Source organism: Ambystoma mexicanum, chromosome 4q (genome assembly GCF_040938575.1).
Source record: "Ambystoma mexicanum isolate Mex_15411 chromosome 4q, UKY_AmexF1_1, whole genome shotgun sequence".
NCBI classification, from domain to species: Eukaryota; Metazoa; Chordata; class Amphibia; order Caudata; family Ambystomatidae; genus Ambystoma; species Ambystoma mexicanum.
Genome location: NC_090928.1, coordinates 113,641,118 through 114,217,833, shown reverse-complemented (window position 1 = coordinate 114,217,833; position 576,716 = coordinate 113,641,118). Strand labels below are relative to the sequence as shown.

Here is a 576,716-nt window from a genome sequence, read left to right as displayed (position 1 = left end):
GCACACGGCGTAAACGCTCATTACGCCATGGCGGTAATGACGGACGATTACCGCCTGGGTCGTAATGAGGCCCAGTTCATTACTTCCTCAAAAAGGGATAATGGCACAGCAAGAAGGTAAAAAGCTTTTACGAGTAAATAGTCAGGTGCACCATAGACACACAGTACACCCATAATAAGATGGCATGTGTTTGGCATGAATTCACCCTTTGAAGAACAAGTAATTTGTGTATCAATTCCCAGTCAATCCACAGCCTTTTTTCTTCCTAAATCAGGGTTAAATGCTTCAATATGGGATGTTAATATTTTTCAGCAGACTAAGTGACTGTCAGCAATAAAAGTCACCCAACTTGCCTTTTAGTATTCCTCTACAAAGGTCTGCACATTTGATTTTTCTATATATAGTTTGTTAATTTTGAAGACACAAAAAATGAATTGCCAAATACACAGAGAAGCAAGCATGACTTGAATGATTTGTTTTGAGGTTTGATAGCAGAATCGTCTTTTTGATGATTAATGGAAATCCTCAGGTCCCAGAGCTAGTCCTACTTAATGGTCTTTTAGTGTTCTGATAAGATAGTGCTCAGAGGAAAGTCTTCAATGCTAAATTATTATTTGCTAAATTCTATATCTAATCTGATGGTCAAATGTTGGCTGGACCGAGTTACATTCTTATCTCAACCACCACAGGCTCAGGTTTTACTGGGTTTCAATTTCAGTTGCAAATGTAACCATTTCATTTTTATTAATGTTTGATTTGTAGCAGCATTTGCATTGACTGCAGAGTTGGGTTTCAAATGTTTTATTCAAAGACTTGAATAGTGGACATATTATGGCCATGAGGTTGATATAATGTCAGCCAGCCTGAAAAGGGTACCTGTTGCTGCTGACCATGTTCACTGTTGATGCCAAAATAAGGTTGAATGCATGTTAAACTAGACATCACACGCTCATTAGTAGCCCCGATAAGAGTTAGCAATGTGAATATTATACACACTGTATTTACAATTAGAGTGAGAATAAATATAAAAATTAAACATGATTTCCTCCTATGTAACAGTGCAAGGGTATTTGACAAGAAAACAAAACATGCCCAAACCTGAAAATGAATAGAAAACATTTAAAACAAAACAGATTTAAATAGCAAAGATCAAATATTGTATTACATTAGTGGAAAGCATTCTCCTACACATTACCACATAGCTGCATCTTGATTTATGCGCACAGCACAGGAAAATACCTTTGTGCAATGCAAGCATGCACACAGGGAAAATGCATAATTTGTTTTTTAAAAAGGTTACTCCTTTTTGTAATTAGGTTTTCAGCCTTATGACTGATAAGTAGGCAAAGTGATAGGAAAATAAATGTCCATGCATAAAGCTTCGGTTTCTATACATGATCTTCAAACACAAAGTGAAGCTATCTAAATAAAGCAGAAGTTGAACAGAAAAGAAACATGCAGCTTCTTTTGAAAGGCTCAGTGCAGGCAGTTCAGATACTAAGGGCCTCATTACACGGATGGCGGAGAACCATGGCGCTATTAGCGCCATGGTACATGCCGGTAAAATACCGGCACCGCCTTGGCGGAAAGGGGAATTACCACCCCATTCTAAGGATGGCGGGGTGGTAATTCCCCCTTCCGCCATTGCCCTTCCCCATTCCCATTTTTGCTCCATAGGGCTCAATGGGAATGGGGAAGGCGCTAATTACGGTACCGCAAATTGCGCTACCGTAAGTAGCTCCCTGGGTCCCTTTGCGGGTTGGTTTTTAACGCCTGCAAAAAGCAGGCGTTAAATCCCCCAACCCGCAAAGGGACCTCGTAGTAAGGCGGTAAGGATTTACCGGTACCGGTATTTTACCGGTACCGGTAAATCCTTACCGCCATCCGTGTAATGAGGCCCTAAATGTCAGTTTTCAAAGGCCGGCAATTTTATTCATGTATATAAATATCAGAATTAGTTTTCTGGTTCCTGTCAAGTCACTGGCTCTTTACACTGATCCCTGCTCTGAACTAGTGTGTAAATGATATGCATGGACAAATAAAAAGTGTATTTACAATATTTTCATGTTTGAAAAGCCCTGCTGCGACACTTATCTGGAGGCATGGCTGTAACCTTTGAGGATGCATTATTGAGCAAATGTGTTCACTGCAAGCAAAACAAAATGGTGCATTTATAAAAATGAATTTATTTATTTCTATACAGAAGTACAATATAAGAGATGTTGTTACTTATTTTCTAACCTTGTCCAGTTTGCAAATAATTTCCAAAACGATCTAGCTGCTTTGTTATAATTACCATCTAACGCTTGCTTGTATTATTATCATTTTAAAACGAATGCAATATTTTGTTAAACAAGATAATTATTTTGAAAAGATTTAATTGCAATTGCAAACACTATATCAGAAAATTTTATGGATAAGGCACTGATACTGATGTCTTATCATTTGGCAAAGTCCCATCTCATTCACACATGCTATTACTTACGTGTGCAACATATAACAACGAGATTGGCTTCAGTTAAAATGTAAAGAAACAAGGTGCTCTGTTTAACTTTTCCTACTGATTCCATGAAGGACATCATTATCTGTTATAATTTGATTGGCTCCCAGGGAAGTGAGGTGATACTTATCCTTCATAGCCCAGGTGTTTCAGACAGTAAGGAGGCTCTTCTGAAATGTTTTCGGAAGGCTGCAACACTCTGACCCACAGAGGAGCTGGGCATGGGGGACACTGATGACTCACAAGATCTTGCCCTGCCGAGGTGTGGAAGATAGCAGACACTGTGATGACTTTGATGACTTGAAGACTTTAATTCAAGTCTTTGGCCCTAAAATTGAGTAATTCACCAATGTTTCCAAATTCTGATTTTCAATGCCTGCTTCAATAACTTGTAGGCAAAGCTAATTTATAAAGCTGAATTGGCGTGGAAACAAACAGCTTTCAACTTCCATGTGGGCAGAGATATCAACAACATCCCTATGAGAGCAGGCGTGCCATAGGATCAATCCTTGGTCTGCTCCTGTTTAACATTTTCACCAACGACATTCCTATGGATCGCCACAAAACAGACCTGGCACTGTATGCAGATGTTGTCGCAGTCATCTCACAGTCTTTCATGGAAAAGCAAGATGTTGACATGGTACAGTGACTGGCAGATTGCACTGAACACCAGCAAGAATACTGCTACTCTGTTCACTAAAAAGAACATCAAGGAGCATCCACGCTTCAGCTTCAACTGAGAGACCATCAAATGGGACATCAAATAAGAAAGCAGCAGCTGCTACCTAGGAGTAACCCTGGACAGCACACTCACCTGGTGGAGCCAAATTGAAAATACCCAACAGAAAGCTTCTTGCAGGCTGGCAATGCTGTTCCCACTCTTGAACACTAGGGCCATGCCTATCCAGAGTAAAGTCATCATCTACAAGGCAATTATCAGAACCACTCTGACATATGCTTTACTGGTATGGACCACCTGTACAGAAACCCCCCAGATGAATCTTCAAAAGGTGCAAAATAAAGCCCTGATGATAGCGTCAGGAAACCCACTTTCTACAAGAACAGCAGACCTGCACAGGGAGATGGGCATCAATATGTTGGATGAACATCTAGTGAAGCTAAACAGGAATTTCTGTCAAGGACTGTATCAGAATCCAAACCCACTGATCAAGAAATTGCTAAAATTACTGCAAATACATTTGGCCGCTACCCGCGGCCCTTCACAGTGCTAACCCTGTGAAACCAGCTCTACTGTGGCAAGATAACACAGACCAAGAAGCAACCAAAACCGTGACTACACTTTCAACCAGAGAAATTGGAGTAATGAGGCTCAGCCTCTGTATCCAACACCAACAATGACAGATTTAAACTGTCAGCAAGATAAAGAGAAAGCAAGCAAGCAGGGTGAGTCTTCTTAAATTTCACTCAAGACAGCAACACTCTGAAACTGGATGGAGCAGAGCATGGAGGGCACTGCTGACCCTTAAGGTCTTGACCTACTTGGGTAAGGAATCTAGCAGAAACTTTGATGTCGAAGCCAAGACTGCCATTCTAGTTTTTGTACCCAAAAACTGGCACTTTGATGGTTTTTCCAAATTCTGATTTTTAATGCTGGCTTTAATAAGTTGGAGGCACAACTAAATTACAAATCTGAACTGCCCTGGAAACTAGCAGTAAACAGCTATTTTGGGGCTGAAATAAGCAATTTTTGCCAATTTCTTTCAACATATGTTTTTGACCCATTGCTGTGGATTGCTTTTAGGTTGTTCTTAATTAATTACCCATAGAATCAATAGATTTATTTTTTGACAGAGTTTTTAACCCTTTTCTCCTAATGGGTTGTCCAGGTGTTGGTCTGTATAATCTGTGATGATTCGCCAGGTCTACTCACTTCTCCCCAGAGAGGAGCCCTTTCATATTACACTAGGGAGATGAGGCTGCTACCCAATAGTTCCCTTAGGGCTGGTAATATGTGGGAAGACCTGATAGGGAGGGACTCCACTCCTGGGGATAAGGATATCCATCTGGGGGAAAAGCCTTCCTAAACCCTGTCACATAACCCCCTAGCCTCATGGTCACCATTTTCTCCCTTCATTGATAGTGGAACGGTTTGTTATTATAAAGCCATGACTGTGACAAATGTAAAACATATTGTAATGTAGAAGAACAGGAGAAGCATATGGAATAACCATATGCAAAGCCAGCCAAGTACTGTAACAATCACTAGAGGCATGAAGAGTGCCAACGAGACTCCAAGACGGTGTTGATGTTATGCCAGGGCGTAGTCAACAGTATGAAGTAGAAAACAAGAATGCAAGCAAGAATGGACTAATGGAATCTCACTGCGGAAGCCAGGAGTACGCAAACCGACTGGTGAAGTAAAAACTTGGAAAGCTGCAGCCGAAGCAGTCATGTCTCTTCAATAGGTGGACAAGAAGAACAGGATGTTTCTCGAGCATCATGGCAGCCGGCAGGGAACCGACTCACTTGGTGGTGGCATGACCACATAAAGGTGGAACGTTGCATCCAGAAATGATGCCTGAGACCACCAATCTGCTGCAGAGCCACGCAAGAAGCAAGAAGGAGGAGGACAGGCCCCCACAACCTCATGAATCCAATCCTCTCAGAGGCATTTTCAAAGGTCATCTCCAAGATGAAGGGAGGTCACAAGGGGGTCCGTTTTTCTTGTACCGAGGTAACACCACACCAGAAGGGATATGTAGAACTTAGATAGTGGTTTCTCAGAGTCACAGAAGGATCATTCTAGAATTGGCACATGCACATTTAACAACAGAACATTTAGGTAGGGCAAAGACACAAAGCCAGATTGCACCACGGTTCTACTGGCCATGAGTACATGCCGACATTAAGAACTTTGTCACTACTTGTGTCCTGTGTCAAAAGACAGCTGCCCATGTAATAATACCAGCACCATTTCAACCTCTTCCTATCATCGAAGTGCCCTTTTTGTGAAATGGGATGGTCTTTAGAGGGCTATTAGAGCCTTCAAAACTGGGAAATAAGTACATCCTGGTACTCCTAGATTACGCTACCCGGTAGGCGGAAGTGTTTCATTTAAAGAGCAGCATGTCCCAACAAATTAATAAAAATGTGATTCCTTTCTTATCCAACTGGGAAATTCTGACAGATCAGGGCAGTACGTTTATGTCAAAATTGATGGCAGAAATTAAACAAATCCTACAGATTAAGAATTTACGCACTTCCGTATGGGTGTGCAGTCAAAATATAGAAAAGAAAATGTCGAAAGACAAAAAAATCGAAAACATAACGCCGAAAAAAAAAGTAGAATAATGTATTTTTACTTTTTTTTTTTTTTTTGGCTCTCGCATGTAAAAAAAAAGTAAAAACAAAAAAAAAATTAAAAAAGGGGGGTTAGGGGAAACCCCCCATTTCGAATAAAAAACGTAATAAAAAAGAAATTTTTTACTATAAACCTTCCGTATGCCACCCACAGACAGATGGTTTGGTGGAACGTTTTAACCAAACATTGAAGAATGTTCTTAAGAAGCTGATGGACTTAACTGAGATACCATGATACATTGGGCTCTTTTTGCCATCCAGACATCCCCACAGGCTCTGTTAGGTTTTTCCTTTCTTTAACTCCTTTGTAAACGTGATCCAAGAGCTATCTTGGACATGCTCTAGGAGCCTTGTGAAGAAAGAGAAGAGGCTGTTCTCCCCATGTCACAAACTGCACAACACTTAAAGGAACATATCCCTATTGTACGAGAATTGGTACAGATAAACCTGTGATGTGACCATGAAAACTGTCAGGATTCCGCCTCAGTACAGGCGCTGCACAGTTACTAAGGTGGGGTTTACAGACCTTTATTATACAACGTAAAGGTCTGCATTCACAACAGCATACAGAGCTCTGTCATCGTGGAATCAGGAGATCACTAGGAGTATCCAGAACTCTGTTACGTGGGGCCTGGAAGTTGCCATGCCGAGAGACGCACTCCAAAGTCACCTGACAACATCAACTTAAGCGCCTTCCTGTTAGCATTCCGGCATTTCTGAATTTGAATCTTTGGCTTTGCTTCGTCTCATGAGTAACTCTTAATTGTGTACCAACCACTTTTTGCTTCCTTGACTTTGGCTTGCTTTGCCCTTTTTGCTCATTTGGATCTACGATAATGATTAAGGAACGCTCTTCTGACTTCCCTTGTGCCTGCTCCCTCTTTGACTCAGTCTGCTATCTTGTTATGAACCGGATCGTCCACGGATTGCCTACTCTACTTGTTCTTTACTTCAACGCCCGCATATTGACGACACGGACCGTGTAAGGATTGCCTTTGGATTTCCCTTGGAACTTTGTATACGCTGACTTTTGTCCGGAAGTACACGGACAAGAGACTGCCGGTGTGTACTACTTCCCCAGACGTTCTCGTGCCGTCGAGATAGAGTTTTCAACTCTGAACCACTGCTACTGTTCTTACGGAGCTTGCTACCTTCTTGAACACCTGATTTCTGGATTTCGAATTGACAGGACCGTCACACGATAAGGACATTATCTATAGTTCTTTTGTAAGCCCTGTTAAATTTAGTTCTCACCTGATAGTTCTCACCTGATTAGGTATACGCGCATTCCTGCTTTCTTTATGCTCACCTGTTTGGGTCTCTTGTTACAGAGCTACCCCGCTAGTGGTCTATATCATCACCCACTGTTGAAACAGAATTGCTAGTTTTCCAACATTACCGTGTTATGTACACAGGTCAGTCCCACAGAACTCTGTGAGAATAATAAACTACAGTGATATTCAACTGTATATTGATTGCTCTTGTTTTCCTTTGCAGCCTGCGGTGTCTCGTGCCGCATCCTGTCTTTCAACTAATTAACTCCTCTGTTTGTCAGATTGCACAACCAAAGGGGTACATTGGTGGGAAGAATTCTTCTCCTACACAACGGGTCAAATATTGACGTCCGCAACCTGAGGAGAGCTCTGACATATTCAGAAGCCTTACCATGGCTGCAAACGAGACCCTGGCAAACATATACAGCTGGTGGCAGAGTTTCGTAGCGACATGTCAGCCTTGCATGCTGCCACGCAATGTTGCATTGATGAACTGCAGGCATGATTACATCCCCTCGGTGCTGAGGCACTGGCACCGGCCTTGGCCTCTGTGTTCCCTTCCACCTCCACAGGCTTCTGGGCCTGTTTATATGATGGCCCAGTTCCCACTGGCACCCCCTGAGCAATTTAATGGAGATCCCAAGTCCTATAGGACCTTTTTGAATCAGTGCCGTTTGCATTTTTTGTGTAGAGCTGCTTCATTCCCAGATGCAACAACCAAGGCTGCCTTTCTGTTATCCCCTTCAGGGGTTACCGCCGCAGCCTGGGCAAACCGGCTATTGGAAGGGGAAGCCACTTACTCTATAATTGTGACACTCTAATAGACGCCATGAGTAGTGTCTTTGATACACATTATGCGACACAGGCGACTAACCTAGAATTATTGGGTTTGCAGCAGAGCGATACTCCGCTTCTTGCATATCTGTCCAAGTGTAATCAACTAGTGGCCGAAACTGGTTAGTCAGAAGAAAAGAAAGCCCCTTTGTTTTACAAGGGGCTGTCAGACCCATTCAAAGACACACTGGCTACAGTACCTAAAATCCCTACTGCATTCTCAGAACTCTTGGACTTAGTGCTACAAATTGACTCGAGAAAGGCAGTAAGGAAGGGAGAGAAGAGGACAGGTTCCTTCTGTTGCTTTGAATGGTCCTATGGGTCTTCCAAATCAATGCAGATAGGGGCGGTGCGGGGGCGGCTGTCACCCGAAATAAGGGAGCATAGGAGGAAGAACGGATTGTGTTTGTATTGTGGCACATTGGACCACTTGTTACGTACTTGTCCAAAGAAGCCAAACAAGAGATGGGAAATGCCAAAGTATGGCAATAGAGGGAGTCCAGTTGCTGGGCTGTGTCCATTTTCCGACTCCTCCAGAGCCTTTCCGTACTACGTATCGGTTATGTTGGACTCTACCCGTGGTTGTCCACGGGATGCCATGGCAGTATTAGATTCAGGGGTGACCGGTAACTATGTTGACGAGCAATTTGCTAGGTACCTGGGACTACCCACAGTTCTATAGGCTTGCCCTGAAATGGTGAATGCCGTCGATGGAACCACTCTGTTATCCAGGTTAGTGACCAAATGCACCACAGTTTTGGTTATGACTACCAACTTCGGTTATAAGGAAGACATCTCATTCGACTTGATTGCAGCCCCGCAATTCAGACTAATCCTTGGCTTGCCATGGCTATAATTACACAACCCAACGATTGATTGGAAAACTGAGGAGGTCCAATTCCTGTCCAGGTATTGTGAAAAGAACTGTCTGGGTTCTGGTATGGAGATCAAGAACCCTAGTCGTACTCTGCTGGATATTGCCCCTACTATAGGTGCAATCATCAACACAAGCTTACCGAAACAGTATGAGGGATTTCAGGATGTGTTGGATGTAGGAGGGGCTGAGATCCTACCAACCCATAGGCCTTTTGATTGTCCGATAGAACTGGTACCTGGAGTTAAGATTCCTGTTGGACGCGTTTATCCATTGACACTGAAAGAAGACGCTGTATTAAGGACTATATTGACAAGTCCTTGAAAACCGGCTTCATTCGCCCCTCACGTTCACCTGCGGCTTCCCCGTTGTTTTTTGTCCCCAGGAAGGAGGGGGACCTTCGCCCATGCATTGACTACCATGCACTGAACACTATCACAATACGTAACCAGTACCCGATACCGTTGATTTCGGTGTTGTTGGATCAACTAGGCTACTCAGTACTTTTCACTAATTTGGACCTTAGAAGGGCATACAATCTGGTACGTATACACAAAGGGGACGAATGGAAGACCACTTTTAAAACCAGGTACGGCCTTTATGAGTACTGTGTCATGCCGTTTGGGCTATGTAATGCACCAGCGACATTCCAGTTTTTCATTAATGATGTCTTTCGTGACATGTAGGACCAATTCATTGTGGTATATCTGGACGATATCCTATGAAACTCATGTTAGTCATGCCGTACAGGTTTTGCAACGCTTACTGGAGAACCATTTGCACGCCAAACTGGAGAAGTGCAGGTTCAATGTTACAGAAGTGGAATTCCTCGGGTATGATATCACCAGTAAAGGAGTGCAAATGAGTGGTTCCAAGGTAAAGGCTATATTACACTGGCCCAGACCAGTCAATCTAAAAGCCCGGCAATCCTTAGATTTTGCAAACTTTTATAGGTGCTTTATAAGGAATTTCTCTACTATTGTCAGTCCACTTATAGCCTTGACCAGCACCAAGAAGGAGTTTACATGGAATACAGAAGCCCAACAAGCTTTTAAGGGCCTTAAATCTGCTTTTACTACAGTGCCCATTTTGCAACATCCAGATCCGGCCCTGCCATTTGTGGTGGAGGCGGGTGCTTCTGATGTGGCACTCTTTGCCATATTGGCTCAACAATGCCCTGACGCCAGCGGTTTGCATCCGGTTGCCTACCATTCCAGAAAACTAACCACATATGAAAGGAATTACACCATAACCCAGCGGGAGTTATTGGCAGCCCGGGATGCATTTCTTGTTTGAAGACACCATCTGCTAGGCGCTGTAGAACTCGTCCAAGTGTTCACCGACCACCAGAGTTTGCAGGCACTTCAGTCGTTGAAATGCGCCACAGCCTGTCATGCCCGGTGGAGTTATTCTCAGTGTTCAATTTCACTATCACATATCGTCCCGGTTATCTGCATTCGAAGGCCGACGCCCTCTCTCACATCCGTGGGGAGACGGTTCCATGCAACGCAGAGGGTAGTCTCATATTGCCTCATCAAGTGATATGTGGGTGTACCGTACGTCCTTCCCTACCAGCTTCCATTCATGATTGGGTGAATACTACTCCATCTGAAATAACGCAGTACGGTTTGGATATAGTTAATTCCCTGCCATATAAGAATGGGAAAATATATCTACCTAATGATGCTACCCGCTTAATAGCTATGCAATGGTGCCATGATTCTTTAGTAGCAGCACACCCTGGTAAACGGAAGACCATGGATCTGTTACAATGTGGTGTTGGTGGCCTTCAATGAACAAGGACGTCTCTGAATATCTGGTCTCTAGTGCTATTTGTGCTCAGTGTAAGGCACCCATTCCAAACCCGTTGGTCTCTTTCAACCCATGCCAGTTCCCGGCCATCCTCGGTCAATGCTTTTGATGGACTTTGTTGTGGAACTGCCACCAGTGAATGGTTATGACACGATATGGGTCGTCATTGATTATTTTTCCAAGATGGCTCTTTTTGTGCCATGTCCGGGTATACCAAATGCTCCCGCTCTTGCTGCGTTAGTTCTGAGAAATGTGTTCCCGTTTTTTGGGCTTCCCTCTGTCATAATCACGGACCGCAGTTCTCAGTTTACCTCACGCTTTGGAAAGTGCTGACTGCGGCCTTGGGTATCGATGAGAGGTACTCTAGTGCGTACCACCCCCAAACTGACGGGCAAACAGAGCGCCTCAATGCAACCATGGAACAATATTTGCGTTGTGTCACTCTACAGCTTCAAGATTCCTGGGTCTCGGTTTTGATCATGGCAGAATTTGTCTATAATAATTCTTTGCACACTGCTACTTGCATGTCTCCGTTCTATGATTTGTATGGCAGACATCCAAGTTCTTTGCCACTCCAAGCTGATCTTCCATCTAAGAATCCAGCAGCTCTTGCTTGCATTACTGATCCATCAGATTCTCACAAGATCATTAAACAGCATCTGCTGGCAGCACAAGAACGGAATAAAGTTTATGCTGATGCACACAGGTCTCCTGCTCCGGCGTATAGAGCTGGTATGAAAGTGTGGCTGTCCACGCGTAATCTTTGCATACCAGGGCGCAAACCTCTGCTTCCCCGGTTCTTTGGTCCCTATGCGGTGCTCAAAGTCATCAACCCTGTCGCCGTCAAGCTTGACCTTCCTTCTAACTGGAAGGTGCATCCTGTATTTTACGAATTCCTTATGAAACCCTTTCATCCATCTACCATCTACCAGGGGTTTCTCCACGTCCACCTCCGTTACAACTCCAAGGTTTGGATGAGTATGAAGTCAACGGTATCCTTGACACCAGAGTTCGGAACGGGAGACGTTATTATTTAGTGGACTGGAAGGGTTATGGCCCTGAGGATCGCACTTGGGAGCCTGTGGGTAATATCCATGACCCTTGTTTGCTCTCGCATTTCTGGTACTTTAGGAGGGTGAGGTCCCCTTTGAGGGAGAACACTGTCAGGATTCCGGCTCAGTACAGGCGTTGCACAGTTACTAAGGTGGGGTTTTACAGACCTTTATTATACAACTGTAAAGGTCTGTATTCACAACAGCATCCAGTGCTCCGTCATCGCGGAAACAGGAGATCACTAGGAGTATCCAGAACTCTGTTACGTGGGGCCTGGAAGTTGCCATGGCAATGCTGACATCCTCTGCACTCTCGCAGAAATCCGCCTGTGTGGAGAGACGCACTCCAAAGTCACTTGACAACATCAACTTAAGCGCCTCCCTGTTAGCACTCCGGTGCTTCTGAATTTAAATCAGTGGCTTTGCTTCATCTCATGAGTAACTCTTAATTGTATACCAACCACTTTTTGCTTCCTTGACCTTGCCTTGCGTTGCCATTTTTTGCTCATTTGGATCTACGATAACAATTAAGGAACACTCTTCTGACTTCCCTTGTGCCTGCCCCCTCTTCGACTCAGTCCGCTACCTTGTTATGAACCGGATCGTCCACAGATTGCCTACTCTACTTGTTTGGTACTTCAACGCCCGCATATTCATGACACGCACCATCTAAGGAATGCCTTTAGATTTCCCTTGGAACTTTGTGAACCCTGACTTTTGTACAGATGTTAAGTACACGGACTAGAGACTGCCGGTGTGTACTACTTCCCCAGACGTCCTTGTGCCGCCGGGATACGGTTTTCATCTCTGAATTACTGCTACTTTTCTTACGGACCTTGCTACCTTCTTGAACACCTGATTTCTGGAGTTTGAATTGACAGGACCGTCAAACGGTAAAGACATTATCTATAGTTCCTTTGTAAGCCCCGTTAAATTTCGTTCTCACCCGATTAGGTCTACTAGCATTCCTGCTTTCTTTATACTCACATGTTCGGGTCTCTCGTTACAAAGCTACCCTGCCAGTGGTCTATATAAATTTAGAAAGAAAACTGCAGCATTTATAACTTGTATTTATGTTTCCTGTGGCTTCAGCTTTGAGTCTCCTGGGCTCCCCCGACCCGGGGGAGCCCAGGAGACTCAAAGCGAAAGCTGGCGCAGTCAGAAATACAACGTTGTTGTATTTGTAAATGCTGCAGTATTTACAAATGCAACAACGTTGTATTTCTGACTGCGGCTGCTTTCACTTTGAGTCCCCTTGGTTCCCCCGACCCGGGGTAGCCCAGGAGACTCAAAGCGAAAGCCGCTGCAGTCAGAAATACAACGTTGGTGTATTTCCATGGCAATCAGAAATACAACAACGTTGTATTTATAATTGCTGCACCTTTGCTTTTTGCATTTCATTTTATGTTTTCTGTGCTTCCCTTAGCTTGGGGAGCACTGAAAACGTAAAATGAAAGTGAAGGCAGCCTCCTCAGCTCATGCAACTCTGCTCTGCGGCAGTAAGCAAAAACTCCCAGTAGGGGGCTTTTTCTGCTTGTTTAGTGCCGCCAGGGCAGAGCTTAACATGAGCTAAGGAGGCTGCCTGAAATGGCAAAATGGATGCTCCCATGTAAACGCGTTGAGCCTCGTTTGCTCAAAAGTTTATATAGGAACTGCCATTAAAATTATGTTTAATGCATGTTTTGGATTATTGCCTATCTTTTGGGACAATACTATTTTTTGAGCGCACTATTCCTTTAACACTAGACACCCTAATTCTAATTAGTTTTCACCTAAACAGAAAGCATACTGATCTTTATACTAGACAACAGTGTATAATCTTGACAAGACACTTTGACAAATTCAGAGAACATGCTATAGAGATGTCAGCTCTAATAGCTGCTCTTGCACCTGTTCATGCTTCAGCTAGCAAAGAAGGGTGTTTTCATTCTGTACCATAAAAACTCAGTTGGTTTCATGCCCAACAAAGCAAGTGGGAAAACCCATATGGTACACTACTAAACTGAGTCAACTTGAGGAGAAATGTCCTCAGGTCACTCCCAACAGAGAAAGAGATTGCTAGCCATGATTATGCAAGCTACATGTAGTCCACCATTGGAAAACTGATATCTAGGTTTCAGTTTCGAGTTGGTGATAATCAGAGATCATAGGCACTCCATCAGTTACAGCATTAACCAATATCCTTAGGGAATTAATAAACACGAAAGGGGCACCCGCTGCAATGGGTTTAGGATTAGCCATAGCTGGGGAAGATATCCCATGATAGCAGGGACAATAATGTCACTCCTTAAATGAGAATCTGCAAGATTAGATGTTGCAAGGAGATTAGCTTAACTTCCTAATGAAAAAGATAGGAGAATCCAATTTGGAGGTATAGGGCCTGATTTACAAAAGAAAAATCAATTTTACTTTGCTATGTTAAATTCTTTTTTTAAATCAGGCCCATAGTATCAGCCATATAAATCTGTAGGTAGCGATTTCTTGGACAGACACCCAGGAGAAGGATTCAGAAAAAAAGCAAAAAAAACAGAACGCAGGGGAAAGAGAAGGCACTCCATAGAACATTTGACAACACCAGAACTACCTTCTCAAATCATGGGAAAGGGGCAAGACAGTAGAAATCAAATCCGCCCACTGTATCAGGGGAAGATTGTAGTGCTCATGGCACCAAACCTGACAGAGCAATCTCTTATGAAAGAATTTTTTTTAACCCTAAAAAAGGTTCCATTTGGACAAAGGGATCAGGGGGAATAACTAAATGTCCAATAATAATCACATGTAATTTCAGAGCTAGAACACAACTCAGAGAACCACAAAGGTGCAGAGATGACGACTATACTTCCTGTCACCCTCGGAAAGAAAAGACACAGGGCTCAGTATCCAAGAAGGGGGAGAAATAGCAGACAGCAGCTCTACAATCAAATAGTGGAAACGCTCCAGACCCACAGGATAATCCCAATAACTAAAAATGTCAGTGACTGGATAGAAGCACTTTTAGATTATGTTTCGGACACTTACATATTTGGGGAAAAATACAAACACCATTCAATTAATACACCTACACAAGAGCACAAGGAAATAGCTACTCGTACAGGAGAAGAAGTAGAAAACAATGAAATTCACTTAGTTACAATTCACCTAGAGGGAGAGAAACCAACATAAATTGAGGCACTGTTTTGGACCGATCTACATTTGAAACAAGATAGTCATTTAGCTGTTAAAGACTGGCCCCACTATACATTAGAGAAAGTCCAAGGGGAGAAGATGTTATTAAACAAGCATTTTTGAAGAATTTGAGGAACATTTAAGAAATGGTTACACAGACTCCTGGGATGCTGTAGTAGCAGTTAAACTATTAGAGTGTTAGAACTGATATAATATTGTTTCGTCCTCATTGTATATGTTGGCCTATGCCCAGTCACTTTGCGAGGGAAACCGTATTACAAGGTCGTGACCTCAAGTGAATCGAGCCTCCATTTTAGGTTAGAATCGCCATTTTAGTTTATTGTACAAAGTCACCCTGTAGTCTAAAATGGCCGTCTGGTGTGCTCTTGTTCTTGTCTTAACCTCTTCAACCTATGTAGGAGGGTTAATGTCCAACCTGCCTTCAGGCTACATGTTAGGGTCATGTAGACCTTGTCCTTTGTTGACCTCGGGATCAGGGGATTACTTGAATTAGCAATGTTAACCTACAAGTATACAAGAACAATAATGCTATCCAAATACGACATGCGAAACATTTGTTTGATCTGTATTAAAACGATATGTAAAGAGTGTAACGTTAAATTAAAGAATAATAGTGTGTGTTAGTAAATGTATTCAAAAGTAAACCGCATGCACGAGATATGTAAATTAAGAAAACAAACCTGGCGCGACCCTAGCCCAGTGTATAATTAACTTGTAAGAGGCTGGACATCATTATAACAAACTGTATAAATACGCTGATGTCCAGCTAGCGAATTCTACTCACTGCTCACATTGAACCCTGCTGGTGGTCTCTGTGATATATTGACAGCCAAATAGCTATTTGTGTACTTTGTTCAATACTGTTCAGTTTTGTAATAAAGATTCTGGTAATCTTTACAAGCCTGTGTCGGTGTATTTTCCTTTGCTTGGTGTAACAGCCTTAACATTGTATTTTTCTGATTCCACAGATGGCGCCCGAATAGGGACCCTCAAGATTGACTTCGTCTCGTTGAAGGTTGGCTCGGCTATCGGACCGGGATCGGACGGTGCCAACAGAAATGGCCACTCTAGACAAGAAGCAAATTCCTCGACAAAACTGCACGATCCAATCCCTGAACGGTGAGCTGTAGCCCGAGACGACGTCTTGACGAGGGTACATGTATCGAGGTGGGTACATTTGCCGAAATTCGCCAGACACGTGGGTCCTCGGGCATCCGAGTCCTTTGGTCAGGTGAATCATGTCCCGATTCTTAATCTAACCCTGACAATTTGAATTTGGAGCATTGTACTCGCGAGCACAATTATTTAACCAGGTAACACCAGAACTTTGATATGCCTGGGAAATTGTCTGCCTGCTCTAGGGCATTATTCCGCAGCGACAGACAATCTTTGGAAGATAGCCATCCCGCACCACAGGAGGGGTCGCCGGCATGTACTATGTACTGTATAAAGGCTTTGGTAGTATAGCATTTAATGACATTTGGCACAGACAGACCAGACATAATTCTAATCTTCGGTGGCCAACAAATGGTAGTTTTGAAATCCCTCGTATTGAATATCTGGAGTCTGTATTAGTAAAGAAAAAGGCTAGACCTGCAGCATTTGACGCATTGCACAGTTGGAAAACAGAAGCTTTGCAGCAACAAAAGAGTAGAGAGAAACATATGCGTAGACATATGACATATGCGTAGACATATGACATATTGCCTCCACCTGTTGATATTCAGAATGTGCCTACTCTTCTTCTTCCAAGTGATTCTGCATCGCTTGTAGTAGACCAGGGAGCGAGACCAAGGGTTGTGACTCGTAATACTGTGTCCCCAGACAAAAAGTATGAATTGATTGCTTGGGCTAAACATTGTATGGAGAAGGGTGAACAAGCTGATGTTTTTTCCACACTCGAAAATTTAAAAGGTATTCCTGAGAAAAATGTTTTTATTGAAGGATTAGGGACTCATTTGGGTATAATGTGGAATAGATTAAATGATGTAGATTTCCCACAAGGGTTACGGGATTTGAACACCTTAGCGTTGTCCAGAGATACTGCAGAGAAGGTATATGAGGATGTTGAGAGGATTTTTGAGTATAGGAAGGAGTTGGAAGGGTTACAGAATGAGGAAGCAGATGGTGGTAGTTTAGGTATTATGTATTTACAGAAACGGTTTTCTCCTCGCCGTGAATTAAAAGGTGAGGAAGCGCAAATTTGTATAAAGGATGCGATAAGATGAATTTCGGATATGTCGATAACTCCAGATGAAGTATATGACACATATAGTCAGTATACGTTAGAAATGCAAAAGAGAGTGATACAGGTGATGGTAGAGTACCTGTAGAACCAGTGCGTAAATAGAAAGATTTGTTGTCCCGCAGAATTGTTGAGTGTTTATAAGAGAGCTTTTTCGGTTGATACTTCTTCGGCTGCTTTAGCGCTCGACTTGGCTCTGTTGCTTAGTAAGCGTTCGGAGTTGCCTACATCTCAGTTGCCTATGAGAGAGGTTCCCCCAACATTTGTCCCGAAGGTTGAGGTTGCGGCTAACGCTGCACAGGGTATACTCGCTGTGAACATTCCCGCACATTATGTATCACAGTTTGTTCACGTCCCGTTTTCAAGACAGGAAGTGAACACCATAAAGCAATCTATTCCCGATATAAGAAAGAATCCGACCGGGTTCTATAAAGAAATAGAGTCGGTCTTACAGTCGTCGGTATTCACCTTAAGTGATATTGACCTATTATTTCCCGTACTCCTGCCAGTCGATTTGTGGAAACAGATTAGGACTATAGATGACATACCTGGGTTGGGATATACATGGGATAACATGATTAGGCTAGATAGAGAAACACCAGTTGGCGAACGACCGCCTCAAGTGATATTAACCTTGCCTGATAGAATTATTGTAAAATTGAAAACTATAGTTCCTGAAAAAAGAATAATTTGGGACAAGCTTACGGCCTGTGTCCAAGGAAAGTCTGAGGGTGCTACCGATTTCTTCAATCGGTTCGAGCAGGTATTTTCAGATTTCAGTGGACAAGACTTAGGCACAGAGTCAGGGAAAAGGCTGTTTGTCGACAAATTTGTACGTGGATTGCTGCCTGACATCCAGTTACAGATTATGTCTTCTGAAAGCGCTTGGCAGGCGAAGTCTCAATCAGAAGTACTGCATATGGCTCAGTACTATGAAAATCGTGTAAATACTGAAAAGGAAAAACTTGAGAAAAAAAGGGTGACCTGAAAACAAAGGTTTTATTGCAATGGATTGTTAAAAGCCCTAGAGGGGGTAACCAATTTAGAGGTCAGTACATTCCACAGGGAAGTGCGCCCTTGGCTCCAGTAACCATTAACCAATGTGCCTATTATCGGCAGGAAGGCCACTGGCGCGCACAATGTCCGACCTCGCAGCAAAGGTCATTTGGGAACATGGGTAGACGATCCAGAGGTCGCCCAGGTGCAGGGGGCCCTGGCAGAGGTCAGTTTGCACCAGAACCACAGCAATCTCCCTCACAAGATAAGCAAGTTTCGAATGTGGATCATAGAAACATTTTTGATCACCCTTCTGCCGCGTACCTCTCTGAAGAGCTTCCTTTTGATAATATTGTGTTTCGCTAGGATTGCCCGAAGCAGGATTTGGAACCTACGCCTATTCCCGTTCATCAGAAAGGCCCCTACGTTGAGATGGCGGTGGGAAATAGGAAGCATCTATTTTTAGTAGATACGGGAGCACAGAAATGTTCCATTGATCATTCACAGGTTCCAAATATTCCCCTGTCAGGGCAGTCCAACGTTTCCGTAGGGTTTTCAGGCACACCTGCAGTTTGTCCGGTCTCTTTGCCGGTACCGATAATACTGGGTCCCTTCACGGAACAGTGTCCATTTCTACTTACCACAAACTGTGGGGAGAACTTGCTGGGGCTAAATTTGTTGAAGGTATTGCATGCAGTAATACATTGTTCTCCGGACAGAGTTCGGTTAACAATTTCACCTCAGCAATCACTCGCCTCTCAGTTTTTGACTCGACCTTTACCGCCAGAATTCAGTAATGTTCCAGAATGCTTATGGGCAATTGATGATAATGATGTGGGCATTCTTCAAATTGAACCTGTTAAAATTATTTTGAAACATGGAGTAAAATTGCCTCGCATCCCGCAGTATAAGATCTCAGTTGAAGGCGAACAGGCTTTGAAATGTATAGTTTCTGATTTTGTACATCATGGAGTAATTGAGGAGATTACGGGTAGCCTATGTAACAGCCCCATTTTGCCAGTATACAAAAAAGGTGATAATGCGATTCCCTTTCGTTTTATAATTGATTTACGTGCTATTAACAAAATTGTGGCTCCTCAATTTCCTATTGTACCTGATGTTACAACAATACTAACCATGATTCCGGCTTCTGCCACTCATTTTAGCGTTGTTGATCTTTAAAATGCGTTTTTCAGTATTCCCATACACAAGGATAGCAGGTATTTGTTCGCGTTTACCCTAGGTGGACGCTCGTTTACATTCACTCGTGCACCACACGGGTACACTGAGAGTCCAAGTATTAATAGCAGGGCATTGAAAGAGCAGCTCGATACTCTCGAGTTGCCTACTACTTGCACATTACTACAATATGTAGATGACCTTCTCTTGGCTGCTGATTCTGAGAGCGCCTGTAAAGAAGGCACCGTGTTGTTGCTTTGTCATCTAGCGAAACATGGCCACAAAGCTTCACTTAAAAAATTCCAATATTGTTGCCAGGAGGTCGCCTATTTAGGCTACCCCCTGTCAAAGGAGGGAAGACGTTTGACACCTGAACGAATAAAGACTATTTCTGACATGTCTGTCCCAAATACGCAGAAGGAAGTTAGAGCCCTGATAGGTATGGCTTCTTACTGTAGATTGTGGATCCCTAACTTTTCGTTAACGATTAAACCAATGCTGGCTTTGACAAAGAAGGGCATTTCTTTGCCATTGCCATGGAGTTTGGAACACCAGACAGCATTTGATTTGCTCAAATCCGCACTGTGTTCAGTGCCGGTTTTAGGAACTCCGAATTATGACAAGGCCTTTGTATTGTTTGTGCATGAACGTGATGGATGTGCTTTGGCTGTATTAATGCAGGAGCATGGAGGGAAGAATAGGCCGTGCGGTTACTATTCCTCCGCCCTTGATCCTGTAGCATGCGTTTTGCCAAGATGTTTGCGCGCTGTCGCTGCTGCGTCTGTAAAACAGAGTGAGGGAATGGTCCTGGGTCATGCGTTAACCCTAATGGTACCTCACTCTGTAGATATTTTATTGAATAGAACTCAAACGCAACACCTCACTTCTGCACGATTGACAAGATATGAACTAATCTTGTTTGCCCCCCACATTCAAATTCAGAGGTGTTGTGTATTAAATCCGGCTGAACTTTTACCTGTCTGGCAAGATACTGTTGATGGTGACGAAACGTTACACGATTGCCTTTATGTGACAGAACAAGAGACTAAAGGCAGAATCGATCTGAAAGACACGCCTTTGAATAGCCCACAAGGAGAGCTATTTTGTGATGGCTCTTGTTTTAAACTTCCAGACGGTACATCCATGGCTGCTTATGCCGTCACTACTTTGAACACGATTGTGGAAACCAAAAGAATTATGCATAATTCCGTGCAGGCCGCAGAAATTATAGCGTTAACCTGAGCTTGTGAACTTTCTGAAGGGCTTACAGTAAATATATATACCGATAGTCAGTATGCTTTTGGGGTGGTCCACAATTTCGGTAGACTTTGGAAAGAACGAGGTTTCTTGACCTCGCACAGAACGAAAATTCACATGGCACTTACATAGTGCGATTACTTTCAGCACTCGCACTCCCTGTTCAGTTAGCTATTATCAAATGTTCAGCACATCAAATGGTTACAGATGATGTAGGAAAAGGAAATGATTTCACCGATCAGATAGCTAAACAAACTGCCACTGATTTCAGTTCAGAAATGTATGCTGCAAGAGAGACTGTAAATATTTGCACTTTGGGTGAAAGTATCGATGCTGTAAAAGACATTCAAACAGATGCTACCATAGAGGAAACTAAGAGATGGATCAAGGAAGCAGGGAGATTGGATGATGATGGGTGTTGGGTGGACAATATTGAAGGAAAATGGTTACTCCCTGATGCCTACATTACAATGATGGTTATTATGGCTCGAGCGAAGTACCTCGTTGAAGTACCGCTTTACCCGCTCTGGCTCGCTGTCCTGCTGTTTGCTGTTCGTTTTCTGGCTCTCTTGAAGGTATAGAAGTCACTTCATCTCAGCGCTGTTGAAACATCAAACTCTTCTGCGAGTGGAACTTTTAATTATTTTTTTTTCTTTCTTTTGTTGTGTTTGTTCTAGCTTTTTTTTGTGAAAAAGTACTTGGGCTGGACTATTGTGGACTAACGCTTAAAAGCGTGCTCACCCGCGCACCCGCGTGCGCGTTCCTCAAGCGAAGTACCTCGTTGAAGTACCGCTTTACCCGCTTCGCCTGGCGTAGCGGGTGCTACGTGGCCTCGCTCGAGCTTTATTCTTAATCCCACTTTTGTCTGCTACTCGAAAAAGGGAAAGAGGGGAACGGGGAAAAAAAAAAGGAAAGGGGAAAGGGAACCTTGGACTTAGTCTGTTCTACCATGTTCACTCACTTGCAGTCTCTTAAAGTAGGCATGCCGGACTACTCCGTAATTGCCGCCAACCTGGCTAAATCTGTGATGGCTAACTTTTGTTCACTCCATAGGTTACACTCATTACCGCTTCCTCCATTGCAACCACCACGAAGAACTACAGGCTCAACGCCATTGTCAAACCATGATTTTAATATCACGGAACGTAACAACATCAGTGTGTCCTTTTCTCAACCTTTACCTTCAGCGCCTGGTATGTCTGATTCTTTCTCCCACATGGCGCATATTCCCTGTCGTGCTGCTGGTCACCGTCAATGGTTCGCCAGTTCTCCAGTAGCACCGATGCCGCAACTTGTTTCTGATTAAACCTTGCTCACAGTTGACAGTCATCGCTCCAAAATGCATCTTCCTCCTTCAGTTCCTATTCTAGATACCATTTATGAATGTCACGCTCCAGTAAATCAGGATCCCATCTCTCTGCACGCTTATTTACTTAATTCTCCAATTTCTGTGGTGAGTACTCATGACCCAGTCTTGCCTCATGAAATCTCGTCCATTAGTAATGCTCCAAGCGATACTTCTCTATATGCTCACCCGACCCCGCGTGTGCTTCCCCAACCACCCTCGCAGGCTTCGGAGATTATTACTTTACCCACCATGCTTGAAATCACGCTTGTGGCACTAAACACAACAGTGCTAAGCCTTTACAAATTATTTGACCGCTTGGATGATAACATTTCTACTCAATCTCAGCAGATTGACACAATGTACGATTGGATTATCGCCTTGAATTCTGCGCCAAATGCACAAGTACTAACTCCCCGAGTCTCATCCCACAAAGTACCTACCCAGATGGGTGTTTATCCAACTGTTCCCTCTATTGCTGACATTATTCGCCCTATAGAGGCTGATCTTGTCAATGCAGTTGTTCTGCTTAACGATTCTTCTTGGGAGAATGTCTCCCCCACCCAAGGAAATCTATCCCCAACGATTCCTGAGTCGGTGACCATTGATATTCCCTCTTCTATTCCTCCTCCCAGTCAACCGACTGTTCCTTGCCCTGGCCCCGTACAGGAGCATGTAAAAGGCAAACGTAAAAAAAAAAAGAAATTGCCGCTTAGGCAATCACTCATTAAGAAATCCAAAAATATGCTTGCTCCGAAGCTCCCGAAAAACTCTATTGCCTCCTTCTTCAAACTTCCATCCCTAATTCCTCCACAGGTTTCAACTGCCATTTCATTCAAGCCACCATGCCAAAATGATAATAGTGGTCCTAGGGGCAGTTTATCCCTACCCAACAATGCTCACTACTCTCCTCTACACAATTTAATTAAGGCACTGGAAACATCCGTGCCCCCTCTATGTCCAAAGGTTGCCAGCTCTTCAACAACATGTACTCTATCTTTAGTGTCTGAGCCCAGCACCCTCGTACCTACAACCTTTCCCGACATTTCAACTACTGTAAACACTACCTTTATCAAAAATGCTATCAACGAGTATCTTTCCACGAAAAGTGAGTCAACTTCTCTTGTTTGTGCTCCTATCCAGTCTGTCGCTGCTGTTCCTCTGATTTCATCCAACAATCCATTTAGAACGGACCCAATAGGTTCGATGCTACCCACTCCAACTTCCATCTCACACCCTGTTTCAGTTACTGATCAAGCTCTTAGCAGCACTTCGTGCTGTAACTCTTCATTTAATCATGATATGATGACCTCCAAGTTCAAATCATTAATGGACGCTTTTTTTGAAACCCAATTAGCATCGCACGCTGGTTCTTCCATCAATAGTGCGATGGTCAACACTCATGCCCAAAGCGTCCAATGCCCTGGGTCATTACAAGCAGTCTCACATTCATCTCAAGATTCACAGCGAAGTTTTCCCACTCATCAGTCTTAGTCCTCTGCTACCCTTGCATCGACAAACCAGTTTTCTCGTCCCACTCCTTCGCTGCCTCTTAAAAATACGAACTTGAGTAAAGTGCCTTCTAAAACATCATCTCAAGCTCCTAATTCACGCGCCTCAACTGGCTATTCATTAATAATGAAATGTAGAGGTGGCACCCATCCCTTGTATGACCTTAATAGACAGTGTGTCCTAAATATATTAAATGATGTTGACACTTTAGAACATGTCTCATCTACTGATATTGACTTGGTTGAATTTATTGCTGATGCTGATTTCACCATTGTCCGCCTGTGGATTCCATCAGCCAATGCTATGGAATGCTAAGCTTATATTGTTGGATATGGGATTTCTTATTTCCCAAGATCCTGACCGAACACAATCTTTGTTCACTCCAACAAATGTGTCTGCTGGTGACTCAGGTAAACTCCAACCCTCTACACGAGTGTACCAACCAACCAAAAATGCTTGTCACACTTCATAACCACAAGTCACTCAAGGACACCGTTCCATATCGCTAGGATCCTGGAACACTAGAGGTCATGCTCACCTACAATATTCCATTGATGTTTTCACTCATTCATATGATATCCTGGCTTTCCAGGAAACATGGTTTGTAACTCTTCCTGTTTGGGACAATTATGCAAGTGCACTTATTCCAGCTGTAAGAGGCGAGAAAGTTCGACCAATGTCGGGACTCCTGGTAGCAGTTAGACAATCCTCCCATCTACAAATAGTTCCATGGTGCGCCTTTGACATTTTTATACAATTAGTCAAAGTGATTGGTTGTGGAGGCAACATGGCCGTTTTTTATATATATCGGAACCCGGCAAAACTTACTTTGAATTCATTTCTTAGAGAACTCTCCTATATGTTGGAATTAGTTTCTCAGGCTTCTGACATCACCGCCACACTTCTTCTTGGCGACCTTAATCTTGATTGTTTTAATCCTACTTCTGAAGCTGCTGCCCAGGAGGTCTTGATCTGGTCTTCCTTCATGTTTCACAACAATTTCAATATGGTCAATGGGTCTGTGCCTGGTGATCTTCCAGCTTCGACCACCTGGCGACGTGATTTAAGCGCCACTACAATTGATTACATTTACTCAGATCTAAACTTGTTTGTCAACATCACTTCGTTAAAGATCACTCCTCGGAAACATAGTGATCATAAGTTTCTCTCATTACATTTTCTAAGACCTCTTGCTATGGTGTCCGATCAGACTAAAAGGCTTTCTCAACAATTGATTATCAACTCCTCTGGTAATAGTCTCTCTCTTTCCTCTAGAATGTTTTGGACGCTAGAACGCTCACTTACTCCATCTATGGTGTCTAATCCTAACATTGAATATACACAACTTCTTCAACAATTCCACAATAACATTTTAATTTCTAAACAGCGGCCTATCACTCATTTGCATTCTTTTGATCAAGAATTACACTGTAGAAAGATTAGCTATAGGAAAGAACGAAAAAACGTGCTCTCTTCGTCCTCAAGCTCACGGTTTGATAATGCAAGACAGGAAAAAACCCATTACACAAACTGGGTCTGTGCGCATAGAGCTTCTCTATTCCAACAAGACAGTGAGCTTATGCTCAACACTCTGGCAACAAAAAATTCAGCACGCATCTGGAAACTATTAAAGCATAAACATTGCATTCAACAACTAGATGCCCAAGCCAACGGTGTACAAGAAGCACAATGGGTTCAGCACTTCTCTGAAATATATGCTGATCCGGCTTTCAGCAATTTTGAATATCAAATGCAATCAACCTCGAAATGGTCCCTGAATTGTGATTTGAATACCATCACTCACTATATAAAAATGGCCAAAAACTCGAGAGCCGCGGGTCCCGATGGTATTAGCAATTTAATGCTAAAGAACAACGTAAACCACTGGGCCCAAATTCTATTTCTTTTATTTCAAAACAGCTTGAACACGAGACGTCTCCCTTCATCATGGCACTCGTCTATTCTTGTTCCCATCTTTAAAAAGGGAGATTGCTCGCTTCCTGAGAATTATCGCCCCATTGGGCTCCTTGATTCGCCGAGCAAAATTTTTGCTAAATTCTTGTTGCTTGAATTTTCCGCATGGACGTCAACTAATTTCTACCGCAATCCATTCTAAACAGGCTTTGTTCCTGGAATGGGCACAGTAGTCAATTTGTTTCGTCTAAACTCCATCAAATCACAGTGTCATGCTCAAAAACAGCAGGTCTACTTTGCCTTCGTGGACCTACACTCTGCCTTTGATTCAATCTCCAGAGTTAAGCTCATGACCAAACTGGCACATGACAAATGTCCGTCTACAATCACTGATCTCATTTATCACTTTCACTCTGCCACCACTGTACAAGTTAGATTGACGCTGAATGGTTTACTCTCGCATCCTATATCTACAACACGGGGCCTTAAACAAGGCTGTCTTTTGTCAGCAGCCATATTTAATTATTACATTCAAGATATTAAATTCACCTTAAAATTCACCTTTGAATCCATTCAATCAGATTCACCGAAAATTAATGGCGCTCCCATAAAAGCATTGTTTTATGCTGATGACATTGTCCTCATTTCGAAGACGCCATCTGGCCTACAAAAACTGCAGTCCGCATTAGACTTTTACGTGACAGAGAATGATTTAAAAATCAACTCCACTAAGACTCAAGTTTTGATGTTCAATCCATATCAAGGACTACATACTCTGAAACATTGGTCTATTGGAAATAACACCCCATTGTGTTTGGTTTTGTCATACACCTATCTAGGTATCATCTTCGAAGCTTCTCTACACTCTCTGAAACACACGGCCCAGATTGAAGTTAAACTACTTACAGCGATTTCACAGTCCCGTATTCTTCTTCCAAAATTTGGAAAATTTTCCATAACTCCGGTCTTAACATTTTGGCAGATGAAAGTCATTCCCACCATACTATATGGTTTGGAAGCAGGGCCCCCAATACCAGCAATCAATCTTGACAAATGGGAGGCCAAATTCTGGCGAAATGTGCTGCATCTACCGCAGTGTACCCCAATATCATGGCTACGCTATGAATTGGGTCTTTCTTCATTGACAGCGTTCCTTAATTGGAAACAATTTTTATTTCTTAGAAAATGCTTAATCTCCTCTCTAATAGACAACCTACTGAAGGTACTGTCGAACTACATTTTCACCACAGACCATCCTTTTATTCAAAGATGGCTGTCAGCAGTTTACAAGATCTTGGCACAAGCGGATATTACAATTGATATCCTCCTACAAAACCCTGATAAGGCTAAATTAAAAATCCATCAGACTTCTTGGATTATGAATCATCAGAAATGTCTCACATATAAACATGCATCCAGTCTTCGCTTTCCTCCGCACAAAAGAGGCCTTACACAATCTTATCTATTAAGAGCTCCTTCATCTAAGTACAGAAATTTAATTCACCGTTTTCGATTCCATATATGGGAAACGAGAGATCTTCTTTGTACGCGTCATCTTATAGAGCCTCTACAAAATATTTGCCGGTTTTGTCAAGTAATCGATACTCCTGAAACTATATCCCATTTGATTACTCAATGTCCTAAACTTATTAGTCAAAGGCAATTAAACTTTCATAAATATTGTGCTGGGTTTGCCATGTACGAACCGGATACTTGATGGGATTACATTTTTGGCTCGTCAAACCTGCAAATTCAGGTAGCCACTATACATTTTCTCCTCTCATTAAAAATAGATCAAGGTAAATCTTACTGAGTCAGTGACTACAAGCCCATACATATCTGAAACGAGCTTGATTGAAATATAATATATTGTCTGTTTTGAACAAATCTAGGTTAAATTGTGAAATTTGACTGTTTTAATATTCTCTGTATATACCGTTTTTATGTAAATTGAATTACTTGTTCAATTAGGTAATTTTAAGATTCTTGTTTCTCTATGTCACCTTGTCTATAAGCTGATATTGTTGTTTTGATATGATATGTATATTGAAAAGTTGTAAAAAATGCAACTAAATCAATAAAAAAAAAAAAATATGGCTCATGGTCCGACACGTTTGTGCGCGTAAATTGACAAAAATGCTACACAGTGTATGGGCCAATGATAAGATTTTCAAAACCGCGGAGTGTTTTGTCCAAAGGTGTATGATCTGCTTGCAGCATAATGTAGGAAAAGGTACCTTGACTCCTAGAGGAAGTTTTGCTCCACCTTCTGTCCCGTTTGAGGTTATTCACTTTGATTTTATTGAAATGGAACGTGGTAACAATCTTAAATATGTGTTGGTTGTCATTAGTGCCTTTAGTAAGTGGATTGAGGCCTTCCCGGTTAGAGATGCAACAGCCATAACCACGGCAAAAACTCTGTTGAAAGAGTTTTTTCGGGCTGTCGAGAGTCATCTGGTCGGATAATGGGCCACACTTTATCGCTACTGTAACCCTACAAATTTGCAAAGGATTACAGATTGATAAACGGTTCCATTCGGCCAGACATGCCCAAAGTGCCGGATTAGTGGAAAGGCATAACGGCATTATAAAGAACAAACTCGCTAAGGCGTGTGCTAGCACCAAGCTAAAATGGCCGGACGCCTTACCGATCGTGCTGCTGTCGATGAGAACAACGCCTCAAACTAACACTGGGCTCTGTCCCTTTGAGGTGGTGATGGGGAGGCCTGCTAATATTTGGGGTTTGCCAAAAAGCAGTTCACTACGGGACATAGAAAATGTGCTTCTTTCAGATTACTGTAACCAGTTGACTAAAAATCTATTTTCAATTTATCACCAGGTGCGAGAGGCATTACCTGTATGCTGCGAGGGTCCCGGTCACAGTCTACGACTGGGGGACTGGATCCTCACAAAGGTTTTTGAGAGGTCGTCTTGCCTTGCACCTCGGTGGAGGGGTGTAACGCTCACCTGACTCCCACGGAGGCGCTGGCCTGGTTCGCGCTGCTGTGACCTCTTCTAAGGTGATGCGCAGGGTACGGAAGACGGACTGGACCGGGCCCCCAAATCTGGCTTGTCTGGCTCGCAGAAGTATTCTTCTGTAGGCGAAAATAGGGGATTAACTGTCTGCGGGGTAATGCAATCAGCCTCCCACTTTCCCCTCTCACCCTCCTCGAAACCCTTCTGTGATTCCTCGTAGCGTCTCACCTTAGGGTCTGGAAGGACGAGCTCTCCATCCTGCTTCTGATGCAGGGGCGCGTTGGTATCCAGTTACTTCACTGGATTTTCGGATTGGTGAGAACCAAACTTGCTTGGCTTCCAGGTAAGTTTTTTGATAAGAGGTTCCCCTTGTGTCCATGCATTAATGTACTAATGCTAGTGTCTTTTTCCCCATAGGGGCCGGGGTACGGAATGCCGGGGAACAGGCACCGACCCGAGATGAGAGGTGAAATCCTTGTAGAAATCAGGTAAGTCTTTAATGAGCGTTTTTTTGGTAATGTCTTTTCATTCGCTCATTAACGCTGATGTCTCTTTTTCCCCTTAGAGGCCGGGGTCCGGAAATGCAAGGATGCGGCGCGGACCCGAAATAAAGAGGGAATGAATCAACAGGTAAGTCTTAACATGGAGATTTAGCTTTCCTTATTCTCTTCTCTCTCTCACCTTTTGTTCTGGTCTTTTTCTCCCTAGGCGCTGGGGCGTGACTGCGAATCCGGATGATCGCTGCTGAACATGGAGGCGCCCAGTAAAGGTGAGTGGAATGCGGCGCTGCAGCGATCGACGTGATGAGCTTTTAAATAAAAGTCTTCCTTTTCAGGATTGTCGGCGAGATGTCTCCGGGATGCGGATTTAGCAGGTAAGGACTTTTCCTTCTTCTGTTCTCTTCTTCTCTTCCTTTGCAGGTGATCCAGGATGCTGGCAGGCGTGGCAGAAGTCAGGATGCAGGAGCAGACACGGTGAGCATCCAGCTGCTAGATGCAGAACAACGCGAAGCACGTGTGGCTGTTCGGGTGGGGTTGAAATAGCCTTGGAAGAAGTTCCAGGTATGTATTCTTCCTCCAATCAGGTATGTATCCTTCCCCGACCACGCCCGGATGGTAAATTAGTCCCACAGGTAAAGTAGTTCCTTTCAGGCCTCAAGGAGGTCGGGATCCTGCAGCATGGTCTGCATCAGGTAAGTGCACCCAATCACTTCCATAATGAGCCTGGCGCCTATGGCGCCAGGACTGATGTCTTTTATGAGCCTGGCGCCATAGGCGCCAGGACACTGTCCGAAGGGCCCCTATATGGGGTTGGTGGGTCCTTCCTTGGGGACTGGATGTCCGCTTTCGGGGACGCAGGGCTTGAACCGGCTCCCCGGGAGCGGGCATCATGACAGCACTCCCCCCCAAGACCCCTCCCAAGGTTGTTCCCTCCGGGGGTTTTGGTTTGTCTGGGAAGAGTCGGTGGAATTTCCTGACTAATCGAGGTGCATGCACATGGTCGCTGGGTTCCCACGACCTCTCCTGAGGTCCGTACCCCTTCCAATCAATTAGGTAGAACAGTTTTGACCTAAACATTTTTGAGTCTTCTTCACTTCGAATTCGGGCTCCCCATCTATTAGAATAGGTTCTGGAGGTTTGAGTAGTCGGGTTCCGGGTACCACTGGTTTCAGAAGTGACACATGAAAAACAGGGTGAATTCGCATACTAGCTGGTAAATCAAGTTTAACAGCCACTCGGTTAATTATTGCCGTAATAGAATAAGGTCCCAGATATTTTGGGTTAAAAGTTCGAGGCCCTTTGAGTGGTAAATGTCTGGTAGCTAACCACACTTGACCCACAATCTGATACGGAGGTGCTTCACTCTGATGTAGATCAGCATTCTCCTTGTATTTTCTCTTGGCTTGTTGTAAATGCGTAGTTGCCTCTATGAAGGCTTGGGTAATTGTAGAATGCAGATGTTCTACTGCAGGCATTCCGAGGTTCTGAGGTGAGTCAAGGTTTGAGGTTCGAGGGTGATGCCCAAACAAAGTACAAAAATGACTGTGGCCAGTTCCAGAGTGTACCGAATTATTATATGCGTATTCGGCTATCCAAAGAATGACTTTCCAGTTGCTTTCAGATTGCTGTAACATACACCGTAAGTATTGCTCAAGGGTCTGATTTGTCCTCTCGGTCTGACCATCGGTCTGAGGGTGATGACTGGTCGATAATCTTACGTCGATCTGCGCCATTTGACAACATTTGCGCCAGAAGTGGGAAATGAATTGGCTTCCCCGGTCAGAGATTAGTATAGATGGGAATCCATGTAGCCGAACAATATTTTCGAGGAATTCTTTGGCTACGACAGAAGCTGAAGGTAAACCTTTCAAAGGAATAAAGTGGGCCATTTTGGAAAACAAATCCACAATTACCAGAATAGTATTGTACCCCGAACAAGGAGGCAGGTCCGTAATAAAATCCATTGATAGGGTGTGCCCAGGTGCTGGCGGTATGTCTAGAGGTTGAAGCAGACCGGGTGGTCTTTTCTTTTGACTTTTATTTTGGGCGCAAACAACACAGGACATCACAAAAGATTTAACATCTTTTCGCCAAGAGGGCCACCAAAATTGTCGTTTCACCTTTTCCTCTGTCTTGGCAATACCGGGGTGTCCCTCTATTAATGCATCATGATAACCGGAAATAACTAGTTTGTGTAATTCCTTATGTGGCAGGAATAAGCGTCCTTGAAAATAAGGTAAACCATTATCTATGGTAAAGTCTGATCCCTTTTGTATGCAATTCTGTAAGGTTGTAGGGTCCAGGAGTTGTTTCACTCTGGCTTGAATGTCTTCAAGCGTCTGTAACAAAGTCATGCCTAGAATCCTCTGTTCGGGAATTATTGGTACTGGTTCTAAGTTTGTATCAGATTCTCCCATTCCAATTCGGGATAAGGCGTCTGCTTTGCCATTCTTGCAGCCAGGTCGATAGGTAATCACGAAATCAAATTCAGCGAAAAACAAAGCCCATCGGAGCTGCCGTGATGACTGAGCCTTGGCGGTTTTCAAATACTGTAAATTCCGGTGATCAGTGATCACTGTGATGGTATGTCGAGCACCAAGCAGATAATGCCGCCAGGCTTTAAAAGCGGACTTAATGGCTAACAGTTCTTTGTCCGTGATTGCATAATTAACCTCGGGTGCAGAGAATTTTCTGGACCAAAATGCTACGGGATGCAGTTGGTTGGTTTTGGGATCTCTTTGGGACAGGACAGCTCCCATGGCTAGGCTGGATGCGTCAGTCTCGACGACATAAGGGAGATCTGGACGCGGGTGTTTCAATATAGGTGCGGAGGTAAACTTAGCTTTTAAATCCTGAAAGGCCTGCTCGGCTTTTTCAGACCATTCAAAACGTTTATTTTTCCTCAAGAGTGCAGTAATGGGTTGTACCACGCGTGAAAATTCCGGGATAAACCTGCGATAGAAATTGGCAAAGCCGAGCATGCTTTGAACCCTTTTTACAGAGCTAGGTGATGGCCATTTGAGGATGGCATCCACTTTTCTTGAGTCCATTCGGACTCCTTTGGGTGTCAGGATGAAACCTAGAAACTCGACTTCTGTGGTATGGAAAACACATTTCTCCAATTTAGCAAATAGTATGTGTTGGCGCAGTTTTTCAAGTACTGCCCTGACGTGTTTTCTGTGATCAGATTCCGAAGAGGAGTACACCAGAATGTCATCGATATATACGACAACACAAACATCGATGAGTTCCCGAAGGACATCATTCATGAAGTATTGGAAGGCAGCTGGCGCGTTACACAATCCTAAAGGCATCACCTGGTACTCGAATAATCCATATTTAGTACGGAAGGCAGTTTTCCATTCGTCGCCTTCTTTAACTCGTACCAGATGATAAGCCCCCCGGAGATCTAACTTGGTGTATATGCAAGCGTCCTTCACCTGGTCAAGGAGTTCAGGGATCAGAGGCAGAGGATAACGGTTTTTAACCGTTATCTGGTTCAATGCGCGGTAATCGATACAAGTTCTAAGGTCGCCTTCTTTTTTGGGCACGAAGAACAAAGCCGAGGATGCCGGGGACTTTGACGGGCGAATAAAACCATTAGCTAGGTATTGATCCAAATATTGTCTCAAATGCAGATTCTCAGGTTCGGTAAGGGCATAAATCCTGCTACAAGGGGGTTGTGCACCGGGCACCAGATCGATTTGGCAATCGTACGATCTGTGAGGAGGTAATGTGTTGGCCTGTTCCTTTTGGAAGACGTCCTGAAAGTCTTGGTATTCCGGAGGTAGTTGCATGGAGGCAGAGGTTACAGATGCTAGATTAATCTTCAGGTTTTCTGGGTAGCAGGTTTGTGTACAATCCGGGAAGGTTATTCTCTTAGCTCGCCAATCAATTCGAGGATTATGTGTCTCTAACCAAGGGATTCCAAGAATAACCTGAAACTGTGGAGCCTTGATTACATCAAACACAACACCCTCCCGATGGCCGTCGGGACCAATAAGAGTCACCTCAGTAGTGGAATGTGTTACCGGTCCAGAGGCAATTTCATTTCCATCGACTGTGGTGATGACATCTTTGCTGGTTTTAGGACGGAGAGGGAGGTTAATCCTAGAGACCAATTCACGATCCACATAGTTTCCAATAGCCCCACTATCGATGTATGCCTTTATTGCATGCAACCGCTTAGGCTGTTCTGGATCTAAGAGGACCATTGGCACAATGAAATGCGAGGTCTGAGAGTTAGTTTTCAAGCTCGGCAAGCGGACCCCTACACTTGTCGGGCAGAGTCGTTTCCCGAAACAGAGTCTTCATGTTTTTTATCAGCGGCTCCTACCGCCTTTCGGGGCGGTTTTGCCGGGCAATCTCGTAGAAAGTGTACAAAATTCCCACAATAAAGACATAATTGCAACTGCCGCCTCCTTTTACGTTCCTTTTGAGTTAAGGGTCCTTTAACCCCTCCAATTTGCATAGGCTCAGAGACATCAACTCCCTTGGGATTAGCATGGGTCTTGACCAACACCCGGGTCTCAAACCTGGACCGATCTGCTTTTCTGTTTTGAAGTCTGTGATCCAATTGGACCACTAAGTCTATATACTCTGTGCATTCTTGGGGCGGATTTACAACTTGGGCCAAGACATCTTTAAGTTCTCCGCGTAGGCCTCGATAAAACAACGTGACTCTTTTATCCTCTGGCCATCCCGTTTCCACAATTAGTCTATTAAAGGTTGCAATATAGGATAGGAGGTCCTGATTGCCCTGTCACAGGGATAGAAGTTCGCCATCCAGAGCCTGCCCCTGAGAGTGTCGAGCAAATAACCTTTCCATGCTTGCTTGAAACCTTTGAAAATCACGGAGAATCGGGTCATCTTGAGTAAGCAGTGGAACTGACCAATCGGCAGCGCAGCCGCTGAGATATGACAATACAAAGGCTACCTTGGTCTGATCATTAGGGAAGGCCCCAGGTCTGCATAGGAAGTGCAAGCGACACTGATTAATAAATACGGCGAATCGTTTGGGGTCCCCAGCAAAGCGTTCGGGTGGGGCCAGCTGCATGTTTCCAGGTAGATTAATCTGCACAGGGTTAAAGGAAACCACAGGAGCGGGGTTCCCTCCGGAACCGGGTAGAGGAGTTTGCCCAGCTTGACCTTGCAAAAGCTGTCTGGCCAGGTCATCAGTTCTTTCCTTTGAAATTACTAATTCTGCTGATAATTATAATGCTCCTGAGGGCATTAGTCTCTTGACGAGCGGCATGTACTTCGGCCCGTAATTCCCCCAGTAATTGGGCCAACTGATCAGTCTCAGAACTTTCCATAGCGCCTGGGTGGGAATTTGTAGGAAGGCTTCGCGTTCTGTAACGCTCACCTGACTCCCACGGAGGCGCTGGCCTGGTTCGCGCTGCTGTGACCTCTTCTAAGGTGATGCGCAGGGTACGGAAGACGGACTGGACCGGGCCCCCAAATCTCGCTTGTCTGGCTCGCAGAAGTATCCTTCTGTAGGCGAAAATAGCGGATTAACTGTCTGCGGGGTAATGCAATCAGCCTCCCACTTTCCCCTCTCACCCTCCTCGAAACCCTTCTGTGATTCCTCGTAGCATCTCACCTTAGGGTCTGGAAGGACGAGCTCTCCATCCTGCTTCTGATGCAGGGGCGCGTTGGTATCCAGTTACTTCACTGGATTTTCGGATTGGTGAGAACCAAACTTGCTTGGCTTCCAGGTAAGTTTTTTGATAAGAGGTTCCCCTTGTGTCCATGCATTAATGTACTAATGCTAGTGTCTTTTTCCCCATAGGGGCCGGGGTACGGAATGCCGGGGAACAGGCACCGCCCCGAGATGAGAGGTGAAATCCTTGTAGAAATCAGGTAAGTCTTTAATGAGCGTTTTTTTGGTAATGTCTTTTCATTCGCTGATTAACGCTGATGTCTCTTTTACCCCTTAGGGGCCGGGGTCCGGAAATGCCAGGATGCGGCGCGGACCCGAAATGAAGAGGGAATGAATCAACAGGTAAGTCTTAACATGGAGATTTAGCTTTCCTTATTCCCTTCTCTCTCTCACCTTTTGTTCTGGTCTTTTTCTCCCTAGGCGCTGGGGCGTGACTGCGAATCCGGATGATCACTGCTGAACATGGAGGCGCCCAGTAAAGGTGAGTGGAATGCGGCGCTGCAGCGATCGACGCGATGAGCTTTTAAATAAAAGTCTTCCTTTTCAGGATTGTCAGCGAGATGTCTCCGGGATGCGGATTTAGCAGGTAAGGACTTTTCCTTCTTCTGTTCTCTTCTTCTCTTCCTTTGCAGGTGATCCAGAATGCTGGCAGGCGTGGCAGAAGTCAGGATGCAGGAGCAGACACGGTGAGCGTCCAGCTGCTAGATGCAGAACAATCCAAAGCACGTGTGGCTGTTCGGGTGGGGTTTAAATAGCCTTGGAAGAAGTTCCAGGTATGTATCCTTCCTCCAATCAGGTATGTATCCTTCCCCGACCACGCCCGGATGGTAAATTAGTCCCACAGGTAAAGTAGTTCCTTTCAGGCCTCAAGGAGGCCGGGATCCTGCAGCATGGTCTGCATCAGGTAAGTGCAGCCAAGCACTTTCATAATGAACCTGGCGCCTATGGCGCCAGGACTGATGTCTTTTATGATCCTGGCGCCATAGGCGCCAGGACACTGTCCAAAGGGCCCCTATATGGGGTTGCTGGGTCCTTCCTTGGGGACTGGATGTCCGCTTTCGGGGACGCAGGGCTTGAACCGGCTCCCCGGGAGCGGGCATCATGACAAGGGGTCCCTACCAAGTCCTGCTAGTCACTCAGACTGCTGTGCGGGGTAGCGGGTCGTAAGAACTGGATCCATGCGACGCACACCAAACGGATCCCACAGCCCGTGCCATACGATACAGAAGATACAGAATCCCTTCCCACTGCTGTAACTGGCATGCCTGAAACAGCAACAACCAACAAGGGAGAATCGGAGACCGCTCCGGAATCCGCAAGGCCAGATAAAACGGTCATCTTGTCTCCGCACTCCCCAACAGTGGAACTTCCGGATCAATCCTTTTCTGATCCCATTTCCGTTCGTTCGCCACTTCCAGGAGGAAGTGACGACACTTTGTCCTCATCAGAAACTGTGAAATATAATTTGTGTCCAAGGAAGTAAACGTGCAGCATGGTCTGACTGTGCGATTGGAAAAAATCGTTTGAGGCCTTGTCTTTTGGCCCGACTGTACGGGAAGATTCTGTTGGCTAAGGGTTGTGGGAAAGACATTAAGAAGACGCGCGACTGGAGTCGCCAGCAAACAAACAATTGGTGTTTTTCCGGTTGAAGACTACAATGCCTGCACCCGCTACCGTTCGTACTGAACTTTTAGATATAAATGTGACTAGCAGAGACAATAATCAAGCATGTAAAGGGACCCCCAAAGTGTATTGTTGCATTTTTGTGATAATTACTGGATTTTTAGTAACTGTTGGTTTTGGGTTATGGTATCTGGAGGAAGCATATCCGCTAGAGGACTTTTTACCTATTGAAAATGTATCTGTTTTCCCCACTCCTTCCGTGCAATTGCATACTTTATCGCCTAGAGATTCTTTGCATAGACGGAACTATCAGAATAATACCCTTTTGTTAATTATGAATGCCACTCATGCAATTTTAAATAAGACCAATTGTTGGATCTGTTCACATCTACCGCAACATGGGGATAAGGGGCTAGATTGGTATATTCATCCTTTACCTTTGACAACTGCCTATTACGCTTCTCTTAGAGCACTATTTTTTGGCCGATGGAATGACAGCATCTCAGGGAACTTTGATGGTACAAATTTAAATAGCTTTGAAAAGTGTGTTTTGATGCCCCTGGGATGCTCGCTTTTTGCAAATAGAAGTAAGCCAAACGTTGCTTCTGTTAGGCCCTCTGATAGATTGTCTCGTCCTTTTCAGTCTTTAATCTCTTTCAAAATGGCTCCCATAGGCAATAAGGATGCCATGCCTCCATCTTATTCTGTTAACCATAGCCCCGATTCAGTATCCTTCTGCATACAGAGGAATGGAACACGGTCAATGGGTAATTTTAGAAAGTGCACCAACGTTGCGAATTTGACTAGTAAGAACAGACCTCTGTACGTAGGTGATGTGGCATTTCCATGGTTGCCCAGGGATTGGCAAGGAACCTGCTATTTAGGGATTCTACTACCTGGGGTATTTATTGCCAGTACTGCAGATGTTTTGAAAACTCGTCCACGACGAGGTGTGAAAGGGGATACTCCAGCGCAAACTCTAGGAGATATTATGAAATCCTTTGTGCCATTTTTTGGGCAAATTACGAATTCAGAAGATATCAGGGGACTAGCGAGAGTATTGGAGAGAACCATCAATCGGACCACTGACATACTTTATAATATGACGTTAGAACAGAAAGTGATAAGATTAGTGGCTCTTCAGAACCGGATGGCATTAGATGTCATTCTGGCCGAGCGTGGAGGAGTATGTAAATTAGTGGGGTCCGCTTGCTGCGTTTACGTACCAGACTCCTCTCCGACGATCTTTAGGGCTATCCAAAATCTACATGTTCTTATTTCAGAAGTACATGTTACTGAGGGAAACTGGGAACTTAGTGCATGGTTTTGGGACCTCCTACGGTCATGGGGATGGGAGTTGTTTTCGGCCCTGCTGATTATCTTGGGAAGTTTTCTGTTTCTTTGCTGTTGTATACAGTGTCTCCCCGGTATATGCTCAGTATTAGGGGGATGTTGCGCGCAAGCAACAAGTGTATTAGGGCATAAAATATACGCCCCAGAGAAGGTTTCCAAAGAGTATGGGGGTCATTCCGAGTCTGGAGGTAAGGTACAAACCATGCCGGTATTGATTTACCGGCATGGTTTTCCGCTCCATGCCATTCCGACCCCTCAGACCGTAAATTACGGCACCGTAAACTACAATGCCGTAATTTACGGTCTTGGGTCGCGCGCGCGCACCACCATGGTGAAATTAACGCCATGGCGTAAACCGGAGCTGATTCCAAGTAAGGACCACACGTAAATTACGTCCTCCTCAAGGCCGTAAAGTACCTTACCGGCATGGAGTACATACAGGCATCTCAGAGAAGGAGTAAAGAACCCTGAGCAGTGGGACCCAGAGCCACAGGTGCACACATGCAACATAGACGGAGGCCAGGAGTCTGGCATAGTAGAAAAGGAACACACCCACACACCACCACCCTCCCACACCAAGATGACACCAATTGAACAATCAAGTCCACAACCACACAAACCCCTGCAACAACACCAGGCACCCCCACTGGGGAGACACAGGGGTAGAAGGAGGGGGGAGACAGGCCCTGCATGCAGCACCAGTGCATCCTCCATTACCACCCCTGCAGCCCCCATGCACACGTAGCATGACTTGACGCTCTAGGAGAGGGCCTACCAGACAGACACCCCTGACCACCTAGACTGTGACACCCTCACCACCATATTGTGGCACAGACACAAGACAAGCGAGCACCATACAAATGTACAGTGCCAACCCGGCACAAGTGATGGTGTTGCCTGTGCCCCACACCCATGCCAAAGGCACCCACCAGCACACAGTGGCATGTCACAACCGTCCATTATGCGGCCACATATCCAAGTGCCTTTACACCCCCCCAAACACATCCCCAAACACACAAGGGTCCACCGATCCCCAACATGGATCACCCATGAGACACACAACAGTAAAGCTGGACCAAAAGCAAATGGAGGCATGGCAAATGACAATGTTGCCCCTGACAGCACCCACCGGTCGTATGTGGACCAGCTTGGCATGCACGTTGCGGACATCAACTGCAAACAATACCACTCCCCCTACGTGCAGATGGAATGCAACACTACCAAGAACCGCACACATGGGTGGGCCCGACACCAAACAACTACACATGACTCAAAGGGCCTGCTGAAATGACATGATATGATATGAAATGGCATTTGGAACGCGCCCATACACAAGTGTCTCAAGGCGCGACGAGGCAGGGAGGGGGGAACAAGGGGAAGACAGACAACGATCCCACCAGGCCAGGTGTCACACAGACCGCGCAAGTGCAGGGGTAATGAGAATGGAAAAAGTGCAAGTGCAAGGGGACGGGGGAAGTGCAGTACAAAGTAAGTCGAATATCCAAAAATAAATTAATAGGGCCAGCTGGTGGCAAGTGCAAGGTAAGTGCACACAAGTGCTGGGAAGGGGGGGCTGCAGGGATAGAGAGACAGACCCGCAGTGCAGGGGTTGCCAGGGAGGCAGCGCAAGTGGAGAGTGGCTGGGCCCAGGACCGAGGTCGGCGAGAGTGGCCCAGATCCAGATCCTGTGCAGTTTCAGCGAAGAATGCAGCAGGGGAGAGGGAGAGAGAAAGCAGAAGCAAAGAGGAAGGTCATGAGGTGCTTCCGGAACCAGAGATGGTTCTCCTCAAATATCAGGGATGCAGGAAGGCTGTTCCAGAGGGAGGCCCCTGTCGCGGAGAGAGATCTACCCCCAGCTCGTTGCTCTGAGAAGCGGCTGACCCTGAGTGAGTCGGAGACGGATGAGCAAAGGTCTTGGGAAGGAAGACATTCAGGAAGAGAGAGTAGAAGGTATTCATGCCCCAGGCCCCAGAAGGCCTTGTGGACAATGCATAGTGTTTTGAACTTAAGGGAAGGAGGGAGTGGGTGTGCCTATGAGGAGAATCTCAGTCTTACTAGCATTAAGGCAGTGTTCATTGGCTGCACACCATTCCTGGATATCAGACAGACAGTCAGAGATGAGGGAAGGAGAGGAGGACACCGAGGGTAGGCCGAAAATTTGCCGGGTATCGTCCGCATAGCGCTGAAAGTTTGGGCAGAGGGTGGCGATGCGGTGGCCAAGGAGGGCCAAATACTGGTTGAACAGCCAGGGAGGGAGATTAGATCCCAGGGGAACACCACAGGTGGAGGAAAAGATGTCAGAGAGGAGGGCCCCAAGTTGGACCTGGGAGGGTCACATGGCCCAACATGCAGGATGACCTGTCTGGCTGGCTGTTGAGTCGTCTGACTGTGTCATGCAAGTGCACTGGTGCCAGAGGGGGGGTGCCTGCATGAACCAACTGCGTAGAAAAGATGGAGCCATTGTACGTTGTTCACCCTGACAACAAACCTGCCAAAGAACCAGGGCAACGGCACATATGAACATATTTTCACTTTGCCAGAATAAGGCACCCACATCACACTACATCCACACCAACTGACAAGGGATAGGCACACTACACCAGCACCACTCATTGGCGGACACCACAACCGCAAGTGCATATCAGAGGGCACACTGCACATTCACATTGCGGCATCCCCCAGCCTGGCACCACATTGGAGACCCACACCTGGAAGTGGAATTCACGGAGGACAGCAGGGGTACGATATCATGTCACCGGCATGGCACCCCCATAGGAGTGTTGGGAATCACCATAGAATGGATCAGAGCTGAATGATGGACATGATCCACAGCCAAATGAGAATGTACACAGTACACAGCAGCAGAATGATCCGACATCAGAACAGCAGCATGCGACAAAGGAACATGTACCCCAAGATGTCCACACCACCGTTCACGGACCATCATGTAGACACGACACCCCACAGCATTACATTGCATCGGACACATATTTGTGTCCCTGATCGTGCCGAATATATCTATGTACATGTACATATGGCCATCATCGAAAGCCTGCCATGACAGCCAAGTGCTGTTCACCACCATGACAGTCCACACACCCACCTCATTTTGCAACACATGCAGCTGTTGGTGGATGTACCCTAACAGCAAGCCACATGACCCCTGTCATGAACCCCCTGAACAGACCCATGGGCCAACCAGACCATGGCCATACCCGTGCATGCGTGTAGATGCAGCAGTCACCAGGTTTGCGTGATGCACATATGTGCCCGCGAACCAGGACTGGTGGCTGACCCCTCCACTGATATCTGGTGTCGAATGGGCCCATGCCATATGTGCAGATGGACAAAAAGTGCAATGAAGAATGTCCACAATGGTTCAACTTTGCAACACCAATTGTGTATTGTGATAACAAGAAATGAAAAAAAAGTGCTTACTTCAGCAAATGCCCATGCCCCCTCCCCCCAACTCCAGAACACAATGCCACCCCCCTCCCCCCAACCCCAGAACACAACATCACCCCCCTCCCCCCAACTCCAGAACACAACGCCACCCCCCTCCCCCCTCCCCCCAACTCCCGAGCAGTCGTCCCATGTAGGATCTTGGGACCACATGTGGCAGGAATGGCTAATGTCCCTTGGAGCCCTTGTCTGGGGGAGGCAAATCCCGTTTGCGCAAGGAACGCCGGAGGCGTCTCTCCGGGCTGCCTTGCGTGGCCTCACTTGTCTCGGACGTGCCCTCCTGCTGCGGCTGTCATGATCTCTGCTTCCAAAAGGTCAGGGTTTTCCCAACTCCCTTGGAAGCAGATCCATAACCCAGGTTCCGAGTGCCAACCAGTCCCAATTGGGACCTTTTGGACCCAGTCCTGGCGCCAGTGGCACCAGGCTCATAAATATGCCCAGTCCCAGCGCTGGAAGCGCCGGGCTCATAATGCTTGGGTGGACTTACCTGCAGCAGACCATGCTGCTTACTTGCCTGCCAGTTGAGCCTCTGATCCTCTTCTGTTTGGAACTACTTTTCCTGTTGGGTGGGGCAGGAGCCACTCCCTAGATTCAGAACACTGGAACTCTTCTGGAAAGCAGGAACTCTTTTCTTACCTAGGCGTGGCTGTGGAAGGAGACACCTAAGCACTACAGGAGGCTATTTAAACCACACCCGATGGATGAATCTTGCTTTGCGTTATTCTGCATCCTCTGCAGCAGAACGCTCATCGTGTCTTCTGCATCTGATCCTGGGCCTAATGTAACGCTCACCTGATTCTCGCAGAGGCGCCGGTCTTGACTGGGCGACTACCGTATCTTCAAAGGTGATGTGCAGCACCCGGTTGGCTCTTTGGGCTGGACCTCTGTGCCCTGTATGCCTGACGTGCAGAGTGAGATGTCTGCAGATAGAAAATACAGGGTTAATGAACTGGGGTTATTGGGGTGTCCCTATCTCTTTCCTCTTCTTCTCTCCTGTAGACCCCCACAGGTTAACGCTCTCACCTTAGGTAAGTGAATGCCGAGCTCTCCATCTGCCTCGGGGCAGGGTGCTGTAACCAGTTTCTTCACTGGATAGGTAGCGCAGGCCTCTTGACTTCAGAGGACTGCTGTCCGTCGTTTACTGCACGAACGGTAAGTTTTGAGTAACTCAAATGTCTTTAAAGTCTTTAATAATGATGTCTCTTATTTTGCAGGGTTCCGGCGATGGCGGATGACGGGCTGAAGTGAGTTGAAGATGGAGCCCGTGTGATGAATAGAAGCGCCTGGAAGCACGTAAGTAAGCGCTTGTTGCCAGCTTCACGAAGCGCTCTAACTGTCTTTTTATTTTGCAGGTACAAGTTCGGAGCGGCTGCAGGGTGCCGGGATACCCACTGGGTTAGATGTGGAAAGGAGTAATGGCACGTGAGTATTAAAGTTCCCCAATGTCTTTAAACGCACCTTGTTTTGTCTTTCAGATGCGAGATGCAGCGCCGACGGCCTCCGGAGCGTGCGAAGAGTTGGTAAGCTTTTGTCTTTCAGATGCCGGAATGCAGTGTGAAGACCTCCGGAGTGCACGAAGAGTAGGTAAGCCTTTGCCTTTCAGATGCCGGAATGCTAACCTGTTCTTTCTTGTCTTTATAGGTGTTGCTGAAGACTGGATTCAGGATGGTAAGCCTTTTTCCTTAGGCCCAGGACCGGATGCAGAAGACACGATGAGCGTTCTGCTGCAGAGGGTGCAGAATAACGCAAAGCAAGATTCATCCACCGGGTGTGGTTTAAATAGCCTCCTGTAGTGCTTAGGTGTCTCCTTCCACAGCCACGCCTAAGTAAGAAAAGAGTTCCTGGTAAAAAAAAGAGTTCCTGCCTTCCAGAAGAGTTCCAGTGTTCTGAATCTAGGGAGTGGCTCCAGCCCCACCCAACAGGAAAAGTAGTTCCAACAGAAGAGGATCAGAGGCTCAACTGGCAGGGAAGTAAGCAGCATGGTCTGCTGCAGGTAAGTCCACCCAAGCATTATGAGCCCGGCGCTTCCAGCGCTGGGACTGGGCATATTTATGAGCCTGGTGCCACTGGCGCCAGGACTGGGTCCAAAAGGTCCCAATTGGGACTGGTTGGCACTCGGAACCTGGGTTATGGATCTGCTTCCAAGGGAGTTGGGAAAACCCTGACCTTTTGGAAGCAGAGATCATGACAGTACCCCCCCTCAAGGCCCCTCCCAAACCGGGCTTCTCCGGGGGTTTTGGCTTGTCAGGAAATGTTCGGTGAAATCTTTTGATTAGGCGAGGAGCGTGGACATATTCAGCAGGTTCCCAGGATCTCTCTTGGGGGCCATAGCCTTTCCAGTCAACTAGGTAGAATAGTTTAGATTTGGAGATCTTGGAGTCCAGAATGCTTTTGACTTCAAACTCGAGTTCTCCATCAACTAGGATAGGTTTTGGAGATTTGGTTAGTCGGGTTTGAGGTTGCACGGGTTTTAATAGAGAGACGTGGAAGACCGGATGTATCTTCATGTGCGGGGGCAAGTCCAACTTGACCGCTACTGGGATTACTATGGTAGTGATGGAATAGGGACCAAGGTATCTTGGGTTGAATGTGCGTGGCCCTTTTAGAGATAGATATTTGGTGGATAACCAGACTTGATCCCCTACTTGATAGTGAGGGGCTTCCTTCCGATGTTGATCTGCTCCTTTCTTGTATTGTTCTTTAGCCCTTTGGAGGTGAGAAACAGCTTCCTTAAAGGCTTGGGTGATTGTAGAATGCAGGTAGTCTACTGCTGGTGTTTCAAGATCTTGGAGGGGATCCAACTCCGAGGTTCGAGGGTGACTGCCGTACAAAAAAAAAAACGGGGTTTTCCCAGTTCCCGAATGGACAGAGTTATTGTAGGCATACTCGGCTATCCAAAGGATATCTTTCCAAGTTTTTTCAGTTTGTTGCAGCATGCAGCGTAAATACTGTTCCAGAGTTTGATTGGTCCTCTCGGTTTGTCCGTCGGTCTGAGGGTGGTGACTGGTCGATAGTCTCACATCAATGTGAGCCGACCGACAGCAACTTCGCCAAAAATGAGAAATAAATTGACTACCTCGATCCGAAATTAGAACCGAAGGAAAACCGTGCAGTCGGACGATGTTTTCGAGAAATTCTCGGGCCAGAATTGCTGCTGTTGGCAAGCCTTTGAGCGGAATGAAATGCGCCATCTTGGAGAATAAGTCCACGATTACTAGAATCGTATTGTATCCGGAGCATGGAGGTAGATCGGTGATGAAGTCCATAGAAAGCGTATGCCAAGGGCGAGGTGGGATGTCAATAGGGCGTAAGAGGCCTGCTGGTCTTTCCTTTTGACTCTTGTTTTGGGCGCATACTCCACAGGACATTATAAAGTCTCTGATATCTTTTTTCCAAGACGGCCACCAGAAGTAGCGCTTGATCTTTTCTGAGGTCTTGGCTATACCGGGATGACCTTCCATTAAGGAGTCATGATAACAAGAGATTACTTTTTTCTGTAAATCTGTGCTGGGTAGGTATAATCGTTCTTGGAAATACAATAAGTTGTCCTTTACTGCAAAGTCCTTTCCCTGCAGATGCCAATTCTGTATGTCTGCTGGAGTTACAAGTTGCCTGGCTTTATCCTTAACTTCCTCTATGGATTCTGTGGTGATTACACCCAGAATTCTCTGTTCGGGAATGATTGGTACAGGTTTAGGGTTGATCAAGTGTTCTTCCACTCCCATCCGAGAAAGGGCATCGGCTTTACCGTTCTTGGTACCAGGTCGATAGGTAATTATGAAGTCAAACTCGGCAAAGAATAATGCCCAACGGAGTTGTCTAGAGGATTGGGCTTTTGCGGTTTTCAAATATTGCAGGTTTCGGTGATCCGTAATCACAGTAACGGTGTGTCGGGCCCCCAGCAGATAATGCCGCCAAGCCTTAAAGGCAGACTTGATAGCCAGAGGTTCCTTGTCAGTAATCGTGTAATTGACTTCAGGAGGCGAGAATTTGCGGGACCAAAATGCCACGGGATGCAACTGATTGGTTACCGGGTCCTTTTGTGATAGAACTGCCCCCATGGCAAGGCTTGAAGCATCAGTTTCCACGATATAGGGGAGTTCGGGGCGAGGGTGTTTTAAGATTGGTGCAGAGATAAATTTAGTCTTCAAATCCTGGAAAGCTTGTTCCGCCTCGGTAGACCATTCAAAACGTTTGTTTTTCTTTAACAAGGCAGTGATGGGCTGGACTATTCGAGAGAACTCGGGGATAAACCTGCGGTAAAAGTTAGCGAAGCCTAACATGCTTTGCACACCTTTTACGGAGGATGGTGATGGCCATTTGAGAACTGCATCGACCTTCTTTGAATCCATACGCACTCCGCCAGGTGATAATATGAATCCCAAGAATTCAACTTCAGTCACGTTGAAAACACATTTTTCCAACTTAGCGAAAAGTTTGTGTTGACGCAATCTTTCGAGGACCATTTTCACGTGTTTCCCATGTTCAGATTCCGATGAAGAATAAACGAGAATGTCGTCGATGTAAACAACAACACACACATCTATGAGCTCTCTGAGGACATCGTTCATAAAATATTGAAAGGCGGCCGGGGCATTGCAGAGTCCGAAGGGCATGACCTGATATTCAAATAGCCCATACTTGGTGCGGAAGGCCGTCTTCCATTCATCGCCCTCTTTTACTCGTACCAAGTGGTAAGCTCCTCTAAGATCCAGCTTTGTATATATGCATGCTTTTCTGACTTGGTCCAGGAGTTCAGGGATCAAAGGTAACGGATATCTATTCTTAAACGGTGATCTGGTTCAGGGAGCGATAATCGATACAAGTTCTAAGGTCTCCTTCCTTTTTTGGAACGAAGAACAAAGCTGAAGAGGCAGGGGACTTGGAGGGACGAATAAACCCATTTGCCAGGTATTGATCCAGGTATTGTCGAAGGTGAAGGTTCTCAGGCTCGGTGAGGGCATAAATTCTACTACAAGGAGGAGTAGATCCAGGTATCAGGTCTATCTGGCAGTCATAAGACCTATGAGGAGGTAGAGAGTTAGCCTGCTCCTTCCGGAAAACATCTTGGTATTCTAGGTATTCGGGAGGTAACTGGGGAGTCTCTGAAGAAATTGCTGCCAGTGCAACACCAGGTGGAGGGTGACACGTAGAGACACATTCTGGAAACTGGACCGTTCTTGCTCGCCAATCGATCAGAGGATTGTGTTTCTCTAACCAAGGTATTCCTAGAATAATCTGGAACTGAGGGGCCTTGATCACATCGAACACGATCTTCTCATGGTGTCCATCTTGACTTACTAGCGTCACCTCTTGAGTGGTATGCGTTACTGGCCCGGAGGCTATCTCCGTACCATCCACCGTAGTAATGACGTCCTTTACAGCCTTGGGACAAAGAGTTAGATTCATCCTCAAAACCATTTCATGATCCACATAATTGCCGATGGCACCGCTGTCGACGTAAGCTTCAATTGCATGTAATCGACCCGGATTATCAGGGCTAATGAGGACCATAGGTATCACGAAATGCGAGGTCACGGAACTGGTTTTCACGCTCGGCAAGAGGACCTCTATTCTTGTCGGGCGAGGTCGTTTCCCTGCTCAGAGTTTGTAACTGTGGTAACTGCAGCTCCTACTGCCTTCTTGGCAGGTTTCACCGGACAGTCTCGAAGAAAGTGCCCTGAGTTTCCGCAATATAGGCATAATTGCAACTGTTTTCTCCTTTCCCGCTCCCTTTGTGTTAGAGGACCTTTCAGACCCCCTATTTGCATGGGTTCCCCGGAGTCTACTCCTTTGGAAGGAGTGGGCGGTTTGGAAAATACTCGAGCATCAAACTTGGAACGATCGGCCTTCCTGTTCTGCAGTCTGTGATCTATTTGAACGACCAAGTCTATATAATCCGAACAGTCTTGTGGGGGATTCACTACTTGGGCTAAAACGTCTTTGAGCTCTCCACGTAGACCTCTATAAAACAGCGTAATCCTTTTGTCCTCAGGCCATTGAGTTTCCACTATTAGTCTATTGAAAGATGCAATATAAGCCAAAAGGTCTTGATTACCCTGTCGCAACGAAAGAAGCTCATTGTCCAAGGCCTGCCCCTGTGCATGTCTTGCGAACAGTTTTTCCATACTAAGCTGAAAGGCTTGAAAATCATGGAGAACCGGATCATCTTGATTAACTAGAGGGATCGACCAGTCTGCCGCATTGCCATTAAGGTACGAAAGTACAAAAGCTACTTTAGCTTGATCAGTTGGAAAGGCTGCTGGCCGGCATAAGAAGTGCAACCGGCACTGATTGATAAATACCGCAAACCTCTTTGGGTCACCAGAAAATCGTTCGGGCGGAGCCAGAGGTACATTCCCAGGTAGGTTGATCTGCACTGGATTCATAGAGGATGTTGAAGGAAGATTTGCCCCTGATGCGGGTAGCGGGGTCTGTCCGGCTTGTGACGGTAGCAATTGTCTAGCAAGATCATCTGTTCTCTCCTTGGAAATAATTAGTTCCCTTCTTAGAGCGTTCGTTTCCTGACGAGCTGCATGCACTTCTGCCCTTAGTTCCCCAAGTAACCGGGCTAGGTGGTCAGTATCCGAGGTTTCCATAGCGCCTGGGCGAGAGTTTTGCGGTAGGCTTTGCATTTTGTAACGCTCACCTGATTCTCGCAGAGGCGCCGGTCTTGACTGGGCGACTACCGTATCTTCAAAGGTGATGTGCAGCACCCGGTTGGCTCTTTGGGCTGGACCTCTGTGCCCTGTATGCCTGACGTGCAGAGTGAGATGTCTGCAGATAGAAAATACGGGGTTAATGAACTGGAGTTATTGGGGTGTCCCTATCTCTTTCCTCTTCTCCTCTCCTGTAGACCCCCACAGGTTAACGCTCTCACCTTAGGTAAGTAAATGCCGAGCTCTCCATCTGCCTCGGGGCAGGGTGCTGTAACCAGTTTCTTCACTGGATAGGTAGCGCAGGCCTCTTGACTTCAGAGGACTGCTGTCCGTCGTTTACTGCACGAACGGTAAGTTTTGAGTAACTCAAATGTCTTTAAAGTCTTTAATAATGATGTCTCTTGTTTTGCAGGGTTCCGGCGATGGCGGATGACGGGCTGAAGTGAGTTGAAGATGGAGCCCGTGTGATGAATAGAAGCGCCTGGAAGCACGTAAGTAAGCGCTTGTTGCCAGCTTCACGAAGCGCTCTAACTGTCTTTTTATTTTGCAGGTACAAGTTCGGAGCGGCTGCAGGGTGCCGGGATACCCACTGGGTTAGATGTGGAAAGGAGTAATGGCACGTGAGTATTAAAGTTCCCCAATGTCTTTAAACGCACCTTGTTTTGTCTTTTAGATGCGAGATGCAGCGCCGACGGCCTCCGGAGCGTGCGAAGAGTTGGTAAGCTTTTGTCTTTCAGATGCCGGAATGCAGTGTGAAGACCTCCGGAGTGCACGAAGAGTAGGTAAGCCTTTGCCTTTCAGATGCCGGAATGCTAACCTGTTCTTTCTTGTCTTTATAGGTGTTGCTGAAGACTGGATTCAGGATGGTAAGCCTTTTTCCTTAGGCCCAGGACCGGATGCAGAAGACACGATGAGCGTTCTGCTGCAGAGGGTGCAGAATAACGCAAAGCAAGATTCATCCACCGGGTGTGGTTTAAATAGCCTCCTGTAGTGCTTAGGTGTCTCCTTCCACAGCCACGCCTAAGTAAGAAAAGAGTTCCTGGTAAAAAAAAGAGTTCCTGCCTTCCAGAAGAGTTCCAGTGTTCTGAATCTAGGGAGTGGCTCCAGCCCCACCCAACAGGAAAAGTAGTTCCAACAGAAGAGGATCAGAGGCTCAACTGGCAGGCAAGTAAGCAGCATGGTCTGCTGCAGGTAAGCCCACCCAAGCATTATGAGAACGGCGCTTCCAGCGCTGGGACTGGGCATATTTATGAGCCTGGTGCCACTGGCGCCAGGACTGGGTCCAAAAGGTCCCAATTGGGACTGGTTGGCACTCGGAACCTGGGTTATGGATCTGCTTCCAAGGGAGTTGGGAAAACCCTGACCTTTTGGAAGCAGAGATCATGACACCTAAGGAAAAAGGCTTACCATCCTGAATCCAGTCTTCAGAAACACCTAAAGACAAGAAAGAACAGGTTAGCATTACGGTCTTCAGTGACAGCGCTTCACTTACCTGGTCCATCGGCTGTCACCAACGCCTCGCGCTGCATTCCGGCATCTGAAAGACAAAGGCTTACCTACTCTTCGTGCGCTCCGGAGGTCTTCGCACTGCATTCCGGCATCTGAAAGACAAAAGCTTACCAACTCTTCGCACGCTCCGGAGGCCTTCGGCGCTGCATCCCGCATCTGAAAGACAAAACAAGGTGCGTTTAAAGACATTGGGGAACTTTAATACTCACGTGCCATTACTCCTTTCCACATCTAACCCAGTGGGTATTCCGGCACCCTGCACCCGCTCCGATCTTGTACCTGCAAAATAAAAAGACAGTTAGAGCGCATCGTGAAGCAGGCAACAAGCGCTTACTTACGTGCTTCCAGGCGCTTCTATTCATCACACGGGCTCCATCTTCAATTCACTTCAGCCCGTCATCCGCCATCGCCGGAACCCTGAAAAACAAGAGACATCATTACTAAAGACTTTTAAAGACATTAGAATTACTCGAAACTTACAGTTCGTGCAGTAAACGACGGACAGCAGTCCTCTGAAGTCAAGAGGCCTGCTCCCCTTATCCAGTGAAGAAACTGGTTACAGCACCCTGCCCCGAGGCAGATGGAGAGCACGGCGTTCACTTACCTAAGGTGAGAGCGTTAACCTTTGGGGTTCTACAGGAGAAGAGAAAGGGAAGAAGAGAGAGACATTCAATAACCCAGTTCATTAATCCCATATTTTCTATCTGCAGACATCTTACCCTTCGAGTCAGACATACAGTGCACAGAGGTCCAGCCCAAAGAGCCAGCCGTGTGTTACACATCACCTTTGAAGATACGGTATACGCCCAGTCAAGACCGGCACCTCTACGGGAATCAGGTGAGCGTTACAGAACGCAAAGACTACCGCAAAACTCCCGTCCAGGCGCTATGGAAACCTCGGATACCGACCAGCTAGCCCAGTTACTTGGGGAACTAAGGGCAGAAGTGCATGCAGCCCGTCAGGAAACGAACGCTCTAAGAAGGGAACTGATTATTTCCAAGGAGCGAACAGATGATCTCGCTAGACAATTGCTACAGTCACAAGCCGGACAGACCCTGTTACCCGCATCTGGGGGAAATCTTCCTTCTACATCCTCTATGAATCCAGTGCAGATCAACCTACCTGGGAATGTACCTCTGGCTCCGCCCGAACGATTTTCTGGTGACCCAAAGAGGTTTGCAGTATTTATCAATCAGTGCCGGTTGCATTTCTTATGCCGGCCAGCAGCCTTTCCAACTGATCAAGCTAAAGTAGCTTTCGTGCTTTCGTACCTTAGTGGCAATGCGGCAGACTGGTCGATCCCTCTAGTAAATCAAGATGATCCGGTCCTCCATGATTTTCAAGCTTTTCAGCTCAGTATGGAAAAACTGTTCGCAAGACATTCACAGGGGCAGGCCTTGGACAATGAGCTTCTTTCGTTGCGACAAGGTAATCAAGACCTTTTGGCTTATATTGCGTCTTTCAACAGACTGATAGTGGAAACTCAATGGCCTGAGGACAAAAGGATTACGCTGTTTTATAGAGGTCTACGTGGAGAGCTCAAAGATGTGTTAGCCCAAGTAGTGAATCCCCCACAAGATTGTTCGGACTATATAGACTTAGTCGTTCAAATAGATCACAGACTGCAGAACAGGAAGGCCGATCGTTCCAAGTTTGATGCTCGAGTATTTTCCAAACCGCCAACTCCTTCCAAAGGAGTAGACTCCGGGGAACCCATGCAAATAGGGGGCCTGAAAGGTCCTCTAACACAAAAGGAGCGGGAAAGGAGAAAACAGTTGCAATTATGCCTCTATTGCGGAAACTCAGGGCACTTTCTTCGAGACTGTGCGGTGAAACCTGCCAAGAAGGCAGTAGGAGCTGCAGTTACCAAAGTTACAAACTCTGAGCAGGGAAACGACCTCGCCCGACAAGAATAGAGGTCCTCTTGCCGAGCGTGAAAACCAGTTCCGTGACCTCGCATTTCGTGATACCTATGGTCCTCATTAGCCCTGATAATCCGGATCGATTACATGCAATTGAAGCTTACGTCGACAGCGGTGCCATCGGCAATTATGTGGATCATGAAATGGTTTTGAGGATGAATCTAACTCTTTGTCCCAAGGCTGTAAAGGACGTCATTACTACGGTGGATGGAACGGAGATAGCCTCCGGACCAGTAACGCATACCACTCAAGAAGTGACGCTAGTAAGTCAAGATGGACACCATGAGAAGATCGTGTTCGATGTGATCAAGGCTCCTCAGTTTCAGATTATTCTAGGAATACCTTGGTTAGAGAAACACAATCCTCTGATCGATTGGCGAGCAAGAACGGTCCAGTTTCCAGAATGTGTCTCTACTTGTCACCCTCCACCTGGTGTTGCACTGGCAGCAATTTCTTCAGAAACTCCCCAGTTACCTCCCGAATACCTAGAATACCAAGATGTTTTCCGGAAGGATCAGGCTAACTCTCTACCTCCTCATAGGTCTTATGACTGCCAGATAGACCTGATACCTGGATCTACTCCTCCTTGTAGTAGAATTTATGCCCTCACCGAGCCTGAGAACCTTCACCTTCGACAATACCTGGATCAATACCTGGCAAATGGGTTTATTCGTCCTTCCAAGTCCCCTGCTTCTTCAGCTTTGTTCTTCGTTCCAAAAAAGGAAGGAGACCTTAGAACTTGTATAGATTATCGCTCCCTGAACCAGATCACCGTCAAGAATAGATATCCGTTACCTTTGATCCCTGAACTCCTGGACCAAGTCAGAAAAGCACGCATATATACAAAGCTGGATCTTAGAGGAGCCTACCACTTGGTACGAGTAAAAGAGGGCGATGAATGGAAGACGGCCTTCCGCACCAAATATGGGCTATTTGAATATCAGGTCATGCCCTTCGGACTTTGCAATGCCCCGGCCGCCTTTCAATATTTTATGAACGATGTCCTCAGAGAGCTCATAGATGTGTGTGTTGTTGTTTACATTGACGACATCCTCGTTTATTTTTCATCGGAATCTGAACATTGGAAACACGTGAAAATGGTCCTCGAAAGATTGCGTCAACACAAACTTTTCGCTAAGTTGGAAAAATGTGTTTTCAACGTGACTGAAGTTGAATTCTTGGGATTCATATTATCACCTAGCGGAGTGCGTATGGATTCAAAGAAGGTCGATGCAGTTCTCAAATGGCCATCACCATCCTCCGTAAAAGGTGTGCAAAGCATGTTAGGCTTCGCTAACTTTTACCGCAGGTTTATCCCCGAATTTTCTCGAATAGTCCAGCCCATCACTGCCTTGTTAAAGAAAAACAAACGTTTTGAATGGTCTACCGAGGCGGAACAAGCTTTCCAGGATTTGAAGACTAAATTTATCTCTGCACCAATCTTAAAACACCCTCGCCCCGAACTCCCCTACATCGTGGAAACTGATGCTTCAAGCCTTGCCATGGGGGCAGTTCTATCACAAAAGGACCCGGTAACCAATCAGTTGCATCCCGTGGCATTTTGGTCCCGCAAATTCTCACCTCCTGAAATCAATTACACAATTACTGACAAGGAACTTCTGGCTATCAAGTCTGCCTTTAAGGCTTGGCGGCATTATCTGCTGGGGGCCCGACACACCGTTACTGTGATTACGGATCACCGAAACCTGCAATATTTGAAAACCGCAAAAGCCCAATCCTCTAGACAACTCCGTTGGGCATTATTCTTTGCCGAGTTTGACTTCATAATTACCTATCGACCTGGTACAAAAAACGGTAAAGCTGATGCCCTTTCTCGGATGGGAGTGGAAGAACACTTGATCAACCCTAAACCTGTACCAATCATTCCCGAACAAAGAATTCTGGGTGTAATCGCCACACAATCCATAGAGGAAGTTAAGGATAAAGCCAGGCAACTTGTAACTCCAGCAGACATACAGAATTGGCATCTGCAGGGAAAGGACTTTGCAGTAAAGGACAACTTATTGTATTTCCAAGAACGATTATACCTGCCCAGCACAGATTTACAGAAAAAAGTAATCTCTTGTTATCACGATTCTTTAATGGAAGGACATCCCGGTATGGCCAAGACCTCAGAAAAGATCAAGCGCTACTTCTGGTGGCCGTCTTGGAAAAAAGATATCAGAGACTTTATAATGTCCTGTGGAGTATGCGCCCAAAACAAGAGTCAAAAGGAAAGACCAGCAGGCCTCTTACGCCCTATTGACATCCCACCTCGCCCTTGGCATACGCTTTCTATGGACTTCATCACCGATCTACCTCCATGCTCCGGATACAATACGATTCTAGTAATCGTGGACTTATTCTCCAAGATGGCTCATTTCATTCCGCTCAAAGGCTTGCCAACAGCAGCAACTCTGGCCCGAGAATTTCTCGAAAACATCGTCCGACTGCACGGTTTTCCTTCGGTTCTAATTTCGGATCGAGGTAGTCAATTTATTTCTCATTTTTGGCGAAGTTGCTGTCGGTCGGCTCAAATTGATGTGAGACTATCGACCAGTCACCACCCTCAGACCGACGGACAAACCGAGAGGACCAATCAAACTCTGGAACAGTATTTACGCTGCATGCTGCAACAAACTGCAAAAACTTGGAAAGACATCCTTTGGATAGCCGAATATGCCTACAATAACTCTGTCCATTCGGGAACTGGGAAAACCCCGTTTTTTCTTTTATACGGCAGTCACCCTCGAACCTCGGAGTTGGATCCCCTCCAAGATCTTGAAACACCAGCAGTAGACTACCTGCATTCTACAATCACCCAAGCCTTTAAGGAAGCTGTTTCTCACCTTCAAAGGGCTAAAGAACAATACAAGAAAGGAGCAGATCAACATCGGAAGGAAGCCCCTCAATATCAAGTAGGGGATCAAGTCTGGTTATCCACCAAATATCTACCTCTAAAAGGGCCACGCACATTCAACCCAAGATACCTTGGTCCCTATTCCATCACTACCATAGTAAACCCAGTAGCGGTCAAGTTGGACTTGCCCCCGCACATGAAGATACATCCGGTCTTCCACGTCTCTCTATTAAAACCCGTGCAACCTCAAACCCGACTAACTAAATCTCCAAAACCCATCCTAGTTGATGGAGAACTCGAGTTTGAAGTCAAAAGCATTCAGGACTCCAAGATCTCCAAATCTAAACTATTTTACCTAATTGACTGGAAAGGCTACGGCCCCCAAGAGAGATCCTGGGAACCTGCTGAATATGTCCACGCTCCTCGCCTAATCAAAAGATTTCACCGAACATTTCCTGACAAGCCAAAACCCCCGGAGAAGCCCGGTTTGGGAGGGGCCTTGAGGGGGGGTACTGTCATGATCTCTGCTTCCAAAAGGTCAGGGTTTTCCCAACTCCCTTGGAAGCAGATCCATAACCCAGGTTCCGAGTGCCAACCAGTCCCAATTGGGACCTTTTGGACCCAGTCCTGGCACCAGTGGCACCAGGCTCATAAATATGCCCAGTCCCAGCGCTGGAAGCGCCGGGCTCATAATGCTTGGGTGGACTTACCTGCAGCAGACCATGCTGCTTACTTGCCTGCCAGTTGAGCCTCTGATCCTCTTCTGTTTGGAACTACTTTTCCTGTTGGGTGGGGCAGGAGCCACTCCCTAGGTTCAGAACACTGGAACTCTTCTGGAAAGCAGGAACTCTTTTCTTACCTAGGCGTGGCTGTGGAAGGAGACACCTAAGCACTACAGGAGGCTATTTAAACCACACCCGATGGATGAATCTTGCTTTGCGTTATTCTGCATCCTCTGCAGCAGAACGCTCATCGTGTCTTCTGCATCTGATCCTGGGCCTAAGGAAAAAGGCTTACCATCCTGAATCCAGTCTTCAGCAACACCTAAAAACAAGAAAGAACAGGTTAGCATTACGGTCTTCAGTGACAGCGCTTCACTTACCTGGTCCATCGGCTGTCACCAACGCCTCGCGCTGCTTTCCGGCATCTGAAAGACAAAGGCTTACCTACTCTTCGTGCGCTCCGGAGGTCTTCGCACTGCATTCCGGCATCTGAAAGACAAAAGCTTACCAACTCTTCGCACGCTCCGGAGGCCTTCGGCGCTGCATCCCGCATCTGAAAGACAAAACAAGGTGCGTTTAAAGACATTGGGGAACTTTAATACTCACGTGCCATTACTCCTTTCCACATCTAACCCAGTGGGTATTCCGGCACCCTGCAGCAGCTCCGAACTTGTACCTGCAAAATAAAAAGACAGTTAGAGCGCATCGTGAAGCAGGCAACAAGCGCTTACTTACGTGCTTCCAGGCGCTTCTATTCATCACACGGGCTCCATCTTCAATTCAATTCACTTCAGCCCGTCATCCGCCATCGCCGGAACCCTGAAAAACAAGAGACATCATTACTAAAGACTTTTAAAGACATTAGAATTACTCAAAACTTACAGTTCGTGCAGTAAACGACGGACAGCAGTCCTCTGAAGTCAAGAGGCCTGCTCCCCTTATCCAGTGAAGAAACTGGTTACAGCACCCTGCCCCGAGGCAGATGGAGAGCACGGCGTTCACTTACCTAAGGTGAGAGCGTTAACCTTTGGGGTTCTACAGGAGAAGAGAAAGGGAAGAAGAGAGAGACATTCAATAACCCAGTTCATTAATCCCATATTTTCTATCTGCAGACATCTTACCCTTCGAGTCAGACATACAGTGCACAGAGGTCCAGCCCAAAGAGCCAGCCGTGTGTTACACATCACCTTTGAAGATACGGTATACGCCCAGTCAAGACCGGCGCCTCTACGGGAATCAGGTGAGCGTTACAGCGGCTCCGTATTTTGACTCCCTGCCTCAAGGGCATTAGCAATGCGGTTCAGGACATGGCATAGCCGGGTTGTATTGTCCGTCAGGGAGTCGCACAATCTGGTGGTGCAGTCGTTGAGGGACTGGCGCATTTGATCGAGTTCCTCATGCAGTCCAGCCCTGGTCTGGCGATTATCCTCAATGTAGTTCCCTATGAGATCGCTCAATTGCTGGACTCTGAACTGGTCAGGTGAAGGGGGACCATCGGATGATCTACTTGCACCAGCATGCTGTGCAGGGGGTTGTATGGGTGGACTGGGGGGAACAACGTCACACCCCAGGGGGTCAGGTTCAAGGCTGTGCACTGGTGATGGTGCATCCCCGGAGTCGCTGCATGACGCCAGTGTCACGGGGCATGGTTCCAGCCTTTGCATGCTCTCCTGGTCGTCCTCCGACATGGGCCCCTGGATGGGTGGCGGGCTGGGCTCCCACTCATCTGGTGCGGTAGCGGCAGCCTCCCCTGAAATGCTAGATTGTGCTGAGGTAGGGGTCTGCTCCGCTGCTGCCACGGATGTTGTGTGGCTTGCTGGTCTGCCAGCTTCAAGTGGCCTTTCCGTAGGCTGAGGGGTGGTTTTCTTGGCTGCTGGCTTCGGCCTGGCCCTGCCAGTACCCGCGGAGGTGCTTGGCCGGCTTCCTTGGGGCTCTGTGCTGTCATGGTCTGTGCCTGTGTGGGTAGGAGAGAGGGACAACATTAGTGTATGTGCTATGTCCTATTTGCATACATGGTTGCATGGACATTTCAGTCATTCACGGGTTGTTCAGTTTGGGGGGTAGCTATGGCATGGTACATGTGCATGGTGAAGACATATACACATGTTTGGGAGTGATTCGTTGTGCCCTGTTCGTGTACATTTCGGCAGGTACTATGCCTACCACGCTGGAGGGGGTGCATGATGGGCTGTGCAAGTCAGTCCAGTATGGTTGATGTGCATTATGTACTCGCACTTGGGCCAGCATTAGGCGGCACTTGCCTCAGCATTTGTTGGATGGGGGATGCGTTAGATGGGGTGAGGGCAACACGAGAGGGTGCCTTCGATGGCCCCTGGGTCAGTTTACATGATGCAATGGACATTGCCAGTGTGCACTGTCAACACTCACCTCCTTCTGCAGAAGTCGTTCCGCCGCACTCCATGGTCCCCACGCCCTCTATGGATTCCGTGCCAATAAGCTGCGCGCAGGTCTCCTCCCACGGCTCTAGTTGGACCTGTGTACTTGGCCCACCTCTCGTCTGCAGGGCCTGGCTGCGGTTGGTGGAGAGGAGGCCCCGACCCGCACCCGCAGGTCGTCCCACCGCTTGCGGCAGTCCCTTGCGGTGCGGGGGGTGCTTCCAACAGCGCTCACCCTCTGTGCCAGTTCCGCCCAGATGGTCTTCTTGCGGAGGGTTGATTCCCTGCGCATGTCACCGCTGAAAACTACATCAGCATGCTCTGCAAGGTGGTCTACCATGACCTGCAGTTCATCGGTGGAGAATTTCACCTTGCGGACGCGATCCGCCGCCCTTTTTGGTGCTTTCGGCATGTCCTGCGGTGCCTGGTCCGGTTCACGACTTTATTTTCCTCACAGGGCTGCTGGCAGCTGCGGATGGCAATGGATTGTGTTTTTAAAGATGGGCGCCGCTCTCCTTCCCGTTCCTGTGCGATGTCATAATTTCCGGATCCGTTTTTCGGCGGAGACCGTAATTTACGGTTTCTGTAAATTACGGTCAACGTAATTTACGGTCACCGTTATGCACTGTCGCTAATGCTTACAGGGCGGTGTAGTACTTTACGTGTCGGGTGCATGCCGGTAGGGGTTTTTCGGGGGATTTTGCGGCAGGCCGCGCGGTCCTTTTCCGGCATGGGGCAAAGCGCGTGTCCGTGAGCTCGGAATGGGCCGTAATTTTCGGACTTCAACCAGCACGGTGTCGTACTTTACGCCATGCCGGAAAATACAGTTACTTACCGGCATGACTCGGAATGAGGCCCTATGTGTTAAAAGAAACTCTGGTGTCAGATCTAATGGCAATAGATATGTCAGACAATGATTCGGGATGTATAGATGTTGAAATGTGGAGTTAGTCGCAAAGTGATTGAAGGTAGTTTGGCGCTTGGCATAGGCCAAAAGCAGGGTTTGTTAGAACTGATATAATATTGTTTCGTCCTCATTGTATATGTTGGCCTATGCCCAGTCGCTTTGCGAGGGAAACCGCATTACAAGGTCGTGACCTCAAGTGAATCGAGCCTCCATTTTAGGTTAGAACCGCCATTTTAGTTTATTGTACAAAGTCACCCTGTAGTCTAAAATGGCCATCTCGTGTGCTCTTGTTCTTGCCTTAACCTCTTCAACCTCTGTAGGAGGGTTAATGTCCAACCTGCCTTCAGGCTACATGTTAGGGTCATGTATAGCTTGTCCTTTGTTGACCTCGGGATCAGGGGATTACTTGAAGTAGCAATGTTAACCTACCAGTATACAAGAACAATAATGCTATCCAAACACGACATGCGAAACATTTGTTTGATCTGTATTAAAACGATATGTAAAGAGTGTAACGTTAAATTAAAGAATAATAGTGTGTGTTAGTAAATGTATTCAAAAGTAAACTGCATGCACGATATATGCAAATTAGGAAAACGAACCTGGCGCGACCCTAGCCCAGTCTATAATTAACTTGTAAGAGGCTGGACATCATTATAACAAACTGTATAAATACGCTGATGTCCAGCTAGCAAATTCTGCTCACTGCTCACATTGAACCCTGCTGGTGGTCTCTGTGATATATTGACAGCCAAATAGCTATTTGTGTACTTTGTTCAATACTGTTCAGTTTTGTAATAAAGATTCTGGGAATCTTTACAAGCCTGTGTCGGTGTATTTTCCTTTGCTTGGAGTAACAGCCTTAATATTGTATTTTTCTGATTCCACAAGAGAACCATGTTGGTTTGACATTAAATGTCCAGCACCCAAAATACCAGTGTCCTCAACACCTCATACTCAGAAACAATGCCCTATTTAAGCAATAAGCCCCTCGCGGGGGGCATTACCACTTCAGGTAATACCCCGGGGCCCCTTAGTTACAGGCCCAAGTGAAGTGAGGGCCTTAATGAAGGGCATTACCTGAAGTGGTAATGCCCCCCCCACCTGCAAGGGACGTATTGCTATTAGTACCCTGGCCCATAAAACCAGAGTACTAAAAGCATTTTTTTTGTTCCGAAACACTCCAGCATTTCTGAACAGAAACAAAAATGCATGCTGCAGAAAGGGAAAACAAACCCTGTTTTCCCTTTCCATGGCGGCCATTGAAAATAAGTGTAAAAAAGTAAACTAACAAAATGGCCACCATGGAAAGGTGGGAAGAGACTATGCGTAGTCCCTTCTTCATTTCCATGATGGCCAATCACAGATCAGCAGCGGACGCGCTGGGGACAGAAGTGTTCCCAGTGCGTCCGATCCGTCAATGGACAGAAAAGAAGGTAAGTGGGGTTGGGAGGGCAGGGATGGAATTCTGTGGATGGGGGAGGAGGGAGGGAAAAACATACCCGATTCCCGGCGAGGGGAGATGGCGGCCGCCAGCCCTGAAGAGGGTCAGGGCGGCGGGATTACTCTCAGGTTGTGCCCGCGTTCTGAGCCTCCCCATTGGCTGGGAGGTCGCCAACCCCCCCTTACTGGGTACTAATATAGCAAAAGCTTTCTTTTAGATAAAAGCAATACTAGACCAATTGTTAGACCAAGCAGTCACAATATAACAGGCAAGACCATACAATGCACCCCTTCTTCCAGTGGCCCACCCGATGGTACTTATTGTTTAGCTTTAGATTATAGAAAGTAGGAATCATCCCCCTATTAGGAGGCCTACAGAGCCAGTAACAGCCTACCTGCACAAGCGTAGATAAGGCTGAGCGAAGCCTCGGCGAGGGATCAGGGTCGTTCCGGCCCTGTATGCCCCTTTAAGCAGGGGTAATTGCTATTCACACCAATGGTTTACGGGTGGCGAATAACTACATTATTTTAGAAAAATTACTGGAGACTGCCTCTGCACACACTGCACAAGCGGAATATCCAGTAAAACAAAAAAATAAAGATAGCCGCCACCACAGAAATTGAAAAGTAGCTGGGTCCCTTTTGTATTTCTATGGCGGTGGCCACGCCAGGACAGAGTGCCGGGACCAAAGCACAATAAGTCAAGCAGGTAAGTGGGGAAGTAGGGGGTGGGGAACATGTGTGGGATGTCTTTTGGGGTGGGGCAGAGGGTGGAGGCATGGGAAAAAGCAACAGGTTGGGGCTGCCTGTCGCCTTTCCACAATCAAGATAGCGGCACCTGGGGAAGGCTACCTTACACAATTAGGCTAAATGTAAAAATATGGCTACCTTACACAATTAGACTGAATGCCAAACTTTTGCTACCTAACACAGTTAGGCTACATGCAAAATTGTGGCTACCTTCCAAAATTAATGGGGGGGGCTCTTCTCACAAGTTCTTGACAAATGTGATGCACACTTACAGAATCCTCGTTCACTCAGACTTCAGGCGTTACTGAATTTGCTGAATGATGGTAACACATGTGTGCCTAGCTATGCATCTCTGGTCAAAAACAGTTTAAGCATTAGTGAAACTGAATTTCCATCCATCAGGATGGAAAGCGAACACACAAAACATTCTGCAACACATTTGCAATCAAATGAGTCAAAGCACTCCTCTTCAAGAAGTGGACAGTAGTAGGGATTTAAAAGTAATATAACTTCCCAGCCAAAATGCTTTTATATGCACAGTTTGTAACTATGGTGAAACCAAACCAATAGCAGATCGTTCAAATGTTTATACAATACCAGAACAAAGGTTCACTCCAGAAGAGAAGATCTTAACAGCAGTTATACACACACACAAATAGTCCACTTGTTGGGCTGGAAGCAGCAATATGATGAAGGGTCTTGAATGCTGATGCGTTGTACACTACTAGATGGATTCAATGGGCTGCTACTCAGCTGTGCCTCATGTGGAGTACCCTTAGAATAGGCAGTTGAAGTAAATGTGTGATCTTGACTGGTCTTTGCAAACAGAAGCAGAAGTAGCTGTACCAAGCATTCCGCTTTGGATATTATCCGAAGTGCTTTACTGTGATGGTTCAACAATTTCAGCCATTGGCACAAGATATACTTACTCAGCTGCACGTGCTGGTTTTAAGCGTGATTTCATACATAATAATGTCTTTCAATATCTAGACGCTAAAACAATATTGTTAACAAACAGGAAGAATCCCTACACAGGGAGTGCACCAAAAGATTGCTCTCTCTGGTTGGATATTTATTTTAGAAAAAACATAATTTGATACATTATTTTTTATTACAAATATAAATCCAATTAATGTTTTTTGATGGAGAACTCTTTCATGCGCAAATTATCCAAAAGCGGGAGATTGGTAAAATGTCTTTGATAGAAAACTGCAAAGCGGGCAAGCAGCAACATAAACATCAAAGAGAACAGGTCACCATGAACAAAACCCCAACAAAATTGCCCTTCCCCAACACACAGCAGTTCCTATACTTTCTGACAACTTTGGTTAGTCTGAGAGGGGTGTGCTTAACAATATTCATTGAGACCATTTCAACCAATTAAGTGCTAAGGGTGTCTATGTTTAGCCTGAATGCCTGAGGCCTCTCCACATTGACCAGATCACAATTACAAAGACCTTCCCTAACTAATCATAACAGCATTATATTACCTTGCTCTATTTGCAAGAGGTGCACACTATTGTTTAGATATGCATTGCTTTGCCACTTAATTATATTTTAGCACCACAGCTCCCCTCTTATGAGACCAACTCACTCGTCTCATCTATCTAATACTTCTGGGTATTGTGAGTAATCAGCAATAAGACAAGGACACAGAGGACTCATGGTGATATGTGTAAACATTTATTAAATAATAAATGGGGTTGGAAAATGCCTCATTGTCGCTAATGTAGGAGATATTTCCCTACCTCATCCAAAGGTGTTATTGGTATTGTCTTTGGCTTGAAAAGTGCTCAAATGTTCAAGTTCAAAAGAAGGTATAAATCCAACAAAAGTTCCAAATGGATAATGTTAACAGTATGAGGGAATGGCTCCCTTCCCCAGGTTTCTTGCCACCAAAACAAAAAGTTTAAAAAGAATAACCAAGTTCTTTGTAGCCCAAGATGATAACCCCCATTTCTTGGTGTTGCAATTCACTCCAGGGAAATGACTCCCTTCCCCTGGTCTTTTGCACATTCAATGCAATTCATAATCCTAAGACCATGAATCTTCATTGGGATTCTCTTTTCAAAATACCACAGCTTGGGTGTGGGTCCCAGACTCTGAAAACACCTTGTATACTCTCCTGCGAGGTTTTCTCATATAGTTCCTTTACACAATTTGGGTGCAGGTCCCAGATTCGCAAGACACCTGGTATACTCTCCTGCCAGGTTCTTTCATTATGTTCATTCACTTTCAAGATCTGAGGCATATGCTTTCCCCTGAAGTCCCTCTTATTACTGGTGTATTTGTATCTCCCCAATTACTGGGACTATGAAAATCATCTTGTGATTTAAGCCATAGGGAATGCGCCTCCTGTTTCAGCTCCCTCCCACGGCCCTGGCCTTCCACTGTGGGCTTCCCAGCTTTAGGCTGGCTCGCTTGGCTACCCTGAACTGCTCGGGTCCTTCTCTGCTTCCACTCACTCTCTCCACTTCAGGCAGAGCATTTCGGTGGCAGTTGGCAGTCTACATGTTGCTCTGGCTTCCCTTGCCAACGCAAAGTTCCTGCTTTGCCTCGCGTCCTGCTTCAGAGTTTCTCTTGCCTGCGGGAATGTGTCTCCAGTCCATACGCCGCCTCTTTCCATGCCACCTCTCTGCCTCACTCACCACCTCCTGGATTCCCAGCAGAGCTGAGAAGTCTTCTCTGTGGTTCTCCCGCGGCTCCTTTCTCACATGTCCACCGGACAGCTTGGCTTACCCGGCAGTAACTAGCGGTCGGATCTCTCTTTTGCTATCAGCTGTTCCATCTTTGAACTGCTGCTTCCAGGAAGGGAGTTGATCAGAGCCAATCAGCTTCCTCCAAATACTAGACAGTTCCCTCTGGTACAGCCTAGCAATCTTCATTTGGGCAGTCCTCTTTCTCGTCCCAGTCTTTGTCATTCTGTTTGCTATGGAAAGGATACTGTTAACAGGCTTTGCAGACTGTAGAAGGGGATTATTACAGTATGTCATCAAAGCATTAGGAATGGAGGGAGTATCCCTAAAAGGGAAAGGGGGATACCATGGCTCATCTGATGATGCTTGTCTCTCCCACTGAGGCTCACCTTCCCTTTATGTGATCCTCCCTCTAATAGCCACCCCTGGTTGCTGTCCCCTAGCCACGTGAGGAAGGCTACCTACTGGAAAGAAGTGATGACATCATCAGATTCATCACAGCGTACTCATCATAAATTCCAAAATCTCGATTCAGCCAAGTGGAACAGCCAGTATATTTCTAGTAGAATAACAAAGATCAACACAAGTGGTCCAAAATAACTAGTCAACCAAGACCATATAGACCATCCAGAGGTGTTATTCTCATGGAGAGTGGTTACGGCTTTAGGTATGTGTGAGGTGATGTCAGATGTTGCTATTGTAGTTAGGTGTAAAAGTGCAGCACTCTGACTGACAAGTGTGCACACTCCCCCTTTGGATACTGAAAAACCTGATGGTATTCTCCCACCCACTCCTCGGGATCTTCCTTTCAGGTGGCCAGGGAAGAGCCATCGCTTTTGGATCCTGACCCTGGGGGGGACAAGCGAGGAATGATCACCTGAGAGGAGGGTCACAAGGGATTGGGAGGAGGATGCCGAAGGGCGAGAAATGGTATTCCCCCAGTCCCAAAAATACCCCAACCTACTCTCCCTCAGCCTTTGTGGGGTAGCTCCAATCACACACAATCTCACCCTCACAATTTCCAACAGATACTGAGACGAGGAAGAGATAATTAAGATCAGTAAAGATTACCCATAGAAATGACATGGGGAAGGTAAGGGCAACCTACCCTAGAAAGAACTCTAGTTGACCCACTAATAGACTCAGGAAGGGTCAGGCAGTTAATTGTGACCATTTACACCTGACTCCACTTCATTGTTTTTTCACTATAAAAGGTGTGGTTTACAACAGATGGGTGAGGGAGCTGGAGAAGCATTTTGGACCAGAGAAGCCACGAAGCTGGGAGCTGCAGGAAGGAGGATCTGTAGGAGAGCAGCGTGCTGCAATGCTGGCCTGGTGTGCGAGGACGGCTGCAGTGTGGCTGGGGAGTTGTGTCTCCTGAGAGCCGGAGCGAGGCAGCTGGGACCCTGCTGGCAGATTCTGTGCAAGTGCTCATTGCCTTGGGTCCTCTGCCAGGCCCAACAGTGTCTGAGAGGCAGGTGGTGATACCCTGACCTCAACCCAATGTATCCTGGTGCTTCGCTACTGGTGAGTTTCGCATGACACAGAGAAAGAAACTCAGGAACGTGCGGGTGGCTGGAGCGGGAAAGGGAGGAAAATCAACATTGATAAGACGGCACAAAGTGGAAAGCAAAAAGCGGAAAGTAGAAAGAAAGTTAACGGTGCGCGCCGGAGGCGCGGAAATAAAAGGACAAAAAGTAAACAGATTAAAAAGTGGGTAAGTAGCCAGGATGTAAATTGAAAAGCAGACAGAAGCAACGTAAAAGGAAAGTGCAAGGTCACACAAGAAAGCCAGGAGAGGGCAAGTGGCTCGAAAGAAAGAAAAAAAAAGATGAGAGTGAGCACAGAGAAGGAAAGTGTAAGGAAGGCATGGTATTAACAGTAAGACAGACATAAGTGACCACAGTTCTAGGGTGTTTATGGAACTTCAACAAGGGTATGACAAACGCCTATCTAATCCTAAATCTACAGATGGGAGCAAGCTACGATCATCAAATAATAATAACGCAGTCCTAGTGGTGTCTTGTCAAAATAAAAGGGCCTACACTAAAACGCCTATTGCCAATCCGTACCTCTAAATACAAATAGTGTGGGGGTAGTGTTTATGAAAAAGAAAGAAGTGTTCACAAAAATGATATGTCAGGATGTTAAGGGCTGTTGGCCTCACTTCCCCACGTTTCAGCACTGGACAAGGCAGTTCACTCGAGCATAGCACAATCTCTGGCTTCTTTAACAGGAGAATACAGCTCAATCCTTGCCATCAGGGCCTTCTGCGCTCAGGTCTTTTTGCCTATCAAAGTCTCTTCATGCAGAGGGCCTGATGCGACAAAACAAACAATAAGTTATTTTCCTGTTTCAGACTTTCACAAGTACTCAATTCAGGTGATTCACAGGCTCAGATTCCTTTAATGCAACAATTGTTACTTTGGATCCTCCTCTTCCGGGCTCAGATCCTCTTTCACAATGTTCGTAGGATATTCTTTCTCGGGTGACCCACGGTTCAACATGGATCCTCCTCAGCCGGCTCTGATCCCCTTCTTAATACAATTAGTCTCCCTCAGCTGGGTTAGGAACAATTTTAGTTAGAATCAACTATCAAATAGTTTCGAATGTGGACAGGGTTTGGCTTGACCCGTTGCTGGACCGCTTCGATATCACAATTCCTTTTTACATTTGCCACCTTTCAGTTGGATACCTAAAAGTGACCTTCCTATGAGCACCGACATGGCGCCGGACCTCTCGGTTTACGGTATCTCTCTTAGCTGTAAAAGATCAGTCACTCATCTGCAGTTTAATTATATACGCATTGCTTGTCACATACTCTTCACACACTGTTCTCTTCAGTTTTCTCTATACGAAGTTGCCAATTGCAACCTTGGCTTCAACACAGACCGGTCTGGTATCAATCTTCCCAACTCACAAGTATTAAGATGGATTTCTTAACTCTGACCTGGTGGGCAGAATTTTAGGAGGCCGCCCTCGGTGTAGTGAAACAGGGGAACCTTCTGGACAAGCCAGAAAAATCTAGGTAGCTTGGCAGGTGGTGAAGACTGTCTCGGGAGGGGTGAGAGTGATCGGAAACACACAATGAGCACACACAGTAACAAATCACAAATTACTCTTAGACAAGTGTATATGAAACTTAGTAATGCAAAAACAGTTATCACACAAAATTCTTATACTATAAGTGGTAAAATACAGCCACAACCTGTAAAGAGAGGGTTGAGTTAACACATTAAAAGCATTTTTTCGCAATACTTCAGAGTTGTTCCCTAACTTTTGAGTTCAGTCCTAAGAAGAGGGGAGATTTGTGCTCAACAGTACAGTTGTGCGTAAATATGCATGATCGCGCAGGGGAAGCAAAAAGCGGGTCTTCTCGGGAGGGCTGTAGCAATTCAGGAAGGGGCTTGAGAAGATGAAGAATTGGTTCCCACTGTTCCAGTAGCATCTGCCCTTGGCAGCAGGGCAGTTTTCAAAAGGCGAGAATAGCTAGGGAGCGCAGGCTAATCCAACCAAGATCGAATACCTTTAAGGGATACTTGTGCGTAGCAGTGATTACTTGTGCCAGGGGGCCATTGATAAGTGATGCAAGTACTCACCGACCGTGGGCACAGTCCCGACTAAAGTTTGCCAGTTTAGTCGAGGTCGCTAGTAGGTTCGAGTCGTGAAGTTTAGCAGCGCTCCAGCTCTCAGCGGCTGCGGAGAAGAACGATCGTCCATGACAGGACAGTTGCCTTTTCTCAGCTTCCGAAGGAGGTATGAATAAAATTTGGGTGCAGCAGGCTTCAGGGCACAAGAGAGCAGAACAGCAAGTGATCTACAGTGACTGTCACCAACAGGTAGTGACTCAGGACACAAATGCAGGCAGCATTACACACTCTCCTAATTTTAGACCCAGAGGAGCTAAGCCTATGACATTTGGCTGGGGAATGCATGGAACCACAAGCAAGCTATTTCCCAAATATCAGGTTTGCACTCAAAGCAGCGGCATTTCTGCGTGATACCCTGAGGTAGAGCTGGACAGTTCACTGGATGGCCCAGGAACACTTCCGAATGGGGCTCATTCGGTGGATAAGCTGGGGGCGCCGTTAGTAGTTGTTCCCACTACCTCAAAGGGGTTAAGCACCTTGGCAGACCTTCTGGATTGAAGAAGAAAGCCGGTTTTCGATGGCCCAGCAGAGGACGCAATGTGCCAAAACCTTCCATAACCTCTCCGGCAGTTTCATGAGTCTGTTTCTTCATGCATGACGATTGGCTCCTTCTGTAGTTCAGTGAGAACTCAGGTGATCGATCTGGAATGGATGCAGAGCCCCTTCTCTTATCCAAGATTAGGTTTGTGCCAAAATCGAGGACTTCTAATTGAAGATCTGCTCTCATGCAGGCATCCCAGTCATGTCCCAATCATGGTCCACATTGGTCTCAATCATTCAGGCACTCCAGACATCCAGGCACCAGTATCATGGATTGGGATGAGACAGTCCCAACCTGCTTCTTGGGCACACACACGTGACAGGCAGAAGACCGCAAAAGAGATCAGTTTCCGTGGGAGGCTGCATGCCCAAATAAGGAAAACCCGGATTACTTGACCTGGGTGAAGGCAAGGGAAAAAATGGCCATGGGACAGAACAAAAGACTTTGTTGCTTGGCCATTTACAGACATGGCCACAGTCTTAAACCAAGCGTGGTAAATGTGGTGTGATTCAGTAAAAAGATGTAAAACATTATAAAAAGTAACTGCTGTCACCAGTTCATCCCAGGTATACTCGTACAATTACCCAAAAATCCTTTGAGGTTGTCAAGGGCCATAAAACAAAAAGGACCCCCGCGCATGGTACTGAAAGGTGCATTGTGCACTGTTTAAAAGTTACCAAGAAATGGCAACATAGTCAAAGACTAAGGGAAACAAAGTTTCCCAGTACTGAATGTCTGAAGGACGTGTCAATTTCCCCATAACAAGTGAGCAAAAACCCAGAAGAGTTCAGCTGAAGGCTGGGCTCCACTGGTAAAAGTCAGGATAGGAAAGACAAACAAAAGCAAAATGTTTGGGGTTCTACAAAAGGAGGTACATTTACACATAAATGAAACTTTCCTAACACTTGCCCCTGCCAGGCTAAGGACAGGGGGAACTAATCCACCCCTGCATAGGCCTCATGCTCAGCTCGGTTAAACATTCTGGACAACCCATCAGCATTGCTATGTTGGACTCCTGGCCTATGCTCAATAGTGAAGTCGAAGCCTTGTAGACTTATGGACCACCTAAGCAACTTTGGATTCTCTCCCTTCATGTTCATCAGCCACTTTAAGGGCTTATGGTCAGTTTGCACAGTGAAGTGGGTCCCATAGAGGTAGGGCCACAGCTTCTTTAGGGCCCACACAACAGAGAAACATTATTTCTCCACAGTGGACCACCTGAGCTCTCTGTCCTAAAGCTGGAGACTAATGAATCCAATTGGGTGTTCCTGGCCTTTCTCAACTATCTGTGATAGTACAGCACCTATCCCAGTGTCAGAGGCATCTGTCTGCACAATAAAAGCATGTTTGTAGTCATGGGCCCTGAGGACAGGGGCCTGGCACAGGGAGTATTTTAAGCCATTGAAGGCCTTCTCACACTCCTCAGTCCAAGAGACCTTCTTAGGCTTCTTTAGAGTAGTGAGAGCAGTCAGAGGGGCAGCTATGGTGCCATAGACAGCCATAAAAGTTTGGTAGTAACAGTGAGTCCTAAGAAGGCTCTCACTTGGGTTTGTGAAGTGGGGGTAGGTCAGTATTGTACTGCTTGTACTTTACCGGGTAGAGGCTGAATCCTCCCTCCACCTACTTCATGACCAAGGTAGACCACAGATCCTTGACCCAATCTAGCAATTGCTGGCCTTTATGGTTCATTGGGCCTTTTGAAGAGCCTGTAACACAATTCTAAGGTTCTCCACATGTTCCTCACAGGTGGCACTGGAGACTGCTATATCATCCAGATATGCTAAACAGAGTTCATCCATCCCATTTAGAACATGGTTCCCAAGCCTCTGAAAAGTGGCAGGTGCATTTTTCAATTCCAAATTGCATTACCCTGAACTGGTAAAGGCCTTCTGGAATAGAAAATGCTGTCTTCTCCTTGGTGTCATGTACGGCATACAGGCAGTGTTAAAACACGGGTGCGTAGCCCTTTAAGGACGTTGCAGCCAGGTGCCTGGAAGCTGGCATGGCAACGCTGGCGTCCTCTCTATCCCTCCTACAGCCGACGCTGAACTGTGCGCACCGTTGTCATGTGACCTGTTCTTCTTAAGCACCTCCCTCACTCTTGCCGGTGCTTCTGATTGAGAATTGGTGGCGCTACGAAAACTTTGTGGTCTGTGATCCGATACCTTGATTCCCTGTTGCTGTTCCCTTTCCTCCCCAACCTTCCTGTTACCTTGCATTGCCTTGTTCCCTCGACCCGGACCGTTACCTGGAACTTCTACCCAGACTGCCTTTGTTCTTGTTTGTTGCCCGATTTCTGCTTGACCTCGGATTGCCTACGGACCTCTTTTGCCTTTGTCCTTTTTGACTTGCTGCATTTTGTCTTCGACTCAGTCGACGGAGTCTACCTTCGATTGCCTGCTGGATCTCTACTCACCCGGACGGCTTGTAATTCGTTTTGGAACTGTTTAAACACTTTGGAATCTTGACCTTTGGAATTCATAACTTTCTTGCTCTGCTCTGTACACGGACTAGAGACTGCCAGCGTGTACTTAGGCATCCTCGTGCCATCGGGATAGGTTGTTGGTTTTCCTACTGGATTTTGGATTTGGGCCTTCCTGCTTCCTTCTACCTGACTTCTACCCCGGCTAAAGAAAAGGATACTAATACGGTAAGCCCATAGTGTCTCATTGTGATATATGTACTTCAAAGGGAGGAGGGGGTTATTACTGGAAACTTGTGAGAAACTAGGAATTTATCGAGCACCTGAGCTGGCCTCTAATTGGCTGGTCAAAAGCTCCTGGTCTGGTCGAGAAGTGTGGTTGGTGTACTTTTTGTATTGTGTTAACCACTCACTTCACTTGCAGGTCCACCGCCTATCCTCTGCCAATTGCATATGACCTGGCTTCGCCTGTACCAGCTCCTGTGGCACGTGTCGTCATCTGCACTACCTGGATCTCATCTGGTATCATTTCTTTCCTCTGGTTGACCGCTCTGGTTGCCTATTTCTTGAACCAGAGGGGTACATCAGGAGGAAGAATTTGTCGGCTACACGTTGTGGGCAACTAGCATCTGACACTTGGCATGTTCTGCTAGGGCTATTTGGCAATACCATGCAGGAAGGTCAAATGTGCTTAGGTACTTGGAGGCACCCAAGGTATCCACCAGATCATCAGTTCTAGCTAGGGAGTGGTGACAGCATTCCGAGCCCTGTAATCCACACAGAACCTTCAGAGCTACCAGCTTTTAGCACTAAAATCACAGGACTGGACCAGGGACTACTGGAAGGCCCAACCACTCCCAGATCCAACATCTTGTTGACCTCAACCTTGATGTAGGACCTCACCTTGTCTGACATTATGCAACCCCTACCTTTGGCAGGTAAACTATCTCCAGTGTCTATCTGATGTTTTCACCAAGGTGTCAAACCAGGAGTCTGTGTGAACAAGGAGGAGAACTGCCTCGGCAAAGTTCTTGCTTCCCCTTGTTGGTCAGAAGTCAGTTGAGGGGCCACTTGGACACCCTCAATGGAGCCCTCTGAAGGACTATTCTGGAATAAGTCAGGGAGAGTTTCTGATTCCCTCTCTTACATATCCGATGCCAGTAGTAGTGCAGCTGTTTCAACCCTAGGGATGAAAGCCTTCAGTCTATTTATGTGAAACACTTTTGGGGCATGTACAGGCTTTCTAAGGTCCACCAAATAGTTAACCTCACCCAGCTGCTGCACAACTGTATAAGGGCCTGACCATTTATCCTGTAGGGCTCGAGGCCTTATAGGGTTCATGATCAGGACTTCTTGACCTGGGGTAAAGTGTACAAGTGAAGCTTTCTGGTCATACCAATGTTTGACCAATGCCTGACCAGCCTTCAACTTGTTACTGGCCTGAGCCATCAGGAGGACCATCCTCCTCCTTAACCCAGCATATAGACTACTACATTGGTAGTGACAGTAGAAGTGGGGCTCTCCCACGCTTCCTTAACTATGGGCAGTGGTCTCCTTACAGGGTGACCAAAAAGATGCTCAAAGGGGCTGACACCAACCCCCTCTTGAGGTACCTCTCTGTAGGAAAAGAGTAAGCATGGCAACAGGAAATCCCATGTTCTCCTTTGGGGTTCTTCCTGAGCCTCAATCATGCTCTTGAGAGTTCTATTAAATCTTTCAACTAAGCCATTTGTTTGTGGATGATAAGCTGATGAAAATGTATAGGTGACCCCACACTCCTTCCACATGGCTTGCATATACTTGGACATAAAGTTGCTGCCTCTGTCAGACACAACTTCTTTAGGGAAGCCAACCCTAGTACATATGCCAAGTAAAGCTTTACCAACTGACTTGGCAGTCACTGTCTTCAATGGGACAGTTTCAGGATATCTGGTGGCGTGGTCAACCAGCACCAAGATAAACCTATTGCCAGAGGATGTCTGAGCATCAAGGGGACCATCAATGTCAATCCCTACCCTCTCAAATGGCACTCCCACAACAGGGAGTGACACCGATGGAGCCTGGATTGTTGAGCCACTTTTTCCAGATATCTGGCAAGTGGCACAACTCCTGCAATGACTTTCTGCTTGCACCCCCATCTTGGACCAGTAAAAGTGCATGGATAGCCTTTGCTTGCTTCTCTTGATCCCAAGGTGACCAGCAAGGGGGCCTTCATGTGCCAATTGCAGGAGGAAGGGTCTTACTTGAAGGGAGACCACCAACCTCCTATGGTCTCCTTCAGTAGACTCTGTGGGCTCACTGTACAGTAGCCCACCTTCCCAATAAATCCTATGCTTCCCATGAGGGTTACCCTTAAGCTTGGAGCAGGCCTGTCTCCAGTGGCCTTCCAGAGATGGGCATTCATGTTGGCCCTTACTGAACTCTTCCCTATCAGGACCACCTTCAACCAATAAACTTTGGAGTTCAGGATGGTCACGTCGGTTGAGTATTTCAGGCAGCACCTCTTCCTCATCAGGTCCAGGTGCTTGGCCAACTGCCTCCACCTGAGTGGTAGCTGAGTTTGGGGGAATGTTCTATTTCACTCTTTTTTATTTTCTGACTCCCTTAGCCTTAGGTTTCCCTTTTGGCTCTGGCTCAGCCTTTGACTTGGCCAGGGCAGCTCTTGTGTGTGACCTTGTGCAGGGTATCTTTGCTGTATCCCCCACAAGACCTAAGTCTCTGAAGTCATTACGCAGCAGGACCTTTCCAGGGACTTGCCTCTGTATACTCACAGGAATCCTCACTTCTGTACCATTGATAGTTAGATTTACAGGTATTACTGGGAACTTGAGACAGGGGGCATCAGCTAACTTGGTGGAGATCAAGGGCGCTGTGGCAAGATCCTCCTGGTTGACCAGTGTGGCATCCACCACCGTTCTGCTGGCTCCACTATCCCTAAGGGCTTGAGTGCCTGCTCCATTGATCAGCACACTGTCTTTAAAGTAGTGCTTGGTGTTGTCAGATATCCTAGCATAGGCTTCTGAAACTCTTGGCTCCCAAGAACCCAGGGAAACTAAGACTACCTCAGATTCTATCCAACTGGGAAGGAATCTGAGGCGAAGGATGCCCTGTGATAATTTCTTCCTCCTCTTATGAGGGGAAGGCCAGACTCACAGAGTGGACCCCAGAGGTTTTGACCTTACATCTGGGGTCCCCCTTCACATGGTCACTTGCTCCACAAGCCACACAAGATCCACTGGGTCTGTGTGCATAGGGAGGCTTACTGTAACCTGAGCTATGCCTGGGGGTGTTGGGGGATTGGTTACTCACCCTACTCTGACTGTTCTCAGGCGACTTACCCTTTTAAAAAATGTTGTGGCCCTTCTGAGGGGAAGATTTTTCCGATCCCCCACCCTCTTTATCTTTGTACTTTTTCCGCTCCTTCTTCTTACCAGAAGCAGGCTTGTCCTTATGGGACACTCTGTGTGACACCCATAAATCTGCTGCAATGGCTAACTTCTTAGGATATATCTCCTTAGAGTCAGCCAAGTGCTGCTTAAACTCAGGGAAACAAGAAGCGAAATATGTTCATGTGTGACTAAATACATCATACCCTCAAAGGTGGTGACCGTGTATCCCTCCACCCAACCAGTCAAGTTTTTAAAAGGATCATCAACATAAGAAACCCAAGTATTATCTTCTTTCTTTTTGTATTCTCTGAATGTCTTCAAGTATTAGGCAGGAGTCTTCCTAAACTTTAAGACTAGAGTTTGCTTAAATTTTGCAAAGTTTTTTCTGTCAGCCTTTGACATATCCATAATAGGACTTCAGCCAGAATTGGGTATTCGACTGAGCAACCATGCAATCTTATCAGCATCCACTACTTCTTGTACCTCACATTCATACTGAAATGCAGTCAACCAGTCCACAATGTCATTCCTGTCATCATATACACCAAGCAGATCTTTTGTAAATCTTGGATGAGAGGAGGGGCCAGACACATTACCAGACCCTCTTAGTGGAACCATTGTTTTTTTGCAATCTAGCAAGCTCCAACTGGTGGTCCCTGTCCTTCTGCTTCTCGGACCTCTCTAAATCCACCTTAGCCATGCGGAATTCAAGCTCCTGCTTAAACAGCAGCTCTTGCTTCTTGAATTCCAGCATGGCCTCAGCCCCAGAGCCGGTCAGTGAAACAGAGGACACATCATCATCATCATCATCTTGGCTTATCTCTACAGTAGCACTAGTCAATACATTACTGGTACTTGGGCTAGCCCCAGTACGTTCTGCCCTATCATAGGAGGGCAAAACCAGAATCCACATTTCCTGCCAATCTGTGATCCTTTGGATCATTTTAGATTTAGCACCATTGGCCAACAGGCCCCTTTCGATACACATATTTCTTAGTGTCACAGATCTAGAGGCACTCAAAGCAATGTCCGTAATTGCTTCCATACTATAACTAAAGGTAGGTGGCTTACAGTTAATGTTAACCTAAGAACATTATGGGCCTCATTATGTGTCCGGCGGTAGCTGTGCCGGTAAAACCGGCAGGCTGCCGCCGGACTTGTGAATTTTTCCAGTGCCTGGCTTGCCGGTAACAGCGGGGATTCTAACTCCGCCGGTACGGGAAGTCAGGCGCCGGAAAAATGGTATTCCCCATTCCCATTGAGTCCAACAGGACTCAATGGGAATGGGAAACACGGAGGCACCGGCACTGTAAATAACGGTGCTGGTGCCTCCGTGAAAGTCTACGAGTGGCTGCCGTTCCGTCCGCCAGGTCAGGACTGGTAGGCGGGATGGCAATCACTCACAGAACTCGAAGTGTGCCGGTACGGTAACAATGGTGCCGGTACACTTACCAGCACCGTTGTTACCGGACCGCACACTTGTAATGAGGCCCTATGTCTCTTGTCTAAGTGTAACTTGGGTACTTTACCTGTGCACAACACTGGGTACCTCCGATCTTATCCCACCACTGTACACCAATTTGTTAAGATGGATTTCTAAACTCTGACCTGGTGGGCAGAAGTTTAGGAGGCCACCCTCGGTTTAGTGAAACAGGTGAACCTTCTGGACAGGTGGACCTTCTGGACAAGCCAGAACAATCTAGGTAGCTTGGCAGGCGGTCAAAACTAAGTCTAAAGAGAGGGTTGAGTTAACACATTAAAAGCATTAGGCAATTCTTCAGAATCGTTCCCTAACTTTTGAGTTCAGCCCTAAGAAGAGGGGAGCCTTGTGCTCAACAGTACAGTTGTGTGTAAATACGCATGATCGCGCAGAGGAAGCAAAAAGCAGGTCTTCTTGGGAGTGCTATAGCAAGTCAGGAAGGGGCTTGAGGCAATGAAGAATTGGTTCTCACTATTCGATTCGGATCTGCCCTTGGTGGCAGAGCAGTTTTCAAAAGGTGAGAATAGTTAGGGAGCGCAGGCTAACCCAGCCAAGATCGAATACCTTTAAGGGATACTCGTGCGTAAAAGTGATCGGTTGTGCCAGGGGGCCACCGGTAAGTGATGCAAGTACTCACTAACTCTCGGCACAGTCTGGACCAAACTTTGTCAGATTAGTCGAGGTCGCTAGTATGTCCGAGTCCTGCAGTTTTGCGGTGCTCCGTCTCTCAGCAGCTGTGGAGGAGAACTATCGTCCATGACGGGACAGTTGCCTTTTCTCAGCTTCCGAAGGAGGTATGAAGAGAATTCCAGTGCAGCAAGCTTCAGGGTACAGGAGAGCAGAAAAGCAAGGGATCTACAATCCCCGTCAGCAACAGGTAGTGACGCAGGAATCACAAATGAAAGCAGCATTACATACTCTCCTAATTTGGGACCCAGAGGAGTTGGGCCTACAAAATGTGGCAGGAGAATGCCCAGGACCACAAGCAAATGATGTCCCAAGTCTCGGGTTTGTACTCAAGACGGCAGCGGTTCTGTGGGATACCCTGAGGTAGAGCTGGACAGTTCACTGGGTAGCCCAGGAACACTTCTGAAGAGGCTTGTACGGTGGGTAAGCAGGGAGCACCAAGAGTAGTTGTTCCCACTACTTCAAAGGGGCGAAGCACAGTGGCAGGTCTTCTGGATAGAAGAAGAAAGGAGGTTTTTGACAGGAGAGCAGAGGGCAAAAGGTGCCAAAACCTTCAAAAGCATCTCCAGCAGTTTCACAAGTCTGTTGTTTAATGCAGGAGGCTTGGCTGCTTCTGTAGTTCAGTGAGAACTCAGGAGATCGACCTGGAATGGATGCAGAGCCCCTTCTCTTATCCAAGATTAGCTTTGAGCCAAAATGGAGGACTTTCAAATGAAGATCTGCTCTCATGCAGGCATCCCAGTCATGGACCAATCACAGTCCATGGTGGTCTCAGTCATTCAGGCGCTCCAGACATACTGGCACCAGGAGTCAGTCCCAACCTTCTTCCTGGGCACACACGTGGCAGGCAGAAGCCTGTGAAAGAGATTGGTTTTCGCTGGAGGCTGCATGCACAAATAAGGACTCGGTCTGGGTGAAGGCAAGGGACAAAATGGCCATGGGACAGAACAAAAATGTTGTGGCTCAGACCTTTTCGGACCTGGCCACAGTCTTGAATCAAATGCGGTAAACGCGGTGAATGCAGTAAACACGGTGTGATTCAGTAAAAAGAAGTAAAACATTATGAAAAGTAACTGCTGCCACCATTTCGTCCCAGGCACACTCGTACAATCACCCAAAAATCCTTACCATAAAACAAAAAGGACCCCAGCGCACAGTACTGGAATGTACATTGTGCACTGTTAAAAAGTTACCAAGAAATGTCAACATAATCAAAGACTAAGGGAAACTAATTTTCCCAGTATTGACAGTCTGAAGGATGTGTCAGTTTCCCCATAACAAGTGAGCAAAAGCCCAGGTTAAGAAAGCCAAAACAAAAGCAAAATGTTTTGGGGGTCCACAAATGGAGGGAAAATTATACATAAATTAAATCTTTCCTAACAATCGGCTGTGCTGACTTTACTGGTGCTGGTTTGTTGTAGGAGCCGAGGACAGTACCACTGCGGCAAACGATCCTCCCCATCTTGTCTATCCACGCGTGAGAGCCCCGGGTACCTCCGACACACAATGCAGGTTTCTTCAGCTTTGATTCTGAGTCTTACGTTTCTTATTCTGGAAGGCTCATCAAAGGAATGGTCTTTCTCTGAAAACCTCCACGACGCTTCCCTCCTTGCAACCCTCTTCGGTCTTTCTGTCTTTTTCCTTGTCTAAACTGCCATCTTAGAACTGCTGCATCCTCGTGTGCTTTGCCTTGCTCACAGTGTGCGTTCGTGCTCTGCCTTTTATCCGTGTGGGGAAGTGTGATGGAAGTCAGGTTTGTGTAATGATCAGTAATTGCCTGACCCTGCATGACCATTGTATTGGGATATGTCAGGTATACGGCTTGGGTGTTAGTCCATTTTCTCTCACAGTGAGCTGTCCACGAGAAAGTGTTTGTGTCGGAAAAGGGGAGGGGGTGGGGTTGAGTTCCTAAGTATCCTACCTGGTAGGATGGGGTAAAGGTGTTACAAGGATGGGAATACCACATCTCGCTGTCTGGTGTCCCACTTCCACTCCCCGAAGACCCCTCATCCAGGTGATCCTCCCGCAATGGTCCATCCACAGGAACTGGATCCAAAAGCGATTGCTGTGTCATGGCCACCTGAATGACAGATCCCTGGGAACTAGCTTTTGAGACACCTTGAGGTTTCACACAAAAGTGACAGTATTAAAGGTGCAAGGATGCACAGCAAAGGAAAAGTGCGAGTGGGCACAGCCAAAGATAGAAGTGAATGAAACAGAAGGGTAAAAGAAGCACGCTAAAGCAGGAACACGAATGAGACACAGAAGGAGTAGAGTGCAGAAGAATAGTGCAAATGTGCACCCCAAACTTAAAAGAATAAAAAAACAATGCATGTATGCACAATAAACACCTGAAGATAAAAGATTACAAGGAAAGTGCAAGTGAGAAATAAAGAGGGGGAAAGGGTCAGAGTGGTTGCAGTGAGGAAAAAGCAAAGAGCCTGGCATTTTCAAAATCCTCTGATTCTACCCCATGAGAAGAGTGTATGTAGAAAAAGCAGCTGTAAACAAGAAAAAGACATATCCTGACCAGCTGACTTTGTGTTTGAAATTAGAGGGGCCTAAACTTGGGGAATGGTGCCCTGCGAAAGCAAAAAGGAACTGTGATATATTTTGTTTTGTGTTGAAAGCTGGAAGAGGCCTGTGCTTGGGCAAGGGAACCCTGAGAGGCAGACTTCAGAACCCAAGTCCACCTCGATACATATATATATATTTTGTTTGTGTTGCAAGCTGGCAGAGTACTGTGCTTGGGGAAGTGAACCGTCAGAGGCCTACTTCAGAAATCAAAGTACATCCTGATAAAATGTAATTTGTGTTTGAAAGCTGGAAGGGGCCTGAGCTTGGGGAAGGGAACCCTGAGAGGCCCGGTTAAGTTGAAGACTTACTGGTTTGCTTTATAGGGTTGAAAAGACTAAAGTGTTGGGAATGGGAACACCGGGAAACCTAAAACAGAACTGTGATACATTTTCTTCCCGATACGCTTCATATAAACATGCGGCGGCCATCTTAGGTGTACACCAGACCGCTGCAGCTGGTTAGTGTGCACAATTCCTCCCAGTCTCCACTGATGCCAACGCTTCCAGGGACGAAGCGTGACAGTCTGCTGAGGGTACATTTGCAGATGATTTGAGGAGTTTCTCATACATGGTGAATCGAGAGTTGGAAATGTGTCGCTTTTTTCCTTTAAACAGTAATGCAAGAACCACGTGCATTGCTAAAATACTTCTTCTACTTCAGTGGACCATGGCAAGGGTCAGTAACCAAATGCAGGGTTACATTTGGGATGAGCTTAAGATTTGAGGCATATCCCAGGATTCTCTGCTGGCAGTATCTGACCATCCTGCAGAATACTCCCATTTGTTTGTTGGTCTGTGCTCTCCAGGGGTCAAGTCCTAAAAATTAAAGTGGGGGGACTAATCAAAAAACTCAATGGTATGTGACGTCACCAGACATTAGCATATCAAGGTGGAATATGCACATTTCATTAAATTGGCTTTACATAACCACCCAGATTGTACAGTACGAATGGCATTTGCCTTTCATAAAATCAACACACACATAAAACCAAGAGAGGATATTTTCTTCTAATAGTGTTTTTGAAAACGTTAAAAGGTGTGCATATTTTAAACTCCAAGAACCAATACAAAATCTTTCCCTGGGACTTGCAGTACCGAAATGGGACATTTCACCTTTAGTTGTTCGTTACTTTTCATCAGGTTACACAGTGCAGTGGTAAAGTGCCTGGCCTGCAAACCTGACAACTGCATTTCGATCCCCGACGTCGGCTTTAATTCATAAATACAAAGGGGACATTCAATATTTGTCATTTTAGCTGGGGGGGACTGAGTCCACCCTCTTAAAAAAGTGGGTGGACTCTGTCCCCCCTCATGTAACCTGGACTTGAGCCCTAGGGCTCTCGGTACCTGATGGATCACCTTAATGGGATCTCGGGACCGATGTTTTTGGCTGCCCAAAATATCATGGCCTAAGTAATGTACAAGGATAAAGAAAAGTTGCAATTTTTCCTTGAAAGCTTTAAGTCCCTTATAAGTAAGAGCTGTCAATAGGTCCAGAGAATCTTGGTAATAAGCCTTCAAAGAGGGGGACACTAGTAAAAGGTCATCACCATACTGCACCAGCATAGACTCTCCTTTGAAAGTGAGCCAAGATCTTTTCAGAATTTGGGAGAAAAGTGTGGGGCTCTCTGTGTACCCCATAAGAAGACTAGTGAATTCAAACTGTAGATTTGTATACAAAAATGCAAACAGAGACTAAATGTCAGGGAGCATAGGTATAGAGAAATAAGCAGAGCAAAAAGTCTCTACTGTTAAGTGAGTGGCAGTAGCTGGGATGCAGGGCAGAATGGTAGCAGGGTTAGGAGCGACTGGAGAAGTAGGTAGCACTGCTGCATTAATGGTGCATAAATCCTGAATGAAACATTAAGAATCTTTATCTGGCTTATTTATAGCAAGAATAGGAGTGTTGTATTGGCTACAAGTGGGTACAATAATTTCTTGTTCAAGCAATGATACAATAACAGAGCAAATACCTTCCTCTGCTTGCTTAGAAATGGGACACTGTGGTACACACTGGTGGTGTTTGGCTGAGTTCAGAGGTACTTTCACATGCTCGAACTTTAGCATGCATTGCACATCATTCACCTGTGTGGGCCACAATTTAGGAGCAACCCAGTCTAACAGTTCCTGTTGCAACTAGGGAGTGTTGTCCCGAGGCTCCAATATCGAATTGACATCTTCCTGCAGCACAGCCAAAATCTCTAGTTCCTGATGAAGAAATATGTCATCGGGGAAGAGTAAATTGTACAGCTGACACAATAAATATAGACCTAAAAGGTTCATAGGGGAGCAAGGACTCAACAGAAAAGCATGATCTTCAGAACTAGGGCCTACAGGAAAAGACATTGGACAAGTAACAGGGTGTGATATAGAAGTATCACTAATACCAACAGTGTCAATCACTTCATCAGAACAAAAGAAATGTGGACATTCAGAAGCCTTCAACATATAGCGAAAGCCTGGGGTATCAACCAAAGATGGCATTTTCTTTCCACTAATGGCATAATCAATTTAAGGGGCAGTGGGATCAATGGGGCAACAATCATATGGGCCCCCTGGCTGTCCTATTGCCAGTTCAACATATTCAATGGTAGAGGTGGGGAAGAGGTTTTGGAGGAATGCGAAATAGACGGACTCAGTTGCGAAGACTGCTGTGCGGGCCTGTTCGGACACTCAGATTTCAAATGGCCAAACCCTTCACAGTAATTACATTGATCACTCTTAGATTGGTAAAAAGAACACTTGCAAACGATCAGTCTTTTTTTTTAAGGATGTCTTGGACCCACATATCAGTAAACGTTTTTAAGCCTTTGGGTAGGGGTTCCGCCACCTGCCAGGTACATTTTTGTTTTATCAGTGTGACAATATCGGCAGGAAGGGCAGCTCTCAATGCTGGCTAAGATCAGTGGATATAGGTTTATAACAATCAATTATGACCCAGAGCTCCTCTATAAAGTTTGAAGGAAAGGATCTTCTTGCATCGTGGAGAACTTTTGGACAATGTTAAACGAATCGGTGGAGTGCCATGCAGCGTGCACAGTGACTAGAGTTGTTTCGTCCACCAGTAACTGTCTTAAGGGAAAAAAGGTGGCACCATTTTGTGATGGCGGGTTTGGAAAACCTTTGATAGTCAGCTGTGCCAGTGGACAGAGAACAAAAAAAGATTGGTCTGTTGACAGCGTTTGTGAAGAGCATTGAGTGTTGACAATGATCGCGAAGAGCTTGCCAATGATAATATAGGTGTGGATAGACTGTATACAGGAGGTTCACTTAGAGTTGTGTCGGGGTTTCAGGTCAGACTCTGCTCATTCTGATGCAGAGTCAGTGCTGAAGCAGAGGTTTGAATTTGTTCGGGTAAAAGGTCGGGGACCAAATTCAAAATAGCGTGAAGTATAAAATATTTTCAGGAGTTTCTTTCGGTGTGGGTAGTACATACAGGAGTGGATACAGATGGTTTCCTATTTTTAAGGACTCCCAGATTAGAACATTTGGCTTTCAGCTGTGCCTGCAATTTTTCATGTGCATTTTTCAATGCAAGAGACTTTGGCTCAGACTGCCTTTTTGTTACTTCGGTGTACCAGTTGTAGAAAGAATTCATTTTTTGCTGGTTCATCTTTGCCCCTAGTGCCCCACGTAAGTGGACCTCTCGGTCATGATCAAAACTTCCTACTTCAGGGAATTGGGTCATCACGAGCAATCTAGTGCAATTTTAACAGTAACTTACAAGTTTTGGGAGATTAAAGCATGAACATGAAGAGGGCTGGCCTCCCCTTGGGGGGACTGGCACTTCTCTAGACTTGCCCGTCTCATGGTGCCCACTTTGTAGCTCTGTGCAGTGAAGAACGAGTACCGTTCCTCCCCTATTAAAGTCAGTCAGTTCACTTATGTATTGTATCCCACTGAGTGTGCTTCATGCTTGAAGCATACGACCCACAATTCATTTTCCCCCACTTTTCAATCCATTTCAGACAGCGGTCCAGAGACAGGCTGTGGAAAGTGACATGAGGTAACAGCAACATGAGGGGAAATAAAAGCTCGATTACTTTAGTTTCTAAGACAGAAAGTGCTGAAAACTAAACGGTAGCGGTCAAAGCCTCTATCCTATGGGATGGGTCTATGATCGAACATTTAAAGTCCGGGAAGGGAGGGATAGACAGACAACAAATCTCACATCCCACACATGTTCATCTCATTCTTTCCAGTCTCAGTCATACAATAATTTTAATTTCTAACTCCTACCCACCACAATAATTTTCATTAGTATTTCTATGTGTTGTGCCTGAGTGCAGGCTTTTGTATTTTAGCTACATTTCATTCTGCTACAGTAGATAAGGGGGCCAGGAGTTCCTTGTTTAATTTTTTTTATCCAGATAGGATTGTAAACAGACAGGGTACCTCCCCTCCTTTACTCCTTGTTACCGGACTTATCACAGACTCACAATTAAGACAATTGTGGTAAGCTAGATCAGCAGACGGGCAAGGTGGCATTATGTCTGACTCTCATTTATTCACAATGCTAAACATATTCTGTTCCCTAGACCCAGGATCTTGGCCCTATTCTGCAAAAGAAACTATCCAAGGGTGCCCGTCAAGAAGGTCATTACAAATAATAAAGTCCTCTGTCTGTATGTCTGCCCTAACCTAGATTCTTTTCCTACCACTAATAACAAAACATACAAAACAAATAAACATTTCATCCCTGATATGTGAATGTTGGCTGATTTTGTACCCTCCCACCAGGACAGTGTTATCCTTTTAGGGGTTTCAGCCCTTGGTACTTAGTTCATCCGTGCTTCCAATGTCACCTCAAGTGTTCTTTTAACAGTCCAAATAAAAGTCTCTCTCTCTCTGTCTCTCTCTCTGTCTCTCTCTCTGTTTCTCTGTTTCTCTCTCTCTCTCTCTCTCTCTCTCTCTCTCTCTCTATCTCTCTCTCTCTCTCTCTTCTTTTTGCAATGGGGTGTTCCTAGTACTCTTACCAAAGAGCTGCAGATCTTCTTAATTGTGAAACAGCTCCACAAATTCCCACAACGTAAGAGTTGGGTTTCTCACATCCCGCCTTGCTGCAATTTGTTTCTTGCCCTTTCCTGGGCTCTGGTTTCTTTCATCCCCACCTTGGGCTGTGGTTTCTTGTACCCCGCATTCAGGTTCTGCTTCTCTCCTTGTGCCCTGTGTTATAGTTGCTCTCACCCCACTCTGGGGTAGAGTCTCCATCACCCCACCTTGGGATCTGGTTTCTCCCAAATCCTCTTAGGGATTTGGTCTCTCGCCGCTCCTTGGGGTATGACTTCTCTCACCCCACCTTAGGGTACATTCTGGTTTACCCCACCTAGGGTATGGTTTCTTGCACCCCGCCATGGGGTATATTCTTGTCCAACCCAACCTGGGTTCTTGCTTCTGTCAGCCCACCATGGCTCCCTAATTACCCATAGCCACCTCAACCTTGCTGTACGGTGCAGTGCTCCTATGCAGGTTGGGGAAGGTTGGTGGTGGTGTTGCTGGTTCTTCTGCACCCTCTGCCTCCCTCTCTTCGGGTAGGGCTTCAGCCTTTCTATTGCAGGCTCTCCCCTATGCTGTGTCACCCGTCTCTCGTTCTGCCGTCGTCACACGTTCTGGGCTCTATGTTGGTGTCCTTGGTCGGGCCATTCCCAGCTCCATGTCCAGCATGGCACTTGCGTTCCACAGCCTGTGCCACCATCAGGCCTGCCTCGCACAGCGCACACTTTCCTGCTCCTGCCACACCTCCATGGGGGAGGGTTCTGCAATTAGAATGCTCCGAAGATGTCTCTCTTTCCTCGAATGATGATGGACTCATTATTTCTCTGTAAGAGGGTGGGACATCCCACGATTATTTCAATCCTTGCTGATACTGTGTCCACAGAGGTTCAGAAACCACACCAATCATTTCTACAGTATGTTTCTGGTTATCAGTCACTGGAACTCCCATGTAGCAACAAGGATAGTATTGAAGTCTTGGGCAGAGGGAGGACCACTTGCATCCCTTTATGGGGACCTCCTATTCTCTACACACCCAGGAAGATCCTGCTTGCCCTGTACCCTAGAGGGTGTTAAGATGATCAGTCTCACCTCCCTAGTCCCAAAGGAGCTGGCTTCCCCTTAGCGAGAGGGGACACATTCCCTGGCTTCGTCGCATAATACATAGCAATCCAATCAGATGCATTTACCAAGTCTAACCTTGTTGGTTCTTTTCTTCAGCTGTACTGCCTACTCCCCTCAAATCTACAAGCACGCCTTCCAGCAATCCCTCATTCAGACAATTTGCCTTACTTTGGTATCGCTAAGACTGGAGTCTAGCGATTCTCAGGTTTCGTCAATTTAATAGGGACATCTTTCATCCTCAATCCAAAAGAGGGAGGGAGGTAAAACATCTTTCACGGTAAACAGCAAAATGGCTAAGCAGCAACAGGAACATCAAACAGGGCAGGTCACCATGAACAAAACCCCAACGAACATGCCCTCCCCCAAAACACAGTCCTTGTACTTTCTGATAACATTGGTTCCAATGAGAGACGCACGCTTAACAATATGCATCAAGCTCATTGTAAGGAGTATCTCGTAGTTTCCTGCCAATCTCACAAAAACTTCAAAGACGAACACATACATTTGTCAATACTTCCACTCTTAGGCAAATAGGACTCCCTGAGGGATCAGCCGCATTAAGTTAACATTTTGAGCATTGTGGCCTTACCTAGTTTCGAGTACAGCAGCAAAGCCATCCGTGTCTGACCAGATCGTTATAATGGTGTAAGTTGAAACAAACACGCCTGCCTTGCAGAATATGAGTAACGTGATAAGGGAATTCTCGCATAAGTCTGCCATGTGGAAATACGCACATGACGAGCAAGCATCTTGCAGGCAACATGGATCCACCTCTCTACATTGACCAGAGCACAATTACACACGTCTGACCTAACTAATCAAAACGTCATTATTTTGGTTTGCTTTAAAACACAGTAATTCAATGCTTTATTTGCAAGAGATACATACGGTTGTTCAAACGTGCGTTGCTTTGCCACTCAATTTACTTTTATCACTACAGTTTGCAAATGTATCTTTAATATGAACACATCAAAATAATCTATTTTAAATTGATATAAAGTATATCATATAGTTTATATTAACATACTAAAGAATTAAGATACATTTGATATCAGGAACATAAACTCGGACATGCAATTGGATGTACAGGCTAATAACATACTAATATTCTGCTGTTAATTAATAGCTGCATCAACTTAACAAACGCCTTATGTTTTTTCCGCTATTATTTTAAACGCCTTCCTCGGGTCAAAGTAAAGTCTGTGCAGCATAGAGGGTTGTACAGACCTTCTACAATAACACAATTTATCTCATTCCATATAAGGTTCAAGATTCTTCCAACATATCCTAAATAGTTAAATTGTTTAAATGTTTATTTACATTTGACCAAAACAAGGATACATCAATCATGAAGCAAATACATTATAGAAGTAGCAAAAAGCAACAATATAATCAATATATGAATACAGAAAGAAAGAAAAGAAAGAAGAAAAAAAAATAGTTAAATTGTTGTTAACCCGGAAGGGTGTTTATTTGGAGAGCAGTTCAGTGGGAGTTTTCTGTGCATAATTTACATGTAGGGTGTGATGAATTTGGCAATGTCATCACTGCTTCTATGGGGGAAGCCTCCCCTCACGTGGCCATGGTGATGCAGACGCTTCCTGGGGGTGACTATTTGAGGGAGGATAACGAAGGGGTGGATTACCCTCATGGAGATAGGGGTGACTTGCCCGATAGAACTTGGTATTCCTCTTACCAACTCCCCAAGCATCCATGGGCTATAGTAATTTGAAAAGGAACCACCCTGTATTACCTTTAGTAAAGATCTGAAATCTTCCTCATCAACCTCCTACAATCCAGCCCCACTCACGTGAGAAATAATAAAAATAATCCAGAACCAACATCTCTCGCCTCCAGAGTCTGTGATAATGTAAAGATAGAATGTCTTTCTGAAAGTCATAGCCCCCAGTATTTCCACAGTACTATGTAGCACATTATAAAATTAAACAGAGACTCTCATGCATAAATAACAGTGAAAACCCTTTTTTCTGCTTGCCCCAAATCGATTAACAGTACTGGGACGAGGAAGAGGAAGAAGAAAATAATACAGATTTCCAAGCGAAAGAACCCAGCTACATGCTCTGGTGTTTGGTTCAGCCCAATTGAAACCGAGAAGCTCAAAAGCAGCAAGAACCATGGAGAAAAGAGTCTTGCTCCCAGTTTCAGCTGGGAACGAAGAGCCAGGAAAGGACAAGACATTGGATCCTGTTCAAGAGCTCACGAACAGTACTTACTGTCATGGAAAAGCAGAAGAGGGAGCCATGGGAGGGATGCCGAAGCGGAGAATGCAGTGCCGTGAAGATGTTGGCAGACGCAAGCAAGGTTCTCATCACTCAGCAAGTCAAGAAGCTGGCGTTCTCCATTTCAGATCCTGAAGGGAAGCAGAGGTTTAATTGGAGCTGCAAGGGAGGCCAAAAGAACGTCTACAGCCTCCAGATTGGAACACGTGTGATAGCGGCATGCCGCAGAAGTGTGAACCCGACCACAGATGCTGGAGAAAGCTGGTGAGTTTACCCGAAGCTAGTGGGGACCCCGTTGTGTTCCGGCAACCGCGCCAACAGCAAATTGAACATTTTAACTTTGTGAATATGATGAAAGGCTTACTTGAATACCAGAAGGCAGAAAGGCAAACCCCAATGAACTGTGAATATCCAAAATGTATATGTGGGGCCCAACTTAAAGAAACCTTACCACAAGTATATATATATATATATATATATCAACACAAGGGCAATACCGGCAATATTTATGATATAGGGAATCAAATGAGAAATCCCTGGTAAAGTAAGTTACCAGGCAAGCGAAGTATATAAGAAAGTACTGGTAAAGCAAGTACCGGGCAAGTGAAGTATATAAGAAAGCCCTGGTAAAGAAAGATACTAGGTGAGTAAAGTATATGAGAAAGCCCTGGTAAAGCAAGACATCAGGCGAATGAAGCACCTGAGAAGTCCTGGTAAGCCAAAGACACCAAGTGAGCAAAACAAATGAAGTCTGGGAAACCAAAGACACCAGGCAAATGAAATATATATTAGAAATCCTGACAAGCAAGACAGCAAGCAATTGATATAAATATAAAAGTCCTGGCAGGGGAGTATACCAGGCAAGTGAAACTCATAAGTGAAGACCTGGCAGGCGAGTGCACACAGCAGTGGGCGTTGCAGAAAGAGAACTGGCAGGAGAGTACACCAGGCAGCTGGCTTTGCATAAAGGAACCTGGCAGGAAAGTAAACCATGAAATTAGCAAGCACGAAGAAATATTAAAGGGAAGAGTGTTGTTCATTTATTGAACCCTGGAATGTTTGATGTTAAAGAAAGACATTGCTATCCAGACCATGGAGAAAGCGGCATTAAAGAAAGAATGTTAGAGAGCTGTTTGCCTAGACAGGAATCTTGTGAAGTCAAACAAAATACCAAAAAAGTGACTATACTTCTTATAATTGAAAATCCAGCGGGGGAGGGATCCACCCACTGAAACCAAAGGCACCTGCCTTGGAGAACATTGTTGTTGCAATTATACTTACTTTAGTTGTGAACACTTTTTGTTCGATTCAAGGTATTTTCCTTACACACTATCCTTTGTTTATAGTATGAGGGTCAGGATAGGACGTTTTGGACACAAGGGAGGGTTTTCAGTTACTGGCATCCTGTCACAGACACCTCCTTAGTTTTGGTTTATAGGCAGGGAATCTCCTCATTAGAATGGAGTCAGAGAGGCATTTTTCCAACCCTTTTACTTTTAATACATTTAATTGGTAAAAAGAATTACAACCTTGTGTCCGGCTCCCATTTCTGACCCCTCACAAGGGCCACTGGATGGATCTGCTTTAGTTACTGGATAAATATGTGGTAAAAGACTGTAAATTACTTGAGCAGTTTCATGTTTTCAATCCAAATTGAATGTTTAAAATAAATCGAGTGAGTTTGCCCTGAAAGTGAGGCACCCAAAACAAAACACTGGGAGATACATCAGCCCAGAGAGCTGAGTTATAAGGTTATTGTAATGTGCTCCAGCGGGTTGTTCTACACAAGCCCACACTTATTGTCTTTGATTTATGATACATAGTCAGAGGTCTATGGCTAAGTTTACAAGATACTTGTTGGAAAAAGAGGCAGCCTTGGCTGTCAAATAAGGACTGTGGTGAGGCTTCATGTGTTGCATCAAATGCAAAGGCGCAGGATGCAGTCAAAGCTTTTAGGAAACAGCCCCATATGCAACTAGGTATGAGATCAGGTGGTCTCATAAGCCTCACTTTGCATCACCTGTGGTGGCTGCAGGACAGAACTACATGTCCCTTCACTCTATGTGGTGCACAACCACACGTACACACACTGGCATTTGGGACATACAGCATGCCATTTCATGGCACACAGTAACTGGATCTTGTTGATGCTATTTAGAGGACACTGACCGGCATTACTGTGCTCATCAATCAAGGTTTGTTACCACTTTGCTCTGGCATTTATTGTTTTCTGTATCAAATCTGCTCATGTACTGACTCTGGCCTTCCTGCTTTGTCCTCTTGTGCTTGCTCCTCTGTACCGTTTTGCCACTGTTTTTTTAATTTTTTTATTTGTTTAGTTGATAAAATCAACCTTTCAAATATACAAAATATTACAATTAATTTAAAGAAAAAACAACTTCAATCAGCAACAATATCAACAGCATTATAACAAATTTAAAATAACCTTTAACAAATGTAAGATATTGTTTCAATTAATTATTAAAAGATGTGTGAGAAATAATACAAAAAGGGAAAACTTACATCTTATCATTAAAAAAGAAAAATTAGAAAAAATATACCAATTTGACAGGTAGAATAGTTAACAACAATATACAAAGCAAAGGAGTTGAAATAGTCTAATCAAATTTAAAATAATAGCACTTAATTAGACTTATAAAAAATGTTTTGTAATTTCTTGCATCAGTAGAGGGATGAAACATTCTAAGCAGACTATGTTTGGGGAAAAATCGCATCCAGAAAATGAACACATAGGTGAAGAGAACATTTGTGGCCAGATGTCAGACTCCACACACAGATTTAGGTCATTAAAGAAGTTTCCAAAATGGACATTGCGTAGCGTAACTAAATAAGGGCAATAGACCAGACAATGCTCCAAAGTTTCTTTTTGGTTAGAATTTTTACAAAAACAACAGATATTTTCATCCTTTGAAATATTTTTTCTCCTGGCCAAAGCATCTAAGGTTGGCCATAGATTTAATCGAAAGCGGAGGAGCTTATTGCGAAAAGTTGATGAAGGAAATTTAAGCAAATAATCCGCCGTGGATCTATAGGGCTTATGACCAAATGTTCTACGATCAAAATCTTTATACCTCAAACAGTTGGATTGATTAATACACCAGTCATGCTAGTGGATCTTGATTTTACCTCATGTCTGATTAGTTAGTAACAGGTCAAGATCTATTGCGGCATCCGCCATGGCATCTAGAGTGTAATTACACCAACATTTTGAGAACAAAGACTGACGGGACAAAAGGTGGATAGCCACCTTGCTCAATATATTCGTTGGGATATAGATAACAAACATTTTCACAAAAAAGCACAACGTTTCCATATGACATGTGAATGCATTGAGAGTGAACCTAACTCAAAGCGTATTAGAGAGAAGGGGGTGCAGCCTGGAAGATGCAACACTTGTTTCCAAATAGAGCTTCCAATCGATCCCACCATAATGCATTTCTGGGAGGCATTGCTTCTGCACCATAAGTCAGAATCGGAATGACCTTTTGATGGTAAAAAGATAGAACATGTTTTATGGTGAATTTACCAAATTTTCCCATAAGAATTTTAGCTTGGGAAATAAGGGATCGAAGTTTGCCTCACAAGTTTAAATCGTTGTAGGGATTTAGTGAGGAGGCTGAGAAAATTACACCCAGATACCTGTTTTGCACAACTTGATCAAGCGCAACTTTATGTAATTTCCATGTATATGGTTTAACATTCGCATTACAGTGCCATTTGGAAATCAATGTTTGTGTTTATTTATGTTTATAACAATTTGATTCTCATTTACGTATGTTTCTAGGCCATTTAATAAATGCTGCAGGCCTATCGGAGTTTGAGAGATGAGCACGAGATCATCAGCATATAACAAATATGCAATTTTGTGGATACCCAAAGAAGGTGCGTCACTCTGAATGATGCTTAAGGCCGCTCCTAAATCATAAATGAAAAGATAAAAAATTGTTGATGCAAGAATGCACCCCTGTTTTAAACCTCTAAACGTGTCATATTTTGCAGTCATTGCACCCGCTGTTGAAACTCTGACCTGCATCGAAGTGTTAGTGTGTAGCAAAACTATTAGAGCCACTAGGGATGAAGGGCATTTATATTTAAGCAATTTATTATACAATAAAAGTCGGTCAATTGAGTCGAAAGCGACTCTAAAGTCTACAAAAACTAGATACAAGTTCTGTTTTGTGACTGCATAATCAACGTGAAGCATATGCAGGGACATGATGTTGGGTATAGTACCCATTCCAGCAACAAAGCCTGCTTGGAAGGGATCCTTAAGATGACTTTGCACAATCCACTTGTTTATCTCCTTTAAGATTAGGTGATCTAAGATTAGGTTGATTAGGTTGATCTTCTGGCTCTTGATCTTTGATCGCTTTCAGATCACCTTATCTCTTCCCTCTGGCACCATAATCCTGCTGCTTCATTGCTAACAGACCTTGGTCTAACTTCTAAACTGGTTGGCCTTCTCTTTTTGGCTATGTAACACATAAAACTATTGTGTTCCCACTCCTGTGAGTCTTCCCGCTCCTATCTTTTCTCCCTGTACTCTCCTTCTCTTGGATATACAAGCACCTGCTATCTACCTAACCAAATACCACTGCATCACATGTTGCCTGCTTCCTTTCACCACCTTCTGCTTACTTCCCTGGCTGAGTTACTTTTCCATGGACTCTTCATTGACCTACAACCTCAGGCCATCCCCATCTACTAGCTTTAGCTTGCATCCTTGTGCCACCAGGGTAGTTCCACTTGTGGACTTTTCTATTATTTGCACCTTCTTGCCATCCTCTTTTTTGTGGATTGTAACTACCTACATCTTACTTCTTAATTCTAGGGATGCCTGCCACCAAAACCTTCCAGGTACTTAGGAGGATCTTAGGGGAGGTGGATGGTGGGAGGTTATTCAAGTGGTCATTGGACCAAACTTTGCTGCTTTGTTCTCTTTCAGATTGGGGGACTTTCCTAAAAAGGGGTCTTTATTTCCAATTACCAGTCCTCCTGCAGGGTTGTTTTTGGCCCTCTGTGGGGGCATTGCTGAAGTGGGTGTGGAACAGCTACCCCCAAGGGCATAACTCATCAGACAGCCATCAAAAGCATGATCAGGGTTAAAAAGTTGTTTCCATATCCAAAGAGGAAGGTTGACAGTGCAGCTTCTGAGCCCTTTCAGTGAGATCTGCATAAATTGGTTTATTGAGGCCCCCCTGCTCCCCTATAGAGCATACCTTCTAAAAGCATGGAGTGCTTTGCTAAGGAGCTGCACTGCTTTTTAAATTGCAGCAGTATGAAGTGCTATGGTGATGCTAGGTGTGCATGCTTGAGTCCCAGGATGCTGGCGTGAATGCATGGGAGCTCACAAATGTGTCTCTTTGTGCTGGATTCAGTCCTCACATACAGTCAGTTATACAGTAATAAAGTGAGGTCAAGCGTGCCTAGTCATGCAGTGAGTTATAATGTAATGAAGTTGGTCCTAGAGTAGGTTTTGGGATTAACCTTCAAAGAAGTGTGCTGATCATGGTATTCTTGATCAAGTCTGGGGTGCTTGATAGAAATAGAACCAAGGCTCTGGTGTGAGTGTTGGAATGCTGGGGTGCTCAAGTGAGCCCAGAGTTCCCAAGGGCAGTGCAGCAGGGATGGTGTTAGTCCCAAATCTCAGGGGTTTGCCTAGGGATGCTGGAAGGAGTGAAAAGATGCCAGAGTGAATTTTGGTCAGAGAGGGAGCACTGTACTACTCCCCTGAGTGTTCTGCTGCGGCCAGTCCTGACATGCTGAAGTCCAGCTGTTTGTCCTGCGATTCGGGGAAGAATCCAAAGTTGCTGAGTCCCTGTGGGCTGCAGTGGTTTTGTGGGTCAGTACTGAGGCACTGACTTGTGTGAGGCAGGCCCCGAAATGATGGTGCGAGTCCCGAGCTGCAGGCTGAGTCCTGGTGTAATAGAGTGTCTCCTGAAGTAAGCTGTAAAGTTAGGGACGTAGTACCAAACTGCTAGGATGAGTTCCACATGTGCTAGTACGCCCCCGAAGCCTTGCTGTGAGTCATGAAGAGCTGGAGTTGAATTATGATATGATAGTTTATTTATATAGCGCCTATACACAATGTGTTTCAAAGCGCTTCAAGGCAAGGGAGGGAACAAGGGAAAATACAATGACATTCTTACAGGCCATGAACAGTAAGGATGTGAAATGAACTATCGTACTCGGCCTGACGACATTTCACATAGTGCAAGAGCTAAGACATAGATAAGTCAGGGAGGGGGAGAATGGGAAAGAAATGGAAACAGACAGGTGACTACCGTAATAGGCCTAACGACATTTCTGGTAGAGCCGGAGAAAAAGGTGTGGGAGAGGGGTGCAGAAAGGTAGGGGAGGAACAAAACAAGCAACTATCATACTAGGCCTGACAACATTTCAGATAGTGCTGGAGGGGACGTGGTTAAAGATTATGAAGTTAAAGCCTGATTCCTAATGTACTTGATTGGCTTGTCCTGAAACCCAGGAGTTTGTTTTGAAGTGCTGAAGACAAGCTTGATAAATTGAGATGCAGAATCCATAAATGATCATTTGGCCTAGCAGCTGCTTCATTGCACTGGTTTCAAATAAGGCACTGGACACATTTTGTCAAAGCGTAAAAATATGAAATTCTAGCATTACCATTCCACTCTCCATTAACAAACATAAAGTAACAAAATAAGAAGGGACAGTAGTGCCCAAACTAAACAAGATCCAGCAGTGGTAAATAAACCAGTTGCCAATGCAGGGCAATTGTGCCAGTAGACACAACTCAATGTCACGCAGAGGTCATGTCGACAATTAGCAGATAAAGACACCTATCAACTCATGGAGGTCCTACAAAGAAAATCAAGAATCTTCTGGTTATATTGATTGAGCAAGCAGTTTCTCAAAACTACATGTCCCAGAAAACAGCTGGACTCCTATGGGTTCTTGAGAGTAGAGCTCTCTACAACTCCAATCATGTACACATTATTATCTAAAGGTGCCTCCAAGTCGCCCAATAATCTCTCAAAGAAACAGTGCATTAAAATCCATTTGACAACATACAGGCTACTTTTTAGGGGATCTGTTAAGGAAAGATGAACACTATATTCAATACTCTACTGACTTTTTAAAATAATGTGGCACTTTAACTTTAATGGAGTAGCATAAAACACTAGCCACATTAAACATTAGTCACATTTCTAATGTGTTTCCCAGTGGTTCTTGTAGTTATTAAAACACATTTAATTCCACAAAACAAGGCAATTTAATGGGCGCAAATTGTGCACTGAATGTAGCAAACATCTACATAGAAAATTTGGAACACAAAATAAATGTGTGCATATATCATGGAAATTAAGTGTGAAATATTTGGCCCGCTACACTGAGGATATTTTTCTAATTTGGCCACACACAGATAAACAACTTTTTAACATGGCTAAATACCTACAGTACATACAAATATCCCATTTACAACAAACCTGTGAAGGGCCATGATTGCTTTTGTTTTTAGACATGAATATCAAGGTGTATGAAAATGGATTGACATTTAAACATTATCACAGGCTGCCAGATGCTCTTTACCATACAACCAGTTAAGAGTCAGAATAAAACGACACATGGCTACCAATGAACACACGCAGCACATGCTACCATGCAATAACTTAAAAAATGAACATATCCATCAAAGCTGTTACAAAAAACATGACTGAAAGTATCAACACTAACAAGGGACAAGGTCATGCAATCGAACAGAAACAAATGCATAACACTGGGGAAAAAGACCAGGGATAAGTGTGTGAAAAACATATATGCCCCCAAAAGCGAAAGATTCAAACATAGAATTCTCAAAGATTGGAACATATAAGCAAATAATGAAATAAGTGGAACTGAGAAGCCAATCGGGGTCATTACGACCCCGGCGTTAAGGGGTTAACGGCGCCGTAAAAGGCTGCGGCACCGTTAACGCCTTACTACGAGGTCCCTTTGCGGCTCCCGAGCTGAACGGCTGGTCTGGACCAGCCGTCAAAGTAGGGACCCGCAAAGGGACCTTGATGGCAGTTACGGTAACGCAATTTGCGGTACCGTAATTGCCGCCTTCCCCATTCCCATTGAGCCCTATGGGGCAAAAATGGGAATGGGGAAGGGCCGTGGAGAAAGGGGGAATTACCGCCCCGCAAACCTTGGAATGGGGTGGTAATTCCCCCTTTCTCCATGGAAGACTCCGGCATGGACCATGGCGCTAATAGCACCATGGTTTAGCGCCGGAGTCCTAATGAGGGTCAATGTCCGCATAAATGGGTCAAATCAATTTAGGAGACATTTTGGTACAAGCAGACACACCACTATCGCAAATACAATTTTGTATTACTCTGAAAAAAGAAGTGTTGGGGTGTTCTGTTTAAAACAATTCCACCAAGGGATCCTCTGCTACACATCCTAACACTGGGAAAGTGATTATCCTACAACAGTTCAACATCGTTCAACATACATGTGGTGGTTTGTGGCATGTGGGAGAAATAGCACAACGTACAAACATTCAGATAGCTCAACTTAAATCTTAATTTAGAATTCACAATATGTAAAGTCGTCCGTTGTAAACCATTTTAACTCGTATGGCCACACGGCACCGCAATTGACGTATATAATACTTGAAAACATTCTGCCATGCAAGTGGTATATGGGTCGAGAGAAGAGACTAAAACAACAAGATATGTAATTTCTTGCTGAAAACACCAGATTACGGCAGATTGTACTTCGTTGTTCTCTGTAAAATATTGCCTACCTGGCCTGTTGGAAGCAAAGAGGCTGGCGTAGTAGGTGGAACCGCATATTGCCACCTCGGTAGCTGGAAAAATGGGGTATAGTTCTCGTTTTCCAGGGCCTGAAATGAAAGCTCTGAGTGCCTGACTCTCAAGGAGGTCTTAATTAACGAAAAAGTAATAAAAAGGCTCTCTGACATTTTCGGTAATTAACACTAATTCTGAAGTATGCGCAGTTTAGCAAGGGTGCACTGAAAGCGCCACTTTTGGAACGTGTGTGCCGTTTGCTAGGATTGGCTGTAAACCAACCTAGCAACCGGCATTTTTGGAAAACGATTCTTTGCATGGCTATTCTGGTGGCTCTCCTCCACATGGAGGAGTGACACCAGACCACCACACTAAGGAAAGATATCAGGTTAAGAGGCAGTACTGGTGTTGTTGCATTACTGTACCAATGTCAGACATAGTCGTTTATTTCAGTATTAGATTCAGAAACGTTTATTTCTCAGTCCACAACAAATACGAGGCATTCTCGGTTATGGAATATTACTAATAATTATAATTGTTCTTTTTTATAACGTGCTTAATACCAGCAAGTGGTTTCTAAGCGCAAGATTGGGATACAAACCTGTATTGCGCTGCGTTGACGAACGCGTTGCCCCTCAACTATCCTTCCTCCCCAAGAAAGAAGAGCCTGGGGCGAACTGGGCTGTTCCAGAGGGCGCAATTCTCAAGGTGGTGTTAAGTACAGAAAAGGTTGCAGAAAGCATAAGCGACCTTTTTGGTACTTAACAACTATTCTGAAGGTGGCGCATTGTTCTGAAGTCGGAATGAAGGCGCCACTTTCGGAATATATGTGTCAGTTGCTAGGATGGGCGAAAAACCAACCTAGCCACCGGCACTTTTGGTATCTGGCATTTTGCATGCCGATTCCTGTGGCACTCCTCCACTTTAGCATATGTCAAAAAGTGGTGCACATGTACGGCACCACTTTGGTGAGCTGAAATGGAGGAGTGCCACAGTGTTCCTTTTTTTTACAGACTTCTCTTCAGGGTTTAGAAGCCAGAGCCATGCCATGCACTGCATGTAATCCAGATGTAGGGTGAGACAGGGAGAGAGGAAAGCAGAGGAAGTGGGAATGAATGATAAGTATGGTCCCACTCCGTCTGTTTCATGTCTACCTGAAATACGTCTCCAATAATAAATGGAATATGCATCGCATTTGGGTATGAACAGATGCATGCTATGAGCCTTTATACCAAGGGAGCAGTCATTATTGTCAAACTACGGATGCCGCTGTGATCTCGGCAGCACTTTTGTAAAATTACGATTACCTCGTTATATCGCGAAAAACCTGCAAAGATTGTGCAATCTGCCCGTTCTCTACACAAGCAGGAGGATTGCAGGCGGTGCACTATCGTACACTGCGATGACGCACGGGCCCTCTTGAGAATAGGTGTGGTGCCTGGCAGGGCTTTAAGTGGGGTAAGAAATCGAGGGGGGGCCCTCATTTGGGGGCGTGGCTTGTGGGGGGCGTGGCCTAAAACGTACGCAAATCGTAAGGTATGCACACACATATATATGCAAGTTATATATCTGTGTGCGTACCTTACTATGGTTTGTGTACTTTGCAAGCCATCTTTTCTAAACATAGAAATATGTATTTCTATGTTTAGAAAAGATGGCTTGCAAAGAACACAAACCATAGTAAGGTACGCACACAGATATATAACATGCATATATATGTGTGTGCATACCTTACGGTTTGCCTACTTATCAGGCCATTTTTTAAAAAAAACATTTCGGTTTTATAAAAGATGGCTTTGAAAGCACACAATTCAAGCCATCTTTTATAAAGCTTTGACTACGGACAAAATTGTCCGTCGGCAAAGCTTTATAAAAGATGGCTTGAATTGTGTACTTTTCAAGCCATCTTTCATAAACCTCGAAAAATATCAAGGAATCCCCAGGTTCGCCGAGGGTTAAAGACGCCTCGGCGACCTGGGGAAACAAAGGGACAGTAACTGCCTCTGGTGACCCCTCGCGCGAGAGGCCGCCAGAGGCAGTTACTATGATTTACAGAAGTGGCAGCCAGGCACAGCATTGCTGTGGCTGGCTGCCACTTCTTTCAGATCGCCTGACTTCATGGCAGGCGCATATCCCGTCGCGGCTGCTGCCGCGACGGGATAATGCATCCCGCCAATGTTGCGTGTGGTGGGACGAGGGCCCCGGCAGGGCCCCGGCTCAGTCCCAATTTTTGGAGACTGCCGGGGCCCGGCCCCGGCAGGCCCCGGCCCACTTAAAGCCCTGGTGCCTGGGCATCAGGGAAAGGTGCAGTAAAGCATTCTGTTTAGCATGCTCACTGCGCCTCGATCAGAATCGGGCCCAGAGATGGCAAGTTGCCGAATGGGAGCAGTTCATGCAGCTTTGCCCTTCCTATACATCATATCACTTTTACTCCTGCATTTATAAACGTGGAAAAAGAAAACCACAATTTGTAACGGAAAGAATGCACACCATGCCAGAACCCATGTTGTGGGCTTTTCGATAGTGATTTTTTTTTTTTAAATTTTTTCACTCATTAAGTCATACCATCTATACACAAACAGGTTTTGGGATGTGGGTGACAACTCCCCACAGTAAAGCTGGGGCATTAACGACACCCGTCCACCCCCCCTACACTATTGAAATGATTTCTATCAGGCAAAATAGGAATTTAAGATGCAGGCAATCTTTCACCCTTTGACTGCCAATGGCCATGCTAATCCCTATGGCCATTCCCAGCCGTTTCCTACCCCTCTCAGCCCAAAACACCTCCTTACCATCACATCAGGGGGCCCGATTCTTAACTGATGTTAAGTACAAAAAAGGTTGTTAAAACGTTAACAACCTTTTCGGTATTTAAGACCTATCCTGAAGGTGGCGCATTCTTCTGAAGTCGGTAAGAATGCGCCACTTTCAGAATACACGTGGCGGTTGCTAGGATGGGTTGGAAACCAACCTAGCAACCGCCACATTCGTTACCTGCCTCTTTAGATTGGTATTCTTGTGGCACTTCTCCAGTTTTATAGATGCGCTAAAGTCACGTACATATACAGTACCATTTTGGTGTCGTTATTCTGGAGGAGTGCCACAAGAAGCCTGCCGTGCAGGGTGCATATGAACAGTTTCATATACACAAAAGTAAGAAGCTTCAAACGTTGTATTCTGCAACGCTGTAGCTGCTTACTTTGGTGTATATGAAAGTGTTCCTATACAACTGAACACTTTCATATACACCAAAGTAAGCAGCTTCAGCATTGCAAAATACAACGTTGAAGCTGCTTACTTTGGTGTGTATGAAAGTGTTCATACACACCTGTGTTCTCGGCAGCAGTTTTGTAAAATAACGAATATCTCATTATTTTACAAAAATTCTGCCGAAATTTCAGGATTGCGCTCGTTAAGTTAAAAACAGGCGCAATGCTGAAGGGGCACTGTCGTGCACTATGAGGACACCCAGGCCCACTCCAGAATAAGCATGGTGCCTGGGCGTCAGGAAAAGGTGCAGTGAAGCATGCTGTTTAGCAGGGTCACTGCGCCTTGATGAGAATCGGGGCCATAATGAGCAATGTCGGAAATCACGATGACAGAGAAGCAGTGTGGCGTTAAAACAGTACAGTTCCCCAACAGGTAGAAAATGGCCCAGTATGTCCTCGATGGTCATCCACTGGAGCACCAACCCCTTTGTAGGGTGGACTGCCTCAGCACCACTGTGTTAAAGTTGAACTTAGAAAGTGTGTCCTAATAGCGTAACTGTAGAAGGTATTCCAACATCATTGAGTGTGCTCTAATAGCGTCACTGTGTTAAAGTTGAACTTAGAAAGTGTGCCCTAATAGCGTAACTGTAGAAGGTATTCCAACATCATTGAGTGTGCTCTAATAGCGTCACTGTGTTAAAGTTGAACTTAGAAAGTGTGCCCTAATAGAGTAACTATAGAAGGTATTCCAACATCATTGAGTGTGCTCTAACAGCGTCACTGTGTTAAAGTTGAACTTAGAAAGTGTGCCCTAATAGCGTAACTGTAGAAGGTATTCCAACATCTTTGAGTGTGCCCTAATAGCGTAACTATAGAAGGTATTCCAACATCATTGAGTGTGCTCTAATAGCGTCACTGTGTTAAAGTTGAACTTAGAAAGTGTGCCCTAATAGCGTAACTGTAGAAGGTATTCCAACATCATTGAGTGTGCTCTAATAGCGTCACTGTGTTAAAGTTGAACTTAGAAAGTGTGCCCTAATAGCGTAACTATAGAAGGTATTCCAACATCATTGAGTGTGCTCTAACAGCGTCACTGTGTTAAAGTTGAACTTAGAAAGTGTGCCCTAATAGCGTAACTGTAGAAGGTATTCCAACATCATTGAGTGTGCCCTAATAGCGTAACTATAGAAGGTATTCCAACATCATTGAGTGTGCTCTAATAGCGTCACTGTGTTAAAGTTGAACTTAGAAAGTGTGCCCTAATAGTGTAACTATAGAAGGTATTCCAACATCATTGAGTGTGCTCTAATAGCGTCACTGTGTTAAAGTTGAACTTAGAAAGTGTGCCCTAATAGCGTAACTGTAGAAGGTATTCCAACATCATTGAGTGTGCTCTAACAGCGTCACTGTGTTAAAGTTGAACTTAGAAAGTGTGCCCTAATAGCGTAACTATAGAAGGTATTCCAACATCATTGAGTGTGCTCTAATAGCGTCACTGTGTTAAAGTTGAACTTAGAAAGTGTGCCCTAATAGCGTAACTATAGAAGGTATTCCAACATCATTGAGTGTGCTCTAATAGCGTCACTGTGTTAAAGTTGAACTTAGAAAGTGTGCCCTAATAGCGTAACTGTAGAAGGTATTCCAACATCATTGAGTGTGCTCTAATAGCGTCACTGTGTTAAAGTTGAACTTAGAAAATGTGCTCTAATAGCGTAACTGTAGAAGGTATTCCAACATCATTGAGTGTGCCCTAATAGCGTCACTGTGTTAAAGTTGAATTTAGAAGGTATTCCCAACATCATTGAGTGTGCTCTAATAGCGTCACTGTGTTAAAGTTGAACTTAGAAAGTGTGCCCTAATAGCGTAACTGTAGAAGGTATTCCAACATCATTGAGTGTGCTCTAATAGCGTCACTGTGTTAAAGTTGAACTTAGAAAGTGTGCCCTAATAGCGTAACTGTAGAAGGTATTCCAACATCATTGAGTGTGCTCTAATAGCGTCACTGTGTTAAAGTTAAACTTAGAAAGTGTGCCCTAATAGCGTAACTGTAGAAGGTATTCCAACATCATTGAGTGTGCCCTAATAGCGTCACTGTGTTAAAGTTGAATTTAGAAGGTATTCCCAACATCATTGAGTGTGCCTGGTCACATACACTTTACTGATTACCACAATATCACACTACTACGCTTACTCTCTCCTATACACCACCATTCAACTAGAACACAGCAGTACTATGACACATTCGGTAAAGCTGTTCTCATACTAACATGACTCATCAAACTACCCATCATCCTAATAAAACACGGCTAGCTATCACATAACGGCTAGCTTAGGCGTCTCCTCAGGCCTAACGCAGCAAGAACTCAGTCTGGATGGCCACCCCCCAGACTGAACACATTCAACTGATCTCCTTAGCACCACACTTACCGCTAAGAAGCAGCTATCATGCAACAACCACACCAGCTGCACACATACCTGGTGCGCCCACGCACTTTACGACTCTCTCTCTCTCTCTCTCTCTCAACTGACTTGAACTGCGGTTCCCGCGGGCGTTCAACCTACCAGCGCCTTGAGATCATACCAATGATACATAAGGCATTATAAAAATGCAAAATAATATAACGTAACATGTTCAGGGACAGCGGCTGTACCGTACAGAGATGACCATGCAGGACAGATGAGACTGCAGGTAAATAGTAGCGAGTGCCCAACAATGGGTCACTCGGGGAAGGGTCGAGGCGCATTTTGAAAAAACCCTGACTGAAACGTAGCTACTTAACTAATGTTCTTCTGCTTCAGATTCGACATTGCTCTCTTCATATCTTACACAAACCCCCAAAGTTCACACTCTTCCATCCCAAGGCTGTGCCAGCCATGCAGGAAGGGGGAAGGTAGAAGAAACAATGGGATGAGGATCAGGATTAGTCAATGGAGTAATCAATTGCTGCAACTATTATATTCACAAATACATGTTTAACAAAGCACACTAAAAATACCCTGTTCTTCATTTCAGCAAAGCTTACTAGAAATATACCACTGTACGTCAGGTGTTACAATGTGAGATTGCCATTTAACTAAGGACTTATTTCTGAGCACTGGCACCTATTTTCTCAGTCTCATTCTGATTATGATGTTGTGTTTTGGTGACTTTATTATTATTAAATCTCATTCAGCAGTTGTCATACAACAAGAAACAACAGTGTGCACTGGCCACATTCTCTTCACCCTGTGTTGGCGCATCATTATTCATGAAGTTGATGACCCACGTAGACAGAGTGATAGTTATCCATTTTCATAGATAGCAATGAGTTGGACATGTGACATTGTTGTGTGCTTTTGCTGGCCACGCCCACACTTCTCCTGCCCTCCTGCATAACATTGGAGCTCCTACACTACTGCCATTCACAGCAACACTACAACATTAGTGTGGGTTGTCAAAAAGTGGACAGTTACCAACACTGGGGAAAGGCCACGGAAAAAGCAAGTGTCTAAGAGGCATGCCTTCATGATTGTCAATACACAAAGGTCTTACTGAAATGTTTGACAGACAAGTTTAACAGTTCAGTAAAAACATTTCCTGCATTTGTCAATCAATTAAACTTAGAAGGAAAGCAGGTTTGCTCGTTTTCTGTGGATAGATGCTCAACATGTTCCAAGTGCCACCCATACAATCCGAGCAAAATGTTAACAATGATGATGTGTTTCAAGAAACACTTAAACAGTTGTCTTAAACAAGTATGTCATGTTATTGTATGTTGTTTGGCATCTGTAAATTGCACATCTGCAATGGCTAGTGCATCCATCACCCAAAATAGCCAGTGGGAGTAGCAGCTATAATCCTTAATATGCAGCTACTGTGGGGGAACAATCATGGGCGCTGGCAGCAGTGGGCCAGGCTGTTGACTGCCGGATGTGCCCTAGGTGTACTAGAAAATATTTTGTCCCTGGCACTTATTTATTACAAATTCAGCACTGACCGCAACACCATTGAGCTCCAACTCTTGCCCCGCGAAATTCAGGGCTATTTGGATGGACCTGATGACCTTCAGAGCCGTCGTCATGAAGGGGACGAAGTTCGGGTGTCCATATTAACTTTCCTTTTATTCTCAACAGTGCCTTTCTTTGGCGTGAATCCCAGGATGAGAATTGTTAGGCAACTGGCACTTGTGACGGATCCAGGGAATTTGTCCCCTCCCCACTAGAGAGAGCCAACCACTTTGGGAGTATGGAGGTGCTCTCTCAGCTTACCAACCCATAGGGGACAGAGCAAGTGGGATCCCACTCGGGGTGTCCACCCCTTTAAGAACAGGCCATCCACTAAATAGGGATATGTATCATCCTCCCTCATCCCAGGTTTCCCATAGTATTTGTGTGTGTAATGGCTTACCCATTATTGTGCCGATGGCTTGCATGGTTTTGACCCCTTCCAGGCACCATCTTATATGCAGGGCAGATAATGGGATGAAATCCTACCCACTCACTGCACGGACGATAAGAGACCCAATAGAGCCTGAGTAGAGGGAGAGAGGTGCCTGCAAGGCCCAAGAGCACAAGGGAGCCCCTGGAACACTACAGACCAAGAGACCTCCTATGGGGAGGTGGATCTGGGGGCAGAGTCTACACGCCCCGCTTGGAGAGCAGAAATGCCCCCGCTTGCAGAGCAGAAATGCAGAGGAGACCTTGGATTGCCTGACTCGCTTTCCGTGAGCCGGACCAGAGAAGCCCTGACATGCTGGATCTCCCATGGCAAACAACACTCAAGCAGCGACTGAGCAAAACTCCAAGATGCTGATGCTGAGAACCCACCAAAATGCAGTGGAAGAGGAGCCACAACTGTGGCAGATGTGGAGCCACTGAAAGGAGATGGAGGACGTAAGCCACTTCAGCCAAACAGAATGCCTGACTGGAGAGGCACTGCACCGGGAGACAAAGTAGGGAGGAGGACAAAGAGGCTTCTCGAGTCCCCAGGACAAAGTGAAAGCCAGAAGGGACCTGAATGGGCAAAGAGAGAATCAGCCTAAAGAAGGGGTGGGCAACATAAGATCCCAGGGTGGGATGAGAGCCAGAAGGGCTCTGAGTGGGTCAAGAAAGAAGCAACACCAAGAAGAGGTGTGACTCCCGAGACCTCAGGGTGGGGTGAGAACCAGAGGAGCCCAGAGTGCGCTGAAAGCAGTCCGACCCCAAGAGGAGATGTGAGACCCAAGACCCAGGTGGCTTAGGAACCAAATTCATTCCACACAGGGGCAAAGAGACACCAGCTATCCATGTAGGAAAAGAGAACTTTAGTGGATCACTTGATTCAAATTGTGCTATGGGCAAGGAGCCCTAAAAAAACACGTATGGATAAAGACAGAACTTTTGCTGAGCTGAGATTCGAATTGTATAATGGGGTGGGAATCCCTAAAGACATTTGTTGATACTTCTTTTTTGAACTGTGAACTGGGTAAGAAGCCCAGAGACATTTGCTGGTGACCTGACCTGACTGATCTTCGGGCGAGAAGCCCCTTCTACCATAGAGACTTTACAGCAGGGGTCAGATACCAAGCACCCTTCTATCCTTTGGGTAGAAGACCCTTATGATAGCTTTTGGCTTAAGTTAGGTTCTTTTCCTTTATGGTTGTATGCCCAGAAGTCAGGCTAAGACAGGTTTCTAGATGGCAGACAGACTTTCTTTTGAACGACATCCTGAAGAGCACCCCTTTAAAATATTTAGTTCCCTTTAGGAGAGGGATTCTAGCTGTAGTGACAAGATAGAGTTTTGCTAATTCAATAAAGCCAAGGTTACGAAACACCATGAGTTGTCCATCTCCTGATTTTGAGTTGCCTCACACTGCAATGGGGCATTTCCAACTGAAAGACCCCCTTAACTAGTAAATCCATGTCTGCTTTGAAGACAAAGTGACTAAAACAAAAAAGCTCCCTTTTAAAGATTAGTTTATACCCATGAGTTAGCTTTTATGTGGTGTGACGAATCCATGTAATTCGTCCCTTAACCCTAAATGAAAGCTACCCCCTGTGGGAATAGGGAGGTGGTTCTGCTATGTGATATACTCTGTATGGGACTGGACAAGCAGGATCTTACTGGGGGTGAACCTGCACCCCAGAGATGCCTCCATAGATCCCTATTGTAGTGACCCGCAGCTGTTTGTAGGGTTTATGGCAGCAGGGCTGTGTAATAACATACAGGGCACTTTAAAGGGGTTTTTCTTGGTTTCTGACCAGGTTTTGGTGACGCCCTACCTGAAGCCCACAGCTAATGGTGGATTCTCTCTCGTTCCAGGAAGGAACTGAGAAGACTTGGGGCACATGCATCAAAGAGAACCAATCCATCACTGGATTGGAGATGTCTGTGACAAAGTGCAGAGCAGGGACTCCTTCTCTTTCAACCACCTTGAGGAAGGACCACCCTGGAGCTGTGGTGGGCAGAGAGCCCACAGAACGCTGCCAGGCCAAGGGAGGAGAACAGGAAGCTGCCCGACAAAAGGAGTAATCAACCACCACCAGAGTAATCATACAGCGTCCGCCGAATCCGATGCCGAAGTCCTCTCCCAGAGAGACAGGAGAAACTGACCACAGAGACACGACAGCGAGGAAGTCAGAGTCGCGGTTCTGTAGCAGCTGAAGCAACCATCTTCCTGACATGCACCGAAGCAGGGATAAAAGTATTTGGCTGGAGAGAGGGAGCTGGAGGAGGATGGAAAAACCCCTAAAAGAGCGTGGGGGCTGATAGTGAGAATATCAAACAAGAAACTGAATATGAACAAAACCCAAAAGTGGTGGCAATTAACAATATCCCTGAAAGTGGGCAGAACAGATACAGAAGCCCACGAAGGGCCAAGAGTGAAAATACCCCACAGGGAACTGAAACGCAATGAAAGAGTCTGTGAGGGGTGGAAAAGGAGTGCATCCAAGGAGGGGGTGAATACCAGCCGAGCACAATAAGGCCAAAGAGGCTAACCAGGTTATGGGGGGCAGATAGCAAGAACGCCTCGCAAGTGGGTGGAAGAAAATGGAGAAACCAGTGGCCTGAAGGGTCTGTTAGCTCACGCAGAGTTAAGAGAGAGAAACAATATCCCCCTTTCAATCAGAGGGAATTTAAGACATACTGTGAGTGTCAAAGTAGGCAAAGTAGTGAGTGCCAGTCACTTATACAGAGAGGCGAACTTTGTGAGCTATTGGGGCTATTTATCTGGTGTTACTCCTATGAAGTCTGTTGTTGGTAATAAAGCTGAGACTCAAGGCAAAGATCTGCTGTGGTGTCATTGGGTTTATACCAAGTAGCTTTATTTACATAAGTACAAATGTGCATCATCCAGTTTCTCTTGTGGGTATTTACAGTGGCACAGTAGACAGGAAACAGGACATAGTTACAGAGCAGACCCACCGGCCATCCTTCACACACCAGCTCAGGAGCTGCATTCATGCATCAACATTCTGACACCAAGCACTCCAGGCCAGTGACATAACAAGACAAGACTACATTACAACATCTCCCTTTCATAACAGACTCGAACTATCACAACAGTTCCCAAGTAACATTCTTCAGGAGGGGGAAAAGACTCAAAGAACCGAATTTTGAACTTGAACATTATCACCAGGCCGGAGAAGAACCAGAGAGAGAACTGGGTGGGGGTCAGAAACCAGCCATCTAAGCCAAAGTATAGTGAAAGTAACTTGCTCAGGCCATTTACATTGTTTTGTTACAGTGGTAGGGCTAGTATCACTCCTCACTCCGACCCCCACAGGCCTGGTATACCCTTCAGTATTGTAGTTCTCGTGGTAATTGCAAATCGGCACGTGAGTGCCGGTGCGCGGCGTCTAGCCCGGTCTGTGCTGTTATAAAAGGAAGGTTGTGGCCCAGTTAGCACCTTTAGTCTTATTGTGCTTGAACTTTGCATATGTAGAGCATTTCGATTTTTAAGTTGCTTTTTAATTTTCTGCTAGAATTGAGATTTTAAAAATACATTTTTTAGGGTGTGTTAGTCAGGAAAGCATTTGGGTCGGATTTGCCTTTTATTTTCACCGCATTTTATGGTAATTTTATTCTTTTGAGGGAACGGGGCTGTGTTACCTTGTTGCAGCCTCTGTTTGTATTTTTCTACGTTGCGAACTAGTATACCCTTCAGTATTGTAGTTCTCGTGGATATTTAATTGCAAACCGGCGCGTGTTGCCTCGCCCAGTCAGTGCTGGTCCATGACATATCTGTTGACGCAGGAGTCTACCTATCGGTTCTAGGTAACTGAGTCTACGCTAGTATTATGCATCCACTTGAGGCTATAAATATTGCTAGGGAGAAACTATTTTAATTGCCATGTATAGGCGACATAAGAATGATGGAGGCTTCAACACGGAGAGCAGATATGTTTGCCCGCTATCTAGCGCGGGCTGCTTCCTCGGGTGGCACTCATCTTAATAAGTGCAACCCAAACAACTGTTATGTGGCAAGCAATGGTCTGGAGGACACCGATTCTCAGCACGGAGAATCATACTTGCCTGTTTTCCAGATAAACAGTGGCTTTAAGTGGACCGGGGCTGGTTCTGAAAATTATGTCCAAGACGGGGCCCTCCCGAGGCTCCCTTAATCCCCTGCTAACCCCAGCCTACTGGGCTCCCAGAAGATAGGGTTTTTTTTCTAAACCCTGAAGCACTCACGTGAAGGGAGAGCTTCAGGCTTTAGAAAAAAACAAAAGCCCTGCCTTTTCTTTGTGTCAGTGGGTCAACCCCTACCAGACACCCTCTTTCATTAAAAATGCAGGGATCATCACCCTCGTGCCCAAGATGAAAGGGTGATGATTCCTGGATTTTTAGTGAAAAGGGTGCCTGCCAGGGGGTCAGCTCTGCAATTGAATGAGGAGGCAACAATTACCTTACCTGGCTGCTGCCCGTTAGGCCACGCCCCAGCCCTTGCAAAACCGAGCCGGGGCTCCTACAGGGGCGTGGCCTAACAGGTAGCATGCAGTGTTGCCTCTTAATTGCAGCACCAACCGCCTGTCAGGCCACGCCCCCTAAGAGCCCCGCCTCAAGTGGGAAGGCCACTTAAAGCACTGCCAATAACATTGGCCTAATCTGTTTGCCAGCTGGACAGAGAAATACATCATCAAATTGTTCCACCTTGGCCCAAAAAACAGGCCTACTTAGACCCCAAAAAACGGGCCCCATCTGTGAGCTGTTGTTTCATTCTTTATAGCCAATTGACCTCACTGAACACTAGGTTGACCAGGCGTCCCGGTTTTCCTGGGACCCTCTCGATATTTGGTGCTCTGTCCCCCTTTCTCAAGATTATGTTCCCATTGGCAACTGCAGTGGCCCTGGTTTTTTGTAGTAGGTCTTCATGGTTGGCAGGCAGCAATGCACAATCTCGCAAAGAAGAAATGCTGCATTTTACAACTTGAGATAGTGTTAGTTTGTGATAAATATTTTTTTTTAATTGAAATTGATTTAGTTGTGATTACAACTTTTTCAATACAGAATATGAATAGCATGAACTTGTCATACAAGGGTTGGACTTTTCGTACAGATATACATAGAAGTTGCATAATCTCATAACATTTGTTGATCCACCATTCTTAATTTGCCTTAATTATAATATGTGTTTATTTGAACAGTAACACTTTACCCCCCCTTCTCCTCCAACCATTACTGAAGTGTAGTGCCTTGACAGTCACTTTCAAGAGTTAGTCCTAATTTTCTGTTAGTTACCCTGTCCCGGATTTTTTACTTTTTAAATCCTGTCACCCTACGAACGCATAAAGCTCAAAAATTGTTTTTGACTTTCCAAGGCTAACTTATTCAAAGCAATATATTTACAATGATCTACGTTGCTTCTATTTGCAAAAATTCGCAAAGGGCTTTGCGCCACTCTTGCACTTTACAGTAACTAGTTGTTTCTTTTCTGTACGACATACATCAGCTGTGAGGCAGGGCACATATAAACACATAATATTGTGACAGCCTAAAATCGAAATATCGAAGTTGAAATTACTTGTACTGAACATAACGACGAGGAGGTTTCATAGTGAGTGCCTGATTGCTGAACGCGTTGGCGGGCTCCATTATAGCTTGTTATTAGACGGTACAATTCAGGCAGATCTATTTTCGAATCTTTATTTTGACACTTCACTACCTCTGATGTGCCGGCGCTGTATCGGAAACGTCAGTGGGTAGGCCCACATTACACAATGACAACAAAAGAACAGCAATGGAAACTGATATAGTAGATGCAGAGGTTATAACAGCCCCATTGCGCTCATTGCTTTCAGAGGGCCCTGCCTGCCCGCCTCGTCTCAAGCTTCTCTGCTGGCGGATCTGAAGGAGGCGTTGTGATTCCAGGAATGGCGTGCATGGGCGTCAGGTTTCACTTGGAAGCTGCCCTAACTGATCACACTTCACTCATTTTGTACTCGGATGTCAAGATATTGTAGCCAGCATCAGGGACGTCATTTCACCAAAATGCCAGGGGTAGCGGAAGTGACATCACACGACCCTTGACCCGTGATGACATCACAGGAAGTGATGTAATTTGACCCCACCCCAAAGTGATATCACAGGAAGCGATGGAACACAATCTTTCACCCCTTGACAAAGCAGGAAGTGGCATCACATAGCATCGTACACTACGAAAAATGTGGTTACGATATCACTATAATGTGATGTACATTTCTTACAAGAATGGATGTCATATGTATCGTTAAGACCAGTGTGTATAGGCCCATATTACCAAATTACTGTGAATGCAAGCAGACGTCCATGACCAAATGATAATGATGTGTTATTATATAGCACTTACGCTTAAGGGCTTTATAAGAACAAATATACACCCAATATCACCCAACCTGTTTTGATACTCATTTATCGACCTCACAAGGATGAAAGGCTGAGTTGAGGTGTTTAAGAACAGACTAAATCAGTGACTCACCCCCTGAAGTGTGCCTGGAATAAACCTTTAATGAGTCTAGCAATTATTGTATAGCATTCCAGAAAGACACATTATTTGGTATTCCTATTCTTTCTTATTAAGGGTCAGTGCTGAAAGTGTTAGACTTGTGGCACCCCTGTTCTTTTTTTTTTCTTCCTTTTTTGTAAGAGGCCTGAACAAGAAAGCCAGCCACTCCAAAAGTAAAGAGCCACATGGTGCTGGCCACAGCCCAGGAGCTTGCATTACAAAAAAAATAATAATAATAAAACAAATACTTTTTTTTAGGGGTAGCAAGGGAGACCCTAGGGGTACCAAGGGAGACCTCAGAGGTCACAGTTGTGACCTCTGGCGACCCCCAAATGACGTCCCTGGTGAGCATACCCATATTGTGGCTACAGGCACAAAAGAAAGGCTAAACACTCAGATATATAGACTGAACCTACCTCACTTCTATTGAATGGACATGGTTTTGTTTTATGCTATGTTATGTTAACAGGCTTTTATATTGTAGAAATCACTGCCGCGCTGGATGGGCATACATGGCCGGTAATGGCCCGCCATCTCACGCCTCGTCCTCAGCAAAGTTTCAGGTCTGTTACCAGCTAGGTGCGCACCTGACAAGGAGGTGATAGTTATTCTGACACCGGATTTGCGTCCGGGATGCAAATAGTTGTATTATTATATTTTTTTCTGCTGGACAGGCTCCAAGCACATTGTGCAAGCCCAATCCCCAGTGGAAAAAAAACAAGATGGCCACCGCCATCGTAAATAAAAAGGGGGAACAGACAAGGACAGGTACAAAAAGCTGTGACTGGAGCAGAAAGCTCTGCCCCAGCAGCTAAATTGGTAGAGAGAGAGAGGTGTGAGGTAAGAGTGCAGGATATATAAGGGGATCCAGGGGAAGCAATAGGGAGTGGCTAGAAAGCCATCAGGGAAATTAAGATGGCTGCACCACCAGGGGATGGGCCTCAGGTGACTGGCAAAACACAGGCTTACACTAGCAGTTCACACCCACGTTTCAGCCACCTGATTGGCCGAGCACCCTTCCCAAGGTGCTAAAGCACCAAATCCCTACCAAAGTGGTCTCAGAGCACATAGGCTTGTCTGTGGAGTGGCGCACTGTACCCCAAGAGGGGTATCCAGACCTCCGTCTGATGGACAAAAAGAAAATGACCGAGGGAAAGATAAGAAGATGGAAGTTCAGGAAAGAGATGGTAAGAACACAAGGTTGGATAGGACAGAGCTCTCAAGTTTCCCGTGAGAATGCCATCTAGTCATGTTTTTGCTTGGAATTCTGGGAATTGTAGTTTATTTAAGTTTTGAATAGAGTAGCAAAAATCTAAAAGTCCTAGAATGCAAAGGGAAAAAACATAACTGTGAGCCCTTTTCAAGTATGTCCACAGGACACTTGAGAGCTCTGCTCTGATATGCAAACATATTTCAGCTGCTACCTTTTCTATTCTCTCTGTATTTCAACATAGAAGCTGTTCTTTTGCCGCAGGTTTATTAACATAACACATCACCATCTTTAAATAAATGATCAGCCGCATTGCACGTGTCTGTTCAGCAGTCCGAAGTCAAGTCAGGAGGCAACATTGGCACAAGAGCAGGGCATAAGGAAATTAATCTCCTATGCACTCTAACCCCAAAACCAAATTCAAAGCAGTTCTTACAGGGACTTTAAACATGAAACTTACGCATGACAAACATGTGCAGGATTTATTCAAGGAAATGGACCTGCACATTTTATTTAATTTTTTCATTTTTATTGTGCTTATATAGTGCTTATCCCCAAAGCGCTGAACAATCAGTAATAACAACAGTACATATAAAGGTACAACATGTTATGCAATGATCCATTTAGGAAGAAGGAAGAAAGTGAGTTTTCAACTGTGTATGGACGGAGGAATATGAGGTAAGAGCGGCGCTTTAAGTGGTGTAAGAAATTGAGGGATGTCCTCGTTTATGGGCGTGGCTTACATGGTGGGCGTGGTCTAACACGTGACGGGCGTGGCCTGAAGACGAACATGTAAAATGTTCTGGTCTACATAACTAAGTGCGTATCACAACACAGTCTGCTTGGTACTAGATAAATAGGCCTGTGCACCCGGCACATAATGCATAAATAAATAAATCGGCTTGTGTATGCAGGCGAGGCCCTGTGACCCAAGAACCACATTGTTGTGTCCTCACCCCGGCTGGTCGGGTGAGGGGCCCGCACTCACTCATGCATGCACACACGCACACCAAAGGACGACGCGGGACGCGTTTTTACTTCGTCCGCGTCCCGTCGGGAACTGCCGCACGGGCGCCGTTTATTCATTTGCGCATGCGTGGCCCGGAACGAGGCTCGCGCATGCGCCGCCACTACTGGGACATCACATCCCTTCTTTTTTCTGTAACAACAAACAGCAGTGTAGTACGAACAAATTGTACTCACGTGATCAACGTAACAGTAATACAAACATTGCACCCATCAAGTGTGGGCTTCAGGACTACCTCGGTCAGTCACCCGAGTCCATAACATAGTCTTTGAAATGAGCCGGAAGTCTCCTTCCCCCTCGAACTGGATATCTTGGCATAACCGTGGGCACGAGACAGTCATCGCCCCGGGTAGGGTCCGGATCTCTCGACGGCTCGCTCTCCTGGATCTCCGGGCTTGATCCCCGCATTGAGAACTCCCCTCATGTTCGAGCTTCAGGCACGACGTCCACTTTCTTGAAGAATGATCGATTGTGTGTGACGGTGCCGCGTTCACTGGCCGCAGTCACCATAGTGCCTTTCACATGGGTCACCTTCCAGGGGCGTGGTTCAAATGGCAAGGACAGTTTCCCTTCCGGGTGCCGATTCTTGACGAGCACAGAGTCTCCGACTTGTACCTCCTTTTCTTGCAGCCCTCTCCGTTCGCTCTCCCTCTCGTTGCGTTCCGCCCGTTCCTCTCGGACTCTTTCATCGTCTATGACTCTGGGTCTTCGGTTATCCACTTCCGGTATCATCCCTCTCGGGCAGCGCCCGAAGAGTGCCTCGGCTGGGGCAACCCCGGTGGACTGGTGAGGGGTTGTGCGGTACACTCAATTCTCGTTTTGAGAGGTTCTCCATTGCTGGCTGAGATTCGCATCACCTTATTGAGCGTACGCATCATTCTTTCGGCCTCACCATTTGCACGCGGCCATAGCGGGGACACTCTCCGATGTTTAATCCCCCTCTCACTCAGGTACTGGGCAAATTGGCAGCCTGTAAAAGGTGGTCCGTTGTCTGAGCACACGATGTCGGGAAACCCATGCATTGCGAACATTCTGTCCAACGCCGCCGTGGTGTACTCGGTAGCCGTCGACTCGACCACCTCCACCTCCGGGTACCTCGACCATTGATCCACGGCCACCAGAAAATACATTCCGCGACCCGTCGCGCCAAAGTCCATGTGTACCGTACTCCACGGCTTTGTGCTGCGTTCCATCGAGCTGATTGGTGGTGCTTTGTCCCCTGGCGTGGCAGCTTGGCAGACCAGACATCTCTTTACAAAGCGCTCCACCCTTTCTTCCAGGCTTGGAAACCATACTTTTGGCCTTAACCTTGTCTTTGTCTTCACGACACCCTGGTGTCCAATGTGCGCCAACTCCAGTATCCGCAGCCTGAGCTCTCGCGGGATGACGATCTGTCGGCCCCTGAGTAACAGCCCATCATCAGAGATCGATAACTCATCTCTAACCCTCCAGAGTGCCTGTAGGTCTTTCTGGGCCTCCTCCTGGCGTCGCGAGTTATTGCGCAGGACTTCCCTCCAGTCTCCACTTCTCACCGCAGCCTTGATGATGTCGAAGACCTCATCTTTAGATGACTCTGTGGCGATCGCCAGTCTCGACAGTGCTCTGGGGAGCGCACCTTCCACTATCTGGCAGAGTAGACTGTTGCATTCCATTTTTCCGGCCTCTCCTTCTGCACTTTCTTTGTTGGGATGCCTTGACAAATAGTCCGCGGGATTGTTGGTCCCGGGTCGGTATACCAGCTTCACCCCGTACTCCATTAAGGCCAGCATCCATCTCTCAATGCGGGGTGGGGGTTTTGATGATGCACCCGCGAGTATAGGCAGCAGCGGCTTATGGTCGGTGACCACCACTACAGGTTTGTCCAATATGTACAGGCGAAAATGGCGACAGCCCCATAAGATGGCCAGGGCTTCCCTTTCTATCTGGGAGTATCTCATCTCAGTGCTGGATAGTGCCTTGCTTGCATAGGCAATCGGTCTCATATCTCCACGCTCATCGGGTTGTAACAACACTGCTCCCACACTGACTGGGCTCGCATCCACCACTACCTCTGACTCCACCGTTGGGTTGAAATATGCCATTGTGTCTCCCTCCGACAAGGAATTCTTTAGGGCCTGGAATGCCTCTTGTTCCCTTGACTCCCATTTCCACACTGCATCATTTTTTGTTAGTGCCCTGAGAGGTTCCGCTATCGACGCCAGTCCCTTTATGAAACGCCCGCAGTACGTCACCATCCCTAAGAAGCTCCTTACTTCCGTAGGGGATTGTGGCGCCGCTGCTTCTCGGATGTCTCTGACTTTTTCCGGGTCCGGTGATATTCCTGCGGCCTGAAAGATGAAGCCGAAAAACCCTATCCGGTCCTTGAAGAATTCGCACTTTTGGCGGTGTAACGTGAGCCCCAGGTCTTTTAATCTCTTTAGAGTGCTTTCTAGACGTTTTAGGTGCTCTGCTTCTGAGTTTGCAAATACCAAAATGTCATCACTCATGTTTAGGACACCTGTCAGCCCCGGCAATGCTCCCCTAATTGTGTTCTGGAACACTTCAGCCGCAGATGATATCCCGAAACTCAAACGTTTGAATTGGTATAGGCCCTCATGAGTTGTGAAAGTTGTGATGAATCTTGAGTCGGGGTGAAGCTCCAGTTGGTGATATCCCGCTCGTAGATCCAGCTTGGAGAACACACGTGCCCCTTGAAGCTCACCTACAATGTCGTCAAGGGTTGGCGTTAGATGTCTCTCCCTCTTAATTGCCGCATTGGGGAGGCGCATGTCTACGCAGATCCTTACTGCTCCCAGCTGCTTAGGTTTGGGGGCGACTACTATCGGTGAAACCCAGGGTGTGGGCCCTTCCACCCTCTCAATGATATCCATGTTAACAAGCGACCGCAGCTCTTCTTCTACTTTTTCCCTGAGATGGAACGGAATTCGTCTGTGTTTCAGAGCGGTCGGTCGGATGGTGTCGTCGATGTGCAGCCTTATCGGGGGCGCCTTCAGTTTCCCTACTCCTTCAAAAATGCTTGCATATTTGTCCAGCAGGCACTCAATGTCTATTTGATGCACTTCCAGTGCGAAGTGCACCAAACCAAGGGCCTCCGATGCTGCGCAGCTGATTAATGAATGCAGACTCACGTCCGTGACAAGAAAACGTGCCTTGATTGCTTTGTCACCCTTGGTGACCGGCGTGAAAAACACCCCCTTGATGGGTAACGGGGTGTCACCTCCAAACGTGAATATTTTAGCCGTGGATCTGTCTAGCGCGGGAGGTCCTGGAAGTTTTTGGTATTGTTCTTCGGCCAATACACATACGGAGGCCCCAGTGTCAATTAGAACCTGTGTCGGCACGCCTTGTATGTCCACCATGCATTTGGGTTGCCTCTTCTTCCTGGTTCCCGACGCTAGGTTGGATATGAAGAACACTTCTTCATCCTCCTCCTCCTCTTCCTCAGCTAGCTGCAGCCTTTGTATTTCCTGTTCGAGAGCGGCAATGCTTTGTCGTCTTCTGGATCCGCCTCCGCGACTTCTTGCTGGGCCTCTCTGTACAGATACAAGGCCTGGGGAACGGCACATACGGGCATAGTGCCCTGGTCTATCGCACCGGCCACACGATCTTGATTTGGCCGGGCATTCCTCTGAATGTGGCAGGTCATAACCTCAGTATTGACATATTGACTCCGATACCCGCCATGTTGTTGTCCTCCATTTCTTCTTGCTCTGGTGGTTCTGGCTTTAAGCGGTGGCCCTCGTGCTGGTCACAGTGTTTGTGTGCTGTACTAGAGCAGGTGCACTAGGGCAACATGTGATCCGAGTAAAGAGATGAGTACAACAACAATGCTGCCCGGAGCAGCTGTACCTAACTGCTGTATGTATAGAGGAAGCAGTGCCTTGCGTGTGGGAGGTGGGTCAACCTGGGAGGGGTGTGTTGGGCAGTAGAGGAGGTGATGTTGCTCTTGAATCAGTCTCCATTGGAGTGCAAGTGTAAAGCCATGGAGTGCCCTCGTGGAGCTGGTCACAAGCAACCCATTTTTTCCCATGTTAGGTGTAAGTATTGTGTGGTATTTGGGTATGTTCTGAAGGGGGAAGGGGTTGTGTTTGCTGAAAATTTGCAATATGGGGCCACTTTCAAAATTATTTCCAGGGTTCCCTGGAAATAATTTTGATTCTTTTGGCTCCCAGTCCATCCCTGGGTGGAGATTGTGGGGCTGATTGCACTGTACAATGCAGGGGTGTATGTGCTTCTCTAGCACGATCGTTTACCCAAGCACCTGTCAGATTTCCAGCCCAAAACACGACGTTGGAGAAGCAGGGACCCCGGGACCTCCTATGAGACAGGAGAGGAAACTGATAATGCGAACCTGGGAGGGGGGTCAGAGAGCGGGGTTGATTGACGGTTTAGAAACTGATATTCATCCCTGGATCACTGGTGCCCCGGAAGTTGATTGTCACAGGGTCAGTACCAGCACTTCTCAGGAGCGACAAGTTACACTTTTAATGTGAAGGGACCAGCACTTGTCACCAGGGAGTATGCTGAGACATTGGAATAGAACCTGACCGTGCATGTTTTCAATTCCAGCACTGGTGCATTGTGTTTGACACCCCTGAGTGGTGTAGATTATGTTTACACAGAGGGAGTAGTGCTCGTAACCAGAACCCTCAAACACAGGTTCTGCTGTGTGTTTGTGCAGGTGGGCACTTCATCATCCTATAGGGAGCCTTATCCATCAAAACGTCACTGTAATTAACCACTTACCTGCTGGACATCACTCTGTTCCTCGAGGGCCTGGGGGAAGAACTTCCTTTCTTGCAGCACTTTCCGAGGCTCAGCCTCTGGCACAACTCCCAGCCAGCGGGAACCTGGGAGGGAGGAGGGGGGTCAGAGAGCGGAGATTGGGTGCAAGACTTCCCTCCTTTCAAAGGAAGGTGAGCTGAGCACAAGCAGTTGCAGGATGTGTTACTTTTTTACAAAACACTGGGAGCGGGCGTGCCTGCCCACTCCCAGTGTTTTGTTAAAATGTAACACTTCCTTCACTTACGCCATGGTGTGATGTCTCGTGCCGACTCGCTGCCTGCAGACCCTGATCATGCAGAGCAGAGTAGGCAGGGCCTGCAGGCAGCCCTGAGCTGGTGCGAGACCGGCCCAGGCATGGGCTTCAAACCGGCCCCTCGCCTGCCTGCAAGACGATTTCGGCCCGGCCATGGGCCGAACGGCCGTTGGGCCAATCTGACCCTGGCCACAGCAAAGGAGCTTGCATTACAAAAAAAAAAATCTTTTCTTTTTCTTTTTTTTTTAGAAGTTGCAAGGGAGACCTCAGAGGTTGCAGTTGCGACCTCTGGCGATCCCTAAATGACGTCCCTGCCTACGCTTACTGCCTATCCTAATTCTTTCTGACAGCGATATCTACACGCTCCTGCATCCGATGTACCCTCAAATGCAAAGTCGTGCTGCCGACCATCACTTACAATTTTACTGCACCACATACATTTTAACCTATATTTTCGCTTATGCTTTACCTGTATGCAATTCTATAAGGTGTATGCAGTTCCAGCTGCTACTGATATGTATCTAACCTTTCTTTTTTGAATCACTAACATGTCTGAAACCTGTAAGAATATCAACGCCCAGATGCCTCAGGGTTAGGTGCGCTATATAAATGCAAAAATAAATACATTAAATAAATAAACCTTATTTATCTTTTTGATGCCACCACTTAGCATTATGATACTCATAGCTTTGCATACTGCACTGTTTGCATGCTAGGTTGTCGTTGATTTCAGTAATACCTCTTTGTGTATTGCATATCTTCTTCCTGGCACAATGTATTCCATAGCTCTCAACTCACCCGCCTTTGGCGGGTGTCACCCGCCTTGCAAAGGGCTGACTCACCCGCCAGGCCTCCTGCACGCCCATTCATTCCAATGGGCGTCTCACCCGCCAGAAACAAAATCGGGTGATTTCACCCGCCTTTGCAAGACAATTCGTTGAGAGCTATGGTATTCAGCCCCGCACTTCTCTTCCCCAGCGGCAGCCTCATATCCATTGCATGTGTAGCCCTCCCCACTATAACTGGCCTTGTCCCTGGAATGCTCTTGTTGGAAGTGTTGCCCCATGCTTCAGCCAACATCTTGTAGGGAAGCTTTCCCTCATCGGCCCTGTGGATCATGCAATTAGACAATTAGCCACTTCACCTTCGTACAAACTAAACAGATAAATAGGCCTGTGCACCGTGCACACAATGCATAAATAAATAAAATGGCTTGTGTATCAAACAAGCAATGCATCAATAAATAAATCAGCTTGCGTATGCAGGTGAGGCCTTGTGACCCAAGAACTACACGACCAGGGTTTATTTATTGATGCATTGTTTGCTGGATACCCGCCATGTTGTTGTCCTCCATTTCTCCTTGCTCTGGTGGTTCTGGCTTTAAGCGTTGGCCCTCGTGCTCAGAGCTCTGGCCAATGTGGTGCAACTGTCTGGCGTTAGCAGTGGTCGAAGTGAGCAGGAGCCGTTGGGAGCATTGCTCCTCTACTTTTTAAAATTATTTTAAAAAGAAACCGTTCCGGAAGGGTTTTATTTTAAAATGAAAGTGCAGGAAGAAGTTGAAATTTGCACTTTCAGTGCACTGAACTGAACATACCCGTAAACAGCATGTGCATGTGTTTGGGAGTTTGTATTGTGTGTGGGAAGGGGCGCGGCGATGGTGTTTGTGGGGAGTGGGTGCAGGCCAGCAGGGAACATTGTTCCACTACTTCTTTTCGTACACTTCTACCACTTGGCGTAAGGTAGGGTCTGCAGCCGATGATCAGCTTAAAGGTGCAGGCTGCTGCTGAGGAGGTTGCGTTAACTTGTTTGGATAGTGTAAAGGAAGCGTCCAGGTAAAATCCCAAGGTGTTTACTTCCTTCAAGACCTTTTTAATGTTACCATCCATGTTAAAGGCCTTGAAGGAGTGATCAAGTTTTTTAGGGTGAGTTGAGATCCTAGGAGGAGGAGTTTGGACTTATTGTCGTTTAAGCATAAGCCGCGTTGAGCCATCCATGTTTGGATCGTTTGGTATATGATGTTGATGTTGGCTGAATCAATGTCATGAGCGCCGGTGATGGGAATAAGGATTTGGGTGTCTTCTGCATAAGTAGTGTAGGTGACACCCAAGTCATCAAGGCGGTCAAATAGGGGCTTGGTAAAAATATTGTGGAGCGTTGGGGTTGTTCTATCCGTGAGGAAAGATTGGATACACTGAATGGCTTTAGGAGAGAAGTGCACTGCTGATTCCAAGTGACTACATAGACTTTTACGATTGACCAAGTCAAATGCTGCAGAGAAGTCGAGTAGGAGGAGCAGGGCTAGTTTACCTTAGTCTATGTACTCATCCATCTGTATTTTCAGATCTAGAAGTGCGGTTTCTGCCCCGTGTCTCGGTCAGAAGCCTGATTGTCGTAGGCCGAGGAGCTTGTCTTCAAGATATTTGTGGATCTTAAGATAGGCTACTCTATGCAGTATTTTGAGTAGGAATGGTATTGTGTTGATAGGCCAATAGTTGGTTGGAGTGTTGAGGTTGAGTGATGTTTTTTTTTAACACAGGGTGTACCCAGGCATTTTTTAGGTTAGCGGGGACGTTACTACTATCGAAGGTGGCATTAATAAGGCTCGTAATGAAAGCAGTGATTTAAGCGGCACAATCCTTGATGACCATTGCAGGGCAGCGGTCCCCTTGACAGACGGTTTGTGGCTGTTGATGATTTCTAGGACTTCCAATTCCGAGACAGGGAAGAATTGAAATTGTTGAATGGTGTTGTTTGCCAGGGGAGTCGAGCAGTTGATCAGGTTGGATAGTGATCTTTTTAGACTCAATTTTGGCTTGAAGTAGCAAGATTTTATCAGAAAGAGCATTCTGAATGCTAGTGCACCAGCTTGTGTCTTTGGTGTAGATATCTATTGGTGGTACTAGGGACTCTAGTTCTCTCATGATGGCAAAGAGTTCTTTGGTTCCTAATTTTGCGTTAGTTATTCTCTCGTTAAAGGAGCAGCTTTTTGTTTGGAAGATAGCCTGTTTGTAGAGAGCTGCATTGGTAAATTTAGTTTTGTTCAGTTTGCTAGGGTATTTTTTCCATGTGGCCTCGGCTGTTCTCTTAGAACTACACAGTGCCTTAAATATCGGCGTGACCCATGAGTTGATGTGCGCTGCTGGTTTGACTGCATAAGGAGAGAAGGGCAAATTCGTCAATTGCAGGAAGGACGGTTTTATTGTAGAGTTCAACCATCACAGAGGGGTCATTGGTTCCTAAGTCTTGGTCTATCAGATTCGGGATCATCAAGGGTAATATATTATTTACTGTGATGTTTCTTTTGTTTCCCGAGGGGGCTGCTGGTGCCACCATTGCGGTGTTGTGTGGCTCGGAATTCTTTGTGATGTTGAAGGTGATGAGGTGATGGTCGGACCATGGACACTGGGTGTTGCAGGTGATGTCGGTGTTGCAGTTTAGGTCAGCTAGCCAGTCGAGGATCCAGCTTTAGGTGTGTGTATATTTCTGGATGTGGTGTGAGAAATCAGAGGCTGAGATGGTGTTGGCGAGGGCGAGTGCATTCTTGTCCGTGGTATCAGTAAGACCTAGGTTAAAGCCGCCCAGAAGTATTGCTTGGGATCTGGTGTTGGTGTTGCATGCGAGGAGTTGGGATATGTCCTCCTTGAATTATAGTATGAGGCCAGGAGGTTAAAGTTGTCATAAGAATTGAAACACTACATCAAGTTCCACACAATCTATATCTGGACCTATTGGCATTCTGTCAATTTCACAACATGTTATCTAAAGTCGGTCTTGGTATTCTCTGTCCATCAAAGACTTGGGGTAGTTTATGTGTAACAAGTGATTGATGTTTATTTACAAATATGTATTTCTCCAATATTATGTATATTTTTATACTGTGAAAATGTATGCATTAAATGTGTGCTTTATATCATTCACTCACACGTACTTGCCTACCAACATAGGTTGATGTTTCTTTGAGACATATGGGGAACCAGAAGAAGGAATCAGACTTAAGGATGACATTTCAAGGGTGTTTATTAAACTAAAAAGAAAACCCCTATCTATCCCTACTGCTAATTGGGATTTCCCTGCCTACAAAAATAAACTAAGGGTGCTCGTCCATCATAAAAATCAAAACTAGTCCTCATATCGAACCTAATCACTATTTGGCCCCACCACTGTAGAAAAACAACATACAAATATAAGCCAAAACAATGTCTGGCCTATTGTCCTTTGAATTTCCCTCTGGGGATGGTTTTCAGTTCATTCAAAAATAGTTCAGAAAAGAAGTGTTCTCAGCTTCATCATTCCTTTTCCACCACCATGACCACTTTCCCTATATTGATTCTACATAATACACAGGTTGATTGATCCCTTAAGGTTCCTGTCACCTTGGTTTTTTTACCAATGTCACTTGTTTCTTGAGAACTCCCCAGGACTCTCTGGTTTCCTTAACCTCTCTGGTTGTATATGTGCTTCTTGCTCAGATTGAATGCTCAGGTTTCTAGGGCTTCCGTAACCTTCCATGTCATTTTCTTTCTCTTTGTTGTTTTCCGCTTGCCTCCCTCCACCATGGGAAACTGTGGAGGGAGGCACAGTTTCCCAAGGTTTCTCTGCTTTTGGGTGTGTTCCAGCAAGATGGCTTCCTAGCGAGTACGTTGTCATTTGTCTGTCTTGTGACAAATCTAGCAACACTGTCACTGACTCTCTGGAGGGAAGCTCCTCTTATGTGGCCAGCTAAAGGCAGAACCTCAGAGGCGTAGACAGGGTATGGCCTGCGTCAGTAGAGAACTTTGCTGAAAATGTTGGCGGGGACATAACATCTGAAGAAAAGGTGCCCCAGCCAAATGAATGGGGACAAAATTGTGTGCAATGATAGTTGTGGGGGCCAAACACCCTTGTCCCCACCTAAAATGACACCTCTGGCCTGCGCGAGCAAGGCCCACCCAAAATCTGTAAATGCCCACTCAGCAGCACTGTGTGGGCATTTACAGATGTTAATGTCACTGCAGTGGGCCAAACTACACTAGCTTCAGGCCCCACTTGTAAAACAATCCTGGTACCCCTCTGCAGAAGCTACCTGCATCTGCCCCTGGGGGTGGCTATCTGCAGGAGGATCACATGGGGGAAGACCAACTGCAGAGAGGTAGGAAACCCAAAGAGCTAAATAACCTTGCAATCTTAATTCCACGTGACACCCATATACATGTACTGTGAAACCAGATAACATGGAGAAGCCTGGTTTGTTATCATTACATAATCATTACCCATCATTATGGAATCATTGCCCATTGTTAGAGAATCATTACCCATTTAGGGATCCAGTTATCCATCATACATTCTAACTAGTACTGATTAGTAGTGATATGAAGTAGTGACATTAGATTATCCACATTATTCTGCCACTTTGTATGCATTTGCAATTTACTATAGAATGAGGCCTGTTATATATGAAGTGCCATTTAGAGACACATGTTATATTTGTAGAGACATGTAGACACATGTAGAGATATGTTGTTATGTATTATGTATGTATTGTAGAGAGACACGCATTGAGTGTGCACTTAGAATATGCATTGAACTTTGAGTGTAGTGCTTGGTATGAATGAATGTGTTAAGCACTACATTTGAGAATAGAAAAAGCATGAAGCCATTCCTTTGAGACACACAGAAGAGCCACGGAGTGCAAAGTTGCTATGAGTTAGTGTGAAGGAAGTATGCGTAAACAGTTTGCTTGGCAGACAGATAACGCAACCTTTGTCCGAGTGGAGAAGGCATTGAGGCCTTATCAGCCTGGGTTGTGCTTCGTAGACAGAGAGAAGGTGGGGCAGGCAACATGAGAGCGAGAGGAGCCTTGGCTCACAGAGACATGCAGAAGGAGAGAGGGATTTGAATGGATAAATATAAGAAGGTGGTGTTTTGTACTGCAGGCAGACAGAAGAAGATATGGTATAGATAATGATGACAAATGTCATGATGACAAGAACACGCAGTGATTGAAAAGTACAAGACATGCATCACAGACTTTTAGGCACTGCTCAGATTTAGAAATGCTGACAGATAGAAAGAGAGGCATTTTAGCTTAGAGAAACATGTAACCATGGATATGTATACATCATTGCAAAGTATAATGAGAAGTGAGGCTCTGAGATTTGAGGTAGTGGCTGCTCGCTGCTGGTCTGTTCTCTGAGGAGGGAGTTGGTAGTTCGAGATGCTTCTTGGAGTTGGAGATGGCACACTGACACTCTGAGAGATTGAGAGATCACATGGAGAGGTGTTTGGGAGTGATTGGATGTACTTTGGGAAGCGGTTTTGGGTGCAGCAGAGCTGATGAGATCGATCTGGCAGGGATCTGGCAGAGAGAGGCCTGGCCCTGACCGACTGGCTGGTTTCAGAGTTAGCAGGGGAGGAGAGTCAGAGCAACACAGAGCAAAAGGAGAGTATTGTTGAATAAGACACGTGCATGGGGAATTAGAACAGACTCTCACACAGAGCTTTGGCTGACATGATAGATGGCGTAATCAGACAGGGTTTGTCTTAGAGAGAGAGTGTGAAGTATGGTGTGGAATAGAGACGAACGGTGTGGAATGGAGTGGCTATTAGATTGCATGCATTAGAAGCCTGTAAGGCTTATAGTTATTGCTTTGCAAGGTAGATTTGCACCAAAAGCATAAAAGGTGCCAAAACGAAGTGAGGTCTACTATCATGCTAATTTAGGTGTCAATAGCTCATGTACACGTCTGAAATCGAATTTTAGATCATTGACCCAGTTTGAGCAACTGGTTGATGACAACTCAAATGTGTTAAATAGAAATCAGTACACCGACCTGTTGTACGCCTTTGCTCAAACAATCACAATCCCTCAAGGTAACATCATCAGACATCCACATGCCTTTGACTCTAACATCGCAAAAAAAAGAGCTGAATTCAGGGCACTCAAAAGGCAAATTCTAACTTCCGTGTCACCTTCTAAACGGCAAGACCTGAAATCCGCCAGATGCGAATATAAGAATTGGCTGCGTGGTCGGAAGTCGACTGTTTTCCAACAAGGTAGTGAAGCCATGGCTCATGCAATGCTTAATAAAAACTACTCTTGTATGTGGTTTCTGCTAAACAATCACACTTGCCATCAACAAGCTGATGCCCAGCTAAATGGAATGTCTGAGCAAGTGTGGATTAACCATTTTCCACTTTATATGCTGATTCTCAGTATGCTAGTCTCTCCTATGATCCGGTCTCTACATCGACCTGGCAGGTGGAAGCATCTCATGGAACAATTTACACCATCATACAGAAAATTAGCTCTTCGCGAGCAGAAGGGCCTGATGGGTTATCTAACCAGATATTCAAAACATACTCACAGATTTAGACAAACATACTGTTTACAATTTTCACAGGCATATTACAAACACGTAATATACCATTATCATGGACATCTTCCATAATCATTCCCATTTATAAAAAAGGTGATCGAACTGTCCAGGCTAATTATCGCCCAATAGCGCTCTTAGATGCTCCAGGTAAGATCTTTACAAGGCTGGTACTTCGTGAATTTAACAGTTGGACAGGGACCTGCAATCATTGCGATTCAAACCAGACAGGGTTCATGGCGGGAATGGGAACATACATCAATCTATTGACCCTTAATGCCATCAAAGCAGAATGTCAGGAGAGCAAGCAGCAGGTCTTTTTTGCGTTCATTGATTCAACACAGCATTCGACTCAGTTAGTCGTCGTCTCCTAATGGAAAAGTTATTGAGAGACAATTGTCCTTCTACTTTATATGATATCATTTTCTCACTACATCATGAAACATCCGTCCGTATTAGAATAACTGCGGACAGGCCTTTAACAGTAAAAATTCCCACCTATCGGAGATTAAAGCAAGGATGTTCACTGGCCTCTGTCGTTTTTAAATACTACATACATGATGTTAAAGAACCCTTGTCAAAGATCATCTCAGATTCTCCCAAGATAAACAACGTCCAAATTCAATTGCTCATGTATGCTGACGATTTGGTCCTAATCTCTACAACTCAGGTTGGACTACAGCGCTTACTTGACCTGTTTTTAGAATACGTAAAGTTAAATGAACTATCAATTAACTCATCTAAAACGCAAATTGTACAATACTCACCTAGACGTCTAAGGCCTCTGTCGTTTGTCTGGACTATTGGTTCCATTGCAATTGAGGTAGTACCAAATTACTGCTACTTGCGAATGATCTTCGAGGGAAAGTGGAAAGGGCAAGGTCAGCTGGAACGGGTGGAGACCAAGTTAATCTCAGCCATATCTCAAGCCCGCATCATCATGTACAAATTTGGCAAATTCTCGATCTTGCCTGCGTGGCATTTCTGGACCAAAAAAAATGTCCCAATATTGTTATATGGCCTATAATCTATGCAAACTGAGTCCCCATTCAAATTTAATCAATGGAAAGCCAAATTCTGGCGTTCTGTGCTCCATCTGCCTCAAGGTACTGTCACGTCTCCCAGTTCACGCACTGTTAAACAATGCAGTTCACGCACTGTTAAACAATTCACAATTACACAGATCTGCCCATACCTACCTGGCACGACAGTCAACTCTCATCAGGGCGCAGAGAAGCGGCATTCCGCCCGACAACGGAGAGCGCTGACTGGCACTCCGGGAGTTTTTCGACCCTCATTGCTGTGGCAACTTCCATGGAAACCTCTGCATTGCCGCCGAGGAACACAGAGATTCATGCGTCACGTGAGGTGAATGACTACCAATCACATTCATCATCTGTTATAACGTGATTTTCCTCACGCTTCCGTGATGCGCATCATGTGACTGTTGTTAGCAGTTAAAAGCATCGGAAGCCACGAAATCAGTGCTTCTCAGCTGCCTCATTGGATATTTAGGCACTACGAGCACGGACTGCTTCACGGATTGTCTTCGTCCTTCTCCCTGCATCTGTTTCCATTGCCTTGGATCTTGTTTCTACTAGTATTGACCGTATACTGGATATACTCAACGGACTGCATAACGGACTGCCATTTGCCTGGAACCTTTGGCCTGGTAACCACTGGTTTTTGATCTCGTTTTCGTATTCTGGATTCTTGTGCAAATTCATCTTGACCCAGGTGTTGAACTGTTATCCAAACCTCATTGGAAACCGACCCATTGACTCTGCTGTTGGTCCCATGATACATCCCATCCTTTGCGGCCTTGTTTACATTACACTTAGGTAAGCCTTATTACAACTTGTTTTCATATCACATTATCTACATTGCACCTTGTTTGATAACCATCTATTGCATTACAGCGGTCAGGGGGTCCTTCCGGCGTTCCTGGTTCCAGATTGACGGCTCACTTCACCTGTGGCCTCAAAGATTGCGCAGGCAGTGATTGGCCATTCTGCCTGTGTGGTACTTGGGGACGGAGGTATTCAATCATCTGCACGACCATCAAGATCAGAACAGGTACAGCAATTGCATGGTTGAGCTATGAGCTCGGGTTGCTTTCTCTCCAGGCCCATTACAGCTGGCCCATGTGCGCCTTATTCAGGAAATGCTTGTTGTCCACAAAGGAAAATGTACTGTTAAAAAAACTCTCACACCATTTGTTTACTGCCAAATATGCTTTTGTAACCAATTGGTTAGACAAAGTCTACTATATCGTAGCCAAGGCTGACATAACGATTGATCTGTTGTTGACCAATCCGATAAAGCAAAATTTAAGATACATCAAACGGATTGGATCAACACCTGTGATCAGTGTCTAACCTTTTGTGATGGTGATACATTGCGCTTTCCACCGAAAAGGGCGTACATCTTGCCACCATATTTGATACGATGTCCTTCACCTAAATATCGTAATGGCATATTACGACTCTGTTTCAATTTGTGGATCACAAATGACATAAAAGCAAGACGACGCCTTGTGAGCGTAGATCAAAATTTATGTTGTTTCTGTAAAGTTGATACTATTCCCGAAACTCTTGCTCATCACTGAGTGTACAATGCTTAGGCCTAAAAGAGAAATTGTTTCACAAGACATTGTGAATACTTGGGGAACTTATCTCAAAATGAATGCTGGGCGGTATTGTTGGGGTGTAACAACATAGCAATACAAATTACAGTTGTTAACTTTCTGCTCAGCCTAAATTTTTTGTGATTATTTAAATTGATTTATTTTAGCCGCTTAATATATGTAAATGAGCATGAATTTCTTTTTTTACTTCTCTTTTTTGTCCTAATTAATTTTTGTTAATTTTGTTCTATTACTCTAATGACGAAAAGTGTGATGATGAGAAATGAACATGTAATGTAACTAACTTTTAAAAAGATACGTTTTATGAATGTTTTGTACTATGATATGTTCTGAATGAACTTTGAAAGGTTGATTAAATTCAGCCAAATCAAATAAAAAAAATAAAAAAAACAGAAAAAAGGTGCAAATTCGAGATTTGCATTATATTAGTGTTTGCATTATGCATTGCTATGTATGAATAAAAGTGTTTCTATTGTTGAATCGATTCATGTGTTTTCTTTGTGTCTTATGTTAGTGTGTCCATAGGAGTAAGATAGGAGTAATCTAGGAGTAAAATAGTGCACAAAGGCCCTGAGATACAAGAGCAGGGGGGGCATAGTGATTCACACCCCCCTACGAGATTGTCTAAGGCTGACAACATGGTTGCCCACACGGGGCTAGGCCAAAGGTAGATTTGTTACACATTCCACAAAATGGCACCCGTAACACGGGACTTCACTGACGCGTATTGATAACATGGAACAGTAGGTTTAGTCTGCAGAGTTTTGCAGCTGGCTTTTTGGATCCACTTATCAATGAGCTGAAGTAGAAGTTTGAACATCGTGTGCAGCTGTGTTTTCTGTTAGTTTGTGGGAATAGATATTTTATGTTGGGTGTTTTGTCTGTCTTGGGGATGTTATGAATTAGAGCATGCTTCGTCCACAATTTTGTTCACCGTAGGAAGGGGAACGCAATTGTCTGACTGACTTTGAATCCGGAATTTGAATTGGAATTGATCTAGAGCAGTGTTTCATGACTGGCAATTTTTGGGAATCAATGTGCATCCATTTGGCCGAGCTAGAGAAACAGTTTTTTCTTGAAGACGCTTGTGGTATTTTGTTTGTTTGGAACTCTGCGGAGACTGACACTTTTTGGGGAAATCTGACCATTGTTTTGGATTCCTATTGGTTGGAATTTGTGCACATTTTTGGCAAGTAGACGACTGTATCTGCATGTTTAGAGAAGTCTTAAATGTTGTTTTTTTTTTAAACTCACTTAAGTGTCGTGAGGTTTGGTTGAATAAAATCCTGAGGGTTGAAATAATTATTACGGCAGAATTTGCTCATTTTATAGTGACTTGAAAGCAATAAGTAATCGTCTTAGGAATATGCTTGTTGCCTGGGAAGTTTCACCATAATGATTGGAGAATTGAAAGTGAATAGTGAAGAAGCAGGAACAGAAATGACACCTTATATTAGTGACTTGCGAGCAATATTGTATCGTCTCAGACATATAATTGATAACTGGGAAGATGTCCCAGCAGCTTTGAATTACCCATTGAAACTTTTTACAACAGCAGTGATGGGTGGCAACAGAGTTCCTAGAGAAAACCTGGCAGGGGTGAAGCACAGAGAAGTGTATGGAGAAAATTTGAATATTGTTATTGGGGAGAAAGAGTTACGTCAGAATAATGACAGAAATAGTGTGACCCAGATAGCAGTTTGTTCCACTGATAGTGCAGCAATGATTTCAGCAACAGCAGAGCAACAAATTGAACAGATTGAACGAGATGTTTGCCAGGAAATAGCAGAAATGGAGAGTGCATTTTTGACAGACATGTGCAGAATGCATAGAGGGTTTGCCTATGAAGATTTGCATTATGAAACTGTATCATTGGAGACACCTTTGCATGGAAGCAGTTATGTGCATGGAAGCAGTTATGTGAAAATATTTAATTTGAATAGCAATGGCATTTGTAATGGCATTTTTGTCAGGATTGATACCAACAGTACTTTGCCTACGTTAGGGAGTGAAAATATTATTTTGTCTATTGACATAGAAACCTGGATAGCACTGAAGGAGAACATGAATAGAGTGCATCGTGTGAAAGTTGGATGTTCTGAGATATTGCATTGTTTGAATATTTTAAGTTGTTTGAATGAGTGCATGGAGAGAAGGGTTGTTTACGTTATGCAGAAACATCGCATAGGATTAGCAGACTGTTTATTTGAAGAAGGAGTAAGCAGTGAAGGAAAGGAATGTTTATTGAATCTGAATTGTATTGCACGTCCGGAAAGCAGTGTCCATTTGAATGAATCGATTTGTTTTGCCAACATTTAGTGATTCAGCTGCGTGAATACATCATGTTGAAAGGGGAGTCTGTGGCTAGAACACATGAACTGACACAGAAAGCAATGCTTTTGCAGGACATGGAGTGCAAATGAATGAGAGGAATGCAGTTGTGCAGCATTTGAAGTTGCAATTTCTGAGTTATGTGAAGTGGGCTGTCCTGTTTTGTTTTGAGAAAGACAGGGATGGAGCAATGCATTATGCAGCATGGAGAGACAGGCATGCTTACACTTATACACTAGAACTGATATTGTAGACACTGTGAGAAACTAGCATTGATGTCTTTTGAGAGACATGGGGAGTTTAGGACTAGCTATATGCACTGAAGCACAGATTGAGAATGCTGTTTTGTTTTTGGCTTTGAATACACCTGGAATCTGATAGAAAACTAATACTTGCACTTTTGTTTTCTTTGCATGACATCTGGAGAGACACCTTGACCAGACCGAGATTTGCAGACAGTGAGACCTTGCAGATCGCATTGATGACTGACCAGATTGCATCGCATGAATTGACCAGACCATGAATGAACCAGCAGCATGATGACTGAAAGATTGACCAGACCCAGATTGACCAGACCTTGTGATGAGACATTGGTACTGACACCTACGTTTTACAGCAGCACTTCTGGGGAATGCCGACTGACCGATTTGAGGCCTTAGGGTCTAGCTTTGTCAATGGCTGTGCTGTGAGAAGGTTCTCAGAAGACCTGCTTGCTGCCTGATTTCCTGGCATGACAACTGAAGCCATGGAAAGTGAAGATTGTGACTGACTGTAGAGAGAGAAGACACCTTGCAGCATTCTGTGCCAAGATAGAGTAAGAGAGTGAAAGATGTTCAGCAAAAGGAGAGAAATCGTTTGTGGGCTGTTTTGTAATCTGCAGCGAAAAGAGAATCCATTTGGAATGAATGAGCAGGAAGACACGCTCTGATGAAAGCATTTGAATTCCTGGTGCTAACTACGTTTGAAAAGCAATGAAGTTCTTTGCCTCTTGTGGGAGTGAGAGAGAGCGAGCATTTATCTGACACCATTGTGCTTTGAAATCTGCACTTGCATCCAACCTTGACTGGTCCCTCATGACAAGAGCAGGGACTAGCATGGCATGAACTGGAATACTGACATGGCATGGCATAGCAACAACTGGCAACAGCATGACCTGGCAAGGAAGGAGTGAATTTGAATCTGGAGTTTGGCCTATGTGAAGGGCCTATGTGAAATTGCATGGAGTTGCCAAAGGAGAGTTGCCATCTGCATTGTTTTGCAACACTCTGAATGAGTGCCTCGTGAATAATACATCGGTATCAAAAGAGGATAGACTAGGGAAAGCTTTGGAATAGGGAAAGTTGAGACATCATCGAGAAGGGAACTTGCAGCAGTGAGCAGGGATTGCTCTGAAGAAAAGATCTGTCACCTATTGTGAGTAGAGCTTGCAGCAGTGAGGCTCTGGAATCTGTCGCTGAAATTGTCCATTTTCAGGATACACACTTGAGTTTCGTTTGCAGCTGGAACTACTTTTTGCTTTGGGCTATGCCTTGATGCCCATACACATGTTTGCTGAACATATATATATGCTTGTTGAACACATTTGTGACCCATTTGTGAACACTCGCTTTGTTGACACGCTTTTTTGACATTCCTTGGCTGAGATATTTGCATTAGAACTGGATTTGTACTGACTTGGAATTTTGCACAGATGTGAGGACACACGTACTGTGAAAACAAAAAGAAAATATCGAGGCTGAGTACCCCAAAAGGAAAAACACCAAACACGGGTTACAAAGGAACATACAAAAGATCTTTATTTTATACTGAACAGTTTCATAGGACAAAACAACAGATAGCTATCGGCCCTCAGTACAACACAACAAACTCCAGCGTGGTTCGGTGTGCTCAGTGAGTGGGACTGTACATTAGAATAGTTGCACCTTATATACCTTTGAAAACATGATGTCCAACCCTACTGTGGGTTAATATTCGTTAATACATTACGGATATAGGGTTTGTGTCGAGTTCACACATCTATACGTTTAGGGTTTACTTTTAATGTATTCACCAACAAGCTTTAATAGTAACAGTGTATCTTAGGATCTCGTGTTGAGCCTTCTTAAACATCTATACAATGTAGTCAAACAAGTGTAAACATTTCAGTATTTGAATACATTGTTCGTAACATATGCTCGTGGATTAGCTTCATTGACACGAGTAATCCTTTACACACAGGTCAACGAAGGACAAGGTCTCAGTTCATGACCTTAACAATTGGCCTGCAGGCAAGTTACACATTAGTTTATACATAGAGGTCAAGACGGCCATGTTACATTTTCGGAATGACACTGCCCACCATTTTAGCTCAAAGGGTGACTTTGCAGAGAGAACCTAAAATGGCAGTTTGACCTAAAATGGCGGCTTACATTGATTCTAAGGTCGGGACCTTGTAACACGGATTTCTTCACAAGTGGTTTACAAGCAGCTTGGCGTAGGCCAATATACATATAGTCATCACAATAGGAGGCACGATATAATTTCCCGTTTGACAATACCACACATACATTCTGATTGGCAACAACTGATTCGATCACAGGCTGACATGAGTGAACCTGAAATGAACTTGGACTGGAAATGTAAATGAATTGGCCTGCATGACCAATACACTGATATGTATGCACTGACACATGAAATGAATCCTTTTGACACCTTAACACCTGTGAAAGAGGTATTGGGCCTCATTATGAGTCCGGCGGTAACCGTGCCTGAAATTCCGGCAGGTTACCGCCGGACTCGTATTACCATTCCGCCTCCGTGATTCCCGGAATTACCGGGGCATTACGACCCCGGTGACCCGGGAATTCTGGAGGCGGAATTCGGTAAATGGTCATTCCCATTGAGTCACATAGGACTCAATGGGAATGGGGAAGTGGAAACACAGGCACCATCTCGTGATGGTGCTGGTGTTTCCATGTCCGCCTGCAGGCGGGTGGTGTTAAACCCGCCAGGTCAGACCTGGCAGGAATGACACCTCCCGCCTGCAGAACTCGAGATTCAAAACGAAAATGCAATGCATAGAATCAATGCATATGTACTGTGGATATCAGGTGTATTCACTTTCAGTGTGGCAAGTCACCAGGTGACTCGTAATGAGGCCCATTGTCATTTTGTGCTTGCCACACTGAAAGTGAATACACCTGATATCCACAGTACATATGCATTGATTCTATGCATTGCATTTTCGTTTTGAATAATTTGCTTGTAGACACACTTTCACACTTTTGGCTTTACACTTTTGATTTGACTTTTTGCTATGAGGAACTTGAATATGCTATTCTGAATTTTGACATGTTTGCAGCCATGCATTTGAATTTTAGCTTGCCACTGATAGAGTGAAATGCTTGCATTTTTTGTTGCATTATGAGATAGAATGTTTTTTCCCATTGTAATTTTGCTTGGTTTTAGCATACCACATTGAGACATGTTTTGACAAATCGTTACTAAGGATTATATAATGATAAGAGGAGAGATTGTGAACCCAGATACTATGGAGAAGCCTGGTTTGTTATCATTACATAATCATTACCCATCATTATGAAATCATTGCCCATTGTTACAGAATCATTACCCATTTAGGGATCCAGTTATCCATCATACATTCTGATTAGTACTGATTAGTAGTGACATGAAGTAGTAACATTAGATTATCCACATTATTATGCCACTTTGTATGCATTTGCAATTTGCTATAGAATGAGGACTGTTAAATTTGAAGTGACATTTAGAGACACGTTATATTTGTAGAGACATGTAGGCACATGTAGAGATATGTTGTTATGCATTATGTATGCATTGTAGAGAGACACGCACTGAGTGTGCACTTAGAATATACATTGAGCTTTGAGTATAGTGCTTGGCATGAATGAATGTGTTAGGCACTACATTCGAGAATAGAAAAAGCATGAAGCCATTCCGTTGAGACACACAGAAGCGCCGTGGAGTGCGAAGTTGTTATGAGTTAGTGTGAAGGAACTATGCGTAAACAGTTTGCTTGTCAGACGGATAACGCAACATTTGTCTGAGTGGAGAAGGCTTTCAGGCCTTATCAGTCTGGGTTGTGCTTCGCAGACAGAGTGTTACGCGCCGGGTTCCTCGCCACAGGTATGGGCGACTCGCCTCTTCATTTCTGCAGCGTTGGCTGTTGCGGTGGAGACGTAGCGTTTCCCGTGCCACAATACGAGCAGGTCATGTGCCTAGTCAGCTGACCGGGACACGGCAAGGCAGACTCCGCCCCTTGACAAACGCACATAAGCGTTCGACACCCGGAAGAAGCTGCTTCTAATTAGCGTTATTCTGTACTGTCTCATTCTTGGATAACTTGATATTTGGACTTGTGCATTCTCTCTCGACTTGCTCCTGCCTGCCCCTTCTATTTTTAACAAACCAGACTATACGTCTCTGACGTACACAAGCAGTTGCTCGAACTCCCGTGGGCGTTCTGACCTTGTTTCCATCATACTTTTTGAGCGGCTCATCTCCCGACGTCGCTCCCCTGGTGACAAGGTCCTGCTACCCAGGAAGCTCACCACGCCGCTACCGCTGCAACCAACAGATGAGCTGCTTGAGTACTGTTTGGTTTCCTACATGTCAACTCCAGTGGGTAATCCTAGAAAATACCATATCCATCTAAGATGCTACCTGTCACACGACCCAACCAATCCTCTAAACACCTTTACATCTACAACTTTGTGGAATTGAACATTATTTTCACTCCTTTGGATTGTGCTGTTTCTCAAAGACACTTCTTGGATCAAACGTGCACTCCTGGACGCTACCCTGTTTTGTGCACCAGCCCGACTCTAGTTTGCGTCCCTCGTGCCGCCCGGGAAGTATTACCCTTACTAACTTTCCTGTTTATTATTTTATACTTCCGTTGTTTCTTTACCTGAAGTCCACCAATTGCCTTTTGGGTAAGCTGATTTTGGATTTACTGCTACCTTTCCTATCTTATAGTATAGGTGAATTTACCAGCTTTCCTTCTCTCTTTAGGTACAGGTCTTCTACTGATACCATTCCCACATCTGTTTTCTAGTCCAACCTTACCAGGTAGAATCACTTTCTGGGGTACTCCATTTAAGAGATCGTGTCATATTCGTATCTAATATCTTGAATTCTTCTTGCAGCATTGGTACTGCGGTGTTGACATCCCGCTCTTTTGAGGAATCAACTCCTCTGCCTGGGTTTCTCAAGGCAGAGGGGTATATTGCCTAAAAGAGCTGCTCAAGTTGAGGAGGCCTGGTTCTGGGCGGTCCCCTCGTGGGAACACCTCAGCTTGGCCTGCACTATTATTTCAACGTCGCTCCCACTTGTCTGTTGATTCGAGGTTGGAGCAACGCCCCGGCCTGATCAGCTGAACCGTGAGTAACAGATTTAGAAGCCAATGGATCCTTCAGAGGCAATGGACCAGATACTGCAGTTGGTGGCAGATTTGAGGGCCGAGATGTCTTCCATGAAGGATAGCCTACAACAGCGTATCAATGCTATTCAATCCCTGGTTACCCCTGGTACGCAAGGGGCAGGGGCTTCGGTGGCTACCGCGTCTGGAGCAGGTTTTCCGCCACCCAGACAAGAAGCAGCTCCAATTGTGCTTTCAGCACAATTTCCTCTCGCTCCACCAGAGCGTTTCATGGGTGACCCAAAACAATGTAGGACTTTCATCAACCAGTGCAAGTTGCACTTTTTGTGCTGCCCTTCTTCGTTTTCTACCGCCACCACCAAGGCTGCATTTATCTTGTCGCATTTGCGGGGTACAACTGCTGCTTGGGCTAACCCTTTATCAGAATCCAATAGTCACGTGTTGTACAACTGTGATGCACTCCTGTCAGCCATGAGCAGGATCTTTGATACCCGATATACCTTGCAGGCTTCGGATCTCGAACTGCTCAAACTCAAGCAGGGTTCCACATCATTGCTTACATACCTGGCATATTTCAATCAGTTGGCAGCAGAAACTGATTGGCTCGAAGATAGGAAATCTGCAGTCTTTTATCAGGGCCTGTCTGAAGAATTAAAAGACACACTATCCACAGTACCTGTTGTTCCAACCGCATTCGGAGAACTACTCTGCATAGTACTCCAGATAGATGCACATAGGGCGGAAGGGAGAGAAAAGACCCAATGCTCCGCCTTTGCTTACGGAGTCACCTATGGCGACTGTCTCCACACCCGAACCTATGCCTATCAGTGCGGTTAGAGGACCCCTTACTCCTGCTCAAAGGGAATATCGCTGCACTCAAAATCTATGTATACATTGTGGCTCTGCAGAACATCTCCTGCCTGATTGTACCAAGAAACCTAAGAAAAGGTGGGAAACGCCAAATCCCGACAGTAGAGGGAGTCCCTACATCGGGAAAACTGGCCCTGGACTCCCGCGTTCTTGACCTAACAGTCTTGTTTCACCTTTCTGTTTCTTTCTCGGTGGCGTCTGGTGCTTCTTTTCCGGTATCTGTGGTTGTTGATTCCGGAGCCACCGGGAATTACATTGACCAACGTATTGCTAGGCTCTCTGGTATTACTCTAACGGAAAAACCCCAACCAGAATCAGTCAGTGCCGTTGATGGCACAGCACTTGTTTAAGGCCTGGTTACTCAACAGACCATTCTATTACTATGAGCACCCTGGAGGGCCATTCCGAAATCATAATCTTTGATGTTATCCAGGCTCCTGCCTATCGGGTCATCCTCGGTCTTCCATGGCTTCGCCTTCACAACCCCGTAATTGACTGGGCCTTGGGGTTGCTCCAATTTCCTTCCGTACATTGTACCAGTATGTGCTTTTCCGCTTTGGGTATTGCCTCAGTGGTCCCCAGTCAGGTTTTGCCCTCTATACCTGCAAGTATAGGTGCTATTTCATCTGAGTCTTTTCCTAATATTCCATCGGAATACATTCAGTATTATGACGTGTTCGACAAGGGTAAGGCGGAAGTGCTTCCTCCTCATTGCGTCTATGACTGCCCCATAGACCTGGTTCCTGGGGCAAAGATACCCTCAGGGCGCGTATACTCTCTTTCCCTGAAAGAAGACCAGGTTATGAAGGACTACTTGGACAAGGCTCTCGCAATGGGTTTCATATGACCGTCTAAATCACCGGCGGCCTCCCCATTGTTTTTTGTGCCTAAAAAGGAGGGTGATTTACGTCCTTGCATAGATTATCGGGCATTGAACGAATTCACACTGAAGAATCAATACACCTTACCTCTCATTTCGGTACTGGTTGATCAGTTAGGTGATTCGCAGGTGTTTACCAAATTGGATCTTCGTGGGGCCTATAATCTCATTCGTATCCGAAGCGGTGACGAGTAGAAAATGGCTTTTAAGACCCATTTCGGTCTTTACGAATATATGGTTATGCCGTTCGGCCTATGCAATGCCCCTGCTACATTTCAGGCGTTCATGAACGATGTGTTTCACGACATACAAGATCATTACGTAGTGGTTTACTTAGACGATACACTCATATGTTCTGCCTCCTTGTCCGAACATGTTCAACACGTTTAGAAAGTTCTACAGCACTTAAGGGACAATCATTTGTTTGTAAAAGCAGAGACGTGTGTATTTCACGCCACAGAAGTGGAATTCCTAGGCTTTGACGTCACCGACCGGAGTATAAGCATGAGTTCCTCTAAGGTGAAGGCGGTTATGGAGTGGCCTGTGTTACTGTTACTGATACCGGTGAAATTATTACAACACAGTATGGTATAGCCAAATTCCAAAAGGAGATCAGACAGGAGTAGACACTAACCTGATCGAGCACCAACATGTCTGGAGCAACAACTGCAGAAATAAAGGATCACCCGGGAGTCCCTGCCTCCCTCAATCACTGGAGATCAGAGTACCAGCAAAGGGAAACACGAACCCCAGGGAAACCCTCTGGGGGAAAAAACCCTGGACGTCTGGGCTCAGCCTTCTTGAATTGATGACTCGGGACATCCTGGACAGGCTTTCTCGGATTGATGACTCTTCTCAAGGTGGTGAAAGTGGGAAGGAGTCCTACAGGACAAGAGAATGAGAGGTAAGTAATCGAACGACTGGAAGGGAAGAATTATAATCTGTAGCCGTGAGTGTGCTTACTAATAATTGACGTGACCGGAATCGAGTTGATCAATCCTGTTGGTTCGGAGTGTTGTAACCCGAAGGGGAGGAGAGTAACTGACAAAGTAACAATGATTAATAAAGGCACACCCGAGAAGGAAAAGTACGAGTCAACGTACCCCCAGAACTTACTTCCGCAAGGCAGACTTTCTGTCTGGATCTGGTCGAAATTTGGAATCGAGAGCCCAGCTCGAATGAATAGGAGAAACCCAGAGAAGCAAAGAGGGAGCGAGAGCAGGGAGGCCGACACGGGACACAATTCTAAGAGAGAAAGAAAGTTAGTCAGAAGGGAGAGAGAGGTTGTTTCAATAGATTAGAATATAAGGAAAGAATCCTCTGCGAATTTATGGAGCATCACATTCAACAGAAGCGACACATCGAAGCGGCGTTCCGTGTTCCTTAAGAGGAGTCGGGTGATCAGTCACGTGCCTCTGCCGGCAGCGTGGAACAACTAGACTGCTGAAACAATTCTCTCTTGCCCTATTGGGGATTCTTTGTAACATGCCTCCACACAGAGAGCAATGGCGCCTAATCTGCCATTGCAAAAATGGTGTAACAGCCTGTCCCTAAGACAGTTAAAGCACTCCAGTCCTTTTTGGGATTCGCAAATTTTTATCGCAGATTCATCCACTCCTTTTCTGCCATCTCTGCACCTCTCACTGCTCTCACAAGCTTTAAGAACCCTTTTGTCTGGAATACTGCGGGCCAAATTGCTTTCGACAAACTAAAGGAGGCATTCACCTCCGCCCCGCTGTTACAACATCCTAACCCGGATAAACCCTATTTTGTGGAAGCTGATGCTTCAGGGTAGGCCGTCGGGGCAGTTCTTTGTCAGTCATGTTCGCAATCAGGAGAGGTGCATCCTGTTGCGTTCTATTCTCGAAAGCTCTCCAGTTACGAAAGGAACTATTCCATCACGGAAAGGGAACTGCTGGCCATCAAGGAAGTGTTCATGGAATGGAGGCATCACCTTTTGGGGGCCAGACATCTCGTCACTGTATATTCAGACCATAGGAGTCTGCTCACCTTCAAGTCAATGAAGTGCCTCACAGCCCAACAAGCCAGGTGGCATCTCTTTTTCTCACAATTTCAGTTTATCATTACCTACTGGCCTGCAAGGTTGCACGTTCCAGCGGATGCCTTGTCTAGACAAACCTCCGCAGTCCCACACGAAACTAGAGACCCTCTTCCACTTCTGTCTAATAACGTTGTGTGTGGCTGCACCGTCCATTCTTCACTGCGTTCTCTCATTGAGGATTGGGTCGTTGCGAATCCCGAGGAGGTGGTATCACTCAACCTCGATGTTCACGGTGGGTTGCCCTTTATCCAAGGTCGTGTTTTTGTGCCTCCTGGTAGGGCACGGCTGCAAGCCTTGAATTGGGCCCATGACTCAATCGTCGCAGCACACCCGGGACATAAAAAAATGCTAGAGTCACTTTGGCATTGGTCATAGTGGTCCTCGATGTCACGGGACGTTATGGACCACGTTTCTACCTGCGAGGTTTGTGCTCAAAGCAAGCCGTCTAGAACCAAACCAATGGGTCTTCTGCAGCCACTTCCGGTCCCGTATAAGCCCTGGCAGATGCTATCCATGGACTTTGTTGTGGAAATACCCCCGGTCAATGGTTATGATACTATCCTAGTAGTCACTGACTATTTCACTAAATACGCCATTTTTGTTCCATGTTTTGGTATTTCGTCGGTCCCTGCCTTGGCTGATTTCTTTCTCTTACACGTGTTCAGACGATTTGGACTGCCCTCTGTTATAGTGACTGACAGAGGGGCTCAATTCATGTCACGATCTTGGAAGGCTCTTACCTCCTCTTTTCGAATTGAGGACAGATTCTCAACTGCCTTTCATCCTCAAACCGATGGGCAGACCGAACGTCTAAATGCCACCATGGAGCAGTATTTGCAGTGTCTGTGTTTACAGTTCCAGAGTACCTGGTTTATTGCTCTGCTGCAGGCCGAGTTTGCATATAACAACTCTTTGCACTTGGCTACGGGCTCTTCGCCGTTTTTTGCTCTGCATGGTTTTCATCCTCGTTCTCTGCCTCTTGATCCTTCCCTGCCTGCGGATAATCCGGCAGCCCTCGCTTGTGTGCGAGATATGGACCAAGTACATTGGGACATACGACTTCACCTTTTACGGGCTCAGGTTCGAGCCAAGAAACATGCTGATTCTCACCAGTCCCTGGCTCCTGTTTACCGTCCTGGAATGAGGGTCTGGCTGTCCACTCGGAACCTGAAAATCGCCGCGAAGAGGGTGTTGGCTCCTAGGTTTGTGGGGCCCTATCTTGTTCAGTCAGTTGTAAATCCTTCTGCTACCCGTCTATCTTTACCTGCCTCATGGCATGTTCACCCGGTCTTCCATGTCTCCTTGTTGAAACCATGCCATGCTGGAACCCGCCTGCCTCGCCGCCCGGCCCCGATCATGGTTCATGGGGAAGAGGAATTCGAGATCTCGGCTATCTTAGACATCAAAGTATCCAGGGCAAGTTGTTCTACTTGGTAGATTGGAAGGGTTACAGCCCGGAGGATCGTACGTGGGAACCTTTGTCCCATATCCACTCGCCTGCCTTGTTGCAGGCTTTCCATGCCACAAGGGGGTTGCCCTGGCCTTTGCAGGAGGATACTCTTACGCCCCGGGTTCCTCGCCACAGGTATGGGAGACTCGCCTCTTCATTTCTGCAGCTTTGGCAGTTGCCGTGGAGACGTAGCGTTTCCCGTGCCACAATATGAGCAGGTCACGTGCCCAGTCAGCTGACCGGGACACGGCAAGGCAGACTCCGCCCCTTGACAAACGCATGACACCCGGAAGACACTGCTTCTAATTAGCATTATTCCGTATTGTCTCATTCTTGGATAACTTGATATTTGGACTTGTGCATTCTCTCTCGACTTGCTCCTGCCTGCCCCTTCTATTTTTGACGAACTGGACTATAAGTCTCTGACGTACATGAGCAGTTGCTCGAACACCATTACCTGCACCCTGTGGGCATTCTGACCTTGTTTCCACCATACTTTTTGAGCGGCTCATCTCCCGTCTCCGCTCCCCTGGGGACAAGGTCCTGCTACCCAGGAAGCTCACCATGCTGCTACCGCTGCAACCAACAGGTGAGCTGCTTGAGTAGTGTTTGGTTTCCTAAACGTCAACCCCAGTGGGTAATCCTAGAAAATACCATATCCATCTAAGATACTACCTGTCATACGACCGAAACAATCCTCTAAACACCTTTACATCTACAACTTTGTGGAATTGAACATTATTTTCCCTCCTTTGGATTGTGCTGTTTCTCAAAGACACTTCTTGGATCAAACGTGCACTCCTGGACGCTACCCTGTTTTGTGCACCAGCCCGACTCTAGTTTGCGTCCCTCGTGCCGCCCGGGAAGTATTACCCTTACTAACTTTCCTGTTTATTATTTTATACATCCGTTGTTTCTTTACCTGAAGTCCACCAATTGCCTTTTGGGTAAGCTGATTTTGGCTTTACTGCTACCTTTCCTATCTTATAGTATAGGTGAATTTACCCGCTTTCCTTCTCCCTTTAGTTACAGGTCTTCTACTGATACCATTCCCACGTCTGTTTTCTAGTCCAACCTTGCCAGGTAGAATCACTTTCTGGGGTACTCCATTTAAGAGATTGTGTCATATTCGTATCTAATATCTTGAATTTTTCTTGCAGCATTGGTACTGCTGTGTGGACATCCCCGCTCTTTTGAGGAATCTACTCCTCTGCCTGGGTTTCTCAAGGCAGAGGGGTATATTGCCTGAAAGAGCTCCTCAAGTTGAGGAGGCCTGGTTCTGGGTGGTCCCCTTGTGGGAACACCTCAGCTTGGGCTGAACTATTTCAATGTCGCTCCCTCTTGTCAGCTCAACCGTGAGTAACACAGAGAGAAGGTGGGGGCAGGCAGCATGAGAGCGAGAGGAGCTTTGGCTCACAGAGACATGCACAAGGAGAGAGGGATTTGAATGGAGAAATATGAGAAGATGGTGTTTTGTACCGCAGGCAGACAGAAGAAGATATGGCATATATATGATGACAAATTGTCACGATGCCCGGTCCCGGGGAGCCGGCTCAGGCCCTGCGTCCCCGAAAGCGGACATCAAGTCCCCGGGGAAGGTCCCAGCAACCCCTGATAGGGGCCCTTTGGACAGCGTCCTGGCGCCTATGGCTCCAGGCTCATAGAAAACGTCATTCCTGGCGCCATAGGCGCCAGGCTCATTATGAAAGTGTTTGGGTGCACTTACCTGATGCAGACCATGCTGCAGAACCCTGGCCTCCTTGAGGCCTGAAAGGAACTACTTTACCTGTGGGACTCATTTACCACCCGGGCGTGGTCGGGGAAGGATACATACCTGATTGGAGGAAGGACACATTCTAGGAACTTCTTCCAAGGCTATTTAAACCTGAGAACCTGCATTTGAGACAATATTTGGATCAATACCTCGCCAATGGTTTTATTCGCCCGTCAAAGTCCCCGGCATCCTCGGCTTTGTTCTTCGTGCCTAAAAAAGAAGGCGACCTTAGAACTTGTATCGATTACTGCGCATTGAACCAGATAACGGTTAAAAACCGTTATCCTCTGCCTCTGATTCCTGAACTCCTTGACCAGGTGAAGGACGCTTGCATATAAACCAAGTTAGATCTCCGGGGGGCATATCATTTGGTGCGAGTAAAAGAAGGCGACGAATGGAAAACAGCCTTCCGTACAAAATATGGATTATTCGAATACCAGGTAATACCTTTCGGGTTGTGCAATGCGCCTGCTGCCTTCCAATTCTTCATGAATGATGTCCTTCGGGAACTCATCGATGTTTGTGTTGTCGTCTATATCGATGACATTCTAGTGTACTCCTCTTCGGAATCTGATCACAGAAAACACGTTAGGGCAGTTCTGGAAAAACTGCGCCAACACAAACTATTTGCTAAACTGGAGAAATGTGTTTTCCATACCACAGAAGTTGAGTTTCTCGGTTTCATCCTGACACTCAAAGGAGTCCGAATGGACTCAAGAAAAGTGGATGCCATCCTCAAATGGCCATCACCTAGCTCTGTAAAAGGGGTTCAAAGCATGCTCGGCTTTGCCAATTTCTATCGCAGGTTTATCCCGGAATTTTCACACGTGGTACAACCCATTACTGAACTCTTGAGGAAAAATAAATGTTTTGAATGGTCTGAAGAAGCCGAGCAGGCCTTCCAGGATTTAAAAGCTAAGTTTACCTCTGCACCTATATTGAAACACCCACGTCCAGATCTCCCGTATGTCGTCGAAACTGACGCATCCAGCCTAGCCATGGGAGCAGTTCTGTCTCAAAGAGATCCTGAAACCAACCAAATGCATCCCGTAGCATTTTGGTCCAGAAAATTCTCGGCACCTGAGATTAATTACGCAATCACTGACAAGGAACTGTTAGCCATGAAGTCCGCTTTTAAAGCCTGGCGGCATTACCTGCTTGGCGCTCGACATACCATCACAGTGATCACTGATCACCGGAATTTACAGTATTTGAAAACCGCCAAGGCTCAGTCATCACGGCAGCTCCGATGGGCTTTGTTTTTCGCTGAATTTGATTTCGTGATTACCTATCGACCTGGCTGCAAGAACGGCAAAGCAGACGCCTTATCCCGAATTGGAATGGGAGAATCTGATTCAAACTCAGAACGAGTACCAATAATTCCCGAACAGAGAATTCTAGGCATGACTTCGTTACAGACGCTTGAAGACATTCAAGTCAGAGTGAAACAACTCCTGGACCCTACAGTCCTACAGGATTGGATACAAAAGGGATCAGACTTTACCATAGATAATGGTTTACCTTATTACCAAGGACGCTTATTCCTGCCGCACAAGGATTTACACGAACTAGTTATTTCAGGTTATCATGATACATTAATAGAGGGACACCCCGGTATTGCCAAGACAATGGAAAAGGTAAAACGACAATTCTGGTGGCCCTCTTGGCGAAAAGATGTTAAATCTTTTGTGATGTCCTGTGGTGTTTGCGCCCAAAATAAAGGTCAAAAGAAAAGACCAGCCGGTCTCCTTCAACCTCTAGACATACCGCCAGCACCCTGGCACACCCTATCAATGGATTTTATTACGGACTTGCCTCCTTGTTCGGGATACAATACCATTCTGGTAATTGTGGATTTGTTTTCCAAAATGGCCCACTTCATTCCTTTGAAAGGTTTACCTTCAGCTTCTGTCCTAGCCAAAGAATTCCTCGAAAATATTGTTCGGCTACATGGATTCCCATCTATACTAATCTCTGACCGGGGAAGCCAATTCATTTCCCACTTCTGGCGCAAATGTTGTCAAATGGCACAAATCGACGTAAAATTATCGACCAGCCACCACCCTCAGACCGATGGTCAGACCGAGAGGACAAATCAGACCCTTGAGCAGTACTTACGGTGTATGTTACAGCAATCTGAAAGCAACTGGAAAGACATTCTTTGGATAGCCGAATACGCATATAATAATTCGGTACACTCTGGAACTGGCCATAGTCCTTTTTATACCTTGTTTGGACATTACCCTCGAACCTCAAACCTCGACTCACCTCAGAACCTCGGAGTGCCCGAAGTAGAACATCTGCATTCTACCATTACCCGAGCCTTCAAAGAGGCAACCACGCATTTACAACAAGCCAAGAGAAAATACAAGGAGAATGCTGACCTACATCGGAGTGAAGCACCTCCGTATCAGATTCGGGATCAAGTGTGGTTAGCTACCAGATATTTACCACTCAAAGGGCCTCAAACTTTTAACCCAAAATATCTGGGACCTTATTCTATTACGGCAATAATTAACCCAGTAGCGGTTAAACGTGATTTACCAGCTAATATGCGAATTCACCCTGTTTTTCATGTGTCACTTCTGAAACCAGTGGTACCCGGAACCCGACTACTCAAACCTCCAGAACCTATTCAAATAGATGGGGAACCCGAATTCGAAGTGAAGAACATTTTAGATTCAAAAATGTTTAGGTCAAAGCTTTTCTACCTAATTGATTGGAAGGGTTACGGACCTCAGGAGAGGTCGTGGGAACCCAGTGACCATGTGCATGCACCTCGATTAGTCAGGAAATTCCACCGACTCTTCCCAAACAAACCAAAACCCCCGGAGGGAACCACCTTGGGAGGGGCCTTGGGGGGGAGTGCTGTCACGATGCCTGCTCCCGAGGAGCCGGCTCAGGCCCTGCGTCCCCGAAAGCGGACATCAAGTCCCCGGGGAAGGTCCCAGCAACCCCTGATAGGGGCCCTTTGGACAGCGTCCTGGCGCCTATGGCGCCAGGCTCATAGAAAACGTCAGTCCTGGCGCCATAGGCGCCATGCTCATTATGAAAGTGTTTGGGTGCACTTACCTGATGCAGACCATGCTGCAGAACCCCGGCCTCCTTGAGGCCTGAAAGGAACTACTTTACCTGTGGGACTCATTTACCACCCGGGCATGGTCGGGGAAGGATACATACCTGATTGGAGGAAGGACACATTCTAGGAACTTCTTCCAAGGCTATTTAAACCACACCCGATCAGCCACACGTGCTTCGCGTTGTTCTGCATCTAGCAGCTGGACGCTCACCGTGTCTGCTCCTGCATCTTGACTTCTGCCACACCTGCCAGCATCCTGAATCACCTGCAAAGGAAGGGAACAAGAGAACAGAAGAAGGAAAAGGCCTCACCTGCTAAATCTGCATCCCAGAGACATTTCGCCGACAATCCTGAAAAGGAAGACGTTTATTTTTAAAAGCACATCGCATCGATCGCTGCAGCACCGCATTCTACTCACCTTTGCAGGGCGCCTCCATGTTCAGCAGCGACCATCTGGATTTGCAGTCGCGCCCCCGCGCCTAGGGAGAAAAAGACAAGAACAAAGGTGAGAGAAAGAAGTGAAAAGGGAAGGTAAAACTTCATGTCAAGCCTTACCTGTTGGGTCATTCCCTTTTCATTTCGGGTCCGCGCCGCATCCAGGCATTTTCGGACCCCGGCCCCTAAGGGGAAAAAGACATCAGCGTTAATGAGTGAATGAAAAGACATTACCAAAACACACATTAAAGACTTACCTGATTTCCACAAGGATTTCACCGCTCACCTCGGGTCGGTGCCTGTTCCCTGGCATTCCGTACCCCGGCCCCTATGGGGAAAAAGACATTAGCATTAGAACATTAATGCATGGACACAAGGGGAACCACTTATAGAAAAACTTACCTGGAAGCCAAGCAAGTTTGGTTCTCACCCATCCGAAAATCCAGTGACGTAACTGGATACCAACGCGCCCCTGCATCAGAAGCAGGATGAGAGCTCGTCCTTCCAGATCCTAAGGTGAGACGCTACGGGGAAGCACAGAAGGGTTTTGAGGAGGGTGAGAGGGGTAAGTGGGAGGCCGATTGCATTACCCCGCAGATAGTTAACCCCCTATTCTCACCTACAGAAGGATACTTCTGCGAGTCAGACAAGCCAGATCTGGGGGCCGGTCCAGTCCGTCTTCCGAACCCTGCGCATCACCTTAGACGAGGTCACAGCAGTGCGAACCAGGGTAGCGCCCCCGTGGGAGTCAGGTGAGCGTTACACAAATGTCATGATGACAAGAACACGCAGTGATTGAAAAGTACAAGACATGCATCACAGACTTTTAGGCACTTATCAGATTTAGAAATGCTGACAGACAGAAAGAGAGGCATTTTAGCTTAGAGAAACATGTAACCATGGATATGTATACGTCATTGAACAGTATAATGAGAGGTGAGGCTCTGAGATTTGAGGTAGTGGCTGCTCTCTGAGGAGAGAGGGAGTTGGTAAATCGAGATGCTTGTTGGAGTTGGAGATGGCACACTGATACTCTGAGAGATTGAGAGATGATTTGGAGAGGCGTTTGGGAGTGATTGGATGTACTTGTACCCAAAGCGGTTTTGGGTGCAGCAGAGCGCATGAGATCGATCTGGCAGGGATCTGGCAGAGAGAGGCCTGGCCCTGACTGACTGGCTAGTTGCAGAGTTAGCAGGAGAGACAGAGCAACACAGAGCAAAAGAGGAGCATTGTTGAATAAGACGCGGGCATGGGGAAGTAGAACAGACTCTCTCACAGAGCTTTGGCTGACATGATAGATGGGGTAATCAGACAGGGTTTGTCTTAGAGAGAGAGTGTGAAGTATGGTGTGGAAAGGAGAGGAATGGTGTGGAATCGAGTTGCTATTAGATTGCTTGCACTAGAAGCATGTAAGGCTTATAGTTATTGCAGTGTATGGTAGATTTGCACCAAAAGCATAAAAGGTGCAAATTCAACATTTGCATTATAGTAGTGTTTGCATTATGCATTGCTATGTATGAATAAAAGTGTTTCTATTGTTGATTTCATGTGTTATCTTTGTGTCTTATGTTAGTGTGTCCATTGGAGTAATCTAGGAGTAACACAGTGCACAAAGGCCCTGAGATACAAGAGCAGGGGGGGCAATAGTGATCTACACCCCCCTATGAGATTGTCTAAGACTGACAACATGGTCGCACACACAGGGCTAGGCCAAAGGTAGATTTGTCTGAGTTTTCACAGTAAAACATACCTGTATGGCTTATTGTAACATAGAGGAAGAAATCCCAGTTCTTGCCAACCAAATACCCTGTTTGCATGCCCCCTACTCCCATTTAAGTCTGAAGACGAGGAAGAGAGATGGAGTAATGAAGATGACTAGAGGCAGTAAGCTAATGCTGCGTTCTAATCTGAGTTGGAGAGTGGCAGAGTCCAAGGCAGTCAGCAACTTGTGTGAATGCTGACAAAGACGCCAGAAACCAGGAGATTGTGAGCCACAGCGCAGGGACTGAATCGGACGGTGTGAGGAAGAACCGTGCCAAAAGCAGCATGTCGCCTGCTAACCAGGGGCAGAAGGAGCCACCCAGAGCAAGAGAAGCCAAAGTGAAGACATACCGGCTGACAGGACATACGCCTAGTCAGCAGGCCGAGTGAGTAGCCAAAGAGGAGATGTAAAGACCGCCAGAGACACCCGGTAAGCCCCGGGAGACAAATCCGTTACTGGGACAACCTGAGAGAGAATGCCGCGTTGCGCTGAGAATGCGAGAGAAAGCCATTGAAAATAGAGGAACTGGTGCAAATGAGAATATTGTGAAAGAAGGGTCACTGACCCAGTATTGTAAAGGAAGGAATAATATGTATCTGAACATTGTTAAATGTGAGACAAAAGAGCAAAACTTAAAAAGAGGAACTGTTATACATACAGACTTTGTTGTAAAGGGGTCGGAGACCCAAACCTTGAAAAGGGGAGGCAAAGTAAACACAACATTTATAAGAAAGGGGTCAGTGACCCAACTGTGGAAAAGATGTTGTGACGTGGATGAAAGAAAGAGTGAATAAAGAAGGAGAAAGCCCTGGCAGGTTAGTTCCACAGGCAAACAAGGAGTTTGAGGCTCATACTCAGAAGGGGTAGATACAAAGCAAAGAGATACCCTGGCTGGAGAGTAAACCAGGAGTAAGAAGCAAAGTAACATCCTGGCAGGAGAGTAAACCGGGAGTGAGAAGTGAAGTGATATCGTGGCAGGTGAGTAAACCAGGGGTAAGAAGCGAAGTAACATACTGGCATGAGAGTAAACCAGGAGTGAGCAGTGAAGTGATACCCTTACAAGAGCGTAAAACAGGAGTGAGAAATAAAGGCATATCCTGGCAAAGGAATCAATCAGGAGTAAGAAATGAAGTGATATCATGGCAAAGGAATAAACCAGGAGTGAAAAAATAAATTGAGTGATATCCTGGCAAGGGATAAAACCAAGAGTGAGGAGACAAGAAAGATTAACATTGTGGATGCAACAGGAAAGACCCATACCCCATACAACTCAGTGGCACTGTGCAGCGCAGGATCTGCTGCCACACTAGGTGTGCCCCTGCCTCTCACTAAGAGAAAATATCAAAGCGTACACACTTGCCTGTTTACCTGTCCACTAAGGGAGTGAAACTCACTGTACCACACAGGAGAGTAAGGCACATACACCTGTTACCATGCCGCCTAATCTAAACACAGAGTGCCATTGCCTCCCTTAAACTGCCTCTACCACAGGCCAGTGCCTAGAGGCTGAGCTAGCTGTTTGGGGTGGCCTTGGCATTAAGCTGGCTGACAGACCCAGCTCCCGCTGCTCTGGAGCACCACCGACAAAGCCATACCATGACTGCGGTGCAGGGAACTAATATCTAAACCGTTTTTTACAGTTTCACTGGATTAAACCCAATGAAGCGAGCAGCTGATGCCGGAGGAAACAGAATGATTAATCAGCGACTGAATATGCCATGAAAAGAAACTTAAAACTAAAAGCACATACGCGATCCCAGTGACTATGGTCCACTAGAGCAAAACACCTAGTCAAAAAAAGATCACACATTGTCATGCCTGAAGCTGATACTGAAGAAATAAACATAGAAATTAACACAGCACTGCCATCCCAGCAAGCAGGCTCGGACTGGCCTATAGGGCAATAGGCCCATGACCGAACCAAAAATGCAAAATGCGGGTGTGGGCCAGTTTTTTTTTATAACAGTGGGCCACTTTTTTTGGCCAATGTAAGCCAGTTTGATGAGTTACTTCAATATGCGGCCAGTTGTTTTGACCAGTGTTGCTGAATAAATATTCTTAAAGATGCAAAATTAGCATCACATTTTGTCAAAAAACTCCCCCTTGGGTACTATTCAAACAGTGTCACGAAAGGAATGAATTGGCATTTGCAACTGTGGGCCACTTTTTCACTGGTGCCCAAGAACATTTCGTGGCCCAGTCCGATCCTGCCAGCAAGTGAACCTTCTAAACACATGGCAGAAGTTGTGCTATATGGGACCTCATTAAATGACATTAACCAAAGCCCTAGTGACAGAGGTAATACCACTGCAGATAGAAAGGTAATTCCGGGACATGGACTTTACGCACACACGCACGCGCACACACAAACACTCTCTCTCTCTCTCTCTCTCTCTCGCTCTCTCTCTCTCTCGCTCTTTCTCCCCATTATAAATAATAAATAATGGCAACACACAAACAAGAACATGGGCAGTTGTAAATGTGCAGTGTTGCACAGCCAAAAGAACTACAAAATTATTACTGAAAGAATTACGCAAGCGATGTAGAGAAAGTATAATGCTACAATAGGACGGAAATCCACTTGACAAACCCTACAGACAAATCCATGGCATTACTGAAACAAATCCTACCAGGACATTAAAACTTGCGTTCATGGAAAATCCTGTATAAACATACTCAAGATATAATGCCGCCCCCAATCCAAGCACAGACTTGCAACTACATTTGTCACATACAATGCTGGCCCATCAGTAGACTATCCAATCCCAATTATCTTTATTTCGGCAGAAATGCCATGAAAGATTAGCAACACAGAATAAAATAGTACAGACATATATAAAACAAATTAAAGGCAGTTACATCTCCAATATAACCACTTAGAGCAACCAACTCCCCAATTACTTGACAATAATAGTCTTCTTTTGTGCCAAGTATGAGTATACTCGTCCTTTTTACATAGACTTCAATAATAGCCTGGCACTTAAGGGGTTAAAAGCGGAAGTTAAGAAATCAGAAACAGCCATCACAGATGAGTGAGAAAAGCAACGTTTTAGAGCTTCAAGGGCAAACTGAATAGATGGTGCTTTTTGGCGAATCCATAATGGCCTAAGCCACTGCCGCCTCTACACACGATAAAATGGGCAGAAGGAAAACAAAGTGCTCTTCATCTTCAATTACACCCAAACAGAGCGGGCACTAAGTTGATGTACTCCCCTTCCGCCATTTGGCAGTTAAATAGGCCAGTGGGAGAATGCCCAAACAGAACTTCGCATACCAAATTTTAAAGTTGGTGGTCAGCTGATAATATAAGTATGCTTTCACACCCCACTCCTTTTTTAACTGCAAGTCTTTTCATATTGAGAATGTGTCTTGCATTTGGGAATGAAACTTGTTGAAGACAGAACATGAAAACCAGATCCAAGGGAGTTACAGATAGTCGAGATTTGCTGTCGCTTTTTCTGCACGTTGCCTTGCCTCTTTTTTTCCGTTAGGTGCAGGTTGCGTTAGTTTCAGTGTAATTGTGCACTATGACCACGCATTACCATTTTCTGTTATGCCAGGTTTCGGTATCCTGTGGCACAGGACTGGGAGCAGAACGGCCAAAGCACACTAACAGCAAGCAGTAGAAGCTTGTATTGCCTTGTCCGGAACCTCGATATGACCGTAACTGCAGGCAAGCCAAGGTAAGTGCAAATGCTTACATTCACAGTCATTTGGTAATATGGGCCTGTACACACTGATCCATTCTTGTATGAAATGTATATCATATTACAGTGATATTGTAATCCTATTTTTATTAGTGTACTGCGTAACAATGCTATGTAATGCCACTTCCTGTTTTGTCAAGGTGTGAAAGGTTGTGTGCCATCACTTGCTGTGATGTCACTTGGCGGTGTGGGGTCAAATGACATCACTTCCTGCAATGTCATCAAAGGTCAAGTGTCATGTGATGTCACTGGCACTACCCCTGGCATTTTGATGAAATAATGTGCCTGATGTGAATATTGTTAAAAGTTTGACGAAAACACAAAACATAAAAAGAGCAACTGTTATACAAACGGATAGTGTTGAAAAGGGGTCAGATACCCATCCCTTAAAAAAGGGAGGCAAAGTAAATATGAACTTTATCAGAAAGGGGTCAGTGACCCAACTGTGGAAAGCTGTTGTGACATGCATGAAAGAAAGAGTGAATAAAGAAGGAGAAAGCCCTACCAGGTTAGTGCACCAGGCAAACAAGGAGTCTGAGGTTGATAGTCCGGAGGGGGAGATACGGAGCAAAGTGATACTCTGGCAGAAGAGTAAACCAGGGGTAAGAAGTGAAGTGACATCCTAGCAAGAGAGTAAACCAGGAGTGAGAAGTGAAGTGATACCCTGGCAGGAGAATAAACCAGGGGTAAGAAGCGAAGTAACATCCTGGCATGAGAGTAAACCAGGAGTGAAACGTTAAGTGATACACTGGAAAAGGAACAAAACCAGAAGTGAGAAATAATGGGATATCCTGTCAAAGGAATAAACCAAGAGTGAGAAAATACATTGGGCCTCATTACGACCCAGGCGGACTTCGCGGTGCTAAATGCACCGCGAAGCATGGCGGAAAGCCGCCGATAGCGCCATGGGGGTTGGCGGATTTACCGCCCCATTCCGACCTCGGCGGAGCGGTAAATCCCCAATCCCCATTCTGCCCTTCCCCATTCCCATTTTTGCCCCATAGGGTATAATGGGAGTGGGGAAGGAGTTAATTACGCCACCGTAAAATACGGTGGCGTAATTAACAACGAGGTCCCGTAGCGCCATGGTTTTCTCCGGCTGGTAAAACCAGGCGGAGAAAACCTCCATGGCGCTACGGGAACTCGTAGTATGGCGGAGAGGTACGCCATGCACTACGCTGGCGTAATACCCTCTCCGCCAGGGTCCTAATGAGGCCCATTGAGTGATATCCTGGCACGGGAGCAACCCAGGAGTTAGGAGGCAAGACAATTTAACATTGTGGATACAACAGGGAAGACTCATACCCCTTTCAAGGATTGAAAAGCAAGCCACAAATATCCTTGCAGGAGAGTACACGAGGGGTTGAAAGTGGACAAAGTGTGAGAAATTGAACATTGTAAAAAACTGCATGCTTGAAGGAAACTCAAAGGAAGATTCCTGCCCTTTGGAACACAGGTAAATTGTGAAAAAGAGACACTTTTGAATGTCGAGATGGACTCTAGGGAAAGGGAGACCCCTTTCCTGGCAGAACCCCTGTATCACGGTTATGCTCTGCACCTTAAATCTTTATGTTAAGAGCTTTGAGTGTATAGCTTACCAGAACATCCCTATACACATTATATTGAGTTTAGAGTGTGAGGGTCGGATTAGGATTTTTGGACACAGGGCGGAGGACGATCTTTTTTTTAACATCCATACACAGACGTTTCTTAGTTTTGTTGAGGCAGGGAAACCCCTTTTAGGATTATGGAAAGGTAGGATTTTCCACAACCTTCTTATTGTTTTCTGGAAATAAAAGTCGATAACCATCACTTATTATGCCTTTGTGTCTGATTCCTACTCTTGATCCGTTACATTCTCCAGGGCGTCACCGGCACATGTGTGTCTGCTTGCTTCTCTGCCTGTGCCCGACTCAGCAGTCTCCACTGTCTTCACGCTCCAAGTGGAGGATTTGTTCTTGGCGTTGTTTTCGGGTCCCAGACCCCCCATGGCTGCAGCGTGGTCATGCCACCAGGAAAGACTGTCCTCCCACCCCCTTCTCTTACTTCTCTGTTTCGACCTGATAGAGCAATCTCTGTGGGCCTTGCTTTCAAAGTAGAGGATTCGTTCATTCCTTCCCTCTGTCATGGCCTCGGCATATCTTCTCGGGTCCCTGACCCACCACCGCTGCAGTATGGACACACCACCGGGTAAGACGGTCCTTGCATCCCCATGTCTCTCTCGGCTGTATCGCCTTCCCCGCGCTGGCCTTTCCGGCGACTCTGCTTACTCACTGTGTCGCTCCACACTACCGCTGGCTCCACTGTGTAGCGCGGTTTCGCCCCACCAGGACATCTGCATGTCAAAGACTCGTCTCTGCGGGGGATTCATCCTCCTCCATTCAAGGTTCCTCATCCTTTTATTCTCACCTTGAAAAATGTGTGTTGCTTTTCTTTAGTTGCTGAGTTCAAGGGAATGCCAGTATTTCATTGAGCCAATGATGTAAAAGAAATGTCAGTATTTGTTGGAGGCAAAACAAAAGTAACATCAGTCTTTTCTATTCCCATATATATGGGCAGATACTTCTTCATAGGGAGTTCCTTGTAGGAATGGGAGTGCTTGTCCCCTAGAGGGGAGTCACTCCCCAGACAGTTCCCACATTCCCTGACACCTAGGCAGGGTCTTGCTTAGCGGGCACACCACACTAGCCGCAAAGTGGGTGGGTCCCACCTGGGAAGAAGGGATGAATTGTTCAGATTAGTCACATGCATTAACAAGATATATAGGGCCTACCTTTGAAGTAGTTGAAGGTGATCTTTTATAGTTTATAATATGGGTAATGTCACCTTCATCAGACTCTTTAATTTCATATAATAGTTGTGGTCAGCATGTAGAATCCAGAATTATTAACGCCATTCTAGCCGATGGATCACTCCATTGTTTAAGGAGATTGACCTGATCGTTTTTCTCTGGTTGGGCCCGGTCAAGGTGAGCTATGAGGAAATTGATGGCTCCCATTGCCGTAACTATGGTCTCTGACCTTCTCCATTTGTCTAACATTTTGTTGTTGTTGGTGGGGAGAAGTACAAGGAATTGGTCCCCAGCTTGGAATGTTCACATACAACTTCTTTGCTGTATTGTTGGGTTTCGCGAGTCCTTAGGGTCTGCCCCAAGTTCTTTACGGCAGTTACCATAAGTACTCTAGAATGTCTTTTAGGGTTTCTATGTATTCTTTTTATGTTTTTTCCTCCTCAGGATGGCGTTCCTAATATTCTCGAACTGTATTCAGGATGGTACGTGGTGGTCTCCCAAAGCGCAGGTCAAAAGGTGAGCAACCGGCGGAGGACTGTTTTTTCTCCTCAGGAACATCAACACCAGGGATAGTGCTGGGTCCCAGTTCTTTCTGCGAGGCCCCACTTCTCAGTACAGCATCTGTTTGAGAGTCTTGTATTGTTACACAAGTCCATCTATTTGCGGTGGTAGAGCAAGGTTTTGATTTGCTTGATTTGGAACCCTTAGCATATTTGTTTCATAATCTTCGACATAAAGTGCGTTATTTGATACGTATGAATTGCTTCAGGTATGTCAACTCTTGCAAAGTATTGTATCAACAGGTCACATATTTGCTCCACAGAGGTGCGCCTCATGGTAAAAGCCTCAGGGTGTCTAGTAGCATAGTATGTATTTATAACCAAGACTTTCTGGTACAATTGGTCCCATCACGTCGATTCCAATACTTTGGAACAGTACTTTCATTATTTGCATTTTTTTGCAAAGGGGCTCTGGGTGGCACAAGGGTACTTGTTCTCTGGCATTGAGGGCAGAGCTTACAGTATGAGATTCAACCCCACATATCCCTGGCGGTTTATAGTCATAATGTCGACAACAAAAATGTCGACAGTCAAAAAGTCGAAAAAAAAATGTCGAAAAAAAAAATGTCGACTTTTTTTTTCAATGCATTTTTTTTTCGAAATGGGGGGGTTCCCCCCCAGACCCCTTTTTTAAATTTTTTTTAAAATGTTTCCCTTTTTTTTTAGTCCCGAACCCCTAAAATAAATATATAATTTAAAAAAACGAAAGTCGACATTTTTTTTTTTTCGACATTTTTTTGTCGACATTTTTGTCTGTCGACATTTTATTTTCGACATTACGACTGTCCACCATCCCTGGCCAGTAAAATCATCTTGTCAGATTTTTGTTTTTTTCTGCAGCTAGGTGCCCCCTGCAAATGCGCCCAAGGGCCAACTGAAGGAGAAGTTCTTGGTGGTATTGAGTAATGAGCAATGGTTTCTTGTCCTGTAGGACTCGTCATGAAATACCTTGTAGTACAGACTGTTCCTCTACTGGAACCATGGACTCCCTCTTGTTCTGGGGCCGTCTGTCATGCACCAGCCCTGGAACCTTGTCTATCGCTGTGTCATGCCCTCCATCTGACCCACCAGTGATCCCAGTTCCCCCTCGGCCCGGATTCACCCCCCACTTACCCTCCGGGGCTCACTTTGGCGGTCCAGACCGGCTCGCACACAGCTGCAGCAGCAGCTTCACGCTACTACTCCACAGTCACGACTGCGACCATTTCTTCATTGGCAGCTGCCGTGGAGATTAAGCCATCAAAAGATCAGTTTCGCTTCTTTGCATCGTGCTGCTGGCGCTATCCGATCGCGTGACCTAAACTTGCGGTCATGTGACCGGAACTCGCGATCACGTGACCTGGATTCACAATCACGTGATCAGGAATCAAACGGTACTTAAGCAGTGGAGTACTTCAGTACCGCGCTTCACAGCTGTTTTCTCGGAGACCCTGGTTGGCCTGCGTTTTGTCACCTTGTGTTTCGTTTGATCTTGGACCCGGCTAACTCTTCTTGGAACTCTTTTGGATCACGTTATATCTGTGTTTTTGGCTTGGACTGATACTCTTGGCTCTTGACCTCGGACCGTTGTCACAGACTTCTCTTTGGATCCCGCTCTTTATTGTTTTGTCTGCTTGGACTGCTACACTTGGCTCTAGACCCTGGATTGTTGTCACAGACTTCTTGTGGATTACCCCAAAGAATCTGGAACACTGTATGAACTACGCCTCATCACCACCCTTACCTGCAATTTGGTTCAGTCCAGCTTACAGGTCTTCTTCAGGTGGGGTCTGGTGTGACTACCAGTAAGTGCCTCCTACCCGGGACCATTTGCCATCTTGAGCCCTTGAGCCCCGGAATCCCTTCTGCTACCAATTCCTGGTAAGATCCTTCCTGTTTATTGGTTACCCGTGCCTTACCCTGCTTGCTTGGTACTTAACACTGCTTTCCTTTACAGCTTCCGTGGGGCTTCCAGTACTTCGCGGTCCCGGATTCTTCTCCACCTGTGGCCTCAAAGGTTGTATAGGGAGTGAATTTATCATTCTCCCTTTGCGGCACTTGGGGACGGAGGTCTCACATATCTGCACGACATTCAAGTTACAACAGTCTGTGAAGCCTTGTCGTGTCAGGTATGGAGGGTACCGCGGAGGACCCCATGGCTGCTATAATCCAAGCAATCACGGTATTACGGGCCGACATGGTCGCTGCCAACACAGCAATCCACCAACGCCTCGATTTGTTGCAGAGTGCCCAACATCCCTTGCCTGCGGACCCGGAGCTTGGAGACGCCGCTCCGGTTCCTGTGCCACCTCCTCCTGTAACCCCGGCTCCGACTGCCTCCACGACCCTCCCCATTGTTCTTCCGTCTCCTTTTCCATTGGCAGCCCCAGAAAGGTTCCATGGAGACCCCAGAAAGTTCAGGACTTTCCTTAATCAATGCAAACTACATTTTCTATGCCGGCCTCTTGCTTTCCCAGATCCCACCACTAAGGCGGCCTTCACCCTGTCACACGTAGCAGGTACAGCTGCGGCATGGGCAAACCCCCTATTAGAAAATGACCACCCCGCACTCTATGATTTCGACCAACTGGTATCAGAGATGACACTAGGTATAAGGCACAGTCTCATGATTTAGAGTTACTCGAGCTTACCCAGGGTAGGGGGTGCCTCATTGATTACATCACCCGATTTAACCAACTGGCGGCCGAAACATCATGGCCAGAAAGTAAGAAGGCAGTGGTCTTCTACAGAGGATTAAGTAATCCCATGAAGGATGCATTAGCTGTGGTCCCGTCGCTGCCCGTCCAATTCCCGGCCCTTGTGGATCTGACCCTTCAAGTTGATGCACGACGTTCTGAACGGAGAGCTGAAGCTGGGTTTTCCCATTCCACAGGTCCTGCAATATCTTTGTCCACCTCAGACACCATAGGGGAGCCTATGCAGATTGGAGGTATCAGGAGCCCCATCACGTCTAGGGAGAGGGAACGTAGAAGAGCAGAGAATGCTTGTTTTTACTGCGGGTTGGGTGGCCACTTCGTGAAAGAATGTCCCCGAAGACCGAAACCCAAGAACCAGGTTTTTCGCACAGCTCGACCCTAGACACGGGGGGAGGGTCGAGCTCCCTATGTTTCTCCCCGGATCCAATCCCGATGTTCGGTAGAATTAGACCCATCCGAGTACAAGCCGCTTTGCAGCCCACACCTGGCATCACCCATCCTGTAGTTATCACCCTTGATTCAGGGGCCTCCGGGAACTACATTGATATCACTTTAGCCCGAGCCTTAAACCTGCCCCTGGTTAACAAAAATCGACCCGAACTGGTACAAGCAGTTGATGGGACGGAACTCGCGTCTGGACCCATCAGACAACAAACAGCACCACTCATACTGATGATCCAGTCCGTTCACAAGGAAACCATACACTTCGACTTAATAGCCATGCCCCAGTTCGGTGTTATACTAGGAATGCCATGGTTGCGGGATCACAATCCACACATTGATTGGGGTTTGGGTCACGTGCATTTTGAATCCGAACTATGTCAGAACTTTTGTCTCCCCATGAATGGAGAGGAGAACACGCCTGCATCAGCGTTGGGCGCTATTGCCCGGCTCAGTATCACAGAAAACAGGACGTCCTCTGATCCGCATGTGGTGGGTTTAGTCAACGCAAACATCCCTGTGGAGTACCAGGACTATGCTCCGGTTTTCGATCAAGGCTCTTCTGAAACCCTACCTCCACACCGTCCCTATGATTGCCCGACTGATCTGACCCCCGGGGCTTCCATACCCTCAGGTCGTATCTACTCCCTGTCACAGTCTGAAGATCAAGCCCTCAAAGAATACATAGACAAGTCTTTGCGCTTAGGTCACATACGCCCCTCCACGTCTTCAGCTGCCAGCCCGATCTTTTTCGTGCCCTGTCCCAGCTACAAAAACACTCGCTCTATGCGAAACCTGAGAAATGCCAATTTCATGTGACCAATATCGAGTTCCTGTGGTTCAACATCACTCCCGGTGGCTTGGCGATGAATTATTCCAAGGTTAGAGCGATTCTAGAATGGCCGACCCCGCAGACCCTGAAGGCATTAGTCGTTTCTTGGTTTCGCCAACTTCTACCGGCGTTTTATCTCTGGCTTCTCCTCCATTGTATCACCTCTCACCTCCCTCACTAGTCCACATGTTCCTTTCAAATGGCTGGAGATACATCAGCAGGCTTTTGAGAATCTAAAAAATGCCTTCACCACTGCCCCTGTACTCCAGCATCCTGACCCTGACCTACCTTTTATTGTCGAGGCGGATGCCTCCTCTTTTGCGTTAGGGGCAGTCTTGTCACAAGTATGTTCCGCTACAGGACATCTACACCCTGTGGCCTTCCATTCCCGCAAATTCAACTCTGCAGAAGTCCACTATACTGTTATTGAGAAGGAGCTTCTGGCAGTGATGGACGCTTTTCGCACTTGGCGTCACCATCTGTTGGGGTCCAAACACAAGATCACTGTGTTTACAGATCACCGGAATCTACAGGACCTGGCCTCCCTGAAATGTGTGAACAGCAGGCAGGTCAAGTGGCACTTGTTTTTTGCAGCCTTCGACTTTCAAATTAAACACCTTTCTGGTCTGACGCACGGTAAAGCCGATGCCTTGTCTCGTTCCCCCGGGGGGGGGGGTTTCGCTACCTATCTTTCCCGACACTCTCTTGTCTCATGAGAACGTTGTATGCACATGTACACCTCCGTTAGCATTGCTGGACGCAATCCGTACTTGGGTCCAGCAGCATCCCGAGCAGCTGTCCGAATGGGACCCAGTGTACTATGACGGGTTGCCATATGTACAGAACCGTCTAGTTCTACCCTTCACTGATACCAGAAACCTGGCTTTGGAGTGGTCTCATGACGCACCCTTCAACGGCCATCCAGGCCAGGCCCGTACCCTGGATCTATTGAAACGCTGGTGTTGGTGGCCATCCATGAAACGTGACGTTATCTGCTATGTCAACACATGCGCAGTCTGTGCCCAAAGTAAACACCGCAGGGGTCGTCCACTTGGCCTCTTGCAAACATTACCTATACCACCCAAGCCCTGGCATACAGTGACCATGGATTTTGTGACTGATTTACCTAGGGTCCAGGGTTACGACACAATCTGGGTGGTGGTTTTACTTTCACTAAAATGGCCCGTTTCATTCCCTGCCGGGGTATTCCATCTGCACCTATGTTGGCCAAGTTGTTCTTTGAAGGTGTCTTCTGTCTCTTTGGTCTGCCTTCTGCGCTCATTTCTGATAGGGGGTCCCAGTTTACATCCCGGTTCTGGCGTGTCTTAACCAGGTTGCTTGGTATTGATATACGGTTCTCCTCGGCGTACCATCCCGAGACCGACGGTCAAACTGAGAGAACAAACCAATCCATGGAACAATACCTGCGTTGTTTGACGCTGCAACAACAAGCAACCTGGTTGCAGGTCATCCACTTTGCCGAATTTGCCTATAATAATGCTATACATTCCTCCACTGGTTCTTCCCCTTTTTTCACTTTGTATGGTCAACACCCCCGTGTCCTCCCGATTCCTGATTCTTCTTCCTCTGTCAACCCAGCCGCAGCTGCCTGTGTTAGAGATATGTCCTCTATCCATGCCCAGACCGTGGTTCACCTCGAGGAGGCCCAGTCATCCATGAAAGCTTTCGCTGACTCGAAACGTAGTCCTGCCCCGCCATATGCGGTAGGTTCCCGGGTCTGGCTGTCCACCCGACATCTCCGTTTGGCGGGTTGTCGGAAGCTTCTGCCTCATTTTGTGGGCCCTTATGTGGTTTCCCGAGTCATCAGTCCAGTGGCCTACCGCCTTGTGCTCCCGTCTTCTTGGCGGATTCACCCTGTTTTCCACACGTCTCTTCTCAAACCTTGTCCTGCCTCCTCCCGCCTCCGTTCCCCGGTTGCCCCTGTGTCCCTGGATGCCCCTGATGTCTTTGAGGTTTCCGCTATTCTAGGTTCCCGCCTCCTTAGGGGCAAGCTACAGTACCTGGTAGACTGGTTGGGCTACGGTCCGGAGGAGCGGTCTTGGGTCTCGGCTTCGGATGTCCGGGCCCCCCGGTTGGTTGCTCAGTTCCATCGGGAGCATCCTTCCTGCCCACGCGGTCGTGGGCCTTTGCGGGGGGGCTCTGTCATGCCCTCCATCCGACCCACCAGTGATCCCAGTTCCCCCTCGGCCCGGAATTACCTCCCACTTACCCTCCGGGGCTCACTTTGGCGGTCCAGACCGGCTCGCGCACAGCTACAGCAGCAGCTTCACGCTACTACTCCACAGTCACGACTGCGACCATTTCTTCATTGGCAGCTGCCGTGGAGATTAAGCCATCAAAAGATCAGGTTCGCTTCTTTGCATCGTGCTGCTGGCGCTATCCGATCGCGTGACCTAAACTTGCGGTCATGTGACCGGAACTCGCGATCACGTGACCTGGATTCACGATCACATGATCAGGAATCAAACGGTACCTAAGCAGTGGAGGACTTCAGTACCACGCTTCACAGCTGTTTTCTCGGAGACCCTGTTTGGCCTGCGTTTTGTCACCTTGTGTTTCGTTTGATCTTGGACCCGGCTAACTCTTCTTGGAACTCTTTTGGATCACGTTATATCTGTGTTTTTGGCTTGGACTGATACTCTTGGCTCTTGCCCTCGGACCGTTGTCACAGACTTCTCTTTGGATCTCGCTCTTCATTGTTTCGTCAGCTTGGACTGCTACACTTGGCTCTAGACCCTGGATTGTTGTCACAGACTTCTTGTGGATTACCCCTCTCCAAAGAATCTGGAACACTGTATGAACTACGCCTCATCACCACCCTTACCTGCAATTTGGTTCAGTCCAGCTTACAGGTCTTCTTCAGGTGGGGTCTGGTGTGACTACCAGTAAGTGCCTCCTACCCGGGACCATTTGCCATCTTGAGCCCTTGAGCCCCGGAATCCCTTCTGCTACCAATTCCTGGTAAGATCCTTCCTGTTTATTGGTTACCCGTGCCTTACCCTGCTTGCTTGGTACTTAACACTGCTTTCCTTTACAGCTTCCGTGGGGCTTCCAGTACTTCGCGGTCCCAGATTCTTCTCCACCTGTGGCCTCAAAGGTTGTATAGGGAGTGAATTTATCATTCTCCCTGTGCGGCACTTGGGGACGGAGGTCTCACATATCTGCACGACATTCAAGTTACAACACGCTGGAAGTACTACTAACATGGATACCAGAAGCAAGCCTAACGGTCTAGTCTATTCCAAGATGGCCGCCCACTTCTATAACCAGCTGATCAGACTAGCACTCGGCGCGTTGTATCGTATTGCTACCAGCGCTGCCAGTCCCTTTCCGTGACTCGCTTTCTCTATACAGCAAAGTTCCTAGCCTTTTTTTCTGTTCCTTTCCACTTGTGGTGTTTTCAGGTTTTCAGGTAAGGTGATCGGGATCTATCCAAGCTGTCTAAGCTTTCACTACGCGTTTACTTCGTTACACGCGTATTCCTTGTCCGTGTTTACTTTTGCGTTTCTCCCTGCCCCGCCGTGTACACCCACTATTGTGGTTGGGGAAATTCTGTATCTTTTCTGATCTATTCTCCTGTCTGTGTTTCCTCTATTCCTTCTCTCTTCCACTCCATACGTATCGGCTTGTTTACAGTCTATGCCGATTCATTCACGGAGGCCAGTGATACCGAAGAGACCTGCGGTATCCCCGCACGCTGAATCCAGCAACCGGCTCCTTATACCATACCGGAGTTTTCCATAGCTGGAATTGGCAGACCAGCGTTCCCGCTTTAGCAAGTCTTCGACAAGACCTCGGACCTTTTCATCTCTACGGTCTTGAGGCCATCAGGGTTTTTTTTGCCTATATGGCTTTTTCCCCGTTTAGGGCGTGCTCCTCTGGTAACCTCTGGTTCTGCATTAGATTCAGACCACGGAGGCGGCCGAGGGAGCGCGGCCCTATTTACGACAAAAAAAGGAGACGAAGAAGCCAGGGAAGAAGATCAAGAAGAGAAGCTCAGTCAGGGTGGAGGAAGAACCTAACCAGATAGGTGAGGAGGAGTCAGGGGAGGAGGAGACCCCGCTTGACACCGTCTCCTTGGTCTGCATTTAGGCATGGGGTAACTGAATATAGCAGCTCGTAAAGATGTTGCTTGGTCTTCAGAATTCCAGTTGATACTGTCGAGTAGATTAGCAAACATTCTCCAGGTCCTGTTTCCATTCCGTACCCATACTTTTGGTCTTTTTCTCCTTATGCGATTTGGAGGGTATTTCATCTCCAAAAAAAGGGAAGCCTTTCAACCAGTATTTCTCCACCTTTTGCACATATTTTATTAAGTGGGCTCTACAAACGCAGCTTACTACGGGGCGTGTAAAGAGGGCAGAACAGCAGCTTTGACGCCAAACCCTTATTATGAATTTTGAAGTGAACCAGTTAAGTAGGATATGTTTTTACATCCCCATGAATACATTTTATCCCGACCATAAAATTTCCTCTATCCCTTGGAGCACTTATTTGAGGGCTCATTGCGGTTTGTTGACTGCTGCTGTCCCGCGTGTCATAGATGTGCCTCCAATCTACCTGTACCCCTAGAGTTTCCTGGTGTCTTTTAGATGGGCCCTAATCTTTTGTGTTGCTCTAAATTCCTTCAGCTTATGAGTAACTTTCTTGGGGCAGATTCGATCTATGGGTCCCCATTCCCAACAGTCGAGCATTGGAGTTGCCTATGTAAAAGCAAAAGGAAATATTGAGGCTGAGTACCCCAAAAGGAAATACACCAAACACGGGCTTATAAAGATTCACAGATCTTTATTCTAAAACTGTACAGTTTACAAAGAAACAAAGTATCAGATAGCTATCTGGCCCTCAGTACATCACAGCGAATACCAGCCCTTTCGGTGTGAGAAGTTAGTGGTACTGGACGTCTAAACAGTTGTACATTTTATACATTTCCAATCATAATGTCCAGCTCCTCTGCAGATTAATAATACATGATCTAGGGTTCGCGCCGAGTTCACTTCTGGCTTGTCCGACAATTTACTCATGGATCATTCTCAGTTTACATATCAACAAGTTACAATGGCAACAGTGTATTCTCGGATTTAACAATAAGCCTTAACACATGTCCTATACAATGCAGTTCAGCTAGTGTCCATATTCAGTATTTGTACAACATTGAAGTTGATGTATGTCCGCGGATCGGACTTGTTGGCACAGACAATCCTCTGTCTACAAGTCAGGCATGGGACAAGGTCTCTTTACTCAACCCAAACATTCGGCCAACGGACAGTTTATACATTAACTCACGTACAAGGTTCAGGACGGCTCAGTTACAAGCGGGAAACACTGTCCACCATTTTAGAACACAGAATCACTTTAGAATAGAAATCAAAATGGCGGATGGACCTAAAATGGCGGCGAAGTCGATCTAAGATCAGAACTTTGCAACGCAGTTTTCTTCGCAGAGCAACTGAGCTTAGGCCAATATATACAATAAAGCAGGCACAATAGGATATCCCATTTAACAAACCCTCCTTTTGGCCTAAGCCAAGCGCTAAACTACTTCTAGTCACTTTACGAGTAACTCCACGTCTCAATGTCCATACATCCTGAATCACTATCAGAGATATCAATTGCCATGAGGTCAGATGCTGAGATTTCCTTCAGCACGAATTCATTAGATATTTTCTCTGGGGCAAATACCTTGTGCCCTATTGTACCCATTGCTTGTGCACAACATCCTCCTAACATCGAACACATACCAGGAAGACATTGTATACAACAGCAGAAAAACACCAGAATACCTAAAATAATCAGTAAGACCAAAAGTAGCTTCCATCCCCAAGATCGCAAGAAGTCCCAGAACCAAGCACTAATATCCCAGTTTCCCGCTGGAACATGCACTTCTGAACTGAGAACATGCAGGTTTTGTATCGCCCTAAAGATAGTTGAGGAGGAATCTGGCACGAAAACACAGCAAACGGACCCCACACGCTCAGCCAGGATGACATCTAATTCCATCCGGTTCTGAAGTGCCACTAACCTTATTGCTTTTTGTTCTAAAGTCATGTTATAGAGTATGTCAGTGGTCCAGTTGATGGTCCTCTTCAGTAGTCTCGCTAGTCTTCTGATATCTTCAGAGTTCAGTATGCGCCCCCAAAATGGCACAAAGGATTTAGCTACATCGCCCAGAACTTGTGCTGAAGTATCGCCATGCTCGTCCCGCCGTGGACAAGCCTTTGAAATATCTACAGTGCTAGCAATGAAAACCCCAGTAACAGAATCCCTAAATAACAGGTTCCCTGCCAATCCCTGGGTAGCCATGGAATTGCTACATTACCGCAAACAAAGTAGACAGGTTCGCCTGCATACAAAGGTCTGTCCTCACTAGTCAAATTTGCAACGTTGGCGCAACCCATGAAATCACCCATTGACTGAATACCATTCCTCTGTATGCAGAAAGAAACTGAATCGGGGCTGTGGTTAACAGTATAAGAAGGTGATGTGGCATCCCTATTGCCTATAGGAGCCATCTTGAAAGAGATCAAAGATTAAAAAGGATGGGACAGTCTATCAAAAGGCCTAATAGAAGCAACATTAGGCTTGCTCCTATTTGCAAAGATTGAGCATCCCAGGGGCGTTAGGACACGTTTCTCAAAATCGTTCAAGTTAGTTCCATCAAAGTTCCCCGAGATGCTATTGTTCCATCGGCCAAAGAATAGTGCCCTTAGAAAAGCATAGCATGCAGTCGTCAAAGGTAAAGGATGAATATACCAACCCAGCCCCTTATCCCCATGTTGCGGTAAATGCGAACAGACCCAACAATTGAACTTATTAAAAATAGCATGTGTAGCATTCATAATGAGTAATAGAGTATTGGTATGGTAACTCTACTAGTCTCTAAGAGATAGAGCGTGCAGATGCACTGAAGGCGTAGAAACAGTGGGTACATTTTCATTGGGTAAGAGATTTTCAAGCAGATGTACTTCTTCCAGATACCAGAATCCTAAGGCAATGACTATTGTAAAACCAGTTAACATTATCACAAGACAACAGTATGTTTTCGGGGCCCGCGCATTCGATTGTTCATTTTTATGATCGGTCACACAGTCTCTTATCTGTTCCGTACGAGTGGGAGCAGTTGCAGGCATTGTTTCTTCAAACGAATACACCAGAGTTAATGTGCTGGCGATCTCCAGATCGAGAGTCTTCTTAGACTTTTTTTCCCAAACCCTAGCCAACAGAATCCCCTTATGTACAAAAGATCGGGCCAAAGAGACAAGCCCTTCGATGATTTTCCTTGATGGCACAGCCGAACCGTGCCGTAAGTCTACTTCCTCGGACGCAGATCGTACCTTGTGATCCCTGGTACTAAATGATCTGTGAACAACGTGTTGTTACTTCCAGATGGAAGCGGTGAGCTCAGAGCAGGATTTGACACAAGATTCAAAACGACTTTTGAAAAAGGAACTGTTGGAGAGTGTGGAGATGAAGTGGCTGTTTCCCCAGGCTCCACAGGCTCAGGGAGAGTCTCTGACGCACTCTCGATGCTGTTTGATGCTTCGTGATCGTTGGTTACGGTATTGGTGAGGGGTTCTGTATCTTCTGTAGCGTGTGGCAAAGGGAAAGGAATCCTCTTGATGTGGGACGCGTGGATCCAGTGTTTCCTGCCCTCCACTCGCACCGCTGTCTGTGTGACCAGGAGCACTAGGTGCGGGCCCCGCCAACGAGGTGCGAGGCAAGAAGATCGTTCAAACGACTTGATGAGGACCCAATTTCCCGGCCGTATGCTGTGGCATGAGCCCTCGTACCTGACAGGTAAAGCCTCTCACACCTGGTGATAAATCAAATACAGAATTTTATTTAGCTGTCCACAATAGTCAGAAAGAAGTACATTTTCAACCTCGCGTAGCGAACGGGGCTTTGGCAAATTCCAAATGTTAGCTGGCCTACCCATGACCACCTCAAATGGAGAGAGCCCAGTCTTAGTTTGAGGGGTCGTTCTCATAGATAATAACACAATCAGTAAGGCGTCTGGCCATTTCAGTTTGGTGCCAGCACACGTCTTAGCGAGCTTGTTCTTGATGATGCCATTGTGTCTTTCTACTAAACCAGCACTCTGAGCGTGCCTAGCCGAATGGAACCGTTTATCGATCTGTAATCCTGCTCATATCTGCAGAATTACAGCAGCAGTAAAATGTGGACCATTGTCCGACCAGATGACTCTGGGCAAACCAAACCTAGGAAAATATTCCTTCAGCATGGTCTTCGCCGTTGTCATAGCTGTGGCATCTTTGACAGGAAAGGCTTCAACCCATTTACTAAAAGCGCAGATAACAACTAGTACGTACTTGTAGTTATTGCAACGCTCCATTTCAAAGAAATCAATGTGTATTACCTCGAAGGGGACAGAAGGTGGACCAAAAGTACCCCTAGGGGTCGATGTGCCCTTCCCCACAATATGCTGCAAACAAATCATACACCCTTGAACAAAGCGCTCGGCTACCTTAGAGATTTTATCATTTACCCACACATTTTGCAACATTTTGGTAACTTTTCGTGCACAAATATGGGTGGGACCATGAACCATAACAACCATCATCGTAATGTATGTATCAGGCAGTAACCATTTCCCTTCTACTTTGTCCACCCAACATCCATCATCATCCAATTTTGCCAAACCCTCAGCCCATTTGTTTGATTCCTCTAACGTGGCATCAGCTTGAATGTTTTTTACAGATTCAATACCCTCAACCAAAGTACAGACATTTGTGGCTTCCCTTGACGTATACTTTTCTGAAGAGAGATCAGTGGCAGTCTGTTTGGCTATCTGGTCAGTGAAAGCGCTCCCTTTTCCTACGTTATCTATAATCTTCTGATGTGCTGCGCATTTCATGATTGCTAGCTGAGTAGGGAGTGCAAGCGCTGAGAGTAACCGTACTATCAAGGAGCCATACAGGATTTTAGTACCATGTGAGGTCAAAAACCCTCTTTCTGCCCAAAGTCTGCCAAAGTTGTGAACCACCCCAAAAGCATACTGACTGTCTGTATATATATCTACGGTAAGCCCTTCGGAAAGTTCACAAGCTCGGGTTAATGCTATAATCTCTGCGGCCTGCGCAGAGTTATGCGTGATTCTTTTGGTCTCCACGACGGTGCTCAAAGTGGTGATTGCATAAGCAGCTGTGGATGTACCATCCGGGAGTTTGAAACAGGAGCCATCACAAAACAGCTCCCCTTGTGGGTTATTCAAAGGAGTATCTTTTAGATCGATTCTGCCTTTTGTCTCTTGCTCTGTAGTGTAAAGGCAGTCATGTGACTCTTCGTCACTGCAAGCAGTACCTTGCGGGAAAGGTAAAGGTTTAGCTGGATTAAGGACACAACACCTCTTTATTTGAATATGCGGTGCAAACAAGATCAATTTGTATCTCGTTAATCGTGCGGAGGTGAGGTGTTGCGTTTGTGTTCTGTTTAATAGAACATCTACAGAGTGAGGTACCATCAGGGTTAAAGCATGGCCTAGGGCCATTCCCTCGCTCTGTTTCACAGACGCAGCATCAGCAACAGCTCTCAAACATCTTGGCAAAGCGCAAGCAACAGGATCAAGGGCGGAAGAAAAGTAGCCGCACGGCCTATTCTTCCCTCCATGTTCCTGCGTTAATACAGCCAAAGCACATCTACATCCATCATGTTCATGCACATACAACACAAAGGCCTTTCATAGTTTGGTGTGCCCAAAACTGGTGCCGAGCACAATGCAGTCTTGAGCAGATCAAATGCTTGCTGGTGTTCTAAGTTCCACGGCAATGGCGAAGAAATACCCTTCTTCATCAAAGCCAACATTGGTTTAATCACTAAGGAGAAGTTCGGGATCCACTGCCTACAGTAAGAAGCCATTCCTATCAAGGCTCTGACTTACTTCTGTGTATTTGGACCAGACATGCTAGAAAGGATTTTTATCCGCTCAGGCGTCAACCTTCTTCCCTCCTTTGAAAGGAGATAGCCTAAATAGGCGACGTCCTGTCGACAATACTGAAACTTTTTAAGCGAAGCTTTGTGTCCATGTCGTGCTAGGTAAATAAGCAACAACACGGTGCCCTCCTTACAGGTGCTCTCTGAGTCAGCAGCTAAGAGTAGATCGTCTACATACTGAAGCAATGTACAAGTTTTAGGCAACTCAAGTGTGTCGAGCTGCTCTTTCAAAGCCCTACTGTAAATGCTAGGACTCTCCGTGTAACCTTGCAGTGCACGGGTAAAGGTGAATGAGCGCCCCCCTAAGGTGAACGCGAACAAGTATCTACTGTCTTTATCTCAGATTTAGTCTGTTCAGTAATGTTTGGTTCCCCAAACCCCTCCTCACCTGAATCTGTAGGGAAGGCGGATGAATCGTCAGGATCGTCTAATGCGATCCCCTTTCTTCCATGTTTCCAGGTTTCGCTGGGTTTCTTCTTGTGAGTCCTCTCTTTCAGTTTGAAGTATTGGGTATGGGCTCCACCAGAAGCCACTTTGCCAGAAAGCTGTTTGCCTGGCAGTGGGGACCCCAGGGAGCCCCCCCGGACCAGGGAAAAGCCTTGCTGAAAAACCCTGGCAGGTGTATTGAAAAGTTCCAGCTAAAGACTACTACCACCAGAATGCAATGCGGTGCAGAGGCGTGACTCCAGAGAAGAGGTCCATGTAGTGTACCACCAGGAGGTGAGACGAGTAGCGGTGGCTCCTTAGATGACTGAGTAGAGGTGGCTCCGTACAGGAGAGAACAGAACCGGGCAGAGGAACACAGAGTACGGAGCAAAGGGGTGTGGCCAAGGAAATAGAGCGAGCACCAGAATCGTGCTGCACGAGGAAGCGAGTAAGCAGGGAGAAAAGGGAAAACAGGAGGGAGCAAGCAGGTAAGCAATGGGCAGGCAAAGAGGGAAACTCGTCGGGGAGCGGGAGGTAGCAAACACCCCGGAGCACTGGCAGTAAACTTCCCGAAAACACTGGAAGTTGCAACGCATGCGCGTTAGCAACTTCCGGGTTCATAAAGGCTCGGAAGACTAGAGCGCGCATGACGTTACCGAGGGCAATAGTCCTTATACCATTTATTCCACCTTCTCCACAGCTTCCAGGGTCGGCGAACCATGACAGTATGACCCCTTCTCAATGCTCTTTCTCCCGGCTTTCCGGGCTGGAGACGATGGAACTTTTGTAAAAGACGAGGAGCAGAGATGTTTCTAATAGGTTCCCAAGTGCACTCTGTCCTCGGGTAACCTTTCCAAAAGACCAGGTATTGTAAAACTCCTTTCTTGTATCTGGAATCCAAAATACTCGAAACCTCGTATTCCTCGTTAGTATCTGTAGTCTTCTGAGGAGGTTTTCATATCTTCCGAGAATGAGGGTCCTTCGTATAGATCTTTAGGAGCGATGTATGAAAGACTGGATGGACCTTTTTTAAGCTTAACGGAAGATTCAGTCTGTAGGCCACTGGGTTGATTTTGGCTGTGATCCGAAAAGGACCAAGAAACCTGGGTGCAAACTTTCCCGGATGAGCTCATCTGGGTAAGTATCAAGTAGACAGCCATACTCGGCTACCTACTTCCCACTGAGGGTTAGGGCTCCTCTTCAGATCTGCCCATTTCTTGCAATCTTGTCGGGCCTTTTTGATATTGGATGATGAATCACGATGCAATCTTTGAATTGTGTCCAATAGGTGATCCACCGCAGGTGTATTCGTAGATGGTAAATCAGAGAGGGGAATATGCCTCGGATCGTACCCATAGGTGCATTTGAAAGGACTCATACCAATGGATGAATGTCTCGTGTTGTTATATGAATATTCTGCCATGGGCATAAGATGGAACCAGTTGCTTTGTTCTTGATTTCAAAAACACTGTATATATTGTTCAAGGGTGGCGTTTAAGCGTTCCGTTTGTCCATTGCTCTCAGGGTGGAATCCTGAAGAAAGTGATCTCTTGATTCCTAGCATGTTACATAGAGCGGTCCAGAACTTGGACGTAAATTGTGAGCCCCTGTCTGAGACAATATTGGTAGGGATTCCATGAAGCCTCACTATATCTTTCAAGAACACTTCTGCAGAGATACTGGCAGTAGGGAGTCCTTTCAGAGGAGAAAAGTGAGCCAATTTACTAAAGGAATCGATTGTGACCATTATGGCGGCATACCCACATGATTCCGGCAGATCCACAATGAAATCCGTGGATATATGTTGCCAAGGACCGCCGGGAAGTGCTTCTTGTTGAAGGAGTCCCAAAGGTTTGTGGTAGGTATATTTGTTTTGGGCGCACACAGGGCATGATGCTACATATCTTTTAACGTCTTTAATCAGAGAAGGCCACCAAAATTGACGAGATGTTAGTTCGATCGTGGCTCTTTGACCTTTGTTTCATGGCTGATAGGTCCGGAGGTCAATGGGGTTCCATCAACCCCTTCTACAGGTATGGGCCGTATCGTCGGACGTCTAGGAATCTGCTGGTCCTGGGCCCACTTGTCATCCACGAAATTGCCGGCTGCTCCGCAATCCAACATGGCTAGGCACTCCACTGCATTATGTTTATCCCACTCAACCTGGATCTTGATTACCATCAAACAGCTGTCGTTCAAGACTCGGGACTGTGCTAGGCAACAGGGATTTACTTTGTTCACCCCTTCCTTTTCCCTGTTCAAGGTTGGGGTCTTTCGTTTCCCTGCTTTCTGGGAGGTACTTCCGGACAGTTCCGAAGCAGGTGGCCGTTAGAGCCGCAGTACATAGATAACCCTAGGTCCTTCCGTCTTTTGCGTTCACTGGTGGAGAGGGGTCCTCTAGTACCTATCTGCATTGGTTCTTCCGTCGATCCTCTGTCAGGTATAGAAGGAGGGTTAGGAACTGACACGAAGGTACGTGGCCTTCTTCTTTCTGCCTTCCTTTCAGCCATTCGATATTCTATCTGTAGAACTAAAGATACCAGTTCTTGAAAAGTAGTTGGTCTGGCTATTCTCGCCAGTTCATCTTTAATATCCTCATGGAGTCCTCTTCGGAAGATAGTCTGTTGGGCTGTATCAGGCCATCCGGCTTCTGCCGCTATCCTTTGGAACCCTGTGACATATGTCTGAACATCAGAAGAACCTTGACGGATATCCAGTAGGTTTTCGAAAGTGGAATACATTACTTCTGGCCTTTCAAATCTGTCCCTGAATCTTTGGACAAAAGTGGCATAGTTTGTAAGAACTGGATCTGAACTTATCACCAGAGGGGTTGCCCATGCAAGAGCATTTCCTAACAGATTGGAAATTAAGAAGCCTACCTTTGTTCTATCCAAGTCGTAGGTTCTAGGATGAAAGGTAAACTGGATGGTACAAGCGTCCAAAAATTCCTTCATTCTTTTTGGATTCCCATCATACTTCCCACATGGCAATGGTATGGGTGGCAACTCTCCTCGGTTGTCATCCCGCTGTTGGACTTGTTGTCCTATCTGTTGGATCTGTTGTACTTGCTGCTTGAGTGCAGTGTTATCTGCTCTTAGAGACTGTACTTCCGTGGTTAAAGCCTGAATGGCATTTACCATTTCTTGATATTGTTCCAGAGAGGCCATCTTTGGGTGTTGCAATCTCTCAGATTTAGTCTGTTCAGTAATGTTTGGTTCCCCAAACCCCTCCTCACATGAATCTGTAGGGAAGGCGGATGAATCGTCAGGATCGTCTAATGCGATCCCCTTTCTTCCCTGTTTCCAGGTTTCGCTGGGTTTCTTCTTGTGAGTCCTCTCTTTCGGTTTGAAGTATTGGGTATGGGCTCCACCGTAAGCCACTTTGCCAGAAAGCTGTTTGCCTGGCAGTGGGGACCCCAGGGAGCCCACCCTGGACCAGGGAAAAGCCTTGCCGAAAAACCCTGGCAGATGTATTGAAAAGTTCCAGCTGAAGACTACTACCACCAGAATGCAATGCTGTGCAGAGGCGTGACTCCAGAGAAGAGGTCCATGTAGTGTACCATCAGGGGTGAGACGAGTAGCGGTGGCTCCTTAGATGACTGAGTAGAGTTGGCTCCGTACGGGAGAGAACAGAACCGGGCAGAGGAACACAGAGTACGGAGCAAAGGGGCGTGGCCAAGGAAATAGAGCGAGCACCAGAATCGTGCTGCACGAGGAAGCGAGTAAGCAGGGAGAAAAGGGAAAACAGGAGGGAGCAAGCAGGTAAGCAATGGGCAGGCAAAGAGGGAAACTCGTCGGGGAGCGGGAGGTAGCAAACACCCCGGAGCGCTGGCAGTAAACTTCCCGAAAACACTGGAAGTTGCAACGCATGCGCGTTAGCAACGTCCGGGTTCATAAAGGCTGGGAAGACTAGAGCGTGCATGACGTTACCGAGGGCAATAGTCCTTTTACCCTTTCTTCCACCTTCTCCACAGCTTCCAGGGTCGGCGAACCATGACACTTTATGTATAGGAATACTAAAGAAGGTGTTCTTTAGATCCACAACACTAAAGTGAGTAGCTGAAGCCGGAATCGTAATTAATATTGTCGTCACATCAGGCACAATGGGAAATTGTGGAGCAGCGTTCTTATTGATGGCACGTAAATCAATAATGAAACGGAAAGGAATTGCATTATCGCCTTTTTTGTACACGGGCAAAATCGGACTATTGCTTAAACCACCTGCAATTTCCTCAATCACCCCACAATGCACAAAATCAAAGACTATGCATTTCAAAGCTTGTTCCCCATCGACCGAGATCTTATACTGGGGAATACATGGCAACTTTACTCCATGTTTCAGTATAATCTGAACGGGCTCAATTTGCAAAACACCAACATCATTATCATCAATTGCCCACAAACAATCCGGAACATCACTGAATTCCGGCGGCAAAGGTCTGGTCAAGAACTGAGAGACAGAAAGTTGCTGTGGTGAAATCGTCAAATGCACTCCATCAGAAGAACAATTAATTACTGCATCTAACTCCTTCAACAGATTCTCTCTGCAATTCGTGGTCAAGAGGAATGGACAGTGGTCCGTAAATGGACCCAAAGTAATAGGTACCGGCGAAGAAACCGGACAGACTACTGGTGTGCCAGAAAACCCTACAGAAACATTGGTTTGCCCTGACAGTGGAATGTTTGGAAACCGTGAATGGCCAATGGAGCACTTCTGTGCCCCTGTATCTATCAAGAATAGATGTTCCCTATTTTCCACTATCATCTCAACGTAGGGACCTTTCTGATTAACGGAAATAGGTGTCGGTTCCAAACCCTGCTTCGGGCAATCCTAGCGAAACAGAATGTCATTGAAAGGAAGTTCTTCAGAGAGGTAAGCAGCAGCAGTATGATCAAAAATGTTTCTATTATCCACACTTGGTGCCTGATTGTCCTGTGAAAAAGGTTGCTGTGAATCCTGCGAAAACTGACTTCTACCAGGACCCCTGCCCCAGGGCGGCCTCTGGACCGTCTACCCATATTACCAAATGTGTTATTCGACCTCTGCTGGAGGATCGGGCATTGTGCATGCTAATGACCCTCTTGTCTGCAATAAGCACACTGGTTTATGTTTACAGGACCCAATGGTGCATTTCCCTGTGGAACATACTGTCCTCTAAATTGCGAATTACCCCCTATAGGGCCTCTAACAATTTTCTGCAATAGAACTTTTTTTTTAAGTCTCCTTTTCTCTTTTCAACTCTTTCTTTTTCGTTATTGAAACAATTCTCATAGTACTGAGCCATATGCAAAACTTCTGATTGAGACTTTGCTAGCCAAGCGCTCTCTGAGGACATAATTTGCGACTGGATGTCAGGCAACAATCCACGCACAAATTTGTCCAGGAATAGTTGTTTCCCAGACTCTGTGCTCAGATCTTGTCCACTGAAATCTGAGAATACTTGTTCGAACCGATTGAAAAACTCGGTAGCACCCTCAGACTTTCTTTGGACACAGGCAGTAGGCTTGTCCCAAATAATCCTTCTTTCAGGAATTATAGCTTTTAATTTCGTAACTATTCTATCAGGCAAAGTCAGTATTACCTGTGGTGGTCTCTCGCCAGCTGGCCTTTCTCTATCAAGTCTAACCATATTATCCCATGTATCTCCTAACCCTGGTACATCGTCTACAGTCCTAATCTGTTTCCACAAATCAATAGGCAGGAGTACGGGAAACAACAAATCAATATCACTTAAGGTAAATACTGATGATTGCAAGGCAGACTCTATCTCTTTGTAGAACCCTGTCAGATTCTTCCTAATATCGGGAATAGATTGTTTAATGGTGTTCACTTCCTGTCTCGAGAACGGGACGTGAACGAACTGCGACACATAATGTGCAGGAATATCTCGAGCAGGTGTACCTGCTGCAGCATCAGTGGGAATCTCAACTTTTGGGACAAATGTCAGAAGAACCTCTCGCGTAGGCAACTGAGAAATAGGCAACTCTGAAAGCTTACTGAGCAACAGAGCTAAATCGAGCGCTAAAGCAGCTGAAGAAGTGTCAAACGAAAAAGCCCTCTTATAAATATTTAATAATTCTGCGGGACAACAAATCTTTCTTTTTATACATTCATTCTGCAGGTACTCTACCATTACCTGTATCACTTTCCTCCGCATTTCTGGCGTATACTGACTATACGTGTCATATACTTCAGCGGGAGTTATTGACATGTCTGAAATCCACCTAGTCGCATCTTTTGTACAAATTCGCGTTTCCTCATTTATCAATTTACGACAAGGAAAGAACCGTTTCTGTACTAACATAGCATCCAAACTATCACCATCTACATCTTTATTCCGTAACCTTTCCAACTCCCTTCTATACTCAAAAACCCTTTCGACGTGCTCATGTACTTTCTCCGCAGTATCTCTAGAAAATGCTAAAACATTCAGATCCCTTAACCCTTGTGGGAGATCTATATCATTTAACCTGTTACATATGAACTCCTAATCCTTCAATAAAAACGTTTTTCTCAGGAAAATTGTCTAAATTATAGAGTGTGGCAAAAACATCAGCTTGTTCACCCTTCCCCATACAATGTCTGGCCCATGCAATCAATTCATGCTTTCTCTCTGGAGACACAGTATTATGACTTATAACCCTTGATCCTGCTCCCTGATCAACTACAAGCGGTGCAGAACCCCTTGGAAGAGGGAGAGTAGGCAAATCTTGTATATTCGGAAACAAAGGTGCTATCACTGGTGCAGCAGGCAAACCCACCGGACCTGTAACAGAAGGCCAAGGTGGAGGAGCAGGTAGAGGAGCAATGACAAGAGGAGGAACAACAGCCGGAGGAAGAGGAACATTAAGAGGAGCAATAGGAGGAGCAGGAGGAGCTACGGGAGGAGGAATAACAGCAGGAAGAGGCAAAACAGCGAGAATAGGAACATACGGAGGTGGCGCAGTGGCACCAGGCCTTCGTTCATTCAGATGTTTGTCAATCAGCTCATCAGAAACATGAAAGTCTTTAGAAGGATACATTTTCTGGATACTAAGTGAAAAAGCCCTATCCATATTCCTAACTGACTCATATTGTTTATTCTGGTCATATAACAACATTTTTTCGGCGTTCGTCATATGACTGCGCGCATGCTTTTCTCTACTGTTAAGTTGCTGCGTAGCTTCTTTCTTCCAATTCTGTAATACATGAAATGCTGCAGGTCTAGCCTTTTTCTTTAATAATATGGATTCTAAGTATTCAATACGAGGAATTTCAAAACTACCATTGATTGTCCACTGAAGTTCGGAAGCATGTCTAGTTTGTCTGTGCCAAATATTATTAAACACTATACTAACAATGCCATGCTTACAGTACATAGTACATGCCGGCGACCCCTCCATTGGCGCCGGTCGGCCAAATTCCAAAGATTGTCTGTCACTGCGGAATAACGCCCTGAAGCAGGCAGACAATTTCCCAGGCATATCAGAATACTGGTGTTACCTGGTCAATGATTGTACTCGCGAGTGCAATGCACCAAAACAAATTATCAGGATACTTAAGAATCGGGTCACGACTCACCTGATCAAATCCTCAGGAGGTCCGATCGTATTTCAAAGAACTAACAAAGGTCCCACGTGTTTGGTGATTTTAGCAAATCTGCCCGCCTCGATATATGGACCCTCGTCAAGATGCCGCCTTGGACTGCGTGCTCACCGTCCAGGGATCGGGTCGTGCAGCGCTGCTGAGGTATCGCATCTCATCCAAGAAAGGGCCCCCCTTTTACACCGTCCGATCCCGGTCCGATAGCCGCATCAACCTTCAACGAGATGGCATCAATCTTGTGGAAAGTGGAAAAAGCAAACCCAGTTGTTTCTATCATAAAGTTAAAGAAAAACTCCACCAGTATCTGCAACTTGTGGTGGAGGGTCTGCACTGTTTATAGAACCTGCAAGAAAATCAGAGGTGGTCTTATCCCATCACCAATCAATGACAAGCCATAGGAACTTTGGAGAAAGCCAAAGAGATTGACAGGGAGATGCCCCAATAGGTTATGAACTTTACCAGCAGAATCCCAAACCGACCAAAAATGTCCTGACATTTTATGTTTGCATTTGATTCTGAAGAGGAGTTTTTTTGTGTTAAATCAAACTCATATTTGATTAGATTTTCACAGGGTAGGGAAGATGTAACCACCCTGACCTTCACAAGGAGGATCTTGATTTTGTTGGACAGTTTTAAACTAATAGGAGAAGTTGTCTGAAAACATTTGGGGGAGTCAGAAAGGGTGGCCTCCGCCTATTCTATGAGAGGGTAATTTAGGTTGGAGTTCTGGCCAAGTTACTGACTGAAGTATTGGGTTTGTACAGCGATCATTAAGAATAATAATACACCTTTTTTCAACCACTACACCAGGCATGGACTTGTCCCTTGATAAATGTCAATAATATAATATATGGTGTCAGTGGTGGGATAAAAGGGTTAGGCAGTATAGGCCAACTCTGTATATGTCACAACAGAACAACAGGATGTTTGGACTTAGACCAAACCTGGGGCAGTGAACAAACTTAATAGAATCCAAATCCATTCTGGAGGGATCTTCTAGGGCATCCTTCAGGACTCAGGAGGGTGTGTCTCACACCAGCCTGGTCAACAACAATGAAGATGATAGGGAACTATCAGCACATTAAGACATTTCTGACAGTAACTCAGGCCCTGATATCCCAGGAAGTCTTCGTACAGGGATTAGGGAAATAAAACAGCAAATGTTAATCCCTGAACTGGAGACAATAGTGGTACTTCCTACTGGCTGAGTCTTCTAAGGGAAATTTGTTTCCAGCAAATGTCAAGCACCTAATTTCTGAATCATTCTGGGAAGCTTCCTGCTCCTGGGGCGAGAGTCTACTGGGAGACCCAAGCCCCTGTTTTCACAAGGCTATTATGTCGAACCCTAGTTAAATTCAGGTGGTTGAACCCAGAAGAGAACAATCAGAAGTGACACCTGGAACACTGACTTCTATAATAGTCAAGATGGTGACAGACCAACTAGCTCTATTACATAATTTACAGACTCCAACACCAATCCGACACTTGTCCTTGTGAGATCGATGTATATCCTGTGTGATGTTCCAGAGGCCTTTTTCCCAAACATTGAGAGTAGCAGCCAAGTGTAAAAATTCAGCTGTCCACAATACGATAGTCCATGCTAGACAGGAGAGATTCCGACTGCCTATCAAATCTTAAATTCTTGCAGACAATCAGAAATAGACACCCTAGGAGATTCCATTCTTCAGAAATTACAGATAGACCCAGAGTATCAACAGCAACAATTGTGAGATGTTTCTTTACTCTCTCAGGTAACACCCACACAGAGGTCCAACTGAATCTGGTTTCGTTAAGATAATTGGCCGGGAAAATTAAACATTAGAGAAATGAAAGACAAATGAGTCTGGGACAGTCCCTCAACTCCTTTTCAGTTACAGCAGATAGCTTGACAGCCTTACAAACCAACTCAGGAGCTAACCAACCAAATGGCCACCACAGAACAAGGAGCCCAATAGTGTAAATCCAGATCCACCAATTTGATGCCCAGAAACAAAGACCAATAAGAAAGAGCTGGGGAATGCCACTGGACCAAACATTACCCTGGAAGTTGGCCATAAAGATGGTCAGCAGCCATGTTTATAATGAAAACCAACTAGCATAGGAGACGCTAAGAAACCAACATCTATCGTAGCTGAGAAACCAATGATCAAGTGATATGCCTGCAGAAAACCTGCCTTATAGATAGTTGAAGTCTGATGATAACCCAACCAGAACTCATGAACACAAGCTATTGGGTTCTGGAGAAAAAGATAGAATCTAACTAAGATTCTAGGCTTGAGCCAGTATACCAAGACTTTGAGATGGCAGAAGAAGCCATACTGGCCCAAGGGAAATGCTAATACCTCCTGATCAAGCTGGAGGCCAAGGAGATTATGGCACTTCTGGATTCTGTAATCTGCCAGATTTCCATACATTTATACCTGGAGCTCCCAGAGCAGGTGAATAAACATAGGCTCATCCCAAGCACCTGTGTACACATGCATAGAAAAGTATATACTGAGCCAAAAACAGCAGTTCTCCAGAATAAGCCATAAGAGGTAGAGATAACCATCCTCCCAGAACTGCCAGAAAAGGTAATTCTAGATACAGACCTACTGGACTTTAACACTTGTTTTATCATAGAATTCTGAGTAAAGAATCATCAAACTGGAGAAAATATCGGGTTGGCTGGCGGGACAGTCTGAACAGATTATGAAGTGGCCTTCGGATTTTCTTGATGGGAAAGAACTAAAACGTCCCAGGGAAATCTGCCGCTCACACCTCATCCATCTAGAAAGGGGGTAGATAGAAGAGGGGAGATGTATGACGAATATGTTGAAGTGCCCTGCCTGGTACTGGGGGACATATAGTTAGGTGACCAAGGGTGCCAAGTGCCTCCCCGAGCCAATGGATGAGGTCCTTGGATCACCTTAATTGGTGTTCAGTGGTTTTGAAGGCTAAAAGCAGCAAGTCCCACTAGTGAGCTATAATCCCATTTACCAGCTACATTGAAGGATGAGCTCAAATGAAGAGCTAAGGATCACTACTCTTAGGTAAGAACTTTATTAAAGAGATGTTAAGCTTGTGAATCATATATTTGGTTTCAGTTTATAACTAGGAATATGATTTTAGTTGGTTTATGTAAGCATTAAAACTTACTTTTGTAATTTATTTTTTTGCTCATAGACACCTGAAAATGGTTTAAAAAAGGAAATTTAAGTTGAAAGATTACCACAAATTGAGGTTTCGATACCTTTTTTGGACTAGCTGGAAATAATATGCAGAGATGGAACAATGAACCAGGTTTCGAAGCCCCAAACACTTCATCAGATGGTGCAGAGATGTTTGCAACATCTAATGAAGATGCTTGCACCATCTGACGAGGAGGTCAATGGGGTTTCGAAAGCTAAAGCATTGTTCCATTGCTTTATAATATTTCCAGTTAGTCCAACAAAAGATATCAAAACCGCAATTGTGTGATTTTGGAATTGGACTACAACAGCGCCAAACATTTTCTTCACAATTGTGAGATGTAAAAATATTTCAGATGCAAAAGATTGCTTTGATTTGTAAAGAGATTAAAGCTGCGAAAAAGTATAATGGTTGATTGGTTTTTCAGATATTAATCATTGGGTGTCTACAGATGTGTGTGGAGAGAAGTTGCACTTAACCAAGTTGTTTTAAAATGGTTGTGATTTCGTTTTTCTCCTTTATGTTTGGGTTGTTTTTCCTGTGGATGCAGGGTACATTCCTGCATTCTAAGGGAATACTTCTGTGAAAGGACCATGGCCTTAGCCTTGTCTGGGAGGGGGAACCTACCTCTAGGATTTTGCCCATTTTCAAACTTGGGCCAGGATGTCTGGGTGTAGCCCCTTCCTGCCCTCCTTACCTGAAGCTCCTCTGCAGCGGGATATATCAGAGAATGGGAAATCCCTGGAGGTGGTATCCGTGCAAGCATCCTGCTGGCTTCTGAAGGCAGAGGAGGAGAAAAAGCAGAGTCAACCCTCCTGGACACCGTGGAGCCCTGAGGAGGGATCGCCACATGAGGGGAGGAATCACCTCACAGCTGTGGAGTCCTTGTGGTGAGGCTGTACCAGGGGCCGACGGAGCGGGTCGTGGCTGACAGATGGCTGGAGCTAGGAGGAGACATGCAGGGAGAGGGTGTGACTGTTGCCTTCCAGAGTGAAGGTGAGATAGGTGACCTGGCACAAGAGTATGGAGTCACAAATCGCTGAGGTGGGACCCAAGCATTCAGGAACTACGCAGGAGGGATGAGGCTCAGGCCCCTATTCAAAGATATTAGTAACTCATGTACATCCCCGGGTGAAGAGGAAGCCACAGATTAGAGAGTGGGGAGTGGTATTTATGATGGGGCTGCGAGCAGGTGGCTGGTGATCATTTGGGTGAGGTTGACAGCAGAAGAGGAGAAGGATCAAGAAACAAGCAGCAGGTGGAGAGATGTGGGGCATGTGGAGCAGACTGGTGCAGCAAGCCTGGAGCTGGTGATAGGGCATACCAGGGTCTGCAGTGTGAGTGTGTGTGGATTGGATACACATGTGTACAAAAGGATAGAGTAAGGAGTGTTTGCAAAATGTATGTGTGAGTGGGAGGAGGTTTAGTAGTAGGGGAGGACAGTAGTAGGGGGAGGAGAGTAGTTTTAGTAGTGGAAGGAGAGTAGTGGTAGGGGGAGGAGGGACGTGGTAGTGAAGGCATGTGGGAGGAGTAACAGTTGGGTGAGAGTAGTAGTCGGGTGAAAGAAGTAGTAGGGTGAAAGACTGAGTAGTAGTAGTAGAGATATAAGAGTGGTAGTAGGAGAATGGGAGGAGGAGAAGAGTTACAATGCAAGGATGGGGGTAGGAAGAAGTAGGAGAGAAATATCGGAGGGACAGAAAGTTGCTGGGAAGGAGTTGGGGAGAGGAGGAAGAGGTAGAGTAGAATAATAAAGTGAAAGTGAGCACTACTGGTCTTGGGCAGATCCAACAGAGCTGTGAAAGAATGATGTGTATTCTCTCCAGATAGGCTGCCCCTGCTACTGATAGCATGACTGTGGCCTTGGAGATGGGCTCTCTTTGTTCCTTTATGAGGGCAGGGAATACCCTTCCCAAAGAGGCATGCCACTCCACAGGAAGCTGTCCTGGGAACATGAATCCAAGGGCACACCCATTCACAAAAGGTTTAGCCTCACACCACAGTGCTGCACACCAAAAGGGCTTCTGTTCCTGTTGAGAAGGGGAAGGGGCGGGTTAGTGTACACAGCTGGACGTTTCCACCATCTTGTTCATCGTGTTTATCTCTGCCTTTATCTTTCCTTCCTATCCCCTCCTCTTCCTTTAGCCAATAGCTCTTTGGGTGAGATGTCAGAAGGCAGTCACTCGTTCTAAGAACAGGGAATGGACCCATAGAGCAGGCTAGCTGTAGAATAATCACCTGTGGGGCTTTGCCTTTAAAAGAAGGGGTCTGTCAATCTAAAGATTATCCTCCCCAGGATCACTGAGCACTCCCCCCTCCTTCTCCTCACCTGTGTCAGATGAATCCGTGTTCTATTCTTCCTTCAAGGTTCTCCTCCAGGAACTGAAGTCTCTTCTGTTCTTTTTATGAAGCAGTGGCCTACCCTGAAAAGAAGCCACCGTTACCGTCTTGAGCTGACTGTAATCACGTGACCCCCTTCCAGGATAGCCGGATGGGGGAAAAGCCAAGTGGTGAAAAAAAAAAAAAAAGATGTTGTAAAGTGAAGAAGTGGATTGTAGCACTCGGGAACAGAAGAAGCAGATGAAAACTCAGCAATGACCAGTATGCAGAAGAAGCCTCGAGAACCGGGGCTGCAAAGGCAGAGCTAGAGTTTGTGGAAGATGACTGGATAGCCCTGATAGGATGCACAGGACACTGGTAAGAACCCAGTAGAACCGGGGGTGCCCAGGTAGGTGTGCTGTCAGAGGCAATAAGCCGGAGAGAACAGAGTAGACTCTAGATGCACCGGAAATGCCAGTCGCAGAGAGAAAGAGTAAGAAGGAGGGGCGCTGCGTGAGACGCAGACGAAGCAGGTAGCAAAGCAGAAAAACATAGCAAGCAAGGGTCTGGGGAAAGGATATGTGGGGCACCAGTAAAAGGGGCGGACAGAAGGGAACAGATACTCAAGAGAGATAGTAAATGGAAATCAAAAGCACTCGCGTCAGCAATGCAGAACGGCTAAACACTGCAGTTGCAACGCAGTAATCTGTCGGAAAGGAAGTGACTATAACCTCCATCAGCACGTACAATGGGAAATACTAGACCGCGAGCTGACACTGTGTAGAGCGTGATGCAACCTCTAATTGCGGCTGCCCGCCTTCCCACTTGTGCCATAGCTTCCATGCCCCTGGGTGCATGACAGTCTCCCACAACTTTTTTGGTACACTTTTGAACAAAAACCAGAGGAAGACTTCATTAGACCTCCGTTGGGAGAGTTGATCTCTATAAAGTCCTCCGGCAGGGAGTTGAAGATTGAGTGTCCAAGGCAGAGGCGAGTTCTATCCCATAACAATCCCCAGGGACCAATGGCTGTGAACTGCTATCGAAAGAAGACATGCCTCTCTGCCAGCCACAATAGTACCCAGGACCTCACAGTGTTGAGGTACACCTGCAGTGGTGGGCCAGCCTCCGATGTATGTGGGAGTATGAGAACAAGGAAAAAAATGCATCATGAGGTCCATAAATTGAACTCAAAGCAAGCAGAAGTCAAGGCATCCATGCTCTCTTTTCACCGTTGAACCAATTTGAACTGTGCTTGGAAGCTGTTTGACTGCATCAAACCATCAGGGCCCTCCATAGCTGCCTTTGGGAATCATGCACTCTTCAAACCACTGAATTGTGCCTGCGGACCTGTTTGTCACTGCACCATGCTAGCCAAGCGCATCCTTGCCCTGGCTCAAACTTGAAGCTATTCAGTGCACCCGCCACCTTCGCACCATCTCTTCAAACCATCAGCATCTTTGTTAATGATCTTCATCGACACTCGACCAGACCCTGGGGTATCCTTCAAACCTTGACCATCAAACTCCACCTCATAGTTGCTAGAGTTCAATTACACATTCAGTCACCAGCCTCTTCGCCATCAAACCGACTATGGCGGCCTTCGCAATCTGCCTTTCTTTGAGCATCGCCTTTGAGCCGCACAAACTCCAGTTCAACCTCTGCTCAACATCTGCTCCCGGTCTTGAAAAATGTGACTGCTGCACCCACACCGCTGAACTGCACGTTCAAACCTATACGCCGCTGTACCATGCTAGCCGAGTGTGTTGTTGCCCCAGCTCAAACTACAAGCTCTTTGTTATAATTATAAATTGTTATTTATAACACACTTAAGGCCAAAGAGGTTTCTAAGCGCGTCCTGGGATTCAAACGTCATCTTGCTTCCAAGACGAACGCATTGCCTCTGAGCTATACTACCTGTGTTCCATCTGTTGCCTTCGAACCTCTGCTCATCCTACCAGCATCTTTTGTGTCGATCGTCATTGCCAGTCATACTGTTTCTGGTGGATTATCGAGCCCCGGCCCTCGAACACCACTTGAAACTGCTTGAACTGGACTGTCCCTCCAGTCTCCAGCCTCTTCATCATCGAATCAGCCATAAAGCGAACCCTGGTGGCCCTCGTGATCTGCAGCCCCTGGAAAACTTCATCAAACCAATCCCATAAGAACTGCGGATCCAGTCACCAGCATCTTTGCAGTTGAACCAACCATAAAACCGGCCAAGGAGGCCTTCACAATCCACACTTCTTCATGCATCGCCTTCAAAATGCTGCAAGCTCCTGTTTGACCCCTGCCCAACACTGTTCCCTGACTAGAACAATGCAACCGTTGCAGTCTAACATCGTTGAACAAACAGCACAGAGCGCCTGGTTATATGCTGTTGAACCATCAAGAACCACAGACGGTACCCTCTTGGTCCACCTTTGGGCCCTAGAGACTGGTTAGGTCACCTCTAATCCCATTTATACAAGAAAATATTCTTTTACAAACTTTGTGGTTTTTACTTGCCTTACACTCCTGATTCATAACCCAGAATGTTACATCTTTTTATCTGTAAGTATTCTGTGTTCTTTCCTCAGGGGTGGGTTTTGGGTAGTTTTTCTATTTAGTTATTTTTCCAGATGGTGTGTTTCATTAAAGTATATCTATTGTCATAGAACCTGATTAGACATTCCCTTTATTTTAGATGGTTGTACCATTGCTCTTAGGGGTGCTACTGAATACCATTCACACCCTCTTGAGAATATAGGCTTCCCTCGGCCCATGTTACCTCAAAAGGTGAAAGAGATATATCTCTTAACTGCACCGGTTTTACCATTATGATTGTGTTGGCTCTTGGTTAGTAGAAGTGTGAGAGCTGAGTAGGCGCTTTAGCCTCTGCTCATTCTTGAACTCCTGCAGGGCAGAAGTCAATTCGTCACAGACAGCCCAGTGGCCACTTGCCCAAACGCCTATTTCAGCTGGTGCCCCAGATCCCCTTGTCTGTCCATCAGCATTGGTTATAAGAAGCAATTCCTACATGGTGACCTATTTGCAATACCATCTTTGAACCTTCTGAAGACTCCGACATTTTTTGAGACCATCTGTGACATGCAGTATTCTGCAATATTTTTTTACAGGCATTCGGTAGGCCTCGTTTAAAATGTGTAGCATTATTTCTCTGCTTACAGAGAATGTTACAGCTTTATAGAGTTTAAACGGTTTTATTTCTTTTTGTTTAAGGGGAACATTGGGCTGCTGGTCGTGTTTCCTGTTGGGTGCACATCCAAGTGTCTTTGTGGACGTGCCCCTGGACATGTGAACAAGTTAGCTTTGTCTGGGTGCATGCTTGCGCGTGCGCGCTAGAATGGTTGCAGCTTGTTTGGCGAGTGTAGGATCTGAGCAGAAGTCTGTCAATAGATGGCCCCAGATTTTTAATGTTTGCTAATCCTGCTTGAGATCATTATGGCTAATCCCGTTTGATTATAATTACTGATAATACTAATACAGCAAATATCAATATTACTAAATCCCTGCCTCTGCTAATCCCTTGCCAATTAATTATTTAGCAAAACCGCAATACTCTATCAGTATTGCTTACCCAGCCGAATGAACATTATTTTGTATATGTACTGAGGTCAGTACTGCCACTCTCTTACTTGCAGGTCATTATTGCAAATTCTGCTTGATGAACTGGATTCCTAATCCAAAACCTCTGGGGAAGTTTTTCGGGGCTCACTTTCAGATGAATTTGAGAAAAATGTGCTCGAATTGCATAGCGCGTGTCCTAACATTGAGTCGGGCGGTAGGGGATACGGGGCACCGGTAAGGAGACCGGTGCCGTTAATCCCCTACCGCCCGATTCTGAGGTCCCCTAACGGGAACCGCTAGGGATGTGTGGTCAGACCACACGTAGACCGGTGCCGGTAATCCCCTACTGCCCGATTCCGAGGTCCCCTGACGGGAACCGCTAGGGACGTGTGGTCGGACCACACATCCCTTACGAGTCCCGTTAGGCGACCAGGCCGCTAATTACGGGCCTGCTATTAGCAGGCCCGTAAATAGTGCCTTCCCCATTCCCATTGAGCCCTATGGGTGCTCAAATAGGAATGGGGAATGGTTGGTGTAGTGGGGACTTACCGGTCCCGCCAGGGTCGGACTAGACCAGTAAGTCCCCATTGCACCAGACTCGGTCCCGTTATTGGTGGCAGTCATGGCGCAAATTGACTTCCACCAATCTCGGAATGAGGCCCTATGTCTTTTAATTACATCTACAGCTTTTTGAGTAACATAATAATTCACATTTATATAGCGCTATGAACCCTCTGGCATCTGAGCGCTGCTTATTACCCACAGTGTGTGGTGCTCATTTATCGATCTCGAAAGGATGAGTTTGTTTGTTTGGTCCTGCCAGGATTCGAACCTTCGTCGGCAACCTCTGCACGATGTCACCGCAAGCGCCTACGCGCGGTTCTATCTGACCAGCTAAGTGAACCTTCACCAAAGTGTTTACTGGATGTGAACGTTTGTGCGATTTCCTAGGTTTCCTCTATTTTATTTAGGTGAACTACATTCACTAGCTATATTCTAGCATAACACATTTTGCCTGGTCCATTGTGCCTGTGCCAGTGCGGTAATAATTGAGTTCAGTGTTTAACATTAGGAGACAGAAAAGGAAAAGGCCTGGCTGGAGTTGCAAGCTTGGTTTGCAAAAGGTATGATCAGTGCACCATATTTGACTCCTGCTTTCTGTTTAACTGAATAAGGTTGAATTCTGCTTCATGCTAAACTATACATGACAATGAAATACTTTGTATGCTGGAAAATGTACAGCCCCAGTATATATATGTGTATTTGCGTTGCATCGGTGCCGATAAGAGCCCCATAAATGAGTGGGTTATTCACTGAAGCCATTAGTCGAGGGACCACAGGGGTTGAAAGGCCCCACCCTTAAATGGGATGAAACGCCAATGAAAATGCACCAAAATGTCTCCCATGCTCACTTCCTGTGACGTCACTGTCCAATGCATTAGTCACAGTCCCCCAACTTTTTTGTTAGGGCTCTTAGGTCCTATAAGCCCAAACTACTGCATTAGAGTACAGATAGGGAAACATGCCATATGAGGAGGGACACAGTTTGTAGGTGTTGTTTGGTTATTTGCCCACCCATTGACTCCCATGGTTAACCTCTATGGAAATTCCCATCCAGTTCAGCCCCTCCCCGCCCAAAAGACCTCCTCATGGGAACTCCTTGAGCCCGCTTTAAGCAAGCCTTACCACCAAACATGGCACTCAAAGTGCCTGCCAGTATTTTTTCAAAGCAGTCTTCCGAGAGTTAATGACTTAAACCTGCTACTGGTGTAATAAAAATGTCTTAAGCAAGTCTGCCTTCAGCCACTCGATATATAAGCACTATGCGCGCCCTTCACTGATGTCCTGTTAAAAAGATGTATTGGCAAAGCCAACATTTTTAGCTTCTGTATACGTATTATGCATTTGCAATGCTATTAGATGCCTAGGTACGGCAGCATTTTGCACCTGCTTCAATCAGCAGCCCGTTAATACAGCAGTGCCTGGCAAGTGCCTTACTCATGCCTACACAAAAGCCCAAACTGTTTGCATCATCAATGCTGGTTTATTTAGGACTCAATAATACCATATAGTTTTATATAGGCTACTATCCCACGGCGTTGTATTTAATACCCACCTCAGAAGGCTGAAAGGCTGAGTTGGCCCTGCCGGGATTCGAACCTGCATCAGCAGGCTGCACTCAAATTGCGCAAATACGCGCCGAGCTATCTGACGGACCCATGGGTAGACTGGCCTATAGGGAACTCTGCACCCTGGGCCTCTTTTGTGTGGTATTTCCAAATTTTCTAATAGGAAAAACATTGGGCTTGCTGAAAATGTGTCATATGGGGCCACTTTGAACATTATTTCCAGGGCCTGTTTTGCTCCCCAGTAATGATTTCCAGGGCCTCTTTTAGGTCCCAGTCCACCTAATATTACCACCATTACAATGTATGCTGCATATGTTTAATCCACCCTTGCATGTATAAACTGGACTCTCAAGCTGACCTGTGCAATGTAACAGTACTACATGCCTTTTCATTTGTCATCTGCTCTTCCTTGCAAAGGACTCTGTCTCCCCCAGGACGCTTCTAGCCATTCAGCTCTTACCATTCCGATTTCACTCCCGAAACGCTACACTTTTTCCTTTGTGGCTTCTTCTCACATATCTTAGCGATAATTAGCCGAAAAAGCAGATAAACCAGCAGTTGTGTTTTTGTGTTAGAAATACCTTTCCCGGCGGAATAAAACACAAAAAACGACCACTAGCCTTTAGGAAAAAGGACACCGAAAGGACGAAAACAACGAGGAAATAACATATTGGATTCGCTTTGTTTTGTTCATGTGAACCGTAATGTATATTTTACAAAGGCAAGGTGGCACTCTGCAGTTAACAATTCCACTTAGTATGTGTTCCTGGAGAACACACCACATGAATGATTAATGTGCTCGGAGGTCTGAGGGAGGATGGATAAAAGGATCCAGTTGAGCCCAGTGGGTTACCCTTGCTTGATCCCTGGCAGCGTGCTCGCTGCCCCGCCCCACTTGTGTTAGAGGACAGGGATGCCTAGTAAAATGCATATTCATTCAATTGAAGTCTAAAACAAGTGTCAAACGACTAATGCTAACCTCATGTTGGGGAAACAGTGTCTCCAAGGGGGGCCGATTTCCTGGCCCCAGCTATCCATGGCTGCTCCAGAGGCAGGCTCAGCCGCTCAGGCAGCCCAATTGTTGCTATGGCTACACGTAGAGCAACGGGCCCGCCGGCCATTGTGTCACCGTCAAATTCCACCTCGCTGTTAAGTCAAAAACCACCTTGGGGACTTTCGACTGCCGGTCCCTCCTACGAAGGTTTTGATCTTTTTAGTTGTCCTACTTCTAATGCAGAGGTTTCTTCACCCTGCTGCTATTCCCCAAACAATGCCCCGACCACCAGCAACGCAATCATCGAATGGGTTGTCTTCTCAGCAGTTAACCAGTCACCCCCTTTCAAACAAGGAAGAAGGAAGCAGAACAAAAGCCAACATCAATGCCTGGTACTCTGGTGGCCTTCATGAGCTAAAACAATGAGGTCGGTTAGGAAAGAATTCATGATAAAAGTCCAAGCTCTCAACCGACCTGTTATGTCTTCTTCTGGCTTCCACAGAGACAGTTAACTTTTCCCTAAATAGGCCCGCCAGTAGAGGCGTAGCCAGGATTGTCTAACAAGCGCTGCTGAGTGGGCATTTACAGATTTTGGGTGGGCCTTGCCCGCTCTGGCCATTCCCAGCCTACGCCTCTGTCCGTAAGAGTGGTATAAGAACACTGTGACATGAAGTATTAAATTAAAAAGCCATATACACAGACAGGAAAACGTTCAAAAGAGAGCAGTCCCAGGCTGTAAGAAGAATAGAAGAGAGTTTACTACAAGGGAGCAGACGGAAACCCCACCACAGCCCTCCTAAATGAGAATAAACGATTTGGCTTACCCGGGGTCCTTTATAGATGAGTGACTACAGAGGGAGCCAGACAAACAGCGGGTCTGATAGGTGTCCAGCATATAAAGTATCCGTAGATCACCAAGCGGGCCGGAACCGCCACAACAAGTCCAGGGCACAGTTCGCATGGACCTAACACCGACAGGACAAGGACATTCACCAAAGACAGATTGTGTCTTCAAAAAAGGTAAGTAGATCCCAACAGAAGCCCTATGAGATCTGATGCAGAATCCAGAGACTATTGCATAGCATTCAAAGAAAAGGACCCTCCCAAGGCCAGGACGGGGTTCTGGAACGTGGAAAGAAAGCCAAATGGAGAATACAAAAGGAGTCCTAAAACAAGCCAAGGTCTGCAACTGTAAACCGAGTCGAGTCCAACACCAATGAATCAATAACAAAACTGAAGCTAGGAAAGCAGGAAACAAACGCCACTCAAGATCCGAAGCATCAATTGTGAAGCAATGCGAACAGTGTTTCCAAGGCCTTGTTTATTTCCGTTGAATCAGAAAACATGGACTTTCATTGGCTTAGCATTCCGGCGAGCCTGCTAATGTCATGAGTCATCTGGGGTGCCTGAAAATGTAGCGGGCATTCCACAGTCACCAAGGCAACTGCCAACGCTTGCACGGCAAACTGGCGTACATACACCAGTGAACCCTGACAGAATCCTACCAATATCCATGACCCAGGCCAATGTGCATGGAACAGAGGAAGCAGGCACGGGGCGTGGTGTGCTCCAGAGGTTCCCAAGTGCAGTCCTCAGGCCCATACCCCTTCCAGTCATTGAGATACAGATAGTTTCCCTTGCATACCTTTTAATCTATAATCTAATATCCTTGCTACTTTGTACTCTTTTGCTCCCTGCACCATGATCAGGGTTGAGCGCTGAGTCAAATGTGTGCCAGGTAAACAAAGCTTTAGCAAGGAGATGTGGAAAACTGGGTGGATATGCCAGGAACCAGGTGATTTCAACTAGACTGACACTGGATTCTGAACCCGTTCCACCTGATACTTCCCAATAAAACAGAGTTGGAGTTGCCCCGCACCCGATAGCGGCATATGCTTCCTGGAAAGCCAGACACAATCACCTTCCTTCTAGTCGGCCCCAGCTGGCGATGTTTGTATGCTTGTTCCATCATTCGATCCTGTGCCTCACAGAGATGTTTAACCACAGAGGCAGGTATCTATTGAACTCGTAGAAGGCAATCATTGGCAGCGGGTGTGGGAACTTGGGGTTCCTCTGGCAGAGTACAGGGATGTTGTCCATACAGGGCGTAAAACAGAGAGCAGCCTGTGTCCAAATGTTCAGCATTATTCTACGCAAGTTCAGCGAATTGTAGCAGACTTATCCACGCCTCATCAAACTGCAGGCACAGTGAATACACACATTGTTCCAGTGATTTGTTAGTGGGTTCTGTTATGCCATCCGCCAGTGGGTGATAAAACGGTGAAAATCAGACGTTGTGCCTACTAAAGTAATCAGCACCCTCCAAAATCTAGAGGAAAACTGAGGTCCTTGATCTGAGACTATGATAGAGGGAAGACCATGATATGTTGAGGCAACTTGGCCCCTTTGGATCTTTCTTGAAATTTTTGTTTCCTGCTGTCCTATTTCTCCCATCTAGTCTAGCTCAGAAATGCCTTCCCAATATCTTCTGTGTTGCTTTTCAGATGACATTCTGTATCACTTTCAAGAGGTGGACTCACACACAGAGTAACAAACCAATAACCTGAGTGCCCTTTGAGGCTTCCATGGACAAATATAAATGGGGTGGTTGGGGGATGGTGAAAGGGAAGTATTAAATCCACAAAAAGAAAGAATTCTGTTTGTTACCTGATGGATCAAGGGTATCAATTAAAACAATTCATCTCATTGTCGTCGTTGATTCTTCTCGGTTTGAACGTCTCAAGATTAAAGTCTGGCACTGGCTCCTCACTTCATTTAAAAAACTCATGACCTCCTGTCCTCACTCTCCTCCTACCGCCTCCCTCCCCCTCCTCCCTGCTCTTCCTCCGGCTCTTCTGCAGCCACCCCCCTCCCTCCTTCTCTGCCTTTCCCCTTTTCTCTGCTGATGAGGTTTCAAGACAAGTCCGATCTATGAAAGTCTCGTCAAAACAGGTTCACCCCTGTTCCTCCAAAACTATCAAAGACCACATCGACTCCCTGGCACCTGCCCTGGCTGACTTCTGCAATCACTCCTTTGCCACTGGAGTCTTCCCATCCCCCCTTAATCACTCCTTGTGCACCCTCTTCTTAAGAAACCCTCTTCCGACCCCTCCTGCCTGGCTAACTATCGCCCAATCTCCATCACTCCCTTCCTGGGCAAGCTCCTGGAGAAACTGGCCATCTCCCAGCTTAATCTCCACACTGAATCTGTGGGTTGTCTTCATGACCATCAGTCTGGCTTCAGAGCGGCCAGAAGCACGGAAACTGCTCCCCTGAACATCCGTGAAGACCTGCTCTCCAATCTTGACTCTAACACTACGTGTGTTCTCCTCTTGCTTGATCTCTCTTCTGCCTTTGACACTGTCAACCATGCCATCCTGCTCAACCGTCTCTGTGATAACCTGGGTATCACTGGTCAGGCTCTGCCGTGGCTGACTTCTTTCCACTCAAATCGACCCTCCCAGGTCCAACTTGGGTCCTTCCTCTCTGACATCTTTTTCTCTACCTGTGGTGTCCCCCAGGGATCTAACCTCTCTCCCTGGCTGTTCAACCAATATCTTGCACTCCTTGCCCACCGCATCGCCACTCTCTGCCCCAAATTTCAGTGCTATGCGGATGATACCCAGCTCATTTTCAGGCTACCCTCGGCCTCCTCCTCTCCTTCCCTCATCTCAGACTGTCTGCCTGCTATCCAGGAGTGGTGTGCCGCCAATGACCTCTGCCTTAATGCCAGTAAGACTGAGATTCTACTCATCGGCACACCCACTCCCTCCTTTCCTACAGCTCTCTGGCCGGCCTCTCTTGGCCCTCTTCCTGCTGCTACCTGCAAGGCCAAAAACCTCAGGGTCATCTTCGACTCCACACTCTCCTTCTCTCCTCACATTTCTGACGTCTCTAAGAAGTCACACTACCAGCTGCACCTCCTTAGAGGTATTTTTCCTTTCCTCTCCTTCCCCCAGAAGCTCACTGTCTCCAGAACCCTGGTTCTCTCTAAGCTGGACTACTGTAACAGCCTCTATCTAAATCTGCCTGCCTCTACTCTCCGCCCTCTGCAACTCATGCAGAACAGGACTGCGAGACTTGTTCTTGGCCTCAAGCCCAGGGACCGTATCTCTCCGGGACTGAAATCTCTTCACTGGCTCCCAGTGGCTGCAAGGATTAAGTTCAAAACCCTCTGCATTGTCCACACGACCTTCTGGGGCCTGGGGCCAAAATACCTTCAACTCTCCCTACCTAAATATCTTCCTTCTCAAGCTCTTTGCTCATCCGCCTCCAACTCCCTCAGGGTCAGCCGCTTCTCCAAGCAACGAGTTGTGGGTAGATCTCTCTCAGCGGCAGGGGCCTCTCTCTGGAACAGCCTTCCTGCCTCCCTGAAACTTGGGGAGAAGCATATCCGGTTCCGGAAGTACCTCAAAACCTTCCTCTTTGCATCTGCTTTCTCTCCCCCTCTCCCCTACTAAATTTCTGATTGAAACTGCACTGAATCGGCACCAGGCCACTCTCACTGATATTGGTCCCTGGCCCAGCCACCTGCCCCTGGTACTGCCTCCCTGGCAACCACTGCACCGCGGGACTGTCTCTGTATTCCTACAGCCCCCCTCTGAGTACTTGTTCTGCACTTACCTTGCACTTGCCACCAGCTGGCCCCTTATTATTTATCTTATTATTTCACTATCCCATGTACTGCACTTTCCCCTCTCCCTTGCCCCTAGCACTTTCCCTTTCCCCCGTTCCCATGCACTTGCGCGATCTGAATGATACCTGGCCTAGTAAAATCGCTGTCTGTCTTCCGTATGTCCACCCTCCCTGCCTCGTCGCTCCTTGAAACACTTGTGTATAGGCGCGTTATAAATGCCATATCATATCATATCATATCATATCAAAGTCCGTATTTCCTCCTTGGGGTGTTGCTTGGCCAGTTTAATGTCTGATATTAAAGAATATCTACTGGATGTTTTAAAGTTACAGCATGGGGCTTCAGGAATGTGGGAGCGTCTCTTTTCTTCTTTCTTGATGCAGCTCTTGTCCCCAACTATGCACAACTTTAAGTTTGCTTCTTTCATCAGAGGTCATAGCACACAGGTGTAAAGACTGGAGGGGGCTATCTGTAGTCCTACTCTCTATATGGCAGAGTCGAAGCACAGAGCACCCGAGCCACGATTCTCTAATTGGTAAAACGTGGTCAGCAATCAAGGCTTAGCTCTCAAGAGGTGATGCAGGCTGGTTTTTAAGTACAGTGTAGTCCCCAAGCACCCACAAAGGAATGTCCACACACAATGTTAGTGATAACACAGTTCTTTATATAAATAAGGTTCACGTTATATACACAATCACAATAACACACTTTGTGCTCTGGCAATACTATAATGGCAAATATATGCAGGTCTACGTGGTATCCCTCTTAACTATCGATTCCTTTGAAATGTGCCCACGGCTAACAACCCAAATAACATACGAATCAGATTGTAAGATGAATCAACGATAGACCACAGAAAGAAAGCAAGTTAAATCAAGCAATGGCAGAACAGTCTATCCCACTACAATGAGACCGTTCTGTGTGAGGATCTCCCACTTGGGCAACCTGTAAATAAAGCGTATTGGCAAGCCCAGTCCAGATATGCTTAACATAGTCTCGATACCTTCTAAAGGTTCTACGACCCTAATGTACCTGGTTTCCTAGAGTTCTTCGATGAGTCATCGACGGACCCTTCTTGAGTGAACCCCCTTTAAGGCAGGAGCCACGGGTCGTCAAGATTCCAAGTGAAGAAAAGGTGAATGCTGTTGTCAGGGAAGCAGCTTCGATCTTCGTGGTGCTCGTCGACGAAAGCCTGTGAATGTCTTGTGAAGATGAGGCGTGTGGTATACCTCGACGACGATAGTTTGTTGCCGCCAAGAGTCAATGAAGAACTTTGGCCCAGCAAGGGTGTCAGCTCATTGGCATCTGGTGCTGGCAATCGGGACATGACCATGGCTGGCTCTCTGTACTTTGTCTGCGTCTTTGAGGACTTCGGGTGGCGGGAAACCCACTGGCAGATTCTCCTCGGTCGTCGATGACCTTGACTTTCCCCTGCTGGAAAAAGTGGTCGACGATGATGTACATGGGAGTCCTTGGATCAAATGTCTTTGGCAAAGGGCAAAGGTGGAGCGTAGCAGCTCCGGTCGTTGAGCAGCACAACGTCAAGTTGTACCCGCTTCTAGGCAACACACTTCAATGTGCTTCCAGCGGTTATAGCAAACCTGTGAACCCGGGTCAATGACGATGGATGGATGTTCGGTTGCCTCTCTTCGGTTTCGGCGGTGGTCCCCTTCTCTGGTCGGCAGCCTTTCGTAGGTCTGACTTCCAGGGAGGTTTGGCAAAGATCAGCTGGTGCACGATGGTCCCTCGTAGCTCGGGAAGAGGTCTCCTAGCCAGGTCCTCATTTGGATCAGTTCTCGAAGACACAGCAGTTTTCAGATTACGTTGAAAGGAACAGCGGTTCACCTTCTTCTTCCGGCTCAGCTTCGAGAGTAAGCATCAAGTATCGTCTTCAGCTTCTGAACGATTTCCATCAGTGAGAGGCCCCCAGATATACTGTTTGGTCTCTCATTCACTCTGCTGAGTCACACTCAGACAACCAATCATTCAGAAGGGCATTCATGCAGACAGGCAGCCAATCAGGCTCGCAGTGCATTCAGATCCTCCACTTCCACCCAGACACCCATAACAAGGAATGTGGATTGGGACAAGCACCCAGCCATTCAGCACTCCACACTGCATTCATACCAGTTTCGGGCAGAGCTGTTTCATCATTGTGTCACACACTAGAAACTAGACACCAGTAACATTAAATGTATATTAGTCACACACTCCATTCACCCAGGTACCACGCCACGGGCATACCCACAACATACAGTCATTGGAAAGGCTCGAACCAGTCTGGCCTGGACTTCCCCACAATACCATATATGGAACTTTCACCCACCAGCCAGTCATGGGAAGGGGCAGAGTCAGGGCTTCCCAGGACATTGGGAAAACAAGTTAACAGGCAATAGAAGGCAAGAGGTCACAGGGCCATCTTGTCTTCTATCAGAAAGCAACTGATTCCAATGCCAGGGCCTGTGTATCCCACAATGGAGGATACTCAGAGCACCTGTCAAATTCACCATGTAGCTGCCACCAGCCCATACCCTGCTCTGTGGGCCACACACAGGTGCCCAAAAACATACACCAGGGGTGCCACAAGGGTATCCCAAGGGTCTGTTCACACGACCAAAAAGAGGAAGGGCTGCACTGCCAGGAGTCCCACACATGGGCTCCTGAGCAGAAAATAACACAGAACACATATGATACAAGGAGTACAGGACAAGGACATGGAGGCCGTGTCACTCCAATGCATTTCCGTAGCACAGAGGAAAACTGCCACCCCATCCTACCTGCCAACTAGACAGACAAACTACAATACCAAACTCATAGGATAACCATAGATGTGGAGCAAAGAAACGCAAAGACTAAGAGGTAAGAGTAAGAAAACCCCCCACTAACCCAACTATAAAACCTCAAATTACCCCATACACTTCTCATACAGAAAACCACACAACCACTTCTCCGCATAGCAATCCACAAGCACTTCACCACACTGTAATAACAGACAAACGACACATAACCCGTATCAACAGCACACATGGGAATTCGCACCAACCTGATAACCGCACTCAAGCTCAGCGGACAGTGAAAACCGAAATGAAGCTGCCAACAGGACATCACAGCTCTCATGCTCCTATTCGCACTATGCTGTACTAACTCCCCACCCCTCCTTTCCAGATCCTCCAGAGTGCCTGGGGACCACTCCGGTGGTGACAGTGCGCAGTACAAACACCTTTAACATTAACATTAACAACATTAACATATTTGGAATATAGATTTGTTCTGGACATAGTGGTTGATTCTAGTTTGAGTGTCAGATTCTGAAAGGATGCATGTATACAATCCCAATTGTATAGAACTATAGATGTGTCGTTTCAGCCAAAGGCATATATTCCACTGAGGGGCCCCGGGTGACTTCTGATAGACAATGAGAGGCAAGCACCAGTTGGATATGATGTCATTCAGAACTGTTAGGTAGAATACATACAGTAGCTGAAAGCATTCTAGCTATAGATGTATGTTGTGCATAGCCTCCCAGCATCCCCTTTTTATCTTCTGCACTGTCACCATGGTGGAATGGGGAATGATAAAGGAATAATATCATTGTATTTTACTATATAATAAAAGGCCAGGTGTATGTTTGTCTGAAGCCATCCTGTCCGCTTTGCCTGTGATCACTGCTAGAGGGAGCTGTTTTCTTACGTATACAACAATAAGACTTAAAGTTCATCGTTTAGGCCAGCGGTATTCAAACTGTGGGTCGCACCCCACGGGGGGGGCCGTGAGAGCCCAGCATGAAATGTAAAAGAAAAAAAAATGTTGTCGTTTTCTTTTTAGATTGGAAGAAATGGCCTGGGGCGGCACACATGGTCGGGCTGAAGCATGACACTGTCTCAGGCACCAATGAAAAAGTGACCCGCAGTTGTAAATGGATATTCATTCATAGACTTTGAATAGTACCCAAAGGGGTGCTTCGTGTTAAAATGTAAGTACATTGTGATATTTATAGAATATTTATTCAGCAACAATGGTCAGAATTACTAACTGCATAGTGAAGTAACTCATCAAACCGGCCCACATTAGCCAAAAAGGTGGCACATTTTGACTGGCCCACACTAGTATTTTGTATTTTTGGTACAGACATTGCCCTATAGGCCAGAATGAGCCTGGCGGCTCATCCATAATGGTGAGGGGGCGCCCACCCAGTGGCCCCCTCACCCATTATGGATTAGCTAAGGAGCCCTATTTACCTTTGGCAGTTCAGTTCAGTTCCCCAGCTGCACATGCAAGGCTGAGGCGTTTTGCTTTGCCAGCATTGCATAGCTCATTGGAAATGCTGGCTGGGTCACTGCATGTCTGTATGTGCGAGGGGGAGCTCCAGCACCTCCTCGTACATACGGACAAAGCAGCCTGGAACAGGGCGTTTCAGCACCCACATGCAGGCCAATGCAGAAGGTATGTTTATGTTCATTATTTTATTGAAACATGTGTATGGATGTGTGAATGCTTGTGTTATGTGTGAGTATATGGTCATGGATGCTCGTGTGAATGATAGAATGATTGCTGTATGAATGTGTGCGTGTGTGTTAGTTTGTTTTGGTCCGTTGAGCTGATTTTGGCAAGTGGGGGGAAGGAGGGTTGTACACCAAAGGCATTTAAAAATGCCCAAATGCCTTTGTTGCACAATCACCCTAGCCTCTGCCAAAATCAACTCTCCTTCTGAGATGCTGTGGAGCCCAGGAGACAGGAATGGTATTTATTTACTGGATTTCTATCATAGATGTCCAGTCAAAAATACCATGCTCTCCCTCTTGGCACCCCAGCGCCTTGCATACACACATAACCATGTTGATTGTGTTAGACCTAGTGGGGCTCAGGGGACAGGGATGGTATATTTTGCTGGACATCTATCATAGATGTCCAGTAAAACATGTCATGCCTGCCCACTGGGACACCACAGCAGCAATTGCAAACTGCTTGGATATATACCAATTTTTTTTTAAAGAATGCTCTACGATGCAACTTTTTAACCCATTATATTATTAAAGAAATTCACAGGGGGAAACCCCTCCTGAACCTCCCTTGATTGGTTTGGACTCCCTCACTGCGCTCGGTCGCTATGGCATTTTTGGGGGAAATAGTTATGCCCACCACTTAAAAAATTCACCAGCCACTACTGGCTCTTGTACTGTGTTGGGAACAGGATGGGGGAGCCCAGGGACTGTAGTGGGAGCAGGATGGGCGGGGACCATGGGATAGTGGTGGGAGCAGGCTGGGGAGAGCCCAGGGTGTGTGATGGTGTGGGGAGAGCCCAGGGACTGGGTAGGAATGGGATGAGGGAGCCCAGCCACTTTGATGGGAGCAGGTGGGGGAGCCCAGAGACTATAGTGGGAGTAGGGTGCAGTGACGGTGCGCAATACATACTGTTCATTTGGTATTTTTCGGGAGCCTGGCCTGCCCAGATTTTGCTCAGGGGGGGGGGGGTCAGGCCTAAAAAGTTTGAAGACCACTGGCCTAGTGGATTTACGATGTGAGGCAACTTCTTTGATTGGCATGCTCGTCAGAGTTTCATATACAAAACAATCCAGTGTACGTGTGTATGGACATCACACATTTCGCAGCTATCTCTATAAAAAAAAAATGTGCCCCCAGGGAGGGAGGGCTACATAGGATGCCCCCATCCATTTAGGGTGGGGGGGACAGGGCCACCCCCTTTCCACTAAAAACACCCATGGTGGTTTAGTGTCCCCCCACACCCACCCAAAACAAGTTATAATTGTTTTTAATTTTCGTTTTTGTTTTGCCCCTTTCCTACGGGCAGATGGGTACATTGATGTGCCCATCTGCCCCCCAAGGTGGCAAAACATACTGTTCCATACATTGGGGGGGGCATTCCAATGTTTGCTGGTGGCCCACTCCCCACCAACCCAAATGGATGGGGGGTGCATCTCATGTAATCCTTCCTAGGGGCAGATTTCAGTAGCAATCTGCCCTCAGGCAGGGCTACATGTGATGCGAGAGACACCCCCCTTTCAACTAAAAATGTCCATGGTGGTTTAGTGGCCCCCCACACCCACCCAAAACAAGTTATGATAGTTTTTAATTTTTGCTTTTGTTTTGCCCCTTTCCTAGAGGCAGATGGGCACATTAGTGTGAAACAAGTTATAATTTAGTTTTACTTTTCTTTTTGTTTTGCCCCTTTCCTAGGGGCAGATGAGCACATTAGTGTGCCCATGTTCCCCCAGGGTGGGTAAGCCGTACTGCCCCATGCATTGTGGGGCCATTCCAATGTTTTCTGGTGGCCCTCTCCCCCCCACACCAAATGGATTGGGGGAGGCATCTCATGTACTCCTTCCTAGGGGCAGATCGCACTAGCAATCTGCCCCCAGGGAGAGCTACATGAGATACTCCCATCCATTCAGAGTGGGGTGGAGAGAGCCTCCCCCTTTCCACTAAAAACACCCAAGGTGGTTTAGCGTCCCCCCCACTCACCCAGAACAAGTTATAATTTTAGTTTTGCCCCTTTCCTAGGGGCAGATGGGCTCATTAGTGTGCCCATCTGCCCCCAGGGTGGACACAACGTACTCCCCCATGCATTGGGGGCCATTCCAATGTTTTCTGGTGGCCCTCTCCCCCCATCCTAAATGGATGGGGGGGCATCTCATGTACTCCTTCCTAGGGGCAGATCGCACTAACTATCTGCCCCCAGGGAGGGCTAGATGAGATGCCCCCCATCCATTTGGGTTGGGGGGGGTTATGATGGGCAGTGGCAGGATTTCTGGTGGCCCTCTCCCCCCACCCCAAATGGATGGGTGGGCATCTCACATAGCCCTCTCTGGGGGCAAATAGGGGCAGCAATCTACCCCCAGGGAGGGCTACATTAGGTGCCCCCATCCACTTAGGGTGAGGGGGAGAGGGCCACCCCCCTTGCATGATAAAAATAAGCCTGGTGGTCTAGTGGCCTAAACCCCCATCTGAAATCATTTTTTGGTGTTTTTTTTGGGACCCCTTTCCTAGGGGCAGATGGGCACCCATCTGCTCCCGGGGGGAGGGGGCAAACCTGCAGCCCCATGCTTGGGGGGCTTACACCAACATTTCTGGTGGCCCTCTCCCCTCCACCCCAAATGGATGGGGGGGCATCTCATGTACCCCTTCCTAGGGGCAGAAATCTGTCCCCATGGAGGGCTACATGAGTTGCCCCCCATCTACTTAGGGTGAGTGGTAGAGGGCCACCCCCTTTCATTTACCCAAAAATTCCTGGTGGCTAGTGGCCCCCACCACCACTCAAAACTATTTTGTTAAATTGTTAGATGATCATCCATCTGCCCCCAGGGTATTGGCCCTATGCTTTGCGGGCTGGGGGGGAGAGGGCCTCTTACATGTAAGCAACCACCCCCCACACTTTAGAAACAGATACCTGGGTGTCTAGTGGGCATTGCTGGGTGCAGATTGAGCGCTCTGCACCCAACCCGCGGCCAGCAATGCTTCAAAAAAGGTGTAGTTGGAAAGGGGAGTGTCTCCCCTTTCCAACAACACCTCCCTCGATCTGAACAGCACAATAGTGGCGCAGATCTAGGGGGAGAAAGGTGGAGACACACCTTTCATTTTCACAGCGGCAGGTGAACATTACTTTCAGTTTCATGTTGCCGTGCATTACGCACGCCGACGTGAAACTGAAGTTAATCCAACCCCCGGCCATATAGCCCGGGAGTTGATTACATTTTTGTGCCAAAAAGGACAAGCTATCTCGTCCTTGGCACTGCATACGTAATGTCAAGGACAAGATAGCTTGTCCTTGGCACTAAAGAGGTTAAGTGCTTTTTCTCTAACAAAATAAGTTACTTTTTGTTTTAATGTACTTATGTATTATGTCATTATTCATTGTAATTTGTCTTGGTATGTATTATTATATCAATAATATTCTTCATATACATTTTAAACTTTATTTGACTTCAATGTACTTTATTATATGATCTCATGTCTACTCCGAATAATGTTGCGCGTGAATTGTATTACCTTGACATCCCTCAACATTATATATTGGAGTCCAAAACCCGTAAGTGGAATCCAAGAAATAGAGGAACAGATACAACAATTGGCCGAATGTACTATGTTGAACTTTCAATGAATTCTGTGAGATTTTGTTTGAGGTTACTACTTCTCCACGTAAAAGGAACAAGATCCTTTACAACATTTTTTTTTCTATTAACATAAATTACATTAAAATACACCACATAATATATTTACACTCTGAAAATGTCCTCCTTTACGCAAGTTAGCTGTGTACACAGGCTTTTCCAATAGTAATACCTAATGAAATACTAGGTTACAAAAATGAAAAAAGTGGGATGAGAAAATGCCATTTACCCCTCTTGTAGTGTAATGCAGCAGATTATGTATTTAATCATCCTCTGCCATGACTTCACAGAAGGAGGACATAGAATTAAGATGGGGAAATAGTTGCTAATAACTTCCTATGGAAGTGATACACAACAGTTTTCAAGGTGGTGAAGCAATCAAAGAAAAAAACATCCATCTAGAGCAAACATTGGGATTCAGGTTTCAATATTTTTATTTTTCACAATAACAAATAAGAACATAACATAGTGTTACTCAATTAAATATACATTTAGCCATTCAAAGTCAATACATATTAAATAATTAATTAACTAGTTCTAAACAACAAATACAAGAAAAAGAATAAAAGTGTAAGAGGAAGGAAAGAGGAGAAGAGAAGGAAGAAAGGGAAAAAAGAGACAGTATTGAAGACAAGAACCAAATATTACATTTGAAAAGAACTTAATAGCAAGCACAAAAATATCACGCAACCATTGTATGAAACAATAAATAAACATGTTCAACAGCAATATTCAGATTTAGAGACATACTCTTTCAAATTAAAGTCATGCTTCATCCATAAACATCAAGAAAACTGCTCCATATGTCCCAAAACCTGTCTATTTCATCTGTGTTCTTGTAAATGGCTTTTTCGTATGTCGAAACAGTAAGTGTAATGTTCACTACAAACCGTTTCCGGCAATTCATCAGTCTTCAGGCATTGCAACATAGAAAGCGTAGAGTCTCCTACCTGGTAATAGATGAATGACCAAATCGTAGCTCCAAAGGAGTTCCAGGTTTCACAAGAAAGGATGGAAAGATATATCAACGGGAAGTTCTGGAAGCAACATATAAAGAATTTAAGAATCAAAGAAGGTCGGATGGCAAGGGTCGGAGTGTATGAGTGTATGAGAAAGAAATCTACCTTCAAGGGGAGCACGAAATAAAGTCGATATTAGCCGCGTACTGTGGGGGCGTGGCTTAATGGTTACCAATACGATACCCTCGATCCGATCGTATTCCGGATTCTAAGAATGAACAGATGCATCAATAGGAAGAAAACATGGTACGGATAGAAGAAAGGAGGAAACAATGAGAAGTAAAGACTGAACTAGCTATACTCACTGAGCGTCCGTATACTCCTATGAGAGTAGCAACGCACCGGTATCCAGGACTTCCCGGCTGATATGCCGAAGAGAGATCGACTTCCGCATCCTGCGTGGTTCGAGGCAGGGAAACAACTAGACCGTCGCTAGGGCTGCCGCGGCCATAAACCGGTGCGGCCATCTTGGAATAGGTAGAAGAGGAATGATTCGTCCTCACGAACATTACAGTATGCCCCTTCTTAGGTCCTTCTCCTCCCGGCTTGTCAGGATGTCTGGCGTGAAATAGTTTTACGAGACAAGGAGCATGTACAGCGTCTTCCGGCTCCCAGGTACGATCTGAAGGGGAATAACCCTTCCAATCGATCAAATATTGTAAATGTCCTCGATGCATACGGGAATCACAAATTCCCTTGACCTCAAACTCAGGACCAGATGAGGCCAAAATAGGAGGAGGACGAGTCGTTATCGTTGGGTGAAATGAATTTCGATTGTCCGGTTTCAATTGAGAAACATGGAAAACAGGGTGAATTTGGGACCAGGTTTTAGGAAGAATAAGTCTAAAGGCAGCACTGCCAATGGGTTTATCCACCCGGAAAGGACCAAAGTATCTTGGAGACAGTTTGGACGGTACCAGGCGTCTGGGGAGAAATCGTGAAGACAACCATACCCTGTCTCCTGATTTGATGATAGGTGCAGGAGAACAAGAACGATCAGCAAATTTCTTCATTCTATCCTGGGTTTGCACTAGGGTATCTTTAGCCCTCTTGTGGCCTTGTCTGATTTGATTCATTAAATGGTCTACATCAGGAAATTTGTGTTCCGATCTTTTTAGTATCGGAAATGCTGAGGGACTGAATCCGTAGGAGCAGAAAAAAGGAGAAGTGCGAATGGTGGAGTGATAGGAGTTATTGTAAGCATACTCTGCCAATGGAAGTAGATCTTTCCAGTTATCCTGAGCTGCCGAAATGTAATTTCTTAGATATCCCTCTAGAGTTTGATTGAGCCGTTCCGTCTGCCCATTGGATTGAGGGTGGTAACCGGAACTGAGGGCACGGGAAATCCCGAGATGTTGACAGATGTGCTTCCAGTAAAGGGAGGTATATTGTGTTCCACGATCAGATATGATTGTATCTGGTAGGCCATGTAACGCAAAGATGTTATTGGTAAAGATACGGGCCATAACGGCCGCTGTAGGGATCCCGGCAAGAGGTATGAAGTGAGCCATCTTTGTAAAGGAATCGATCACCACCATTATTGCCGAACACCCCTTTGAGGGGGGAAGATCAACGATGAAATCCGTTGAGATTATCTGCCAAGGACGCGATGGAATGGGCATCTTGACCAGTAGTCCTGCTGGAGTCCTTCGGGGAGACTTGTTCTGAAGACAATCCGGACAAGATCCAATGTATCGTTTTATGTCTTCCCGTAGAGTCGGCCACCGGAACCAGCGAGAAACCATTTCTTGTGTGGAGGTGATTCCACGATGTCCCGCTACCTTAGATTTGTGACACATATCCAATACCTCCTTCTGGAGGGAGGTTGTAGGAATGAAGGCCCGATGACCTAGGAAATAGCATCCATCCTCCTTGACCAATGTGGGTAGTGTCCCTAGTGACATGCCTGGTTTTCCAACTGATTTGGATTGACCCCTCAGACGTGTCAGGAAGTCACTGGAGGTATGTAACCCTAACGCCATCTTGGGAAAAATCGGTTCAGAACTAAAGGAATCATTAGGGAGCTGTTCTTTACGTGATAAAGCGTCAGCGATTACGTTATCCTTCCCAGGTATGAAGGAGAAAGTGATCCTAAAAGGAGAAAAAAAATGAGCCCACCGGGCCTGACGACTATTGCAAGTCTGGGCGTACTGTAGAATACAAAGGTTGTGATGGTCCGTTCGAACTTCCACCGGGTACTTAGCTCCAAGTAGTAAATGTCGCCACTCTTCGAAAGCTCTTTTGATGGCTAACAGCTCCTTCTCCAATACTGTGTAGTTTAATTCTGCAGGTGCCAATGTCTTAGATAGATATGCCACCGGATGTTCCTGTTCGGCATTATCAGACTGAAGAAGAACAGCTCCCAAAGCATATTGAGAAGCATCTGTCTCCACGATAAACTGGCGATTCTGATCAGGTGTCTGCAGAACAGGGGCGGACGTGAACAGATCTTTAAGTCTCCTAAAGGCTTGATCTGTACTCTCAGGCCAAGAAAAGGACACCCCCTTTTTTAACAGATTCGTCAGTGGTTTAGTCAGGCTTGAGAATCCCGGAATAAACCGCCGGTAAAAATTGGCAAGGCCGATAAACCGCTGAATGTCTTTCCCTGAGGTCGGGATAGGCCAATCCAATACGGCGGAAACCTTCTCCGGGTCCATAGCTACCCCTTTTGCCGATAGAACATAACCCAGGTAAGTGACTTGTGGTTGGTGGAAGGAGCATTTCTCTAATTTGCAGAATAGGTGATTTTGATGTAGACGACGAAGAACCTCTCCCACATGTTTAACATGGTCCTGTAGAGTATAGGAGAAGACCAAAATATCGTCCAGATACACTATTACATTATGTAAGAGTAGATCAGCGAAGAGATGGTCCATAAAGCGTTGAAATATCGCCGGGGCATTAGAGAGCCCGAACGGCATAACATGGTATTGGTAATGACCAAATGGTGTCCGGAATGCCGTCTTCCATTCATCTCCGGCCTTGATTCTTATCAGATGGTATGCTCCCTTGAGATCCAATTTAGTGTATAATTTTGCCCCCCTGACTGCTTCCAGAATATCCGGTATCAGGGGCATCGGATATTTGTCTGGTATAGTGATTTTATTGAGGCCCCGGAAATCTATGCAAGGGCGAAGTTCCGTTGTGTTCCGTTTAGATATAAAAAATAGGGAAGCAGCTGCCGGTGAAGTAGATTCAGTGATCAACCCATTCATAAGATTTACTCTAAGGTACTCTCGTAACACCTCTTTTTCGTTATGAGACAGGATGTACATTCGACCAAAGGGTAAAGGTTGGTCCGGTATTAGATCGATGGCACAATCGTCTCGTCTATGAGGTGGTAACTGTGAGTACTCAGAGGTAGAAAAGACTTCTTTATATTGACAGTACATGTTGGGAAGACCTGTGATTTGATTGAGAGTTGTGATTCCCTGAAATTTAGAAGAGGAAGAGCTGGTGTCCAACAGAACCTCTTGTTGATCTTTTATGCAGTGGCCAAGACAAAATTCGGAACCCAAAAAGAAGGACCCAGCTGTCCAATTAATAAAGGGGTTATGCTTCCTGAGCCATGGTATGCCCAAAATAATAGGATGGTGTGCTGCTCGGATGATGTCTAGAATTATGTGTTCATGATGAGAAGAGATAGACATAAGCAGGGGACCAGTATGATCCGTAATGGGTCCAGATGTCAAAGGACTGCCATCAACACTTTCCACGGGAATGGATTCTATCTTAGAAGACCGTGGGATACCATGAGAAGAGGCCCAGTGATCGTCGATAAAATTCCCGGCCGCACCACTATCAATAAGGACCGGGATATCTTGTAGGACCTGTTTCCCAAAGGTTAGAGATACCTTTACAACCACCATGGTAGTATCCGAGGGATTGTTACAAGTGGATGTATGGACAACTTGTGAGGAACCTTGTTTAGTCATAGGATCCCGAACCGTGGTTCCCCTTACGGTCGGGCGTTTGCGTTTCCCGATCTCCTTGGTGGTGCAATTGGACACTCCTGTACGGTGTGGGTATTGGAACCACAATACATACATAAACCAAGGGATCGTCTTCGACTCCGTTCCTCAAAGGAAAGAGGTCCTCTGCCTGTTGCACCTAGTTGCATGGGTTCCTCGGTGGATGGAACTCGTGGAGTAGCAGGCAGATTAGCAGGAAAACGGGGCAACCGTCCTTTCCTTTTTTCACTGGTGCGTTCCTTCATTCGATAATCAATCTGAAGGACTAGTGCGATAAGCTCAGTTAAAGAAGAAGAACGAGGAACCCTGGATATTTCATCTTTCAATTCTTCTGACAGTCCTCTTCTAAAGATGGTGATCTGTGCGTCATCGGACCAAGTAGTTTCGCTGGCCATTTGTTTAAATCTGGTTATATAAGCCAGAATGTCTGAATTTCCCTGTTTTAAATCTAGTAAGTGTTCTTGGGAAGCTACTCGAATCTCCTGCCGGCCAAACATCGCACGAACACTATTACAAAAGGCCGGATGGGAGTCTAATATAGGGTTATTACTGGTGATTAGGGGTGTGGCCCAGGCTAAAGCTGGTCCAGTCATTTGGGACACCATGTAACCCACACGATCCCGATCAGTATGGAAAAAGGCGTTCTTAAAAGAAAACTGAACGTAACAGGAATCTATGAATTCTTTCACCTTATGGGGATTCCCATCGAATTGGCCTCCAGGAAGAGGCCCTGGAGGGACCTCTGAGCAATGAGGAACCCGTGAGGCAGCAGTATGTTGTGCTAATTGTTGGGCCATCTGCTGAGCTGCCTGTTGTTGATTCTGCTTTAGGGCAGTATTTTCCTGCTGGAGTTGTTGAACCTCAGTGGTCAAGGATTGTACTGCAGCGATCAACTGTTGGATCTGCTGTTGTTGTTGGGAATCCATAATGAGGATCTTCTAGGCTCCCAGTTGCAATGACTAAAGAGCAAAGTTTGTTTTCAGGCGTTGCTATCTGTAATGTTCACTACAAACCGTTTCCGGCAATTCATCAGTCTTCAGGCATTGCAACATAGAAAGCGTAGAGTCTCCTACCTGGTAATAGATGAATGACCAAATCGTAGCTCCAAAGGAGTTCCAGGTTTCACAAGAAAGGATGGAAAGATATATCCCAGTAGAACATAGGAATCCCCCTGGCATCTCCTTCGGAGCCCAGTTAAGTACTTGGCGACCGTGGGAAAACCAGGGAAACCCTCATGGGGGAGAAAACCCTATGAAGAGCTGCTGGGGAGCGTTGGTAAAGGTGAGGCAGACAGGAGGAAACTGAAGGACCTCGGGTTCCGATTATAACGTTATGTGTTGGTTAAATGCTGGAGAGGTATAAGGGTGAAAACACAAGGTTCAATTCAAAGATGAGAAAACAACACAATAAGGAATGATGGTGAGATTAGGAAAACAGAATTACCATTCAAACATCTAGACAGGGAGTTTAGTAGTTGAGGAACCCTGAGAACCGAGTCCGTTCAAGAACTATTCCTTTGTATGAAACGGGAAGTTCTGGAAGCAACATATAAAGAATTTAAGAATCAAAGAAGGTCGGATGGCAAGGGTCGGAGTGTATGAGTGTATGAGAAAGAAATCTACCTTCAAGGGGAGCACGAAATAAAGTCGATATTAGCCGCGTACTGTGGGGGCGTGGCTTAATGGTTACCAATACGATACCCTCGATCCGATCGTATTCCGGATTCTAAGAATGAACAGATGCATCAATAGGAAGAAAACATGGTACGGATAGAAGAAAGGAGGAAACAATGAGAAGTAAAGACTGAACTAGATATACTCACTGAGCGTCCGTATACTCCTATGAGAGTAGCAACGCACCGGTATCCAGGACTTCCCGGCTGATATGCCGAAGAGAGATCGACTTCCGCATCCTGCGTGGTTCGAGGCAGGGAAACAACTAGACCGTCGCTAGGGCTGCCGCGGCCATAAACCGGTGCGGCCATCTTGGGATAGGTAGAAGAGGAATGATTCGTCCTCACGAACATTACAGTAAGAAGTTCCTCCACCCAAGCATCAATAACATTGTGATTCAGGTGGATACAATGAACCATTAATATCTAAAATATCAAAAAAATGAAATGACTGCCAGATACATTCATTGATAAACAATGAACATGTAATTACATTAGAACGTTTCTGTGTCTGCCTTCAGTTAATTTATAAAAATGTGCACTTTGCATGATATAAGGTAGCAAAGAAGTTGACTCTCAGAGAGCTGGAGACAACCTACAGAGCAATTTGTTATAGACAGAAGGTCTACTGATAAAAGAATGTGATAAAACAAGTTACGTCATTGCAGGCGCATTTAATGATTCATATGTAGGATGAAATTGGGGTAGTTGACTTTAAATCATTGACTTTGAGTCTAGTCCTGACAAAGATTCACGATTCAACATTTTGCTGATTTGCAGATGATTGGATGCCATAGGAAAAACATCCCATGGAAGGCCCAACATGGCACCCTGCTACTCCCTGAAACCTGAGGTGGTCCTATAGGGAGTAGTTATGGCAGGTGGATTGTATCACAAAATAGAGCAGGTTCAACATGGGAGAGGTTCAAATGTATGTTGTTCCAGCAAGGTTTATTAGGGTTATTTACAGGTTTGGGGAAAAGTAAGAAAAACACAATATAAAATTCCCACAACAACATGATGGCTCTTCCTAGATTCAACAGTGTAAATCCCAATTGATCATTCTGATTCTGGGATCTCTTTAGGGGGTTGATGATCAATTTACATGCCTAGGTGTTTTGAGAGTGCCCCACACTTCTTTCTTGACACTTCAGTTGGTAGACTTTGGTCTTCTGCTTCTCATTCTCGATTCGGGCGAGGCCCGTTTTCATGGGTCTCCTGAGCAACATGCATCCACAACCTTATAAATTGTAGAAGGGTAGTATTTGGTCACATTCCAGAGCGTCCACCAAGAGACTGTTAACATGTGCTCTACTTCATCATTGTAGCTACCTAACTGTCTCAAGGAACTAGTCTTACTCCTTACACCCCTATTCTCACTTTCCTGCTAGGTGGATTGGAAAGACCTTGCACCTAGGGGAAACTCTCCTGCACCTTTTGTCCACCCGCTCCTAACTTTCTCTCTTTCTGTATTTCCTTGTTGCTTGGCCATGTGCTCTGACTGCCAGATATCACCCAGACATACAATTTTCAAGCTTTGGGGCTGCCTCTTCCTGATCCCTGCAGCTTCAATCTGTATCAAACTTCTCTTGTCTTCACCTCTATCTTCTTTTACAGTCAACCTCCCTTGTGTACCTCGGAAGTGTCCTACATACAGCTGCATGCATCATTAAGGGTCAACGCAGATACCACCACATCATCCCGGCCCTCATCGACCTTCACTGGCTCCCACTGCACTCACAAATCACCTTCAAGTCTTGCTGCATCATCTATAAGGCAGTCGCCCTCAAGTCACCCAGCTACCTCGTGGAGATACTCAGCATCTCTGGCGGACAGCTCACCATCAGAAGCCAGGACACGTGCGGATTTGAAATCTGCAGCTGCAAAAATGACAGGACCAGAAAACAAGCCTTCTCTGCGTACGCCCCAAGACTATGAATCCTCCTACCGTCAGTATCAGACTCGCCCCCATGCTCCTATAATTCAGAGCAGAATTCAAGACCCACCTCTTCAGGAAGACTCTCCTCCTCAACAACTAGGCCATCACGTCACCCCCCACGCCACCTGACTGACTAGACACTGTGCCCCCTCTCCTCCCTGGCAACCTGTAAGCCGTACCCCTTCTCTGTGCCCCTCTGTATCCTACCAACGCTGTATACCTGTTCTATTGTTACCTCTGGAAAAAATGCTCTGTTATGCATCTGTGCTGTTGTATACCTCTGTAAAGCACTGTTTTGTTTATCTTTATTGTTGTGTACCGCTGTAAAGCACTCCATTGCTTCTCGAAGCTTAGTCCATGCTCAATAAAGGCCATAATAATAATAACAAAAACAAAAAGTGCCCACATCAGCTGCTCCCTGTTGCCTCCCCATGTTAGGAAAAAATAGTGCCCACGGGGAAGGGCCTTGTGTGGCTGAAACAGCAGGCAGGGATTGTGTATTGTCATCCACTGTTCCAACCACCTGAGTGGCTGAGCGCCCTTCAACGGGTGCATATACTTTTTAACCAATACATTGTTCACCAACCCACCGGAATCATCAGTGGTCATTTATTCCACCACAAATGTCAATGTTCAAGGATATATCTTTAAGAATGTCATGCCGCCGAGTTCCTGGCATCTATGGAGCCGCTGGCGACGCGGAACTTAGTCCCGTTCGCCGGCAGCTTTCGGCCACGCCCCCTGTTTCCTGGTTTACTTTCATTCTGTTCCTATTGGTTGGGCGCTCCGCGCCCCGGTGTTTTAACCGGCCACTTCCGGGTCACGGATGCGTCGCACCGCTTCCGGTTTCGTCCGTTAGCCCTGAGTTGCTTGCTACCTGTTGCTATCTTCCTGGATTTCTCGCCTCTGCACCGGTCGGGTCCTCGAGCCCAGTCCGGCCCCCCCCCCTGTTCTTCCTTCGTCCTTCCGCTGGTTCTATCTGCCTTTCTGTCGCTCCCTTGGCTTTGTTTCACTCGCCCGCCTCCTCTGCCCTCCTTCCATCTTGCTTACCCTCCCTCCTTCCCATCTTCACTTACCGCTTTCCTCCTCTTGTCTGTTCCGCTAGCTCCGTTCTTCTGTTTCCTACTTCCTCTCGCTCTGCTCCGTACCTTCCGTGTGCCAGTTCCCTGCCTTGTCCATTGGACTTGCTCTCGCCTACCTTCAGGATTGTTTGCTGTGACCTTCCGTGTACCAGACTCCGGCCTGTTCCCCTGGACTGCCTTTGCTTACCGTTTTGTTACTTCCACTTCTAGTCTCGTGTACCAGATCCTCGGACTGCTTACTGGACTGCCTGTGTTCTGGGGGGGGGGGTTCTCTCCTCGTGTTGCCTCCAGACACTTTCCACCAGCTCTCACCCTTCAAGGATTCCTGGTTCCACACCTCCAAGGCACCCGACGATAACACAGGGGTTTTTTGTGCCTAAGGGCTTTTTCCCCTCTTGGTCGATCCCAGGGGAGGGGCCCCCAGGTCTCCCCTATTGGGGGGCACGGTGGCTTCCTCCCGGGTCGTCCCTATCTACATAAAAAAAGGTGCGATCACGAAGGAAAGAAAAGAAGGGTTCTTGGAAGGAAGAAGAAGGTGAGGAGTCGGGGGAGATCTCAGAATCTACACTGTCGGACGAAGATATCACCGACCCCGGTGACAGTTTGCGATGACCAAAAGAGATGGCCACCCCACAGCAGGTACAAGAACTCGTAGCCGCTGTACAAAGTCTAAGTTTGGAGATGCAGAACCTTAAAACAGCTAACACCACCCTTCAACAGCATCTGACGGACAGGGAAAGACCTTTAACCGATTTACCTCCACTTCCCCTAGTATCAGGGAAGTTCGATGGTTCCCCAAAAAAGGTTAAGGAGTTCCTGGATGCATGCAATCTTCATTTTTCCTTTCGCCCTGAGACCTTTGCCTCAGACCACGCCAAGGTGGGGTTTATGATCACCCACATGACCGGGAATGCCCTGGCTTGGGCTACCCCTCTAGTAAACCAGCCAGACCCGGTTTTACAGGACTACAATGCCTTTTAGGCCCTGATTCAACAAACCTTTCTGCGAACAGAGAGTACCTACTTGGCCTCGGAGGACCTCCTTGACATCCGTCAGGGGAATTCTGATCTACTGACATACATCACCGCTTTCAAACAGGTGGCAGCTGAGGCAGGTTGGCAAGAACAGGCCCAGTATGCCATATTTCGGCGAGGTTGAAGGGAGGAATTGAAGGACGAACTAGCCCGGATAGAAAGACCGGTGTCTTTTGCCGAACTCCTGACAGCTACCCTCCGAATTGACTTCAGAATGACGGAAAGACGTCAGGAAAAGAAGAAGACCAGGTTAAGTGTACCCCCTCTCTTGGAGACTCACTCACCCGCATCTGTACCCTTCCAACGGACCGCTAAGGAAGAACCCATGCAGATCGGAACCACCAGAGCCCCGCTCACACCCGAAGAAAGGAAACGGCGCAGGGAGGGTTCCCTGTGTATGTACTGCGGGTCTTCCTCACATTTATTAAGAGATTCTCCGGAAGTACCGCCCAGAAGGTCGGGAAACGCTCGCCCTCGGTAAACATTGGGACGCATTACCGAGGGGCTGCTCTTAGTCCCTACGCGCCTCTTTCTGTATCCTCTACTGAAACGTCTGAGGACTCCCGGTTGATGGTGCTCACAGTTTCTCTCAGAGTGGGCCCCAAGGAAGTAACCACTTTAGCCCTACTCGACTGTGGAGCAGCAGGGAACTTCATGGATACCCATTGGGCAGAACGACACGGAGTGAAAAGGATAGCCAAACGAGAAGATCAAAAGGTGGAAGGGGTTGATGGCGAACCTTTGAGCTCGGGTTTGATCACTCACACCACAGAAGCACTTACTTTGTCCATCCAACAACACACCGAAAGTATCACATTCGATATCATCAGGGCTGCTCACTTCCCCCTTATCCTGGGTATCTGTTGGCTATGCAGACACAACCCCAGTATTGACTGGTCTAGGAACTTACTTAGTTTTCAGTCCTCACTATGCAAATCGGAATGCTTGCCAGAACCAAGATTCGAGACCGTCAAGACCACAAATAGCTGCGAGGTCAGAACTGTACACTGTCTCCCACACTACCTGAAGGAGTTCAACGAGGTGGCAACTGAAAAGATACCCGTCGCGCTCCCTCCGCACCGGCCTGAAGACTGTTGCATTGATCTCACCCCAGATGCATCGGTACCCTTCGGAAGGATGTTTCCACTGTCTTTAGAAGAAAAACAATACCTCCGAACGTACTTGGACAGCAACATGGAAAACGGGCTCATAAGGCCTTCAAAGTCCCCTGCAGGGGCATCCTTGTTCTTCATCTCTAAAAAGGATTCAAAGGAGTTGAGGCCTTGTATAGATTATCGCGGTCTAAACAAGGTTACCATAAAGGACCGGTATCCTATGCACTTGATCACTGATATCCTACAAGCTGTACAGGGTGCTACCATCTTTACCAAACTCGACCTGAGGAATGCTTATCACCTACTCCGGGTGCAGAAAGGAGCGAATGGAAGACAGCATTCCGGACTCCTTTCGGACTTTTCGAATACCAGTTAATGCTGTTTGGGTTGGTAAACGCCCCGTCGGTATTCCAACGGTTCATGGACAGACTATTCTCCGATCTCCTGTGCCAAACCACATTGGTATACTTAGATGACATTCTGATCTACTCTCGCACTCCTGAAGACCATGTGGAACATGTCAGGGAAGTATTCAGAAGGCTTCAGAGAAATCAGTTGTCTGTTAAACTCGCAAAATGTGTGTTTTCAACCTCCTCCATTCCTTATCTAGGATACATTCTGTCAGACCACGGTATCTCCATGGATCCTAACAAAGTGTCTTCCATCATTGAATGGCCTTCACCCACCTCAGTCAAAGAGATACAGAAATTCCTGGAGTTAGCAAACTTCTACCGGAGATTTATCCCTAATTTCTCTCAAAAGATACTACCCATCACCTCACTTTTAAAGAAGTCTGCAACTCCATTCAAATGGTCAGCGGAGGCGGAAGACAGTTTTGGGAATCTTAAGGAAGCCTTCTGTTCGGCACCCATTTTACAACAACCAAACCAACATCTACCCTTCATTCTAGAGACGGACGCTTCATCAACCGCAATAGGGGCTGTGCTTCTTCAAGAAATCCAGGGTACAGAACATCCGGTGGCTTATTTCTCAAAGACCCTAAACACCAGTCAAAGGAACTACTCGGTCATAGAGCGAGAGCTTCTAGCCATGAAGGCGGCCTGTGTAGAATGGCGCCATCTGCTTCAAGGAGGAAGGTTCCCGTTTACCATACGGACCGATCATAAGAACTTGCAGGTTCTCAAACAGTTCGAGTGCTACAAAACTCGACAGGCCCGATGGGCTCACTTCTTCGCCTAATTCGAATTCCACATAATCTACATCCCCGGCAAATTGAATGTTGTAGCCGACTCTCTTTCCCGCCGGTGTGATTACCTGCCAGAGACAGATACGCCTCTTGAACGGATGTTTCCCCAGTCCAGGACTAGCGGATTTATTTCTAAATTCCTTCAGCAGGTACAGGAGGATTCTGGAGGTCGTTTTGAAGTGGAAAGACATTCTAAGGATCTGGCCTATGAAATCAGGAACGGCCTTTACCTTGTTGGAGGAAAACTCTATCTACCCACACGGGCTTTCCGCAAGACAGCACTTGCCTGGTGTCATGATTCTAAACTAGCAGGACACAGGGGAGTGGCTGGCACTCTCGACTACCTTCAAAGACATTTCTACTGGCCTACGATGAGAAGGGATGTAGAGCGGTATGTTCAGTCATGTATTGTCTGTCTGCGGAGTAAGTCATCCCATAAACGACCAATTGGTCTACTGGAACCAAGTGCTGTACCTAAGGGTCCCTGGAGCACGATCTCTACGGATTCTATAGTGGATTTGCCCCCGTCTCAAGGATGCACCTGTGTCATGGTAGTAGTGGATTCATTTACCAAATTGGCTCACTTCTCCCCATTGCGTGGTGTTCCTACTGCAGCCAAGATGGCGGAAGTATTTCTCCAAGACATATTCCGGTTACACGGTCTACCTAACAAGATAATTTCAGACCGGGGTATTCAGTACACCTCCCGGTTGTGTGTCAGACTAGGTATCGAAAGAGCTCTCACCTCTGGATTCCATCCGCAATCCAATGGGCAAACTGAACGCCTGAACGGAACCCTGGAACAGTACTTAAGGTGCTTTATCAACTCCCAACAAGACAACTGGTGCACGTTACTCCCTCTAGCGGAATTCTCTTACAATAACTCCACACATGCCGCTCTGGGGTTCAGTCCTTTTTTGGTACTTATGGTTTTCACCCTCGCTTCATTCTTCCTGTCTCGGGCCTCTCTACTAGCGTACCATCGGTAGATTCTTCCCTCTCCCTCCTTAGAGAGACACACAAGAAGGTAGAGGAAGGCCTTAAGTCAGCCCAAGCTCAATACTGCATTCAAGCCAACAAACACCGTAGACCTGTACCAGGATGGGATGTGGGTACCAGAGTCATGCTCTCCACTAGATATTTACCTCGTTGGGTACATCCCTCCAAGTTATCTCCCAAGTATCTAGGGCCATACGAGATCATACAGAAGATCAACCCTGTGGCTTTTCGCTTAAGATTACCCAACAACCTCAAAAGGGTCTACCCTGTTTTCCATGCCTCTCAACTCAAGTCATTTCATGCTGACACATGGGCACAACAGGTTAGACAGGCCCCGATTCCTCAGGGTTCCACTCGGGCGGAATATGAGGTCGCCCAACTCTGTGACTCCAGGTATCATAAGGGCAGGCTGGAATATTTGGTTAAATGGAAGGGCTACCCTTCATCGGAAAACTCTTGGGAACCCATCACACACATTAATGCTCCTGTCTTACTTCGCAAGTACCACTTCTTTCATCCAGGGAAACCAGGGGGAGGATATATAGGAGGGGCTTATAGGAGGGGGCATACTGTCATGCCGCCGAGTTCCTGGCTTCTATGGAGCCGCTGGCGACGCGGAACTTAGTCCCGTTTGCCGGCAGCTTTCGGCCACGCCCCCTGTTTCCTGGTTTACTTTAATTCTGTTCCTATTGGTTGGGCGCTCCACGGCCCGGTGTTTTAACCGGCCACTTCCGGGTCACGGATGCGTCGCACCGCTTCCGGTTTCGTCCGTTAGCCCTGAGTTGATTGCTACCTGTTGCTATCTTCCTGGATTTCTCGCCTCTACGCCGGTCGGGTCCTCGAGCCCAGTCCGGCCCCTCCACTGTTCTTCCTTCGTCCTTCCGCTGGTTCTATCTGCCTTTCTCTCGCTCCCTTGGCTTTGTTTCACTTGCCCGCCTCCTCTGCCCTCCTTCCATCTTGCTTACCCTCCCTCCTTCCCATCTTCACTTACCGCTTTCCTCCTCTTGTCTGTTCCGCTAGCTCCGTTCTTCTGTTTCCTACTTCCTCTCGCTCTGCTCCGTACCTTCCGTGTGCCAGTTCCCTGCCTTGTCCATTGGACTTGCTCTCGCCTACCTTCAGGATTGTTTGCTGTGACCTTCCGTCTACCAGACTCCGGCCTGTTCCCCTGGACTGCCTTTGCTTACCGTTTTGTTACTTCCACTTCTAGTCTCGTGTACCAGATCCTCGGACTGCTTACTGGACTGCCTGTGTTCTGGGGGGGGGTTCTCTCCTCGTGTTGCCTCCAGACACTTTCCACCAGCTCTCACCCTTCAAGGATTCCTGGTTACACACCTCCAAGGCACCCGACGATAACACAGGGGTTTTTTGTGCCCAGGTCTCCCCTCTTGGGGGGCACGGTGGCTTCCTCCCGGGGTCGTCCCTATCTACATAAAAAAAAGGTGCGATCACGAAGGAAAGAAAAGAAGGGTTCTTGGAAGGAAGAAGAAGGTGAGGAGTCAGGGGAGGGGGAGATCTCAGAATCTACACTGTCGGACGAAGATATCACCGACCCCGGTGACAAAGAAAGCACAGAAGGGGGCTTAAAATGTCACTATAGTTTTTTAGGGGGTGCAGGGGGACAGGGCCTTTACAAATACCTTTAGTTATTTAGTGTGGGTGATCAACAGCATGGGTGCTTTCCTGATATTGAGCTGGTGTCAAGACGGTTCGGTTGCATTGAACCAGTGGCTAGTCAACGCTTAGTCGGCTTTCTGACAGGCCTCTCTGTAGATTGAGTTGGCACTCAAAGCAGCTCAAGTCGATAGGTCCCACTAGCTGGAGTTGCTGCTCAAGTGGCATTGAAATTATCCATCCACCGGGTTGAGTCTTTGTTCAAAACAGGCAAGTCGGTGACTTCCAGTGGGTTGAATCAGCTTTCAAGTCAGTTTGAGAAAATGCTTCTGTTGGGTTGAGTCAGCGCTTGAGATGTAGCGAGGTGGGAGTTACTACAGCAGCGAATCGGCAGTCAAGTCTCGGCAGCGATGCGTTTTACTGGGTCAAGTCGATATCGAGATAGCATGAAGAAGCAGTAAGCAGTTCAAAATCCTTACAGTGCCAAAAGGCAACAACCCAGATCCTGTGTCAGCTCAAAGTGAGGTGAGTGCAGTCAAGCCAGCTTGAGGGTGTCTCAAGGAGGGAAGCAGGAGTTCAAGCTGCTTCTGGTTCCATCTGAGGTCCAATAAAGTGTCTCTAGGGACAAAGTGAGTCCTTTGTTCCTCATTACCTCTCCATATAGATTGTCTGGTACCCACGAGGGGGATCCTTCACTTCCAGTGAGAAGGATCCTGCTTTCAGTGCATAGGCAGGAGAGAAGACTTAGTCCACAGCAGTGGCATCCCTAATGTTGCATTGGTATGGTAAGGAAGCAGAGCCTTCCTCTGCCTTGGAGTTCTGCCTGTCTTCACAGGAGTTCCAGGTGAATACTTGTTGTCTTGATGTCCAAAGATTGAAACAGACACAGCCCGACAGGCATACCTCCTTTGCTTCTTTTGGGAGCGGAGTACAAGGACAGGCTATACTGCAGGAGGGGTGTGAACTGATATAGTTGCGACACAAACAAGAATAGTAAGTTGTTACCAAAATGAAGAATGTCCAACCAGGTTTTTACAAAAATAGGAACTTTAATAAAAACAAACAATGCATACAACTAAATAAAAACACGAAAGAGCGAACCCTGAAAAGGAAACAAAGAAAATGCAGACTTTGAGAATAATGGGCACTTTAGGTTAATAGGCTAAGCCGCTAAGGTGTTGAGGCAAAAGATTTCAGCAGCAAAGTCAATGGTCAAGGATATATCTTTAAAAAGCACAGAAGGGGACTTAAAAGTCACTGTGGCATCACTTCCTTTGCTTCTGGGTGCTTTGATGACCTTAGGCTTTTGTAACACGATGGTCACGTTGCACTGAGACAGTAGCGGGTCAGAGTTGAGTCGACTTTGAGATGGGCTTCTCTGTGAATGAAGAGGGTGCTCGAAATTGGTCTGTCTGTGGATCAAGGTGGCTCTCAAGATGGTTCAGTTCGATGGGTCCCAAAAGCTCGAGTCGGGCCCAAATGATGCATCCTCTAGGTTGAGTTGGGTTGGAGACAGATGAGTCAATGACTTACAGTGGGTTGAGTCAGCTTTCGAGGTTTCGAGTCAGTTTGAGATAATGCTTCTATTGGGTCGAGTCAGTGCATGGGATGCAGTGAGTCGGGAGTTCACACAGGGGCGAGTCAGAGACGAGACAGCGCAAAGAAGCAGGTAAGCGTTTCAAATACTCAGAGAGCCAAAAAGCAGCCCCCAACCCCAGTGGCTCTAAGTGCATTGAGTGTGATTGAGCTGGATTGAAGACATCTCAAGGGGGTAAATAGGGTTGCAAGATGCCTCTGAGACTCTCGGTTGCTGATAATCTGAATCCACTGCCTCCTGGGGCAATGTGAGTCCTTTGATCTGCACTTCCACTCCAGGCCTATTGTCCTGAACCTACAGTGGGTCCTTCTCCTCCAGTGAACAAAATCATGCCCCCGATGCACAGGTTGCAGAGATGTCTTGGTCCACAACAGTGTCACCTACAATGTTATCTTGGGACAGTTAGGCAGCATAACTTGCCTCTGCCTTGGAGCTCTCTGTCTTCACAAGAGCTCCAGGTAAATCCTTCTTGTCTTGATGTTCAAAGATGAATCAACTGAAGACAGGATAATGACAAATTCCTATAGTGGACTAGTCCACAGCAATCATGTTGTGAGGGGTCCAATCCAGGCTGTTGAAACAAGTGTCCTTTGCCTTCTGACATCATGCCCAGAACGCTTTGTCTGCAGCAAGTGGGGGGGGGGGTAGAGAGCTCTTAGCAGAAACCAAGACAGTGGTCTAACCCTGCTAACCCTGCCCTCTGGCTACTTTACCCCTTCTCAATTATGCCTACTTCAAATGGACTCTAGTGATTAACACCCTGGTGTGAGAGAGGCCTTGTTTTGTCAGGGCTGCCTTTGAAGCACCAGTTCCCAGGGTACCTCTCAGGGAGTGTTTCTGTACTGGGAAAGGAAGGTGTTGGCCTTCGTCTATGGTAACAAAGATGCAGCTTTCTAGACATTGTCCCCAATGTTTGTTATGGAGACATCCAGGCCAGTCTGCTAATATGCATCATCCCTACCATTGCTGAAGCACTGGTCAACAAGCTGATACTAATATGGTATCCAAATTCAGTGGCTGTATAATATTGTGACCCCAGTATCCACCATGTCATAACCATACATGGTTACGATAGCTTGTCGGAAGCGGCTGTTGTCTACTGCGGCAGTGCGGCTTGAAGTGTGGTCTGACGTCTTTCCCTACAGGCTTTGGGTCCCTCCCTCTATCCTGCCTGTGAGCCATCTGAGGGCGAGCTTCTTTTCAGCTTCGTTCCAGCGGTTACGTTTGCACCTATGTTTGTGGTGGTCGCAGTGCCCTGGAGCTCACATCGGTCCCTGGCGTGTCCTGGGCACGGGTGGTTGAGTGTCCAAGCATCTTGGCATAGTAAGGGCCTCGTTTCGGAAAGGCAGTTGAATAAGCTGCTGCTGCCTGAATACAGAAGTAACTGTGCTCTGTATGCTCTGCAAGCGATGCTTCTGCGAGTAGTGAAGTGCTATGCAACGTTACTGCTGAGTGTGCTCTTATTGTTAAATAAACCATGCCTGGCGTGAGGACAAATGTAGGAAAGGTATACGTAAAAAGCCTGTGGCTTGCCCGATAAATGACAAGCCTACTCTAACCCTTCCAAGACAGGGCCCGGAAGTCATATCCCTATCTTCTACAACTGTGGCCACTTCCCCAGTTCCTGATGGGGCTCGGCTTCTGGAAGTTTTAACTGTTAGCTCTGGGGATACTTTTTTTGTCAACTAAGGGTGGGGTCACATATCTACGGTATTGGTACTAAGCTCACGCAGGGGGCAGAGGTTGAGTACAGTGAGGGCTGATTTGTCCCCCGATATTGGTGATGATATTGTCCTGCAGGGTTGAAGTAACGAGCTGCCCTTCGGGTCGGTTACTTTAACAATAGAGGGGGCTGATTACCGAAAATTTTTGAACTACTGAAAAGGATATAAGGGTGCTTTCCCCCTTGATATAAAGTGGATATTAATAAAGGCCAACATAACTAAGAAACTGAATTTGTGTAATAACTTCTCAGACCTTTGTACATGGATGGGTTATTTGGACAACTGTGTGGGCAACTATCATCTGATTAAGATGGACAACTCCTGTCAAACAGATTTCCCACTTCCTCTAGTGATGCAACAGCATCCAGGTCAAACGGACAACTGTGGTCAAATTGACCATCAACCTGAGAAAATGGTCCAGTTCTTACAATCTATACAGGTAACTTTGGCTTGTCAGAGCCCCAAAATGACTTCTCATCCAACGGCAATGCCGCCCGCCCCCTGGTCTATAGTAGGTGAGCACCTGCCAGTCCTTAACATCTTACCATCAGTGGATGTAAGGAAGACTGAATCAGGGCATGCGGGTTTGGACCAACCTGTGAAAGTTCGAATTTTTCCATCTATTTCCAGAATTTTTCAGAATTGAGGAAATCATCTATGCCGGTGCTTAGGAACAAGACTATAAGAGGTTTTGCCATGGACCGTAGGAATTTGACCATTACATACATTGAGACGCCATGTGGCAAAGAAACGAGAGAGGCGTTAAGGAATAACATTCTGGCTTGGCTTTGTCAAAGAACTGGGGCAGGAGTGGGTTGAAGTTCAGATTTGAAGATTCTACGTAGGCTTGAGATAGATGATTGGTGTACCCAGAAGAATAGGGAATGTGTTTTGGCAGGATGTGGGGCAAGCAACCTACTATTCTTTGTTGGTATTTGTAAATATCTGCCTAAAGGTTCCACAAACTTAAACCTTATTTTGGATTAGTGCTTAGGTTGTATACCTTGTTCTGGGTTATGCACCATGAGTTATTGTGGTCATGTTTTGTCGGCTTTGTGTTCTACTTGTTGTTCTATGTTTTATTATTTATTGTATGTTCTAGTTGTTTTGTGATAGCGTTCCGATGCATGTGGGTTTTTAGAGCTCTATAAACAAATAAAAAAGAAAAATACATGGCTTATCTTCACAGCTTAATGTGCTATCAGGCTGACCAGGGTACACAATTATTACGTTTTGAATCAGAGGTGCAGCAGACAATTAAAAAGCCACCTCTGTTTATTGGAACTTGGTGTCCCAGCAGCTGACAGCAATGCACATGTGACCGTTTAACCTGCCCTGTTGCCACTGCAGGGCAGGTGCTGTGTATGCAAGGAGACTGTCACAGCAAAGGCACAAGTGTGATCTATGTGTTTGCAATGGAGCATTAGGAAAGGGGGGTTTGATCAGCAGACCTACCTTTCAGAAAGAGAATTTTCAATATAATTGTATTAATACAAACAATAGAAGCTCAAGCTTTCCAGCTCTCGCCAGATGGCACTCTCTCACACCCTTCTCCATCTCTCTCTGCCTCCTCCCATCCACTTCTTTGAAGTTCTTCCATCTTTCCTGGTAGCTATGCCTTCTCCATTCCTCTTTCCTACTCCTTTCAACCTCCTCTCGCCAAACTCCTTCTACTAACTCTGTAAGCTCTTAAACAACTGCCTGCTCACTCAGTCTCCATAAACCTCCACAACACCTTACACCAAAAGTATTGCTAAACTGACTACACCTTATAGGGTCTAGTTCCTCTCCTTGGGACATCCTACCCAAGATTGAGGACATCTGCAGACATTTATTGATACTGTTCAGGGAGTGGTGCAGTGGTTCTCCTACATTGAATTCAGCTGATTGTAATGCGTGTTTAACGTGGTGTGGTGCGTGCAACGTGGTCCGTGCTGATTTTAGGCTGGCCCACCATCTTGAATCATGTGTATCTTCTTTATGGTGTTGAGTGGAATGTTCTCGCCCTGCTCTTCATAAACGGACACGCCCACCCTTACTTCGAATCAGGTGCTAGTGGCCGTCTGCCACTACGATTTTCAGTTTGTGTAAGATGTTCAGACCGCGGGTCAGGCCACCAAATGGGGGATCACAAATAAGGGACCATTTGTACATTGACTCATGCTAAGTCACTGATGGTCCCTTGGAAGGCCAGCAACATTAAAGGACTGACACCAGTGGCAGTCATCTGTCTTTCTCCTGGGGCAAGGTTCGGTAGTCTGGGGAAACACCCTATGAACATCGTCTACCCCCAGCATCACACTTGGAGGGACGGCACCCAGCTCCTGGGACCATTCCATCCACAAGCCCCAGGCAGGGGCAGAGGACTTCTTCATTCACAACCCCAGCGCCCACCAATCTCTCTACACCAAGTACAGTTGTCACGTTTGGTGGCTAAGATGTCATTGGAAGTTGGAGACAATAGCACAGTCTAAATGTACAGTTATATATCGATGCAAAAAGAGGTGTGTTTTGCCTTCCATTTGCCTTCCGTTTAAAAGTTAGAGGCTGTCCTTCTTCTGTGACAAAACCCCCAAAAAGCCACTTTCCTAGAATTGGCAGTTAGAGAGAGGTAGGCGATCCCTGTGCAATGAATTTAGCAAGCAAGAGCGAGTCCTTTGCACCTGCCCTTCAGTGTTCCTCCCTGATCGATACAGGCAGCCAAAGACTTCTCCGAGAAAAGCACAATCAATCCTGCAGAGGCCATCAGATTTCACTCTTGCCACTAATAATGTAAGGTTTATTGAATTACGCTGGCTGACTGCAGGGAAACAGAGAGTGGTAATTCATTTTTTGAGCTATTTAGACCACTACATTTAATGATCTGGGGCATAATACACAACGTATTTCTTTAACAAAGCTAGAAAGAGAGCCAGTCCATTACACAGGCCTGTTTGTGCTTTGGAAGTGATATCCGCAGCACCACAGGGAACACATTACAGGATCACTGTTAAACAAGCTACATCAACAGCAGGGTTTGTTGTTGCAACACTTTACCAAATAAACAGGAAACACAGTTCATCCTTACATCTCTACTAAGACTACTGGACAAAAGAACGCCTGAAGCACCGCTGAGACTGATTCACTAAGAAATTAAGATGTGTCCTCAATATCTTAGACTGACACCACCCCTCTCATAATCTATTTGATTTAGATTTTTTGTATTTGTAACGCGCCCTCGACATAGTTAACCGTATTGCGGCGCAGTTGGAAATGCCATTGTAAATAGAAAGATATGGAGAAGTCACTAGATAGTTTGGTTCATTACTGTGTCCCTAGAGCTTATCAGATAACTAGCTGATTATTTAAACAGAAAGGTTTTCAGAGCCTTCCGGAACTGAACAAGTGTCTGACATTCCCTATTCTTTTGTGGTGCCCACCCCTAGTTACCGCCAGGTATCACAGTGGTGTGGAATTGTCGAGATGTTGGCAATCACCACACTACCTGAGAGGTTGACATTGGCAGGTGCACTAGCCACAGGAGTATGATGGAGGATAAGGGGAGCTATAAGAGAGCATGTTAGAGGTGGGGGCCAGAGGAGTATGGAACCTGTATGCCAGTCGGACCCAGATCAGGGCAGAGCCGCATCAGGGGAGACTACGCAAGCCGAGCGCCTCAATTCTGGATAGAGACGCAAACTAACCAACACTACTAACAATTTCCCTTTCTGCATACACCTCTCAAACTCCAAACCAAACACAACCAAAACCTACAGCACAACAAACCGCACAAACTTCACTACATTGCAACAACAAAACAAAAACACACATAGTCTTGCACAACAGTACACGACGACTACCGGCCACAAACACCACAGGCCCAGCCATCTGACTCACCGGGCCGAGGCCACCAACAGCACATCACTGCTCTCTTGCACTTTTCCTGCTTCCTCCCACTAGCTCAACCTCCCCTCCTCTTTCAGAGCCGCCCGAGCGCCAGGGGACCACTCCGGTGGTTATAGTGCGCGGTACAAATGTCCTTTAACATTAACATTAACATATACTGTTTCAAAGTTTAGGTCTAAAGACTGCAAATCTCCTGTCACCTCTAGTGAGACATGCTGACCGGGGGCTGCTATTCACAATGTGCTGCAGATGTCTGGAATGCCTTCAGGATGCACTCGAGCAAGCCATTGTGAATACTATTTCCATTTGAAGGAAGATCCAGGTCTGTCCAGTGACCTCAGTGCAAAGCTTTGCAAATACGTCAAAAAATGACTGGTGCCAATTGGAGATCCTAATTGCCTAGGGATCTCGTTTCACCAAAATGCCAGAGGTTAGCATAAGTGACAGCACACACGCTGTCATCTTTCTATAGTCAGGGCGACCGGGCATTCTCCCGAGGCGCCACATTAGCCCCCCTGCCACGCCAGCTCGTGGGAGTCTTTCAAGGGCTCCCCGAGCTGGTGAGGTGAAGGCTCCCTATTAAAATGAAATGCGTTCTGCTCTCGTGCTGGGTGCTCCAGCACGAGAGTGGGGCACTTTCCATTTCAATCGAGCGCTGCTGCTACACCAGCAGCGCGAGCGCAACCCCAAATGTGGTGCTGCTGCCTTGACAGGAATGGGTGGGGCGCCAAATTTAATTTTGCCCCGGGCGCTGCCAGGGCTAAGGCTGGCACTGCATAATGGCATCATGATGTCATGTGACCTTTGTTCCAAATGACATCACAAGTAGGGACTCAAAGATGGAGAAAACACGTACATAAGCTTAAAACTGATAACATAATTATTTATTAAAGCAGACAAAAGAATAACCATATTTCTACTTGGGTATTTCCTTGATATGCCATGGGGTCGGGTTCAAGGTATAACAGGCGGGGTAAACCCAGTAGATCTAACTCAGACCAGGGGCACTAACCTAATGTACATTTCAGCTTCTTGTGGGATCTTGCTGCCATTTTATGCTAGTTTTAAGCCTCACATGCTACATAATGTCATTATATGATAAATAAAGCACCAATCATTTGCAGGGGCTGCCATAACATGGAGAGTATACCCTCTTGTACGCAGATATTTCCATTGTATGCCTGCTATAGTCTTATGAGCCAGGTATAGTCATTATAAATATATATATTTAATTTTAAAACTTTGTTAAAGGGACGTTATGGTTAAGTTGCACTAATAAAAAGCTATGAAATTAAATGAAAAAACGTTTTTAAAGGGACGTTATGGTTACAAGTAAAACCAAAAAACCCCGCAAATTCACCAGTTATGGTAAACTAAGCAACCATAACTCGTGCCACCACCGTGCACTGCTAAGACAAACACCCAGTACATGAAAGATGACATCACAAATGTCATTGATGACATCACTGATAACATCACATATCTGGGTCACTTGTTTTTGTTCACTGACATGTCTAGGCTAGTTATTATTTTTACTGACAATGAGAATTTTACAAATTGGAAAGGTGCTTTTTATATATACATTAACCTTATTATATCTTCTTAAAGTACTTTCCATAAAATTTGATTTGACCTCATAGTGCACATACATGGGGCAATAAGCAGGCCACAAACACACAATTCATTTGTGCGCATGATAATCTACTCTAATTTTATTGTCATTTTTTGGTGCTATTGGTGCTGTTTTTTTTCTTCTTCCTCACCTGGTAGCCTCCCCTGACACTTGAAAACCACCGTGAGGATACAGAGTCAAATAGTGGTTGATATAAACTTCTTTGCATTTGCATAGAAACCAAGATGGTGGATATTGTACATTACGGTCTGCCATCTTGAAATGGCTTAACTGTGCTTGTAATAAATATGTATTTAAAAAAGCATGTTATTATAGCGTCTAAAAACGATTATTTAAATGGGCATTAAATCGGATTACAGGTCAAAGTAATATCGTTCGTTTGGTTTGTGTGAAACTCGTTAATCTACTTATGGCAAACATTCTTCATATTGTACCCTCCGTCACTATAAGAAAAGATACATCTTATTGCCATATCTATCTCATTCGTTCAAATCCGGTCATTGCTTTATGAAGCTTAATGTCATTACAATATTTCCCCTAACGTTACTTATTGGATATTGCTTACTGCATTTCATGCCTTGTGAACCCCAGAGGAATTACATTTACATAATAAGTACACCAATAGCATAATGTTCATAACCAACATGTGGAGATTCAAGCTTGGAAGCCAGGTATTTCTGCAATTACATTGGTGATCTCACTAATACATAGAAGGAACTGCAATTGCTGGTGGAAATGGACATCATTGAAAGGGTTGAGGGGCCAACGCCTTGGGTTTCGCCCATTGTGGTGGAGTCCAAGCCTAAACAGCCAGGCGCCATCCGCATCTGTGTGGACATGCGTCTCCCGAATGCTGCCATCAAACGGGAGAGGCACATTACACCCACGTTGGACGACATTGTGGGAGAGCTACAAGGGTCAAGGGTATTCTCGAAATTGGATCTGAGGTCAGGGTATCACCAGCTGGAGCTCCACCCAGACTCAAGATACATTACGACTTTTACTACCCATGAAGGCCTCTATTAATTTAAACGCTTGAGTTTTGACATTTCTTCCGCGGCGGAGGTCTTTCAAAATGCCATCAGGGGAGCGTTGGCCGGTCTCAAAGGGGTACTCAATATGAGTGATGACATTCTGGTCTTTGCCGAATCCCAGACCGAGCACATGAAGAGACTGGAGTGCACGTTGCAGAGGCTGAGAGATCTGGGCCTCACTCTACAAAAGGGGAAATGAGAATTTTTCAAGGATCGGATTGGATTCTTTGGATTCATTTTCCACACCAATGGTGTCTCGGCAGGGCTTGAAAAGATCAAGGACATCCGTGAGGCCGCGGCACCCCAATCCGCCACGGAGGTGCGGAGTGTCTTTGGGATGGTTAATTACTGTGGGCGCTTTATCAAAGGTCTGGCGTCCCTATCTGAACCTCTACGAGCATTGACCAAAAATGACGCCACATGGGTGTGGGAAAAGAGAGAACAGGACGCCTTCAAGGAGATCAAGCGCGCTCTCTCAGATCGAGACACAATGGCGTATTTAGATCACACCGCCGAATCTGAGATGGTCGTTGATGCCAGCCCCATGGGACTGGGGGCTGTTCTCATGCAGGCAGACACCAGAGGTGATATGAGACCCATCGCATATGCGAGCAAGGCCCTGTCCGTGAGCAAGGCCCTCACGGACACCGAAAGGTGCTATTCACAGATTGAGAGGGAGGCGTTGGCCCTCCTATGTGGCTGCCGGCATTTTCGTCTGTACATACTGGGGAAACCCGTAACAGTTGTGACGGACCACAAATTGCTTCTGCCCATTTTGGCGGGGGTATCTTCGAAGCCTCCTCCGCGGATCGAGCGCTGGATGTTGGCGCTCCTCGGGTATTGGGTCAAGCTCGTGTACAGGCCGGGGACGAACAATCTGGTGGATTACCTGTCTCGCCACCCGAACTATGAGAGAGCGCAGGGATCTCAGGAGCTGGTTGAGTGTCCATAACATTGTGGAATGTGCTATGCCGATGGCTCTGTCCAGAGAGGTCGTGGCAGAAGAATCATCATTTGATGAGGTGTTCCAGATTATACAGGCCGCGATAAGTGGGGACTGGAAAGAGGTACTACAGAACAACACCAGGCGGGACGTCAGGATCTCCAGGCGCTTTGGAGGGATGAACTCTCAATATCGGATGATGGGCTGTTGCTGCGTGGACGGCAGATTGTCATTCCGCAGTTGCTGAGAGCTCGAGTTCTGGAACTGGGGCACATGGGTCACCAGGGGGTCGCGAAAACCAAGGTGCGGCTAAGACCCAAAGTATGGTTCCCGGACCTGGAAAGCCTAGTGGAAATACATGTGAGGAGGTGCCTGCCATGCCAAGCAGTCCCATTGAGAAAGCGCCACCCATCAGCTCCGTGGAAAGAAGTGAGAGCCAGTGGGGCACCGTCCATGCAGATTTTGAGTCAACCGGAGTTGTGCCGTTGGAGGCTCTGTTTGGACGCTGGCCGAGAGGCCTTCTCCCGGAAGTTGAGGGCCGTGAGCCAGGGGTCATCGACAACGACAGAGGAGAGAGCGGCACGCAACGAGAAAGAGAGCGTGCGGAGAGGTCTGCAAGAAAAGGAGGTTGCCGTAGGTGACGCGGTGCTCGTGCAGAACCGTAGACCGGAAGGAAAGCTGTCACTCCCATATGAGCCCCAACCGTGGACGGCAATTCATGTCAAGGGAAACATGGGCACTGCGGCGAATGAAAAAGGGACCGTCACCCGCAACCAGTCTTTCTTCAAGAAAGTGGATGTTCGTCATCATGAGGAAGAGCAGGAAGGGGCGCCCCCGCCCGATGCGGTGGCAGATACCCCGGAGGGAGATCCACCAGAGGACATAATGCCACCGAGGGACATCCCGCTACCGACCCCCAGGAGCAGCAGCCGATATCCCATGCGACATGGTCGCAGACTGCCTGTTCGTCTCAAGGACTACGTCCTGGACTCAGGAGACTGAGCCGATGCTGCAGTCAGGTCAGCGGCCCTGTTGAGCCCATTTAAAGTTGTCATGTTTTATTGATGTTGTAAGTTGTTTTTTCTGTTTAAAGAAAAGGAGGGATGTGACGTCTTGAGTTGTAGACGCGCATGCGCGAGCCTCGTTGTGGACCACGCATGCGCGGTTGTAATGAAGACAGTCCGTGCGGCAGTTGCCGCCGGGACCTTGGAAAGCACAGACGTACGTGCAGTCGACTCAGTGATTGTGTGAATGCGTGAGTGCGAGTGCGGGGCGGCCCGAGGCACGGGAAAGCCCATAACAATGCCCATTTAAATAATTGCTTTTAGACCCTATAATCACATGTTTTTTTTTTAATCCATATTTACTACAAGCACATTTAAGCCATTTTAAGATGGCGAACCGTAATGTACAATGTCCACCATCTTGGTTTCTATGGAAACGCAGAGAAGCTTACATCAACCACTGTTTGACTCTGCGTCCTCACAGTGGTTTTCAAGTGTCAGGGGAGGCTACCAGGTAAGCGGCACGATTAGAATATTTTATACGAGTACGGGTGGCACACACAAATAATGCAGAATTAAACAAATCGGTCTAGTTTTATATTCAGCACGGCGAGTGCATATGTTACTCGATAGAAAGAAGGCCAACAATCTGCCACGATCGCTTTTCCAAGTGTCAGAAGATGCGTTTGAGGTAAGCGTTACTATTAGAGCACTCGATATGAGTATGGGTGGCATACACTTACAAATGACCCAGCATTAAACAAATTGATTTATTTCTATATCTAGCATGGCGAGCACACACGTTACTTGATAGGAGGAGCACCAATAACCTGCCACTGTTGCTTTAACACACAAATTGAATGCGACATTGACTTTTTAGGTAAGAAATCTAAGCATATACATATCAGACATTACAGAATAGTAATTCTTCGGATAATATAACACCCACAAACCTTTATATGTTTTACAGATATTATCCACAGTCATGAGTATTACAAGGTCAGTGTGACAAAAATTAGGCGACGATACCATTCATAAGAGTAAGATTAGGCTGACCAAATAAGAATAATGTGTTATCTCTCTTTTTACTATCGCCCTTTACTAATATTACATCGTATAACGTACGTATTGCTGATCTAACAAAATTATACAATTGTATGTCGTTATTTTACCTATTATGTCTTGACACTTGCTACATCGTTGGTTCTCATGTATACTTACAATAACGTACACTGGTTGGATGATGATCACGTGGATGATGTATGTGTAAATGGACTATTCATTACCATTACTTACCATAATATATACTGATTTGATGATATTTATGTGGATTATGCAAATGGATAACTTCTGATAATGTATTATATCTAGCTAAAGGATCATACTGGCCCTGATGAAGAACATGTTGTGTACAAAATGCATTGGCCCTGATATGCATTTGCCAATCACGATTGAATATTGAATTGCACTTTGAAGACTTATAATCAAAGAATATTGAGAATTAAATATCTTTGAACACTTTGAATATATATATATTTTTTTATAAAACTGTTAAGAATATTATACACCACAACGTGGTATATGGGAGTGCAGCCCACAACGCTGGCTTTGTAGCCAAGGTCTTGTCTTTTTGTTAATTTTTGAGTGCTTTACACGCAGGCACGTTTCCAGTGGGCTTGCACCCCACAGAGTGAATCTAAAAGGATTGAAATTATGCTACAATAAACTGACCTTAACATAGGCTGTGCACACTCACCGCCCAGGAATGTCATCAGTGATGTCATCAATGACATTTGTGATGGCATCTTTCATGTACTGGGTGTTTGTCTTAGCAGTGCACGGTGGTGGTTCAAGTTATGGTTGCTTAGCTTACCATAACTGGTGAATTTCTGGGGGTTTTCGGTTTTACTTGTAACCATAACGTCCCTTTAACAATGTTTTTTCATTGAATTTCATGGCTTTTCATTTGTGCAACTTAACCATAATGTCCCTTCAACAATGTTTTTGCATTGAATTTAATGGGTTTTTATTAGTGCAACTTAACAATAACGTCCGTTTAACAACGTTCTTTCAGTGAATTTCAGGGATTTGTACCAGTGCACCCTTATTTGCTACAACATGCTAATATCATATCCCAATATAGCAACATTTTTCTCCAATTTAGAAAGCTGCACCTTAAAACTCTGCCATTGCCCACCTTCTAGCATCATTTTTAACACTTCTATAGACTTTTAGCAAATTTCTCCACCGTTTTTGTGTTCATCGACATTCGCGAACATCTGACGTCATCGCACACTTTTCAGACAGTGTCACTTGGCCACGCACTCACACACAGCATGATGACGTGTCCGCGAACAGGTCTGCACTTCGCGAACAGGTCCGTGATTCGCAAATAGTTCGGAACTGCATTTTTCAGCTCAACTAGGAGCTATGAATCTCAAAATGTATCCTTGTATAGCTCTTACACCTATTCTTACTCATTATACATTAGCAATCAAGCACACAGCACATACTTGGAAGAATATTAGGAAAACTGCTATTTATCTTAAAAATGACATCAGCTATTGCCATCCCTCCTCCCCACCAGCACCAGTGGAGGACCTACACAACAAAAGAAGCACAATACTTCAAAAGACAATCAAGAAGACCAGGAAGATGAGGTAGAAGAAGTTCCTACCTCTAGCATCCAAAGAGAATCACAGGTGTGGCAGTTCTTTCCCACTGTTGGAAATGTACCAAAAGATAAAGCTACCAAAGTGAAATGCACTAAGTAGTCGCTGACAACCTGGGCAGTACTCCTACAGGACCACCTCCATGCGCCGCCACACCACATCCAACCACTGCAATGCTCTCAGAAAGGCTATTCCTTTCTTAGGAAGCAGTAGGCTGTCTTCCTCTACCTCATCTTCCTCAACCAATGCTGCAACCACACAGCATACATCTGTGGGACACAAAATCCCACCAGCTACTTTCCAGGCAATAAAAGAGGCTGTTGATCTATATTGTTCTTTAGAAAACAACAGTAGTCTGTATACACTGCAACACACCACTCTGCAGGTGGAAGCAATTTCAAAGTGTTTTTGGAGCTGTAATCAAGGAGCATGAGAAACACTGCCCGCTACCTTAGATTTAAGAAATGCGCAGCATCTTCCCCTGTCCACCTACCTCTCCATATGTGTGGTTGGTGCCCCTCCCCTCATTTCCCTCCCCACCTTACTTTTTTGCCTCTTCTGCAAATAAATAAATGCACAATAAAAAAGGTTCCTTTAGGAACCACCTTTCACAGTTTAAAAAATAGAACAAAACAAATAAGCTTATAAACTCCAACTACTTTTCATTTTTCAGTAAAGTGGTTAGATTCAATAAGATTCTCCAACATTAGCAACATCTACTTTGCTAATGGAAATAATGGACAATTGTATACTAGAGAAAAAGAAAAAAGCACAGAAACAAATTTCTGTCTGAATTTCTTCTCTCTAGAATACAATAAACACCATAATCCATTGCCATTTATAACTATCCGCAGTCCTCACATTCCCCTGTCTAGCCCATGCCTTACTAGAAAACCCAGATTGCACATGCACACCATCACACAAAACAGCCCTTCTACTCTTTTTACTGTTATGTTTGTAACACTCCCTCATTGCCTGCTTTCAACCATTCACACATATATCCACCAATCACTTAAAAAACTCTACTTATAGCCTATCAACATATTAAACTTCCACCCACCAACTGTCACTTAACAACGTTCGACAAATCTTTTGCACCTACCTTTCCCATACTTATACCAAATAATTGCACATAGTGCTCCTATAAATGCACATTTGCATTGTGCAGTGACAGAAGTGCATAAATAAAAGGGGCAGTACGGTTTCACAAGTGCTCAATGGAGCCCAAGAGGGAAGTGCCAAAGGATCCCAAGGTGGGAGGCCACTAGCTAACTGCTGGGGAAGAGGAGTTGCAAGAGTGGGGTACTTCTTAACCGTAACATCCCTTTAACAAAGTTTTTTCTGTCAATTGAATACTTTTGCATAAGTGAAAATGTTTCATGTTACATCACTGTAAATAAGTTATTAATAATTCCTCTTTTAACATAAATGAAACACCTATAATCCTCCTTTAACAAACATATTGTTGTAACGCATACTTATGTGAGTCGTTATCAGCAGCGCATACCGCAATAGGCAATTCAGAGTAGAAATTTGTCTTTGCTGAAGGTCAGGTCCTCTGCCCACGGAAGAAAAGTTATATCATTATTTTTTGTACTTATGTTTTGCGAATTTCAAAAAAGTTAAACAAAGGACAGATTTCCAAAAGCATCCTTTCAGGTCCTTGCTGATGCTCCTCGCACAACTTTGCTGCAATACCGTTCAGCACTCCGGGCCGCAGCCACAAGCAGATTTCTTTTTCCCATTTAAACCTACAGCTTCGGCCATGCCCCAATAAGTAAATGAAAGTAGGCATTCGTCCTTGCCGAGTGCCAAGCCCATTGTCCATGCACCAAACATATATCACAATTTTTTGGGCCACTGCCCACGGCAGTAAAGTTATATCACTATTTTTTGTACTTGCATTTAAACACTTTAAAAAAAATAAAACACAGGACAGATTTGCAAAAACATCCTTTCAGGTCCTTGCTGATGTTCGTCGCACAGGTTTGTTGTCATTTAGTACAGCACTTCAGGCTATAGCCACAAGCAAAATATTTCTTCCCATTCAAACCTAGGGTTTGTCCATGCTGCATGCCCCAATAAGCAAATCACAGTACACAATTATCAAGTAATTACAGGGGAGTAGAATGGGTAGATCACTACGCTTCATATAGTACTTTAAACAGATTACCCTGCTGCTGGTGATGGGGGTTCTATTGTGAAGGTGCCCTTCCTTCTTCAAGTGCTGGGTTTTGAATAGGAGAGTGAGCCCTGTTCACCTCAGCAATGGGTTATTCAATAAGTAACTGTTGTCGTAATGAAGCAGTCTTCAAAACCATTCTTGACGCTACATTTATTATTGGAACTCAGCCGAGACGTAATGCGACTCTTTAGAGTCTTTCTCAAGGCATGTGGGTTGTGGGCCAGCCATTGCTGCGAGGTTGGGGAAATGAGTCCAGCATCCAATACCAATATCTTGTCCAACTATGGTCACAAATAAGGGTGAGTAATGATTTCAGGGGGGGGGGCTGGTGACCACGTGGGCACCTGGCTTGGCGTACTTGGTAAATATCTGCTGATTAACATTGTCTCGGAGTGTATGCAACGATAGTCACACTTCGAGCTGTAGCCACGTACAGAATGTTAGCCATGGGAAGAATTAATTTTTATCATTCAAACCTATCCCGATTTTGAAAAACTTCATCACATAGCCAGTCCCTGTTGGCCATGCCCATTCTAACCCCATTGCCAGTCCCTCTTGGTCATGGCCAGTAGCCAGATTGTCAGAGTCATGGATAACAGAGACAATCTGGCCACTGCCCATGGCCAGCAGCTATACCTCACCAATGGTATATCATTACCCGGCATTCACCTACCATGTTTTCAAGTCCTTGCCAATGCTCCTTGCACAACATTCCTGCAAATCCATCCATGTTTTTTTTTTGTGAACGATGTCAAACTTTACGTGCATTAAATAGTCATTTAACTTTGCTCCCAGTTGACAAAATACATTCAGACTTTGCAGAAAATTCAAGGTTCGGTCTATCTTTCAAAAATCTTTTGTGCACATTTGTCAAATGGCAACAAATTTATAACCCATCTAAAAATGTTGAACCCCACTCTAATTTTGCCCTCTCTTCACAAAATCCCACCAAACCTTGGAAAAACATTCAAATCTGGGTCTTAAATCTTTTTGCAAACATTTGCGCAAAGTCTTTCACATATTTTGGGACCCATTCATTGGACCTCATTACACGGTAGGCGGTAAAGGTTTACCGGTACCGGTAAGGGCACCGGTACCGGTAAACCCTTACCGCCTTACTACGAGGTCCCTTTGCGGGATCCGACCTTAACGGCTGGTATAGACCAGCCGTTAAAGTTGGGACCCGCAAAAGAGACCTTGGTGCTAATTACGGTATCGCAATTTGCTGTACCGTAATTAGCCCCTTCCTCATTCCCATTGAGCCCTATGGGGCAAAAATGGGAATGGGGAAGGGCCATGGAGAAAGGGGGAATTACCGCCCCGCCAACCTTGGAATGGGGTGGTAATTCCCCTTTTCTCCATGGTGGTACCGGTATGGTACCGGCGGCAACCATGGTGCTAATAACACCATGGTTTACTGCATAACGTGTAATGAGGCCCATTGTCACGTCCAGAATAATATCACAGAATTTCAAACAGTTTCATTGAGTTGCGCCAATGTTATATGCCACCAAAAAACTGCTTTTCACCAATTCTGTAAAGCAAAAATATGCCTAGATGCCCCGAACAACTGAGATATTCGCGAACATGACAAGGCTGTCCCCGACCTGTTTGCGGACTTCGAAGGTGGAAACCCACCCTTTTATTTGGCTTATGGCCATATCCCATCTGTGACAAACCAGAGGGTGTCCGACCCGCGAGTGCCGGGAATCTCTCTCTCAGGTGGCCAGGGCACAGCCATCACCTTTGGATCCAGACCCTGGAGGTGGACCAGTACCAGAGGATCACCTGGATGAGGGGTCTTCGGGGATTGAAGGTGAGATAGCCAAAGGCAAGACGCAGTATTCTCCCTTATTTTGTTTATCTTACCCATCTTATGTTTTAGGATGCACCGAGATCCCAACTCCCCTCCCCAAATTTACACAAACACTGGGCTGAGGATGAGGATGACTGAGAATAACAACACTGATTTGCATACATCGTATTGGCCATGTCCCGTTAATCGGGTCAGGCAAAGTTAGGCACTTAATCCTAAGTGCATACACCTGATACCAATTAGCTCTCCTCACACAAATAAAAGGCAGAAACCAAAGACACACTCTGAGCAAGGAGGAACACGAGAACCAGCAGAACTTCTGGGACAAAGGCACACCTACTGGAGCAGAGCAACAGACCAAGGAACGAGAACAGCGGGCCAAAAACCCCAAGGTTTCTCCCTATTGGAGGTTGTTGCCTCTGACAGGCCGTGAAATATGTGTGGAGAAGGTCAGATTCCATAAGTGAAGAGTGCATTGTGTTTCAAGGATGCCAGCGACCCTCCCAGGTGAACAGCAGAGTTGGGAATGTGAGGTCAAGAATGTGGTACTAACCTTAACTCGAAAAGTGGACCAGAGAGACCGGTGTGTGTTAAAGTGAATGAAGAAGCAACATCATATCACAAGCGAAGGCTGCACGCGTGTGGATGGAACGCAAAGAAAAGCAGACCTGTAAATGAACTTTGATGTAAAGAACAGCTGGGAAATCGGCGATACTAAGTAACTGAGTGGTCCGGTGAAAGGAAGTAACCCACTCGAAAGTCTATGTGAAAGGTACTTTGTTTAAAGTGAGAAAGCGAATGAACAGTAAAAGTAAAAGGAAGGGGGATGTGGCCAGCAGCGCCTGCCATGCAGACACTTCCTTGATGGCCTCCGTGTGAAGCCCGAGCCCAATATGTTGTTTGATGGATCAGAGGCATAAAGACTCCCGACCGCAGTGGGACTCTTGAGGTGAATGCCGGGTGCATTGCGCAGCCTGATGCAGTGTTCACTCCTGCCCTGTGGAGCGAGATATTAAAAGCTGAGCTCTGTCGCGGCAGAGCTCCTCAAGATGGCACCGGCCCCTCACAGAGCTATCCGCCCTGCAGTGTGAGCCCTACCTGGCCCCACAGAGCTCTCTGGTAGCTGGCGGAGAAGAGGACAGAGCCCCAGAGGTCCACCAGGAGCCAGGGAGACCTTGGCTAGCAACAGCAACTGCATGGGGCACAAACCGGCAGCGACCTGGAGCTGCGTAATGCCCGCCACAGATGTCAGGCAGTAGCCTTAGGAGGAGACAGATATCCAGGAGCATCATAGCATGCATGCAACAGCCGCAAGATGTATGGTGGAGAATGGAGGTACTACACAGCAGGGACGTCATTTAGGGGTCGCCAGAGGTCACAACTGCGACCTCTGAGGTCTCCCTTGCGACCTCTGTGCTCTCTCTTGCAACCTTTAAAAAAAAAAATAATTTTTAATGCAAGCTCCTGGGCTGTGGCCAGCACCATGTGGCTCTTTACTTCTGGAGTGGCTGGCTTTCTTGTTCAGACCCCTAAAAAAAAAGAAGAAAAATAAGAACAGGGGTGCCACAAGTCTAACACTTTCAGCACTGACCCCAAATAAGAAAGAATAGGAATACCAAATAATGTGTCTTTCTGGAATTCAATACAATAATTGCTAGAGTCATTAAAGCTTATTTCAGGCACACTTCAGGGGGTGAGTCACTGATTTAGTCTGTTCTTAAATGCCTCAACTCAGCCTTTCATCCTTCTGAGGTCGATAAATGAGTACCAACACAGGTTGGGTGATATTGGGTGTATATTTTTTCTATATAAAGTGCTTAAGCGTAAGTGCTATATAATAACACAACATTACCATTTGGTAATGGACGTCTGCTTGCATTCACAGTAATTTGGTAATATGGGCCTATACACACTGATCTTAACGGTACATATGGCGATCCACTCTTGTATGAAATGTATGGCAACCATATTTTTCGTAGTGTACAATGCTATGTGATGACACTTCCTGTTTTGTCAACGGGTGAAAGGTTGTGTTCCATCGCGTCCCACGATATCACTTTGGGGTGGGGTCAAATGACATCACTTCCTGTGATGTCATCAGGGGTCAAAGGTCGTGTGATGTCACTTCCACTACCCCAGGCATTTTGGTGAAATGACGTCCCTGCTGCACAGGAGTGAAATGCAGAGATATGCTCCCGCCCCTCTTTATTGTGCATGGGTTCAGCTGTCAGCTGGTGCAGGCAGTTTGGAGTCCTGGGGGGAGCCCTCATCTGCACATTAACTTTGCATGGTCCCCTGCAGTGAGGTGATCTCTATTGAGAGAGTGCAGGCACTAAAGCATTAACACATTGAAGCACTTGAAGCCACTCACACAGAAGCTGGGGCTAGGTAAACGCGTCCAAGGGGACGGAATCTACGCTGCTGCCCTTAGGTACCCATTATTGACACCCCGGCCCCTATTGCGGGCCAGAATTCTTCAGCCATTCTGACTGGCTGGAAATCCGGACATTCCAACTAATGCATGTCCCATGCACTAAGAATCAAGTGGAATGACGAATATAGAACAGAAACTGCGGATTCTGCTTCCACCACAAACGAGTCACGCACTCACTTTGTCAATTTCCGGTCGCTGTGATTTCAGCAAGATTTCTATTCACATATATGGAATACACAGCTTGCTTATTTTAAAAGTCCCCTTTAAGCTCACGCTGCTGTAGAAATGACGAGGGCTGATTGACTTGGAAGATCCGCTGCAGCGGTACTTAACATCAATGATGACTGGGACTCAGCAGTGTTTCCTGCACGAGCTTTGAACAAAGTAGGGTTTAATGGACGTTTTTATAGATCCGCAAAGTGCTGATGTTGAATGTCTCCTTTTAAATTGCCATTATCTGCTCAGTCACTAGCATTCCTTTAATCAAATTGCCATTGAACACATATTTAAAAACAATATAAGATAAGGCATTTGAGAAATGTGCAGAAAAGTAGTTGATACTTGAAAAACCAAGAGCAGCTAAAACAAACACTCACTTCAGATTTAAATTCAGGGGCCTGGCTATTGGCTATCAAACTTCACAATAACACACCCTCAATTTAAAATGTATGTGATGGGGCATGCTGAATTGAGACCTCCAAGCTATGCCCACATCACAGAGGAGACCTGAGTCTCCGGCCACCACCGGAGTCCCCGTGATCCCCGCCCGACCACAGACTCACACAAGCACAGCTGCGTTCGGTTCAGGCTCCCCGGTCGCACTGACGCAGTCACGAACGCCCAGTTTATTTATACCGCAACGTCACTCCGCCGCATGCATGCGCCCTTAAAGGGGCAGCATCACACTTAGCACTGCAGTGCCAAGGCCGCAGTCTAATTTTTTAAACTTTTTTTTTCCCTGTATACGGTTTTGGAAAAACCTTTACAATTTACCAGTACAGAATTACAAAAATGTAAGATTAAGGAAAAAAACATTCATTAAAACATCATCATTATCATCATATTGTGGATTTGTACGGCTCTTTTTGCCGCAAGGGGTGGTGTTAGGGGCGTAACTGGCACTGCTGGATGGTTGCTACGCCACCGCTGGATATGGATGTGGAAATCCATGAATACGCAGTGCGTGGAAATGGGATTTAGCGCACGCGGCTGGCGCACGCTCCCTCTCTGCACCAGCCACGTGCGCTACTTCTGCGCAGAAATCTATGAATGACCCCCTTAATATGTTCCTAAAAACATATAGCATAACACTCAATACTTTATAAAAGATTCAACAAGTCAATAACATATAAACAGGCTCATTACGAGTTTGGCCGTAAGTGGTAAAGTTGGTGTTAACTCTGTTACCGCCAACTTTACCACTATGCCAAATTACAAGTTTGGGTCTGGAGTGGAGATTTTGCCTCCAGGAAAATGTTGGAGATAAATCCTCCACTCACCGCCGAAAAATCGGCAGAATTACTGCAGCGGTATTTCCGTAATTCTGCCCAAAAAAAAACATTGAGTCCAATTAGACCGCGGCCTTGGCACTGCAGTGCTAAGTGTGATGCTGCCCCTTTAAGGGCGCATGCATGCGGCGGAATGCCCTATCTGCATACTGCACTTTTACTGCCCTGCCCGAATTGAACTGTACGTGTTTGTATTGCTTCTCGCCCTGCCTACCCCATCTCTCAGATAACACCTACATTGCTACTCCCACTCTGCTCACACAACGCCAGCGCAGTACTGCAGAAAATGCTAACTATATTACTCATCTTCTGTGCAATGGCCTCGCCCGCATCCCCAGACATTCCCATCCAGGATACTGACTCAGGAACCCCCCCTCCCCAGCCAGGCACTAGTCTCACCAACGACTCCTACACAACTAGGTACTATCCTGACCCTTCCTACCCAAGATATCATTGCAAGTCAGGACCTACAACTTTTGCCTCCCACCCCTGCACTACCACCGAAAGAAACAACAAACTTCGCGCTAGACTCTCTAAACTTTATGAGCCGCCCCGAAGATTCCTGTCTGATTCCAAATGCGAAGCCAAAAGTTCTACCAAAGGCACCACTATCCCCACAACCAAGTCCAAACCTATCATTCATACAAACAGCTCGGTAAAAACGGATGTACACTCCTACAAAGGAGCTCTCCTCAATACCAGATCATTGGTCGCACATGCCCTTGATATTGCAGACCTAATTATCAAAGATAAATTAGACTTTATTGCTCTAACTGAAACGTGGCTCCACAATGCAGCAGGCCCATCTTTAATGCTGGCCATCCCAGACGGCTACACTATATCTAGGCAGGACCGGGTAGGTAACCGGGGCGGTGGCATCGCCATCATATCTAAAGTAAGCTTAGCTCTCAGACTAGCCCCGACCCAAACTCTGCAATCGTGTGAATCCCTCACCGCCAAACTCCCCATAAATAATACCCAATCCCTCACTATCCACCTGATCTACAGACCACCAGGCCCACTCGGAACCTTCGAGGAAGATCTACATAACCTAATTTCTAACAATGCGAAAACCACTTCACAACTACTGCTACTAGGGGACCTTAACTTAGGGTTCAACGACCCAGCAGACATACATGCCTCTACCATAGCCAATACGATCTCATCACTCGGACTCTCACAAAAAGTCAACCTACCCACCCACCTGAAGGGTAGAACCCTAGACTGGGTTGCTGATGCTAATTGCTCAGCGGTCATCTCCGCCACCACACCACTACCTTGGACCGACCATTCGCTGGTCTCATTTAACCTACTGACCTCTAGATCACCTACCACAACTGTGTCACTGGCACCACCCTGCCTCACAAGAAACAAGAAAAATATCTCAATAGAAAAAATCATCCCAGCTATCCTTCCAACCCTAAACGCATTGCCAGACAATCTAGATCCTAGCACACTAGTTCACGAATATAATAAAATCATGTTAACTACCATGGACAAGATTGCCCCACTCAAACTTCGCACCAGCAAGCCTAAAACCCATTTAAACAAATGGTACACACCCGAACTCAAAGCCCTCCGCCTAAAAAAGCGAAAATGTGAATCTGATTGGAAATTATGCCCCTCCAGTGAAAAGAAAGCCATCCTGGAGACGATATCTCGTCATTACAAAGCTGAAATCTGCTTAGCTAAACGGAATTCCTATAACATCCGCATTGCCAACTCCAACTCAAGTATGACGGAGCTCTTCTCCATACTGAAGGAACTTGAGTCACCCATTGCCACACCCGACACCTGCACTAAGAACCAGACCTGGTGCACAGACATCCAACAAGCACTAGCAAATAAAACAAACACCCTACAAAATAAAATTCAACTAAAAAAAGACTCCCTAAACCTCACTAACCCTCCCACATCTCCGCCCAAAGCCTCACCAAGTACACACACTAACTCATTCACCTTCTCTAAAACCACCACCCTTGAGGTTGAGAAAATCATCCTCTCTCTTAAATCATCAAACTGTAAAGGCGATATCTGCCCTGCACACATAATAAAGAACGCAGCCAGAGACCTGTCGCCCTTTATCTCTAAACTTATAAACGCCTCTTTCTCCTCAGGCAGTATCCCTTCCAACTTAAAACAATCTTGGGTGCTCCCCCTCTTTAAAAAACAGACGCTTGATCCCCTCATCCCCACCAACTACCGACCCATCACAACGGTACCCTTCCTACTGAAAATCTTGGACAAAGTTGCCTATGTCCAGATTCAAAAATACCTAGAACTACACAAGCTACTAGGCGCCAAACAATCAGGTTTCCGCCCATTACACGGCACGGAAACAGCCCTCATCGATCTGAAAACCCAAGTTGATGATCTGAGGGACAAGGGCAAGACAGCACTCCTCCTCTTACTCGACCTCTCCGTGGCTTTCGACCTCGTCGACCACAAGGTCCTCTGCAGACACCTTGACTCAGCTGCTCATTTCTCCCCAGAAGCTATCAAATGGATTGAATACTTTCTGAGTGAGAGAACTATGAGAGTCTTCTCCCCTTCAGCAGCAGCAGACCCCTCTCCTATCACTTGCGGAGTCCCGCAGGGCTCATGCGTCTCCCCCACACTATATAACATCTTCACCAAACCCCTGTTCGACGATCTGGACCATCTGGGTGTCACCTACACTAACTATGCTGATGACACTCAGATTCTCCTCCCACTTTCAGGGGATCACAGTAAGGACAGAGAGTTGGTGAATAGGGTATATCTCATCATTCAGGCATGGATGGCATCTCATGGTCTATGCCTGAATGATGACAAGACAGAGCTCATCATCCTAGGTACACCTGCTAATATCAACAAACTAGGCCTTGAATATGCCAAATTCAACATAGATGGCAATCTCATCAGAGTATCCAGGGAAGTAAAAACCCTTGGCTTTTATCTGGATGCCACTATGTCATTCACTAAACAGGTCAACTCACTAGCATCTACCACTGCGTACACTTGCAAATTAATAAGGGCAGGCAGACCATTCCTATCCAATGACAGCTGCCTGATCCTGGCAAGAGCACTCATACTATCTAGGCTTGATTATTGTAATGCCCTCTATAGCGGTGCTAACAAAGCCATTATCCACAGGCTCCAAATCTTACAAAACAATGCCTTGAGAGCTGCCCTCGGCATTAACAAGAGAGATCATATCTCAACCACTAGACGCCAACAGAAATGGCTCTCTACAGACAACAAAATCAAACTAAAGTTGGCCTCCCTAACCCATAAAGCTCTCAACAATGCCGCCCCCAGTTATCTGATGGACAAGGTAAAGAGAAAGTCCTCCATCCGACAAACAAGAACTATCAATTCCAACCGTCTGATAATTCCCAGATTCAAACTCTCCACCATTGGTGGGAACAGTTTCCCGGTGAAAGCTGCCACGCTCTGGAACTCTCTGCCACACAACCTAAGAGCTGACCAACCATACTTGCACTTTAGAAGACACCTCATCAGTCACCTTAACTCCAATAACCCTTGTATTTAGCTGCACTTTCTACACCTATGTATAGATAGTGATACTTTTGTTCGTGATTCTGCCCTCGCCTCTAACAGCCCTGCACACATCTGTACACTTACCTATTGACTTTTTACGTTTGAAGATTTGTATACCTCTTATTCCTGTAATCCAGAATATTTTTTTCAGGATTACCCACCTCTAACAGCCCTGTACATATCTGTATATTTACCCCTGCATAGATATTGACTTTGTATGTATGAAGATTTGTATATTTCTTATTCCTGTAATTCTGATTATTTTTATTACTACTTCAAAGTGTATATTTCTGCAACATTGTAAGCTTCGAATTATCTTATGCCCGCGCCCTGTTGCCCCTGGGTAAGGTGCGCCATACAAATAAACAAACAAACAAACAAACAAACAAATTAAATGGGGAAGTACACCACCACCACGCGTGGCTTACAAAGCCCTTTGTTACCCACTGCATGGCATTCTTATATGAGCGTTGCCGGTCACCTGCCCTAAAGTAAATACCAACCCAACTGTATTCAGCATTTTATTTATTTATTTATTTATTTATTTAGCATAAAAAACCCAGTGGTATCTAGCCGAACCAATGAGAACCAAATGAACAATGTGTTATAATGGTATTGGAAAAAACCTGCACTATTCTTCACGTGATCTAAACCGTGGAGGTAGGGAAAGGGCTTCCAACTGTAAGGTTAGAAAGTGATTGGAACCACTTTTAAAGGGAACTATTGGCGAACTATTGTGGAGAAAAAAACTGGAACCAGTTAAATATGGGGCCAAAAGCAGCACGGCTTTAAGGGGTGGAGGGTGGGCCTGACAAATCCGATTGCAATTGTTTGATTGGGTGCAGTGGATTCAATTGACCAAAATGCCAAAAGTAGTCGAAGGGACAACACATGCCATGTGCCCCCGGCACCAAAGGAATTTACATCGCAGGAAGTGATGTTACAGGACCTCTGAACTTAATGGCATCAAATGAAGCGACATCACAGGAGCAAAAAAATACAAATTGTGCAAATGTTACTAAAGCAGACAAAAGATTATTTTAGTTACCGAATATATATGAACATTATATGCCAGTGGCACATCCGCCAAAGCCACGATAGGTGATGCACACGTTCCTTTCACGCCTTTACAGCTCAACGTTCCAGGGTGACTACTATTGTACTCCATGTACATCTTGATGTCCCCAGTGACTGTCATAATATGCAAGGTATAGCCCCAAAGGCCAGGTAAAGTCATCAGCCACTATGTACAGCCTCTCATGCCAGTTGCTGTCACCATATGCCAAGTGTACCTTAGGCCTGATATATACCTCATGTAGTATGCATGGGAAAGTCAAGGGATGCCATCAAAACTGTCTCGAATGGCCAATGGTTGCCATCATGCTAGGTTAAATCTCACATGCCCACCTTTGCCCATTTGATGCCAGGTGTAGCCCTATACGCCAGATTCAGTCATCATGCGCCAAGTGATGCCTAATATGTCCAGATACTGCATCGTGTTAGGAATGTTAAATAAATAAATGCAACACAGAAGAAAAAACGAACATTTAAAAACGTCAGGCCAGTCAATGTAGTAAACCCATGTACATTTGACAGACACATAGGGCCTCATTACAACGAGGGCGGTAAGGGACCGGCACCATTCATTCCGGGCAGCCCCATTACGAGGTGTGTAGCGGGTCCCGCTCAGGACGCCTGGCCAGACCAGACGTCCTTAGCGGGAACCGCTAGCAGACCAAGATGCTACCAACGGGCCCATCATTAACGGGCCCGTTGTTAGCATCCTCCCCATTCCCATTGAGCCCAATGGGGCTCAAATGGGAATGGGATGTACCGGGTCCGGGTCCCAGGAAAGGGAATTACTGGGCCCTCCAAGGTCGGAATGGCCTGGTAATTCCCTATTCCTGGAACCCGGACCCGGTACCCGGTTTGGGGGGTAGCCATGCCGCTAAAAGCAGCATGGCTACCGCCAAACTCGTAATGATGCCCATTGTTGTTCAAGGCAATTGTCTCTGAGAAGCAGTGCACGTTTTACACCTTGCTGGCCTAGTCTTTCTTCAGTGGAACACATTTCAAACAAACAGAGAACGGAATTCTGTTACAATGACTAGTGCCTTGCAGGAGTCAGGGATGAGTGCTCTTAATCAGCCCCACACTACTACTATAACGGCAGTGAGTGATCTAAATCATAAAGGTGAAACAAGCACAGCATGAACAGTATATATCTTTCGCCTCTTAAGGCACGTTCGGCAGAGGGCAGACTACTCTTCAGGAGCTGGGTTTAAAAACAGAAAATTAAAACGCTCAATTTAGAAAGACCACTAAATCGAACTGTCATACCCCTCGACACAGGCCGAAAGAGAGATGTTGCTGGCGGCCTAGGTGAGTGTTTTTATGTGTGTGTGTCTGCCAGTAATGGTTGTGGGGGGAAGTAGAGGAGGAAGGCTTTGGGCGGGGCAGAGAGGGGGCGGGGGAGGAAAGGTGCAGTCGGAAGGGAAAACCCGCCGATTTTCAAGAAATAACATCAGCGGGGGAGGGGGTCACATCGGATGTGCGGGAGGGGATGGGTAGCCATGGAAGTGTCACATTTCCACCTATTGAAGGTCGCACAAAATGAGCAGAATGAATTGGTCTTTTTTGTGTTCGGCTTTCAATTTGCAGAAATATCACATTGAAACTTTCAAGAGGTTGTGAGCTTGCGTTGAAGCATCTAAAACAACAATACTTTCATATCTGCGAAAATGAAGGAAATGTCCAATCAAGGTTCAATAACTAATAATACTGAAACGACTGATAAATACTAACAATCCACTCCTGCCATGAGATCCAGAGAATGCAGACTTTGGGAGAATGGGGCTCGCTTAGCATTGGAGGATGGGGGTCTGCAGATAAATAGTCTTGTAGAAAAGTTCAGAAATATGTCTTTAAGAAATAGAACAGGGTCTCAAATGTCATCGGGGTTCATTGAACAATGCAAGGCTGACAGAACCACTAATATATAGCTGGTTATCGTCTTTCATGGTCTCGACAGCCTTGTGCCAGACTGCTAGGCGCTTTTCAGTGTGTCTAGTCGGCAGTTGGCAAGATGGGTTGACAGGGTTCAACAGCACGGTTCTGTGTGATAAGCTTCAGGCTCGAAGTAGTTTGGGACACTCAGGTGACATTTGGGCCGGCCTACCTAGAAGGTGCTCGAAGCAGCTCAAAGTAGAGAGTGTCAAAGGCAGCTTTCTTGGGTCTGTGCAGTGCCTCGAAGGAGTTCGGAACACTGAATGCAGTTCGAAATTGCAGACAGATCCTAAGGCAGATTCTTTTCATCCTTGCTGTGCTGTGAGTCCCTTTACCAGATCCTTGACGATAGGTGAGTCTGTCTTCTGCCTTTCCTAGACAGGAAATTTGCCACGGACACTTGCAGGGCTGCAACTTCAACGGGCAGATCCCTCGGTACCTGTGTCCAGCAGCAGTCAGACTTTCCTCCAGCAGAACACTTCAAATGCGGCCCAGAATTCAATTAAGCGTGGGTGGGGTGCAGGGGGGGCAGGGGGTGGCGCAGGTCGGATCCCTTCATATACTTTGCCACAGCAGATTGGTTCACTGCAAGCATTCTGTAAGGGGGCAATCCTAGCTGTTGTAAGAATGTCAGAATTGAAAGTACGATACATTGGAAATAAATGTGAGCAAACGATTTATTGTAATTGTAATTGTTTATTTATACAGCGCTTAAACACAGGTGGAAGGCTTCAAAGCACTTAAAGGTGAGAAGGGAACAAGAGAATACAGTAATCATTCTTAGGCCTTGAAGTTTCTGGATGATCTAAACAGAGAAACTAGCATACTAGGCCTGACGGCATTTCTCCTAGTGCAAGTGCATGAAGTGGTAGAGTTTCGACCAGCTAGGAAGGGGGACAGACAAAGGTGGGGAGAGGGGACAGGACAGACAAACTTACCAGTCCTAGTACATTTAGTTAATGCATGCATACAGACGGAGCTATGAAGAGGAGGGGAGCGGGGGGAACAAATGCGTTCAGTCCAGCAGGGCTGTGAGTTAAGTGCAGATGGGTTGCATTGCTCATAGAGCTAAAGCAGAAAGTGCAGTAGTGCTGAACATAGTGCAGTGGCCCGGAGGCAGGTGCAAAGACCGGTGGGTCGTGGCCTGGGGCCCGTAAGGCTCTGGAGGAGAACCAGGCAACCAGTCAGCAAAAACTGAGCACAGTTAGGGAGGAGAAGGTGGAGGAGGGTAGGGAAAAAAGAACGGAGGTTAGCAGGGTTGAGGAAGAGAATAGGAGGAAGAGAAGAGGAAGGTCTTGTGGAGTTTCCGGAATTTAAGGTGCTCCGGCTCAAAGCGGAAGGAGGCAGACAGGCTGTTCCAGAGGGAGGCACCTGCAGAGGATAAAGATCTGCCCCCAAATCTCTGTTTGTGAAAGCGGCTCACCCGCCTCGAGTTTCGAGGAGGATGAGCGGAGGACTCTAGAGGGAGAGTATTTAGGAAGAGAGCGTTGCAGATAGTGCGGGCCCGTCCCCAGAAAGCCTTGAACTTCATCCTTGCAGCCACGGGGAGCCAGTCGAGGGATCTCAGCGCCGGAGAGATGGAATCCCTGGGCTTGAAGCCAAGGATAAGTCTTGCGGTTCTGTTCTGGATGAGTTGTAGAGGACGGAGAGTAGAAGTAGGAAGGTTGAGAGAGAGGCTGTTGCACTAGTCCAGCCTAGAGAGAACCAGGGCTCGCGAGGTAGTGAGCCTCTGGGGGAAAGTGAGAAAAGGTAGAATACCTTTGAGGAGGTGCAGTTGGTAGTGGGACTTTTTGGAGATGTCTGAGATGTGCGAAGAGAAGGAGAGAGTGGAGTCGAAGATGACTTCAAGATTTTCTGCCTCATTTGTAGGTGAGGGCACAGGGCCAAGGGAGACTGACCAGTGTGAAAGGGCTAAAAGATACATGCCCTATCCATTGGGCCAAAAGAATTCCTGAGAAACTTCTCCTTCAAAGATGCGCATAACTTGACTTTTTTGTGAAATCCTTCTACCTGGATGAAGGCCCCTGCCTAACTCTGTGTACATCTTGTGGGGCGACGAAGGATGCCTCTCCATTTTAGTGGATGAAGGGTCTGGGAGTGGCATGGGGAGGATCTGTTGTCATCCACACTTAGTTCATGGTACAAGGCAGAGGACTGTCTCATGAGGTCACCCAATTACGCCGTCCTTTTAAGAGAGGCAAGTACTACATTTGGGGAATTAAAAACACATGACTGAAAGACACATTGTACCCCCAAACACTGCAAACAAGCCCTTTATACATTTATTGGGAAGATAATGTTTTAGGTACTGTGCCTTTAAGGGAGTATGGCTCTAAGATGGAAGGAAGTCAAACTCCTCACCCGCTCGCACATTCCACACAGCCTGCATTTTCCTATGGCACATGTAGAGCGTTCCCACTCAGACATCAGAGGCACATCATGTTTTCCCATGGCAACCATGCAGCGAGTACGCCTGACAAACTGATGCTGCTTTTATTTCCGGCTCTTCAAACCAAAGAGTGCTGGCTTGGAAATCGCCCAACATTCAAAGATACTTTGGTTATAGGGTATGCTCGCTCCCTAGAATCTAGGCATAAAAGGAACGTCCTGAGGTACACAGGGATGTGCAGTTGAGAGAAGTCAAATCGAAATGGCGAATCAGCGGTTGAAAGGTTTGGTTTGGATCCCAACCCCCAAATTAAGCCCATGTGAATTAATTAAACGGAACCAGTTACAGTCCCTCACCCATCCACATCAACAGGCCCTCACAGGCAGTCCAACCCTAGGGGAGGATCTCAGGGCTATATAAGCCCAGAGTCCCAGTTAGGCAGTGTTGGTGTTTAGGGTGGGAGGAGTGGGTTGAAGTTTGGAGTAAGCTGGAGAGCAATGAAGGAGTTTAAAGGAAGAGTCAAGTGAGAAGTTAGGAGACTAGCAGGTACGATAAGTCAGGATGAGTTTGACTGTAGACAACATGAGAAGGTTGATTAGAGACACAAGATGCAACTGGTTGTAAACATCAAGATGAGGCTTGAGAAAATGTGAGGATGAAGTACAGGCGGCTAGCAAGGCCTTAGCCAGCAAGGTGTGGAAGGCATGAGAGGGCAAATGAGGCCCATGTCAGAGGGCAGGGGTAATAGACAGATGTCAAGGGGTCAAGCCCACAGTGGGAGGAGGATCAAGCATTTGACGCGGCATCAAGAAAGCGCAAGAACCGGAGCATGAGTAGGGAGGTCAGGACCCGAAGAGAGGGCGATAACATTGCGTTCTTCAACTCGCTTGTGGAAACTATGGGCCTCATTACGACCCTGGCGGTATGGGGTTAACGGTGCCGATAGAGCTGCCGGTTCCCTTAACCCCATACCGCCTCATTACGAGGTCCTCTCGCGGGACACGCTCAGGACGCCTGGTTTTACCAGACGTCCTTAGCGGGTCCCGCGAGCAGCCCAGCATGCTAACAACGGGCCCGTCATTAACAGGCCTGTTGTTAGCATGCTCCCCATTCCCATTGAGCCCTATGGGGGCTCAAATGGGAATGGGGATGTACCGGGTCCGGGTTCCTTGAAATGGGAAATACCGGGCCCTCCTAGGTCGGAATGGCCCGGTATTTCCCCAATAAGGGCACGGCTACCTCCAAACTCGTAATGAGGCCCTATGAAAGGTAATTCTGGTTGTTTCTGTTTGAAAGTGGAAGGGAAATGTGTTGAGTGTCTTTGTAGAGTACTCTCGCTAATATGACGCTAGATTTGGTCAACTGGCCATTGAGGGTTCTGACATTGGGACTCATTTTACTCCCAGACGGAATAAGACAGCAGGATCCTGCTAAGTTTGCACTGAGGCGTAGCTAGGTCCCCGACGCCACATGTTTGTAATGTGGACTGCGGGGTGTAAATGTAAAGGGCAAAAGATGGCATACAAGATTGTACGCCGCCTTTTGCCCTTCATATTTGCACTCCGCAGTGCAAAGTGTGTAAACGCTGCGTGGCATGCCAGGCAGCATTTACTTTCATAGTGACCACTGCTTGCCATGCTTGGAAGTCATGCAGCGCTCACAATTATAATTCACACACCCCTCCCCCCAACATGCTTGCACGTCAGGGAGGGTTTCATTTCAATTGTGAACGCTGCGCAAATACAATTAAGCCCTGCTCGAAATGTGACCATGTCGGGCAGGGTTTAATCGTAATTGTATACACTACCTGCCAAGCTTCATTGGCAGGGAGCTTGTACAATGGAACCCTATGGGGTCCGCCTGCTTCATGCGGAACCCATAGGGATCTCCAGCATTTGCACCGGCCTGAAAATTCACACCTGCGGAGAGGAAGCGTGCGGCGGAAACACAGGCTGCGTTCAGCCCCTCCTCTCGCCATACCAGTGCTTGAAAATGAGCTGTGGCATGCATGGGAGGCGTTAACGCATGATCCTCCATTGAGTTTCATTTTCTTTCCCTGATTTAGGATGTCAGGAGCTTGCTGTTGAGTTAGAAACTGTTTATGTTTTATGGTTCCTCATTTTATTACTTTTTAAAATCTATTAGATGTAAAAATGTATGCTAATCTACATATTTATGGTCAATTTCTTGATTTGTTTACATGTACTCATGCTAACGAATTTGAAGATTGTTCTGGTCTCACTTTGTTTATTTGGAAGCTCTGCTGTTGCTTTGCTTTTTGAATGTATATCATATTATTTTTTATATACTATTAATTGTAACTTTCCTTCCCTTTCACTTTTTATATATTTTGTGTTTTTGTTTTTTTCTGTATCCTCTCATGTACTAACAGGTGATGGTGATCCTCTTTACTTCCTTTTCATTCATTTTGATCTTTTGCTTCAGAATACTTATGCATGTAGCCGGTAGAATAGCGCAACGGGTGCTGCGATCTGAGCGTGTTCTGCAGGTCGCAGGTTCGAATCCCAGCCAAACCAACTCAGCTTTTCATTCTTCCGAGGTCGATAAATGATTGGGTGATATTGTATGTAAATATGTGCTCTGTAAAGCGCTTTGGATAAAAGCGCTATATAAATAACACATCATTATCATGTACTTAAGGCTGTAACACATCTAATTGATGGAGCGCTGGATCATTGTGCCGGTGATGTGTGACATCATTGTGTTTTTTGCCCCATGATTTATCCTGTTGATGGAATAGCGTGACATCATGCACCAGACGCTTCAGCGTGTGACCTTCACGATTTATTAGTGAATTTTCAGATGTGTTTAACTAACTACCATCATAGTGAACTATCTTTTCTCATGAACGTATAGAATCAATGTTTAGAATTGATGCATAGACCTAAGCTAGTCTTCGCCTTTTCGGTCAGGTAGTTCTAACCTGATGCTGGTTCTTTTACTTTTCTTGCTGTTGTGTGCATGATGGTAATGCTTAGCTTTTCCTTTAGTGGTGAGTTAGCTTGTGTGTCTTATCAAAGGGTGACCTCAAAGGGTGACCGTGTGTCGGGTTCATAAAGGCTTATGCTCCATAAATCTTTAGCAAAGGAGAATTTATTTGACCACACAATGTACAATTAGTCTCTTATGGATAGATCAGTTTGTCAAAGCCTGTTCTGTTTCGTACTGAATTAATATGATAGGTTATTTATAACCTGCGCAATACCCAGAGGTTTCTAAGAACGGACCTGGGGATCGAACCTGTGTTGCTCCATGTCGTCTTGCTTCCAAGGCGAGCACGTTGCCCCTGAGATATCCTCCTGATCTTTGTCCTCCGGTTGCAGGTTTTCAAAGGATCCTGAACCCACTTCAGTGGGTCTGGTTGCTCTGGCACCCTCCTTGGGTGGGCAATACAGCACTTGCATAATCTCAGGGTGAAGTCCAGATTGTTGAGCCTTTGGCAAGTCTCTTTAGCAGCCAGTGCTCCTAGGGTTTCTCGGCCAGAGGGGGGGAGTGTTTGGCCTCAATGCTCATCCCTGGGCTTTGTCCTGCAATCACCCTTACACAGAAGGGTCTAAGATATGTTCCTTGCAATTCAGTGATGCTGCTCTAACTCGTTCCACCTGCTGCCTCAAATGTCTGCCCTCGACTATTCTGGCCCATTTGAACCTGCCAATTCACTCAACATAAGGCGGCCATTTGAATGCACCCTCCTCCTCAGGTTTGAGGAAGTATCTTCCCCGACTAGCCAGTACTTTGCTTCTCCAGCATCCTAGAAGTTGACTTTGGCCAGCCTTGTCAATCTTCCCTCTCGGAACTCCCTTCAGAGATGGTAACCCGCCTCCAACAAGCAACTTTTTCGTAGACGGTAGACCTCCTTCAGAATGGCCTGTGCCATGTATTTCGAAGAGGACATTTCACACGTAATCTAGTATAAAACATCCTCTCTGGAATACATGGACAGTGATAGAAGCCAGGCCAGTGGAGGCCGTTATGCTCATTCGCATCACTCCCATGAATGATGATCTCTCCATTTTTATTTCATTTTGTAGGTTTTTGAATTTTTATTTCCTGCTTAGTATTTTTTTTGTTGTCATGAGCATGTACAGGTAAACTACCTATTGTCACTTGTGTTTTCTATTTGCAATATTTCTGATGATTCATGCAGAGAGTTATTAGTTGGTAGCTGGTATAACTAAACCTTTCTGTGTTTAAAGAGATGTTTTGCTTGCAGCCAGATTATTGCTCCTGGAGATGGCTTTCAGCTGAAACGTATCTTTGTTGACCTTTAGGTGAAGAATGCTCTTTCGGAATTGTGATATTTTCTTTGATCACACAAGTACTTTTTTTTTTTTTTTTTTTAAATGTATTTTATTTTATAACGACCACACAGTGCAACAGTACATAAATAGAACACAGCAAGCCACAACAAAGGCCAAACAACAGATATGAAAAGGAAGAAAAAGAGAAAAAACAGAATTAACTTAACAATCCCCTTCCCTCCCCCCTATGAGCCTGTAGGGTGTCCACCATCATTGTCCGTTCCGTGTGGTGGGGTTCCGTCGCTCTCAGATCCAGCCGAGGTCGACCCCGTACTAAACAGTTCAGCCAATAGCACCTTCCATGCCATGAGGGAGCACACCTCTTCCTCCCCTCCCGCCCTGCTGGCCTCCCACCATGCTGTCGTCTCGGCGGCAGCCCATTTCTGGAGGTCACGCCACCATACCTCCACCCGTGGCCTCTGACAATTCTTCCATCCCATGGCTATTCTACGTTTGGCGAGTACATAAGCCAAATCTTTAAGCTTCTCCACGTGCCGAAGCTTGCGCGCCCTGGGGTACCCTCCAAGCAAACAGGCCCAGGCCGAATCTATCTTAAGTACAATGCCCCTCCCTGCCAGCTTCTGCGCTACTTCACTCCAGTAGGTTGCAATCACAGGGCAGGCCCAGAACATGTGAATCATATCAGCGTTCTCTGTGTTACACTTGGGACACACCTGGCGCCCAGTGTCTCGAAATCTGGAAATTCTCAGGGGGGTCATGTATGCCCTATGCGTGATATATAGTTGTATCTGTTTAAACCTGGCATTCCTCGATACTTTTTTGTGGTACCCCAGGGCGCGCTCCCACTGCCCATCCGCCATCGGGGCCCCCATCTCTGTTTCCCATTCCAACCTCAGGTACCCCAAATCCTTCCCAACCTTTGCCATCAGCATATCGTACAGCCTGGAGACCTCATGCCCGCCCTCGGATGCGTCATACATAATCTCCAACGTCGCATCCGGCTCGTCAGCCAATACGGTCTCGGGCCAAGTGCTCCGGACCTCCCTGATCACTCTGTGGAACGTCATGTATTGCCCCGTGTGCAGCCCCGCCCCCGCCTCTAGATCTGCGAACTCCGCCAAGGCCCCATCCTGCCAAATGTCACCCAAAGTGACCAGCCCCACTGACTCCCAGTATGTTCGCAGGATGGCCCCAAGCTGTCCATCTTCCCCTGCCAAGGCCACCAGCGGCAGCTGCGGCATGCACGGCAGGGGATCCCCCATCATCCGGCAGGCTCTTCGCCACATGTTCCTGCCCAACGCTAGCATCTTAGGACGCCCCCTCATCCATGTGCTGGATGCCCAAATAATCTCTCGCAGGTAGAAGGGGGAGCAGTCCTTTCCCAACAGTCTGTGTTCCGGGGTTTCGTCGTCCGAAAGCCACTTGGCCACGTACTGCAGCTGCGCTGCCACGTAGTAGGCCTCAAAGTTCGGCAGCCTCACGCCGCCTTTCTCATAAGCATTCTGCAATTTCCACAATGCGACCCTGTTACGCGTGCCCTGCCATAAGAAATCTCTACATACCCTATGTAGTCTAGCAAAAAACCCCTTGGGTATCATGTATGGAATGTTATTGAAATAATGCAGCAGCCTAGGTAGCACGACCATCTTAAGCATAGCACCCCGGCCCATCATCGCTAAGGGTAGTTTCTCCCAAAACCTCATGCACTTCTCAATCCTCCCCACTGCCAATTCAGTATTGTGCCTGTGTTCCTCCCCGGTCGTGTGGTATACGTCTATGCCAAGGTACCGAAAGGTGCTTGTCGCCCATGAGATCCGCAATACTGGCAACCTCTCAGCCGGTATCCCCACATAGCCGCCCAGCGGGAACAGAGTGGATTTCCGAGGGTTGACCGCTATGCCAGAAAGCCAAGCAAACCTCTCCATCACCTCCAAGACATATTGCAAGTTCTCTTCAGGGTATTGGAGGTACAACAGCATATCGTCGGCATACAGGGATATCAGATGGCTCTCCCCCCCCACCTCTATGCCCACCGGATCATACTGTTGCCGGAGGTAAATTGCCAAGGGCTCAAGGGCCAGGATGTACAACATTGGGGACCAAGGACATCCCTGCCTGGTGCCTCTACCTAACTGCCACCTGTCCGACACTACTGCCCCCGTACGAACTCTGGCTAGAGGCGCGCTGTATAATAATTCGGCCCACCTCCTGTACCCCGGCCCCATTCCGAAGTGATCCAGTGCCGCCAACAGCCACGGCCAACGAACAGAGTCGAACGCCTTGACCGCATCCAGCGCCACTATCGCCATTTCGCCGTCCTCGCTACATCCCCATTCGACCACTCTATGTAGGCGTCTATGGTTGTGGGTAATGTTCCTGTCCGGGACATAGCCCGTCTGGTCAGGGTGAATCAGCTTGCCTATCACTCTCCTCATTCTAGCCGCCAAGACAGCTGTTAGGATCTTGCTGTCCTGGTTCAGCATCGACAAGGGTCGATAGGAGCCGCAACCGTGTCCCGGTGTATTGTGCTTGGGGAGTGGCACTATGACCGCTTCCCTGAGTGATTCTGGTAGCTGTCCCAGCTCAAACGCCTCATTAAACATGTCCAGCATGGGTGGGAGTACCTCTTCCCCATACGCCTTATAAAACTCACTGGGGAACCCGTCCGCCCCCGGGGCCTTGCAAGTGGGCAGCTGTCGCACTATCTCTCTGAGCTCTTCCAGAGTGATCGGAGCATCCATCTCCTCTCGCTCTTCATCGCTGATTCTGGGCAGGCCTATATCCCCGAGTACTTCATCTATCTCCTCTCGGCTCCCCCCTTCCCGATCTTCATACAATGTTTGGTAGTATTCCGCGAATGCCCCATTTACCCCTTCTTGCGTGTCGATCTCCGCACCCCCTTCGGTGATGACCGATCGGATCGGAGCCCTAGGGGTTTCGCTCTTATATAGCCAAGCGAGGAGCCTGCCTGTCTTGTCCCCACCCGCATGCAACCTCTCAATGTACTTCGTATAATTCAGGTTACAAAGTCTGTCCCAGTGCCCAGAGCACCGCTGCTGCAGCTCGGTAACTACTTCCATATCCGTCCCGCCCTTCTCCAATTCTTTTTCCAGCTCGATCTCGGCCTCTCGCAGGTCGGTCAGGATTCCGCCCATCAATCCCTTGGACTTCGCGATAGCAACTCCCCTCATCACCACCTTAAAAGCCTCCCACAAAGTACCAGCCGACTTGACACTCCCTGTGTTCGACTCAAAGTACGCGACTATCTCCTCCCTCATGTCCTCCTTGAATACCGGATCCCGTAGCGCTTCCGCCCGAAGGCGCCATGTTGGAATCCGTGCACGTGGGGGGCGCAGCCGCCATTGCATGATTAGGGGCGAGTGGTCCGAGAGGACCCTCGCCCTGTAGTCAATCTGTTCACACTCCGTGAGAATGTCTGGAGTGGCAAAAAAGTAGTCGAGCCTCGTGTGCAGTTGGTGCGGAGCCGAATAGTGCGAATACTGCCTCCCCCCCGGGTGTCTCGCTCTCCACACGTCTACCAGGCCTAGATCCGTTAGCAGCGACTGCAATACCTTGGCCGCAGGGCTGGGCCTAACCATTTTATCATCCGACCTGTCCTCCCTGGGGTTAAGCACACAATTAAAGTCTCCACCCCAGATTACTGTGCTCCCCATCCCTTCACCGAGTCTCGCGCACAGTGTCTTAAAGTAAGTCGCTGTGTCCTGGTTGGGCGCATAAGTGTTTATGATACAGACAACTCTACCTTCCACAATCCCCCGTACCATGGCCAGCCGCCCGTCCGACTCCACAACCTCCCCCAAGAGCTTGAACGGGACATGTGGTGCAACCCAAACCAGCACCCCCCTGGCATACGCAGAGAATGTGGATCCAACCACTGTCCCCCTCCATTTTCTCCGCACCATTTCAAGTTTGTCCCGTGTCAAATGCGTCTCTTGCAACAAGGCCACGTCTATCCTCTGCCTCTTCAAATACAACATGACCTTATTACGCTTCAGGTAGCTATTCAACCCTCTAACATTCCATGTCAATACCTTAAGGTCTCCCATGATTTATCCGTAGCTCCCACTTCCCCCTCTGGTCTGATCGCTTCCCCCCAGTCCCGACTACTTCCCTTCTCAGTTTCTTCCCCAGGCTCACATTACAACTAACACCCCCCTCACCCCTAACCCAACCAACTGCCCAGCTCCATCCCTGGATCTCAGGCATCCCCGTGTCCGGTTCTCCCCGGAAGCCTGTGTAGAGAACCCGACACAGTGACTAATCTAAACACACACTGGGGTACGAATAAAACGGCCCTCGGATGCCCCCTACACATCTATATCCGCGCTCGCGGACCATATTCGAAACAGTTAAAAAGTGCATCCCAATCACAAAGTGGCACAGACTATATTCTAGTCCAAATGTTCAAAGTCAGCCGGGCCCCCTGTTTCACTTAACTCTCCCTGCTCCATCCGCCATCTGCTCATCGGGCTCCTGCGGGCAGTTCTGCGCATCGAGCCATTCCATGGCCTCCTCCGGGGTGTCGAAAAACAGCGTCTTAGCCTTGAAGAAGACCTTAAGTTTGGCTGGGTAGAGTAACATATACTTGAAACCGGCCGTCCGCAGGCGCCTTTTGACCGCCCCAAAGTTCATCCGACTGCGCTGCACTTGTAGAGTGTAGTCGGGGTAAGCAGTGATGGTTGCCTCCCCTCGCCGTATGGTGCCCCCTTTACGAAAATGTTCCAGAATCTTCTCCCGGTCTTTGTAGTTGAGGATCTTGGCGATCACGGGCCTGGGCGGATTACCCGGCGGTGGCCTTCTGATCAGGGCCCTATGTGCCCTCTCCACTGCAAATCCCTGCGTTAGGGCACCTCCGGTGATCTCCTGCAGCAGCAAGGTCTCAATAAAATCCGTGGGATTCTGGCCCTCAGCTCCCTCCGGTAGGCCCACAATCCGGATGTTGTTTCTGCGGGCCCGACCTTCTGCCTCTTCAGCCCTGCTTTCCAGGTTGCCTACCCTCTGCACCAGGGCATGGATCTCTCGTTTGTGCGCGGTGCATTCCGCCACAGTCGGGCCCATCTCCTTCTCCAGGGTCTCTGTGCGCTCGGCCAGGGTTCGCACATCTTGCCTCAGGAGGTTCACGTCCTCCTGTACCGCCCCGACCTGTAGTTCCATCGCAGTTTTCAGTTCGGCCACCGCAAGTTGGAGTTTGGTCTCCCATGTCGCCTTCAGATCTGCGATCGCTGCCAGGACCTCCTGGTTCGTTCCTCCTGTGGCCATCTCCTTGGGCTGGGCCTTCTCTTTGCTCTTGGTCCCCTCGGTGCCAGGCAACGTCTTGGCAAATTCGTCGAGCGTGGGCTGTTTATTTTTCGCCCTCAGGAGCTTGCTCGACATATCTTCGATCAGGAGCGTCCCTTCGATCTCGCTTAGGCCCCAGGCCTGGGGGCACTATGTCCCTCCGTCGCCACACAGTTTCGGCTACCTCCAGTCAGGCTTGTTCTCGCTGGATCGCGCTGAACGTGAACTGAGGGAATCGCCTCCAGAATCCCGGTCCCCGATCCTTTGTCCCAACATCAGGCGACGGCAGCCATCTTGACTGCCGGCGAGGTTCCGGCACCAAAACTTCTCGCGGCTCCTAAGTACACAAGCGCTGCACAATCCCGTGTGAAAATGCATCCACATGTGCAGCCGAGCTTCGCATTTACAGTCATCACCGTCTATGCCACATCATAGCGGCCGTTGCGCGGATTCAGCCGGATTATGTTCGGATCAGCGGGAGCTCCCGTTCAGGCACGTCCTTTCACATGGCGTCCAAGCCACGCCCCCAAGTACTTTTTCTTTTGAAGTCCTATATTGGTACAATGATTAACTTGGACATTGTTGATTATATGTTTTTAATATTGAATGAAACTTCTTGCACCAATTGCATTCCAAAGAGCATGTAAGGGCTACACCTTCAACTAACCCCACTTTGAAGCAATATACAGCCCTTATTGGACACAGACTATAGGCTCCACAACTTGATGTTATATGTTGAGCTGGGGAGGCATGCATTGCAGCAACTGCCAAGGAGACTGCCTCTGCAAAGGCAGAGAAGACGTGCTATGAGGAGACCACACAGACCCTCATTCTGGACAATGACAGAAGAGCAGATAGCAACACTCTACTGGCTGAATAGGGACACCATCGCCGGCCTGCTTGGAGCCTGTGGTGACTTGGAATGTGCAGTCTGACCAGCTCTTGAAAACTGGGCTATTAACTTTTATTATAATATTCCAAAACCCTATCTCTATAGGTGGTTTTCCCTACCTCAACCAAACTAAAACTCGGGTTTGTCAGGAAGTCTATGATGTTCAAAAATAACAATTATTCATCCTGGTCCAAACTTGTAAACTTTCCCTACCACTAAAGCACAACAGTCCAAAAACAACAAAACCACATCTCAGGAGAATGTTTTCCTTCTCCTGGGTCAAAACATCTATGTCTAGGTGAATGCCTCTTCTCCTAGCTTATGTGTTAGACCTGGGATTGAAAAGTCTCTTCTTCTTATTTAGTTTCTTCTCGCGTCCCTTATAGTTCCTTGTTGAGGGGGTTAAGTGTTAGATCCTTTTTATTTCTTGGTGAAAAGAAAAAGGGCAAAAGGGGGAAATAAACAGACTCTTGAGGTGATCCGGGGTTGACACAAAAACTGTTTGTCGGCGTATGTAGTAGGGGAGGTCTTGTTGTCTAAATGCTCTCGGAGTAAACTTCCAAAGGATGCTTTCTTCTGCTTACCGGGCTTCTTGGATTCCCGTTTCCCCAAATTAGCAAGCTGAGGACAAAAGTGTTCTTCTCCCAACCCAGGAGAATGACTCCCTTCTCCTGGGTAAAAGTCTCTCAAGTTTAGGTTTCACAACAGAAATATCACTTGACTAGGAGAACGGCCCCTTTCTCCTAGTTTATAATGAGCTTTTAGCAGGCTTTTCTTGACTTGAACACTGTCTTTCAACTTGCTGTTACACTTCAGGCTTCCCCGCGGGCCTCCTTGCAGAATACGACTGCTTTACAAGCTCCTCTATGGACCAGATACAGGCTACCATGGCGTCTGTACAAACTTCAAGGGACTCCGGGTCACCTGACACGTCTTGTACGTGGAAGACGTATGGCAAGCCACACCCCTCTTACGACTATAAAACCACCGTCTTCCAAGGGGCTCGTTGCTGCTAATTAGCGTTACAAGCTACATGCGGTTTCGTCCGTTTCCTCTTCGTGTCTTCCTACACGATTCCTCATCTGAACTCCTGGTTTTGACCTTTGCCTGACTTCTGGATTGCCTCGTCTCCTCCTTTATTCCTGTCATGCTCGTCTGGTTGTTTGACTTGATACGTTACTGGATTCGGCTCCCTTCTGTCTCTTGCGGTACTTCACTTCCTGCGCCAGAACCAAATTGCTGTCTACTATTCCGGACCATTTCTACAGCTACTCGGCATACTTGTGTGTTCAGGTACATACTTAATTGGCTATCCCCATCTCTGCTTACATCCACGACTTGTTTGGATATTTGTCTTCTGTTGGATTCTGGGACATTGAGTGACTCTCCTGTGAGATTGACCTTAAGTGCATATAAACGCTTTCCTGAAACTGCACCAACCCGGCACTAGTGCGACCCTCGTGCCGTCCGGGGCTACTTCCCTATACTAACATCCCTGTTTGTTATTTTTTCCTGTCGTTGTCTTCTGTTTCCTGGATTCATTTCCTCATTATATCCTTATTCAGGTCAGTTGTTATCAATTCTATATCTATAGTTGGGACCGATATTGAATTAGACCATTTCCACTCATTTTGTGTTATTCCTTGTAGATCATCCCGGGGAAGCTCCACTCCAATATCTATCTAGGTAGTTTCCCATTTAATTCAACTGTTCTAATCACTTGCATTAACCTCAACACTGTCTAATATCTTTGTATTCCTGTGCAGCATTGGTATTTGTGGTGTGTGTTCTCCCCACTCTTTTATTCAATTGACACCTCTGTCTGTCCCAACTGAAACAGCAGAGAGGTACATTGTGGAAAAGAGCCCCTCTTTGAGTAAGCCTGAGTCTTGTACTTAGGGGAGCTGGGATGGAAGGCTGAATATCGATGCTTGTACCACCATCATCTCCAAGGTCAATTGTCAATTGTCTGCATCTTCGGCCTATTTCGGAGTGGTGAGTAACAGAATTAGCAGACACGAAAATGTCCACGGAGGACAGTGATGCTTTGAATCAAATCGTGCAAATGGTCATGGACCTACGTACCGAGTTGACCAATGCACAAGAGGCACTGCACCAACGTATAGACGCCATTCAGACTTTGGTTACCACACCAGCGTCACAGATGGCCCGTGCTGGTGCTACAGCATCAGGTTCAGGGTTTCCACCTCCACAGCAGGAATCAAACCCGATCATGCTTACAACCCAGTTCCCTCTAGCTCCTCCTGAACGCTTCCTAGGCGACCCTAAACAATATCGAACCTTCATTAACCAATGCAAACTGCATTTTCTGTGTCGCCCTGCTTCATTTCCCACCTCTACAACTAAAGCGGCTTTTGTTTTGTCTCATTTAGGAGGCAGTGCAGCCGAATGGGCTAATCCATTGTTGGAATCCAATAGCCATGTTCTCTACAATTCTGATGCCCTTCTTGCTATGATGAGTAAAGTTTTTGATACTCGTTATACTACTCAAGCTACTCACCTGGAACTCTTAAAGCATCGACAAGGGAACAATTCTTTATTGGTCTATTTGGCCCGGTTCAATCAGTTGGCAGCAGAAACTGTCTGGCCTGAGGAAAAAAAGACAGCCGTCTTCTATCAAGGTCTCTGGGATGAATTAAAGGACATCCTCTCCACTGTTCCTGTAGTCCCCACGGCATTCAGGGAACTGCTAAATTTAGTCCCTCAGATTGATGCTCGTAAATACGAAAGACGTGGTGAAAAGAAACCAGCATTGTTCAGCACGGTTTCAGCAGAGGCCTCGTCTTCTTCACTTCCTGCGCAAGAACCTATGCAGATTGGTGTGGTTAGGGGACCACTTACCCCTGCTCAACGAGAATATCGTAGATCACACAATCTCTGCATGTACTGTGGGAACTCTGATCACTTATTGCCTGAATGTTCCAAAAAACCCAAAAGAAAGGCGGGAATCGCCAAATCCCGACAGTAGACAGAGTCCCTATGTCGGGAAACTCACCTTTGGACTCTACATTACAGAATCCGAGTCATTTAGTCCACTTACCTGTTACATTTTCCTTAGATCACAGTGTTTCATTCCAGACAACAGCCGTGATTGATTCAGGTGCAACAGGTAATTATGTTGATCAATGCTTTGCCTCCATGTCAAGAATACCATTGGTTCGCAAAACTATACCTGAAACAGTGAATGCAGTGGATGGTTCAATTCTTGTCTCAGGAATGGTAACTCACCAAACAGTTCCACTGCATATGAGTACCGATGAAGGCCATACTGAAGACATATCATTCGATATCATTAAAGCACCAGCCTACAAAGTCATTCTGGGCATTCCATGGTTGAAGCTTCATAATCCTGCCATCGACTGGTCGACATCTCAGATTCAGTTCCCTTCTAATATATGCAATACTCGATGTATTACATTACTCGGTATTACCCAGGATAGTCCAGTCAGGGCGCTGGTTTCTCCTACTATGCATATTGGAGCTGTCTCTAAAAATGTTGTCTCTGTGATATCTTCTCAATATGCAGATTACACAGATGTTTTTGACAAAGGGATGGCGGAGACTCTACCCCTACATAGAGCCTATGATTGCCCAATAGACCTAATACCGGGAGTAAAGATACCATCCGGCAGAGTGTACTCCCTCACTCTCAAAGAAGATGAAGTCCTTAAAGATTACATAGACAAGGCTTTGACCATGGGATTCATTCGTCCTACCAAATCACCAATTTCATCACCACTTTTCTTTGTTCCGAAGAAGGAAGAGGATCTACGTCCTTGTATTGATTATCGTGCTTTGAATGCAGCAACCATAAAAAACCAGTACCCTCTTCCTCTGATTTCTGTCCTCCTTGATCAATTGGGTTCTTCCAAAATCTTTACTAAGCTTGATCTCAGAGGAGCTTACAATCTCATCCGCATAAGAGAGGGGGACGAATGGAAGACCGCATTCAAAACACGTTACGGTCAACTTGAGTATCTTGTCATGCCCCGGCCACCTTTCAGGCATTCATGAACGATCTGTTTTACGACATTCTTGATCAATTTGTTGTTGTCTACCTGGATAACATTTTGATTTATTCACAAAATCAGGAAGACCACGAAAAACATGTCAAAACAGTACTCCAACGCCTGAGAGAACATAGATTGTTTGTAAAAGCCGAAAAGTGCATATTTCATGCCTCAGAGGTGGAATTTTTGGGATATGATCTTACTAACAATGAAGTGTGCATGAGTCAGTCCAAAATTAGTGCGATCCTGGAATGGCCTGTGCCCAATTCAGTCAAATCTTTACAATCATTCCTGGGATTTGCAAACTTTTATAGACGTTTCATCAATGGATTTTCTGAAATCTCTGCACCTCTTACCTCTCTGACAAGTGCCAAGGTGCCATTCACATGGTCTTCAGAAGCTCAGAAAGCTTTTGATCAATTAAAATCAGCCTTCACTTCCGCCCCTGTCCTTAAACATCCTGATCCTGAGCTTCCTTTTTTGTTGAAGCTGACGCTTCAGGTTATGCTCTTGGGGCGGTGTTGTCTCAAACCTGTCCTCATTCAGGAGAGATTCATCCTGTTGCCTACTTCTCTCGTAAATTGACAGCTTTTGAAAGAAATTATTCCATCACAGAACGCGAACTTTTAGCCATCAGAGACGCATTCTTGGAATGGAGACATCACCTTCTGGGGGCCAAACACCTTGTAACAGTATACTCGGATCACTGCAGTCTGTTAGCATGCAAATCTATGAAATGTCTTACAGCTAGACAGGTGCGGTGGCATTTATTCTTTTCACAATACCAATTTGTTATCACATACCGTCCTGCTAAAGCCCAGGTTTCGGCTGATACTCTCTCTTGCTTACATGTGGATGGCCACTCTCAACAGATCGAAGCACTTCCTCTTCTACCGAACAAAGTTGTTTGTGGTTGTTCGGTCCAGCCCTCTTTGCGTTCAATCATCCTTGTTTGGGTCTCAACCCATCCAAAAGAGATCACTGACCTCAACCTGGAAATAATTCAGGGTATGCCATTCATTCAAGGGCGTGTCTATATACCATCAGGTCAAGCTAGAGATTTTGCGCTTCAGTGGTCTCACGATTCTTTGATTGCTGCACATCCAGGAAGTCAACAAACTCTTGAAGCCTTACGGCGTTGGGCTTGGTGGCCTTCCATGGTTCGTGATGTAAAGGATTACATTTTGACTTGTTCCATATGCACTCAGTGTAAAACTTCTAGAGCCAAACCAGTCGGTTTGTTACAACCTCTTCCTGTTCTGTACAAACCTTGGCAGATGCTGTCAATGGATTTCATTGTGGAACTTCCTGACGTTCAGGGCTATGACACTATTTGGGTAATCGTTGATTATTTCACAAAATATGCATTGTTCATACCTTGCTCTGGTTTGTCTGCGGCTCCAGAATTGGCGAGACTGTTCTTGACGACTGTGTTTCGTTTCTTTGGATTACCCTCGGTTATTGTTTCCGATCGTGGCACACAATTTACGTCACGGTTCTGGAAGGCTCTTACAGCTTCTCTGGGTATTGAGGACAGGTACTCCTCGGCTTACCAGCCTCAAACGGATGGGCAGACTGAGAGAACTAACGCCACTATCGAACAGTACCTACGCTGTTTATGCCTTCAGTTCCAACAGTCTTGGTTTACTTCTCTCCCTTATGCAGAATTTGCATATAACAACTCTATGCATACATCAAGTGGAGTTTCTCCCTTTTTTGCCCTGTATGGTGGTCATCCTAGGGCACTCCCACTTGATCCGGTATTACCGGCCATTAATCCTGCAGCAAGAGATTGTATGAGAGATCTCGATAAGATTCATCGGGATGTACGCTGTCATTTACTCCGAGCTCAAGATCGTGCCAAGAAGTATGCTGATGTGCATCGATCACCTGCTCCAGTCTATCGCAGTGGCATGAAGGTGTGGTTGTCATCCCATAATTTGCGAATTGCAGGCAAACGCTCGCTTCTGCCCAAATATGTGGGACCCTATGTCATTACTGATGTTATCAATCCTGTGGCGGTTAAGCTTTCTCTGCCGCGATCATGGCGCATACATCCAGTCTTTCATGTCTCCCTGATCAAGCCTTTCATCCACAGGACCCGTCTGCCTACTCGTCCTTCGCCGATCTTGGTGGATGGTGAGGAGGAATATGAGGTTTTGCATATCCTGGACTGCAGGGTGTCTAGGGGTACGTTGTTCTACCTCGTGGATTGGAAGGGGTATGGGCCTGAGGACCGTACTTGGGAGCCTCTCTCCAATTTGCATTGTCCGGTTCTTCTGAGGAGTTTCCATTCCGCCAAGGGGTTGCCGGAGTCTTTGGGGGAGGATGCTGTTACACTTCAGGCTTCCCCGCGGGCCTCCTTGCAGAATACAACTTCTTTACAAGCTCCTCTATGGACCAGACACAGGCTAGCATGGCGTCTGTACAAACTTCAACGGACTCCGGGTCACCTGACACGTCTTGTACGTGGAAGACGTACGGCAAGCCACGCCCCTCTTACGACTATAAAACCACCGTCTTCCAAGGGGCTCGTTGCTGCTAATTAGCGTTACAAGCTAAACGCGGTTTCATCCATTTCCTCTTCGTGTCTTCCTACACGATTCCTCATCTGAACTCCTGGTTTTGACCTTTGCCTGACCTTTGCTTGATCTTCTATCAAGGTCTCTCAGATGAATTAAAGGACATCCTCTCCACTGTTCCTGTAGTCCCCACGGCATTCGGGGAACTGCTAGATTTGGTCCTTCAGATTGATGCTCGTAAATCCGAAAGACGTGGCGAAAAGAAACCAGCATTGTTCAGCACGGTTTCAGCAGAGGCCTCGTCTTCTTCACTTCCTGCGCAAGAACCTATGCAGATTGGTGTGGTTAGGGGACCACTTACCCCTGCTCAATGAGAATATCGTAGATCACACAATCTCTGCATGTACTGTGGGAACTCTGATCACTTATTGCCTGAATGTTCCAAAAAACCCAAAAGAAAGGCGGGAATCGCCAAATCCCGACAGTAGACAGAGTCCCTATGTCGGGAAACTCACCTTTGGACTCTACATTACAGAATCCGAGTCATTTAGTCCACTTACCTGTTACATTTTCCTTAGATCACAGTGTTTCATTCCAGACAACAGCCGTGATTGATTCAGGTGCAACAGGTAATTATGTTGATCAATGCTTTGCCTCCATGTCAAGAATACCACTGGTTCGCAAAACTATACCTGAAACAGTGAATGCAGTGGATGGTTCAATTCTTGTCTCAGGAATGGTAACTCACCAAACAGTTCCACTGCATATGAGTACCGATGAAGGCCATACTGAAGACATATCATTCGATATCATTAAAGCACCAGCCTACAAAGTCATTCTGGGCATTTCATGGTTGAAGCTTCATAATCCTGCCATCGTCTGGTCGACATCTCAGATTCAGTTCCCTTCCAATATATGCAATACTCAATGTACTTGTCATGATCTCTGCTTCCAAAAGATCAGGACTTGCCCGACTCCCTTGGAAGCAGACCCATAACCCCGGTTCCGAGTGCCAGCCAGTCCCAATTGGGACCTTTTGGACCCTGTCCTGGCGCCAGTGGCACCAGGCTCATAAAGATGCCCAGTCCCAGCGCTGGAAGCGCCGGGCTCATAATGCTTGGGTGGACTTACCTGCAGCAGACCATGCTGCTTACTTACCTGCCAGTTGAACCCCTGATCCTCTTCTGTTTGGGACTACTTTTCCTGTTGGGTGGGGCAGGAGCCACTCCCTAGGTTCAGAACACTGGAACTCTTCTGGAAAGCAGGAACTCTTTTCTTACCTAGGCGTGGCTGTGGAAGGAGACCCCCAAGCACTACAGGAGGCTATTTAAACCACACCCGTTGGATGAATCTTGCTTTGTGTTATTCTGCATTCTCTGCAGCAGAACGCTCATCGTGTCTTCTGCTTCTGATCCTGGGCCTAAGGGAACAAAGGCTTACCATCCTGGAATCCAGTCTTCAGCAGCACCTGTAAAGACAAAGAAAGAACAGGTTAGCACTACGGTCTTCAGTGGCAGCGCATCTCTTACCTGGTCCATCGGCTGTCACCAACGCCTCGCGCTGCATTCCGGCATCTGAAGACAAAGGCTTACCTACTCTTCGCATGCTCCGGAGGTCTTCGCACTGCATTCCAGCATCTGAAAGACAAAAGCTTACCAGCTCTTCGCACGCTCCGGAGGCCTTCGGCGCTGCATCCCGCATCTGAAAGACAAAAGAAGGTGCGTTTAAAGACATTGGGCAACTTTATTACTCACGTGCCATTACTCCTTCCCACGCCGAATCCAGTGGGCATTCCAGCACCCTTCAGCTTCTCTAAAGCTCCGAACTTGTACCTGCAAGATAAAAGGGACAGTTAGTGCGCATCGTGAAGCAGGCTACAAGCGCTTACTTACGTGCTTCCAGGCGCTTCTATTCCTCACGCGGGTTCGATCCTCAACTCTCATCAGCCCGCCATCCGCCATCGCCGGAACCCTGCAAAACAAGAGATATCATTACAAAAGACTTTTAAGACATTTGAAGTGCCCAGAACTTACCGTTCGTGCAGTTAACGACGGACAGCAGTCCTCTGAGGTCAAGAGGCCTGCACCCTTATCCAGTGAAGAAACTGGTTACGGCACCCTGCCCCGAGGCAGATGGAGAGCTCGGCGTTCACTTACCTAAGGTGAGGGCGTTAACCTTTGGGGTTCTACAGGAGAAGAGAAAGGGAAGAGGAGAGAGGCACCCAATAACCCCAGTTCATTAATCCCATATTTTCTATCTGCAGACATCTTACTCTTCGAGTCAGACATACAGTGCACAGAGGTCCAGCCCAAAGAGCCAACCGTGTGTTACACATCACCTTTGAAGATACGGCATTCACCCAGTCAAGACCGGCGCCTCTGCTGGAATCAGGTGAGCGTTACAGAACACAAAGCCTACCGCAAAACTCCCACCCAGGCGCTATGGAAACCTCGGATACCGACCAGCTAGCCCAGTTACTTGGGGAACTAAGAGCAGAAGTGCATGCAGCCCGTCAGGAAACGAATGCTCTAAGAAGGGAACTGATTATTTCCAAGGAGCGAACAGACGATCTCGCTAGACAATTGCTACAGTCACAAGCCGGACAAACTCTGTTACCCGCATCAGGGGCAAATCTTCCTTCAACATCCTCTACGAACCCAGTGCAGATCAACCTACCTGGGAATGTACCTCTGGCTCCGCCCGAACGATTTTCTGGTGACCCAAAGAGGTTTGCAGTATTTATTAATCAGTGCCGGTTGCACTTCTTATGCCGGCCAGCAGCCTTTCCAACTGATCAAGCTAAGGTAGCTTTCGTGCTTTCGTACCTTAGTGGCAATGCGGCAGACTGGTCGATCCCTCTAGTTAATCAAGATGATCCGGTTCTCCATGATTTTCAAGCTTTTCAGCTCAGTATGGAAAAACTGTTTGCAAGACATTTACAGGGGCAGGCCTTGGACAATGAGCTCCTTTCATTGCGACAGGGTAATCAAGACCTTTTGGCTTATATTGCGTCTTTCAACAGACTGATAGTGGAAACTCGATGGCCTGAGGACAAAAGGATTACGCTGTTTTATAGAGGTCTACGTGGAGAGCTCAAAGATGTGTTAGCCCAAGTAGTGAATCCCCCGCAAGACTGTTCGGACTATATTGACTTAGTCGTTCAAATTGACCACAGACTGCAGAACAGGAAGGCCGATCGTTCCAAGTTTGATGCTCGAGTATTTTCCAAACCACCAACTCCTACCAAAGGAGTAGACTCCGGGGAACCCATGCAAATAGGGGGCCTGAAAGGACCACTAACACAAAAGGAGCGGGAAAGGAGAAAACAGCTGCAATTATGCCTCTATTGCGGAAACTCGGGGCACTTTCTTCGAGACTGTCCGGTGAAACCAGCCAAGAAGGCAGTAGGAGCTGCAGTTACCAGGGTCACAAACTCTGAGCAGGGAAACAACCTTGCCCGACAAGAATAGAGGTCCTCTTGCCGAGCGTTAAAACCAGTTCAGTGACCTCGCATTTCGTGATACCTATGGTCCTCATTAGCCCTGAACATCCGGATCGATTACATGCGATTGAAGCTTACGTCGACAGCGGTGCCATCGGCAATTATGTGGATCATGAAATGGTTTTGAGGATGAATCTGACTCTTTGTCCAAAGGCTGTGAAGGACGTCATTACTACGGTGGATGGTACGGAGATAGCCTCCGGACCAGTAACGCATACCACCCAAGAAGTGACGCTAGTAAGTCAAGATGGACACCATGAGAAGATCGTGTTCGATGTGATCAAGGTCCCTCAGTTCCAGATTATTCTAGGAATTCCTTGGTTAGAGAAGCACAATCCTCAGATCGATTGGCGAGCAAGAACGGTTCAGTTTCCAGAATGTGTCTCTACTTGTCACCCTCGACCTGGTGTTGCACTGGCAGAAATTTCCTCGGAGGCTCCCCAGTTATCTCCTGAATACCTAGAATTCCAAGATGTTTTCCGGAAGGATCAGGCTAACTCTCTACCTCCTCATAGGTCTTATGACTGCCATATAGACCTGATACCTGGATCTACTCCTCCTTGTAGTAGAATTTATGCCCTCACCGAGCCTGAGAATCTTCACCTCCGACAATACCTGGATCAATACCTAGCGAATGGGTTTATTCGTCCTTCCAAGTCCCCTGCTTCCTCAGCTTTGTTCTTCGTTCCAAAAAAAGAAGGGGACCTTAGAACTTGTATAGATTATCGCGCCCTGAACCAGATCACCGTTAAGAATAGATATCCGTTACCTTTGATCCCTGAACTCCTGGACCAAGTCAGAAAAGCATGCATATATACAAAGCTGGATCTTAGAGGAGCCTACCACTTGGTACGAGTAAAAGAGGGCGATGAATGGAAGACGGCCTTCCGCACCAAGTATGGGCTATTTGAATATCAGGTCATGCCCTTCGGACTTTGCAATGCCCCGGCCGCCTTTCAATATTTTATGAACGATGTCCTCAGAGAGCTCATAGATGTGTGTGTTGTTGTTTACATTGACGACATCCTCGTTTATTCTTCATCGGAAACTGAACATCGGAAACACGTGAAAATGGTCCTCGAGAGATTGCGTCAACACAAACTTTTCGCTAAGTTGGAAAAATGTGTTTTCAACGTGACTGAAGTTGAATTCTTGGGATTCATATTATCACCTAGCGGAGTGCGTATGGATTCAAAGAAGGTCGATGCAATTCTCAAATGGCCATCGCCATCCTCCGTAAAAGGTGTTCAAAGCATGTTAGGCTTCGCTAACTTTTACCGCAGGTTTACACCCAAATTCTCTCGAATAGTCCAGCCCATCACCGCCTTGTTAAAGAAAAACAAACGTTTTGAATGGTCTACCGAGGCGGAACAAGCTTTCCAGAATTTGAAGACTAGATTTATCTCTGCACCGATCTTAAAACATCCTCGCCCAGAACTCCCCTACATCGTTGAAACTGATGCTTCGAGCCTTGCCATGGGGGCAGTTCTATCACAAAAGGACCCAGTAACCAATCAGTTGCATCTCGTGGCATTTTGGTCCCCCAAATTCTCGCCTCCTGAAATCAATTACACTATTACTGATAAGGAACTTCTAGCTATCAAGTCCGCCTTTAAGGCTTGGCGGCATTATCTTCTGGGGGCCCGACACACCGTTACTGTGATTACAGATCACCGAAACCTGCAATATTTGAAAACCGCAAAAGCTCAATCCTCTAGGCAACTCCGTTGGGCACTATTCTTTGCCGAGTTTGACTTCATAATTACCTATCGACCTGGTACAAAAAACGGTAAAGCTGATGCCCTTTCTCGGATGGGAGTGGAAGAACATTTGATCAATCCTAAACCTGTACCTATCATTCCCGAACAAAGAATTCTAGGTGTAATCGCCACACAATCCATAGAGGAAGTTAAGGATAAAGCCAGGCTACTGGTAACTCCAGCAGACATACAGAATTGGCATCTGCAGGGAAAGGACTTTACGGTGAAGGACAACCTATTATATTTCCAAGAACGGTTATACCTGCCCAGCACAGATTTACAGAAAAAGGTAATCTCTTGTTATCACGATTCTTTAATGGAAGGACATCCCGGTATGACCAAGACCTCGGAAAAGATCAAGCGCTACTTCTGGTGGCCGTCTTGGAAAAAAGATATCAGAGACTTTATAATGTCCTGTGGAGTATGCGCCCAAAACAAGAGTCAAAAGGAAAAACCAGCCGGCCTCTTACGCCCTATTGACATCCCGCCTCGCCCTTGGCATACGCTTTCTATGGACTTCATCACCGATCTACCTCCATGCTCCGGATACAATACGATCCTAGTAATCGTGGACCTATTCTCCAAGATGGCGCATTTCATTCCACTCAAAGGCTTACCAACAGCAGCAACTCTGGCCCGAGAATTTCTCGAAAACATCGTCCGACTGCACGGTTTTCCTTCAGTTCTAATTTCGGATCGAGGTAGTCAATTTATTTCTCATTTTTGGCGAAGTTGCTGTCGGTCGGCTCAAATTGATGTGAGACTTTCGACCAGCCACCACCCTCAAACCGACGGACAAACCGAGAGGACCAATCAAACTCTGGAACAGTATTTGCGCTGCATGCTACAACAAACTGAAAAAACTTGGAAATATATCCTTTGGATAGCCGAATATGCCTACAATAACTCTGTCCACTCGGGAACTGGGAAGACCCCGTTTTTTCTTTTATACGGTAGTCACCCTCGAACCTCGGAGTTGGATCCACTCCAAGATCTTGGAACACCAGCAGAAGACCACCTGCATTCTACAATCACCCAAGCCTTTAAGGAAGCCGTTTCTCACCTTCAAAGGGCTAAAGAACAATACAAGAAAGGAGCAGACCAACATCGGAAGGAAGCCCCCCAATATCAAGTAGGAGATCAAGTCTGGTTATCCACCAAATATCTACCTCTAAAAGGACCACGCACATTCAACCCAAGAGACCTTGGTCCCTATTCCATCACTACCATATTAAATCCAGTAGCGGTCAAGTTGGACTTGCCCCCTCACATGAAGATACATCCGGTCTTCCACGTCTCTCTATTAAAACCCGTGCAACCTCAAACCCGACTAACTACATCTCCAAAACCTATTCTAGTTGATGGAGACCTCGAGTTTGAAGTCAAAAGCATCCTGGATTCCAAGATCTCCAAATATAAACTGTTTTACCTGATTGACTGGAAAGGCTACGGTCCCCAAGAAAGATCCTGGGAACCTGCAGAATATGTCCACGCGCCTCGTCTAATCAAAAGATTTCATCGAACATTTCCTAACAAGCCCAAACCCCCGGAGAAGCCCGGTTTGGGAGGGGCCTTGAGGGGGGGTGCTGTCATGATCTCTGCTTCCAAAAGATCAGGACTTGCCCGACTCCCTTGGAAGCAGACCCATAACCCCGGTTCCGAGTGCCAGCCAGTCCCAATTGGGACCTTTTGGACCCTGTCCTGGCGCCAGTGGCACCAGGCTTATAAAGATGCCCAGTCCCAGCGCTGGAAGCGCCGGGCTCATAATGCTTGGGTGGACTTACCTGCAGCAGACCATGCTGCTTACTTACCTGCCAGTTGAACCCCTGATCCTCTTCTGTTTGGGACTACTTTTCCTGTTGGGTGGGGCAGGAGCCACTCCCTAGGTTCAGAACACTGGAACTCTTCTGGAAAGCAGGAACTCTTTTCTTACCTAGGCGTGGCTGTGGAAGGAGACACCTAAGCACTACAGGAGGCTATTTAAACCACACCCGATGGATGAATCTTGCTTTGTGTTATTCTGCATTCTCTGCAGCAGAACGCTCATCGTGTCTTCTGCTTCTGATCCTGGGCCTAAGGGAACAAAGGCTTACCATCCTGGAATCCAGTCTTCAGCAGCACCTGTAAAGACAAAGAAAGAACAGGTTAGCACTACGGTCTTCAGTGGCAGCGCATCTCTTACCTGGTCCATCGGCTGTCACCAACGCCTCGCGCTGCATTCCGGCATCTGAAGACAAAGGCTTACCTACTCTTCGCATGCTCCGGAGGTCTTCGCACTGCATTCCGGCATCTGAAAGACAAAAGCTTACCAGCTCTTCGCACGCTCCGGAGGCCTTTCGGCGCTGCATCCCGCATCTGAAAGACAAAATAAGGTGCGTTTAAAGACATTGGGCAACTTTATTACTCACGTGCCATTACTCCTTCCCACGCCGAATCCAGTGGGCATTCCAGCACCCTTCAGCTTCTCTAAAGCTCCGAACTTGTACCTGCAAGATAAAAGGGACAGTTAGTGCGCATTGTGAAGCAGGCTACAAGCGCTTACTTACGTGCTTCCAGGCGCTTCTATTCCTCACGCGGGTTCGATCCTCAACTCTCATCAGCCCGCCATCCGCCATCGCCGGAACCCTGCAAAACAAGAGATATCATTGCAAAAGACTTTTAAGACATTTGAAGTGCCCAGAACTTACCGTTTGTGCAGTTAACGACGGACAGCAGTCCTCTGAGGTCAAGAGGCCTGCACCCTTATCCAGTGAAGAAACTGGTTACGGCACCCTGCCCCGAGGCAGATGGAGAGCTCGGCGTTCACTTACCTAAGGTGAGGGCGTTAACCTTTGGGGTTCTACAGGAGAAGAGAAAGAGAAGAGGAGAGAGGCACCCAATAACCCCAGTTCATTAATCCCATATTTTCTATCTGCAGACATCTTACTCTTCGAGTCAGACATACAGTGCACAGAGGTCCAGCCCAAAGAGCCAACCGTGTGTTACACATCACCTTTGAAGATACGGCATTCACCCAGTCAAGACCGGCGCCTCTGCGGGAATCAGGTGAGCGTTACAGTACTACATTACTCGGTATTACCCAGGATAGCCCAGTCAGGGCGCTGGTTTCTCCTACTATGCATATTGGAGCTGTCTCTAAAAATGTTGTCTCTATGATACCTTCTCAATATGCAGATTACACAGATGTTTTTGACAAAGGGATGGCGGAGACTCTACCCCCACATAGAGCCTATGATTGCCCAATAGACCTAATACCGGGAGTAAAGATACCATCCGGCAGAGTGTACTCCCTCACTCTCAAAGAAGATGAAGTCCTTAAAGATTACATAGTCAAGGCTTTGACCATGGGATTCATTCATCCTACCAAATCACCAATTTCATCACCACTTTTCTTTGTTCCTAAGAAGGAAAGGGATCTACGTCCTTGTATTGATTATCGTGCTTTGAATGCAGCAACCATAAAAAACCAGTACCCTCTTCCTCTGATTTCTGTCCTCCTTGATCAATTGGGTTCTTCCAAAATCTTTACTAAGCTTGATCTCAGAGGAGCTTACAATCTCGTCCGCATGAGAGAGGGGGACGAATGGAAGACCGCATTCAAAACACGTTACGGTCTACTTGAGTATCTTGTCATGCCCTTTGGGTTATGTAATGGCCCGGCCACCTTTCAGGCCTTCATGAACGATCTGTTTTACGACATTCTTGATCAATTTGTTGTTGTTTACCTGGATGACATTTTGATTTATTCACAAAATCAGGAAGACCACGAAAAACATGTCAAAACAGTACTCCAACGCCTGAGAGAACATAGATTGTTTGTAAAAGCCGAAAGTGCATATTTCATGCCTCAGAGGTGGAATTTTTGGGATATGATCTTACTAACAATGGAGTGCGCATGAGTCAGTCCAAAATTAGTGAGATCCTGGAATGGCCTGTGCCCAATTCCAATACTACACAGTAATGTGGTAGCAGTGGCTGAGCAGCCAGACGTATCTCAAGAGTAAAGTGAGCAGTAGAACAGGTTACACAAAGGACCAGCAAATACAGTGATTCAAACAAACACTCAAGGTTTCTTGGTAAAAGAATATACATTTATTTACAGTAATTTGGAAAAACATTCCACTAGTAAGAGCAGCTCAATATAACAATCTAATGTACTACAATCTACAACCAATCCGAAGTGGGAGCAAAATGGCACTTCAGTTACTTTAAAAAGGGGTAAAAAGACAAGGTTATAAGAATCAACAGCACAAATACTTTCATAGGCAGGGCAAAGGGTTTCAGTTCCCTACAACCAGCAATTCAATTAAATAGGCCTGGGCCAAAGTCAAAGGTTCAGAGTCTTGTATAGGAAAGCACAGTTCTAGTAGTAAACGGTTAAGTCTTTACCACCGATCTTAGAAGAATTTGGTCAGACGAAAAGTTAGATGTTGGGTTAGGGAAGGACAAGCCTTCAAAGTCGGGAAGGTTTCACAAACTTTCACTGCGGCCGAACAGAGTTCTGCACCACATTTGCACAGTACCTTTAAAGTGAAGAAGAACTGTAGCTGAGGCAGTTGTTCCTGGGAGTTCCTGCAGATCTCGCTGTTCCTGAGCTTCAGTCGTGGGGACAAGAAGGAGGACGTCAGGAGGTTCCTGCACTGCCCAGGGAAGAGGCCACAAGCTTGGCAAAACATCGGTTTAAGATGTGAGTGCCTTAAAGACCACAAACTGGTATAGTTCCCACTGGCTATTCGGTTTTCAACAGCACTCTGGATAAAATTGGACCAGTATGGGGACGGTGTCCAGGTGGCTTACGAGTTGGTTGTTCCCACCAAACTCAAGGGAAGAAGTTAACCTTGAAGGGCTTCTCTGTCGATGGAGTTTTAGGCAATTCAGACCTGCAGCAGGGCTTCAGCGGTGGACCAGGAGTTGCAGCAGTCGTCTTCCTTCAGCTCGTCTCCGGTTCTTTCGTTCCAGTGGTCGACTCTCCTTTCCAAGTCCCAGAAGCCTGCTTTTAAACAGTTTTCCCCCATTAATTCCAGCCTGGCTGTCACTCACACAGCAGGGTTGCTGTCCTTGCCGGACAGCCAGCTGGCCAATCACGGCAGAGTGCATTCAGGTCTCCTAGGAGACTAAACACAGGGGGTTTCGGCACCTTCCTCACATCCTGTCCACCCCAAACACTCAGGTGCCAGAGGAGTGCTTCAGCACTGAAGCCCGCCAAAGAACAAAGGGACGAAACCTGGTTTGGCGTGCAGAGACAAACACAAGAAGGACCTTTCCAAAAAGAAATGGCAAAAAAAGTGGAATGGAGTCTGTTTTTACAGATAGGTCTTGGGTGCCATATTGGAAAACATGTCTGACCCGATTTTTAGCTACCGGTGTTCGCGGTCGGGAAAAATCATGGTAGTTTGTTTTAAACCACTGCCCCCAGCCATTTCAAGTGGGAAAGGGTAACATTTGACTGTTATATGAGTGTTTAGATTCAGGGGAAGCTAGGCAACCCCTCCAGCACTCTATAGGAAGTTAGTGTGTGCTGGGTCTGTAAATTTAAAAAGACTAGTAAAGTCAATTTAACTTTACATGCTCTGGGAGACAGTAGTCAGTCCCAGAGAAGGTATTTAAACATTGGGGAGTCTGAAAGACACCCCCGTGCCACTGCACTGAGGGTGCTGTGTGACACACAGAAAAGATGATGCTCATGGATTTGTTTTAAAACTCCATATCCAAAGAACACAAATGTAAAACACACATCAAAATACATGGACGAGTGGGAAAAAAGGCTCACACTCTTCCCAGGTAAAAAAAAATAAAATCCTAGAAATCCAGCAAAGTTGCTGGGGGTCTCAAAGGGTAAGGGAAATTAGCACATTCTTGACAATTCTCCCTAACAGTGTCCACAAAGAGACTCCTCAGACAAAAAGTATGGTTCCCCAACATGGGCAGCATGATAGAAAGCACCATCAAGTCCAGTCACATCTGCCTCAGGTTACAACCCTGCACAGTTCCTGAACCCTTACACAAAACGCAGCTGCCGGATCATGTGTGTGAAGAGGTGGCAATAGACGTTTTCGATCACGCATATATATTCTTGTGGCATTGGACGAATACTCCAGGTACCCAGAGATACAACTTCGGCAGTCCACAGCAGCAACATCTCTAATCCCAGCTCTGGACCCCATCTTTTCTATCTACAGCATCCCAGAAATCATGAAATCGGGCTATGGTGCCCCATTCATGGAGAATTACTTTAAAGACTTTACACAATACATGGGGTTCCAGGATTCAGGGGAATGGGGCCATAGAAAGATTCATGGGCAACATTAAAAGGGCGGTGAAAGTGCCAACATCAAATGCAAACTGACCATCTACCAGCTGTTGCAAGACTACAGAAACAGGCCGCACAACTCCACGGCCATCTGCCCTGCTGCACTAATGGTCAGGAGCTCTGTGAGGACCAGACTGCCACACACCACCCACCAGAGACCTGAGACAGAAAGTGACCAGGATGTCAGAAGGAATGGCGAGGAGACAAAAGAAAGGATGAGGAGGTACGCAGATCATCGGTGGAAGGCACATGTGTCTGACGTTCAAGAGGGGGAAATCGTTTTGGTACGACAATCAGTGACCCACAAGGGGATGCCCCCATTTGACCCAGAGCCACTGACTGTGCTAAGGAGGAAAGGCTCCACGATCACGGCCGCGGGGGCTGACAAGAGAGTGACCAGAAACGTATCCTTCTTCCGGAAGGTCAATGAACAGGGACCAAGATAGCAGAAGGAGAGAAGTGAGGAGTGGGATGACACAAACCAAGAATCTGAATACACAGGGGATGAAGAGGAATCCCAAGATAAAGGAACTCACACAACATGGAGAAGAGCGAGATAACACTACCCCAAGGGGTGATGGACGACCACATTGAGTGATAAAACAACCAAGACGGTGGATAGAAGATATACGTGAACTGTTATTATTTTGGGGGAGGCTGTAGTATCTGAATGCAGACAGTATGTGCCTCAGCACATGGAGGCGGGATCAGGTCATGTGACCGCACGTGTGGAATTGAATGACGGGGCGGGAATAAAGGAGTTTAGTGAAAACCCTAACAATGTGTGAACGTGCCTCATTGGTCACCCCTGCGCCATGGGGCATCACAGCCCCTATTCTTGCAAAACTCTCCTAAGCACTGCCTCGTTGTGGAGCCCTTGATGGGTGCCTTCATACTCGTAATGAAGCCCTTTGTTGTGCTGTCCCTTTGGTTCTACGAGGGAATGCTGGGCAAAACATTTCTGAAGACTGCTGTCATAAGTGGGGGGCGCACCCATAATCCATAACTGATACCAATTTCCTGTTCCCTCTACCTCCCGCACAGCGGTTAGCTGGGGGGTAAATCAGTTTACCAAGCTGTGAAGTTCAGAGAGCTCATGCTGCAGCTTTAATCCCATAGCAAACAGTATTTAATGTTGTAGGATGGGAATACATTTTGGGGGGTAGTAGGTGGTATGTCTTGGCATACCCCTCAACTTGTTAATTCCCCAGGGCAGGTGAAAAGAAGAATTTTGAGTAGGAGGCTTGGCAGGTAAATTAATTCATTCCAAGGTGGGTGACACCCTCCTAAAACATATGAGTTGAGAGGTGTGGCTTCGGGCTGCTTTCCCCACCACACCCCTCCTTAGCTGTTTCCTGGTGTTCTTGTAGTCCTGTTGGTTCTTCTGCACTCATTGCTAATGTAGTAACAAAAAGAGGAAAGATGGTGGTCCAGGCCGACTTACAAGCTTCTTGGTTAGAAACGTACAGGTATGCTATACACAAGAGTGACTACCACACTGTTATGAGGGCTGGGGTGCCAGCCCCCCTTTGTTGAAGGGCTCTGCAGGGCAGACCCTCTGCCCCCGGTATGGTGCAGCGCTGCATTAACACACACGGGGCCGGTCCGATGGTACTTGAATGGCGAGCGGCAAGCCGTTCACCTCTATATTAAGAGGGTCACATGGTATTGCACCATGTGACTGTGCATGAGCCCTACTACAGTCTCAGATCACAACATTCCATGCCAAGGGTAATACAACCCACGTTTTTCTGGATCCACTTTAAGCATGCAGCAGGATTACAGTTTAACCATGGATCACTGGTCATGGGCACAACAGGATAATACATACTATGGAAAGGAGTCCATTTGCTTTATTAGAACATTGTCACTGCGGTGGGGCAGGAAATGCCGCACCCGGGTACACCAGGGGCCACATCTGCTGTGTGGGTGTTAGCTGTTCGCAGGGAGTTCTATCTCCCAGGTCTTTATGGCTGCGGCAGAGGCAGCTCCTCTGATTGTCTCTGCCAGGCAAGATTTTTCATGGGGATGGTGGGACTTCTAGATGGGGTGAAGACCCCTGGCTGAACAAGCACTTTCCTCCAGGAAAGCCGCAGCCAAGTATGGACCTGCCTGACGGGGTGTGGACAACTGCTGGGCCCTGATCTTAATGCAGCTGCAGAGGGTGCTTGTTCCTCTCTCCTCCAGGCAGGACTTGTGGTGACAATCCTGCAGCGATGTCAGAGGCCACCCTGCTTCCTCCCCCCAGGCTGGACTTATACATTTATCTTGGCTGTGGTCCCCTCCGCACCAATACCATGCTCCCTCCACCAGGCAGGAGCCAATGGTGTCATCACGGCAGTGGTGGGTGCCGTACCATGTCTCCTCCCTCTGCAGGATCGACTGGAGCCACGCACAGTTGCAGCGCCTGTCAGGCTCTCACTCCCTCCTGGTGGGAGCTGTTCAAACTCATGCAGCGGCTGCTACCCCTTCTCTTCCCTTCCTCCCAGCGGGAGCACCACTTTGTCTCAATCCTCAGGCAGGGACTCATGGCTTCCTTCCTCAGCGCGGACGCCTCACTTCTTCCATCTCTCCCCTGGGCGGGAGGTACTTCACTGTGATGTGGCATTCTTGCAGAAACAGCAGGGTTGGGGAACCCTGCCAGCAGCATGTCTGGGAAGTGCCATGTGGGTTCCTCAGATGTAGGAAATTCAAATGTGGAGCCCATCAACACTAGGGCTATCCCCTGGCAGTGGGCTGATGGCGGTCCTCGTGGGCGACATGCCGAGAGACCAGCGGATCCATGTAGTGCCAGGGAAACCGGCGGATCCTTGTTGCATGAAGTCCTTGCGGGCAATGAGGACTCCCGCTGGCAGGAGTCACTGCCAGCAGCATGTGGACCAAGTGCTGGCAGAAGTGCTTTACCAGCCAAACACAATGTGTTGGGGCTGCAGGTAGGCTGCGCCTCTCATTGTGGCCACCATCTTAGCCTGGAACAGCTCCCCCTTTCCGGGGGCGGATTCCTGTTGGGCGTCGAGGAGGCTGAATTCCTGGAGGGCTCACAGGCACGCAGCGCTCTCCTATGCATCACCAAAGCTGGTAGCAAGCTTTGCCACATGTGGCGTGGACAGGCTGTGTCCCTTCAGTTTGAGGGATTGCGGGAGGACCACATTCCATCCTCGTCGCCAGTTGTTATGGGGGCCACGGTGCCACCCCTCATTGTTGAAGGGCTATGCAGGGCAGGCCTGCTGTTCTTGTATGGCGCTGGTACAGCGCTGCATTAACGCACATGGGGGCCGGGTCAGACGGAACTTGACTGACGAGTGGGAAGCTGGTCGCCTCTTTATTAAAGGAGAATTTCGCTCAAAAATGTTATTATGCCGATCGTTCGGGCATGTATTTTTAAGCATACTGTAATCGATCTTAAACATTGTTCCTATGCATCTTACCTTAGTTTTCCTCACATTTACATATGCGAAAACAACGGGTTTGGCACCACCATCTTGTGCTAATCTTATCCGTTGCTGCAGCACTCCCTAAGTTTAAGTGCGCCCACGGCAAGAATACAGATCGCCCGCCCCTGAAGCTGATATCACTAGTCCAAACGATATGCTCCACCTATTTTCATGATGTTCGTGGCCAGCGTAGCCAAACGTGCCCAGTCATCACCCACGTCATAACATCACTTAACGCAGAATCAGGAAGATAAACACACACATCCTCTCACAGTGCATGACTTTTCCTTCTTCTCCCAAATAGGATAGGAAAAGATCAAAGAATGCTTACAAGAGAATATTAAGTCCACAAAATGAATGATATTGTTTTGCCATACAGGTTATAGCTAGCAAACATCACATGCTTTGAATATAACTTCCTCATGATACGCTAATGTCGATCGATTAATCCCAGTACTAAAATTCTTGTGTGACCTTATCTTACACCAGCAAAACATTCTAATGACGCACATGGTGTTCCTTTTGTGAGAAGATATTGATTCTTTGCACCGCTTTCGCTTCAGCAAGTTGTTACATCGTGAACGCTGACAGCTCTTTATAGCTGGTACTGCAAAAAAGGGCAGATTGGTCCCAGTCGGTCGTCCCACATAAAGGTTATGCAATAAGCACCCTCCACCAATGTTGATCCATCCGGCGGTAACTGGAAACTATGGAAATATATTTTAGTAGCCGTTCTGTAATCGAATATAACAAGTTAACGCATAATTCAGAACAGGATGAAACCTAATCAAAAACACAAACCACACATAACGAACACACACATGACACCATGACACGCATGAAAGGTTAGCGCTGTGAAATAGTTATAGCTCCCAATGAGATGGAGAACTAGATGGAGATGGAGAACCACAGACAGTTGGCATTATAACGAAACTGGGAAAATTAGTGATCGAAAAGCGAACCAAGTGCCACAGAAAATGTGCAGCCTCTGGCCCCTCCCCAACCCCTACTTTATGGCGCACAAGGATGCAATGGTGACAGCACACCCGGATATTCCACGGGACAAAGCGGTTTAGATATCACTGCATACAGGTTGTGGTTGCACGTCATTGATGAATAATCATCACAATAAGCTCCAGCTAACAATCTATAACAAGGCCAGTAAGAAATACTGCCAAACAAATCAAACCTCTATTCACTCCTCTATAAACTATACACAAACAACCATCATTAGTAGACAGATAAACAAACCGCGAGTTACAAACTCTGTTTTTTATAGTGCGCAGCAAAAATATAATTCAACATAACATAATGTACTGTGTCTGTTATTTTCATCAAATCGCACATTCACACGTCACTGAATTATTCATTATGCATACAGCACACATGCCATTTTTTATCGCAAAAATATTATGTATAGTTGAACTTACATAATGTCAGGAAGTTCCATTCTCTCTGTGTCACACTGAGTAACCACTTCGAACAACAGATCGCAGAAATGTAAACTACATTTTCCTATGTCCACTTTCAATATAGTAAATGTTAGCATTTTTTGAGGGTAATCGACACCTTGTGTCCTTCAAGCAGTTGCTGACTTTCGCTCAAGGCCAAATAACAACAGCAGCTTGTTTTCAGTGATTGAAGCCAGAGATGGGTATGGTTCAATTTTGTGAAAGAATGCCACAAAAATAAAACAAACCGCACAAGATGCATCAGAATATTATCATAACTATTTGCAATGTAACTTATGAGAAACCTGAACTTCACTCCATGGAGACATGAGCCCAGCTGACCAAAGTGGGAATCGACAGACAGCTGAGAAACAAACCAATTGTAGGCTGGCATCCCCTAGGAAGCACAATCATGTATACTGTCTTACCAATTAACAGTGCAGATTCAGACCCTATATGTGATGTCATTACTGATGCTGTGGCCTCTCAAAAGGCAACAACATTCATTCTGGAGCCCAAAGGTTCTCGAACAGCAGAGACCGTTGCTGATATTTTTTGTATTCTGTACAATTAAACCTTGTTATCCTTGCAAGCTATCGCTTGGCTCCTTTTCCTAGAGGGTTGAATTCATCCTGCTGTGAGCATAACAGAGGTCAGCCTTCAATAGCACGCCACCTACTATAATTCATGCATGTCCGTTCATACTTGCTTGCGCACCTGAGGCAGTTCTCTGTTGCTTCATGCGAGACAAGTGACATTGTGTGTCCATACCAAATAAGTTACATTCGTGCTCCGACTAGGCCTTGTGCCAATTGGCCATGCTAGTGCATAGGGTAAGCAATTAGACAATTCTTCAGAGTTGTTCCCTAACTTTCTCGTATCCAGTCCTGAGAAGTGGGTAGCCTTCTGCTCAACATTGCAATAGTGTGTGAAAGTGCACAATCGTGCCGGTGAAACAAGAAGCGTTTTTTCTTGTGAAGGCAGTAGCAAGTCAAGACGGGGCCTGAGGTGATGAAGAATTGATTCCGACTATTCGAGTAGAATGTGTCCTAGGCGGCAAATAATTTTTCAAAAGGTGTGAATAGCTGGGGAGCGCAGGCTAACCTAGCCAACATTGAATACCTTTATGGGATATCCGTGTGTAAAAGGTATCAGTTGTGCCGGTCCAAAACCGTCAAGTGATGCAAGGGCTTGATCCATGTAGCCAACTGAATCCATGGGATAGATTTTATGTCTGCAAGGACATGCTTTTTACCCCTTTCAATTACCCTTTCATCACACTTATTGTCAAAGGGACGCATCTCCACCTCGTACATATATAAAAAATATACCTTATTGTAATGACTTATTGCGTCTGCTGCGGCGAGGCTGTTAGAACACTTTTTCTGAACTTGAAATAAGGGCTTAGTAAAAATATTCAACTGAGGCAGTCCAATACTCCAATCGTAGTATAATGCTGTAGCGCCTGAGTTCTGGTTAGTGTAGACAGGGCAGCTAGGCTTGTCTTAGGACAGAGAAAGGGCTGTAGAATCGTACAAATGAAATTGCAATTCAAATGGTCCAAAGAAATACTATGTAATGTGAAAATAAATGGTCCATTAAGATAAGAGTAGGCCAGATACATTTTGGGGGAAATAAGTACTATCACATTACATATAACCACATTTATAAAAAACAGAACACAATGCTTGAAGGTACATATACCAAAGCATATAACCTTATTTGTAACACCTAACAGGAGTTCTTGGGAAGTTGAAACCAATATTTATTTTTAGATTACCAACAACTTGGTCAAACTCTTTTGAATCTGCAAGGAGCTGCAGTCTCTACCTCTCCTGTCCCCACCCAGGCCCTATGCATAGCTCTGGCTTCTCATTTCCTCTCTAAAACCCAGGACATCCTGTCCACCCTCTCATCCTCTCCTCCATCTCCCTCTATTCTCTCCTCTACCTCTGGCCCCCCTGTGGCCACCTCTCCTCCCTCTTTCTTTTCCTTTCCTTTTTCTCCCCTGACAAGATTTCTAGACAAGTCTGATCCATGAAAGTCTCATCAGTACAGGTTTTTCCCTTCTCTTCCAAAACCATCAAGGAACACATTGGCACCCTCGCTCCTGCATTGGCCGGCTTCTGCAATCACTCCTTCACCACTGGCCATACCGGCCAGCCTCCTTTGGCCCTCTTCCTGCCCTGACCTGTGAGGCTAAGAACCTCTGGGTCATCTTCGACTCCACAGTTTCCATTTCTCCCCACATCTGTGATGTCTCTAAAAAGTCGAACTACCAACTTCACCTCCTCAGAGGTATTCTTCCTTTCCTCACCTTCCCCACAGAAGCTCAATGTCTCTAGAGCTCTGGTTCTCTCTAGGCTGGACACCTGCAACAGCCTCATTCTAAATGTGTCTGCTTCTACTCTCTGCCCTCTGCAACTCATCCAGAACAGGACTGTACGACTTGTCCTTGACTTCACGCCCATGGATTGTAGCTCTCCATCCCTGAAATCTCTTCATTGGCTCCCAGTGGCTGCAAGGATCAAGTTCAAGGCCCTCTGCTTTGTCTACAAGCCCTTCTAGAGCTGGGGTCCTCTCTACCTCCAACTTTCTCTTCAGAAATATCTTCGTATTCGAGCACTTTGCTCCTCCTCCTACAACTCCCTCAGGGTCAATCGCTTCTCCAAGCAAAAAGTTGGTAGTAGATCTCTTTGTTCAGCTGGGACCTCCCTCTGGAACAGCCTCCCAGCCTCTCTGAAACTGGAGCAGAACCCTCTCCCCTGCACTTGCGTGATCTCAATGTCACTTGGCAAAGTAAGATCGTTTGCCTCTGTCCACCTCCCATGTCTTGTCGCGCTTCAAAACACTTGTGTATATGCTCATTATAAATGCCATATCATATCATTTCAGTAATACCATGGTAGTAGACCCTATCCGTTGTACCGTGACGCTCAGCAAGAAATCAGATAATCTAATGAACTGGACAATACATTTTTCTGATCTAGTGATACTCATATACTAGACACAGTATAAACCTCTAACGTTTTATTCAGTATAACACAGTTATTCTAGGGGAGTTGGACCTGGGGGTGTAATATTCAATTACAGTTGCTTTTCAGTTCACAGACTAAGATAAGCAATAACTAACTTTTTTTTTAGGATAACACAGTTACACTCAAGGTAAGTAAAACCGATACTAAAAGCAACTGAAAGGTAGGTGTAACTTAAGAGTCTTTTTGTGTCTGTTTAAAACAGGCCATGCAAAGCAAAACCCAGTGTTACTGCTACACTGGACAAGCTAACAGCAAGTCAGGGGAAGCAAATCCCAGTTGGGGGACACTTACACAATTATCCTAACATATGCCATCAGCGCAAGTGCCATGGATTTCATGTGCTCGTAGGGGTTTGGGTCTAGCAGAGGGTTTCACAGGCATCAATCCTCAGTGTACTTTTCACAGATGTTAAATATCCATTTGCATATCAGTCTTGTTCCCACCCAAATGGCCAGTGCAGCACCGATGTGCTAGGGCAATTCTCTTCTTAAAGATAGTATTAATAGCAACCACAGACATGTGTCTTCTCATCAGAGACTAAGTAATATTAATGAGGGAAAGATAAAAGATATATATTGATGCATCATAAACCTGATTATATTGGCGTAAATACTTTGTAATACATTATCTAGCATTGAAAATGCAATCATAATAACCTTCGATTGTTTCTGTACAATGTCCAAGCATTGGGGTACATATCTAACATTTTATTGTGAGCAGATTGTGAAGACAGCTATAAATCATTTAAATCTGGAAGCCAACCTTTCAACAAGTTCTGATTTTGGAGGACAAGGCTTCTTTGCAATGTTTTGTGGCATTGTATGTGTCCTAGGAACAAAATCAGGATCCATTCCATGAGTATGCATGGCCAACACAGTCAATGTCAGCTCTTTCACAAATTCAAATTCCATTTCCTGGTATATTAGCTTGGCCACCCATTGTTTGCCTCAATTTGTAAAGGCCATGAGGTAATGAAGCATCCCGAACGTTCTGGCAGTTTTCGCGTGTTCCCTTCCAAAGTTCTCGTTGTGCGCATGTACAACTAGTCTTGTTCTGGCCTCCATACCGTTTATGACAAAATGCAAACTTTCTGGCCTATACTTTAGGCACATATTATGCAACACCTCCAAATCTCCAGTATGACAGAATTCTGTGAGTGCCTTCAGGTCTCTTGAAAGCGTTTTATCATACACAATCTTCTCAAGTGCTTTGTGTGGAGGGGAACATGGCACCAACCACTTCTTCTTGTGTTCCTGCTCCTTTGATAAAGGTCCATGTGCACATTTGTGGAATGTTGGTTTTCTGTCCATGAGTGAACGTTTGAACAATGGTGCAACAATGGACGCCATTTATAATTTTTAAAGATCCATCACAGGTTTTGGAGCTCCACCAAAGATAGTTGCTGATAGGCTGACATCACTTAAAAATATTTTCCGAACCCTTTTTTTACCAGCAGCTGTAACTTTTTTATTGATTGATTTGGTAACGTGCCATGAATCAAATGTATGCCGAATGTGTGGAAACTGCTCTCACATGGCCTTGGCTAATGAAACGTGCCTGTCAGTGGCTATCAAGTCTATTTGCAGAAAATCCTGGACTGTCACACTGTCTGTCGCCAGCTAGCCTGAAACCTTTTCCAGAGAATGTACTGTCCATTGACATATGTTCGATTTTCTAGGCATGACTAATAGCGGGGAATAAGAATTCCCTTTGATTTTGGTAGTACTGGGTTTTAGCAAGGAACTCAAGTCCCACAAATTGACAGACCCTGGAATTCTTCGATCTGCTGAACAGTAAAACTGCTGAACAAAGTAGATTTCCAGCAGGCACTTTGCCAAGCATCGGTTCAGCAGACCATGAAAATGTATTATGGAGGTTGTGTCAAGAAATCAGCGGCTGCTCCCCGTTCCATCAAGCGTTATGTTAAAACTACATGTTCCACAATTCCAACACACACGGAGCCGAAGCGTTTCCAGAGTATCAGACAACGCTGGGGGTTGCCGTGGAAACGTTGGTTGCCTGAGCACGTTCGTGCACGATTACTGCATTGCAACGTTCCCCGCACGGTCACGTGATTTGTTTAAATCTCCGCCCGGCATTCGGAACGCTGCTTCTGAATTTTCGACTCTTGGAGCTCCCTACTGTGTTTTTGTCTGGCCTTAAATCTTTGACCCTGCTTTTGTCTCACGGACTGATCTTGAACAACCCTTGACCTCGTATTGGATTCCACTTGTTACTCGACCTCGGAACGAACGACCATAGTTTTGCCTGTCACTTTTGCATTTGGCTTCTCGGATCTTTCTCCTGCATTTTTCTATCATTTGCTTGTTAAACATTTTTCACAGAACCCACTTGCCTCGGAAATCCTGTCACTCGGAACACTGTTCTTTGGACCTTCCACACAGAGCACATTTCTTTTGGAACTCATCACAAGGAACTGGGATTATTCACGGACATTTTTCATTAGGCGTCCGCGTGCCGGCCAGTATAGGTTTAGGTTGGATTGTCCTTGTTTTTGGAACTGAATCGTCAGACGGACTTCCTTTCATCCTCCCTTCCATTGCTAGAACATTATACTGACAAGCACCTGATCTGATCTCCTGGTTATCCTGGCCCTCCTCTGGCTTACTATCCTTGCCCAGAAGTATTCACTACGTGAGTACGTTGTTTGTTCTACATTTATTTCGCTTTGCTTGTGTCTATTTCATGAAACCAACTCCTGACATTGTGTTCTTTGTCTAGGTAGCTGTGTTCCGAATCATTACAATCTTCTGGGCAATTCCCCTTCCAAAATAGTCCCTTTGTACTATTGGCAGTTGCATTGTCTGGAAGGTTTCTACGGCTACACTACGCGCTCAACTGAATCCTGGTATCACCAAGTTTGCGTGGGTGGTTCTTCACATATTCAGAAGCCTTATATCCTATTATAATGGAAACTGTCGACTATCCGTTGGCAGCTTTGGTTCAGTTGGTTGCTGGTTTACGCGCAGATATGACTGCGGCTCATGATGCCACCCAGCGTCGGATCGACGGCCTTCAGGCCGGTTTGCAGGCAGGTGGTGGTGCTAGCGCCCCTCCTTCTGGTTCTGCCCTTGGAGCAGGCGCTCCTCGACAAGAGAACGCGTCTGTTTACATGACAGCCCAGTTTCCCTTGGCCCCTCCGGAATGTTTCATGGGGGATCCGAAGACGTTCCGCACTTTCATCAACCAATGTAGGCTGCATTTTCTGTGCCGCCCTACGTCTTTCCCTGATGCCACTACCAAGGCGGCTTTTGTGTTATCCTACCTTGGGGGTACAGCAGCGGTTTGGGCAAACCCTTTATTGGAACAAGGGAGCCATCTTTTGTACGATTGTGATGCTCTCATCTCTGCTATGTCCCGTGTCTTTGACACACGGTACAAATCCCAAGCCTCGGATTTGGAACTACTCTCTTTACACCAGAAGGATTTGCCTTTGTTGTCCTACCTAGCCAAGTTTAACCAACTGGTGGCGGAGACGGATTGGCCTGAGGCAAAGAAAGGAGCTCTATTTTACAAAGGTCTTTCGGACTCTCTCAAGGATGTTTTGTCCACTGTCCCAGTGATTCCTACTGGTTTTTCGGAGTTGGTAGATCTAGTCCTTCAAGTCGATGCACGGAGGGCAGAACGCAAAGGGGAAAAGAGTCTGGTTCTCTATCCTATGCCAGTAGCTGCCGATCAGAGCCATGCTACGCCTGAACCTATGCAGATAGGTACCCTCAGGGCTCCGCTCTCGTCTGAAGAAAGAGAGAGTCGTAGGAAGAACAACTTATGCTATTACTGTGGCTCCTCGGAACACTTCCTGAGAAGGTGCCCCAAGAAACCACAAAAAAAGGGAAACTCCAAAGCTCGGCAATAGAGAGAGCCCCTTTGTCGAGTCCCTCGAATATGGGCTCTGATACCATGGTTTTGTTTCCCATTACTGTTGATGTCTTCGCTCCTTCCATGGTTTCTTGTACAGTGGACACTATATTGGATTCAGGGGCCACTGGGAATTATGCTGACAGCCAGTTTGTTAAGAATCAGGGTATTCCTCTGATTCCCAAGCCTTCTCCTGAACTGGTCAACGCCGTTGACGGCACGACTCTGTTATCTGGTCTGCTTACCGAACAAACGGTAGAGCTTTTCATGACTACGTCCTCTGGTCATACCGAGACCATAGCCTTTGACGTCATTACAGCACCCCAGTTCAAGTTAATCCTTGGGTTGCCCTGGCTAAGGAAGCACAATCCGTTAGTGGATTGGGCTAAAGGGACGGTTTCTTCTTTTCATTCTGAATACTGTGCTACGTCTTGTGGGACATCAGGATTCCCGTCTTTGGGACCCAGTACTCATCTCTTGGATTCCGCTCTGGTCATTGGAGCAGTCATGAACCCGGTATTACCTCGGGAGTACCGAGACTTTAAGGACGTATTTGACAAGAGAGGTGCTGAGATCCTGCCACCACATCGACAGTATGACTGTCCTATTGATTTGGTCCCGAATGCTGTTGTACCCTCTGGTCGTGTCTATTCCTTGACCCACAAGGAGGACTTAGTGCTCAAGGAGTATTTGGACAGGTCTTTGGCTTCTGGCTTTATCAGGCCATCACGTTCTCCGGCGGCATCGCCCCTTTTCTTTGTTCCAAAGAAAGAAGGCGATTTGCGCCCTTGCATCGACTACCGTGCATTGAACGCTGTCACCATCCTTAACCAATACCCAATTCCGCTCATCTCGGTTCTACTAGACCAATTGGGTTCTTCTACCATCTTCACTAAGTTGGATTTACGGGGCGCTTATAATCTGGTCAGAATGCAGAAGGGTGACGAGTGGAAGACGGCGTTTAAAACCAAGTACGGCCTGTATGAGTATTTAGTCATGCCTTTTGGTTTGAGCAATGCCCCGGCTACGTTTCAGTATTTTATTAATGATGTTTTCAGTGATTTACTCGACCACTATGTCATTGTATATCTTGACGATATTCTGATCTACTCCCCAGATTATGATACTCATGTACAACACGTCTCCACGGTGCTACAAAGGCTCCGAGACAACCATCTCTATGCTAAACTAGAGAAGTGCATCTTCCATGCCCAGCATGTGGAATTCCTGGGATATGATATCACGAACCAGGGAGTCGGTATGAGTGATTCCAAAGTAAGGGCAGTACTGGACTGGCCTGCTCCTACGTCTATCAAATCTTTGCAGTCCTTTCTAGGGTTTGCGAACTTTTATAGACGCTTTATACGCTCCTTCTCTGCCATTGTTGCCCCTTTGACTAACCTTACCAGCCCTAAGAATGGGTTCAAGTGGACGGAGGAAGCACAGGAAGCTTTTGACAATCTCAAAACAGCGTTCACCTCCGCACCAGTCCTCCAGCATCCCAAGTCTATGCAACCATTCTACGTGGAGGCCGATGCTTGGGATCAAGCGGTTGGGCGGTGTTGTCTCAGTATTGCAAAGACACAGGTTTCCTTCATCCTCTGGCGTTTAATTCCAGGAAGCTTACCAAATACGAAACAAACTACACTGTCACCAAACGAGAATTATTGTCTGTGCGTGATGCTTTCAAGGTATGGCGACATCATCTTCTGGGTACTGCTGTTCCAGTACAAGTTTACACTGATCATCGCAATCTTCTTGCCATGCAGTCAGTGAAATGCACCACAGCCAGGTATGCCAGGTGGCACAAATTCTTTTCACAATTCAATTTCCAGATCACGTATCGTCCCGGGGCTCTACATTCCAAGGCAGACGCACCTTCAAGGAGGTATGGGGATGACTCCTCTCCCAAGGAATTTGGTGGAATGTTGTTACCTAATCAGGTAATATGCTCCTGTACTTTGAAGCCTTCATTAAAGGAATCCATTAGAGAATGGGTTTCGGGGAATCCACCGGAGATTGAGAGTTTGAATATGACCATAATTAACTCCATGCCTTATGTCAAAGGTCGTCTGTATCTCCCAGATGTCGGCTCTAGACAAACAACGTTACGTTGGGGTCATGATTCTTTGGTTTCAGCCCATTCTGGTTTGCGCAAGACTCTGGAACAGCTCAAGAGATGGTGCTGGTGGCCTTCAATGCAGAAAGATGTCTCGGAGTACATCTCTACCTGCGCCATTTGTGCCCAGTGTAAATCCACAACTATGAAACCCATGGGTTTATTGTGTCCCCTTCCGCTCCCAAGCAAACCATGGACCATGATATCTATGGATTTCATCACAGAACTCCCTCCCGTTCAGGGTTTTGACACCATATGGGTGGTGATCGATTCTTTTTCCAAACTGGCCGTGTTTGTTCCTTGCCAAGGTTTGCCTACGGCGCCGGTTCTGGCGGATCTGTTTCTTCGCCATGTTTTCCGCTGTTTCGGCCTTCCTGATATCATAATATCCGATAGAGGCTCGCAGTTCACCTCGCGTTTCTGGAAACATCTTACTACGTCCCTGGGTGTTGATGCGAGGTATTCCACTGCTTATCATCCGGAAACGGATGGTCAGACGGAACGTTTGAACGCCACACTTGAGCAGTATTTACGTTGTCTAACCATGCAGCATCAATAGTCCTGGTTGTCGGTATTAGTGACAGCCGAATTTGCGTACAACAATTCAGTTCACACTTCCACAGGTACTTCTCCTTTCTTTGCCTTGTATGGTTACCATCCACGTTCTCTGCCATTGGATCTTCCAGTCTTGTCAGACAATCCCACGGTCCAAGACAGTCTCAGGGATATTGCTTCTCTACATCAACAGGTGCATTCCCATCTGAAGGAAGCCCAGGACCGTTCTAAGGAGTACGCCGATCGACATAGGTCTCCTGCGCCCGATTACCACCCGGGTATGTTGGTCTGGCTTTCCACCAAACACCTCCGTATTCCCATGAGGAGTTGTTTGAAACCCAAATATGTCGGTCCTTATCATGTCAAGGATATAATAAATCAGTCTGCAGTGAGACTTGAACTGCCGGATAACTGGAAGATCCATCCGGTTTTTCATGTATCTCTTTTAAAGCCCTGTTCGGAGGGGACCAGGCTCCCCGTTCGTCCACATCCGGTCAAAGTACAGGGTGAGGAGGAGTATGAGGTGAAGGCTATTCTTGCTTCTAAGGTTTCCCGAGGTGTTCGGTATTTCCTTATTGACTGGAAGGGTTATGGTCCCGAGGATCAAACTTGGGAGCCTGAATCCAATTTACATGCTCCGGTTCTGTTGGCTCGCTTCTTGGCCTCTCGGGGGGTGAGGGCATCTTTGGGGGAGGATACTGTCAAGAAATCAGCGGCTGCTCCCCGTTCCATCAAGCGTTATGTTAAAACTACACGTTCCACAATTCCAACACACACGGAGCCGAAGCGTTTCCAGAGTATCAGACAATGCTGCGGGTTGCCGTGGAAACGTTGGTTGCCTGAGCACGTTCGTGCACGATTACGGCATTGCAACGTTCCCCGCACGGTCATGTGATTTGTTTAAATCTCCGTCCGGCATTCGGAACGCTGCTTCTGAATTTTCGACTCTTGGAGCTCCCTACTGTGTTTTTGTCTGGCCTTAAATCTTTGACCCTGCTTTTGTCTCACAGACTGATCTTGAACAACCCTTGACCTCGTATTGGATTCCACTTGTTACTCGACCTCGACCTCGGAACGAACGACCATAGTTTTGCCTGTCACTTTTGCATTTGGCTTCTCGGATCTTTCTCCTGCATTTTTCTATCATTTGCTTGTTAAACATTTTTCACGGAACCCACTTGCCTCGGAAATCCTGTCACTCGGAACACTGTTCTTTGGACCTTCCACACAGAGCACATTTCTTTTGGAACTCATCACAAGGAACTGGGATTATTCACAGACATTTTTCATTAGGCGTCCGCGTGCCGGCGGGTATAGGTTTAGGTTGGATTGTCCTTGTTTTTGGAACTGAATCGTCAGACGGACTTCCTTTCATCCTCCCTTCCATTGCTAGAACATTATACTGACAAGCACCTAATCTGATCTCCTGGTTATCCTGGCCCTCCTCTGGCTTACTATCCTTGCCCAGAAGTATTCACTACGTGAGTATGTTGTTTGTTCTACATTTATATCGCTTTGCTTGTGTCTATTTCATGAAACCAACTCCTGACATTGTGTTCTTTGTCTAGGTAGCTGTGTTCCGAATCATTACAATCTTCTGGGCAATTCCCCTTCCAAAATAGTCCCTTTTTACTATTGGCAGTTGCATTGTCTGGAAGGTTTCTACGGCTACACTACGCGCTCAACTGAATCCTGGTATCACCATGTTTGCGTGGGTGGTTCTTCACAGGTGGACACAGCTGGCCTGGATTTTCAGGTTGATGCTTTGTAATACACGAGACACATTCACCAATGGCTCCCGCATATGTTCCCTCTTAATGTATGGACACATTTCAGCATTTGTACAATCTCTAGCAGGAAGCTGTGGAATACAATGTATTTTTGCTCCTTTAAAAGCCAATCGTCCTGCAGTACTGTATTCTGTGAATCTACGGTGGTGGAAAATTCCCCCAACCTAGGCAAACTGAAGTCGAGATCTTGAGCACATTCCTCAGCCAATTGAAACGTTGGTTGCCTGAGCACGTTCGTGCACGATTACGGCATTGCAACGTTCCCCGCACGGTCATGTGATTTGTTTAAATCTCCGTCCGGCATTCGGAACGCTGCTTCTGAATTTTCGACTCTTGGAGCTCCCTACTGTGTTTTTGTCTGGCCTTAAATCTTTGACCCTGCTTTTGTCTCACAGACTGATCTTGAACAACCCTTGACCTCGTATTGGATTCCACTTGTTACTCGACCTCGACCTCGGAACGAACGACCATAGTTTTGCCTGTCACTTTTGCATTTGGCTTCTCGGATCTTTCTCCTGCATTTTTCTATCATTTGCTTGTTAAACATTTTTCACGGAACCCACTTGCCTCGGAAATCCTGTCACTCGGAACACTGTTCTTTGGACCTTCCACACAGAGCACATTTCTTTTGGAACTCATCACAAGGAACTGGGATTATTCACAGACATTTTTCATTAGGCGTCCGCGTGCCGGCGGGTATAGGTTTAGGTTGGATTGTCCTTGTTTTTGGAACTGAATCGTCAGACGGACTTCCTTTCATCCTCCCTTCCATTGCTAGAACATTATACTGACAAGCACCTAATCTGATCTCCTGGTTATCCTGGCCCTCCTCTGGCTTACTATCCTTGCCCAGAAGTATTCACTACGTGAGTATGTTGTTTGTTCTACATTTATATCGCTTTGCTTGTGTCTATTTCATGAAACCAACTCCTGACATTGTGTTCTTTGTCTAGGTAGCTGTGTTCCGAATCATTACAATCTTCTGGGCAATTCCCCTTCCAAAATAGTCCCTTTTTACTATTGGCAGTTGCATTGTCTGGAAGGTTTCTACGGCTACACTACGCGCTCAACTGAATCCTGGTATCACCATGTTTGCGTGGGTGGTTCTTCACAGGTGGACACAGCTGGCCTGGATTTTCAGGTTGATGCTTTGTAATACACGAGACACATTCACCAATGGCTCCCGCATATGTTCCCTCTTAATGTATGGACACATTTCAGCATTTGTACAATCTCTAGCAGGAAGCTGTGGAATACAATGTATTTTTGCTCCTTTAAAAGCCAATCGTCCTGCAGTACTGTATTCTGTGAATCTACGGTGGTGGAAAATTCCCCCAACCTAGGCAAACTGAAGTCGAGATCTTGAGCACATTCCTCAGCCAATTGCATTGAAGCTTCAGCCTCTGTTAGTTCAGGCAGTGATATTTCATCATGAATTGGAGGACCAGGTAACATTGAATGTTTCTTGGGTGGAAACTTTTTAGAGGGTGTAGATTGTGTCAAAGGGTCTGCAAACAATTGCAATCCATCTTCATTGTCTTCAGTTTCATCTGGTTGAGATTGCACAAAGAGGCAACGGTCCATGGTAACTTTGTACGGTTCACAGGTGAGATTCCATTTATTTTCAAGCCACTGGACATATGCATTACAAGTCTGAAAATTCAGTGGACCACGCTGCGCCTCAAATAGTAGCTGCTTTATTGTTAAATCTGTTTGGCAAGCAACATCTTTGGTTTCAGTTGTTGTCTGACAGATGTATAGAAAAACATGCTCAATGTAAAGCACACATACAGCAGATATGATTTTCCAACTGAAAAATGTATACGAATAAAACATCCACTTAAAAACATCTCCAAAACAAACTTAATTTGCTTCGAAACCGTGGCCTTCTCTTTGCCGACCGCAACATCAAGCTAAAAAAAAAACACAGTTTTTATATGGTTCAAATCAAGCAAATTTCTTTTCCACGAAAACACAAATATGTACATATCTACAAACAGAACCAACCTGAAAACATTACAACATTATAAAAATGTATTCCTAATTCAATGTGATGCCAAATTGTATTTCATATTAGGTTATGCATACCTCTGGTTCATGTGCCTCTCCTAATTCCACATCTTGAGTACATTCCTTGAATAGAATAATCATTAAAAAGAAAAATTCCAATCGTACAGAAAATTTAAATCTTTCATCACACAGGGAACTTCCGCACAAAGTAGTTTAAAATGATTATGAACCATATACTATAAGGTTTGTTATTATAACACAAACAGAACATTCTTATGAACATACTCTCGAAAACAGTGTACGTAATTTAGTCATAATATACGTTTCAGATTTCACCTGATAACCTTCCGAGATGACACATGGACTTGATCTGAGATCACCCTGCAAAACCTAGTGATTGTAATGTCGTCTTCGAAAGTAGTCTGCTTCGCAATGTTTGATTTTTAAATCTATTCTGTATTTCGGAGGAAGTGTAACGTTAGAAACAAAATCAGAAAAGTTTGAAACAGTGCAAGGTTACAAGCATCTCGTGTCAAAGTACATCCATTATAGGATTTACTTTCATTCTAGAAAGAGAACTGTAAGTACGCATACCTCATACTCTGGACCAGTTGCAAAGGAGGAAGTGATTGTATTCGAAGTTCCAGCATTCCCCTATAACACATTTCTTGTTTTAATTCAGATGAAAAAGCAAAATGAAACTGAAATAATGAGATGCACATGATGGTACATACAGAGAGACACCCATACATGCCACTTTGTGTAAATAACCAATACTATACATAATATTTTTAAACATTCCAAGCATAACACATGCACGTAGTTCATTTGCATACAAAGGACTTGTACAATATAATTACTTGATAGGCGAGTGTGGTTGATAGAAAAGGTAAATTAGTATTAGAAATGTGGCCACATCCAACGCTCTAAAATATCACTTTGTGCAAGTTCGTAGGGCTCACCATAGGGATACTAGACTTGACAGTGGTTTTGTCACTGGTGAGGGTCTGTGCTCCCATCAGTGTGCTCTACGTAAAGAAGGATATTTCAAAAACATTATGCAACTTTTAAAGGGCAATATGGAAGTTTTTACTATGGGTCTTAATTCACTGATTTATTTATGCAGACCATTGTCCCACATACTAACAAACATAACAAATTCAACGTCCACTAGTCATCCAAGCCACAGTGTGCCGAAATTGAGTCGGAATTGCATTTGGAAGCAATTTACAAAGAATTCTGGCACAACGCTTTTTTGTGTACTTTGATTGATCGTACATATCGTCAGTGAAGTGCAGGCTGCAGAGGCGCAATCGATTGGCTCTCACGAAGTCCAAGACAGCCTAGTTTCAATCTCATCTACTGGAAAACTGCAATTTGTAATCCATCTTCTTATTAAATCAATATCCTTCGGGAATGTATGCAGGACTGTGCCCTGAGTTTTGGCATGGCTCACAGAAGGGCAACCGATAACGATACATGAAGGCATTCTTTAATAGTCTGTAAGATCTGTGTAAAAAAATATAAATAATCATAACAAATAATAGTGTATGAATGTGAATAAAGGAATTATATCACAGATTTGTCTGCAAAGTTTGTTTTAAATAAAGAAAGAAAACCTGTGTAACCTAGTCGAATGAACATAGCGATAACTTTCTTACAGAATTGATTGATATGCCGCAAATCGTAACGTGTTTCTCGTCCATTGAACGAACTTTCAAGCATCAATAGGAAACTTGCTTGCAAACAAGGACCAAGAAACATTCCATTCTATTACAAATGCACAGTGATGCAATTTGCTATTTACCAAGATCAAAATACATCAAACATTTGATAATGGTGAAGTCTTTGAGATAAATGAACAAAATCGTAGAAACTTTTAGAGCAGTGACCGATGAACATAGAGCAAATAGGTGACCCACCCTTACTTGGATGAAACAAATGAGCTGATTCAGCAAACAGGGGAGCAAGTAGCCGTGGAACAGATATCCGGGGAACAGGTAGCTCAATGGTGATATACCTTATAGATCGCAGAGATGTTCTCCTGGTAAATGCCAAGGTGTTTATAAAGGCTTAGAAAAGTGGGTGTGTATGTGAATGTATGACGTGTTCGTTGACACCCACTCAGCCTCGTTGCCAATGCTTCACATCTGCACTACCCACCCACCCAGCATCCTTGTGAGTGAACAGGCCTAGGCTTGCTCATACAGCCTATAGGTCAATAGGGCCAGGGTTGAAACACAAACACAAAATGCTTGTGTGAGATTTTTTTGTTAATGAAAGTGGCCTACTTTTTGGGGCCATGTGTGCCAGTTAGGTGAGTTACTTCAAAAAGCGGCTAGTAGTAGTGAACACTGTTGCTGATATATATCATTTTAAATGCACAATTTGCATCACCCTTTCATCAAAATACTCACCTTTGGGTAATATTCAAATGGTGCCCAAAAATGAATGATGAACGGCTTCAAACTGTGTGCCACGTTTACATCAGTGATCAAAACAATCTTATGGCCCATTACAACCTTTTTCATAGGTGCCAATTGTCCTTGATCCTAGGAAGGAGGATGGATGGGGACAAGCTGAACGCTAAAGGCCCGGAACACTGCTCAATGGACAAAAACATATGTTGATTGCAGGGACGGGATGTCAAGGCAAAATCCGGTGAAATCCGGTCCGGTCCAGCGCAGAAGCAGCACGAACTCCTACCTCCCCTTGGTGGTCTTGGTGCCTGGATTGAGTGAACGCAGGCCGCCGCAACCCCCACAGGGAAAGAGAGTTAGGGTCCACGGGTTGGATAGGTTGGGAGCTTGTAGGAAGACCGGATTGAGGGTTAGGGACAGATTGTGGATAGGTAAGGGGCTTACAGGGAAGGTATGCTCCTTGGCTCTAATTTTGGCAAGCCTGCTTGGTAGGCGTTGTACTGGTATGCTTCAACTCCAGCAACAACTCATGCTCACACATACATACATTCACAACTGCCATTCAAGATTGGTGTGATCGTATCTCTCCAGCTCTGAAATCCCAGTGGATGCAAGGATTAAATTCAAAACCCTTGACATTGTCCACAAGGCTTGCTGTGGCCTGGGTCCAAAATACTTTCAGCAATCCCTCCTCAAATACCTCCCCTCTCAATTTCTTTGCTCCTCTACCTCTAACTCCCTCAGGGCCAGTCGTTTTTCAAAGAAATGAGCTGGGTGTATATCTCGGTCTTCGGCTGGTGCCTCCCTCTGGAACAGCCTCCCTGCCACTCTGAAACTTGAGAACCTTCTCTGCTTCCGGAAGCACCTCAAGACCTTCCTCTTTGCTTCTGTCTTCGCCCCACTCTCCCTTGCTGATCTGTTCTCTCTCGGAACCATGCACCTGCCCTACCCTCTGTCTTCCGAACCCAGGTACCTGCTCCCCCTGGTACCATCCTGTACTGCCTACATGCCACCCTAGGCACTGGGGTCTGTATCTGTACCCACACAGTCCCCCTTTTTTCTTCCTGCACTTATCAGACATTATCCTGTCGACTGCCTTAAACTCAGCACTTGCCACTTGCTGCCTGCACTACCATTGTTTGTTATCTTTATTATTTATTTATGATTATTTATCTGTTTTTCTCCTTTGCTGCGCACTTTCCACTCGTCCTGTCCTATGCACTTTTCCCCTCTCCCTCTCCCATGCACTTGCGCGTTCTCAATGTCACCGGGCCTAGTAAGAGTGTTGTTTTGTTCTCCCTTCTTCCACTCCCTTGTCTGGTCGCGCTCTGAAAGACTTGTGTACAAGCACTATATAACAAAACAAAAAATCAATGGTTTGCTGCCAATGATCCGAATGTCACAAGGCCTAGCCGGACCGTTGTTATCTTCATCACTTGCCCCCCAACCCCTTTATTTTGTCTTGAGCTGCCTTGAAACTCCATTTGTTGTGTAATGGACTTACAAAGTATCCAATAAATAAACTAAATAAATACAATTGTAATTGTGGATACATATATAGCAAATTATTATTATTTTTTTTATATTGGTAGAAGTGTGCTTCTTTTGAATAGTCACACACTCCTTTTCTTTTCACATGTATTGGTCATATAATTAAAGTTCAATTACATTTCCTTTCATATACAAAGAACAACATTCATAGATGTCAACCAAAGCACATCTTGTGTGAATGACTTTGAACCTAATTAAAAAAAGACCAGAATAACACAATCAGCAACTACAGAAGAAAGCCAGTCATGTAAAACAAATACAGCCATCATCTTGCAGGAAGCAATTGGGACTTTTAGTTCTTGTTCCTGTTCAGTTTCTGAATCTCTTACTTCACAAATAAATAGTGATGATGGTTGCATATCATCAAATTATGAGGGATTTTGTGGCTATTCCTGTCACAGGGATTGATGTTGACGAACTATTTGAAAAAGTATGGAATTCAAGTTAAGAAATTGTGATGAGCTTGTAGAGGAGGATTGTGAAGATGACAACTTATTTAGTGAGCAAGGAGAGATTTTGGATGATATTGATTTCCCCGAAGGAGAAACCACTGAAATTGATGGCGTCCCTCAGGAAATTCATCCAGGGACTGAACACCTTCACTCTGGTACAACCACATCACTCGGGCTGCTGTTTTGACGATTTGTTGTCTACTAATTAAGTTTAAGTTGACAGATGAGGCAATTTCAGATATTCTAACAGTAATCGGGGTGCGTCTGCCTCAAGATCACTGCATGATCAAATCTTTGTACCACCTTAGGATTCTTTTTAAGGATTTAGCTAACAATCTGACACAAACGGTTCACTATTATTGTTCTTCATGTTATACCCCAGTTAAAAAGAGTTCTTAACAATGCACTAGTCATGTTTGCGGGAAAAACCTTACTGAATCTGCTGCTATGTCCTATTTTGTTCAGCTATCAATTATTGCTCAGTTGCAAAGTCTGTGGAAAAGAAATGATTTTTCAGATTATGTTAGAACACATCAATTGAAACATTACTCAGAAAACATAGGAAATATTAGCGATATTTACGATAAGCTGCTTTACAAAGAGATGTATAAAAAAGGTATTCTAAGTCACAAGAATAATTTGTCATTCTCAATCAATACAGACAGGGTATCAATTTTCAAGTCTTCAAATGTAAGCATGTGGGCTGTTTATATATTAATAAATGAGCTGCCAATAGCCATGAGGAAAAAAAGACATAATGTATTGCTCTATGGGATATGGATTTCTCCGGGCAAACCTTCAATGTGGTCATTTCTGCAACCTTTGTATGAGGAACTTGCGTTGCTCGAAATAGGTTATGAATTTCATGATGTCAATGGACCTTTTGTTTCAAGGTGTGTCCTGTTAACATGCACATGTGACTTGCCAGCAAGGGCTTTAGTTTAAAACTGTGTACAATTAAATGGGTACTACAGCTGTTGGTATTGTCTACAAAAGGGGAAGCGTTATAAATTTGAAAATGGAGGCTCATCACACATATTTCCTTATGATGAAAATGATCCTAAAGGGAACCAAACAATGGGCCTCATTACGAGGTTGGAGGAAGCCTTGCTGGCAAGGCTACCTCCAAACTCGGACCCGGCACCCGCGAATGGGCAATTACCAGACTATTCTGGCCCAGCACGAGCCCGGTAGTTGCCCTTTCGCGGGTGTCAGGCCCGGTATAATCCCCATTCCCATTTGAGCCCCATGGGGCTCAACGAGGAGGGTGGTAGCATTGGTACCGCTAATGACGGTACCAGATCTACCATCATGTTCTGCTCGCAGGTGCCAGTACGGCCACCAGGTCAGACCTGGTGGCCGCAATGGCAACCGTGAGCAGAACTTCTGGTATGGCGGTATGGTAGCAACGGTGCCGGTAGCGATACCGGTGCCGTTGTTGCCTTACTGCCATACTCGTAATGAGGCCCAATGAAAACCAAAACAACTATGAGTATAGGTATTGAGTCAGCTATTGGTAAAATACAAACTGGTGATTCAAATCACGTAGTAAGGAGCCACAAGTGTCCATTTTGGTTTTTGTACTTACAATATAGAGACGTAAGAAACAGCTGTGTCATCGATTATATGCACAGAGTGTGTTTGGGTGTCATGAATTTCTTGCTGCGAAATTAGTTCTCGAAAGAGAACAAGGACAAAGACTTTTCCTTTTTTGATAAAAAAGAACATGTCAGCAATGCTCTAAAAAAGATTAAGCCAACACTTTTTGTCACACGGGTTCCACGTACAATCGAGGACCTTGTACATTGGAAAGAATCAGAGTTCAGAAACGTTCTATTGTACTGGGGTATACCAATATTACAAAAAGGTACTTACAGATTCTTATTTTGTATATTTCTGTTTACTTTCACAAGGTATTTATCTGCTGTCAAAACAGCATTAGTGAGCAGGATTTATCCGATGCTGAAACATGTTTAATCACATTTGTACAACTATACGTATAGTTGTATGGTGAAAGAGGAGTAACTCTTAACCTTCACAATCTGTTCCATCTGACAGACTGCATACATTTTACAGGCCCGCTGTATATCAATAATCGTTTTATTTTTTAAGATTTGAATGGATTTCTGTTAAAAAATGTTCATGCTAAACAAAGTGTTGACATGCAAATTTTGCATGTAATTGGGCTTTGGAAGGTGACATCTTTGCTGTTTGAAGTGCACAAAAAACAACTATCAGAGGACGTGATAGGCCTGTATCATAGTGCAATCAATTGTACTAGATTACCAGACAAAAGTAAAGACATTGATATGGGCATATGTACGCTTGGGACAATTGTTTGGAAACAATTGCTGGAAGAGCATTACAAGCTACTGTAAAACATGTATGGTTTAAAGGAAACTACAGTGAAGTGCTTCCTAAGAGTAAATATGTAGAAAATGGGTTTTTATGTTTATGGATCAGAGTACTGCAGATTGAAAAAGAGACAGCAGAGTGCTGTATCCTACAGAAAGGGAAACCAGCTTGAATTGGGAATTGCAGTTTGCTTTTTACAGTTCAAAGTGGATTCAGCAATATATAATGTTGCCTTGATCGAGAATTTTAAAATGATTGGAAGCATTGGACAGTTGTGGACTGTAGAAAAGGGTGCCTTGGTTGATGTTGTGCCAATAAGTGCCATAACTAATGCCTGCGACCTGGTGCAAGTAGAGAGTGAAACATATATAATTTCACCGCCAAATCGATATGACTTGCATTAAGAAGCAGTGTATTATTTAAATTGGCTAAGGAAACCCAGACAGCTTGCAAAGACAAAATGTTGTCACCATTACTTCATTGTGCATTCTACTACTGACAGCTTTTTAAATGAAAGTGGGGAGTCAAAAAAACCTGCTTTAAGAAGAACTGTGCTATTAATGTATCTAAGGATGTTAAGTAAAAGAAATGTTAACTTTTGCCAAATATGTTTTATGAAAAGAAAATGACAAATATTAAATAAAAAGAACTGTAACTGTGTTATATGAGATTTGTATAGTCTTATTTTTTAAATCAAAACATCCTTTCAGATGTAATGCATCCCAATTTCTTTTGAACAGAATGCAGTCTGACTATATCCTATTTGATTATTATTGAATTTATTAAGCCCTGACTGAGCTTCGAAAAACAGCAGAGCGCTTTACAGAGGTATACAACAATACAGATCCATAACGGAGCACTTTCCAGAGGTAACAACAGAACAGATATACATCGGGGCCTGGTATACAGAGGGGCACAGAGGAGGGGTACAGCTGTACCGGGTGGCAGGCAGCCACCATCCAGCGAGTCAGGTGGCGCGATGGGAGATGGGATGGCCGAGGTGTTAGCCATTTCTTCTACCCATTCCTGCAAATTGGTATACCCTGAATGCTAGCGACTAGGCATTATTTACTGGAGAAATTAGTTAAGTGAAGTTGGACTTGAAATTTGCACCAATAAAATGCAAAATAAATAAAACCTAAACTTTGTGAAATGTTTAACCAGATTAAAATGCTAAATAACTGCAACCAACATTGAAACTAGTTGACATTATTTTTCCAACATTTAAATGCAGTAAACATGTGTGCCTATGTTACTGGATTGTTTTTACAGAAATACAAGTTGGAAAAAATAAAAAATAAATCTTCCAATGTATCCTTGCTTGTAAAAGAATCCAAAATAAATGCAGTAAAAGTGTAGTGTTGCTGGATTGGTTTTATTGAGAAACAAGTTAAAAGAATCCAAAATAAATCCTCCACTCTAAATACAAAACAATCCTTGCTTGTCAAAAAATCCAAAATACATCCTGTAAAAATGCGTGCCTGCCAATTAGTGTTAGTGGATTGTTTTTACTGATAAACAAGTCAGTAAAAATCCAAAATAAATCCTCCAAGCCAAGACAAATAAATCATTGCTTGAAAAAAAATTTATAAAATCCAAAATAAATGCTAAAAAAAATCTGAAGCTTGAAAACAAGCCAGAAGCAATCCCAAAACAATCCAAAAAGTGGATTTCTTTTTTACTAGGGGATCTCACACTCAAGCATTCATCAACATTCTCTTTAACCATCATACACCCATTTGTATGTATCAACAGCCAGCAGGGGAGGACAACATTCAGCAAGACATTACAACACACTACATGCCAACACAAATCAAATACAAATTATATTTAATAATAATACGCCAAAGAAGATGGAGCCAGTTAATACTTTTGTTGTGTCAGAAAACAATGTTTTGTCCATTATTGATTTGAAGAAGCATTGAGAATATTTTAGGCAGGAGACAAGTCGCAACATTATTGCCAAAAAATAGGCATACTTGCCAACATTCTGAGACCAAATAAATTTAGGATTTTTCAAGGTTCAAAAATTATGCTGACATACAAACATACATTGTTGGCACCACTGGATAATTCTAAAAAGCACAACCCTTCAAACAACACGGCATGGAAAGATGTACGAATGTTTAAAATGTATACTTCTGAATAGTGAGTTAACACCAAATTCAATTACCTACCTTCACAGAAGATAATCACACAGAGCTTGTTTGTAGGCAACGTTTGCCACTGCTTAGCAGCAGCCTGGGAGCACATACTTATTCCTGCAGTGTGTAGCATTCCATGTAGAATGTTGTCCCCGCACTGCGACCAACATGGAATGTTTAGATTACAATTACCCAGGGTTCTCGGTCAGTTGAGAGGTCGTGTTGTAGGAGGTGGTCGCAGTGCGGGGCGCCGGTAATGTTTATGAAAATAAACGTACTTCTTAAAAGCAATCACTCTGGCTTCAGCGATACTTCAATTGGCGACGAGGATACCGGTGCCTGGTGGACCCACGCAACACAGAGAAGACAAGAGCGGTTGCTCCGAGCCCGGGCGCAACACTTTGCTGGCTTGTGCTGTTGAGATCCACGTAGAAACGTGGGAGTGGAAGAGAGCGAACGCTCCGAATCGACACATTGATGTCGGTTTGTGCTGTTAGTTCCCAAAAGAGGGGGCTGTACATGCGCATTGACTGCTCATCGTGCATTTAAAGGAAAGGACCTTGCAATTAGGTCGCGATCACGTGACTTTGCTAGATAAAGACCAGGAAGTCTGGGGAGAGTGAGGATTTACCATCCTCATCCTCGTCCCAGTACTTTAGAAAAAAAAGAAAAAAAAATGTTTTTTTCTTTCTTCTTCTCTATTTAAACGCTCAACCATAAAGGAACTCACATTGCTTTTTGGCATTGCATATTATGAAAGTTGTAGTATTGTTGTAAGATACCACAATGCAAGGTATCTGTATTCAACCTCCTGCAAGTTTCTTGCCAACACCGGGACAACCAGCAGTGGTCTGGTCAGAATGGAAAGAATTTTGGTTGAATTATATTCAAGCTGTAGATCAAGAGGAACTCACTAAGGAAAAAGAAGTTATTATTATTACATGCACTTGGATTAGAGGGTCAAAGGAAGTTTAGAGAACTTCCAGAGTTAACAAGAGATGAGGCAGGAGATGCTGATGAACATGACAGAGCCATAAGACAATTGGACAAATATTATGCGCCAGAAACTAATGTGGCCATAAATAGATATAAGTTTTACACCAGAGTGCAAAAAGAAAGTGAAAGCATAGAGGAGTATGTTTCAGCATTAAGGGTTTTGTCTAGAACCTGTCAATTTGGCAATGGCATCACCCTAGATGAACTAATTCGAGATCAGATTATAATTCACTCAAAGGATAATATAGTTCAAGACAGACTGTGGATGATTGGCAATCCATCACTACCTGAAACTATAGCTATTGCCAAGCGGGTGGAACATAGTCAGTTGTGCTCTAAGGAAATGAAAGACAAGAAAGAAGAAGCAGTACAGAGCATGCAACGAAACACTACAAAAGTGACACAAGAGCAAGAGGAACAAGGCCAGGTTAATGCACTGCGAATTAAAGACAAAGCTGAAGCTGGTTTAGGAAAGAACAACAAGACAAAGAATCCAGAAAACAGAGGTGGTTCAAATAAAGTTCATGGGAAAATTTGGACTAAGAATGAACCTCGCACACAACATGATCACAAATATCAGAATTACCAGCCAAGGGATGGAAATAGATGCTACAACTGTGGCAGATTTGGACATTACGCAAATGCAAAACAGTGTCCTGCCCTAGGCCAGAAATGTGGAAATTGTGGTATGAAGGGTCATTTTGCAGTCGTATGTAAGAAGAAGAAAGGGGTTTCCGTCATCGTAGACAAAGAAGAAGAGTCAGATGAAGAAAGAGTATTTTTCATACGGGAACCGCCAGAAGGAGAATTTAAGTGCCCAAGTTGCGAGGTGATTCTAGATAACTGGAAGCTCAGGGTGAAGGTGGATAGTTGTTCGCCTTGGACAATAATCACCAAGAAGACGTGGCAGAACCTGGTGGCATGTGGTCTGAGAAGCGAGTTGAAGGTATCGGAGGAGGATTTGAAGGGTCAAGGATAAAAATGATTGGTTGGTTTCCCAGTATCATACAATTTAAAGACAGACGAGCCCAAGTCAAAGTTTATGTAGCAGAGAAGGGCGTTAACATCATAGGATGGAGAGATCAAGCTGGTTTGAGAATCAGACTGGACCCATGCACGGAAGAACAGATTTTGTTGGTCAATAGCAGTCAGCAACAGCAGAGGAATGATGTGCCAGCAGAAAGAAATGAAGTCAAATCAGAGTTAGGTTTGTTAAAAGATTTTGCACACAGGATTCGCCTGAAGAAAGGAGCGGTACCGGTTAGACACATGAAGTCAAGACCGGTTCCATTTGCCATTGCTGACAAAGTGGAGCAGGAGTTGACATTGTTAGAATCTGAAGGAGTAATAGAAAAAATAGAATCTTCGGAGTGGGTGAGTCCCATCGTGGTGGCATTAAAGAAGAATGGCAAACCAAGGATTTGCGTGGACTTAAGAGACGTCAATAAGAACATAGTAGTTGATATATTTCCCCTTCCGATTATTTCTGAAATGTTAAATTGTATTGGTGATGCAGATGTGTTTTCAACATTAGATCTCTCAAAAGCATATCATCAAATTGCACTGACTGAAGATTGCAGAGATATTACAGCTTTCATTACGCCACATGGTTTATATAGATACAAACGCATGCCTTTTGGTTTAGCCTCTGCGGCGGCTGTATTTCAAAGGGTAATGATGCATGTCCTTAGAGGAGTGAAAGGAATTTTTGTATATCAGGATGATATTATTGTATTTGGTAAAGGAAATGTATAACATGATGACAGGTTGGAAAAAGTGTTAAAAAGATTACAGGATGTAGGTTTGAAAGTTGAACAAAGCAAGTGCAAAATTGGAGTGAATGAGGTGGAATATTTAGGGCATACTGTAAATGGCAAAGGGTACAAACCAAAAAAGGATGCTATGGAAGCAATCAGAGAGTCACCTAATCCTAAGAACAAAGATGAATTGAGGTCGTTTTTGGGATTATGCGAGTATTACAATAGGTTTGTGAGAAATTTTGCGAGTGTCACAGATCCTTTGAGGAAGTTGATGAAGAAGGATGCCAAGTTTGTGTGGGATGATGATTGCAACAAGGCAGTACAATACATAAAAAGTGAAATTTGCAATTCATTGGAGCTAGGAGGTTTTGAGTTTGGTAGAATGACAAAAATTACAGTGGATGCCAGTGGTAACGGTTTGGGATCAGTTTTATCACAGGTAGATGAAGATGCCAACGAGAGAATAATCAGTCATGCATCTAGGGCCATTTCAGACACTGAAAATAGATACCCAGTGATCGAAAAGGAATTATTGGCTTGTTCCTGGGCAGTAAATTATTTCAGGAAATATGTGTGGGGAACTAAATTTGTTATTCAGACAGACCATAAACCGTTAATTGAGGTTCTTACAGTCAAAGGAATGTGTAGAGCCTCGCCGAGATTAGCAAGACTTAGTCTTAAAATGCAAGATTACAATTTTTCGGTGAAATATGTGCCTGGAAAAAGAAATGTTGTGGCTGATTTTTTGTCGAGATTACCATTAGGAAGTAAACAGATGGTGGTGGAAATGGATGATGAAATGGTAGCTGTTGTATTTGAAGTTACTTCCAAGGATGTTTGGATTGAGGAGTTGGGCAAGGATGATGAGCTTCAACAAATTGGCGAATATATAAAATCAGGATGGCCTGAAAGAAAAGCAGTTCAGGAAACATGTTTGAGATTTTGGGAGGTAAGGGATGAATTGTCTATGGAAGATGGATTTTTGGTAAGAGGAGACAAATTGATTCCCCCACGTAAACTATATGATGAACTTATTGAAAAAGCACACCAGGGCCATCCTGGTATTACAGGCACAAAGATTAACATAAGAGCAAAATATTGGTGGCCAGGTATGGATCTTATGGTAGAAAGGATGGTTAGGAATTGTTGGCCGTGTCAAAACAGCGACAAAAGTTGTAGAATAGTAAAGTCAAAGCCTATTGACATTCCCAAAGGTGAAGCACCATGGGAAATGGTGGGTATTGATATTGTTGGACCATATGGGAAGTTAATCGATGAGAAGAAGTTCTTGATAGTATTAGTTGATTACTATTCAGGGTGGCTGGAAGTTAAAGCAGTGAATAAGATCGATAGCGATGAGATAGTAAAATTCATAATGCAAATATGCAGAAGGGAAGGGTTCCCCAAAGTGATATTGAGTGACAATGGAGTCCAATTCAAAAGCAAAGAGATACGAGAATTTGCCAAGAGATCAGGAATTGAATGGAGGTTTTCAGCTTTATATCATCCCCAAACTAATGGGTTAGTGGAGAGATGTAATCGTGTAATTGTAGAAGCAGTAGAATTAGCTTTGAGTAATAATTTGTCAGTGGATGAAGTATGAAAAGAGAAGGTGTGGTGTATTAGGATGGCTGTTAAGAGAGGAATGAATATTTCACCTTTTGAATTGATGAGAGGTAGGGCTCCAAATACTTTACTTAATCCGTATTGGGTTAATCGTAGGAAAGTGGTGCATGCTGAAAAAAAAAGATGGTTCAAATGTCAAAATGAATATGACGTACCGGGTGGAGAACCGTCTATTAGTGAACACAAGTTGAGAATCTCAGCAGGGGATTATGTGCGGATTAAGTTTGGTCGTAGTGTAAGAAAGGGCGACTCTAAGTACAGCAGTCCGGTTAAAGTTATACAGGTGTTCAGAAGAGCGGTTAGAGTTGCTGGGGGAGCGGTATGGAACCTAGATAGAGTAAGTAAATGGAGATGGGAAGGCAAACAGGAGGAATGTAGGCGTAAGGGTGAAAGTAGTAGAGCAGGTGAAGTTTTTGGCGATGAAACTCTATTTAGAAGGGAAAACGCAAATGAAATAGACAATGGTCATAGAGAGGCAGTGAGACAAAGTGAAGAAGTGGATGGAAATGTGCAACAAAGTAATGATGTATCTGGACGAAATCTTATGCGAAGTTCGAGAGAAAGAAGGTTACCATAACAGTCCAGAGATTATGTTATGCATAGTTAAAATCTATATTGTATGTTATTTGATGGTACCATATTGCATTCACATGCTAATCCATGCTATGCAGTTCTACATGTAAAGTACACAAAGTGGTCTAAATATCCACTCGTGGATTAGAGTGTGTTAAGAATTATTTTGTTTAGTGTAATTTGGATTGTTGTTATATTATCTTATTTTATTTAAAGGTTTTCATTCAATATTTATGGGGGGGGGGTGTGTAGCATTCCATGTAGAATGTTGTCCCCGCACTGCGACCAACATGGAATGTTTAGATTACAATTACCCAGGGCTCTCGGTCAGTTGAGAGGTTGTGTTGTAGGAGGTGGTCGCAGTGCGGGGCGCCGGTAATGTTTATGAAAATAAACGTACTTCTTAAAAGCAATCACTCTGGCTTCAGCGATACTTCACAGTGCAAGTGGAATACTGAAGGACAGACCGATACCCTCCTCCTTCTGATAGGCAGATGCTGTGTTATGGTGATATGCTCTGCCACTTGTCTTCACTGGTGGTTCACTGAAAGTCTGTCCCTGCAAGAGTGCAGGGCAGAGTCATGTAGCTGTCAGGTCAATGGATTAATCTGAGCCAATTGCTCAAAGTAATCATTTACGTGCCCACTGCACAGCAGTGGCGTCGTCAAATTTAGGAGGGGCACAGAGGGGGCCAAAGACAACAGTTGGGGAGGCACAGACAAAAGTGATGGTGGGGGGCACCTATAAAAGTTAAGTGTGACATCACAAGAACTCCTGCAGAGAGGCTTTTGTGCACACTAACTAGCCACACCATACTGTACCTCCCCTCCCATCAGAATGCAGGCACAAAACTATTACATACATGCCCACCCTCCCGATTTAGGCGGGAGACTCCCGAATCTTCAGTGAAAAATATTGCTATTTTTCACGTTCTACTGCCTAAAACAATTCCAGCACCAGTGTATTCCTATGGGGAATATAAAGTATCCCGATTTCTTACACAAAATCTCCCTCCTAGGTGCTTTGGAATGTTGGCATGTATGCTATTAAGTGACTAATGGCCCATCATTAGCAGTTTCATAGACTACATTCTGTTGCCATGTGATCTGCAGACATTTGCCTCAGTGCGTGTCACAAATACCACACACAGAGAAGTCACAGCTAGCCTTAGGTGGGGGGCACAAAGGAGGGCACAGGTGATCTGTTCCCCCAGCCCCCTCACCACTGCTGCACAGACACATTATTGTGTTGCATGCTTTGTCATAGGCTCAGTCTCAAGCAGCCTGCCTTAGAGTCACATACATGACTTGCCCTTGTTAAAAGCAGTAGGATCTGGCATCCAAATCTGTAGGCGGTAGGACTGCTTAAGCAATAGCCTACTGCCTAAATCAGTAGGGTTGGTAAGTAAGTGAAATGTATGAGGCAATTCACCCGGATGAGTCGGCAAACCTGTAAAACGTCTCGCTTATGGAAATGGAAACATCTTAGGGAACAAGAAAGTGAGTCCCGTGCTTAGCCTTTGTTTTGCACTTCAGTGCGTGTCACCTGACGCGGTCATGTGAGGAAAGCTCTGAAGAGGAAACCGGGCGGCACAAAGCGAAGGATTCAGCGAAGGAAGACGTGCGAGAATAAAGTCTCTGTTTCCGCCCTACTACATCCGTGTTGGACGTTAGCACTCAACATGCCTCCGCTCACGACAGCGGTCATGGTCATGCTGCCCTTCGCCCTGCTGCTGGGATCCACGCTGGTAGGCGGGGTCAAATACCAGCCCACATGGGAATCTCTGGACAAAAGACCCCTTCCGAGTTGGTATGATGATGTCAAGTTCGGAATATTCATCCACTGGGGCGTGTTCTCTGTGCCTAGCTTCGGCAGCGAGTGGTTCTGGTGAGCGTCTCTCTTTCCATACCGTTTGCTATACGGACGTTCTTTTTAAACCATGGCATAGTAGCGCACGCTGAGTGCGGGGGTGAGTGCTCTCAGTTTCCATGGTGAAGTTCTCCAATAATGTATTGGGATATCTGTTGTTGCCTACTGTACCCGGATTAAACCAGAGTTCACCTACCATGCTTGGGAGCCGTCACTTTGGTAAAACACAAAACACGCAAGGACCGAGATATTGTGCAGTGCTTTGAGTGGTGTTGGTTGAGCTAATCCCATAAATGCATGAGGTAACAATAGGAATCCGAGTGATGTAATGGCTGCAAAAGGGAAGGTCTGTGTGGGTTAACCCCTAAGAAACCATTTCCAGGTAACTTTTTTTAAAGATGCTCTTGCCTCCAATGCATATCAACAGTTTTTCTCAGTTCCTCGAATGAATACTTTTTCAAAGATATAATTTCTCCAAGAAATAAGTAAATACAGTAATTTTAGTACTTGTGTTAACATTGCATTGCAGAAATCTGACACTCCCTTCTTAAAGAGCCTCAATAGTTAATCATTATGCAGGTTATAACCAAGCAAAGGTAAAACATTTATTTATTTATTTTTTACATTTGTAGAGTGCACTACAGCCCAAAGGCATCGAGGCGCTGTTACATGAAAAGGTATCCCTACAAAATATCCCCACCAAAAATATCGCCGTACATATGGCTGTTTGTCTCGCCATAGGCGATATTTTTGGGGGGGATATTTTGTGGGGTTGCGGGGGTGTACCCCGCACAATTTTAAATAATGCAGGGGTTTCTCCCGCAGGATCCATGGGTCAATACCGCCGCAAAAATATGGTGATATTTTTGTATCGCAATATTTTTGCGGGGATATTAACACATGAAACCCATGAAAATGTACATAGGCATGATTAACGGTTACATAGGTGGTGGCAACACGTAGGGTTTCTTGGTTACAGATAAGAGGTACTTGGTTACAGATACAGTAGAAAGCAGCGAAGATACAACGGTGGCGAAAAAACATTGAAAGCTTACTTATTAACAGATGGTACCCTTTAGGAGGTTTTCAAAGTCTACATTTAGAGGGGTTTCAAGGTCAAATGTGCAGAGCATCCGGCCACAACACGGCGAGATGGGGGGGATAAGGCGCAGGAGCAGAGTCATAGACGTCACACAAATAGCCTTGTTTTGATGGCTTTACGGAAAGCTAGGTGAGAGTCAATCCTCCTAAGGTGCGTAGCTAGAGCATTCCAGTCTGATGCCGCCATAGCTGGGAAGCTGGTACCGCCTGCACGCACCTCTCTGGCTCTTAGGCGTGGGGATCATGTTAGTGTAGGCCATTCTCAAAAACATGAGATGCATTACCTCCATGTCCTTCTTCCCCATCCCAGTACTCACTTATGAGGCTCTGCCTTCCATACAGGAACTTTTTTTTTTTGTTCTGCTGGAGGTATGCACCTCTTACTTACCCATAATCCCCAGTTATTTTTCTGCTGTCTCTGACAGGGACTGGATCTTCCGGGAGTGGGACTCTGGGGAGCAACGTTGCCTAGTCTTTGTTCTGGTTGAGGAGGATGCATGCTTCGGTACCCCTGCGGGGCTTGAGGACCTGGAACTGTTTTTTTTTCTTCGCCTTTTGTCTCATGACCCCCTGCATGGATTGCAGGCCATGCTGCCGCTGGCGGCCCGTTACAGTTTCAGGAGGGGTTGCCAGGCCTCCTTGCCCTGCTCTGTTCACGGCCGTGTGGGTTTGTGGCAAGGGGTCCCGAGCAGTGTTGCGCTGGGTCCCTCCCCCCTGCGCGGGTGCCGTTGACGCTGCCTAGTTGGGGTAAGGGCCCCTGTTGGTTTTCTTGTGGCCGTCTGCAGTGGTTTGAAGCAGGGCGGGCATGGGCTCCCTGCTTCCTCCCCTGGTGCCTGGCTATGGGCGGGAGGCTCACCTGTATATGTTTGCGGATAGGCTGACTCTCTCTCTGGTTCCTGGGAGGGTCACTGGTGTCCTTGAAACACCATGCAATCTTCAATTGTGGGATCTGGCCTTCTTCACGTGTCTTTCGTGGTTTGTCGGAGGCAACAACCTCCAGTAGGGAAGCTTTGGGGTTTTCGGGCCGCTGCTCTCGTCCCTTGGTCTGTTGCTCTGCTCCAGTAGGTGTCTCTTCGTCCCAGAAGTTCTGCTCGTTCTCGGGTTCCGCCTTGCTTAGAGTGTGCTGTTAATTGTTGCCTTTTATTCGTATGCAGAGAGTTAAACTGGTATCCGGTGTATGCACTTAGGGTAAAGTGCCTTACTCTGCCTGTCCCGATTAACGGGACATGTCCAGTACGATGTGAGAGAGTTAGTCTGGTTATTCTTAGGCACCCTCTTCTTCAGCCCAATGTTTGTGTGAAAAGGGAGTGGGGGGGGGAGTTGGGTCTTCAGTAAATCCTAAAAAATAGGATGGGGTAGATGGGGAAAAAAAGAGGGGGAATACTGCATCTCACCATCAGCTAACTGGCTCCCCACTCCCTGAAGACCCCTCACCATGGTGATTCACCAACACTGGTCCACCCCCAGAGTCTGGATCCAAAGAGCGGGGGGGGGGAGAGCGGGGAGAGAATGAATGTTTAAAGAAACATTTTGTATTTATGCAAGAACATGCTGTCAATGTGAACATAACTTACAAATTAGGCATTAACAGAGACTGGGGTATTCCTAGGGCAAGGTGCCTTTACGTAAGAGTATTGTTGTATTGAATTACATATGCTGGGTGTCGAAGGAATAAGAATAGGAACATAAACCAGGGACATGGACTGGAGGACAGTAACATACTGGGAACCTGAGGCTTGTAGTTAGATTTACATACAGTAGTTTGGGGTAGAATGCAGGAGAGGCGAGTTGGGCGGTTTTGTTTCGATAGGAGTTTGGAGGAGCTTTGGTTGCTCCTTCAATTGCTAGAAGATGGAGTTCAGGTCTTGTTATAAAGTGTCCCACGAAGAGAGCGTTGATGGCCAGGGGGAGAACATTGCATTAGAGTGGGGTGGAAGTATGGAAAAAGGGCGAATGTGGGAGAAGGCACAGAGGGTGTGGGGGACTAATAGGTTGTGAAGAGCCGAGGAGCAAAGAGTTTGAGGGAAACCGTAAAGTGAGATGCATTCAGTGACGTAGTGGGTAGCAAGACCATTGATGGATTTGTAGATGGGTAGTTGGAATTTAAAGAGAGCGATTTTGCATGAATATTTATCCAGTGTGGTGTTGCCAGTTTGAAGTGGTGGAAGTTCTGGGAAGGTTGTAAACGGTGCACGTTGCAAAGTTAAGGATTTTTTTGCGTGGAACAAAAGATTAAGGGGCTAGACTAAGAAGTAGGCTTGCACCGAAGTCCAGTTTGTTGAAAATGGTAGTAGAGCAGGATGTTAGTTCAGTGGTGTGGGTGGATGTTTCTAAGGTTCAGGAGGTTGAATCTGGCTGCAGGGACTATGATGACCAGGATCAAAATTAAGATTGGGAAGCCAGAGCTACAAGCAACTCCTGGGTGTTCTGTATTGACCAGGAGCTACCACTGGGGAACAAGGAGCTAGTGCAACTTCCACATAAGAGGCAAACGTATGATTTGTGTCCATTAACGATGACCCCCTTGTGCTTGAAATATAGTAGAGATGTGTCCTAATATTTATATAAAGATTGACCCAAATGCAAAGAGATACATTCACATAGGTGTGTTTGTTCAGCATCAGTGGGCCTGGGGAGCAAAAGTAGCTCGTGGTAGCTATTGGTATCAAGCTAACCAGGATCTTATAGGTTGCAAGCAGAAGCTAAATAGCTCCCAGCTCCGCTCAATTTCGAGCCCTGTGATAAGCCGGTAGTTTCAGGTCGCTGTCAAAGGGAACACACATTTTGTGAGCCATGGGTAAATGTGTCTGGAGTAAAGAGAGGTGCAAGTGGGGTTTGCATTGGAGGCAGGGAGAAAGATGACTTCAGTCTTTGAAGAGTTTAGCATGGGGCAGCTTGGAGCTATCCAGTGGCGGATGTCATTTAGGCTGTTGTTTCATGATTTACATTCTGCCCTGCATGCCAGAGTCAAACCTCCATGCCAGAAGCGGTGGTAGGTTTTGAGACAGAGAATGGTGCTGTACCCGAAGCAAGGCTATGGAGAAAGGTCTCTGCACTTTAGTGCAAAAGACACTACTACCCCTGAGCACCTGCCGGACTTACTATTGGCCATCAATATTGTCACAAGCCTACCTTATAGGTCAACCTATGTATTAATGCTTATTACCCTTGCATGCTTGATAAACATTAGATGATCTCAATATCCTTTCTTCAGTTTTATCACTAACTCAACAAGTTTTTACACTTGCAATATAGTGTATTTTATACTCCTAAATACAAAAAACATTATGAATGCCCTCTCACTTGGTTAGCAATATTCCCTTTTAGATCTAAATGAAGCACATTAACAAATATAATAGTCAAACAATATGCAGTGCCTAATATTAGCAATGAAGTAGTTTTGTAGTTACTCAGCATCCTACTCTTCTAGTTGTTTCTAAAATGTTAAAACTACTTACACTGATTAATGTGCATGCTTGCAGTGTTCCCATTGTAGCCCAGTAAAACGTGAAATACTCACAACTGTAGTTCTGTATAACCCATTAGGTGGAAAGGGATACACTCCTTCAAACAGCCCATGGCTTCTATGGGCAATTAACTTAAGAACAACCTTAACACGGCTGCAGCTAAGGATCAAAAAAATTGCAGGTAAAGCAATTTAAATCCTCCTGCAAAAATTCCAGTCACCTTCTTTCTTTGCTTTGATGGCATCACCACCACTGGGAATCTCAACAAACCACACAGATTTAAATAAACACCATTCTACTGCATCCCTGACATGTTGGTTTATGCAGGTGCCTCTAGTATGACTATCAATTGGCTTCTGTGATGGTCTTAACCTCCTAGTTCAATAATCGATTAGATAGTCTCTAGCAGCAGGAAAACAATGTCAACAAAAAACAATGTCGACACAACTGTGTTTCGGCCACAATATCACAGAATCTGAATGCTTGTTCGTGCCCCTCCTATTCTGTCTTTGGCCTTCATCAGGACAAAGAATAATTTACATCGAAAAACCAAATTCACTCATAGCCTTCAGTACAATTTTGGAAGATCCACCGAGGTGGCTAAAATAGCTAGTTTATAAAGAAGGATTAGTCCCGTTTCTGGTCCTCTGTTAGCCATTCCTATCCTAGTACATGATGTAATTCATCTAATCAGTAGAAACAGTACCATGTTTTAACATTTGAAATGAAGCTAGCTCGTCATTATCCGCCACGTACATATAAACTGGCAAGCTTTGTGATAAGTATCTTAATAAAATCTGAGTGCATTTTTTTGATATCCATAGCATGAGCATGACATCCAGGAACACTGGATATGCTAGGCAGATTTGCAGAGATTGCTGATGGCGCATTTGAAAGACATCTGGTAAATGTAGGAGTGTGTAATTTGTCAAAATATTATCGTCGGATAACATTTCACCAACCCTACCGGCAAGGCATTATAAAGCTTCATAGAAGTTAAACCTGTGATCAGGTAAGCTAATGCTGCTGTGTTCTTGCATCCAGCTCTCCAAAGCCTGTATTCCAGAGCCAGTACGTTTAGGCCACCTGTCTACCCACAATCACATCTGGAGATGTATGAAATTAATGTTAACGAGAGTCATATTTTTATGAGCATGTTTCTTTTAACAAATTTGATCAGATTGTTGAATAATTGTCCGGGGTAGGAATTTAGTGATTTTCTTTCTTTCTTTATTTATTTTTTAGATTACCACCTTCTCTTAAAATTGTGAAGTAATTTAAAAGTCACTAAGCTTTTCTTGATTTCTTTTCTGATTTATATTTAATTCCCATGCTGCAGGTTGTGTCTGAATTTGTTTCACAGCCCTGTGGTGTGGTTTAACTATTCACTGGCTCCATGGGACCTGCTTGATTTTGTAGGACAACGTTTATTGGCAGCAATTAAGTGATTCGTACATATATGTGATTTCAGAGGATTTCAAAATGTCTTCTCTTTCCTTTGAAAGGTGTTACTGGCAGAAGGAAAAATTAAAGTCCTATGTGGAGTTTATGCAAAGAAACTACCGTCCAGATTTCACTTATGAAGACTTTGGTCCAATGTTCACAGCAGAGTTCTATGATGCCGACAAGTGGGCAGCTATTTTGAAAGCTTCTGGGGCTAAATATGTTGTCTTAACTTCTAAGCATCATGAAGGTAAATGATAAACATGTGACCAAGAATATTAAGAAAAATACCATGTTTGCATGCAGCTTGCCCATTTGTTGGAAGAGCAGATTACAATGTGGTTGTACAGTCGGGCCCAACTCCAATAAGTTCACAGCCGTGAATAGCCATTAATAGCTACTGACTGTCGCAACCTGTATTAATTGCAAAACTACTGATAATAGCTAGCCAATTACGAGGCACTCCTATACCCTGCACATGGGAATAGAAAATAGCTGACACAAACATTTTTTTAATGGAATGGACTGCTAAAGAAGTTTTTATTACAGTCTAACAATGTATTTGCTTGTTAAATGTATTTACAGTGTGAGATTGTGTTTTCCAGAGATTTTTGTTAAACAGCACCCTTGTTTAGATCCAGCTGGCTGAGAGAATGATGCATCCCCTGGTAGCTTTAGTGTGGTGTTCATTTATTTGGGGGAAATGCTGAACTTGCCACAGCTGACCTCAAAGAAAGCTTCAGCCCTAAATTCTGAAATGCTCTGTTAAGGCAGAATTTCATTTTTGGGGTTCTGCAGTCTCTCATTTTATGGGACGCCTTTTCTATTTTCTGGGATTTATTTATTACATTTTTGGGGTTTCTAATATATTTTGTTTGTGAGAGGTACTTCTCCTGAAGTCCCCCTGTAACTGCATTTTCCTACTTCTCAAGAGTATATGGTTCTGGGTCGCCAATAAGTCTCCAAGTCCTAGGAGTGCTTCGGCAGAACCCCCTTTGTGCCATAGCGGGATTATATGACCATACATTCGTTTTAAGGTGATGGCTGATGGCATCTAATATTTACTTTAGGCTTCCTTGCGAGTGCAAGTCAATGTTCTGCTTTAGGATCCAAATATAACTTCATGGTCGCCATTTGGGCATTATTGTCCTAATCCCTGCCATTTTGTATTAGGGGTTTCCTTTGTTCAGGGAAACCACGAGACAAGCCTAAAATAACCGTTGTCCACAAGTTGCCTCTTTGTGATCCCAAGATGGCACCCTCTGTAGTGGTTTGTACTGGTCTGGACCAGTTGCTGGCCCATGACTGGCCACTGCACTCGTTTGGGGGTGGGTCTGGGTGTTCTGCGGCAAGGCCTGGCGATAGCCCACCAGGGGGGCGAGACTCAAAAGAACTCAAGCAATGGGGAGAAGCCCCAAAAGCCCAGAATGGGCCAGGTGCAATATTCTCCAAGGCGGAGTAAACTTACTCCTAAGAGTCCTTTAAGATGAAGTAGCAATACTCGGAGGTGGATGGGGATGCAGAAAATACTCAAACATCAATAATCAAAACGACTCGGGGAGTTCGGAAAAGTGCTTTCTGTTTTAATATCAATCATCTAAAACGGGGAGTACAACGGGCATCATCTGACGCTGCACAGCTCGACCTCGGAACTTTTCATAAAAAACATTGTATTTTAAAATATTTTTATTGCCATTTTGAAGTCAAACATTACATATCAAAATACTTCTCCCCGCCCCCCCAGCCTTTCATCGCCATCCTTACAATTTCAGTACATACGTAATTAACATTTTAAATAAGTAACAAACTGACTTCATGCTTCGGACAATTGTGGTTTCCTTCATTGCCTAGGGTTGGGTTGGTGGCTTGTCTATATTCTTTCGGTTGCGAGGGCGGTGTGTCTTAACGTTCTTTTCCTATTGTGCCGATTAAACATCTTTTATAATGAAAATGTATCATTGCTGACATCATGTTACGTGGCAAACTACAAAACTTTGAGTACCCGTGATTGACTCTCAATGAACATCTAGGTATACATTCTGTATAGCCACTGGTTATGATTGAGTATCTAAGTCAGGTGGGCATCTAAGCCCATCCCCAGTAACTGGTCATCATCCTCGGCACTAAATACACGATGATTGATTGGATCCTCAAACTATAGAGCTCTTCATTACATGACCCTCTATGATTGGTTTTGGCACCGTTGTACCCTTCTAGAGTGTTACTCACGCTAGCAGCATGCAGGCTACCATCCCAGGTGATCGAAGGCTCGGCGTGATGATGTCTCCCCTCCAATTAACCCACCATCTATCATCACTCCTACGATTTGTCAGATAATTAAGCTTTTGAACTTGGCCTTGGCGCTGTTGACTTCGTCTGGGGAAATAAAGGGGGTGTAGCTTCACTCAGTCTTCTAGTTTCGGCCCAGCCTGACCCAGGCTGTTTCAATCTCACCCATATGACTTGGAGACCACTCTTTGCGAGCCTTTTTCAGCATTTAATCCGATTAAATGATGAACTTTAGAAGCCTTCAGTGTTTAACAGAAGCGTGTTCCTTTCTCACATTCGTTGTAGCCTTTTTGACAGGCATCTATTCCACCGTGGCCTTATCTACTTGGTCCTAGTCCAGCCCAACCTTCTCTGAAACTTGCCTTGCCATCTATAATTTCCAACTGCGCCACACCTTTTTGAAAGTCTTTTTCTTGTTCATAAAGTTCAAGAGCCTGCTAAAGTGGGTTATGGAAGCATCCAGGTTTTATACATTCCTATGTATATACATTGGCGCATCGCCACAATCTAATTCACTACGTAGCCTACCTTATGAAAACTTTTCCCTACTTGCGTTTCTGCAACTGTACACGTGTAAACTGATTTACATATTCTTTAGTGTTTCTGTAGCATGAGCATCTTCATTTCGAGCCCAAAATGTCACTCATCTTTACCATCTGTTCTCCAGTTCTTAGAGAATGTTTACGTTTCTTCTCTTCACTCGTCCTCTGGATACGTCAGCTCTTATTTCGTATGATGCCATCAGGCTCCTCTCTTTGTTCAAATGCACATTTCTTCTGGCACTTCATCCAAAAGTATACTATGTCTGCGTGCATTTAGGTAGGGCTTTCTCAATGGGTATCTTGTCTCGAAGGTTTTCTGCGGTATTGGTCCTCTTACTGGAACTGCACATGTCATCATCTCTGGTTCCCAACATAGGGGCAGAGCTGTGGGTGAGGATGTCTTGACTGCACCTCTACAGGGGTGAAGGACAAAACAGCACAAAGTGGGCTGAGGGAGAAGAAACCCTAAGGTGGGAAGACTGGAGAGCCCAAGACTGGGTCTGAGAAGTCGAACATCAAGATGGGGTGAGACAAGCAGGACCCCAAGGCCAAGCATACACAAATCCTCCTAACCGGGGAGAAGGAACAGAAAAGAATATTGTCTTTAACCTCCAAAAAGGGGTGCAAGACATGTTCTATAGAACTGAGAATTTACTGGCTAAAAGAAAGAGAGACTAGTATCCAAGGCGTAGAACACAGAGACATTGGGCAAACCTGAAGTATAAACTGTACAAGCAGGCAGATTGTCTGGAAGAAGATATAAATACATTTGGGTGGGGGTCAGAAACCCGCCACCATTGCCAATACTTGGGAAAATCTCTTGCAGACCTTTCTGGTTGGGTTTATTAGTGGTAGGGTCAGACCATAGGTAGATTAGGTTTTTGGACAGAGGACTGGTTTTGATTGTAAGAGACCCAGACTAGCACCCTTTTATTACTTTCATTAGATGGGGCAAAGGACCACTATAGAAGTAGGGGCAGAACCGGCTTTACTTTCTTCAGTACAATAAGCTTCCACTTGTAAATATGACCTCTTGTCCATCTCCTGAATCTGATTTACCACACAGCTGCATCTCCAGACATTGTTCGGATCTCCAACTTATTGTGATGCTCAACTGGTAGCATGTACAAGCAGTGCAAATGTGCCTCTCCTTCATTAAATGCTGCCAAACTGGTGGAGGCAGTCAACTTTTCAGACTGTCTTGCTAGGCAAAATCACTCTGGGTATGAATGGGAAATCCTTCCTGTAACTGCTTGTCTGCTAGTATACATTACAAAATGACACTTTTCTTGGACCCAGCTGTTCTTCTTTTCATGCAGAAAACCATGCGTGACAACTTTAACTACTTTGACATATATTATCATCTACTCCTTATTAAACTTTGAAGCTAAACTTCCCAAATTTAACATTTGAATCCTTTTACCTGCTGCATTGCATTCTCCATTTCTTCCATGGTAATTTAAACAGCTGTCTGTACAACAGGGTTACCAAAGGCATTCTGGCTTCTATTGACACTCTTGGATCCCTTTTAGTAGTATATTTTGCAATTTGTTCTATCACTAACCTTTCCTGGTGATTTTCTTCTTCGAATAGTTCGAAAATATCCTTGGTATTTGGCACAAACCCTGCCCCCTTTCTTATGTTCAAAAGATGCATGGTATATCAAAAGACGCATGGTATGATTCATAAGTACCAAGCAACTCTTGTTCATTATGCCAAAAATAGTACAACTGCAGAAGACGAAGTAAAATTATTCTTTTTGTTTTTAGGTGCTGGATAAGACTAGTTTATGTGGTTGATAAACAGACATTTCTTTCTGGTCTCACCAGACCGGCAAAGCAATCATTCAACTTAGACGTTTGTCTCTGCATCATCTACCTCATTATAACACAAGTAGGGTTTAGCTACTTTGTACAGGCAAAGGTTGCCCCATGACACTTCCCATTTGGGATAAATGCCCCATGACACTTCCCATTTGGGATAATAAATGTATTTACACTTTTCGGGAATGCTTTGCTGTCTGGCATACTTTAAGCCATTTCTTCAGTTTAAGAGACTGGTGTAAGCACTTCTTCGTACATAATGCAAGGGCTCAACCAAACGATGTTGATGCTATGTCCATACAGAGGAGTGTTGGTTAATTCAGGTACCACATTGTGGGAATGCAGCTCGATACAGAAAAAGGGCTGGGAGCACAAGTTACAGCAGGGCGTTGTTACCTTTCAGTTAAGCAACAGGAGAAGTAATTAGGTCTGTGTGGTTTTTCCAGTTGGTTGGGTCAGGGGTGTGTGAAGAAGGTGCTGCTTGTTTTGATGGGAGCACTGATGAATTTCTGGAGCTAGCCGGTGTTGTGAATAGCGCAGCACTCCTTAGCATCCCTTGGTCACGTCCCCCGGTCAGTGTTGTTTTTGCGGCACACCGCGATATCCAGTGCCTCCTCAGTACACCTCTTCCCCTGCTGCTGTACTGCTTTTGCGGCCTGGAGGCTGACATCACCACACGCAAGGAGGAGTGGCAAGGGGGCCTGTCTGCATTCAGGCACCCGTGTTGGGTTGGGGTGGTTCACCCTTCCCCCTTGATGGGGCCATAACTCTGACCCTGTCACAAGGTGCTTGTCCGTTGTCAGGAAGTCCAAAGTAAATGTGTAATTTGTCCTAACTGACTCTATCTGACCCTCCCACTATATCTAGCTAAATAAAATAGGCCTGGGGAATGTCTATATTCACCTGGTCTTCTCTTCTCATTAGATAGTCTCTATATTTACTACTTTTCTCTGTGGTACAGATATTTCTTAATATAATCTCTGGGATCAATTCTTGTAGTTTTTCAAAGACACTCTTGGCTTTTGTGCTTTGTGGTCCTATATTTAGAATGTTTTCTCTGGGGGTGGTTCCTCAAACTCTTGTCAACCCTTGTATACTCTTCCCAGTCTTTAAACTCAGACTTTCCTGGGTCAGGCTTAACTTGACCTTTTTTTTTTGGCTTTCCTTGTAATGATTTCCTCTCCTCTTTTATCCCGTCCATTTGACATTTGTATTTCCTGTCTCTCATTATGTGGTTGTATATCAGACTTTTTCCAGTCTTCCACTCTGAATGTATAGGGTATCTTCCCTTCCTCCCAGGGGATTTGTTTCCAGACTCTGTTTGTTCCCCACTTGGCTTGGACAAACCCCTTTTTTGTATATTACTTTCAATTCTCTTCTTAACTGGTTTCCTTTTTAATATCTCGCTCTCAGGGCTGGGATTAGTTTCTCTTCTAATAACCCTCTACCCCAACCGGGTAATTTGTTGCTTGTTTTATCTGATTTCTACACTTCCATTACACAGTCTTATTTTTACTTTCTCTTCCTATAGAACTGGGACGAATTTCTTCTGATCGATAATGGTGCCCCCACAACCTCCCACTTCTCCCATTTCCCCCGGTACACCTCTGTATGCAGGGAAAGATGGCATGGCTCGGCTCTTGCTTGGGTATGCTTTCTCGCTCTTCTCGGTTGTCTACTTCTCGTTCTTGGTTCATCGTTTGGTTCCTGCAGTACACTGTCACAGATGGTCAGAAGCTATCTGCGCTTTCCTCAATGGTGATCTTGACATCGTTGTTCGGGTCGTCGTGCCCAACACGCTGCTCCCGTGGTCACGCCACCACTGGATACCTCGTTCCTTCTTTCCTACTCGCAATGCTTTCATTGTATCTGCACCTGCCGGGGCTCTGGCGTTTCGTACTGGCATTCTCTGCCTCTTTCAAAGTCGCCTTCGCTCCACCTCCACAAGGCGTGATGATGTCAGGGGGCTTCCTCTACGCACAAGGCTCTCTTCCCCCTCAGACTCGTCTCAGTTAAATATACGTCTCTTTTTAAAGAGATCTTCCTTTTCTTTTACACATATTTCTCTTCACATTGCCTTCAGCCAAATGAAAAGATATCACATTTTTGTTACAATATGCAGTCCCATGTATGTGGCTATAGTCGGTGGTTTAGGGCGTTCCTCACAGGAGAAGGGACGAATACCTGTGATTCGTCATAATATCTACTCTAAACTTATTAAATGAAAAATAAATTGCCAACACGTGTGACTCACTGCTTGTATATCATATAAGGTTGAGTCCCTTTTGGTTGTGAAGAATTAGGGGTTGCAGATTCCAATTGTTGGTCTCCCCTATCACAGACCAGCAAGACTCCACACTTTGAACAACGGCACCTTGTTTCAATAGGAGATCTGTTGAGCGACAGTGAAACTAATTTCGTAAATCCGACAATGGGAGCCGAGGTACTGAGATGCCATTACACAGAAGGCCATGGATGAAATCCAAAATATAGGGTTTCCAACATTTTAACCCCTCTGATCCGTAAATCATGTAGCGGTGGTGGACTGCAGTCCCAAGGTTTCCTTATTCCCATTCTCTAGCCCACAACATGGGACTTTGTCACAATTCCCAGACCTTTGGCGTCATTACGGGATTGCCGGTATTGCAGTGATAATTCTGTGGGAATACTGGCTAACGCAATTCCTGTTACTGGCACTTATCTGTCGGTAATACCAGCAGATTAAAAGTGCTGGTATTCATGGTAAATCCCCATCCCATGGAGTCCTATAGGACTCCATGGGGGGATTTTGCTGCAATTAGCAGCACAGTATTACCGTTCTGGTAATTCAGGCAGTTAATCCTCCACCCCTACCGGCAAACTTGTAGTTGGCTGGTCCGGTAAAAGTGCTGGTAAACTGTATTACTGGCACTTTGTACTGTGTACCGGCCAACTCATAATGGGCCCGCTAGAGTTGTATAATAAAACTACCATACTAAGCCGCTTGTCTGATTGGTTAAATGTTGAGCGGAACACATAGTGAAAAAAATATATTGAAAACTGGTACATGAGTAGAGGCTGTAAAAAGAACCAACTGAGCTCCAAGGGATTGCGCTCAAATGCGGAAAAGAACTTTGGCATCATTTGAACAAGTAGGGAAATGTTGGCCTCTTTTAATTATATGGCAGAATTCTCTCTTTAATGTTTGGGGGAGAAAATTGAGATTGAATGCTTGGATACGTAAAGGTGAAGTGTCATTGATGCTAGTCTGGTTTTATTGATCTTAGTTTTCATTTTTTTGACTTCTAGGCAAGCTAGATTGGTCAAAGAGAAATAGATGACTAAAGGATTTTTAAAATCTATACAAGTACAGGAATGCGCCAATGACCAAGATCCCGTTTTGTAGAGTGGTGTGTAGCCATAGCTGTAGAAAAGCAATAAAGTTAACATAAGCAATCAATCCAGGTTGTCTGAGAAATCGGGCCTGTGCATCAATTTTGAGTGATGACAAACTGCCATCTTTTATTCCTTGGCTCTGCACCTAATGGGACTGCACCCGACTGACCTGACCCACGATTCAGACCCCTCATTCTTGTAGAGCAATGGTCACCTGACTTAGGAAGTTTAGAGAAAACTACTATTGGGCCTTACTGCACGTCTCCTGCCAAAACAAAGAACCCATTCACTAATATCAAGTCTGTTGTTAATTTTTGTTCATGTCGTCATATGACGACTTCAGGTCTGCTGATCCCTGTTGAGGGCCATTGGTCCTCCAGCCCCATTCCCACTTCTGGTCACTTATGAGCAGTTCCGCTGTCCTGATCAGTTTTTGCTAGGCCAGTCAATCACATTAGTGCTGTTGACCTTGGTGTTGTAGGGTAGTATATTGTAGTATGTTGTAGTCGATTGTTTTGAGGCAATGTAATGAAGGCAGAATGTAGAGCGAAGTTGTGGAATGTTGGGGACGGCGGAACGGTCATTCTGGTGTATTCTTAAGGAATATTGTTACAAGTACAACAATTGTCGACGAGGAGAAACGTGACCCACAGAGTCGGAAAGAGGTAGATGGAACTGATAAAATAGAAGGAGAAACGGATAACTACATAAAGTGGGTGAAAGCGCACCGTCAAGGAAGCAAACAAGAAAAACGGTAAGGCGCATGACGCGGCCGTTGTGTTAGAACATATGAGGACTTTAAAAATATAGAAGGTCATTGGTGGTGATATGGACATTAATTTGTGAGGAAAGCAAAGCAGCTAAAAGAAAGGCATTGTTTGAAATAAGTTAACGTAACTTACTCAGAACGCGACGTGCAGCGCTGAGTGTCAGGATCGAAGAAGGGTGACGGACGAAGCAATGTCAGAAAAATTATTTTTCCTCAGGAAAAAACCCGATGCTTGTAGCGCGAGCATCAGAATTTTCAGGTGGGATTGAGCTCAAGACTAAAAGTGCTTCATTTACAACAAGAACATTATTCTTTTTGTGAACCGTAATGACACATTAAAGGCCCGGATTTGAAAAAGGCACAGGTTGTACGCCGAAACACGTGTCATCCAAGAGGGGCTGAAAATTCAAAATAAAAAACGTTATCAAATACAACGGAACTTTTGGATTTGTCATTCATAGCAAAAGGAAATACACCAGTAATTTATCTTGGCGCAAATAAGTGCAGGCACAGTTGCAACTTTTCCTACAGGTTACAAACGGAGTAGAGGAACTCGGTGTCTCCGTAGTGACCTACACTCATGCGACAAAGAACCAACCACAAAAGACAAAAACCCTAAAAAGGCTAATAATCACCAAGTAACCCCGATTTGGTCGCGAAGGTACAGACCTATGATATCTCAAAAAAGTTCCTCAATGTTAGAAAACTATTGCGCAATTTGTATTGTGCCTGCAACGGAAAGGCAACGTATTGTGACTTTACAAATTTCAGTGACAATGAGGCGATAAGACTGAGAATTATTGAAGGGTGCATATTGTCTCCATTCAGGAAACATCTGTTGAAAAAACCTCTTCCATTGAAGGAGGTGCTAGAACTGGCAAGGGTCTATGAGAGGGTGGATACTCAGGTAGCAAACATGGAGAATCCGAAGAGAGTAGACCCCATTGCTGCTATGGATGATATTCTAATATGCCACCTGGATCGCTACCTCGCCACGAGGGGTGGAATATCAACTGTAAAAGTCCTTTGGAAAGACAGTGTTACAGGTGTGGGTTTGAATTCCCGCACAGAGGTCAGTGCCCTGCTTTGGGTCAATTGTGTCTACAATGTGGACAGGAGAATCATTTTCACATGATGTGCCAGGAGAAAGTACTGCCAGTGCCTGCATACCGATCTAATATACAAACACTGCCAAACCGAAGATATGGTATCCAAAGGAGTTCCAATGCAAGAACATATTCAGAAAAATAATTTACACAGTCTAATGAGTTTCCAAGAGCAAATCAATAAGTCCAACAACCAGGATTTGTAAGAGCTGTGGACAATCTACAGATACAGGTAGCAGAACAAGGTGGTCAGGAACAAAATCAGATTTCAAAATCATACCAGATTCAAAGTCAGGAGGAAGTCCAGTATGAAGACCCTTATGAAAACCTGCCAGCTGAAGAAGAATGCATCACCAAGGAAAGTCAGGAATATGATAGATACAGCAAAGAACATGTGAGGCTGATTGATGACATGTGTGATGGTAATGTGGCCATAAAAGTGACAGTAAGTTTGTGTGGGCAGAACATACTATTTATAGTTGACACAGGTGCCACAGTAAATGTGATGAGTGGAAAGGCTTATGAGAAGGATAGCTAACCTATATCCTCTACGACCATCATGAGCTAACATTTTTCAATGGAGAGCAACGCAACCATTGGCCTCCAATGGACAATTTCAATGTGACCTGATCCAGAAAGGGCATTGTTTACCGATTGAAATGCATGTCATAAGTAGTCCAGCAGTGGTAGAGGCCTCATTAATTGCAAGACTGCCACAGAGTTACGGCTCATTGATGTCAAGTATAACCATTCTGAGATGATACAAGGGATTCCACCGCAACATCATGATCTACAAGCTCTATCGAGCGATATATTGGATGTGGAGAGGTTGAAGGAGAAGTTTCCAAAGTTGTTCCGGGGTGTTGGGAAGCTGAGTGGCAGCGCAATACATTTGCACATTGATCCTACGGTTCATCCTGTTCCTCAACATCATTGACGAATAGGTTGTTTTCATCTCCAGGCAAAGGTATCTCAAGAACTGCAACAACTGATTGAAAATGACATCATCGAAAGAGTTGATGGTGGTCCAACACCTTGGGTATCCCTGTTGGTAGTAGTGCCAAAGGCAGATGGTCGTCTTTGCCTGTGTGTGGACATGAGAATCCCTAACACAGCAATACAGATGGGAAGACATCCAGGACCAAATATTAAGGATATGATCATTCGACTAAATCGTGCCACCAGATTCACGAAATTGGATTTAAATCAAGGATACCATTCTTTGGTATTTGATCCTGAGTCAAGACCTATAACCACTTTTACGGTATTACCCAAAGTCAGCATGAGGAGCCATTGGAACAAGTATGTAGAATTCTACAGGACAATGGTCTAACTCTGAATGGCCTGAAATGTGATGTGAACAAGCAGAGTTTACAGTTTTTTTAGCACATATTTTTAGAGAATGGGATCAAAGCAGACCCGGATAAAGTGAACGCCATTGTGAAACTGGAGGCTCCAAAGGATGTCGCTGAGTTGAGATCCTTTTTGGGAATGGTCGGTTATTGTGCACGGTATCACGGTATCTGCCTAACTATGCAACACTGAACGATGCGCTCAGGCAGTTATTAAAGAAGGATGTGGCATTTGTATGGAATGAAGATGGCAAGAAAAGCTTTGAAATGATAAAGGAAGAACTGACCAATGATTGAGAACTTGCTTATTTCAATCCCAATTGGGAGACTGAGATCACTGTGGATGCTAGTCTGGTGTGTCTAGGAGCCATTTTAGCTCAAGCAGAGCCGGAACAGGAGCATGTAAGATACATTGTGCCATAAGCTAGTAGGGCTCTGAACACCATTGAGCAGGTGTATTCACAGGCTGAAAGGGGAAGTTTGGCCGCTGTGTGAGAAGTTTAACCATTTCGTTATTGGGAGGCCATTCACTCTCATTACGGATCGCCAGGCCCTCCTGTCACTTTTTGGGAACCCCAGAATTAAAATGCCTCTGCGTATAGAGAGATGGGGCATACGCTTACAGGAGTATTATTATAATATTATCCACAAGCCGGGAAAAGCAGCCAATCCCGCAGATTATTTATCTAGGCACCCAGAAGGGATGCCTGAGATTAAGATGCAGAGGGAAGCGGAAGAATATATATCATACTTATCTCTTAACGCTTTGCCACTGGCAGTCACGAAGGAAGTGTTCATGGAGAAGAGCGAGGCTGATCCTACGATTCAAGCAGCAGTTCGCCTTACCAGAACTGGTAGGTGGAGATGTCTGAACATAGAGAAAGTTGCAGAAGGAGGGGTGGACAGAAGGGATCTTCAAAGATTGCCGAGAGTAAGTTGCAGAAGGAGGGGTGGACAGAAGGGATCTTCAAAGATTGCCGAGAGTGTGTCATGACCCGGCGAAATTGCCCCTTCTGGACCTCATGGTCATTGTCACGAAGGGCTTGTACTCCTTGTTCCTCCCAACATGGCCGTACCAAGCTACGTGCTACGCACTAGCTTTCACGTCGTGGCACGTACTATAAATTGGTCACGCCCCTGCGGGTCCGCGCGTCTCAACGCTATCTTCGGTAGTGACTCAACGTGTGCTTACTCTTTACTTTAGTTCCCTTTGATCCTTTTATTTCCTTCCTTGCCTTTTATCCTGTTCCTGGATTTCCCCCCCTACTTACTCGTTCATCGCTATCCTGGATACCCTGGAACCACAAACCTCCCGGAACTCTGAACGCGTCCTGCAACCTGACGAGGCTCGGGCGAGCCTATTCAAGACCCGAACGATCCACAGGAAGAGTCCTGCAGCCGAACAAGGAAGATCCCGATCACAGGTGAGACGGGGGGGGGGGGGGATTTACGACAGTTTGAGACGCCAAACGATCAATACGGATTCTACCATGGAGAATGCTATTCAGGACCTGATGCGAGGAATGCAAGAACTTTCCACAGAGATGCAGAATTTAAAAGCCGAGAATGTGGCGCTAAGACAGCTTGTCTTGTCATGTGACTCCGCGAACAAGGACAGCGTACTATTGGGAGGAGTGGTTGATAAATACGACGGTTCAACAAAAACCTTACGTGGATTCCTGGATTCTTGTTTGGTACATTTTACCTTCAAGCCCTACTATTTCTCAACTCCTGGGGCCAAGGTGGGCTTCATAATATCGCATCTTTCCAGTAATGCCCTTTCATGGGCCACTCCTTTACTCAATTCAGGGGATGCTCTCCTGGATGATTATGAAGGGTTTATCGCGGAACTCAAGACCATGTTCGAACGTCCAGAGCTGGTCCACGGTGCTCAAGAGAAGCTACTTGACTTCCATCAAGGATCCCAAGACATGTTGACCTATGTTACCAGATTCAAACAGCTAGCCAAAGAGGCGGACTGTCCCCTTGAAGCCAGTTTTACCTTGTTTCGCAGAGGCCTAAATGAAGAGATTAAGGACGAATTAGCCAGGGTGGCACGTCCTAGTTCGTTCCAGGCCCTCCTGGACTTGTCTATGCAAATAGACTTCAGAATCCAAGAAAGAAAGGCCGAAAAGAGAAAGAATAAAGTCTCAATTCAAAGAAACTCCCCAGAGAATACTACAAGGACAGAATCTGCCAAGAATCCGAGCACTGATTCAGAACCCATGCAACTTGGAGCCTTTCGTGGACCAATTTCCCCGCAGGAAAGGTTAAGAAGGATACACACTGGCTTATGCATGTATTGTGCCTCAGATAAACATCTAGTTGAAGAGTGCCCTCTGGCTCCTCCCCGACGCTCGGGAAACGCCAGCTCCCGATCCTAAATGGAGCAAGGTTTCGGGAGAGCGATGTTTGCTCCCCATCAATTCCATCCTTGAACTCTCCTGGACAAAACAAATTGGTGATATTACAGGCCTTTTTATCGCCATCCAAGGACAAGGTCTACCCCATACTGGCCTTGGTGGATTGCGGTGCAATGGGAGTCTTCATTGATCAAGATTGGGTAAGAAGTCATAGCATTCCATATAAAGCAAGAAGTTTTTCACAGCCAGTGGAAGCAATTGACGGAAGACCTCTTTCCTCAGGACCCATAAGTCTGCAAACAAAGGAGATCCATCTTTCCATAAATCATCATCAATTAAGGATTGTGTTTGACATTATAAAATCAGCCCATTACCCCTTGGTTCTGGGCATGCCCTGGTTACAAAGGCACAATCCATATATTAACTGGACGGCCGGATCCTTATTCCTGGGCTCGGAGTTCTGTATGAACCATTGTTTAAACCTGGATACCTCAGTCACAGCTCCTATAAGTCTACCGAGGTGTCCAGAGACACCACTCATGGTTTCCAATATTGTACAAGTTCCAGAGATCTATCAAGGGTATGCAGATGTATTCTCTACTGCCATTGTTCAAGCCTTACCTCCACATAGACCCGAAGACTGTGCCATAGATACTGGACCCTCAGCAGTGATTCCCTTTGGCAGGATGTTTATCCTTTCAGAACCCGAAAAGAGAGCCCTCCGGGAATACCTAGACACTAATCTTGAGAACGGCACCATAAGACCTTCAAAATCACCAGCTGGTGCTTCATTGTTCTTCGTTCCAAAAAAGGATACCAAAGAGCTCAGACCTTGCCTGGACTATCGGGGCCTAAATCAATACACCCTGAAAGACAGATACCCACTACCCCTGATCTCGGATATCCTTGAAGCTGTGAGAGGTGCAGTGATATTTACGAAACTGGATCTCCGAGGTGCTTACCATTTGATCCGTATCCGGGAAGGAGACGAATGGAAAACAGCCTTTAGAACACACTTTGGTCACTTTGAATACCTAGTCATGCCCTTTGGTCTGACTAATGCTCCCGCAGTCTTCCAGCGTTTTATGGATAGGGTGTTCGCTGACATGTTATTTCTCAATGTTATCGTCTACTTGGATGACACATTGATCTTCTCCAAGGACTCCTTGAAACATGAAGAACATGTAAAAGCAGTACTTCAACGTCTCCGTGAAAATCAACTCTTAGCCAAACCAGAAAAATGTTTGTTTCATGTTACATCAGTTCACTATCTGGGATTTGTCCTTCGTTCAGAAGGAATTAGTATGGACCCTTCAAGGGTGAAGGCCATACTGGCTTGGCCCGCCCCAACATCTGTTAAGCAAATACAATCCTTCCTGGGGCTTGCCAACTTCTACCGGAAATTCATTCCCACCTTCTCCGAGATTGTTCAACCCATTGTTAATCTCCTGAAGAAAGACGTTCCATTTAACTGGTCTATACCACAAGACAAGGCATTCCAACGCTTGAAAGAAGAATTCACTCAGGCCCCCATCCTGGCCCAACCTGACATAAATCGTCCTTTTCTAGTGGAAACTGATGCCTCCAATTACGCCATTGGAGCAGTTTTAAAACAAGAATCTGATGATAAGTTGGAACATCCCATTGCTTATCTCTCACGGACCCTGATCACCAGCGAGACTCACTACTCAGTTCTGGGGAAGGAGTTATTGGCTATTCGTCATGCCTTCACTGAATGGAGACATTTACTCCTGGGTGCTAAATATCCAGTTCAAGTCCTTACTGATCATCGAAATCTTCAGGTCCTACAATCCATGGAGTGCAGGAACAGTAGACAAGCTCGATGGGCCTACTTCTTTGCTCAATATCAATTTCAAATTTCACATGTTCCTGGATCGCAAAACTTGATTGCCGAAGCCCTTTCACGGCGTCCCGACTACGTTCCCTTGGAGGAAAAGATCTATCCTAAAATGTTTCCACCCACAATCTTTGTAGCTCAAGCGATCAATCTCCTGGAAGAAATCAGAGCACAGACTCAATTATCTGAACTCTGGAAGGACATATCGAAGAAGAATCCTTGGCGTCTGACAATCAAGGAAGGATATTTATTCAAGAACAATTCAGAGGTCATTCCGACAAAAGAACTTCAACAGAAGGTAATGAATCTATGCCATGATACTCTTCACTCCGGCCATCGAGGAGTAACCAACACCTTCCGTCTTATACAAAGACAATTCTGGTGGCCAGGCATGAAGTCCAGTGTAGTTCAATACATCAAGCCTGTGCTATTTGTAGTCAGAACAAATACGATAATCAGAGGCCGGCTGGTCTGCTTCTACAACCTACGTTGCCAACCAGACCCTGGGAAGTTATTGCCACTGACTTCATTGTTGAATTACCACCTTCCCGAGGATATACAACCATCATGGTAACCATTGACTTGTTCACTCATCTAGCTCATTTTACACCATTGTATAAACTACCATCTTCCTCAGAACTTGCTGGAATTTTCCTGGAACATATTTTTCGTCTTCATGGCCTTCCTTCCAAGATTATTTTGGATCGGGGACCTCAGTATATTTCACAATTCTGGAAACATCTCTGTCGTGTTCTAGGAATCCAACATGCCCTTTCTTCAGGCTATCATCCACAAACCAATGGGGCAACGGAACGAGTAAATCAAACCCTGGAACAATATCTTCGTTGTTTTGCCACCAAGGTTCAAGACGATTGGTCTCTCCTCATACCTTTAGCCGAATTCTCCTACAATAACTCAGATCATTCAGCTCTCAAGATCAGCCCTTTCTATTGCAGTCAAGGTTATCACCCATCTGTTTTACCATCAGTTCTTCCAGAATCTACTCCGGTACCTACCTTTGTATTCAGACGCTAATCGACTTACAAAGAGAGGCAAAGGATCAGTTAGAACAGGCCCAGACTTCAACCAAAAGATATGCGGACTCTAAGAGAAGACCATCACCATCTTATTCAGTTGGCGATCAAGTCTGGTTAGCCTCGAAAATGTTACCTCGACATCTACGACCAAACAAATTAGCTCCTCGCTATTATGGTCCATTTTCTATAAAGGAGATCATCAATCCTGTCTCCTTCCGACTTAAGCTCCCGGATTCCTGGAAGAAGATACATCCAGTCTTCCATACTTCTCTGTTGAAACCCTACGTTAGTTCTACTCGAAAACCCTTCAAACCCACACCTGTTGTTGTGGATGACCAGTCGGAATATGAGGTGTCCAGGATATGTGATTCCAGGTATAGGAGGGGTCGACTACAATATCTGGTCGAGTGGAAAGGCTACCCCCCTAGCGAGAGAACATGGGAACCAGTTTCTAATTTAAAGACCCCTCGTTTGCTCAGAAGATTCCATCTTATTCACCCAGGCAAGCCTGGAGGAACCAGTCTTCAGAGGGGGCATGCTGTCATGACCCGGCGAAATTGCCCCTTCTGGACCTCATGGTCATTGTCACGAAGGGCTTGTACTCCTTGTTCCTCCCAACATGGCCGTACCAAGCTATGTGCTACGCACTAGCTTTCACGTCATGGCACGTACTATAAATTGGTCACGCCCCTGCGGGTTCGCGCATCTCAACGCTATCTTCGGTAGTGACTCGACGTGTGCTTACTCTGTACTTTAGTTCCCTTTGATCCTTTTATTTCCTTCCTTGCCTTTTATCCTGTTCCTGGATTGCCCCCCCTACTTACTCGTTCATCGCTATCCTGGATACCCTGGAACCACGAACCTCCCGGAACTCTGAACGCGTCCTGCAACCTGACGAGGCTCGGGCGAGCCTATTCAAGACCCGAACGATCCACAGGAAGAGTCCTGCGGCCGAACAAGGAAGATCCCGATCACAGGTGAGACAGGGGGAGATTTACGACAGAGTGAGTAGTGAACTGACGGCAACTGATCAAGGAATGCTTGAGGGAATAGACTAGTAGCTCCAAAACGTTTCCGAAAGGTCCTCGTGATGTTGGCACATGAAGGGCACCGTGGGATTGTGAATACAAAAAAAATACTAAGGAATCGGGTATGGTTTCCTTACATAGATGTAATTGTTGAAGATACTTTGCAAAACTGTTTTGCCTGTCAGGTGACTGCTTCTAACAACAATACAGTTCCCCTTCAAGTAGTGCCATTACCAGATGGTCCATGGAATAGAGTGGCCATTGATTTCTAGGGACCTCTAGAAGAGGGAGGACATCTATTGGTGGCATTGGATGAGTACTCGTGATTCCCGTTGATTAAGCATGTGGCCTCTACCGCTTTTCATCATGTGGCAGTAGTCTTGGATGAACTATTTACTGAGTGAGGTGTCCCGAATGTGATAAAGACTGATAAATGGGCCACCGTTTCTGGGACATGAGTTTGGCAAATTTGCATTGCATCTGGGTTTCAAGCACCAGAAGATCACGCCGCTGTGGCTGCATGCCAATGGCATGGTCGAGACATTTATGAATACAATCAAATGAACTCGACAAAAGGCGGTTGTAGATAATATGTCAATGCTGCAGGCAATATCTAAGATGCTGCGAAGTTATCATAATACACCTCATGAGATGACAGGGTACTCACCATCAGAGCTGATGATACGATACAAGCCGAACCAGGCTTCCACAACTAGAGGACTATACACCTGTAGAGGATGAGGACATTGGAGAACGAGATAGTGAAGAGAAGGTGAATTAAAGAATGGACATAAGAGTAAAGTCAACTGATGGTGGGAGAGTCTGTGTTGGTCCAACAAAGGCAGCGTATGAAGCTGGATTCAAGATATAGACCAATGTCTTAAAAGTCACGAAGATTAAAGGACCCATGTTTGCGGCTGTTGGAGATAACTGTGAGATAACAAGGAATGCTTAATTTTTTAGAAAGATGTTCCAGGATGAGACTGATGAAGAGGACCATGATATGTAAATGCCTGAAGGGGGAGGTCTTTCTTTCTCTGATGTTGTTTCTGTGGTTTCAGGTGATGTCCCTGGGAGTTCTGGAACTTTTGGGTCAGAGTGTGGTGTGAACGCTGAGCATCAGGATGTAGTTCTGAGGAGTCGGCCTTGGAGGGCGATTCGCAGGCCGGCTCATCTAATGGAACAAATGTAAATGCGAATCTGCTAATCTGTAAGTATGAAGTTAGATAAGTAAGGTGGGGTTGTTGTAGGGTAGTATATTGTAGTATGTTGTATTAGATTGTTTTGAGGCAATGAATAGAAGGCAGAATGTAGAATGAAGTTGGGGAATGTGGAACGTTTGGGGCGGGGGAACGGTCAGTTATAAGTTGGTATTAAATGAGTGAAGACACAGATTGCATTCTGGTGAATTCTTAAGGAATATTGTGAAAAGTACATGTACAACACTTGGTACCATTTTCTGCCGAACAGCATTATTAGTTTGTATTCAATGTGGTACAGTTCACAATTAGCTTTTCACATATATCATACAATCCAAAATATACGTCCTTTTAAAAAAAAATCTAGTACAGTTCAAGTAAGACCATTTGCCTTACAAAATAACATTAACATTGGTAAAGAAATAAATAAATAGAGCAGTACAAGGGAACCACAAATCACACTAGCACAGCCATGTACTTGTTACCCCCAAAGTGTAAATCGCTAAAACTTTAGTTACACTTGCATTTTGTGGCCTAATTCGAATTCAAATGCTTGCCATATCTTTGCTATATCGACATTGACAAGCTGCGGCCAGAGACGCAATGCAACCAAAGCTATACATTCTGCATGTCAAACAGCCTATCTGTATATTTTATATAGTACCTCACATAGTACTTGGTCATAGTCTTACAAGATGTAATCACATACCTTCTTGTTTCCTGAGTGTGTGAATCTCCACAAAACTGGCAATAGCTTTTTTCTTTGGGAATTCCTAACCACACTGCCTTGATTGCAAGTGCAGGTAATTGATTCAATCTCAATAGCATAAAGACCGGTCTCGGGGTTGGACTAAGATATGCTAGATGTACTTCTGCGGTTTGCAGAACGGGAAGAACATTCTTGAAAATGTGCTCTGAGAAATAAGCTCATCATGGCTTGCTACCCAGTCCCATTCGATCACACATTTATTTTAAATGACCTTGAAAGAACACCCAGCCCTTCACTCCAATCCGGGTGCCATGCAATTGTGTCAAATAAATGATCATTAAGGACCTTAAAATCCATCAGGACCGGATAAGCCATATTCACAATTTCATCTTTTGGTAATGATAGAATGGTATTATTCTCTCAGCACGTCTATTTTAATGTACAATTTGCCCCTGTTCATTTTAACCTATGTGGCCAGAGATGTCAAGCCAAGTTCAAGTCTCGCTGCTTGCGTAGAGCTAGAAAGAGCCAATATCCGCCACCAAATGGAGCCCTCAACCTGATTTGGCCCACCTTCACAGTCTTCATAAGAGCATTCCAAAGCATATGTTATGCTAGTGACCAGTTTTTGTTTATAAAAAACAATTATTCCTACTAAACTGTATCCATCTTCACTACATTTATTAATACACAGCATAATTGCCACAGCTTTCACAGAACGCTTTTTAGAAGCTCAAAGTCCCCTTTGTGTAGACCGATATAACTTAAATAGCACCAATCTCATTTGTCTCTCTTTTTTAGCTATTATAGGTTAATCTCTTCTTACTTTGCCAAACCTCAAAATGTTGACTTTACCATATTCAACTCCAATCCATTTGCCTCGGCATAGTCCATTATAGCTTGAACTTTTCTGCAGATCCTGATAAAGGTAATATTAAAAATTGCGAGATCTGCATCTGTTGCCCATTCATGCAACAGCATTATTTAGTCTGTTCTAGAGCGCATGTTCAAAAGGGCCCATCCAAAGGACAAGCTGTGGCAAAGCCAAGCAGAATCGGGGGAGTATCTAAAAGTCTGCTGGCGAGTGACATAATGGTAACCCATTATGTCACTCGCCAGCAGACATTTAGATACCTAGCGGGAGAGGCAACTTTATTCAGTTTGCCATCAATGCCCATCTTAGAAAGGACATTTTCATGTATTTTATTCAGCCGTGCTTTAAATGTCTATTTGTTCATTTAATTTTAATTTGTTTAACATTTCTTCCACAAGGTCCGGTTGGATACTATTTCAAAATAGAAAAAGCTATTTTTTTTAACATATATTTTTATTAGAATTTTTCAAACAAAAGCTCTTTCTCTCCCACCCTCACCTCCCGCCCAGACAGAAGTGGTTAGACTTTTCACACGTACATTTTGTCACCAGTTATTTTGTTTACATAATGTTCAAAATCCTCAAACTGTGTGGACGCCATTGCTGCACAAAGTCCCCCTTAAGGTAATCCAAAACAGCCGCCCTATATTGAAACTTTTCCTGTTCCCCTTGAATGTTATATGCCATGCACTCCATGGTTGTGAACCCCCACAGTTTAACCATTCCCGAACTCCCAGCGATTTCTTCTGTTTCCAAGCTGTTGCAATAACCACCCAGGCAGCTATAACCATTAACATAAAAGCCTTGTTCTGTATCTTAGTAGGTAAGTTAATTTCCGGGTCAAAGATACCACACATCCACACCTTGGGTGTCCACGTTTCTACCAGGAGGAAGGAGTTTTTAATATGTTTCGTAACATCCTCCCAAAAATCTTTCAATATTGGGCAATCCCACCAGATAGGCTGCCAATCGCTTCGTGCTCCAGACCCTCGCCAACATTTTTCTGTAGAAAGGGGAACATTTTATTTATTTTTTCAGTCGTGAAGTGCCATTGGTACATGACCCTATACCATGCCTCAATTTGGGGATATTTTTCCACAGATGTTCCCAATATTCCCTCAGTATGTCTATTTCCAGTGTTTTTCCCCATATGTGAATGTACCCCCAAGTCTTTACCTTCTTCTCCTCCAACAATATCGAATACAACTTCAATACCATTTGTCTGTTCCCTGAAAGTGTGGTGATAAATGTATCAAGTGAAGTAAGCTCCTTCCCCGCGGCTTCCTGTGCTCCTGGCCTGGCTAGCCAATGTCGCAATTGGTAATTTTCCAATCTTTCTCTTTTTGCTAGCACCATTCTTTGTTCACACTCCTCAAACTAATGAATGACCGCTCCCTGTAGCCATATTGCCCCATTTTTGTACAGCCCACACTCAGCCATTGCTTAAACAATCCCCTCACTGTCCCAGGGTAAAATTGTGGATTCTCGGGCAATGGAGTAAATGGTAACGGACGTGAAGAAAGGGAGCCTTTGTCTACTAAGCGATCCCATACATCCAAAACCACAGAGAGTACTTGGCTAGCTTGTATATTTGAAGGTCTGTCCTGTCTGTTCAGCCACAATATCCCTTCGAGCAGGCACCAAGCTACAGCCCGATCCATTTGTACCCATAATGTCTTGGTATCCCCAATGAACCATTCTCGTAATATTTTTCAAAGTGCAGCAAACCCACTCCCCCATTTTCTCTATAAGCCGTAAAAATTTGAAATGCCACTCTCGGCACTTTGTTCCACCAAATTAATCTCCTAATTTCTTTATGCATTGCTTTGAAGTAAGACCCACGGACTTTCACTGGAAGGGCTTGAAATGTATATAATAACCGTGGACGGGTCACCATTTTATTTATTTATTTATTTACATTTTTAAAGCGCTCACACAGCCCGCAGGCATCGAGGCGCTGTTACAGGAAATGTTTTTGTTTATTAGTTGCGTAATTGATTGTTTTTTGTCTTAGTTGCGTATTTATAACGCGCTTAAACACCCAGAGGTTTCTAAGCGCAGACCCGGGGATCGAACTTGTGTTGCTTCATGTCGTCTTGCTTCAAAGGCGTGCACGTTGCCACTGAGCTATCCTGCCGGGATCCTATTTTAATAGTAGCTATCCCTCCCAGCCATGAAATTTGCAGTGGATTCCACTTCCCTAAATCTTACTCTCAAACAGCTGGGAAACAGTCCTTGCTATGTTAACCCCCCAACCCCCAAGTACCGGATGAAGCTGTGTGCCACTTTAAACGCCGAATAGGAGGATAACGCCTCCCTCGGACAAGGAGATAAACCCAGTACCAAAAGCTCAGACTTCCCCATGTCGACTTTAAGCCCTGCCACCCATTTGACTTCAGCCAATTCTTCCAATAGTGCTGGTATCGATTGTTTAGGATCCTGCATCATCAATCACATGTCAGCGAAAGCCGCAATCTTATGTATCTCGCTCCCAAACCTAATGCCCCGTACATCCTCTCACCCTAATTCTACGCAAAAAAGGTTCCAAATATATAGCATATAAGAGAGGCAAAAGCGGGCATCCCTGCCGGGTGCCTCTGACTATCCTTATGCTACGTGAAATCTGTTTGGCAATCTTAATGAAGGAGCATGATAATAAGCCCACACCATTTGAATAAATCTGGCCCCCATTCCCATCTGTCTCATCACCGTAACCATAAAAGTCCATTCTACACGATCAAACGCCTTTTCGGCATCTAATGAAATAAAGACTGGGGGAATTTGTTTTATATGAACTCTCTTCAGCAAATGAGCAACCCTTCTAATATTATCCAGCGTTTGTCTTCCTATTATGAACCCTTATTGATCCATGTGTATCAAAGCTGGTAAACGCAGCGCTAAAGAAATAGCTATTTTAATCTTATCTTGTAGCACACACCAAAAATTGTCAAAGCAGTGCACAAAGGTCTGTCAAAGGATTAAACAGTCATCTTAGAGTTGAGTGCACAACACCATGTGGTGCTCTGATAAATAAAGAAGGGGTCTTTCGGGGTTCAGGTGTATGTAAGTTCATGAACCTGCATTTGAAGATGGGAGTTGGGTGTGGGGTGGAGGGGCGGACCTTGAGGTTTATGCTTGGGTTTCAGAAGGGTACGGATTCTCACAGACTTTGATGTTGGGCACACCTTTGCCTTGGGAGTCACATTTCTATCTCCCTTTACCCCTCTCTACTATCCTTATTCTCTTCCAACACACAATCTGTCTACCTACTACCCTCCTCTACTTCTGTCTCCCACCCGTACCTCTCTTACACTCGCTCACTTACTATTTCAATCTAAAACACTGGTGCCATTCTGTAACCACAAATTCATCACCTGCACTATGCCAGCAACTCCTCAGCGCTCCGTTCCGGTGTCCGTCCTCCCTCTCGGTCCACATTCATGCCTCCAGACCTCACACCTGCATCCCACACTCTGCCTTTCAGTTGCTTTTCTTTTATACTGTGTGCCCTCTGCTTCTAACCTTGCCCCCCACTCCCTCCAATTGGTTCCAGCATTCAACTGACAACCAATCCGTGCCTGCCTTTTCCCCAGTCTTTGGGTCACAGGTGAAAAGATTTACAAAACCCAGTAAGTCCCCCCGAACCCTTTTTCCCAGCAAGGTTTTTGTATCGTTCTCAAATGGCTTCTCTGGCATGCCATGGTTCTAAAAGTTGTAGCGTGGGGAGCGTGGTGCGCACTCATGCACTCTCCTGACCACATCAGCACCCATCCACATGCATGACCTTAATGGGTAGCTTACTGGAGCTTGGCCAGCCCACCAAACTCCCTATCTTGCCCAAATGCACACACACATTCAAAACCGTCTGACTTTTTTCTCATACCTTGGACTTCGGTCCCCCAAGGGCGTTACCACCACCACCAGCGCGTTGAGGCCATACTAATGAGATAAAGGCACTATATAAATGACAAACTATTATTACTACTTTATCGGGAGAAAATATACCTATACCTTTACTGAATACTTGACCTGCGTCTTACCTGTCTGCAACCCTGCTTTAACTGTATACAAGATCACCCCGGTGAGCCCCTCTGTGACGTGGGGAAGGGATGAAAAAGCAAAGATTAGGGCAGGATTTCCCCCCAAATACTCTCAAGGAAACAAAACACAGGTTAAACTAACTGGCACATATAAGGAAAGGCAGACAAAGGAATGCTTTTGTACTTTTCTCTTCCGGTACACAAGCAGGGTTTTTTGAGAGTTCTGTTTAAAAAATGGAGAAAATCACAAGACACCCTATACAATTAACCTAACCCTAAGCAGGTGCATAACAAACCATTTTAAAAAACTGTAAAAAGCAGTGGGGGTCCCCACAACAGTACTCGACCAGTTTTGAGAAACCTGAAGATGTCTCCCGGACTAGTCCTCAGGGATCTATCATCCAGGTGGCCTGGACACGGCCATCGCTGTTGGATCCAGTTCCTGGGGCTGGACCACTGAGGTAGGATCACCTGGATGGGGGGGGGTCCTCGGGCAGTGGAAGGGGGACCCTGACGGGTGAGACGTGGTATCCCCCTTCTTATGACACCTTTTCCCCATCCTACCACGTACGATAACACTCTATCCCTCATGATAAAGATGACGGACAACACCAGAGCTGTTTACCTCAGATGTCCCAACACGAGGGTCAGGCAAAGTCAGGCAATTGACCAGAATCACACACCTGACGGCCCTTTCCCTTCTCCACAGGGATTAACGGTGGAGCACGAGAGCACACTACGAGCAAGGCAGACTGCACAATGAGAGAGCTATCCAAGTACGGGAGTTCAAGAGGAGAGAAAGAGAGAAGCAACCTTGCCCTTTCCAACCCAGATCCGTAAAACCTCTGTGGAAGGAATCGTAAGTGGTGCCAGAGGAGGGAAGTGGTCTAGAGGGAAAGTATTTAGTGAAATAAAGTTGAAGATAGTGTGGTCCCCGGGTACAGACAGCCTTGTGGATGATGCAGAGGGATTTGATATTTAATTTGTGCAACAACCGGGAGCCAGTGAAGACTTATTAGTGCAGGAGAGATGCGGTCCCTGGGCTTAAGGCCAAGGATAAGTCTTGCTGCCCTATTCTGGATAAGCTGAAGGGGTGGCAGAGTGGAAGAAGGAAGGTTCAGGAGGAGGCTGTTAAAGTAGTTGAGTCTAGAGAGAACAAGGGCTTGAGTCACATTGAGCCTCTGAGGGAAAGTGAGAAAAGGTAGAGTTCCTTTGAGAAGGAAGAGCTGAAAGTGGGACTTTTTGGCAATGTCCTGAGTGTGAGGGAGGAAGGAAAGAGAGGAGTTGAAGATGACTCCAAGGTTTCTGGCTTCAGTTCAAGGTGCAGGCGGAGAGCCCAAGGATGAAGGCCAGAGTGAAGGGAAGAAGGAGGAAGCAAGGGTCCCAATGGCAAGGATCTCAGTTTTACAGGCGTTGAGGCAGAGGTAATTGGAGACACACCTGGACTGGATGTCAGATAGGCAGTCGGGGATGATGGAGGGTGCAAGAGTGTCAGCAGGGAGTCTGAAGAAGAGCTGTGTCATCTGCATAACACTGGAAGGTGGAGGAGGAGATGTGTGGAAGGAGAGCAAGGTAGGTGTTAATGAGCCAGGGGGAGAGTAGAAAGCTCTGAGGGACACCACAGGTGGAGATGGAAGTAGGAGAGGAGAAGGGGCCCAGAATGACTTGGGGAAGAGCGGTTAGTGAGGCAATGGGACAGCCAATCCAGTGCACGTTCCGAGATACCAAGTGTATTGTAGAGCCTTTGTATGAGGTGTCAAATACAGAGGAGAGATCGAGAAGAATAAGGACAGCTGGGGAGTTGGGAGTCCAGAGATGCGAGCAGTTCTTCACGGGTGTTCAGAAGAGCAGTTTCCGTGCCTCTGGATGCTCGGAATGCAGATTGATGGTCGTGGAGGCCTCCAACAAGTTCAGTGTGAGAGTTAAGTTGGGGCAAAACCAGCTTCTCAAGTAGCTTCCCCAGGAAGGGGGTGATGAAGATAGGATGATAGCTGCCAGGGCAGTTGGGTTTGGAGGATGTTTTCTTTCAGAAGTGGGCGCACAAGGAAGTGCTTAAGGGAGGAGGGGAAGATCCAGTGAAAAAGGAGTGATTGCAGAAATCAGCGAGAGCAGGGGCAAGAGAGCCAATGTTATCCTTGATGGTCCTGGATGAGCAAGGGGAGACCTGTTTAGAAGAGACCTTCATGGAGCGGACAACTCTGGTAACGTCTTCAGGTGTGACGAGAGAGGAGGAGGAAAAGGAGGGAGGAGGAGCGGGGATCTTGTGGAGGGGAGTGTGATGGGTTGTGAGGGAGTGTAGAAAATGGTGGTTAGAATGTCCTGAGTTTTGGTGGCAAAGCGTGATGCTAGTGCATTGCAGAGGGCCTGGGAAGGAGAAGGGAAGGAGGAGACTGCTGAGGAGTTGGCTAGTTCCCTGTAGATTTTGAAAAGTTCAGCCGTGTTATTGGATGCGCCGGAGACCTGTGCCTGAATGTGGGGGTCTTTTCTTTGCACGGATGGCGAGTCTGTATTGCCTTTGGAGCAGGCAGCAGACTAGTTCGTCAGAGGATGAGCCTGAGGTTTGCCACTTCCGTTCTGCTGCCCTGCACTTTAGTTTCAGGGATGCAAGTTCAGTGTTGTAGCAAGTGTTACGCTTTGAGGCAGGTTTCAGACGGATCCTCATGACTGGGGCAAGAATGTCTAGAGTGTTGGTGATAGAATGATGTAGGTTGCTGAGGGCAGAGGTAGAGTCAGAAGTGGGAGTTTGATGGGGGTGAAGGTGGAGGCGAAGACGGCCGCAGTCACTCGTTTCATCGGGCGAGTGTTAGTGAACAAGGTTGGTGCGACTTTTGGGGGGCGGTCAAGGGGCTAATGAGAGAGAGAGAGAGAGAGAGAGAGAGAAGAAAAAAAAAATATGAGGGCATCCAGAGTGTGTCCAGGAGGAGTAGCTATTGTAGCCAAATCCTCTCTACAGTTCAGATGGTGCACCCTGGACCCAATATCTGAATATGAACTCCTACTACTCAAACTCTCAAATGACCCCAAAACCACAACTAACCTTCTCATCATTTACCGATCACTGAATTATGCCAACCATCCCGAAACAGACATCCCACTACTCCCTATCCCTCGTCCCCCTTCCCTCCCTCAAGCCAAACACCAAATTCGGACCACAAAGCCAAAGCCACTGCTTTCTACTCAGCCCTCCAAGAAATGCATTTCACCCAAAGGCTTAACTCACCTACCCACTCCAAAGGAAGAATCCTGGATTGGATCACCACCTTAAATGTCAATCTATCGATAGATTCCATCTCCAAAATCACGTGGTCGGATCACTATCTAATAAAATTCAACATACTGATGCTGGTCACCCAGGGTGCACCTCAACCCACACTCTCCCCCATTGCGGTGAGAAATACTTGGAAACTCACAGCATATAATCTCACCCCCCTTCTGACCAACACCCTTAAGACCCACCCTATTGCAAATACTAACCCTGATAGTATTTCCTCGATCTACCATGACTACCTGAAATCTACCATTGATGCAGTAGGCCTGCTCACCTCTAAAATACCTTGTAGTTCCAAATGATCTAACTTTTGGTTCAATTAAGAGCTCACTGTGCTTTGCCGCCACAAAAGAGTGTTGGAACACTTACACAAAAAGACCCCGACCTCTGATTCGGCCAACTCTTTCCAGATGGCCAACAAAACCTACAAATCAGCTGACATAGCCCAAAAAGCAAATTTTCTAAACACCCACATAAATAATGCCTCCTCCAACAGTAAAGAACTATTCTCTATACTTAGAGAACTGGAAGCCCCCATTCCCGCATCTAGCCCCCATTCCCGCATCTAGCACCATCAACTCAAGTAACGGCTGATGCACTACTATCCAAAATAGACTTGCTTTAAAATCCTCACATTACAAAACAAAATCCTAACTAAAAGGAAACTATTGGCCGGCAAAAACTCTCCCTATCTTGTGCCTGACGCCTGCGCCAAAAAAAAACTGCCTCCCAATTGAAATTCTTCTTGGTCTCCCAAGACTGGGTCCTGAACACAATCTCTGCGCTGAAACCTTTCACTTAGTCAAACTTTGTGCCCCCGCATTAGCACCTATCATTACCAACTTTAATGCCTCCTTTTCCTCCAACTCTGTCACCACTAGTATCAAAGAAGCTTGGGTTAGCCCACTTCTTAAAAAAAACCCTCACTGGACCCTGCAATACCCACCAATTACCGACACATTACAACCGTGCCCTTTCTGCTAAACATAGTGGACAAAATAGCCTACACCAAAGTCCAAGAGTACAATCAGGCTTCTGGCGTAAGCACAATCCAGAAACGGCCCTGCTAGATCTCAAAATCCAAATAAACATCATAAGAGACTCCGGGAAAATGTGCATCTTCCTCTTACTGCTTTTGACCTGGTGGACCACAACAAGCTATGCAATGCTCTCGCAGAAAACTTCAACTTTTCTACAGAAGCCACCCTATGGGTTAAGTCATTCCTATCGAATCAAACCTCGAGAGTATCCATCGGTGATGAGGCCACCAACCCTATCCAAGTTCCCTTAGGGGTCCCTCAAGGCTTGTGCCTCTCTCCCACCCTTTTATAATGCATATACAAAACTTCTATTTGCAGCCCTTGATGCCATGGGAGTCATCTACACTAACTTCGCAGATGACACCCAGATCCTTATCCCCATCACAGGAGACCACGAACAAGACTCTGCCGCCATTACCAAAATCTACGCCATCATTCAAAACTGGATGGCCACCAACAGTCTGTGTCTCAATGACGAAAAAACTGAGATCCTCATTATAGGTCCTCCCTACCGACTTAAAAACCCTCCACGCCAACTACTCGACCATCACCATTGACGGTACACCCATCCCAGTACTCAAACAGGTCAAAACATTGGGCGGCCGCATAGGCTCCAACCTTACTATGATTAAACATATCCGTGCTCTGTCATCCTCGACCGCACACAGTCGCCAATTTCCTACCCCACAAAACTGCCTCACCTTAGCTTGAGCTCTAATTTTATCGAAACTGGGCTATTGCAATCTCCTCCTACCAGGAACCACAAGTACTAATCTTTCCAAACTGCAACTGCTACAAAACAAAGCCCTACGGACAGCCTTTGGATTAAAAAGAACCTATCATATTTGCCACATTAGGAGGGAAGTACACTGGCTACCCATCAAAGCTAGAATTCTATTTAAGACTCTTATCATCACAAACTAATGTATCAGCAATGAGGCCCCATTATACCTCAACATCGCTGTTACCCAAAAAAGGTTCACTAGATCCCTCAGATCGGGCTCTAGCACACACCTATTTGTCCCAAGGTTCAAGCGCTCCAGGGCACGGGGGCGCCAGCTTCCCAGTAGCTGCACCTAAAATCTGGAACTCCCTTCCCATGCATATTAGAAATGAGCCCTCCCATCAGCGCTTCAAAAGCCTTACTAAAATTTCTCTTCAACAAATTTTAACTAGCTGTGTCTCCTCTGACAAAGGGTGCTCTCTGCGATCAATGTACCTTGTAATTGCTTTGCTGGTACTGTAACTATGCTGTTCCGCAAACTGTATTGCCGGCAGTATAACTACTGCTTTGAACCCTTACTGTACTGTAAATTCCTTTGTAACGAGACAAGTTCGTTCACGTAACGTATGCCATGATACCTCTGGGTTTGGGCGTGTAACAAATGCTATATATAAATAAATAAAGCTGTGTGGGTTGGCCCCGAAGGGAGAATGGAGAGGGAAAGCAAGGAGCAGAGGTCACTGGATAGAGTGGATTCAGAGCCAGGGGAGTCCAGTTGAATGTTGAAGTGACCCAGGAGGAGAAGGTTAGAAGTGGAAGAAAGCAAAGACGAGCAGAAGTCAGCCCATTCAGAGAGAAAAAGGGAGGTGGAACTTGGAGGCAGATAGATTTTAGAAGTAGTCAAGGTGGAGGTGGGAGAGGTAACTAACTTGCAAACCAAGCTTTCAAAATAGGAATGGGTCTGGGTAGGTAGATGGAAGCAGGAACCCACTCAGGGAAGATTAAGGCAACCCCCCCTGCAGGTGCAGTGAGGTCAAAGCTTGGAGATGACCTTGAAGCCATCCGGGAGGAGGGAGTCAAAGGCAGTGACTGGGCTGGCATTAAACCAAGTCTCTGTAATATTGGGAATGTTGAGGTCAATGTCTTCAAGAAGGAGGCAGATGCCGGAGTGTTTGTTGGCTGAGCGGGCGTGAAGAGTTGCCATGGTGGGGGTGGTCAGCACTTTTGAAGGTTTTCTGAGGTCGGTTACAGGGGCATCTTACACCATTCAGAGGAGGGAGCGAGGGAGAAGGGGGGATGCAGGCGAAGGAAGGAAGTTAATGAGAGAAGCTAAGAGGTGGTCAGAAAGGAGGTTGGGTTGTGGACGCTGAACCAGAATGGTGCCAGTGTGATAGACATTAACGAAGCAAGGAGAGGATGCAAAAGCAGCCATGAGGACTTCCCACTTGCTGCTACTGTTAATAGGAGTGTGATGAGGGAGAGTGAGTGGAGATGAGATGGGGAGTCCAGAGATCAGGAGAGGGGACAGCGAAAAGAGATATCAGTGAAAACCTCTCTAGAGGAAGCACTGACATAGGTGTCTGCAATGGGAAGTCCAGGGTTTGCACTCAGGATATATTTTTCTGTGCCTTTCCTGCCAGACTTTGAGAGACATGGGGGGGGGATAGATGATAGTTTAGCAGTTGGAGAATATGGGAGAGATGGGGAGAGCCATAGGAGGGCAGAGGATTTCGCCAATTAATGAGGCAGGAGTGGCAGCACCGCACAGTTCTGGCTAAACTCACTAGAGGGCCTAGTAGATTGAGTCGAAGAGAATAACACACCCCAAATTCGACTTTAAATGAAGGCAGCAAACAATACAGATGGTGCACAGGTAATGCAAAACACCCAAGTTTGATTTTAAAAGCACCCCAAATTCGACTTTAAATGAAGGCAGTCGATTTATGTTAGTCTCATAGGCAGGGAAACCCATGTTTGGTTAGGGAAAGCGAGGCGTTTATCACACCTATTAAATTAAATTAAATGGCTTCTTGTGAAAAACCTTCATCAAGTTGCCTGCCTGGCGTTTCTGATCCCTCACACCTTTTGCAGTATTGCCCTTGAGTTTTGGGAGTGGGCCATCCGGCAAATATATATTACTCTTTGTGGCTAGATCAACGCAGAGGCCGATTTCACTTGGCTGCTTCACAAGTAATCATGAATGGAAACCCTATCCACATATAGTGAGCAATATAGTGCAGGATGGGAGTTTGCTCGGGTAGACCTCTTTGACATACTTTGCTATTCCACATGCCTGTGTTGTGCCTCCAGGATGGGTTAGGAACCTCATGATAGGGATATCATAACTCTTAGATTGGACAACGTTGTGACTTTCCTCAAGTCCCATTGTTCTGTAGGTAATAAAGACTCTTCTAAGAGCAGCGGCTTTTCTGATTCACATAGCTCTCTTTTGGCTGGCGAGCTTCTGTTTCTCTGAGATTGTGAACCTTTCGTCTAGACCTCCAAATTATTCTGTCCCAGATGACCTGCTCAGTCAACAGTTACATTCCATCAGTCGGTGAGCTCGGCAGCATGGTACCTGGGTAAATCAGCATGGGTCGCCTTGGACTGTTTGAATAAAATGGGTCTTTTATTCATAAAGCTTGAATACACTGACAAAAATGCATTCTCGCAGAAAAAGGCACACACTTTGTCACTTGTCTAGACAAGCGTTTCAACGCTCTGCACATTAGTCTGTACATGGTCTTGTCTTTCGTATTTGATTTGGCTATGTATGGTCTCTACGTTTTATATTTGTTTCACCTACCTACCTGCTATTGGCACATATATTAAGGATGTCCTTTTCATGTGATAAGCCAGTGGTAAAGGGACACCTGGAGGGTCTGTCAAACCTTTTCTCCCAGACGAAGCACTCCCCTCGTTTGTGATCAGAACGCAGTTTTGTTGGTGTTCACTCTCAAGCCCTTTGAGCCACAGACCAAAGCAGTGCTCTGGTTTGCGTCTTGGGAGATTGCCTTTTGTGGTTGCTTTCACTTCTTGAAGAATTGAGTTGGCCTCTTTCGGCAACAGAACCTTGGATAGTTCTTAAGGTTTTCCAGTTTTCCACAGACATTTAATTTTGACTGGGGTTCATTCTGCTTGTCTTCCTGTCTTTTTTCCAAATCTTGCTTCTGAGTGACCATTGTATATGCTTGGCCAGGGTTGTCCAACAACAGGCCACAAAGGCTGTAAATATGTTCAGGATGCCCTGCGTTAATATTCATGAGATAAATTTGCATATAAGGATTCTAAATTAATGCACATTTGTTTTCCCCGTGAATATTAATGCTGCATATCCTGAAAACGCGTCAGGATTCTGGCCCTGGAGTCTTGGCGTTGGGCAACCCTGTGCTGGACGTTTACCAAACTCGCACATTCTGTTTAGACAGAAACAGACCTTTTAAGTTCCCAGACAGGCTTTTGGGTGGATATTGGGGCTTGGTTCCGTGAAGAAAAACTACAAAGTCATCAATTGCTATAGAATCGAATTCAGGAAATCCCTCCTCCAAAGGATGAGTATCCCCATACATTAAGGGCAAAGGCATTGTCTGGGGCCTTTCAGAAGCATTTGCGTATTATGTGATTTGCAAGACTGCCATTCCTTTTCGGCATTTGTTTGCACTACTCCAGAGACAGTGCTTTTACTGTCAGTTTGGACTGGATGTTCTATGATTGGAAAGGACTGGAGGGGGACGTCTGACGGACGGGAGTGAGTTATATGCTTGCGTGCTGGTCTCTATAAAACCTGAACAAAACATTTATTTTTGTTTTGTTGCTTTCATAAGGCTCCAAATTCTCCATTCTGTTCCCCACCTCAGCCCCCTTTGGACAGATATCCCTTGGGTATGGCAGAAGGGGGGGACTTTGGCCCAGGAGTATGGTAGCCACAACAGCAAGTACATTTTGCATTTTTTCATATGGCTTCTGAATGGAAATCATCGCACCTACCTTTTTTATAAGCAGTAATTACAATACCCCTTGCTATGTTATGCCTAATTCTTTATTTTATTTTATTGCTTATTGTGCAAACCTATCTCCAGAGCAGCAGAGCGCTTTACAACAGGATTGTACCAGAATTTGGCTTGGAATTTTGTACAGTGACAAAGTACTGTTGTGGCGAAAGAGTGGGATTTTTATTCTGCCGCCATGTATTGTTAAGCCACATTTTTACTAGGTTTATTCTGAGGGATTTCAACAAATGGGCAATAAACAACGACAAAAGAGACCCATGCCAGACAGGCTTTATAGCAGGCCTTGGCACCTCAATTAACCTACTAACCCTAACCTCAATAATTCAACATCATAAACAAACAAGACAACCCCTTTACATGACATTTGTAGATTTCCGCGCTGCTTATGACTCAATCTCACGAGAAATGCTGCTTCAAAAGCTAATTCAAGAAAAAATTGCCCGTTGTATATAATTACTTTAATAAAAGCTCTATACTCGGACACAAGTATCCAAATAAGGATAAACCAAGAGCGTCTCTTGTCCCCTGCTATTCAAACACATAGAGGACTTCGGCAGGTATGCATTCTTGCTTCTGCTTTATTTAGTTTTTTTATATCAGATTTACGTAGGATATTTACTGCTATATTTGCAGACGCACCTAAAATAGCCAACAAAAGCATTCCGGCCTTGTTATACGCCGATGATTTGATACTTTTGTCAGAAACACCTGTTGGACTACAGAAACTGCTGGACGTATTATCTACATATGTAACAGAAAACTTATTAGTGGTTAATCTGGAAAAAACCAAGGTTATGGTATATAAACCATCACTGCAAAAAAACAGGAATTACATATGGACAATACAGAAACAAAAACTGAAAAAAGTTCAACAATATACGTACCTGGGGATGATAATCACAGGAGCTACCCATGTAGCACAAATATCAAAATGGTCCAATAAACTTGATATGCTGATCTCGCAGGCCAAAATAATTCAAGCAAAATATGGGAAGTTTTCCATCTCACCAATCCTGACATATTTCAAACAAAAGGTAACACCGATACTATTGTATGGAGCTGAAACTCTACCAACCCTACATGAAAGTTTATGGGCTAAATTCGAATAAAAATTTTGGAAGAGTGTTTTAAATTTACCAAACTGCACTCCAATAGCATTAATCAGAAATGAATTGGGACTGATTTCTATTTACGCTCGCTATTTGTGGTACTTAATATCTTTAAGCAGGAAGTGCATTTATCAACTCAAACATGCTCATAGGAGTTTTGGCACAGCACATACTCTGCTCAGATGACACCTTTGCGCAAGGTTGGCGCAAGGAGGTCATGAATGCAATGGCTTATGCCGATGTTACACTGAAGCTATTAATTGAAAACCCAAATGCAGTCAAAACCAAACTATTCCAGTGGGACTGGGGTAGAAACAGAAATATGTGCTTAAGATATAACGATTTCGATGGAACGGTGTTCATACATAAGAAATACACATTGGCTGAACCATACTTACTAAAAAGCCCATCTGTGCAACATAGAAAAGAGTTTGAGATTAAGATTTAATCTGTGGTCAACACAAGAGGTTCTAGCAAAAAGGAAAAAAATCTTAACAACAGAAAAAGGTTGCAGGTTCTGTAAATCACATCACAAACAGAAACCTTACGCCACCTATTGGTTGACTGCAGTGAACTTTGTAACCAAAGGGTCAAATTCTTAAAACCAGCGGTAAAAGATCACACAAACCTGTCACATAACACCCTATGGAAAATGATAGTTGGTGGACTTTCTATTCGGCTAAGAATGGGAGCCTTACATTTTTTAAATAGTTTAGAAGAGCTGAGAACACAAGATAAAGACAAGGAATGAAACAACGAATTCAGACAAAAATCGAACATCTCCTGATGCTGAAAAAGAAAATTAAAATGAAGTGAACTTTTATGCAAATGTTTTTATGTAAAGTAAATGTTACGCTAATGTGACCAATTTGAGCACACTTGACCTCGTTGTCGTGAACTGGCTCCCATTTGACGCCTAAATTCATTTAAAATTAACTTTTATTGTTATAATCATGTTTTTCGCTTTTGTATTGATAAATAAATTGTAAAGTTGATTAATTTCAACTAAAAACAATAAAAAAATAAAATAAAAAATAAGCCACATTTTTTGTGATTTGCGGAACTGGAGCATTGTGGGGGCATTTCAAGCTTCTCATGGATTGAGTTCCGGATGGTCCGGGCGTGGCCGGAGAAGAACTGCTTGCGACTTTTCTCTTTGCGGGTTTATATGACTAACATTTTGTTTTCTGAAAATGTGATGCACTTTAATGCATAGAAACTCTATTTCCAAAATTAAGTTTGTACTTTGCGATTTATTATGTTCCTGGTCTGTGTTGACCATCTTTAACACGGCTATAACAAACACATACGCCCAAAATGTAGGGCTCATGAAGTCAGAGACTGAGAATCTTCCAGGAAGTGTCAGCAGGGTAGGGGTATACTTATCAGTGTGAATGCTGAATTCAGAGGGAGAGCCGCTCACAAGGGTTTCTGGACCACACAATATGAGCAATAGGGCAGGAGTGCCTATCCCACAGAGCCCAAGCAATTGGGCAAGGTACACAGAGAGTTGACTCACCACACCGAGGATCTTTGGGTACACTGAAAAGTGTGCAGGCCCTTCTCTATACCTGGGTAGCCTGAGCAAAAAGGAAATAATTGAGGAATAACCTGCAGGTCCTGAGGTGTAAAAAGGGTAATTGGGTACACAGAACTTGAAGTCATTGGTTGATGTCAGGCAGACCAAACCCCCTGGAGCACACAGCACATAGGGGTTTGACCCCAACAGCCTGTACATCTTGCAGCCCCCCCAAACCTCAACAGCATCCTACAACCTTTCGAACCTGGATTGGGTGGGTTGCGTTTGGGTCTCACTGCTCTCGAGTTCCTACAACCTAGGGGGCTGAAAAAACAGTTTACGGAGCCCAAACCTCTGGAACTTTGGGGATAAATTACACAGGGTCCCACTGTTAACTGCATCTAGAGAATCCGTATAGCTAGGGATGGGGCGTGCTTGCTGAGCTAGAGACTGGCTTGCACATGCAAGGTAACAATACCTTTTCCTTATTAAACCATATCAACCAATGCACTTATCCTGCCTGCCTCTATTCAATCCTGCTAGTTCTTATGTTTGTGGACTGATCAAGGATTGTGCAAACAGGTGATTGAGGGCAGGTGCAAAAAAGCAGGCTATCGGGATGGTGGGGTAAATTACAATAGAGGGTTCCAACTTCCACAACGCTGGTGTACTGCTCGTTCAGTGATCTTTTTCTGCACTTATTCTCCAACTTTGCCCAGGAGGCCTTTTTCAGTGCTCCAGTTTTTTGCTCTTTACATCTGTTTATGAATTGTGCTCTTTATGTCTTGGTATAATCACCAACAAATCTATGTGAACACTGCGCCGCCCGTAATTCTGCTGACGTAAATGTCGACTAAAGTTACGGCGCAGTGATCAGATAGATCACTTTTGCCGGCATGCCCCGGCCCACAATCCTCCAACCTGCACCCCCCCATGCCACTGGGTCCTTTTTTATTTTATTTTTTCTTTTACTGCTTGGGCGCAGTAATGTGGGGGTCGGGATTTTTGTACAGCGCTCGGGCACAGTATTAGTAATGTCGCCACAATCTTGGCGACATTTTGATATGATTCCAACAACTATTTACAGGTCAACACTGGGCGTGCAGGCCCCAGAAGTAGCTCAGACCTGCACTGTGCCCTTTGAAAGACCACTAGTCCTCGTGTAAACCGAACTATCACTATGCCAACCTTTCCAAATCCCGACCTACCTAAACAGCTGCAAACCTATATAAGTGCACCCTTTATAAACCAATATAGTCTTAAATGCTGGCTTACTGTGAGTTCTGCCGTTCTGGGCCGCATAATGTTTCAGAAGCTGTTTGGAAAATGTTTCTTGGTGGTGAATGAGTCCTGGCAGCCCTGTCCTGTTCTTGTGCATGGTCGGTTTGGTGTCTAGTCAAATGGTCGACAGACAAATGGTCGACACAATTTGGTCGACAGGACAAATGATCGAATTTTATTTTTAGTTATATATATATATATATTTTAGGTTTTCGTTTAGGGAAAAAAAGGGTTTTTAGCAAAAAAAAAGGGGATTGGTGGGGGGCACCCCCCCCCAAAAAAATGTGAAAAAACAAAAAAAAGAAAATTCGATCATTTGACCTGTCGACCTTTTGGTGTCGACCATTTGTCCTGTCGACCATTTAGATTCGACCAGTTGACCTACAACCGGTCGGTTTGTGTAGGAAAAAGTAATGGGTTGGTTGTCGAGGCTCCAATTGCAAATTGGTTGATGTGAGGCAAACAGCAAGTCTTCACATAACATGCCGGATGTGTCAGGAGCAGCCCGGGTGGAGAGGTGCAGCAGGGGGTATGCCAGCATGTGGAGCACCAATCCCGGGCTGCAAACATGCGAAGCAAGCAAATGGGGAGCACAAAGTGCTGATCCAGTGAGGCCGCAAAAGACAAAGACGAATGTCCGAGTGAGAGAGTTGCCAGCCAGTAGGGGTCACAGTAGGGAGCCTTTCTATAACGAAGTGGAGAACTGGTAAAACGGCTCTTCAGTTGAAACAGTCCGCTCACAAACTGCTGAATCCATGCTGCGTCCCACCAATGCTGTAGTGCCTATAATGCCTCGTGTTGGTTTTTTTAAATAAATGCTCACAAGTAGCCCATGAGCAGCGGGGGAACAAACTCTTCGGTACAACCCAGCGGAGCCTGAGCTTATCACGTCTTAATACAGTTTTATTTATTTACCCATATCCTTATGGGAATCCCCATTTAAAGAGAGGGGTTACATTGGCAGACAATTAGATCCCAAAGGCCAAGCCAATACACACACAGCTGACTCGAGTGACTGAGATGAAGCAAAGCCCCCTAGATGGCAACTTTAGGTGAGCCAATGTGGATGGACTGAGTCTTTGCTCATTCTGCAGCACCTAAAAATGATAACGCAGCAGCACAGTGGCAGGCACAACAACCACCTCTAAGCCCTCCCCTTAAGGTTTTTGTATTATTGAAAAATTGTATCAATTATTCGTCTCCTTTTGGTGACACATCATATTGGTGTTAGGGCATTGATATGTCATTGTATTGGCTCAAGCGTAATGGTTTTGAAGTGCAGTCTAAATGCCGCTTTAGAATGACGGCTGACCTGTGAGTGGTGCTTGGGGTCTTTTCCACCAAGGAGCTGGAAATCGGTGAAAAGACGTTGCGTCAGAAGACATGTGGCAGATTTGGGTCACTAGAAGAGAAGAAAAGGCACAGCAGGCACGTGGGAGTTGATGCATAACTGAGGGGGGCATCTAATGGGGGCAGGGGTGGAGAGACTAACGAGGGGTGAGATGGGCAAGAAGAACGAGATGTGATGCAGTAGTGGGTGTGTGGGATGGATAAAGGGGGGAGAAAACCAGGAAGGAGCGAGAGCTGCTGCGTGAAGGACAAGTGTCGCAACAGAGAGGGGAGAGAGAGAGACCAGTGGCGTGTGAAGTCTTTGCATAAAACCACGGTATGCCCCTCCAAGACCGCTCTGTGAGCCCTTGGAGACCTTCTCACAAACAGTGAGCAAATGTGCACTTCTTCGGAAGCATACTTTCAGACCCTGTAAACAAGTGATCGTTCACAGGCACTCCTCCTGAACCTCCACCTGCCCCAAAAAGCAAAATCATGCACGCTAGAAACTGCCTGGAGCAAATTCCAGCATGCAGCACCCCCCACCTGAAAGAGCAGCTCTGCACTGCACCCATCACTCGTCACAATGCCGTCTTATCACCAAATGTATCTCCTTGTCTAGCAAGATCCTGGTAGCCATAAACCACCCCAAATAGTTTTTCAAAGTGACCAGCTTCATCACATCTAAATGCATGAACACCTCGCATCATGCAAATCCAGGATGTGGGCGATAGCTTGTACACATTTGTCATAAACCAAGCCCACAATCCTGATACTGCCCCTCCAAGTCCTCAACTTAATATGCCATATTGTCACATAGCTTTGCCACCTGGATTGCTGCAAGTAATTTTGTCTCCCTCTGGTAAGCAAATGCTCATAAGATTGCCCCATCGTTGCTCCCATCTGTGTAGGTTCTTGGAGTAAGGGGGTTGTTGTGGGGCACTGCATACCCCCTGCAATGTTCCGTGAGCCCCCAGCCCCCTGCTACAGACTCACACAGAGACGTCTGATCGGTTCGGGCCCCCCGGTCGTAATGACCGTCAGGGCACGCCCCCTTTATTTAAAGGCACCCGGCAGAGTGCAACGTCAATCCGCCGCGTGCCGAAAGCCCTTAAAGGGGCAGCACTACACTCCTCCTTTTCCTTGAGGACAAACAATAAACACTTAAACTATCGCACTCAAAACATAACTTAATAAACACTTTAACAAGATCAAGACATGCAACTGTACCCTTCAAACCCCTTGATTCACAGCCACCCCGGGCCCCCTTCATCCCCCCATGGTTGGCAGACCCCACCAGGGTTGCGTAAAGTCATTGTTCCAAAACATAGTCAGTGTGGCGAACAGGTTTCCCTCACCCTGTCCTCAGGGGTACCTCCTGCTCACCTCTGGGAGAGAGTTCAACCAGTGGCCGGCACACTGCTCAAGTGCCACCTTAGCGTCTTGCTTGCGCCCTGCCAGTGACTCCAGCACGCTCCACCAGGACCCTTGCTGCATGGCCGTTCTGCGGATGCGGAAGCATTCGTCCCGTGTCTCTGCAGCCTCCATTTCCTCCAGTGGCAGCGCATTTGGGGTTGCCGCCTCCACTACCAGTTGAACGTGGTTGTAAGCTTCTTCCGCACAGGCATCCATCTCGCCATCAGTGTCTCCCCTCGGATGGCAAGACAGATAGTCGGGCGCGTTGTTGGAGCCAGGCTGGCAGACCAGCGAGACCCCCATACTCCAGAAGCGCGAGCATCCATCTTTTGATCCTCGCCGGTGGTTTCCATGATGACCCGGCCAGGATGGGGAGTAGGGGCTTATGGTCGGTTACAACTGTCACTGGTCTACCCAGAACATACAGCCGGAAGTGCCTGCACCCCCACATTACAGCCAGGGCCTCCCACTCGATCTGGGAGTAACGCTGCTCAGTTTCAGACAGCGCCTTGCTGGCATAGGCCACTGCGCGGACGCTGGAGTCAGGCCCGAACTGTGTTAGCACGGTCCCCAGGCCGAACGGGCTAACATCCACAATTATGTCGGACTGGAGGGTGGGGTCAAAAAACGCCATTGTATTTTCTACCGTGAGGGTGCCCTTAATGTCCTCGAAAGCCGGTTGCTCAAGCGGTCCCCACTGCCACATTGTCTCTTTCTTAGTGAGGGCCCATAGGGGCTCGGACCTGGACGCCAAGTTCTTGATAAAGCAGCCACAGTATGTCACCATGCCCAGGAAACTTCTGACTTCTGATATATTTTCGGGTGGGCGTGCGTCTTTGATGTGCTCGGGGATCGGGAGATACTCCTCCCTCCTTAAACATGAAGCCAAAGAATTCGATGTTTGTCTTCAGACATTCACATTTCCCCTGATGGAGGGTCGGGCCCAATGACTGCAGCCATTCGAATGTTTGGCCAACTTGTGTAGGTGGTCCACTTCAGATTTAGCAAACACAAGAATATCATCGCTGATGTTCAGCACGCCGTCAAGATCCGCCAATGCACCCGTGATTATATTTTGAAAAACCTCAGCCGCCGAGGGCACCCCGAAACTGAGTCTCTTATACCGGTACAGGCCTCAGTGAGTCGTGAATATTGTGATGTACCTGGACTCTGGGTGTAACCTGACTTGATGGTATCCGGCCCTGAGATCAAGCTTCGAGAAGAAGAGGGCCCCCTGCAACTAAATGATAATATCGTCTATGGTCGGTGTAAGATGTCGCTCTCTGCGGATCGCCTTGTTGGGGAGTCTCATATCTACATAGATCCTCACCGAGTCAGGTTGCTTGGGTTTTCTGGCAACCACAATGGAGGACTCCCAGGGTGTCGAAGCATCCACTTTCTCGATGATATCGAGGTTAACCAAGTTGTCGAGCTCTTTGTCTACCAATTCCCTCAGGTGGAAGGGCACCCTGCAGTGCTTGAGTGCAATGGGCTGCACCGATTCGTCGATATGCAACCTCACTGGGTCGCCAGCCATCTGTCCAGTTCCTTGGAATAGTTTGGCATATTTGTCAAGTAAGGTCTGGATGTCCTCCACGTATACCGAATACGCAAAGCTTACTATTCGCAGGGCTGCTGTTGCCGCGCAGCTCAGCAGTGTGTTGGTGCTGACAGCCGCCACGTAAAAGCGTGCTTTTATTCTTGAACCACCATGCCCCACCTCAGCTACAAATGCACCATCCAGGGGAATTGGCTGGGAACCCCCGAATGTGAAGATGCAAGCCTTTGGAGAGGAGAGCTTCGGAGGAGCATTCCATTGCGTCAGTGTTCTCTGACCATCACATTGATGGACGCCCCCGTGTCCACCAGTACAGGGATGGGAGACTCATTAACTGCCACAATGTACCGCGGCTGCCTCCTGCTCTCGGACTTGATGGCCCCTATGGTCGACGCAAAGAAAATGTTCTCTTCTTCTTCCTCTTTCTCCTCGTCTAGTTGTGCGCCCTCCTCACCCTGATCGACTTGGGCTACATTGGGCAGGTGAGATTGTCTAAAGAAACCAGACCGCACTGGACTCCTGGGCACCATCACCGGCAGGGACGCTCTGCATACCGGGCGTAGTGATCTGCCAGGCCGCACCTACCGCATTTTCTTCCTGCCAATGGGCACTCTGCAGGGTGAGGCAAGTTGTATCCACACTTAAGGCATGCTTCCCCTTGCTTTCTGCCCCTGTCTCGGAAATTGCTAGCCGGCCTCCTGGCACCTCTGCTGCCACGCCCCACTGTGCAGACTTCCTCGGTCTTGGCGGGACATGCACCCGCTTCCATTCTTGACGCACGTACCTGCGATACTTCCTGGCAGCGGCCCAGCTCTAGGATGCGGGGCAAGGTGATCCCAGGTTCTCTCAGTACCTGCCTCTGCAGCATTCCTGACGAGCACCCTTGTATAAGCTGGTTCCTGACCATGTCGTCAGGGTTGTCCCATGCACAGGCCACCGACAGCCTCCTGAGACGGCCATAGAATGTGTCCATCGTCTCATGCTCCTTCTGGCGGGTGGAGAGCATCACAAAGCGCTCATAGTCGGCATTGGCGAGGGGAAGAAAATAATTGTGTAGAGCTGTCTTTGCTGCACCATATGATGTATCTGCAGGCTGGAGGGAGTCAAAAATGTTGTGCACTGCATGCCCTGCGGCATACAGTAATGTGGCCAACTTGCTGTTGTCGTTGGTTTCCATTGTTGCTGTCAGGTTGCTTGATTGTCGTGAAGAGTATTGAAACCTCCGTCCCCAGGTACCACAGAGAGAGAATACAAGATTACTCCCTATGCGATCATTGAGGCCACAGGTGGGTAGTTCTTGAAGCTCGGATCCACGGGAAATGTTGAAACCCAAGGCAGCTGTAAAGGAAAACCTTTATTAGCAATCAACTGAGCACAGTACAAGCAAACAAGCAGAATAAAGAGCAGGGCTTACCTAAAGTGATGGGTGAAGAAGCCCAGAACCTATGATGGTTGATAATTCCGTGGAGGGGCACGTGAGCTGGTTTCCCTGATGACAGTAGGGAGAAGAACTGTAGGCTGGGTTAAAACCCAACTTGCCCTCCTGTAACTTGATGAAACAAAAGGACCAAAAATCCAAAGTACTTGATAACGTAATGCAGTGAAGAGGAAAAAATGCCAAGTCCAATTCAGGGTAATCCAAGACAGACCAAAAGGCGTTCCGAGTTTGAGATGATCCAGCAAACAGAGCCAAAGACGTGAGCAAAGCAAATCCGAAAACAGTCCAAGAGTCAAGAGCCGTGAAACACAAGGTATCCAAACGGCGTACAGAGTCCTCCAAAGAACAGCTGTGAAGCGCGGACGTCCGGAAGTTCAGCGCTTAAATAGCGGAGGCTTCTGCGTCACCTGATCCGCGAGTGAGATGGATGAACGCGTCATGTGACCCGCAGACGCGACACGTGAGCGTTGTTTTGATCTCAATGGTCTCCATGATTGCGGAATTGGCTTTCTGCGGGTAGCGTCCTGTAGCCGGCGCCTGCGAGCGCCCTCTTGCAGACGCCATGGCAGACGCCAGTGAAGGAACGGGGAACCCTTGAGTCTGCATATGTGGCCCTTGGGGTAAACACGCTCACGTGACACCCGTCCACTGTGAGGGACATGGAGTGGAAACCTGACTGGGGTAATTGGTGTATTGTGAGTGTTGCCTGTCCTAGATAGAGTGTGAGTATTGTCTGACTTAGATGTTTGTGAAAAAGGGACAGCATGAGGGGACAGCGTGACAGTTGCCCTAAAATACACATCCAATCGATTGACCCATCGCCTCCACCTAGACCCAAGGCTGGAGGGAGGGCCAGACGCATCGAATTCAGGAATGGGTTGGAGTGCCGCTGGGGGCCTCATCTGGGCCATGGCTGGAAGTGGAGGTGGGAGCTGGCCTTGAGCCTGTTGTTGAACTGCTGGTTGCCCTCCGTCCTGGTTTGCCGGATCACTCATGGGTCAAGCGCATGAGCACCCATCTCATATTACACAGGGGCTGCAACTCACCCAGCCAGACTGGCCTAATGGGGCCACCTTGATCTTCAAAACTTCCACACCAGGACACAATAAGGCACACCCATGCAGGCCTTCTTGATCTTCAGAAGTCCACGCCAGTTCAAATTCAGGGCGTAGAATATGTAGCAGAAAGTCCAGTCACAGGGTAGATGGCCACAAGAGGTGTAAATTAGCCCAAAATCCAGTAGGGAGTGTCCAAAAATTGAGCCAGGGAGGTCTAGGGTACATACATAGAACAGCAGGTATCCCCCAGCACCTCACCTTCACTCAATAAAAATCACCTTGTAAATCGAAAAACCCAAAATTCCAGGTTTGTGTGGGCAGAGATAGCTGCCCGCTATTCAAATGTCCTAAAATTAGGCTTGGATGGCATTTGCGGGCCCCTCCGGAGTGCCTTGATCATCCTGTGCCTCGGAGACAAAATGGCTGCCGCCGCGTGGCGTACACCCTCTCCTTCAAGTGGATTCCGTCCCTCTTTCCGAGTCAAAAAGTCAAATTGCTTTCACCGCCGGGCCCGGGTGTATTACCGGCCTCGTTGCCACTGTTGTGGGGCACTGCATACCCCCTGCGATGTTCCGTGAGCCCCCAGCCCCCTGCTACAGACTCACATACAGAGACGATCAATTCGGGCTCCTCGGTCGCAATGACCGTCGGGGCACGCCCCCTTTATTTAAAGGCACGCGCCAGAGTGCAACGTCACCCCTTAAAGGGGCAGCACCACAGGAGTAGAGATACCTTTCCCATATTGCTGAATATGTAGTGCAAACGATGACTAGACCCTTACTGAGTACTAGAGTTGAATGTAGAAAATTGAGACTTTAAAACAGTATTTTAAGTATGATGGTGGCAAATGAAGGGTGCACATAGGGTTTATTTTGTTACAAATTATCCTAGCAGTTTTAACAATGGCTACTTTTTAAAATGTGATTAAGTAAACTAGCTGAAAACGTGGTCGGTAAAAACTGTTGTGCCCTCTTACTTTTGGTAAATTGGTTGGTTCACTTGCCTTTCAAGTCAAAACATCCTTGAACATTTTGAATTTGGAATGCCACACAAGCTTGTTTAAAAGAGACTTTGTGTTTTCCTCAGGTTTCACCTTGTGGGGTTCCAAATACTCCTGGAATTGGAATTCAGTCGATGTGGGACCGAAGCGGGACTTGGTGGGAGAATTGGCGGAAGCAATTAGGACAAAGACAGACTTGCACTTTGGACTTTACCACTCTCTTTTTGAGTGGTTCAACCCTCTTTTTGCAGCAGATGAAAAAAATAAATTTAAGACCCGGCTTTTTGCTGCTACAAAGACTATGCCTGAACTCTATGAACTGGTGATGCAGTATAAGCCTGATATTTTGTGGTCAGATGGTGATGCTACCGCTCCAGATACATACTGGAACAGCACAGACTTTCTAGCTTGGCTGTACAATGAGAGGTATGTATCGGTTGCTTAAAAGCGTGCAGGTTATTTTTTAATAATCTTTTACATTAAAGTAGGTTATTAGCATACATCTCATATCGTCCTTTAGTACTCTTGTGTCTGGCCACTTTCCATGTAATTCATTGCAATCCTAGCCTATGTACTTTGTCATTGCAGTTGTGGTGTGTGGCTTGAGGATGCACAATACATCCCCAGGATGCACACGTTTCCTACAACTCCTTACTCCTCATGTATACCTTACTCCTCCACCTGCATGAATGGTTTGTTGCATGGGTTGCATGTGTTTTTTTATTTTTTTTTATTTATTTTTTTTATGTCAGGATTTTCATTATTGCCTATGCTTCCATACAATCCAGCTTTCAGAACCGCAGGCTTTTTTAAAAACTTTTTTTATTGTTTTTGGTTAATCAAATAACCTTTACAATTTAATCGAATACATCTAAATTTTGGTTCAAAAAACACAATTACCGTTCTTAAAACATTTCATCACATGTTTACAATTCATATTTATAAAACTTATTTCATATACAAAATATATAAATATCTAAAAAAAAAAAAGAGAAACATCATTTAGTCATCTTTAAACTAATACATAGAATAGCTTATGGAGGTTTGGAGGTATCATCCTTCACAATTTTCAAACCGAAACACATCCCAGCTGCAGGTGAATTTTGTGATTCAAATTTCATCCAGTAGCATTGTACATCCTTTATAATCTTTTTTCCACTAAGTGATCATTAATTACCTCAAGAACTTAAGTTAACCTTAAAATCAAACCAATACTCTTTCCCCACATACATCTATTCCATAATAACAGTCTGGCATTATATGTTCCAGAATACCAGTACTTTCCAAACTCATGCGTTCTAAGTACTTCAAATTTTGAGCAAAAGATTACTAGGTGTTTTAAAGACTCTTCAGTGTTTGTCATGTTGCAAAACCGACACTCAACAGCTTCAGCCATGAATTTTAGTTTATAAATTGGCCAATGCTGAATACGTTCGAATGTGGGGAATTGATTCAGGCAAAAACGTATGTACAAATTTCTTTCTTTGAGGCCCGGAAAATTTAAAATATACCTTGATAATTCACCCAATTTCATTCTAAACATAGCATATTCATAAAACGATTTATAATTTCCTATCCTATCAGACTGTATACACCAGAAGAAGCGTTGAAATTTCCTCTTGTTAGATGGAAGACATGCTACGAGCTCCACCTTGGTAATATTGACTAAATCTAAGATCGTTTCCATTTTCTCGACATATTCATTGAGAGCCTTTGAGGTTCTTGCAGCTATTATAATTCATAAATCCTCATATAATGAATTTCTTGGAGGCGATATCATTTTTTTGTAATTGTTAAGCAATCTCCAATTTCTCTTCACTGATAATGGCAGTAAACCAAATTCATGTAGGATAATATCATTGGGGATAGTGTAACGCTCACATGACTCCCACAGAGGCGCTGGCCTGGTTCGCGCTGCTGTGACCTCTTCTAAGGTGATGCGCAGGGTTCGGAAGACGGACTGGACCGGGCCCCCAAATCTGGTTTGTCTGGCTCGCAGAAGTATCCTTCTTAGGGTCTGGAAGGACGAGCTCTCCATCCTGCTTCTGATGCAGGGGCGCGTTGGTATCCAGTTACTTCACTGGATTTTCGGATTGGTGAGAACCATCTTGCTTGGCTTCCAGGTAAGTTTTTTGATAAGAGGTTCCCCTTGTGTCCATGCATTAATGTACTAATGCTAGTGTATTTTTCCCCATAGGGGCCGGGGTACGGAATGCCGGGGAACAGGCACCGACCCGAGATGAGAGGTGAAATCCTTGTAGAAATCAGGTAAGTCTTTAATGAGCGTTTTTTTGGTAATGTCTTTTCATTCGCTCATTAACACTGATGTTTTTTTTTTTCCCCTTAGGGGCCGGGGTCCGGAAATGCCAGGATGCGGCGCGGACCCGAAATGAAGAGGGAATGAATCAACCGGTAACTCTTAACATGGAGATTTAGCTTTCCTTATTCCCTTCTCTCTCACCTTTTGTTCTGGTCTTTTTCTCCCTAGGCGCGGGGGCGTGACTGCGAATCCGGATGATCGCTGCTGAACATGGAGGCGCCCTGTAAAGGTGAGTGGAATGCGGCGCTGCAGCGATCGACGCGATGAGCTTTTAAATAAAAGTCTCCCTTTTCAGGATTGTCGGCGAGATGTCTCCGGGATGCGGATTTTAGCAGGTGAGGACTTTTCCTTCTTCTGTTCTCTTCTTCTCTTCCTTTGCAGGTGATCCAGGATGCTGGCAGGCGTGGCAGAAGTCAGGATGCAGGAGCAGACACGGTGAGCGTCCAGCTGCTAGATGCAGAACAACGCGAAGCACGTGTGGCTGTTCGGGTGGGGTTTAAATAGCCTTGGAAGAAGTTCCAGGTATGTATCCTTCCTCCAATCAGGTATGTATCCTTCCCCGACCACGCCCGGATGGTAAATTAGTCCCACAGGTAAAGTAGTTCCTTTCAGGCCTCAAGGAGGCCGGGATCCTGCAGCATGGTCTGCATCAGGTAAGTGCACCCAAGCACTTCCATAATGAGCCTGGCGCCTATGGCGCCAGGAGTGATGTCTTTTATGAGACTGGGGCCATAGGCGCCAGGACACTGTCCAAAGGGCCCCTATATGGTGTTGCTGGGTCCTTCCTTGGGGACTGGATGTCCGCTTTCTGGGACGCAGGGCTTGAACCGGCGGGCATCATGACAGATAGACCGAGCTAGCCCCAATATCTTTTTCCATAATTTACCTAGCATTATGTCGAGAAAATCATCGATGTCAGATGTACAGATGTCGAGACAATAAAGAATAATTGGTTCTATTTTTAGTAAATAAAATTGAACCAGCGGTATTAGGGAAAAGATTTTTTGTAAATAAGACCCATCTGTGACATTAGGGGTTTACACTTTTCTTCTATCCTTCTATCCTATCATTCCACCATTAAATAGAGTATTGGTCTGTTAGATAATACCCTAAGTACCTTATTTCCGTTGCCTCTTGTAAATTTACTATGCCAATTGACCAGTTGAATTTTTTGGTCCTCAATTTCCCATCTGTGAAGATAATGATCTGTGATTTTGCTTCATTTATCTTCAAGTTATTCGATTGGGCATATTCGAAGGTCCTGGAAAGTTTGTTCTGTAGGCTGAAAGGAGCTCTGTCTATCAGAAGTATGTCATCTGCAAAACTTATCGCATTAATTTTTAGATGACTGATTCTTGCCGGATAACTGATTACATCTTTCCAATTCCATTCCAGATCTATAAGATATATGTTAAACAAAACGGCTGCAAGCGAGCAGCCCTGTTTAAGCCCAATTGCAGTGTTTATCGGATCCGAGAGGGTACCCTTACTATTGACTCTAACCCTATAATTCGTCTGACTATGGAGGAGTGCTATAAGGGCAATTAGATGGAATGGAATACCCAAGATGGTCATTTTACTCCAAAGTATTTCTCTGATCACCGTATCAAATGCTGAACACAGATCTAATGCCGCCATATAAATTGCCCCCGAGTGTTCATCTTTGGTCTGACGGTGTAACAGTGAGACAATCGTAGCATTAAGTGAACACCCCATACATTTTCTAAAACCAATTTGAAATTTTGGCAGTATATGATTTGCAGCTAGATATTCCTGTAAGTCCTTAAGGACTAGCTGTGTAAATACTTTATAAGAGGCATCAGTAAGCGCTATTGGCCTATAATTATTCGGGCCTATAGGACTGCCTTTTTTATAAATAGGCACAATGATTGCTGATCCCCAAGAAATGGGAATCTGTTTGGTTAAAAAGATATTGTCGAATTTATTTTTCAGTATTATAGACCATAAATGTGGATCAATTTTTATCAAACACGGAGGGATCCCGTCTGGCCCCGCTGCTTTTGAGTCTTTAAGTCTCGAAATAGCCAAAACTATGTCGTCAATCAACCAAGGACAGCACTCAGGAATATAAGCAGAATAATCTTTCCCACCATCGATTTTAAATATCGGAGGTAGTTTAAATTTGGCTGTAAGAAATGTTTCCCAAGCAGCAGCCAAAATTGGTGGATCCTGCATAAGGTGATTAGAAATGGTAATAGTTCTTAATAATGTCCAAATATTGCGTGTATCATTTTTGAGGATGTTGTGCATCATGTACTGGTTATCTTTTAGCGCAGTAACATATTTTAGATCCTTCATAAGATTATTATGTTTTAAAATAATACGTTTTTTTCATGTTTATAAATTTCCATTGTTAAATCTGTTTTTGCCAATTGTCATAGTTTTACATTTTTCGTTATTTTAAGTTGGTGAATGTGCATACTAAAAGCGTGCTATGCTGGGTCGGAGTACGGACCGAGCTGACACACATGGAGTTGGATTTAACATATTGATGCAAGTGTGCAATTCTTGTTCCATTTCCATGTCCACCCCAATATAGCAATGGGTGTATCTCCTAAAGACTGGATCTTGTTTGATCATAGTAATACATTTTTTACAAGTCAGAGGATTCCATCTTACAGTTCTTCCTGGTCTATCCATCTCAACAAGTTTAAGTACTGTATCAGACTGATAGCACCAGTATGAGATTCCCATTCCTATAGAGATTGAGGCATGATCACTACATCCCATTTCGCAAATTTTGACCTTCCCACACCAAGATACCAAAGAGGAAGATATAAAAAGTGGTCAATATAGGACTTCAAATGTCCACGTTGCCAAGTAACAGGATTTCTCTCATCCGAGGGGGGCACCAATTGCATGTCCCAACCTAATAGACAGTTTACACATTTCAGTCCATATTTTATGGTGTGCAGTGATTTATTGTTGCTTATATCAACAGTTTCAGGATTCTAAATATAACAGGAGGAATTTAGGCCCCCCCCCCTAGTAACACACCCACATTGTCGCTACTTACAAAAATTCTTTCGAAGATTATGTCCATAGTATTTTCGATATCTGTCTAACCCATTGTTGCTCTATTCCAGTAAATACATACAATTGCAATTTTTGTGTCCGTGGCAAGCTGAGGATTTAATTGTAAAGCTAGTATAGCAGTAGCACGGTAAATAAGTTCCACTTCCAACCTGCATGTGTTCTTCACCAGTACTGCTATACCCCGCGAGGGTCATCCCTTTCAACCTTTACATGCTGGGTTAATAAAGCATTCATAGCCTGCCACATCAAATGCTTCTGTGTGCATAGTTTCCTGAAGTATAATGATTTCAGGCAGGTCATTGTATTCATTATTTTTAACCCATTTTAAAAAATTAGCCAAGCCACAACTGTTCCATGACATAATTTGCAAAGGATTATCTGTATGCTAGCATTCAATTTTATCCTTGAGTGTCCGAGTATCGTTATTTTGGGTAGGAGTTGTAATCTTGTTAAGTGATGCTGCTAAGGTAAGGATTTGGTTTATAGTTTCTTCATTCAGATTGGATAACATGCTAGATTGAATTAGTGTACTGTTCTCCCCTTCCTTTTTGAGTGGTGTTACTAGGAAGGTCTCGGCATCTCTTTCACACTGAAATAAGCATGGTCCAAAACCAATCACTGCAAAATTCTCTCTTTGTTCCCAAACCATCCTAGCAATGATTATTGATTGGAAGCCACAAATCATACGGTGGTTGTAGTTAGTGGCTAATCGTATCCAATCTATGTCGTCCGAGCGTAACGTTCTTAAAGATGGAATTGCCTGAAAGGCTTTAAGCATAAATGTTCTATTCAAACTGGTTCTTCCATTAATCGCCACATCACTCTCCCACCCCATTATAATTGGCATCCCTGGTGCCATATTTTCTATGGTCATTTGGTTCACTGTGTCAGTTTCTTTTGTATGTCCGTTGTTAAACTTATTATTTGATGTATTAGCACTTTCTGGCTCTGTGGACATCTTTTCGTTGTGGATGTCCGAGTGGAGTTTTTTGTTGTGGACATATTGGTTGGGGGTCTGGTACCTGGGGGGCTTCGTCTTCTTCCTCCACGTGATGTATTTCATTTGTTGTTTTATCAACTGCCATCTGTGCGGCCATCTTTACCTCGTGCGGGTGAATGCTATCCGACCCATAGCCCTTCACATTTGTTGGCTTGGTTATTTTGTGGGCATTGGTCTTTTTATTCGTCATTTTGCAGAATTGTGAAAGTGCCGTTTGTGCCCCTGGGGGGCCCATACTAATGAAAGCTTTACTTCTCTTAGATTGACACCTGCTTTCCTCCGCCTCAATATTCACGTCTTGGGTATTTGATATCCTCACATTTTTCAATTTTATTGTATACTTTTTTGGCAATTTAGAGGGTTTACAGCCTCATCATGTAGCATGGCCAAATGTTTTTTTGATTCATCATCATTGAGTTGATGAAGATCAAAGGCATTTCCATCATCTTGGGTGCTCAGTGCTTCGTTCAAATGAGCACCAGTTCCAACTGTAATATTTTATTTTTTTGGTGATGCAAGCATCATTTTTTTATTGCGCGTGCTTCTTTTCTGTGCTCTGGCAATTATTCTTTTTTCTCTACGAATTAAGACCACCTTCTATTTTTCCTTTTTTTTCATCCTGAGGAGGCCAATCTATCACCTCCTACAATTCTTGCATATCCCCTTCTGAGAGATCAATTAAATCGAGCAACGCTGAAGGACTATCTGCTCTATGCTCAGTAGAGATAGCAGCTTGTTTCATTGTGGTCGGAGTGTTTATGGTATCACCCTGCCCATTAGTAATAGCGAGTTTGATTTCTATAATATCAATTTTTATTTGCTCAACTGTGGATAGCATATTCGCCTCCCCACTCCCATAATTGGGTCTGGACTCTGGAGTTGGTGTGTTATTATCAATTCCAGGCCTAGCTGCCATTTCTGCAAAGGATTTCATATTCGCATTGATCATTCCAGAATCAGCAGGGGTTTGTGTACTCTCATTAACAAACTTGGCACTTTTCTTGTGCTCACCCACAAGAGAGGATATCGCTTGGCAGGTAAATAGCATTCCCTCGATTTTGTTCATCTTACATAATATCTCAGACATAGAATTGTTTACATTCCTTAGCTCAAGGTGCGTCAATTCATGGTCCTTGTCTAGAAGATCCAATATCCTAGATAGTACTGGGAAATCCATACCAAATTTAACCATATCAGTGTGACGAAAGTCGGCTTCTTCAACATTGTCACCAACCACGTGAGACCTTCCCCTAGGAAGCAACCCTGTTGTCACATCAAACATATCAATTTTTTCCCTCGAATTAATAGGGGATTTACCCTGACCCAGTGGCATTATGCCTTTTAAAAGAAGTTGGCTTGCCTGGGCCTGCTCCTTCTGCCATTCATTTTTCCAATTCTGGGCATCATTCATATCACATGTAAAAGTGTATGATCCCTGTTTATGTCGTGGTGGAAGACTAAACATGTGTACATCCTCTCTGCCATATGATTGTTTTGAAGCTGGTGTAGAAGGTCCTAAGGAGAATGTAATTCTCTTGTTTACCTCTTCTTCTATGGCAGGGCCAAGAATTGAACAATCATTTAGGCCAACATTTGTAGCGTGGGTGTGTGTATCTTTAAATTGGTTGGCTCTCCCCCGCCCCATTTCCGAAATCATAGATTTTATGGCCATATCTGTTATTGTAATAACATTGACTTCTTTTACATTGAATTTGATGGGGGATGATTGTTTAAGCTTAGTGTGCATGCTATCCTCATCCATATCGACAGTGTCTACATGCTCAGTAACAACATTGCTAATGTGAGATACAGATAGTGGGCTTAATTCATTACATTCAAAGTTCACATTTACAACCTGTGTACTAGATTTCCCCGCCATCTCTTCGGTGGATGCCATAATATTTATCCTTTCTTCACTAGGCCTAGTCGGACTATGCACTTTGTTCAACTATCTTCCGCTTCTTAAGCCATTTACCATAATGGCGTACCTCTTCTCTCTTTGCCACTACTCAGTACCAACCATCAATCTTATCCACAAAAAGCGGGGGACAACAGTAGGATACGCTCAATAACAAAAGTGCGGTCTAGTGGCCAACAGAGCCCTGGGATCACCCCTAACCTCTTGGCTACTTTTGTTGGTAATTAACAGACTGCTAGATACCAGCCACGTACACCCTTTCTCAGAAATTGCTTTGTATGACTCTCAATATCTCATATAATGAATATGTGGGTGTATCTAAAAAAGGAAGAAAGCTATTGTTGAGCCTCCGTCACCTGCAAGCCTGCGAACCGTCGAACAGTCAAACGGTGCACTTCCGGTGCACTTCCTGGATGCGTGTGCTGGATGCGAGTGCACCAGGATTATATGCGTGTCGGCGCTGTTCACGGAGGCGGACCTTGCGTGAGGGAAGCCTCGCTCAACCAATGACCACTCTCCTAAAAGGGGAAGAGAAAAAAGGTATTTCAAAAAGAGCGCAATGTGAGAAAAAAAGAACCCGTGCTGCGAGTCACAGTTCAAATACACTTCAGTGCAGCTAGAGAACACAATAGTCTCCACAATCAATCGGATTCGTGCAAAGTTACATTTGTCCATGTTTCGCTGCATGAACACTATCGTGCTTTACCTTGCCTACTCGTCCTCTGCTCAGCTCTCAGCATCCACGTTCCACCGGTCCAAGGTATGCGAGTCCCAACTTGGATCCTAGCATAGCCACAGGCACAGGGACAGTCGATCACAACAGTCAAACAGTGCACATCCGGTGCACTTCCTGGAACCGCAGGCTTTTGTCTCACAGGGATTATATCAGCTGCCTGAGGTGTGGGCAGTCTGTCATCTTATGCCAATAATCATTTTACAAAAACTGGGTACTAGCTCACGCATCACTTCCACTAGGTGTGGCTCCTTTGAAAGAAGGCTTCTTAGGCTAGTGTGGAATTCCTTCTGAAATAGCAAACCTTTGGTAAGCCAAGTGCCAATCATTAAACCTTGGTAAGTTAAGAGTAACTAAGTGTCAGTAATGGACCGGTAGTCGCCAAGAATTCCCAATCCCACTGATGTTCCACATTTCCCCAAAAACTCAATTCTCTGTTGAGCTATATGTAGTTCACGGGTGGATAGAACCCCGAAGGGGCAAAATTACTTGGTTGCCTTGAACAGCTTTACTGGACATCCACTTTTGATCTAATACAAGGTCAATATGAACTATCGCCCAAAAGGCTGACCATGCCTAGTCCAGGTGATTATGCAAGAAACACGTACTGTCATGATCATGTTTTCAGCACGATCTGGTGGCTTAGGTCGAGTTTTCTTCTTGGGTACAGACCCTAAAATAGCCATCTAGTCCTTGATCACCCCCAAGACATGGCTGTGGGTGTAGAAGTAGGGAAGTGTCAAGCACTGTAGGCCTGTGCTGTGATCTTCTTTGGATAAGCCACTAAAGGCACATTCTTATAATACAGCCATAACCATGTTGGGGTCCTATATATATTCCCAGTGGTGCATTCCGCTGCAGTCTTCGCTTTCATAAGTGACACCCCACTGACTATGAAGACTCGGAGCTGGCAGAGGTTAAGGCAGGGGCAGTAGTCTTGCAGACTCCCACTCCCACCAAGACATCCTCAACTCACCCTTGTGAACCCTAAGCCACATCTCCTCATTTAAACGTGAGATGGCAGGATCTGTGGCGCCATGACCTGTGACTCGCTTCACCCTCTCAATGACTACCTTGAAGCAGAGCTGCCTCCATTTGATCCTCTTCCAAATCACCCGACTTCTACTCCTTCCACGTCTATCTTTGTACCTCTTCCAAGAAAATCTTGGAGATTTCTTCCCTTAGTGATTAGTTTCACTACTAACCCCTCTTGAGTCAACATTACCAGTGTGGTCAGCACAATATTTAAATTGGCGGGCGTTAATAGCTTTCTCACATTTTCACAAGTACGTTTGAAGCCACCAAAGAGGTTTTGCAGAGATTGCCCCGCGCACAGCCACACTCCGTCCCCACCCCTTTTTTTCTTTTTATGGGTCTAAATGGCAACTTTTTTAACCTCAATATTGTGAGACTTGGATATAATCCATGGGATTTGCAGGCAGCTCAGCCGGCACATTTAATATGGCCACGAGTGAACCAAGAGACACATGGCTTTGTGTGCAATATGTGACCACCTTCAAAGGCTCCAAGATGTCCTTCGGCTGTCTCACAAGCCGTTCACTTGCCGAAATGCCAGCAATACTTTGATTGAAATCCTAATGCACCGCCAATAAGGCATCTGAATTTAACCTTTGGGCAAACAAGCTTATTTAATTATTGGGTGTGCATTCATCAAGACAACTTGGAGCCTTTGAAGAAGAGCCTTTCTGCTCGAAACACGTGTCGGCTGACTCATGCAATAATACATTTTGATGCATTGTTGCAGCAAACAACCCAGGGATGGGCGCGGTGTGATTGCATAATTTCTTTAATTGCTGTATAATTATCATCTTGGGCCTATTAATCAGTGAAACTGCCTCCCTGTGTAATTCTACTGCTTACTGCGATTTGTTCCCCAAATGTGTACTGATGAGTTAGTCCGATTTAATACAAGGCCAATTCTTTGATCTATTCGGAGCAAGTCTGAATTAGTTTCTGTAGTGCTTTTGGGGTAAGGGTCATTATAAACATGTTGGCGCCAAGAAGTACAGGCAGTCTTCGACTTAGCCAGGATAGGTTGTCAGTGGCAGCCTGCAATATGCCTACCAGAGAGTCGATATACAGGGGAGAAAAAAGTAACCGAGCCAGTACACATCCCTTTACAAACCCCTTGTGATGAAATGAATCATCATGTTTCGCCACGTACGCCCATATATTCTAGCAATTTTGTCATTCATGAAGCTCTGATCCTCTGGCACAGATGTAGTTCAACTATTCTCCACACCTGGACCTGCCCATGCAATCAAAAGCAGTCCCACGAAGGTGGGATGCATTCAGCCTTCATGATCTCATATATTTGAAGATTCAGGTAGGTTTCAGAACCCTAGGCCAAAGCTAGGCTTCCCCTGTCTGAGGATATGGCTTGCAGACACTTTTCTCCTGGAAGGCAGTGGCAACCCTGCAGGACCGGACGGTATTCATAACTAAACAGAGAGCTGGAGTCCGAAAGGAGGAACCAAGAACAGCATCCCACAGTCCTGTAAAATGCCAACTCCAGAAGCTGGAACATCATGCAGGCACAATGCTACAAGTGTCAAGGCGCAAAGGTCGACTACGTAGCAAACCGCCTTTGTACATTGAATCGTAGACTACTGGAGTCTGCTTTCACGCTATCAGTTTGTTTGGGATCTTCTATGCCATGTTGTTCTTGTACTATCCAAATCCTTCACTATTGCCATTTTTGTTTGATCACTGCCTGTGCTGGTAACGGGCTCCCTTTGTGAGGAACACAGAAGTAACCCCATAGAAGTCAGCAGGCGATAGGTAATGCCTAGTGAAACCTGCCGTGAACTTCTAGAGGGAGTTTTGGGTTCGGGTGCATGTCCTACCTCATTCCTGGAAACACCTTGCAACTGCTACCAGAATGGGTTGAAACCAAGCTGCCTCGCAGATGTTCAGCCACTGTAGAGCAAGTAGTCCCTAAAACCAGATTGTCTGTTGACCATGTTTGATATAAAGTGTCAATTCAACATTCTGTTGAAGACCTCTTTCCGTACAGTTTTCTGTAACAATCGAAGCATGTGGCAGGGGGAGTTTGGGGCAAGATCTTTCACCATTTTATATAATGGAATCCATTATTGTTTCTTTCCAGCCAAGTGAGACATTTCCCCAACCTATGATATGATATGGCATTTATAATGCACCTATAAACAAGTGTTTCGAAGTGCGACGAGGCAAGGGAGGGGGAAATGGGGGGAAGACAGACGGCGATCTTACTATGCCAGGTGTCATTCAGATCGCGCAAGTGCATGGGAAGGGGGAAAGGGAAAAGTGTGTGGGGGAAAGTGCAGTACATGGGAAAGTAGAAAAATAAGATTGTAAAACGGCCAGTTGGTGGCAAGTGCAAGATGAGAGTAGACATAAGTGCTGGTAGGGTGACTGTAGGGATACAGAATAACAGTCTCCAGGTCCGGGGGTTACCAGGGAGGCAGTGCAGGTGTGCAATTGGCGGCGTCTGGGCCCGAGATCAGAAAGGGTGGCCAGGTAACCAGTGCCGTTTCAGCCAGAAATTCAACTGGGGAGAGGGGGAGAGAAGGCAGAAGCAAAGAAAAAGGTTTTGAGGTGCTTCCGGAACCGGAGATGGTTCTCAAGTTTCAGGGAGGTGGGAAGGCTGTTCCAGAGGGAGGCCACTGCCGAAGAGAGAGATCTACCACCAACTCGTTGCTTGGAGAAGCGACTGACCCTGAGGGAGTTGGAGGAGGATGAGCGAAGAACTCGAGAAGGAAGATATTTGGGAAGAGAAAGTTGAAGGTATTGCAGTCCCAGACCCCAGAAGGCCCTGTGGACAATGCAGAGGGTTTTGAACTTAATCCTCGCAGCCACTGGGAGCCAGTGCAGAGATTTCACTCTTGGAGAGATACAATCCCTGGGCTTGAGGCCAAGGACGAGTCTCGCAGTCCTGTTCTGGATAAGTTGAAGAGGGTGGAGCGTAGAGGCAGGTAGATTTAGATAGAGGCTGTTACAATAGTCCAGCCTAGAGAGAACCAGGGTTCTGGAGACGGTGAGCTTCTGAGGGAAGGAGAGGAAAGGAAAAATACCTCTGAGGAGGTGTAGCTGGTAGTGTGACTTCTTAGACATCAGAGATGTGAGGAGAGAAGGAGACTGTGGAGTCGAAGATGACCCCGAGGTTTTTAGCCTTGCAGGTGGGGGCAGAAAGAGGGCCAAGAGAGGCCGGCCAGAGAGCTGCAGGGAAGGAGGGAGTGGGTGTGTGGCGGCACACCACTCCTGGATAGCAGACAGTCGGAGATGAGGGAAGGTGGGGAGGAGGCCGAGGGTAGCCTGAAAATGAGCTGGGTATCATCCGCATAGCACTGAAAATTGGGGCAGAGGGCGGTTATGCGGTGGGCAAGGAGTGCCAGGTATTGGTTGAACAGCCAGGGAAAGAGGTTAGATCCCTTCTGAATAGATTTTCATCTGTGTATTTTGGTGTTTTGTAAAGCAGTAACTTGTACACTGAATACTTCAGAGCACATAGGTGCAGAGCTTGGGGTTGTGGGGGGGATTGGCCAGAGAAGGGAACCAGGTTGGATCGGAAGACAAGGTTGCAGAGCAGGCCTTCAACATTTTCACAACTCTGGAAAAAAACAACCTACAAAAGCAATCAAAAGAAAGATCAAATAAATAACGCATCCAATGCAGTGAGGCATTGAGGTCTGGAACTGGCAAAATGCCAACTTAGTTTTGGATCATGCCCGTGAATGCATTTTCGAAGTGGAGAGTCTTAAACCTTTTCCTGAAGTGGAGTTGGGTTTGAAGATGTTGAATCTCTTAAAGCCCCTGATTTGCAAAGTTGCTCTATTTTGCACGGCCTGTAGGTGGGTGATCTGTTTTTTTTTCTTTTTCTTCTGGAGGCCAAATTAGACCGTCCGGTATTCCTGCCAGGATAGGATCAAGGTAAGGATTCCTTTTAACTGTGTGGTTCATAGTGAGGGACTTGGTTGACTCGCTGACTAGTTGAAAGTGAAGTTGCAGTTAATCCTCCAAGAGGTGATTTGTTGGCTAAATGTAAGATACTGATTGAATATCTTGCCCATATTTTTTGTTTTTTTTAACTGTGCCAGAGGCTGGGCTAAGATTCCTGGGTTATATGTTGAGGGTGGGGTCTTCAAGGGCAGGAGCGCAAAGCAGGATTTAATTTACTGTGTTTAGGTGGATTTCGCTTTGTTACATCGAGGCTTGGATCACAGAGTGGCAGCAAACGTTGTCAGGCTGCATGGGTTGTCTGGTTCAAGCTGGACCCTTAATTGCTCATCATCAGCGTACATTTATAACGACGTGTTGAAGTTGTTTAAGATATCATTTTTTACATTTTTTTTAATTTTATTGGTTTTTTTCAAACCTTTAAAATGTATATACATACAACATGCAAACATACAAAACAATCATCAGTTATAGCAGTTCCTAGTCACTCTCCTCTTAGACCGCCGTGTCTCATTTCATACAATTTCAAATTTTACAATCCTGTTTGCTCTACAGGTGCCATCATCAGATGATTTTCAATTGACTCCAGGAGTCGTGTTAATGGGAGTACCAATTTGAAGTCTGTTCCTTGAAACATCAACTTCCACCATTCAACTGCACATAAGGAGGGATGATTTTCACTCCATGGACCCAAGTGAATTGTTCTTTCAGATCTTAACTTAGTGCAGAATAGCACTAAGTGTTTGAGCGATTCATTAGCTTGCAAACAAAGTCTACATTCAGGTTGTAGGTGCTCATTACTCTTCCGTGAGCGGAGGCGGTTGGCAGTTTAAACATATTTAGTCTAAACAGAAAAAACAGCCTACGTGCTTGCGGATCTGGAAACAAAGTAATGTAGCGCTGCTGACTATTAAAGCCACGTATCTCCAGTGGGACATCACGCATTGACTTAGCCGCAGATCTCTCGATACACGTTTGTTCCCAATCTGCGCGCCAGATTTTGAGTTTTGCCACATCCGGGTTTTCATGGAGCATATCGACTTTGATATCATAGTTCTCTAGTAACACTTCGCATCTATTCGACCACATTGAAATGACATTCGAGTTACCAACCAAGACGTTGTAAAAGATGTCAAATTGAGGAATTTTCGCCCGAGTACATGTTTTGCGATATAGATTTAGCAAGCTCCAACAAATCCTGGCGTGAATCGATATTAACGATAATTCATATCTTATGCATGCAGTCTTCACGCCCTTCGGGAGGGCTAATACTTTCAACCAAAAGCAGTTCTCGAGTGAATCCCAAGTTTCATAGGAGCAACCAAGGGCGTTTTCTGTCCCATATGTCCGCACAGGGATTACCTTTTGGTGGTAAAAGGCCAAAACAGGTTTGAGTGAAAATTTACCAAATCTTTTATGGTTGATAGGTGCCTGGCTTGCAAGTTGTTTAGATTATATTTTTGTTTCAGCCTGCCATGGACCATCATTAATTGATGGACTTATTATCATTCCAAGGTATTTTAAGCTAGAAGATATTTGCAGAGCTTCTTGGCATAAAGTCCATTTTGTGGTTTGTCTGAGCGACCCCCGTCCGCCATTTAGATTTCGTAGAACCAATATTTCAAATGTTTTAATATTGATTGATGGATGATTGGATGTAACGTACTGTTCAATAGCGTTTAGTTTTCCCTTGTAATCCAGTGGGCGTTACATCCAAGACGATCAAATCGTCAGCATGAAGTAGCCAACTTAAGTGTGACTTGGCTAATTTCGGCGGAAAAGATTTTATGATTTAAGATATCAGTCAGAGGTTGGGTGTAAACATTAAATAGCCACAGAATTTTGTGGGAACCTGCAATTGAGGGGACACAGTTTGGATATATGTTGGCCCGTGTAATTCTGGCTAAGTGTTCTTCCAGGAAGGCTTCTAACCAATGTAGTGCAATGCGCGACTTCAGTGTAGAGAGAAGAATGGAGTAATCTACTGTGTCGGAGACTGCCGAGAGGTTGAGCAAGATAATCACTGGGACATTTGCGATCAAGAATAGTCGATGTCTTCCCTGCTCCAGTAGGGTGATTTCCTTACTTTTCAGAGGGTGGAAGCCAGGTGATTTGTCGTGGTACTGGGCATTAGTTCGACTGTATTCCTGTAGCTGTGATGTTACTGCTCTCACTATGCCCTGACGCCTGTGGGCTGCGGCAGGCTACAAATACACAAAATAAAATAAACCTACAACAGGTTGATGTTGACATCACAATGATAAACCTCAAATTTCATTTATTTAATACAAATTAATTTGAAAACACTTCTGGTTGCATCAAGTGTCCAAACTCCCCCTGCATAGAACTAATATCACTATACAATACTGATAGATCAAAGTGCTGCAGTATCTTGCGAACATGAAGTGCATACAGTGCATAGAGAACATAACAATATGATGAACTTTTTACCCACAATACATACATCAATATGACATAATTACCTAAAAATCTGTATACAGTACTAAATTTAGAACTTTACAGCTGATATTTCTTACACCATTTTTGCCAACTTTCGCCATATTTTGAAGCCTGTCATTTTAGATGGGACTCTGACAATTCAATTTGCCCTACCTACACTTGTTTTTGTCTGATTACCGCATTTAATGGTCAGACATTCTTCAGGGGCCTTTTTTCACTTCTAGCCTTCTATTCTGGGGACGTTGATTTTCTGGGAGTTATTTCTACATGTTTTCTCCTCTCCTTTGATCTGCAGGGATACATAACATTGCGTCATATTATGATTATGATTGAGGACTAGTTTTTATCAAAATCCCTAAGTGTTACTTACTAAATGCACCAGGGAAAATTACCCTTATTTCAAAATATGGCAAGAGTTGGTAAATATGTATTATATAATGATGTAAGAAATTATATCGGCTGTCAAGTCCTAAAATTAGTATTGTAGATGTTTAGGTAATTGTGTAATGTGGATGTATGTACTGCAGGTCCAAAGTTCATAATATTGTGTAAGTGTGCAGATGTAAGACTCTGACACAGAGGGGTTGTGGTATTGGCCATTAACTTTTATTCAAAGGTGCAAAAGGAAAAGAAAACCCTAACTCTAAGAGGTGCTTCCCTGCCTTAACGGAAATAACTAGTGCCACAATGTCCAAAGTAAAAGTCCCAATGTTCAGTGTCAAAATCCTAACTCTGTCCCTTACACACTAAGCTAACTAAATCAGAGGTGATGTCTTCTTGATCCGGAGGGGTGACTTCCCTCCACTGGACAAAAGGCAGTTCTTGTCTTGATCAGGCTCTTTTTATCGAATTACAGCCTCTCCTTGGCTGTCGGAGAACTGTCTTCTTTCTTTCCCCAGCTTTCCTCAGGCTTACAAAACGGTTATTTGGGGTTCCAGACCCCGGTTGTTAGCTTAGCTTACCATCGAACAGCTATTGCGCTGAAGAGGAACAGCGTGGATATTCTTTCAAAGCTGTTATGGGTCCCCGACCTTTGGGTGCAGACATGGTTCCCTCTCACCAAGTGCTGCGCTGCAAAAATGTTGCCTGAATGCTTTCTCCAAGCTGTATGGATCCCTGACCCTTGAGTGCCGACCTGGTTACCTCACACCAAATGCTGCACTGAAGAAGATGCTCTCTCCAAGCTGTAGACTTGGTTCTCTCTCCTGCCAAGCTTTATGACAGGTTCATGTACGAATTGAATGCAAGTCCCAGACTCGCCTTTCTGGCTTTATTCTTCCTTTCTGTAGACTTTGTTCACTCTCTTGCCAAACCTTAGTACAAGTCCATGCACGATTTGGGTGCAACTCCCAGACTCGCCTTTCCAGCTTTCGTAACAACCTCCTTGAGTACCTTGTGTTATGGCTTATGTGAGTGCTGGCTCCCCTGAGGCAGCTGGACACATTCACGGCACTCTGGTAACTTTCCGGAGCTTCCTTCCCCCTGCAGTGGTTTCACCGTTTGTTTGCTCCAGGATGGCGGGCTGGTGTGCTTTTGTGGTTCCCCCGGTCTCTGGGTCGCCTGGAGTCTTGTTCTGGACCACGCAGCCCTCCTGTCCTGGACCAGCCCCGCATTCTCTCCTTTGGCACAGTGTCCCGGTCAGCACCCTTCTGCATATCGGGCTCGTCTTGGCTCTTGCAGTTCCTCCTGGGAGGGGCTTAACAAACTGTCAAGTCCTTGGTTGGTTTTTATCTCACTTCTATCAATCACTGTTTGTGAACCACTAGACTGGTGAAAGTGGTACCCATGTGTACTCTGGCTTGCTCCTCATTCCCTCTTCGTATCAGTACTAGGTGAGTGTTGAGATGGTAACTCACTAGTACTCTTCCCCATCGCAGTACTAAGTGAGTATTGTGATGGTAACTCACTAGTACTCCTCCTTGTCTCAGTACTCTCTATTTGAGTTGCTTTAGCAAAGTAGATGGGGTTTGAGGGTAAGTGTGAAGAGTAATGAGGAGAAGGAAGGGTGGGCTGATCGTAGACTATGCCACTTACTCCCTGAAGGCATTTCCCTTGCGCAATAATACAACCCAACACATCCTTTACATTTGATCCCATTTTTCTCACAAGGTGGGTTCCCGAAGAAAATTTTAACCGACCAGGGAACTACCTTCATGAGCCGACTAATGTCGAAGTGAAGGACATTTTGAATATAAAAAAGCCTCAGAACTTCCATTTATCACCCACAGGCTGACTGGTTGGTGGAACGGTTCTTTAAAGCACTTCCTGAAAAAGTTAGTTGAGGGTGACGGCAACAACTGGGACGTCATCCCACCTTGGGCCCTTTTTGCCTTCTGAAAAACACCACAATCCTCAACAGGATTTAATCCCTTTGAATTGTTATATGGTAGAGAGTCAAGGGATGTCCTTGATATGCTACGGGAAACCTAGGAAGAACGGTAGAAAGCCATTTTGCCCCTTTCCCAAACAGCCCAACGGTTAAAAGAACACATTGCTACAGACAGAACATTTGTACAAACCCACATGGTTCGGGCTCAGGAAAATCAGAAAACCTGCCATGATAAAAGCCTTGCTCAGATCTTTTTCCATCGGATAAAAAGTCCTTGTTTTCCTTCCATCTTCAGAAAATAAGATGGCATGGTCCTTATGAAGTGTTAGAACACACTGGGCCTCGTGATTATCGAGTGTCTCAACCTGACTGAAGAATCAAAACCCATATTTATCATATAATTCTCCTCAAGGAGTGGAGAGAAGACCCAGCTGAAAGTACTACAGTAGTATCAACTAGTCTGCTGCCTGAAGAATCATATCATAACTACTTCATTCCTTCCAACCTGCCACAAAACCAAAATGATGACCTGTAAAACTTGCTGGAGCAGTTCCCCGATGTTTTCAAAGCTAAACCAGGAAGGGTCAAGGGGATGTCGCATTACAACCGTACACCCCCACGGAAGGTGTTCCATATAAAACCCTACCGAATATCTGAGTCCAGTAAGGAGGTGATTATAGAGGAGGTGGAAAATATGTTGAGAGCTAATATTGGTATTACCCAAATTGTTTGTTTACAATTGTTCGAGTGAACAATTGACCGAATTTAAAGGGTCACAATGAACCTTTTCACAATTGACAGTATATATATATATATCGGTTTGGTAATATTTGGTAATATATGGGTTTTGGGGGGTTTGGCGTTGGGTTTCCCCCCACATATATGTTACAATTGACCTTCACAATTCGGTCAATTGTGAAAAGGTCAATTGTCATTCGAACAGTTGTAAAACGAACAATTTGTATACAACCCTAATATTATTTGCCAAGCTAGATCAATCGTGGAGGGTCTGCATTGATTTCAGAAGGATAAACGCAGTCTTCCAATTTGATAGCAATCCCACGCTATGGATAAACAACTTAATTGACCAATTGGGAGACACAGTTGAACTCTCCACGATTGATCTGACAAAGGGATACTGGCAAGTCCCTGTTAACCCAGAGGACAAGGAGAAAAAGGCTTTTTTCCACCCCAATTGGACTGTTTCAGTTCAAGGTGTTACATTTTGGACTGCACAGGGCCCAAACAACCTTTCAAAGGTTGATGGACCAAGCCCTCCGACCTTACTCTTCCTTCTGTGGAACTTAGATTGACGACCTACTAATCCACAGTAAAACATGGAAAGAACATTTACAGCATATCTATATCTAGTCACCAAGTCCTTGAGAAAAGCCCAGCTCACAGTAAATACAAAGACATGTCACTTGGCATGGTCAGCAGTCAAGTAGCTTGGATTTCTTTTGTTGGCAGTGGGGTAGTACAACCCCAAGATGAAAAGGTGAAATCCATCAAAGAAACTCCAATTACCAAGACGAAGAAATATCTAAGGGCCTTTTTGGGCTTAGTGGGATATTATAGACTATTAATTTCCAATTAATCATCCATCACATCTTGCCTCACATATAAGCTTAAGAATGCAGCACCCCAAAAGATAAAGTGGAGGGAGGAAGACCAACTGTGTTTTGCCAAACTTAAAACCATTCTGGGTAGCGATCCCGTGGAGGTGGCAGATTTCAACAGGAAGTTAATTCTTCAGAAGCTTCACATGTTGGGTTAGGGATAATTTTCTCACAAGATCATGATGGTATAGAACACCCCATTCTTTACATTGGTAGAAAACCATTCCCCCGGGAAGTAAACTATGCCACTATTGAATTGGAGGCCTTGGTAATACAATGGGCAATACAATGGGCAGAGTCGTATCTCACTGGCCGGAAATTCAGGTTGATCCCAGATCACTTTCCATTAATATGGATGAGCCTCCGCAAAGACACCAATGTACGGGTCATGCGCTGGTTCTTAGATTTACAGCCCTATTTCTTCATGGGGGGACCCTGAAACGGAAGGGAATAGGGTAATGTAGACTTCCTTTCCCATTTCCCAATAGGTTCTGAGATAACCAGCAGCATTAGGGGAAGTGTACGTAATGAATTTAATGATATCATTACTCCCTTTCCTGCAGTGACCTCCACCCATGTGGCCAGGGGACGGCAGCCGCTGCCTGATCCTGACTCTGCGGTTGGCTATATGAGGGAGGATCACATGGGTGGGAGACAACCTGCGGTAGGGAGTGGTTGTATTAGAGGATGACTAGAATCACAAAATAAGGTTGGAATGAAGTTATTACTCAAACAACAATAGTATTGTACATTTATTAAATAGATTTTGATTTTATAACTACCTCTGCTGGCTTTTTCATGAACGGTGATCCATTGTAAACATAATACACATAGCCAAGCATACATAGTCAAGAATACACAGGACATATATAAAGTGCAATGTGCAGAAAGTGCAAAAGGGCCCTCCCCAATTCTAAAAGCCTAATGTGCAAAGGATGCCATCTCCTCCTAATCAATAGGGACAATTGAGTCTCCGAATTGATTCACAATCTAAAACATCAAATAATTTAAATCAAACAGACATGCAAGTTTAATTGTATTGCAGTCATAAATAATAAACATCATATTTTCATTATGTTATCAGAGGATGAGACCTGATATCCCCCTTTTCCCTTGCAAAATGACTCTCCAGTAAAAAAAAAAACACCCTAATGGCCTATTGTGGTTCTTTCCCTGTTTCCTCTAAGAAGAGTGCTGAATTTCTCTCAATCCAATCTGCAGATCAACTTTCAAACACTGACTTGCCCTCGGAGCATGTTAAAACTATTCTTTCAATGTTTTCGTGCAAGTTAGTTAAAAGGAGCTACCTGTTCTCAGAAACACCTTAACACTACGATGAGGAAGAGGACTGGAGGAATGCAGAGCAGGAGAAGCCCCAAGCACAGACAATGTTCTAGTTGTTGAGGGGAGCGTGCACCTGTGCCTGGGATGTTTAAAACAGGATTGCCGGAAGAAATGGCAGACTGCTTCGTAGCAGCGAGCTGCTTCTATACGTGTTGCTAAGCGGCTGAGAGAAGGACGTTGAAGCCAACTGGCTCAGAAATTGACCAGAGGAAGGCTGCGCAAAGAAGATATCATGCCGGACTGCTAGAAGCAAGTATAGGGCTCTTGGGCATTTGCCGGTGGAAAGAAGCAGCAAGAAAGTTCCCGGAGAACCGCAAAGAGAAGCCCAACCAGAACCACAGGAAGCAAGGAAGCCAAAAGCAGAGCAGGAAGAGAGCATCCGGTGGCTGTCATCGGCGGGTTACGAACAGACCAGGAAACGCCATCAAGAGCCGATGAGTCCACACTGGGACAAAGAGAACACCGGGGCATTTTGGCCATCACGCTGCATGTTAAAAGTTGAAGAACCCAAAACAGATAAAGAAAGGAAGTTGTTTCTTAACACATAGAGCAAGAAACTAAAAGTACATTTACCACAGAAGGGAATCTTTGAAGTTTGTCACTATGTACAGAGACTAAGAAACAGTAACAGGTTAGTATTTACCGGACAAAGTGAATTGGCCAACAACGCTCTGGTGGTGAATTACCAAGATTGGAAGTGTGAACAAAACACTAACAAGGCAATATACTATAGACAAAAGGAATTGGCCAAAAGGGCTAATGTGGCAAATTATCAAAAGTGGAGTTGCAGAGACAGGCAATTGCAAGTGTGTGTGTGAATACAAGAAGCCTTGGCAGGAGAGTATACCAGGTATCCTGACAACCCAAAGGCCAAAGATACATTTTACATGATTTTGGTAGTGATCCAGAGGGAAGACAAAAACTGTTATTTTCAAAAAACCAGGAAGAAGAATCCAGGGGAGGGGAGACAACCTCTGGATTAAGGAGCAATATCCTTGAGAGATGTTGGTTGGAGTTATTTATTAATTTACCCATTTGAACATTTTTGAAACATTGAAGGCCAAAGACATTATCCTTTTAGTTATGTCCTTAGAATGTTAAGGTCTGAATAGTACTTTGGACACAGAACGGTTTTGATGTGGACATTCTGACACTGAGAGATCCTTTGTTTTGAGTGTATGTAGGGAAACACCTCTAGTGCAGGGACAGCGAGGCATTTTCCCAACCCCTTTTATTTATCAATAAGTCTTTAGCCAAAACCATGTCTAACTTGTGTCCGAGTTTTATTCCCGACTCCTCACAGCGCCTTCACAATTCTGTCAAATGAAATGCCCAAATCAATAAAAGTTTATAAAACTTTGCTGGGAGAGGGGAGGCAGTTACTAACTTTCCTATGTGTTAAAGGGGCAGGTTTATTTCTCAAGCTCTTGACGTTTGAGTTTTGGGGCTATTCTAATATCGTTACACTTCAGTGAATGGAGAAAATAAATCATCAAAAGGCTCTTGACCTACCATAAAGGGCCCCTACAATACCAGCTCAAATGGAACTGGCTCATCTTGGTAATACATATGTTAAATATGCCTCCAAACTCAAGCCTCTTGTCTATTGGCTTAAAATGCGGGATACCCCAAATTGTGGTATTGTGAAGAATTAAGTAATGTTTTAGCTTCTCCTGGAGCTGCTAACATTCTATAGTCTGTTGCTAGAGACCGGGGCTGGGAGAACCCTGCCATACATGGACATCATGCATCTCGCACCTAGAAACACTTGTGTACAGGCGCGTTATAAATTCCACATCATATCATATATATATCATGCCAGAATAATGTTAATGAAATCTCAGAAGGATTTTTTCTTAAGAGGTTTTAACAAAGTATCCTCTTTCGAGTTTATCTGCAAAGCACTTCAGGTGTTTAATATATTTGGACGCAATCTATCATACACAAACGGAAATACTGTTATCTGAATTTCGCATTGGAACCCTTCCACTTTTACTGCCCATTGGATCCACAGGTGACCACCAAAAATGCCTGTTGTGCACCTTCCTCTGGTGAAAATCCCAACCATTTATTTTGTTTGCATTATGCAATTTTTAAGTCCTGATTAGGCCATTGTGCCATGTTTGCCATCACAAAGGTGGACAGATTCTTTTTTTCTGTTGGGTTACATTTTAAATAGGTTGTTGTCATTCAAAATTGGTGTGTAGTAGAGCGGTCTCATAAGCAAAGGATGTCTTTAGGTACGATACCTTAAGGTCAGGCTATCGTCAATATACTTGCACATCTTGTTTATTTTGTTTGGTCCTTATGTAGGTTTAAGATGGTGCCAATCCAGAGCCCTCCAGGTCCTCGCAATTCACATGCATTTGTGAGAAAGGGGAGCGAAAAGATTCTAAATGGATGAGCTGCAAGTATCCTATAAGGCCAGAGGGAAACAGAGTAGGTGTGTTTCCTGGATGCCTACGCGAACAACAGTGGTCAGTTGTATCAGAACCAGAGTTGTGGTTAGTAAGACGACAAATAAAAGGGTTGTCATTGTTAGGGTATGGAAAACATTCCACCTCATTACAAGTTTGGTAGTTTTCTGGTGGTTAACCCAACGGATTACCGCCAAACGGAAATTAACGTTACCGCCACTTGGTCTGCTGGTATGGCAGTGCTAGGCCCTACCATATGGAGTCCTTAGGACTCCATGGGGATTAATTCTGCTGACAGTAATTCTGCTGTTTTTTGGCGGTAAGGCGGCAGAATTACCTCCAGTATTTTGCTGGAGGTTTTTCCTCTGCTTCACCACCAAAGTTGTAGTACAGAAGTGCAGTAATGTGGCGCTAATGCAGTGGTAACAAAGCTACTAGTGCGTTGCCGCTGGTTTTTCCTATACCCCCGTACTTGTAATGAGGCCCTTTGTTCCTTGCATGTTGTCTGTTTTGCTGCTTCAGCAGAGACTGAATCTGGATTGGTGATCCTGAAGTGAGTGGCGCTTAGCCAGATGGACCTGCAAGTGGGTTACCCTATGTTCACCGACCTGAAAAAATGCTAGGCACTAGATGATATTGCTGGGATGCGCCATATCAAGCTTAGTCTTTTTGAGAAAGCAACAGATCTGGCAGTGTTTCAGGGAGGTGGTGAAGACTTCATTGGCGAGGGTGACGTTCATGATGTAGCATAATGGGGAAAGGGCAGTTAGGGAGTATATTGATGACTGAGGAAGGACGGTCGTTTTCGTAGATGGAATCTTTAAGGGGGGGATATTGCATGTGAGATATGACAAGGCCTAAGAGTGTCCAGATTATGCCATCGGGGGGGACGAGGAGGTGGCGGGGGACCTCACATTGCAAGCTACTAACCAGACATAAAAAGTCCTTTGCCACCTCAATTCTGCACATACACACCGCACACCATTTCTTACTCGCCAAGAGTCAGTTCTCAGTAGCCAATGGCAGGGGAACATGTGAGCCATGCTGTCCTTGTTTGAAAGCTATTCTGTTCCGTAGTAGAGCATCAAGGTCTCGCTATGTTCTTAATATGCATCCTGTTGATGGGAATCTTGAGTTAATGTGGAAGACCATTGAGTGGATCAATGGAGGCCCAGTAGCGGAAAGCTTTCTGGGCGTGTTGTCCTAATTACATTTGACACACTGCTGAGTAACCTGTGTGAGAAAGGCAGAGTTTGAGTTGCTCATTCTGCTCTCCACTGTGTGCAATGGGAAGGATTTCAAAATTGCAGTTGACGGATTGTTAATGCCCAGACCTTATCTATGAAGGGATGATGCTGACAAACAAGCCTCTTCTTGTATATGATTGTATCTTGTGTATACAATATTGATTCATATATACGTGTATTAAGAATTATTTCTTAATTAACTTGTAACATTTGTTGCAGTCCTGTTCGTGACACTGTAGTGACCAATGACCGTTGGGGCAAGGCGACTTCATGCAAACATGGTGGCTTCTACACATGCTCTGACCGCTACAACCCAGGGCACCTTATGCCTCATAAGTGGGAAAACTGCATGACTATCGACAGGTATTCCTGGGGCTATCGAAGGAATGCTCAGTTGTCAGATTACCTCACAATTGAAGAACTCGTACAGGTATGGGAAATGGCTTCAAAGCCCAATTTTGTTTTTTTTAAATTTATTGGATACTTTTAAGTACATCTAAGTATGGGGGGAGGGGTCACCATCTTTTCTAATTTCATTGTATGTATTCAGACTTATAAGTGGTAACCTGTGCCAAAGAACCATGGCTGCACGAAAAATGATGCAAAACACCCATTCACTGTGACCCAAAAAAAACTGTAACAGAGATAAAAAGTGAAGCGTTGATAAAGATGTGAAAACATTAAAATCAAAGATTGTTGGTAGGAGGGAGACTTGCTCATCTTTGTTTTTTCGACAATCTGTGTTCTGTTCAGAAAGGCATCGGCCCATTTGTTAAGCCAAGATATGCCCTTAAGATTTTTAAGAGCATATCTTGACTTGGGTTTGTTTGCACAAAGTAGCTCTCTTTATTTGAAATGTGTAAGAAGGAGCAGATAAGAGCTTTAGGGAATTTAAGTGTTTAATTTTTTTTTTCTTTTACATCTGTATTTTGTGGATTTCTGTCATTTGTCTAATTTTTATGTAATCCTGTTGTTGCAACATTTATGGGATTGATTCCTGAAATAAAGCTTTAGTGAAATATATTATAACTGAGTGTTGATGTCCCAAGGGATGTATTATTTCACAATATATGATTTAAATGAAATGCCCTTTAAACATTGTGGCCCTCATTACGACCCTGGCGGAAATCGTGGCGCAATATGCACCATGGAGCACGGCGGAAAGCTGCCGATAGCGCCATGGGGGTTGGCGGATTTACCGCCCCATTCCGACCTTGGCGGGGCGGTAAATCCCCATTCCCCATTTTACCCTTCCCCATTCCCATTTTTGCCCCATAGGGTATAATGGGAGTGGGGAAGGCGTTAATTGCGCCACCGTAAAATACGGTGGCGTAATTAACAACAAGGTCCCGTAGCGCCATGGATTTCTCCGCCCGGAAAAACCAGGCGGAAAACGCTCCATGGCGCTACGGGAACTCGTAGTAGGGCGGACGGGTCCGCCGCGAATAACGCTGGCGTAAACCCACTCCGCCAGGGTCGTAATGAGGCCCTGTGTGTTCCACAAGAAAAAGAAAAAAGAAAAAGGACAATTGTTTACAGATTGGTTTTGAGTTTGTGGGTATGACAACAATGATTTAGTCTTTGGGACTAACCTTTTAGCAAATGTAATTGCTAATCTACCTTTCTTTATTTTATTTATGCATTTATATAGTGCTACGAACCATCAGGCACCTGAGCGCTGCTTATTTCCCACGGTGTGTGGTGCCCATTTATCGACCTCGATAAATCAACAGGCTCTGCACGGATGTCAAAGCGAGCGCTCTACTCACTGTGCTATCTGACTGGCTTTAATTGTTTCAGGGGTGTCTAGAGGTTGGGGTTATATTCAAGGTGTCCCTATTTTTCAGTCCTAATGCAAATGCAGTAATACAACATTGCACACCTCTGAATGAACATGTTTAAGAAGGCCATACTCCTGCTTAATTCTATCCACAAACACCCACGCCAACATATAATCTATGTGTTCATGGATCTAGAAATACTGGTCCCAGAATGCAAAGAATGATACACTACTGGACAAGCATCTCTCAAATGGATTGGGGCATATTGGCACGTAGCATAGTCATGCTGGTCTATTCCTTAAGTGTTATGCCAAATATCCTGAAGTAGCTGCAACTTGTCTGAAATGGAGCAGTCAGACTATGCATTGGCTTACAATTCAATAATACAGCAGTCTTGCATATTGGTGCAGGCTCCCAATAAAGAAGGGATTGGTGTTCATTCTGCACAGAGAATATTGATCATGGAATAAGTAATTAAGTAAATTGCCTCGGCTTCATATTGCCACTTGAAGTCAGGATTTGGTCAGCACAGTTTGACCAAAATGCAATGGGACTAACCGAATAGGCTTATGTACTGGAGGAAGCTGAATATCCTGTTTTCCAGCTAAGCACGGCCAGAACAATAATGATATGCAACCAGCCTTGAGGTTTTCGCTAATACCTTGCAGGTGATGTGCCTGGCATTCTGGGACTCACCAGTGTTCACATTGTGGAAGGAACCATACCTTTGCCCTGCTCCAGAAGATCTCTGTACTATCCTCCTCCAGTTTCTTGATCATACAGGAACTGGAATGCAACCGTTGTGCTTATAGAAGATAGTACTCTCATATTTTTTTTCCTCTTCTCTCTAATTTCAACTCTTGTTGTTCCCAAGCAGTTATAGCTGAAGTTTGACAATGATGTCTCCAGTCACATAAAATTCAAAATAAACTTTTATTTATTTTTGAGTCAAGAAGAAAATTAAAGATTCTCTTTCTTCATTATGTTGTCTCAAGCCATTGCTGTGCCTACCTTTCTACTGTTCTCTGATCACTTTCTCCCTCAGCTTGCTTTTCCTATCGCTAGTTATCTTTCAAAGTTCACCTTTGCTTTACACTCCTTGAGTCCCTATCTTGGAATGTCTAAGATGGCCTGCCTTTTTCTTGGACGCTAGCTCTTGCTCTCTGAGTGCTTCTTCCCCCCACATTTGTGAGTGATGGGATTCTATTTTTGTTAAAACTTTATTATTACTGGCAAGAGAGGTACAGAGCAGTAGGAGTACAACAGATAATATACAATTAAGTATACAGCAATGAATAGCATGAGGCTCAAGAGGCAGAGGGGCAACATATCATCGCATACAACAGAAATAATTTGTCTTAGATCGGTTTAGGTGCATAAGGATCCAAGAGGTAGGAGCGAAAGGCCGCCCAGGCATCTCATGGTCTGGAGGTGAGGGGGGAGTGTAGAAAGATACAGGTCTTCGCATTCTTGGGCCAATGTCAAAGCTGCCAGCCAGCCTTTCGTGGTAGGGGGGTTCTTATCCTTCCACTTTAGTAGAATGGGCCTCTTAGCGATCATAAGTGTCATATAGACAAAAACTCAGTGGCCTTTGCAGTGCCGAGCCAGCCAGATACCAAAGAGGACTCCCAGGGGGTTGGGTTCTAATGGGATGATCAGCACTTTCGATATTATGTCTATGACATGAACCCAAAGGTTTCTCAGCTGAGGGCAATCCCAAAACATGTGTAAATGGTCTGCAGGGGAGTATTGGGATCTTGGACAGCCCTGGAGTTGTGCTTGAGCCATGTTGGATAGTCTAGCTGGTGTATAGTAGAGCCTATTTAGGAGTTTACGAGTTCGAGCTGCATGAAGTTTAAGGAGACTTTCTGGGTATGCCTACACATGTGGGTCCATTGGTCATCCTGGAGTTCCATGTCTAGTTCGTGGGACCATCGTTCATGGGCTCATGAGTCGGGGATAGGTACGGTATCTATTAGTATTTTATATAGAGTGGGGAGGATATGTCTACAGTCCCCAGAGTTTGCGTTGTAGGCTATGGAGGCGATTTCCGGAAGGTTCGGTAGGGTAGGAGGGCCATCTGGCCGATACAGCCATCCGCATTCTGTAGTAGTGTAGGAGATCCACTGCAGTGGTGCCATGGCCCTGTTTCCAGGTGGACGGGGTGATAAGTTTGCCTTCGGGGAAGATGTCCGCTAAAACCCTATAACCCAGTCGTTCCCATCTCCTCTGAATAGCATTGTCCCAAGTGGATTTAAGGCCAGGGAATTTCCGAAGGGGGAGCCATCGGTAGTAGGGTGTGTCAATGCCGGTGTGGGTGAATAATAAGCACCATGTGCGCAATGTAGAGGCGACCAGGTCGAAGGGGCAACTATCTTTGTAGGTTTGATCCAGTATTAGTGTTTTTAAATCCGTCTATAGCGGCGAGTGCCTCTAACTTGATGGGTGGGCGATGTCATCGGGTACCAGAACGTAGCAAACTGGGCTTTGGCAATAATTCAGTACAGTTCTAGGTTAGGAGCTGTGAACCTGCCCCTGTCATAAGAGTACGTCATACCTACCCACTTCTTACGGACCGCACCAGAGTGCCACAGGAATTACGCAAACAGACCATGTAAAGTGGTAAAGTATGGTTTACCTGGCCATATCGGGACATTAATGAATGCATATAGGAGTTTTATCATCCTGATTAGTGATAGTTTAGCGGTGGGGGAGAGCAGGAGAGTTTTCCAATTATGCATCCTAGTTTCTGTATATGAGCTGAGTGCGGCGTTATCTCGTAACATGGAGGACTTGGAGCGCAAAACCACCACCCCCAAGTATTTTATGCGATCCGGGGACCATTGTAGAGAAGTAGTTCCGTAGCAGTCCAGTGTGCTCTCTGTGAGGGGAAATATTCGGATTTCGAGAAGTTGATAGTGAAGCCAGAAAGTTCTCCTATGCGTGTTATGTCTGCCAATATTATGGCCAGATTAGTTGAGCGGTCCCTAAGGTACAATATCACATTGTCTGCATATAAGGAGACGATCTCAGAGGAGCTGCTTAGGCGCTGTGACTGGTTTATCCTGATGAATTCCACTATTGGCTCGATGGCCAGAGCAAAGACGATAGGAGAGAATGGGCAGTCCTGTCGGGTTCCCCTCTCGAGCTGAAATGTCGTAGATGTACATGCATCAACCAGGACCTTTGCTAGTGGTTTTGTGTATAGGAGTTTGATGTATCTTAACATATTGGGGCCAAATCCCATCCTCTTCAATGTTGCAAAAAGGTAGTCCCAAGCCACCATGTCAAACACCTTTTGGGCGTCCATTGTTACAGCCACTGCTTGTGTGCCGGAATCTATTCTATCTAATATGTTAAATAGCCGTCTAATATTGAGGGCAGTGGACCTTCCTGGAATAAATCTGGCCTGGTCTGGATGCACCAGATACGGCATTAGTGGGAGTAAGCGATTGGATAGTACTTCTGCATATATTTTGGTATCAAAATTTATAAGGGGCAGGGGTCTGTACGAACTGCATTCATGGCTTGGTTTATCCGGTTTTAGCATGACTGTGATTAGGGCTCTCTCAGGGATTCCGGAAGGCTATGAATATGGAGGGGATTCTTCCCAAACTGACAGTAGGATCGGGGATAGTACAGCTGCATACTCCTGGTAGAACCCGGCTTTGAGGCCGTCCGGGCCCAGAGCTTTGCTTTTGGGGAGGGTGGAAATGACCGCCACAATTTCCTCTAGGGTGATAGGCCTGGATTGAGCGCTGAGGCAAGATAATGGGATGTACTGGAGGAGACTGCGAATAGCTTGTTCATCGCTCGGTGTCGCTGCAGTATATATTGTGTGGTAGAAGATCTGAAATACCTAAATTATTATCTCCATGCATATCTATGATGGAGTCCACTTGGTCTCTGCGACGCTCAGAGTGGACCATCCTCGCCAGTGTCTTCCCCGGCCTATCCTCTTTGCCGTATTTCAAATGGGAGAATAACTCGAGTTGGGTTGGGGCAGTAAGGGTTCATGAGTATGAGCTATATGCCTTCTAAGACGCTGTGTATTACCAAATACCTACCCTCACCAAATACCTAACAGTCACCATAACACCTCTAGATTGAGTGCAGAATGAGGTGCAGTATCTATTACCACCCCAAGAACTAGCTATGTCGCAGCAAATGTTTTCTTTGGCATGGGTTTCTTGCAGAAATGGTATACTGGCCTTGTGTCTGTGGGCATAGGATGTAACTTTGTGTGACTTGGTAAAGTTCCCCAAACACCGGACATTCCAGCTTAATATCTTCACCTGTTGTCCCATGGCCACCCTAATGGATCCAGGTCGTCTCTGTGTATGATTGGAGTGTCATTGCCCTTGTTATGTGTATCTTGCATACCACTGAGCCCAGGCGCCAGGATTTTAATAGTTCCCTCCCGTCTTACCAGTGACGGAGCGCAACAGGCGCTATGATAGAATCTCACGCAACGGGTGCTTCTTATGCCGTCGGGGTCAAGAACAGACCCCATTCTGCCATTCATTCCACCCCTCCCTCACTGCCCCCCCCTGAGTCTAGCAGTGTGATTCCCCTCCCTCCTCCTCCCCCCAAACAATCTCAAATGCCAACTAGGCATCTGGACTACAACTTAGTATTTAAGAGCAACTGCAGATGGGAGCACCGTTGCCGCACGGCATAATCTGTAAAGAGGACATCACGTCTGTCCTAAACATGGTAAGTGTATAGATGGCAAAACTTACAAATTGTTACAATCGGCAAATAGGTTAGCAAAGGTATAGGCACAGGGTAATGGCAATTGTGCTCAAACATGTTCACATGGATCATTCCACCGGGCCAGCCATATGGATTTGCGCCTCTGTAAACTTAAATGCCTCGCTGGGTACCGTAAAGAAGTAGAGCTTGCCACGGAATTGTAGTTTGAGGCGGGCAGGGAACAGCATAGCATATTGTATATTTCTCTCCCGCAGCATTTTTTTAACTCTGATTAACTGGCGCTGTTCCAGCTCAACCGGAATCGAGACCTCAGGAAATATGCGGATAGTTTGAGATCCAAGTCTTCTTTCTTTTCCTGAGCCAGCCAGAGGAGTGCATCTCTGTCCCGGTAGCTCAAAAGTTTGGCTATAATCGGCACGGGGAAGTCTCCTGGCTTCGGTTTGGGTGAAAGCGCACGGTGTGCCCATTCCACGGCGAAAAACTGAGAGGGGGCAGCTTGATCCAGTAGGTCATTAAGGTTTTTCGACAGCATGCTCCATGTTGCCAGTCAGGGCGTTTTCCGGAACACCCACTATCCTAATGTTCCTTCGGGAGCGCGATTCAAGGTCATCGCACTTGGCTTTGACTTGTTTCATGTCTTTGGAAAGGGAGGTTACCGTGTCCTGCAATGTACGGATGTTGTCCTCATTGGTGCCAATCCTATCGTCTGCGTCCGTTATCCGGACCCCTTCGTGCACAAGCTGAGAGCGTATCGATGCTACACTTGCATTGATGTCATTGAGTTTTTCATATTCGGCTGCAAAGCCCTTCTCTATGGCTTCCATCATTCCAGAGAGGTCTGTTACCTGCGGGGGCCCAGGGGACACCGTAGGTAGCTCTGATGGAAGTTGCCGATTATGGTTTGTCCATTGCATCCTCCTTCTTACCCCCATGAGCCCCCTTGGTCATGTCCAGTCGAGGTGGAGCAGTTCCAGGGAGTGACCTGGCCGTGGGTGGAGTAATTTGGACCCGGGAATAGGATATCTGTGGGTGTCTAGATTCAGCAGGTGTTGCAGCCGTAACGGGGTGTGCTGTGTGGGTCTCCTCTGCCGGGAGCAGCGAGGGGTCCCGTGTGCCTCGGGGGGAGGGGTAAGGGGTGGCTTTGGGGGTTCCTAGTAGTGTATGGTGCCCCAGGAGGGGGTGTCGCCAAGGGGGCCTCGAAGGGTTGAGGCCAAGGCTGGGTTGTGGATAGATAGGATGTCAGGGGGGGTGGGGGGGGGTGAGGAACGGGCTCGGCGAAGCGATCTTAATGTGCTTGGTAGGTGGGGGGGGAACGGAGGCTCAGCGAAGAGATCCTAATGTGCTTGGTAGGCGCAGTGGCAACCACGCCTACACCCCAGGTTCCAGTTAAGAAATCTGTTTCCCACGAATGTATGCGAGTTATGTCAAACTGGTGGGTGCTGCGTAGAAGTGGTGATGGACCAGGGTTGACTCTAGTGCATGAGCCTGAGGGGCGGAGCAGTGGCCAGCGGAAGGGGGCCTCGAAGGCTGGGCTTAGGTGCTGTAGAGGGCCACCACGGAATGCGCACCATGATTTGGTTCTCATCAAAGATGCCAGGGGGAATACGCAGCGGGGCAGGCAGTAATGAGCCCTGGGTGTGGGGCCCACCCCAAAAAACAGGGCCAGATGAACGCGGTCCGTATAGGTGGCGAGAAGGGAGGGTGCAGGAGGAGTTTTAGCCCGCAGGGGACTGTATTTCAGCAGCAGTCATTTAGAGATTGGGTGCTTGTAGGCCGGAGAAGGGAGTGTCTCAACTCGCAAGCGGATGATGTGTCCTAAACTGAGGAGGTTCATCTGAACCGGAGCTGGGATGCAGACATTCGCCGGGGCCAGCAGGTCAGAAACGGACTGTGATGCAGCAAGTAGAGGCGTCTCCGCCCACGACCAGAAATGCAGGCTGGATGCACAGGATGCCCCAAACCGTGCTGTGGTTGTTCAATTCCAGTGAGGCAAGCATAGGGGCACCGCACAGAGGGCCCGGTCGGCCAGGCTGGTGGTTAGCTGAGAATGGGAGAGCTGCAGTATGGGGCTGCAAGTGCTGCATCCATGTTTCACTACGCGGGTGCAAGGCGATATTGCCGCAAGTTAGTTCAGCCCAACTCCAGTGGTGCAGGACAATGTCACGCAGTTGTGGAGGCAAGGGGGGGCTGCGGTGGGACATCCAGGGGGCACCCGCAACAGGAACGTGCAGCACCAGAACTGTGTCCACCAGTGGCTCCTTCCCGTGGAGGTCAGCCACGTCCCCACCACTCCGTCAGATCTTGGGAGGTCCCTGCCAATGTGTGTCCCGGTTGGGCAAGAGTAGGGTGCTCTCAGGCCATGGCACAAGCCAGCCAGGCAGCAACAGTGTGGCGATAGGGCCATTAGGCTGACGAGGATGTTGTCGTTGGATCCCGCGGCTCCCTCAAGCTCCAGGTCCTGGAGTCGGGTGGCGGCAGGCGGGTCCCAGGGGGTTCATTCCCTCGTGAGCAGCAGGGTCATTGTCGCTCAGTCGGCTGGTCTTCAGCATGGACCTGAGCTCTGCGGTCTAGAACAAATGATGGCCGTTATACCAGGCGTCCCCTGGGCAGACAAGCTGCGTGGCGAGCGAGCCTCCTCCCTCGGTGCAGGGCTGCACGCAGCTGCCCAATGCACAGCTTGTGGGGCTCCTCGAGAGTTAGGAGTCGGACCAGTGCTGCCCGCAGGTACCTGGAGTCGTATGAGGTTTTTGGGTAGCTATCGATACGCCAGAAGCGCCACCTTATTGTCTCATCTTCTGCTGTAATACGGAGCTGAAAAGCTAAGCAGCCATTTTGTGTGGCTTCGCTCAACAGCACCCCACCACCCCCGAGTGATAGGATTCTAACTCCCACCAAACTAATCACTTGCATGACTGTAAAGACTGGAGGGGGTGTCTGTACTCCTGCTCTCTATATGGCAGAGGAGAGGCACAGAGTACCCCAGCCAAGATTCTCTATTGTTGGTAGCATTGGACGAGCAATCAGGGCCTAGCTTCTCAGGAGGTGATGCAGGCTGGTTCTTAAGTACAGTGTAGTCCCCAAGCCCTCACAAAGGAATGTCCGCACACTGTATTGGTCAAAACGCAGTCTTTATATAATTAATATTCAAGGTTATGTACAATATCACGATAACTCACTGTGTACTCGGTTATCTATAATGGCAAATATACAGTTCTATGTGGTACCACAATTACTATTAGATCTCTTTAAAGTGCATCAACTGTACTGTTAAATGTCACACAAATCCGGTCGTAAAGGAAACCAACAATAGATCTAAGAGGAAAGCAGTTGGTTAGAACAATTGGCAGAATACTGGCCCCGATACCTAGACACAGTTCTGTGTGGAGATCCCCCCACCTGGGCAACTTGTAAAATAGAGATATATCACAAGGCCAGTCCACATATTTTTCACAAGAGTCTTCCCAATAGTTCAGCAACCCCAAGGTACCTGGCGTTGTAGCGTTCCTCGTCGGTGAATCGACGCCCTTCTTGAGTGCCCTCCCTTTAAGGCAGGAGTCACGGGTCGTTGAACATCCGACTGAGAACAGGTTGAACGACGTCGGTGAAGTGGCAGCTTCTTTCCTAGTGGTACTTGTCGCCGGGGAAGCGTAAATGTCCTGCAAAGGAGAGGCATGCGGGGCACCTCGATGTCCATAGTTCTGGACCGCAAAGAGTTTGAAGAACTCTGGCCCAGCAAGGGCATTGAGTCGTCAGTGTCTCTGTGGTCTTTAGATGGCGGGAACCCCACCGGCGGAGGCTCCTCGGCGCTTCGACGGACTGGCCTTCTCCGTTCTGGCTAAGGCAGGCGACGGTGCAGACGAGAGCATCCTTGAATCGAAAGTTACTTAGGCAAAGGGAGCACAGCGGCTCGGTCAGCGATGGCGGTCGTCGACGATGATGGACAACAGTCTGGGCGCTTCTCTTTGGGATGCCGCGGCAGTTCCAGTCTCCGGTCGGCAGCCTGTCGTAGGTCTGTCTACCAGGGAGCTTTGGCAAAGATCAGTTGGTGCACGATGGTCCCTGGTAGCTCGGGAAGCGGGCGCCTAACCAGGTCCTCTCTGGGTCAGTCCTGGGAGACAGAGCAGCTTTCAGATCGACGAAGTAGAGCAGCAGCACGACTTCTCTTCCAGCAGGGCTTCAAGGTTAAGCTTCAGGTTTACTCCAGTTACTCTTCGTAGTGGACTTCAGCTTCTGAACATGAATTCTAGCAATGAGAGGCCCCAGATATACAAGTTGATCTCCCATTCATTCTGCTGGGTCACACTCAGGCAACCAATCGGTCAGAAGGGCATTCATGCAGGCAGGCAGCCAATCGGGTGCATAGTGCATTCAGGCCATTCACTTCTCTCCAGACACTCACAACAGGTTATGTGTATTGGGACAAGTACCCAGCCATTCAACACTCCACACTGCATTCATACCAGTTTCGGGCAGGGCTGTCTAAGTCATTGTGTCAAACACCAGAAACCAGACATCCACAACAAGAAGTGCATATTGGTCACACACTTGATTCATCAAGGTCCCATCCACAGGGTGTACCCACAACATAGTCACCGGGAAGGCTCCAGCCAGTCTGGCCTGGACTTCACATCAACACCATATATGGAACTTCCACCCAACAGCCAGTCAGGGGGAAGGGACGGAGCCAGGGCTTCCCAGGACTTTGGGAAAACAAGGTAACGGGCAATAGAAAGCAAGAGGCCACAGGGGCCATCTTGTTTCCTATCGGGAAACAACTGATTCCAATGACAAGGCCTGGGCATCCCCAAAAAGGAGGTTACTCCGAGTACCTCTCAAATTCAGCATGGAGCTGCCACCAGCCCATACCCAGCTCTGTTGGCCACCACAGGTGCCAAAAAACATACACTACGGTCACATGGTTGTACCCCCACCCATGGGTGCCATAAGGGTATCCCATGGGTCTGTTCACCAAACCAAAAGAGAGCTGCACCGCCAGGAGTCCCACATGAACTCCTGCGTGGAAAACACGACAGAACACACGATAAAAAGCAGTGAAGGAAAAGGATGCGGAGGCCCTGTCCCTCCATCGCATTTCCAGCATCACAATGACCACATGCATTGTTCTTTCGTTTTGCATCATTCCCTCCAAAGAGCCCTATGGGGCCCCCCAGTCTTCTTGCTTTTTTTATAACCCTGTCTTGACTCTTGGAGGTCAGTACAGTCTTCTGCTTTACTTCCCTTTCCTGTTTTGCTCTTATGGGGAAACTAACTAGTTCCTAAGGCTGTCGATTCTGAGAGAATTTGTATTTTTTGGATTTCTTGTATTTTTACATTTGCACTCACTTTATAGTGAAGTGCAGTTAGGATACTTTGTATCCTTATAACTTTGACCTAATGACTTTTGGGTTACTTTGACAATGTGCCTAAGACAAGTTGGTGGCAGCTGTAATTATTATTACTATTTTTATTTTTTTAACCATTTTGTGATATTTTTCTCGTGCACCTTTGTATTTACCAAATGGCTACTAATGGTGGCTAGCACCCTAAAATGCCAGTGCCATGAGGTATTTCGCTATTTCATTGTCCATATTGTTCTTTGGCCTTTTTCCTGCCTTCTCCGGTCAAGAAATGCCTTATATGGAGATCCCTTTCACGGTGAAGTTGTGGCTTTCGCGGGCAAGTGGGCTTTGGGTTTGTGAGCCAGAGAAGGGGGCTGTGACTGTCTGGTACCAGTCCACATACTCTGGCACTCGAAACTCTTTTTCTGGAAGGTTGTGATGACCAGTGATTGTCAAGGACTGGACAACCGTGTGCTTTTTGAACGTTGCAGATCCTTACCATCTGCAGATCCTTACCATTGGTGAGCTTGAGCCAGCTCCCAGCCTGGATCTTCGATAAAAGGAGGGCCCCTACAGCTAGTCGACAGATTGCTGTTGGCACCAAGACTTCTATGACAAAGAGCAGCCAGCTGACGACCCGAGGAAAACTACTGCAGCTGACCAGCATCGACTTCAGTGATTGGACCGGTGAAGCCCTGCTCCCCTGCTTGATCTTAGAAGATTGACATTAGTGCTTTGACCCTTGTTCCGGTGGGAACAGCCAGTCTCTACCCCTGATGGAGGATCTGTGCCTTCAATGCCTTTGGAAGTGTCCCTGGATCACCCGGTGGACTGATCAGCTCTTTGTTGGGTTAAATCATTGCAGCTGTTGTCATGCAGAGCAGAGCCTTGGGACTTGCAAGATCTTGAGTTAATGCTATAAATCGCATGTCCTTGCATTTTCAGCCATCTCATGACAAGGGTAGCTGTGCTGGGTCTGCTTCTGTGTTCTCCGCTGGAAGGTCCTCTGTCGCCGCCTGACTCGGGTGACCTCTGCTGGAACAGTCTCTCTGCACTCTTTGAGGTGTCCTGAAGGGTCGGCACTGCCTAAGTCTGCATCTTTTTTTCCTTTGGAGGTCTTTTTCAATAAGTTGTCTAGAACTGTCTGGTGAGAACTGCAACCAGCTCCCGAGACACGAAAAGTGGCCTCTGCATCCGCGACCCTTGGGTTTCTCTCGTTTGAACCAAGGACAGATGATTTTGTTCTCAGTGAAATCCGGAAGATCTGCACTGTCATTTGGAGCCGAGGGTGGGGCGAGTGTAATTGAACACAACTGCTTCTGTCCCCGTTCCCTGTCTCTCATAGCCCTTGCCCCTAAACTCCCTCTGGCCTGGCCGCCTGGTCGTCGAACCTGGACTAGAGATCCTTTCCTAGGACCGATCTTGGTAATAGACTAGAGTGGGTTACTCTGTAGTAAATGCTTACCCTACTTTGAAGAACTTTCAAAGAACCATCCCAGCCCACTACAGCAGTTCTGAAATATCTTCCCTGAAGAAACCATAGTGGAACTTGTGACGTTTTGGGCACAAGGCACGTACACTCTTAAGGCTTGGCTTAATAAAACAGAGACAAGTGGGTTTGCGCTTGTTCTAACTATTCTAAACACGTTTCCTGCACCCGATTACTCACCTGTTCAATTGTGCAATACTGGTATTTAATGCATAGCAATCTTATTTCCAAAAGATTAACCCAGTGAGACCCGGTCGGCAGAATTGCAATGTAGTTTTAAATTGCTCTTGCATACTTTCCTTGCTTGCGGAAATTCCCGTCCTGTGGGCAATCTCCTCAAAATATTTAGATCTGGTGGATTTTATCTCTCGTAAGAGAAGGGATGTGGCAATAGTTGATGTCCACTCTAATATTGTGTTTGATTTAATAGTAAAAGAAGCAGCTCTGCTTTGCCAATATGGATATGAGTTTACACCAGTTGGCCAAATGGTAGATTCCACTGCAAGAATGCAGGACATGGAATCAACACTAACAAGTACCTGGCAAAAGCTATCCAACATCCAAGCCACGAGAGGTTTAGGGGACATGTCGGGTAATGAATGAAGGGTAAATGTAACAAAAGATATGTCTGATCAAAGACAATTAGCACCCGTGTGGGGGAAGTCAGCCAATTTGATGGCTAGGAACGCAGACTTGAAATGCTGGTACAAGCCCTCGTTCAATGCCGCCTGACGGCCGGCTCCCCCGCCAACATATCCCCCCACCCTCTGACCCTATTCCCCCAAACCCCCTTACCTTATCCACGCCTTCCCTTGCCCTTCCCTCTGGCAGGCTGCCATGGAAGCCGTACGGAGACCCGCCTCTACTTTCTGTAGTGGCCATCTTGGTAAAGGATTTTCATTTATTGAACGGGACGCGATGGAAATCTTTTTTTTTTTTTAGCACCCCGGGTTACTAAAGCGGTAACCCTGGGTGCTAATGGCATTAAGCCCCCGTCCAAGGGCTGGAATGGGGGGTAAAGGCACAGAGCCCTCGCTTCACTCGGCCCGATAACTTGGGCTGCCAGACTGTTAACCCCAGTTCCAGCCCTTGGAACGGGGGCTTAATGCCACAGTAAACTGGATGGACTCAGACCAAACTGACACAGAGAACTGGACGTGGTCATTAACAGTGATTAATGACCACATGAAGCAGCGAGTTTGAGGGTGTTTCTTCCCCACTAAAAATAGTCTGTTGGAATAGTTGTGGCCATCTGAATTTGTTGCTGAATCCTGAGGTGGGGAAGAATTTAAAACAATAATTGATAATTTTTTTTACAAGAAACATTGCTAGTGGATTGTATTTATTTATTTATTTTTATTTATTTATTTTTGAAATGGCTTTTATGGTCCCCATGGCAGCCCTGCTGGTGGACTGCTAATTGCCATCAAGTCTCTGGACGACTTAACTTTTGAACATGTAATATCAGAAAAATGCTTTTTGGCACTCCAGGTTTCTATTAAATATAGGAAACAGAGAAGGAAAATGTTATAGATACATGTTTATTTACATGTGTATATATGTCCTATAGAAGCAATATTAGACAACCTGACTGTATTATGACCTGGCTGTAAACTGTTGATAATGACTTCATATTCCTTGGAGGAAATTTGAAGGCATCATATGAAGGCAAGCGTCCCCAACCAGCACGATCCTCCCCGCAATGAGAGACAATAAAGGACTCTCCCAAATCGGGAATAAAGCCAAGACAGAGTGCGGGTGAGCTTAAATGGGAGTTTATCAATCAGAATAGGGCATGCAAAGAACTCTGCAAACTCCGAGAGCGCTCTGCCTGACGATAGCAAAGACAGGCGTATATATTTACAAAAAACGTCATAAGAATCTACACACTATAGGGGGCACAAGTTCAATGGGATTGGGTGGCGACGACTAACTATAGGTGCTGCTGCAATGTGGTTGGCCGTGGCTGGAGAACGTCACTGGTCAGCCTCGTGGGTTGGGCTGGGCCTGGCAGGTTGGCTGAGTTCATCCGGGCGGTGTTGTTGTGCCATTGCGGCCAGTGTCAGAGATGAATGTCTTTTCCTGACTTATTTGCCCTAGGCCATGCACACCGCAGTCATTCAGTCATTGCAATATTATCTTCTTTAGTAAATCTTCCAATAGGTTATTCTACAGGTTAATGCAACACAGGAGGAATGCACCTTGTGTGGGGTCTGATGGTAATACGTCAGGACATGGTTACCAGCGTCCTGTTGACCGGGGCCATAGGTCGAGGTGCTAAGCTTCAGGGCCTGGGACGGGCGGTTCAGGTCTTTCTGTCTTGTTAGAAGTTGTTATGGATGTGCCGCTGTGTGTTGTCAAAGTGTTGGGTGTCCTGATTGCACAGGGCCATAAGTCTACGATGATCCGGTGGGTTGTGGGGTTTACGAGGGGGCGCCTTTGGAAGTGTGTGTTCAGGCAGAGGTTTACTGCTGTGCTGTAAATAATGCAGGTGGCGGGCCGCGGCCTTGGGTGCTGCAGAGGGGGCTACAAATCTTTGAAGCGGCTTCAGTCTGGTTGGGGGAGGTGGAGCAGCGCGGCGCGGGCCTCTGCTCTCACGTCTTGGCAGCCTTCGCAGGGTGGGAGGGGGAATGGCCTTGCACGTATTTCACAAAGGTATCTCCCTTGTGTGTTGCCGATTTTAGGTAAAAACATCACAAACATTTGAACACTCTATAATACTTATTCAAATCATTTTAAAACATGCATTTCAACTTTGCTGGATGTGTCTCGATTATACCCAGTCTGAACACCGTATTCGTACACTATGTTTTAACAACTATAGTATTTAGTTACATGCATATACAGTTGCAGTAAGTGAGGTAGTAGTCGGGTTGGTGGAGTACATAGAAAATGACTCGCCACTGTACGTGACGGTGGTGGCACATAAGGGGCTTAGACATACACACATGACAAGTGCATTTCTTGCGCATCCTTCACATGAGTCCACAGTATGGTTACATTCGTTTTCTCGTGTACTCTAGCAGCATTAGCTCGGTTATGGCGCAAAACCATGGAGGGTAGGTTTCCCAGTGATACACGTAACAAATAGATCCCTGGAGCGCTCCTTTATTATTAGCACCCAACTGCAATGGTGTGGGCTCGCCATTGCTTATATCATGGAAGCATGCTTTCTTATGTTTATGCATTTTACAGGCTTTTGTAATATAAGAGATTTTGTGGAGAAAAGCATACTTTGCAAGTGGTTTTGGCATTAATATGTAGAGACTTTCTGCCATCTGAGGACCATTTTACTATTCTTTTCATTGCCCAGGCCTGCTGGCCGGGTCATGCTGGGAGCGATGATACACTGCGGAAGGTGAACTGTTACAATGTTAGTGTATTACGCTAGCTCATGTCCGTCTTGTTCATGGGAACGGGCTCGCAGCGGATCTGCCAGGGTGCCGCGGCGACAGGGATAACAAACTTTCCGAAGGTGGGGGCCGCGCTACAGTGCGCTGAGCTCACACCATTTTTAGTAGACAAAATGGTTTCTGAGGCCTAGCTAAATTCTATACGTGCGGGCAATGTCTACAGCAGGTGAGCCATCCACCACCTGGGCCCTGGTGGTAAGGAGGGGACGCCCGATGAGCCATGGCCCTCACCTGGGGTGGAGGTGTAGGAAAGGGGGGGTCTTTTGGACCACTCCTCCCCTACATTTCCCCCCTTTCGTTACTTAAGTAACGAATACTTTAAGTCCTCCAGCCTTCTACATTCTTCTTCGTCCATCACTGCCTCATCCCATGCAGGTGTGCCTTTTATGGGCATCCATGCTCTGCACACTCCCCGTAAGCTTTCCCCTCTTCTGGCATATTCATCTGGGGTACAAGTCAGGTATATGCATCCGCCATCTCCCGCCAAATCTACCCACACCTCCTGGTACCATTCTAGTACACGGGGCTCTCTAATGGTGGTGTGCCATGCTTTATCTATGATATCTTTGTCGTGATAGATAGGCACTAGCTGATATCTTGGTGTGTCATCTGTTCCTGTTTGTACCTGCACTTCCTGCATGTTTTGTATTGTCCCACGGGTGTTGCCCATTGTCACCATCATCATTGCACCATTTGGTACTGCGTTAGCACAAACTCGAAGACCCACCTGGCACAGGCAAAAAATTAAAAGGAGGAACACCACAGCTGGCATCAAAAATTTCACAGTTGTTCCAAGCCATGAGGGGACCCAGGAGAAGATGTTATCGAACCATGTACTGTCTTCTGCTCCACCTTCCATTTTCATTTTTTCTCCTAGGTTGTGGACTGCTTTGATCACATGGGACAGGGAGCCATTTTCTGCGTCTTCAGAAGGTACGAAAGTGCAGCAGGCACTTCCTATTTTTCGGCAAACACCTCCATCCATTGCCGTCAACAGGTCCAGGACATACCTGTTTTGCATGGTCATCAGTCGTAAAGCCCTTAGTTCCACTTTTATTACGTTGAACCCTTCTTCAGTGTCGTTCGCCAGCTGAATCAATTCCCAGCGTGTTATCTGGAGCCATTTTGCATTTGCTCTTGCTTGGACACTTGAGACGAGTGAGGCAAAGAATGTTTCTGCTGAGCTGAATAATCGATATTTATCTGGGATCTGAGCCAATAGTTCTGATGATTCCTTTGATATGTAGTTTGATGCACGTCGGTTACGGGTCAGCACTTCTCCCTTGTTTCCGGAAGACAGAACATACATTTGTGACTCCGCAGTTGGCTGGGCTGCACTCTGTTGCAGGCGTTCCTGTGTCTTTTTGCTCCCGTCAATGTGGCTTTCTGGTATTACCATTAGGGCTGAGTGCAGAGTGGCCATTGAGCAGCTGCCACTCCATGACGGGGGGAGGTGTAGGTATGCCTGGTTGCCGCATACCCAGTATGTGTCCATAAGGGCCGCTGTCCCTTTTCTCAGATCTGGGATGGTGAGGGTCTTGTTACAGTTCTTGTTTGTTCCCATGGAGGTCTTCCCCTCTCCTTTAAAACACAGTTCATAGTCTATTTCGTTCTGTAGTTTGAAAGGTTTTTCAATGGCGGTTACCCAAGTTAGTTTTGAAATGTGTTCTTTCCATACTGGTGTGCATGTTTCTTCTATCCACTGCAATTTCTCTGGTGCCACACCTCTCAGTGCTTCCGCCTTGCACATTACTTCTTCATCCTTCCACTTGTTATCAGAAAAAAGTGTCCCTTGTATTACAAAAAACGGTTCTTCCAAACATACCACCCCTGCCGTCTTTGGATAGCACGTTTTCTCGTTCTGCAGCATTTGAAAAGTAACTTCGTGTGCCTGGAAGGTGTTCTTAATCCTGCATAACGTGAGATGAAGGAGACATTGGGCATCTATAATTGGCAACTCTTTGGGTAACAATACTTTGGGTGTACCTGAAGCGTGAGGGATGAGGGAGCAGACATAACAGCTCTTGTTTGTTGTTTGTTTAGCTGTGGCACTCATATCCGCATACCATTTATTTGTTTGGTGGGGGTGTCGTGGGTCTTCCATCTTATCTAGACCTAACCCATAGTACTCATCGTACTTCCTCCTCCCTGCTTCCCTCTTCCGTCTGTTGTTCTTGTTCCTAATGTACTTCCCAACTTCCTGGGCGAGGGATAAAATAGACCCCCCTTTCTCATTCCCGCCCCCCGTGGCCCATGCATCATATAATATTTCGTGTATTGCTAGCAGCTTTTTCTTTTCGTCCCTGACGTTATCTTGCAGGTTCTTTTTTAGGGTGGGGGCAGGCTGGCTGGTGGGGGTGTTATGCAACCATGATATGGCAGACGGGTTTCGGTCATTTAAACTGCGGGCATTGTAATTAGATATCCCGGGTGGAGACACTGTGTTGTTTTGCACTCCACCCTGTGGCTTTTTCTTTTGTAAGATGACAGCACTGGATGGTGTGGTATGATAACCCCATACAAGTTTAGTTCCGTCCCACACCAAAAAAATCACCTTCCCTAGTATTGACACTTGCAGTTGTATTGGTCTCAGTAGTGCTGTTAATCCCAGTGCTGTTAATCCCTCCCCCCTCGTTCATCTCGATAGAGATGAACGCTACAAACCAATATGTGATCAGGCCAGACATTAGTATAAAAAACAACGTAATGCACACAGATAATCCACACTCATACGAATATCTGCATCTCTCATGTAATAATTCTCTCATTCTACTAATTCTATCCGTTGCAGGCTGCCCGTTAGATGCCATGGTAGCTCCTGTTTGAGATATAAAAGTGCATTAAGTGCATGTATGTAAACATTTTGTTGGCACCATTAGTGCCAATATATATTGACGGGTAATGGAAGCGGGTAGGGTTGTAGGGAAGGGTATTCACAGACAAGGGTGTAAACATGTCATAATTTGATCACTTCATTAATCACATATAAGTCCAAAACAAACCCCCCCCCCTTTTTTTTTTCTTTTCTTCTCCAGTAATATATATAAAAAGAGAATGCAGCAATACTTCATCAGTCACTTTCCCATTCACGTTCATTGCTGACGCACACACACAAGTCAATGTTCAGACATTTTGTTCAGTTCAATTGGTTGCTGTTGTCTGTGCCTCCTCATCTGCCTCCTCTTGCACATTATTATAAGCTCTTCGCACATCTGTCAAGTGTACCCAGTACCTCAAGCCCTTCACTTTTACAGCTGTGGGCGTGCAGTACACTACCTCGTATGGGCCGTGGAACCGTGGTGCATTCCATCGACGCACAAAACTCCTGACATAAATTAGTTCGCCTGGCAGTAGCTGTAGCTGTTGCTCAGGCTCTGTGACAGACCCTGTTAGATTTCCCTCCTCTTTAGTGAAGGGTGGGGAGAGCTGCTTTGATATTGCGCGCGCTGCCCTTGTTAATTTTTTCAAATAGTCTGTGAATTCTTCTCCCAATATCGCGGCGCTCCTGTGTGCATCTGAGTGTTCGCGCAGTGGGGAGTGTGCTGTGTGCATTCGTCTCCCAGTCACAATTTCGTGCGGGGACAAATGGTGGTCTTTACTTGGCTGATTTCTCAGTTCGAATAGCGCAAGGGGCAGACAGTAGATCCAATTCTTTTTCAATGAAAAGCATAGTTTTGATAACCTGCCCTTTAACAGTCCGTTCATCTTTTCCACTACGCCATTACTTTGAGGATGATAAATCGAACACAATTTATGTTTTATTCCCAATAATGTAGTGACTTCCTTGAAAAGTTCATTCACAAAATGAGTGCCATTGTCTGAGCGAATCACGTCACAAATTCCCCAGCGCGGGAACACTTCCCTCACTAGGAACTTGGCGGCGCTTTTGGCATCAGGTCGTGCACATGGTCCAGCTTCCACCCACCTTGAGAATGGGCACACAACCACGATCATGTACCGTGCGCAATTACACCTTTCCCCCATGTCTGCGTAATCAATATGCAGTTCTCTGAATGGGCCAATGGGTTTAGGAATTGTTCCCCGGAGTGTGCGTAATGTCATTCCTGAATTGTAGATCTGACATGTTGTGCATTCCATTGCTAATCGAGATACGTGCTCCTGGAGACAGGGCACGAACCATTCTTCCTGTATTTCTGCTGCAATGTGCTGTTTGGTATTATGTGCGGGGAAGTGTAGTTGGTGAAACGCAATTTCTAGTAACTGGATGGGCATTACCACTTTCCCTGAGTTATTTTGCCGCCACAGCAAGTCTGTTCCCGACCTGCTGCACCCTCGTTTTGTCCACATCAATTTTTCGTCTGCACTAGCTCCTTCCTGCAATTCTAGTATTTGTGATATGGGCATCATGTTGTACCCGTCTGGGGGCTCTTCGTTTGTCTTATGCTGCAGCATGTACTGACCTGCGTCATATTTCTGAAAATAGGAAGCCTCCTTGGCGGCAGCGTCCGCTGCCGCGTTCCCCAAAGACACAACGTCTGTGTTGGATGTATGTGCTTGGCACTTTACTATTGCTACTGCAGTAGGGTCTTGTAGGGCCTCAATTAACTCTATCAACAATTCTGCATGCTGTACTGGTGTTCCGTCTGCCCGTCGAAATCCCCTACGCCCCCATCTTGCTAGACCTCCATGTACTGTCGTCGTCATGTAAGCTGAGTCTGTGTATATTGTCACTGCGCAACCCTTTGCTGCATGTAGTGCTTCTATGAGCGCAATCAGTTCTGCTGCTTGTGCGGAGTAATGTGATGGGAGGCGGTATTGTACTAGTGTTTCATACTCACCGTCTTCTAACCTCACTACTGCCATACCGACATGTTTTTCTCCCGTGTCCACGTCAATCGATGCAGACCCATCCACGAAGTACACTTCCCCCTCGCTCAGAGCGTTCTCACACACACCACTGTGTCCTCCCCTCTTTCTCCTGTGTAGGTTGCGCAATCGTGGTCCTGCATGTCCTCTAGTGTGCACGCTTCTGTAATGAATGTGGCGGGGTTCACTGTCTTGCATCTCACCACATGGATGTTGGCGCTAGACAATATAATCTCGTAGGCTGTCGCCCGCTGTGTTGTCAGTGTGCTTTTTGACCTCTCAAGTATTGCAAATAATGAATGTTCCACAAACAATGTCACAGGGCAACCCATTACTATTGTGGCACTTTTCTCAATCGCGAACGCGGCTGCAGCGAGTGATTGTTCGCACGCGAAATGGCCTTGCATCACGGGTCTAAAGTACCACTATAGTAAGCCAATGGCTTGTGTCCTAGGGACGTCTTTTGTGTCAGTACAGCTGTCATGAGTGTTCCCTTGCAGTGTGAGAATAGGTAAAATTCGCGTCCATAATCAGGGTTTGCTAGCACTGGAGCGCTTGAAATTAGCTCTTTTAATGATTGAAATGATGTGCTCATTTCTTCTGACCATTCTATTTTTTTGTTCTCCTGTTGTGCTTCCTTGAGTGCTTGTAGGAGGGGCCTCGTGTATGCTGCATAGTCTAATATCCATGCTCGGCAATAGTTGCACATCCCCAAGAATTTCTGCATGTCTTTCACTGTTGTGGGTTCTCCTACTGATCTTATTGCTTCTACCCTGTCGGGAATTATTCTTTTTCCATCTTTTGATATCAGCTGTCCCAAGTATAAGACCTCTGTCAGGCAGTACTGTAACTTCTCCTTGTCTACCTTGTACCCCTTGTTGGCCAGTAGAGTCAGGAGCGTTGTTGAATCCTTTCTACATGTTACTTCGTCTTGTGCACACACTAATAAATCGTCTACATACTGAATAATCGTACTCTCAACTGATAGGTTTCCCAAGTCTTCATGCAATATGCGGTTGAATATGCTCGGGCTCTCACAGTATCCCTGTGGTAGTCTGCAGTGTTCATATCTTTTACCCCCCAGTGTGAATGCTGTAAGGTATCTACTCTCTTCAGCCAAAGGTATTGAGAAAAATGCGTTTTTCAAGTCTACTACTGTGAAATGTGATGCCACCTTCGGGATGCTGCATAGTATTGATGCAGGATTCGGGACTAAAGGGAACTCCTTCTGAATTACATCATTTAGGGGGCGTAAGTCCTGTATCATCCTCAAGACCCTCCTTTCGCTTTTTTGATTGGATAAATACATGTGTTACATGGGGAGTTTGAAGGCACTATTATCCCTTGTGCTAGTAATGCATTTATTGTCTCTTTTATCCCTTCTTCAGCTTCACGGGACAATGGATACTGTTTAACTCGGGGTAAAATTGCTCCTTGCTTTAGTTTTATTACCACAGGTTGTACTCCGTGCAACAGCCCTACATCATGGGGGCCTGTTCTCCACAGATTATTTGGTACGAGCCTCATGTCGTCATCAAAAAATGACGGCGGTGCTCCCACCACTGCCATCAATTGGACGGGGGTTTCCCTGGCTTGAATCAAAATGTCACAGGGCATCGCTATTTCCATTACTATCTCACCATCCCCTTCTGTGTCTGAAAAGAGATCCTCCTCTGTTAACTCTCGTAGGGCGATGTTGGCATTTGTACACAGCACTGTACGCCACTCACATCCCTCCCTATCCATTCCAATTGCAGCGATCCTTTTCGCTGACACCTGTACAGCGTGCAAGTCTAATGATACCACCGATCCTGGTGCTGTGTCGGGACACACTATGGGGCGGAAGAGGAACTCCGCTGGGATCCTCCAGTCCATTCTTCTTAGTTCCGGAATTATGAGGGCCAAAGTCTTTAGCCCTTCGATAAACATTTCCTCATTTTCCGGCAGCCCTCGTATTTCCTGTGTGGTTGTGTAGGCTTGCACTACCAACATCGCACGCAAGGGGCATATCCCGGGTGTAGAACACACTATTCCTCTCTCGGTAAATGATATGGTCATGTTAAGTTTACTCAGGAGATCCCTCCCTAACAAATTTATTGGTGAATGTTCATAATACAGTAAGGGTGCCTTTACAGTTTTACCCCCCACTGTTACATCCAAAGCTTCTGTGTAAGGAACTTCAATTACAGCCCCAGAGAACCCCTGCGTCTCTAACTTCCGGTTAGATAACGGGAACCGGCCCTCTCTGATACATGATTTCTCCGCTCCCGAATCAACCATGAATATGAACTGCTTGTCTCCTATCTGCGCCCCTACCAATGGTTCCTCTGCTGCATTGTAGGTGGTAGATAGAACTGGACACGCAAGTGTTCTCTGTGGGCTGTCCTATGCGGGGTGTCTCATCGCCCCCCCCCTGATTAAAGACACTTCCTGAAACCACTGACATGCCGTTGTAAGGTGCTGGTGCGGGGGCCCCGTTTGCTGTTGTCGCGAAAGGGTTGCCTGGCGTATACTGCATATTGTCATTGTTTTATGGGTGGTTCTGTGTTCTATACTGGTGTCCCTGTTGCTGCTCAGCATTACCTTGGCCTGGGTTTCTCAGTTGTTGTTGTCCCATTGGAAGACCATATGGGTTCCCCGGGTGGGGATGGCCATATTGTTCTACCTCTTGGAACCCGTTGTTGGATCTAGCTCTGCACTCCCTAGAGTAATGCCCCCACCTTCCGCAGTTCCAGCAACTCCCTTGTGCATCTCTGGGGCCCTGCCATCCATTTCCTCCCATTCCTCCGTATCCCGGCCCACCTCCTCTTCGGCCCCTGTACCCACCTCGTCCCCCTCGAGGGGTCCACTCTTGCCACTGCGGACCTCCGCCTTGCTCCTGCTCGTTCCACTGCCGCTGTCCTGTTCCCGCCCAATTAGTTGCCATCCTTCCTTGTACCACTATCAGCCCCTCCTCCTCGTCATCTCCCTCCCTGCTGTGTGGGAGCGCGGCTACTGCTGCTGCAACCTTCACCAACTTTGTCTGTACTAATTTCGCTTCGTCTGCCAATCTTTTCTGCGCCACCTCCTTCTCCCTTTCCTTTATTCTCTTACAATGGAGTGCTATTATGCTCTGAATCTCAGGCCATCCCTTTGCTTCAATACCTGCTATCTTGTCGAGCGCCTTCTGCACTTCCTTTGGGAGCCCTCTTTTTATAATGAAGTAAAATAAAGATGTCGATTGATACCAGGGCGTGCCCGTTTCTGCTCTCCACATCTCTTGGACCCGGAAAATGTAATCTATAGCCTCCTCCCCGTCATTCATTGTACACTGCATCACTGACTGTAAGTCTGGCGTATCTGGGAATGTTTCGCGTAAGGCATCCCACACCCTGGCACGCACTGTGTTAAAGGAGGCCCCATCATGGCGGTCACAGTCTAATGTTACCCCCGGGAAGCTGGCCTTAACCCATACTCTCTCAGCCTGATCTCCCACTGCTGATACGAGTAAGCTCTTCACATCTCCTATTGCTAGGGGTACCCCGGCAGTATGTTTCTCAAAAGCGTATATCCATTTACTTGCCCCTCCTGATAACGGGGGCAATAGTTTTAATAAATTGGCTTTATCCATCTGAGCCCATGGGATATAATTCGGCCTCCCTCCTCCCCTATGTATCAATGGGAGCTGTAGCCTTCCTTTTGTCGTTGCATCTGCACCTGTTTTGGCTGCTGATGTTCCCAGTGCTGCCATTTTCCCCACCCTGTTCCTTAATCGCCCCGTCCACTCATCATCCAGTGTTCTCAGTGAACATGTACCATCCACCCCTTCACTTCCCCCTCCCATTGCCATGCTCAACCTGTCGCTTTCTTCTACATCGTCCCTTATATCACATAGTAGTTCCTCTGTGTCCCCTATAGGCCTCTCTTCATTATCGATACCTCCCTCTCGTGCCCCTACTTCAATTATTCGCGTTGGTTCTTCCTCAATTCTGAACAGGATCTCACCTTTTTTCCACCCGTCTTCAAGTGTTCTATTCTCACTCGGCGCTCTAGACGTGCGCCCTGATCTTGCAGCATTAAGTGCTGTTTGTTCACATATGTCTCTTATCCTTGAGAGCTCATCTTTCGCTATTGAGAGCCTTGATTGTAAATCATCTGTTAGCTTTTCTATGTCCACCCTTTGTGTACTTGTCTGGGCTCGCTCCCTTGTGCTTTCATACGGCGGGGGTGCCGTTGGTCGGTGGGGTGTAGTAGTTGTCGGGGGAGGCACATAAGTGGGGTCACTGTACCCCTCTGCGGGCACAGGTTTGTTCAATATCGGGTACAAACTTATTACCTCTATTGGTGGCTCTACTTTTGTCACTTCTTTAGTATCTTTCTGTATCATCAGTGGGTTGTCTGTGGTGGATGGTAGGTCAGGGTTTACTGCTGGTGCCTTAGGCGGTGGTATCTCTTCAAATAACCTCCAGAGATCCAATATTTCCCTCCTATTATGCAAGTGCTTCCCCTTGTATTTCAAACAAATGCATGTGGCCACCATATCCAGAACACTTTTATCAAAGGACCCTCCCTCTGGCCATATCTGGGGTAGCCCCTCTCCCTTCAGCTCTGTTATCCATTGATCGTGATATTTCTTAATCCGCTCCGCGTACCCTGGTAGATTCTTACAAATATGCGATAAGGGTGTTTCGGCCCCCATCTCTGTGCCCTCCTAGTACTTGTGTGTCCCTGTGTGTCTGCAACTACAATGTAGATGTATTATCAATATTATTTTTCGTTTTCTACTTCACATTCAATAATGGGCTCCTTTGTGCTCTTCCCCCTCCCTGCACAATACAAAACTGGCTGTACACAGTTTCTATTCTATTCTCTTTGGGGGGCACATACAAGAGCAAACCATCATTTATTTTGACAATATCAACCCGGAAATCAAAAAGGTACCCACTCACTTCACCGTATCATTTTTGTCTTCAAAAAGTTCTATCCGGTCACACTTACCATGACCATTTAACTACTATACATTTATAGCCGTTTTACACATTCACATCATCAAATTGTCGTCTGACACATACGAGGTGCACACACCTCTTGGTAACACTCTATTCACAATTCAAGCTGCCCTCCCTTTCCTCCCTAGCCGGCTGTCCCTGTCCGTCTTACTTGGATATATGGATGCGCATATATATATGTATTGGTCTGCTCTTCCCTCTTCTAGTAGGACTCTTTCTCTCTTACTTTCTCCCTAAGTTTGTGCTAATCCCACTTTTTATTTTCCCCCTAACCCAAAAGAAAAGAAAGAAGTAATAGCGGTCACTAATATATTCTCAGTGCCCCCTTTTGCTGGACACTTTTATCTTATATTCCACTTCTTCATATATTCCCAGTACTAGTCAAGATAGCACTATGCGGCGCCGCCTTCCACCCCCTTTCGGAGCTAGGTTCCCGTCACTTTTATCTCTTATTCACCTCTTAATCCTAATGGCCATATGCAAAGAAAAAGCAAGGAAATTTTATGATGATCCTTAGTAGATCTACGTACCCCCTCTTCGTTCCCTGTCCTACACTTCTTTCCCCACTCCCTTTACAATCGCTCGCACTCAATACTCACGTGCCCGTCTTGAACCGATAGTCTCCGAAACTGGGTCCGTCCAGGCAGTGTTGCCATCAGCTCAACAGTCAGCCCCGGCTCCGGCGAGCGGTACTCAAAGGGGATTTTTCAACCGGGATCCCGTACCCTCTCTCTATTGAGTGCGCACTTCTTAGTGTACCGGTCGCCGTTGGCGGGCAGCCTCCCGGAGCCGGCTCACCGTGCGTATCCCTTTTCGACCGGAGATTCTCGTGCCAAAAGGGGACGGTAATGTTAGGTCGGGAAAGAATAATAATAATCACGCTTTTGGGGTCACCACTGAAGGCAAGCGTCCCCAACCAGCACGATCCTCCCCGCAATGAGAGACAATAAAGGACTCTCCCAAATCGGGAATAAAGCCAAGACAGAGTGCGGGTGAGCTTAAATGGGAGTTTATCAATCAGAATAGGGCATGCAAAGAACTCTGCAAACTCCGTGAGCGCTCTGCCTGACAATAGCAAAGACAGGCGTATATATTTACAAAAAATGTCATAAGAATCTACACACTATAGGGGGCACAAGTTCAATGGGATTGGGTGGCGACGACTAACTATAGGTGCTGCTGCGATGTGGTTGGCCGTGGCTGGAGAACGTCACTGGTCAGCCTCGTGGGTTGGCCTGGGCCTGGCAGGTTGGCTGAGTTCATCCGGGCGGTGTTGTTGTGCCATTGCGGCCAGTGTCAGAGATGAATGTCTTTTCCTGACTTATTTGCCCTAGGCCATGCACACCGCAGTCATTCAGTCATTGCAATATTATCTTCTTTAGTAAATCTTCCAATAGGTTATTCTACAGGTTAATGCAACACAGGAGGAATGCACCTTGTGAGGGGTCTGATGGTAATACGTCAGGACATGGTTACCAGCGTCCTGTTGACCGGGGCCATAGGTCGAGGTGCTAAGCTTCAGGGCCTGGGACGGGCGGTACAGCTCTTTCTGTCTTGTTAGAAGTTGTTATGGATGTGCCGCTGTGTGTTGTCAAAGTGTTGGGTGTCCTGATTGCACAGGGCCATAAGTCTACGATGATCCGGTGGGTTGTGGGGTTTACGAGGGGGCGCCTTTGGAAGTGTGTGTTCAGGCAGAGGTTTACTGCTGTGCTGTAAATAATGCAGGTGGCGGGCCGCGGCCTTGGGTGCTGCAGAGGGGGCTACAAATCTTTGAAGCGGCTCCAGTCTGGCTGGGGGAGGTGGAGCAGCGCGGCGCGGGCCTCTGCTCTCATGTCTTGGCAGCCTTCGCAGGGTGGGAGGGGGAATGGCCTTGCACGTATTTCACAAAGGTATCTCCCTCGTGTGTTGCCGATTTTAGGTAAAAACATCACAAACATTTGAACACTCTATAATACTTATGCATGTTTTAAAATGATTTGAATTTCAACTTTGCTGGATGTGTCTCGATTATACCCAGTCTGAACACCGTATTCGTACACTATGTTTTAACAACTACAGTATTTAGTTACATGCATATACAGTTGCAGTAAGTGAGGTAGTAGTCGGGTTGGTGGAGTACATAGAAAATGACTCGCCACTGTACGTGACGGTGGTGGCACATAAGGGGCTTAGACATACACACATGACAAGTGCATTTCTTGCGCATCCTTCACATGAGTCCACAGTATGGTTACATTCGTTTTCTCGTGTACTCTAGCAGCATTAGCTCGGTTATGGCGCAAAACCATGGAGAGTAGGTTTCCCAGTGATACACGTAACAAATAGATCCCTGGAGCGCTCCTTTATTAGCACCCAACTGCAATGGTGTGGGCTCGCCATTGCTTATATCATGGAAGCATGCTTTCTTATGTTTATGCATTTTACAGGCTTTTGTAATATAAGAGATTTTGTGGAGAAAAGCATACTTTGCAAGTGGTTTTGGCATTAATATGTAGAGACTTTCTGCCATCTGAGGACCATTTTACTGTTCTTTTCATTGCCCAGGCCTGCTGGCCGGGTCATGCTGGGAGCGATGATACACTGCGGAAGGTGAACTGTTACAATGTTAGTGTATTACGCTAGCTCATGTCCGTCTTGTTCGTGGGAACGGGCTCGCAGCGGATCTGCCAGGGTGCCGCGGCGACAGGGATAACTGAAACTTTCCGAAGGTGGGGGCCGCGCTACAGTGCGCTGAGCTCACACCATTTTTAGTAGACAAAATGGTTTCTGAGGCCTAGCTAAATTCTATACGTGCGGGCAATGTCTACAGCAGGTGAGCCATCCACCACCTGGGCCCTGGTGGTAAGGAGGGGACGCCCGATGAGCCATGGCCCTCACCTGGGGTGGAGGTGTAGGCAAGGGGGGGTCTTTTGGACCACTCCTCCCCTACATAAAAATCCTGATTGCAAAGCTGAGAGTTAGCTCAACTAAAATTAAGATCGGCCAGCAATGGCGGACTTGTCTGGAACAGCTGGGCTTTCCTTGCTTCAATGGTGCTTTTCCCGGTGTCATACCTTGTCAATTTACCTGGTCTAGGAAGGGGAGGAAATCAATTTTGGATTATGTTCTCTAATGATGCCTTGTTTGACTGTTGTGGAGATTTTGTGGTTAAGCAATGTCAGTGGAGTGATCATAATATTCTAACTGCTATGTTTGAAATGGGCAGGGATCCCTATGTTTAGAAGTGTTAGAAGGGGTGGTCAGTGACCCTGGGAGTAAATCGGATCTGCTGGTCAGAACATAAGATAACAGTTTTTAATGGTAAAATAAATGAAACTGTGAGATTAACCACAATAGAATGAGGATATGATTCATTTAATTTGATGAATGTTGATCATTACATCACTGATGAATTTTGATCATTACATCACTGATCAATTGAGGGGGTTGTTAGGGATAATTCTCAAAAATGTGCCAATTCCTCCCACATTACGCCTCCAGCTCTTTTGCTAAACTTTGGGACTGTGATCTTTTCAATTCAGTGTGTTTTCTGTGTTTGTTCCTTTTTGGTTCTGGAGTTTTAACAAACTCCATAGGCATCATATTTTACAATTGTGTCACACAGCACCTTCAGTGCAGTGGCACAGGGAAGTCTTTTAGATTTGCCAAGGTTTAAATACCTTCTCTGAGATAAATTACTGTTTCCTAGAGCAGTAAAGTGAAATTGCCTTTACTTAGCATTGTACTTTCTACACCCAGCCGACCCTATCTTACAATAGAGTGCTGGAGGGGTTACTTAGTATCCCCTCTGTCTAAATGCACATGTAACATTAAAATGTTACCCTTTCCTCTCAGAATGGATGGGGGCAGTGGTTTTGTAATGAACTACCATGATTTACCCTAATCGCAAACTGTTCGCAGCTCCGGTAACGTTAAATCACGGGAGCCATGTTTTTCAAAATGGCGCCTAAGCCTCCTTTGTTAAAATGGTCCCTGGTCTTCTTTTTTCGCCATGTCTTTGTGGAAAGGTCCTTCTCTGGTTTTTCTCTGCGTGCCAAACCAGGTCTCTTTGTTCATTCGCCTTTGGCGGGCTTCAGGAGTGAAACCCGCCCCTGGCTCCAGAGTGTCTGGGGAAGGCAGGAAGTGAGGAAGGTGCCCGAAACTCCCTGTGCTTAGTCTCCTAGGAGACCCAAATGCACTCTGTGATGATTGTCTGGCTGACTGTCCGGCAAAGACAGCCACCCTGCTGGGTGAGAGGCAACTAGGCTGGAATGAATGGGAGAGAACTGAATAAAAGGCGAGTCTCTTGGCTTGGATGGAAGAGTCGACCACTGGATGAAGGAACCAAAGAGCTTGAATAGGACGGCTGCTGCAACTCCTGGACCGTTGAATTGCCCGGTGAAGCCCTGCTGCAGGTCTGAATCGCCAAGTTTGTATCGACAAAAAAGCCCTGCAGGGACGTCTTCTCCATTTGAGTTGGTGGGACCAGTCAACTCCCAAGTAAGCCACCTGGACACCCATCTTGGAGCTGGTTGAAATGACTCCGAGTTGCTGCAGGAAACCGTAGAGCCAGGTAGAGGGACACCAAATTGTGTGCGTTGCTTGTAAGATTGTAAACTGACTCCCACGAAGCAGGACTGACCAAGCCTGACCCCCCCTCAGTTGAGTGCGGGACCTCCGATGTGAGGAAAGTCCACCTTGACAGCCAGGAGCCACGCTTATTGCTATTTGCTGTACCGCAAGGAGCTGAAACGCGAAACAGCCACTGAAAGTAAAGTTTGCCGGTTGCCAGCTTTCACAGTGCCAATACAGTGCAGGAGTCCCCCGTCGTCCTCCCTCTTGTTCCCATTACTGAGGCCAAGGAACAGTGAGACCTGCAGAGCTGCACAGGAACAAAAGTCTTCAGCTGCATCTTTTTCTTCTTTACTAAGGTCCTGTAAAACTAGCCTAAGAGAACTTACCTCTTACTGTGGGAGTGCTTGTAACTTCTGCAACTCACAAGTCTAATCAGCTTGTGGCCCTACATTTGGTTCTTCTTTTTCTCAAAGACTCCTAAGAACTTGTGCAAAGACATTTCCATTTGCTTACCTGAAGTCCTGCATCCTATACAAAGACTTTGGCCTTTTGACTTTGGCTTAGCATATTGAATTGAATGACTCTTCTAGTGCTATCTGAAAGTATTTGCCCTGCTTATGAATATTTGTAAATTCTTGTTTTCTAATAACCTTTGCCTTTTACTTACTTTTTAAAGAGGGCCTGAATGCCAACAGTAAAGCATTAATGTCCTCAGCACCCTTTTTACCGAAGCCACTTGTGGTTGTAGGTTGTGTCTGTGGCCCATCCCAAAAGGGTCTTGTTTGATTCAAAACTCAGAATGTACAGTATTGAAGTATATTTGTGTGTTACTATTCTATTTCTCCCTTCTGAAGAAGGCTTTGTAACTGACTGATAAATAAATTATGAATTGCTTTTGCAAGCAACCTTGAGTGTAAGAGTTCATTTGAATACTTGCAACTGTGAATCTTTGTGTAACTCCACTACAGCTCCCATTTCCCCTCTTGAGATAAGCTTGGCTGCTCAACACTCTACCAAAACTGTGTAGTACAAGCTTATACCAAAGGTTGGGTTGCCTATACCTGTAGTCATAGTTGTTTGTAGTGTTCCCAGAGGGGACTGCATACAAACTTTGTCTAACGGGGGTTCATGTCCAATTTCAGTCAGATTATACACCAACATCATTTTGATTGGCAAGTGGTATTGGAGAAACTAAAAAGTAGGGCGTAAATTATAATTATTGTGACAAAACATGGGGGAAACAGGTGGCTTGCTCAGGAAGAGATTAGAAGGGTAAAACAAGCATACTGTAACTGGTCTTATCGGTATAAAGATCACGTATTGCAAAAAGATGCTGAAGTGATGATGCACTTGGTATGTAATGCCGATATCTCCACGTTTTGGAGAATAATAAACAGTTATGAGAAGCCTCAGATGGACTTTATGCTAAATCCGTTTGATGAAGGTTAATTGGCTGAGCATTTTAACAAAGTTTTTACCCAGTCAAATAATGAGCTAGTTAATTTGGATATGCCAGAAGAAGTCATAAGGTGTGAATGGAAATAGAATATGATCAACTGATGATTTATGATGATATCTATGGCCAGTGGCTCAAGAGCTCCGGGGCCTAATTTGTATTTGTATTTATTGTGTTTTATATAGCGCTTTCATTCACAGCACTTTACATTATAATTGCAGAATACATAGAACATTAAAACAGTAGAAGCACTTTACAATCATGAATCGAACCAATAAAAACAGTAAGTAGAGCAATTAATCTGAGGAGGAAGGGGGAAGGGGCGAGGAGGAAGGAGGAGGGAAGATTCAATGGAAAGGGAGAGAATAAGAGGAAATGGCCACCTGGCCAGTAATGAGACATCCAATCTTTTATTCTGGACGTTAAATGTGAGTTTACGGAACTGCATGTCCGTGATCTCCACTTAATTAGAGCGATTAGACCAGAAAGTTGTGGAAGTAGAACAAAGATTGGTGCAAATGGAGGACCATGTCCTGGACCACGCAACCAGACTGATGGATTGATGGGCATACAACAAAAGATGCGAACAACTGAGACCAGTGAGATGTTGGAGTATAAGCAGGAGAACAGGGCCCGAAGGAATAACTTGCGCATTAGAGGAGTGGCTTCATCGGCCCCAGACCAAGCCCTGAGTGAATACGTGGGGGATTTCTTTCAAGCTCTTCTGCCACATCTTGACAAATCAAAGCTCCTACTGGATCTCACCCACAGATTGCCTACTTGCAGGGGTTCAGTACGAGATTCTTCTCCCGATGTTATTACCCGGATCCATTTCTTTACTACTAATCATGAAATTCTAGTAATGGATGCGTACCCGGGATGAATTGAAACCTTTCAAGGTTCAGCCCTACAGGTTTTGCAGGACCTAGCTAGCAACTGTTACAATGCAAAAATGCACTGACCTTATTTTTGCAAGACCAGAACATCAAATAGCGCTGGCTATTTCCCACCTGTCTATAGTTCACGTTCCAGGGGACATTTCGTACCATCGCCAACTTGGAGGATGCAGAGGGGATTCTGAGCTCTTCTCCACCAAACAAAGAGGATGGATCCTTACTTGTGTCCCTTGAGGGGGGATGAGGGAGATAAACCAAAAATGCAGCGAACCACCTGGTTGAGATTCCACAAAGTCTGCAATCCAGGGAAACCCCCACTACATAACTGAATCATGAGCAACGCTCAATTAGGAGCTTCCCAGCATATGTAAATTTGGCAACTATTATTGAGGAGGCGCCGAGCAACGTTGAGTTAACGATGGGCTTCATGCGGATGATGCCCAGCCTCGAGAGGTGTCGCCTGATGGTAGTTGGAGGCGATCTGCCCTGCACTTTTGAGTTATTTTTTGTGGTTCTTTTTTTTTGTTGGTTAGTTTCGTTAAAACGTCAGTAGGAACATGGCTTTGGATACTTTCTAACTTTTGATGGCGACTGATGGTCACCTGGCCCCCTCCCCCTCTATGGAAGACACCATCCCGGGAGATTCTACATTCTCATCAGAATTTGGGCTTCATGTTAAAGGTTTGAACTCCCTAGTGAAACACAAGTCTATCTTGCAAAGCTTGTAAGACTTAAATGGGTCAGTGATCTCCCTACAGGAGACCCACCTTCTTCCTACGGATTTTATTCGCCTATGGAGCAGAGACTTCTGTAGACAATTCCTGACCTCTAGCGGAGCAAAGATCGGGGGAGGAGGGGCAGCAATGTAATTGGTGAAAGACCTCTTGCTGGACACCATACGAGACCCGGGAGGTCGATATATTGGAGTGAAAGGTATGTTTTCCGGGCAGATGTACTCCCTATTCTTGATCTATGCCCCCAATGAGGGACCGGAACGATTCTTCTGAGATCTAGAAGCCATAATGCTTCCCTTCTTGGAGGGTCAGATCATTATTGGGGGTGACTTTAATGGGTCCCGGAACCCATGAGGGACAAAACACATGACCCCTCAACTAGAGACTTCAAGGTAGCCTTAAGTATGCTCCACCTTTTCAAGTCTTTAGGGGTGGTGGACTCTTGGAGAGTGTTACACCCAGGGGAAAGAGACTTTACTTTTTTCTCTCACGTCCACCGCTCCTCTTCCCATATAGACCTACTCCTAGTATCCCCCCAACTTATGCCATTTATTGACAGGGTGTCCATTGCCCCCAGGATTCTCTCCGGTCATGCCCGGGTTCTATTGCAGGTTAGAACCTGGGATCCAGCCCCCCCACCCCAGACCGAAGTAGCGATTGTATGACCCAAGCCTAAATGACATGGCCCTTAGGGATGGGGTAGCTAAAGCAATACGGGACTATTTCCGGGAAAGCCCTACCAAACTCACGTCGCCAGGTACGACATGGGATGCCATGAAGGCAGTGATTAGGGGAGTCTTAATAGCCCACACTGCGGGATACCATAAGCGGAAAAAACAGGCTTGATCTGTACTAGAACAGGAAATCTTGGAGATTGAGGGAAAATACAAGAAAACTACACCAAGCCCTTTGTATTGCCCGAAACAAGCTAGAGGCGCTATACGCCGAAGAGACAGCTCAATCCCTTTTAATGACAAAACGAGGGTATTATGTCAAAAGCAACAAGGCCAACCAATTCTTGGCAAGGAAGTTAGCCCAATCTAAAAAACGTAATGCTATTATAGGCTTAAGAGACCAGCAAGGGGTGACGCAATATAGGGAACAGGCTAAATTGCAGTTGGCAAAATCCCATCTGATGGAAACTAAGGCGGCACCGGCCCGATCTCTCCAGGGTCAAAAGAGGTTTATTGAAGGAGCCGCTTTGCCACAACTTCCTCAGGAGGATAGAGAAACCTCAGAATCCCCAATTCAGCTAGAAGAAGTGGACACAGTAATTAGATCCCTGAAATTTTGAGCCCAGAGCCCTGATGGGTTTTCAACCAAATTTTACAATCTATGTAGAAGCCAATTGCTCCCCCCCATTGACGGCCCTCTTCAATTCTTTCAGAGAAGTGGGAAATATAACTCCCTCTATGTAGACTTGTACCACTATCCTGTTGTTAAAACCTGGGAAAGATCAAAGAATTGCGCCTCCTATAGGCCAATCTCGTTGTTAAACATCAATGTAAATATGTATTCCAAGGTAATGGCAAATCGCTTGGCTCCACTTCTCCCAGCATTGATTGATGCTGACCAAACAGGTTGCGTTCTAGGGAGGAAAACTGGGGACAACATTAGGCAAGCCCTGAATTGGATAAAAACAACAGCAGACCAGGGAATAATTGCCCCCTTGGCACTAAATGCCACTAAGACATTTCATAATGTGGATTGGGCCGTCATGCAACTAACCCTGTAGGCATTCCAATTTGAACCCTGCTTCCGTAGAATGGTTTCGGCCAATTACATATCCCGAACAATCTTCTCCGGGTAAATCGGGAACAAACATCTCCTGTCCCCCTCATATGTGGAATGCAACAAGGTTGCACTCTTTTCCCCCCTCTTATTTGCCCTAATTATGACGTCTCTGGCTCAACGTATAAGTACTAATCTGCCAATAAAGGGGAATCATGATTCAGGGCTCTTAACACAAGGTCTCTCGCTAAGCTGATGACATTTTACTTTCAATAACCGATATAAAACCCTCCCTCCAAGCGCCCCTTCAAGAGCTTTTGTCCTTTGGCCAAGTGGCTGGCTTCGACATAAACTATGGGAAATCTGTGGCATTGGGGGTGGGGCTGTCCACAGGAGATTCTCTGCTTTCAATCCTTTCGTCCGTTCTGGTGGGATACCAAATCCATTGACTACTTGGGGATTCGGCTCACAACCTCACCTAAAGACTTATTTGTGGCTAATTTTCCCCCACCTCTTTAAGTCACTAGAAACAAATCTGGAGAAATGGGCGACACAGGATATTTCTTTCAGATGTTGCATCATGGCTGTTATTGACCGCCTTCAGCGGAAAACCTTGGGGGTTCATTTGGCGGGGCAAGAAGGCTAGGTGATGATGGCAGGTGCCCAGTTGGGTGGGCTCGGGGTTGCAGATTTATACAAATACTCTAAGGCGGCCCAGATCTCACATCTGCTAACTTGGATGGATGTCCCCCACGCCCCTGCCAAAATGAGTCAACATTGAACAGTCCAGACTCGCACCCCCTCTTCGTTTTCTGCCTTTTGTCCCCCATACGACACGCAAACAATGGCAAAACCTGCTCTCCTCCTCAAAAGCCACTTTAAAGTCTTGGGATGGGGCTCTGAGACAGAAAAAGATCCCTAGAGGCCTGGGTCCGCTCTCCCCAATATTTTACAACCCCGCCTTTTCCCCAGGTATGCAGCTGCAAGCTTTTAGAAACTGGAGGCGGAGCGGCCTTCAAACTTTAGCCCAGCTGTTTCAGGGGGACCAACCACGCACGTTTTAGGGCTGCAAAGAGGTATTTCAACTCTCGGAGTCGGATAGATTCTCTTATTCTCAGCTACGGCACTGGATTACACATCCAGGAATAAGACAAAAAGTCACACTAGCCGATTGAGTTAACTGCTCTGGAGGGCCCGCAGCCCGTAGGGGTCTCCAAATTGTATAAACTCCTGGGGAATATGCTATGTTATCCGGGCGCCCAGCTCACATGAGTTGCTGAGAGACGGACTTAGGCCACCCGCTGGAAGACAGACCAATCTTGGCTAGACATTTGGGCCAGAAATCACTCTTCCTCCAGATGCGTGACCAATAACTAATGTGCCCTAAAATTCTTATTCCGCTGATATTATTCCCCAGTACAACTGCACTATTTTCAGACATCAGTGGCACCTACTTGCTGGCAAAAATGTGGGGCACAAGGTTCATATTTCCACATGTGGTCGGACTGTCCGATTATTCACTTCTCCTGGGAAGGTATAGTCGCCATTAAAGAGTCCATCCACACCAAACGTCTGATGTGTCCTCAGACTCTTCTTTTAGGGGCCCAGATTGAAGACAGATATCCTAAATCCAGGGACTGTGCGAAATTAAGTACACAACTATTGCTGGCCGCATGCATTACGATTGCTCGCTGCTGGAAATCCCCAGAGGGGCCGGATTCACCCCTTTGGTGGATTAAAGTATGGGACACTTTGGTGGCGGAAAAAGTCACGGCAGCAAAGGAGGGACAATTTCACCAATTTATGAATATGTGGGCTCCATGGTTGTGTTCCAGCTTTAACACACAAACCCATTTTGGCAAGACTTTATCTATAGACTGCTGACACCATGCAGGGTTTGGACTACTTGGGACAGAGTTATATGTGGGAAATAGGGTGTTTCGTCCATCCGTATGTGTGCAAGTTGTATTAACGGTACGGGAAAATTATATTTGTATTTGCCTTACACAATGCAATGTTTCGATGCGGCCAACAGATTAATAAAAACAGTTGTAAAAAAACAAAAAACAAATCCAGCGTAAAAAAAAAATCCTTGTTACAAAGTGCAAGTGCATTATATTATAAATTCAAGTTTTATACTGATATAGCAGGATGAGGAGAGCCTACAGCTCGCAGCCTCATCTACCATTAACAAATGTCTGGTTCTGGGCTTCTCTGTAATACTTGAGCTTTTGCCCCAAGTAACCATACTCTATGAATGTAATGGGCCATTAGTCTAACCACCTGCACATCTTTACACTGACCCAGGAGTTTCGCGGCATTGTCCAAATGTCTGACCCATGCCTCTCTCAATAGCGGCTTCAAATGCATTTTCCTCAACATCAGAGACCTGCTACAGAGCAACACTACATGTGTGACTGTCTCATTGCCCTCATCACATAAGGGGCATTTGCCTGTGAGTGGGGGAAGGAGGCCAACGTGAGAGTCCCCATTCGGAATCGCTAATACATGGCCCTTTCATAAGGTGGGTAAATCACATCCAGATATAAATTTGTACCCGGTTGATGCCTCCAGTCAAGATAATCGGGCCCCAGTTTCAAGCTCAACCATTAACCAAAATTCAATCGTTACTTCTCTGCTTAACACTTTTTTCTTTGTTTTATCAATCGAGGGTGAACCCAAAGATGGTGGGTGTGTCCAGACTTCGGTCAAATCAAGGTCCCAATACTGGGACCAGATGTGGAATGCCCATTTTAAACTCCTCCCTCCCACCACAGCTAACAGATGAAGTTCTGCATTTAGAAAACCTGCCAAGCTCTGTTGTTTCCATAACCTAGCCCAAAATAAGGCAGTACTTGCACCGAACTGGTCAGCAACCAGGGTGCAACCGAGCTCCAAGAAGACCAGTGCTGAAGGGGAATTAACCCGAAGCGGAGAAGAAACCATTTCTTCAGAAATGTGTGTTTGTACGTGCATATCTTCTGGATATTACTATATCCCCATAGTTCAGAGCTGTATATTGCAGCAGGAATGGGTTGTTTCTGGTATGAATCCAGGGCTGGGGGAACTGCACCTCTTCCGTGTTTCGCATGGAACACCAAGATTGCTCCGCTTACTTTTTCTAGGGTGGCAGTCGATTTTGTAATCTGGGCATCCCAGCTACCATGTTCTGCGCATCTAAGCCCAAAATAGTCACAATAGTGGATCTGGTCCAGGACTAAAACACTGTACTTCAATCTTCAGTTGTAGTATTAATTCTCATCCTAATACTAGAATTAGTCTAAAGTGCTATTAATGGGCTCAACAAAACCCAGGTTAAGCCCCATTTATCTATTTTTTTCCATAATAGTTTTCTATTCACCTGTGAAAGGCCTCAGATAAATCAAAGGAAACTATATATAATGAAGACACTTATTTTTTATACACTTTTGTGCAGAATACATTCAAGGTTGTGCTATGTTTTTTTCCGGAAGCCCGTCTGCCATTTCTTAAGCTTTCCTGTACTTGGAGACCATGAAGTCAAGTGTTTTAAAATTATAGCCGCAAACATTTTACTGTCTGCATCCAGCAGCGATATTGGTCTATAACAACTAAGATCCATGAGGTTGCCTCTCTTAAAAGTTGTTGTCACATGTGCAGTGGACCAAGAACTAGGAAGTGTTTGGGAGATAATTATATGCTTAAAATAAATCACTAAAATCCAAGACCACATGGAGGGATTATTTTTAAATACTATGTTTGACAATTTATTAATCCTGGGGGGGTTCCGCCTCAGACCCAGCGATCCTGGCTCTGAGGCAGAAATTTTGCCATGTATGCCTTTTTTCCCTTTATCTGGAGGCAATAGCATTGTGGATATGTCCGTGTTTTTCTGGGATTTAGATTGTTTATACATGGTGTCTCACGTAGCAGGTGGCCCTCACCAACCTGGTGCCGTTTCCGGGCAGTATATGGTGACCACCCTGATTTTCCAGCCAGCCAAAGTGAACAGGGAGCCCAGGGTCCGGGAGACTGTATGTTCTTAAGTAGCTACAGAAGGGCCTGGTTGAAGAATCCAAGCAAGTGTGCCCCCAGGAGGAAGTTACGTGTTACATGCCAAATCTCCACAGAGTTTCCCAGGCATAGGAGAAGTAGATCAATCTGCTGTTTGGGGGCAGGGGGGAAACTGCTCCGCATACCTGATTTGCTGTTACCTCCTTCTCTCTCACAACCTTCCAAAATTCAGAGTTGGAAAGTGTTTTAATCGCTCGCCGCCTGAACAATAGTGCCACAGTGTCCCGCTTAGGTCCCGGCTGATCTAACAGGAGCGGGTGCGCACCCCGAAGGTTCTGGTCTTTGGTCCCATTTTTCGTCCCACACGTTGCCGAGCTCCGGCGCTCACAAGGGGAGGAGCGTGAACGTGGAAGAAAGGAGCGGGCTCTTCACTCGCCTTGGTTTCGGACCATACAACCAGTGAAGTTGTCTGCCACTTGCCTCTGGGTGATTGATAGGTCAGCTGGTTGTTTCTCTGCGCCATGATCCGGACCCTGCGGCAACCCGTTCAAAACCCAGCACCCGGGCAAGGTCCCGCCTTCCAGGTCGCCTCGCTCATCCCTCACAGCTTCCGTCACAGCTTCCCAGGCCCTGTCCTAGACATATGGCCCCCAACGAGGAGCGGGAAGCGCTGAAATGTGCTTAAGCCCTGGGCTGCATGCGGAGGCATCAACGGTGCTGAAAGCCACGCCCCCTTACACTAGATTTTAATGCTTTGCCAGGATATGTCAATTCTGATATGCTGATTTTATCATATTTTATCTTGGGTTAATTTTGAATGCATTGTCTTTTTACCTTTGTACACTTTTTATGGTTGATTAACCAAAATAAAGTTTATGATGAATGAATATACAGGATGGCTTAACGCAAACGACTTTTAACACTCTGGGGGTAAAACGGGTGTCTACTAGCCCCATGTTTATTTTATCTATGTGTGTCAGACATAGGTGAGTTCCGATCACCGAGACTGCTTGGACCTGATCACAGTGGCTAACCGCCCTCTCGCCCCCCCCCCACTGCCCTCAGATTGCCATTCAGCATACAATATTTCAGAATTGCAACCGTTGGCAACAGTCACACTCACCATGCCCATTGGAATCTAATAATTGCCTTGATAAAGACCCTTGTAGGGTCGAAACACGTGTCAGCACCTTGAGCAACAATAAAGACCTAATAAGAACCAACCTCCAACAGGAGTGATTGTTTGTTTATTCTGGGAATTTACAGATCATCCTAATGAGGCTTACTAAGAAACTTGATATGAAGCGCTGGTTCCTCGGATTCCCACCACAACCATATCCATTGTCTTTTTACCTTTGTACACTTTTTATGGTTGATTAACCAAAATAAAGTTTATAATGATGAATTTATATACATGGTGGCTTAACACAAAATATTTTTAACACTAATGGGATAGGACGGGGGTGTATATTAGCCCCATGTTTATTTAATCTATATGTGTCAGGCATAGGTGAGATCTTCGAGAAGAAGGCCTTAGCCTCTCCTAAATTAAATAATCAAACTAATATGGCTATCCTATGCAGACAATATTTTATTATTCAATCTAACTCCGGTGGGACTTCAGCAGTTAATTTGGGCCTTTCAAAGCTATCCATCGCAAAACTATTTACAAATTAATAGAAAATAGAAAAAACTGAAGTAATGCAGTGCTCCTCGAAGAGACTTAATACCAATTATATATTCTGCTGTGGGGAGAATTGGAATTTGTATTGCGTTTTGTCTACTTGGGTTTTCCGATTTTTAGGAAGGTTACCAGGATAGCAGTAAAGGAGTCCCTTATTGAAAAAGCAATCTACTGTAAAATAATTGATGGAAAATATGGTCGCTTTTCCATTTATCCAGCATTAATATTTTATAAGGGTAGAATAGTCCCGAAATTCACTTACGGTATGAAATTGCATGATGTTGCCTATTTAATCCTGTTGAATCATATCAAAGCAATGGTTTGGAGGAGATTCTTAAAGTTATCTAGCTCCATCCCTGTTGATGCAATATGTTATGAATTGGGACTGAGCTCATTAATGTGCAATGGAATTTTTCTGTAAGATTCTAGATGCATTGCCAGGAACATTGTATGAGGATCTGAATGCCATTACTGAAATACATTCAATGATTGCCGCCACTTTGTCATTGAATCAATTTTGCTCTTATTGTGAGGAACTGAAGTTTGGAGCCTTGGTTCATGTCAAGGCACACAAACGCAAAGGTGATCGAGAAAAGCGGCTAAGATGCCTAGAGTCGAGCCTCATCATTAAAATGGAAACTTTGAAACCCAAATGTCACAATAGTGATGAAGAGCTAGGTCTTAAGATAATGTCGATATGGACGGTTTTCTTCAGTATATGCAGATAGCAGATATATGTGACCGTTCCCTCGTCATCAAACACTGGGATCATCACATCTTTTTAATAAATAAGCCCACTGTGGGCATTATTCTACCCTTGCCCCATTTTAAATAAGTCAAATGGGACTTCATTGAAAAAGCGCATATTCTTTTCGATATTTGCGAATTTTGATCATGTGCTATTTATGTCTAGCATATTTAACTAGATCACTGTATTATATAGGGGATTCTAGTATAGCAAGGCATATGCTAGTAGTTCTTTCGCTGTCAATTTAGAGATACCATTTCAGTGCACACCGGTTTGCGTATTTGCACTTCCATGATGACAACATTTTCCATTTCCATGAGGAGTATTGACGTGCTATTCTCTGGGAGGCTAATCTTCGTTATTAGAATACTTATGGGCAACGCCGCAGGCACCAGGCGAGGCCTGGTAACCTGTGACCCATGGCAGCCAGGCAGGGGAGAGGGGGAGCAGCAGCCCAAACAAATTGCTCAGTGCTCCCTCTCTCCCCCCCACCAAACTACAAAGGCGACACACAGTCGCCGAACCAGGAAACGCAGAGGGAAGGGCAAGGGTTTAATCAACACCTTGCCCTCCCCCCTCAGGGATGCAATGCACCAGGGCCCCCAAAGACAAGAAGTAAACGGGGGAGCAAGCCTGAGGCACCATAAGGTGCAATTAGCTGTCAGCATCAGCCGGCCAGGGGCTGGCTCCACAGCCCCCCACCACACGGAAGGACCCAGGGGACAGCCCATGGGTCCTATATATAGAGCTGCTTTTTGCAGCAGAAAACAGAACCAGTTTGTGGTCAATGCACCGGGACCCAAACCAAAGAATACTCTGTGCACTCAGAGTCTCTGCTTTTTCCCAGAACCCTCCCACCCTAAGAAAAAGACGAGAAGAAAGAGAAAGAAGTCAGGTCACTGTACGTTGACCACACTGTCGTGGGACAAGTATGGGAGCACGGGCCAGAGGGGGTAACCTCGGGACCTGATGCCCAAAAGTACTGCATAATATGGTTACTGTAATTAAGATTGACTGTTATGACCATAACTGTGCAATAAAATCTCATGGCCTTTTTATTGCCAACACTTACCCAATGTCTTGCGTACTACCTGGGGGGGAAGCATGGGGCACATTGTCACCCAGGTCATGTTGCCACTCTGCCTGCATATGGGTCCACTGGTTATGTGCTTCCAGCAATAATGCATGTAAACACTGTATTACACAATTGTGTATCAGCTATCCGTAAGCCTTCGCTTTGTAGTGAAAATATGTATTTGCACAGCACCGTACAAAACTGCTGCAGGTAGTCTTGCATCTAGTACCTAATCGTAATGTTTTCTCAAATGTAATTGCATTGGTATGACATTTTAATTGGCACTGAGCACTTTACTCCGTAAGTATTAAATCAAAGGTTTAACATCAAGCCTCATGGAGAAGCAATCACAGGAACTGTATATAATAAAGTTAAGATATAACTTACATTATATATTGGCAACACTCTGGGGTCATTATTGATTAAACGGAGACTAGGTTAAAATGGCAGCTGCATTTGTACTAATAATCCTGGTATAATGGAGTTGTATTTCGGAAGTCACATGACTGCACTGCGACTGTTTCTTTCTCGCGAGGCTTGCAGTTCAAATACTGAAAATGTGTCATTTTATCTTCAATACCAGCCTGAGAAACTCTGCAAATCGGACGGAACGCGTGGCTATTTTCTTAACCCGTTTTTCACGGGTACTCTATCTTGTTCATGCTCATGTTAACAATGAGTTTTTACCAAGGATCTACAACCAATGATAAAATAAAATTAAAATGTTTGCACTTTTTCCTGACGTCGAGTTCCGGGGTCTTTCTCTTTTTTGCAACATGAAACGCATCACATTTATCTTGAATGGATGTTTGTTTGGTTGGACCGTCTCTCTTGATATATGGTTTTAGATGACATTTCTTACCTGTCGTGTTCTATTTTTTTCTTTTTTATGCTTCATATGTTCACAAAGGCCCAATAAATAATTGTATTTTCATCCACTTACTGACTAACTTGAATTATTTGTGGTGTTCTATCGGGACTCCTTGTATCCCGATAGAACACCACACTCCCGCTTTTCCTGAGACTAAGCCTCGACTGCTCTTCCACTCTACATTTATTGGGTTTTGGCTAATCTCTGTGTTTTCCCTGTTTACCATAAATAGGGTGGCTGTCTAAAATCTTCTCCCCTGGTGCTGATTTTGGAAATCTAAACACTTTGCCTTGAGAACTTGACTTCAAATCAATACTTCACTGGCTCACTTTGTTGTTTCGCACCCCTCGTGCTAGACATTGTTTTTTTTTTTTTGCAGCCCCTTAAAATCACATGATTTGCCTTGTGAAGTGTTAGAACCACAACTTCCATTAAACACTTCTCCTCTTGCTTTCATTCTTAGTGCTACTGGTGCTTTCCTCTGTGCCTCTTGTGCTCTGTTGTGGTCTGTCTGGATCACAAGACAAGCATACACTTTTGCTGTGCTGATGTTTGTATTTCTCTCTGTGATCCTAACTACATTGGGGAATGTATGGGCTACAACTCCCAAAATCCACCGCATTAACCTCTTCGCATTGCTGGAGCTTTCCTCTCTCTCTGTGCCTGTTGTGCTCCATTGGGGAGTGTTTGGACTACATCTTCCAACATTTGCTACTTAATTTGCAGTTCACCTATCCATGCCGCTTGATTTCTCTTGCTCTGCGCCTTAGGAGTGTTCCCACCTGGTCTCTCTCAGAGCCGTCTGCTCAGCAGGCACCTCTCTGCATTTCCACTTCTATGACAAGACTGGAGGCGAGCATTATGCTTCAACTTCTTTAACTTACTACTCCTCAGCAGTTTCAACAAACCAATAAAATGAACAACAAAACAGAAAAAAACGTCTCGACAGACTTTTCTTGCTTTGAAACTATAATCCCCATAGTCTCTGTAGTCCATCTCCTCCATGCTAAGCTATGACCACTTCCTGTCCCTGAGCTCCTCCTCTTTTTTTTACTGCTCTTCAAGCAGATAAGTACTATTTTGTCTATCTCTCTGTGTAAGGAGTTAATCTGTGATAGCAGATAGCATGATATGTGAGGAATGTTATAGGGATTGGATCTTGCACTTCGTCAGCGCAGCGTAGAATGTGGAGCTGTAGAACGTGTTAAACATATTAATAATTGTGTCATCTCGCCGCGGGCGCGGTAACAGAGTAGTGCGCAGCGTCCGATGCGCGCGTGTTGATTTACAGCCCGTTTGTGCGGGCGGACCCCGCAGCGTGCGCACCCCGTGCCTCATGTCCGGCACCTTAGGGGTGGTTGTATCGCGCTGCGGGTGATAACAGGTGCCCGCAGTGCCGTGCGAGCGCAGGAGCTCTCAGCCCCTCTCCTTCGCGGAGGAGGAAGAGCAGCCGAGCTGCAAAGCACTCCAGAGCTGCAGCCCCCTCCTTTGGGAGGGATGAGTTTAATACGGAGCCCGCTTCCGCGTCGCATTGTTTCCTGCGACGTGGAGCGGAGCTCTCATATCGAAGCCGGGCCCGGCAGTGATTATTATTATATTGTTTAGAGAGCATAACCGGCTCAATTCACGCCGGACATCAAGGACAAGGAGCATAATAGCTCCACGGACAAACCCACTTCAGGGCGAGTCTGTTGAGAATTTCACAGCTTTAAGGAAGAGCTGGAGCCTCGTAAGGCTAAACAAGGCATAAGCCTTAAACTGAAAAAAGTGCCCTCCACAATCAAAGGCACACCATGACAGAAGCCCATTCCAGGCACAGATGAGTTCAAATTAGTCCGGTGCAGCCACATAATAAGAAAAAATAAATATATATATATATATATATATATATATATATATATATATATATATATATATATATATATGAGATTGAATAAAAGAATCTGGTAATCAGATACACAAGCTGATACATTGAGGGTATCAGAAGTACCTATAGAGTGAAAGGGCGTGCTAAGACACCTTGACAGGTATAACAGGCACACAGCACCCTCCCAGAATGTCGGAGCAGTCGCTTGACCTAGCTGCCAGCTTCAAGGAGGTGCTGGGAAGTTCACTCATAGATGCAGTGGCTCTAGGGATGAAACCCCTACAAGACAGGCTGGAGTCCCTGGAAGCAATTCTCCACCAGCCCATAGACATCACCACGTGGACCGAGCGCACGCCCATAGAACCCTCAGAAGCAGGGTCTAAGGGGAGTACCAAGGCCCGGAAGAGGAAAGCCTCTTGCAACCCCCAGGGCCCACTAGAAGGGGCAAAAGAAAAGGCCCCGGAGGTCGTCGACGCCTTCGCAAAGCTCCGAGAAGCATATTTGCAGCGTCAGACAGTGCCGGACCTCAGAACCCCCCACTCCAGGGGACGAAGATGATGGAGAGGAGAACCCTGGCTCGGAAGAGGAGCCAGAGGAAGGAGACCCTCCCTCCCAGGACGAGTTAAGGGAGGAGGAGGAAGTAAGACCCAGCGGAGGGAAGAGAATCCGCAAAGAAAAACACCTTGAGGAGGTGGAAGAGGATATGTTCGATCCGGACAGTATCCGAAATCCGAGATCATCAGACTGTCAACCATCACCAAGGGTGGCCCAGTACATGACCAAGAGACTGAGAAAAGCATTGGACAAAGAAGTCTGACAGCGCCTTCGCGCGGAGTGTCCTAGACCAGACCTCCCGGGTAAGGTAGCAGAGACACCAGAATTATCGTATCAAAGTCCAGCCAGGACCCCCGTAAGGGTATCAATGGATCTTGGCGAAGCTGCCAGGAGAAGGTTCTCGATCTAGCAGGCCCGCTTGTGAAAATCATGGACTTAGCAGAAAGGGCAAGAGACACGGCTGAAGCAGTAGACCCCGACGCCCTGGCAGGTTGGGCGCAGAGAGCAGTATGCCTTCTAGGTAATGCGAACTGCGACATCGCCTTGGAACGCCGGAAAGGCCTTTTGCTGAAGATAGACGCAAAGCTCAGTGACCCAGCCTCTTATTAGGTAGGAGAGGCAGCACAAGGACTCCTTTTCGGAGAAACCTTCGGCAAAGAGATGGGCCGCTTCGTCGGCACCTACAGATCACTAGAGAAAGCACAAGCTTCGATTCATAAGATCTTCCCGAACCTAGTTTTTGCCGGGACCAGCCGCCACAAGGGTCGTTCGGCTGGTCATAACCAGGCAGGACGAAGGCCCCAGAATCCCAGAGCCCAATACTGGGAGAATAGACAGCAGGACTCCTTCTTCCCGACCAGAGGGCGATTCCAGAGGGACGCAGAGGGAGAGGAGCCGGTCGTGGTCAAGGTTTCACACAAGGTGAGAGCAGCGCGTTACCCTCCAGTAGGGGGGAGAACTGGTATGTTCTGAGAAAACTGGCGCGCGCTTTCCAGCGATGCCTGGGTGTTGCAAACAGTCCTAGGTATGCAGCTAGAATTCATAGAACATCCCGCACAAGAACGCAGGCCACACCAGCAGCGCCTAGAGCGCACAGAGCAGAGACTGCTAGACCACGAACTGCTACAACTGGCGAAGAAGAAGGCCATAGAGGAGTGTCCGGGGGACCCCAGTTTCATAAGCAATATGTTTTTAGTGCACAGAAAGGAGAAAGTCCGACCCGTGATAAATCTAAAGGAGCTGAACAGCTGGGTGGTTTACCGACATATCAAGATGGAAGGCATCCACCAGCTCCGAGACTCGCTCAGAGAAAAAGATTGGCTGATGAGGCTGGATCTGAAGGATGCTTACCTGACGATCCCAGTAGCAGAAGAGTTCGGGACTTTCCTGGCTTTTCGCTGGAAGGAGCGGCTTTGGCGATTCAAGACCATGCCCTTCGGACTTGCATCAGCTCCCTGGGCCTTCACCAAGCTGATGAAACCAGTGGCAGCAGCAATAAGAGAGAAAGGGATAAGATTAATCATTTATCTAGACTATCTTCTGCTACTGGCAGAAGACCGAGAGACTCTCAGATATCAGACGAGATGGGACCAGAACTTACTAGCGTCCTTAGGATTCCTAATGAACATAGAAAAGTCAGATACGGAACCAGTACAGATTCTGGATTTCCTAGGCTTCGTATTGGACGCCAGGAAAGCGAGGCTGGAGCTTCCGGCTCGGAAGATCCATGATATTAAGAGAGAACTGAGAGGGTGTCTAGCAAGAAAAGTAGTTTCCCTCAGAACTCTGGCAAGAATAGTGGGGCTTTTAGCAGCTTCCATTCAAGCCATATTTCCAGGACCCTTGCACTATCGAGCTCTGCAAAGGCTAAAGATCAGACGTCTACAGCCAGGCTTGAGGTATCATCAATCGGTACCTTTTGGATCCAGAATCCAAGACCGAGCTGGAATGGTGGTTGAGGAATATGGACGCCTGGAATGGGCAAGCCATTTTCGGAGACCATCCGGATTTAGTCATAGAATCCGACGCCAGCCGGCTGGGATGGGGTGCAAGGTGCGGAGACCTACAGACAGGAGAGAAATGGAGCGAGGAGGAGCTCCAGTCCCACATAAACTGCCTCGAGCTATTAGCAGGATCGGTTGCGATCAGAGCCTTCACGAAGGGGAAGATGAGATTGTGTGTCCTATTGAAGATGGACAACATATCAGCAGTACGATATATAAACCATCTAGGGGGGTACCAAATCCAGAATGCTAGCCAAGCTAGTGAAGGATTTCTGGCATTTGTGCCTGCAATCAGAGACATTAGTCACAGCAGAGTACCTCCCAGGGACACTGAATGTAGTAGCGGATTGGAAATCGCGCTAACTCACGTATTCCAGCGATTGGAGACTGTATCCAGCAGTATTTCAGAGGATGAACGAGAAGTGGGGCCTGATACACATATACCTCTTCGCGTCATGGTTGAATGCCCAAACAACAGCTTACTTCAGCTGGAGGCTAGACCCGGGAGCTCAGGGGACGGACGTGTTCCTTCAGGAATGGAGCGGACGTCCTCACTACGCTTTCCCCCCCTTTGTGATGCTGAGCAGGGTACTAGCGAAGTGCCGGAGAGAGAAAGCGGAGCTATTGATAGTAGCGCCACTGTGGAAGTCTCAAGTGTGGTTCCCAACGCTTATGGAGCTAGCAGTAGATTATACGAGGATTGTAAAGCCTGGAGGGGGGTGTCTGTACTTCTGCTCTCTATATGGTAGAGGAGAGGCACAGAGGACCCCAGCCAAGATTCTCTATGCAGTAGCTATATTCGAGCAATCGAGGCCTAGCTTCTCAGGAGGTGATGCAGGCTGGTTCTTAAGTACAGTGTAGTCCCCAAACCCCCACAAAGGAATGTCCACACACTGTATTACTGAAAACAGTCTTTATATAATTAATATTCAAAGATATGTAGACGATCACGATAACGCACTTTGTACTCAGAAATCAACAATGGTAAATATATACAATTCTAAGTGACACCACCAATGTTATCAGATCTCGTTAAAGTGCATCAACTATACTGTTAGAATGTCACACAGATCAATAAAAAGGAAACCAGCAAAAGAGATTGGAAGGAAATCAAGATGGTTGACACAATTGGCAGAATACTGGCCCCGTACCACTAGATACAGTTCTGTGTGGAGATCCCCCTCCACCTGGGCAACCTGTGAAATAAAGATATAGCACAAGCCCAGTCCATATATTGATCAATAGTCTTATTCTCTCCCATAAGGTTTTTACCCCCCCGCATTGTGCCTGGTGGAGGAGAGTTCTTCGAAGAAGCGTCGATGGATCCTTCCTGAGTGACTCCCTTTAAAGCAGGAGTCACAGATCGTCGCGAGGCGTCGAAGAAGGTGAACTTGGCGTCGATGAGAAGTTTGAGGGTGCCGAGGCCACGGCGTCGATCCAGGCGGTGCTCGTCGGCGACGTCCTGCGAGGATGAGGTGTGCGGGGCACCTCAGCGATTGATAGTTCTGAAACTCTTTGCGGTCCAGAAGAACTGTGGCCCAGCAAGGGCATTGAGTCGTCGAAGCCTTTTTGGACTTCAGGTCGCGGGGAACCCACCGGCGGATTCTCCTCGGCGCGTCGACGGCCTTGACTCTCTCCGGCAGGATAAAGCGGACGTCAGTGCGGACAAGGGAGTCCTTCGATTCAAATGTTCTTAGGCAAGGGAGCGGGCGGCTCCGGTAGTCAGCGGCACGGCGTCAAGCGGTCCCCTCTTCTAGGGCAACACGGCTTTGACGTGCCTCCAGCGGTTACACAAACCTGCGAACCCTGGTCGACGGCAGTGGACTTCGACAGCTGCAAAGTCCGGGTGCTTCACTACGTTCTCCTCCACAATCCCCGTTCCGGTTGGCAGCCTTTCGAGGGTCTCACTTCCAGGGAGCTTCGGTGAAGGTTAGCGGTGCTCGATCGTCCCTCGGAGCACGGGAAGAGGGTGCCTTACCAGGTCCTCTCTTGGATCAGTCTTCGACGAATTTGGCAGCTTTCAGATCAGGTCGAAGCAAATGCAACAGCAAGTCTTCTTCTTCCAGCTGGGCGTCGAGGATCAGCAGTTCCAGTTATTCTTCAAGTGTAGACACAGCTTCTGAACAATTTCCAGTGGTGAGAGGTCCCCAGATATACTATCCTGTCTCTCATCCACACTGCGGGGTCACACTCAGCAGCCAATCATACAAAAGGGCATTCATGCAGTCAGTCAGCCAATCAGGCACACAGTGCATTCAGGCCATCCTCCTCCCTCTCAGACACTCACAACAAGGAATGTGGATTGGGACAAGTACCCAGCCATTCAACACTACACACTGCATTCAGGCCAGTTTCGGGCAGGGCTGTCTCAGTCTTTGTCTTTCATACCAGAAACCAGACAGCCACAACAATAAGTGCATATTGGTCACACACTCCATTCACCCAGGTCCCACCCACAGGGTGTACCCATAACATACAGTCACTGGGAATGCTCCAGCCAGTCTGGACTGGACTTCACAACAACACCATATATGGAACTTCCACCCAACAGCGGTCAGGGGGAAGGAACAGAGTCAGGGCTTCCCAGGACTTTGGGAAAACAAGGTAACAGGGAATAAAAAGCAAGAGGCCACAGGGGTCATCTTGTTTTCCATCAGGAATCAACTGATTCCAATGGCAGGGCCTGGGTATCCCAAAATGGAGGATACTCTGAGCACCTGTCAAATTCAGCATGGAGCTGCCACCAGCCCATACCCTGCTCTGTGGGCCACCCAGAGGTGCCCAAAAACATACACTAGGGGCACAGGGTTGTACCCCCACCCATGGGTGCCGTAAGGGTATCCCATGGGTCTGTACACCTAACCAAAAAACAGGAAGAGCTGCACTGCCAGGAGTCCCACATGGACTCCTGGGCAGAAAACAACACAGAACAGAAATGAAAAAGGACTACAGGACAAGGACAGGGAGGCCCTGTCCCTCCAATGCATTTCAAGCATCACAATGATACTCCCAGAAGGGGAGGAATTGCTCACGGACCCTCATCGCGTGCAGGATATCCGGAGATGCTGGGCGCTGCCAGGCATTTCACAGCAAGCTGCAAGGAGCAAAGATTAGGTGAAGACCCAACCATACAGCCGCTCTGTGGAGTCCCAAATTGTGTTCTATAGTAATTGTAGTTCTGCTCAATGTGAATCTTTTAGTTCAAATTCTTAATGAAATATGAAAGTCAAATGGTGGTTTTCCATCAAGTGAAAAGTATTTATTTTATACAAAGAGGTGGCAATTAGCCACCAGAATATTCTTCGTGAGGAAGAAATTGCCATTAATCATTCTATCCGTAGACTTCTATTGTGCCAATGCATTTCGGAATATAACATCCTTCATCAGGGCAAGTCTAAAAGGTGATTTTCACATGCAATTATATTAACCATTTCGTAGTTATTACACAATTAAACAAATGTCCATATTTTCAACAACACAAATATATCAACGTTAACAGTCATCATCCACATAATTGAAAAAGTAAAACAACACATACCGGGCCACGTAATGAGCCGGAACAGAAGGTGGATCCAAAAAAAAAATAAATAAGAAAAACAAATCAATATGCAGGTAGATCAAGACATCTTGTAACTAAAAATGGAGGTAATTGGGTCTTTACCTGATTTCGGTGAGTAATGGCGGAAACTATTTTCCGGAGTGCAAGCTGCTTCCACCGAGTGCGGAAAGCAGGTGCTGTAAACGGTAAGAGAAAAACTCTATAAAAGACTTATTCTAGGTGTGCCTAATCACTAATAGTAAACTCGGGTGGTAGCTTACCCTATGTGGAGAACGAAGCGGAGGAGTTCTCCCTGTGTCTACTGAAAGCAGACTGTCTTCGTTGCTTCGGCGCGTTGCCGAGCAACCTGAATTTTGTAGGACACGTGATTGAGGGCTAAGTGCCTTCCTTGTTTAGACACGTTGCCGAGCTTCGTTCTCCACATAGGGTAAGCTACCACCCGAGTTTACTATTAGTGATTAGGCACACCTAGAATAAGTCTTTTATAGAGTTTTTCTCTTACCGTTTACAGCACCTGCTTTCCGCACTCGGTGGAAGCAGCTTGCACTCCGGAAAATAGTTTCCGCCATTACTCACCGAAATCAGGTAAAGACCCAATTACCTCCATTTTTAGTTACAAGATGTCTTGATCTACCTGCATATTGATTTGTTTTTCTTATTTATTTTTTTTTTGGATCCACCTTCTGTCCCGGCTCATTACGTGGCCCGGTATGTGTTGTTTTACTTTTTCAATTATGTGGATGATGACTGTTAACGTTGATATATTTGTGTTGCTGAAAATATGGAAATTTGTTTAATTGTGTAATAACTACGAAATGGTTAATATAATTGCATGTGAAAATCACCTTTTAGACTTGCCCTGATGAAGGATGTTATATTCCGAAATGCATTGGCACAATAGAAGTCTACGGATAGAATGATTAATGGCAATTTCTTCCTCACGAAGAATATTCTGGTGGCTAATTGCCACCTCTTTGTATAAAATAAATACTTTTCACTTGATGGAAAACCACCATTTGACTTTCATATTTCATTAAGAATTTGAACTAAAAGATTCACATTGAGCAGAACTACAATTACTATAGAACCCAATTTGGGACTCCAGAGAGCGGCTGTATGGTTGGGTCTTCACCTAATCTTTGCTCCTTGCTGTAATTTTGGGCCTGGGTGTCTCCAGGTCCTATTCAGCCAGCTCCTGTATACAGGATTCAACCTTCTAATAAAGATTAATCTCAGTAGAGACTCCTATTAACACCAGAAAGACGTGAAATCCCCGTGGTGCCCACTCAAATTTGCTTCCCATTTCACAGCAAGCTGCTCAGCTCATCGCAGAATCCTGGGCTCCGTCTATGAGAAGGAGCTACGACGCAGCTTGGGCCAAGTGGTCTGGCTGGTGCAAGGGGAGAGGTGTTCATCCCGTTTCTGCACCTGTAGTGATGATTCTAAATTTCTTATCACTGTTACTACAAGACGGGAAAGCATTTCGCGCTATAGGAGTTTACAGATCCGCAATATCAGCAGAAACTCTGCCGATAGAGGGAGTTCCGGCAGGAGAACACCCAGCAGTCGTCAGACTCATCTGAGGAGCCAAATTTAAAGTACCTCCAGAACCGCGATATAAAACGGTGTGGGACGTTCGGGACGTCCTTAAGCTATTGGAGAGCTGGCCCGGGAATAGATATTTATGCCTGAAAGAATTGTCGGGGAAATTGGCAATGCTCTTATGTCTGGTTTCGTGAAAACGGGTATCAGATGTCAGAGCACTGGAAATAGATAGGAGGTCATTTGGACCAGAGGGAGTAACGTTCACAATAGTGCAGAGGACGAAGACGGGTACTTCCTCAGTTCACTATCCATATTTTACAAGTACACCTAAATGGTGCGTAGCAAGCTGCGTCAAAGAATATGAAAGCAGGACGGTGGAACATAGGGCAGCGAATACCAGGCAACTGCTTATAGTGTGCAGAAGGCCTTTTCAGGGCGTATCCACAGCTACTATTGCCAGATGGGTGAAATAAATCATGCAGGCAGCAGGAATAGATGTGGGAAAGTACAGAGCACATTCAGTAAGGGGAGTTATGGCATCTAAAGCCTTTAAGACAGGGGTATCCCTTAGAGATATCATGCTAGCAGCAGATTGGACGAATGATCGAACATTTAAAGAGTTTTATTTCAAGCCGACCGAGAGTTTAGCAGTCACAGTGCTGGGAAGCTTTGAACAAGCATAATGCTCGCCTCCAGTCTTGTCATAGAATGAAGATTACCCCTGCTAACTGCGCAGGGAGTATTAATTCTATTAAAGACTAGGAGGCGAGCATTAAATTCCCGCCCAAGCTATGTATTGCGTATGATATATTGGATTTTGCATATGTTGAAAATGTTATAGTAAGAGCAATACATGGTCGCCACCCTGATTTTTTTCTATTTTACATTCTCCTAGGGGAAGAGCAGAAGAATAATTGATGTAGGGGACTAGCAGTGGTAGTCGCCTGGAGTCGAGGAAGTTCGGCATTCTGTTTGGAGTGGTTCAAGTCTTCGCCCAGTTAGTAGGACTTTGTGTGGAGTTTATTGAATGACTTTTCAGAGCTAGTAAAAGAGAGGAGGAGCTCAGGGACAGGAAGTGGTCATAGCTGAGCATGGAGGAGATGGACTACAGAGACTATGGGGATTGTAGTTTCAAAGCAAGAAAAGTCTGAGATGTTTTTCTGTTTTGTTGTTGATTTTATTGGTTTGTTGAAACTGCTGAGGAGTAGTAAATTAAAGAAGTTGAAGGATAATGCTCGCCTCCTAGTCTTTAATAGAATGAATACTCCCTGCGCAGTTAGCAGGGTTAATCTTCATTGTTCTCACCAGACATCTCACTCTGTACTTCGTCTTGCTTACAGGTGTTTCTTGGACTCTGTGTCCGAGTCATCCGTTTCTCTCTTTTTTTATCCCTCGGCCTAACTTTTCTTACTCATTGCAAGTCGCGTTTGCAAACCCCCTTCTGCCGCTTCCCTTATCTCTCAGCTTCTTGGAGGCTAGAGTTCTTGACACATTTAAAGATTGCAGCTCTGCAAAATGGCAGCGCTCCCTCTTGTCCTCAGCTCGTCATAGTTCACCATTCTCTTTGCCTTCTTTTTTTTTTTTTTTTTTTTGGTGCAAAGCTGGGCTGCATTGAGCAGACCTTTCCTTATTAAGGTCTTGACACATTGTTAGCGTACTGAAAGAGGATGGGTTGCCAATAAAACAATTGACCATTGGAAAGGACCCTGTTGTCATCCATGTAAGGTGGTTGATATTATTTTCAACTCCTGTCTCTTTCCTGCTGGTAGAGAGCTTGTTGCTCACTCTGTAGCTTTTCATAATAACACATTTCGATAAACACTGGTAGAGAATCCAGCAAAAAGATGTGTTTAGGTAGGAAGGCATACATTATTATATATTCACCAACCCATAAATTGGGAAAAGGCAAATGGCCTGATGCAGAATGCTTTTTGTGTATGTTGTGTATTTTTATGATTTAATGTATTTTTTATCTTCTGAGTTTGATGAATCATGCATTAGAAATAAACTAATACACTCTACTTAAAGTACACTTGACATAATTCCATAAATAGCAGGCTGAACATAGGAAAATTGGTAATCTACTAATGGTTTGTCGAGAGATTCTCAAACAATTCTCAAGCATAAAATGAAAGTCAGTCTGAGTCCACAAACCCACGATACCTTTGTCTTTTTCTTTAGATTCCAACAATTTACTGTGTACATATGCAGCCTATTTGCCAGAATAGGAAACAAACATGTCTATCTTAATAACACTGTGCTCTTTTAAGGCGTGTGTGTGTGTGTGTGTGCACGCGCATATATAATCACTGAAAAAACCTTAGTTACGGTACAGTTAAGTTGTGCAGATTTAACGCAACAAAACCCTTGAAATTCAGTGAATGTGGGAAGTCATGACTAGCTTAACTCGCCACGTTCCCGATGATGTCCCCCATAATTCCATTTTGTATGTAAGTGCGAATCTCTTCTCTTATAATATGTCAGCCGGTAATATAGCTCAGCGGGTTGAGCGCTCGCTGCTGCGATCTGAGCGTGATCTGCAGGTCACAGGTTCGAATCCCGGCAAGGCTAACTCATCCTTCCGAGGTTGATAAATGAGTACCAATTTCGGTTGGGTGATATTGTATGTAAATATGTGCTCTGTAAAGCGCTTTGGATTAAGGCACTATATAAATAACATATCATTATCATTATGTGCTCATCGGATTTTCAACGGGAATGTGTTGAGTTAAGCTGGTGATGAATTGGTCAAAACGAAATGTGTCTGGGATTGGGCCCCAATGAGCATTGAAGCGTGCTTCGTGCATCTGAATCTCCAGTTGTTCTGCCCAAACATGTGCCAAGGTTGATGATCTAGAAGTGTTATCAGGGATCATGACGGCGAATACTTGGGTAATGATCATTGGAAGCAAAAGTGTATTAAAATGGATTGTGTCCTCCAAAGTATTTCACATCTTTAACGTATTCCACATCTTTGACATGTAATGTCCACAGCTGTGTACTAACTTTTTTGGCAGAGGGCGTCCTGCGTCGATGACGTTGGGTCGATGTCCCTCGAAGGCCTCCGTCGAGGGCGACTTCACCAGATGTTATAAATGGGACGCACTGCACCCGTAGCCTCAGTTCCGTTTTTTTCAGCAGATGTGTTTGCTTCGAGAACTCGGCGTGCCTCGTGTGTTTCATAGCAGAGATCTTGTTTTCTTCGACCCCTCCGACTCCGGTCTGGCTTCAAGAGTTGCTGGGACTGCAAGTCGAAAATGACGATCACCGACCCGCATCACATTTGTTTGTGGTGCTTGGGCGAGAGTGACGACACCGACGACTGTTCAAAATGCCACTTGCTGACTGGCAAGGCCTTGCAGGAGCGTAAGGGGAAGCTCCAGGTAGTTAGGGGTTCTAAGCCCAGTAAGTCCCGTAAATCAAAATCGAAAACCAAAGGGGTGTCCACCGATGACTCGAGGGGCGACTCTCCACGTCGGGAGGAGGCCCGGGGTTCTCGGTCCCGGAGTGGTTCCCGCCATTGTTCTTCCTGGTTGCGGCATTCTCGGAAGCGCTGTCACCGGTCGCCTTCCCCGTCGTCTTTGGAGGATGGAGGTGCGAGGAAAGTGGCATGCCCGACGAAGTCCTTGACTCCGGAGGAATGGGCTGCCTTTAAGGAGCAGATGTTGGCGATATTTCAGTCGCAGGGCACGGTTCCGCTCGTGCCTTCTAACGAAGCCGGCAAGGAACGGTCTCGTGCCGTGGCTCATACTCCTTCGGACTCTGTTCTGCGATGCGACTCGCAACGGGACCCTTTGAGGTCCCGTTCGGAGAAGGCTTCGGATAGTCGCAAGAGACGTGCTTCCTGATCTCGGTCCTTGTCTCCAGCGAGACCGCTGCAACCTTCTAAGGGCTCGAAGCCAGCATCGACTCGGTCGGCGCCGTGTCTGTCCGACTCGGAATCGACGCCGAAATCTTCAGTGCTCGCGACACCGAGGTTGTCAACGCTCTCGGCATCGAAGCCTTCAGGGCCCTCAACACCTTTGGGGATTTTTGCCCGAAATTTGCCATTGGAGTACCCGGATGTGCTGGATCCTCCAAAGAAGGCTGCTGGTAAGTCTGTGAGGCCGGTATTGGACTCCAGGCCCTCTTCTGTTCCCAGGCCAGGTTTTCACCTCCCTCCGGACGACATATATTAAGAGGAAGAAAGGTCTGAATTTGAGGACCCTATTGAGCATGATGTGGTTCCAGTATTTTCTGGAGACAGTCAATTGGAGGAGTTGAGGCAAACCCTCCATGATGCCAGTGGGTTGGACGCTTCTCCGGAAGTGGAATTTGGCAGGCCTGAGCCTGGGGCTCATGCTGAGTCTTAGTACAGGCGGCTCATGGCTAGGGTCTCTGAGTATCTGGGCTGGTCCAGTCCTCCTGAAGATTGTATGTAAGATGATCTAACGGACATTTTAGATCAAGGTCCGTCCTCTGACCCGGTGTTACATTTTCATCTCACTTTACAGAAAAGGGTGGCAGCTGCTTGGCAGTCACTGGAATCTCTTCCGGCTGTCAACAAGTCTTTGACAAAGAAGTACTGCCCTTCCGCTAGCGACCCCAGCTACTTATCCACTCACCACACTCCAGAGAGTTTGGTGGTTCAGGCGGCTACGGCCACCTCAAGGCAGGCGGCATACCCTACCATCCCTCCGGATAGGGATGACAAACGCTTCGATGGTTGGGCTTGCAAGGTATTTTCTGTTGGGAGTATGATAGCGGCTGAGCATATTCCGAGGGGGAAGAAAGGGATTGGTTCCTTGCTCTTACGCAGGATGGCAAGGATGCCATGTGCGAATCCCTTCAGTCGGGTTTGGATATGGCCGACAGTGTTAGCCTGTCCATGGCTGCGAGCACCGTTATACGCAGGTTTGCCTGGTTACGGAAGCCGGGTTTTGGCCCGGATGTGCAAGTCTGTCTTTTGAACATGCCCTTTGATTCCGCACATTTGTTTGACAACAAGGCTGAGGAGAGCCTTGAGAGGTTGCAGACCTCGAAAGCTGCGGCAAAATCTTTAAGCGCAGCTGTGTGTCAACATCTGCCTTTTCGCCCTAGGTAATAGCAGTGGAGGGGAGGTTCGTTTCGTTAATGCTCCTCTTTTAGTAGAACGAGAGGGGCCACTAGTCAAAGGGGTCAGCGGAAAAGTACCTGTGGTGGTCGGCCAAATGGAGGTGCCAAAGCCGCTCAGGCAGCTGCCTCTTTGTCTTCAGGCACTTCCGCAGCTGCCCCAAAACAGTCATGAGGCCATGTCCCATGGTTCACCGGTTGGAGGCAGACTGTCTCAGCATCTCGAAGAGTGGCAAGCCATTACTTCAGATGCGTGGGTTCTGGATACAATAGCCCATGGCTACTGCCTTCCCTTCCGAAAGCGGCATGACGACAATCCACCGGGGAAACTCTTTGAATCTTCCAAATCCGCTCCTTGTGCAGGAAATCTTGACCCTGCTGGAGAAAGGCGCTATAGAACTGGTGCCTTTAGTGGAGAGGAACAAGGGATGGTATTCCCCTTATTTTTTGATCCCAAAGAAAGACTGGGGATTGAGACCCATCCTGGACTTGAGTTGGTTGAACAAACTTCTCAGGAAGGACAAGTTCAAGATGGTTAATATCTTTCTCAAGTTCTCCAGGCCCTTCAACTTCAGGATTGGTTGGTGTCTCTGGACCTACAGGATGCTTACTTTCATGTGCCGATTCGCCCAGGCACAGAAAGTACCTGTGGTTTACGGCTGGAGACTCGCAGTTTCAGTTTCGGGTCCTGCCATTCGGATTGACCTCTGCCCCAAAGGTATTCACCAAGCTAATGGTGGTGGTGGCAGCGTACCTCAGGCGAGGGGGGGATTCACGTCTACCCCTACCTGGACGACTGGCTGATCGGGTGCGCTCTCCCGAGCAAGCGTTGGATCACCTGCCACTTCGTCCACAGGCTGGGCTTCTCCCTAAATTTCATGAAGTCGCATCTGACACCTTCCCAACAGCTCCAGTACATTGGGGCTGTGTTAGACACGTCCTTGGGGAAGTGCTCGCCTCCCAAGGTAAGGGCACATCACAATGTGCAGATGGTGGACAAGTTTCAACATGCCCAGAGTCTCTCGGCTTTCGAATTCTTAAGGTTGCTCGGCCTCATGGCATCCTACATCTTTTCTGGTGCCAGAAGCCAGGATGAGGATGAGATCCCTGCAATGGGTCCTCAAGATGCAATGGTCGCAGTTCTCGGGCAAGATGTCGGATCCCGTTCAGATTCCACTCTGTCCCACCGGATCTTCTGTGGTGGGCCAATGAAGGGAACCTGAAGAAGGGGGAGCCGTTTTGGCAACCGTGGCCAGAGGTAACGGTAGTGACGGAGGTTTCCCTCACAGGATGGGGCGCTCATGCCAGCAACTTGACCGCCAGCGGTTGTTGGTCTCCGTCAGAGTCCAAACTCCACATGTAAGAGCTGCGGGCCATCAGGCTGGCCCTGAGGGCTTTTCTGCCATCTGTCCGGGGGAAGAGTGTCCTGATCATGACGGACAACACAGTGGCCATGTGTTACGCTCACCTGGTCTCTGCGGAGGCTCGAGGCGGCAGCCAGAGGGAATGAGGAACGAAGCTCCAGCGGTTCAGTAGCTGTTAAGTTGTTAACTAGGAGGCACGCAGGGTTCAAATGCGGTGCGGCCCTAGGATGAATGTTCTAACTTTGTCTTTCTTCTTCTTCACAGGGTCCGAGTTCGTTGAATGCGTAGTGCGGTGCTGCGGTGTCGTGATCAAGATCACTGGATGTCAGGAGATGAGTCTGCAGATGAAGCGATGAAGCACCGGTTTCCTGGAGGTGAGTATGCAGGAGAACGCCTGGTTTCAAAGGTAAGTAAACTGGTCCAAGCGGTGGTGAGCATCACGTTGCACACGAGTGCACAGTAACACGAAGCACCGGCCTTAAGGATGGAGCAGCTTATATAGCAGAGCTTCTGAAGGCACGCCCACCAGGTTCAGTCTGGCTGCCACACCCGATGAGTCAGCACATGAAGAACAGTCCTAGGGAGCCACACCCGATGAGTCAGCACATGAGGATGTTCTCTGGAATAAAGGCTGTCAGCTCCTGGAAAGTTCTTGTAAAATAAAAGCACTCCTGCACTGAAATAAAGTAAAAGCTCACTTGCACTGAAATAAAGTGTTCCTGCTCACATCTCTATATGAGTCTGGCGCCAAAGGCTCCAAGACTGAGTCCAGCCAGGGCCCCTGTGTTTACGGGTCCCAAAGGGACATAAGTGAGTCAAGTGACCCATTTCCCCATGACTAGATGGTGTGGTTTTTGTGTTCTGGGGCCTGTGGCCATGACACCATGCATTACCCCAACAGAAAACGGGGGGTAGAGTCACTCCCGTTGTGCAGAGGGGCAATGCAGCTCTGGGCCATCCAGCAGGGAATTTCAATCTCAGCGGCTCCTCTGGCCGGAGATGAAAATGCGGCGGCGGACGCTCTGAGCAGGCAGATCATGGTCTCTCATGAGTGGGAGTTAGCTTAGGAAGTCCTTCAGGATATCTTTGCCCTTTGGGGAACCCCACAAGTGGATCTCTTTGCCACCGGTGCCAACCGGATGTGCGAAAGATTCTGCTCAAGGGAATTTCCTCCGAGAGAAGCCTTAGGAGACGCGTTCGTAGTGGATTGGTCATTCCCACTGCTGTGTGCGTTTCCTACAGTCCCCGTCATTCAAGTGTTGCAAGGTTACAGAGATTTGGTTCCCATGTGATCCTCATTGCTCCGGATTGGGCCAGGAGAGCGTGGTACCCGGACCTTCTAGAAATGTCCACCTGCCCTCCACGCCGTCTTCCCTACCGAGAGGATCTGCTCTTGTGCGATGGGGTTCGGGTTCTCCATCCAGAGGTCAAGACTCTCAACCTTCATGATTGGTATCTGAAAGGTTGAGTTATAAGGATTGGGACCTCCCGGATGACGTGATGGAGGAGTTGCTTTCAGCCAGGTGGCCTGCAACAAAATCCCTGTACCGTTGCTGTTGGCGTAAGTTCTGCAACTGGTGCAGAGGTCACAATGTTGATCCTTTTCAGTGTTCCATTCCTATGGTTTTGTCTTTCTTACTTTCTTTGGCCCACAGGGGCCTTCAAGTAAGGTACCATTAAGGGTTACCTGGTGGCGCTGTCTATATTTAAGCGCTCGTCTAAAGAATGTCCTTAATTTAAGATTCCTTTGATTTCTCCATTTCTTAAAGGACTGACTAATGTGTTCCCACCGTCCCCTTTCCAGGTGCCGGTTTGGGATTTGAATTTGGTTTTGAAATTTCTCATGGGTGCTCCGTTTGAACCTTTGCACTCTTGTCCTTTGAGGTTACTGTCCTTCAAGACAGTGTTCTTGGTTGCGATTACTTCCGCTCGCAGACTGAGTGAATTGCAGGCACTTTTCTCTAAACCACCCTTTACTGTATTCCACAAGGACAGGGTAGTACTTAGGGTATGTCCTTCCTTTCTGCCTAAGGTAGTATCTGAATTTTATTTGAGTCAGACGGTGGTTTACCCTTCTTTCTATCCTCCTCCTCATCCTGGTAAGGAAGAGGAGCGACTCCATAGGTTGGATCCTAAGGGGGCTCTTAGCTTTTATATTTCTAGGATGTCCAGGGTCAGACTGGACGATCAACTCTTTGTGGGATATGCTGGACACCGTTTGGGCCAGGCTGTTACCAAACAGACCTTGTCCAGGTGGATTATCCTCACCATTACTGAGTGTTACCTATTGGCAGGTAAGGACCCTCCTGAGGGTTTACGGGCTCACTCCACTAGGGGAGTGGCTACTTCCACCGCCCTCCAATGGGGAGTTCCTATTAGGAATATTTGTGAGGCAGCCACATGGGCTTCGATGCACACCTTTGTTAAACATTACTCCCTGGATACAATCCATGATCAGGATATGTCCTTTGGTAAGGTGGTTCTTTATTCCGCAATCTGATTGGGTACTCTAAATTCTTTTCCCTCCTCCATTTACTGGTACTGCTTTGGGAGTCTGTCAAAGATGTGCAATACGTTGGAGGACACACTCCATTCGAAGAACAAGTTACTTACTAACTGGTAACTTTCTTTCGACTAGATGTTCCTCCAACGTATTCCACATCGCCCTCCCAGTCTGCCCCTCTGGAGAATTTCTTATGCGATTGCAGCTTACATTTCCGCAAGGCAATGTGCAGTCAAGCAGGCATTGGATTGGTGCCACACGTCCTGGGGGAAAAAACTTAAACTGAGGCTATGGGAGCGGTGCGTCCTATTTATAACATCCGGTGACGTCGCCCTCGACGGAAACCTTCGAGGGACATCTATCCAACGTCATTGACGCAGGACGCCCTCTGCCAAAAAAGTTCCTGAAGTGCACAGCTGTGGACATTACATGTCAAAGATGTGGAATACGTTAAAGATGTGTAATACGTTGGAGGACCATCTGTAGTTTCTTCTTGTGGTACTACATATTTTCCAAACATGTCCATGAAGCTGTGAGGGTGAAAGCAGGGGCGCAATGTTCTACCCATCTTTCTCCTGTTTTTTGTTGGGGAGTATTTTGACTCTATTTTTATTTTTTGGGAGTATTTGCCCATTTTTAGTGAGTAAAAGTGGCCGATACACAACTTTTCTGTAAGGCTGCCGCCCCCGATTCATGACCTGTATATAAGGTTTTAGGAACCTCCAGGGCACTCTTTGGATGGCCGTTGGGTGTCTCCACAAAAGGTTTCTGAAAGGGCTTGTTTTGCATGTCTTCTCCTTCACTCTTTTTTGAGCATCCCCTAAGGTCCTTGCCCTCTAAATTCTCCAAAAGTGGTGCTCGCCCATGTGGCACAGCTGCTCAGGCCCAGTCCTGCACGTGACCATATAACAGAGGCCAGGGTGGAATGGTTGGAGTGTGTTATGAAATCTACCCGTCGGCCTAACAAGAGAAGGCTTCAATGTCGGGCAGGAGGCACAGTACCATTCAAAAAAGCATGGACACAAGAAGCTGACTCCTAAACCTAAATACAAAAGTGGAGACCCACCAGTTCCTGGAGGGCCACTTCACTTTGGCAGGCCTTTATCCAGAGTCTATGGAAAAGAGACCACTTTCCTCAGTTAGTGCCAGGCCACACTCCTTCCCCAGGGTGGGATGGCTGTGCCACAGTTTTACGAGCATGGTTTATTCTGCACGTTCCTGATCTGCACTAATATTCTGGTGCCCTCTTCTACATCCCATACTAGGTCCTTCCCTATTAAGCCAGTGCCATTTAACATGGTGCAAACATGTCTGCAAGAGGAGACCTTTCTCCACAAGTTCAAACAAATGCTCATAACCCACGCTATGAGAGTCTCATGAATGGATCTTGTGCAGGAGGTGATTCTACAGACACTGGGCGGGGGACGCTGTTACCCCTTCATGGAAGGTCCCACCAGTACGGAGACCACTCTGGTTCGCAAGTGACACTGCTTCCACAGCCATCTTTGCCTTCTCCCCCACCTTCGCAGTCGCTGGAAGGCCTGTGACCAGATCCCCAGGCAGCTATTGGTGTGCAATTGGATTTCAATAAGGTCTCATTTTGTCTATATGATATGTCATTTATGAAGAATGAACATCGTAGCCATGTTTAAATGCAGCATAGTGCCGGGGTCGCAAAGCCCCCTCGTTAGGTGGTGCTCAGAAGCAGCAAGGCCCTCTAGGCTGAGCGATTGGGAAGCATCTAGCCTCCAGAGGAAGGCACTGCTTCTGAAAGTGAGAAAGGTATAGCACATGATGTAGCAGTAGGCAAGTAGGCCGATCTTTCTAGAATCAGATCTTCTATAACCGAGAATATTATTTGACTAAGTGATATAGAAAGGTACAAGGGAGATACAGGACACTCTTAACATAACATCTTCAAGGAAGAAATATGAGAATCTTACTAGAATGTGATGTGTAACACTTCCAATATATATAGTAGCTATTTTATAGGTGAATAAACCTTTTAAAGTGTTTTGAATCTTGGTTGGGGATATGATTTTATTTGACAGCGTACTCTGTATGATTTTTGTTTCTTGGATTGCAGCGAAATAAAGGTGACTGTAACCTGCTACTTGGGGGAGACTCCAGCCACTCCGGTCAATCTTGTGGATGAGGCGGATATACCAACCTAGTTTAAGGCGTTTCGTCAACATATTGTGTGTTGGATTTCTTGGATCTGTTTGCAGCCGGATCTGGTTCGTGCAGGGCTCCTATAAGCAGTGTCAGAGGAAATTGGGGATCTTGCTTCAGCCTGATGTGATCAAGGATGAAAAGATAATTTGGGAAGCCTCCCAGAACATGGCCACTATGAAAAAAAAAACTTGAGACTTAATGTTGGCTGGTGTCAGATCAGATGCTTTGTCTGGATTTTCACCCCATGGCGATCCTTTTCTGTAACAAGAATCAGTTTATTTTCTTTCCCTATGGGTGACCACCTCAGAGAGGGAAGAAAAAGCTCTGGATGCACTGGGAAAAGTTGTATTCAAACGGTGCACTTAATCTGTGCTATACGAATGCGGTTGTCATATTGGCAGCCTGTAACTTACTGCAATGGCAAGGCATCAAAAGGGAGGCGTTCTTGGCCTGGATCAATCAAGAACACCAAATAATGCAAGAGGCCCATGAAAACGTCAGATCCCTGCCTTCTGATGACTTTCAATTGCACCACTCCACGACAGATGGGGAGGAAATTAATGCACTCACAGCAAAGCCACTCTGACTTCTTTCCCAAGCCGAATGAGCAATCCCCATTCCAGCAAAATGCTCCCATAGGGCTCTGGAATACAGGCATGATTCCAGGAAGGAAGAGCTAAGAGATTTATATTCTTACCTCAACAATGGAAGAAAAAGAAAATTACTAAAGAGTTCTTTCCTTACACCTCACGGATGCAGATACCAATAAGATTTGTCGAATTCTAGCTTGGGCATCGCATCCCTCCGGTAGGAGCAATGTGCCATTATTCATGTATGCTTGAAGGGCTATTACCAGTGAGCCTTGTACTGAATCTGTAAAGAGTCATGGTTTGTGCCTTTCCTTTCCCTTCCCCTATCCCTTCCCTGCCTTCTCCAATCCACCACACTCAAACAACTTTCACCAAATCTCCAGGAAGAGATTGACAAACACCTTTATTTGGGGCAGTGGAGTAGGTGCCACAAGACCAAACTGTAGAGAGGTTCTAGTCCTGTTTCTTCACTAATCCGAGGGAGTACAAATCCCTTCAAACTATCCTGTACCTCTCGGAGTTCAACCAATTCCTAACCACGGAAAAGTTGAGGACGATACTCCAAATCCATTCCTGAGACTTTAAGAGAGGGAGATTGGCCTTATTTGTTCGACCTCCAATACACCTGCATGCCTATTCCTATAAGGCCTCCAAAAGGAAAGACCTTCAGTTTGCCATGACAGTAGGTGCTTTCAGTTCTGTGTCCTTCCTTTCAATCTCTACTCCTCTCCCAGAGTCTTCATGCAGTCTGGCGTGATAGCTGATAGTTCAGGGGCAACACGTCTGTCTTGGAAACAAGACCAAGCTGAGCAGCATGGGTTTGATACCCAGTTCTTCACTTAGAGGCTGGAGCACAGCATAAAGCTTGATATAGAAAAAACGACTTAATTCTGCAAAGGTTACAGGAGCAATGATGGCTCGGCGCTTCCAGGGGGGGGGATTGTTTACCTGTACGTGGATGACTGGCTGATACAAGCAGGAGACCCTTTCTTGGTTTCCACCCCCTGCCCCACTTCTTGTGGGGCAGGGGGTGGAAGCCAAGAAACGGTCTCTCTGGATCAATAAGTCAACTACAAAAATATTAGCTTGGGTGGTTCATCACATTAGCCTCTTCTGCAAAACTTTGCTAATTAAGGTTTTTTTTTTCTCGCCGATTTGGATCCAAACATTTGGCAGAACATTTCCATCTTAACATTTAACGGGTGCCAGTTCTGATGTCTTGTGTGCTAGGAGTCCCCTTCACAAAACTAAGGAGCCTTTAGCTTCATTTAGCCAGTTGGAACAGACTTGTTTCCTTATTCCATGCTCGTATATGTAGTGCTTCATTTCCTAGGATTTGAATTACTGGATGCAGTGAATATCATGGTATGCTCTCCATTCCACCAAGAGGATGTGTCTGATGATTACTATGGATTCCTCTGTTTTTGGGTGCGGGTACGACTCCAGCTTGCCTGCCGATGTGCGATCTCTGGTCCCTTGCGGAACAGGGGGAAGCGCACCAACTTTCTAGGATTGACAAGTGTTTTCTTGGCGAGGAAGACCTTTCTCACTTGGATGAAGGGCTCCAGGGTTCTCATTGTCACGGACAACGCTACAGCTCTTTTCTACTTGACCTAACACAGGCGCCCTATCTCCGACCTGTATGTGGTGGGCTGGCACAAATTATTTTCAAATGATGCATCCTGAACTGGATTGAGGGACTGCCATTTGAAAGGCAGCAACAAGATAGTCTGGATGAAGAATCTGATTTGCTGGCTGTAAATAAGTAGTGAAAGGTATTGTGTGCGAGGTAGCTGCTGCTAATGAAAAAGTGCACTGTATTGTGGAAATGTTGCTGCTTCATTAGCAACTACCAAAGAATAAGGTAATTGCATTGAGGAAAGTGTAGCTTATGACATTATTAAAAACAGCAGAAAAGAGTAGAGCTAAAGAACAACAAGCTTTGGCAACGGCAACAGGTTTGACTTTCGTGTAGGCAGAAATTATGTATTTGCCCCACACTGGTACTACATGGCCATAAGAGAGCAACAGCTGGAAAACGGCACAATTAACTGAGCAAATGATAGCAGTGCCTGTAAAACGATGATCTAATACCTATGAACAAGGCAAAACTGTTGGCTGTGTCAATACCTGTTTTTAACAGGAATTCAGTGCAAGGAACATACATTAACCAAGAGGCTGAAGGCACACTTGGTGTAAACATTTGTTTTTCATCAGTAGCACATTTGCAGCTGCAATTGAGTCCTTAACTCTCGGCATATTGCTTAGAAATAACACGGCTTGGCCCAAGTTGGATGTTACTGCTTGAAGGAGCTAGCTCGAAGAGAGCGGCGCGGGGCGCGACAGTGGGTGGGAATGGCCCTGGGCAGTCCATGTTGTGCGACATGACCATGACCAAACCGCACAAGTTGTTTGTCCCTCCGCACATTTCCTCTCTCTCCTAGCTTTGCTCCATTAGAACCATTTGGGCCTATAGATGCACATAGCCAAAACTAAAAAGGAGATGGAAATAAAGCAAATATGATCGAGAAAACAGCAGTTAGTACATAGAAATTATGAGACCCCAGAAGAACACGGATCCAGATTAGCAATCTACTGTTGGTTTTTTGGGGCATCTGAAAGTAATGAGCAAAGACTCCATAGATTTAGTATCCGGTTAAGCAGGTAAAGGGGAAAGTTGATGATTCTGAATTGTGAAGGTAGTCGTATGAAGCATCCCAAAACTAACCATTTCAGATAAATAGGAGTACCTCTGAGACCCACAAATCATTGCACATAAAGGGTTGGACTTAACAAATATTTTAAAAAGAATGAAAGGCCACAAGTTAGGAAAGTGAGGGCCTTCCTTTCCAAGAGGTGTTGTCTGTTCCTTTTACAGGTGGATCAGGCTCCTCCAACAATAGGTTCTACCGACTATACGGTTGGGGTAGGTCACTCCACACTTCTTCCACATTGTCTGCATATAGCTAGACATGAAATTGGATCCCCTGTCAGAGACTACCTATTTAGGGACATCCGCTCTTGTGAAGATGCCCAGGGGGGCCCTGGCAGCAACCTTGGCAGTGATGGTCCGAAGGGGCATAGCCTCATGGTATCTGGTGGCATGTTCAACCAGAACCAGGTTGAACCGGTGTCCACCTGATGTGGGAGGGTCTAAGGGACTGACCATGCCGATGCTAGCCCTCTCAAATGGTGTGCCAACCACTGGCAAAGGCTTCATTGGGGCAATGGCACTGCCTCCAGTCTTTTCAGACAGTTGGCAACTGGGGCAGGTCTTGCAGAAGGTTTCCACTTCTACCCCTATCCTGTGCCAGGAAAAGTGTGCTGAGAGCCTTTGCTTGGTCTTCTTAGTGCCAAGATGACCAACTAGGGGCATTGCATGTACCAACTGTAGAAGGCTGGGCATGTTGATCTTGGGTAGACCCAACCTTTTAACTGCACTAGGTTCTGGCTCAGTGGGCTCACTATAAAGGAGCTCACCCTCCCAATAAATGTTAAAAGGACCTAGGCACTTCACCTTGTGCCTGGGCCTGTCTCCTCAGACCCTCAAGAGATGGTACTCTCTCTGACCCTTACAGAAATCTGCCCTAAAGGGCCCACCTTCAGCCAACAGATGCCGAAGGTCAGTGTGATCTTTGGGGCGAGTACCTCTCCCTCAGGAGGGTCCTCCAGCTTTTCTCCCTCAGGAGTCGAGTCTAGCGCCACGACAGAGGCCCAGTCCCTCAGGAGTTTGGTCTACAGTGGGTGCTGCTGATGCAGCAGTTAGTGAAGGGGCCCCCTTCACAGAGGTAGCCTTCTTGCTCCTCCTTTTTACCTTGGGTTTCCCCTTTGGCTTGGGTAACCATCAGTCATACCCTGTTCGGCCTTGTACCTAGTGATTGCAGCAGCAGTCAGGGGTGGGCCATCAGAAACCAGCCCCAACTTAGCTAGGTCATTATGCAATAGCACCTGGACAGACGCATGATCTTGTACGATAACAGGCATTTTGACTATCTTGTTATCCACCTGGATTGTGACTAGGGCTACAAGGGCAGATTTGGGAGACCCACATGCATGCTATCCTAGTGCTTCTTAGAGGAGCACCTACACAGTCCTCTGGCTTAAGCAGTGTCCGATCCACCATTTTCACACTAGCCCCAGTGTGTCTCAAGCCAGCGGAAGGCTAGCCATTAATGAGGAGACGTCTCAAGTATTTTTGGCTGTTCAGTATCTAGTACTTCTGAGTACTGTTCCCATGCCCAAAGGAGGGAAACTAAGGAGATCTCTGCTGTGGCACCAAAAAATGATTCCTGTAGAGGAGGTGAAGACACTGGCCTCCACATCGGGTATAGGGTAAGGGTAGATGAGGCTGACAGACTGGACACCAAGTGCCTTACCCTTCCACTTGGGGTTATCTTTTCTGTACTCCCAACAAGGGTGAGGAATTGGACTAGGACCACTGGGAGTCTGCTTTACAGCAGAGGAACCACTACTCTTATTCCCACTAGATGTATGCACCTTAGAGGGGGAGTATTTGGGTGTATTCGTATGTGGCTGCTTTTTGGACACACGAGAACAGGTCTAGAGCACACATCAGTGCATGCATTTTTTCATACGAACAATAAATGAGTCCGCTAACACTGTCCCTAGTCAGAACCACAACCTATCCCTGTAGGGTAGTGCTGTCCCTAGGTCAATGCTGGTGCGCTGCCTATCTAATAGAAAAGAGGGGAAAAAAGCTGTCCCTATCTCTACAATGTGTTTATCACAGAATATTTAAAAATAATTCAGCCGTATACAATCTGGACATTTCAAAGGGGAATTTTTCCTTTGGCAACACACCATTCTTTTATTCACCCCAACACGTATAACAAGAGGGTTTCCAGACAGGGGAGTGACCCAGGAAACGCACAGAGATCCAGCAGAAGATTAATTAAGCATTGGGGTGGCACATAGCCAGGAGAGTGATCCAGGAGGGCCGCAGAGAATCCACCATAAAAAATATATACTGGGAAGGTGTCCAGGAGTCATTGAAAATGGGCAAGGCAACCCCTAAGGAAACCAGTTGAACTTTTGTGTTAACAAGTTGCTTTTGCCTTCTATTGACTATGAGGAAGGGAACCCCTACAGAAGCAAGTTGAACTCTTGTGTTTTAAAGCGTGAACTTGACAAGTTTATCATTGGTGTTTGAAAAACAAACTTTGTGAAATCAAATGAGTTTGAACTTGGGCAGGGGAAGCCTGAGAAACCAATTGAAGAGTGTGAACCATAGGGCTTTGAGTTCGGAAAAGGGAACCCGGATAAGCCCAAGGAACTGTGAACTTTTGGCAAGTGAGTCCTGATAAGCCTGTGGAACTTTGTGAACCTGAGCGTCTTGAACTGGGGGAAGGGAGCTTTAGACAAGTTGTTTCACCTTTGAACACTATTTAGTTTATTAAATATCGACATTCCCTACACATTGTTATTGTATAGAAGTGAGGACAAGCATAGGTTATGACACAAACCGTATTTTGCTTTAGACTGACAGACTTAGACTGTCCCTTAGTTTTCTTTTAGATAAGGAACATTCCCACCTTACAGATCTATCTTGCTCTAGTAAGTTAGGCGTTACTCCTGACCCGCAAAATAAAGGTGTTCGTACTATACTTCGTTGTCTGTGTCATCTTTTGATACAATGACTGTCTCACAGTGCAAAGCTGCCTTAGTGTTACTTCATAAAACTTAAACAACTGATTTTATGAAGCAAGCATGGTCTGCACTCTGGGACCCAGTGGTTTTTTGGTTACTCTGTGAAGAAGCCTTGTAAATAGAGACTTTTCACGTTATGATGTCAGAGTCAAACTAAGGGGGCAAGACTGGTTGGGACCTTTAATTCCATGGACCCCTGAAGATTCGGGATATTTTAATTCATAATATGAAGCATGACATTAACATTTTATGTATCCAACTCTCTCATTTATGAGCCGCCCTGTCACACCTTCATTACCTTCTACTAAGCTGTAAACCTAAATGAAAGAGGGTATAGGAAATGGAAAACTGTATGCTAATTAGGTTGATGAAAGATGGAAAATAACCAACCTGCACTAGTCCTTGTGAAATGCGCGTTGGTCACACATCTATATCCCTCCTACCTTGACGCTTTAGAAGGCTGTCATTTTCTGTTTTACAGCAAGTGCAAGAACTGTGGTTTAAGAATTAACTGCTTCTGGTCTGGCCAGATGAGGTGTTGGGAGTAATATGGGAGAAGCATATTGTAATAGTGGTGATAGTCTTTATAACCACAGATAAGAAACTTGCACAAAACGTTTGATTTCCTACTTCATTATGAAAATTAATCAAAATGTGGTACCTCAAAGATCCCCAAGATTGTCTTCACTATTCTGTTTAAACATTCTCCAACATTGCCATTTATGTCCCCATTCTATCCAGCTCCCTGCACGAACAGCTTCAGCAGGAAGAGAGCTATCTTCCAAAGTGTTGCACACTCAAGAGACATTTATTTACTCCCCTGCTCCTTTTGCTGCTTAGCCTCCCGTTGGTTCCTTAACCCTTTCCTGTCAACATATTATAATTCCGTTTGTCACCATCTACTCTGTTTTACACATCCTGCTCTGAAGGGGTCGGCAAGTTGCATGGATACACTACATGCAAATTTAATAGTGGTTTTGCTTACCTTTTATGTTGTGACGCGCTTACGGGAGCCGATCTGATTTAAAGTAAATTTCACAAGGTTCATGGAAACATAGTTTCAGTAAGTTATGTAGTTTTTCGGAGCATTATACCCACAAATTAACCTCCTGTGATAGTGACTAGGCTGTCGGTTAATAAACATGTAAGTAATTTGCATATAATAAGCTCACACTGTGCTCTTACTGTTTCAGACACTGGTGGAAACTGTATCATGTGGGGGAAACCTTTTGATGAATATTGGACCCACTCATGAAGGTCAAATTATCCCAATATTTGAAGAACGCTTGAGGCAGATGGGCGACTGGCTTAAAGTCAACGGGGAGGCCATATATTCCAGTAAACCATGGCGGGCGCAAAATGACACTGTGACTGAAAAACTATGGTGAGTCTCTCAAAATATGCATTTTACATCTGCACCACTAGAATCATTGTTAGCCAATTTCTATCTATTGAATATGAAAGCATTCTGGATTTATGATTATTGAAGATGTATGCAGTGGTATGCATGTGTTTGTTGGGAGTGAGGAGGTCACATGTTTGTTCATAGGAAAAGGCTGGTGAATTCACAACCCATACTAAACCCCATGGTGTGACGCCCTGGTGACAGTGAATCCCACATAGCTTTCCGAGCCTTTAGTGGTGTTAGGGGGTGGAGATAATGCTGAGATCGGGAAGAGGACCGTGGATAGAAAAGGGGGATTTACATTTCATAGAATGGCAAGTAGGCTTCTCAGGGTCTCCGTCAGAGGGCCCGGTAGCTACCCTGGGAGAAAACCTGTAGACAATCGCCGCCTTAATCAGTGATTTACACAGAGCCATAGTAAAGTCACTGCATGTCGAGTGCCCAACCTTAAACATGGACTCCAGACTGGAACCAAACTGAAATCATCTGACAGTCGCAGAAGTAACACAGTAAAATGCTCTCACTCTGCGTAGTGGTGCCAGCAAAGAGCAAAGTCACTCACATAAGTTGGAGCTCCTGGTTCGTTGACCGACACGATTACACTGCATAATTACATTGTGGCGGTCAGAGTATTTACTACTTTAGGCCGAGGCACAGACCAAGTAGCACAGAATATGCAACAGCTGCAGAGCACCACTGATATAGGCTGGAGGTGGCGCTATTTCACCCTGGCAAATCTTGAACCACAAAGCTAATGGCTAAATTGGCCTGCAAATCAGAGCCCACATTTTGTCAGTCACTCTATGACAAAAGGAGCCCGAAATCTCCTGACTGGGTGATAGGATTGTGTTCCTGACAGTGGTGCCAAAATAAGTAGAGCTAAACCAGGATAAGTAAGCAAATAGAACGTGTTCATCAAGCCAAGTGAGCCAAGGTGTGAGAATAAGGTAAGAAGGAGAGCTGCACCTGTGTTTGGCCAGGCCAAGAAGGCCATCTAAAGGTATGGGAGTGTTAAGTAGAGTTGGTTAGACCATTTGCGCAAAGGGTTAGACTAAACCAAGGTAAAAGGACAGGTGAAGTGGAGACGCCTGCCAGCATGGCCATAAGGGCCTTTTTAAGACTACAGCCTGCTCTTTGAGTAGGGAATGCAGGTAGAGCACCTGCAGATGGTGACGTCTGGGTTAGAAATTGCTGGAAGCTAGGAGCCATGTAGCGCCTGCTTCTACTTTGAGGGCCTATTTAGCTTAAAACAAACAGTTACCAGGGACTACTTTTGAATCCCCAGGCCAACTGGTGCCTTACAAACATGCAAATGTTGACATACATACATAATGTCCAAAAAGTTAAAGTGCGCACCTCATATAGAAGTTAGTTTTGCAGTGTTCGCTCCCGGTTCCCCAGCAGTAGCTCCTACCTACCAGCTCATGCTCATCGAATTTTAATTTCAGACCCTGTGACGTTGATGAAAAAGGCCAACATATAATGTTCATTGAGAGTTTAGATAAGAAGGTGCAGTGAACGGGAACGTCTAGCGAGACGAGGGTGGAAACTATGAAGGTCCCCTTCTGTGGACTGGGTTAAGGACTTCAAAAATCTGGACAACAGATTAAAGTATTAGAATCAAAGGTGGACTGAATCTATCTGACCTGTGAAGAAATGGTCTTTCTGGATTCAAACGTGAAGGGAGTTGGAAAATAATATACACATGAACGAGTGGGCTCACGAGATTGGGTATGTGGTCTGCTTCAGACGCTCTTGGACAACCAATTATGCCCTTCAGGAGAAGATTGCTTTACATTTAAACAAGGCTTTTTAATTGTGAATAATCGGAGTAGGGGATTCCATAGGAGGAAGCACCAGATGTGGGGTGGGAAAGGTTTTGTGAAGGCTAAAGGTCTAAACACAGCTTGGAGTAGACCACATCAGACAAGAAGGTCTTCATTGAGTTCAAGATTTTGTTTGGCATATTGCTAGCCTTAAAATGATCTACCAAACCAAAACAGCCCATGTGTGGACACTGAGGTAACCTCAAATTGTCCTGCAGTCTCTTCTTTGGCATTAGTGCACAAGGACCCCTTGATCCTTGGGCAGTGTTATTGCTTGACGTTTGTAGCTCAGCTAGTGTATGCCCCAACTGCCAATTTAAAGTGGTGGCAAGGTGCAAGGGTAGTTGCTGGTCCTGCGGCTTTGCATTTGACCGCAACAGAATATTTGCTTTGGAATTTTGTAAACACCCTGCTCTATCCTCCCACTGCACATCTATGGTCCACTTGCCGGAACCTTTTATTAAAAGTGAGCTTGTGGTTTCTCATCTTGTTTTTTGATCTTTTTTGGTTATATAAACTGCTTTTATTTATTTTTTTAATTTTCAAAATGCGAATTAGATGGGACTGCAAGTGATTTTATCAGGTTTTATAGACTGATAAAAAAAACAATGCTTGCAATGAAATTTGCAGATTTAAGGGGGGTTTGTAGTAATCCTCTCACTTCATTACGCATCCGATAGACATGGAAGGCATAACTTTCAAATGACTGTCTCCTTAAAAGACTGTACTACCCAATTGAAGATCTCAAGTAATGGATCTAAGTTGGGAGGTCTACGAAGAATCCATCCTCTCCCTTTGATGATTTAATATGTATGTGAGACACCTAGAAAATCTCATCCATTCTGTCACACCCACCTTCCAAATAGTAGTACAAGTACAACTCCTCTCAGATGTGCAAACCAGTGTATCGCCTTACTTGTATAGAAAGTCCAGGAGTGGGTGATTCACAATGACCTCTCTTCTTAACAAAATAAGTATTTTAGGCATCTGATGACAGTGATGTGGAATTGTCGAGATATTGGCAATCACCACATTACCTGAGAGGTTGACATCGACCGGTGCACTGGCCACAGGAGTAAGAAAAATAAGGGGAGCTATGAGAGAGCATGTTAGAGGTGGAGGCCAGAGGAGTAAGGAACCTTATATGCCAGTCGGACCCAGATCAGGACAGAGCCGCATCAGGGGAGACTACTCAAGCCGAGCGCCTCAATTCAGGATAGAGACGCAAACTAACCAACCCTACTAACAATTTCCCTTTCTGCATACACCCCTCAAACTCCAAACCAAACACAACCAAAACCTACAGCACAACAAGTCGCACAAACTTCACTACATCGCAACAACAAAACAAAAACACACATAGTCTTGCACAACAGTACATGACTACTGGCCGCAAACACCCCCGGCCCAGCCAAAGGACCCACCGGGCTGAGGCCGCCAACAGCACACCACTGCTCTCTTGCACTTTTCCAGCTTCCTCCCACTAACCCAACCTCCCCTCCTCTTTCAGAGCCGGCAGAGCGCCAGGGGATCACTCCGGTGGTGATAGTGCGTGCTACAAATGTCCTTTAACATTAACGTAACATTAACATCTCAATCCTGAAGACCTTGCTTTTAGACTTGCTTTCCGTGAAGGACCTAATCCCATTAGAGAAATAAAAGCCTAGGAGTTTTGTTTAATCAACTCCTTTCTTTTAAACCACAAGTTGACCTCCTATCACACAAATCCTATTTTCAGTCACATGTTCTGAGGAATATTTTACCCTTCCTCGAAAGGGCACAAAAGATTGAAGCAAACTGAGACTGTCATATCCAGAATAGACTACTTTAATGGTTTGTATCAGTGCCTAACTAAACCGCCCATGCACCAACTCCAAATGATCCAGAGAAATCTTTTTTAGACTGACCCTTAGGTTACATTTTTCGACGAATCTGTGTAGGATTTGAAATTGTGTCTGATTAGTGAGTGCATAATTGCCAGACAACCATTCCTTAGGCTTTTTGTCCTCAGGCTATCTTCTGATTAGTTCTTATCCTGCTTCCATGTATGCAGTGTCTTCTGGCTTCAAGGAATTTAGCACTTACTCGCTCGGTGCGGCAATAGTTGGCAGCTCTAAAACTATCAATTATCTCAGGAGAACATGGATGTAATTTTTAACTGAGGGGGAAAACCGTTTGGCAAAAGTGGCTAAGACTGAGTTAAATAAATCCTAGCGATACAGAGGGAGAAAAGGGTATCTCTAATTCTACTGGTCCTTTTTCTCAGTGCGTAAGGCAGCTGTTGGTACCAAGTGGAAAAAATCGATTACTAAAATGATTTTTTTAAAAAGACAGATTTAGAAAGACCGCTTGGAGACCGCTCCGAGCGGTCTTTCTAAATCGAACTGTCAGCCCCTGCAACACACACAAGTGCATGCAGGGGCTGACCGGCATGGTGGGACCTAGAGGAGGAGTTGTGGGAATCCAAGGTGAGTGTTTGAGTGACTGTCTGTCTGTGTGTGTAAAAGAAATTGGGACGGTGAGTGGCAGGGGGTAAATGTAACTGGTTGCGTGTGTGTGTGAATGTGGTGGGCGATTGAGTGGGTATGCTTAGGGCGAGTAGTGGGGGGTTAGGGGAGCACGCAGGAAATTATGTTATGATGTGAAACTCTACAAAATTCATGCTATTTCAGTTTTAGAGGGCTGCACAAAATCAACCGAAATAAATCAGTCTTTATGTGCGGCCTCCAAAAAGCAGATATTTCACATAGAACCCTCTTGTTGCCAGGGAGGGAGGTGAGGGTGGTAGGTGGATGGCTTCTGAGGGGAACCAGTGTTTTAACTTATTCAAAGTTGGGGGCATTATCATCCCCCACTAACTAGCGCAGGGGACCAGGTGTCGCAACTGATGTCCTAGGTAATGTCGGGGTTGTCCCCTCTTCCACCCTCCCCCGAGACATTTTTCAAAACTAACATTTTGAACTGTTGAATTTTACAGAAACATTTTTGAAAAATGCGGTAAAATGCCATACAATTTACAATTGCATCTCTAGGGTAACAAACAGAATGATCCAGTAGACGCCACATCATCAACAGAACACAGGATCATTTTGCAATGGAGCCTGTAGGTTTCATCTATGGAGGCTGTAGGCCGGAGGAAAGCATCAGAATACTCCAGCAGAGCCTCTTCCAACTAGGTAAATGCAGGAGACCATTACAGAAGAACAGTTCCAAGCCAGTACAGCTGGCCACAACAGCTTCAAGAGTCCTCCATCTCGTAAGCAGAGCTTCCAACTATTTTTGAGAATGGGTCAGGGTTTGCTCCCTGTTGTAGACCTTCACATAGAGACAGCCCTTCCCACAGATTCACAGGGATGCAGAATTCAACCTTTTAGCGCTATCTAATCCAAAATGGCCAGCCAAACCTTCGAACACTCGGGCACACCCTCACATTCGTGGATTGGGGAATGTGGCATAATCCAAACAAGATTAAAAACAGGGAAGGAATCAATACTGAGTTCATTGTGTACTCTGAAAGAGTCTACGAAAGGCAGAAGGGTCATTTTGTCTGTCCCTTGTGGCCCAACCAAATATACGCCACAAATGCAACAGCACCCAAATGGCTACCATGTTATGGGTATTTGGCTACTGCCATGGTAAAATACCACAGACCTGCTGTAGCCAAAAGTAAATTACTCTGCAACCACAACCCTACTCACCTACACACTTCCTGGTTAATAAGAATGATTGAGGCCCAAAATGGGGTGCTTAGAATGCACCTCTGCTTTGATAGCCATGTGGACTAACCAGGGCAGGACATACAAAATTAATTGGCATTGTCAGGCTGACTTCACCAGAAGTATCTTTAATCTAAAACTGTCAAATTCAAGAAAGTGTGCAAAATGTTTAGAGGACTCACAAAGTTAAAAAAGGAACCCCACAAATGGAAATTTACCCTAACTCACAGTATTCGGGGAAATTCTGTTAGAAGTAGAACCACACAGGTCGATGTGTTAAATGGAAACTCATTTACAGGGATATTTCTAAAAGTGATCTACTTAGATTTCTAAGAATTTCAGGCTGATCTAGTTTGGTATAGCACATGGATGATTGATATGGATCTCTTAAAATAGTGTTGATCCAAAAGAAAACAAGTAAATACCTTAATTAGACTACATGCCATTTCATTGCAATCTTTTGTGGTCTTGACCATGCTAAAAGGTGTCAGTTGTAGTAAGGCTGTGAGCCCCTCCTAAAGGTTCTGCCGCCTGGAATATAAAACCAAGACTAAGACACTGTCACAGAATTACATAGTCACATAGATACATTTATTTAGCATTAAACAAAGCACTCAAGCGTAGAGATGCAGCAACATATTTTGCTAGTGCTCTCTGACTTATTTACAATCTTTTACTCCTTAAATACCGTTTTTTCAGCTGCGTTAGCTTGTAAATAACACAGGGGTCTTGGAAGATAAATCACTGGCAGGGTGAACAGAAAGCTTGGTTACTAATCATAGTGAAAAACAAATAGACATGCAGAGGGAACACTGTACGTGTGTTCCTTTCTATCCTTCGACTGAGGTCAGGGGAAGGGTTACCACCATCTGGTATTTGTGTGTGCTATTTTGACCGCAAGCTATTTCCTAGCTGCCAGCCTTCCAGTCGGTTAGCACACAACAATTTTTTGGGACTTCGCTGTTGTGAACCACTGCCAAAACTGTCATGAAACATTTTTAACAGAGAGAAACAAACTGGTGTTCATTTAATGTATATTTCCACAAGCGGCCCTTTGAACATCAGTTCTACTATATTTGGTATCTTAGCGCGAGTTCTGATATATAGGTTGGGAAGAGGAAGGAGACTTGGTACTAATGTCAATAGCCATTATTTCTTGTATTGCCATTACTAACCGATACAGATGAAACAGGAGGTATGAGCAACCGGGTAAGTGCCTGGCAGCAAGTCTGCCAGCAAACAGGTTGAAAATGTGGAATGGAAACAATCCCCTAAGAAAAATAAGAGAAGAATTGGGAAGGCACCAATTGCCAAGCTAAATGAGCTGATGATGGACCAAAAGGAGCTGGTAAGATCTCATTTGCCAGTGGGCATGTGGGGTTGTTCAGCAATACCATGCAGCTTCTTTATTGCTTCACGAACAGAAGTGGTGGTGTCTGGCACATACACCGAGAAATCTGCCTCTAGGATGTTGCATATGCCAACCTTTTCTGCAAGTATCCTATCTAAAAAGCAACCTATTTTGCAGTACCACAAGGCATACTGCCTGTAATTCTACAGTGATATTACTCAATATTTTAGTGGTGTCATTAATGGTTGCTTCTAACCATCTAGCCAAGCGACGGATATCTCTAGAATTTACTGAATCGCCAACATAAAAGGTAATCTCTAGAAATGTCATGTTGCAGTTGCCGCTATATCCTAGGACTTTAGAGCCATTGTTCTCAATACAAACGGCCCCTATTATGTCTAAGGCCCAGAGATGCTGGGAAGGGATGGAAAATAAATGAGGGTTATTATCCAATAGCTGTGTAGTAGGTAGAACCGGGCTGCCACAGTCACAAGGCCAGCCCGGGAGAAAAAAAAGAAGTAAACACATCTGACAAAGGGAAAATAGTATTTGGGAGGATAACTAATTCACAGGCTCCTTTGCGCAGCACTTGCTGTTGTAATTGCGCATACAAAGAGGAGGAAGAACGGGAAGCATACCGGATATAAGCTAGTCCCTGGGTTATTCCTTTAAATATAGTTCCTATACGTAATATAACCATGTGTAAAGCATAACATGAAGCAAAGAATTGGAGGGGCAACTGTTGCAGTGGGAGACCTTCCTCTACAAAGGTATGAAAGTGTAAGCATACATAGCAATTGCCGTGTTGAACCATCTTGTGTGTATGATGCATAATTGTAACAAACACATTTCTGCTCATTAATTCACAGTGATCATGCTGGTCAGGGGGCACAGTTGCCATAGCATCATTAGGAAAGGTTACAGGTGCAGGGTTTATTAAAAGGGGCAAATACATATATCATAATACAAAAGCGCCACGCAGGATCCAAAAACGAGTGATACCATTTTCTGTCGGTGCATAGTACTTCATATTTGCAGGGCAATTGTCTTTTGTCATGAGAAAAACAATGGAGTGGGATGGTCAGTGTATCCGTGGATTCGGCAAATATATTTTTGAGTGTCCAAAATACCTCACCCCCATGTAGTCCTTTAAAAGTTGGCCGTCTTGACCTCAGGGGTAGCTGCTCTCTCCTAAGAGTTTTCCCAAATAATCAATTTTTTATTGACCATTTCATTGAAGTATTCTTGGTCTAAGATTAAAGTGTGGCCACTCTGTTGGTCCTACAACGTCTTTGGAGCACAGTCTAGTTTCTTTTTGCCAGTGGACATTTCTGCAGAAGAAAAGACCAGTGGTGTGGTAGCACAGTCGTCCTTAGATTGCTTGTGCAGGAGGAAGGGTAGAGGTGCTTTCTTCATGGATCCACTGTTTGTCCGTCACACTTCACTGCTGTCTGTGTTGCCAGGAGCATCTGCACCGGGCCTTTCCACCTGGGTTGCAGACCAGAGGTACATTGAAAGTTCTAAGTAAAAAATCCTGTCTCCCGGCAACATAGTGTGTCCTGGCCCCTCCAGGGTCCTTGACCTGTTTATGAATAATGGACAATGCTTTAGTAAACTACTTAGACTAGTCAATCAGCATAAGATAGGGCACATCACACAGTTTCTTTGGGTGAGGCAAGCCCCACACATTGGCTGGGAGGCCCATAACAACTTCATAGAGGGACAAACGAACTCCAGAATGCGCAACAGTTCTCATAGAGATTAAAACTAAAGGTAAGGCGTCCACCCAGCTTAAGTTGCTACTTGCACACATTTTGGTTAGTTTGTTTTTTAGTGTGGCCTTACAGCATTTGACTAAACCTGCCGCCTGGGGGTGATCTATTGTATGAAACATTTGCCTTATGCTCAATGCCTGACAAACCAGGTTAATTGTTTAATGGTAATTGGTTATTTATAACACTCTTAATACCCAGAGGTTTCTAAGCGCGGAACCGGGAATCGAACCTGTGTTGCTCCACGTTGTCTTGTGTCGAAGGCGAGCGCGTTGCCCCTAAGCTGTCCTCCCAATCAAATTCACAAAATGAAACCCATTGTCGCTGCATATTGAGCGGGGCAGACCATATCTTGGAAAATATTCTTCGACAAAGGTTTTCGCTGTACTCGGTGCAGTGTTATCTCTCAAGGGAAAGGCCTCTACTCATTTACTGATCATGCAGATGATTACCAAAACATATTTGTGTTTCTGACAGGGAGGCAATTCTACAAAGTCTATTTGTAGAGCCTCGAATGGTAAATCTGGGGGTCCAAAATTACCCTTTGGTACTCCTTTCTTTCTTTTCAACATTGTGTGTGGCACACATAACATTTTTACAAAACACTTTTGCTGCTTTGCGTATATCTGGGTTGTTCGAAACTTTTGTTAATATCACACCATCTGCCCAATGTGTGCCGCTCCATGGGAAACTGATATCATGGGGTACATATTTGTTTGGCAACATCCATCTCCCTTTGGTTTCCCTGTCCAACGAACACCCTTCCACAAAACTGCATCAATCTCCTATGTTTCAATTCCTGACAGGTAGCATCTGCTTGGATGCTGGCGATCATGTCAACTGTATTCTCAAAAGGGGGATGGTCTGTTGTGCGTGGGCAGGAAACATAAGTGAGAGATGAAGGGGTTTGGGCAGTTGTCTTTGTAATTGCATCCGCAAAAACACATTTTCTTTGCCCATGTGGTCAGTTATTTTCTTATGTGCGCTGCATTTGATAATGGCAAGACAGTTTGGCAAGGCCAGTTAATTGAGCAATTTGTGAATACGTTTGCCATGTTGAATTTGAGTTCCATGGGAGGTTAGAAAAACCTGTTCCATCCAGAGCCTCCCAAAATTATGGATACTGGCTATCGGTGTAAATATTCACTGCAGTCCTGAGCTGAGCTCACATGCTCTGGTTAGCGCTATCATTGCAGCCTCTTGTGCTGAATGCTGAGGTATTTTTCAGGTCTCCACAACTGTTTTTAATGTAGTTATAGCATAACCAGCGGTGGTCGAGCCTTCGGGTAGTTTGAAACAAGAGTCATCAACATAGAAAATGTCATCAGGATTTCCTAACGGAACATCAGTCTCCTCGTCTGTTATTAGTATAGAATCCGGCAAGACATCAGGGTCATCAGAAGGGAGGGGCAACAAGGTGGCAGGATTAAGGGTATTACATCTTCGCAAAGTAATGTTTGGTGCGAACAGGGCAATCTTGTACGCAATGAGCCTTGCATTAGTTAAATGTTGCGTTCGTGTTTTGTTCAGGAAAATATCTATTGCATGGGGAATGACAACAGTTAAAAGAATGGCCCTATATTATGGTTTCTGCTTGTTTCACAGAAGGGGCAGAAGCCGCTACCCCCTTTAGGCAATTTGGCAACCCTCTAGCCATTGGGTCAAGGGTGGTCGAAAAATAGGCGCATGGCCCATTTTTCTCCCTTTGTGGTTGGGCTAGTACGGACAAGGCACACCCTTTTAGTTCATGCACAAACGGAGAAAAGGGTTTAGTATAGTATGGTGTTCCTAACGCAGGAGAGTTGCATAGCACAGATTTGAGTTCCTCAAAGCTTTCCCGATGAGACGGAGTCCAGAGGTGAGGTACAGGAGTAGTGTTAGTAGTAAGTACAGGTGGGGGCTTAGCTAACAAAGAAAAGTTTGGAATCCATTGTCTACAGAATGAAGTCATCACCAAAAACCCTCTAATTTCTTGCTGTGTGCTGGGTTCTGGCATGTTAAGCATCATTTGTATTTGTTGAGGGTGCAATCTTTTCCCTCCCATAGTAAGTAAATGACCTAGATAAGTGACCTTCTGCTGACAAAATTGTAGCTTATCTGTGGACACATTATGTCCCTAGGGAGCTAAAAAGCAGCCTCATGGTGCAGTCCACCACCCTTTCTTGCTATCTGCTGCTATAAGTAGGTCATCAACATACTGCAGTAAACAGTGCCTGGAGTTGGGGCAAAAGTGTCCAATTGTGTTTGAATGCCTGGCTGTAAATGCTTGGGCTTTGTGTATCCTTGGTGTACTCTACAAAATGTATAAGACCAACCATCTATGCTAATTGAAAAAAGTTACTGGCTGTCTTCATGTATTGGAATGCTAAAAAATGCATTCTTTAAGTTCACAACTGTGAAGTATTGTGCGGAGGGAGGAATCATAGTAAAAGTTGATGTAATATCTTGAACAACTTGGAACTGGGGCACCAGCATTTTATTGATGGCATTCAAATCTACTACCATTTTCCATTCAATAAGTGAGCCTTCCTTGCCATCCCTCTTTTTCTGAATGTGCAAAATTGGTCTGTTACATGTGCTCTTTGCTATTTCTTTAACTATCCCTTTTAGCCAGTAAATCTTTAATCAATCTCCTTATTCCTACTAATCCTTCCTGGGATATTTTGTATTGGGGTATCCTTGGGAGTATGGCATTGTGTCAGGAACTGAGGTCCACGTGGATTAAAAATACCTCCGTCCCCAAGCACCAGTCAGCGAGGAACCAAGTGAATCACTGACCGGTTATTGAGGCCACAGGTGGCAGGAACAACAAACTCTGGATCCCAGGTGACTGCAAAGGAAGACAGGTATGTTATAAATAAACAAATTAGTTTTCTCCCTCCTAGTCAGACAAGTAGAAAATGTGGGGGCACCTACCAGCAGAGAAACCAGAGAAGTAATGGTAGTCAGTTGGTTCCCCCTTATTGCGAGGTGTGGTGGTAAAGGTGGAATGGATCAACAGTGTGATCTCCCAACCAAGACGACAATCTGGGTGACACTATAGTTTAGATGAGACCAGGTGAGGCAAGAAGTCCAAGACAGTCCAGAAACGAGGCAAAGCAATCCAGGAGCAAAAGGGTTAAACACCAGTGCATCAGAGTCCAAAGTCCAAAGCAAAACATAGAGCGAGGCAATCCAGGAGTCCATTAGCAGAATCACAGCAGTTCTATTAATCGGCATGGGTGGAGTTTTGAAAAGCGGGACTCCCTCTCTCCTGCGCACCTTCTATTCGGTTGTTGACTGAGTTAGACCTGCAGCCAAGGTCCTAGTTTGTCTAGGGACCAACTCCGAGGTTCCTAATGTTTATAAGATTTGTGGGGTTTGACAAACTCTGGACTGGAAAGGCGCTGGTTGGATTAGATAGAGATGACTGATAGGACCCTGGGAGGGTTAGAGGTGGGCATGGTTGTGGTTATGGCGTGTTGTGTGCTCATTAGTGGTGTTCTGATGATAGGACATGATATTTGGCCGTGGATTAGTTGGTCTAGTGATGTGGTAAGGGCAGTGCCCGAATCCGGACAGATTTAGGACGTGGTGAACGAATTAGTACGATCGTGTGAAGCCTCTGCGGATGCTGAGACAGTTAGTTGTAGATGAAGCCTTTGAGGCATTCCTGCAGATCTTCTTTACTTTTCTTTTTTTTTTCTTCCTTTGGTCTTCTGTTTCCTGCTGTTGTATTTTTGTCTCGTTCGGTGTCTCTTCTTCCGTGTTCTGCTGCCAATACCTTTCCAACAGTCCTCCTTTTTCATTCCCTTAGTGGCTCCCTGTGGTGCTGAGGGTTGCTTCTCTTTAGGTCTTGGCATCTGAATGATCTAACAGCTTTATGCAGGCTTTCTGTGTGTTTTGAGGTCTAGGATATAAGGTTGCGGCTATGCCTGACCTTAAATTACCATTGCAGGGGATTGCTTCCTGGTTCTTTCGTTTGTATGTTTGTATGTTTGCAATTTATGTGTGGCTCTCAAGTCCCAGTTTGGTGTGTGTAGGTAGATGCTTCCCCTATTGTGTCCTTCTAACTCTCTCCTTCCTGTGCGGGGGTCTCGTATTTTCTATGTTTTCACTGTGCCTTGTGGTGAGCTTGTTGTCTTTCCAGGCCAGTGATGCCCTATCTGTTGGGTGAGTGTCCTTTCTTTTACGATGCCCCTGTTGGGAGATTCAATTTCGCCTCTGGCTACCTTCAGTCACTCGTATATAGGCGTGTCTGCGTTTGTTTTTGGGCCTTAGCAGAGTCTTGGGGTCGTTTTAGCACTGCCTCCCTCTCCTGGGGAGGTGCTGGTGGGGGTCTGCTATACTGATATCCCTGTGATTAGTCCTTGGGGAAGGCTTTCATGTAACCTTTTTAACAGAGGGAAAAGAAGTGGTGTTTATTTAATGTATATTTCTGCAAGGTCTACTCCGTCCATTACCAATACCACCTGCCCCTTGGCATACCATATCTTTGGGATTTTTTCACGCATTTCCCTCCATGTGATGGCTATAACACTATCCTAGTAGTAGTAGACCTCATGAAGAAGATGGCGCATTTCATCTCTCTGAAGGGATTGCCCAAGGCTGGGACACAGGCGCAAGTGTTTTTGGCAAACCTATTTAGGTTACATGGTCTCCCTTCTGTGATTGTGTCTGATCGAGAAAGTCAATTCATCTCCAGGTATTTGGAGGAGCTGCTGTGCCAATGCCCAAATTGAGATCTGCTTATCATCCAGTCATCACCCACAGACCAACAGCCAAACCGAGAGGACCAATCAAATCCTATAACAGTACCTGTATTGTATGTTTACAAAGACAGATAAAAGTTGGGTTGCCCTTCGCTGGATGGCGGGGTATGCATATAATACTACCCATAGCTCTACTGGTTTTATACCTTTCTTTTTCTTACAAGGGAGGCATCCCCGCACCACTGCATATGATCCACCTACACCATTGGAAATGCCTGCCATTACCACCCTACATGCAAGTATCAAGGAAACTCTGAAACAGGCTACCATGACACTTCAGAATACAAAGGCGGCTCAAAAGCATTTCGCAGACAAACGGCGAATTGAAGCACCCACTTATAGCATAGGAAATAGGGTATGGTTAGCAACAAAATATATCCAGCTGAAGGGACCAAAGAGATTCCATCCAAAATACATTGGCCCATATCCGATTTTTTAAAATCTTTCAATTTTTTTCCGTCATCAATCCTGTTGCAGTAAAGCTAGAATTGCCCCCCACTTTACGAGTACATCCGGTTTTTCATGTATCACTACAAAAGCCTGTCCAACCTGGTACTCGGGATTCCACAACTAGACCCCTGCTGGTGGTTGCACAAGGGGAGGAGGCCGAATATGAGGTCCAAGATATCTTGGACTCCAAGATATCTTGGACTCCAAGATTGTAAGAAAGACGCTTTATTACCTCATTGATTGGAAGGGGTACAGTGTATTGGATAGGACCTGGGAACCAGCTGCCAACATACACGCACACCGCCTATTGGCTCGCTGTCATCGTCATCACCCGGGTCGGCCAGGGCCCTATTGGGGAGGGGGGCTTTGGAGGGGTGTGCTATAATGACCCCTAAGAATGCATCATAAACATCCTCACATGAGGGAGCATAGCAACTTGGGCAAGATGTGGACACTGAGGGTTGTTAGCTGGCACAGACACCTAATGGCAAGCAATGGCAGCCTCCACCAAGATGGCCGGCAGGGTTGGGACTCAGTCAGTTATCCAATATGGCCCCCAGGTAGCCCATGCCTCAGTGCCTCTGGTGTTCTAGTGTTATAGGGTGCAGCCCAGGGCTATAAAACCACGCCCTGGGCCACACCTTGTGCTTGGCGATTTTCCTGCTGTCACAGGAGTAGTGCAACGCTTACCGCTTGCTCGATTCCAGCACGACTTTTGGATTCCAGTTACTCGTCGGACTTTCAGCTAGCTCAGTATACTTACCAGACTTTGGAGCCTTCTTCATCTGTCGCTTCATTCCACCGCCGCCGGACTCCTGGAAAGGAAACCATTTGTAAGAAACGTTTATTTTCACACACGCTGTGAGCCCTCCCCAAGAAGCCTGTTTATCCGCATCATGGTTTCATGATCCTCAGCAATCCACTTGCGGGCAACCTGGACAGCCTCTGTTGACATCTGTCATCAGCTGCTTTCTGGAAAACAGCATCTATAGAGACAAAGAGACAAGATATTATTATCACGCAACCCGCGCGCCGCGCAGCACTTCCAATAAGACTGGAACGCGCTGCCCTGCTCTTCGCAGCGCTGCCATAGACCTTTGCAATGCAGTTAGAGACACTCGCCTTACCAGAAGCATCAACTGTGTCGTAGATGGACTGGACCACAACTTGCCAGTGACCGAACTAGACCTGGTACTTACGTCACACACTGGGGCACACAGCTGCAATATAAAAGGTGAGCCAGTCTCCTTGCCAGCCAGCAGACCCTGGGGTGTACAAGGGAGGTGGGGGAACAGTAATAAGTAGACACTAATGTCCCCAATTGTTTGTCCATAGGTTTGCATATCGGCTATGTCGCAATCGCACCAACCTGAGTTGAGAAACCTCACCCAACCACTCCCAACTTCACAGTGCGCTGGGCCATTGTGCCATTCTGCGGAACAGTGGGAAGAGAGAGGTTTGGATTACGCATCCTACCTCAGGGGGGTCACGCATCTGGCATCCGAAGACCATGTGCTCCTGCAGGGCACCAGAGGTAGGTGTTACACTTTCCCTGCTTATTATATGAAGGATGTCATGATAATCGCATTCCACGTAGCTTGTTTATTTTTCTTTTGGTGCAACCTGGTGAGGGAGATGCTTACACACGTCCGCCGCCGCCATCTTGGATCCGGCAGTTCTTCATTTTTGATTAGCGCATCATCCACATAGTCTATTGTCCCTCTTTCAGCTGCATCCGGGAGTACCTTTCACCGGGGTAGCCCAAACTCTCTTCCACTATTGACATACCCAAAAGGGGTCCGGGACCTTGCATATTGTGATTTGTCAAATGAAAATACAAACACATTTTGAATATCTTCAGCTAGTGGCACACACCAGTATCCAGCTGTACGGTCTAATGTGGTAAATACCTTTGACCCGTGAACTTGTGCAAGACCCTGATCAATAAATGGAAGGGGCAACCTTGAAACGGGTACCTTTTTGTTTAATTCTCGCAGATCTGCACACATACGCCATTGGCCATTAGGTTTTAGCACACCTAATATAGGGGTATTTGATGTACTATGACTAGGCCTAATGATTCCTCTAGATTCTAAATTATTGATTATTTCAGCTAGTGATTCCAAACATGCCACGGGTAACCTATATTGTCACAAAAATACTGGCTCCCTACCATGTCCTTCTGATAGTGTGGCAACATGTAAATTGGTCAGCCTGCAGTCATAGGCATTTTTGGCAAAAACCTGTTTTGAACTTCATAAATATTTTTCTCAATTGGTCTTTTTCTTCCTCACTTGTGCAAGCATCTGCAGCTTGAATCTGCTCTTCTGCCATTTTAGAAAACTCTGGGAAGTCCTCCAAAGTAGGAGGACTTTCCTCTAATCGTGTCGCGGTATCTCTTTGGAGAGTCGCTACGCTCAAATATTTTGGAATATAGACCTGCATTTCAATATGCTGTTTTTCTATTTTAGGTTCTTTTAATTCGAATAGGATACAATCATCTTGATGACAGCACACTATTTCACTATCATCTTGATGACAGCACACTAGTTCACTTGGCTCTTAAGGGTAAACCGACTGAGCTTTAAATATTCCTTTAGGCTTAGACTCCAATGACCCTGGTAATTCACCCTGTGCAGTCACATAGCTTTCAGGAATGTTCCCGATCACTACTTTACTGAAATCTGCAGTGTAGTAAGATTTCTGTATTGCTATTCCTAATGCTGAATTCTCTTCCAAATGAATGTCTTGACACCCTTTATTGTCCACCAGGATTGGAATGGGTCCATCCCCAATCTCTGTCGGGGATGTATATTTGCATTGTAATCCTTGCTGCCTTATGGATTCATTTAGGCATACAAATGCATCAGAACCTTTTATCTGTTGTCCCTTCATGTATTTTAATGCTACTGTAAATTGTCTTGTGAATGCAGGAATGGTAACGTCCTTTTTCACCTGAAGCTCAATTGCTTTTAGTGTTATTTGGGCACAATGTTAAGCCTGTATTTTGTCTTCAAATTCAGGTGCGGCTCCACCCAGCCTGTGCAAACCTTTTGATTTAGAAAGTCTAATACCATACACATCCTGTGCATGATGTCATTTCCCAAATAGAATGTGTTTTGTGTACCGCTTGCGATCCACACATTGTGATGAATACTCTTGGGGCCAATTGTAATCTTTAATATGCATCTTCCTACAATTATTTGTCCCAACTCTGGGTCAAATAGGCCAAAAAAGTGTTGATTCTTTATTCTGAAGCCTGGGATCTCCTCCCCGTCAACTATTTGCCAGAGTATCTTTTTATTATTGATACTGCTTTCATATTCAAGAGCTAAAGTGGCTTAAATCATTTCAGGATGCCCATTCACATGTAGGGATGCATGGCTGCCCTTCTCCCATGTGTATTTCTGAGATTGCTGAAAGTTTTTCTTTATTTACCTCTGTAGTGACATTTGGTTTGCGTTTTTGTTCATTTAGATAATAACGCAACGTGTTATCTATTTCTGTTTGCCAGTTTTTTTTGGAGTCTAAATACATCTCCAAAGACTGCTTCTCTTTTTCTCCTCGCATTTCATCCCGACACATGAGAATAACAGTGACGCTGGCACATAGACATTCTGAACATATACTTCCACTGCACTTTCTGATTTAGCAACAGTGTGGCATTGTTTTACACTATTGCTTTGGGTCCTTATTTTCTTGGGTCTCAGTGGCTTTTTAGCTAAGGACCACAATACTCCATTTACTCTATCAATGAGGGGCGATCTCCTCTATTTCATTAATAGATGTAATCAACACTTCCTGTCTCAACCGATGCTTTCCTATCTTTATGTAAACCTCAGTAACCCCTTCGATAGGTATTTCTTCTCATTTTGCCTCACATTTAGATAATTTTGTGGGGGTCTCTCTTCATTGATACTTTTCACCAGTTCTTTTGACATAATGGTTGCTTGAGCACCTGTGTCAATCTTTGCAAATGCATTACATTTTTCTTCAGTAGTGATAGGAGCATATTACTTATCTTCAACCTCTTCTAGTACACATAAAAAGTGTGAATCTTTGCAGATTTCAGGACTTACGTTTCTTAGCTCTTTTTTTACTCTTTGCTAGGCAAATTGGCATATGAAATGACATTTTACACCCCTTTTTGCCCACTTTATTTTGAATTTCTTTGTCTATTCTCCTGGGCTCAGAACCCATTTGGAGTGTAGCTACTGACTGCTCCTCTGACTTGGACCACTAGTATTTGCACACCAATTTCTCATTGTACCTTTCCCATGGTTGGGTCCTCTCTACTTACTTCTACATTGTAACCTATTGGCTGGGTATTTTCACAAGTGTCACGTGACCGCCTGTCAAATTCTGGCCTATAACACTTATCTGCGTTTTGCAGGGAGCCTGTCATTACTGTCCCTTGGAATATCCGTGGTTCAAAATACTCCTCAGGTGACTGACCTGCACCTGCTTTTTGGGCAATTATTTCCTTTGTGTGGGTACCAACAGTATTTTGAATGCCAAATAAGGAAAATGTATCTGTTGATCCTAATTCTTTGTATTGTTTTATTTTCACATTGGATGCTCTTTTTAAATCTGCTTCTCTGTTCTTTGGGTTTTTCTTGTTAATTTTCCCCCTTTTGTTCTTCATTTTCACACACCTGATTAGTCTGATCAACTCTAAATTGAGCCACACAATCGCTTTTTGTGTGTTGAAATTCCCGGTCTCATTTCCATTATTTTGTTTTCTCATTTTAAATTTGCAAGCAATTCAGTACCATTATTCAAAAGCAATTCATGGCCATCTGCGTTTCCATCAGTGCAGAGGTGATTAGCTAGTCACTTGTTGTCGCTATGCACAAGATCACTCCTATGGCCTTCTGCACCTTCACTTGGCTGTTGCTCTTGGACTGCACATAATCTTCCTATCTGTTCAGACAACATTTTCACTTGGGCCTCTAAGCATTGAAACCTGTCCATGTGTCTGAATTCCTCTCTTTGTGGCCTGGGCCGGTAATGATTAAACTCACCCTGATTAGTCCTGTTCTGATCTCTCTCAGGAGATTGATTTATTTTTGTGTAGCCTTGGAATTCATGTGACTGAGGAGATGGAGTATGCGGGAGGACCATCCTTTGACCATTGTCGACTAGTGGTGGTCATTGATTATATTGGCGAGGGACATCATTCATATTTTGTCTTTCATTTGGGGAGAATTGTTCCCTATACTGGTTTCCATTTTCAGTGAATCTATCCACATATCTTGGTCTTTCCTGGTGGCCGTATACCATTGTACTAGGGTCAAATCTACTCTGGTATGGGCCATTGTACTTTTGATTTTGATTGTTACTTAGGCTTGGCATATCGTGGCGAAATCCCACTCTGGGCGAACTACCAAGATATCTAGGACTAATGTAAGCACTCCTGTTGCTGGGATCAATGGATCAGAACATAGGAGTTTGGGGTGATGTCCTCTGTGAAGGCACACCCTTTGACTTGGCGTTATGTCGTTCCTTGCCTGAGTTTGGGCTGATTCTAGCAGCATCTTTACAGATTTTACCTCGAAAATCGCTGGTGTGGATTCCTTAGACTTTGGTTTTGTCCAACTATCACTTCAGACAGTTTGGCCCCTGCTCTATCCATTCTAGGGGTTTTTCCCTGTCAAATTCACGAATTAACTGGGAAACAATTTATTTTTGGAGTCTGTAAAAGTATGCAGTCTTAAATTCTACAGAGTTAGGGTTAGGGTTAAAGGCCACATCAAAGCGCGAAAATACTCTTGACATTTTGAAAGTATTGATGAGGTGACATATCTGGCTTTGCCGCCATAGTATAAGCTACTTTTCTGGCATCCTGTATGGATTGGTAAGGTGAGAATTGATGTCTAACCTCCGTCTCAAAGTCCGCCCATGACACATTTTCATGTTCATTGAGACTATGAGTGATACTAGCTGATGCTGAATCTAGGGTCCGGTGAAAGTACTGTCTATATTGTTCCCTAGGTATCTGGAGGGCTTTGAATATATCATGGAACAGTCTCTAAATGGTCTTCCATGCAACAATCGTCTACCTTTTTGATTGCTTTAATTAAAGTGTTGATGGATTTCATTATTTTTATAGGACTACATGGTACATTCGGTATGTGTCATTTTGTCGCTCATTCCTGTCCTCTTGTGGACAAGAATGTGTGTGAATATTTGCAGGTGATTCGGACCCCACCATTGGGTTATAACCAGGTCTGGCCAAAGGGACAGCTATTGGTATAATGTTTCCTTGGCCAGAGCAGTGATTGAGTTCAGCTCCAGTGAATGTAGTACCCTGTTGCTTTTCCTGAGAGTTGAGATTACATATTTGCTGTTCTAGGTTCTTGCACTGTCCATGAAGCTGTTCTGCCTCATGACAGAGTACAGAATTCTCATCCTTGACCTTATTGATTATTGCTTGCAATTCATTGATTTGTGTCTGAGTCTGATTAAGCACTTTGGCCTTTTTGTCATTTTCTTCCAGTAATTTAAATATATCCCGTTCTATAGCATGGAGTTCTCTATCTTTCTCCCTGCCATCTTCTCTAAAAGCTTGTATTTCCAAAATAGCAACAACTTTATCTTGTCTTATGTCATCTAAAATAGCTTTTAAGTGGGTTAATTCTTGTTCACTCTTATTAAATTGTTTTCGCTTTCTGAGCCAATTGAGAAGCAAGATCGCTGCGTTTCGCCTGCAATTCCACGCCTACCTCCCTCTGCTTTAATTCCGCTTTTAATTGCTGCACCTGATCACATGATTGTCCAAACTGTGTTGTAACTTGCTAACGACTTCACTGTGTTTCCCTTGCATCTTTATGGATCTGTGCAGTAGGAACCACAGTTTTTTGCACAGTCTGATGATGCAGTTGTTCTCCTCTGTGCGTTCTGTTGCTTGGAATAACCTAAGGAGGATAACCTAGGGAGGCACACCTGCACAATCCTTCCTTCATAAAAAATATTTCCAAATGCCTCTTTTTCTACCTGCTACGCTTACCTGGTCTCCGCAGAGGCATTGGGGCACTCTGCGACTGTGTGGCGAACTGTGGTGATGAGCAGTGCGGTTCCTGCGTGAATATAAGGGGGGTTGTATGAGTATGCAGCCTGTGGTCCCTGACACCTTCTCCAGACCACTTCTTCCTGGATGTGGCTTCCCTGGGGTTGCACTACTCTTGAGGCTCACCTGCTGAATGACGATGATGAGCTCTCCGTCCTGCTGCTTCTGGCAGGGGTACTTGTTGATGGGAACCGAGGTTCTTCACTGGTCCCTTGTCGTGGAAGTCCAGGCCAGCTGCAACTGGTCCACTTCTCTTGTAGGCAAGTGTTTCCCTTGTTTCCACTTGCCCACTTGTCTTCAGACTGTTGTAAAGTATGTTCTCTGTCCTTTGTATGTAATGTTTCTTTTCTCTGCTTTGTAGCGGTGCCAGCAGTAGCTGCGGTAGAAGAAGCGGAGCCGGCGGTAAGGAGGAGCGGGGCTGAGATGGTCTGACAGCTGGTAAGTAGCTTTTAATGGTGCATTAGGGTGCGCGTTGGGTTTCAAATGCGGCACAACCCTGGGTTGGGTGTTTTCGGGTGTTCTAACCTTGTCTTGTCTTCTTGTCTCATTTTCGGACTTTGGCTTTGTGGGACAGAGAGCGCAGGTGCTGCGGCATTGATTTGGGAACTGCCAAGAAGAGTGTTGCTGTGAGATGCGAGCCAGGGTCTAGGTAAGGATGCTGTTGTCGCAGGATCACAAGGTAAGTAGCTGGTCCAGGCGGCGGTGAGCGTCATATTGCACGGAGGGGTGGTGGGTTTATATAGTCTTGTTCCCGGCTACGCCCAGTAGCTCTGGCCTGCCTGCTGCCACGCCGTGCCACACCCGATGAGTCAGCACCTGAAGACCAGGCCTAGTGAGCCACGCCCGATGAGTCAGCACATGGGGATGTTCTCTGGAATAAGGCTTTCAGAACCTGGAAAGTTCTTGTAAAATAAAAGTACTCTGCACTGAAGTAAAATAAAGCACTCCTGCACTGAAATAAAGTGTTTCTGCTCACATCTCTATATGAGCCTGGCGCCAGGACCGAGTCCAGCCAGGGCCCGTTTGTTTGAGTCCTTAAGGGATATAAGTGAGTCAAGTGACCCACTGCCCCCGTCACTAGATGGTGTGGTTTTTCTGTTCTGGGACCCGTGGCAATGACACTACCTCTGTGGTAATTCTGTTTTTCCATATCGTCACATTTTCTGAGGACCAAGCTTCATGGGCATAAAGCTTTGCCTCAAGGTAATCTGACAATTCAGAAAACTCAGCCTGAATCTGGGACATGGCGGCACTATTGCCAATGAGCCTATAATGAGAGTCAAGTTAGCACATAGTGCTGCACTACCTCACAACACTAATTCAATTAAAGGGTGAACAATATAGTTATGTTTTAGGATGCGGGCAACGCCCAATAATTATTTTATAGTTTCCCAGCCAGCACACCAAATCTGTAGGATATATTTTTGAGATTATATCTAGTATTTCGTGGTATCTTGCTATGTTGGTATTTTCTTGGCTCTTGGCAATATGTTGTGGTAAACCTATTTGGGTATTTTTATAGTGGTGAGACTAATTTCAGAATACTTCCTAATAATTATTTCACCAGGGTCACTAACAATAAACAAATACTGGACTTAATACACTCTGAATACATGTCTCATGCTCTCCTGTGGGGCTTTATTTACAACATCACGCTTATGCCCTTTATGTAGAGCTTGCAAATGAAATACAAAACATTTATTCAGCCTCTCCAAGTAAAACCATTTACTGCGGCTAACTTTGCTTTGAGATATTTCTTACTGCACGTTGATCTCTCTATGCATGTCAAATCAAAGAGACTAAATGCAGAAGAAATACACTGAAACTAAATTACCTTTTCAAACGTGTTCTTTATCATAAACTAGAATTATGCAAGTTACACAGAGTGACACACACACCCACGTTGTGATTCACAATGTAAGCAAAGCTTTTCCGGCGAACTGCTTTCAACGCTCTATCTGTGATCAATCAATCAATCTTTGCTTCATAACCAAAGTTGGCAGGATAAATATACTTTGAATAACAGCAAGACTTTGAGAAATATAAACACACTTTTAAATGCACATTTAAATTTGTATCCCTAATGCAGCACCTAAAATGAACCAAATTATCTAATCTGTGCTACATAGTACTATTCACTTCACCAGCACCTCAATTAACAGATAACTAGGTTAAGCTGGCGATATTCCCTGACACAGCTTGGCAGTGTTTCAGGATCATTCACAGCTAATGTCCCTGGAAATTCTGCAGCTCTTCTAAAGATTGCCAACCCAGGAGCGAGACAGCCTCAATTTGAGCCTAGCACCAGCTTTCTGCTCCTCCGTCAGTGAGTGCAAGAAAAGGAATGCCTCTTAACTCTGCCTCAAACCCTTTTCATCAAACCACAGTATAACATAACGGATGTTAACATTCCTCATCTTACAACACAAACCCAGCCTGCATCTTTAAATCCTTTTTCAGAGCATCATGCACTTCACTTAATCTGCATCCAGCTTATTTCATGAACTAATTTGCACTAAATGTTATTATGGGAATCGGTTACATGTTAAATGGGGTTGGGTTAATTAGTATATTAGATTCATGTTAGTGTTATTTTTTAGTATAGCTCAGCCCATTAAATAGCATCATGGAGCAAAGTGATCATTTTCTATTATGTGCTCTGTGCATTGGCATCTATCTAAATTCAGCCTGAGACTCATACTCTTGAGTCCAGCAATGAGTCTCACACCCTTGGCCCTAGTTAAAGTTCAAACCCTCACCTTAATGTGAATGATGAAATGCAGAGTCTAGATTCTCCCTACGGTAAGGAGGTGCTAATACATGGAGAATTGCAAATCAAGCTTGCATGTGCAAGGCAAACTAGAATACACTTTTGTTATATATGAATGGTCAAATGTCTATACTATATACAGTGTGAATCTCTCAATTACCTGAGGATGTGGATAACTGCTGCCCTGCGGTGTGAGTGCAGTAGGGAGCTTTTCCCTTAACCAGTGTGAAAATATATATTCTGCCCCAATATGGTTTAAAGATCGTCTATGTTCCCAGTGCGTTCTGAGAGACTATTATGTATCCGAATTGCATTCTGGTATTTGTAGTCTCCCAGTCAAGATGAGGGGCGTGGGAGATAATGCCACAATTATACACTTTTTGCCTTACATAGTTCTATAAGGATTTATGTATTTGAGTGACACTATAGTATGTGTACTTTTCAAGTTATCTTTATAAAGCAGAGCATTGTTGAAAGCCAGACATGGGGGTGAGGAGGGGAAATTATGAGAGTGCAAGTAAGTCCTGCGTATTTGCCCAGGATGTCGCAAGGGAGGTTGCAATCCTGACAATGGTGCAGTTATTCTTCCCTGAATGTGGTTGCTTTTTGGGCCACAAGTAAAGGACACGTGGGTGGACAGCATAACTTTTTTTCAGAGGGTGGATGGTACCCATTGTTTTTTTTTAGGTTGTCAAGCTTGCTCAAGTATTTGGCTACCAGGATTTTACTCGGGTTGTCATGTTCCAAGTGCAGATGCTTACCCACAAGACCACAAGCACTTGTTTCGTATTGCGATTTTGTTTTCCTGGGAATATTTCACTACACATTGCAAAGTTTAAACGGTAAGCACCTTTTATACTTTGGCAGCATATTTATTGAAACATTTCCTCTCTCAAGTTATTTTTCTGATGTTCATTACTTTTTTTAAATGTCCACTACTATTTTCTCTTGCGTTCTTTCTTCTACGGGCAAAGTCAATTGAACTACATTTATATATTTCGCTTTAAGATATATGTTCACTTACTGTGCGTAAATTCATGGGTGCCAGCTTTTGCACCTGGGCATTTGTTATTCTTGCAGCTTGTCAGTGTTTTCCTTTTCCGTGCTGCTTAAGTGCGGTTAGTTGGGGCTTGTGCGATATATCACAACAGTCGCCAAGAGACCGGCCGCCACAAAACAAAGGGCTTGTGGCATGCTGCTTAACCAAAGTGTGTGATCCTTGGCAAATAATATAATGTCACTGCACATTGCCCAAATATATTGTGCGTTCTCAAAGCCTGCCATATTTTATACATGACTAAAACAGGTCAAAATCAGTTGTTGATTGATGAACGTATTTGAGCAATTATTGCATTAGTGTGGAACTTGAGGTTAACCTCTCAAACCTGGGCATATGTTATTCTTGCAGCTGGTCATGAGAAATATTACCCTACTTATGCACACAATGAACCAATAAAAGAAAATGTTTGCATTTACCCGGAAAAAAACTGTTATCCGTGATTGTTTGAAAGGGTCATGTGGAAAACACAGATAAACACAGAATCTGAAATTTTTGAAAACACCCGAAGAACACCCCCAGAGGGAAAAAAAATATAGAAAATAACACATACTGAAAACAGGAAACCCTAATTATAATTATATCCACGGCTAAGGCAAAAAAGTTTTTTAAAAAAGCTCTTAGTGATTTTAACAAATACAGTGAGGTCAGGGGTGAAAAATCACTGTCCAAGGCTAGTGGTCTGCTAGTGCAAGAAAATATATAGTGGGCATGGCCGAAAGTCGTGGGCAGTGGTGTGGAAAAAATCGATGGAATAACAAAACCCTTGAAATTCAATGAGAAATCTTTAGTGAATGATCAGTAAGGTAAGAAACGTATTGCAACAAAAGCACTTAAATTCAACGCATTGGGGAACTCAGGACCGTCTTAACTCGGTGCGTTCTTGTTGCCATGGCCAAAGGCCATGGCTTGTGGTCTGGTAGTGCTCTAAAATGTACAGTGGACATGCGCAGTGGTTTGGATAAAGTCTCTGAAATAACAAAACCTTTGAAATTCAATGAAAAAACTTTAGTAAATGCTCAGTTAATGTAAGAAACTTATTGCAACAAAATACCCTTAAATTCAATGCATTGGGGAACTCGGAACTGGCTTAACTCTGCATGTTTCCATTGCAAAGCTCAAGAGGACATATATATTAGAAGAGAAGGGATTCAGAATGCAGTTGAAAATGAGACTACAGTGGATATATTATTATAGGCAGATCAACAGGACCATGCCGAGTTCTCCAATGTGTTCAATTTCGTTTTTTTTGTTGCGATACGTTTCTTACCTTAACCGATCATTAACTAAAGCTTTTTCATTGATTTATATATTCAAAGAAAAAACTTTAGTTGAAGTAAAGTTGAGGTGAATAAACTCGGGACCGATTTAATTCAGCATGTTCCCTTTAATATCCACCATAATTCTATATTCCCTACAGGGTTCGAAATTCAGCAGAGCTGGGAGCTATTTAGCTCATGCTTGTAGCCTAGAAGAGCCTGGTTAACTTGAACCCAAAAGCTACCAGGAGCTACTTTTCTCTACCCAGCCCCCTCCGCTGGGCTGAGACCCGCTTTAACACAAAACCTTCAATTGGTCTCCCTCTGCTGTGCTTTCAACAAATTCACGTACTTTTCCAAAATGTCTCTATTTCATCAAAATCATAGACTTTCGACTGTGCGTGGGATTTTGCTTGACCCGTCGCAGGACCACTTCGATTCACATTAATTCATTCTCATTCAATTGGTCTCCGTCCGCCGGGCTCGGAACAAATTTATCTACTGATATTACTTATTAGCTGGATACCTCACAGAGAACTTCAATTGAGCACCCCCGCAGTACCAGACCACTCTGTCAAAGATATTGTAGCTTGCTTTAAAGTTCATCACTCATCAGCAGTTTAACTTCACTAGCGTCTCTTATCACACATGTTTTAACAATGTTCATTCCAGTGCTCGCCATGTAATGTTGCTGCTTGCAACCTTGGCTTCAACACAGACCGGTCTTGTATCGGTCTCCCCGACTCACCGGCTGTGTTGACTTCACTGATACTGCTTTGTTCTTGGAGCTAAGGAGGGTACCACGGCGGCTGGTGATTCTCCCTTCCTTGATTACTGACGCGGGAGGGCCCCTGGTATCGCCGACGCACAATGCAGGATTCTTCAGCCTGGTTTTATGCTTTCTATTCTCGAGGTCTCTTGAAAGTAATGGTTCCTTGTGGAAAGGTCAATGGAATTTCCCTCCTTGCCATCCCCTTCAGTTTCGCTGTCTTTCCCCTCTTGCTCAGCTGCCGCCTCGAAACTTCTGTTTCCTCGTGTGCTTTGCCTCGCTCAGTGTGCTCTTATGCTCCCCCTTTTATCCGTTTGGGGAAGTGGAATGGAAGTCAGGTGTTGAATGATTGTCGATAATTGCCTGACCATAGTATTGGGACATGTCGGGTACACAGCGTGGGTGTCAGTCTGCTTTCCCTTGTAGCAGGCTTTCCGTGAGAAAGTGTGTTTTAAAAGCGGGCAAGGGGTCAGAGTTCCTAAATATCCGGGTAGGATGGGGTAAAGGTGTTACAGGGAAGGGGATACCGGGTCTCACCATCCGGTGTCCCACTCCCCGAAGACCCCTCACCCAGGTGATCCTCCTGCACTGGTCCACCCCCAGAAACTGGATCCGAAAGCAATGGCCGTGTTCTTGCCACCTGGATGATAGATCACCGGGGACTAGTGGGCGAGACACCTTCTGGTTTCTCACAGTTACTACTGTGATAGTGTGTGTGGCTCCTTCAAGTGGATCACGCAAGGTAATGAACGCATCTTTAATTGTGAGTGTAAATGCTGTAATTACATTTGGCTGTGAACCGTATGTGAATAGAATGCCACTGGGTGTCTTCCTCTTTCTGGAGGACCACTGCCCTGAGTGCATCATCTGAGGCATCAGCTTCAACCACATATGGTTAGGTCTTATCTAAGAGGTGTAACGTAGAGGCTGAAGTAAACTGACCATGAAGTTGCTGAAGGCAGCTCGAGTGGCTGTATTCCATATTTAATAAGCTGTGTTAATGGAACAAACATGTTGTAATAATCCGGCCTAATAATCTTCAAACATTGGCAAAACCAAGAAACCATAGCAGTTCTTTAACATTATTGGGTACGGGTCAATTAAGAAGGGCGTCAATATTTTGGGATCCATTTCTACTCCTTGGGGAGATAGAATAAAACCCAAGTAAGCAAACCTTTTTTAATGAAACTTGGATAGTTCAGCAGAGAGTTGGGTTTCTTAAAGTCTTCTCGGACATGAATGACATGGTCTTTATATGAAGTAATATAGATGACGATGTCTTCCCGGTTGATCACGACATAGATATCCAAGATTTATTTGAATATGCCATTTAGAAAGTGTTGAAATGCTGCTTGGGCATTACACGATCCAAATGCCATAACAAGGTACTCTTAATCTCCAAATCTGGTTCGAAATACCATTTTCCATAATGTTTCTGGATACATTCTCACTAAATGATATGCACCTTTGAGAGCCATTTTAAAATAGATGCTATTCCGAATACCTGGTCGATGAGAATTTGTATCAAAGGGGGGTATTGACTCTTTACATTAATGACATTTAGTAGTGTTTAATCCACACAAGGTCTCGATTCAGTGTCTTTTTTCCAGAATTTTCTTTTTGGCTTTACATTACCAGCCTTGCAACAAGCCGCTGAATCAGCGCTCCTGGCCTGGATTTACCAGTTTAAGGGAAACAATTTCCCTTTGACAGTTCACTTGTAACTCCGTGGGCATGCCCAATGGGCCATGAAAGGCCTGGAATGGTTTTCTTTCTCAGCCTTACATGGCTCATTGGGGATGCAGGCTCCATGGTCAAATGTGCGTAGAGGGGTACTCCTACACCTCCTGCAAATTCGGAGGCCCGGGGGTGTATGATGGAGAAGCTCTGGGTCCACCATGCATGAGCAGGACCCAGGACGCTCTCCCTGCTTCCTGGCTGCTGCTGGATGCTGCACAGGTGCTGGAGGGCCATCTCAGAGGAGAGCCTTTTTGAGTGCAGACCGGGGGCTGCTTGTGAGAACAAACTGTATATGTATGTGTGAATGGGTACATGCAAGGGTTTGTGTCTGTAATTGCATGTGTGAATTAGTGTGTATGTTGCATGGGTGTGTGAGTGAATGAGAGAGTGAGTACAAATGTGTATGTCCCAGACACTGCCTGGGAGCAGGCATCTGATTGCCCGGGGGGGGGGGGGGGAGGGTCTAAGTGGGATGTACATTCGTGCAGCCAGGACTTGTTTTCTTATTACAGCATTTTCATTTTTACTGAGCAACAAGGGTAAGGCCAGCATGATGTGTTAAGTGGCCTTTGACAAAATGCCATCTATCAACGGTGTAAAAACTCTGGCATTTTTTAAACATTGTTTATTAAAATAAAGACGGGGTAATTATGTTTCTGAAAGGGAGGCTTGCTAATCAGGCCCCGCTTGCATTAAATAATCTATGCCAAAATGGTAGTGTACACATGTGCCTTTACTGTAACCAGTCTCCTGTAAAATACAGCCTTAGCTGTGCTGTGGTACAGAGCAGGTTCAAAGGTCACATGCACATCCCTGACTGCTCTGCTTTTTAATATATAGTATAATAATATTATGGCTTACTCATTGTGGTGGTGAATACTCTTTTTAAATTAAGCAATGGCTGCTTGCGGCATGATTCCTGCTAAGGACACACAATTGTACAAGCACAGACATTTTATTTCACACCAGTCTCCGCTCTGTTGGCAGGGGCAGCGTTCATAGGACTGATGTCTGTTAGCAGCTGGGGCACAGTTAGCCTAGACACTATGTGGAATAATAGTCCGGATGCTGCCCTTTTGCGTATCATGCAGGAAGGCTAACGCCTTCCCTCAAGGCATAGGAACGTCCCCCAGGAGGTGTCATGGGAATGATGCTTCAGAGGCAGCACTGACATGGCATAAAGCCAGCCCCACACCAAGGTGCTCTTCACTGCAGTACCTTTGCTGCAAGCAGCCATGGGGAGCGGACAGAACTAGAGTAGCCAGAAAGGGCCATTTTGCTTCTGTTAAGGCTCTCTTCCTTTTTCATGTCTGCCATTTCCAGTGGGCAAGGTACTCGGCGTGAGGTCATAAGGCAAAGGGTGCTTACTATAACAACTGGGATTGGACCCCTTATAGCACTCTTTTCTTGGACCAATCTCCTTCTGCATTTTGCCTTTAAAAGGAGTGGGGCACTCCTGAGTCTCTGATTCGTCTTTGGACCATCAAGAGCAGGAGGTAGCACTTTTGCATCTATGTCTGGAATGGTGTCCATCCTAAAGTTCTCTGCCATCAAGGTGGAGACAGATGGCAACCAAGGCAAAGGGAAACTCTTCTCCCGGACCACCCACAGTGAATAGTGGGGTAACTGCTGCTGCACCGGTGCAGGCTCCTGTTCACTGTCGGTGAAGGATCCCAGGTAGGTCCCAACCCAGCTCCTTGGAATGGGAAAAGTTCGAAAATGGTGGCTCGAGGAGTGTTTAAAAAAAAAAAAAAAAAAATTATATCCATTAAACATGTCTCCAGAATATCAGAAAGAAGGATATTCAAGGCCAAGATAGCAAGCTTTTTAGTATATGCTGGAGATCTGTGGGTTCTGACTGCAGACACGAGTCAGCCATCACTCATCCAGGAGAAATACTAGAAAAGTTCTCCAGCATGGGGTCTGGCATGGATTCACATGCTCATGAATATTCCCCGTCGTCAGGCTGGGAATCCTCGGTAAAGAAAAAACCAGTATCAGTTTCGTTTCTGATCTGTCTTTCGTAGTAATATCCAATCACTGGTCTCTGCGTCATACTGACCACAGCCAATGACTGCCCTCTACCTAAGCACCGCCTCTGGCAGCCATCTTCAGATTTTTACCGCACGTTCATGTGTTGGGATCCTCGTGCTATTGCTCTCGAGCGTTAGTGCTATTTTTTCACGTTTTTTTCTCAAAAACTTCGTTTTTTCGGTCAAAAGAGCCTCGAGCTCCACCGACTCTCCATCCGATCAACGGGGACCCGTGTCGGATTCATCTGCGCCCCTCAAGGGTGAAGATTTCGTCGAGCTACCCTTTTGGAGGACTCCAGAAGTTTCTCAGGCCCGGACATGGCCCAGGAGAAGGGATGCTCGACGCCCGGAAAGCTGTTCAGGGTCTGCCCTGGATGCCAGCTGCAGAACGTCTTTAAGGAGGACGAACACTCCTTTTGTCTCTACTGCTTACATGAGGACAAGACGCACGTGGAGAAGGACTGTGCGTTTTGCAGCAACATGTCGGAGCGGACCATGAAGGACCGCCATCAACGTCTCGCCAACTGGCTGGAAGGGAAGAGCCCGTCAGGCGAGAAGAAGAAATCCGAGCGGTCTTCTAAGACCTTTGAGGACGCCCCGGCGACGGGGGTCCAACACAAGGCAAAGCACCGCGAGTCCGCTGGCACCGGGAGCGCCGAACGGTCGGGCTCTACGGGCGCCAGGCAGGGCGCACCCTCCCCGGCACCATCAACCACGAGCCAACGCTCTGGGTCGGGTAAGAGGAAGGCCGAGCACCCGGCGAAGCTCCTGGAGAGGCCCCGGTCGAGCTCGAAGGCCCCATCGGAGGGGGAGCGAGGCAGTGTCCCCCCCCCTCAAGGATAAGGCGGTGAGCGCACCTAAGGTGGTGAAGGCCTTAATCCATCCGGCCAAGCCCTCTATCGAAACTGTCGCGGCGGCCCTGGCTCAGCCTGTGGGGGCTACACCAGTGGTGGCGACCTCGGGGCTCAGAGTCTCCCTGCCACCTCGGAGGGAGTCCTCTTTTGTGCCCATCGATAGGGCCCCCGTGAAATCCCCCGTGGGGAAGAAAAAGGGGGGGCAGGGCGTCGTCGTAGATTCGGCCTCAACCTCGGAGGAGGAGCTGGTCGAAGTCTTAAGCCACGGCCTCGGCGTGGAAGAAGACCGGCCCGTCGGGATGGATCCCGACGCAGGTGACGACGACATCATCGAGGGTACCGTCGGGGCCCCTGATCGCCCGTCGGATTCCCCTCTGCCAGCGCCGCGAGACAACTCGGCGGCCATTTTGTTGGCTATACAGTCCTTATGCTCAGAGATAAGGACGAGACTACCGTTGCCGACGGAACCTCTCCCGTCGGGGGACCCAGAACCGGGACCTTCTGGTGTTCCCCCTACCAAGAAAAGGAGGATCCACCCTCTGCCTCCTTTTCAGCCGTCGCGCCCCTTCCAGCCCTCCTCCCCGTCCACCCGAGGGGATGATACGGGGACTGACACGGCAGCGACGGGTACGGACGACGAGGTATACGACGAGGATGTACCGTCGTCGCCTCCCACCAGGGCTTCTCCGCCCGACGAGATTGGATCGTTCCACTCCATGATCACCAGGGCATCCGAGCTTTTCCAACTCTGCCCTGAGGAGAAGAAGAAGGAAGGTTTCCTTTATCAGCGGCGCGAGGCCAAGAGGAAGACGGTCCTCTCAGTGCCTCTATTGGACGACATTTGGGATGAGGGCCTCACCCTCCTCAAGAACCCTTCCACGACGCCAGCTAGAAGAGACCGGTACGAGAAGAAGTACCGGGTCCCGGACACGGCCCCCCTGTGCCTCCGGGCGCAGCCTACCCCGGACTCCGTCGTCTCCGCGGCGGCCAGGAAAAAAGCGGGGGGGGGTGTGGCATCCACATCGACTTCCCCACCGGACGGCGAGGGAAAGAAATTGGACGCTATGGGACGCAGAGTCATCTCGTCTGCGGCGACGACGATTAAAGCGGCCAACGCCTTGGCTATCGTGGCCCGCTACGACAGGGAGCTCTGGTACAAACTGGCTCCCCTACTGGACTTCTTGCCGGACGACAAGAGGGCAGAGGCCCTGGAGATCCTGCAGGAAGGTGAGGTGGCTTCGGACCACGCCATTACCGTTGCGACGGACATCGCCGACACTGGGTTCCGCCAGTTGGGCAACGGCGTTTGCCTAGGCGGCGTGGATGGCTCAAGGCTACGGACTTCCGTCAAGACGTTCAGACCAGAGTCCTGGACATGCCCTTCGATGGGAACAACCTGTTTGGGAAAACAGTGGACGATTCCCTTCAGGCCATTAAAGCGGACACCGAGACGGCCCGGGCCCTTGGAGTTCTGCAACAACGACGGACGCCCTTTCGGAGCAGCGGAGGCAAGGGCGCCTCCAAAAGTTCAGGCGGCGGTTTCTCCACCTACCGTCAAGCGGCCCGCTCGTCGGCTCAGGAGGCCTACAGAGGATGAGGCAAGTCTGGCGGACCCCGCCGTCGTCGCCAAGGAGGTCAAGGCGGCAAAGCCTCGTCGAAGCAGGATTGAACCGACCGTGGGGTCGGGCCCCCACCGAAGCACCCCGGTGGGAGGCCGGCTGGCGAGATGCGTCAGCGTGTGGGAGTCCATCTCCACCGACCGTTGGGTGCTGGACGCCTTGGCCCGGGGCCACGCGCTCGAATTTCAAAGAAGGTGTCCGCGCGTCCCCCCCGTGGCCAGGAAAGAACTTCACGTCCCTCAACTTCTCCTGGAGGTAAAGGCGATGCTGAGGAAGGGCGCCATCGAACTCGTCCCAAAGAGACTTCGGGGCTCCGGAGTTTACTCGAGATACTTCCTCGTGAAGAAGAAGACGGGGGGATGGCGCCCCATCCTGGACCTGCGACGTCTGAACAAGTTCATCAAGGCGCAAAAGTTCCGGATGGTCACCCTCCAGCACGTCCTGGGTCAGCTGGAGGAAGGAGACTTCCTGTCTTCGTTGGATTTGGAGGATGCCTACTTCCATATTCCCATCCTAAAGGGGCACCGAAAATTCCTCAGGTTTGTGGTCCAAGGGCGTCACTACCAGTTCAAAGCCCTCCCCTTCGGACTACGGTCGGCCCCCAGGGTATTCACCAAGTGCCTTGCACCGGTGGCGGCGCAGCTGCGCCGCGAGGGGATCCACGTCTACACCTACCTGGACGACTGGCTCATCCGAGCCAAGACGAGGGAGCTCGCCCTGGATCACACGGCAAGGACCGTCCGACTTCTCACGGACCTGGGATTCTCCGTGAACTACGCCAAGTCTCACCTGGTACCCGCGCAAAACGCACTGTTTCTGGGAGCGAAGCTCGACACAGTGTCTCTTCTGGCCTCCCCGTCGGAGGAAAGGACCAGGTCCATCCTGGGCAAGGTACAGCGGATGTTGGTTTCCGACGCGGCCAAGGTGAGGTCCATCAAGTCCCTCCTCGGAATGATGTCTTCCTGCATCTACCCCATTCCCATGTGCAGGCTCCGGATGCGGCCGTTGCAGGAGTTCCTGGACGCGCGCTGGATCCAAACGACGGGCAGCTTCGAGGAGAGGATCACACTCGACGAGAGTTTCCGCCGAGCGGTCCGGTGGTGGGGCAACCGCACGCATCTGACGGCGGGCATGGACTTCCAGACCCCAGACCACCAGGAGACAGTGACCACCGATGCCTCCCTGGAAGGGTGGGGAGCGCACACCGAAAATCTGCACGCGAGAGGCCTTTGGCTCCCGACAGAGAAGTCCCTCCATATCAACCTGGAGCTCCGTGCAGTGTTCTGGGCCCTCAGGTCCTTCCTTCCATCCCTCAAGGGCAAGGTGGTGAGGATCTTCACCAACAACACCACCACCATGTTTTACATCAGGAAACAGGGCGGAACCAGGTCCCCAGCGCTGTCCAAGGAGGCGCAGGACCTGTGGCATTGGGCCGTCGCCCAAAGGATGTTTCTGGTGCCGTTTCATCTGGCAGGGATAAAAAACACCATCGCCGACTCACTCAGCAGGGAGCTGCGCTCGTGCCACGAGTGGGAACTACGGCAGGATCTAGTGGATCGCCTCTTCCGACGGTGGGGCACACCCCAGATCGACCTGTTCGCGACGGCGACGAACTCCAAGTGCCGGAGGTTCGCCAGCAGGTTTCCCCAGGCGAGGAGCATGGGCGATGCCTTCTCGTTCCCCTGGGAGGGCCTGTTCCTCTACGCGTTCCCTCCTTTGCCACTGCTAATCCAGCTCGTCAACCAGCTCAAGAGGTCACGGTGCAGGATGATCCTCGTCGCACCTGCGTGGCCGAGGCAGATATGGTTCCCAGACCTTCTGGACTTGTCAGCGTCCCCGCCAATCAAGCTGCCGGTGGACGCGGATCTTCTCTCCAGGGAAGGAGGCGCCATCCTCCACCACGACCCGAAATCGCTGAACTTGCAGGCCTGGCTCCTGCAGCGCTAGAGTTTGGAGGATACGACATACCGGCCGACTGCAGAGAGGTTCTTGCAAAGGCCAGGGCGTCCTCGACTCTTAAATGCTACGGACACAAATGGAAGAGGTTCTCTGTCTGGTGCCACGCACAGAAGATTAACCCTCTACGGATTACGGCTCCCCAGGTACTGCCGTACCTGCTGACGCTGGCCAAAGCTGGACTGGCACACGCGTCCATCAAGATTCATCTTGCTGCGATCTCCCGATACACCAGAACCACGGGCCGGACGTCCTTGTGGTCTCATCGTCTGGTGAAGGAGTTCATGAAGGGACTGTTCAGATCGTTCCCGCCGGTGAAGGCTCCGGCCCCGGCGTGGGAGCTCAACGTGGTGCTGACCAAGCTCATGGGACCTCCGTTCGAGCCTCTGCACTCGGCCCCGTTGAAGTTTCTGTCGTGGAAAGCAGCGTTTCTTGTGGCCATCACCTCCGCACGACGGGTGGGAGAGATCCAGGCCCTTTCATGCAAGGCCCCGTACTTGACTTTTCACGACACGAGGGTAGCGCTCAGGACGCACCCCTCCTTCATGCCCAAGGTACCGTCGGACTTCCATCTCAACGAACCCTTGGTGTTGCCTGTGTTCTTCCCGTCGCCTTCGTCGCCGGCTGAGAGGACTTTGCACTCGCTGGATGTGGCTAGAGCGCTGAAGTTCTACGTGGACCGCACAAAGTGTTTTCGGAAGACGTCACAACTCTTTGTGAACTTTGGACCTGTCAATCAGGGGAAGGCTCTCTCGAAGGCTTCCATTTCCAGATGGCTCTCCGGCTGTATCATGTACTGTCATCGGTTGGCAAACCGACCGCTGCCTGGCCGTCCGAGAGCCCATTCCACCAGAGCGATCGCAGCTACCACGGCGTTCCTTTCTGGTGTGCCCCTGCTGGACATATGCAGGGCTGCTACGTGGAGGTCGACGCACACCTTCACGAAATTCTACTGCATCGATCGGGATTCCAGGGAGGAGTCCAGGGTCGGCCAAGCAGTGCTGCGCAACCTGTTCGCCTGAGGTGAGCCTGGTGAGGAGGTAAGATGCTTAATGTTGAGTTTGATGTACTGCTTAATGTTGAGCCTTTGCCACCTCCCGTGGTTGTGCATGTGTGTACTGCTATGTATTCTTTATTCATGAGCATGTGAATCCATGCCAGACCCCATGCTGGAGAAGGAACAAGTTACTTACCTGTAACTGTTGTTCTCCAGCATGGGTCTGGCATGGATTCACATGCGAACCCTCCCGCCTACCCCTCTGCGGCTCTTCACTTGGTCATACTGCCACTTCACGTGCTTCCAAATCTGAAGATGGCTGCCAGAGGCGGTGCTTAGGTAGAGGGCAGTCATTGGCTGTGGTCAGTATGACGCAGAGACCAGTGATTGGATATTACTACGAAAGACAGATCAGAAACGAAACTGATACTGGTTTTTTCTTTACCGAGGATTCCCAGCCTGACGACGGGGAATATTCATGAGCATGTGAATCCATGCCAGACCCATGCTGGAGAACAACAGTTACAGGTAAGTAACTTGTTCCTTAATTATGCCTTCACAAACTAACACCAATATTGCTGGCAGCGGGTACTGGTGTAACACCAAATGAATGTCATGCTCAAATGAACTCTCTGCAGTTTGCTGTTAAAAAAAAAAAAATCCACCGTGATTTGAAACCTGTAGAATGGAGTGACTTCCCAATGGGAAAAAGAAAATGGATCAGCTTGCTCTATGCGCTTATGAACATGTAGCTAAATTAGGTTTGGATATTTTCCTCCAAATAGAGTGAAGCAGGAAATAATCTACACATCATGTTGACAAAGCATATAAAATTGAAATAAACCTGATTTGCTGAAAAAAGGTTAAAATGGTAGAATACTATGGAAAGAGCGTTTCTTCGCAAAATTAACCATACTTCTTGGCATAAAGGATGCATCTACGTTAAATATGACGGCAATTAATGTTTGAGTGAAACAATTGAAAAACAAAACCAGCGTTAAATGGTAATGTAGGTTAATTAACTTTATATGCTAATTTATCAACCTACCTGGTACAAAGACGATCATCACTGTCTCTAACAAGAAAAAAACAAGTAATGAATACGATGATATCAATTCAGTGAAACATTTCCAATGATCACTAAAACCGTTGCCTTTGTGCTTAGAAAATTGCCTGAAGAACATGAGGCAAGCAGAATAAACATTCAGTCCTCGGACAAAAACATTAATTTAATTCTAAGAACATAAGAAAAAGTTGCAAAAGAACAATGAAAAAAGACCACTTTGTGTACTTCTTATTGGCAATGGTGGCTTAATTGTGTAGGGACTGACTGGCCAAAACAATAAAGAGAGATTTCAAACTGAGAAGGGGGTCATGAACTTGAAAATATTTCGACATTTACAGTTTGACCAGTTTTGATGCTCACCCATTGTTAGATGTCATATTTAGTTTGAAAACTTTATTTGAAACGTTATACATGCAAATTAACGTTGCAAAATACACTTATAGTTTGCCAAGTTTGAACATTTAAATTTGAAAATATTTATTGGTGTATTTCATTTTTAAAGCTTTTTTCTTTCTGTTACCTTGTTGACATCCCCGTCCCACCCTTTCTCCCAACCTCAAATTCATGTTCCCTCATCATATGGTCATGCGTTGATTTATCATCATAGGGGGGGCCATAACTAAGCCATTTATGTGTCCCTACCCATCCCCCTTTTCATAAAATTGTGTCCTTGCCAGCGCCCACACTACCTTGATTGGCCTGTGCGCCATCAACAAACATTCTTTGTCTAGCCACTGTACTCCGAAACGTTTCTCCATTGCCATAAACGTTCAGGTGTTCCAGAGTCATTCTTCAGCAGTATTGGCCAGCTATTGTTGCACCTGTTCTTTGATTCATTCTCAAACATTTGTTTTGAACACTTTTGCCAACATCAAGTTAAAACATTTCCTTAAACCCCTTTGTTGTTTTGTTCATAGGGTGAAGGTCAGGATGGGACGTTTTTCGACACAAGGACGTCTTTTCAGTTACTGACATCCTGACACAGACATATCCTTAGTTTTTGGTTTCTAGGTAGGGAGGTTCCTCTTTAGAATAGAGCCAGAGAGGCATTTTCCCCATTTTTATTTGATACATGTCTTTAATCGAAAACATGACAACTTTGTGTCCGGCTTTCATTTCTGACCGCTCGCACTGGTCTAGTCCAAAGATGGCAGCTAGGTGGCCTTCAGAGTTACCCGAAGAGCCTCCAAAAGCACTGCCTCGGCAGTCCCACAGTGCATATCCCTTTAGGGAGCCCTCGAGAACATACATTACCCTAAGCCAATAAATAGTGACTTCCCTACCCTGTGTCCTAGGATTAAAAGAAGAAGAATAAACGCTGGCAACATAAAACGTGAGCGACCAGTCAGCTATTCAGATATCCTCCCAGACTTCTCCTCCCATATCGTCATTTACACACATAGTAAGCCTACTCATCACAGCACAAATCCTTCCCCCTCATATGCAGGGCCATAGCCGTTCACACCTTGAAGAATGAACCTGCCTGTTTGCGTACCATTCCACAAAAATCACTTGAAATCCTTGAGATTTTAAAAACAAGCAAGAAATTGTCATCTTTATTTTGTCTCTCTTCTTCCCAATTAAGTGCCAATGGGTGCTCTTAAAAATGTATTTGTATTTGTATTTATTTTAATTTATATAGTGCCTTAATCCAAAGCGCTTTACAAGAGGAACAAGTTAATACAACAAGCAATAGTTAACAATGAATCTAAACCAGAAAACAGTACAACAAACAATTTACATTTATGATGAGGCTAAGTACTAATAGAGGGACAGAAGGTAGGAGGAGACGGTGGAGGTGGGTTAGTTCGTGAGAGAGGAAACAATTGGTGCTAGGGGGGAGAGTTGAAGAGATAGGATTTTAAAGAAGTGCGAAATAAGGGATAGGAGGTGATGGAGCGGACGGGAAGAGGAAGGCGGTTCCAGTGGAAAGGAGCAAGAAGTTGGAAGGAGCGGAAATTGGAGGGGGCACAGGGGGGAGGTGGAGTAGAGAGAAGGAAGAGATCTGCAGAACGGAGAGAACGAGAAGAAGTATAGAAAGAGAGAAGGGGGGAGAGGTACAGAGGGGTAAGACCATACAGGGCTTTGAATACTAGGCAGAGGAAGTTACATTTGAGCTGGGAGTGGAATGGGAGCCAGCCTAGTGAGTTAAGAGAAGAGGAGATGGAGTCGTGAGTTGAGGAGGCAGAGGTAGCGAATGGCAGAGTGGTAGACAGATTTGAGGGGGGAGAGATGAGAGGAGGGGAGTCCAAAGAGAAGAGTAGAGCAGTAGAAAAGTCTGGAGAAGAGGAGGGAGGAGATGAGGAGTTTAGTAGCTTGGAAGGTTAGGAAAGGACGCATTTTGCGGATGTTGTAGAGGTGGAAACGACAAGATCTGGCAGTGAGGGAAATGTGATGAGAAAGCGAGAGGTGGGTGTCAATGTGCAGACCCAGGTTACGAGCATGAGGAGAGAAGGGGAGTTAGGAAGGAGGAAAAAGAATGCAAGGAGGAGGGCAGGGAGGAGGGAGAGTGTTGGCAATGAAGAAAAGGAGTTCAGTTTTATCTGCATTGAGAGTAAGGAAGTGAGAAGACATCCAAGATTTAATAGCAGAGAGGCAGGAAGAGATTTTATGGTGGATGTCAGGAGAGGAGGAGAAAGAGAGGAAGAGCTGGGTATCATCAGCATAGAAATGATGTGAGATATCAAAGGAGGAGATTAAAGGAGAAAGGAGGGAAGAATCCAGCGAAAAGAGAAAGGGGCCAAGGACAGAACCTTGGGGAACGCCATGGTTGAGTGGAGAGATTGGGGAGGTGGAGCCACCCCATGAAACTGAGAAGGTGCATTTAGAGGGATGGGAGGAGAACCAGTTAAGAACTGAGTCTTTAAGGCCGAATGAGGAGAGAGTGGAAAGGAGTAGAGGATGGTCGACAGTGTCAAAGGCAGCAGAGAGGTCCCGTAGGACCAGAATAGAGGAGTGCTTAGAGCAGCGAGCAGAGAGGAGAGTGTTGAGAACAGAGGTAAGAGCAGTTTCAGTAGAGTGAAGAGGGCGGAAACCAGATTGGGTAGGGGGGAGGAGAGAATGGTTAGAGATGAAGGTAGAGAGTTGAGAGTATACAATGCGTTCTAGGAGTTTAGAAAGGAAAGGTAGTAGAGAGATGGGACGATAGTTAGATGCAAGTTGGGGATTAGCAGTAGGTTTTTTGAGAATGGGATGATAGTCGCATGCTTAAAAGGAGTGGGGAAGATGGAGGTGAAAAGAGAGGTGTTGAAAAGGGATGTGATATAGGGAATGAAGAGGGGGTAGAGTTTGGGGATGAGGGAGGTAAGTATGGGGTCAGAGGGAGAGGCAGTGGGGTGGGTTTTAGAAAGGAGGAGGGTAACTTCAGATTGAGTGATAGGGGTGAATGAGGACATGGAAGAGGGGGAGGAGGAGGAGGAGGAGAATAAGAAGGGGAGGAGAGTATAGTGTGTCGGAGATTAAGGACTTTGTTGGAAAAGAAGGTGGCAAGATCAGAAGCAGAGAGGGGAGAGGCGGAGAGAGAAGTCGAGCTAAGGTTTGGAAGATACGGCGCGGGTGAGAGGACTGAGAGTGGAGAAGGTCAGAGAAGTAGGTGCGTTTAGCAGAGTTAAGACAAGTCGTAGAGGGAGTGATAGTAGAAGTAAGCAGTTTGGTTGGGGGTGGTAGGGTTCTGTATGTTCAGAATCTACTTGGCGCTGCAACCGTGCAGTTTGTGTAAGGGGACTTCTAAGGTCAGAGTTCCTCTCCAAAGGTATGTGAGGCATATTCCATTCACCTTGACTAATCAATAAGACCTACCAAGTTTTTACCTAAGCTTTGTCTAGACTCTAAGCCTCCTAACACAGCTTTGATGATTGGTGCAAACCCCCCTTTGCCTTTACATAACCAGGGCACCAACTGCCTCCATACCCAGCCTCCTAACACAGCTTTGATGATTGGTGCAAACCCCCATTTGCCTTTAAATAACCAGGGCACCAACTGCCTCCATACCCAATTGACATCCGCCAAACCTTGCTCTACCAAAGACAAAAACAACAAACTCTGCTCTAGACTCCCAACTTGTCTCGAGCCTTTGCTCAACGCATCCCCTAAAAATCTACTACCCACCAAGAACAAGCATAGCCCATCCCATCCCATCCCATCAACTCAGGCGCACATAGCAAAGACTTGACTAAAACCTTGCATAACCTCAATAAGAATCTGAAACAGGATAAATTAAGTGCCACGCCTACCAATGACAACTCACAAACAATTAAGGGTGCACTAATTAACGCCAGGTCAATGGTGGCTAATGCGACAGACTTCGCTGACCTAATCGCAGCAGAACACCTTGATTTCTTGGCAATAACAGAATCTTGGCTGCATGCATCAGCAGGTCCCTCACTCTTACTTGCTGTACCTGATAATTACTCTATCAAAAGAGCAGACAGGATTGATTCCAGAGGTGGAGGCATTGCCATTATTGCAAAGTCTAACCTAGCCCTAAGATTAGCCGCTGCGCCAACACATCCATCCTGTGTACTTATCACAGCCAAAATACCGATCCCTAATTCCTGCACTCTAATTGTTCATCTAATATACAGACCTCTTTGGCCCGTTGGTACCTTTGAGGAAGACATGTTGACACTACTTTCGAACAGCAAAACCTCCTCTCAAATACTACTACTAGGAGATTTAAATCTAGGATTTAATGACCCCAGCGATCACCAAGCACTAGTAGTAGCCAACACCCTCACGGAACATGGCTTTATCCAAAGAGTCACCCAGCCTACCCATGACAAAGGGAGGACACTAGATTGGGTAGCAGACCTCAACTGTGATACTGCAATCACATCACTCGCACCTCAATCATGGACTGACCATTATCTATTATCATTTACTCTTTCAGCTAATATCCCTAAAACTAAATCTAACCTAATGGCGCTTCCATACCCCACGAGGAACAAGCATAACATTATGGCGGATTCCATCCTGCCACATGTGGTCCCTGTCCTGAATTCCCTAGAGGACACTACTGATCCAAATATGCTAGTAGATGCCTACAATTCTACGATGACCAAAGCCTTGGACATAATCGCTCCACTTAAAATGCACAATGGTAAACCAAGAGCTCACCTGAACTCGTGGTTCACTCCGCAGCTAAAAACCCCACACGCTGAAAATGGAAAACTGGAAACCTTATGGAAACACCTCCCGCCGGTAGAGAACAAAACTAACCTATTCAATCTATCTGCAAAATACAAAGAAGAGATACTCCAAACGAAACGTGAGACGTACAATAATAGAATGAATGAAGCCAGCTCTAGCACTAAAGAGCTCTTCATTATTCTTAGAGAAATGGAGACGCCCATTCCCCCTACAGATCCCTGCCTAAAAGACAAACTCTGGTGTATGAACATTCAGAATGCTCTTACCAACAAAATTGCCGCACATCAAAGCAAAATAGCCGACAAACGCTCAAACGTACAAAACTTAGATACTCCTCACCGCACCCAAAAGCCTGCTACCAAACCATCTCAATGCTTCAAATTCTCTAAAGTCTCCGTCCTGGAGGTTAAAAAAATTATTGCATCCCTTAAACCAACAAGGTGCCAAGGTGATAGCTGTCTGGCCCAAAGATGCCGCTAGAGACCTGGCGCCGTTCATATCTAAACTAATCAATGCCTCCTTTACCACAGGTATTGTACCTAACAACCTAAAGCAGTCTTGGGTTCTACCCCTCCTTAAAAACAATCCTTGGATCCTACCATTCCCACTAATTACAGGCCAATCACTCCAGTCCCATTCTTACTGAAGATACTGGACAGGGTCGCATACTTGCAGATCCAGGAATACTTGGAGACTAACCATCTTCTAGGGACTTGGCAATCTGGCTTCCTACCTCAACACAGTACCGAAACGGCACTGATTGACTTAAAAACCCAGATTGATGAACTCAAAGATAAGGGGAAAATTGCACTGCTACTACTGTTGGACCTAACGGCCGCATTCGATTTGGTCGACCACAAACTACTATGCAATCACCTCTCCACAGCAGCTCACTTCTCCCAGATTGCAATTACAGGGATCTAATCTTTTCTAAACAATGGGACCATGAGAGTCTTCTCACCGTCGGCAGCAGCTGACCCAATCCCCATAACATGCGTAGTCCCTCAAGGCTCCTGCGTGTCACCAACCATGTACAATATTTTTACTAAGCCCTCATTTGATGATCTGGATCACCTGGGTGTCACCTCCTCTAACTATGCAGATGACACTCAGATCCTCCTCCATCTCACGGGTAATTATGACAGCGAATTACGTCTAGTAAACAAAATTTACCTAATCATTCAGGCATGGATGATGGATGGACCCATGGCCTATGCCTGAATGACGATAAAACCGAGCTCTTGATTCTAGGCTCTCCAGCTAACCTGAATAAACTTAACACTGATTATGACTATTTTAACATCGATGGGAACAACATTCCAGTGGCTAAAGAGGTAAAACCTTAGGCCTTTATCTAGATTCTACATTGAAGTTACATAAACAAGTCAACACTACGGCCTCGGCCACAGCTTATATTGGTAAACGGATAAGGGCTTGCAAACTTCTTCTATCCAATAAGAGCTGCCTCACCTTAGCCAGAGCCCTCATCCTATCCAAGCTGGATTAATGAAACAGACTCTACTTAGGCGCAAGTAAGTACGTTGTTAACAAACTACAATTCCTGCAAAGTAATGCACTGAAGACTGCTTTGAGCACTTCAAGGAGAGAACATATCTCGGAGACAAGAAGATTCAGGTTAAAACTATGTAGTCCCTAGATACAAATTAAAAAAGTCAGAGGGGAGCAGCCTCCTAATAATGGCGGCCCAGCTATGGAATACACTCCCATCCTCCGTTAAGATAACCCAGTCTTTCTCTAACTTCAGGAGAAAATCCATCACATGGCTAACTGAGAAGGACCAACGTCAAGAGTAGGATTATACTACCTTTAAGTTCACTGACTGTATTCTACTGTTCTCTGCACTACTATTGCTGTTCCTATGACCTGTCATTGCCTGCATCCTACTGTTCTACTCACTGTTTTAATGAACTTCTATGTAATTAGTGATTATACCTATTTGTAACGCTTGTAAACTTGCTCCAATGCGCCCAGAAACCTCCGGGTTTGGTGCGCTTTAAAAATAAATAAAACAAACAATTGTACATTACTATGGAATAAATCAAGTTTCCTCTAGATGTCAAGGATGGGTAGCATGCTAAAGATTCTGTATTCCAAATAGAAAGGAGTTTTGCTGTGCTCCTTAGACATTTTTGGATGCTTGTATTAGGGTTACCCTTTTGCAGGGCCATAGGCGGTTATTTTGTTATTTATCAGGGAAAATGACCAATAGACTATCTTTTGGAACAACTACTTTCTAAAAGGGTATAAAGGGTGGGGAGCAGATCAGCCAGTCTCAGGTAGGTTTGGGCGTGGAGGGAGTTTGGACTTGCGTTAGGGAGGTGTGATTCCTTGAAAAGGAGCGTCTTGAGTTCCTTCCTTAACTGTAGATGCAGGGGGGAGAGTCTGATTTTGACCGGAAGGAGATTCCAGAGTCTTGGGGCGTAGACAGATATGGCATGTCTTCTGGGTATTTCCTTCACGCACCAACAAGTACAAGCTCCCATGATCGGAAAAAATAAGCAATGACCAGTCACGATTTGGGGACATCTAAAATATAATGGAACCATATTGAAAACTCAACAATCAACCTCTGGTGCAAATTACTGTGAGGTGATACCAAACTAAGCCCAAGTGCAAGCAACTATTTGATAATGTATAGATAAGGCCATAGCTTAGGAAGCACATTGTAGAACAACATGATCTAGCATTGAAGCACCAGAGAGAGAATGAGAGGAGGCAGGTGGCCTGGAGGAGGACGGTGATGCTGCATGGACTGCCATCGCTAACATTCTCCATGTTACTCGGATCCCACAGGCTCACGTCCGCTTCCTGGCCATTGCTGGCTTTCTCAATGTACTGAATATTGGGCACTGCATTGCTCCCATATTCTGTGGGTCCACCAAGGTAAGGGAACAGCTATTCTGGAACTGTAAACATCCCACCCTCAAAATGGAATGACATGTAACACTGCACTTTGTATCTCCCTTTGCATTCCTGCTTTCTGTGATCAACCCAGGACTCCATGAATGTGCAAAACAGCACCCTACCCTGGTTTCTGACGTCGGACACAGCTAAGACATGAGATGGCAGCTAGGGTCATGATATGGACAGATCACTAACTCCCAACTCCCTGCCCCTTTGCTTAATGACTCCTCTTTCTGTTCACCCACCCTTTCCCCCTACCCATTGCAAGAAACCTGAAGGTGTCTCACCCACTAGTCCCCGGGGATCTGTCATCCAGGTGGCCAGGACACAACCATCCCTTTTGGATCCAGTTCCTCGGGGTGGACCAGTGTGGGAGGATCACCTGGGTGATGGGCCTTCGGGGAGTAGAAGGGGAGTAGAAGTGGGACACCGGATGGCGAGAGACCGTGTCCCCTTCCCTGTAGCATCTTTACCCCATGCTGCAAGGTAGGATACCTAGGATCTCAAACCCCTGCCCCCCCAACCCTTTCCCAACACAAACATTTCCTCGCGGACAGCTCACTACAAGAGAAAATGGACTAACACCCAAGCCGTATACCTGACCTGTCCCAGTACAATGGTCAGGAAGGGTCAGGCAATTGCACACACACCTGGCTTCCATCACACTTCCCCACACGGATAAAAGGCAGAGCACGCAAGCACACTCTGAGCAAGGCAAAGCACAAGAGGAAGCAGCTGTTCCAAGATGGCAGTTTAATACAAGGCGTAAAACGGAAAAACAGAAGAGGAACGCAAGGAGGGAAGTGCCCTTGACCTTTTCAATGAAAGTCTGTTCGTTTCATGAGCATTCGAGAAATGGAAACGCAAGACCAGGAATCAAGGCTGAAGAATGCTGCATTGTATGTCCGAGGTACCAGGGGCTCTCCCGTGTCGATAGTCAAGGCGGGAACAATTGTTTGCCGCTATGGTACTGTCCTTGGCTCCTGCAACAAAGGAGCGCCAGTGAAGTCAACACAGCTGGTGAGTTAGGGAGACTAATACCAGACTGGTCTGTGTTGAAGCTAAGGTTGCAAGCGGCAACATTGTTTAAAGAAAGCTAAAGAGAATAGTGTATGAAGCGTATTTGGCAAGCAACGCAAACAGAATTAAAACAGCAGTGGAGTGATTGAACTTGGAAGCCAAAATACGATACCTTGGACAGAGTGGTCTGGCACCACGTGAGTGCTCATTCGAAAGTCTGTTAGGTATCCAACTGAAAGGTGGCAAATGTTAAAAGGACAGGAATTGGGAAGTCAAAGTGGTCCTGCAACGGGTCAAGCAAAACCCTGCGCACACTCAAAAGTCTTTGATAGTAAGAATCTAAAGAAAGTAGATGGAGTTGGTCCGAGCCCGGTGGGGGAGACTAATTGTGTTAAAGGGGATCTGAGCCCGGATGAGGGGGATCCAAGGTGAAGAACATTGCGTTAAAAGGATTTGAGCATGGATGAAGGGGATCCGGGGTGAATAGTGAATCGCCTGAGAAATTGAGTACTTGTGAAAATCTGAAAGCGGAAAATAACATATTTGTTTGTTGCATCAGGCCCTCCGAAAGAAGAGACTTTGAAAGGCAAAGAGACTTGGGAACATAAGGCTCTGATCCTAATGTTTGAACTGCACCCTTGTGCTAGAGAAGCCAGAGACTGTGCAAAGCTCGAGTGTACCACCTTGTCCCATGCTGAAAACGTGGGGAAGAGAGGCCAACGGGCTGAATATCCTGACATATAATTTCTTGGACACTTCTTTCTTTTGCATAACATTGTTTCCCACATTTTGTATTGAGAGGTAAGGATTGGCAATAGGTTTATTAGTATAGGCCCTTTTATTTTGACTAGACGCCACTAGGACTGTGTTATTATTATTATTATTATTTGATGGTCGTAACTTGCTCCCATCTATAGATTTAGGATTAGATGGGCGTTTTTCAAACCCTTTTTAAACTTCAATAAACACCCTTGAACTGTGGGCACTTGTGTCCTGTCTTACTGTTGATACCATGCTTTCCTTACACCATATTGTGTTAAAATGACTACAGTGGATATGCTCATGTACTCATGTTTGGAGTGGAGGATGTAAAGCATGCGGTTGTTGCCTGCTTCAGGCACCAAAGACCACTTGTATGGTGTCACCCAGAACACACGAATTTCAACCCTGCATGTGAAGCAGGAAATTCATCTTTGCCATACCACCTCACCCAGACCTGTGATCCAAGTAACCAGAGTGCGAATGATGAAAACTAGGTACATATTCCGGCCCAGGCCCCCTCAGAGCAAGCATTTGTGCTTCTGAAGGCCAGTTTCCAGTGCCTGCATCATACATAAAGTGCACTGCAGTACAGCCCTGAGAAAGAAGGCAAGTTTATACAGTGCTGCATGTTACATAAAAGAACTTTCAGGTGCCTGGGAGTCCATGCCTGAACAGGAGTCGCAGGATCCGGCACCGGGAGGAGGAGGGTTCACTTAGCCAGCGATATGCATGCAATCTGAGAATTGGGCCTCAAGAACATGTACACAATGTCTTTGGACCACTTCTTTGGTGCACATATTATTGCAATTACATCTCAAGACCATTTATTGTAATATACAAAAGAACACATGGATTGTATGTTAAGGAGGTTTAATGTGAGCACAGACTATACATACTCATCCCCTCGTCCCCAAACCAACCTACTTCCTCCCCATCCTGCAACAAACATCCTCTCCCTGAACTCCAACTCTTTGCACCCCCTTCCTCCAACCCAACCCAACCCATACCTCACCCTCTCTCCAACCCAACACCTCCCACTCCCTAAACCACAGCATCTTTATGTGGCCCTTGCATACTAGCTAACCCCTTCTTCACAGTTTACTCTGGTGAGTTGACCTATGATGGGGGAGGTCTGTCATTCCTAGGGGATCTACGGTGGGGCAGAGTTGATACTGTAGTCCTGTGTGGTGGAGGCTGAAGTGGTAGGAATGGAGCATGGTTGGGCAATCAGCAGTTTTCTGGTGCACTCTGTTCTCTCCCTTATGCCACACATGATGGTAAATCAATGGTGTGTTGCCTTTCTTATCCTCTCGCTCTGGAACACGGTTGTTGGCACTTCCTGTAGCCTGAATTGCTTGGAGATGTAGCTTCCCACCCACCTTCTCTCCAGCTGGCTTGTACCCATGCACATTATCTACTTTTCCTCTGCTGATTGACAATGGCGGTACTGCAGGGCAAGTGACCAAACACCTTTCGCAGCTGGCTTCCTTGAGAATAGCCAACTGTACCATGCTCTCTGGTCCAACTGCCATGGCTGCTGTTGCCGGGCGAGGAAGGAAGATGGGGCAGGGTCTGATGGTATCATTAGCCGCAATACTGATCACGGAGCACACACTTGAAGTGTTCAGAACTTCGAGGTGATAGCTGTGGTAGGGGTTGAGGAATTGGCAGTGCAGGGGTCCACTGAATGTGAACGGTATGGCTGGTCTCCATCTCCTGGCTCCTCCGGCTGGTGTTGATCCTTTAAACATCACTGTCCCTGTAGGTGGCAGTACATGTTGGGAATGGAGATTGCATACTGTCTGTGTGGCTTTATATGCTAGCTTCTGAGTGTGCATGATATTTAAGACCTTTTGGAGGCCTATCTGTCTGTTATGCCAAAAGAGTGACCCTGCACTCCTGTTTGGTTTGTCTGGTAGATATCATGCTACGTGGCCTGGACATTTGTTGTGAGGCCTTGCACTTGGTGCTGAACCTGACTGTTCTTTTCTGGCAACAGCCATATTCCAAACAAGTGTCTCAATGAGGGGTTTCCTGAGGAGTGGTTCAAATGTGAATTAATTATATGCAGGTTTGCTCTATCACTGTATGGGGGTGGACTGTGATGGTGGTAATTGCAAGATGCATGCCACAGGGTTAGGAAATGACTTCCAACAGTTTATGGTAGTCAGATCTACAGAACTACTCCCCACACAACCGATCAATTTTATACTTGTTTTCCACAGCTATTTGTGGCCTGCCCATTTGAATACTGATAATGAGCATTAAGGTGTCCGTTGTGGCACTTGTAGTGTTCCTTTTAATGCAATGGCTGTTACCAGGAGCGGTGTGCCGCCAATGATCTCTGCCTTAATGCCAGTAAGATTGAGATTCTCCTCATCAGCACTCCCGCTCCCTCATTTCCAGTCACTCTCTGGCCAACCTCTTGGCCCTCTTCCTGCTCCCACCTGTGAGGCTAAAAACCTCTGGGTCATCTTAGACTCCACACTATCCTTCTCTCCTCACATCTCCCACGTCTCTAAGAAATCACACTACCAGCTGCACCTCCTCAGAGGCATCCTTCCCTTTCTCTCCTTCCCCCAGAAGCTCACTGTCTCCAGAGCTCTGGTTCTCTCTAGGCTGGGCTATGGCAACAGCCTCTTTCTAAATCTGCCTGCTTCTACTCTCTGCCCTCTGCAACTCATCCAGAACAGGACTACGAGACTTGTCCTTGGCCTCAAGCCCAGGGATTGTATCTCTCCAGGACTGAAATTTCTGCACTGGCTCCCTGTGGCTGCAAGGATTAAGTTCAAAACGCGCTGCATTGTCCACAAGGCCTTATGGGACCTGGGGCCGCAATACCTTCAACTCTCTCTTCCTAAATATCTTCCTTCTCAAGCTCTTTGCTCATCCGCTTCCAACTCCCTCCGGGTCAGTCGCTTCTCCAAGCAACAAGTTGTCGGTAGATCTCTTTCTCCGGTTGGGGCCTTCCTCAAGCACCTCAAAACCTTGCTCTTTGCTTCAGCTTTTTCTCCTCCTCTCCCCTGCTGACTTCCTGGCTGAAACCTAACCTGCACTTGTTACCTGACCACCCTCTGATCTCGGGCCCAGATACCCTCCCCAGCCAGTCACACACCTGCACTGCCTTCCTGGCAACTTGGGGACTGTTTCTGTATCCCTTCAGTCCCACTTCCAGCACTTGACACATGTTGTCTGCACTTACCCTTGCCACCTGCTGGCCGCACTTCTACTATTGTTATTATTGTGTATCCCATGTACTGCACTGTCCCCTCCTCCTTACCCCCGCACTCTCCACCTGCCCCTTTCCCATGCACTTGCACTATCTGAATGACACCTGGCCTAGTAGGATAGTTGTCGGTCTTCCCCCTACCTTGCCTCGTCGCGCCTTGAAACACTTGTGTATAAGCACGTTATTAATGCCATGTTTCAATGGTGTATTTTGCCCCTTAATATAGCAATAATGCCCCGGGCACAGTGTATAGGCCCGAGCGCAGTCCTGGAAAACCGGGGGGTGCTAACAGCAATGTATTCTCCAGCATGGGGTCTGGCATGGATTCACATGCTCATGAATAATCCCCGTCGTCAGGCTGGGAATCTTCTGTAAAGAAAAATCAGTTTCAGTTTAATTTCTGAACTGTCTTTCTCCTAATAACCAATCACTGAGTTCTGGGTCATACTGCCCCCAGCCAATGATTGCCCTCTAGCTAAGCCCCTCCTCTCGCAGCCATCTTCAGATTTTTACTGCATGTTCAAGTGCATGGAGTCCTTGTGTTTAGCTCTTGAGCTTTTACTGCGGTTTTTGCATTTTTTGACCGAGTTTTCTCTATTTATCGGTCAATCGTGTCTTGTGCTCCATCGATCAACCTTCTGATTAACAGGGACCCGTTTTCGGATTCTTCAGCGCCCCTCAAGGGCGGATTTCATAGATTTTTCTTCGTGGAGGCTTCCAGAAGATTCTCAGACCTACGCCGCTTGGACCATGTCAGAGGAAAAGGATTCAACTCCCCTGTTAAGGATTTACTCCAGCTGCGGCTTGCGGAATGTTTTTTCGGGCGAAAAGCATTACAAGTGCCTCTCCTGCCTGTATGCCAGCAGACAAGGAGGTGGATTGTCTGTTTTGCCAGGATATAGATTGGCACAGGCAGCTGAACAAGTGGCTACAGACCAAGGCCCCTGCTCTGGTTTGGTCCCAGCAGCATGCTTCTCCAGTCTCCAAGAAGGCTGAGCGGGCTTCTAAGTCGTTTGAGGGTGCCCCTCCCGTGGGGGTCCAACAGAAGGCTTAGCACCGTGAGTCCACTGCCACCAGGAGCGCCGTTGCGACGGGCTCTTCAGCGGCCAGGGCGTGTAGAACGTCTCCAGCCTCCGTCACCATTCAACGCTCAGCATCTTTGGCCTAGAGGAAGTCGGACCATCTGGGTAAACTCAAGGAGAGGCCCAAGTCCATCCTACCAGAGAAGTCCAAGGGGGAGCGGGGCTCAGACCCTCCCCTTAAGGAGAAGGCCAATCAAGACAGGGCTTCCAGCCTGACCGTGAAGGCCCAGGTGCACCCACCGAAGGCCCAGTCTTCCATCGAGGGGGTGGCAGCATCTCTGGCGAAGGCCACCGTGACGGCTCCGCAGGACGCAACCCCTAATGCTAGGGTGTCCCTTCCTCCCAGGAGGGAGGCTGCGTTCTGGCCCATAGAGAAGACCCCGGAGAAGAAGATGCCCGTCATCTCCCCGAGACCTTCACTGCTGGAAACGAAGTAGGGGGGGGAGGAGGGGGTGGTGGTGGCCTTCCAGGGTACGGATAGCTCCTCTGAAGAGGAGCTCAGCGGTCTGCAAACCATCCAGGAGGAGGGAAATGTAGGAAGCGGGCCCTATGATGAGTGCATTGACTAAGCCGACGATAAGTGTGTAGACTAAGGTGACGACAGCAAGGACACCATCAAGGAAGAGCAGCAGGGCGACGAGGGCCTGGGCTCCCAGCCGGTGCCCCAGCAACCTAGTCTGCCTGCACCTCAGCTGCCACCCCCACCTCAGGTATCTCCTAGAGACCTTCCAGTGGACATCCTTTTCGGCACTCCATGCGCTGGTATCAGAGATTAGACGAGGATGCCTATTGCGCCGGTGGCCCCGCTGGCGGCGCCAGCGTCGGCTTAACCCCACCATGGGGGAACCCCCGGCCAAGAAGAAGAGTGCGCCCTCCACCTCGTTGCCACCCTTTGCCCCTGTCTCACTCCTCTCCCCCCGAGGGAGTCGACGGAACTGGACACGCCGATGACGGGCACGAGCGACGATGGTGGATTAGGGGACCTCCCGTCTCCACTGCCCAGATCTTCACCGCCAGACGAGATTGGCTCGTTCACCTCGATCATCTCCAGAGCGTCAGAACTTTTTCCGCTCGCTCCTTAGGAGATGGAGGGCTTCCTATATCAACGCAGAGAGGCGAAAAGGAAGACCATCCTCTCGATCCAACTCTGGATGACATTTGTGACGAGGGTTTGGTGCTCATGAAGAACCTTCCACGGCCCCGGCAAAGAGGGATCGCCTTAAGAAAAAGTACAGGGTACCGGACTCCACGCCGAAGTCCTTACGGGCCCAACCTTCTCCAGACTCTGTGGTGTCCGCAGCAGCCAGGAAGAAGTCATCAGCTGGTTCGTCCTCTGCGGCTTCCACCCCACCGGACAGCAAGGGCAAGAAGTTGGATACCATGGCATGACGCGTCATCTATTCTGCGGTGACTACCATCAAGGCCACCAACGCCCTAGCCATCGTGGCTCGTTAGGACCGGGAGTTGTGGTTCAAGATCACTCCCATCCTGGACTTGCTGCCCGACGACAAGAGGTCAGGGGCACTGGAAATTCTGCAGGAAGGTGAGGTGGCGTCAGACCACACCATCACGGTGGCCACGGACACTGCCGACGCGGAATTCCGTCAAATAAGCAACAGCGTTTGCCTTCATCATCGTGGCTGGCTCAAGGCCACAAACTTTAGGCAGGACGTTCAGTTGAAGGTGCTGGACATGCCCTTCCAAGGGGACAATTTGTTTCGGAAGGCTGTGGATGAGCCGGAGACGGCACGTGCTTTGGGCACTCTTCAGCAACGAAAGTCGTCCTTTCGGACCTCAGGCAGCAAGTCCCAAGGATCATCCAAGGGGTTCGGTGGGGGATCCTCTTCTTACCGCCAACCCTCCCGCTCTTCGGCCCAGGAGACTACGAACAGGGGCCACTCCAAGATCTTTGGAGGAGGATTTCATCGTCGCCAGGCTCCCCAAGGCGGCCCTTCAACGTCCAAGCAGGATTGAACCGGCCGCGGCGTCGGGCTCCCTCCCGTGGTAAACTTCGTCAGCATGTGGAAGACCATCTCCACCGACCCATGGGTGCTGGACGCTCTCGCCCACGGACACACCCTCGATTTTCAACAAAAGTGTCCCAGAATACCACCAGTGGCCCAGCAGGAAAACCACTTCACTCAGCTGTTGCTGGAAGTGTGGGCCATGCTAAAGAAAGCCGCAATGGAGATCGTCCTGAAGAGGCTCAGGGGCTCTGGAGTGTACTCTAAGTACTTTCTCGTCCGAAAGAAGACCGGGGGCTGGAGGCCCATTCTCGACCTTCGTCGACTGAACAAGTACATCAAGTCCCAAAAATTATGCATGGTTACTCTTCAGCAGGTGCTCGGACAGCTGGAAGAGGGGGACTTCCTGTCATTGTTGGACTTGGAAGATGCATACTTCCACATCCCCATTCAAAAGGGGCACTGCAAGTTCTGTGGTTTGTGGTGTAAAGGAAGCACTACCAATTCAAAGCCCTTCCCTTCGGATTGAAGTCGGCATCAAGGGTCTTCACCAAGTGCCTGGCGCCAGTGGCGGCGCAGCTGCAACTACGGGGGATTCTCATCTACCCTTATCTGGACGACTGGCTCATCCAGGCCAGCTTGAAAGAGATCGCTGTCGACCATACGGCAAAGACTGTGCGCCTACTGACGGATCTGGGGTTCTCGGTAAACTATGCAAAGGTCCTGCTTGATTCCATCGCAGGACGTGCCGTTTCTTGGATCCCAACTCAACAGATTGTCGTGCCTGGCGTCTGTCTGAGGAGAGAATAGCGGCCATCTTGGGCAAGGTAAAACGGCTGTTGGCCCTGAAGATGGCAAGGGTGAGGACCATCAAGTCTTTGCTCGGCATGATGTCGTCATGCATATACCTCATTCGGCTGTGCAGGCTACATATGCGTCCCCTACAGGAATTCCTGGACGCCCATTGGATTCAAGTGTTGGGAAGCTTTGAGGACAAGATCACACTCGGTGGGAGTTTTAGTCGAGCAATATGGTGGTGTGGGGTTCGTGCCCATCTGTCCAGAGGCGTGGATTTCCAGACCCCACCGTACCAGGGGACAGTCACGAAGGACACCTCCCTGGAAGGATGGGGTGCTCACACCGGAAGTCTCCACGCAAGAGGCCTGTGGCTACTGGAGGAGAAGATGTTACACATCAACGTGTTGGAGCTGCGGGCAGTGTTTTGGCCCCTCAAGTCTTTCCTTCCGTCCCTCAAGGGCAAGGTGGTGCGGGTCTTCACGGACAATACCACCACAATGTTTTACATCAGGAAGCAGGGGGGCACCAGATCCTGGGCGCTCTCCAGGGAAGCGCAGGGCCTATGGCACTGGGCCATCACCCAGGGGATGTTCCTCATCCCGTTTCATCTGGCAGGAGTGAAGAACACTGTTGCCAACTCGTTCAGCAGGGAGCTGCGCTCTTGCCACGTGTGGGAGCTTCGGCAGGATAGTGGTTCACCTGTTCCACAGATGGGGCAATCCCCAGATCGATCTATTTGTGACAGTGATGAACACCAAGTGTTGGAGGTTCGCCAGCAGGTTTCCCCAGTCGGCGAGCATGGGGGACGCATTCTCATTCCCCTGGGACGGCCTGTTTGTGTATGCGTTCCCTCTGTTGCTTCTTCGACTAGTCAATCAACTCAGACAGTCCTGGTGCAGGATGATCCTCGTTGCACCGGCGTGTCCGAGGCAGATCTGGTACCTGGACCTTCTCGACATGTCCGTGTCCCCTCCAGTCAAGCTTCCGGTGGTCGCAGATCTTCTAGCCAGACAAGGAGACGCAATTCTGCATCACAATCCAGGATCACTGAACCTGAAGGCCTGGCTCCTGCAGCGCTAGAGTTTGGGGGTTACGACCTCTCAGCGGATTGCAAGGAGGTGCTTGCCAAGGCCAGGGCATCATCTACTCTTAAATGCTACGGACATAAATGGAAGAGGTTCACCGTTTGGTGCCGTACACAGAAGATCGACCCTCTACGAGTCACAGCTCAGCAAGTGCTGCCGTATTTGCTGTTGTTGACCAAAGCAGGACTGGCCCATGCCGCCATCAAAGTTCATCTGGCGGCTATCTCCCGCTACACCAGATATCCGGGACGGTCGTTGTTATGGTCACACCGTCTGATTAAGGAGTTTGTCAAAGCACTGTTATGTTTGTTCCCGCCGGTGAAGGCTCCAGCCCCGGCGTGGGAACTCAATGTGGTACTGACTAGGCTCATGGGCCCTCCATTCGAACCTATGCAGACAGTTCCACTGAAGTTCTGATCGTGGAAGACCGCTTTCCTCATTGTATTCGCATCTGCACGACAAGTGGGAGAGATTCAGGCCCTGTCTTGTAAGCAACCTTATTTGACATAACACGACACAAGGGTGGTGCTGCGGACGCACCGCTCCTTCTTGCCCAGGGTGCCGTTGGACTTTCATCTAAACTAGCCCTTGTTGCCTGTGTTTTTTCCAACGCCTTTGTCGCTGGCCGAGAGGACTTTGCACTCGCTGAATGTGGCTAGAGCGCTGAAGTTCTATGTGGACCGCACAAAGAGTTTCCGGAAGACGTCACAACTTTTTGTGAACTTTGGCCCTGTAAACCAAGGGAAGGCCCTCTCCAAGGCTTCTATTTCCAGGTGGTTCTCTGGCTGCATCACCCATTGTCAGCAGTTGGCAAACCGACCGTTGCCTGGCCATCCGAGAGCCCATTTGACCAGAGCGATCGCTGCAACTACAGCGTTCTCGTCTGGTGTGCCCCTGCTGGACATCTGCAGGGCTGCTACGTGGAGGTTGACGCACCCCTTCACAAGATTTTACAGCATCGACCGGGTTTCCAAGGAGGAGTCCAGAGTCGGCCAAGCAGTGCTGCACAACCGGTTTGCTTGAAGGCGAGCCTGGTGAGGAGGTAAGAGATGCGTATGTTGAGCCTTTGCCACCTCCCGTGGTTGTGCATGTGTGTACTGCTATGTATTCTTTATTCATGAGCATGTGAATTATTACGGGAAAGACGAGTTCAGAAATGAAACTGAAACTGATATTTCTTTACCGAGGATTCCCAGCGTGACGACACGGAATATTCATGAGCATGTGAATCTATGCCAAACCCATGCGGGAGAACAACAGTTACAGGTAAGTAACCTGTTCCTTTTGTTTCAATGAAAGTAACGCTGCTTTAAACAAAATACCTAAGAAGGCCGTCATGGAGGTGAAAAACTTGTCCATTCGAAGCCCCTCTTTTAGTACCATGGCGGCCGGCAGTCCACAACAGAGGCTGGAGCGGCAGCGGCGACAATTGTGCTGCCAAAAGAATAAAGTGAGTGGGGAGGGGGGTGGGGAGATAAGGATACAGTGACTGGAGGGTAGGGGGAAGATGGCAGGCGTGGAAGCAGTCATCATGCTTCTTGGAACACGGACTGAGATTTCAGCAAGCTATCCGAGAAACCTGATTGGTTAGCTTGCTAGCCCTGTGTGCCAATATTGGATTTTGACCTGCATTAGTCAGCTGCTGCTTGAAATGCTGCAACAGCTTGGCGGCCAGTACCCTCTGCCATGTCCAGGAACAATGGCTCCCTCCCCTCTGATGAGTTGGGATATGCAGTGGAAAGCTGACCAATCCAGTGACCATGGATTTCTTGCAATGGAGGGGCGCAAGAGTCCAGACATGCCAGTTCTGGTCATGCCACTGCAATCCTCACTAGTAAGCTTTTGTGTGGCTATGGCAACGATTTTGTGCTTGGTAGCTTCTCCACGATGGGTGCGCTTCCGGGCAGGGGGTTGGCTCTGGAGGTTGACAAACATGTTGTGCTTCTTTTTCCACCTCCCCCCACAAGGAGCTCCAGCTCCTGCAGTGAGAACTACTGCTCTTTTGAATCTATCGCCATGGCTGTTCTATTGCATGTGGTATCGCCCTGGGTGGACTTATTTTTTTTGCCTTGATGGGTGCTGCAAAGGCCTGACTTGTTTCTCAAAATGTCCACCCCACTGCTTCCTCTTTCATGTACATGCGGTAACGGTATCTTCCCATGTGGGAATAGTATTTTCCCATTACTTTGAGGGTATTCTGATGTTCGTGCGATGAAATGCTTGCCTAAAGGTAATTAGTACATTCTGAATTTTGTTTAAAATATCTGAAAGACTCATGTGGGCTTTTGTATCAGTGTCTCGACTGTCCTAAACTTTCTGTTGAAAACGACACATTCTGTGTAAAGGATTGAGTGTAAAATGGTGCCCTGCAGAAGCTAACAAGAAAGGTTGTTTGGGGATTTTAGCTTTTTTGTACAAGTCTGTTACTTTTCTCTTAGGTTCCGGAGGTGATTATTTGGATATTTTAAAAAATAAAATATGCGTGCGTGGCAATTGAATATCTGCATTCATCTCAGTCCTTGTTATTTATGATGGATGACTGAGTGAATGTTATTGGCTGTGTAAGATGTTTGCTAATGTTTTTGACCTTTTATTTGTTACCAGGTACACAATGGGTCCTCAAGGATATGTGTATTGCATCTTATTCAATTGGCCTGTTTCAGGACTCGTGTTACTGGGAGAGCCCATCGCTACTGTCGGGGTAACAGAAGTAAGTTTGCCTAATATTTAATCCCAACGTTAATTTTTATAATGGATATAGAAATGTACATTTCCCCTACATGCTCATTAGTTACATTGTGGGCTTAACTTACTTGAAATGTGCTTGGTGATCAGGGCCTGTGCAAAGGTTTGTCTCCCTAGCATCAAAATAGTGACCGTGGTAAAACTCTGCTGCTGGTAGCTCAGACGGCTGCATATAATAGGCTTGCTGTAGCAATGGCCTTATCACTGATGAAAACTAAAATTATTCTCTTGCCTAGATTTTGTGTGCTATTTTGCTGCATTGGTACTACATTGAAACAATAACATTGCACAACTACGTGTTTTATTTTGTCGGGTGACCTGTTGCATTTCTCATCTGGCTCTTTTGATTTCTCATATGTGTCCTTGATTTAAACCTAAATGGATTATACATAGATAGACACATGGCATATGGTCACCCGCCACAATTTACTATATTCAATATTTGTTGGTGCTATTTAGCACCACTCGAGCGAAATAACACAAACACAGTGTAATGCAACAATCTTAGCCGGCCCATAGACAAAGGCCCACTACTAGGCCCTCACAGTCCTGCTCTCCCCCACTTTGCTTGCACCAAGGGAATGTGTAGAGACATCTCTGCATCGTGGCCTGAAGGCCTTAACACTACTTCGTATGGCAGCACGCAATATCTCTGCAGCAAAGGTAAGCCCTGATGGGCTTAGAATGTATTTTGTGCATTCACTCGACGCACGTGCATTTTGAAAAAGTATTTCTACAATTTGTCCCCAGCAAGGGCCATTGGCTCTGTTCACTGGGCTGTGCACCCCGGATTGATTGGGTGCCCAAAATCATCTGCGAGCCCTGGTGGGGCTGCAATTCTACGTTGTTGCCTTCATCGCAACATGGCCAACACAATTTTTGTCACTGCAGTGCCTCACCAGCCAGCCCTGCCCTCCCTGTGATTGGCCAGCCTGGGACTTTATCAGTCCATTGGGGAACCGGCAGGCTTAGCCTGGCCCCAGACCAAGTCCTATTGCAAAGGCCCCTGTCTGAGCCTGTCCGGGCCTTGGAGGGCTCCGAGGCCCCTTGTTTTTCACTCCAGTACAGCACCTCACGCGCCACTGCCTCTCAGGCTTGTGGAACAGTTATCCAGCATGCCGCCAGCCACCGCACAAAGTTGTGCCTGCGGAGCTTTGTTCTTCAAACAAGAATACCTGTGAGTCATGTACATTGGACATTGTATGCCTCTTTAGATACTGGCACAACTACTGAACCAAGGTGTGCCTTTGCCATTCTGCCTTCTGTGCCCTACTATTTTCCTTCTTAATGCATTCTGTGCTTTATCGTACATTCGAATCCTGGTTTTTTGAACAACTCTGCACACCCATTTTGGTTACTCAAGTGCCTCTATTGTATCTGTGTTCTCACTTTTTTGGCTAATAGGCCGCCTAGTGAGTTTGTGCTGTGCAGTCCCTCTTCCATCTTCCATCTTTATCTCGCTGACACCCCTATGGCACTCACCATCTCACCTATCTACTCCAACTGCTTTCTATCACCTATCCTCCCTTTCTCACGAAGTCTGGAAGGAAAATGTTTTAAAAGGATATCCTGGCCATTAACCCTGGTCTACCCATTGCAGACACATACATCAACCAAACTTCCAGACAGATTGTCACTGATATCCTCTTTTCTGTCCCCTCTCCAGATCCTTGGACTCCTCAACTTATCACTCCTCTCTCTCCTTTCACATCTTCATCCATTAATGGTGGCACTTCATGCGAAGCACTCTTGGCGGGCTTCTCATCATCCAGGTGTATCATTGCCTATCGGAATGGCTCTATCATGGCTTAGGGTCCTCAACCCAACCTCTTCTTCTGCGACCAGTTCTTGCCATCCCTCATCAATTTCCTTCCTATACCTGCTACTGCTTCTTCCTCTCTCTCTCTGTCCCCTCTCCTTCAACAGGAGTATTACGCCCCTGTAACCCTCACCGGAAAACCTTCAAAGGCAGTGACCTGCTGCTTCTAGCCACGCTTAATGCTCATTCTGCTATCAAACACTGCCGACATCTGCCTCCTCCTTGAAGACCTTGACCTCAATATCCTAGCTCTTACGAGCTCAGTCACTGCTTTTGACTCCCTTCTCCACGATTGCTACAAGATCATCTCCAACCATACTGGTGGTAGGGTCACCCTGATCTTTCCTGAGTGGGTCCATTCTTCCCTCATACCCACCCAGGTATACGCCTCCTTTTAGTGCCTGGTCTGCAAGCTGTTCAATTCTCCCTCTTCCTCCCTGACCATTGCCACCATCTACAGAACACCTGGTCCTATCACACTGTTCCTGTCAGAATGAGCTGATTTCTCTTCCTCTCTCCTCAAATCTACCTCTAAACTCCTTCTGGGTGACATCAGCATCCACCTTGGCTCCTCAATCACAGCGTCCACTGTCTTCTGTGACCTCTGCACCTCGCTCTCCGTCTCCATTCTCCTCTCTGGTCCCACCCACTCGGCTGGACACACTCTCAATGCCTTGATCCACACTGATCTTTTGCTCTCCCCAGCACTCTCTACCCCACTGTCTTGGTCAGACCACTCCCTCCTTTCACCTGTGTCTTTTTGCCGTCTGATCGCACCTCCCCTACCTCTGCCAACCTCGTTCACGGACATCCATCCGATGAAATGAGTGTCAGCTGCTGGCTTCGCATTCCACCTACATCACCTTTCCCCCCCACTGCTGACTCTACCTCTAACTCTGCTCTCAGCAACCTCCATCTTGCCATCACTAACACTCTAGACATTCTTCCCCCAGTCATGAGGATCTGCCTGTAAAATGCCACCAAGCATAACACCTGGTACTAGTCTGAACTTGCAGACCCGAAACTCAAGTGCAGAGCTGCTGAACGGAAGTTGCAGACCTCAGGCTCACCCTCCGACAAACTAGCCTGCTGCCTTCTCCAAAGGCAATACCAACTCCATTTGTTCTGAAAAAAGGGCCCACATCCAGACCTGCGTCTATGGTGGATCTAACAAAACGGCTGAATTCTTTAAAATAAGCAAGGAACTAGCCAACCCTTCCGCAGTCTCCACCTCACTGCTTCCCTCTCGGGCCCTCTGCAAGGCATTGGCTACACACTTCACCACAAAAACCCAGGACATTCTAAGCACTCTTCTTTTTCCTCTCCTCCTCCCATGCCCCTGTCACCTATGGCCTCTCATCCTCCTTCTGCCTTTCTTTCTGCCTTCTCTCCTATCACATCTGATGAGGTCACTAGAGTTGTCCGCTCTATAAAGGTCTCCTCCAAACCGGTCTCCCCCTGTCTTTCCCCTCTTCCCTAAAGCACTCTGTTGTGCGCCCATCCAGAAAAAACCTTACCTTGACCTCTCATATCTGGCTAACTACCGGCCCATCTCTATCACCCCTTCCTTGGGAAACTCTTGGAGAAGCTAGTCTTCTCCCAACTGACCCACCACTCTGAGTTTGTCGGTTGCCTACACAACATCAATCTGGATTCCAAGCATCCAGAGGCAAGCAGACTTCTCTTCTGAACACCCATGAAGAACTGCTTGCATCTCTTGACTCTAACTCTCCAGCTGTTCTTATTCTTCTCGATCAGGCTTGGTCCCACCCCCAAAGGGGCAGTCCAGCCCGATCTGCTGGGTCACATTCCTTCTGCACCAGACCACAAGCATTCCAAGACATGTTTTAGCCTCATTGGGCATCATCAGTGAGGAGTAGCAACAGATGAAACAGAGAAAGCTGTGGCAGCAAGCCAATACGATGCGTGTGACAACATCAGTCAGTCTCACATTCACGGATAGTCCCAGTATCCTCCGTAGACAACCGCTGGCTACAAGTAAGCAAATTGAATACCAAACTAATTTAAAGACGTCGAAGTGGCATAATGGAAACTTTGTAACCAAACAAGACAAGAAATGTTATAATCACTGTTTATCAATGCCAAAGGTATTGCCAAGACAAATAGGGGTCAATATTAAAGCAAGCTAATACTAACAAGCATTTCCAATGTAAAGAAAGAGCAATCCTGAAGACAACTAATTATAACCATTATTGCCAAAGTGAGGAAGAGACAGTAGTTGAGCAAGAAGTCAACAAGCATTATCAAAGCCAGAGAAGGGCACGTGTTGTAAAGGAACATTGCCAACAGTTGGTTGATGTAAGAGTGGGAAAACAAAAGTGGCACGAAAGAAGCCCTCCTGATGAAAAGTATTCAGGAGGAGAGAAACATAACCTGCATTGCATGTGGTAATCACAAGAGTGGAACAAACAGCACTAATGTGTATCCTGTCTTCCCAAAATAGTAATGTTGTTGAAGCTGTAAAGGCTTGATCAAATTGGTTTGAAGGGAACTTTGACAGAGAGTACTTGTGGTAGTGTTGGAAGCTTTTTGGTCCTGGCAGGAGAGTGAACCAGGATAAGGGATATTTAGTAGTAGTCCTGGCGGGTTAGTGAACCATGAGGAATTGTTGAAGTACTACATTGTGGTTGAAGACTGTGGAGAAGGATAAGTGGCAAGACCACTAAAGTGTTTAATAAATTGTGTTGGAATCATCCTGACAGAACATTGGTGTTGATGCAGAAGAATTGTGAAATCATGTGTGTTCTATTAAGGAAGAGAAATTGTGCTGAACTTTTATCTATACTTTAAGAGATGAAGTCTTTTCATCTGATTGGCCTTGTGGTTAAGAAGTACAATTGGACGACCTAGAATAAGACCAACTTTATAATTGCAACTTGGCTACAAAGAGGAACTTTCTTATTTGAACTTTGGGTTGAAAATCCTGCTTTGAACTTGGGCAAGGAGCGCCAACCCAGGTAACAAGGATATACAGTTATCAGGTCTATGTGGAACTTAACTGTTATTTCTGTTACATTTGAACTGCCATTGAATTGATGTATGTACAAGTGTGGGGGACAGATTCCTTTTTTAGAGTGCTTTTCTTTAGTTATTTTGATAGGCAGGGACATTCCCTTCAGGTTAGGGATAGTGAGGCGTTTGTCGCACCTTTTTTAGTAAATACAATGGCTGAGTGTGAAAAATCTTCACCAAGTTGTCCGCCTCACATTTCTGACCCGTCACAGGTGTCTGCAGAAGAGACAATTATGTGTCAGAGTATCTTAAAAACGTTCTTACATTTGAAAATGTTAGGTACTGCTAAGGAAATATCACTTTCATTTGACCCATGCACTGTTTGACTTGGGGCAGGGGTCTTCAGCCCCTGGGCACTCCAGATGACCAGGACTATTACTCCCCGAACTCTTAACATTCACAATGCTGGCAATGTGAACGCCAGCATAGCGCCTGTGAGGGATCAATGGTGAGAGGTGACGGGAGTAGTAGCCCCAAAACATTTGTGGAGCCAAAGGTTGCAGACCCCTGACTTAATGAATCCCTTATTAGTTTTAACTCGACCCCTAGAACCAACAGGTGTTTTCCCAACTAGTGTATTGACAAAAAAGGTCACTTCTATTTCAATCCAACCAAAATATCGCATGCATCTTTCCTCTGTCCTTCCACAGTCACAAAAGTGCCCTTTTCTCGTCTACCTTTCCATTTAGGAGCATAACAATGTTTTGAGTACAATGCATGAAGAAACATAGTTAATCTGGCTTTAATTCTTTTTTATAGCTTAATTGAGGTTACCCTTTTATCTGCCAATAAATTTCTTTTGTGCTTCATAATCTTGTTATCAATACACACTTCTGTATGTTTAAAATGTGACAGAGCACTTCATAGCAACCCCAAAGTAACAGGCTTATGCAATCTAAAATGAAGAATTGAGAAAAGAAGGGTGAGGAGGAAGGATAAGAGTGGAGCTCACAGTGCACTTTTAAGATGTATGAACAGGGAAAAGGAGTGAAGACAAATCACCACTGAAACTTTCTTCATAGTGCGTTGGAGAATGTACAAAAAAACGCATGTCAGGAACTGCATCTTGTATAGATAATGTGGAATTCTCACTCCACCAAGACAATCTGCCAAAAATAAAAAGAAAACGGATACTACGGAGGCTGGTTGTGAGGGTGGAATATTTCAAGTGGACTCATGCTGTTAGATTTGGGGTTGACATGATCTGTATGAGCTATATGAGACAAAACTGACTGCACCCAGTCTGTCTCAAGCTACCCGGAGTGCCCATTTGCCCTGGCCAGTTGTCTTGCCCAGTGGTCACTGTGCCTGGATCCAGGGGGTCTTGAGTGGGACTGAGGGCCAGGGAGCAGCAGACCATGGCCAGTGGTCACTTTCGGGTGGAGTGAGGGAAGAGATGGAAGAGATGGGAGGGAGGGAGGGGCGGAAGGCAGTTGGCAACTGTGTGGCTCGGGCAGGTGCCCAAAGCAGGGCAAGGCATCTTGACCAGACTAAATTGGCCACAGGCCATTGCCAGTGGCCACATAGGGTGGGAGAGTGCCAAGGAGCCTGTACTGCATAAAATGGCCGCTGGGTGAGGTCTCCGGTTATGACCAGTGGGCTATCGTGTGACTTGTGTGTTTCCCAGCAGAGCTGAAGGCCATACCCCAGGAAAAGTGTCCTCTGGGCATGGCTGCAGGGCACACCCAGTGGGGTGCCGGTGAAGAGCCAAAGGCCTTGCCCAGTTGGCACATTGGGTAGCTTGAGGGTGCTTCGGGCATAACCAAAGGCCATATCCCTGAGTAAGTGGGCAGTAGGTACCATAGATAAATTACTGAACAAAATGAAATTCAAGGAGAAAATGTCCTTCACGTGACATTATGGTTGGAGCATACAACACAGAAAGCTTACCAGTTACGGTTTCTAAATCTACCATAGCTCTGCCATTGTAAAACAATCATAACATGGCCTGCATTAAAGCCTGGAGAGGCTACAGAACAAATATTGAGATGTGGGTGAATGCCAGGCAATCCCTGCCATCAGCAGCCTAGATATTGGATAAGGGCGACTATTGTATTGAACACAACAGGAACAAGAACATGTCTAAAAAAATGTATGTTTTAAAACTGAAAGAATTGCAGCTTCAATATGAGAATCAAACGACTTAGGCCATCAAACCGGGGAAGTCATGAAAAAGCTCTTTTGAGTGAAAAAGGTCGACCTCTCTCCCTACTAATGAATCAATGTGACAAATCGCGTCTAATGTATGGACGTTTAGTTAAATCACAGCAATTAAAAACAAATTGCCAGTTCCATCACCTTTGGATAATATACAGTGCTGCAGAAATTCAGTGACATTTTGAAAATAATCCCATGTGAAAAGAAACACTGCTAAGTGTTACACATACATGTTTGTAGTGTAACCACTTTTCTCATTTATGGAAAACCTATTGTTGAGGCAATTCTGTGACAACTTGAAAGAAAACCCATCATTTCTAACAGTATGGTATATTCCATTCAACTGAATTATTAACACAAATTACTCAATTGGAACTACATGATGAAACACATCCTCCGAAGATGCTGGGATGGACACAGTTGAAATGCTACTGAGGTGAATATAACCTAATACAATACAGACAACATGAACAAGAATGAGACACTTTCAAAATGTGACTACCTGTAGAAATTATCAAGGAGGATACAACACTGTAATATAAATCACTTAATTTTACAATAAAAAGTCTTCTACCACGTTCCAACAGTGTTAGAATTTTTTGTCAATGAGAAATGTAACCCACAAGATACGCAAGGGCTAAGTTGGGAAAATATGTAACAGTTGCCACTGCTGGCATTTTCTTCAGAAGGACAATGAGAAATGATGGTGAAGGGGCGGGAAGAGCTGGTAATACAGGTAGCTTTACCAGCGGTCGCCTTAATGGAGACATCAAGGAGGTAATATTGACCTTCCAAAATACTGATAACTGGAGACAAGTAGAAGTCATACATTATTCCTCAAGTGATGCGACACAGAAATGACACCAGACCAGGCTCAAAATACCCTTGGGCCCCACAGCTGACTGGTGCCAAGAGGAGATTATGATAAAAACGAAAATAACAAATTAAACTCACTCGAAGGAGAGTAGATGGTGAGAAAGTCAAGCGTATTGCCACACAAGAGCAAGAACAAAGTGTTGCCCTTATATCAGGACAAGTAAGCAGCAAGAGCATGCAACAGAAGAACAGATAATTCCAGTGAATTGTTTAAATCGGAAGGCAAATGGATACAGAAACCAATAGCTGAGGCCACTAAAAGTGATTGTCAGATTAGAAACAGATCTGGCAAAGATATAGAGTTTACAATAATTAAACTAAGGTCGGCAATATCAACAAACCATACTACAATATACTACTACAGTAATAACTCAAAAGGAGTTAAACACAGTGCAGTATTAACACGAGCGATGAGTGGACTTGGACAACTGCTGGTACAAGAAATGTAGCATTTAACATGCTTGCTTGGCATGCTGGCCCTAACTCAAGTGGGACACTCCTCAGCTACGATCTGCCACCTCATAGCAAAAGGGCAGATGGAAGTGTAAAATGATATTTAACAGATCAAAACATTGCAGAAACCTAGTTGGAGGAACCAAGAAGGAATGTGTCATCAGAAATGAATACTCAAAATGGTTATTTTGTTTAGGCTAAATGTAGCAGAGGGTATCTTGCATAAAAGATGCAAATGTGAAGAAGCTAGGTTCACATTCGTACTCCAGGTGGCCTGGAAAACTCGAGTAAGCAAAATCGAGAGCTTAAATAATCGCACTCATTGAGACAATTTGAAGATATATATAGGGCTAAGGAGCAAGCAGAAGATTGAGACGTGACGAAATGAAATGCATTTTCAATATGCTCCAAGATGCCGCTCTCAACCTGATGATGTGGGGCTTTAAGAGGGAAATACAATGCACCCATTTAGTACTTTTAATAAATTATCAGGGGGGGGGGGCAAAGGTCACCAACCTAGACACACAGCCGAGTAACCCTGTTGACGTTGAGGGATTCGTACTGTTCACAACACCTGATCTAAGATGGGAAGCTTTGGACCAGAAATTGAAATTATTTACGTTTTTCAGTGAATACCTAAGCATGAATGCTAAAATAAATCTTCAAGATCCCACAACAGTAAATCTAATTTTTGATGAGAAAACTTCATAGGTACCAGCAAAGAAGTTGAATAATGCTTTGCGAAAGTGCCGGTGGACTCCCCAAAAACCCTAGAATATGTGAAAGACTATGTACTATGGAACAATGGAATGAACAGAGCCGAGGGGTTTAGGGAGAAGGGAGTGGGCAGGGGAAGGTAGGAGACAGGCATAAAATACTGATGACATAAGGGGGAATAATTCAGGAAGGAAATCCAGTAAAAAAACTGCCTCGAAGAATTGTCAGGGAACATAAGGTCTGCTTTCATAGGAAGGGCGTAAATGATTGATGTTGAGATGGACTAGGGCAAGAAAGGTGAAAGAGGGACGCACGGCCAGAGGAAAGATGAGAGGAAGCTGGGAACGGAGAGGTCAGGGAAGGAAAGAGTGATGACGAACTAGAGAACCATGGTTATGAAAGTTCAAGGAGTCTTATAAGGTTGGATTCTTTAGGATCGAATTGTAGAATCGAATCAGATCATGTTGGAACAATGAAAATATTCTGATTATATAGCACTTTCAACAAAGCGCTGTATGTAGGACATTTTATGAACAAGTATTATAGGATATCTCTGCATCAACGCATTTGTCTTGAAAGCAAGACAACGCAGAGCAGCACACTGATCAAAATCTATATTTTATTAGCAGGAGCTAAAAGCAGCACCTGGGTATTTAGCATTAACCAGTGGCCAGGAGCTAACACTGGACAACCAGACCTAGTACATAGCCTTCTGCAAATCTAACTTCCACATAACATGCAAAGATATCACTGGATCCATTATTTATGACCTGTTATGCATTAGATGTATCTTAATGTTTATAATGGCTTGTCCCAAATGCACAGATTTAAATTCAGATAGGTGTGTCTGTTCTGCATCAGTTGGCCTGCGATGGCAAAAGTAGCTCCTTTTAGCGTTAGAGTCAAGCTAATCAGGCTCTTCTAGGCCAAAAGCAGAACCTAAATAGCTTTCCTCAATTTCGAACCCTGAATACAGGTTTGAATCCCGTGCTTAGAGACTTGTCTCTGGTATTAAGCGTGCTATAAAACATTCATTATCATCACCCAACCGAAGTTTGTACTTATTTATTGACCTTGGAAGGATGAAAGTCTGAGCTGGCCTTGCCAGGATTTGAGCCTGCAACCTGCAGATCACATACATACCTCAACAGCAAGTGCTCAACTCACAGGGCTACCTAACCGGCATATGTAAATTGTTAGGATCACAGAAGCAAAAGGGAGAATTTAGCCACAGGATTTTTTTTTGTCTCAAGTCTGATGTATTGTGCTACATTGAACAATTCCTGCTCTTGGAGTATTCCTCCCATAGGATTCCTCATCTCTGAAATATCCACACTGAAACTTTATTTACCCAGAGCCACTTTGTGGAGTCAAGTGGCTCCTATGAGAGGTCAGTAATGCGAGGCAGACAACTGTTTGAAGATCTTTCAAAATATGTCATTTTATTTTTAAAGAAAATATATAAAAATGCCTCACTTGCCTTACTGTTCTTAGGAATTCCCTGCCTATTCTAAAAGCTAAGGGAACACATAATAAACACATAAATAAAAACATAAAATGAAACATATGCAATTTCCTAAATGACCTTCTAATGTCCTGGGAGTTCTCCCTTTCCCAGGATTCAAAGTCACTTCATGAAAATATTTTCAACCATAGAAAGAAAATGTCTCAACGTAATTCTTGGTGATTTTTAATCACCAAAAAGGTTCCAATGGTAACAAATCTATTTGAGCAAAGTCATCCACTTTTCACTTTTAGCAAAAATAGCCAAAATGTAATCCTGGCGACATTGCTTTCACTTCATAGTCACAGTTAAAAAAAAAAATATACTATCCACACTGTTAATGTTGCATAGTTCTTGGTTAACAGTTAGGACTTCTTGAATTAGAGTTTTTGACATTCAAACGGGTATGTTTGTCAGGACCCCCTCTTGATACTGCTACTTCTACTTCTACTTCAACGATTTTTCTACTTGCTTCACCTTGAGAACAGACACCTCTTGTCCCTCATTAGTTAACCTTGGTTTTGACAACTACAACGTAGCATCTACTGACAACCAGATATACCTCTACTGCCACAGCTTCAATGACCTTTAGACATACTTTGACAAGGTACTTCATCCTCCTCAGGTTGCCCAGGTAGGCAAGGCACTCTTCCTTTGAATAGCTTTCTTCAAAAGGGCAGCCCCTCTGCCTATCTTGTCTTACTGCCACAACAACAATAACCTGGGTTTGCCTTTAAGACTCGCATTTCTCTGGCTGTGAACTTCTTGGGCATTACAGGTTATATCTGCTTCAGAATAGTTTTTACAAGCAGCCAGTTCCCCTCCCCAACTTCCCCTTTGCCTTTCTCCCAGCTATCAGCCTATACAATTACCCAGAAGCCTTGGTGTCACTCTCTTAGCTTCAGGTAATACTTGTGCACTTGTATTTTAGGCCTTTTTATTGTTAGTAACTTCTCAATGCAGCTCTAAATCTGAGAAAGGTTCAGCTTCACCATTAGTATGGGCTGCCTCTTGGATTTAGGCAATGCTTGTTTTCTTCAGTATTTTACACTCTTGTGAATGAAAGGTATGTCACTTTTATACAAGGTACAATGTTTCAGGAGAAAGAGTTAGGCTCACGGAAGCACTCTTTGATGTAGTTTTCAAGCTTTAAAAGTGGTTGTGTAATTGTATTCCCATAGAAGCAAAGGATAGAGTTAGGTCTCCTTGGGGAATCACAATAAGGCACATGTGACCATTTGTTAATGTAGTTTTCCCACTGTAAAGATTGTAACTTTGATATTGTCTGCGTTAAGTGTTCTTTAATGGTCTTCACAGCAATCTCTTCTTTTAATTAAGGACACATGACCACTCTTGAACAATTATAGTCTTCGGTTATTGGAACAATGGGTTTAACAGCGTTAGCTTCCTATGCGAGCAAGAAGCCTTTTAATTTATACGCGTGTGTTACAACTACATTGTTGAAGGGATTTTGAATACAGCAGTCCAGTTCTACTCGCTGAAAGTCTTACACGAGTGGCAAAGGAGCTGGTTACTGTTACCGTGAAGGCTCGCGCAATGCTTTAGAATGGCATGGTTCACTTGCAGGCTTCTGAAGCGTTTGCTCTGCGGGTCTCACTCCTTCACCGACTTAAACTACAACTTCTACTGCTTTTGGCTCGCTGGGGACCCCACACCCTTCTCCTGAACAGGTGTCCCCGTTCCGGCCACAAGTCTTGGGAGACTCCTCTGCTTCCAAGACTCTCGACTTCACAAGAGCTTCTAGCCTCAGTGCTCGACACAGCAGCATCTCAGCAGTCAGGGTCACATGGGGAAAACTGTTTCTCTAGTACATCTTCCGCTGCACAGCCTCTCTGCACGTCAGAGTTTGGGAAGAAGGACTCGCTCAGAAAACGCAGGTGAAATCTGCTGTCTCCACGTTCCGGCTTCCCTCTTGTTCTCCCATTTCTGCTTTTTTTGCCAGCCTCATGTCTTCCTTCTCCTTCCTCTGCCAGAGCCTGCACTCCAGCCAACATTCCAGCTCCTTCCACTCCTTCCTTCCTTTCTCTACTTGAGGGGGCCTTTTATGCCTCTCAGGTTCAGTAATAGTTTTCAGGTGTAGACTTTTAGCCTTAATTGCCTGACTACTGCAATTGCTACTAGGTTTAATTGCTTGACTACATCTGCATGCCTCTTCAGCACTCTTCCTCGTCTCAGTCCCTCTTGGATTCTGGGACTTGTAGTTTCTTTTAACCAAGTTAAGTTTTAGAATATTTAAAATACTTTTAAGGGAAGGTTTAATTGCCTTAAAGTTATTGAGAGGGTCTATGCAGATTAGCGAGGAAGCTAGTTTATTGAAGACAACATTTCCACATTCCTATATAGTGTACCCTTGGGTTTGAGGAAGGTGTTTAGTTTAGGATACCAAACATTATCTTTCTTTTGGTAAACTTTGCTCAGATTTTACAAAATTAAGGTCCACAACTCGAGATCTAACATCAGAGTTAGGGACATTAACATGACAATAAGCCATCACTTCTCTATGTACTTTGGGAGGATTCTGCCTTACAGAGGATAAATACTGTCTCATCCCACAGAATCTCCTCACCACCCTGGGCCCTGTCTCCTCCCAGGTGATCCTACCGCAATACACCACACTTATGGTCAGGATCAGGCAGTGTCTGCCTTGCCCTGGCATCTGGGAGGAGGCTTTAAGCATGCTGTGAATGAGGGATCCATAGGATTCTTCACACGCCACCTCTAATTCCGTCATGGATCCTTGGTACCAGTAGCGACACTGAGGTGTGGCAGAACGTAAACATATTAGGTTAGGTCGATGAGGAATCTGTAGGAAAGATTCCATACCCTTCAGAAAGAACATTACCAAAGGCAAGTGACTTCTACTTCTAATGGGTACATTTGTTCCACAGATTCTTCATCTCTGAAATTCTCCTGAAGCCATACTGACAAGGCTGATGGAAGAGTGCGAGAAAGACCCTCTCCGCCATAAACTCTTGCAGTACAGAGAGTCCCACTCAAGCATCTGCTTCAGCTAGAATGTTAAGGTGGTAATTTTTGCTTAAGGTATGTAGGGATTTCCAAATATTTGCTTGGCAGATGTCCAGCAGGGGAATTGTTGAATGGCATTGTAGCCTTTTTTTACATCTTTGTTATGTTATGTTATCAATATTTCTTAAGCGCGCGTTCGCCAGAAGGCATCATGGCGCTGGCAGCAATAGCATGTTGTGAGGGACTAGAAGAGATGTGTCTTCAGCAGACTGCGAAAGACAAGATGATCCACAGTAGTTCGCAGGGCAGAGGGAAGAACATTCTAGGCCTTGGTGGCGATCACCGAAGTGGAAGAGTCTAACATGAGGAACTGCCACTACAGAAGCTGACTGTGAGCGAGATGGCACATACCATGGACATTTCTGTTGAAGATATTCTGTCCCTATGCCAAAGAACGTGCAGTGAACGAGACAGGGGCTTAAAAAGGATCCGCTGTTCGACTGGCAGCCAATGAAGCTGTCTGAGCAAGAGGGACACATGCGCCCCATGGGGAGGACGAAGAATGGCCCTGGCAGCCGCATTTTGGAGGCGTTTATAAGAAACAGTGGCTGAGCCAGATATAGAGAATTGCAGTAATCAACTGCACTCAGCACAAGAGCCGCCACAACAGGAGCCTGGAATTTATTCCGGAATGTAACCTTTAACAAATTTTAATACATCATTATTACAAAGCAAAAATAGCAAATCGGTTCATTAAAACCTTTACAAATCAATCTCAGCCTAAAACATCAAATAAGAACATCCTAATAAAAGTCAGATAAAAGCTTCTTTAAAAAATTATAGCCTTCAATTTCAATACAAAACTATTGAGGCTATTCAACACTGTGCTGTTCCAATTACTCCCTGAACAAAAATGCTAAAAATGCAATCCTAAAACAAATTCATACACCAAGGAATTTATATCGGTGAGTCTAGGAAGTTTTTTGCTGCAATCAGAATCGCAGTCGTTCTCCCACATAAACATAGTTGCCACGCGGACTCATTATCTCTTAGGGAAAATAAATCCACGTATCTGTGGAAATAAATTGTCTTTTTGGCGTCGGTACAGGCCTAAGGGTAATTAAATTCTTCAAAGTTTCTTTTTCATTTTCCGCTTTACAAAATCTACAAAAATCCATCTCAAGGAGCCAATTGCTCATATCGAATAAAAATATCCCTGGTGGGTAACATATTCCACCGAAAGCGGGGAAAGTTTCCTCTAATTCGAATGTGGGGGTAGACTGTTAAATACGGCGCCAGCTTACCCACTTTTTTGTAATCGGCACTCAAGTGGCACAAAGATTTGTTAGCCTGCATCTCCTCCATAGTAGTAGCCCAATCATAGCGTAACAGCAGCAATTTTACTTTCGCAGGATTTGTTGCTAATTCCATTGCAGATGATCCAATTTAGTTAAGAAGATTGGTGCACAATGTGAAGAATTAATTAGTAAAATAGTCACCTTTCTCACAAATTTGGCGTAAGTCAGCATATAAAGAATCCTTCACCGGATTTAGAATTCTATATCCTTTCCTTTAAGAGAATAAATGCCCAGCTTGAAACCAATCAGTGCCATTGGTGTTCCAAATTAAACTTTCCAATGAGGGTAACAAATCTAACACCATTTTAACCAGTCTGCAACTCAACAGAAAGAAACAAAAAGGTTGTGCAATCGATAAAGCTTGGAGTTTGGAAACCATGCAAGTAGAAGGAGAATGATCATAATGGGCAAGAATGCGTAGGCTCAAGCGGATTCGTAAAAGTATCTCGCAGAGCTTTGTGGTAAAGGAATTTCTGAGAACCTTCACGAATTGCACCACTCTAGTAACCAAAAAAGTAGGCCCCTCCCTGTGGTGTCTTCTTGAAGGACAGGGCCAACAAATAGCCCTTTTCTGTTCAACATTAAAGCCTGATTTAGCTAGGAAATACAAGTTGGTCACAGCTGCCTCTGACAGAGCACCAACAGGTGAATTTATGCCAGTGACAAGCAAACATGAACTTGGTTGGTGTGCACCTCAAGAACTTGCATAGAGGGATCCCAGTTTCGGTATGTCAACTTCTCAATAACCAGTCATGAAGGTACATGTGCCTGGCATGGGGGTGAAGTACAAAAGTCTGTGTCCATAGACCGTCCTTCTCGGGGATTTTCAGGAAGGCCAAAGAAGCATGTCCAATAGGACCTGGTAGCAGGTCCCTTTTGCCCAGTCCAGAGGGATCAAAATTATTGTTTGCCCCGCTCTGCTTAAACCACTTCAGTACTAGAGGCACTAGAACCACACACATTTTTTAATTCTTTTTGAAGGGAATCGTCAGTGCACCCTTAAAGCTAATGTCACACTTCTATTCTATTCTCTCCAGACGGATCAATATAGGGAAATCCCAACTTGAAGTAGGTCACACAACCACCTCTTTCAGCTCCCACTCTTGTAACACTTCTGAGACAGGACTTGGCGCATCGGCTTCAGTGTGCAGACTACTGCATAGGAGAGCCGTTGTCACTATCACATAATTTTCAATTGCCCAAAACTATACAAGCCATCAATCTTTTTGATGTAGTGCATAGCAGTGGTATTGTCCTTGTGGAACTGAACCATCAAATATCTGATTGCTGGTATGAACAACTGCAACTGTTGCATGTTGGCATGGAAGGATTCTGGCTTTCCCACAAATCGCTCATTGACTGATCTAGAAGGTGAGCTCTTCACCCCCTTGAAGATGCTTCCATTGCAAGCATGACCAAAGAGCTAGCAAATATAATTCTGCCCTCAGAATTAGGTTGGCTTGGGATACCCACCTTGATCAGGACCCCCTTATAAAATAGGACCACTGGCTTGTGCGGGACCACTGCAATGACTACATCTTTTGTTTAGCTTCCCAAACTATGAAGCTGGAGGATCCCATAAGCCCGAGCAGCCTCAAGAAACTCCCAGCCTAGAGTTCCTTTCATTTTGGTGAAATATTGTTCATGCTGTCTGAAAGCTTTTTGCCCTCCAGCGGTGGAAAGTCCATGAGAACCTCTGTATCCAAGACTACTTGTATGAACTGGAGTCGCAAGGAAGGAGTCTTAAAGTATGGTCAGGTTGATGGAGAAATGCAACAAACATACACTTGTCTTGAGCTCTTAGACTGCTCTCTTGATTTTGCCTTAGGGAGCCTAAAGGTTGAGGTAAGCAAAAACATGCACTGGAGATGATCTGCCAACACAGCAATGGCATGTGTGAGCACCTGAGAGACCAAAGTGAGGGGGAATAGGAGCACAGCAAACTGCTAATGAGTGCCTCCAACTACAAAAGGTATTTTCTGGTGGTGTGGCCGAGTGAGGCGGCATCACAAATCCACTTGCCTTCCCAACACATGTAGCTCACTGGTAACCACCTGCTAGATGTTTTCTGGCAGCAGGGTAGCGAACTGGTGAGCCGACCCAGTGAGGAGTGTCCTTTTGGGGTGACCCGCAATGAGTTGGTGGCAGCATCGATCTTGTCAGGACTGTGGTGAACGTGAGCAACCCAGGGGAAAATAGGAAAAGGTCAGATACTGTGTGGAGGGCCTGTTTCCACCTCCTCCACCCAGGATGTATATAATCAATCCACATGCCAGCAGTTTGATAGCCCTTGAGATCTACACATTGGAATACATTGTTGCTAAAGCCTCTTGAGACCAGTGCGCTGGTGGTCGACCTGGTGAAAGACACTAGCAGAGGAATCCACCCAGGTGACCTCTCCTGCAAAAGACTGGTAGCAAGGGCAGGGTGCTATAGATGGCACAAACCGTGAAAAAGTTCATTTCCCGTGATGACAGATCTCTGCAGTGGTCAGTGGTCCTTCCTTCACTCCTGAGCTCTCCAAAGTGGAGTCTGGAAATCAGAAGGTGAAGCACTGATGTGAGAATCGGTACAAATTCTGCTTGTGAATTTCCATTGGGGGTAACTTCAGCAGCGGTAGCTGGACACATCAGGAGTAGCAATTTTGGATCCGAGGAAAAGCAGAAAAGGTGCAAGGCTGCACTGCTGAGGGGTATTCAAGAGCAGTCAACCCAACTGAACCATGACTAGAGATGGGCAGACTCCAATGATCTCCACTCAGGTCAGTCAAAAATAATCCGTTTTGGTCTTCCCACAAGCCAAAACAAACTAAAGGGAATGCTTACAAGTGCGATGCAGTGAGGAAGTTGCTGCAGAACAACTCCCACACTCCTTAGCAGAAAACAAGATTGATGCATTGGGAATCCATATGAGCCTTGCGAGAGCAGACCGGCGGAAGGTGGGCTGGCAAGTCATGTGGACCAACTCGAAAAACACTTGAACAGGCTTGAGAGGCTAATGGCAGAGACCAGGCGCTAGGAAGAAATGGCTGAGGAAGTTGACGGATGGTCTCAGAAAATTAACGTTAATTGATTTGGTTTGTCAGAAGGAGACAAAGGACCCAGTATGCAGGTTGTCTATCTTGAAAAGTGGATCCTAACCATGGTGAAACATCATGGTTTTCTTTTACAATTGAAAAGGTCCATACAGTCATCGCCAATGACTGCCACATGGATTTGCAGTGGTGGCACAGCTTTTGAATTTTCGTGACAGACAATTGCTTTTACAGGATAGTCAGAGGAGAGCTTCAGTCTCTTTTGGCAATTCCAACCAGGGTACTATCTACAGACTTTATGCAGGAAGTACAGAAACTGTGAAAGTCATTTGTTTCACTTAAAGGAAGGCTGCGAGAGATGGACACCTGGTAAATGTTTTCCATGGAAAATCTACAACCAACTGTCCACCAGGGACTGAAATAAAGATGTGAAAAGCAGGCGCTAAAAGCAGCTCCTGTGTTTCAGGTATCACCAAGTAAGCAGGACCTCCCTCTGGAAACAAGGAGGCACACAAGGAGATTACAGGGCACCTAAGAAATCTAACCTATACACAAGATGCAAACTAGATTTGTGGCGAACAAATAACCTGTTTTGCTTCAAATCTCTTTTAGAGGGTTACATTATCAAACACACAGAGTTAATGTTTATGTAACTCTGGCCCCAGTTGCCCTGAGGAGTCTACCCAGGTAGCATTAGCAAGCGGAACAGGATTTTTTAGGCCATAAGTAGGAGGTAAATGGCTCCCACCGCCCACAAATTTCGAACCATAGACCATTGCAGAAACAGTTTCGTTTGGAACTTCTGTTTGGGGAAACACTTGGAACCAATTAAACTACCGGCTGTATGTGATGCTCCCCTTAGGTTTATGGGGTTGGTTCTCGTTCTGGAAATTTAAGGTCTAGCTGACAATGGTTGTTACGCTCACCTGGCTCCCACAGAGGCGTTGATCGGAATTGGACAGGTGCGGTCTCCATCAATGTGATGCGTAGGGCTGAGATGACGGACTGGACTGGCCCACCTAGCTTCGTTTGCTTGGCCCGTAGGAATATTCTTCTGCAAATGGAGAAAGGGAATTAACCACCCGTGGAGTTGAGCGTAAATCCCCCAATCCTCCCCACAGATCACTTTTGATGTCCCATCTTATAGTCTCACCTGATGGTTTGAAAAGATGAGCTCTCCATCCTGCATTGAGCGCAGGGGCACGTTGATAACCAGCTTTTTTCACTGGCTCGAAGGAATTAGTGAGTTCCAGAACAATATTGACTCCGAGATTCCCGGCAAGACGCTGTAAGTATAAAGTTCGTAAGAGTTCAAATGCCTGACTTTCACTCTTGTCCGATTCCTTGCAGGTTGCAGCTTGACCCTAATGAAGAGTTCCTCGTGGCAACCGGTAGTATTCTGGTAAGGATTTGTATTTTACAACACAGTTCGATAGAATAATGTCAATATGTAACCTGTAGCTTTCTCCCTTATTCAGGCGCTGAGAGAAAATATGAAGTCTCGGGGAATAATACCTCCAGCGGTAAAATCAGGTAAGTCTTATTGTGGTGAGGAGGGTTCCCCTTGTTAGTCCTTTTGTTTCACCTTGCTGTCCTTTTGTTTTCCCCTTAGGGGCCGGGGTTCGGCAAAGATGCAGTGGAAGCTGCGCCGACCCGTGAAGAGGAACAGTACCCCCGGTGGTAAAATCAGGTAAGTCTATGGGGGGGTAACTAATATTCTTCTGTGTATTCCCTTGGCTCACCTTGCTGTTCTTGTCTTCTCCTTAGGTGCCGGAGTGCGGCGGGAACATGCAGGAGGATGCGGTGGAATGTGAAGATGCTGCGAAGGCCGGCGAGTTCAGCGCAGCACTGCAGCAGGCGAGGCGACGCGCATAAATAGCTTCTTTCTTCCAGCTCGAAGGCGCGATGGATCGGGAATTCAGGTAAGGATCAAAGGTATTGCTCTTGTTTTAACCTTTTCTCCTTCTTTCTCCCTTTTTCTCGGAGCTCCAAACTCGAGATGGGCGTGGCAGAAGGCTGGATGCAGACTTGCATGCATGGTGAGCGTAACGCTTCTGGATGCAGAATAACGCGAAGCGTGTGCTGCTCTTCGGGCGTGGTTTAAATAGCCTCCAAAGTAGTCCCAGGTAAGTATTCCTCCTCAGCCCCGCCCGAGTAAAAAATAGTCCCTAAGTAAAGTAGTCCCTTCCAAGCCTCTTTTGGCTTGGAGCTCTTGCAACATGGTCTGCATCAGGTAAATTTGTAGCATGGTCTGCATCAGGTAAGTTTTAATCTATGAGCCTGGTGCCTATGGCACCAGGAATGACTTTCCATATGAGCCTGGCGCCATAGGTGCCAGGACTGGACCCAAATAGCCCCTAGCAGGGGTTGTTGGTCTTGCTTAGGATAACTTGATGCCTGCTTCCGGGGTTGCTGGACTTGGTCTGGGTTCCCGGGGGTAGGCATCATGACAATGGTTCAGCTATGCAATGTGCCTTTCTGCTTTGCCAAATTTCTGTAGTCTGGAGTAAGTAAGATGGATAGTTCTGCAGCAGAGTGCTCCGCCAGCATTCGGATAGTGGGTGAATCTGTCTGTCTTTTTCTGCCCTCTGCTGTCTCTATTTATGCTTATGATAAAGGGGTTTGTGTGCTGGTTTACCCAAAGCTCGCCCCTTTGACAGGGATTGGTCAGGGTCTCCTCTCTTCCTTGGTAGGAGGAGAAACACAGGGTGTCACCTTTATGGTGTGGGTTTATGAGGCTTAGAGTCAACCTATTGCCCCTTGAACACAAAATCTACTTTTGGCACAATTCATATTTACACAGATGCAACCTCTATAATAATCACCTATACAGATTACATATTTTGTGTAGCAGCTGCTCCTCAAAACCCTGTGGATGTGAGATCTTGTGTCTGCTTTTCACAGAATTTTGCCCTTTTCATCAGGAACACAATGTTCAATTTATCAGCAAATGTCTACAAGTGTGTGTGTATGACATGGGCATAAGAGTATAAAGTTTCATACTTCTAGCCTAAATACATTTGTTGTAAAACCACATTTTCCGCCGTTTCCTTCCAGAACATGTCACATGATTTTGCTGCCTCTTAAAATGTATAGCCAGAATTTAGATTCATAAATATGTTATTTTTGTATTAACAATTTTTAGTGGTAAGTTATATGGATTTAAACAAAATGTTCTTTGTGAATGTCCATCCACAGATGGTTGTTTGTCTCCGGCTCTTTGTCTCTCCCTGCAGTCCAGAAGCAGTCTCCTCCCTGTTGTTCCTGGAAGAGGACATTTTACGACCCTTCAAACTTAGCATTTCCTTTAGCTGGAGGATGTCCATTGTCTCCTTCCCCCTTGCAGCCCAGATTCTTCCCCCACCCTATAATTATTGCATGGGTGTGATTTCTTGGTGGAGGGAGAGGCCTTGCCTCTGTGAGGAAAGCTGTTATTCCAGTTTGGGTAGGCTTTAGCCAGGCTTAAATTTAAATGTTAATTCTGTTGCAGTTTTCCTTAGCTTAAAACGAACTTGTGATTTCAAACTAGCAGCTAGAACACTTATTCCAGATTCTAAACCATGGGATTAACAATTAGAACATAGGTTACTCTTAGTAACAGGCCTGTAAGATTTGCAAACATTTCATTTCAGTTTAAAGTTTATCATGCAGGCTTCTGACAGCTGTCATTCAGTCGGCCGAGGGTACTGCGCCCAGATTTTGACAGATTCCACAGGCAGGCAACTTTTGCTGTGGGTGTTTCTTTATGCTCTTAGCTTTTCAGGTCATAGTAAGTTCACAATGATGTCTTGAACTAAGTGAATTGTAGCACCCAGCAAGAATTTGGGGTGTTTGAGGGTGTTTTGTACCGGCATTGTGCAGTTTCAGCAACAAAGAAAAAAGATTTGAAGCAAGATTTTTGGATTTCCTTTAGCAGAGCACTGATTTTCCCTCTTGTACTCCATTTTCACTTGTTGTGGAGCCCAGTGCCATATTTCAGGAGTGAGATCTCTGTTCCACCACTGACAACAGCATGGCAGATCGGGCAGCCATCTTTTTGTGCTTTGCAGAGTGCGATTTTCAGAGGTTTTGGCGCACACAAGGGTTTTGCGGCCATTTTGATGTTTCTGGCACCATCAGAACAGTGATGCCGCATAGCAGAGCAAAAAGTGGGTTGACTCATCCCACACCATCCTGCCTTTAATTATGAATGATTAGGAGAGGGTTATTTTTGTTGCCGATCGTAGGGGTCAAGCCATCTAATGTTCATCCATGGCCAAACCTCATTGCCTAGGCACATTACCAGCTATGTCCAGTACTAAAATAGACATTTACATCATACCAGGTGCAAAGCCACTGGCAAATTAGAGAGTTGCTAAAGGATTTCTTCATAATATATCCAACTCACAGAAATATATTGAAGCAGAAGATTGGTTAGTTGGTAACAAGTCCCTTGTAGTGTCTATTTTACGATCACCTTTAGAACTAGAATATTTCATTAGTGTGGCATGCTCTAGAAATGTGATGTTTGTCATCTTATGTTTGGGTAGGTTCTACAAGGTGTGATACTCTTACGTCCCGTCCCCCTTCCTCCATACTTTATGGGCGTCCCTCGCTAAAAAACGTCTTCCCCTTTAAATTTAGAGGCGCGCAGGGGTGCAGCCCTGGGAGCATGGGCTCCCCTGACTCCGCCCACCAATGCCACTCCTCAGTCCTCTTTTCCGTGTTGACAACAACAGACCACTTTCACCAGCGCTCCTGGGTTAGGCCTCCGGCCTTGTAATTCCACATGGTCTTCCCCAGAGAAGTGTTTTCTCTTCTCATCTTTATTCAGATACCTCTGTCCACTTGTCGACCATGCTCCTCCCCGGCACAGGTTCACGTCTGTGGGCTCCAGCAGGTGTTCAGTCTGCGAGGGGCTCTTCCCTCCGTCTGACCCCCACGCTCTCTGCCTCCACTGCCTTGGCCCTGACAGTGGCTTGAGTGTCCTTTATCACATGCAACGCGCTTACACCACGTGCTCTGAAGTGGGCCCAGTGGAGGGAGCTCTTTGCCCTCCAGAGGACTCAAAGAAATTCATCAGGACAAGTCCAGGCCCAAGGTAGGGGCACTGTTTTCATCCCCACCTAGAATGGGAAGGACCTTTCAGGCCCTAGTACCAGTGCAGGTCCAGAGGCTGCTTCAGCTACCGGCCTTCATGCCGAGGGGTTGCCAGATCCTACCGGACACTGCGCTGAGAGGCCGCAAGCTTCTGCTACCGGGCCTATGCCCGAGAGGCTACGCCCTAGTACCGGACAGAGGTCCGAGGGGGTGCCTGTACGCACTACACACCCTGCAAAGGTGACTCCTCCCCTAGGAAGCATAGGAGCGAGAGGGACCTTTCAGGCTGTGGTACCAGTACAGGTGCAGAGGCTGCTACAGCTACCTGCCGTCAGGATGAGGGGTCGCCATATCCTACCGGACACTGCGCTGAGGAGCTGCAAGGTCCTATTACCAGGTCTACGCCCGAAGGGCTACACCCTAGTACTGGACAGATGTCCGAGGGGGCACCTGTACGCACCACGGACCGCACAAAAGCGACTCCTCTGCCAGGAAACATAGGAGTGGGAGGGACCTTTCAGGTCCTGGTACCAGGGCAGGTACCAAGGCTACTACAGCTACCAGCGGTCAGGCCGAGGGTTCGTGAGATCCTTCCTGCTGGTGACTGAACGGAGGGGCCAAAAGGTTCTATTACCGGGGTTAGCCCAAAGGGCTACGCCCTAGTACCAGACGGAAGTCTGAGGGGGCGCCTGTACGCAGCACTACCAGTGACATCAATGAGGGCAATCTGCCTACCAGGCCCCATCCTGAGGTGCAGGGTAGGCCTCAACCTCCACCGCCAGAAGTTTTGGAAGAGGCGATGCCCATTGTGGCAAGCGCCCCGACGCAGGCAGGTGGTATGCAGCCCGACAAGATGGCCACTGGCCCAGATAAAATGGCGGCTCGTCCGACACCATCCCCCTTTGGGGAACAGGTAGGGGAACGAGTTTCCAGATGGGACTGGTCTATGGGGCCCACAGCATTTATCGTCGCAGGGCCTATACACCCCACAGATAGAAGGCAGAGTGGGTTCAGGCCGCAGCACCCTCAAGGCCATGCGCCTCCAAGTGCTCCACCGGCCGGTGCAGACTGGTTTTCTTGAAGAGCCATGACCCTCATGAGGTCTTCGCAGAGGGGTACCAAGGAGGTGATCTGGGACATACTCCCTTTGGTTCTGTCGCTAGCACCCACGGCCACTCCGCCCTTGGTACCAGCGCCTCCGGCTCCTGTGCAGCCCCAGCTGCCCATGCCAGTACCCACAGCACCGGCTCCCATGCCTCCAACGGTCTTGGCAGCCCCACAGCCTCCTTCTCAGCTGCCGGCTCAGGTCAGCGCGTTGCAGCTTAAACCCCATTCGGCGCAGCCTACCTACAGGCGCCTCAACGCCAACTTTAGGCAGCTGGAGGGGGCCCCCCTCTTGCTGTCGGCACTCTCACAGCCACATGCCTCGGCCACTTCCGGGGCAACGCCAGGCGAGCTTCAAGGTAGGGCTGGCGGAGGCCAAAATTAGTGGCACAGGACATAATGGAGTCCACCGTGGCATGCATTGACACCTCAGGCCGTGCCATTTGCGCCGCTTTGGGCAGGAAAACGACCGACGGGCGACCAAATTTAACCCAGATGCTCAGGACTGCAGACTGGATGTTCCCTTTAGGGAGGGTGGGGGGGTGACCTGTTCCGTTCCACTACGGATTAGGAACTTGATAAGAGGAGGAACAGTGCCCTGACTGCTTAATCGTTATCCATCTTCACTAAGGACACCCCTAAGGCATATAGCCAGATGCAAGCCCATGCTGGCGCATGAGGTTCATACGCGGACCATTGGATCCTCCCTGCAGCGTCCGCAGGCTACCGCCTACCAATCCCTCCTTCGCCTCTCTCCTCCCCTCCTCTCCCACAGATCGGGATAATAACTCTGTGGACGGACATTCACTCGCACGAAGAGAGGCAAGCAGTGGAAGAAGCCCCAGTCTCTCAGCGTGGTCAGGGCTCCTACTCACAAATTTTCACCATACATTGGTTACCCCAGTGCGTATGGCTGAGACATTGTGCACGGGAGACTGTATGTGCTCCCACGATCTGCAGGATGCTTACCTTCATGTACCGATCTGCAGCCCCATCGGTCCATTCGTAAGGTCAGGATCAGGGGCTTCCATTTCCTATGCAAGTTTCTACCCTTTTGCCTCAATGCGGAATCCAGGGACTGTACAGGTTGGATGAACGCGTGGCAGCCCTACTTGGGCCCCATGGTCACGAAGCCTATCCATGCCTTGACTGGCTAATCAAGACAAGGTCTCCGGAAGCAGTCCCCCACACCGCGTCCGCCCTTTTGCTTCCACTACACAAGTTGGGATTTTCCATCAATCTCAAGAAGTCGCAGCTGGAGCCAGGCAGACTCTAACGTTCCTGGGCCTCATCTGGGATACGAACTCCGAGAGAATTTCCCTGCAAAGGACAAGATCACAGCCATCAGAGGCCCGTGGAGAGTTTTCTCAGCTGAGCAGTGACCTCGGCATGGTGGTACCAACGCCTAAATTCTAGTTGCACTGCACAGCCTCCTGGAGTCAGGAGAATGGTTCCCAGGTGGAGCCGGTCAGCATTCCACCATGTCTCCGTCACAACCATGTCTGGTAGAGCACGGACAGCAACTAACGGATGGGCAGGCTCTTTTGTCAGCCAGCTCTGCAGGTTAACGTCACCACGGACTCATCCCTAGCAGGATGGGAAGCGACCATGGACAGCCACAATGTCAATGAGGGTCCTGTCAGGAGCAGGTGGCCCACATCAACTGGTTTGAGTTGATGGCCATTTGGCTAGCCCTCAAAGCCTATCTGGTGGCCATCTGAGCCTACCAGAACTCAGGGGAGGAAATGTTTTCTTATCCGCCAATCCGGTGGTTAAAAGACATATGGCGGGCCTCACCAGGCTCTACCCGCCCAACAAGAAGCCACACCTCGTCTGGGACTCCAACATAGTTTGGGCGCCTGGGTGCATAAACCCTCTTGGCAAATGGCGTCTGCGGACATCAGGCTAGTAACCATGAGGAGAGCCCTCTTGGTGGGTCTTAGGTCTGCACGCTCGGTCAGCGAATCCAAGCTCGGATGGCATCAGAGCCATGCACTACCTTTCACAGGTACAAGGTGGCCTCAGAACGCTCCTGCCTACTTACCTGGGGTAGTCTCTCTGTTCCATCTAAATGATGAGAAAGTGCTCCCTACTTTCTTCGCAGATCCTAAGGACCATGTTCGGAGGGCTCTGCACTGTCTTCATGTTAGTCTAGTGCCAGAGTTCTATCTGGACAGAACCAAGAGCTTCTGCAAGTCTGAGTCTCTATTTATCACCTTTGGATGGTCAGGGCCCGGATATCAGGCTTCCAAGGCCTCCATAGCAAGGTGGATGTTGGCCTCCTCAAGGAGGCCTAAGAGGGGCAACACAAGCCACTTCCAGCAAACAAGTATGCCCTTGCAGTCAGAGTCAAGGCCAGATCATAGCAGGGCGGCCACATTGGCCACTCCCTCGGCTTTCTACAAGCACTACTGTTGGGATGCCAGCTCCAGGTCAGACGCGGCATTCTGGCAGGCAGTATTAAGGAACTTGTTTTCTTAAGGGGGGGGGTCACCTCTCCACCCTGGGGCTACATTCAGTTGTAATCGCCCATACATTATGGAGGAAAGGGGATGGGACGTAAGAGTAATTACAAGTTACTCACCGTAGTGACTAACGTACTCTTAGTCCATAGTCCCCTTTCCTCCATACGTCCCTCAATCCTCCCCCCTAATAAAACTGGTATCACTTAGGCAATTGTAATATTGTCAATGCCTCAATGGGGACTGAGGAGTGGCGCCGGTGGGCGGAGTCAGGGGAGCCGGTGTTCCCAGGGCCTCACCCCCGAGTGCCTCTAAATTTAAAGGGGAAGCAGGTTTTTCTGGTGAAAAAGGTTCTGTCTCCCGTCCCTAGCGAGGGACGTCCATACAGTATGGAGAAAAGGGAACTATGGACTAAGAGTACGTTAGTCCCTACGATGAGTAACTTGTCATTTATGAAGGGGGTCGCAACTCGGATTCTTTTCTGCAGAATAACCAGTGGTTCTTTATATTACAAAGGTGCAACAAAAATGGGACCAAATGTCAATTGCTGCTTTTAGGTTTTGTAAGGAATTGATGCAATTGGACTTAAATTAGTATCTCTGTTAGGCCGGCCAACAGCTACATGCCCATTTAGTCCATGACTACCAATCTTCCACTTATTGCATTGTAAGGACTGTACTGTACCTCCAAGCATCCTTAGTTTGACACAGGACAGAACAGAAACATCATGCCTTAGTGAAACCAGTCTGGACCAGTTTAGATCCTTTTGGGGCATTTTGTGAGGGTTGTTTTCTTTGTCTTTTGTGCTCTACCAAGTTAAAGCCTTTGTAAGCCTCCATTTTAGTTTTTTTTTAATTTAACCAAGCACTATATTCTGTTGATTTCCTTTTCCTTTTTGTTTTTGTAATAATATAAAATGTCTTCTATTGAACCAGGAAGAATAGTAAGAGGACATCCATCCAAAATGTAGTTAGTTGAATATAACACCATCAACTGAGGACCCTACTACTCCTGCCCTACTTAATTCACGGTTAACCATTACAAACTCTGTTACCGATTTTGTGATTTCACAGCATTTAGAAATTCACTTTATCATGGAAACTTGGTTCTGTGAGTTATCTGTTAGAAAAGATTTCTTGTGAAGCAACTTTTTCTCCATAGTCTATGGGCCCCCACATTTTTTGCATTTGTTTCTGTATCTGGACCTGACTTTTTACAGTTGAGCATAGCCCTCAGCTGCACTCCACTGGTCTTTAGCTCATTGTTATGGGGAAACTGACACTTCCTTCAGTACTGAGAAACTTGGTTTCTCGTAGTCTAATGACTTTGTTGGTAACATTTTATCATTGTGCAAAGTACTTTACAGTATCGCGCAATGGGGTCATTGTGTTGTTCGGCCCTAGACACTCTAAGGAATTTTTGGTGGTTGTACAATGTGCCTTAGGACAGATTGGTGGCAGCTGTCGCTTTTTCTTATATTTGTGTAGCTTTTTAACGTGCCATACCACGTTTATCGCAATTGGCTCATGACTGTGGCTGGAGATCTTTTGTCTGTCCCTTTGGCCATTTTGTCCTCTGACCTCCCCCCTGCCTTTCCAGGTGCAGGGCTTCCTTATTTGGGCATGCAGTTGTCCTCGAAAGCTGTTTCTTTTGCAGGTTCCTGCAGGTCACGTGTGTAGGCCTCCAGGAACTGGGCTGGGACTGTCTGGTTCCAATCCACATTGTTGCTACCAGGTTATCTGGTGTGCATGAAATGATGAGGCCCCCAATGGTCCCTGATTGGACCACTTCCATTGGTGTGCCAGGGGCAAGCGCTCGCCTGACTTTAGATATGAGAAGGGGTTCTGTGTCCATTCCAGCAGATCAGCAACAGATTTGAACAAGTCTGTGGAAGGAACCAATTATGCTGAAGAGCCGAGCTGTACAAAGAACGATCCTGAGACACACTGAAGAGGGCTGGCACCCAAATCCCATTGTTGTCCTGGTCGAGCTCTGCTTTGCGCTTCATCTCAGAAGACCATTGAAGGTGCTTCAAATCGTTGGAGTGGTGGGACTAATCACTCTCAATGCCTCTGTAAAGACTAACTTGCAGGGTTACACAGAAGTGTCGCTGGGCCATCCAGTTGACTGACCAGCCGTAACCTTGGGTACCGTGAAGGAGCGTTACCATTTCACTGTCCCAGCACTATTGTTTCATGAGAATAGAGGGTGCATCATACAGTGAGAGTTGGGTGCCTCTGCATCACTGTGCGACAGAGACGGCCTTTGAAGGTGGTTTTCCTACATCGCTTTCAGTGCCTTGAGGCCTGCTGCATCCGTGTCTTAGTTCTTCAACCAAATCGAGAGTAGCAGCTCCTTTGTCAGCACCCGCAGCACCTGTGCATCTGAGAAGCAAACTGAGTATGGGAAATCGAACCTCTGATGACCACCTCGAGACCTGCTAAGCCCGGATCAAAATGGAGCTAAGGGCGTTGAATAGTAAAGTCAGTGCCTGGTGGCCCTTTGTTCATCAAAACGCATTTACGCATGGAAGGCTATTTTGGTCTTCCTTTTGGTATGGATAGTATCTTCTTCCTAAAGCCCTTGGAAAGTCGAACAGCTTTTTTCACCATATCAGATCCTCTCCTAACATTTGGAACCCGTTTCTCCCCTTCAGAATTCTTCCCCTAACTTGTTCCTGCATCGCAAGAAGTACTTTCTGAACACTGCACGACTGAGCACTTTTACCCGCACATCGAACAATCAAGGCTCCAGTCATTTTAGGGCTGGACTTATATAGGGTGGCCATCTCTGAAGGTTGTCTGTGTTATACATGTTGTTCACCCTTTTCCTTTACAGGTATAAGTGAAGTTACTAACTTTGTGGCAATGACTCCAGTAATTGCATATATGTTACATAGAGTGTTGCTTGTGTGATATTCTGCTAGTGTATTTCATGTTTTTTTTGTGTTGTTATTTTGACTATAATAAATAGTATATTTATTTAGTATACAACGGTCTAATTGTAATTCTTGGTGTTCTGGTGTGTGTGCTCGTTGGAGATCCCTGATCACTCTCACCCCTCCTGAGATTTAGCCTTGACTGCTCTGCAGCTACCATGAATTATTCTGGCAATCTTCCCCTGTTCATATAACAAGGGTGGCCTCCTAAACATCTTTCCACAGGCCAGAGTTTGGAAATCCATTCTACAGTAACTGTTCTGACAGACCGTGCCTGAAAATGCTTGTATATAGGTGCTCCACTGTGAAGAGAAATGGCGAGGATGGGTTGAAGTAATTTCTAAAGAGCTTGAAATTTCAGTACTTCTGCGTCCAGCTTGGGATGATATTAGCGAAGTCCTGATGCTGATTTGAAGTTTAGCAAAAATGGTCATCAGGAATTTTGCTTTGTTACCACCTATTTGGTACTATCAAATTCTTTAATGAAGATTTGGACTGATATTCAGGATTTTTATATTGGTGATCCTCATGTTGGGCGATTAACATCTAGGCTGCTTGTCAAAAAACGCTGACCCCATTAAATTGAATAATTCGTCACACATCCTTTACTTCACTTCCTTGATTTATACAGCCACTCATATTAAAAGTCGTTGTCTAGTGCAAGTATTGTTCAGGCATGCGTCACTATGGTTTCAAGCTAAGAATTCCCTCCAATATAGATGGTTAGTGGTGCTACTGCTCTTGTAATCAATGAAGTCAAGGAATTCTCCATCTTTAGCAGTTATTCCTTTTTTTAGATTAGTGGAAATAAGTTATTGTGCTATCGTTGTTCGAGATAAAAGGACACCAGTGGGACTCAAGCAACCATGGAACTTATGAGGACTCGGTGGCCCAAATAGCAGATCTCCAAGGGACGTGCCATATATTACTCCATGTGAGCTTTGTGTGGAGGTACCTGATAGTGGTATACAAGTGGTTTCTCAGAGCCATTCTGCAGTTCCCAAAGTATCCTGCACCCTGGAGCCACTGGAATTACACCTCCCCCATTTACCCAGAACAGCACAGTGCCCCTGCCCACGCTGATCCCCCCCCCCTCTGAAGCAGAAGGATTTGCATTTGCAAAGCACTCATTTGGATTTAAAATGACACAGAACATTTCCAAGGGAAAGGGAAGCAAGCAGGCCTTGTAAGTTTAAAAATTCTATTGGCTCCCAATCATTTACCTGCAACATAAGCAGCAAATCTAGGAGAGGGGAAAAAGGCTGCTCACTAAAGAAACTCCAAAGCACATAGCAGGAAATTGAAATTGGGTTGAACGACAAAGCCTCACTTCCAACCAGACCGCTGCATAGAGCAAACTGACAGCCCAAGCAATCAAAGAGTAGGCACCTGGTCTGTGCAGTATAATAGAAGGTCTGTTTCCGCAGTCTGCGTGAAGGGAAGCAATAATGCAGACAAACATTTGGAGAGCTGCATGACAAGTGCCAGTTAGCAGACCAGGAAAGATGAGAAGACTCGGGGTGGTGGAAGGTCGAGGGGCGGCCGGGTCCTGGAGAGACTACAGAGACCTGGCAACCATAACACCCATTGTGAAAAGGGCACTCTGTCCCTTGCAGATTAAGAGCACTTGGGGAGGGGGGGCATCAGAAGCCAGAGGAAGGGAAGGACTATTGAAGAACTTGCTAGGAGGCATACCTAAACACTGGTAGAGGCCATTTCTAAAGGAATTGAGAAATCCTTCTTCCTTCTGAGGTGCTCTAAGGCAAGGAGGGAAGAAATACTTCTTGCTAGGAGTGTGCCTAAAATAACATCCAGGAACCTAGGAAGACAACCTGTGGCCTGGTGGTGAGAATTTCTGCCAAGGGATTTGCTCCTTGGTATGAAGTCAAGAAGCATGCTAGGCACAATATCCATGAGACTGAGTTGTAGGATGTACACACGCTAAAATTCATAGAATAGATCGATGCTCTCTGGTTGGGACCCGTTTACATCCTTTTGTTCTTAGTTCTTCCTGACTACCTTGCTGATTGTATTCCATTATCCTAAAGACTAGGACATATAAACAAAGGGTGATGGGAGAGACCCCTGTCTTTTTTGTTTAATATAACATTTTATTGTTTTTTAAAACACAAAGAAAAACATACAGCCCCGAACAACGGGGTAACCAATATTTCCCTTTCCCGCCCATTCGTAGTTCCACATCTTGTTCCACATACAGAGGAGCCTGGTACAACCGGACATTTAAACACATTAATATTGCTTAAACTAGTTCCCTTACGAGTCCTTGGGTTTTAGCACAGTCTGTCCATGCAGGTTACTGTTCAGTGTGCGTCTTCCCATTTTTGCCATATTTTCTGAGCTTTCTCAGGACACCCCCGGGCTGTATACACTCTTTTTGTTTCCATCGCAATACAAATGCCCACATCTGTTAACCACTGATCATAAGTCGGTGCTGTTGCAGAGCCCCAGAGTTGCGCTATCATTCTTTTCAGTATTGCAGAGGTGGTAGATAGAAACGCTTTTTCATAATGTGTTAGCTCGATATCCTCTTCTATTCCCAACAGTAGTTGTTTGGGGCTCACGTGAATTCTTTTGCCCATTACTCTTGACAGTTCGCTGCAACATTGCTGCCAGTATCGTTGGATGACGGCACATTCCCACAGTATGTGATAGTAGGAGCCTTCCTCCCTTTTACATCTCAGGCAGTGCAGGTCAGTGGTTTTCCCCCATTTGAATAGTGCTACCCTCGGGTAATACATTCTGTGCAGTACCTTCAGTTGTATTAACCTGAACCTGGAGGAGATAGCCACCTCTCTGGGGAACATTAATGTAGCCACCCAGTCCTCAGGAAGTATGGCACCCACATCCCGCTCCCATTTGGCCTTTAAACCAGATAGTTCTTTCGTGGCGAAGGAGGTTATGGCACTGTATAAGGTAGACGTGACTTTGTGTCTAATTATTTCTGGGAACAGGTTGCGTTCCAACGGGGAGTAGTCTGGCATATCATATCGGGTAGGTGGACCTGTAGCGCATGTTTAAGTTGCATATAGTGGTATTGTTCACTGGGGGGAAGCGTAAAAGTGGTGGCTAAAGCTTCAAATGGTATTATTTCGTTTTCTCTCACTACGTCCCTTATATTCGTAATGCCTACTTGGGACCAGGAGCGCCATTTAGGGAGTTTGTTTACTTCTGGGAGGTGTTTATTATTTCATAGTGTGCTAGGGTTAGCTTCCCGTCCCAGCCTAAGTATTTATGAGTATCTGACCATATTAGTTATATGTGTCTCCATGGATGGGGCAATAGAGGTATTTCATGATGGGTCTTTCTTGTGGGTTGGAATCCGGCATTCTGTTGTGCGGTAGTGAGGTGTCCCCGTGTAGTTTATCATTTATTATTGCCATTTTACTGGCCCAGTAATATGTTTGCAGACGGGGGAGTCTGATTCCGCCTTCCCATATGGATCTTTGTAGGGTTGTGAGTGACAGGCGTGGGCTGCCCCCTTTCCATAGCAATTTCCTGAGTATTTGATCTATGCTATGAAACTCACTGGTCGCAACAGGCAGTGGGGCATTTTGCAATATATAAAGAAAGCGGGCGAGGGCCATCATTTTGAAAAGTGCAGCCCGTCCTAATAATGTATGTGGCAAGTACATCCAATGTTGGACGTCATCTTTGAACTTTAACGTTCTTGGGCACATAGTCTGACAATTTATGTGTAATTTGTATGCCTAGGTATCTAAATTGCTCCCTTTCTATGCGGTATGGGCATTCATCTGGTACTGCGTTGTCTATCTGCCTCACTGGGAACAGTATGGATTTCGACCAGTTGACACGGAGGCCGCTGAACCTGCCGTATCTTTTTAGCAGCTGCGTCACGATAGGGCATGAGTCACGTGGGTCCTGTAGGTATAATAGTAGGTCATCTGCGTATAAGGACACCTTGTCCTCCCAGTTTTCTGCCCATCTGAATCCACTCCATGTTTGTGTGGATCTTAGTAGGATTGCTAAAGGTTCGATCGCTAATGCGAATATCAAAGCTGACAGGGGGCAACCCTGTCTTGTGCCCTTACCTAGCGGAAAGGATTTGAGACATGCCCGTTTACCTTGGTTACCGCTTCAGGAAGGTGATATAGCAGCTTGACCCAGCTCATGAAGTACGGTCCTATGCCCATTCGTTTCATAATCGCCCAAATTGCTTCCCAATGAACAGAGTCAAAAGCCTTTTCAAAGTCTATGGCAAGCAAGGCCAGGGGGCTCTGCAGCTCAGGTACTTTTTCCAGTGCCGTGTGTAATCTGTATATATTCTGTCTAGTGGATCTCTCCGGCATGAACCCGCACTGGTCTGGGTGTACCAGTGTGTGTATAACTTGCTGTAGTATGTTGGCCAGTACCTTTGCAAGTATCTTGGCCTCGCAGTTTATTAGGGAGATGGGTCTGTAGGAGCTGCATTTGTCAGGTGGCTTATCCGCTTTTGGTAAAACTATTATCGTGGCTTTTCTAAGGACTCGGGGGAGGCAACCCAATGAATGTGAGTGTTGAAAAAGGCGTAGCAGGTGCGGGGAGATTACATTCGCGCCAATTTTCTTCCATATTTCGACTGGGAAGCCGTTTGGACCTGGGGTTTTCCCTGATTGGAGTTCTGACATTGCCTGTGTTAGTTCTTCCTCGTTCATTTCTTGTTCTAATATGTTGAGCTGTCGCGCAGTTAAAGTAGGGAGAGTGATTTCATCCAGAATGTCAGTCGATAGCAGTGAGGATGGTGCTCTGTACAGTTCTGTATAGTACTTTGCAAAGCCCTCGGCTATGTCCTGGTCTGTTACCAGTGGATCTGGTCCTTCCGTCATCAGTTGCCTGACTTGGGTAAGGCCCAGCTCCCTACGTTCTAGCCATGCTAGTATTTTCCCGGCCTTGTCCCCTGTCTCGTATACCCTTGCTCGCATCGCTGCGTGTGCTTGTTTAGCGTTATCTAAAGTTATGTGTTGCAGCTGTTTTTGCGCTAATTGTAGCGTACGGTGCATCGCGGGTTGGTCGTGGGTTATTTGTTCAATTTCAGCATTCTGTACCTTTGTTTAGGCTTTGCGTATTGCTTCTAGATGTTTCTTTTTGTGGGCTGAGGTCCAGGCTATGATCTCTCCTCTTAATACCGTCTTTAGAGCCTCCCATAGTGTTACCGGGTTATCTACAGAGCCAGTATTCAATTTAAAGTACGATTCGGTGACCTTTTGAATATGTTCTACCAGTTCTGGGAATCCTAGGTAGTAACCATTTAATCTCCAACTGGGTGGGGGAGTTGGTCTGTTGGTCTTAATCATCATTGTGAGTGGAGAGTGATCCGATGTGCCTCTGGGGAGTAGGTGTGCCTCACATGCTTCATGTATATTGCTTAATGGTAGGAAGAAATAATCTAACCGGGACAGTGAGGCATGTGCTCCAGAGTGATACGAGTATTCTCTTTCGTTGGGATGCAGTGATCTCCATACGTCTTGCAGCCCCAGGGCATTAGTGAATGTGGCGAGTTTAGTGCGCAATTCTGGGTTTCTGGACCTTACATGTGTTCTATCAATGTCTATATTCATTACTTCATTGAAGTCTCCCCCAATTAGTGTGAGATCTGCAGAGTTGGTAGCAAGTAGGGGCGTAATGTCATTGGTCAGAGAGGTTAACAGATTGGGTGGTGCATATACAGCAGTTATGGATACAGTGCGTCCCCAGAGGGTTCCTGTTGTGTGTACGAATCTGCCTCCCGTGTCCTGTGTAACAGTGATGGGTATATATGGAAGTCTCTTGTGTACTAGGATTAATACCCCTCGCAATCCCATCGTGAAACCGGCGTGTAGTGCCAATCTATAGTTCGAGCATTTAAATGGTGTGCACTTTGTGCCAGCGAGATGTGTCTCCGTTAGGAAAGCTATGTCTGGGGAATTTCTGTTCAGTGCCTGCAGGACCAGTCGCCTTTTGACGCTATTACCAAGCCTGTTTACATTCCATGTCATCAGCCGGATGGTTCTATTTCTGTTCATGTTGGGGGTCCCTGCCATTTGAGCTGTATGACTATAGTGACGCTGTGTTGGGTGTCTAGAGGTGCCGCGTGATACAGCGGCTCGTTCAGGGATTGGTCATGGTCGTGCGTAAGGTGGTTATCTGCCGGGACATATGTACTCCTGTGTTTTGCGTGGCTTGTTAGTAAGGAAGCTGATGCCATGCATGTGTTGGAACTGGTGCAGTGTTTAACATTACAACTTTGAACCCCCCACCTCCACCCCATACTCCATCCAACTTGAAGCATCTGTCGCCCAATATAACAAATTCAACACACTGTCAAAAGGACAGTCAACTCATTAACTAATAACTATTACCTAATGTTCTTTTCTCTACTCGTTCTGCCACACCACCCAAATTGTTCACAATCCACACGGAGTTCGGGATCGTAGGTGGTGGCTCTTAGGGGCCTGCTGTTTACAACATGTCTCTTTGACGGTTTTACAGCCAAGTGTGGACAGGATTTCACAGTACCTTTTGTATGCGTATCTGGCGCGTGCCCTGGTGTAGTCTCGCTGGGTGTACATCCGTTGTCCTACCTGGTTTAATGCGTCAATTTTCTATTCCTTGAGCCGGACCGTTCGGTTCGGGTCGAGGGAGGAGCCGCCCTCTTCGTCCTCTGTCTCCCGGGAGTCTGGGCCTTCCCCCAGTGTCCGGGATCCCCGAGTCCCAATTCCCGGTGATGTGTGTCTCAGCCCATTTCTAGGCCTCTTTTGGGTCCGTAAAGTGCACCGTGGTGCCGTTATGCTGGATCTTAACTTGTGCCGAGAAAAGCAAGCAGTCCATATTTGACGTTCATAGAGTGCAGTTTCCTCTTTAGATGTTCAAATGATTTCCTGGCTTTTTGCACTTCCCGGGTGTAATCCGGGAAGAATGCGATTTTGGAGCCGTTGTATGTAGTCGGGTCTCCGGATTGGGCCATCTGAAGTATCGCGTCTCTGTCTCGGTAGTTCAATAGCTTTGCGATGACGGTCCTCGGGGGGGCCGCAGGTAATGGCCCCCCCATTATGGTACTCGGTGGGCTCTCTATTGAAAAGAAATTGGAGAAGGATTTCGGTGCCGCCAGGGTCGCTAGCAATTGCTCAAGAAAGAGCTCCATACTGGGGCCTTCTGCTCCTTCCGGCAGCCCCAAAATGCGAAAATTGTTACGGCGTGATCTGCCCTCTCTCTCCTCCACTCGTGCCTCAAGGGATTTTAGACGTGTGATTGCCTGTGATAGTTGCAGGTGGACCCCCGCCAAGATCATCCTCCACGTTTGAGACTCTCTGTTCTACTTCCCCCTGTGCGAGAGGACAGCTTTTGGAGGTCGTGTCGGAGGAATGAGACCTCTGCTGAGATGCCGTCCATTTTTTTCCCCATTGAGGAGCGAGAAGTAGCGATGGCGGCCATCACGTCCTTTAGCGTCAGGTCTCCAGCCTCAGGCGGTGAGGTCGTCGGTGGTTCCACCTCCATTGCAGTGGTGGGGGTGCTAGTTGCATATTGGTCCATGGTGCTTTGTGTGGTACCCCGTTTGGTTTTCTCTTTGCCCATGGTACCCCCTGCTCATCTCACAAGGTGGGGAAGCACCGTACAAGGTTGCGGTGCAACAGGATGTGTCCGGGGCACCAACGCTTGTCGCACCTCTCGGCACTGCGGAGGTCCAGTCGGCAATCTAGGGTCCCGCCGGGTCAGTGCACGCTTGTGTTCCGCTGGCCTGCACAGAGGAGCTGGCTCTGGGTCCCTCCTCCCCTCCTCGTAGTGCTTCGGCAGCCCTTGTCCTCCTCAGTCGTTGGCCGCGGCGGCCATTTTGGCAGGCATTTCCTTGCGCCCAGGGGGCCTCCGGGTTTGTCGAAGTAGATGCTGAGCGGATTTCGTCCGGGGGTCAGGATTTTCCCCAGGGGTGCTATACCGCTTTAGGTCAGTTCGGGTGTCTTTCCAGGCCGGTTCGGTCCGTCCAAAAGATATTTAAAGAGGATATCGCGGGCGGCCAGAGGGAGCACACGGGACTCACGTCCTTGCTGCTCGCATGCTGGCCACGCCCCCGAGACCCCTGTCTTGAGTTCATTTTACTCCAAACCATCCTGACATTTGAGAATAGCTATGCCCTTTTGAGCTTTAGGTGAATTCCCTAGGCCCTATAGGAGTTCATCTCATGTACCTGTCCTGTTATGTTCATCAATAAAGATGTTGAACTGTACCTTTGTCTTGTGTGCTCTGTTGGTCTCTTTCTGACAATGGAGAGTACTTGTCCCTTTTACCCACCTATAACAAGTAACATATGAGGACCATACATCTAAGGTTGTTGTGGGAACTCGGCCAGAGATCATTTAGTCTGTTCCTGTCTGTAAAATAAGTAAACTTCTCTAAGGAGAAAGTCCCCCTCTCTGAACTCTTTAAGTGGCACGAGGGTCCCATCCCTGCATAGGTCTTCCACCCTTTCCACAGCTTTCTTATCAGGGAGCGTCAGGAAGAAAGTCTAGTTTTTTGTAATCATTGGCCTGTTGGGATTGGCCATGCATGTTATTTCCTTCTACCACTTCTCCCTGCTTTCCTACAACGCATCTCAGACTCCGGAACATCATCCCTACACCCTCCAGATTTGTAGGTTTATTCTCGTTTTTATATGTGTGCTCTAGAGCTAATTGCCCCAATTAGGGCTCTGGTTGGTGGCCATTGTTCTATTAACTTCTCCATACTCAGTTGGATGTTCCCTAATGTTTCTACCTGTCTCCTTGTGTGTCTTGATTGTATTTCCACTTGCTGTCATGTGTAGGTTTTGTTTCACTATTCGGGATCTGCTAGTCCCTCAGCCCCCACAGCCTATGTTAAATAAAAGTTATGTCTGCGATGTTGGTATCAATGACGGAAGCGACATGGTGGCCCGCTAAACCTGAATTCAGCCCCTCGACCCTCTTTTGCAAATATTTGCATTACCACTATCTTCGTTTGTGCGCTGAGCATGGACATTCATTCTGCGTGTTTTCCCTATGATTTATATTTGGCTCCAGTTCATGCCTAATGGCTGGACTTGGGAATCCAACATGTACTGCATTTCGAGTCCACTCAGTGCATGGAACGGCAAACGAGCGAAAGGAGTTGTCAAACCAACTCATGAATAAGCAGGATGTAAAACAGTTATTGACAGATTTTCAGGGAGTTTCTTTACCTGTGGAGTAACAGACTCCTAAACATCTTGTTAAACCCTCTCCTTCTCATCTTAATGTACACATTTCCTCTTGAATTACCTTTGGGCGTTTGCTTAATATGGATAATGGCTGTACGTTTGGAATGCCCAAAAGAAGTCTGGAGGTTCTGGGGCATCCACATCACTTAGTGAGGGGCTCCCCTTGCCTCCCTCATTGGGTGGCATACAGGTGGCTACTTCACATAGCACATTTGTGAGGAACGACATGGAGAGATTGATAGGAAATGTGAGAGAAAGGTTTACGAAACAAGGAAATGCCCCCCATCGTGCTCAGGTATCTCCGGCCAAAACAGAAGAACCCCCCCCCCCCCATTCCTGTCTGGCTTTTCCTGCCATTTACATAGACTGGTAGTTTCACTCACCCTTCAACATGGAACTCACTTTCTGCAACGCATTGCTAAAGTTTTTTTTTTCTGAACAATTTTTATTATTTTAAACAAACACACCAAACATTACAAACATTTAGGACATTCGTGATCAATGTTAAGACATTACATTATTTAATGCACTCCTCTGTCCTCCCCCCTCCGTCCCCAAAAACTCGATCCGTCGTATCCGTGCCATCCACCTGAGCATCTTCAGGTGTCTCAATTATCGTCAACTCATCCCAGTCTATCGTTTCATGATTGACCTGGTGGGGGGTTTGCCATCGAAGTCACCAGTTGTCTCCAGGCTATCAGGGGGCCTACCTCTTCCTCCCCCTCTAGTGACTGCTTCATACCAGGCTTCAGTTTCTGCTTTAGCCCATTTCAGGAGGTCTGCCCACCACATCTCCACTCTAGGCCGGTGGGCCGCTTTCCAGCACATTGCAATTCTGCGCTTGGCCAGGATATAGGCCAGGTCTTTCATCTTGCTAATATGTTTTAGATTACGTGGCCTAGGGAAGCACCCAAGCATACATGCCCAAGCAGACCCCACGTCAAGCACAACCCCCCGGCTGGCCATTTTCGTCTTTGGTTCTACCCAGAATCTCTTCACCTCTGGGCAAGCCCAGAACATATGCAACAGCCCAGCCTCCTCCTCTCTGCACCTGGGGCATTTCTGTTTAGCCGAGCCACCAAACCTGTCTATTCTGCCGGGGGTCAAATAAGCTCTGTGGGTGACATCTGCTGGATCTGCTGGAGTCTCGCATTCCGGCACACCTTCTTATCGTACCTTTGGGCTCTATCCCATTGTCCCTCTGTCATGGGTTCACCCACCTCCCCCTCCCCCTCCCAGTCACAGTCAAGCCTCAATTGGAGCAGCTCCTTCCCCGCCTTCGTACTCAAGAGCTCATATATCCGAGATATTTCGTGCCCGCCCTCCGAGACATCGTACATCATTTCTAAGGTGGCATCAGGTTCTTCTGCAAGTACTGTTTCAGGCCACCTTTCCCTCACCCGTTTCATAATCCTGGTGTAAGTGATATATTGGCCCTTGTGCACCCCTGTCTCCTCCAGCAACCTCTGGAATTCCAATGCCTCCCCCTCCTGCCATATGTCTCCAAGGGTGGCCAGGCCCACCGGTTCCCAGTATCTGCGGACCCCTTTAATCAGTTGGGAGTCTTCCCCACATAACGCCACCAACGGGACCTACAGAGAGAGCAGGTCTGGGTCACCCACAGTTCTCCATGCCTTTCGTTTTGTGCAGCCACACTGTCTCTTTTAGGAAGTATGGGGCAGAGTCACCCTGCAAAAGCCTTGCTTCCGCAGATTCCTCTGCGGGCAACCACCTAGCTACATGTAGTAGCTGTCCTGCAAAGTAATACAATTCAAAATTTGGCAGGTTTATGCCCTCCTTTTTGTAGTTTCCACAGGGCCACCCTGTTCCTAGAATTGTGCCATATGAAGCCCCTGCACAGGCTATGAAGTCTAACAAGGAAACATCTGGGGATCAAGTACGGGATATTTACAAAAAAGTGTAACAGTCTGGGCAAAACCACCATTTTGAGCAGTGCTGCTCTTCACATCATAGCAAGGGGTAATCTGGACCAAAACACCATGCTATTTTTTATACCTTCAACGGCTCCCTCCGTGTTGTGTTTGTGCTCTACTTCTATCTTGTGGTATATGTTTATGCCTAGATCTCTAAACATCTCAGTCTGCCAGGGTATCTGCAGAATGGGCAGTTTTTCCAGTGGAATACTTTTGTACCTCCCCAAGGGGAACACGCTGGCCTTCCCGGGGTTTACCGATATGCCCAAGAGGGCGGCACAGCGATCCATCACCTCCAGCACATATTGCAGATTCTCGTCCGGGAAGCACAGATAGAGGAGCATGTCATCTGCGTACAGTGATATCAAGTGTGTGTTTCCTGTCGTACGAATCCCCACCTCTCCGTATTGTTGCCTAAGGCAAATTGCCAACGGCTCCAATGCAAGAATATATAACATGGGAAGAATATATAACATGGGCGACCAGGGGCATCCCAGTCTAGTCCCCCTACTGAGTTGCCATTTGTCTGAAATTTTAGTGCCTGTTTTGCCCCTTGCAATCGGGGAACTATATAACATCTTGACCCATCAAATATACCCCGGCCCTATCCCGTACCCTTTCAGGGTTGCCATCAACCATGGCCACCTCACTGAGTGGAAGGCTTTGACCGCATCCAGCGACACAATGGCCAGCTCGCCCGGGTCTTTCTCAGTTTGATCAATAATATGGTGTAGCCTCCTGTGGTTGTCCATGATGTTTCTGCCGGGGAGATAGCATGTTTGGTCCGGGTGTATCAATTTGCCAATACTCGCTTAAGCCTGTTGGCAAGCACCGCTGTGAGTATTTTGCTATCTTGATTAAGCATCGCTAAGGGCCTATAGGACCCACAGTCCAGATTCGGCTTGCCCGGTTTCAGGAGCGGGATGATCAACGCCTCTCGGAGGGATTCCAGCAGCTCCCCCTGTTCGTAGGCCTCAAACGCATTGCTAAAGTTACCCGCTCCACATTGTGGCTTGTCCCCAAGCTGATGTAAAGTTATCCTACTGCCATCCAGACCCCAGTTCTGCTGGCAACCTACTGGTCAATGTCGAAAGCAGAAAAACATCAGTCTTTTTTGTTTATGGAAAATCCAGTGTGCCCCCACCCCCCCAAGAATTCCATACATGACCAGAACCACATTTTTTGCAATGTACAAAAGGATATTGTCTGCTTTTAAGGCCAATTGTATGCAAGTATATAACTAACCCTTTGTCTCAGTTGTGGTCCTTAGAAAGACAAGAAAGGGCTCCACTGCTAAAGGGAAGAGGAGGTAGACTGCACCCCTGACCTATCCCCTTCTCAGTCACCAGCAGTTCTAATATTAAACCATTTTTACATCTCCTAGCCACTGGTTCTTTGTACAGAAGCTGTACAAGTTATCAAACAGTGTATTCCACACCCATTTTATGCCAGACCACAAACAGGAAGGGCATTTTGAGTCGAAGGCCTTCACTGTCCAGCATCATTGCTACAGCTTTTAAATCGGGAACAAGCTGGGGATGAACATAAAAAGCCTTGGAAGATTATAGGGCATCAACAGACCCTGCTTGTCTGGGACAACCAGTGTAACAATTTTAGAGTCTATTATCCATGTTTACTAGGAAGATGCACATTGGTCTGCCTGCTTTCCAAACTTTAATACTAGTTCAATTAAGGCATCCCTTGGGAAAAAAAGTTAATTAACCCTTTCCAGTGCTTAATCGTCCACTCCCCATGACTACTCTGACCCATGTAACAAGGTCCACAGGTTGGCCCATGAGGTGAATGGGGGATCCTAGGGGGCTGGGTGTCACCTATTGCATGCTACTGAGCCACAAGGTGGTATGAGAAGAGACCCCCGGCTACCATCAGGTAGGGGATAGTCACATTCACAACACAAAATGTCTAGCCATTTTAAATAGTGTATAAAGATTTTCTGAATGCACTTGCAAACTGACAGATCCATGTCAGCAGTTCATAATGTTTATATGCTCAACGCAGGAGAAAGAAGGGTGTCCAAGCGCACTGCTAGAGCGGTCAGAGCCCATAGGAATGTGGCATACGGAGGAGCCATTACTGCTCCACTTGTGGAGCCTGAGGCTTGGGCTTTGCCATGGATGCGTGAACTTGACCAAAACACGATGGCTCACTGGCCTTTTAGAGACGCAGTGCATGTAAGAAGGGAGACCTGCAGTATTGAACATGCACACTTGAATCAAAGAAACGTTAACGAGATACCCAATCCCGTCAGGAACACTTAGTAGTCACACACTGATGCAGGTCCTTGTGTGAAGCCCGGCACAGGGGGAGACTCCTGGGTGTATAAAGACCAATGCAAGGAAGGCAGTAGTGTAGTTGATTGGAGATGGAGGAGAGTGTTTGGGGCTTGTTTGAGAATGGGTTGCAGAGAGGAGAGAAGCTAGAGGGAGAATGACTTTGGAAAGAGAAATATAGAGGAGGAATGGAGAAATACTGTAGAGGAGATTAGTAGATGTATAGAGTGATTGGGGAGAACCAGCAAGAAGGATGTTGGAAAGAGTGCAGAGATGGGGGAAATGCAAGGTCCTTTTGAGACAGAGGTGGTGCAGAACCCGCTAGGAGAGAAGAGGAGGCGGAATATCAACATTGGAAAAAAGATAGTTCCAAGTATCATTCAGAGTTGGAGGAACATGTCCGAAGTCTCAAAGAGGAGGTTGGGGAATGGGTCAAGACAGGACCCCAGTTGTTAAAAGTAGAGAAAGAAGTGGACCCTTTTATATCAAGAGGATGAACCTTGGATGGGCACATTAAAATCATATGGTTAAGGGCTTGAGGATGTGAAGGAGGTGACGACAAAGATGCTAGAAATGGACTTAAGCAGCTCCCAAGGAACAAGCATGTTGTAGAGAGTCAAGGAGGAGCGATTGAATAGTCTTGTGGGCAGTAGTGCTAGGACACTAAGACAGGCAGGTAAGCGATGCACCAGTGAGACAACCAGTGGAAGCTTTGTGATGGACCTCACATGCTGGAGACCATTGGACCGTTTGGGGATAGCTTAGTTGGAGATGCTGGGCTGTTGTCCTTTGGAACCTGACAGAGGCATAGGAACAGTTCCTCTCTCAACCACCCACCCCCTTCATACGCAACTGACTGACCAAGGATCTCCAAGCAAAATTACTGATCCCTCATTGACTTTGTGGCCTGGGAAGCCATGTGAGCTTCATAAGAGATTGAACCAAAGACTATTTTCTTTTTCAGCAAGATGTCCTGGGATACTTTTGGTGTGCTTAATCCCTTTTATTTGGCCAAGAAACCTCCCATCTTCTTGCAGATTCCACTGTGCTTTGTGAAACCAGGATCCCATATCAACTGATTGGCTGCTAGCCTGAAGTCAGACATAATCTATCCCTCTCCCCCAGGAGAGACTGATCAGCAGATGATTTGCAGAGGAAATCAGACCCCTTGAGCTTTTTTCCCCAAACCGTACAGATCTTGTACTAGTGAATTTAACCTCGCCTTATATGAGCCTAAGAGGCTACTCGTATAGCCGGGCTCAACCAAAAGGGAATTTCGTACAAAGTACTACCTAATCTTATCCATTAGTCTTCACAAACGCCACATTTTATACACTCTAGTCTTTGAATCTATACCCACTTGATGCTAGGTAAAACCAAGACAGTGAAACACTCACAAATACTGGGGAGTTGGACATACAGTGTCTATTGTTTGATGCCTCTACCCAGTGCATCGCTTCTACCAGAAAATAGTAATAAAATCAATCAGGCTGCTGTCTCTTGTATCAAGGAGAAAAGGGTGGATTGCCTGCCCCTACCATGGTATTGGCGTCAAACATCCAGCTTCTCAAAGCAAACCATTGTTTGTTTGACCACTGAGGCTGACCGCGATGAAGACCTTTTCACAATGCTGGACCCACCAAGAATAACACTGAGCAGATAATGGAAATCACTGCCCCACATAAGTAGGCCAACAAAAGGCAACCCATAATCTTAATGGAATGGAATACTTAAGCCCCCCTAGCATTCCATGTCATGAGTTTGTGGGCAGACCTCTTCATACCAGTCTTTCTCAGTCTTTGGGTTTATGTACCCTGGCACTTATTTCTTGGCTCAGTTGAGTGGTTGCTTCTCCTTTCCTTTAATCCGGATGCTATTCTCTTTAATGTCGAGAATTTACAGTTCGAGTATGAAGGACTCTGGATTGCAGGCGAAAGGTCCACTCTTGTATAAAGTTGTGCTAGATCTCTCTAGGCCGGATAATGGCAAATTACGGCCTCTGGGGTGCTTTTAGTAGGGACTGTCATACTCTTTGCCATTATAGGGATGGTAACTGCCCCCCTTTGTTGAGTGCTTTATGACTTTACCAGTTCCTCCTTCTCCTGATCTCCCTGGCTCCTTACCCTCTTCTACAGTTTGCTTTCCTCTAATTTACTCTTCGTAACCTGACAACCACTAACCCCTCTTTCTCTCCCATCTTGGCTTCCGACCTCTTCAAGTCTTCCATCTCCTTGTCTTTCTCTCTTTTGATCTCCTTCCCCCTCTGCATGTTTTCCCCTGCCTTTCCCTTGATTCCCCTCCTTCTCAATTCTTTAATACCTCATTAAGTCTTATTCTTCTCTCCCTTCCTTCCTAAACCACTGACTTTTCGCAGATCTTCTTTGCTATTAAGGTTGCTCTTCTCTCCCCTTCCCTTGTATTCATTGTGTCTGCTCTTTCACAGCTTATTCCATTCACTGTCTTTTTTCCCCCTCCTTTTGTTCCAGTACCTTTTCTCTAACCCTCTGTTCTGTGTAATGTCCCCTTCCTCCGCTCTTTGTGCTACTCTTTTCAGATCTTCCCCATTGACTCCTTACAGTCTCTGTGCCATGCTCTCCCTACAATATATCTTCTACTTTTCTCCTTCTGTTTCACCACGTTCACTGTTCCTCTTCTCATTCTGGCCCCTTGCTCCTTGCCACTTTGAATGGTCTCCTCCTCTCTGCTGACGCCATCCACCTTTAAGCACACCTGACGTAAGCTACTGGATCTGTTATTCCTGTGCATCCCCACCTTTGTGACTTGCCTCTGCTGAACTTTGCTCAGCTGCATCCCAGTATTAGGTGAATGCTCGGATTGCCTCTTCCAATTTACATTTTTTTCCTAAACCGTTCTTACTCTTGTGTGGGATTGTTGACTGAGCCCTCAAAAGAGCAATACGCCATCTTGCCCCACATCCGAGTGGTGGTACCATGGACCAGTACGGCATCTCTTGATGAATTGCTGCCATGATTTCTCTTATCGTGCAGATACCGGTTTCCAGGTTCAGGAAAGCCTAATATTTGCTGTGTCAGGCAGCCGTTGACTTGTAACTCTTCATATCAAACCAACACTACATAGCCTGGTTTTCCAAACAGCAGTGACCCATGCATGTGTTCCTTTCAAGTCTCAATGTTGGTGGTTTTGTGTTAGCCACGGTTACTGCAGAAGTTCATAGTCGTGAGGGAAGTGTATTTTCATATTCACCCCTCTTATGCACATGGTAACTCCAGAGCTTGCTCTGGCATGTGGGTTCTCTAGACTGGAGCAATAATCCATGAATTGGGTAAGTCGGGTAGGGGCATACACTAAGGAGACTGGTTTTCTGGGGCGGTGAGTGTAGGTGAATGCTTTCTTATTGAAAGGTATAGGGGCTAGGGCTTGTCATGTTGGATAGATATCTGTGATTTTGCCTCCCTGGCCAAACTAGTCTAACTTTCTTATCCTCGCAAAATCATTCAATTCTGCTGTAGGTACAAGTCCCATAGACAGAGGCTCATCCTTTTAGCAGTCAAAAAGAATGTGATATACTAACAGAGGAACACATCCTCTATGTTCCTTAATTATCTTAAAGTTCTAGGACTTCTGTGAGTGTTTTTGATCTTTTCGTCTATGGGATATGTACCCCATTGATGTATATTCATTCATTGTTTTCTCGTTGTAACCATTGATCTTTTTGTCCAAAGATTGTGTTGTTTGTTTAACTTTGGTAAGTTATCTGCTTCACGTGTTGCCTATGACTGCATTGAATGTTTCTTAATATTTTTTTTTAAGCCTTTTTTGCTTTACATCAACTTTTTGTAGTATGCAAGCATTTTTTATTAAACTTGCAATGTTTTTCTAAAATGTCCCTTGATACGAGCAGTGTCTACAGTAAAGTTATTTCCCTTGCATTTGTTACCCCCAACACACACCCAGAGGCTACGTTAATGGCCCGCTTTGGTAGGATTCGCCAAGGTGGACGAATTTCGCCAGATTTCCCAGAGTCCTCACTGTCCAAGTACACCGGCAGAGGATACAAATCAAGGTCACCACAGAATAATTAAAGGTTTAATTAAAATTCAGCTGGGTGTGGAGTCTTACGGGAAGACAACCTTTGCCAAGCTTTGTGGTACCCCTACCCCCACAAATCTTCAAGCATGTAAGCCAATCTGCCCCTTTAGCGCCTGGCAAACCTCATCAAATCTGAATCCTTCACATGACACTGCATCCTCATCTGCCTCACCCCGCACTACCCACTCATTAACCTGCATTGCTGCTCATCACCCCGTAATGCTACATTTGCCTGCATAGCCACACCACACATTCCTGTGCTACCACTCATCATGTCGCCGTGGCACACATCACCCTACTGTGTAAAATGTCAACACTTCGCCAATCCACCTCACTCAACACATATCACCCTCTACAGCCACATGGGTGTTCTCATGTCGCACGGAGTGTTCATAGGGAAACCCTTAACTGTACACTAATATCTGCCATGAATTATCATGCGCAGAAGGTATACAATTCAACCCCCATTGGGACCTGGACTTTGGGTGGATTGGCAGCAGGCAGCCAACAGTTTGCAGCTATCCCTGGTAACAGTTGGCACAAGGATAATGTTTGTTTTTATTATGTATTTACATGTTGGTATTGCTTTAAAAAGAAAAGTTGTTTAGCTTCCTTATACACAACTTCATACACAATTAATGATTCAATCTCATTTAAAAAACTTATTCCATTCAAAAGAAAAGGAAAAAGAAGAAGGTAGGAGTAATTCCAAAAGCGAGAATGTTCACAATCCATCATTCCACCACAGCGTAAGTGTTATTAGCTTGCCACCATCGTCATTTCCATAATATTTATTTATTTGAACACTCCGTCCAAAATGTTTGTCAAAGCAATTATTAATATTGTCCTTTCCCCTTTCAGAAGAGTGTTCCACCATTCAGCTGCGGTATAGGACTTCAGTTCTTCAAAGACATCACCCAGTATTAATGTTCTTAAAGATGTCAGCGCCTTGCAAAATAAAGCAACATGTTTTAGCATTTCCTTCTCTTCCGTCAATTCGCACAATCTCCAGCTAGATTAGTGTTTTATACACAAATACTAGATAAGTAATGTAACCAGATGCCTTCATGTCACCAGAGACACCCTATTCCAGTCCTGGGCTCTGCTTTGATTTTAGTCTATTTTGTTCAATTGAAACCGTAGACTACAGCTGCCAGAATGCAATTGGTGGAGAAATTAAAGCCCAGGACTGGGGCATAGTGTCCCTGGTGACCTAACACACAATCTAACCATGGACTCCGACTTGCTGTTCTTTGCTATTTCACCATCCATGCTCCATGCTCCAGAGAGACTGGAGATGCCAGTATTCATTGGTTGTCTCACACCAACCCCTTTATATGTACTAGTAACCAGTGGGTTAGACAGCTGTGCAGATACCTGCTACCTCACCACAATTTTGGTCCCATTTGAGGACATGGGAATGATGATATCCGGGTGATCTTTCCAAGATCATGTTCGGAGGTATCCGCAGTTAGGTTAATAGTGTGTTGTTTTTCTGTTGATCTTGTTTCCATACTGGCCTCGGAAGAGCCTCATTGACTACACATAGACCCTATTGTCACTTCTGGCACTCCTACTACAAATAAACACGTTTAACTTACATTGCCTTTTGGCTGGTTTCTTACATTTACAAGGCTCAATGTGTGCCTTTCCTAGAAGTACCAGAGTGCTTTCGATCTGACTTATAGCAGCATATTTAGTTTTCCGAAGCCATGTGCCCATTCGCAAACCTACTCTTACATCCTGTCCCCTTTCCTCCATACTGTATGGGCGTCCCTTCCAAGGGACGGGAGACGGAACCTTTTTCACCAGAAAAACCTTCTCCCCCTTTAAATTTAGAGGCGCGCAGGGGCGTGGCCCAGGGAGCATGTGCTGCCCTGCCTCCGCCCTCTGGCGCCACACCTCAGTCCCCTTTTCCGCATCGACAGGAACTGACCGAATTCACCAGCGCTCCTGGGTTTGGCCTCGGCCATGTAATTCCACGTGTGGATACTTCTTCTCTTTGTCTTTTTTGTCTTATCTATCATTCAGGTACTCAGTCCCCAGGCGTCACGTTCCTCCCCGGCGCATATGACTTATACAGGGTTCAGCAGGTGTCCATCCTGCAACAGGCTCTTCCCAACTTCAGACCCCAACGCCCTCTTCCTACGTTGCCTTGGCCCAGACCACGGTTGGCAATACTGTTCGGCGTGTGATTCGCTGTCCTCGAAGGCTCTGAAGAACAGACTAGCGAGGTGGAGGGAGCTCTTCCAGAAGTCGTCTCCAGTGGATCTCAAGAACTTTGTGAAGCTTCGTCCCAGGTCCAAGGTAGGGCTGATATTTTCCAGTGCACCCCACAAGGGAGACTCCTTCCCAGGGACTCTCCCGCCTGGGAGGGACCCGCCAGGTCCTTCTACCGGCACGTGCACCGATGCTGCTACAGCTACTGGCCTTCGGGTCGAGGGGTCCTCTGATCCTCCCAGACGCAGTGTCGAGGGACCGGAAGGTTCTTGTACTGGGCTTACAACTGAGAGGCTCTGCCCTTTTACCGGCGCAATGGCTGAGGGGCTACGCCCTAATACCAGCAATACATCTGAGGGGGCACCTATACGTAGCTCTACCGACCCCCGGGTCAAGGGTGTGTCACCTACTGGGCCGAGACCCGAGGAGCAGGGTAGGCCCAGTGATCCATACGCTAGAGTCTTGGACCAGGCCGGACCCAGCGGGCGTGGCTTCACATCGCAGGAACGTAGCAGGCAGCTTGTCAAACTGGCCACCGCGCCAATCAGGAACACTCGTCCAACGCCATTCCACGAATTCGGCGAAGAACGAGTGTCAAGGTGGTACTGGTCGCAACCAGGTAAGTGGCCTACGGTCTACCCTTCATATGCGCAGGGCAGCTTTCCCATGCGTCCATACGGACTGGGTACGCAACGGCTCCAGCAGTCCCCTGATACCCCGTTGGTACCCCCTACCACCTCTTCAGCCAGTGAGGAGGAGCTCTTCGACAAATTCCTCAGCCTCATGAGGTATCCGCAGATGGGGGCTATCATCAAGGACACAGTTAGGGAAGTCCTTCCCGCCAGGCACCACAGACGCCTTCATCGGGCCCCCAAACCCCAGTGCAGCCGCCTCCTCCAGCTCCACAGCCAACTCCGCAACCTCTGCCACCTCCTCAGCCTCCGGCTCCATCTACCCCTCCTCCTCCGCAAGACCCTCTGGATCTGCAGGACACGGACGAGGAGGAAGATCCGGACACGCCATCCTCAGCTAGGGTCTTTCATGAACGTCTTGCTGGCCTGGCAGAGTACCTGGGCCTCCCTCAGCCCGAGGTTGAACAACCGGTAGAGGGGGTTCTGGCTGAAGTCCTCACAAGACGCCCCTCTGGCAACACGGGCATTCCACTGCAAACCGATGTAGTCTCCCCGGCCAAGAAGGGTTGGCTCAAGCCCCATTCAGTCCAGCCGGTCAACCGACGCCTGGACGCCAAGTACAGGCAGATGGGCGGGGATACACTCTTGCTCTCGACCCATCCTCAGCCACACTCCTCGGTGATCGCTGCAGCATCACTATACTCCAAGCCTCAGTCGTCCTCAGCCGCCTCCTCTGCGGTGCTGCTAGGCAAGGAGGAGAAGATCTTGGAGGCCTACGGCAAGAAGATCTACTCCAACGCCTCCTTGCGCCTGCGTCAGGCCAACGCAGATGCCCTGCTGGCTGCCGCCAACCAACGCTTATGGCGGGAAATTGCGGACTTCCTACCGGAACTCCCATCCCAATGCCAATCTCGCTTTAAGGCAGGGCTAGCAGAGGCCAAGCTCATGGTGCACGAACTCATGGAATCCACAGTAGCGCATATCGATACCTCGGGCCGTGCCATCTGCATTGCCACGGACATGAGGCGCACGACCTGGCTCCGGGTGACGCAATTCAACCCTGGAATATCCAGGAGCGCATCCTAGATCTGCCATTCAAGGGGGGGGCGGGGTGTCTCTTCCACTCCTCTACAGACGAAGAGCTGGACAAGAAGAAGAACAGCTCACAAACGGCAAAGTCCTTGTCCATTCATACAAAGACCACGCCCAAATCTTACACCCAATCTTAGCAGCGCTCAGAGAAGGGTCGTACATATGGAGGGTTCTGCGGCTTCCAGGAACGCAGATCCAGGCAGCCGGACCGCTCGCCGTCCCAGAGCCGGTGCAAACAACAAAAAGGGGAGGGGGTAAGGGCTTTTTCCAGTCCCCCTCCTCAGCCTCAGAGGGAAAGCAGGCATGAGATGCCCCTTCGGGTCCACATGTCTACGGTGGGTGGCAGGCTTGCTCTCCACGCACATTTCTGGTGCCAGAATTTTGCAGATCCCTAGATCCTCTGTAGTATCCACGGCGTACCGCCTACCCATCCCAGCCTCTCCTCCCTCCTCCCGTCCACAGGTTGGGACAGCAACTCTTTTGGCAGAGATCCAGTCGCTCGTAGAGAGCCAGGCAGTGGAGGAAGTTGCAGCCTCCCAGCGAGGCTTTGGCTTATACTCCAGGATTTTCGCCATTCAGAAGAAGAACCAGGCAGCCCTGGGAGTTGTGCTGGACCTTTCCACCCTCAACCTCTCCTTACCGCTGAAAAAATTCAAGATGGTTACGCCAGCTTTTATAGCGGAGACATAGGATAAGGGAACCTGAATGTGCTCCCTGGACCTGAAGGACGCGTACCTACACGTCCCAATTTGGCAGCCCCATCATTCTTTCCTCCGGTTCAGAATCATGGGCTGCCATTTCCAGTACAAAGTCCTTCCGTTTGGCCTCAACTCGGCCTCCAGGGTCTTTACCAGGCTCATGAATGCTGTAGCGGCCCTCCTCAGAGCGCAGGGCCTCCACATCTACCCATACCTCAATGACTGGCTCATCAGGGCTACGTCTCCGGAGGCGTTTCACCACTCATCCCATGCCCTTATGAACACACTGACATTCCTGAGACTCATTTGGGACACGTGCTCCGAGAGGGTTTTCCCCTCGGAGGACAAAATCTTGGCCATCAAGAAGGCCACCACCCACTTCCTCAGAAGAGAGGTGACCTCAGCATGGTGGTACCAACATCTACTGGGTCTACTAGTGGCGGTCCTGTTAGCCGTGCCGCACACAAGACTAAGGATTAGAAGGATTCAGCTGCACTTCGCGGCCTCATGGAATCAGGAGCGGGGCTCACAGTCATAGATGATCAACGTTTCTCCATCTCTCCACCCGGACCTAACTTGGTGGTCCATGGACTGCAACCTACAGACAGGTAAAACTTTTCGGCTGGCCCCTCCGCAGGCCAACATCACCACAGACTCATCGCTCGAAGGTTGGGGAGCCACCCTGGACGATCTCTTGGTCCACGGCACCTGGACTCGACAGGAGCGGGAGTACCACATCAATTGGTTGGAGCTCAACGCCATCTGGCTATCGCTCAGAGCATTCCTCCCACTCCTCAGGGGCAAGGTTGTCCTCATCCAGACAGACCAGTCGACCAGCATGTACTACTTCAACAAGCAGGGAGGCGCCAGATCCCCTCCTCTCTGCAGACCGGTGATCAGCTTGTGGGAATGGGCCTTGGAAAACTAAATGTATCTCTCGGCAGTCCACCTCCCGGGGGAATCCAACCTGGAGGCGGACAGACTCAGCAGGCTGGGAGCTGACAATTACAAGTGGCAGCTAAACAACCTTGTTACTAAGGAGATCTTCAGCAGGTGGGGTCTTCCCACGTGGATCTCTTTGCCACCTGGCACAACAAGAAGTGCCCCCAGTTCACATCCTGGCAAGGGCAGGGCCCCGGCTCGCTGAGTGACGCATTTCACCTACAGTGGACCGGCATGAAAGCCTACGCCTTTCCGCCCACTCCTCTGGTACACAGAGTAATTTGCAAGATCAAGGAGTCTCACCGACTCCACATCATTCTGATAGCTCCATGGTGGCCGGCCAGGCCAGGGTTTTCGGAGCCCCTCAGCCTTTCGGAGGGGCCACCGATACACCTTCCGACGGGCACAGCACATCTTCTGGCTCAGCAGCGCTGCGCCAGGGCAACTAGCCCCCACAGCGTGGTACCTAAGCAGGTAACGCTTAGGCACCTTAGCCTCTCACAGGCCAATCTGGAGATCATGCAGGGCGCCAGGAGAAAAGCCACCAGGGCCCAGTACAAAAGCAAATGGACTAGGTTCTGACACTGGGCAGAATCCAAGGGAATTGACCCCTTGGCCTGCAATTTGGACGACATGCTCTCCTTTTCAGCGCACCTCGCTCATTCGAGAGTATAGGTATCACGACCCACTTCCTGAAAGCACCCCGGCAGGCCCAGGGGACAGGAGGGGTCTCGGCTCGGGCCCCCAACAAGCTTAGGCATCCTTTGCCCTGGCCCTCTTGGGGCCAGTCCTGGCGCCTTTGGGGCCAGGCTCATACTTGATGGAGACTTGTGCTTGGGGACTACTTTATTTCAATGCCAGTCATCATGGCGGCATCCACATAGCTTGGCTCTTTGGAACCAAGCTATGCGGTATAGTGTTTTGGGTGTGGTAGCCTAGGGACTATTTTACCTGGACTACTTTCTTGATGCTATTTAAACCACGCCAGACTTGGAGAACACTCTTCGCGTTACTTTGCAATCCTGCAACGTGACGCTCATCGTGTTCAGCAGCATCTGCGAACCTCGGAAGAAAAGCACCTGAAAAACAAAAGGGACATCGTTATTAGCAGCAGCTTACCTGTGAGTCCCCGCTAGCTGCCCTCTGCTCCTGCAAACAGCATCCAAGGAACAGCGAGCCTCCCGGACCATCGGATCTGCAAAAGGGGATAAACAAGACATTAGACCTTTACAATTGTACCGGCAGCTTACCTCTCAAGTCGCCCATCGACCAGCACCACCTTGGGATTTCTTGCTCCGGGTGAGCACCGCAACCTACGGGAACAAAAGACAACAGGTTAGCGAAGGCTGCGCATATCTCCTACTTACCGCATCAAGGTGCTCTCGAAACACCATCACCTGCCGGTGAGTCCAAATTCAGCCAACGTTCCTCAGTGAACTTCCGCGAACCTAAGGAGAGAGAAAAGAGATTATTGAATCTAAGAAAGGCTTACAGTATAACAGTAATAAGACCTACCTGAAAGACTCTAAAGGGCAGCATCAGTGAAGTAACTAGATCGCACTTGTCCACAAAGGACAACGCGCCCCTGCCAAGAAGGCAGGACGGAGAGCACGCCAAAATCCATAACAAGGTGAGGAAAGGTCTGGGGAGGGGCTGCGGGCATACGGGGTGTTGGGAGGCTCTTACCCCAGTTGCCCAGTCTTGAACATTACCCACCTGTTTTCCAAGCAGAATGTCCCTGCTGATTATACCAGGGAGCGGCTGAGAAGGGCACCAGAGTCCCCGCAGCTGGGTGGCGTCCCCGTGGATACCAGGTGAGCATAACAATAGGTCGACACCTGCCGTACATACCTTGCAGCCATTGGGGCGTACAGGAACTCGGAGGAAGGCATTTGTTTCCTCCTCCAACCCTATTGTCAAATATCTGATGGGTCTCGCTAGGATCTACCCGCCCGTCAAGAGACCGCACCCGGTGCGGGACCTTAATCCAGTCTTGGACGCCCTGGCGCACAAACCATTCGAGCCAGTGGCGTCCATGGACATTAGGCTGGTCACCATCATGACGGCCTTACTAGTCGGTCTTACCTCGGCTCGCAGAGTCAGCGAGATTCAGGCGCTGGTCGCCTCTGAACCATATACCACCTTTCACAAGGACAAAGTAGTCATGCGGACGCACTCGGCATTTCTGCCCAAGGTTCCATCCGCGTTTCACCCGAACGAGGAAATAGTCCTCCCTACGTTCTTTCCCGATCCCAAGGATGATGCACAGAAAGTGCTGCACTGCCTGGATGTCAGGCGTGCCCTCAAATTCTACTTGGACAGGACCAAGGGCTTCCGCAAGTCGGACGCCCTGTTCGTCACGTTCGGCGACTCGAGGCCAGGCTACCAGGCCTCCAAGGCTTCCATATCCCGCTGGATGGTCGCTGCCATTAAGGAAGCATATGAGGGTCAGCACAGGCCAAGGCAACGCCCATTACATTCCAACGCCATGTCCCGTGGCAAGTCGTAAGCAGCGCAGCCACCTGGGCCTCCCCCTCCGCTTTCTGCAAGCATTACTGTTTGGATGCCGGCTCTACTTCTGATGCCGCTTTCGGACAGGCGGTTCTCGGGAACCTATTTGCTTAAGGAGCGCCTCTCAATTTAAAGGGGAGGAAGGTTTTTCTGGTGAAAAAGGTACCGTCTCCCGTCCCTTGGAAGGGACGCCCATACAGTATGGAGGAAAGGGGACTTTGGACTAAGAGTACGTTAGTCACCACGGTGAGTAACTTATAATTACTTTGCTACTCATTTGAGCCATTTCCTGAGATTTCCATAAACTCTACTTTCCGAATGGCACCTGTTGAATTTGTGCAAATTGTTCTTTACATGCCGTGTGAAGATGGGCACTTGCCTACGCTGCCACCATCTTCCAAATTCTCCTTCTACTTGGTAATGGATTCTGACAGGTTGACCAGGGAACGAGCAGTACACAGAAATGCCTAATATGTCATAACGAATCCAGAAACGTAACGCCATCCTCTAAACTGCGTCATCTCCAGTAACAGGCCTAAGCAAGAGGGGCTGCTTATGCACAGGTCTTCATGCTGTGTTAAGAGGCTCTCAAAATAGCAATGTGTAGCATGTAGGAGCCTTGGACTATGAATGCTGGAGCCAACGCAAGGTGTGCATTTCTGCTCTCCCCTTTGTCCATCTAAAGTTGTTTATGGATTAACATAAACCTACTTTACTAGATAAAACCTTTTTGGTTTCTTACTAAATTGTACAAACTGATTATTTTTTTTTGCTGCTGGTTTAAATCTTTTTTTACATTTAAAACTGGGAATCCTGATATCTTTTCATTTAGGAAAAAAATTATTCAAAGTAAATGTACTTCTTTTCTTGCGTGTGCAAAATCTTGTCTGAACCACAAAACATGTGAGAAAATGTAACTTTCAAAAGTCTTCATATAGATTATATTCTCATGAGATGTACTCTATGCTAGATATGAGCCAAATTCACATATGATTCATAGCCATATTTACAGGCAGTTAATGTTTTTCTTTCTTCTTTAAGGTGTACCTGGTTGGATGGGACAAGCCTCTGCCTTGGGTGTCTTTGGGACAGCAAGGAATGATGGTCTCTTTGCCGCCACTAACCTACCGTCAGATGCCTTGCAAATGGGCATGGACTCTACGAATACTTGATGTTAAATGAAGTGCCAGATTCTAAAGGATGTTTCATATTTTTTTAATGGGGTGTAAGGAAACCTATTTGTGCATAGTCTAATTTTGCACTAAATGAAAGTAGCTACACAGTGACCAAATGCACCAATGCCCTGCCTTTGCGTCCTGATGAGCCTTTTTATCTTGTTTTTGGTTGTTGTGAAATATAGGCCAGTAAACTCCATGGTGTACCTGTCTTATTACTAGTTTGCTATGCATAAGTCATACCGCTTTTCCTTTCACACTCTTCCCAGATGTAACAAGAAAAGAGTATTCACAAAATGTCTGATATGTGTGACTGAATAAGATCAACCGAAGAGCAAAACAAAAGAGGTGATGGCTCGAAAGTTTAGAATTCATCTTAACCTCTGGCATTGCTCTGGCAACCCTCCCAGACCATCGTTCTTCGCCTGCCAAGCTATTACAAAAGGGAAAAGACCATATGCAAATCAGTCTTGGTCCCACCCCAAAAGGGACAGTCGAGCCCAAACTGCTTGGTCACATCCCTTCTGCCTTACATTTGTCCAAATATGAGTTCATTAAAGCACCCTCCACGAGACAGGGATGAAAGTAAGGCTCCTGCTCAGAAGTCTACGATGGGAGGAAGTGTATGCCCTCAAAATCTATCTGGGCACCAAGGCTCATATTGTTATCCCGTGTTTTTTGGTTATTATTGATTTGGATAATATTACCAAAGAATGTCCATGCTTGACATAGTATGTCAATTGTCTGAGTAGGCTCTTAAAACCAGTATCTCTGGCTTTGAGCCGTTGAGGTTGAGACATTGTTTTATGCCTAGGCTCCAATTGCATTGAGCCTTTGGAACACTAACCAGTATTAGTTTTCTGCTCCAGAAATGTGCAGGGGGGGGATGTGTCTCATTCATTTACGAGTGAAGTAACAGGTTGTGGGATCTTTGCAGGCCCTAGGGTTTCATAATGATGTTCAACATCAGTGGGGAAAGAGGAAAGCTCTTACAAACATCACTAATTACATCTCTTATTGATGAGATCCAAAACCTAATCTGGAGAATCATTTTAAGCAAAGGTCTGACATGCTGACCATAGATTGCAGTTGATGAAACAAGATAATAATAATAATTTAACATTTATATAGCGCTACGACCCCTTATGTATCTGAGCGCTGATTATTATTACCCACGGTGTGTGGTGCTCATTTATCGACCTCAAAAGGATGAAAGGCTGAGTTTGGCCCTGCTGGGATTCGAACCTGCGTCAGCAGGCTCTGCAGAGATGTCAAAGCGAGCGCTCTACTCGCTGTGCTCTCGGACCGGCTAAAGATGCTGTAGTCCACGATGTCCGAAGCAGCTGAGAGGTTGAATATTATGAATATCGGTGGGGATCCATCAGTGACAACTTCAGGAAGCTCTTGCCAACCATTCATGTCATGAGGGCAAATTCTGACCATGAAGAGGGAGAAAACCAGACTGCCAATGTTCAAATTGCAGTTGTGCAGGAACCTCTTTTTTCAGGATTTTACTAATCCAGGAACACATTTATCAGTTGATTATTACTGGGGTCCAAGGTGGGCTTTTATAGAAGAGTGGGCAACTAGGGAATATTTAAGTGAATCTGGAAACATGCCCAAAATCAGTGAGACGTTGATGACGGTGGTCAGCAGGCTGGCAAGGATATTAACATGGGCTGCAGCAATTGCACAAAGGACACAAGGGTTTTGGAATCGTCCACCTTAGAAAAATCAAATTGAGGAGTCAACGGGTTAGGGGGCTCTCTTTGAGCGTAGCTCAATTAGTCAGGTGGAGATGAGGATGACTGTGATTCCTTCTTCTATCGTAGCTAGTTTGCGATGAGGAAAGTGCAGTACTACAACAGTATTATGCCTACGATAGTTGTCTAGCAGTCAGGAGAGACAAACAAATGACCTACTTAGAAGACATTTCTCTGAAAGTTGAGGAAGGGAGTCAGTCACTCAAGCTTTATTTAGGCATATCCATTATAGGACATTCACATAAAATAACATGAACCTGGTGATATAAAAACCACTATTTAAAGGGACAAAAAGTAAAGGAATAACACACGACTTCAAAATACATGATTAATCAAAATTACTCTGTGCTCTGGATTTTAGTGATGGGTGTAGGTGATTACTATGGCAGACCATCTAGTCCATTTAAGTGCCAGCCTTGTGTATCATCCGTGAACACGTTTGTCTCACCAAGCAAGATACTGCTGAATAGGATGACAATACCAATCTGCAAAAATAAACATTATTAGTTTATGCTAAGATATGCGTTTGTCCCACAAATGACAACTATTTCTACTTGTACTTTATGAAAGCCACAGTCACTTTTCCTATCCTAGAGGAAACTAGAAGTTTTTATTTTCTCAGGAAAAGATTGGTTCCGAGGATGTCCTTTTTTCATAACCCACATACAGAAATAATCCTAAAGCTTTTCATTGCTTAGCATTGCATCTTTTTAGACATCTTCCTAATTGACACAGGAATAACTGAAACAGCTCTGTTTTCCATTAGATAACAAAGTATTAATCTTAATGGTTCCTATATTTTTGTGATTTTGGGGGTTAGCCGATCAAGTGGTATTGTGAAAAAAATATTTTTCTGTAAATTATTGTGACCAATGAATTTAAAAAGACTTCTGGTGTTTCAAATAAAGGTGATGCTGAAAAAACTTTGATATGTGCCTGATGATTTTTGTAAGAGGTGGTTGGGTTGTCTTTGTAGATGGTTGGCTTGTTCATGCGCTTGTTAAACATTACAAAACAGACCTATACGATTGTAAATGGCTCGACAGAAAATTCTGAATTAAGGGGTCACTTTATGTCCCCCCACCAAGGAAAATAAGTTGGAACTAAAGCTTAATGAATGTTGCAATTAATAACGTTTTGCATTAGTTTGTCTCAGAAAGCAAATTATTTGTAATCCCCCCTGGCTTTTATCACTTTAAGAACACCAGATTTCTGATTGTGCTGGCTAGATCTAAAAGCCAGGACAGGCGCTCCTGATTAATCTGTCACATAATAAGAAATTGAACATTTGCGTTCAATTCGTTCCACTGCTGAATAAAAGACAGACCATGATTGGAATGGGATAAAAGAAGAATCAGTCAATGCATACAGAAGTGGGTCATTTGAATGCTAGATAAGAAATGCAGTAAAATAAAATGTGTGTACTTGAATGGTACCGTCTTGGTCCAAGGCCCTCAAGCCAACCTTCTCCTCTTTGATAGACGCTTCCCGCGCCTCATCATTTTCCTGTCTTCTCCTGCTGTCCCTTCTCTCTCTTCCTCTGCTTCCTTGTCTCCCCCTGCTGTCTCCTCCTTTGCTACCTTGCCCTCTCCTCCTTCCTCTTCTGACCCCCTCCCCTCAGGGCATATCTCTAATTTGTACCCCTCCCTGGAAGTCTTTCAAGGACGGCAACCTTCTCCATATTGCCACTCTAAACTCTCGCTCAGCTGTCAAACACTCCTCTGACATCTTCTGCCTCTTGGAGGAACTTGACCTCGATATCCTCGGTCTCACCAAGACATGGTTCACGGCCAGCTCTGTCACAAGCTTTGACACTCTCCTCCCTGATGGCTACAAGATCCCCTCCGCGCCCAGATCCAACTGTTCCGGAGGGGGTGTAGCCCTGATCTTCCCTGAGTGAATTCCTGCCTCTGTCATTCCTGCGCAGGCCTACTCCTCTTTCGAATGCCTTGCCTGCAGGCTCTCTCTCTCTGCTGGCCATTCCCTTACTGTGGCTACCATC

At 46.1% G+C, this 576,716-nt stretch overlaps 1 protein-coding gene across 1 annotated transcript; it reads left to right on the top strand.

Annotated features, from left to right (window-relative positions):
• The first annotated feature begins 309,391 nt into the window (after positions 1 to 309,391).
• Positions 309,392 to 575,027, top strand: FUCA2 (alpha-L-fucosidase 2). The gene is made up of 7 exons (XM_069607612.1): positions 309,392 to 309,720; positions 315,776 to 315,963; positions 360,913 to 361,252; positions 386,449 to 386,659; positions 458,637 to 458,827; positions 516,521 to 516,626; positions 572,818 to 575,027. The coding sequence occupies exons 1-7, from the start codon at positions 309,515 to 309,517 to the stop codon at positions 572,956 to 572,958; spliced, it is 1,383 nt and encodes a 460-aa protein (XP_069463713.1). The 5' UTR covers positions 309,392 to 309,514; the 3' UTR covers positions 572,959 to 575,027.
• Positions 575,028 to 576,716: the final 1,689 nt, after the last annotated feature.

Excerpts from the sequence above, each read along its gene's own strand:
- FUCA2 (XM_069607612.1), top strand. The coding sequence starts at position 309,515 with ATGCCTCCGCTCACGACAGCGGTCATGGTCATGCTGCCCTTCGCCCTG. Across the intron at positions 309,721-315,775 it reads TTCGGCAGCGAGTGGTTCTG|GTGTTACTGGCAGAAGGAAA; the intron begins GTGAGCGTCTCT and ends TTCCTTTGAAAG. Across the intron at positions 516,627-572,817 it reads CTACTGTCGGGGTAACAGAA|GTGTACCTGGTTGGATGGGA; the intron begins GTAAGTTTGCCT and ends TTCTTCTTTAAG.